General features: G+C 35.3%; 2 protein-coding genes across 5 annotated transcripts; both read right to left on the bottom strand.

Annotated features, from left to right (window-relative positions):
• Nucleotides 1–46,273: 46,273 nt before the first annotated feature.
• Nucleotides 46,274–48,075, bottom strand: LOC131815034 (quinone oxidoreductase-like). Its single transcript, XM_059146624.1, has one exon. The coding sequence runs from the start codon at nucleotides 48,015–48,017 to the stop codon at nucleotides 47,025–47,027; it is 993 nt and encodes a 330-aa protein (XP_059002607.1). The 5' UTR covers nucleotides 48,018–48,075; the 3' UTR covers nucleotides 46,274–47,024.
• A 117,598-nt stretch (nucleotides 48,076–165,673) lies between these two features.
• KCNT2 (potassium sodium-activated channel subfamily T member 2) lies at nucleotides 165,674–517,409 on the bottom strand. Of its 4 annotated transcripts, XM_059146350.1 has the most exons (30): nucleotides 516,723–517,409; nucleotides 413,907–413,986; nucleotides 411,623–411,722; nucleotides 394,749–394,797; nucleotides 392,230–392,289; nucleotides 385,124–385,198; nucleotides 383,466–383,549; nucleotides 380,867–380,961; nucleotides 348,013–348,193; nucleotides 346,437–346,601; nucleotides 344,539–344,675; nucleotides 340,525–340,588; nucleotides 316,795–316,903; nucleotides 292,582–292,690; nucleotides 268,231–268,380; nucleotides 266,330–266,559; nucleotides 260,194–260,407; nucleotides 257,863–257,968; nucleotides 253,384–253,556; nucleotides 243,987–244,058; nucleotides 240,459–240,593; nucleotides 231,559–231,670; nucleotides 220,724–220,825; nucleotides 216,594–216,677; nucleotides 215,614–215,742; nucleotides 208,134–208,154; nucleotides 205,240–205,290; nucleotides 191,906–192,206; nucleotides 175,857–175,941; nucleotides 165,674–168,242 (listed from the first exon to the last, which is right to left on the bottom strand). In XM_059146350.1, exons 1-30 carry the CDS (start codon nucleotides 516,815–516,817, stop codon nucleotides 168,131–168,133), a joined length of 3,480 nt encoding a protein of 1,159 aa, XP_059002333.1. In that variant the 5' UTR covers nucleotides 516,818–517,409; the 3' UTR covers nucleotides 165,674–168,130. The 4 variants fall into 4 exon arrangements, with proteins under 4 accessions (XP_059002333.1, XP_059002334.1, XP_059002335.1 ...); XM_059146351.1 differs by lacking the exon at nucleotides 208,134–208,154; XM_059146352.1 differs by lacking the exons at nucleotides 205,240–205,290; nucleotides 208,134–208,154.
• Between the last annotated feature and the right edge of the window lie 59,307 nt (nucleotides 517,410–576,716).

Genomic DNA, 576,716 nt, shown 5'->3' with positions numbered 1-576,716 from the left:
CTTTTTTCATGTGTTTGACAACACACATATTTGTGTAGTAGGCAGGTTCTAAGATGCTCCCAGTGATCCCAGTCTCCTGGTATTTGTTTGAGTCCTTTTGTAATGCCCTCCCCTTAGTTTAGGCTAAATACGTTGACTTGTTTCTAAAGAACAGAATGTGGCAGAAATGATGCGACGTCACTTGGAGATTAACACAAAAAGACTATGGCTTCTGTCTGAGGTGCTCTCTCTCATTCTCTTGCTTGTTTACTTGGAAGGAAGCCAGCTGCCAGGCCTTGAGTTTGCCCTATAATAGAGTGGGCAGCTGTGGGCTGAGGATTTAAGGGCTGATCAGGATGGAGCTGAAGAGACAAGACCACAAGATGGCAGTGTTACATAACAAGTCTCTAAGCCCGGTGCCTAGGCAGTTGCAGGGTGAAGGGATGTCTCCCATATCAGGAGACCTACCAGAGAGAAAGATGGGGTCACTGCCCAGAAAGAGAGGCGGGCGAGAGAACTCCAGGAGGAACTCCAGGAAACCATAAAGGATCTTAGGGATCTAGGTGAGGCCATTCAGCAGCAAAGTGTGGAGATTGGATCAGAAAGCTCCAAAGGCCAGAAGTGGTTTAGGAAATTTGGTAAGACAGACTGTCTTAAGTAAGGTTAGCAGACATTGTGTACAGCTTTCATGAGGTATGCAAAAGAGGATGTCTCTAAATTGCTAAAAACAAAACTAAACAAAACAGACGAGTTATATTTATGGAAACTGGATGTGTATGAATTTTATTTCTGTGCCAGTGGATTTTGAGCTCACGGTCATAGCCTGTGAAGAAAGAAACAACATTGGGCCAATATATAAGGGCAATTGTGGGCATGTTTATGTAACACCCACTTGATATGGAACTGAGTTTTTCAGCCAACAGCCAGAGGGTACTTGAGGCCTGCCAACAGCCACCTGGGTAGGATTGGAAGCAGATCCATTGCCCATACAAGCCTTGAGATAACATTAGTCCTGGCGAGCAGTGTGATTATGGTTTGAGACCTTGAGCCAAAGACACTCAAGTGAGCCATGCCCAGGGGTCAGATCCACAGAAACTGTAAGATATTTAATGATGGTTGTTTAAGACCACTAAGTTTTAGGATAATTTGTTTCCCAAAATACTATTATAAAGGCGATAACTTACTGCTTTCTTCACCTAGAGCACTTTGAGATGTGTTTTGCTGATTTAGATTTGAAACAAAAAAGCACAAACAAATAAACAAAGACAACTGAACCCTACTTTTCCAAGTTGGAATAGATTGTCAGTCAGTAAATTTACTAAGAATGCTTGTTATTGATATGCAATTGTATTTTTTCAGTAACATGAATTAAAAACTAAATCCCTTTTATTATATTTATTAGAATGATAATAAATCTTATATTAAAGACATCAAAAAATGCATAATAGATCCAATAAGTACACATATTTCTCATCTAACAGACTCTAAAGTCACTATTTTGAGTGGTGGGTGGCCTTTCCTCTAGACAGAAAAATCAGGACCAGGCTCCTTTTATCTCCACTATTCTTCAATACATTTTCCAAAGTTACCATCCCCATTTCTTTTTTTTTTTTTTTAAGATTTTATTTATTTATTTGACAGACAGAGATCACAAGCAGGCAGAGAGGCAGGCAGAGAGAGAGAGAGAGGGGGGAAAGCAGGCTTCCTGCAGAGCAGGGAGCCCGATGCGGGGCTCAATCCCAGGACCCTGAGATCATGACCTGAGCCAAAGGCAGCAGCCTAAACCACTGAGCCACCCAGGTGCCCCACCATCCCCATTTCAATCAAGCTTGCACAAGGTGGAAAAAATGGGGGTGGGGGAAGTGGAGAACTATTTCTTAATCACCCTGGCCTAAAAATGCTATATATCATTTCAGCTTTTATTCAGTTGATAAGCTCGGCCACACTGCCAGATCTAAATGAAAATGTAAGGCTGACAAATACAGTCTGGCTAAGCAACCGTTTCCCAGACTATATTGCCAGGAAAGCATGCAACTTTGACCTGCCCTTGTGGATACATATAATAGAACGTATTTACCCCTGACCAATAATATCATGAAACTTAACACGATTTAAACTGAGTACAAAAATGTCAGACTTCATGCTAGAATGTCTGATGACAGAAGAATGATATTATTTCACTAATAGAAACATGAAACAAGACGTTTGGGCCAATATTCATCTTTTTGTTCAATTTTTAAAATTCAGATATTCTTTTATTACATTCTATGAATTTGTATTATTCTCCAATTTTTATATGTCAAGAGAGGAAAAAGTCAAATTTATAAGTCGAGAGGAAAATGCCAATGAAATCAGATGTATGGTTTTAGAAATAGACCAAAACAAAAAGCAGTGAATGTCTAGTTAATGAAGATGATTAAACAGATTTTTTTTAGCATTTAATGCCCACATAATATAGTTGGGTCATCAAAATTACAGAGTTAAAATTTGAGCTATACTACTTATTTGATGCGGCATTCTAATGTCTCATTACAAGCTTGCAGTTCCAAGAAAATTTATTTTGGAAAATGAATCTTATTATTAACACTCTACTCTCATCATTCCAGACCCAGACAAATTAAATGAGGAATACTCTGTAACATGAAGGAACAAATAACATCAATTACCATAGAAATTAGATGAGGAGAGGGCATCTGGGTTGTTCAGTTGGTTAAGCGTCGGACTCTTGATTTTGGCTAGGTCATGATCTCAGGATCCTGAGATCAAGCTCTGAATTGGGCTCTGTGCTCAAGGAGGAATCTGCTTGAGATTCTTCCTCTCCTTCTCCCTTCCAACCCCAGGCTCCTGTGCATGCACTCTCTCTTTCTCTCTCAAATAATAAATAAATAAGTCTTTTAAAAAAACTGATGAGGAGGGAAGACTTAACAACTCACTTTATTAAGGCAGCATTGTTCTTCTAAAAATTCAAGTGAAAATATTGTAAGAAAAGAACATAAACACAAAAAATGCCTAACAAAATGTTTGGAAATCAAATCCAAAAATACATAAAAAGGATAATCATGAGCTCCAAGGAGGATTAATCCTAAGTATTCAAGTCGGGTTTGACATTTTAAGATCAATTAGTAAAATTAACCTTATTAATAAAACCTTATTAACAGAATAATTTTAAAAGGCTATAAGGTCATAATAGAAATTAGAAGTATTAAAGTATTTAACAAATTTAACATTTATTTACAATTTAAACTCTCTGAAAACTAGTAATTAAAGGGGACCCCATTAAACAAATAAAGACTTCCTTCAAATCCCTATGGCTAGCATACTTAAAGTAAAAGACTGAATACTTTCCCCAAGGGATCTCTCAGCTACTCAGCATTGTACTGAAAGTCTAGTTAGTGCAATAAGGCAAAAATGAACAAACAAAACTACAGACTGGGAAGGAAAAATGAAGACTCTATCCCAGAAGACATACTTTTTTATGCAGAAAATTCCAAAAATTCAAACAGGACAAAAAAAGTGAGATTGGAAAGGTGGCAAGATGTATAGTAAATATACATAAGTAACATATATTACTTAATATAAAAAAAATTGTATAGGATCAGGAGATTGAAAGCTAAAATACTAATGAAATAATTCACAGAAAATCTAAATAAATGGAAAGATATAGTGTGCTCATGGATTAAAACAGTCAAAATTGTGAAGAATTCCCCCAGCTTCAATTTTTAAATTCAGAATAATCCCTATCAAAAATCACAGCATGAATCTTTGCAGTTATCAGTTGGTTATTTTGAAATTCATGTAGAATGGCACAGGACGGAGAGGAGTCCTCAAAAGCTTCTGAATAAAAAGAATGAATTTGGAGAATGAACATTACATGATCTCAAGTCTTATTATAAACTACATTAATCAAGAGAGTGTGGTATTGGCAAAACGATAGGCACATTCATCAAAGAAACTGAACAGAGAACCTAAAATTAGACACAGAAAAAACAGGCAATTCATTTTCAACATAGGTAGAAAGACAAAGTAGGGAAAAGTCAGTTCAACAAAGGGTGCTGGAATGACTGGATGTACGTGTGCAGAAAAAATTAAACACATGCCTCACAACTAAACTAAAAGTAATACAGAAAGGATCGTAGATCCAAATATAAAATGTAAAACTATAAAGATTATGGAAGAAAACAGGAGAAAAGATGCATGACCATTATTTTTTTTAAATACCAGAGGAAAAATATAATCCATGAGAGAAATTAATGATAAATGGGAGGATAAAATTTTCAAACTTTTGCTTTGCAAAAGACACTGTCAAAAGAGTGAAAAGATAAGATATACACTGAGAAAAATATTTGCAAATCCCATATCTGACAAAGGACATATCCACAATAGAGTAAGAAGTTGCAAATGCAACAATAAGCAAATGACTCTTTTTTCTTTTTAATAAGAAAAATGGTTGAACAGGTACTTCACCAAAAAAGATATATGGATGATAAGTAACATTTTTCCCCCTACTGGGGGCATCATTTTTCATCAGGGAACTTGAAATTAAAATCAAAATGAAATACTACTACACACCTATTAGAATTGCTGATATCCAAAAGCCTGATAATATCAAAGAGGTTGAAAAGATGCAGAGCAACAGAAACTTTTATTAATTGCTAGTGGAAATGCAAAACAGTACAGTCACATTGGAAGATAGTTTATTAGTTTCTTATAAAGTTAAACATACACTTATCACTTGGCCTGGAAATTTCACTCCTAGTTATTAATCTCAGAGAATCAAAAATTTATTTCATGCAACTCTCTACATGAATGCTTAGAGCAGCACTATTCATTATCACCAAGAAAGAAAGCAGTTTAGAGGGGAACATCCTCACCATAACAACAAAAAACCTTCTAAAACAAATAATTTTTATAGCAAGTTTACAGAATACAAGGTTAACATGCAAAAGTTAATTGCTTTCTTATAAACCACTATGACTATGTGGAATTTGAAATTAAAAACAGTATCATTTATATTAGCAGCTTCTTAAAATGAAATACTTAGGTGTAAAGTTAACATGATGTACACAGACTATATGAGAAAAACTACAAACTTCTAAAAAAAGAAATCAAAGAACATCTAAGTAAATGGAGAAATATTCCATGTACAATGGATAAGAAGATTCAATATTGTTAATATGTCAGTTCTAACTTGAGCTATAGATTTAATGCAATCTCAGTCAAAATCCCAGCAAGTTGGTTGTGGATATTGATAAAGTGATTCTAAAGTTTATATGGAAAGGCAAAAGACCCAGATACCTAACACCATATTGAAGGAGAAAAGCAAAATGTCAGAACTGACACTATCCAGCTTTAAGTCTTAATATAAAACTTCTGCAATCAATAGAGTGTGGCATTGATGAGACAGTAGGCAAAGAGAACAATGGAACAGAATAGAGGGACCAGAAACACTCATATAAATATAGTCAACTGATATTTGACAAAAAAACAAAGGCAATTCAATGAAGAGAGATCATCTTTTTCAAGAAATAGTCTTAGAACAACTAGACAGCAACATATCAAAAAACAAAAAAGCATCTAGACAATACACCTTTCACAAAAATTAGCTAAAAGTGAATCATACTGAAGTGTAAATTGCAAAGCCATAAAACTCCTAGAAGATAACATTGAAGAAAATCTACACGACCCTGGGTTCTATGATGAGTTTTTAGCTACAATACCAAAACCACAATACATGAAGGAAAAATAGTAAGTTTGACTCCATTAAAGTTAAAAACGTCTCCTCTACAGTTAAATTTAATTACTTAAAAGTAAAAACGTCTCACTGTTAAGGAAATTAAAAGACAAGCCACAGAATGGTTAAAAAAAAAAAAAAAAGTTTCCCATCACTTGCCATATACCAAAGGGACATAAGAGTCAACCTTAAAGAGCTCCAATGGCCAAAACAGGAACACTTTGAGCAATGAAATAAACAACTGGATTATAACCTGTTTAAAAAGAAACAAGATATAAAGAACTTAGCAAACTCAACACCCAAAGAACAAATAATCCAATCAAGAAATGGGCAGAGGACATGAACAGACATTTCTGCAAAGAAGACATCCAGATGGCCAACAGGCACATGAAAAAGTGCTCCATATCACTCGGCATCAGGGAAATACAAATCAAAACCACAATGAGATATCACCTCACACCAGTCAGAATGGCTAAAATTAACAAATCAAGAAATGACAGATGCTGGTGAGGATGTGGAGAAAGGGGAACCCTCCTACACTGTTGGTGGGAATGCAAGCTGGTGCAACCACTCTGGAAAACAGCATGGAGGTTCCTCAAAATGTTGAAAATAGAACTGCCCTATGACCCAGCAATTGCACTACTGGGTATTTACCCTAAAGACACAAACGTAGTGATCCGAAGGGGCATGTGCACCCAAATGTTTATAGCAGCAATGTCCACAATAGCCAAACTATGGAAAGAACCTAGATGTCCATCAACAGATGAATGGATAAAGAAGATGTGGTATATATACACAATGGAATACTATGCAGCCATCAAAAGAAATGAAATCTTACCATTTGTGACAACATGGATGGAACTAGAGCGTATCATGCTTAGCGAAATAAGTCAAGCAGAGAAAGACAACTATCATATGATCTCCCTGATATGAGAAAGTGGTGATGCAACATGGGGGCTTAAGTGGGTAGGAGAAGAATCAATGAAAGAAGATGGAATTGGGAGGGAGACAAACCATAAGTGACTCTTAATCTCACAAAACAAACTGAGGGTTGCTGGGGGGAGGGGGCTTGGGGGAAGGGGGGTGGGGTTATGGACATTGGGGATGGTATGTGCTTTGGTGAGTGCTGTGAAGTGTGTAAACCTGGTGATTCACAGACCCGTACCCCTGGGGATAAAAATATATGTTTATAAAAAATAAAAAATAAAAAAAAAAAAACAAGAGCCCCAAATGGAGTCATTTCCCTCACTCCCACCCCATGGCAGCATGCCAAGATTTAAGCACCGTTTCACCCTATCCCAGAAATGTGACCTTTCCAAAGTCCATCTGAAATTTCCTGACCAGCAGGATGAGGCAATCTGCAGACGTGATAAAAAACCCGTGTTCCCCTCCTTCTAAAAGAAGATGTCCTGGCCTGAAACAATCCTTTGTTTTTCTTTTGCTATGACCTTCCTTGCTTCAGCCTCCCACTTCCATTTTATATAACTCCTCAGAGCACTCCTGTACCACCTAAACGGGATACTGTCCAATCCATAAATTACTTAGTAGAACTAATTAGATCTTCAAATTTACCTGGTTGAATTTTGTTTAACAAATTCAAAGATTAAAATGAATGTGCGCAAGTCCATACAGGCATAAATTCATATTTGAATAAATAAATAGGGGAAAATGGATAAATCTTCCATTTTCTAAAGAATAAAAGTAGATATTTTTAGATATTTACTTAATAGGACATAATCCCTCTCTTTATGTATTGGCTGAACTCAGTGGTTCATAGCCAAAAAACAGAATATGCAAAAAGGAAAAATAGAAGATATATGATAGGTAAACATGACAGATGCTACCTTGACCAAGTGACCAAAGTAAACACTGTCAATGAAAATACATGTTGATATTGTGCATCCACTGATGTAAGGAGCAAAGCACTTTGCTTCTGTGGTATTCCCCACTAAAACCTATAAAACTGACTGGGACAATCAAAAGTATCAAGGTCATAAAAAAGCTGAGAATCTTTCCCAGATTTGAGGATTCTGAGGAGACATCCTGACTAAACATAATGCGGTTTCTTAGATCTGCTACTGGAACAGAAAAAGGGCATTAGTAGAAAAACTGGTGAAATCCAAAGCAAGTGTGGAGTGTGGTATATAGTAATATGCCACTGTCCATATTTCAATTTTACTCATAACCATAGTTATGAGTAAAATTAACAGGTAGGGAAATAGGGTAAAATGTAAATATGAACATTGTACTACCTTTGCTACTTTCCTTTAAATCTAAAATTATTCCAAAAGAAATATTTCATTTACCAAAAGAAAAAAAAAAGGGACAGCCAGAAACAAAACATGCATTACCTTCAAAAACTAATTGTTTTTTTTCCAATAGAAATGATTATATTTTTTTTGCCGAGTTTTCAACAGACACAATAGAAGACAATGTAATTACATTTTTAAAGTTCTGTGTGAAAGAAAAAAAAAAAGAAAAAAACTACTGATCTAGAAATCTATAACCAATTTTAAAAATCCTTCAAAACTGAAAGTGAAATGACAGAAAAGCACTACACAGAAATATTAAAGACAGTTCGTCAGGTTGAAAAAAAAAAATGATGCCAGATGGAAGCACAGGATTGCTAGAAGTCAAGAGGACAGAAAAGGATTAAAATGAGAATAAATGTAAGAGACTATAAACTGTTTTATGCAATAATAATACAAATAGTTAAAATATAGTAAGAATAGCACAGAGTATAGAATGAGAGGAATAAACTGAATTAAATTGTTATTTAATCTTATGGCTGTTTAAATTGTTTTTAATCTTGTTGATTAGGGAAGTCATAACACACCATTGCAATGTACACTATAAAAAACTGATGATGCTTATTTCAATTGACAGTAACTTAAGTGAAAAAATAAATATATAGTAACATATGAAACAGGAAAATACACAATTCCTTTTAAAATATACTTGAGAACTTCCCCTTTTGACCATACAGAGTAAATATACCTTGCTTGAGCTCCCATCATAAACACAAAGAGAATAGAACAAAATATATGAAACTAACTTTTTTGAGGGAACTGTCCAATGAACAGTGTCTGACCATAAATTCTAGGGGACAGGACATATGAAGCAAGAATGATAATCTCCCTCAGATTTCTGCCTGAAGACATTCTCTATATCTATACTGCAGCACAAACAAGGTGAACCCATGCTGAGATGGTGGTCATACTGAGTTATGGAAATACAGATTGAAATTTTGGGAGACTGAGGCAGCTGAAATCTGTAGACCAAAATGATAAAGGGGGTGTGTTAGGTCCCCCCCCCCAAATGGGTCCAGGATTAAAGGAGTGAGACTGATATAAAGCCAAGGTCAAGCAAAGCTTTATTCCTCGCCAAGCATCAAGAATCAGGCCAAACGTTCAGAGAAGCACCTCTTACAAGAGAGGGCGACCTTTCTCTGTTTCACAGACTAGATTTTAAGGGCAAAGGCCATGCGATTGGGCCTGGCCATGCACAGGTGGCCAATGAAACTGTAACACACAGAAAAAGTTGCACAGTCATGCTAGGTGACCAATTAAATTACAGTTTACCCTAGGAGACATTTGAACAAGCCTGTCACACCTTGGTTAGAATTGACACCAAAAGGCTCCCAAAGGGTGGGGCCCATACTCCTTGGTAGCTAGGGAAACAGTATGCAACCCCCCACTGATGTCTCCACCTGGCCTGACCCACCCTTGTATTTAGGCTTTGTTATCTGGAGCTGGTTTCCAGTACTTGTTTTTAAGTAAGTCCCCTGGGGGAAGGGGAGCAGAGACAGTTTAAGGGTTAAACAACAAGGTTATTGTTTAACCTTAATGAAAGGTCCTTACAGGGTGGAGTTATGCAGAGAATATTTTCAAAAAGAAATCTTCGTAAGCTACTCCTTAAGAAATTTGCGGATTACTAAACCATAAATCTGAGGGTGAAACTCCATGAGACAAGGCAAAGAAAAGTTGTCAGCTGCGCAAATCCCAGACTCAAAAGTTGTCTGAGTACTGACCAGTGAGCAGAGAGTTGTCTCACAGGCCATTGGGTCCAAGGATGGGTTACTACCATCAGTAGTAACAGGAGAAGGACTCAAATATTCATGAACTACAAACTATTCTAGACCTGCTCTTACAAATTTAAAATCAGATTGAAAGTGACCAAACTGATCTGAAAGTAACTTAATTGCCTGCCATTTAAAAAAAAAAAAAAAAGTCAACATTCTATCTAGAAACACATAATATAACATTCAGGGTATGCAATATTCATTCAAAAGTTACTAGATGCAAAGTAACAGAAAAGCATAACCCAGGAGCAAGAGAAAACTGTGTCAATAGAATCAGACCTAAAAAGAACAGAGATAAGAGAAATGGAAGACAAAGATGTCAAAGCATCGTAAATAGAAGTATTTAAAGAAAAACATAAACTTAATGAGGGGAGAAGAGAACTTCTAAAGCTGTAAAAGTCAGTCTCTGAAATAAAAATTTTACCGGAAGTCCTCAATATCAGGTTAGAAAGTGAGTAAGAGAAGTTTAGTGAACTTGAAAATATAGATTCACCGTCTCCAGACAGTTGACACAGAGAAACAAAAATTGAAAAGAGAGAAAGAAAGAAAGAGGGAAAAGAAGGAAGGCAGGAGGGCAGAGAAGTAGGAAGACAGGAAGAAAAGAAAGAAGGAAGATGGGAGGGAAGAACGAGAAAGGTGAGAGAGAGAGGAGGGGCGGGGCCAGCATTCTTTGTGGGGTAATAGTACATGAAATACCACATGGATTGGAGTCCGGGAAAAAACAGGAGGGCATAAAAAATACTTAAATAAGATGTGAAGGGATAGTAGCTAAATAATCAAAATGATGAATATTATAAACTCTCAGATCTGAGAAATTGGCAGGATAAAATATATCCTTGTGTCCTGGGAAAAGAAGAGAGTATGTGTGTTTTAGGAAAAGGAAAAAGAATGTTTTTCAGTGTCTACCACATTGCAGAAAGACATTCTTACGTTTACATTTCTTTAATAAACCATCCTACTAACTCACATATATTCATCAATGAAAAGTAAGAAATCAAAAAGAAAAAAAAAAAAGATAATGGGGTGCCAGAGTTGCCCGGTTGGTTAAGCATCTAACTCTTGGTTCTGTTCAGGTTGTGACCTCAGGGTTGTCAGATGAAGCCTCACCATCAGGCTCAGTGGTCAGTGCTGAATTGGCTTAAGTTCTCTCTCCCTCTGCCCCTGCCCCCACCCCATTTTCTCTCTCTCTCTCACTAAAGAATAAATAAATAAATCTTTAAAAAAAAGGATTCTTTCTTTCCCTCTCCCTCTGCTGCGACCCCACCCTGCTTGTTATTTCTGTCTTTAAAAAACGAACAGAATAAAAAAAAATAATCAGAATCAATTCACAAAAACAAAAGAAATGAAAATGCTTTTAAAAAACAAAGAAAAATATTCAGTCTCTTACAAGTTTAAACAAGAAACAATTCTTTTTTAAAAGATTTTATTTATTTATTTGACAGACAGAGATCACAGGTAGGCAGAGAGGCAGGCAGAGAGAGAGGGGGAAATAGGCTCCCTGCTGAGCAGAAAGCCAGGACCCTGGGATCATGACCTGAGCCCAAGGCAGAGGCTTAACCCACCGAGCCACCCAGGGGTCCAAACAAGAAACAATTTTTTATCACAAAATGGACATAGTTTGATTTTGTGGTTTTATTATATATGTGAATGATGATATTCAATCTTACCTAACTTTTTGGAATAAATGTATAGTTACATAGGATTTGTGAACATAAATTTATAGTTATCATAGGATGCTATAGAAATCTAAGGACAAATTGAAAAAAATCATTAACAGTCAATGAAAAATAATTATCTCAGTATGTATACTCCAGAGATGGTAAGAGTAGTCTTTTATCCGTCTCCTTACTGACCACAAAATAAAAAGATCATCTGCATTAGAACTTTGTCATCCTATCTGATCCAGTGTATATAACTTGTATCTAGATTTTCTTCTAAACCTTGATATTTGGGTATTTATAAAAGAGTATATTGAGATTTTGTATTTATAAAAGGTTATATGAATATCTTCTGTATGGACAATGGGATATCCATTAACACACTATTTCATTTTCACTTATGCATTTTTCAAATGCTTTGCTCTTTTGAACCAGGTCCCAGAAGGGTCAGTGTCACTCTTTCCTTCTGAAGATTTATATTATATAATATATATAAGATATTACATGTAACATAAAATTAGAAACAGAACATTAGCACAATTAATGTTCATTAAATGTCAGCTACTTACCAGTTTTGAGAGACTATAACTGTCCTTAGTAAAATTTATTCTATGTCTCTTAGAGATTAGTTCATGAAATACTCTTCCACAGGGATTGCTACATTTTAATTAGAACTGTGATAACTGATCTTAGTCTTAGGATAAATTTGCTTCAACTTCATCTATTTTTAAATTGCTTTTACAGGCAGAAGCTCACGTCATCTTAAAAGCACCTTGTTTTATCAGCAGCAAATGTTTAATAAGCCTATCTAAAATATACTGAAACTGAAGTCAATAGATTTATAAGTAAAGACTGGGATGTTCATCCTCTTAATTCAGTATTCTCTCCACTTACGGCAATAACCTGTGAATTGTCTTCGTCACAGCCTAGGGTTATAGATGGAGTACAAAAACACTAACAAGCATGTTTTGTATTTCTGAATACCACTGATTATAATACAGATGTGTTTTGAAACTCTGTTTTTAGATGACTGTTGCATTTCAGAACGACTAGGAGTGGAAGAATGTCTTCAATGTTTTATTGAAATTTAAAATAAATACTTACAGGTTTAATAAGCTGTCCGCTACAGGACTGGAACTAGAAGTATATTTATTTGTGTTTCATCTTATTCTCTCCACTTCACTGTCTTTAAACATCTAGGGAATCACAGAGCTAAATTGCCCTGATAAGCTTATACTAATTTCCCAATAGCAAATTAGTTATGTATATGTATGCAAGTAGATTGGTGTTTGACAGTTTTAACTCTAATTAACAGTGGGCTATTATACTATATGATATACAAATAAAGAAAATATGCTAAATATTATAGTGTTTTAACATATTAAATAACCCTATATGTGGGATAAGAAATATATCCCCAATATACATATATAGCCATATATATTATATAATATATATAATTTATAATTGATATAAATAAATAATAATAAATTGATATAGCTCATTATAGATTTATATAACAAAAATAAATTTTTATAAAGTACCTATTCTTATGTTCATTACTTTTTAATTAATTTCACACATTTTTCTTTCATGCTCAGAAGGGGATGAAAAATATAAAAATCTAAAGATCTTTGTTTCATTTTGCATTTTCATTTTACTTGCTTTGCTTCCATATGGTTTTCTCCAAGAGAAGTCCATATCATCACAGATAAAAGATAACAAGTGATTTCATGATCATAGGCGTTCTGATAAAAAAGAAATGAAGATAGGTCTCGATATGGATAATAGAGTCAGAAGAATAAAAATATCGAATAGGTCATGAGGAGTAACTTGAAACCTAATCTACACATACCACCCACTCCTAACTACTGCATCTCTGAAAAAAATGTATATATGCAAAGTTCAGATTTTGACAGAGATCACTTTATCCCTCATAATTCAAAGATTCAGAATTATGTTCAGAGTTCCCTGGTACAGAATGCTTTTGATGTGCGCAGTGGTTGAAGTAGTTTTGAAAAGGTACATGGAACAGAAAGTAACTAAGAAGTTGAAGAATATTTTTAAAAATATTTAAGGCATATCACTTCATTTCAGATTTTAGAATTAGAGAGAATAATTAGAGTAAAACTGAAATCCCCAATAACTAAGGTGAAACCAAGAAACTCAGGAAAGGTTATTTTGACCAATAAATCAACAGTTTTTAATTGCATATTAGAGAATAACTTTGATGCATAATTGGTCAATTTGCAAAAATAGGCAGGTTTTTTTTATTGTTGTTTAAAGGTTCAGCTTCATAATACTGAGCATTCCAAATGAATTTACCAGCCAGTTAGGAACTATAAGGATTGGCATGAATGCATTATGTAGTTCTTGTGCAAATATAGTTCAGAAGCTTGAACTAGAGAGATTCGGAGAGAAATAAAGTAATTACCTTTCTTTATGGTACTATCAATGATGATATAAAGCTTTATATTATCATTCCTAGTTTCCAAAGGCCTAAACCATTATAATTGCTAAAGTAATATCAAGAAAAGTAAGGTTTCTAAATCTTCTAAATTTCAAGAAATATTCCCTAACTCAGAGTGTAAGGCAGTGTGGTGGAATAAAACGGAGAGAAAGAGAGAGATAGAGAGAGAAAGAGTGTGTGTATGTGTGTGTGTGTGTGTGTGTATAAATTTAAGCCTGATGCAGTTTGATTTTCCTCTCCAGTACTTATTTATGTTACTTTTAATTTCTTTGGGGTACAGTTTTCTTCTCTCTAAAACAGGATTAATAATATATGCCCTGTGACATTGTTGTAGGTATTCATGTGAACAGATGTAAAGTCCTTTGCTCAATGTTGGCACACAGAAGGACTCAAAAAATGCTATCAATTATTTTCAACACAGCAAATTACTTGGGAACACTAGTAAGCTTATTCAATTCTTAAAAACCCAGAATTATGCAATCATTTACATTCAGTAAAATCCTGTTTATTATTGAGTGATCTCATCCATGATATGAGAATTAATTTAGGAAGTCATAGGTATCATTCTATTAAATATTTTCTGAATGCTTTATATCCATAGGGAATATAAATGATAAAGCAAGACAATGTTCAAGAAATATCACATGGTAAACAGCCTATAGTTAATATCTATTCTTAGATACTCAAATTCCACAGTAATTTAGAATTTTAAAAAGTGGTTTCTCAGTACAAGCTGTATGGTTCTGGTCTTTTCTTCTGCTCTCTCCCACATGCACTCTATTGCAGTCATTACAAATTATTTCCATTTCTCCTAATAATATTCATTCACAACCTGTGCCTTTAATTATGCAGCTCTTTGACTGGGAATGTCTTTTTTTACTCTAGACTGTAAGTTACAAAGAGGTAGGAATCATTCTCTGCCTTTTAAGGACTCTGTGCTCACTGTACATAAGTCAAGTACATAAGAATATCTGTAGAAAGAGGAAATGCCCATCAGAATTCTTCCTTTCTTCCCAAGACTTGTCTCAAGGCAAGTTCACAATTCTTCCTCCATGAATCATGTTGAACATTTTACCCCCATCACAGAATTATATCCCTCATCCTTTAAGCTTCCAAAACATCCTATGTCTTCAGCTACTTAAAAAGGAGTATAGGAAAGGGAGAAATGGCATTAATCTCTTTGAACTCTATCTAAAATAATATTTTAATAATACACATAATAATTCTCGGATTCACCATTCCATAGCCCTGAAGATGTTACTACAATATTGGTGATGTGGTCTTTGATAAATCATGATCCTCCTTGAATTCAAATTCATCTTATGTAAATTATGAAAATCTGTGATAATGTTTGTACACAGATTCCTATGAGTCCATGGTTTTATGATAGATTGTGAAAATTTAGATAGATCAGTAATTGTAGAGTTCAAGCAATAAAAACCCAGTAATACCTATGGACTTTGAACAGATTTTCAAGTATCATTCATTTTTGTAAGCTTTAAAAAAAAAAAAGAAAATAACCAATAATGATAGCAAGTTATTAGATAGAAAAAGAAAAACCAGAGACTACAGAAAATTCAGCAAGTGGAAGGAAATAGCAAAAAAAGAAAATAAACTAAACTATTATATAACAAAGTTGTTTAAAGTTGATTTTAAGCAGAATTTAAGACAAAACACAGATCTTTAATGTTGCCTGTTTTTCTAGGAGTGTAATAATAAACAAACATAACAATGTATTTCTAGGTACAGAAAGGGCATCAAAACAGCCATTTTTAAATTTATGTGCATTGCACATTTTGCAAATAAACTTACTATTACCAATTTTAGATGAGAAATTGGAAGTAAAAAAAATCCCTGGCTCTTAAAATCCTCTATTATTCTCTTTTGTTCTTGACTGCATTAGCTACATGTCCCAATTTATTATCATCAGCTTCTATTTTTAAAAAATGTTGTCCAGAGACTGTCATCATTGGTCTTAGGCTTTTCCAAAATGATTTGTATCATGTTTGCTTCCCTTCTGTGAGCTTTATGGTTGTCTCACTCTTTCACTGTGATTTTTTGGTAGTAAAAGAGGAACAGCCTCAAAATAGCCCGAGAAGTTGTGGTTGTAAAGGATTAGTGGATCATTTTAGCCTCTGTTTTCTTTCTGTAGACCGAAATTTTTAACTTTAAATTTGTTTATATGGTGATAGGGAAGAAGTGAAAGAAGAGCCAATTATTTATTGAACATTTTCTGTGGTAGACATGAAAAAGCCTCTCCTAATTTTCAATGTGAAAATAGCTTTCCTGTAATGGGAGTGAATATTCAGTGTGGAAATTGTAGAAAATCCCAGATCTGTTTAATTCAATAAAGTCCTAAACCTGCCTCTTCCTAATTAATTTGCTATTTAGTCCACTAGTCCATGAACTTTATGCCTAACACTACACTTTAACTCTCTGCTAGTGTCTTTGACCTTATAGATTTTCTATAACTAATGCTTCCTGCTATAAGCATTAATATATAGAGTCAGCCAATTGAATAATAGTGTTAATTTAACATTTCTTTTTTTACCTGAAATTCTTTTTTTTTTTTTTTTTTTTTACTTTTTTTCTATCTTGAATTTTCTGTTTGTTTGTTTGCAGTGAGTATTATAGACTTGAGGCTTGTAGATAAAACTGGAATGGACTTGAAATTGAGAAGTGGAAATCACTTTATGCAAGTCTTAATTATTAAACAACTATCATTAGCAAGAGTATATTCCCCAAATCCTGTGTACATTGATTTATTCACTGGCTAAACATGTCTTGAGTAATTTTTCTAGTCACTGTGTTTTGAATAATGGACTGAAAGGAATTTCATTTCACCTCATCTATCCCTGACTTAAATGTAATATTTTAAGATTTGCAGATTTAGAATAGCAATTTCCTATTTTTATATGAAATGTGGAAATGTTTAGAGATGCATGAAGGGATCATTACAATATGTGATCTGCACTTCCAGCTTACATCCTTTTCAGGTTGCCATAACATTAATCCAGTCATCTAGAAGTTTTTAAGATCATCAAACTTGAATTAAGTCACCAAAAACTAGCTAGTTCTTTTTTTCTTTTTCTTTTCTTTCTTTCTTTTTTTTTTTTTTTTTTTTTGGAACATTTTGTTTTTATTTATTTACTTGACAGACGGAGATCACAAGTAGGCTGAGTGGCAGGCAGAGAGAGAGGAGGAAGCAGGCTCCCTGCTGAGCAGAGAGCCAGATGGGGGGCTCGATCCCAGGACCCTGAGATCATGACCTGAGCTGAAGGCAGACGCTTTAACCCACTGAGCCACTCAGACACCACAAAAACTAGCCATTTCTAATTTGCACTCATAGCTCACATTCAGCAGGCTTGGGCACTTTATGTCTTTTAGTCTAATTTCACTTTGATTATATTTTATCATGATTTTTTATTCTAAAGTTTTCTTAGAAATATAGATGTTTTGACAAGACAAGAAACCAGAAGAAAATGTAAACTTCTGCAACCCCATTTCCTAGATGTAAAACACACTGTATTAGTTTGCTCACAAAAAAATGTATTCTACTAGGCAAAACAACATTTAGATGCATCTCTTTGTAAGAATTTTGCTATCCATAAGTAAATATATTTTTTGAAAAGATTACCATTCTCCTACATGTAAAAAAATCTGTTGTGTACCTCTTAAGAATAGTATTATAATTGCAAGCACTTTCCAATCTTACCAAATATTTCTTAAAAATATTTCAGTGTCACCATATATTAGCGTGCACATTCTATGGTTTAAGATATCTAAGTACATGTTCCCAAATTTTATTGTAATTGTTACATTAAAATTTGTTGTACCTATCTTTTTCCACAGTTCTGATTATTTCTTTATTTTGTATAAGAAAATACACCATAAATTTGTTTATATGGTGATAAGGAAGAAGTGAGAGAAGAGCCAACTATTTATCAAACATTTTGGGGGGTGTGTAGGTGGCTCAGTCCTTAAGTGACTGACTTTAGCTCAGGTCATGATCCCAGCATCCTGGGATCTAGACTGTTTCTCCCTATCCCCCCTCCCCCAGCTTGTGTTCCCTCTCTCACTATGTTTTTCTCTGTCAAATAAATAAATAAAATTTTTTAATTTAAGAATGTTATTTTTAAATTAATTTTTAGTTTAATTTAATTAAAAACAAGGTAATTAAAAAGAAATATAATGTAAATAATATCAATAAATAATAAAAATAAATAACTGAACACTTTGATAGGTATTGTAAAAATAATTTAAAGCTATGTTTATTATTTCTACCTCATCAAACACTGCTTCCTTTCTCACGTTCTCTGATGACAACAGAGAAATACTTGTTTCCCACATGTATCTTGCTATCATTTGTCCCTGGTTGTGTGCCTACCTATGTTTTGTTCGGTAATTAAAATCTAGTTCAAAAATTACTTCAGAAATTTTTGCCTTATTTCCCAAGGCTGGATGACATGACCTTTGTTGTGCCCTCATAATAGGCCACATACCTCCTGAATAGGACATGCATATTTGTGCAAATTTCTGTGTCTTACTCAAGAATGATTGTCATATTTCTTTGTAGACCCTGTGACCAGGGTCCGAGGCCTACCTGAGGCCTTGCCCTTGGGGCTTGATCAATGTTGTCTTTAGACCAGCCATTAACATTAAGATAGTTGGGAGACTTTTTGGTGGGGTGTCACAATCCTGCTATCAATCGTATTTGTTAGTGAGATTTAGGACATTTGTAAGCCAAGGGAGACTCCTGTCTTGCAGGATTGTGAGCTCTGCAAGTTAGCTATTTGCTTATTGTTCATGGCAGTCAGGGCTGCCTGAGGGATGCTACATATATGATTGAGGGGGAGCGGATGGAGGGGGGTGCAAGGCGCCAGCTTTTGCTATGTCTTCAGTTAGCCTCGGGCTCCCTCATCAAGTGTAATGGCAAAAAGGAAATAACATGACTTTGGAATCAAATAGAGATACCGTTGATTCTGATGAGTGTTAAAGTTTGTAAAATATTGTGTAGAGCAATATGTTAGCTTCCTATTTGTCAGTGTTACAGCTTAAAACTGTAAAGGCTATGTTACAGTTTAAAACACCTGTCCTCGATCTAATCATTCTGCAGGTCAGAAGTGAGCTGCTGAATAAGAAGTCGGTCAGGTTCTAACCGGATATCTGGAGGCCGACAAGAAGGAAGTCAGGGCCAACGATGAGAAATCCAGAGGCCTGTGCAGGCAGCATTCCAAAACAAAACCACAAGAAACTGGATCAAACTGAACAGGTCCAAGATGACTGACAAAGTAGGCTGGAGGCCCTAACAAGAAAGAAAAGGCACATAACCTCTAAAGTTTTCTGATGAAATAAACACAACACCAGGCGAAGTGGGTGTAAGGCAAGGTTTATTAAAGGTTCTCTCCGGTGAAGTTTCAGGGCCCAGGTGAAGGGGAGCCGAGAAAGTTGCACCGGGAGGAGGTGGGCATCCTTGGGCGAGGTTCCGCAACTCTGGAAAGCAGAGTGGGGGAAGTCGTGCCCAAGGCAGGCAGGAGGGGGTTTTTAAGGGGTCTTGGGGAAAGCTCAGGGGTCTTTTGGCAAGTTTCCCTTATTTGGATATCCCGCCTGCTCATCGGGATCCCATTGGTCCATAGGAGCCCGGGGCAGGGGTCTCAGATTCCTGCTTGGGCCTTTGTTCTCCTGTCTGAGCTCAGGTCTTGTGGCTGGAACTTTCGCCATCTTTAGTAGCCCTTCCTGCCAGCCCAACATAACTCACATTCCTAAGAAACCACACTGTTGTCAAGAAGTCTTTGTTTCAAGTAATGAATATTCCACTCTCTTCTTAGCAATTGTCAGCAAAAGACAGAGACCCACTCCCCACTGCACAGCTCTCCCTGGAGCTTCTTGGCTCTCACATCTCAAGATTGTATTTTCACTTTAATACACTTTCCTACTTGTACTACTCATTAGCTGTGTTGTGTTTGTCCTTGAATTCTTTTTCCTGACGAGACCAAGACACTTCGGGGACATTGCTTGAACTGGTTTGGTTGAGGCCTCAGGCCGAGAGAGCTGCCTAGTTCACCCTTCAACACAGCTCTATTTTCAGGGTTTCAGAGGCCAAAATCAAAGCGTGGACAGGGCTGGCATCTTATCTCGAGGATGGAGAGAAGAATGTGAATCCAAATTCATTCAGGTTTTTAACAAAATCCATTTCCTTGACATTCATTTCCTACAGCCTGAGGTCCTCGTTTTCTTGTGGACTGTTGGCAGAGGGTCACCCTCCGCTCCTAGGAACAGTTCTTGGGTCTTTTCCATCTCTGCCCCTCCGTCAGAAAAGCCAGCAATGGAATATCTTCTCATGCCAAATTTTTCTCATACTTTGAATCTCTTTCATTTTTCCTTCTGTTCCCAGCTAAAGAAAACTCCACTTTTAAAGGGCTTGTGTGATTAAATTATGCTAACTTAGATAATTTTTATTTCTGCTTTTTAAAATAAATTTCTGCATTTCTCAAGTTTTCTATAATCAACATAATTTTCTTATATTTAAAAAAGAAAAATACTTGTCTTGGAATAGAATTAGGCCTTACCTTGTATAATTTTTAATTGGCCATTTAAATGAATGAAGCCATATTATTCTTGGGTAGCAGGAGAAATGGAAATCCTGTGGGTACCCAGCATGTGAGCTACTGTTTAGATGCATGAAAATTTCCCACTATACACATCTTGTTGAGAGACAAACATTTGAGATACATCATTTCCTAGCACCTGCTAAGTGCTAACTTGGGCTCGGTTTATCAGATGCCCCTGCCCTGAATATTATATCCAAATATCTAAAAAAAAATTTTAAACTAATGATGCAGAGACAGAGTAGACATTTCATTTTGGAACACAGAATGAGCAGCAACATCTAGTCTCCAGGTAAACAGATGTAGTAATGACTCCCCAGTTTCTTTCCTAAATTACGACAGTTTTAGAAGACAATATCAAAAAATTTCTCTGGAACCAGTTCAACAAACAGTGATTTCACTACCGTTCCACTAGTATCATGACTACATACATATCAGTTTGCAAAACATCACAACTGTGAACTCTTGACAAGATTTTTAAAAATTGCCTGAAGATACCGAAGGGCAAGCCAGTACTAGAAGGGAGTGAAAACATGGAAAAGGGGATGACTCTGACATTCCCATTTTTATGGCTTCTTGCATGAGGACAGAATACAATCTGTACTATATGGGACAGCCAAACTCCAGTGGAAAATCCAGGGGTGTCTGGGTCACTCAATGGGTTAAAACCTCTGCCTTTGGCTTAGGTCATGATCCCAGGGCATCAGGCTCTCTGTTCAGCAGGGAGCCTGCCTCGCCCTCTCCATCTACCTCCTTCTCTGCCTACTTGTGATCTCTGTCTTTCAAATAAATAAATAAAATCTTAAAAAAAAAAAAAAAAAGAAAAGAAAAAGAAAATCCACAATGTTTCTGACCTGAAGAACTAGCAGATAGGGTTTAGGACGATCATAGCCATTCTAGTGAGGGGTAGAAACTCTGGGAAAGCAGAGAGGACAAGAAGGTAAGACCTAAAATACGTCAAACTCAAGAAGAAATAGATTCCCCAGTGTCCAAAGAAAATTCAGAAAGCTTTTCCCAAAAAGACTATTTTATTGAGTAAGAAAAAAAGTTTCCAAGAATAGAGAGACTTCAAAACTCAAAGTGGTAAGAAGCAGGGGTCTCAGCAGCCTATGGCTGTTTGTAAAGAAGGCATGAGGAAGTGCATTGTTTTCGGTTGTGACTGGTGACTAAAGACTTATATTCTTTCTAAGATAGCAGCCCAGATTGAGCTCATTTATGTGTAGCTGATTAGCAAGGAAGCTGGGAGATTACACTGACAGGGAGAAAGCTTAAATTTGGGGGAGGGCACCGGGATGGCTCAGTCAGGGAGAAGCACCTGCCTTCTCCCAGGATGGAGCTCTGCATGGGTTTCTCTGCTCAGTGGGAGTAAGCAATCTGCTTTTCCCTTCCCTGTATCCCCCTTCCCTCCCCCCACCCCTTCTGGTGCTCTCTCTCTTTCTTGCTCACTCTCAAATAAATAAATAAACCTTTATTTTCAATTAAAAAAAACCCTTAAGTTTTATTTAAATTCAGAGTTAGATTTAGGGGAAGTCAGGATCGTTTCACTTTTGATTATGTAGCTATAGATGTTTGCTTTGAGAACGCACCCAAACTATGACCTCCATTTTGGTTTAACACCACTGATAGCAATTTTCAACCATAATGAGAATTTCAATTTTGTATTATTTTGTAGTTTACCAAGCACTATTACATACTTTGCTAACCCTCCTTAGAAATTATAAAATACATACATGAATAGAGAGGGAGATTGTGAAGATTTAATTAACTTTTCCTAAAACCAGAGAAAGTGATATAAATGAGGACCAAAATTCGAAAGCTAGCTTTAACTTGTCTTCTTTCTCCCTGATCCAGAAAGTCTGATCATGTGGATCTGGATGGGGCCCAGACATTTCTACTTTAAACATACGTCCAGGTGGTTTTGATGCCTGTGGTTCTTGGATAAGGAATCTGCTGAGGATAAAATAGGTAGGAGTCACTGAGAAGAAAAGCAACTGCAAGGGCCACCCCAGTCCTGGCAAAGACTGCCAGCTTTAATTTCCTCATTTTCTTGGCAAATCCAAAGCACAGTCTGCATTGTAAGCTCTTAGAATGTGCAGACCTCCTCTCAAGAATTTCCATACCCTTCATCTATTTTTAGTACTCAAAACAATCTGTCAGGGTGGGTATCCCAAACACTATGGTATAAATTAATAATCTGTAGTACAGAGTGATCAGCCACCTGATCAAGGAATCCAGACAGAATGTATATTAAATTCAAGTCTGTTTGATTGTCTCTAGAATGTCATATGCTATCCTAAGCCATTCCCGACAACTGAGCTATTCCAATGCAGGAAAATACAGAAGAGAAGTATGCAAAGACAGAGATTTCTCCCCCCCATCTCCGCCGCATGGATCTTCTTTTAAAATACTCATTGTAAAAAGATGGGGAAGAATCTTTTTTTCTAAATCTAGTCTACTGTTGGGGCACCTGGGTGGCTCAGTTGGTTAAGTGCCTGCTTTTGGCTTGGGTCACGATTCTGGAGTCCTGGGATGGAGCCTCACCCCCATGTCCATGTCCTCAGGCTCCCTGCTCAGGAGGGGTAGGGGGGGGGGGCTGTGGGGAAGGTGTTCTTTTCTTGTTCTTCCCCCTGATTCTTTTCTCTCTCTCACTCTCTTTCCAGTAAATAAATGAAATCTTTAAAATTTTTCTTAAAATAAACCTAGTCTCTAGTCTGTTTCGGGAGAAATTTTTCTCAACATTTGATTATACTAAACATCTTAATATGAGCATATTACTTCTTGTAATTTCAGATGCTTCTTAAAGAAAAAAAAATCATATACTATCACAAATTTTACTAACGAATGGGTTACCAAAGATTAGAATTATTTAAATGTGGCTGTAATTACAGAGTTAAAGTCTTTAATTTCAAAGGAAGAGTCACAAATGATTGGAATATTTCCATAGCTAATTTTTGCATTTTTAACTTTCTTTTCTTTCCCATTAATGGCAACGTTTGCACTTTCTTTTTCACTGAGCTCCCTGTCTCACCTGTTAGCAGCCACTAGCTCTGCCCTACCTCTTCTCCTGCAATTAAAATTTGGCCTAAAAATGTCTCAGTTCTTTGTTAGTGTAAAGTCAACTCTACTGAAATTTCCTCTTTAATATGAAGTATATGCAATTTGGTAGAAGATATCCTGGATTTAGGTTTTCTATGTCTTCACACTGAATTGCATAACACTGGTAGATGTTTACCACTCAAAGTTTATTCCACTGTAAAATGAGAATTAAAATTACCATTCCACAAATTTACTGTGAGAAATATTAAATATATATGTCAAATGTTTTTGTACAATGAAATAAATTTAGCCTACAATAGAATCTCATTGTCATTGTGGTGTTTGATTTTAAACAATTTTGACTAACCAAGTAGATCATAGTTGTTTATTTTATACCTGGGTAATAATCACTAGGGCTGAAATTTTATACTTTCCTATTTAGGAATGAATGTTGGAGGAGCATGCTGATTTATCAGGGTGAAACTCACGGGGTCCACGTGCCTTCGATTTTTTTTTTAAAATATTTATTTATTTGACAGAGAGAAAGAGAGAGATCACAAGTAGACAGAGAGGCAGGCAGAGGGGGAGGGGGAAGCAGGCTCCCTTTCTGAGCAGAGAGCCCGATGCGGGGCTCGATCCCAGGACCCCGAGATCATGACCCGAGCCAAAGACAGAGGCTTAACCCACTGAGCCACCCAGGTGCCCCCGTGCCTTCGATTTTTAAAATCGCAGTCTTTTTGCTATACGAAACCCCAAATATGAAAAGTTTTTATCTCAATTATTTAGGTCTCTGAAGAGATTTTATGTCAATTCTTGGTATGATTAAATATTTGTAAAAGAAAAGACTGTCTGAAATGAATTATTCATCTCCGGCTATGTCTTTGTGAATAGGTTAAATCTTCATTTTTAACCTTTTTATTTATTTTTTATTTATTTATTTTTTTTTTAAAGATTTTATTTATTTATTTGACAGAGAGAAATCACAAGTAGATGGAGAGGCAGGCAGAGAGAGAGAGGGAAGCAGGCTCTCTGCTGAGCAGAGAGCCCGATGCGGGACTCGATCCCAGGACTCTGAGATCATGACCTGAGCCGAAGGCAGCGGCTTAACCCACTGAGCCACCAAGGTGCCCCCATTTTTAACCTTTTTAAAGATATCCTTGCCTCCCATTTTTTAACATTAAATAAGAGTAAAAGACGTAACATGTTTCATTCCTCAAATTTTAGCATGATTACAGTTTTCAAACGAAAATAATTCTCTAGTCTAGAAACATGATTACACTGTGAAAACACTCGCTTAACATTACAGTCGTTGCATTCCAAAAGTTAGCTTTATATATACATATATATTGCTGCATTCGTTGTAACTATCTTAATGAATATTGTTTGACAAATACATAGTTCCTAGAAGATGACTTCAGACTGCAGTATTAACTGGCCGAGTAACGTGTTGAATTTGTCAGTGAGTTATCATATATTACTCTACATCTCGTGAAATTATATTTCTAAGTATGTATTCATGGCTCCTAAACTAATAGGTCATTATTACAATTATGTTTACTAGTGAACGGGATTTTGTTCCTACTGTTTTGAATAGACCTCCTGTAATTAATGACTCTACATAGGCATTAATCATATTCTCTATGAAGGAGCCTAATGAAGCCGAGGAGGTGGTATCCTTATGGTGCTAAATTATATTTTGCCTGGCAGGGGATGAAATTCTCTTTTAATAATTCCTAAAAAGATAGGTAATAAGAACAAGAAAATGACAGATCAAAAAATAGTACTTTAATTTTAATTTAGAGCAAAATGTATTTGCGAAGAGGAAGCTTTCCACTTCATGTCTTTCCCCTTCTTTCTTGTCAAGATATAACACAGTCTGTGGTTCCCAGTTCACAATTCGGTTTGGAAATGAAGATAGATATGTGGGAACATTATCCTTTTCTCATACTAAGAATGACTTGTAGAACTTAACTGGATCATAGCCTAATAGCAAAAGAATATTTTACTGGTTTTATATATGTGAAAATGATTTCAGAACTACAAAGCTCTGTATAAGCAGAGGCACTCACTGTCACTTTTAAATTTTACCTCACAACTAATTAAGGCCTATTAAAAATTTTGCCAAGAAAAATGAACTAATTAAAATGGAGAGACTTCAGAAGAATGCTGTTCAGAAGAGGATGAATATCGCAGATTAAGATTTCTGGGGGATAATTATAATTGGAAATTAGCAATAGTTTGTCTTTGCTTTAAAGTGAAAGAACAGAAAAGCTTCCAACTTTAAAATCAAATTAATTATAGAAGGATGGTAGAGCTATTCTTGATGCCTTCTTATCTTCTACATCGAATATATAATCCCCCTCTCTGGCTTGCCTCCGTCACATTCTCCAAACTACCTAGATGGTCCTCTTGGTCAAAACAAGAACAATACAGTTTATCGACATCGTCTCTGGCCTTTAGCCTCACATCCAGCTCCCAGGGACAGTTCTCCCATCTTCATATATACTCTTTCTTCCCTGTGTCTGTCCCCAGAGTTAACTTCCAGAACACAAAACGCATCTTGTCTTTCTCCTGATTAAAAATTCAGCGTCTCTTGTAATGGTGAATTCATAGGTCGACTTGGCAAGGCTATAGTGCTCTGTTGTTTGATAAAATGGTACTCTGGATATTGCTGTAAAGATATTTTTAAGCATGTGATTAATATTCAAAAAGCCCTTTACCCTAGTAGTGTGTATGGGCTTCACCCAATCAGTTGAAGGCCATAAAAACAAAGACAGATTTCATGAAGAAAAAGCAATGCTTTTCACGACTTAAACATAGAAACCGCGTCTGCCTGAGCTGTCATGTTTCTCTCTCTCTGTTTTGATAGGCAGATAGATAATGGATGATAGGTAGATAGATAGATATGATAGGTATAGAGACACAGTTATAGGTATGGATACCTGTATTTTTTGTTACTCTAGAGAATGCTAAATCATCAGTCTCTCCAAAACCTTCTGATAAAGTGTGTGCTTAATTCCAGGCTCTCTATGCCTGCCTTACATGCCTCAGGTCTCCAATCACTCAGCTCCCCTATCATGTTGAATTTGTGGAGTCTTTTCTCACCTTCTGGACTGCAAACATGGCCTTGGTATATTTTGCCCCATTGAAAACCTGTCTACATTCCTCTGAACTCAACCCATGCATCAAATTCTTTTCCTCTTTCATGCCCTATGCCTGCAAAACTGGATTAGGAAGTTTCCACTCCTAGAACAACTTTTGGGTACCATTACAGTAGCATTTTTCACCTGCTAATGATAGGCTTAATGTCTAGCTAACCACTGTATCTTTCTAAAGGGCAAAACCAACATATTTTCTATGCACCCGCTGTTTGTTGCAATTCTAAGCATGTATTAATTGTTGAATGAACCGATCTATAATAAATTCACTGGATCATGTAATTCTACCAAGGTTAGTAGAAAGGTTACTTATACTCTTTCCTGTTTATATTATTCATTTTAAAATATACTTAAAGCATATATATAAAATTTTACTTTTTGAAGGGGATCTGAAGCTATTATGGGATTCAGAAGAAGAAAGAGGAGTGATAACAGAGTGTTTTATTTTGTATATTAAATGGAACTCTGCCAAGTGCTCAAACTAAAGAAGCAAGAAAACTAAATAAAAATAAAAGAAACAAGTAAACTGTAATGATAAGAGTGTTTATTGTGTGTCAAGCTTTGATCTAAATACTTTGTGAACTTAGGTATGAAAATTCCATGAAGAACATAATGTTCTTACCTACAGATAAAATACAGATGGATTTTATAGAAGAAAACCAAGACACAGAGAATTCGAGCAATTTGCCAAAGGTCCCATAGATTAAAAGGGACCCAGGTGAAAAATGACTCATAAAGTTTAAATCTAGCACCTATATGCTTAACCACTCTATATCTTAATTCCTGATGTACCTTAATAAATATGAGTAACTATCTAGTCTTCCAGTCCTTCTAGTTCAACCATTTGTGCAATAGCTATTTTTAAATTTAGCCAGTTTGAGTGATCAAATACTAGTAATTTCTAATTAGTGAATATAAACTTCTGGCTATTCTCTTCCTTGTGTTTATTTATTTTTAATATGTACTTGGTCCAGAATTCTAAAGTCATGTCAAATATACTGTAGCCAGAGGCAGGCTTTTAAAAAGCCAGCAAAACAAAGCAAAGAAAAATAAAAACAAAGAGTTAAAAATAAACTTTTATCATGGCAGTACCTTGCTAAATGTGATTATATGGCCTATTTTGGGTGTTGCTAGAAGAGAAGAGGTGATAGTAAAAAAGCATGTTTTATACACTTTAGAATTTGTATTTGATAAGATGATACAATATGGTTATCCAGTTTTTCTTCAGAAACAGAAAGGACATGTTCCCTAAACATTTTTAGCACTGAGTCCAAGCAGATAAGGATCTCCATTTCATGTCAGTAAAAATTCATGTATAGTAACTTAAGTATTAGCTTCTATAAGATTCCATTTCCAATTACCAAGAGACAGATATGAGCAATTTGTTTGGAGATTCCTTAAAATGAATAATCTTAGGGTTGTAGCAGATGTGATTATTGAACTCTCTCACTCTCTCTGTCATAGAGAGCTGGGGCAAGGAGGGATCTTCCCCCGTCTTCTTAAAAGCAGGAGATAAACTTCCTGTGTGAAAAATGACCTTTCTTGTCAAAACAATTCTAACCTTCTTTCTGCTGGTTATTCAGGTTACAAGCAATGGTAGGTACATGAGAGCGCCCCCTTCCGGACTTCCGTCTTCTGCACCAAAGTAATCCATGGCTGTGCTTTGTTTTGTAGTTTTCTGTACCTTCCCCATGGTACAATTTTAATGTGGCGATTTGTGATTGGATGATAATTTCCAGATCATTTGCAAAATTTTCATAGCAATTAGTATTTGCAGAATTATTACTTTTAGTTTTTTCTTTTTTCTTTTTGTTTTTTAATTTCTGAGAGAGAACAAGAGAGAGGGACAGAGGGCAAGGGAGAGGGAGAAGCAGAGTCCTTGCTAAGAAGGGAGCCTGACACATGCTCCTGGGCTGGATCCCAGGACCCTGGGATCATGACCTGAACTGAAGGCACATGCTAACCGACTGAGCCACCCAAGTGTCCCAGAATTATTACTTTTAGAATAGTATTCGTGATAGTCAAAATATTTCTCAGGTGATAATTTTGTAAGAAGGATGTTTTTGCTTTTACAAATGCAGACTAAATGTAGGTTAGTTTAGGAAGCTGTCACCTAATATAAACTTATTAAAGAATGTCCACAATAAAACAAATAATTCCTCTGTTGCATGAACTACCTGTGTTACTTCAAGCACTAAAAACATTGTCAAAACACTTGAAACACACATGTGCCAGCATCAGTTTTTGAAATTTCAGTGGAAAGATGGACTGACATTGAAGGTTCACTGGTTATGTGGCATCCAGTAACATCAAGCTGATTTTCTGAAACTGCCATTTCAAAAGTTAGTTTCTCAATTGAGTAAGCCGTCGAAGATATCTTTAAATTTTCAGTTTGTCTTAAAGTTGCTACAACTCACGGCAACTTCCCCTTTTTTTAAAAAAAGATTTTATAAATAAGTAAATAAATTTGACAGAGATCACAAGTAGGCAAAGAGAGAGAGAGGAGGAAGCAGGCTCTCCACTGAGTAGAGAGCCCGTTGCTGGGCTCCATCCCAGAATCCCGGGATCATGACCCAAGCCGAAGGCAGAGGCTTTAACCCACTGAGACCCACAGGCACCCCAACTAACCCATTTTTAAAGAGCCTCTCTTCCTCATCAGCCCCATGGACATCCATGATGGTCATGCTCAGACAATTCCAGCAACAGGCTAGTGTGCACACTGCTTAGGCATGATCGAGAACACTAGTCAGAACAAAGGAAAAAATCTAAAATTTTCAGTCCTTCAACATGAGATTATATCAGCCATTTAGTTTGATTTTCTCTCTGTTTCAATGACATTGTTATTAAAATTGCTGATATTTCTATAATATTTACAAAGCATACTTTATGTTTTAATTTTCTGTACTGACTCTTTTTTATGGTCTCTTCATTTTCATGGCTCTTGGCTATTTAGGTTTTATAGTTTTATCTTCTCAAACATAATGCTTTGTATGATGGATTTGCAAGCCCTGAAATATTGTCATTGCCTGTTACTAACGATCTTAACAATTGATTGCTTACTGCAAACTCTTTGAAACTTCAGTAACAATTCAGTGATTCTAAGATTATGCCTATTTAAGTGAAGATTAGGAATTTACGTTATTAGTCATTCTCCACTAAAAGAAAATACATCTATTTCAAAGGATCATGCAGCCCAAGAACAATACGACTTGAAAATAACAGCAAGAAAATAATTAGCTGGGCATGGTTCCTGATATTCTTGCTTTTAGAGTCTATCAGTGGTGTAAGGAATCCAGTTCTGTAGTCAAGTAAGAAAATGCACATGTTTCTTGGGAAAGATGGCATGTTGATTTGCTAATATTTGATACCAGTGTTTTGGTAATACATGAATCAAAGTGACTAATTGGATCATCTAGATAGTATTGGAAACTAGCACATTCAGCTGAAAAACATGAAACAGGTAAGTTTAGATGATGGCTTTCTGCACCGAGATAAACTGAATAATGACCCCTAAAGACAACCACATCCTAATCATCCAAACTGTGAATGTTGCCTTAAATGGCAAAAGAGACTTCACAATCGTGATTAAAATTAGGACCTGAAGATCAGGAGATGATCCTGGATTATCTGGATGGACCCTAAGTGAAATCACAAGTGTCTATAAAAAGAAGGCAGAGGAAATTTGACACAAAAGAAGCAGCCAGTGTGAAGACTAAAGCAAAATGCTATAAGGCTGGCTTCCAAGGTTAAGGAAGGGTCCCACAAGCCAAGAAATGCTGCTCAAGATGCTAGAAAATGTAAGGCAATTATTCTCCTCCGGAGTCTCCAGTGGGAACAGTGCTCTACCAAAACTTGTCTTGGACCAGTGAGACTAATTTCAGACTCCTGATCTTTAGAACGGTTAAGAAAATAATCTGTGTTCTTTAAACAACCAAGTTTGTGGTAGTTTAAATGCAGCCGCTATAGGAAACTAGTACAAGGACTGACTGGTTTGTTATTTTGCTTGGCATTCACACCGTGATTTGAAATGAAGGCCCAGTAGTTAGAAAACCTTGTTCTTCCACGAAATACTCTTAGTAAGCATTCAAGAAGTGTCCCTCATATTGATGTTACGAATAATAGTACAAATAATGTAAATAGCACACTGAAAAAAATGGAATAACAATGCCTCACCAGGTTGGGGAAATAATTTAAAATCTCATGAAATAGGCCTTCCATTTTATATAAATCTGAGGTACTGCACAATTTTAATTGTTGTAATACAGATTCAATCCTAAACTCATCAGCAAAATGGATCTAATAATATGTAATTCACAAATGCGATGAAAAAAATTAAGGACACAAAATCTCCCCATTTAGCCCTCACACTTAATGGATTAAAAAGTAAACCTTCATCTGTTCCTCTCTCCAATGTGCAGTCAAACGGCATGCTGGTTTCAAATATGCATGGATGGAGGCATCAGAGCATTTTCAGTTTAGCACTGATAGGTAGACCCTGGTGCAATTATTGCTGAAGGCAGGGGTCCCAATGAGTGTGAGAAGAAAGTGGGTAACATCTTGGCTTTCATAAGACAAAACACGCACTTCTACCCCAGTTATAACATTAGGTACTCCGAGAGGTTCTCAGTGGCTTATTTGTCAATGTATATTATATCCAAATCCATGTTTTAAGTTGTGGCCATCATCACAAGTCCATGGGACCTAAGGAGCAGAAGTTTTACAATGACGATATGAATGGTTCACGATTGTGCCTAAGAACATCGTGGGGTATCTTGATGCAACGGAAACTAAACAAGGAAGTTATCCAGAAGAATGCTTGGACCCTCTTATGCATGAAATGAAACTTCCTGAAAAAGCCTTGTCAATCTCTTCTAAAATGGAGTGATAGCATTTTTAAAAAATTAACTCAAAAAAAAAAATGCTTTGATACATTACCGATTTAACCAGTTGATTTTTGAAGCTTTGTCACAAATGAGAAGATTCAGACTATCAGAGAAATCAAAAGTGAGATTTGGAACGTAGTACCCATTAGATACTCGGTAAATGGATTTTGATAGAGTGAATACATGGATCTGTGCCCGAATAGTAAGTAAGGATGTCATCCAACATGCTGTCAAAGTCAAGTCTTCTGTTTTGAAGGTATAAGCAACAAAAAAAATACTTTGCAGCTTAAAAAAGAAAAAAAGGATCAGTGATGGGAGCACCCTGGGAAATGCATTAGTTAAGCTTTAGTTTCATTATTTATATTAATGCATTATTACTGTTTTGGATGTTTACCAAGTATATTAATTTCTTAGAGCCATGATCCATCCGAAGACTCTAAGGAAAATATGCCCAGTGCTTCTTCCTAGCTTCTGGAAGTTGCTGGTGATTCTTGGCACCCCTCACTTTGTCCCTTCGTCTTCTGCCTCTGCTGTCACTTTGCCTATTTCCCTCTGTGTCTGTGTCTTTGAGTCCGAATTTTTTTCCTATAAGGACGCCAGTCACTTAACTAGTTAATCTTAATTAACTCCGTCTGCAAAGAGCCTATTTCAAAATAAGGTCACTTTCGCAGGCCCTGAGTGGACACCACTATGGTGTGGGGGCACACCAGGCAACCCAGTACTCCAGGTCTTTCCTGGAAATACACAATGGTTCCTAACTAGACACTCTTACAAAAGATCCTTTTAGGAGTGTTTCGTTGCTAGTAGTATTTCTTCACAGCATAAACTAGGTATGTTTTTAAATTGTTGAAGTTGTTTCTCTGTATTTTAAATGCTTTCTCTGGTTAAATGCTTTCTTCTCTTAATTCAGATAAAGTTTATTAATCACAAGTAAATTGAAGATCTATGACTCGTTAATTTTCAAGTTACTGGTTATAAAAGGATTTTATATAGTTTTTCTGGTGTCTTTATGCTGACTGTTAGACAATAACTAATTTCTTCCCTCTTTAGTAAATGTATGATTTTGTTCAAACTGCAATCTCATTTTCCCCCAAACCTTTTTAATACTACAGCACTTTCAAATGATGTATTTTTTTCTTTTGCATTGATCCATCTCTAAAATTATGGTACTTTCAGAGTGCTACCCACCATGCCTCCTACTTCAGTCCTGCATTTTCTTTGGCTGATAATGGGTATGCAATTGGAAATGACTTTTTATTTTTTAACATTTGAAGCTATCATATCTTATTATTATTGCTTTTTTCTCATTCCATTTCTAGAGAGAGGGAGCTGAGACGTAGTAACCTTCCAAGCACAAAATTATTTTTACTGATTTTAGTAAAATGATAGAAGTCATACTTACAAAAACTCATATTCTGTCTGCGGCATTTTTAATGAAATGTTCAATAGGAATATATTAAATTCCTTGGAGAAATGTAAAGGCCTTTGAAACTATAAATGATCTTAAACTAAAATTCTAATTCATTACTATCTTATGAGAATAAAACACATATTTTTATTTTAGGTATATTTCTATGTACTTAAAAGTTATTTTGATTTTTAAAAAGTGTCTTACAATAGTAAATATAAAACCATATAGGAAAGGAGCTTATGTACATGTATGTATATAATAGGATGACTGTTTATGTCCAGATTACATAGTACAACCTTATAAAGTAAAGGGAAAATTGAAATTGTGTTTGAAGTCAAGTTTTTTTTTTTCTTTCCTAGTTCATCTTACTAAAATATCTTTAAAATGGAATTTGTGATTCACTGAGTTTAACATAGCCTTGATGTTGAAAGTCATCCCAGTCACAGGAAAGGGTTGCTGAGATGTCTAAATAGAACCCTTTGGTTTTTCCCATCTCCGTGGTTATGTCTTTAGGCTTCCTGGCCCACGAGTGCTCTGCTGGTGGTATCTGATAATAGATTTTGCAATTAATGAGCATAGGTTTGCCCTTTGAGCTCCAGCAGCCCTCTACTTGCATTATGGCTTGAAGTTTGGCTATAACCCTCATTAGAGCTCTGACTCAGAATGTTATAGGTCTATCTGTCCTCTCTCTGTAGAGACCCACTCAGACACAATTACCAGCCAGAACCTATAGTTCACTAATATATTACTCTTAAAGCTAGACATGAACTTCTGTGTGTAGTCCAGAGCACAAAGTTCTCTTGGTAGCTAAATTCCAGACCTCTGCCAACCAGTGCTGTGTCATATAGCATACATTAACCAGATCAACTCATGAGGCCTTCTATTTACAGAGTTTACATGGGAAAGATCTGTCTTAGGTCTCTTTCATACTTAGTCCGTTTATCAAGTCACACCCCAGGCTCTCATGAGAGGGAACTGGAAAATGCTGGAGCCTTAACACTTGTCGACAAGCCTCCATTAGAAATGAGTAGGGCTAGATGTTTCCAGACTTCACATCTTGGGTGTTTTAGAAAGGTAATCATGTACATATACTATATATTCCATTATACATTCAACAGGATCTGAGACAGTACTCCCAATGAAACACATTCTTTCTCTCTGTGTGTGCCTGTGCATTTGCACACATATATACAGAGTCATAGTAAGTATGAACAACACAGATATTGCCTCCCACCAGTTCAAGTCAGAAACTGAGAGAAATGAGGGTAAATAACCTAGACCCCTGGGATAGACCCTGATAGGCTAAGAAGACCAAGCATATGCCTGCCTCCTGGGAAGCAAAACACATTTAGAAAGCTCCTGCCTCATCACAATCTCAAATTCCATGCATTTCCTTACTCAAAAGAAGACAAAACCCACTCCCTATTGCCTTGAGTCACTAAGTACCCCTATTCAACCTTGGATGGGGCAAGCTGTAAAGAAACATGATGTAACAGAGCGATTAAACATGAGTATTTTAATATTCATGAGTTATCATAGAGACTACAATATGTCAGGGTGAAGCCAGAATTCATACTCCTATTTCTCTGGCTACAGAGCCCACACTCAATCACTATATTGCCTCTCAACCATCTTCGATGCTTACTGTGTGCCGACACCTGTTAAAATTCTTTACAATTGCTAAATAATTTAATCTCACAATAACTTTGGAAAATGTGTCGTTCATGTGCCACAGAACAGGACACTATCTTGACCAAGTTCATAAGGACAGTAAGTGGGAGAAACAGGATTTGAATTCAGGTAACCAACAACTTCTCTCTGCCATTTCTCATAAAGAGAATCAAGATTGTAGTTACAATTCATTTAGAAAGGATTCTACCCAAAAAATGACTCATGGATTGAAAACCTTACATTTGCAGCATGTTAAACAGAAAGGGCTAATTTTTTGTTGCTGTTTGTGTTATTTTTTGTCTATATTTTAAGAAAAATGTATTCTTTAGTGATAACACTCAAAGAAGTTCCAGTCTACCTTTGTCATCATGCCATGTGATGAGTTTAAGGAGGTTAATGAAGAACTAAAGAATTAAGCAAAATGCACTAAGGGCTCAGTGCCAAAGAAAATGAAATAAGGTGCTCAGATCTCTTCACCTCATATAATCACTGCTGGTGTTTAAGAAACTCTCTGAAATCTTTCTTAGCCTAAATACTGTTAGACACTGTCCAAACATGACCTGTGTCTCAAAAAGAGAACCACACAGGAAAAATTAGAGCTGGTTTCTAGCATCAATTTCAACATTTATTAACTCTGTGCATTTATATAAAATGTTCCCTAAATCTCTAAAATTGGTATAAACATATAAAACTCATGAGATATTTATGAAAATTAAATAAATTGATAAATTACATTGAAAAATATAATATATAATTATATGTATAAAATATAATAACATGTTTATATATAAAGAATTTGTTTAACTAGTTCACAACTACCAAATTCAAATTTAATATAGATGAAAATCATCACTAGATGCCAAAACCCTTGGATTAGTTAGGATACAAGATATTCACTCCACTGATTACTTAATAACTGCAAAGGGGAAAAAAAAAATTTACAAAGGAGAAATCTGGTAATACTACCTTTAAAAATGTCATAAAAAACTTACTATTACCAAAAATGAAATAAATTGATTTTTTACTAAGAAGGACACAGTATCACCTATGCAATATTCTTGGGAAAAAATTATTCTAAATAGGAGGAAACAATCAGGCAATTTTAAATAAAGATAATTCTACAGACCAAACTATCTAGGCCTCTTAATGTAAGGGGAAAAAAACTATAGAATGACTCAAGAAACCTAAAAGACTTGATAAACATAAGTGTGATTTTTTTTTTAAAGATTTATTTATTTATCTGAGAGAGAGAGAGCACATGGGGGGAAGGGGAAAGGCAGAGGGAGAGGGAGCGAGAAACTCCAAGTAGACTCCATTCTGAGTGTAGAGCCAGCGATGGAGCTCTATCCCACAACCCCGAAATTATAGGTGAGTGGAAACCAAGAGTCAGGTTGCTTAACCAACTGCACCACCCAATCACCCCAAACATATGTATGATTTTTGTCTGGCTTTTGGATTTAGAAAAAATAAAGACAAAATTGGGCAATGGGAGAAATAGAGATGCAGACTATAGGTGTTAGATTTTATTATAATAGCAAATTTCAATTTCTTGAAACTGGTAAAAGTATACTCCTTATGCAGGAGTGTACCTTTGTTCTCAGGACATACATGATGCAAGAGCTAGGTTGAAATGGTTAAGTTAAAAAAAAAGTCTGTGTGTGTGTGTGTGTGTGTGTGTGTGTATAAAAGAGAGAAGAGAAGAGGGAGAAACAGTAAGAAAGAAGAGAAATAAACAGAAAAAGGCAAAGATGGCAAATGTTAACAACTGGTAATTCTAGTTAAAGGAGGACTGCATGGTTGTTTATTAATTTATTTTGTAAGACTTTATTTTGTAAAAGCAGTTGTAAGTTCACAGCAAAATTAAATACATGGAATGGAGATTTCCCATATGCACATGACTTTCCCCCAACACATGCATAACTTCCTCCATTTCCAGCATTGCCCACCAGAGTGGTTCATTTGTTACAATTAGTGAACTTACACATTAACACATCACAATTACTTCATGTCCACACTACACATTACCTTTCACTCTTGGTGTTGCACATTCTATGTGTTTGGGCAAATGTATAACAACATGTATCCATCATTATAGTATCATACAGAATCTTTTCAATGTCCTAAATATCCTCTGTGCCCTGTCTATTCACTCCTCCCCCTTCCCAATCCCTGGCAATCATTGATTGTTTTTACTATCCCCGTAGAAATTTGCCTTTTCAGAATGTCCTATAACTGGATATGTTACAGTATGTATCCTTTTCAGATCAGCTTCTTTCAGTTAGTAATATGCATCTCAGCTTCCTCCAGGTCTTTTTGTAGCTTTATAGTTCATTTCTTTCTAGCACTGAATAATTCTGTGTTGTCTGGATGGACCACAGTTTATGTATCCATTCACCTACTGAAGGTCATCTTGGTGGTTTCCAAACATTAATGATTATAAATATAATTACCAAAACATCTCTGTGTAGGTTTTTATATTGACATATGTTTTCAACTACCTTGGATAAATACTAAAGAGCATAATTGCTGGATCATATGGCAAGAGTGTGTTTAGTTTTATAAGACACTATAATTGGGGAGAAATTTTTAATTTTCATGAAGACCAGCCTACTTTTTTTTTTTTTTTTTCGTGAATCGTACCTCTGGTGTGGTATCTAAAAAGCTGTTGCTATACCCAAGGTCATTCAGGTTTTCTCCTATGTTATAGTCTAGAAGTTTTATAGTTTTGCATTTCTATTTGGGTCTATGATCCACCCTTATGTAAAGGGTGTAAGTTCCATGTCTAGATTGATGTTTTGTTTATTTGTTTTGCCTGTGGGTGTCCAGTTGTTCCAGAATCATATGTTAAAAAATATACTCTTCTTTTGGATGGATCAAATTTGTTCCAAATATAAATTTAATAGTAATTAATCAATGTTTATCTCTGGTTTGCTTGTGATTTGGTGGAAAGATTCCTGTCAAACAGTTAGGAAACAGATTTTACTCTGCTACAAAAGATGTAAACTTGCTGTTTAAAGTCCCGTTCAGTTTCTGTATTGGTAATGGATAGATAACTTGCAGAGTGTTTTTTTATCTCTAAAATTATGTGAGCATGAGGGTCACTCGGTCAGTTACGATTTGGGCTCAGGTCATGATCTCAGGGTCGTGAGAACAAGCACCACATCAGGCTCCACACTCAGTATGGAGTTTGCTTAAGTTTCTGTCTCCATTTTATTCTGGTCATACCCCATCTGTCTCTCAAATAAATAAATCTCTAAAAAATAAAATTCTGTGAACATGAAATATTAGATTTTAATTGATTCATACAAGTGCTAGGAAAAGAGTCCACTAAGGGCAGCGTGAAATGTTTAGGATGGTATCTTAGAGTCAATGAAACACATTTTAGGGAAAAGTAAAGGAAAAGGAAAGGCCCTTGATATAAAAATGAGTCACTTTCCCTCTACTTCTGCTTGTGTCCAGCATTTTCCTATTTTATTTCAGTGTATTCCCTTTTCTTAATATTCTAATTAAAAAATTATCTGAACAATGGCAACTTTCATGAAACATTGTTTCAATACAGAGCTGTTCACTTAGCATAAAGATGAAATAAAAGTCACCAGTGTTTTTAACTGCTTATAAGAGAGAAGCAAGTTGGACAACAACTTCATATGTCTATGTGAAGTATTCAGGTAATTAACAGAATTTTGAGGTTCATAAAAAATCTCTACAGCAACAGACCTTCATGACACCACATAATAGATTGATTTTTAATGTAGTGTAGTGATTAGTTTCAGTGACTAAAGATTACTGACTATAATTAGTTTCGGTGACTTAGAAAAAATATTATCTATGGTGATTGATGATACTCTAGCTATGTATGTGAAAGTCAATAATTAAATTAAATTGCATTCAAGGCATAGAGGAATTTCATGCTATTTTATTTCTGCATCATGCATTTATTGTTCTTATCTCAGAATTCTACAGTGATGTTTTGGCCACTCTCATTTCATCTCTATGGACTTATATAAAATTTTATTAGCTATTAATTAGTTGGGATATTTCAAATCTGACATGTAATGTTGCTTTATAGATACATTTCTGATCGAATATTTCCACATGATTATTCCAATTAAAGGATATTTTACAAAATATTTCTTACTGCAAACAATCTTCTTTTCTTGAGACTGTGATTATGTCAATGCTAATTGAATAAACTAATGACTTGATCAATCTAATTAATTGCCTTGATTCATGTAATAGAAGCCTCTACACAATATAGAAAAGTATACAATTTATTATCTTGTCAAATTTACATTCCAAATGCTGAAATGATAAGCCTACTGTGTTACATTTCTAAATTCATATGTAAACAGTTTGTATAATATTCCTTCATTAAAGAATCTATACTCAGATACACTGATTCAGTTATAATATTTCAAAATATAGACACAATCCTGTCTTCTTTTCAGATTTCTTTTCCTATGCCTTCCTTTAAGGTTTAAGAAGAGTATTATGCAAATTTCGCATAGCATTATAGCTCTCACTGACCTGACCCCACAGATGTTTCCATCTAATCCTAGAATACATGTGAAGCTCACCTCACAATAGACCATCATCAGTCTCCAATTATCTGTGCACTTTCAAGTTCTACTGCCTTTACTTATGCTTAGTTTGGTGGCCATATGTGTCAACAGGGTCATAAGTGTTCTACTTCACCTTCTTTTCCAAGAAAATGGTAACTGTGTTTTTCTTCTTTCTTTGAAGAGTTGATGTGGACACATGACTTACCTGGACCAGCTAAACATAAGCAGAAGTCTCTCAATTCCAGGAGGGAGTGGTAAAGAGCTAGTGAATTAATCACTATATCCTCTTTTTCTTCCATGTGTTGATATAGAAGCATGTGTTGATATAAGTCTCTGAGCCTAGGCTCCCTAGTGTCTACAATGGCCAGAGCTTCTGTGTCAGTCAGGCTTCTAGGAGGACATAAAATTCAGCTCACTTGATTCAAATGGAGATAATTTCATAAAAGAGAGAAGTGCACAAAGTTAAAGGACATCACAATAAATGTTGGGTCCCCCAGAATTGAAGGTGAGGAAGAGAGCACTCCAGGTAGAGGAAGTAGCACATGCAAATGCAGGAGTGGGGCTAAACATGAGTTTTTCAGCAACTAAAAAAAGCAATATATGGCTAAACTACAGATACTAAGAAGGAAATAATTATGAAATGATAATGAGAAGGTAGTACTAATACTATGGTAAATTGATGTCTAATTGAGTGAAAGATATTGCTCAAAGTACCTGATGTGTATTAGCTTATTCTCTTTTTAAAACAATTATATGAACTCAGTATTACTAACGACTCATCTGAGAACTGAAGCTCAGCAAATAAAACATCTTGCTTGTTCCTGTAGCTGAAGTGTGAAAGAGGTTAGACTTGAATCCAGAGAGTGTGGCTGCACAGCTGTGTGTGCTCAGACGGATTCTCTTTCTCTTAAGAGAAAGAAGAATCCATTAAAGGGTTATAAAAATCAGATGTGATTTCTAAAATGACTATCCTTTTCGTAGTGTGGAGAACTGACTAGAAGGCAGAAAGTACATGTTAGTGAGACTAAGTACGAGAGATCTGTATTTGTACAAACAAGACATGGTGGTATTCAGCTCAGAGTGATAGTGGTATTGATGCAGAAAAATATTTATGACTTTGAGAGATATTTAGGAAGTGAACTTGTAAAATCTCAATTATGAATTGTATATGGGAGGCTGTGGGTGGAAGCATGAAGGACAATTGTCTTACAAAACGTGATTCTGCCATGGGGTCATTCATTAAAATGGGATTAGTGAAGAAGAAAAAGCAAGAGATGATGTTTGGTTTAAGACTGGTTGATTTTGAGTAGACTTTCATTTATCCATATGCAGATACTGCTGAAACAATTCGTGGTGATGTCTAAGTCTTACTAGAGGTATGGATTCAGAAACTATTTTCTAGGGATGGCATTTAAAGCAGTAAGCTTGGATCAGATTGCCAGTAGAGAGAATATGGCATGAAAAAAATGGGGTCTAGGACCAGTTCTTAATCGTTCTGACATTTAACAGCTAGTGAGAAGAGTTAAGCATTTAGCAAAGGAGAAGTAAATCCCCAGCAAAGAAAAATATGGGAAAAAAGACTATAAATAGTATAAAGAAGAATACAAAGATAAACATAACCAGATGCTTATAATGGAAAGTAGAAGAGAGAGCTCTCAGTGAAACAAAGAAAAGGTTGTTTGAAAAGATAGGCCATAGTGTAGAGAGTTAATAGTTCAAGCAGTCAGAAAAATAAATTAACTATTTGTGGTGTCAGATAGTACCCCAGAAAGCAGTTTTTCCAAACTTATTGTTGTTAGTATGTGAAGTCGAGATCCAAACAAATTGAAGGATGTGAAATATATATATATTCATATTCATATGAAATTTACATATATTTCATACATTTATATGAAAATATAAATGTATCTTTTTTATCATGGTATACTTAGTATCCATCATTATTTTCTCATTTAATTATCTAGAATAGTTCAAGTGCTTTATATATTCAAATAAGGAGAAATATGCTGTCATCTAACAGAGAAATTTATCCAACATTTGTGGAAAAGGCAAAGAAGATGTGGTATGTCCTTTCAACATCATGCAGGGGCATTGTTTAAAGCAATCATCCAAAAATCATTTAATTCTCCAGGAGAATGTACCTGAGTTAGACTTTGCTTTTTACTATTTGATTGGCACCTGGACATTATAAAGTCATATCTTAGCTTGTAAGTTTTTCACCAGTTTTAAAAAAAACAAAACAAAAGGATAAACCCAGATTTCATGGTCTCATCGACAAATAGGACATGATCCAGTGTCATATTCTGCCTTGTATTTTTAATATTTCTTATTCTACTATTTTAAAATACCTATCACATCTCTTCAAATGTTCTTTGAACTAGCTTTAGTATCTCTTTGGTCTCCTCAATAACGAAATACTTTCTCTGTTTGACTTATTTCACTTAGCATAATCTCCTCCAGTCCCATCCATGTTGAAGCAAAAGTTGGGTATTCATCCTTTCTGATGTCTGAGTAATATTCCATTGTATATATGGACCACATCTTCTTTATCCGTTCTAATTATCCGTTCTAATTACATATGGTTTCACTTACTTGTGAAACATAAGGAATAACATGGAAGACATTAGGATAAGGAAAGGAAAAGTGAACGAGGTAGAAATCAGGAGGAGGGAGAGATGAACCAGGAGAGACTGTGAACTCCAAAAAGCAAACTGAGGGTTTTAGAGGGTAGGGTGGTGGGGAGATGGATGAGCCTGGAGGTGGGTATTAAGGAGGGCACATATTGCATGGAGCACTGGGTGTTACCCGTAAATAATGAATCTTGGAACACTACATCAAAAACGAATGATGAGGGTGCCTGGGTGGCTCAGTGGGTTAAAGTCTCTGCCTTTGGCTCAGGTCGTGATCCCAGGGTTCTGGGATCGAGCCCCTCATAGGGCTCTCTGCTCAGTGGGGAAACTGCTTCCTCCTTGCTTTCTCTCTCTCTGTCTGCCTGCCTCTCTGCCTGCTTGTGATCTCTGTCTGTCAAATAAATAAATAAAATCTTTTTTAAAAAAAGTAATGAAGAATGGTGACTAACATAAGACAATAAAAAATGTGAAAAAAATAATGAAATACTTTTTTAGACACATTTATTTTGTGTTTATAAGAGTAATTTATTGCGGTGCCTGGGTGGCTCAGTGTGTTGAAACCTGTGCCTTCAGCTCAGTTCACGATCTCAGGGTCCTGACATCAAGCCCCACGTCGGGCTTTCTGCTCAGCGGGGAGCCTGTTTCCCTACTCTCTCTCACTGTCTGCCTCTCTGCTACCTGTGATCTCTGTCTGTCAAATAAATAAACAAAATTTTTTTAAAAGAACCTTTAAAAAAAGAGTAATTTATTTTTTCCAGTTATACTTTGGCGTAATCAATTAGTTTACTAGATTAAATCAACTGAATGGGAAAAAATCAGAGAGGGAGACAAAACCATGGGAGACTGTGAACTCTGCGAAACAAGCTGAGGGTTATAGAAGGGAGGAGTTGGGGGTTGGGGTAGCTGGGTGATGGGTATTAAGGAGAGCATGTTGTGATGAGCACTGGGTGTTATATGAATCATTGAACACCACATCAAAAACTAATGATGTACTATATATTGGCTAGCTGAACATAAAAAAATAATCACTGTTTTACTATAGTAAATGGTCCAGTGGTAGCCTGAAAACTATTGTTTCACTACAGATTATGTGATAAAATATAAAACTAGTCGCTTATCTCAATATATTACTCTTTAGCGGTTATATTTTATTATGCATGGTATGGTATCAAAATTCAACTATCTCAGTTCTCAATTTCCATCTCAGTTTAGGCGGAGACTCGAACACAGTAGTTGCAAACTCTTTCCATATTCCAAATTGAATTATGAGCCCACTATTTAAAATAGAATAGAAAGCAAGATTGTTCTATTGTTCGTTTTTAATTGTAAGCTTCTTGACTACATAAAGACAATAAAAGTGTCAGGATTTAGAGATTGAAAAAAGACTTTTAGAGAGTTTTTTATGTGCTGTGATCTCTAATCACAATCCCAAAGGAAAGAGTGTGAGGCACTTCCTACTTCAAACAATGTGAAAAAATAGAGGGTCTACAAAGACCACTCAGATAATCAAATATGGCTCCCCTCCCTTGAGCTCCAAGAGCACAGTGTATCCTTGTCTGACTCATCTCGTCCTAAAGAACAATAGACTGGATCACTGGCTGTTATCAGAGCAAATCAAGGATAGAGATGTCTTAGTTGAAACTGGCCATCTCTTGAGAACTGACAATACCCAATTTCTTCACACTGTCAGTTTTAAGACCAGAGTCTTCAAATGATTAGAGGTACATGAACACTATATGTATTCTCTCTGAAAGTCTCACAACCAAGTGATATGTTACAATGAAAACAAGGCTGATACTAAATTCTACCACACTCAAAAAGAGCCATTTACAAACAGACTCTAGACAGTCATGTCACCTATTACTGTAGGAATATTCAGTTCTTTTTAAAAAAGATTTTATTTATTTGACAGAGTGATCACAAGTAGGCAGAGAGGCAGGCAGAGAGAGAGGGGGGACAACAGGCTCCCTGCTAAGCAGAGAGCACAATGTGGAGCTCTATCCCAGGACCCTGAGATCACAACCTGAGCCAAAGGCAGAGGCTTATCCCACTGAGCCACCCAGGTGCCCCACAACATTCACTTCTACATCTAGTACATTCTCATTTCGTAAGACAACAGATTCCCTCATAAGATGGTGGTACATCAGACTGAATACAGACCTAGATCAAGACCACTACTTGGGAAGACGTTAGTCTGGGAGCTTCCTAGAGCTCCCAAGGCCAAATGCCTGTACAAGTTTACTAGCCAATAAACATATATCAATAACTATGCATTCAACATTCAACAACTATATATTTTTCTAAATTCCCTTATGCTGATTTACAAATCATCTAATACCATGGAGATAATGATAGTTCAACAGTTCTTAAATGAAGTCTACCTCCTGGACTTATAAATTATATGGATTCCTTATTTCTCTCAGTAGAAATAGAAAAAGTTCTCAATTTTCAAATGCTAATACACTATCCCTGGAGTATTCCCGATTAAAGTATTTCAAGTGTTGACCAAGTACCTACAGGGTATAATACAAATCCAAATTACATAAATTCATACCCAGGGTACTGAATTACCTTTAAATAAATAACTCACAACATAAACCTGAAGTTCTATATGTATTCCTGAAAACAGACCATTTGCATAGGGCAAGATGTAATCAATGGCCCAAAGTAACCAGCCAGAATAAAGTTGCTCTGGGTTCTCCTCAAGGGAACCACAGGTGAAACTCTCCTCACACACCAGGAGAGAGAGTCCGATTTAAACAACCACCAGGCATGTACCTCATAACTCATCAGGTATGAACTTCCATGCCAGACAACAACACTCAGCATGGATCAAAAATGTATTCCTTGATGGGGAGGGGTATCTCAATTTTAAGTGACGTTCATAATGTTTAAATTAATACACTGGGTTGAACAAAATAATAACCAAGCTGAGAATGTGTGTGGAAAACTGGGAGTTACTTGAGGATTTTCATTAACTAAAAGTGACGAGGACAGGCACAGGATATGCCCTACTTCCACCCGAGAGAAACGAAGGCAAAATGGATCTCACGGCCAGGGGTGGGATGGACAGAGGAGGATAAAAATAAGGTTCTTTGATATTTCTACTCAATGAGTCCCATTCTGTGAGTATGATTCCTGTTCCAAATTTCTACAGACAAATAGCATAAAGAGCTCAGGAACAGAGTTCAATGCTCAAGCTCCATGAGGCAGCACCATGAAAAGTCCTTCTCAGCATTCTAAAACCTTTCAGATGGGATGTGCAAACATTCATAGAGGTCACAGTTAAGAGAGAAGCAGCGTCAGATACCTGGATCCTATCCTATCACCCGAATGGCTAAGAAGAAAGGTTGCCTTAAATACAAGGTATCTGGGGCAGAGCTCTAGCCACAGCAGGGTGCTTCTGAATCATCACCATCCAGGACCAAGGTTGGTGGCAGGGGTGACCTGCGTCTAGCAGGAAACTTGGAGGTCATGTCCCAAAAACGGTCATTGTATTTACATCCCCATTGCTACCAGAAGTTTTGAAGGGAGTTTCCCCCCCCCCCCACAGTTTTACATGAGGAAAGGGACTGTCTTAGAGTCTTCTTACTCCGTTGAAAGGATGCCATATCATTATGGACCTTAGTCATTGAAAGTCCCATACCTGACTTACCCTTTGGTCCATGAAGAGTCAGTTTCAAATGCATGTCTGGAGCTCATGTTTGTTCGTTAGCTGTCTTTACATTTTTCCCTCCTGCCATGTCATTGGCAGCCCAATTTCATCTTAGCAGAATGCTGCCAGAGTGGAGCCCCAGAGAGGTTCATCCCCAGCTCAATTCTGGGCAGAAGAGAATAAAAAATGCTTTTTAAAAATCTCCATAGGAATAATTGCTTCATTCAGATTCTTCAGAGTAGAACATCTTTGAAACAAACTTTTTATTATTTTTTTTAATTACTCAGTCTTTTACAGCATAACTACTGAGTTAATCCTTTTCCAATAAGAGTAGGAAAAAGAAAAAAAGATAAGGTAAATGAGGGAAATGGAAGATACCATGTTGCTTCGTATGTTTAAGGACACTGTATCTGTAGTTGTTCAAAATTTCAGAATTTAAATAATATATCAACTGATTGGCTAAATAATGTCAATCAATATGCCTGCCACTAGTGATCTATTACATATAGGTTTTCTCTGGGATATAGTTCTTCTGTAACAATCTCTAAGTGCTTTTGCTTAAAGAAATATATTCCAGAAAAAGTATAACTGAAGAAAGGATTCTGATTGGGCAGAAGTTCAACTAATGTCATAATTTCTATACATTATTAATTAACTTTTCTGCTTGTCGCAGCTCTAAACTTTTGCTATTTAACTTTATTATGCTCATTTATCATGTATATTTCCCCAAGAATTTTTTTTTCATGTGTCAAACTTGTTTACTAATTTAAATAAAAACATATGACTCCCATTACACAGATAATTCTAAATCTAGTTTGAAAATCAAATCAATCAAGAAGTATCTGTCAGGAGACTATGTACCTACCTATCTTACTACACCAAAAGTAAGGCTGTCCTCTTCTCAGAATATATGGACAATGAGCAATCAACCACCAACACAGTGGATGTACTAATATTTGGGGAAATGCTGGAAAACTATTTGTTAAAAAACAAATTTCTCTAGACATTATCTTGCCCTTGCAAGAGACTTGCAGATCCAGATGAGAGACGTTAAGAAAAGGGGTCTTATTTAGTCCAGAAAATCTTCAGAGTATGATACAGTTCTGAGCTAACCAGATACTAAAGAACCTTCATAAGAACAAGCAGGCTTGGAAACCACACAGCCTCATTTTGAATTAACTTGCTTTTGTCAAACGTGTGGAATTAATGATCAAGTACCAGGCATTTCTGTAATGTACCCAATGCCAAGTGACTACTGACATTCTACTTCCTACTATAATGACTTCTTGATTCAAGGCAGGTGGCAGGCGTAAAGAATATTGTGAGCTGTAAAATAAATTGTACTCCAATGACCACATCTCTAAAGATATATCTTGTTTTTTAACATGAGAAACTCACTGAATCCAACACATGCTGATTAGAGCAAAGATAGTGTGAGTAAAACTGGGGCAGGAACCCTCTAACTACATTAGGAAGACATGAAAGAATTAGTCATTCTAAGAGAAGAATCATTTTCCCACTAGTTCCACTGTTATGGATGATATTTTTGTGAGCCTGGGCCACCTTCTCCAGCGAATACTGAGAACCTATTACAGGTTTCAACCAACCAATTTCCATTCCAGCTTGAAGGGCCGCTGCAAATTGCCTAAACTCCTCCTTGGTTGATGAATACAGAGCAACTCCAATTATACTAGATTCCTTTGCCATGGTGTCCCGTGGGTTTATTTCAATAGGACCTCTGCTGCCAACAACTATTACTCGTCCTCCATATGACAGAAGATTCAAATCATTACTAAGATTTACATCAGCTAACATTTCAATGATCACATCAATTCCTTTTTCACCAACAGATTTCTTAATTTTTTCAATATAATTAGGTTCTCTGTGATTGAACACTTCATGGGCTCCATTTTGCAAAACAATATTTTGCCCTTCCTCAGTACCAGCTGTGCCCAAAACCTTTAAGCCGTAAGCTCTGGCAATTTGGCATGCTGCTAGTCCAACTCCTCCACTAGCCCCATGAACCAGAACACTTTCTCCAGCTTTCACATGGGCACTGTGGAGCAGGGCTCGGTAAGCAGTAAAATAGGGAATACCAATGGCAGCTCCTTGCTTCAAGTCCAGTTTTCCTGGTAGTGTGTAAACGGTGTGATCGTCTGCGAGAGCATACTCGGCATAGCCCTCTGAGATGGTGCTAGTAGTGAAAACCCTGTCACCTTTCTTGAAAGTGGATACATTATCTCCAACGGCTTCTACTATGCCAGCCACATCGGAACCAGGAGTATAGGGTAAGAGCGGTTTTCTACTGTAAGTACCAGAACGAATGTATGTTTCCACTGGGTTTATACCACATGCGTGGACTTTGATTAGAACTTGATGGTCTTTTGGAATTGGTACTGCAATATCCGACTGGAGTTTCAGCACTTCTGGTCCACCAAATTCAAAAACTCGAATCGCTCTCATCAACTTCTGTCCAGTCACCATGGTGATCCGGTTCTAGAGTGGGGACGCAAAACCTGCGAAGGCTAGCTCAGATTCCACGGAAAAGGGGCTCCAAGAAATTTTTAAATGTGCCAATACATTTATAGAAAATTTTTCAACTAATTTTGGAATAAATAAATCATTCATGAAATACAATGAATGATTGTATTGTAGCTGCATGATCCTGGATAAATTAAAATTTGTTTTCACTGTCCCCAGTTCCTGTTCCCATACATAGAACTACCTAGGGTGACCTGATACCCTATGGAGCTAAAAGCCACCACTGCATTCTAGATGAGGACTGGGTGGCTGTGAAGAGTCATGGGTGACCAGCTATGATGCACAGGTATTCACACTACTTCCCAAGAGCTAAAGAACTGTTTGCCAGAAGTAACATGTCAGAGCTGTCAAACGCCAAAGTAACCTTGTCATAGACCAATGTCACCACTGATACCATTTAAAAAATCTCTACTGCTCTCAATAAATTAACTGAATCTCACTTTACTTTCTTGCTTTGATATTGTTGATTAACCTGTGAGGAATCCAAAATGCCACAATCAGTGGAGAAGCATATTTCTGGTTAGGTGGACCAAGTTATAACCAGAGCTAAATGGACTCGATGCTGCTGTAGGCGGGATAATTGTCAGTAATAAATGAACTCTACAGGCACACAGTTTCCTTGGAAATCAATTCATGAAAGAAATGAAACACGTAAATAATTAGACAAAAGTCAATATAGTGCCCAAACATTTCATCTTCAATTAATACTATAGAGTCTAGCTTCCCTTCAGAACAAAGAATTAATTAAGTTTCCTTAAAAGACACTGCATGTCAACAAAAGTAAAAATAAACAAGAAATGAAAACAGAACTGGAATGAATTTGTAACATATGAAGTGTGTGTATGAGTGTGTGTGTGTGTGTGTGTGTGTGTGAATGTAAGTGTAGTTAAAATATGTTGAAGAAGGAAGAAAGATCAGTGACCTTCATGCTTTTCTTTTAGAAAAAAATATAGTTAGGGAGTTCTGAAGATACTGAACTTAAGAAATATATTGATTGAATGAACTAATAAAACTTCCAGCTATAGGAAATGTGATTTTTAGAAATTGCTCAACAGGAAAATAACACACAGGTAAATACTTGCAAAAAATAGATAGAATCAATCTTGAGTATTTGTAATCATGGGATTTTTCCATGAAGACTTTGAGCTGCTGATAGGAGGCTTGTATTGGCCATAAAGTAAAACAAGTAAGTACTTGTATTAAAACTTGAGAGAAAAATCACTTTTTCTTATAGCCTAGTAAATTGCAATCAATACTCTGCTTGCCTCGTAGTCGAGATATTTTTATCAATTTATCTGCAAATTACCAAAGAAATATCATGCAGAGGTAATTATGTGCTGTCCCCACTTTTTGAAAAGTAATGTTTTGCCAAATAGTGCTTGGATATATCTATGGGCCCAGTACAAATTCACAGGGAATCTGGAGAAACTGCAGAAGGAAACGTGTCCTACTTTACAATTTCATTTCCAAGTTCTGTAGAGTTAACCACCTAACTGCTAGTTATAAAACAGTTATGTGCATCTATTGGCCTGACTTTTATTATTTTATCAATATCTCTGTGTAGAGGCCTATATTTAAAAGACACACTATTTTACCTTTATTGGCTAAAATCTTTCCTCTTTTTTCTGTTGTTAATTATAAATATTGTCCTTTGGATCTGTATGTTTTTGTAGTTTATTAGCAAGCCAGAAGATAATATCAAATTGGGTAACATTTATTGAGCATTTACCATATGCCAGGCACTATTTGAAGGACTTTACATGAATTAGCTTATTTAAGCTGCACAACTATTGGAAGTAGATATTTTGTTACCTCCTCCATTTTACCAATGGGAAGAAATAAGGCATAAAGATGTTGAGGCATGCTGTTGGTTCTAGGCGGGGCAAGGAAGAGCAAGGCTTTAAATTCATAGTTCTCTCTGAAGCCTAATGTCTGACCACAATGCCATATTCCCTCCATTATAAAATAGCCAAATAGAAGAAGAAAAGCCTTTCCTGTAAACAGCTGCCCTTTCAGGCAAAATCACCAGCAGCTTACAAATAAGTAAAAATTACAATGTTTTAAGTAGCTTAGGAAAAATGTGTACAAAATTTTGTACATATACAATATGCCAAGATAAGGTGAAAACCTCACTTATGGTGTGCACAAAGAGTATTAATTTAAAACATAACAAATACATCAAAAACTTAACATATGAGGGGTTTATTGTTCCTTTGACATGATGGCTCAAGGGGAGGGGGAGGATGACTTAATCACAGGCAAACTATTGTTTTATAAAGGCTGAAAAATTATTTGTTTTCATGCTATGGCATATAACAATTTTTTTTAAAGATTTTATTTATTTATTTATTTGACAGAGAGAAATTACAAGTACACTGAGAGGCAGGCAGAGAGAGAGAGAAGGAAGCAGGCTCCCTGCTGAGCAGAGAGCCCGATGCGGGGCTCGATCCCAGGACCCTGAGATCATGACCTGAGCCGAAGGCAGCGGCTTAACCCACTGAGCCACCCAGGCGCCCCCATATAACAATTTTTAAATGAAAATGCCTTATGTTTAATATTATGTTTGAAAATTTTCTGTACAACCTTTAAGGACTATAGTGGTTTGCAAGTATTGGAGAACCAAGGGTGAGAGCACCTCTCTGTGGTGGGAAATTATTGCAGTTTTGAAGAGAAAAATTGCCATGTCCTAGTCATCACTGACTTTTTCAGAAGCTAACATTTTTGTGTGTATATGTGTGGATTTTCTGAGCTGTTTGTTTTTCTCCTGATTCCTGAATTCTATCACCTTTTTTTTTTCTATTAATTATTGCTAACAGAGAAAGATTAGTAATATTTAGGGTCTTATATCTTGATTTTTCAGAGAAAAAAAAATGATGCATTTCTGGATGTTGGGGAAAATTAAAGATTGATTAGTGACACCATATTTGCTCCTTCTGTATTTCTAACAAGAAAGTATTCATTTCCAGAATCCAAAAGAAATATTTCAGTGTGGGTTCAACCAATGAGGTGAAACCACTAAGAGATTATATACCATCTTTTCTCCCTGACTGCCTGTCTTGTGGACTCTTAGCTCCAATATGAGACATAAAGAACCAGTCTTACCCAGACAATCCCATAAAGTCAAATCCCTAGGATCTGTGTCTGATAGTGGAGCTGGGGAGTTGCAAAATAGGCAGTGAGGGAAAGAAGGTGTATATAAAGTATGGCAACAACAATCAGGAACCCATAAACAAAGGATGGAGGCCATAACAACAGTCTAACCCTATGTCAATTCCTAGTGCCTCTGACCTTAGTTGTGTGGTTGTCCTACAGAAGCCAAGGCCATTCAACATGGAAATAAATTCCCTCATTGGCCCAAGAGTAGAAGTTGAAGGAAGATCCAGTGGAAGCTGGAGCAGCTAGAGACCTGGCCAACAGATGAATGACGATGCGTGTAAGATACAGAATGGCTGCTGCCTCATCTCCCCCTTCTAATTTCCCATAAGACATTCTGCTGTGTTTCACCATATCCAGAAACACACAGAAAATTCTGGAAAATGTAGTTAAGCTTAGCCAAGTGGACACATCACAAAGCTACCACAGTATACCCCTTGTCAGCTCAGTTCATATACATATCTCTCAAACTACACTGATCTCCAAAATGGAAACTGGCAAAATCATGCTTCCACCTAACACGGTACAACTGTCCCTAATACAGCTAAAAGCAGATTAACCCTTTCCACAAAAAGGATACAAAGTTCCTTTTCTGTCTCTTGGTGATACCACTTTTCTAGTTCCTCACTCATCCGCCCCTCACTGATATTCTATAACTTAGATAGGGAGATGTGAAATTAACTACTATTAACGCAACTTATTTTATACTAGTAGAGGATCAGAAAAGGGAGAAAACAAAAAAATTGTGTGATATGTGCATGTACACATAAAAAATTTCATATCAAAATAAGGGAAAAGCATAGTTTTTATTACAGCCCATGATTCTCCAAGTGATCACATGATCCTAGCTGGTATGTATAACAATTAATATCAATATTAACATTAATATTAATTAGCATTAATATCCCATGCAGGCATTTCTATTGGTCATAATTTCTTGCCTGGTAAGGTTACCCAACATTTCATTCCTAAAGGATCTGGGCCATTAGATGTCCAGCCTGAACTGGGTTAAGATAGTCTTGCACTGACTTGAATGATAGGACCTGAGACTATCAGGGGCACTTGAGAATCTCCTGCATTCTATGCATACACTCCATTGTCTGCATTGTTGAGTCAACCTAATTTTGCCTTGATAAAAAAATCACTCCAATTAGCGCAAAAACCTTATTCTTTTTCTGTTAATTCAGGAGACTAATCTGACCAGGTCAAAGTCTCCACTTCTAGTTCAATCTCATCATTGTCATGTTACTTGTCAGAAGCATTACTCTCTTTGGAACTCAAATCTTGAGACCCACAGGACTCAAAGTCATCAAAACGAGAAGCAAACATGTTTGTGGATTACGTGCAATAATGATGGAGAAGCCCTCCTCCATTTTTCTCCCTTGATTTCCTTGCCCATGAACTCTATGGAAGAAATCTCACTACACATAAAAGCTGAGCATATAAAGCATCCTGAAGATACCACCCAGAACCCTGAAAGGTATTGCTGACATCATAGATAAGGCTTCAGAAGGCCATTCCACCATTCTTTCAGTTGTTCTATAAGGAAAATCAAGATTACACTTGTTAACTCCTTGAGAATGGACCCAGTGCCATGTTTCATTTGCTCTGCAATAAATCCCTTGGTCAAGAATGATGCTGTGGGGAAGAGCATTATAACAGATAAGGCATTCTATATTATGCAGAAGGTAATCTTGTGGCAGATTGGACACTCAGCAATGCCTGCAACTAGTATGCTTTGGTGACTGGAAGTTCATACTGCTAAGCCCATGCAAACCTACATCTCTCTCTCTCAACATAACCACTGTAATAAAAATTATGGTCAAGGACAGGAGAGGTTAGGAGAAGAGGTTGTCCATAACACATGTATTCCTATCAAGGTGAGTATTAAAATCTTCTTTTATTGAAGTTATGCATTGGTGAGTCTTTGCTTGAGACACAAATATGTTCAGAATATGTTTCTGATTGAAGAGGTTTCTCCACATGATTCCGTATGTCACCAGTTTTTCAGTCTCATTCCTTTTAAGACCTCAATCATCCAGCCAAAAGCTGGCCATGCCCATGTATCAATATGGACTTATACTTCTGGATATTTCTCTTTCCAAACAAAATGAACATCAGATACACTTTTCAAGTTCTCCACCTGAGAAGATTCACTTCACTGTCCTACAGGGCTACCCCGAAGTGGGGATATAGTGCTGCACTGTCCTCTTTGTGAGGTACCTGAATACCTCTCAATCCGTGCAGGACCATGGATTAAATAAATCCGAGTCTTCTTTGTTGTTGTTGCTGGGGTTTTGTTTGTTTGTTTGCTTATTTTTCATTCAACTAACTGAAGGAAACTTCCTATGAGATGCTAGATGTTCACTGGGAACCAGAAGCTAATGTAGCAGGAGTAGAGACCATGCATGGGCACTTGAGCCATTTCCTTGCACATCTGACTTGTGCTTCCAGGGCCCCATGTCATACAGACTACTCCCATTTGATGATGGAGTGATTCCAGCATTGCCAGTTTTATGCCTTAGTGGGTCAGACAATGCCCAATTCATAATAGGCAGATCATATTGTATGGTAACTTGGTGGTTCCCGGTCAACTTTTCAGTCTCTCCTAAAGGCCAGTGGCAGGCCAAGAGCTGCTTCTCAAGAGACTAGTTATCCACAAGGCATTGCTCCAAATTCTAATGGTTTATACAGTGAATGACCCGTATTGGTCTGTGCAAGACCCCTATCAGCATCTCTACCTGCCCCAACACTTCATGTGCCATCAGATGTGCTGGGCCACATGGTCTGGGGTCAAAGCAAATTATTACACAGCAACCTGGAACCATTGCAGAGATTCCTTTTAGTCAGGGCCTGACTCAAAACTGCAGCTTATTGATTCACTTGGTAAACGGGTTGGAGTAGAACACCCAAATTCCATTAACTCCCGTGGTCTTTGGGGGTCGTTGAAATGATTTCCTGGAGACATACAAACTTAATATCATAAGTAGACTCCAATTCCACCATAATAATCAGAAGCTCAAATCAGATTTGGAGACATTTATAAGGATACATTATTGGGGAATTTCAAAATGTTCATTTGTCATTCTTTAAAGATTCCACCGTTCCTAATTCAAAAATAAAATGTATTTCAATCAGGGCTTCCATTTGTGGTTCATGTGGTAACATATGCTTCTGCTTCTATTTATGTGATAATTTCTTTGGCTATAATTTGTAGAAAATATTGATGTAATAAGTTCACGAGTTCTGGTAAAATTAGTTCATGCTGATTTCTAGAGCTGAAATATTAAGATAGAACAAAAAAGCTGTAAAAGAGAATCCATAAGATGTGGTTCTGCTTTGGAAATATAAATGATGGAAAAAATTGAAAGGAATGTTGATGATTTATGATGATGATAAAAAAAAGAACCCCTCTCAAGAAAGACTATTTCTTGAAAAGTTTGTAAAATTTCCTTTCTGGTGAATTTAGAAGGAAAGGAAAGGAAGGGAAAGAGAAAAGCAAAGAAAAGAAGAGAAAAGAAAAGAAGACAGGAAGAGAGGAAGGAATAAGTTAATGAGGAAGAAAAGGAAGAAGGAAAAGTAGAGATTCTCAGCACCAGAAATATACCACATAGAACAAAAAAGACAAAAGAGAGAGATGTATTGAGATTTTCTTCAGTGTTATTTTTAAAATTCATGTTTACAATTCAGAAATCACAAATGTTTATATTTATCATTAATATTGAATAGTAAGGTAAAACCTGATTTTTGAGCAGATGATTTCTACTATAGAAAATAAAAAATATAATCTCTGCTCCACTTCTTGTTTCCTCCATCTGTTTCCAACCTGCATCATTTGGCTTCCTTCTCTGCTGCATGTACACAAATTAAGCAGAAGGTTTATTCAACATGCTGTTTATTCAAGTTAACACCTTGTTAAGATACAGTAAATTCACTAATTTATTTGCTATATTTAAGACTAATACCTTATCGTACACCAGGCTTTATCCCATGTTTTTAAACCAAGTGCTGATGCAAACCTCTGAGTTACCAATGGAACTGTTAAAAACTCCTCCTCCTTTTGTTCAAGTGTCAATTCCCATTTCTCCCTGCTGTGACTTTTACTGCTTTTTCATGTGGAGACTGCGCAGTGCCTTATCCTGCAGGAAGCCCTCCTTAGTCATTCACGTTAGTGAGCAGTCTCCTTGTAGGAGTACAGATGATTAACTGCAGGTCCTCCCGCTGTTCTCAGTCAGCAACCTGCTCTTTAACTGGTTCAAACAGATGTTTCTCTTTCAGAGCTTTAAGAACTATAATTGGGTAGAAAAATAGCATGTTTCACTTAATTCAATTTACTGCTTGCATTCGTTTGTTAGAGAATTCATTTAGAATCCACATAAATATGCCATTTTGAACAAAGGAAGGGACTATGAGTTATATGATGCTGTCCCTATGCCAGTGAATTGTGTTGCATGGTAGGTGACACTAATACTCAGAGAATTCTATCTGAACTGATGCCGGACTTGTTTAGTGACAAAGGTCTTGACAGAGTCTAAAGTTATCTGAGGCCAGGTAACTTGTCTTCTTTCTTTATTTTTTTAAGATTTTATTTATTTGAGAGAGCTAGAATGAGCACGGGGCGGGGAGGATGGTAGCAGCAGAGGGAGAGGGAAAAGCAGATTCTGAGCTGAGCAGAGAGCCCAAAGTGGGGCTTGATCCCAGGACCCCAGGATCATGAGCTGAGCTGAAGGCAAATGCTCAACTGACTGTGGCACCCAGGCTCCCAGTCAGGTAACTTTTCTATCTGGATTACTGTTATTTATCTATTTTGTGGCCTATAAAATTAAATGTCCAAAATTTTAAGTAAATGTAATATTTAAATATATGCTCTACATATTTATAAATATTAAATATATTATAATATTTATATAGCTATATGATATAATATACAAGACAGTAATTAAAAGAAAACATAAAAATATAATTGCGTGATTATTTCTTTGTATTTTAATGGACACTAAAACCAATATAAATGGATATATAGGAAAAACCCAGCATATTTTAACTATTTATTAATTTATGTGAGAGGACCCAAAGAAATTATAAGCTTGAGAAAAGGAGTAATTTGCAAATGTGGTATGTGATTTTGAAATTTATATTGACAGACAAGAGTGGATGAACAAAATGTCAGTCTCCATTCAGTTGATCGCTCCGTATTTCATATTTGTTATTTGTTATATAATATTTTAACATCTGTCTGAATTTGAACCAATATGGCACGTTAATTTATCAGAATCCTATTTAATTGTACTTAGGGTTAAATGATCATTTTGAACAGTAAAACCCAACAAGAATTTCTTCTGGATACTTCTTTTGTTAGACACATATTATTCAAGATCAGTTATTGTGGTTTATGTACTTTTAATATGGAGTAGAAGACTGTATTACAACTTGCATTTTGTTTTAGAACATGTTAGGAAACGTGGAGCCATAATTTTGGAGTTGGGCCTGGATCTAACATCCAATGCTTTAATAGTTTAATAATTTACTATTAGGGTTTTACTATATATAGTTGTTATGCTTCTAAACATTTTCTCTGCAGTATTTCTGGGATAATTTACACTAAAATTAGTTTTTAAAAAGCTCATAAAATATGAGACTTAACTATAAATCCAGGGAATCACTCAATTTTAATTTGCTTCACCATTGCCTGGTACATATCAACAGAGTCATCTTTCTTACTGAATGAAGGATATCTTTTACATAATTTTCTTTTTTAATAAACACCTTGTCATATAGATGAGACGGTTTGTAGGGCATACTAAAGAGCTAAGAACACATGGGAAAGCTATTTTCTATCTCTTAATAAAGTCATTTAAAAATCTTTCATTGGACCAACGAAAGCCACATAGTGACAGCTTAAATAATTATAAATATTAATCTTCATGCAAGTTATATCATCTTCCAAACTTAGCAAGTAGGAAAGGGCTTTCCTAAAAGACGTAATCAGAGATGTGACATGTAAATTTTTTTCATAGAAAACTATCATGAAGCCCACCAACGAAATACTAAAAAATAAGATTACTTTTTTTTCAAAAAATTAATTTGTCAGAATCATAACCTGTGTCATATTTCTGATCCTCTAAAGATTATAGTCATCATTTCGTCACTCTATTTCAGGTACCTACAATCTGTTTCCATAAGTTCCAAAGACATTCTCAGTTCTGTTATGGACAGGTTTTTTCTATTCATACCTTCTTTTTTATCTCTCAATGTATGTTCCATTTCACAAATTTATTATAGTATCTTGGTCCATCTATCTATTGCCTCTATAAACTCTCTACATTATCCAAGAATTACAACAGTTTTTGGAAGGCAAATCACTCTGTTACTTTCCTCTCTTATTGATAAGGACTATCATTTGGAGGCAAATTATATCTCCTTTCCCCCTTTTATTACCCCAATAATTTACTCTATATGCATTCAGATTAAAGAATAAAAGAAATCCTTTAAGGAAAAGAAAATCCACAATGTAACAACATAAAAGCCAACCTAGATTCTTAGACTAGAAAAGATTATTTCCCCTAATGCAGAAGGTCCTTATGTGTTATTCCTTATGTGTTAGTCTTTGCTTGTATAATTCTAGCAGTGGGCATAGCAAAACTTTATTTTTATTAATAAAGTTCTTTTTATTGATGGGAATTTTTAAAATTTAAAATTTCCACCTAATATTTGTTCATTTTTTCATATAGATCATGAGCAAAGTGCAAATGTAATACAGCTGGCTTAATCTAGTCTTTGACCTCATCTAGAGCCTGAACAGAGACCACTTCCCTGGATTTATGTGTTTTGTATTCCAGATGACTTAACAGCAAATAGACATGTAAAAACAGCTACATCGATTCCTTTTGTAAAATTTCATAAAGATAATAAAATACTTTCTTCACAACTGCACTCATACTTTGAAATAAGAACCTGAGCACACAATGAATTACAAATCTTCTCATCCTCCTCACTAAGGATAGGGTGTTACTCTTCACCCATGTGCCAGAAATGATAACTCCAGTCTGATCTGGACTCTACAGTGTCCCCTGTGTAGGTCTTGCCCAATTCAACATGACATATAAATTCATTTGCTTCTTTTTAACCAAGTGTGCTAGTCTATGGCTTTTGCACTTATTAAAGTGCTATCTTTTACAGTGAGCTTTGGGTCTTTAAGAAATAACTGCCTTCCTCCAATGTACCTGGCTACATGCTGACTGTGAATGATAGGGCAATCCATCTGCCTGAGCTTTTGATGCTGTGAAGATGGAAGGGAGATTAGTGCGTAAGGATCAGAGATATCAAAGCTCTTTTGGAAGGCAAATCCAATCATGCTTAGCATTTGAATTCAAAAAGTATAATGGGGTGCCTGGGTGGTACAACTCTTGGTTTGAGCTCAGGTTGTGATCTCAAGGTCACAAGATCAAGCCCCACCTCAGGCTTTGCAGTCAACTGAGAGTCTGCTTAAGATTCTTTCTCATCCTCTCCCTCTGCCCCTCCTGCTCATGCTCTTCCTCTCTAGAATAAATAAATAACTCTTTAAAAGAAAAAAAAAAAAGTTCAACAGTCTCCAGCATTGGGGCAATGCCTGTGTGATAATAACGAGCCCCAAGTGTCATTAGCTGAGGAAATTATGGTGGTAGAGTTTTCCAGACTGGACAAATCACTAGAAGGTCTCTAGCCGTTAAAGATAGCAGTTGGTATCTTGGTTGGAAGATATGTGGGATGGTACAAATACAGTTGAATTTTAAACATTTTCATATATACACCATACTGCGTACTTTCCAATCAAAACATCAACAATCATTTTGAAGTATCTGAATTTATATAAACTAAGAGTATAAAACTAAAACAAAACAAAACAAAACAAAAACAAAAAATTACTTCTAAGAGACAGAAGCTGAGATTTTATCTAACATATCGTAAGAATATCAGTCCATATTCTTTGTTAATGCTTGTATTTGTAAGCAGTGGCTGTTTTTTAATCACACGTAATACAGATTACTACTTTGTCTATGGTCTATAATATGTCCAGAAAATCCAAAGGCGTTAAAAAATTAGAACTACTCTAAAGGTACAATATTCCAAGCATGTATTTTATATAATATTACTCAAAAAGACTGCTATAATAAAAATAAAATCAATGAATGAATACTTGACAGAAAACTAAGTGAAATTGATATATGACACTAGGTTGTAGTTGGTTTCTTTTCTTTTCTTTTTTTTTTTTTTAAGATTTATTTATTTATTTTGAGAGAGAGAGAGTGAATGCACACTGGTGGGAGAGGGAGGGAGAAAATCTCTAGCACATTCCCTGCCGAAAACAGAACCTGACTCAGGGCACGATGCAGGGCTCAAACCATGACCCACAAGATCATCACCTGAGCCAAAACCAAGAACTGGATGTTCAACTGACTGAGCCACCCAGGCATCCCTAGGTTGTAGCAGTTTTGAGACAAAACTAAGTTTGACACAAAACTAAGCAGAATGTATATTCAAAGAATTGTTTGACCTTCCTACAATGGTTTCAAATGCATAAGAACAACCACGTGATTTAGTTCTTTTTCCCAGGTGAAAGGTGTTGATCTCATGCATATTTGTTACAGAGAAATCTTTCCAAACAATTCTGCGAACAAGTGTGAAAAATAGGCACAGAAGTTTCTGAAATGATAAAAGGAGATTCTTGATAGTAGCTATGTCTTGGAAAAGAAAACTCATATTAAAGATTAAGAAGTAGAAAAATTAGCATTCAAGTATTGTCTTCAATTCAGAGAGAAGCTTCACTAAATGAATAATAAACATATGGAACATGTCACCAAGGAGACCAATTAAAAATGTGATAAATCAGAAGTACTGTCATCTTTTCTAGTGGAACAGAAGTAAAGGGAATAAGACAAGAGAACACAGTAAATGTTTTCTTTCATGGAAAAGCTTAGCCATTATTATTTTTCTTAATATGGAATATACAAATTAGTCTCTTTCTTGGAAAGAATTCCTAGCAGCAATCTCACCTTGACATATACATTTTTTTAATTAACATTTTCCCATCAGAATTCTATTCTAAAATACACAGTACTAAAATAGCCACCATTTTCTTTTTTTAATAATAAAATCAAAGTTCAAAGAAATTAGGTAATATTTCCATTATCATGTAGGTAATAAATAGCAGAACGTGGCTGGGAACCTCCTCCTTCCTTTTACCTAATTTGAGAGAAGTACATGCTCTCCTTGGGACCAAATTTAATTCACAGCCTGGGCCACAGGTACTTCCTCCATAATTAGCCATTGGGGAAGTAAGCAGGAGAGAGTTTGAAGAACATGATATGGTCAGTAGTTTTGTTCCTTAATTTCCCAGCCTTTTTCCTTACCTCTACTAATGACCCTATTCTACCACACTCTATTCTCTAGTTATATTTAAACTGCTTTAGTTGGCTTCCATTATCTTGCACGCTCCAGACCTCCAAACTTTCTGAGAGGTCCTTCCTTCTGTATTCCTTGTCACAGCATCCTTGCCATCGCATCACACCTGACTTCTACTTTTTCTTTATATATGGCTTTAATTTATGCATTGTTTCCTCTAAGAAGCTTTTTCTGATTCCCCAAACATAGACAAGCATCTTCTCCAGTGTTCCTCCTACAGAAATGTATGTCTCTTTCATTTTATAACTTATCCTGTATTTTTTTTAAAGATTTTATTTATTTATTTGACAGACGTAGATCACAGAGAAGCAGGCAGAGAGAGAGGAGGAAGCAGTCTCCCTGCTGAGCAGAGATTTCCCCATGCGGGACTCCATCGCAGGACCCTGGGATCACAACCTGAGCCGAAGGCAGAGGCTTTAACCCACTGAGCCATCCAGGCACCCCAGTATTTTATTTTTTTAAAAAGATTTTATTTATTTGACAGAGAGAGAGATCACAAGTAGGCAGAGAGGCAGGCAGAGAGAGATGGGGAAGCAGGCTCCCCACCAAGCAGAGAGCCCTATGTGGGGCTCACCCCCAGGACCCTGAGATCATGACCTGGGCCGAAGGCAGAGGCTTAACCACTGAGCCACACAGAAGGGCCCCTTATCTTGTATTTTAATTGCTTATATAATTAACTTCATTTTCCCCTAGGCTTAAGATCTTTGAGGACAGTCATTGACATTCTTGTTCTGTATGTTATCTCTGGTATCCAACTGAGTATCTGTTGGAATTGATGTTGCATGTTTGATACTTAGTATACATTTGTTAATGACTCCCAGTTTCTCCTTCATAGCCAAGAAAAATCATCTTCTTTGGCGATTTTTCTAAACTCTGTGGCAATTCTTTTGTTCTTTTATTTGTCCAGTACTAAATGGCAAGTGAAACCCAGAATTTTGCCCATAGTCATGTTTCCTCACTCTAACTCCTTTCTCTGGGAAATTTATTCTACATACAACACACAGAAGTATGCTAATTTATTTCAAATCAATCAATATCCTATTTTCAGGCTTTTATTTTTATATTTGTCTCATATATTCAGCTTCTACTTATATTTGAGTGTCCCATATGCACCATATGTAAAAATAACTGTATTTTTCCCCATAATAAACTTGTCCTCTATTCTCTGTCCTTAAAATGCACTCATAATTACCTAGTTTCTTAAGCCAGAAGCCCAGGAGGTATATACCAAGTAGCTCTTCTTTTTTTACTTATGTATAATTTTTCTACACCAAAATAGAATTTATTTTCCCCTCCTTGTCAAGTCTGACTGTGTTAGGTTAGTACTTTATCACCTAACAATGATTTCTAATTAAGGAGTCTCCACTTTCACAATGCATTATAAGTGAATTTTCCAAAAGTACAATTCTGAATCTGTGGTGCTCTTATTTAAAATTCTTTACCATTTCTTCAGAACAAAAATTCAAATTCCTCTATATTATAAAATGTCCTTCATGTTCTGGATAAAAATACAGCACTTACTTCCCCAAATTCTTCTTCTACTATATCTATACCCTTACTATGAACTCTAAATATTCTGAATGAATTTATTTTCTAAAAATGAAGCATAGTCTATTTTTCCCCTGGCTAACAATATGAGTCTCAAGATTTGTTTCAAGTAGCACTTCCTATGAGGTATTTTTTCCATGACCTCAAGAAAATGTGCCCAAGCTGTGACAATGTAGCATTATTTGCAAAACCCTATCATAGCCTGTATCACATGCCATTGGCATTATTGAGATACTTTTCTATCTCCCCTCATTAGACATTGGCTCATTGAGAGCAGGAAGCCAAGTCTTTTAATTTCGGGCCTCTAGAAATTAATACAATGCCCGGCACTAAGTTTCTTTGTTGTTCTTTTTCTTTTTTTTAATTTTCTAGTAGGAACTAAATCTCTACCATTAGAATTTTAAGCACCAGTGAAAGGACAGTTGAGGGCATAGGTTAAACATATTCTTAATAAATCATTTTGGACTAAGGCTTGCATACTTCAATTTGTTTTTATATTAATTTTAAAACTTAACAAAGGATAGTAACCTCTCTCCTTTTATAAATAAGATATTTTTTTCTTAAAGGATGGAATCCTCTATTGTCATGATGTCATCACATCTTCACATGACAATGGGTGTCTTCCCAAATCTACTCCCACTCCAGAGGCAATTGCTGTAGCCCCATTACATTTTTTTTGCATCCTCAGAATCGCTCATTAAAGTCTTTGGAGGAACTAGCATTTCAAACACATGAGAGAGAAACTGAATAACAATAATTCTACAGTTGAAATTTAATAAGCATGTCAGTATGGCCACTAGAAATTATGATTGAGGAAACATGCCAATTCTCTATAACAGGTATTTAGGTGTATATGTATAGATAGAGAAAAGAGGTAGACATACACACATGTATATATACATAAATACGTGTGAGTTTATGTGTATTTTATATATGTACATATACATACATATATACCTTATAAAAACATGTGTGTACATATGCATGTATAATATAAATTTATTGCACATAACTGAGTTTAGAAGTACTAATAGTTAAATTCTCTGTGCCTGTATCTCATTCTACATAAAAAAATCATATATCTTATTTCTTTCAGAGAAAACACCAAAAATAATTTTTTGATAGTGGTATTATTAGAAGTCATATATAATTTTATTATTTTCACTGTTTTGGAAGTCATAATCAACTATATTATTTTTAATGCTTTATACATAAACAATTACTTAGCTAGTAGTATAATGAGATTGATGTTCTAAGTAAAGTTATAATAATACTACTGTTAGATCATAAGGAGATATTTATTTTTAAAAATCATACATTTCTTATGATTGTATTTATATGAAAAATTCCTTTTGCTTTTTCCCTTCTGATAGGAAAAGGGATTCTGAAGTTATACTTTATAGTTCTACATTGATGCCCTCATTTTTTTTTAAAGATTTATTCATTTATTCCAGAGGGAGATAGAAAAAGTGCACAAGTTGGGAGAGAAGCAGAGAGAGAGGGAGACAAGCAGACTCCCCACTGAGTGGGTATCCCCCTCCCCCAATAAGGGACTCTATCCCAGGACCCTGAGATCATGACCTGGGCCAAAACCAAGAGTCAGACACTTAACCAACTGGGCACCTAGGTGTCTTTCATCTTTTCTTTACCATAGTTTCAATAATGACTTCTTGTCATTATTTAAACTTGTTTAGATTCCTTACCTAGAAGTATTAGCTACCAGAGAAATTTCATTCAAATATGATTTCAGTTCCCAAGGAAGTCATGGGGGAAAAAATTAGAGAAGAGAAAAATTGTTAATGGATTAACTTCTCTATATTTTATCTATTCTCCAAGATTGTTTTAGGTAGTATGAGAATTAAATTGACCCGAGACAGATTAACAGGAAAAAATCAAATTTAATTATATATGTATGGGGAATCCACATAAACATGAGAGATTCCAAAGATAGTCAGGCAAGATGGGAAGAATGGGAAGAGTAGATTTTGGTAAACAAACGTTTACTGTGCTGTACAGAAACAATGGGACACAGAAAGGAATTTGAATAGACTTTGCTAGGTTCCTTCCAGTCTACCACACCTACTTTATATTATACTGCAGTTATCTATGGTGATAGTTCACTTCCTGAAACAAATCCTTTAAGTAAATTTTTTAAAACAGTTATCAGTGAGGTAAAAAAAGAAAAACTTTTTGAGTCTTCTGTTTCCTAAAAATAATCAGCCTAAAAAAATCCACATGCCAAAGAGACACAATTTGGTTGGCACATTTTGCTCCCCTGCAACTATAATTATGAAAAAAAAATATAGAGGATTCCATTATTATACATCAAACAATAGTCACAGGTAACTATCCTTTAGTTGGCATTACAACACATGTTTCCGTTACCTTGCCCTTAATCACTCTGCATCTCAACCTTGCCCTTGTGGTAGGACTTTTATTGTTGTGTTAAATAGTCAAAAGCATGGGAGTGCCTATGTGGCCCTGTCAGTTAAGCATCTGACTCCTGGTTTCGGCTGGGGTCCTGATCTGAGGGTCATGAGATAGAGCCTTGTGTCGGGCTTCCTGCTCAGTGGGGAGTCTGCTTGAGATTGTCTACCTCTCCCTCCGCTCCTCCCCCACTAAAATAAATAAATAAATCTTTTTTTTTTTTTAAGTCAGAAGCAGCAATATAACCTGTGAGTGAGTCAGTCTTTATATCCAGATATATATTGATATCTAAACCCATATCATGTCCAAATCTAGATGTTTCAAATACCTATTGAGTATGATAGTTATAAGAGAAATGAAATTGGTGTATTTTCTGATGGATTTTACATCAATATGATGTTCTCACTAGCAAATATTAATTTTCCATAAGTTCCAAACTATTGTGTTTGCATGAATGGAATTGTATATATTATAGTACCTTTAAAATAAGGACCTTTAGTAGCCAGGATCTGGGGAAAAGGGACAACTGTAATAAGACATATCCCTATGCCCAATGCATCATTAACTTTCCATTATACATATTTTTTAAATTAAGGTTTCTTCCATATTATCTTTTGCAGAGATAATGATATATAAGTTTTTTACTTTATTCATAATAAAATAAACAATATAAAATCTTTGTTAATCAAATTGAATAGTCTTTTTTTGTGCACTTAAGTGTTATTATAGCAAAAGCAAAATATGGGTCATTTCTTTTTCTCTCGATTAGTACATTTATTAAATTCAGACATTTTATATAGCTGAGAATTTTCTGTTTTTCTATTCTGCTACTCAAAGCTGCACAGCTAAGATTGCAAATGAACATTTCAATTTCAGAAATATTATGAATGTCATTTAGAAGTAGGTTCTGTTCTGGTTACTCTGTTAGAATCCCTTTCCCTGAAGACATGGTTTTTATTATATTTCTTTATATCATAACAAATTGCTAGCATCCTGCAGACAGAAAGTCAAAAGTCAGTTTTAAAGCCGATGTTAAATTGATTTATCATCTTTAGCAGAAACACACAGAAATAAGGAAATTAAAAATCTTATTATCTCCTGCTATGATATTTTCTATTCCTTCAAAAAAATGATGGCATTGGATAATTTCTTTAAAAATAATTTACTTAAAGACAAATAGTATAGGACTATTTAAATCCTGCAATGTTGAATTTTTTACTCTGGTTGTTTAATTTTAACTCTAATTTATTACTTGAATTTGAAGAATGAGCTTTCAATCTTTCGATTCTAGCAGCACAATTTTTATTTCTGACTTACTTTTTTTTTATAATAAAGCTTTCTACTTTGAATAAATAAATAAACAAACATTATAATGAAAAGCCTGATTTCAGTGAAAATCTAGTTTCTAGGATCCTAATTAGCCAACTGAAAAAGTAAATATAGCTTTTGTAAATGGTCTTGCTCTAAAATATACTTGGTATTTCTTGCTGCTATTCTTCCCTTCTCTGCATGTTGTTGTTCTTATACTTTCTTGGATTATTTTTTCTGCAATTCTTTCAAATGTTGCTTATTTTAATTCAAGATTTAATTTAGGTGACATTTATTGAATTACTGTCAAATAACATCTCAGATACAAGGGAAACAAATATCAAACAAACAGGCTCTATCCTTCAGCATTCACAAAAAATTGAGAACGCCAACATTTTTTGAGCACCTAATGTATGCCAGACAGTTCCTGATACATATTACAGACTCAGTCACTCATATTTAAATGACTGGCCTGCAGAGAAGTTGTCTGTATCTATTATTTATTAATGTGAAGGGCTCAGAAACATTAGATGCATGTATCTTAAATAGTCAGAGCAAAATGTGAGTATATTGGCAATAATACCAAACAGGCTATGCCTATTACACCACATTACTGACATGATGTTACCACCACAGCCTAAGACCATCCAGAGGCTATAACACCACGGGAGCAAAGGGAAAGGAAACTCCTGGGGAGGGGACTAGAGAGGAGGTATACCTGTCCCAGTGCTGCCATCTAGCAGCATAGCAGAGAGTGTCTGGGTAAATAGTAAATATCATCAATGTGTTTCCATTGGTCATGGATGTAGGATAACCTTCTCAGGTTCTCTAGGTTGTTTGAACAATGGGTCTTACTAATGAACATTGCTTGGGTTTTTTACCTACCATATCACCCTACAGCAGCAGATATTATAGAAAGATATAATGGACTTTTAAAAAATTTCTATTCAATTAGCCAACATATAGTACATCATTAGTTTCAGATGTGGTGTTCAATAATTCATCAGTTGCATATAACACCCAGTGCTCCTCACATCACGTGCCCACATAATGGACTTTTAACAAAAGCTGTTGAGAGAACTTAGAGAACAATAGTATGCCAAGCAGTTAAAAATGTGGCTCAGAGTCCTAATTACATTAAATTTACATTCCAATTGGACTTACACCACATTTAAATTCACAACAAATGAAGAAACCATGGCAGAGATACTAGGACATTTTCTGGTATATTCACCTACATCAAACACAATCACAATTACCGGTTTACACAGGTAAATGCAAACCAATTATCTCAACAGCTCTGACACAGCTGATGACAATAAAGTAGTTTCAACTTTTCCTTGTCCCTCTTAGAAAATCTATAGCCTAGCCACTTCCCACTTGATCCTGTCAAGGACCTTACTCCAATTAGTAATCTGGGACTACCCTCAACCTGTGTTCATCCTCATGATCTAGCATGAGCTGGGCAAAGACCCAGGACTACCTGAAGGGAGAAACATCCCTCATCTGTCACCCACTTACTTGGTCTTCTCTAGGCATTTTGGGACAGCTGTGGATCTGTTCCCAATACTCAGAGGTAGAACTAATCACCCTCAGGCTGGGGGACACCATTTGGGCAATACTGAGGGTAGGATCAGATGCCCTGCTACTGGCTGCCAATGACCTCCAACTTGAACTTCTACTGTGTTGTTGTCCCTCTTCCTTATGTGAGAAGTTCCTACCCTTTCCATTGTCAACAACACATCCACTGGTGTGTGGTCTAGATTTGGTCATTTGCACTGCTCTGCTGACGAGGTTATGTCTGGAAATGACATTCCATATGCCCACCAGAGGCAGACAAAGAACACGAGTCGGATTGCGGACAATGGGTTGGCTATTCGGGTCAGTTGGTCATAATAACATGACCACAGACATCAACACTTAGGCTGATGAGAAGCACTCTTTCCCTATCTTACTTCTACCAGCAGCTTAGAGAACAATAGTATGCCAAGTGGTTAAGAATGCCACTCAGAGCCACTCAATGTTCCTTCTTCTACCAGCGGCACCCATTCCAGCTAAGCCAGACTCTTAAATATCTCTTGTAATTTGTAGATGCCCTCTAGGATGTCTCCATGGTCCCAGTTTAACTTCAAATCACCAAAACAAGACACACTATTATTAACTAGTGCCATCCAACCAACAGCACAATGGGCTACTACCTATCAAGTCGCATTGGTAGAAGTCTCAACTAATACTACAATGCTATTGATTGATGCAATCAAATCAAAGATGCTGTAATTCAGAGCCAATCCCATCACAGTCCACAGCACTACAGAGATAAAACTGTAGCTTTTACTGGGATGATGATAAAGGTAACCCCTACCAACAATGTACACCCTTACAACTATTGTTGTATTGTCTTTTTTTTTCTATTAATTGTAATCATCTCTCTCCTTCTCCAGTGGAACCACCATTTATTGAAGTGTAAAGAAATTACACTAACCAAGTGGTGAAGGGCACTTTACCATGTGTCTCCTCCCTGACTCCCAGTTACTATATACAGGAAGGCGGTGTGTACAACGTGATCGGTATACAAAAGAGGCAAATTTTACATAACAGCCAATGGCAGCAGGCTCTATGATAATGCTACTCTGGGTGCCCACAGTGAACAGTCATAGCTCCTGGCAAGTTAACCTCAGGACATGTTAGCCAAGTTACAATGCCTAACCATTTAGTCATGTTATTTTGAATGTCATCCATCGAAGTAACTATACCTAGTTGAGGGAACAGCCTTGTTTAACTCTTGATGATCTATAGCTAGCTAGCCTCCACTCATTAGTAGTTGGCATTAAGCGCAGGCCACACCAGGGAACTGAAAGATGAACTAGAGAGAATCTGTACCCTTTGTATAACAAAACTAAGACAATGTAACCTTTCAGCGCTTTGCCTTAGTGGTACTATGGAACATTACCATAATGGGAAGTTTACTGGTTCCCACCAGGAAGTGCTGACCAGCAATATTAAGGCTTTAGGCTTGCTTTACAAGTTTACCTGCTGATGGAGGAGGTCCATTCCAATAATGAGAAAACGGACAGTCTGGGACAGAGGGAGGCAGTGGAGAAAAATCAAGACAGAAACATCCTTTTAGTAAATATGGACCAATTTTAACAATCAATTGGGTAAATACCCCTATAGTTCTCTCAAGAAGTTAGCACCTCCAGGAGCTGGGGTGGGGTTCAGGAGGAGCTGAATCCCATTAAAGTATGAAGGTTTTCTAGGATCAGCAGGATCTGGGAACCAATGTCCAATAGACCAAGCCAGTGTTACTCATTTTGGTGGGGCATAGACTAAAGTTACTGGGGTAAAATGGAGATTGTCTTCCAGGAAGGACTAGCTAGATCCCTCCTTGGGGACTGTTCCTGCCACAGGGATAGCAGGAACGGAAGGTAGGGTTGCCTCCAAGCAGACACCTGACACCAATTGTAATCTAACCACAGTAAGAATTGTAATTGCTTGACTAATTTACCAAAGATCATTCAGTTTGGGACCTGCATGCCCCTTAAGGTCTAATGTAACTTCTCTTATTATTTTAGAGTAAATGCATAAATGGTTTGAGGTGGTCTATTTGGCCTATGATTAGGAGTATGTTCCCCCTGTTGATAATAGTGTTGATTTAGGCCAGGCTTGGTACTGTTTGTTATTAACAGGCAACACTTGATTTAGAGTTTTTCTTTCATGAATTTCTATTAAATCCAGGACAGCTATGGCTTTTGAATTGCTTTAATATTAGCCATCATTCCTAGGGGAAGAGGACTTCCCTTTGTCAGGAGCTCTCCTGAGAAAGAACTGGATGGACTCAGGACTCAACTCAGCTTTCTCCAGACTGGCAAGCCATCATGCTGAACGCTGTCTGTTGCCTGATAAGCCTAACTGCAATAGCTCATGGAGAGGATCTTTGGTCTTGGCTAATGTTTTCCATTGACAGTTGGCTTGGGCCTTTATGAGGCCTAACGCAGGGTGGGCAGCCTTCCAAGATGTAAGAAGTCCACAGGAACAAGATATATGTGGACTGAGCTCCAAAGCTTGCTTTGGTGTCCAGTCCCTTCTTCCAGACAAATTATGGAGATCCTTTGGTCCATTCACCATTTTTTCATCCCCTCTAGGGCAGTCGAGAGCTTAATTGCAGCCGCTATTATGTAAAGCTCACTTCCTGTCAGATACACTCTACATAGCCAGGCAGACCCTTTTATATTTGTTTCCCTATGTTCTATTCTTTACCAAGAGGTTAGACCTGGGGGGGGGGAGGGGGATATTTTTTCTATTTCAAATGGAAACTGGCCTTTTCTTTCTGATGCTTCCCTTTTGCCTTTTCTGTTTTTCTTTGTAGGTGTTACCTGCAAAACAGAGTAAACTAGCCTTACAACTATCGTGGCAGGACTGTGTGACATTGTCCACTAAAGGACACCAGTTCTTTTCCCCAGGGTTCTCCCCTCTGGTCTTCCCCCTGGAGTTTAAGCACCTTCATCCCCTCCAGGGAGCATTATGGTGAGAAGCAGGTATGAGTGAGACCCATTGTGCATCTTGTCGAAGCACCTGTTCAGTAGGATATCCCCCACCTTCCGAGTCCTGAGAGGGGCAGGAATACAAACCTCCTTGCCTTTAGTCACTTTAATTAATTCTTCAAGTGGTTCAACCCAAGAATTGGGTTCTGAATATCACTCCAGGAATGGGATAGCATGGCACCATCCCACAACAACCAATCCCAGTGTGAGAGGTATAAAGACAAGCCAGTTGTTTACAGATGTGTCTCCCCCAGCTGGGCTTAGGAGACCAGCCTTGGCCTTGCATCTCTGCATTATCTATTACTCATTTACCTATGACCAGGGTCCTGACAAGCTTATTCCCTCAGAGTATTTCAAAACCTCAGCTAGCCACAGGGATCTCACCTGCTGTAGCCCACTTTGGCCTACTGTCATCTTCTGCCTCTTCTATTCAGACCCACAGGCCTTCCAACATCCAGTATCTGCCTAGTGGGGACTTGGGTGGGTACACCAACCCTGAGCTGGTTGGCAGCTCTGATCCCAAAGGTCAGTTCCAATGGCATAGGTTTACTCAAATGGTGCATGCCACCTGTTGAGCCTGTTAATGACGGCCACCAAGGAAGCACAAGAATGTGGAGTGCAGTAGCACACATAGAGATACCACACCAAACCAGTCCTGAGTTATTCCGAATTCTAAGGCCCAACAACTTAAGGCCATTCAGGATTGTTTTGCCAGTTGATTGATTGGAGGCTGTTCGTTGGAAAAATATGACCACCAGCAACAACAGCACACAGTGAACTTTATTTGTATGACATGTGGACAGTTTTGCATGATTTAGGGTGGGGTGGGGTGGGAGGAGTCTTGTATGAGACCCCACAGAAGCTACAGTTCTGGAGGTCACCACCAAGAAAGGGAGGAGAGGTCAAGGGAGAGAAGGTTAGAGAGGGGGCTTTTGTGTCTAGCTGATGTCCCTCAGTAGCTTAGTAGGGAGTCTTTGGGTTAGAGAACCCCAAATGACAGCAGCAGTTTCGTGTCTTATAACCACAAGTTCTTACCTTATCAATGACCAGCAGACACAGGCTGAGTTTTTGCAGGGTATGCAAAGCTGGCAGGCTCTGAAAGCTAAAAATCCACTTGTTTGGGCTATTTTTAAAATAACTGGATATGGAAAAATTTGAGTTTGGCACCAGCAGGCTTTTGAAGAAGCAGGTCCCGGCCTGCTATACAGAGAAAACATAGGGCCAATATGCAGAAGCCATCTTTGATTCATTTATATAACAACTAGGATACAGAATGTGACATATTTGTTCTCTGAGCCAGAGGACTTAATACATTGCTTGACATAGAAAATTGTCTCAATATTTATTAAAAGAGGAAGGCAGGAAGGCATGCAGGCAGGCAGAACTGAGGTGTGAAATAGCTAGAAAGGGAGTGGAACGCAGATCAAGGGCATCCACCCTGGGAACGTCCTTCCTTGTTTCAATCAGAGCTCTGTCGATTACCCGCTATGCTTTTACCCTTTATTAGCTCTCAGACATGGGACAACTTACTTAACCTTTCTGCACCTTAGTAGTCACCTATAAAATGGGCACAATAAGGTTTTTCTCTCAGGATTTTTGTGAGTTAATATGTTTTGCTGGAATAATAATATTATATAATATATTAGCCTTACTTTTTGTGTTCCAGTATAGGAGTAACAGTTTCGATAAAATTATAACTCTTTGCATTTTATTATTTCTATTTTTTGTTTATTGAAACAACAAAACCAACACCAAATACTGTGAATTTTACCTCCTAGTTATTTCTCCAGTCCTTGCTTATCTCTCCCTCTAGCTTCAGAGGAGCCATGACTCTAGAAGCTACTGCTTCCACTGGCCCATTATTCCTATATTAATTCCAGCTCCTTTCTTTTGTAAATTCTATAGACAAATGATGGTTTCTGAAGTTAAATCTCATCATATCCTTCCTGAAATACCATCAATGTAATGGAAACACTTTCATGACTTTCTAATCCCTTTTTTTAAAACTTTATTTTATTTTTTTCAGTGTTCCAAGATTCATTGTTTATGCATCACACCCAGGCTCTATGTAATATGTGCTGTCCTTAATACCCACCACCAGGTTCACCCAATCTCCCATCCCCTTCCCCTCCAAAACCCTCAGTTTGTTTCTCAGAGTCCACAGTCTCTCATGGTTCATCTCACCCTCTGATTCCCCCACAACTCATTTCTCCTCTTCATCTTCCAATGTCCTCTGTGTTACTCTTTATGCTCCACAAGTAAATAAATGAAACCATATGATAACTGACTCTCTCTGCTTGACTTACTTCAGCATAACCTCTTCTAGTCTCATCCATGTTGATACAAAAGCTAGGTATTCATCCAGTCTGATGGAGACATAATACTCCATTGTATATATGGACCATATCTTCTTCATCCATTCATCTGTCTCTAATCCTTTGAGATAAAAGACCCAAGTGTTTGATGGACTGGACATGTCTGACTCATCTGGACTATAACCACCTTCCCAATCTGATTCCAGGTCCTGTTACCCACACTCTGACACTAGCCTTTTTCTTCAGTTCCATAAAAATTCTATGCTCCCTTTCCTATGACATGATTGCTGGACATGATCTCCTGCATATTTCACTGTGTAAGCTTATCCTCTACCACAACACATCACAGGCCCTACGGAATTCCTACTCTTGTTTCAAACGCTGATATTTTAAAAATATCAGCGTTTCAAGGGACCCTCTCTTGAAAATGACAAGTAAGTCCCCTACCCCTTTGTGTTTTCATGGAACCACATATTCTCTTTGTACAACTGATCTCAGTAACATTTCTTCAATTGAATATCACTACTGTCTTTTCCCCACAGTGGACAATAAGCTTATTATGGAAATCAGAACACTAGGCTCACTTCCTGGCTCATGGTGGCAAGTTAATACATGTTTAATGAGAGGAAATAAATGAATTAAAACATTTATTGATTACTTCCTATGGGCCAGATAGAGGAACTTACCAAAAAATGGCCTCATTTGAGCAACGTATTCATTCAGGGGTAATATACCAAATTTCTAATTTCAAACTGCAATTGTCAATTACAGTTGACTCTTGAACAACACTGGGGTTAGGGGTGTCAACACTCCTGCCACACCGTCAAAAATCTACATATAACTTTTAACTCCACCCAGATTTAATGACTAACAGCCTAATATTAGGCCAGAAACTTTGTCAATAATGTGGTTGATTACACATACTTTTCATGCTATATGTATTATATACCATATTCTTACAATAAGCTAGGCTAAAGAAAATATTGAGAAAATCAGAAGAAAAAATACACTTAAACTGTGTCAAAAAAATAAAAATCTGCATATAAGTGGACCTGCACAGTTCAAACCTGTGTTGTTCAAGTGTTGGCTGTACTGAAATTTGAATTAGAGCTGAAAGTATTAAAGTAATTATCCTGATTCTTCTCTTTGAGGCACACAGAGTTCAAATTACTGACTATTGTGTCTTGCAAAAACCTGGTGCCCACAAGGTAGAGAACAGAGAAATAAGTGATCAAAAATAACAAAATGGTTTTCTACTCAGGAAAACAATGTGTACCCCAATACGTCTGAAGAAAAAAATAATCTGAAACACAAATTGAAGGGGTAAGTGACCTAGAAGGTGATCATACAAAGCCCATGTGATGATGGATAACAAATTGTGTATGAGATGATAATAGACATCCAACAGACCAATTATTCCCTGTGCTTTCTATCAAATTACATTATGCTGCCAAGCAGTGAGATTATGGTCACCATGTATTGAAACAAAAGCAGCACATGATAACCCACCGGCTTCTGCTGGGCTATGATGTTATGTGATATAGAGGAAACCAGTCAGTAAAAATTAATTTAGCACATGATTCTGGATGTTAGTAATACACCTGCAGACTGTCACAGGACTGGGAGAGCAGGTGATGATGCTAAGCTATTTACTAGCGAGGTAGAGCTCTGCTGTGAACTGAGGACAACTGGATTTCAACTCTCCTTTTTTGTGAAATTTTTCTTTGCTCTTCACTTTCTTCTCCACAGGACCCATGTGCATCAATACCTGTTCAGCTTTGTTTTATCAACACCAGAGTATATTGTCCCAATAATTCATTCCTCACATCCCATTTTCTTTAGCTGTAGAAATATTGATTAATCCTGAACTTGTGATTATAAGTTCATTCTCATTTATATCTCTTTAATTTCAAGAATATGTAATAAGGTGGGAAAAAACCAATATTTGGAAACTGAAAAAATTACTGTTTCATCTTGCTAAATCACCGATTATCAATTTGGGTTGGACAAATAATTTAATTCATGAGACTTAAATCTCTTATCTATAAAATAGAAATAAGGGCGCCTGGGTGGCTCAGTGGTTAAGCCGCTGCCTTCGGCTCAGGTCATGATCTCAGGGTCCTGGGATCGAGTCCCGCATCGGGCTCTCTGCTCGGCAGGGAGCCTGCTTCCCTCTCTCTCTCTCTCTGCCTGCCTCTCCGTCTGCTTGTGATTTCTCTCTGTCAAATAAATAAATAAAAAATCTTTAAAATAAAATAAAATAAAATAAAATAGAAATAATACAACATTGCTTGTAATATTACTATGAGTCTTGAAAAGAAGTGTTTCTGAAAACTATTGGGAACTTTTTAAATGTTCATTCTTCTCTTTCACTTTTTAAATGTTCTCTTCTTTTTCACTTTAAAATAAATGGTATTTAGTCTTAAAAAAAAAAAAAAGCATTTTGTGAATGAGCAACCTGAATTTCATCTGGCATTTTACCCCCTATAAACTTTGTGTAATTACAATGAAAACTGTATTCACACTGTCTGAAATACAGTTTGATTAATTAAAGCAATAATTTTATTGTACCTCATGATCTTCTCTAAAATTAATGAGATTAAAATTTTCATTTCATATCCAATATTTACCATTATGCAAGTGATGAGATTGGATTCATACTGTTTCATCACTTGGCTCAGAACTAAAATGCGAGGCTTAAAATCATATGCATGGCTTCTTCCGTGAATCATCGTGGCGAGATATTAGCATCAATATGTGGCAGAAGGCTGATAAATTTCCACAGATCGTTGGATCAACAACCTCATATTGAACTATTCTACATGGTTCTACTGTGAATTATATAAAAAACAATCACAAAATGATCCCTAACTTCAAGTACTTTTTTTTCTTTTTGAAGGAACAACTTCTCTAAAAAGTCTTATTTTTTCCATTTATGAAAAACATGAGTGGAAAATGAAAGTACAATAAATTAATTTTTAAAGAAAAGACACAATACTTATTCACTGAAATTTAGTCTACTAACTAGTCTACTTTTGGTTTAAGATTTCTTCTCCTTGGGGCACCTGGGTGGCTTAGTGGGTTTAAGTCTCTGCCTTCAGCTCAGGTCATGATCCCAGGGTACTGGGTCCTGCAACGGGCTCTCTGCTCAGCAGGGAGTCTACTTCCCTTCCTCTCTCTGCTGCCTCTCTGCCTACTTGTGACTCTGTCTGTCAAATACATTTTTAAAAAATCTTTAAAAAAAATGATTTCTTCTGCTATGTGATGGTCACTGAAAATCAAGTGTGAAATCCCATTTAATCTGAGGAATTGGCATCTTCAAAAATAGAAGTTCAGTGAAGTTTTTATTTTATTCTTCTGTGAAGAACTAAAATAAAGTTTCTATTTTATAAAAAAGATTTTATTTTAAAATTAAGTGTCTCTCCAATTCAACTTGGTCATTTGAATTTAGAAATTAAATATTAACTTAAACTCTACAGTACAAAAATGTGGAAGTTAGTATTTTGTGTTATGCTCCAGTGTTCCAAAAGTGAAAAAGACAGTTTCTTTATATAGAACTCTCAAAGAAAAGAAAAAAAACAGTAATGAAACATCATGTTCAGAAAACAAGCATCTGGTGCACACATATAACCCATTCTGGCAAGCGCTCGCGCTGGGTCATTTCAGGGTGAGTATAATCCAGCTTGAGTTCAGAGGACCTCTTTGACCATGGGTTCACTTTCCTTGTTACCATATTTATGCAAGAGTGGCTTGCTTCCATGGCAGCCTTCATGCCTACCCATAATAACAGGAGAACTCTCATCTCAATTTTGAGTCTTTTATTCAAGTTGGACACCAGACTTTTACCTTTCAAACTCTCAGAGATACATGGCTAAAATTCTAAAGATCCTTCAATCTCATGTGACTCCATGTCTACCCACATAATTGTCTTGACTTTGGCAGGTAGGAACTAGCATCTTTTTCCTCTCTCTTCTGGCTTCGGGAAGGAGCACACCCAGTAGTCCCTACTACACAAGCAACTGCAAGTAAATCCTGACTTTGATGAAGCTCTTTCATGGTCCTGTAGGTTTCTCCTGTGGAGACACTGGAAGGAGGAGATGGGCTGGGGAGTTCAAAAGACAATGTTTGGTCACTTTTTAGAGTCCTGCCAGGAGGTGTCCAACATCTCTCTTTTGAATATGTTGGTAATTAACACCCATTGTCGTTAACAAAAGGGCATCAATTAAAACTCTGAGACGCCAGGAAAAGGCAGTTTTACATCTTCCTAAACAAATGCCATTAAATCCTCACAACCTGTCTATGCAGGTAGTATTTTGTTTTATAAGAAAACACTCTAAGGAGAGGTGCCTGGATGGTTCAGTTGGTTAAGCATCTAACCCTTGATTCTACCTCAGGTCTTGATCTCAGAGTGGTGAGTTCAAGCCCCACTCTGGGTGCAGGGACTACTTTAAAAATAAATAAATAAATAAATACTCCAAGGACATTAAGTAATTACCCCAATATCACAAGCTGGAAAGAACAATTTCAGGAATTCCAATATGAATCTCTTAAACCCATTGCGGTCGTCAAGGTGCAGACTGAGTAGGCCCATTCGTTTATTGGGAAGTGTTTGACAAAAAATTTCTTCAAGTTGAGGGAAGCAAATCTGGTTTCCAGTTGCATTCACTGGAGAAAATGGAGACACTAATATAACTGGAGGCTTCTTAATAATTGATTCTGGCAGATAATAGAGCCAGGTCCACATGGTGAAGAACTTCTGATCTATATTAATTAGATGGAGTAGAAGAGTGTAAGCCAGTGGCAACGCGGCGGGGCCGGTTGGAGGGTGGGGTGCTTCTGAGTCATTTAAGTGCAGGACTGTTGATTTCAGCTCAGGCCATGATCTCAGGGTCACATGCCTTCTGCCTGGCCTACCGCTGGTCATGGAACCTGCTTAAGATTCTCTCTCTCCCTCCCACCCCCCAACTGCTGCACGGAGCGTGCACTCTCTCTTTCTTTAAAATAAAAACATAACTATATAAATAAATAAAATTCAAAGAGCATAAGCCAAATAAACAATAATGTAGTGCTGTATTTAAGAAAAAAAAAGGTAGTTCATTACCCTCAGAGTATTTTAAGCAGGTAGACTGCTGTTTCATATGGCTGTTTGTTTGTTAAGAAACAGGAGTACTTTCCAGATTGTAACTCTGCCATTCCCTAGAGGAGTATTGTCCTCATCATCAAGGACAAAGCTAGATTTTCCCTTGCCCTTTCTGGCTACACAGAAAGGAAGAGTGTTTGTGAGACATGTATTACTATCAGAAAGCTTCATCAAGGAAGTGGCCCAGTTCCACCAACTCCATGGACGAGAATTTGCTCATGTAGTCACACCTACTTACAAAGAACGTTGGGTGATGAAATACAGCTGCGTATCTAAGTACATGACTACAATCCTAGGATTAGGGAAGAATGGAAGAAGAAACTGTTGTGGAAAAGGAGTAATATAAGACATTCGCCTATAGCAAGTCACAACTGCAAAAGCTGAGGAGACAGGAGAAAAGACAGTAAGGTTTGGAGAAAGGGCATAACCCACAAAGGTAGGGATGCTTATTGGACGTGATTGGGATATTCATGTCAGAGCCAGGCATGGAGATGGTATTTCTAGCACACACGGCATGATTCATTCTTTTATACTGAATCACAGGTCAACCAGAAGGATCCATACTTGATTATAAGAGATATATTTACTCCGTATACCAAGTTTCACTTTGTTTTCATTCTTCTTCTTCCTTTCCATTCCTGCCCTTCATTCTCACCTTTAACTCTACCTGATTTCCTGAGTGCAGAGGGGTTCTGGATTTATCTCCTCACATAGAACCCCAGTCTCCTGCTACACATAGCTGAAAAATTCAGGAAGACCAGCACATTTTAACTTTGGTCCAGCGAATTCCCAATTCACCACCTCTCATTCTCATCTTCCTTTTTCTAAGATTGTATTTATTGGGGCACCTTGGTGGGTCAGTTGGTTAACCATCTGACTTTAGCTCAAATCATGATCTCAGAGTTCTGGGATTGAGCCCTAAGTTGGGTTCCATGTTTGACAGGGAGTGTGCTTGTCCCCCTCTTTCTCCCACTCTCCTCCCCCCGTATTCATATGCTCCTTCTCTCTCTCCTGAGAAGGAGTGGGGGAGAAGGGGAGGAGGAGAGAAAATCTTGAGCAGATTCTGCACTCAGCACAGAGCCAACCTGGGGCTCAGTCTTAGGACCCTCAGATCAGGACGTGAACCAAAACCAAGAGTTGGACACTTCACCAACTGTGCCATCCGGGTACCCCATGCATTCTCACCTTCTGAAGTAATTATAACTTCCATTCCCGAGGCATTCCAGGATTCTGTGACCACAATTTACTTACTTTATTATTGACTTTCCTCCCTGGAAGTTCAAGTTTCAGATTTCTATGTACTGTTAAGTCATTGACCATCCATCTTCAGGTTTTTCATTTTTGAAATTTTGTTGATATATCCTCTTTCCTGTTGTCCCCTGCCTCTTCCTTTAATATTGTCACATTTTAGATGCTGTATAAATATTACCTACCTTCTATTACTTTCTCCTTTTTTGTCTGAGGAAAAAAGACAAAGATTCTGCAGCAAATTCTGTGGACTGACCACTACTATTCTCAGGCCTTATTTCCAAGCCTTCCCTTATTATAAAGATTAAAATATAAAGATTAAATAGATAAATCCCCTTTCCAGTCTACCTTTGGCTAGGTATGGTCATAATAAATAAATAAATAAACTGATTGATTGGTTGGTTGATTGATTGATTGATTTAAAAAACACAGATGCCATTGGGACTTTTAAGATAGCATTTTAAAAAGAGGGACTCAGCTTGTAAGGTGCTCTTGGTTTTGGGTTTTTAGCTTTTGGCTTTTTGGGGGATTTTTGGTTTTAACTTCTTTCTTTACTCCTGCTCGGAATCTTTGGGTAATGCTTAGAATCTCAGTCATCCTGAAACATTGGCTTAAAGCTACATGATGAAGAGATGAGCAGAATGTTAGGATCTTTATGTCCTCAGTAACATCAGTGAGCATCTACAGAAGCCCTGGACTGCTAAATTGAGGCTTCTTAATCCTGGGAATAATCAATTTGTTACTTCTTAAGCTTTTATATAGCAGCCTTTCCTAACCGACAGGACCCCTCTAAGCAAAGAACACTTAGTGTCCACATATTAATGAACACTGGTACCTTTAAAAATCCCAAAATGAAAGCTATGAGCTTGAAAGTGTACACGTATAAGTTATTCTCTCTTTTTTAAATATTGACGGAATAAAACTTGCTTTTTAGAAACGATTTATTTATTTTAGAGAGAGAGCACGTGCACATGAGCGGGGGAGGGAGGAGAGGGAACAGGAAAGAGGGAATCCTTAAGCAGTCTCCCAGCTGAGCAGGGAGCCCATCACAGGGCTCAATCCCAGGACCCTGAAGTCATGACCTGAACCGAAACCAGGAGTCAGCCACTTAACAATTGAGCCATTCAGGCAACCCCAGAATAAAACTTTTTTAAATTCAAAAACCCTACTCTTCACTTTCCACTTCTCATATTTTGCTTTTTAAATTTTCCTTATTGTGTAGTGATCATACATACCAGATCATATACACTGCCAGGTGCCATTTTAGGACTTTATTTCAAATTCTCTACATAAAAGAGAATGTATTGAGAATATAAATAAGTTTTAGCAGTCTTCTTTCAATATACTATAAACACTGGGATTCAGAATAAATAACAATCAATGTGTCTCTGGCAAAGATATTAATAATTTTTATATGACAAGATATACATTATATACTCCTAAATAAAAAGAAAACATTCTCTAAACAAGTAGGTCATATTGATTTCTGTAAGTTAAAAGTGCTAAAATATATGCTCAATACTTTTTATCAGTTATGTGGTTAATTAGAACATTAGGGAAATTTGCATTGGAAAACTGCCTACTTTCCTGAAAGCATTGATTTTAAAAACAAATTATTTGGAGAGGGAAACTGTGTGGTATGTTCGCATTAGACATCTAGTCCCAGGGACATTATAAGTATCAACAATACCATTTTTGTCATGCTAGCGTTACTTTTCACCAGAGTTGAGACATCTGACAAGCAGAGTTTCCATGCTACAATACACAAAGTCCCTTGACACCTTAGACTTTTTCAACAGTCTTAATCCAGCTTGTTGGATTTCAAGAGCTTCAATAAATCAGAAAAGCCAGAGGGGTTCTTTTCTCTTTTCTCTACACACATTGCACAAACAAGAATCATATTATTGTACAGTTGAAGAGGATTAGGGATGATGCCATCTGCCTTTTTTGTTTGTTTGAACATCACTTTTATTCTCAAATGAAATAAGTTTGGGAATTCTTAACTCATCTGAAAGTTGGACCATGTCACAACGGCAACTAATCAGCTTTTCATTTGTTTTGATTTAGGCACATGACAGTCTTCTAGAAAAGGTGTGATTTGGTTAGACTAGAAGTTAAAGCGGAGCATTTTTCCTTGGACTTAGGGAGTCCTAGAACTTTGAATACCGTTCACACAATTCTCTATCCTCTTTCGGTGGACGCGTTATCAATATCCTAATCCACGCTAGTATCACATTTTGCCTGGATTTACAAAACAGCTTCATCATCAGTCTTCCCACAAACTTCCTCTCATCAATATTTCATCCGTAGTATCGTTCTGTAATACAGAGCTGGTCATGTCACTTCTTGAAAACGATAGCTTCCCATTGCTTTTTCACCCAGATTCTTTAAATCCTTCTTTATGATCTATAACAACAGCTATCAAAGCCCTCTTTTTTGTTATTAGAATTACACTCATTTCCAATATGAATCTTCACGCAGCCTATCTTATTATTTTCTTTGTTTAGACAACGATGTGCTCTCATTCATCCAACATCACTTCCTACTCCTTCTTAAAAACGTCAGTTTAATAAGTCCCACAATCAAGTAAGTCTTTCCTCACCTCTGAGAGCCAGCAATTCTCCTATTTTATGATCTCACACTAAGTCATATTTCTCTTTTGTAACTATTATAAGCCGATAACTAATTGCATATTAGTTTCTTGACATCTGTCATCCTTTCTAGAATTTCATTTCTATGAGGCCAGTTCTATTTTGTTCGTCATGCGAGCATCGTGGTCCTGAATAGAAGAAGCTTAAAAGATATTTCTTGAATGTACAAATTAATACTGTTTGCCAATCCAAAACACAGTCAGAGCCATGACAGAAAATAAAGTACTAAACTAATTTGTAATTATCATTCCAATATACCTAAAGAGCTCTGTCATACAAAAGTTAGGTGTATAGTCTATAATGTATGATTACTAGTGAGCAAGCTATGTGCCTTACACATTCACCACCATCTAAACAATGGTATTGGATTAAATGGGCAATTTTAAATCTCTAATTTTGTAAAGTTAAACATTTAAAATAATCAGTTCCTTGATATTACTTGTAAGTAACTTGTAGTACATCTCGTATAATGATTGAGGACCAGCAAGGTAGACTATAAATGCTACGAAATAATTTAGAGTCTAAAAACAAGTTCTTTTGTTCAAAGTATTCAATGAAAATATTTCAGATTTTTAAAAAATATTTAAATTTTACCCTGAATTCTTTTTTTCTTTCTTTTTAGTTTCAGGAATATGTAGAATTTAGTGATTCAACACTTCTGTACAACACCTGGTGCTCATCACAAAAATTGCACTTCTTAATCCCCATCACCCATTTAGCCCATCCCCCCACTCCCCTCCCCTCCAGTAATCACTTGTTTGTTTTCCATAGTTAGGAGTCTGTTTCCTTTTTTCTTCCTTTTTTTTTTTTTTTAATGTTTGATTTATTTATTTGAGAGGGAGAGAGAGATGGAGAGCAGAAGAGGGAGGAGGGACAGAAGGAGAGAGACAATCCCCAAGTGGACTCCCCACTGAGCAGAGAATCCCACATAGGCATGAACTCAGACCCTGGGATCATGATCTGAGTCAAAGGCAGATGTTTAACCAACTAAGGCACCCATGGACCCAAGAGTCTGTGTCTTAGTTTGCCTCTCTTCCCCCCAGAGTGTTTGTTCATTTTGTTTCTTTAATTTCACATATGAGTGAAATCACAAAGTATTTGTCTTTCTCTGACTGACTTATTTCGCTTAGTATTATACTCTTTAGCTTCACCCTAGTCCTTGCAAATTTGCCCTGAATTCCTAACTGCTATTAGGTAAGAGGAGTAGATGAAAATGGTAGTATTACAATTAACCTGTAAATTATTTCAATTGAATCTTGTCTTTAATTTTGTGGGATGGGGAATAATACTTGCTTTTTCTCGGCCACTGCTTTGGAATCCACGGATGCATAAAAAAGGAGGTAAGAGGGAAGGAAAGTAAAAGTAAGGTTGATCTTAGTCTTACTCAGTTGTTGGAATTTGAACGTATCTCGGAACAAATCCCATGAGCATAAAAAGCTAACTAATCAAAGTCATCTCTGAGGTTTCCCTGAAGGCATGAGTTCAAGAACACAACACTGTGTCTAGCCTTTAGGCATTAGGGAGTGAACAAACATGCCACCAGTGCTGCATAGGCACCAAAACTACTTTGGGACACAAGGAGACCAGAGAATTGACAGTGGAACATTCCTGTAGAAAAAACTCCAGTTTCCACAATTGAAAAGAAACAGAAGATGACCTTTGATTTCTCCTGCCTTCTTAACTACAAAAAAGAGTGTCTAAATAGGAAGACCTGGTTCTCTTGAACCCAAGCATATATCACAACTGTAAAGGGTGGAACAGGTACATATGGTTTTAAGTATACTGAATGGAAAAAAGAGAATTCACCTGAAAATTCCCTTCAAATATTGACAATATAGTTATAGGACATTTTATGGAGGTAACTAGATGACTATGATTTTTACACCAAGAGCACTGTTATTCTTTGTGAACCCCTAGTTCCTAACCTTAGAGAGTGTGTGCATGAGTGTGTGAGTGTGTGTCTGTGTGTGTATGTATTGAGGGAAGAGTAGATCCTACAAATTGTATCTACTAACAATTTGACATTTATTTTTTTCATATCAATACTATCAATGTTAATTTCTTACTGAAAGCAGTACTAGAAAAGCCTATTTTTTTCTACCATTTGTAAAGGTGTATTGTGTCAGGATACACACACACAAATTACGAACACGTGCATCTTATTTTAATTAATATCCAATTTTATTTATTAGATATTAATTAAAATAATATCCAGTATTACTTTTGGATATTAATAAAATATCCAAAATATTTGGATATTTATCCCATACACCAGATGGTAATTATTAATTTCTTATAAGCAATGAGGAATCAGAAATATCAAGAAATAAAATAATTATCCCTATGTCTATTATAGCACTATTTACAATAGCCAAATGATGGAAGCAGCCCAAGTGACCATCAATGGATGAATGGATAAAGAAGATGTGATGTATACATACAATGGACTAGTGTTCAGCCAGAAGCAAGAATGAAGTCTTGCCATTGGCAACAACAAATACAATGCTAAGAGAAGTCAGTCAGTCAGAGAAAGACAAATACCGTACAATTTCACTTCTATGTGGAGCTGAAGAAACAAAACAAATGAACAAAGGAAAAAAAAGAGAGACAAGCCAAGAAAGAGACTCTTAACTATAGAGAACAAACTGATGGTTACCGGAGGGGATGTGGGTAACAGGATAATACAATAAGTGATGGGGATTGAAGAGGACAGTTGTCATGATGAGCACTGAGTAATGTATGGAATTGCTGAATCATTATGTTGCACAATAGAACACTATATGTTAACTATATTGGAATTCAAATCTTAATTAAAAAAGATAAAATAGGGGTGTCTGGGTCGAATAGTTAGCTAAGGGACCCACTCTTGGTTTCGGTTCCAGGCATGATCTCAGAGTAGTGAGATCAAGCCATGCGCCTGGCTCTGTGTTCAGCCTGAGTCTGCTTGAGGTTTTTCTCCCTCTCTTCCTGCCCTTTGTCCTCTCTCTCTCTCTCTCGAATACATAAATAAATCTTTTTAAAAAGATAAAATAATTTTTCTAATAGCATGCAGCAGAAAAGAAATAAAATGAAAAAATAATACAGGAACCACATAGAGATGGGAATCTGGATCAGTACGTCCCTATTAGGCTAAACTATCAAGCCCTTAATACTCAAAGTAGAGTGGCATCTAATAATACTCTTATTACCCCAACATTATTAAATATAACATAAAATGAAATTTTAATCAGTTTAAAGCAAATTGAAAACAGTGATAGTTTTGGGCTCTTCATTTAGATAGATGTTTTAATACCTAACCACTATTTTTTTTTCTAAAAATTGTCTCAAATATGGTACAAAAAAAGAAAGTGTGTTCGCTTCATAACATTAACTGTCATCTCCATGCTGACAGGCTGCAGAACTATTTTTTTTCTGAAAAGGCAAAGCTGGGATGGAATGTAAAATATGGCATAAATAATAACTAATATGAGTAATGGATAAATAACGACCTCCATTTTATAAGTATAATTTTAAATATAATCTTTGTATGCAGTTTAAATTGAAAAAATATGTTGGACTTTGTAAAAATGTTTATTTATAAAGTTTAAGAAAGAAGAAAAAAACAAGAAATCTAGGAAATGGTCCATTTTTTTCCATTTAAAAATATCTATTGGGCACCTGGGTGACTCAGTGGGTTAAGGCCTCTGACTTTGGCTGGGGTCATGATCTCAGGATCTTGGGATCAAGCCCTGCATCAGGGTCTCTGCTCAGCAGGGAGGCTGCTTCTCCCCACCCCTCTGCCTGCCTCTCTGCCTACTTGTGATCTGTCTGTCAAATAAATAAATTAATTAAAAAGAAAAAATATATATATACATATATCTATTGACTTATACAATGTTCCAGACATTATTTTGAGTACTGGGAGATTAAAAGATGAGCAAAAGTTGCTAACCACTGAATGTTATATTAGTAAGAGACCCAGGTGCCTATTGAATTATCACAAAATAAATGGAAAATTTTAGTTCTGAAAAATATATTAAGATAAGGTACATGATGGTGTGAAGTCACATTACAACAATACTTGATCTTTTCTGTGGATTTTGGAATGGTTTATCTGAGAATAATATTTAGTCAAGAATTGACTCTGTGAAGATTTGGGGAACAGAAAATGAATAACAGGTAAAGGAAATAAGAATGGATTCAAAAACATAAAATTTCAAAAGTCAGTTTAAGAATATAATGAATCATTTGTCTTCCTTTGTGTGATGTGGAAAGTTCTTAAGTTGGAGAATAAAGGTTGTTCATACCCATACACACACTCACAACTATATGATACACATGTAGAAAATACATACATATACACATGTATATGTGCATATATGTATGAAAGTTCAAATGGAATTATTCAAGCATTTTGGAGGGAAAGAAAAAAATAAAAATAAAACATAAACTCAGCCTCATAGTCTTAGTAGAGTATAGCCCTAACTAGTGGTCAAAAAAGGACTTTAACTATTTTTTTTTCTTTTTTGTTCATTTGTTTTCATTTTCCTCTCTTTTCTTTTCACTTTTTAGAAAAAATCTATTGATCAGGACACCTGGGTGACTCAGTCGGTTAAGCATCTAACTCTTGGTTTTGGCTCAAGTCATGCTCTCAGGGTTGTGAGAGCAGGCCCTGAGTAGGGTTCAGCCAAGGGTTCAGTGCCAAGTCTGCTTGAGAATCTCTCCTTCCCCTTTTGCACCTCCTCTCACTCAAACTCCTGCTCAAGCATGCTTTCTCTCAAATAAATAAGTAAAATCTTTTTTTTAAGATTTTATTTTTTGACAGAGAGAGAGAGACAGTGAGAGGGGGAACACAAGCAGGGAATGATTGGTTGGAGAGGGAGAAGCAGACTCCCCGCTGAACAGGGAGCCTAATGTGGGGCTCAATCCCAGGACCCTGAGATCATGACCTGAGCAGAAGGCAGAAGCTTAATGACTGAGCCACCCAGGCACCGCTAAGTAAAACCCTTTAAAAAAAAAAAGAAATAATCTGTTGATCATTAATTGTGTAGTCTAAAGTTAATGTAATTAATTGATAACCCAAAAGATGCAATCATGGATAAATATTTTTAAATATCCATTTTACTGAAAATTTCTTGAGTTGTGCTTACAGTATTAAGTTTGATTACATATTAAATGTTGATTCCTTAATGCTGAAATAAATTTTTATGGTGCATATGAAGTAATAAAGTTTTAACTTCTTGATGTCAAATTAGTAATTATTTCATTAATATTTTATATGTTCCTGTAAAGTTCTTTGTCTCCTACCCCCCAAGTGTGTGATTGGTTCTGTTCACAGCCCAGGTTTAATTAAAGAATTCAAGACTTGCTTCCAGGGTTATACAATTTTCCAGTTTTATAAACTCCTAATTCTCCAATGAATGCTTGCTACGGTATAATGCTTGCTAAAGTATAATATAGATTTTGTAACCCAAGAGACACATTTATAATTTCTGACCTCCACTTCCCACATGAGCAAATCATTTAATTTATCTCAGCTTCAGTTTTGCATCTAAAAAATAGACATTATAAAGTTAAACTTCAGGATTGTTTTGAGGATGAAGATAATGTTTTAAATAACTTGCCATCCTTGATACACTTACTAAATTTGCCACAATAAATGCAATATGGTGGAAAGAAAATTAGGCCAGGGATAATGTGATTTGTGTTTAAGTCCTGGCAAAAGAAATTAGCTGTTTGATTCTTACATATCACACTTAACTTCTGAGAGTCTGTTTTCTTATATATAAAATAGAGAGAATAATACATGCCCTGACTTTCTATAAACATCAAACGAGGTAGTATAGGAGAAAGAATAGCAAAATTAAACTGATACTATAGTTGCTGTTCATATAGGGCCTAGGAAAGTTTTTCCCATAGTATTTATGTAAGTGGTATTGCTTGGCCAAGGAAATAGCCAAAAAGAGGGGGGAAAAAGTAGGTAGATTGGGGCTACTCAAAGTCATTCCAAATACCTGGGCAGGGAGAGGGGGAAGCAGAAGACTTTCACTAATTCTTATTTTTGTCATTTTCCCCACCACACCCCAGAACTTCATCCTTGCTTAAAATCACACCCCTTGTAGGAAGAACTCAAGAGGCATTTGAAGAGACCAGGAGTCAAATGTGCTTAACCAACTGAACCATGCATGTGCCTTTCTTTGCCCCATCTTATTTAAGGTTGCTAATTCAATACATGCACTCTGGTACATCCAGATACATATCACACACAGTATCAAGTACTACCATCAGCATTGTATAACAAAACTTACTGGGAAAAACAGGTCTAAGATTGCATTTTTTTTTAAGATTTTATTTATTTATTTGACAGAGAGAGATTACAAGTAGGCAGAGAGGCAGGCAGAGAGAGAGAGGAGGAAGCAGGCTCCCTGCTGAGCAGAGAGCCCGATGCAGGACTCGATCCCAGGACCCTGAGATTATGACCTGAGCCGAAGGTAGCGGCTTAACCCACTGAGCCACCCAGGCGCCCTAAGATTGCATTTTTAAAGAAAGTATGTAGCCTTTACTTTTCATTTTCTGAGGATTATGGTGTTGCTAGAACTACGCCAGCAATTTCTATGTTGTATTAAAAAAAACACTTGTGAAGAAAAGAAGAGGAAAAGAAAGAACCTTGGAAGGAAAGGAGTTTAACAGGAAAACAATGAACTTCTTTCTGGGGCCACATCATATTTGTTAAAAATCCCTGTTGTGTGTACTTTAGACCCTGGGACTTATGAATATTGAGGAAGCTCAAATGAAAGTAGATATGCATACTCAAATTTAAAAATATAAGATTTATGAAAGGAAAGTTCTCATGACTTGACACAAGTTCAAATTTTGCCTTTGACCAAAATGAATGAACATCAGTTTGCTTGAGCACTGTAATCAATTAATCCTGAATCAATTGCAGCAAGATGCATTTCAGATGGCATAAGGATCATTATTAGAAAAATGTCCTTTCAGATTAATGGTTTATAATATCCATTACCCTATGTTTTGCTAATATGACTTTTTAAAATATTATGTTATTGAAGATTAGGGGACAAACAAAAGATAAGAAATTGAGCTAAGAGTTTGAAATAAATTTCTTATCTGTCATAGCTAATGCATGAGAAACCAAGTAATATATATTTACACTGAAGTAGAATTCCAAACAAATTGTATTAAATATCTGTTTTGTATTATTCATATGTACCCCTGTAAACCTGATTTCTTTCCAAAGAATTTCAAGTCTCATTTTTGGACCTATAGCTAAAATGCCATGGCTGATTCCCATTGGATGTTATATATCCTTTTCTTTTTTTTTTTTTTTTTTTTTTTTTTTTTAAAGATTTTATTTATTTGACAGAGAGAAATCACAAGTAGGTAGAGAGGCAGGCAGAGAGAGAGAGGAGGAAGCAGGCTCCCTGCCGAGCAGAGAGCCCGACGCAGGACTCGATCCCAGGACCCTGAGATCATGACCTGAGCCGAAGGCAGCGGCTTAACCACTGAGCCACCCAGGCGCCCCTATATATCCTTTTCTAATAATATTTTATTGGTGTCTGTGGAATCATTTTAAAATTTAATTGAATAAAAAAGTATTATTATGCTATAACAATAAATCCCAAATCTTCATAAATTATTTATCTATTAAAACAAAAATCATAAAATTAGAGGATTCTACATATATCTCCTGAGCATTTTTTTGAGGCTTTGGGGAGTCTTGGTTCTTAGGATCACAAAACAAACACAATAGCCTCATTAATTTCATAATGTATTAAAAGAAACAAACTCTCTCTTACATGTAGCTATCAAAGTCATCAGATCTATGAATCAGATCTATGAATTCAAAGTAATCAGATCTATGATGCAGCATTATGAAAAACATTCTATGAAGCGATGATGTATACAAAGTATACAATAAGGCATAGTTTTTGTGGAAAGTGAGACGAGGGTGTTACAGAGGGAAATGGTGAGGAAAAGCTTTATGGGAACCTGAACGTTCTACAAAATGGGAATAGGCTATGATGTCAGAAATACACATAAACTAAAGATAACATTGTGAATTCTTTGGGTTTAGTTCACTTATTCTTATGTAATTAATGCACTCCTGAAGTCAATAATATCTTTTTTACAGAGATCACGTATCAAATTTGGAATTGTATGGAAACAACCTGGCACATATAGCAGTTCAGCCATTTCTAGCCATTTGCATTGTGTTCACAAAGAAAGTAATATTCGAACTCATCCAACAAAATGAATACCATTTCTCCAGATGGAGTATGAGGAATGTTAATTTCAATTGGAGAGAAAACATAAGCAATAGATAGAAATGGAAATGTAACACATGTACCTGGAATAACAAATATTCTGTTATGACTAGGAGCTGTTATTAGAGAAGTAGGTGGGGAATAAATCATGAGAAATAGACTGGGTCCTGATAGGAAAAAATGTAAATGCCTTGCTCTTAAATGTGGACTAGATTGTGTAGACAGTGGGAATCCAGAATGAGTGATGTTGGGCTCAAATGGACAGTGATAAGTTACCTGTAAATAACATTTATTTTACTAGTCGGTGATATATGAGCAATATTATCCCATGATAATCTACCTATTTGTCAATACTATACATTGAAAAAAGGTCCAAAATAGGTTAGCCAGTGCCTTGCTACTTTCAGTGATACATTCACTCTTGGTGTTTTTTCCTTTTTAAAAAAACTGTAAAAAATTACAATACATAAACAACAGAGAAAGTATATAACTGAACCTCGCAGAAGAATCAAGTTTAAATAAAAGTAAAAACACATTGTCATCTTAAATTTGAATGGTCAGAGATAGACTTTGGGCATGATAGCATGAGATATTCTGCTGAACTACTCCCCAGGGAAACTGGTGAAAATTATCAAAACATACAAACAATGATTTAAAGTCTCTGCAAATGGTCCTAAGAACAACAATCTAGGGCGCCTGGGTGGCTCAGTGGGTTAGACCTCTGCCTTTAGCTCAGGTCATGATCTCAGGGTCCTGGGATTGAGTCCCGCATCGGGCTCTCTGCTCGGCAGGGAGCCTGCTTACTTCTCTCTCTCTCTCTCTGCCTGCCTCTCTGCCTGCTTGTGATCTCTCTATCAAAAAAATAAAATCTTTAAAAAAAAAAAAAAAGAACAACAAACAAATGGGAAAAAAATCTTTCAAGAAAATCTACAATTTGTCAGAAAGGGGATATATGTGGTTTGAGCCTAGACCCTTCCTTCCCTCTCCACCCTCCTTCTCAAGAAGACAGAGACTCTACTCCAGAACACAGCAGCCAAAAACACAACACTCAACTTCTCAGCTCCCAGTTAGAGTGTTGTTCTTTCCCAGAGAAGCAGGACTTTATAGAATTTCTCATCCCACCCCAGCGACAAATTGCTGAGGCTAAATCCTGTGGTATGAAACTGAAATAGTTTTACTAACACCAGACAGAATAAACTTTAAAACAAACAAACAAAAAATGTTACTAGAGTTAAAGAATGGAACCATAAAAGGGCCAATTCATCACAAAGATGTACCCAACATCAAAGCACCTAACCATATTAAATGAAACTAACAGAACTGAAGGAAGAAATAGACACTAATAAAAGATGAGTGGGAGACCTCAGTACCCCACTGAACAGATAATGAACAGATTGTCAGACAGAAAATCAATTTTAAAAAACCATAAAAATAACACTATCTACCAAATGGAATGAACAGACATATATAGAACATTCCACCCACAAGCAGCAAAACACACATTCTTCTCAAGTGCACATGGAATATTCTCCTGAATAGATCACATGCTTAATCACAAAACAAATCTTGACAAATTTAAGAAGATTGAAATCACTTCATATCTCTTTTCTGATCCCAAGACAAGGAAACTAGAAATCAATAAAGAAGGAAAATTAGAAAATCTACAAATACGTTAATATTAAAACACTTTTCAGTAATCATAGGTCAAAAGAGAAATCAAAAAAGAAATTAGAAAAAAAAACTCAACACAAATGAAAATAAAAATACAAAATATCGAAATTCACGGGGTGCAGCAAAAATAGTACTAAGAGGGAATTTTATAACAATAGGATCTTATGATAAAAAGAAAAATGATCTCAAACAAACCTAACTTTACACTATAAAAAAAAAAAACAGAAAAGAGAACAAACGATTCCCAAAATTAGTAGAAAAGAGAAAATATTTAAAATTAAAGCAGAAATAAATGAAATGTATATGAGGAAAACAACAGAAAAAAATCAATAAAACTAAGAATTGGATTTTTGAAGAGAAAAATAAAAATAGCGAACTCTTAGCTAGACTAAAGAAAAAAGAAACTCAAATAAATAAGATCAGAAATAAAAAGGAGATATTACAAATGATACCACAGAAATAAAAAGATTCTAAGAGTCTATTACAAATGATTACACACCAAATAAGTGGACAACCCACAATAAATGGATAAATACCCAGAAACTGTTGGTGGGATTTAAACTGGTGCAGCTATTATAGACACAGTATGGAGGTTCCTCAAAACTTAAAAACCGATTACCCTTTAATTCAGCAATGCTACTGATGGGCATATATATCCAAAGGAATGGAAGTCAGTATGTTGAAGAGATGTGTGTATTCCCAGTGTTCATGGTAGTTTTATTCACAACACCCAAAGTATGGAGACCACCTAAATGTCCATCAATAGAGTAATGCATAAAGAAAGTGTGGTATAAACCTACAGTGAGGGGGATATTACCCAGCCTTCAGAAAAATGGAGTCCCTGCCGTTTGTGACAACAGGGATGGACCTAGAGGACATTATGCTAAGTGAAATAAGCCAGACACGAAGGGCAGATACTGTATGATCCACTTTGACGAGGAATCTAAAAGTAGTATAATGATTACAGGGGCTGGGGGAGGGGGAAATGGGGAGATATTGGTCAAAGGACGCAAAGTTTGTGTGGTCAAAGATATTGGTCAAAGGACACAAAGTTCGTTAACAACACTGTATTCTATATTTAAAAACTTGCTAAAAGGGAAGATCTTATATTACGTGCTCTTACCAAAAAGAAGATCCAATCCAAAAAGTGTGGGGTGAGGGGAGGACAATTTTTGGAAATAAATATATAAATTTATTATGGCTTCGGTTGTGGTGATGGTTCCTCAGGTGTTTATTTATCTCCACACCCATCAGGTTATATGCATTACGTATCTATCAATTTTTGTATGTCAATTATACCTCAGTAAAGTGATTTTAAAAAATTGTGTCTTAGGTATTTGTAAAGCATATTGGGGTAAAGAGGAATGGATTAAAAAATATACCAAGAAACTTTAGGTTGTGATGGTCACATTCATTATCCTGATTGTGGTGATGGTTTTACATACACACACACACACGCACACACGCACATACATATATATACACACACACACATATATGTATATATATATATCTCAAGTTATATTGAATCATGTATATATGTATGCATATATATGTACGTATGTGTGTGTATATATATATAATATGTCAAATTGTATTGAGTCATGTATTTTAAATGTGAAGTACTTCCCAATAAAAAAGAGAAAAAAAATTAAAATCAATATCCAAAGGCACCTGAGGAAGACAAACTCTACACGTGTCTGTTGTTTCTATAATAGCATGAGGAAAGAAAATTGATAATTGAAAAATAAATTTATTCTATGTCCTAGCTTGAAGACCAAATTGTTGCTAGAGCAGTGTGACCTTTGAAATCTTCAGTTACTTATTAGTAAGTGAATTTTACCTCTGAGTTTCTTTACAGAGCTTGCCCCAAAACTCATATCAATCTGAGCAAAAGGTCAGAGTGTTCTCCCATGTAATATGTGTTTTCATTATTTCCTTATAAACTATGACATTTTCAAAATGTCAGCATCAGAGAAAAACTTGAATGCTTTTTATTATTTCCTTTTGATATATAGTATGAGATATATTATATAGAATACATATGAAATAATTATCTCTGTATATAAGATACACATATTAAATATATGTGAAAATCTGCATCAGAAGAACACATAGAAAAAGAAAGTTCTGACTAGGTTTTCAGTAAGTTGTAGTCCTCATTTTGCTTTTCTTCTTTTATTTCATAATAACTAATTGGAATAGTTGCTATGATAGTCTACTGAGTAAGTAGTATCTGAAAGATGAACTTTTATTGCTTGTTAAATTTATTCCTCTAAAAGTGAGATGGGGTAATTACCATCAATATATGAATCATAAGTCTTGTGATTAGATATAAAATTAGAATTCATGACACTGCATTGTATCCATACAATAATACACATGCACTATATGATGTTAACAAATATTACAAAACATGAGTATAAAGGAAACAAACTTTGGCATCTATTAATTACTGATCACCAGGGATGATTCAGCTGGAATTCTTCATTCCTACCATAATGGAGAAACTGGTACAGGACATGCCTTCTGCTGTAAACTACTATGAAATCAGGAAATTCTGATTCCAGTGCAGAAATACAATTCCTGAAAGAAAAAAAAGAACAATTTTAGACCCGTGTTTTGATCAGATTTCTGCCTGTGAGCGCCTTTTACTCCATAGTAGAAGGAAACTGAGTCCAAACAAAACCCAGTCGTGTCATCACATTGAGGATGTCAAGTCAAGTCTAGAGAGGAGGTAGGACACTTGGGATCTGGAGGAGACAGAGCTGTGCACAGGAAGGTAATCAGATACTTGCACGAGGATCCTTTGTGGCTCCTAAATCCGGTGTTGGGCTGCACTACGCAAGACAAGAAAGACTCTGGGAGGAACCCCCTGAGAATGCCTGCTTTGAGTTTGAAAACCAGGAAAGGGGTCTCAGAGATCACTCAGTGCAGGGATAGGTCCGCGTTCAGGTTCAGCAGGGCTGGTAGATTCTTCTGAACTTGAAAGACCAAAGTTTGGGAGTAAAATAAATTTCATTCCTTATCACTGAGAACAAAACCAAAACAGATCTTGCCTAGAAAAGAATGAAATTGAGACTGACAGGATCAGGATTCTCCACTAATTCAATCACCTGCCCCCAACAAAGCACAACAATAAAACAGCAGCAGTAAGTGTACAGATCTGAGCAACACAATGAGCTCATTGACATTTGTAAAATTTTATACCCAACACAATAAAAGATAATATCTTTTTTTTTTTTTTAATAAACTGTTTTTTGTATGTGAAAACCTTAAGGAAAAAAAAAAAAAAAAAAAAAAACACCTCAAGACCCAGGTAGTTTCACTGGTAATTTTGACCAAATTGCATCAACTATTTAAGGAATTATATTAAACATTTAAGGAAAACATAAATATCAGCAATACAGGGTGTGATTCTGCTAAGTTGTCCTGCTCACTGCCTCCTCCCATTCAATTCTATATATATTCCTTCCTGGTTTCTTTTCGATGTAGAAGAATATAAAAAGTATTAAAAGAAGTATGAAGACACACTCTGTGACTGAAACTAGTTATTTGTGAGCATTCTTTTTTTTTTTTTAACTTCTTTAAACCTGTTTCAGAGGTAGAATTTCGTGATTCATCGGTTGCGTATATCACCCAGTGCTCATTAATCAAGTGCCTTCCTTCATGCCCATCACTCAATTATCCCTCCCCCGACCACCTCCCTCAGCAACCCTCAGTTTGTTTCCTAGAGTTCAGCGTCTCTTATGGTTTGCCTCCCTCTCAATGTGCATCTTATCTTATTTTTCCTTCCCTTCTCCATGTTCTTCTGTTTTGTTTCTTAAATTCTACATATGAGTGAAATCGTATAGTATTTGTCTTTCTCTGACTGACTGACTTTGCTTAGCATAATACCCTCTAGCCCCTTCCATGCCATTGCAAATGGCAAGATTTCATGCTTCTGATGGCTGCATAATATTCCATTGTGTGTGTGTGTGTGTGTGTGTGTGAGCACGCGCGCACGTGCGTATAAATATATATCACTTCTTCTTTATCTATTCATCTGTGGATGGACATCTGGGCTCCTGACCCTCTTAGATCTCATTGCCCAGGTTCCTAACAGCATCAGACATGGTTGTTTTCACTAACAGAACAAGAACAGAATTGACATCTTTCACCTCTGGCCAACGTCATTGAGAGCATGTATACCTTCACCATAGCCTGAATGGTACTTGCCTGCTAGCCAGACTGACAGACTTCAGTTCGTAAAACACAGAGGAGTCACTTCCTGTGGAGCCTGACCTCCTGATGCCTGCAGAGAGCAGCCCTCGTTAGAATACCTTTATTCCAGTGATTCACTTGCATATTGGTCTGCAAGGTGAATGAGAAATAAAACTTAATTATGGTTAAGCCTCCGAGATTTTAGGTTTGTTTTAGTGCGGTTAATCCACCCTAACTCAAAACACTTCCACACTTTACCTCCTCATGGAAAACACTGTAGCTAAACATATACTTCAAAATAGGATCTTTTATAATTTTTAAAACATTCTATGTTTTCTCCTTCAGGACAATCTTCACCTACTTAGATAAACCTTTGACTAAGCCTCTCTTAATTCTAATTACACTTTACTTAGAGCTAACTATCTTACCTATTACAAGCAAATTCACAGACATTCTTTTACTCTTCAGAGGCCATGTATCGCTATTAAAGTGTCATTAATACCTTGCCTTTCATGTAGATTTATATGTTTCCATGCACCCAGTGAACCTTCACTGAATCCCGTGCAGACGAAACATCTTACAAGTATTGCCCTCAGAAAAGGAAGGTTATTTCTAAATATGACGGGTCTGGTGCTAGTTGGAAGTATACGATTCTAAATTAATAGTAGAGATATATTAATCAGTAGATTTTCATTCATTAGTAGACAGATGAATAAGCTGGGATAGTATAATTAGGAAAAGACAACTGTTCACAGATTCTGGGAGTTGACTCAAAGCTAACTTTGCTATTACAATTATTTTCTTAGGCAAGTCTCCCTAATTTAAGAGTCTAAATGTCCTCACTGTTACATGACAGCAGCTAGTAAATAACATTTATTGAGATTCACTGCTGTGTAGCAAACTACCCCAAAATTTAGAGCTTAAAACAACAAACAATCTTTTCCCAGTTTCTATAAAGCTTGAACCCAGGCCTCATGGTGCAAGTGTGGTGGAGAAGAGCTCTAGCTGCCATGTGAAGAAAGCCCTTCTAGATCCTTCTTCCCTATCTCTTCTACAGATCAGAGACCAGCTTTTGGGAGAAAGACAAACCCCATCTCCCTGAAGCCATTAGTGACAACCCATTACATCTAGGGAAATGGAAGAGTTAAAAAACAATTCACTCTTAGAGCTGGGACAGAAATCCATCCTGGGTAAAGATCTATTGTCAGGTGTAAAATAGTATTACAGAGAAGGTTCGACCTCTAATATTGAAGCTTATTTAATAGAGCAACAGAGAAGGCCTGTTCCAGCACCTCCAGATATCAAAGGGTCTACTACAGAGAGAGTGGCAAGAATGCGGAGAGAGATCCTTTCTGAGATGCAGCATAAGGAAAACCCCTAATTTGAGGGTGGAATAGATATACAGAAACACCTACCGGCAAGCCAATCCCAACACTAAAAATAAGGTAATACTAAAAATATTTGATGTCTGGGGTACCCTAAGGATAACAATAGAAACACATCCTGAACCGAACTTTACTCGTAACTACCTTGACTCAAAACCCCATGTAAGGGCTTTCCAGCATAAAAGGCAGGCCCATTTCCAAATGTAAGACTATTTACCTCAGCGTCCACCATCCTGTATAAAATGTTCATATTTCAACAACAACAAAACACTATAAAGAGACAAAGCAACCAATGAGGTGATTGAAATATTGCAATATCAGTGTATTTTTTTAAAAATTATGATTGTTGTGTTGAAGGCTCTAGAGGCAAGTATGCATGCTGATAACACTAATTTTAGCAGAGATGAACACTCTAAGAGAGAATGAAAGAGTCAAAATAAAAAAATCTGGTAGTAAGTAATAAATAATGCTTTGACAACTCGCCTTTGACTCAAAATAGACAAGGAAAAAAAATCAGTGAAATTGAAGTTATACTGAAGATATATGAAGATAGATAAACAGAATTATTGAAACTGAAATACAAAGAGAAAAAGGAGTTTGGGGTCTCTTGTTTGCTCTTAAGCAAAGATCCTAAAAGGTAAAAAGCAAACGCTGCTAAGGGGCACAGCATTACTTGGACCTATTTTGTCAGCCGAGATAGGCATAATTTCTGCCTACATTCAAGGGAGAAGAGAAAAGCACTATACCTCTGGGTAGCCAGTGTTACATCGCATAAAAGCAAGTGGGGTGGGAGTTACTATTTGTAGCCATCATAGTCTGTCATGTTAATACTTATTGACTTTCCAGCATGTGAAATTGGTAGATGTTTAAAGATTAATAACCCCTGAATCAGCTACCCATATGGAGTGGAGAGTTTGGCAACAAAAATTCAATCATATAGAAGGTAGAATATGCTAAATAGTATAATCAAAAAACCAGAGTTTTGATGGAAATAATCAGCATTTCTGCAGGAAGAAATTTTAAAAATAATTCATGCAAGAGTTGGACCCTTGCATGGACTGCTTGAAGGGACAGATAACGGTTTTTACAGGTGAGAAAACAAGAACAGGCATACTATCTAGGGAATATTCTTGCTTGTGGAAATAAGGAAGCAAACAAAACAAAACACGTTCCCCGCCCCCACAAAACACACACACACAAAATGGGGAAAACTTCTGGAATTTCTGTAGGAAATATGAAAGAGTAGTGTTTATAAATGAGCACTGGAAGTTTAGAAAGCAGATGGATGCGTGGATGTTACAAGGCAGAAAGAAGGATGGAACATGACTGAGCGCGAGCAACCCTTCAGGAAGTACTCTGTGGACTTTACGTAACTCGACTTATATTATCTTCACAGCCATCCTGGAGGTCTTAGTACTAATAAAGGAAGAGAGGCTCGTTTCAAAAACTTCTTTGAAGTAGAATAGGGAGTCAATTTGTGTCCAGTACCAGAGCCCACATCTTATGGATATGTCTTATGGACCATGTGTCTCTCCCTAAAGGAATCTAATTTGGTACTTTGTGGAAATTCGTAGAAAAGTGTGGACAAGAAGGTAAAATAATTTTAATTGTGCTTTAGAAAGATATGAATGGCTTGAAAAGAAAACCCAAAGAAGGCAGGGAGACCAGTCAGGAGACAACTACAACATTCCATTACAAGAGATGTGAGACCTTAAATTACAGCCTGGCAGAAAAAAAATAGAAAATTGCAAAGAGTTTTAAAGGGACTTGATGACTCAGCATAAGATTAAACAACCAGTTTTACCTGTGAGCTACCAGGAGAGCAATGGTCATCAAAGGAAGGTGATCAGCACAGATTTAGTCAAAAAATACACCAGAAGATATATTTGGTCTTGGAGAGACTGATGAATTTTTTTTTAAAGGATCAACTATAAAAATAATAACCAACAACAACCAACAGACTGAAAGAGAGATAAAATGGCAACACAGAAAAGACACTAGCAATAGCCTTGAATTAAAAAAAAAAAAAAAGGATAAAAATTCTCTGAAAGCTCTGTAAGCTTAGCTACCAAAGATATATGAGAAGCAGGTGGAGTTTATGACTGACCTGGCATGCAGTTTTATTACCTGCAAAGAGTTCTGAGTATTTATAAATGAGCCAGATCTCAAACCTACAGCAATATCTTACTGTTTCTACCCAACAGAGGCCCTTCATAACTGAAATATTAAAAAGTGAACCGATGTCACAATCCCAAAGTTTTACTAGTCTATTTCTTTCAAAGAACGATCCAATATTTTTATGGTAGGCAGATGGTCATTTTTCAGGAAAACACCCATCTCCACTTACTGAGAAACAAAATGAATGGGGCAACATTTCTTCCAGAGTTTTCAGCCTGGTCACTTCTGTTGTGAACTATTGATTCATAAAGTAATACTGTGTTTCTAAAACAATTTTAGTTAAAGTCAATATTATATATTAGCTTAATTTTATTCTTACAGCTCCCCGGAGAGCAGGTAAATTACAGTACTGTATTCTATTATCTCATTAAATAATCGTGGAAAGTGCTACTTAGGAGAAATAATTATCTTACCCAAAGTCTTAAAGTGTTGGCAAAATCAGCACAAATATTAAAACCCAAGACTCCCAGTGCCCAAATTGACACTTTCCCTTAAACTGAAATATTTTTGTCATCAATAAAAAACAGAGGTGTTATTTACCTAAATGATATTTTATTCCATGCCTATGCCCAGCATATTCACAAGTCTGAAAATTATTTGCCCCATGAAATACATGCTAAAAAATATATATCATATATGCTAACCTATTCACATATATATATTCACCATATATTTATATACCATATTTATGTTTAGTATTTATATACAATGAATAGGTGTATATGTAATAAATACTAATTATTTCTGAATATGACCTTAAGGAAACCAAATAAAACTTAGAAATTCAATGTCAAATCAAACTTAAGATTATACCAATACTGAACTTCTTGATTCATACTACTGTAGTCTCTTGTCCAGTTTTTGCAAGGGAGAAGACTTGTTGATCTACCCATAATGTCCATAAAAGAGCATGAATTCTGACTGACATCATGGGTTTCCTCTTATGAGTCATTTACACAAACACAGGGTCCCTTTGATGATAGTCCTACCAAAATTGCAACACGTTAATCCAATCATGAGGAAACACCAGAAAATGCAAATGAAGTGACTTTTTACAAAATGGCCTGTGATTTTCAGAAAAGTTATGAAAGCCAGGGAGGCCTGTGTGGCTCAGTTGTTTGAATGCCTGACTCTTGATTTCAGCTCAGGTCATGGTCTCAGGGTCCTGGGATCAAGCCCCGCATCAGGCTCTCTGCTCAGCAGGGAGCCTGCTTTCCCCTCTCTCTCTCTGCCTGCCTCCTGCCTACTACTGATCTCTATCTCTCTCCCTCTCTCTCTGTCAAATAAATAAATAAATCTAAAAAAAAAAGGAATCCTGCGTTGAACTGGATCCTGAATCACTGAGGTTTTTTCTCTTTATAAAAAAGTTAATGGAACAGTTACAAAATGTGAATATCTATAACTTCGTTATTAATATTGTGTCAATATTGCTTTTCTGATTTTCAAAATATTGAGGTTACATAAAAGAATTCTTGTTTTTAAAAAATATATGTGAAATTTTTAAAAATGTTCACTGTTGCTTTTATTTTTTTTTTTGCATTTTATTTTATTTGTTTTCAGTGTTCCAGAATTCATTGTTTATGCACTACACCCAGTGCTCCATGCAATACGTGCCCTCCATAATACTCACCACCAGGCTCACCCAACCCCCCACCTCCACTCCAAAACCCTCAGTTTGTTTCTCAAGTCCACAGTCTCTCATGCTTTGTCTCCTTCTCCAATTTCCCCCAGCTCTCTTCTCTTCTCCATCTCCCAATTATTTAGAGATAAGGCATTGGTTCTGCAACTTACTCACAGATGTTACAGATAAAAGCACATGCACATAGACACATGGAGAGAGACAGAAAGAATAATAAAGCAAATAAGATGAAAAGGTTAATTTGAGGGGAATCTCAGCAATTTATATGGAGATTCTTTGTATTATTTTTGTAACTTTTCAATAAATATAAAATTTTTCAAAATGACATTTTTTTAAAAGATTATAAATTCTTGTTCATTTTCTTTCACTCAAGTTTGAATTTTCTGAAGCCAAGAAATGTGAAATAACATACATTTAAAAAAGGAGAGAACTGCATCAATGTTATCTAGGATGATAAATTACAAAAAGGTACCTCTCAAAAAATGATTGTTCAGTGGTTCACATTTAGTCTTCAAATACCACTTTATAAGTTTTTGTTAATATTAATGAATATGTAGGAATGGATGGTAAGTGGCAAGGAGACTATTTTAAGTTAAGTAAATTCTGCAAATTGCCAAGTACCTGCTAACTACTCCATAGTCTTAAATGAACATAAGGGTGTCACACTAAGACTTTTTTTTTAATCACTGTAAGATTTTATTGAGTACATTTCTTTGCCTTCAGGAACAAAGCCATACTGAAATATTTAGCATTTTTTTGTTGATGATGATTTTTTGTAGATAGGAGTAATTCCTTCTTTGAACTTCTTATTCAAAGTAATTACCCTTATAAGTGAATAATAATTATGTGAGTAGTATAATATAATAACAAAGTGGGGCTGGGGTTTCCTCAGTAGCTCTGTCTCAGTGCCACTTGAACTCTAGGCTAGTGTCTTATCCCTAGAAAAATCTCTTCCCCTCAACTTCAACTCTGAATCATCTTTTCTTTGTACTCCATAATTGTACATAATTTTAGTATAAGTTATCTCACCTCAGTAGAAATAATCAGTCTTTTTTTTGGATTGTAATGTCTTAAAAGGCATTTCGTCTTTTGCTTTGAAATCCAGCAATTAGCCTGTCACCTAGTAGACACTCATTAGTGATGCAGTGAGCCACTGGAAAACAGGGGACTTTTGTGGTAGGCATGCCTGTGTGAACTTAAGCAAGTTACTTAACCTCTTCTGAGATTCAGTTTTCTTGCATGTCAAGTGGAAAGAACAATTTTTACCTCATATTAAAGGTAAAACCAGTTAATGAATTTGAAAACTAGCTTGTTCTCGGTGTCAATGAATGTTAAAGAAAATACTTGGTAGAAATAAAACTGAATTCCATGAATCTTAAGAAGTTAAAAGAGTAGAAAATAGAATAAACAATATGGACAAATACAGTGAAAAACAAACTGTCAACCTGTCCTCTCTTTCCATTGGTAATCTGTATTTTTTATTTTGAAGATTGATTGATTGATTTCCTGGAGGTGGGGGAGAGCACGGTGTGCGTGAGCTTGAGCTGGGGCAGGGGCAGAGCAGAGGGAGAAAGAGAGAACCCCAAGCAGACTCACCCTGAGCATGGAGCCCAACATGGGTCTTAATCTCACGACCCTGAGATCATGACATGAACCAAAGTCAAGAGTCAGTCGCTCAATCAACTGAGCCACCCCGACACCCCAAGTAATCTATACTTTTTACTATGAAATGATTATGCTGAAATATTTCCACATTTCCCTTATAGGGATAACAATGTTGTACAGGAAGTAGCAGGGTATCAAAAAGGGGGGGGGCTAATGTTTTAGAGTTCTTACTCAAAAAGATGTTCAGTTCCTATCACATTTCCCTAGTGCTATGCCAGTTACCAGGAAAGCACTCATTGAGTGGATTATTATTATTATTATTATCCAGTTGTTAATAAATGGGTGAAAAGCCACTCTCTCTGTCTCCCCACTGTAACTCTCTCAATTGCTACCTAGGCATAAACTGTCATCTACAATAAAGACTACCTTTCCCAGACTCAAGGGGATATCATAGGACTTCACAGAAAAAATCCCCCAAAATATGAACTCACAAATATATATTTTTAAATTGCAAAACATATAAAGAAACAAGACAACATGGCCAAAAGCAGACATCAGGAATAGTTGAATCAAATCGTAAAGGTATCATAATTATTGTATATTTATTAAATGTAGTATACTCAAACAGAATTTTGAAAATGTAAAAAATGAATAATTACTAAAAAAGAATAAAGCATATTTGAAAAAAGCCTGAGGAGGATTTCTAAAAATTGGAAATATGATGGTGGAAACAAATAATTAAAATGTGATACCTATTTCACACGGAGGTAATTAGAGCTTTAGAAGCTTCGATAGAGAGGGAGGCAATAATGCACAGCCACCCCCTCTTATCCATGAAGGATATATTCCAAGACCCTTAGTGGATGGCTAAAAACACTGCTAGTACCAAAGCCCACATAGCATGTTTTTCCTATATGTGCGTACCTATGATCATGTTTAATTTATAAATGAGGCAGAGTAAGGGATTAACAATAACATTTAATAATGAAATAGAACCATTATAACAATAACTGTAATAAATGTTATGCACATATATTTTTTTCTCCAAATCTCTTACTATACTCTACTCACCTTTCTTGGGATGATGTGAGCTGATAAAATGTCTACATGATGAGACAAACTGGGGGAATGACAGAGACACTGTGATCTAGTGTTAAGGCTGCTACTGACTTTTGACAACAAGTCAGATGGAAGATCATCTGCTTTTGGACCATGGCTGACCACAGATAACTGAAGCCTGAAGAGGTACAGCTGCAAAAGAGGGGTTTACTGCTTGTGTTATTTCACTGTCTTTTCTCTTTATAGTAACACAACATTGGAAACAAGATCAAGTTAAACAATTAAATTAGTGCAATACATGAACAGAATATTTTGCTAGAATTAACATGTATCCAAATGCCGTTCATGAAGTTAAAATACAGTAAGCCAATTGGCCTCATGCATCCAGATTATTTATTAGCACTGCCCCACCCAAAAAAATTATTTTCAGTAATAATCATGCAATAATCAGTAATAACCATTCATTTTCAATTTTATTTTAAAATGAACAAATTTTAAGCAATAAATATAGAATTTAAAGACAGTACTCAAGGGGCACCTGGCTGGTTCAATGGGTTAAATATTTGCCTTTGGCTCAGGTCATGATCTCAAGAGTCCTGGGATCCAGCTTCATCCCACCAGTAGGCTTCCCACTTTTCCCTCTCCCTTTGCCCCTCCCCAACTCTGCCTCACCCCACCTCCACTCCCTTCTCCACTTGTTCGTGTTCTTTCAAGTAGGTAAATTAAATCTTTAAAATAGGATCAAGAAGATGTGGTATATATACACAATGGAATACTATGCAGCCATCAAAAGAAATGAAATCTTGCCATTTGCGACGACGTGGATGGAACTAGAGCGTATCATGCTTAGCGAAATAAGTCAAGCGGGGAAAGACAACTATCATATGATCTCCCTGATATGAGGAAGTGGTGATGCAACATGGGGGCTTAAGTGGGTAGAAGAAGAATCAATGAAACAAGATGGAATTGGGAGGGAGACAAACCATAAGTGACTCTTAATCTCACAAAACAAACTGAGGGTTGCTGGGGGGAGGGGGGTCGGGAGAAGGGGGTGGGATTATGGATATTGGGGAGGGTATGTGCTTTGGTGAGTGCTGTGAAGTGTGTAAACCTGGTGATTCACAGACCTGTACCCCTGGGGATAAAAATATATGTTTATAAAAAATAAAAAATTAAAAAAAAATACATTACTCAAATTGAGTAAAATACCTCATGTGTTTATTCAAATGTGCACCAAACAAAATTATTATATTTCCTATCTCACCCCATTCCACTGTCTTAATTTTAAAGATTTTATTTATTTATTTATTTATTTATTTGACAGTGATCACAAGTAGGCAGGCAGAGAGAGACAAAGGGAAGCAGGCTCCCTGCTGAGCAGAGAGCCCAACGCAGGGCTCAATCCCAGGACCCTAGGATCATGACCTGAGCTGAAGGCAGAGGCTTTAACCCACTGAGCCACACAGGCACCCCTCCACTGATTTAATTTTAAATACATACCCCAAAATCTCCAACTGCACAGGCAGAATGATAGAATTGAAATAAATCCAGTTCTGTTTCTTTACCTTTATCATCGTTATACTATCATCCTTAAATTTCTACAACTACAGTTTCTCAACCAGAGCTCCTTGCTTTTGGCAAGAAGTCATCAGGGTCTCTGTGAAAGAATATGATGAAACAAAAACAGCGTTGTTGTTTTCTTTACATGCCATGTGATATTAGTGCTTACAATGATGGGCAGTGGATGGCCCCTTTACCAATTGTACTGGAGGACATTCAGGCCCCAGTGGTCATGTACAGAAGAACTACGCTCCTTTGGTTGAGTCCAGGCTCAGTGAGATGAGAAAGGCTATTGATAATTGGTGAGTATTTTATTGCTCAGAGGGACCAACAACTGAGTCTTTCATTCTCCGCCCCTCTTCAGTTAGCTCCCCCAAGCTCCTCCAAGGTCCCAAGACCATGCTTTACTCCAATGACTAATTTTTTTTTTAATCACAGGGAAATTTTACTTTTTTAAAGATTTTATTTATTTATTTATTTGAGAGACGGGGAGCACAAGCAGGGGGAAGAGGGAAAAGCAGGCTTCCTGCTCAACTGTGAGCCCAGTGACGTGGGAGCTTGATCCCAGGACCCCAGGATCATGACCTGAGTCCAAAGCAGATGTTTAATTGCTTAATGGACTGAGCCACCCAGGTGCCCCAATCGCAGGGAAATTTTAGTCATAAAGAAGGAATTTTTACATACTGTCCCCCAGGTACCCCTGCCATTCTGCTGTTTTAAATGCTACAAAACATGGCTTAGGTAGATTAGAAGTGAATTGTATTGTGAAGTTTTCATGCCTTTACTCTTCTCATTTATAACACCCTTCTGTTTTGTATTTTATTAGTTTTACATTTTACAAACATGTCTGATAGTTCAATGTGTGTATGTCTGTGTGTCGAAGGTGGCCTATGAGTTAGAAGAAAAGGATTGTAAGATCTAGAACTATGAATACTTTTTACAACATTAGTGATAAAGAATTACAATTCTCCCTTCACTACACTAGTGCAACAGAGACACAAAACAAACCCTTTGTTGTAATGAAAACTGCTCATCACTGGGTCCTTCACAGGCTACTGATCCAAGTTGTCCTATCTTATTTTACCTGTGCTACAATGTCTCCAGCTGGGTAGTAAAGCAGCTTAAAAGAAAACATCACAGCGGCTAAGAAATGAACATAAGCGGCTGAGAAATGAACATACTGATTCCTTTAAACAGAAACTGTAATTTCAAACAGTATAACTTCTTTTAAAAAGTTAGTGAAGGGGTCCCAGGGTGGCTCAGTGGGTTAATCCTCTGCCTTCACCCAGGTCATGACCTCAGGGTTCTGGGATCAAGCCCCATGTCAGGCTCTCTGCTCAGCAGTGAGCCTGCTTCCCCCTTAAAAAAAAAAAAAAAAAAAAGTTAGTGAAAACTTCAAGAAGCAAGTTATTGGGAAGTTATTTCCCAGAAAAGCAAAATCACATAGTTGGTGAGAATCTATTAATGCCAGCATACAAAATTATAGGAATAGTGCTTGGTCAAGATGTGGTATAAGAAATTGAAAAGATTCCACCCTCATAAAGTATAATAAGTTGATATATTGATAATATGTCACATGATGCTCAGGAGGCTTTGAGTAATAAACTGATAAACAATTGCTTCTATGTCCAAGTTGATGAGTCAACAAATTTTATCAATAATTGTCACACTGCAGTTTTTTTTTAAGATTTATAAATGATAGTGTACTTTAAGAAAACTTTGCTTCTGCAAAGAGCTACTTAAAACAAGGAAAGGTCAAGACAGATTTCATGTTATGTCTTCATATGTGGAAACAAAACCTCTGTCTTGGAGAGACATGATATCTACCTAATATTATCCCATGGTTAGACGTACTTGCAGAACAACTATAGATGGTCAAACCTGATTTTTTAAAATGCAAAATCTCTGTAAAATGCTGGGATATAAATGAGGACCTTTTATAAGAAAGATGCTCAGCAAAGTACTTGAAAGAAAAAGTCAATTTAGACATAGTACCAAAGCATAATGCAGTACCATACCACTTCAGAGATCTGAGAAAACAGTCTAGGAAGCAGCACACACACGTAAGTACCTCTTAAATGATGGTATAATTACTTGGGAAAAAACAATAAACCATATAGTTTTGGTGATAATCAATGTTCACAAAGACAGGAAAGTGAGATGGAAGTGATTTTGGTCTCTAAGGACAGGTCTTAATGAAGTCAAGGGGAGTGGATAGAAATTTCCAGACATGGAACTAATATAGGCAGGTGTAGAAATGTGCATGTTATTGACATATTGAAAGGCAAATTAGTAAATATTTTATGATTTCATTCAATGGTCAATGAATATATATTGAGCTCTTACTATGCCCCCTGTATTGTACTAGGGATTGTTGGATCCAAGAGAATAGAACAGATGTAACAGGTTTGTGGAAGCAAGTATTGGGAGGTCATAAGGGAAGTAGCTAGGATTCAGAGTCTATATTTCAACAACATGAGTTCATTAGAATACCCTTATGGGGGGAAGATGTTGGAAAATTGACTCACAATTCCAAAATGTTAGTTTTTCTTGAAAAAAAAAGGGAACAACTGAATAGCCTTCATAATACAAATATTCTTTTTACAAACATACAAATTATGAACAGTATTAATATAATTGGAACTTTATACTGATAGTATTAGCAAAATGTCAGGAATGCTGATGATATATCTCCCATTCAACTTCCTGAACACGTGTTCTAGACATTAGCCAACATGTGTGTATGTTCAAGTAAACGTGGCTGAATCTTTTGTTTGCATTTTTCCCCTAAGTCCAGACATTATTTGAGTCAGGCTCACAGTCAAGAATACTAATGAAAGATTCATTGACTGCTTTCTCTACTCAGGACTAATGACCATGGCAGATGGAAAATATTATAGTTAATAATCTCTGAACGTTTGTATCACTTCTTGAATTTAATTTTAAAAGGGGAATACAATGTTTTGTCCATACCATGGATCAGTTTATACAGAACAAGTTCAGGTGTGTTTTGGTTATTCACAGCTGTCTCCAGGGTTATTTATACCAAACTTTTTATCATCATTTCCTTAATAATCATGACATACAAAGTAATATATTTCACTATGTTTATTTAAAAATAAAATATTTGAGGGGTGCCTGGGTGTCTCAGTTAGTTAAGCATCTGATTTCAGCTCAGGTCATGATCTCAGGGTCCTGGAATTAAGCCCCACATCAGGTTCCCTGCTCAGCGGGGAGTAGGGTTGTCTCTTTTCCCCTCTCTCTAATCTTTCCCCAGCTCCTGTTCTCTCTGTCTCTCTCTCAAATAAATGAATAAAATATTTTAATAAATAAAATAAAATAATAAAATATTTAGGTGTCCCTTGTAAAGTAAGAATATGTGGAACAATGGACAACAATTGAAAATGCCAACTTGTTTTTTTTTTAATTTATTTATTGAAAATTTCTATCCTAGAAAGATAATTCATGTTGTAGCAATGCACAAATATTAGGCATATACACTCATTTTTAAATATAGGTTGATACAAAAGTTGAGTATTCATCCTTTCTGAAGGAGGCATAACATTCCATTGTACATATGGACTACATCTTCTTTATCCATTTGTCTGTTGAAGGGCATCTTGGCTCTTTCCACAGTTTGGCAATTGTGGCCATAGACAGGACTGGAGGAGATTATGCTGAGTGAAATAACTCAAGCAGAGAAGTCAATTATCGTATGGCTTCACTTACTTGTGGAGCATAAGGAATAGCATGGAGGAGACTGGGAGATGGAGAGGAGAAGGGAGTTGGGGAAAATCAGAGGGGGAGACAAACCATGAGAGACTGTGGACTCTGAGAAACACTGAGAGTTTTGGAGAGGAGGAGGTGGGGGGTTAGGCGAGCCTGGTGGTGGGTATTAAGGAGGGCATGTATTGCAGGGAGCACTGGGTGTGGTACATAAACAACGAATCTTGGAACACTGAAAAAATAAGATAATTTTTTTAAAAAATAGATAAATATAGGTTAAAATTTTTGAATGTAAAAATGTCTAATTATTACTATTTTACTGTATAATTATATCCATCATTTCTACATTATAATAAATTTGACTATATTCTTATACATGCCAAGTTTTCAATTAAATCACAGTAAAAAATGTAACTTTGTATAGTGAACAATAGACTCCTCCTAATTTACTGTTTGAAGAGTATCATATTTCTGGGGTTACATTGTTATTCTTTCTCTCTCTGTCATAGTATGGGACCAGAACTCTTGCTCAACTGTGACCCAGCCTCCTGGCTACAGTTGTTTGTTTCAGGGGTAGACACTGATGCAAGTTGTACTAATAAGTTCCTTTATTGAGAAATTTAGATTGGCAAATTAGAGACGGAAACCATTTTCTCCTCAATGCTGGATGTGTTATTAAGTTTTACTAGGAGATTGTCAGAAGCTATTTTGCTTGCCATATTGAGAAAGCTAAACTGCAGCCACAAACAGTAAAATATGTGAGAATAAACAGAATAAATCCGATACAACAGGACAGAGGAACTAACTGGCTGGCACAAGAGCTTCTTCTGCCATTTCTAGCCCAGCTCAATCCTTACTCTTGGGTCTGCAGAGATATTACAGACATTTCTCACTTAACCCTCACAACTCCAGAAGGTAGCTTTTAAAATACCACTTTAGGAGCACCTGGGTATTTCAGTCCATTAAGCGTACAGCTCTTGATTTCAGCTCAGGTCATGATCTCAGGGTTGTAAGATCAAGCCCCACATCAGGCTCCACACTCAGTAAGGAGTCTGCTTCGGCTTCTCTCTCCTTCTCCAGCTGCACCCTCCTTCTATTCTAAAATAAATAAATAAATCATTTTAAAAAAGAGATGATGTTGGGGTGCCTTGGTGGCTCAGTGGGTTAAAGCCTCTGCCTTTGGCTTGGGTCATGATCCCAGGGTCCTGTGATCAAGCCCCACATTGGGCTCTCTGCTCAGCAGGGAGCCTGCTTCCCTTCCTCTCTCTCTGGCTGTCTCTCTGCCTACCTGTGATCTCTGTTTGTCAAATAAATAAATAAAATCTTTGAAAAAAAAAGAGACAGTGTTGTCTGTAGTCTTATATATTAGTAAATGAGTCATTTTATACCTATAGAATAAATCTCTGGATAAACAGCAAAAAGAGTATGTGCATTTGTGATTTTTACAAATGTTGTAAAATTTTTTTAGAAAAGTTGTACCAATTTATACACCCAGCAAAAATTTGTGAACGTACTAGTTACACTATTGGTCTACAACACTTAATCTAACTTTCTAAACTTTGCCAATATGATAAGTAAAAAGCAACATTTTCATGTGGCTTAAATAAATTAATGTGGCAGAAAAACTCTTCATGTCGTTAATAGTTAGCTAACTTACTTTTATTCATAGCCTTCAATGATTCCTTGCTTGTTTGCTACAGTGTGCCTGTGATTAAATTTGAATTTTTATAAATGAACATGTGTGTGCTCTTCTCAGCTGTTTGAAAATTCCTATGAAGGTGTTGGCCCTGATTCTTAAATATATGTTTGATTTAGCCTAATTTAAACACTTGATTTGCTCATTCTTCATTTTTTTGGCATTATTTATTAGTATATCTCTGTCTTCTTATTAGCCCCTATACACTAGAGATGTACATTATGAATGAGGCACTTACCCATAAAGGAATCCTCGTTTTATGGGAGGACAATTAAAACAGAATGACAAATCAGATAATAGTCATTCATAACAGTACATAGGAGCATGTGGAAAATTGCTTAGTCCAGAACTGGGGCCCCAAGACTTATAACAGAAAGTGAAATCGGACAGGAAAATAAAACTTAACCAGGAAAATAATGGAGAGAGGACCATCATTAAGAAACATTTGCTGTGGCCTGAAGTAAAAAACATATATACTTTTAATTTAAGAAATGTAAACAAAATATATTCTTTTTAACTTCAGGAGCTTAAGTAATCTTGGAACTAGAGTTCCACATCAAAGGTGAAGGTAGGTTTTGGGAGATATGAGGCTGGAGGTAAATGAAGGTTGAGGACCCGGGATGGAGTTTACAGTAAAGATGCCCTGAAGGATGGCGCGCATCTACGTGACAGGAAGAGTTAAGCATTTTAGGAAGAAAACATTGATTCAGTGAAAGCCTGGAGAATGAATGGCGGCCGTAACGAAGTTGGCAGGAGATCACACAAGACTGAATGGGAGGAGTCAACCAACGGTCAGTGAATGAGCGTGAAAACCAGGCAACATGCACGTGCAACGCCGGATGCTAAATGCCAGGAATTATCTGGACGTGGCTTTTAGAAATAGGGAGACTGACCCAGCCGGAAGGCACATTGGATCCTTGGTTAGACAAAACACCGGAAGCTACCTGATCTAGAACCCGGAAGACAGGGAGGGGTCTAGACTGCAGGACTGGACCCTGAACACCTCGTTTAGAGATTTGCAATGAAGTGGCATCTTTAGGGTTGGAACTTTTTTTTTTTTTTTTAAGCTGAAAGTATAGTGAACTTTCTATAAAAACATATATTTTTTTCTGTTTTCTGTAAACAGCTTAAATATACATTTTGCTTAATATTCAGTGAACTTTACAGAGGTCACAGTCAAAAGACTAGAAAGTCAAGCACAATGGGAGGTTGGATCTTTTTTATTTTTTTAAAGACTTTATTTATTTATTAGGCAGACAGAGATCACAAGTAGGCAGAGAGGCAGGCAGAGAGAGAGGAGGAAGCAGGCTCCCCTCTGAGCAGAGAGCCTGATGCGGGACTCGATCCCAGGACCCTGAGATCATGACCCGAGCCGAAGGCAGAGGCTTAACCCACTGAGCCACCCAGGAGCCCCAAGAGGTTGGATCTTGAGGAAAGCATCACAGAGGGTGAAATCTGGGATAAAAATTAAGGGAAAAAAATAGGTGACATAATGGGTAGCATAACAGGCCAACGACAAAGATGGCAAGGAGGGGAATAATGCAGGGTTGATTAGCCTCAAATGTTTAGATAAAAGTCAACATAAAATTGCCAGTAGAGGTTTAAGCTGAGACCTCAAGTGGGGGTTAGGGGCTTGGTAGATCTAGCAACAAATGAGAACTTGATTTCATATGTTTCCAAAGAGTACTTGTGTACTAATGCAGACCACCTTCAGCTAGAAACTTTTATTTCATTGGTAATTTCTTTTTCTATTGTTATTAATAAAATAGCTAGAACACCTCAGATAACAGTTGGGCTTCAAGAAAAATTTTATTTTCTATACATGCAATACTAGAACTGCATTTTCCCACCTGCTATTGGACTAATATGCTATGAAATTTCTGCGTTTTCTGCATAACACCTGTATCAGCATTCAGTCAGGAGGGAAAAATTATGCCGGTAATTGTAACAGAGAGAAATTGAAATGTTTAACAATATACTAACTTGCAGTAAAGTTATTAACTTGGCAACTGTAAAGGCAAGATGAGAAGTTAGCGGGGAAGGAGCAATCACAGGAAGCAGTTACAACCCCTTACACCTGCACAGGAAAACGAAGGAAGCTAACATTATTCAACTTGGAGGCTGGGGAAGAGGCCGTGGAGGATGGAGATGCAGCCCTTGGAGAAGGGCATCCAGCTTGGCGGGGCTGGTGTCTGGATTTGCAGAGGCACCCATGGGACTCAAACCTCTGAGATGAGGTGTCAGGAGGCTGCATCAGACTGGTCCTGCTTGTGTTAGGAAAAACTGTGGGCTAGATCCAAATGCTGCCCGGAGAAGGCATTGCTGCTGCTGTGAGATAGAGCTCCTCGGATGAGTCCCAGAGCAATGGGAAGCCAACAAGAAATGAAGAAGAAGGAACAAGTCTCTGGCCTTCCAGTCACTCTCCAGCAGTTTCTTTTGGTGGAGGGTAACAGGGAGACAGCGGGGAGACAGCGGGCAACATGGAGATGTAGTTTGCAGACTTCCAGCCCCAAGATCACTAAGCTGAGTGTAGAGGATGGAGCTAGATCTGAGACAAGAGCTTAATAACCAGCACCAGGACATCACTTACAAAGTATAAATATGCCTCATTACTTGGACAGGAAAAACTCCTTTCATATAGTTATATGGGTATGCATTGTGTATGCGGGCAGGAGTAATGTATGATATAGTATATAACAATATGTAATGTATATATAGTATCTATCTGAATGTATAAATATATATATGTGTGTGTATATATATTATATATATATGGAATAAAATATATTTACTATAAAGAATCCTCCAATGGTATAATTTAAAAGCCTTTGTCCTTTAACCATCTCTGATATCAGCTTCTAAAAAAAAAAAAATGTTGTACTGTGGATTTATTTTAATTTTGTCTTTCTAGCTCTGTTTCTTTACCTTTAGTAATCTAATTTAATATTTGAATAAACTGTCTGCTGTCTAACAGCAGCTAGAAGCATTACCCCTTGCAGCAATAAAACCTTCTTGGCCTTAGTAAATGAAAAACGCATTAATATCTGGCTTGCAACTCTCACTGAGCATCCTGCTTCATTATGAGAGGAGGAATCAGCAAATCTGCCATCTGTCAGCTTTTTCCCCAATACAGACTCTGCTTTCTCCTGCTACTTCACCTGTGAGCTGAATACTCATAAACCTAGCTTTCCAGGATGGTACTATGTTTGGCTCCTCTGGTGCCAGTGTTTGAAAGTCCACTGGTCTTGTTATCTTAAATCTCGCAAAAAAAAAAAAATTATTTTTTTATCCCCTACTGTGTACTTTTCATCAAGCTTAAATGGACATCCTTTTTTAATTTTAATTATATATTCATTCACTAAAATAAAAATAAAATGCAAATGTATATGTGCATATAATAAAGTTATCAGTATATCTGCAGAAGGAAAATAAATATACATTTAAGTAATTTGAACACTGTTATTTCAAAGAAGACTATGCCTTTACAGCCAAAAAGGAATACCAAGTTTCATGAGAATTTGCTCAAGGAAAAAAAAATAAAAAGCTTTAAAGACGTAAATCACTAGAAAGAATAATGATATCTTTTTTTTTTTTAATAAATTTCTAGGGGCACCTGGGTGGCTCAGTGGGTTAAGCCTCAAGCCTCTGCCTTCGGCTCAGGTCATGATCTCAGGGTCCTGGGATCAAGCCCCATATTGGGCTCTGTGCTCAGCAGGGAGCCTGCTTCTCTCCCGCCCCTGCCCCCACCTGACTCTCTGCCTGCTTGTGATCCCTCTCTCTGTGTCAAATAAATAAATAAAAATCTTTAAAAATAAATAAATAAATAAATTTCTATTTTTATGAACTAAATTACCCCTCAAGCTTAAGTTACTCATTATGTCTTTCTGTGAAAAAACTAGCTGACAGAAAAGGTTAAAATTGAAATATGCATGTTTTGTTGTTTCAACCAAATCATTAGCAAATATTTGTCCTAACAATATTTCAGAACACAAATATATATTCGTACACATCAATTTATTTTTTTTTTAATTTTGTGGTGCCATAAAATCAGAGGCTCATATTCACGTAACCTGAATGGTTTATTATTCTTTACTGGGGTCATAAGGCTACATAGCTGCAAAAAAATCCAAAGTCATGAGTTAAGTCTAATTTTGTGACAAGAGGATAGTGCATTCAAAGTACTAGAAGCACCATGACAACATTGAATTTAGATATTTTAGAGAATAAGTTAATTGTGTTATTTAGACTAAAAGATTATAATTGGATTTTTCCACTTGGAAAAGAAAACCTAGTTGTGAGAGGGAAGAGAAACGAACTTGTCTAAGTGGGCGCTCACAGTCTAATACAAACTGTTTTAAGATATGTGTTCTTGAGTACGGTTTAAGAAATATGAAACTGTGCTAACAATACAATGAAGAAAACCAATTTAAATTGGAAAAACTGGACCTTTTCAATTGGTGAGTTTCAATTACATTGCAAGCAGCCAATATAAATGGATCCTATTTTTCTCCCCAACAACTGAGGCATACAGTAGCATTATTGATTGACAGATATATCCTTTTTCTCCCCCATATTATAGTGAGGATTTTTTTTTAAAGATTTTATTTATTTACTTGAGAGAGACCGTGAGAGAGAGGGCATGAGAGGAGAGAGGGTCAGAGGGAGAAGCAGACTCCCTACTGAGCAGAGAGCCCGAGGCGGGACTGGATCCCAGGACTCCAGGATCACGACCTGAGCGGAAGGCAGTCACTTAACCAACTGAGCCACCCAAGCTGCCTACAGTGGGGATTTTAAAAGGACTCTACCCTTACATGTTATGGTAGCCAGCCTTCAAAATGACCCCCATTGACTCTAACCTCTTGGCGCTCATTCCTCCTGGAGTCCCTTCATGTATTGAGTACATCTGAGGTGCGTGAGTAACTGGATATTGCGGAAATGATGACAGTCACTTTTAAGATCCTTAAAACGCTGTAATCCTTTTAATATCCTAAAATGTCATTAAAGACATTTTGTTTCTGCTTTTATATGCCCTTAAACCACTGCTCTGGGGGAGCAGGTTGCTATGTGGTGAGGACACTCAGAGAGAATCCCCCAAAGTCCTTATCCCCTTGGCGGATGCTTTAAATTTAACAATTAAGTCTTCCTCACACATAGTCTAGGCACTTTTCAAACCGCTGCATTCATGCTGGTCGTGGGGGTGAATGAGTCTACCTGTGAGCCCTTTAAGAGAAGCCTCACCCTCTTCTTACGACCTTTGGATCTCCTGAATGTGAGCCTGGTTGCTTTTCGAAGCCAGCCACTTTGGGGGTCCCTCTCTCCATTGCAGATCTCAGGGGCTGGGGAGCCTGATGTGGGACACAAACCCTTGGCTCCTCAGGAAGACACTGGCTTTGTGATATTCCTTCCGATTGCCGGTCCCTGCACAGTGGGTGGGTGGGGTGGGGTTTTGGGGGTTTGGTGAGAACACATTTAAGAAGTTTCGTTTGATTCTAATGTCTGTCTCAAAGATAGTGTCCGTGCTTACTCTTAGGGGTTGGTTTTTCACATTTGATCTTTACCATCTTCACCTTTTTATTTTGTATGTGATGTGAAATAGGGTTGTAATTCAGCTTTCTCCATATGGATAGTTATATTTTATGTTTTATTTCTATATTTACATAAAGAAATAAAATATAAATTATATGTGCCATAATATATAAATTATAACTATATGCACACTTACATGTATATTTAATTATGCATATAAATAAATGTGTGTGTGTGTGTGTGTGTGTGTGTATTCTCCCTGGGGGTGGAGGTGTAGGTGGGCACCATTTTTGCACTCTCCTTCTGCCTCTATAGACCCAGTGGGTGCACCCTGGCCCTGTGCTCTCCTGCTGCCTTGTTAAAGCTGGCAGCACATACAGTCCGTACAGAGCATACTCCCTGATTGACTGGCTTTGGATCCCATGGGGCTATAATCATCAGAGGGACATTTCTTGGCAGGTTACCACCTCCTGGGCATTGCACAGACAAACAGACTAAAACATATCCCTTTTTCTGTGAAAAAGACCTATTTAATTGTTCTGGAGTTTGAAGAACAGATTTCAGGTTTACCACACATCTAGAGGCAACTGGGGTGTTCCCAGGGAACACAGGCAGGAGACACCATCTTTGTGTTCTCCCTCAGTCTCATTACGGCTTACCAGTCCCTCCCAGAAAAGAGTTTATATACTCCTCTGAAGCCCCAGTTTTTACAACTGCCACCAAGGGACACCTCTAGAGCACCTGGTCTGTTGGCCAGCACAGCTTTGCAAGAAATGATGGGAGAAGAATGTGTTCAATACAAGGGTAATCCTGCAACTCTTTGAGGCAAGTTGAAGAACAGATTTCAGGTTTACCACACATCTCAGAGATCATTCGTCTTAACTTCTCCAGATCATTGCCAGACTTATTCCAGAATTTGCAAATTTAAATTCAAAACAGAAGAAAACACATCCTGAGGACTTTATAGTAAAGCAAATTAGAAACCTTGAACTCTTTCTCTCAACCATACGTCTGGCCCGTTGCCACCCATTGAGCATCTTGACAAAGAGCAAGACACTGTCATAGGTTCGGGGAGAGGTAAAACCAGAGACTCACCCATCATTAATTTATGCCTATGTTATTGCAACAGTGGTCCTTCTACCACCTTGATACTATTCTCTAATAATAAAGTTATTTTTGTTCTGAGAACACTTATTAACATCACAATCTTCATAATCACATAGAAAATTGTTCATTAGCCTTACTTTGTATAGAAGACGAAGACCAGTCTTCAGCACAGGCCGTTAGGTCTGGATTTGACCTGGCACGCAGACTTGGTTTCCAGCTACCTTTCCCAACCTTGCTCCTGCTCTAGCACAGTGGTTCTCAACTCTGGCTACCGACCAGGCCTCACCTGGGAAACCAAAGGGTCAGTGCCTGGGTCCCGCTCCAGAAAAATTAAATGAGTCACTACGAGCACAGGAAAGGCAGCAATATTCATTAAAACTTCTCTAGATGGATCTAATGTACACGTGGCTGAAAAACAGTTGAAAATTACCACTACCACATGTTTCCCTTTCTGTTAGCAAGTGAGCCTAATTTTCAGGTGGACAGATTCAAAAACAAATAAAGCAGGGGATAAAAATAATACATTGGGCTTCTTCTTATTGCCCAAACATATGTAGGTTTCTACGTTCCCCAGGTGCCTTTAGTCTGTTTGGAGCAATCTTACCCACCTTCTCCACCTGGCCCCCTTCTATTTATACTTCAAAATGTGGCTTTGATGCCCCTTCTTAAAAGTATCCCCAGGACAGTTAGTAAATTCTAGTTCTAAACACCACAGCACTTTGAATCGATCTCTCTCTAAACATTGGGAGAGATTACCAGTCTACCTCCTGCATAAGTAAATATCACACCCGGAAGGACAAGGAACCAGATTTTTTTTTCTTAATCTGCTTATCTGACCTGTTCCTCTTCAGAGCTGTAACCAGTAAGGTAAGAGGAAAATCACATGTGGAGTCCCAGAAGCCAACGGAACACACATTGCGGCGTGGGGGGGGGGGGGGGGGGTGCCACGAGGAATCAGTTTTTAAATGCTATTGATAATCAGTTTAAAATGATGAAGACCAATGGTTGATAAGTATATGTATAATATGGATGTTATTTGAGTTAGAGAAATAATATAATGTACGAGCTAAAAAGATGAACTTCAGAAGCATCTGCCTGGGTTTTTATCCCAATGCCACTTTTTACTGGTTGTCTTAGAGTTTGCTGTGAGGTTTAGATTAGCTACTAAATGGTTTTATAAAGTGCTTGGAACATAGTAAGTGTTATATTACTGTAAGCTATAGCACTAAAATATTAGTAATATTTTTCAAAGCCATTTTACTAGAGTGTGGAAAATAAAACCTTATTTTGAATAATTTTAGGGGATTTGGAAGAGAGAAAGGCGTCTGTGTATTCTTCAGAGGTGTATTACCATAAAAGAAAGCAGAGAAATGAGTTAATATCTGGAGGGCAATGTTAAACCAAGAGAGAATTTTTATTTTTGAGAGAAGAGAAATAATCAGATGCTTGTACGCAAAAGGGAATGTTTCAGTAGAGAGAAAGAAGACTTTTCAGGACAGGAGAGAGTTAGCAGGATTACTGAAGAGATGTCCTTGAGGAGGTTAAAAAGGGGAGGGAGGAATCTGTATACAAGTGGGCAGTTTGGATCTGGAAGTCCAGTCTATCTGTGGTAAAAGAGGGGAAGAAGAGATTGTGATCCCTGAAATTCTGGGGCCTAGGAATGGTAGGTGGAGAGCCATGGTGCGGAAGGATTGTGGAAGTTCTTTCCTCATCTTTTTGATTTGCACAGTGAGATAGAAGGTGGAGTAATTGGCTGATGAGCAAGGAGTTGGCGGAGATTTGGGGGGAGCTAGAGATGTAAGGTAGTTGCCTGTGAGAGAAATGGGATTAGGGACTGTGTTAGGATTGCCAGGGGGCATTGCAAACCGTTTAAGATCTACAGTTATAAATTTAAAGGGAGATTGTCAGGATATGCATATGTTTTTCTCCTGCCGTGTCCAGCCCTGTAACCACAGGCACTGAAATGTCGTAGAGTTGAAATGAAACAGCGTGTTATGGATTTGACAAAAGTCTAGAAGAGAAATCAGGGCGTTGTGAGTAGATGCAAAAGAATGGTTATAATAGAGAACCATTGATTTTTTTTTAAATTTTTAAATTTTTTATAAACATAATATATTTTTATCCCCAGGGGTACAGGTCTGTGAATCGCCAGGTTTACACACTTCACAGCACTCACCATAGCACATACCCTCCCCAATGTCCATAACCCCACCCCCCTTCTCCTAACCCCCCTCCCCCCAGCAACCCTCAGTTTGTTTTGTGAGATTAAGAGTCACTTATGGTTTGTCTCCCTCCCAATCCCATCTTGTTTCATTGATTCTTCTCCTACCCTCTTAATCCCCCATGTTGCATCTCCACTTCCTCATATCAGGAAGATTATATGATAGCTGTCTTTCTCTGATTGACTTATTTCGCTAAGCATGATACCCTCTAGGAGAACCATTGATTTTAAGGTGGTCTATACAGTCAGTGATTGCACGAAGAAAAAGAGGGACTAAACATGGAACAGTGGATTCTAGACCCAGGTGGGGTCTGAACCCAGCTAGGCACGTGAATTTAGGCAGTTGAATTCATGGGCTTCTCTCCCTTGCACCACATTCAAATTAAATTAAATGACCATTTATCCTTCAACTCTGTCCTTCAGTAGGGCCGCCTCCAGGAAACCTTCCCAAGCCCCACATATTAGATTGAGTGTTTCTCCGGTATGCTCCTAGACCATTCTATGCTTATTAATCACAATCCAAGAAAGTTAGTGAATTATCCAGCAGACCTGTCTTCAGAGGTTTGGCTACTCAAGGGCAAAATTGGTGCTTTTGATGTGGCAAAGTAAGCTTTCCAAAAACATTTTGATAGGCACATGAAAATATGTATGACAGAATCAATAATAAAAACAAAACAAAACAAAAACAAAAACGAAGAATCAGTAATCAAGTCCCTTGGTGTGGCAGACAGAATAATGGCTTCCAAAGAAGTCCACCTTCTGATTTTCACAATCTGGAACTACGTAACCTAATATGGCAAAAGGCACCTTGCAAATCTGATTAAATTTGAGATAGTGGGACTCTCCTGGATCATCGGGCTGGGTTTCTGTCATGATGAGCCCCCTTAAAAGGTGAGAGGAGTTGTGAGGATGGAAGCAGAGGTTGGACACAAAGGAGAAGGCGGTGAGCTAGGAAATGCTGTCAGCTGCTCCCACTAGAAGAAGCAAGGACATGGATTGTCCCCTGCAGACTCCAGGAGGAACACATACCTTGAATTTAGCCTCTTAAGACTCATTTTGGACTTCTGACTTCCAGAACTGTAGGATAACAAATTTGCGTAGTTTGAAGTCAGTAAGCTTGTGGCAATTTGTTGCAATACCATTAGGAAACTAACAGACCTAACAATTAAACTGATGATGCCCTTGGAGTGGACACTCTATCTCCTTAAGGGCTCTGAAACATCGCTAGCAGACATCCCTGTCCGAAGGGCTGGATTTCTCACTTCCACATAAACACAGATAGTTTTCCTCTACCTTTGATCACCCCATCATTTGATCTTCCATTCTTCCAGAAGGAGAATTAAATATACTTGGTTATGATGACAGATGAGTGTGACACAGTCCTATCTTCATGCCACCTGTGGTTAGAAGATGATAACAAAAGCCCCGGGCTTCTAGACATGTTTTATTTCAGTTGGATGTTAACATTAGATGTATTTCCATTCTCATGCACGTTATAGCGATCCCTTATGTGATTTGGTCTCAGAAATTGTTTGGCAAAATGACATGCAGGTGAATTCAAATTTGAGAAAATATTGGCAACCAGCTAATAACTTTTTGCACAGTCAGTTGTGAAAGTGACTTACAGTGACAAAATATATTATACACACTAAAATATTTAAGCTCTCTGGACATATCATGAATCATAAGGCAATAGGTATTTTATTTTTGATGCAGCTAAATGCATCTGCAGTTTGATGGCCCTCATAAGTAATAATCTGAATTGCCTATCAGAGGAAAGTGCTAGAGTTATTTACAAAGGAAAAACTAACCCAATAACCCAAGGTGTCACTATTTTATGCAGAAATAAAGTGAATCTGGCACCAAGAATAATTAAATGAGATAAGCCATACACTTGAAATCTTATATTTCACATTTTAAAAAACTTCATAAAAACTATTTATAGACATCTATAGGTTTACTGAAATAGAATTCATATAAATTGCGTAGATGATCAGCCACAGAGCTGATTCTAAAAATCCTTGTAATGACTGCTGTCACCAGAGCGTCTATGCCTATGACTTCCAGCTGCCACGTCTCAGGCTGACAACCTCTGTTTCCCCTTTCCCTCAATGCTTCCAACACAAAGCCTATTTACTCCACAAAGAGCATCTTACGTGTGTTGCTTAATTGAATCACCCGCCTCAGAAGACGCTCTCCATATAGCCTTAATTTCATTCAGTAGATACCAACATTATTATTAATATGCAGATTAAACAAAAATCGGATTTCCTTACATTTAACCCATAACCACTATTTATTTGTAACTTCCTAACAACAGAATTTTTTCAAGTCATTTCATTTTCCAATTTGTACTATGTTCACAGCTGAACTTCCTTTTCCCATAATTCCAAATTATTGCTGTATATCATAATTATTGCTTAAGGGGAAAGTATAAATATAAATATTATAGAACGAACAGAGCCTGGGGAAATAGTCGCCAGTATTACTAAGCTGTGCATGCCAAGTAAAGTTATTTACCATCTTGAACTTCATTATCCTCCTTTGTAAAACCGGATATTAACAATATCCGTGTGGAGGAAGAACAATTCAGAATATTTAGGTAAGTAAATAAGATAAAGTGAAAGTGTCAAATACCCAGGTTGGCCCATTTGACATACGATGTGTTTTCTCGTCTCTCAGTGTTGAAGCATGTTGGTAATCTTGAACAGGGCAAGCTGTAGACAAGAGTGAGGAACACCATATTGATCTTTGTCAGTGTCTTATCCAGTAACAACAGGAGCAGCGACAGCTACAGTTATCCATTTCAACCAATCAATTATTTTAGCTCTCCAGTTCTCAAAGTGTGGTTTGGGAACCTCTGGATGCCCTTTGCAGGTGGCCCATGGAGTAAAAAATATTTTCAAAATAACGCTAGGACAGAAGCTGCATGACACCTTTGTTGTAACAGAGTAAAGGAAGTAGCAAATGTGAAAATCTAGCTGTCTTCTGTTAAGCCAGTAGTCAAGAGGTTTGCAAAAACATAAAATAATAATGTCACTCTTCTTATTCTACCCTTGAAAACGAAGTTATTGGACCCCCCCAAAAATGTTATTTATGTTAAAATGCAATGGACATTAAGTAAATTATTTAATATTTGTAAGCATCTTAACTTTAATTTCTAATGCAGTAATCAAGATAATCTGCAGATACAAAACCTTTGTGTGGTCCACAATAATTTTTAGTAGTTTAGAGGTCAAGGGGTTTTGACTCTTGACTCTTCTGGAAGAAGATTTTTTAACTACTTCTTCAGATTTTCTTCTCTTGGTAGATCTCTCACGGTCATCCTATTCCATTAATGTCATTTTGTTCCTATTTTGTTCCTCCAGTGCTTATTAGTCTAACATAATCATACCAAAATGATTACCTGTGAGCCATAATTCATCATACGGGAATCCCGCTTATCTGTGGTTTCAGTTTCATGTGATCAACTGCAGTCCCAGCAAATGGCCCTTGTTCTGACATACTGTTGGAAGGTCAATAGTAGCCTCAGCTACTATTTATATGATCCCAGGACCTGGCTCATTCTCCTCACTTCCTCTCACCACAGAGGCATTTTCCCACCTCACCTCATCACAAGAAGCAGGATGAGTACAGTACAATAAGAGACATAGATCATGTTCACATAGTTTTAAAGGCAGCAGATTGTTACAGATGCTCTATTAGTTATTGTTGCTAATCTCTTACTATGGCTAATATATAAATGAAGCTTTTATCATAGTTATGTACGTACAGAGAAAAGCTCAGTATGTTTATAGCAGTTGGTCCAATCCGTGGTTTTAGGCATCCACTGTGGGTCTTGGAACATACCCCTTGCTCATAAGGAGGGACTACTGTACTACCCTTCGGGCTTGAATGTGTTCAACCAGGGCTACACATGCAAAGTCCTGCCTTACTGGAAGAGTTCAAGTACTCTAACCTCTATTTGCTAATCCCACGAAGGAAGATTGTGGAGGCACTCTTCTTTAAAACTCAGTCCGGGACCTGTACCATTCCTCTCCCTACATGTGTTTGGATTCTTCCTCCTTTTTCCAACTGGGAAGAAACTCCGGGCACAGAGAATGCAGAGTGTGCTTCTCTGCACAGATGCTGTTCCACACTTCTTTCTTACATTCAGAGCATAGATTCCAACCAGAGCATCTTGCTTTAGAATCCTGGCTAATACTAGCTTCTTCCTATCAAACTAACCTATCCCTAGGGAAAGGCTAATTGTATTATGCCGATGGACAGATAAAGTCTCCAAAAGAGCATTGATTGTATAAAATCCCTGACCCTGTTAATTAAGCTGGAAGTGAAAATTTTTGGTTATCACTTTTTAGAATATCTATATTTTTAAAAATAGCTACTGTTAACAAAGGTTTTTGTTTTTGCTATTGTTTTTCATTTGTTTCTTTGGGAGAGTGGTATTTCTAGAGCATACAAATTCTCGTATTCTATCCAATATGCCTAGTGAGCACTTAAATTGAGATGATTTTTTAAAATAATTTATTTGACAGAGAGAGAGATCAGAAATAGAGAGGCAGGCAGAGAGAGGGAGAAGCAGACTTCCTGCTGAGCATAGAGCCTGATGTGGGGCTCGATCCCAGGACCCTGAGATCTTGACCCAAGCCGAAGGCAGAGGCCCAACCCACTGAGCCACCCAGGTGCACCGAGATGAATTTTTAAGTGTAAAATTCACTTTGGGTATGGAAGACTTAGTACAAGAGGAAGTAGTCTATCCCTCTACTTTCTTTTTTAAGATTTTTTACTTGTTCATTTAAGAGAGGGGGAAAGTGACCAAGAACATAAGCAGGGGGAGAAGCAGTGGGTGAAGTAGAGGGAGAAGCAGATTCCCCACTAAGCAGGGAGCCCAATGCAGGGCTCAATACCAGGACTCTGGGATCATGACCTGTGCCAAAGGCAGAGGCTTAACCGACTGAGCCACCCAGACTCCCCTATCTCTCTACTTTCAATTACAATGTTCTCTTCTTCCTACTTTCACACTTCTCTGTTCTTCCCACTTTCACACTTCTGTTCCTACAATCCATTTCCCATATAGCTACCAGAATGGAAACCATCAATCATTCTTCAAGACTGTCAAGGTAATGAAAAACAAAGAAAGTCTCAGAAACTAATAGACCAAAGGTAACTAGAGACACATGACAACTTGACCAGAGAGACTAAAGAATACAGCAACCAAATGCAAAGGAAAATTTGGTAACATCCAAATAAAGTTTGGAGTTTGTTAGGTATAAGTATTACTTCCTTAGTTTGACAATGTACCATGCTGTTGACAAGGAGAAAAGTGAGTGAGGTGTATACATGGACTTTCTACACTATCTTTGCAACTTTCCTGTAAATCTAAGATTATTCCAAAATAACAAGGAAACGTATAAAAAATTAAATCAGACCATGTTATCTTTCCTTTGGTCCCATCTCTGTCTTCCTACTTTTCACACAGTGAAACTAAGATCCTCTCATAGCTCACAAGGTCCCATGAGGCTCTTTCACAAATTCAAAAGCTAGAATAATACAAATGACAGTTTTCTACATGAAAGTTAAGATATAAAGAGTTTTGGAACTGCATTTATTTGTAACCAAAGTAGATATATGAATAAGCATTTGGGGGCACTTGTTCTGTGGGCTAAAGCCTCTGCCTTTGGCTCGGGTCATGATCCCAGGGCCCTGGAATCGAGCCCCGCATTGGGCTTGCTGCCCAGTGGGGAGCCTGCTTCCTCCTCTCTCTCTGTCTGCCTCTCTTCCTACTTGTGATCTCTGTCTGTCAAATAAATAAATGAAATCTTTAAAAAAATGAATAAGCATTTTGAAAATGTACACACTGTTTCCATCAAAAATATTAATTGGAAGTAACAAACTAAGTGTGATTCATATAAGCAGGAAATGCTCATGCGGATATTGAATAATTAATAGATTTCAGTAGTTCACTGAATACGGCACATGAGGAAGACCAATCCAGAAAGTCATGAAGACTGAATTCCGTTACACCGGGACTGGACCGTCATTGCTCACTTGCTCTTCACAAGACACCACAATTAACCACCGTCTCTGCCTCACCTGAAGGCCTGGTCATGCTGGAGCTGCTGGCCTCACCCAATAGAATGGATTTCCCCATAATTCCTACTGCTTTCTGTACCTAGATCCAGGTTCATTACCAGAGGCAGGTGCACCTGATTGGCCTGTGGGATATGCTTCAGCTCAAGGGATGCTGGGAAAACAAGTATTTGATATTTTAAAGGGCTCTTCCTTCTACCCACATATATAAGTTGTGAGGTTCCTCTGAATATAGAGATGAGATTCAAAACACAAAAGAAAAAAGAAAGGAAAATTAAAATGCCCATTTCAAGAACATGAGTATTCCAAAATTTACTGGAAAATAGTATTTAAAGTTAGCCAGAAATTTATTTTACAGTTTTTAAACATATACTGATTTGCACTGACATATTGCAGCATTAGTTTTGAAGGTCAGTAGAAATGTTTTTCATTTTTCTAATTGCAAATTATGCCTTTAGAGCTGTGGTGTGGGGATAACTTGGAAATTCCTTTTTTGTTCTATGTACGGGATTTACAATCAGTATGTCTGTTTTATTATTATAAATCTATTAGAATTTATCTTAATTAGTTACTAAGTTAGAAAAAATCACCTAAGAAAAAATTCTTGATACCATATCTTGCAAAATCCATGTATGTTTCTATGTCTCTGTTTCAAACTTTGTTGTTTCAGTCAGTGGTCCGTTTCTATATAGGTTGAAATCAAACTAAAATTTCTAACAGCATGCTCAGGGTACTCACTGACTGTCAGTCTATAATGCATCCTGTTTTATCTTCAGTATAACTTACAAAACACACATGAAATTAAAAAAAAAAAAACATCAAAACAGAAAATAATGAGGTGCGGATCCAAGCATATCATACAATAAAAGTTAACATGTTGGGAAAGGATAAAATATTCTGCTCATAATTGCATATTTTGAATTTGAATTTCTTTGAAACTGTTTTAATGAGGAAACCTAAAGGAAAATCTCTTTCTAGTCATCTTTGTTCTTTATAAAACACTGACTGTTTGGTATTAGTGAAATGGATCTTAAATTATGAGCAAAAAGTTACAAAGAAAGGGGAGAAAAAAATGAGCATGAATTTTAAGAGACAGTGATGAATGGTGCACAATTAACATTAAATTATGATGCTATTTGGCTGGGGAACAAATAGGCATTCTCTTCTGCAAGTTCCTTTGAGATGGCTGAGAGAAATTTATGCACAGTGAACAGAACGAGGAAAGTAACACTTTGTCATAATTGGGAATTTAGCATCACATCCCCAAAGCAGCAATCTAGTGAGTTAATCAACCCCAACTATTTTCTGTGTTCTAAGTACCATAGTCAATGCTAGGGACAAAAAAAATGAGCACTCAACATGGTACCTGTCCTCTTGGAGCTTCAGGTTGATTGGGAAACATACAGAGCAGAAAAATTACCGCAAATAATTGAATTATTCAAACTTGCGCCCAGGCTGCAGACAGTGTAGGAGGACGGTGTCTGCTAGTGCACACGATTCATTGTGGTAAGCTGAGAAGGGGGTTTCAAATTAAGTTGAGACTCCAAGGGTTTGCAAGGGTTAGCCAGATGGAGAGAGGAATAGAGAGGACCCATATGTTCCAAGGCCAGGAGGTGAGAAAAAAGCATGAGAAATTTGAATTTACATAAATCCAGCTTGAAGAGTGAGGGGAGCATGGCATAAAGAAAGTCTTCAGAGGAGGGCAAGAGCGAAATCATCCTGACCTTGCAAAGGCCTTTATCATTTTTGGTTTTGTCTAAAGGTGACAGGGATCTACTGTCAGGGAATAGTGTGATAGAATTTGCATTTTACAGACAGCTTCCTTGTTCTAATGGGGAGAATAGGTTGGTTGGAAAAAAAACATGGAGGAGAGCAGACTAGACAGGTCTGGGTGGATGGCTGGCCCTGAAATTCCTTACCTACACTAGATAGGCCTAGAAACAAGAAGCCCCAATTGTCAACCTTTCCTATCACCCTTAAGCCTAAACCCAAAGCAAGTTCCGGTGGAAGCAGTTAGTCGCAAGTCTTAAGAATGCATTTGCCTGTGTTGTTTAAATTGTCCTCTGCTTTGTATTCCATGATATATCTTTAGCTCGTTCAAGGACCAGTTTGAACTGACATGAAATAAAATGCAAGTCGCATGTTACAGCCTGAAAATCAAACGTCTAACAGCTAGCTAGGATGTGAGTATACACTGCCAGGAAATCTACCCCCTAAAATTATACAACGTTGGGGTTTTTCATAAACATAATTAGCCTGTTTCATAAAGCTTTTCTATTTTCAACAACTATTTTAAATCTTCTCACTCAGGAGGACATTACCCAGTCATACTAAATAAACCCCAAGTTTTGGATGAAGTGTGTGTGTGCATGCACGTGCGCGGTATGTGCATTGGGAATGAGAGGTGGGCAGGGCATATGATAAGAGAATTTTTCAAACTTAGAGCCTAATAGTCAATTTTAAAAAATGACCTAGAGATTGTGAATGCATTGACTGAGTTGCATGTTGTTTTTAAACATATAAGTCTGAGTGTGATATCCTGCACCCTAGCAATCGGACTGCATAGTGAATAACTCTGAGATTATTGAGATTCCCAGGCTAAGTCAAGCTGTGTTGAACTACATGAGCCTTGGTAACAAAATACTAGGACTAAAGGAGTTCTGAGATGGCCCTCCGCTCAGATGGCATCTTCTGAACCCTGAAAATCCCCGGTAAGAATTTTGAGATCAAACGCTTGCCACCTTGAGTGTGATGCCACCGGCACTGCTAATAGCTCTACCATGAGAGCCAAGGCCCCCAGCTTCCCTGTTTATCCTTTAAACAGCGATCCTTGCTTGATTTATTTATGTGGTGTGGGTGGGCGCTCTTTCCATCAGTCTGAACAAACTGCTGACATGGTGACTGTGCACTTTCCCTGCACTTGGATTCTGATAGAATGATAGCCTACTAGCAGACACACACTTGGGGTCTGTACGCGTGTGAATTCATAAAAAGTGTGCATTTGAACTGGTAGTGGAGCAGCAGGCACTGACCGAGATTCAAAAATACTCAAGTCCAGGCAGCTCCCCCGGCGGCCTTACCAGAACCCTACCACTCTGATGTTGCAAAGAGGGCTGCAGAGCCCAGGACAGGTGCAGTCTCGGGCAGAAGGAGGGAACTCCACCACTTCCCCCACTGGCCCTCTGGACCAGAGACCTTCAGACGCAGCGGCTTACTACCCACCCTCCCATTGCGTGCTATTCTGAGCTTCCTATCGGGCAATGTTTGTTGGTAGATGTATGCTAGAGACCAAATAATTCTGAGACCAGAGATTCTCATGTCTTAACATGTAAGGAAAATATTTCAATATGGAAAAAGCAGGTTTTTAAAAATTCTCTGATTTGGTAATATGTTATAAAGTCCAGCTCTCTGGAGAGCGACGGCACCTGCAGGCAGAAACAGGCTTCAAGCATTGGCTTCCCCGGGACAGAGGCTACTGACAATTAACGTAGATCGGAGACAGATTGAGCTAGAAGCCTGTCAGTGATGGCTAAAGACTGAATGTGGGCTTTGATGACAGTGTGACACCCTGGTGGCTGCAGACATCAAGGGATTTACAGTCCTTTGTAGGCTTTTCCTCCAAGAACATAACCAGGTATCCACAGAAAAGCTCAGGAGGATCCTGGAAAAGGTTTGCCTGTGTTGCTGCCTGGAAGATGCGAACAGCAGTCACTGCCCTAAGTCTACACGAATCCATCTCTTCTGGAAAGCTTTAATTTGTTTGGGGAAGAAGCACAAACAGTTTAGCCTGGGGCATTGTAGAAACCTTTAGTACGTGGGGTATAAAGGCAGGGAAAAAAGCTTGACTCCTGGAGAAGGGGAAAGGGTGTAAGTTAGGCCGAAAATTCTATCTATAGGGAAGGAAGGAAAACTGGTAAGAATCATGCGCCGAAGCCCAGGTCCCAGGTTCTGCCTCAGATGGGGGCTTACGCAGCACAGAGGAGATTATCACCACGCTCCACGCCATCCACCACAAGTGTGCAATAAAAACAGATGCGGATACACCTAGAGGCTGTAATGGGCAGATTTTCTTGAGGGACTAGCACAAAGGAAGGGCCCAAAGTCAAGCAGGGAAAAGACACTCAGGGATAAAACCCTGGCAATTAGCTTGCCATAGACACCGGATTTCACTAGAGTAATTTGAAATCTCTTGTGCAGTAATGGTAAGCACAGCAACACTAAAAACTTTAAACTCAGTCCAGTTCTTAAAGTGATTAACATAAATCCCCACCCTAAAGGCCTGTCAGAAGGAAAGGAGGATTCATCTCCACGAAAAAGGATATTTACCTTAGTATCTACTCTCTTATACATGTCCTGAATACACACACGCACATACATACATACATACATAAGGCATAGAAGAGTGATTGTTTTGTGAAAGCTACAAAAGGAAGATTCAGAGAATGTCCAAGATAAGATAACTATATTCCTCAGAAAGATGAAAACTATAAGAAAGAATTAAGTGGAAATTGATAGATCAGTAAAAGTTCCCAAAATCTTCAAATGGAAAGAGTGGGTGGATAAAATAAAACAAAACCAAACAAGCTGAGCATCCAAGAGCTGTAGAACAATACCAGATGGTCTAATGAATGTGGAATGGGAGGGCCGCCTGGTGGTTCAGTTGGTTGAGCATCTGCCTACAACTCAGGTCATGATCCAGGGGTCCTGGGATCGAGCCCTGTGTGAGGCTCCATGTTCAGAGGAAGTCTGCTTCTTCCTCTCTCTCTGACCCTCTTCTTGACCCATTTTCTCTCTCTCAAATAAATAAACTTTTAAAAAATCTTAAAAAGAAAAAAGAATGTGCAATTGCAATTTTAAAAGGAGAAAATAGAGAGAAGTGTCTAGAAAAAAAAATTTGAAGAAATAATGGCAGGCAGATAGACACAAACCCACAGATCCAAGAAGCTCAGAGAGCAACAAGAGGCATGTATAATAACTTTAAAAACTTTAGCATATCATATTCAAACTGGGAAAACAAACAAAGAAGGAAAAGAGATAATCTTGAGGGCAAAGAAAAAAGGCACATTAACCAGAGTAGGAAAAGAAGAAGAATTTCAGCAGATGTTTCAATGACAATCTTTGTAAACAAGAAGATCCTCAAGGTGGTAGAAGAAAAAACCAAACTACTAACCCAGAATTCTACACATAGAGAAAATATCCTACAAAAGAGATGGAAAATTGAGAGTATGTTTCAGTACAATAATACCTGAAGGAATCTGACAGCAGACTATAAAAAGAGTTAAAGTTCTTTAATAAGAAAGAGTGTGATCTAGGTCAGAAATTTGAATTTACAGAAAAAAATAAGTTTCAGAAATGAAATAAAGTAAAATATAATATTTTTGGCTTTTATCTCTATGCTAAAAGACAGCTGACTATTTAAAAGGAAACTAGTTACAATATACTGTGTGTTAGTAGCAAACCTGACAGTGATATGTGTAACAAAATGACACAAAAGATAGGATGGAGAAATTAGGAATATCTGGTTACAAGGTCCTCCTACTCCTGGAGAGGTGATATATTATTATATGACCATAGGCTAAGATTACTTAAAATGATTATAACAAAGCCTAGAAAACTACTGACTTAGTCAAGAAGAAGCATAAATAATACATCAAAAAAAGAGAAAAAATAACATCTTAAAAAAGATGTAAAAACAGAGAAGATAGGCAATGCAGAGAAAATAAAAACAAACGGAAAAATAGAAAACGTTCTAGCAGATCTCAGATTATTTGAATCCTAGTAATAACTTTCGATGTGAATGGTTTAAACATACCAGTTAAATGGCAGAGGTTGTCAAATAACTAGAACTAACCAACTCTATGTTATCTACAAGAAAAAGTATTTCACTTTTTGGGTCTGAATTTCCTCCTTGGGAAGATGAAGAAATTACATTAGCGATAGCTAACTTGTCTTTCAGATTAAAGACTCTGGGTTCTATTTCTTCTCATCAAACTTTATACCTGTAGGCAGAAAGGATAGAAATGATCTCTAATGTAATAATCTCATAATCTAAGTTAAACAGCCACAGAAAATACATTCTAGAAAAAAAAATTGAAATGAGACCATATTCCTTGCAACCAGGACCATAATCAATATTAAAAATTTTGCATTATGGTGCTCGCTTCGGCAACACATATACTAAAAATTTTGCATTATGGAGAACAATTGACACTGGATTTAGAATTTTGGGAAAAGGTAATAATTGGGCCCTGTGAGGTGGTTCCTAAGAAAAAAGAAATGGATTGAAATGGCCCCTCGTTCCAGCATAAAGAATGGACCACAAGAAATCTAAATTCAGAGACATCTCATTCATGCTCACTATTAACAACTTGTATGAATAACACAAATTTTGATGGTCTTTTTCCTATTGCACTTTTTAAACTTCTGACACATTTTCTGTGAGCTAAAGATTGTTCTCTTCATCTTTCAAGTCCTTGCATTCTAAAAATACTATTAAATTTTATGATTTATACTCCCACCAAATTTTTCTAGAATGATTAAAAAGTAGATTCATGGGTGGAAATATTTCTTTTTTTTAAGAAGTTCGAATATGTATTATGATAAATTTTTTATTCAAATATAACTTTTTGCATTAAATATTTTTAATATATTAAGTTAACCTCGAAAGATAGATTAGGATCTTTCTCAAAAATCTATATAATGATAACTTTTTTGAATGTTAAGTAACACAAAAGCAGTATTACAGTAAAATTTCAGTAAAATCAATTTTTTTTAAAAAAGAGTGTTTTGTAAGTCTAATATGGTAGATTATTCATAGGATGATTTTTATTGAAATAACTCAATTTGCTATGGAAAACTATTTTCTATTTAGCCACAAGATGGAGATATCACTAAGCAATTCCAAAGGTAAACCAAATATATTTGTGTTTCTTTCTAAGATGACCCTTTAAATGAACAATTCTCATCAGTCAGTGTCTTCTCCAACTTATTTTGTATTTCTAGGTCTGTACCATGTCATCATTTTGGGGCTTTCTTTTCCCTATACCCACTGTAAATTGACTATCCCTCAAAGGAGATCGATTAAATGTTTTCTTGAAAACTGTATGCAATGTGGATAAAACAATAGGTCAAAATAAGAAACAATATACTTCTATTTGTTTCATTATTGCTATTTTTTTTCTTGTTCTATAATAGAAAAGGTATTTCCCTTTCCTGGATTTCCAGTGTCAAATAATGTAACAGTCACAAACTGAGCCAGCACTTGGGAAAATAACAAGCTCAGAAAGAAGCTGAAAGAGTATTTTCATTAATTTGGTCAGGTGCTTCTCTTTCCTCACCATCTGGATTTCCATGTGTTGAAAGGTTTGCCTAGCCAGCAGAGGCAACAAACAATTAAGGACCTTCTCCAAGATACACAGAAATAGGGAGGAATTCTTAGAACATCATTCACAGATGATTCGACATCCTTCACGCTGAGTTCTGTGGCCTGTGTCAAAAGGGTGTGGTTACTGTTATTGTTTTATGAAGCTCAAAAAATTCGGGATTGTAATGGTGCAACTCATCTGGAATCTAAGTGTAATATCTGAAGGTCCCGGGGACCCTTAGTGTGTCATTTAGAGGATAGCAATTTGAGGGTTTGTTGAAGCAGAGAATAAATGATACTAGAAATTGCAGAGGCTAATGGTCCAAAGATAAAAAATGAGACAGTCTATGCACTATAAAGATAACTCAATTGTATCTTTTGAGAGAAAACTTCAATTTCTCCAGGTATTTATGGAAAATAATTTCTGCTATACTTGTTAACAGAGAGCATATTAGGGAGACCTTTTCTAGATGAGGAGTGGGAACATTTTTTCTGTTGAAACTACTCTGCCGTTGTAGCAAAAGCAGTCACAGAAAACAGGTGGGCCAATGAGTAGGATTGTGTTTCAATTAAGTTTAGCTACAAAATAGGTGGAATTGAATACTTAGGAATACATTAAACAAAAGAAATGCAAGACTTGTACACTGAAAACTACAAAGCATTGCTCAAAGATAAAGACCTCAATAAATGGAAAGGTGTCACAGAAAGGTCCACAGATCAAAAATATGATCTTAATATGAAGATGATAATACTCCCCAAATTAGTCAATAATTCAATGGAATGCCTATTAAAATCCCAGCTAACTGTTTTTAGTGAGAGACAAACTAATCCTAAAATTTATATGCATCAAAACAATCTTTTTTTTTTCAGGTTTGTCCTTTTTTTTTAAATTTTTTGTATTATGTTATGTTAGTCATCATGCAGTACATCATTGGGATTTGATGCAGTGTTCCATGATTCTTTGTTTGTGTATAACACCCATTGCTGCATGTGATACACGCCATCCCCGTGTATCACTGGGCTAACCCATTCCCCCAAACAATCTCTAAAAGAAGAAGGAAGTTAGCAGATTAATCACTCCTGATTTCAAAAGTAATACAAAGGAACAGTATCTACGACTGTGGTACTGGTTTAAGGAGAGACCAGCGATTCTCTGGGAAGATAAAATTGAATGAAACAGAATCGCTATTCTCTGGAACTCAGAGCAGATTTACGTCTCTAATTCCACATTAACATAACTGAAATTCATTCTTTTAAATACATAATGAGAGTTCAATTACGTACTAGGAACTTTAAGAGCACAGATTTAAACAAGCAATATTGTTGCCCTTATAGACCTCACAGTTTCTTAGGAGAAGCAGATGAAATTCACACCAACAATTGCATAATTTCAATGAATGTGTACATGTATGTGTGCATGTGTGAGAGAGAATTTTAGTTAGCATTTCTAAGTATTTTGTTGTTCAAGGCTGAAAATCTCCTATAACAAAATACTTAGAAATGCTAACTAAAATACCACAAAGACACACACAAACCCACATGACTATGTGACCACATTTCAGAAGACAGTAGAATAAAAATTATTTTCATATATTTGATTTTTAATATTCCTGATATTTGAAGTTCAATGAAACTTTTTATTGCAATCAACAAGCGATTTCAAAAATTAAATTCACCTAATTTTCATAATGTTGGTCAAACAGTTATCTTATAGCTATAACGTTACAGGTTTGGAAACGGTATTTAATTGCAAATAATTAAATTCCACTTATCTGGACTCCTCACTCTCTTCATTCATCATTGACCTATTCAATACTCATTTAACAAAGATTTACTAGGCAACAACTGTGAGCCAATCTCTCTTACAGGTGCTAAAGATAAAATGTTGAGCAAACAGACATAAACTCTGCTATCAGGGAGTTTAAGCTGGCAGGGGCTGAAAGATATTCATCAAATTCAATAAATGTACAATTACACCTGAGATACATGATATTATATACAAAAAAAAAAAAAGGTACTTGGTGCTGTGAAAACTTACCCTTGCCAATGAATAATATCTTTGGGAAATGCCTTACAAATTTTCACACCTTATAATTTATCACTATGTTTCCAATTGTTACTCAAACTGATACATCTTAAACAATGCTGCTGAATGACTTTTATCCACAAGCAAACATTTGGTAATGCCAATCTTCTGTTCATTTTTAACTGCCCCCTCCCCCCAAAAGGATGAATGTTCCCGTTGTCATATTACAAATCTCTATCTATTTGATCCTGACCTGGTTTTATTCCTCTCTCTCTTATCTCCACTCATGTATGTTTATTTTTTTTTTCTATAAAACATCAGGATTCTTATTTGTTCCATTGGCTTTAATGTTATCTGTCCCAGTTATGCCTTTGTTCATACTGTTCTGCCTGCTTGAACATTCTTGTTCGAGAATGTTCTTGTGAGTATAGGTTTAGGGAATTTCAGAATTAGCACGATGTTTTCACAGTATGCATCTTTGGTGATTGCTGTTAATTAACTGATTGATTTTCTCACACCCCTATTGAATAATAGATGTTGAAACTGGTCTCCTGCATTAAGATCTCACAACCAACATTGTAGCCAAGCACATATACAACCTTGAAATATAAAGATTGGTCATTTCTATTTAATAATATTTATTGAGTGCATATTGAACAAGAACTTCTGCAAATCTCACAACAACCATATGAAGTATACAGCTTTATTCTTTTGTCATTATGATGAATCAGGGGCACCTAGTTACTGAACCTGCCCAGTGGTCAAATAATAGGAAATTGAGAGTCAGGATACATACCCAGGCAGTCTGATTTCAGAGCCCACTCTATGAGTCATTTTGCCATAAGGTCAACATAGTCTTATAAAACAATTTTAATCCATCAAGGCAAAACACATTCCTAGTACCCGCACAGAAATGCAGCTTTGTTAAAACTGATTCTTACGGGACGCCTAGGTGGCTTAGTGGGTTAAACCTCTGTCTTGGGCTCAGGTCATGATCTCAGGGTCCTGGGATTGAGCCCCACATCAGGATCTCTACCAGCAGGGAGCCTGCTTCCCCTCTCTTTCTGCCTGCCTCTCTGCCTACTTGTGATCTCTCTCTCTCTCTCTGTCAAATAAATAAATAAAATCTTAAAAAAAAAAAAAAAACTTGATTCTTACAACAGTTCCATTAGAAATTACACTTTAAAAAACATTATTTGTTTATTTGACAGAGAGAGAAAGATCACAAGTAGGCAGAGAGAGGCAGGCAGAGAGAGAAGGGGAAGCAGGCTCCCCACTGAGCAGAGAGCCCAAAGCTCGATCCCAGGATCCTGGGATCATGACCCGATCCAAAAGCAGAAGGTTAACCCACTGAGCCACCCAGGTGCTCTGAAATTACACTGGAAATAAATTCCTGCTCTTTTGTTTTCTAGCTATTTTTGTTGTAGACAAATTGCTTAACTTCGCGAGGACTGTTTCCCCAGTCTGAAGGGGGGATAATAATATAACCTACCTGGTATGACAGGTAGAAGTGTTGACTAATGGAAAGAATGCACAGTGCCCAGTACAGTAAAAAACAATTCACATACTGTGTAACAAATTGCCTCAAAATTGAAGGGCTTGAAACAAAAGCATTTTTGTTTGTTTGTTTGTTTGTTTGTTTCTATGGGCCACCTGTGATCTGCCCATCTAGATCGAACAGGGCTGGGCTTGACTCGGTGCTACAGGCTGAGGCCAAGTCTTGTCTTTCTCTCATCCTCCTTGGATCAGCGGGCTAGTTGGGCACATTCTTCTTCTCTCAATCATAGAAGAGCAAGGAAGCAAGTCAACCCCACTGTAAGCCTCAGCTTGCCCTGAGTCTGCTTCCATGCCTCTGGCTCAAGAAAGTGACATGGTCAAACATCAAGTCTGGGGGCAAGAATGGCACCTTCTTCTGCTGGAGGGATCTGCAAATTCACAAGGCAAAGAGTATGGAGAGGGGGATGCAGAGACAGACCAACATCCACTCTCTAATTCATAGAGATTCTAATTTATAGAGACTATCAAGTCAAGCAAGCTGTCCTCTATAGAAGCCAAAATGATAGTTAACAGTTATTTCAACTGGCTTATGTATAGTTAATGTCATAGTAGATTTATATGTTACATCCCAAGCAATAAATACTGCTTCCGGTCTATCCAGCTATTTTCCTTCCTTCTTTCCTTCCTTCCTGCCTGCCTTCCTTCCTCTCTCTCTGTCTTTCCTTTCTTCCTTCTTTCCGTCCTATTTTCTCCCTCCCTTCCTTCCTTTTTTCTAAACTTTGATTAGAAAAACAAAAGTTCAAGTCAGTATTCTGTTCTCAATCATATCTAAAATGTACTACTGACAGTGATTATTACCCAAGCTTGTCTCTTTCTCCAGTATCTGGGATAATAGGCTATAGCATTTTAAGTGATTTGAAATACTAAACAAATTATATATAATTCCACCCATCAGAACATCTTATTCAAATAATAGTAATAATTAGTTTTAGGCAGTGAACTGTCATTGAGATTTTTAAGTTGCCATTACCATGTTTAATAATATATTCTAAAACCTTACCATGTTTGGAAACTCTGACACAGAATTCTTAAATATAGCAGCTTTTCCTCTGCCTGAGAACTGAGCAACTGAAAGCTTTAGAGAACATGACTTAGTTATCTGGCCACATGGTGTTTCTATGACTGAAGCCCAGAATAAGACTTGCCCATTTGACCACAGGATGCCCTGAAGAAACACACAAGCCTTCCTAGCATGATGGAGCCTTTATCAATAAACTTAAGGCACAAAAGCCCACCAGGGCACATGCTTTCTGCAGACCTTTAGATCCCAAAATGAGGAGGTGATGAACAGAGGCTGAGATCTCAATGTTCTCAGTTCCTGCTCCCAAAGGAATCATTCTGAGAGGCCAAGGATGTTACTCTAAAGACAGTCTCCACCTCTTGGGAAATTCAGGAGTGAAAGGAATAAGCGTCTAATCCATGCCTAGAAATTAGTCTTTAGCCTTAATCAGAAATACAAACATACAAATATGTTTAGAAATTTCTAAATTAGAATTTAAAACTGCAGATGCATCTAATATAATATTCAATATATAAACTACACTAAGATAGCCCCATAAGGAAAAACATAAATATATTAATAAAAATATGTTTGGGTGCTAATTTTGTGAATTACAATAATTGTTTTTCATATTTTTATGTATATTCCAAAATATCTATAAACACATTCATAATTAATAGTCACACAAATTATTTAAATATATTGTGTGTGTTTACCTTATTCAAGCAAAAACACTGTTGAGATAAGCCTTAGTGATAGAGTACTCTTTTTTTTTTTTTTTTTTAATGTCCCTTCATTGTGGATATAGATTCAGTAATACTGGATGATTTCTCTTTACAGATTGGATTCAATTCTGCATTTCTAACTTCAAATTCTGTAAAAATCAAGTACTATCACTACACTCATGAGAAAGCTTTTTAGACAGTATTTTAAACAATACAGTAGGCAGTAGATACAGTGATCATACACAATGCACATTATACACAATACACAGTAATCGTTGTCAGTCTAATGGAAAAAAGACACTAAACAAAAGATCTGTTACTCAAATGATAACGTTAGGTCCGTTATTAAATGAAACGAGACTGAGACAAAGTGAAAGTTATTTAAAGCTTTATTCTATGCCAAGCATTAGAAGTAAACAAAGTTAAAGTCATGCAAAGCTTTAAACTATGCCAAGCATTAGAAGTCAGACTGACCGTCCAGGGCTGCTCCCAGAGAGAGTGATCCCTCCCAGCCTCACAGACTAATTTTTATAGAGCAAAAACCTGGCCACATATAGGTAGCCAAGGAGACTGTAACACTGTATAGTCATGTTAGGCCACGTGCAGGTGGCCAACTGAATTAGAATTTACCCTATAGTAGCTGGTCAGAATTGGTGCTCAAGGTTGCGCCCAAACGGCTGGATCTTCATTCTTTGGTGGTTAGGGAAAGAGTACGTGTGTTTCTTACTGGTTGGATGTCTCTACCTGGCCCAACTCATCCTTGTGTTCTGGGCTATGTTATCAGGCACTGGCCGAACTGGCCTTGTATTCTGGGCTCTGTTATTACGAACTGGCTGACCATATTTTACTGGCTTCCCAGACTTGCTTCTAAGTAAGTTTCTGTTGGGGGGGGGCAGGCAGGGTCAGTTTAAGTTTTACAGCACAAACAATAAAATGGCTTTTAACCAAGATAAAGTCGCTCTGGATAAATAGGCCCTTACAGTAATTGTGTAAGTGGGGCTGTGAATACGTATAACAGGAGATGCTTTGTAGACTGGAAGACAAAAGGAGGGTTCTGAGTAGGGGACATTGATGCTGAGACCTAATATATTTAAATTTGGGAATCATTAGCATAAAGACTTGATGTATTCATTACTTCAGTACCCAAGTAAATTAAATTGCCTTGGAAAAGAACTTAGGGTAGAATGTGAGGAGGAGAGCAAGGGCTGAGTACAAGAGAACTCTAACCTGTAAGGCAGAACATGAAGACGTAGCAATAGATAGAGAAGAAATTAGGAAGAAAGTCATGTGTTGGCAAGGAAAACAAGGAGACTCAAAACAATGTCAAAGCCATTGAAAGGCCATGTAAAATGAGAACTGAAAAGTTTCTATTTGGATTAAATTAGAAGAGAAAATTGACAAATTATGAGAACCTATAGCAACCTAAAATAACAATGTTATGAAAACCTTGGAAACTATTTATTGATGTTCTTTGTCTCTATTATAATCACTACATTTTCTTCATTTTTATATATCTAATTTATCTAAGGATTGTTTTTCCTTCTTAAACCATTTCCCTTTAATTTTCGTCGAGCCCTGCCAATAACCTGAAGCGGACTTAAGATTTTTACTTCCATCTGACATACCATCCTTCTGTGATATGGATTTTCTAGGTGCAAGGCTTTTTACTGTTATCTGCAGAAAATTGTCTTCAGAAATGTAAAAATCTTCAATATGCATATTATGAAAGATACCCCATTAAACAGAGAGTCATACATGGTACCCCTGTGATAGTCTTGTTTTTCTTATATTTCATAGGATTGATTTTGGGGGGGCTATGTTATCCAGGACACCTCCTTATGGAGGACTCTGTCCATGTTCTACAATATGATAAATAGTTTTCCCTCTGATCCTTCATTGCTCTCTTCTTTTTGCTTGTGTATATTGACAACATATCTCATAAGAAAAAGAAAAGATAAATGAGAGATACATGATCGGAGTCCTTCCATATCTCAAAAATGACTTTTTCTATCCTCAGGAGACATTGATTGCTTTATCTGATATAGAATAAAGGGGAAAATCATTTCCTTAGAACTTGGAGCATAGCTCCATTGTCTTCTAGGCGTGTGTTATAGAGAAATCTGCTGTTCATCTGAAATTCATTTACTTTTAGATAACCTGTTTTATTTGTGTGTCTATTTCTGTTTTATTTCTCTGGAAGCTTTTAGGTTGTTATTTTTATGGCCAATGGCCCTAAATCTCACAGTGTGTTCCAGGGTACGTGGTGGTCTTTACTTAACGCTCACCAAAGTTTCTGCTTCTTTTTGCTGAGCTCTTATGTTGACTGGACCATGTGACCAGCTACACACGTTGAGGGTGAGTAAAAGTGATGTGTGCCGTGTTGGCATACTGCATTTTATTTTGAAGGGAGACTTCCATAATGTTCTATTCTTCTACCACAGTGGCCAGCAATATTTCAGAGAGTGTCTATTCAGCTCATTTGTTTCCAAATTGAGGACAATACAGAGCAGAGCTCCTTTAGAAATTAGTGGATAAGTGCATAAGTATGAAATAAGCTTTATTGCTTCAAATCACTGGAATGTGGGAATTGTTTTTAAGCGCAATGTAAGCCTTCAAATCTAACTGGTATAATATGTTCTCTACGCTTTCATTCTTGTGAATACCGGGTAGACACTTTTAAAACAAAGGATTCACATACTTCAGCTCTGAAAATTTTCACCTACTTTAGTATTTTTTGATCTCTTCTTGATTGACACTTTTTTTCTTTGAGAATCTATTTTACAGATTTTACAATTATTCTCTCTTCTCTGTATTTACACATACTATCTTATCTTCATTTTCACATATTTTCTTTCAGCTTCTTACCGATCTTTTTAACTTTAAGGAGATCATTTAATGTCCTTTTTTTTTTTTTTTGCTTTATATTTTTGTTCTTGCTTTACGGAATCAGTTTACTTCTCTAAAATCTTGAAGACACTAAAGTCTTCACAAGGTTTTCTGTTGTTTCTTGAATTATTTCTGCTTCTTCTGGCATAATCATTCCCTATGTGTAAGCCCTGGTTATTTTATTCCTTGTTTTAGCATTTTATCTTTTTTTTTTGTTGCTGTTGTTGCTCATGGATTTCTAACAATGAGGCAGTAGGAACGTTTCCTGTAAACCTGATGAGCGAAAGCTGATGATACAGCTTTGGTATGAACCCACTCCATCCCTGTCACAGGAAGTGGAGGTCCAGGTTCCCGTTCCTGGAGAATGTCAACTCTCACCCAGGCACCTGGTCCTTCCTTGCCTTTTCAGAGACTACTGTCACAGTCTCTGTGCATTATTTGTTGCTTGCTCGTTCCTAACCCATTCCTTTCAAAAAAGAATGCTTTTTAATCAAAATAAATCTCTTGTTTCCCCCATTCTCCTCTAAGTCTCCCTTTCCCCATTTCTGTGTTTCCATTCCCACCATCACCCCACACCCACCACCAACAAAATGTGCTTTTTAATTTTTTAAGTATTTATTTATTTATTTACTTATTTTTTAGAAAGAGCACACATGAGTGGGGGTAGGAGCAGAGGGAGAGAGAGAATTTTTTTTTTAAAGATTTTATTTATTTATTTGACAGACAGAGATCACAAGCAGGCAGAGAGACAGGCAGAGAGAGAGAGAGAGAGGGAGAATCAGGCTCCCTGCTGAGCAGAGAGCCCGATGAGGGGCTCCATCCCAGGACCCTGAGATCATGACCTGAGCCGAAGACAGAGGCTTTAACCCACTGAGCCACCCAGGTGCCCTTGGAGAGAGAGAATCTTAAGCAAGTTCCACACCCAGTGCAGAGCCCCACTTGGGGCTGGATCTCAGGACCCTGAGATCATGACCTGAGCCGAAATCAAGAGTCAGACACTTAACCAGCTGAGCCCCCAGGGGTCTCAACATGTGTTTTTATCCTTGGTCCCTTCCCTCCCTCAAACTCATTTACTCCCTAACCAAGCCCAACTGTCTTTTGTACCCTTATCACTATATCTGCTCTAGAAGTGACAAAAAAGAACAAAATTGCCAAATCCCATCATTACATTTCTATTCTTACTTTATTTTATATTATCTCTCAGTAGCTTCCAAGACATTTGACCATGACTGACTATGAATAATTTCTTACTTTGATTTCTGGACACCATACTCTCTGGTTTCTGTTATATCTCTGAGAACACTACTATATTATATCCTTCTTTTGTTGATTCTCGAACCTAGTTAGAATACCAAAGACCAGAATCCTATAAATATAATCCTATAGCGATATAAAGATATATCTAATGTATCTATAGGAATCCTATAAAGATAAAAATGTTTAACTTTTTTTTTTTAAACTCAAATTTCTCTATTTATATGAGCAAGGAACACTTGTGGGGGGAGGAGAGAGAATGTGACTGACAGATTTATTAAGTAGTAAACCAAACTATTCTGCGGAACGTTGATTTGAGAAACACTGATGTAGGATGAGCTATAGACATTACCAAATACCAGTGAATATACTCAAAACAACTTGAAAGGGTCTTTTTGCCAATGATTAGTAGAAGGATAGCAGATCATATTAGGTCTTCATTTACAGACTGCTAAGCTCCATTAAACACAAACAGCATCCCAGTTGGAGAAAGGAAAAGACTGATTGTATTGTATATGAGTAACTTTTTGTCTTTCTTACTCACAATGTCCTGAGAAAAGATTTAGGAAAAACAAAACAAAACAAACAAACAAAAAACTTCCCTGAAATCCTTGCACTTCAACTTTTAAGGTCAGAAAGTTCAAAAAGGTAAGAATATTTCTAGAACCAACATATAGAAATTCTTTTTTTTAATGGAAAGAAGTAATGCAAACTTCTACTTTTATTTGAAAAAGAAAATGCTTGATTAATGTACTATTACTATGAGACTTAATTAACCTGCCTAATCTATTCACATGAATGTCCCATCATATAGCCTCTAATTTGAAATAAGTATGTTGTAAACCACAATGAAATATCCCTTAGAAATACATCCTGAACTTCAGCACTATATACTAACATCCTATAGTAAAGAAATTATTCTTTTTAATTCATAGGTTCTATATATGTTTGAAATCATTGCAAACCACTAATTATTCATAAATGGACACATAGAAAAAAAAAAGAAAAGTGGTAAGAAAGGCTTTATCTTGTCTAAATGTCCCACATAATCATTTAAAACCAGAATCTTTTATTTTTTTTTAAAGAGTTTTTATTTGTCAGACAGAGATCACAAGTAGGCAGAGAGTCAGGCAGAGAGAGAGAGGAGGGGAAGCAGGCTTCCTGCCCAGCAGAGAGCCCGATGCGGGGCTTGATCCCAGAACCCTGGAACCCTGACCTGAGCCAAAGGCAGAGGCTTTAACCCACTGAGCCACCCAGGTGTCCCAAAGTCTTTTACTTTTTATATGAAGTATTGTTTTAAAAATGTTTTTCACTAAAGAGTCTTACAGAAAATAGTAATAAGTGTGTCATGAAAATGGATTATAAAGTTAAGCAATGTTGGGAATCCACTACTTAACTATAATCTCCCTGCTGGAGATTTCTAAACTTTGTTAGAATAAGAAAGACCAGAGACCTATAAAGAAATTTCTTTTATTTTCTTTGCTGAATTTATCAAATTGAGCAAAGAGCCCTTGCATGGTATAGGTGATAAAAGCAGCACTTATTAATTACAAATAAATAAAAATAATCTAATAATTCTTCCATCAACCAGGCACAGAAATAAAAACTGCTTTCACTATATTTCCCATCAAGGAAAGAGCAGATGGGTTGTTTCTCACCTCTTCTCAAATCTTCTTTCTGCAGCCTAACTGCTGTCTAGTAGGCACGGCCTCTGCCCAATTTTGTGCCTCATGCCAGCTGGAGGACATTAGCTTGCTTCCTCTGTGGTACCAGAGGGGTTTCTCTGCCCACCCCAGACAAAGCTATAAGGTCCACCTGGTTACAGGTGATGCTAGAGGCTCGGCCTCTCTTGGGGCTTCTCTAGAGAAAATGGAAGTGAGAGTCTATCTTCTCAGATCCACAAGTGTATAGGGAGAGCCCCATGCTTTACCCCTAACCCAGGATTCAGTTCCAAGGGACTCAGAGGATCTCAAGAATCTCTGGAATTCTCGCCACATAGAGAGTTTTCTTTTATCTGGAAGGGGGGGGGGGTGGAACGCCATTTTGTCTCACAACAGAATGATGCTTTTAGAATTCTGGGACAAATTATGGGGCAAGTGTATTCTTTACAGAGCACAGCCTCTAAAGCTCTGAATACTTTCCAGCTTTCAAAGGAGAGAGTGATCAGGTAGAATAAGTAGGCAGGGAAAAGCAGATCACTTCATACTCTGCGCATTACCCTCCCACATAGCGTCTTCTTAAATAGATTAGAAATGAGCAAAGCCACTCTGTGTCGTGTTGTTTTAAGATGAAAAATTAATATTAAACTCAAAGACAGTCTTTATAAAATTGAAACTAAAATTCTCTTGAGTGTAGATAACCTTTTCTCCAAAAGTGCTTTGTTTTTTGCCTATCAAGTATTTGCATGAAATTCTAATAAGGATGATTCTTTTTTCATACCTTAGACATTCTTCTGGCAAAATTCAGTCAGTTAGAATCTGTCATGATTATGTGAATTGTTATTATGTATTCTAATGGAAAAAATTATCCTTAATATTCCTTTACCCTTTTTGAAGAATATTTTTGTCATGTTTAAATTTCACTTGTTAAATATAAGGAACAAAAAACAGTGAAACATAGTCATTCTTAATATGTTTATTTTTTAGAAAGTAATAATGCTGTCAGCTTATTAAACTATCTTTAGCATAAGACATATTAATGTCACTGGATAACTTTCTATTTTTTTTCCTTCAATATAGAAATGCAAAATTTAAATTTTATATCAAGTAAATATATATCTAGCTATAGACAAAATAATGAAAGAAACATTAAGGCAGATTTCAGTTACATTTAATTAAGCTATTAAGCTGAAAAAAATAGTTCCTCTGACCTCTGAAATAAACTGAAGCACTGTAAGGTTTAATTCTGTCTATGTTTTCTTGTTCATTAATAGGTGGTTAGCAAAATATTTTTGTCCACAATTTAAATTCCTAAAAAGAGATGTATTTTAATCACATAATTTTTAAACTAGTCATACCTTTTACAAAGCAACATACTGCTAGTGGTATTTCATTTAAAAACTGAATTATAAAGGCATGCCATTTTTTTTGTAATTAAACTAAGAAATAAGGAATATGAACCTATGAAAATCCAAAGTTTCCGCATTTAAATTTTATATCTAAATGCATTCACTATCTTTCTGAATTATCCAAAGAGAATATGCAGGCAAAAGTCCAAATTTTCTTAGTTTGAACCATGAAATAATTCATTGTTTTTGATCCACTAAAGAGCATTTTCATATCATTCAATTTAAGAAATAGAAGAAAATTTACCACCAGTAAAACCCAAGCTAAAAGCTTTGAAACAGAATAAAATTTGTCAACGATTTTGTGAATGGCCTTTTACCTTATATATTTATTGTAAGAAGGATGTTTTAAAAAATAATTGGGGGCGCCTGGGTGGCTCAGTGGGTTAAGCCTCTGCTTTCGGCTCAGGTCATGATCTCAGGGTCCTGGGATCGAGTCCCGCATCGGGCTCTCTGCTTGGCAGGGAGCCTGCTTCCCCTCCTTCTCTCTCTCTTCCTGCCTCTCTGCCTACTTGTGATCTTTCTTTGTCAAATAAATAAATAAAATCTTTAAAAAAATAATTGGAAATTATGACCTCTGAGTAGTGAATTATGACTTAAGTAAGGGACAGATACATTGTTACTGGCCATTTCCCTCCATAAAAGAGTATATTTGCACAGCACTTGTTCATTTAACAAGTAATCTGATGTGCCCAGCCTCATCTGTTCCTCAAATGGATCTGATGATGTAGGTGGGAAACATATAATAGTCATTCTGCCAATAAGGAAATTGAAATTTAATGGAGTTCAGAGGATGGGGAAGGATTACAATAACAGCAAGTGATGGAGCTAAAGATGCAATAGCAGATCTCCCCTCTTTAAGTAGAGTGGCTGTCCATGAAGGCCACTGTTTCTCAAAGGAATCTGCATTTTGTATGTAAAGTTCCAAGCATTGTGGAACTTTTAACACTCCTGGCCCCCAACCACTGACAGGCAGTACTACCTGGTGACATTTACTGGGCAAACAGAAATCACCCATGGTGTCCAAATGTTCTCCTTTGGTGCAACATTTCAGTTCCAGATGACAACCACTGCAATGTGTCCCAAACCAATGAAGTTTCCTTCACTGAACAGGAAAAAAAAAATAGTATGTATATGGACATGCAAACTTGAGGGAAGCTGGACAGGTTTATGTTGGGTTGATGAAAAAAATAGTTTCTTTTCTTTTCCTTATGCATTCTTGATAAATATAGATAAAATACATAGTGCCAAAGAAAATATTAAATATAAAATTGTCATTAAACTTATATATCAGATTTTTGCAAATTATTTAATGGAATCTTGAGCTTGCTTTCAGGAGCATATTTTATACCCAAATATGATTGAAATAACTATGCACAATTCTGAAACACATTTTTTCCTGATTTGCTCTAAATTTTTAGTAGTCAAAACCAGTGAAGACTTCGTAAGTTGTAGCAAATGGCAATACAGTATTTAACACTTTTTTTTTAAAAGATTTTATTTATTTATTTGACAGAGAGAGAGAGAGATCACAAGTAGGCAGAGAGAGAGGCAGAGAGAGAGGAAGGGAAGGAGGCTCTCTGCCTAGCAGAGAGCCCGATGCAGGGCTCCATCCCAGGACCCTGGGATCATGACCTGAGCCAAAGGCAGAGGATTTAATACACTGAGCCACCCAGGTGCCCCAGTATTTATCACTTTTTCTCCAATTGGCAGACTCTCCTTTCCTATCATTAGGTGGAATTTAGTGGAAGTCTACTTCAACCGTGGATCATTTTCCATAAGAGAGTCTGCTTAAGACTCTCTCTTCCTCTCCTTCTGCCCCTCCCCCACTCTAAATTCTTCTTTTTCTTTCATTTCACAAGCAAAATGTTGAAAATGTTGTGATATGGTGACTGAAAGGATTCTGAAGGCCACATTTTGCTCATTGAGAATCTCAAAATAGTGAAAAAGCATTTCACCAACACACACAGAAATAACTCTACTATGATTCAGGTTATTACAACCATAAAAATTACCAGTAAACAATTTAAATGTCTTCACTTTCAAAACAAAACAGTTCTAATTTCAGAATCCTTCATCAATACAAAATAATATATTTTCTAGTGGTTCTTTACTGTAATCTTACTTTCCTGTGTGGAGATATCAAATAAGAAATATATTTTTTAAATAGCTCTTCTAAGGGCACCTGGGTGGCTCAGTTGGTTAAGCATATGCTTAACCAGCTCTGATCATGATTCCGGATACTGGGATGAATCCCCACATATTTTCCTTCTCCTCCCTACTCGTGCTCTCTCTCTCTCTCTCTCTCTTGCTCTCAAATAAATAAATAAAATATTTTGAAAAGATCTTTTATTTCAAAACTCAATGTACATACAGAAAAACCCATACAATATACACGTAAAATTTAACATGGAACTATAAATTGAGGTCAGGAAACAGAACACCGCCAGCTCTCCAGGACGCCCAGCCTGCTCTCTCCCTCCTGCTGTAGTGCAATAGTAATAATTACACCATCATCAGATGCCCAGGAATAAATACTTCCTAAACTTAAAATTAGTCACATCAGTCTCTTTCTCTTTATGTGTCTGTCTCTGTCTGTGTGTTGAGGGGATGGGAGTGGGGAGAAGAGTTTCACTTTCAACTCAGATTTTTTTGTCGACTCAATATTTAAAAATTAAGACATAACTCTCTCTGATATTCAAGTATTTTTAGGTTTTTTTTTTTTTTTTTTTAATTGTTCAGTGGAAACCTCAAGCTGATTTCTATGTTCTTTTGATAAGCCTCCATCAATCTTGGAGCAACACTATTTCAACACAGGTTGTTTTTTGTTTTTTGGGATTTTTTTTTTTTTTTTGGTTTTAGTTATTTATTTATTTGACACAGAGGGACACAGTGAGAGAGGGAACACAAGCAGGGGGAGTGCGAGAAGCAGGATTCCAGCCGAGCTGGGAGCCTGATGTGGGGGTCAATCCCAGGAGTCGAAGGCAGATGCTTAACGACTGAGTCACCCAGGTGCCCCTCAATACAGTTTTTTAAAGCAACAGATTTGCAAGATTAACCATTCACGCATATTAGTCCTTCCTAAAGGCTAAACTGCTATCAAAACGTTTCCTTTGGGGCGCCTGGGTGGCTCAGTGGGTTAAAGCCTCTGCCTTCAGCTCGGGTTATGATCCCAGGGTCCTGGGATCGAGCCCCACATCGGGCTCTCTGCTCAGCAGGGAGCCTTCTTCCTCCTCTCTCTCTGCCTGCCTCTCTGCCTACTTGTGATCTCTGTCAAATAAATAAATAAAAATCTTTAAAAAAAAACCACACTTTTCCTTTGAGGGTCGCCTGCGTGGTGCAGTTGGTTAAGTGCTGGCCTTTTAATTTAAGCTCAGGACGTGATCTCAGGGTCATGAGACTGAGCCCTGCGCAGGGCCCTGTGCTCAGTGTGGAGTCTGCTTAAGCTCTCTCTTCCTCTCCTTCTGCCCCTCCCCCACTCTAAATTCAATCGATCAATCTTCAGGAAAAAACCAAACTTTTCCTTTGGTGTCTTAGAGTCACTCCTCAGGCATCTGATCCCATTTCTCATTTTTGGGGGTCAAAAAAAAAAAGAAAACAGAGAAACTTGGATGGCCACAGCTTGAATTGTTTTATGTTAACAATTACATCATTTAAAATGGAACTCAGACCTAGAAGCACACTTTGATAAATAAGAGTTTCCCTTCCATGCCAGCACCAATTTATCGCCTCACAGTCCCAAATCCGTTCTTCATAGTCCGCTCTGTCAAAACAGCCCTGGCCCTTTAACTATGTCTTTTCCAGCTGGCAAGGTGCTTAGATTTGTCCTTAGAAGGCTCTGGAGGGATACTGGACAAGGACAAGCTTGGTTTTGCTTTTGGTTTTCTTCTCTTCCTGGTTCCCATGTACTCTCCCCAGCAGGCTGCTCCCGCACGCATTTCTCAAACTTCAGATTCCCCCGGGAATGGCTTGCCTACTTTCTGCTGCTGTGGTGAACAGCTTCTCCAATAACAGGCTCCTGGGGTGCACGGCTGCCTGCAGCTTCTCCAGACAACCCTCCAGAAGCTTTAGGACACAGTGCTATCTGCAAGATACCTCCCAGAGAAGTTTCTCAGGCGTCCCTCTGTTGACTTTATAGCAAGTTCTGAAGCCTGTCGCTCTCTGAGGGCAGCTTTCTCAGGTACCCCCAAAGGTAGATTTATAGCAGGTTCTGCCAGGCACCACAAAAAGTTTCTGTCACCAGCGATCCACAGTGGTTGCCTTTTCCAATAGGGTTCTGTCTGAGTCTTGATTTGGTGTGGGGTGGAGGGGATGGTTTTTTGGGAGTCCCTATCTCAACCCTAAGGATGATGATTGCTCCTCAATCCATAGTCTTCTGTCTTTATTTCTTCACTAACCAATTCCCCTACTACTTCAATCTTCTGTTATCATTAAAAATTCTTTATATTAAATTTTCCCTATTCAAAGTATAGTGTGGTTTCTTTTCCCTGAGTAGACCCAGAATGATACAGAATTGATACCAGGATTGGTCCCAGGAGCTGGAACTGTCAAGATGGGACTTTGCCATTTGTCTGGTCCTATCCTTGAACTTGAGTAAGTTCTGATCTCTTGCCAATAACAAAACAGATGCTAGTAATCCAACAACATGCAGTAGCATCACATAAATCAAGCCATACCCTGTGCCTGAGTGTGATGAAACATGCTTTGAGTGCCTTGGGAGTCAAAGGAAATCTGAGGAATGCACTTGAGGATTATCACAGTAATGATGTTCATGGTGCAAGATGAAGTCTTTAGAGCACACTTGAGGGTTAGAGAAAGAAAATGACAATATTGGGTCCTCTGAACTCAGCTCAAGTCACATCCTGATAACCAGAGAGTTTCCATGTCGGTCTTAAAGAATCTCTTAGTTTTTGTAGCCACATGGTTTATGTTGCCAAAAATCAAATGCAAAATTGTGGACTGCTGGATTATGACAGTAGAATTCACAATCTCCCCAAGTTTTCCATGTAAAAATTAGTCATTGAAACCTATGATAGGCAGATAGCTTGAAAGGTGGATCGTTAGTTTTGTGTCAACTTCAAGGGTGTTGTTGGATGAGATTTACACTTGAAATAGTAGATTTGGCGTAGAACAGATTGCCTCCATGATTTGAGTGGACTTCATCTAATCATTTGAAGGGCTCTCCTGAGCAAAATGGAATTCTGTAAGGGATGACTCTTGGTCTTGAATTGCTGTTTCAGCTCTTGCCTGGGTCTCCAGCCTGCCAGCCCAACCTACAGATTTGACTTTTAGCCTCCATGATCATGAGTCAATTCCTTAAAATAAATTCCTTCATTAAATATAAATATAAATAATATAAATGTAGGTATAAATATAGAGATGGATAGAGATATAGATCTATGTCGTCCTGTTCTGCTTTCTTTAGGGAATCCTGACACAAAAGGATATTCAATTTCCTTAAGACTCATCACAATCACTTCTTGTTTCTGCTAAACCCATAACAGGTGTGAAATTTCAGCAAGCTCCCAGAAGACAGGTATATACTACGTTTCTGGAAGAAATAACTCACACACTATAAAAATTGCAAGATGTATTTGCAATATATAAGCCTGGGGAACGTGTGGAGGCAAATTCTAGGGGGGCAGGGTTAGACCAAGGGGTGAGAAATGTTACAGTGGTTCATGCCAAATTATTAGATGTAGGTGAACTTACAGCAATTCCAGGTTTAGTGTCATAGCTTATACCTAACTTGCTTGGCAGACAGAAATATGGACTCAGTGGTATCTTGTATTTAATGAGACTGAGGTGCTTGAGCTTTCATTTCCCATCTTTTGTTACTACAGCCACATAGTCAATACACCGACTTATGGAGTGCTTCCTTAGTACCTAATTTGTTTAAAGTATTCATTTCCACTTTGAATAATCCTTCCCTAGGTGCTTGTTTTGGTATTTCTTTGCAAAACACAGAATGTTCTTCCATATCTCTGAGGGATTTTAACTGTTCTATTAACTGAGCACATTTATCGATGTCAGAAGATTCATTGATCTGCAATGAAGAAGATTTTTATCAACTTCTGAATTAGTGTCAACTTTACATCATTTGTAATGTAGTGCATTTTATAATAATATTATCCTGAAGTGACATCTTTTTATTTGATTTATAGTCCAGAACATGGTGTTGAAAGTTTCCTGGCTGGATGATGAAATGGGAAATTCTCTCCTTTTGTCAGGTGTTTTGGTTTTGATTATTAATAATATCATGTTCTAACTTTAACTTTTAACTTTTTAAGCTTTTATGCTTTTTTCTAACAAAGCTTAAGAAGGATCTCTATATGTTACCTATTTTTAATTTATAAATGCTTTAAAGTGTTCCATTCTTTTCTTGCATAAAATGATTTATTTGTGGTAAGTTGCTATCAGAGTTTGCTTTGTACCATTCCTTTAGTTAAAAACTTTCTAGTTAAATCATTTGGACTGAGAGAACAAAGAATCATAGGGCATACAAATCCAATTTGAATAATTCATACTAGTTGTTTAACTTGTAACAGAATTTTGGGAAGGAACATTATGCCTGCCTTGCAAATCTGATGACTTTCAATATTTAAATTAAAAGGTTTGACAATTAACAAGACAAACTATATGTGAGGAAAATATGGTTAAATATTAAATACTTAAGAGGAATGTAGACTTCATTGCTTCAGAAATAGCTTCAAAAATAGTTTCAAAAATAGGTCACCCGTGTTCTTAAAAATACTTTAAAAAATCATATCAAAATATGTATACAAGAAGAATCATGTTATTCAATATAAATTTCATTAATAAAATAAAGTCCAACATTCATAAACTATGAAGTATATACTACTATATATACAACTGTAAAAAGTATTTTTCTAGAGCCAAAAGCACTTTCCTAAAGTTAATGAATTTCATTTAGTATTATTAATAAAATGTTTTTTATTTCTAATGCATGTTATAAATTTTGATTAAAAACCATGAATTAGCTAATTATTAAGTTTTAGGTAATTAAGAAAATGAATTATGTTTTCTCTAGAATTATTTAACTAGACAATACTATTTATGAATTAAAATAAGAACAACATATCTTTTATTCATAAGACAAAATTATGGAAAGTAATAATTTTAAAGAAATAAAAACTGAAAAATTGTTGTCTGTCTACAAGACAAGAGATTTCCATAATGATAAGGTGAGAGTCAACGAGTAATTAAGCAATCATTCAGATGTTTTAACAGGAGGGTCAGGGGATGGGTTGACAATCTGTCCACAGCTGACGTGCAAAAAGCTTTATGCACCAAATGATAGTTACTGGAATTAGGAATTTACAGAGAACACTGTACCAATATACAAGTTAAATAAAAAATTTACAGTAACTTTTATAAATGTTGGACTGTTTATAGAATGCCTTCAGTTGTTAATTAGTATAAACACGTACAGCCCATCAAGATCTAATTTCATACCTATATTGCATCCACACCACAACTAAAGGTAGGTCTTGCTCTTCAAAATATAATACTGAAAAACTGTCATATTTTAAATTTAGGGGAAATGGTATTTTGGTGCTTGTTAATGAGAAGAAAAAAGCCAACAAGAGCTTGCTGGAGCTACTGGAGGACCATTTTGAAGAACAAGACATACCTTTAGTTGGACTGTGGATGCAATGTAAGTATGAAATTTGATCTTGATGGGTTGTACATGTTTATAGTAATTAACAGTTGAAGGCATTCTAGGAAAGGGCATAAGATCTTGACTCCCATCTCTTCAATTTTCATCTCATCATTCAAGTTCGCAATTTTATATTAAAAAAATATGACTTTTAAAAATTTACTAAGATGTAATTAACATAGAACATTATTTTTGTTTCAGATATATAACATAAGGAGTGTGTGTGTACATTAAGACGTGATTCCCACAATATATTTATAACACCCATCACCATACATAGTTATTTTTCTTATAAGAACTCCAAAGATCTTAGCAATGAAAAATCTGAACACTATATTCTTCTAATGTTTTTGCATCTTAGACCTTAATAGCTGTCATGTGAACTTATAATGTTTTGACATCGATGAAAAGACACATTTTTCCCTAAAATTGTACTCAGTGCAAATAACTTACCTAGTCCATGCCTTGTAATATCTTTGATAGCTATGATGTGAGCAGTCATGTGGATAGCTCTGATAGCCAAACATGAAAAAAAATACAGTAAATTTTGAAAAAGTACAGAGATGGCAGTTATTATGTGCTGAATGTTTCTGTCCCCCAAAATTCGTATGTCAGATCCCTAATCCCCAATGTGATGGTGTTTGAGATGGGACCTTGGGGAAATAAATTAGAGGTAGAGGAAACCATGTGGGTATGTTCTCATCATGGGATTAGAAACCTTATAAGAAAAGACACTAGAAAAGGTTCCATTTTCCTTGTGCGTGGGCTAGAGTAAGGATTCATTTTTCAACACTTTGAACAATGTGAAGTGATGGTATATGATTCTAAAAGTAAAAGATAAAGAACAAGTCGTTGCTCTGTTGGCATCTCTCTATTGGATCATTCGCTTTAGTGGTTGCCACAATGTGAACAGCTCTATGGAGATAATCACAGTCAAAGAGGTAAAACTAACTAGAACATTCTTTTTTTTTTTTTTTTTTTTTTTAAGATTTATTTGACAGAGTGAGGGTGTCCAAGCAGGCAAGCAGGGGGAGTGGGAGAGGGAGAAGCAGGCTCCCTATTGAGCAGGGAGCCTGATGTGGGGCTTGATCCCAGAACCCTGGGATCATGACCTGAGCCAAAGGCAGATGCTTAACCAACTGAGCTACCCAGGTGCCCCTAGAACATCCTCATTTGTCCTTGAATCTAGGAAAACAAGTGTTTCCAGAATATGCACCAAAATTTCTCTGTCAAGGTCACCAGGAACTTCCACAGAGCTAAATCCAATAATCACATCTTGGTCCTCATCATATGTAACTTATCAGTAGTAGATGACATAGTTGATAATTGGATTTTCCATCCGAGAGACTTTTTCAGTTGCATGGGAAAAGGGTAGAGTTAAGGTGGCAGAGTAAACCTGGGTAGATGTCTTAGAGATAGTTTGTTTTTTTTTTTCTTTCTGGTGAAAGAGGACAGAACCTAGGCACAGCAAACAAGACTACATAAGGACTCAGTTAACTTCCTGTTCTTCCCATATCTTCAGAATCCATGAATAATAACAGCCCATAAACATTAATATAAGTATAAACCAATCATGGTTTAGATGGGCAAAGAGGTACAAAGAATTCACCTACTATTTCAAAACAGAAAGTTTCAAAAATTTGCCCACATTAAGTATGAGGATGAAAATAAATGGAATGTCCACTGTGCAAGCATAAAATGAATGAGAAAAGAGCTAGAAGACATAGACTGAGGACAAAAAAGATGATATAAAAGTGAAAGGAGAACGTGCAGAAGGAATAACTAAAAAGACTTGTGTGTGGGCACTAATGACCACAGAATAATAATAATAATTATTATAATAAGGAAAAAGAAGGTGGTATTTACAGACAACAATACTGTCTTATAAATATCAAATTTGCTGAAAGACTAATTATTCACATGACAAAAAGTCATTATGTGGTATGATGGAGGTGTTAACTCTCTAATACTACAGCAGCAATAGTATTGCAATATCTAAATGTATCACATCAACATATTAGACACCTTAAACTTATGCAATGTTACATGTCAAGTATATTTTAATTTAAAAAAAAAAAGTGGGAGAGAGCAAAAGATAGTCAAATAATCTAATCTTAAAGGAAACAAAAGGGAAGAAAAAAGACTCATCTGAAAGGGCTCATAATAAGAAAGAACATGATTCTGTCTCTGAGATGAAATTTCTTTAAAAAATGAGTTTCTAAAAGCCTCAGATGAAAAATGAGACCACAACAGAAGGAAATTAATTGAGAACTGAAAGAAATTACAAATAACAATTGTGAAAAAGAGAAAAATAGAGACAAAATTAAAGACTAAATTAGTTACCTAGAAGAATGACTACGAAAATCATATTGACTGCAGAGGAACATTGTAAAGAGAGAGAAAAAAAAGTAGAATACATGACAGAAAAGATGCTTAAGAATAATTTCATTCCTTAAAAGAAGAGAACAGAACAAATAAAAATTATAAAAATAGAAGGGGAAGAAGTATCCATTATGTAATAGAAGTTATTCTCAAAAGAAAAGCAAATAGGTCAATTGAAAAAGCTTACGGTGTTTTGTTAAAAAAAAAAAAAAAAGAAAAAGAAAAAAAAGGAAAAAGAAATTGACACAGAAAATAAATACCCAGACATATGCTAATGAAGTTACTGAACTTCAAAGATAAAGGATTTTTTTTTTTAATATCCTAGCAGAAATATCATGCCCCTTGCAAATAAAGATTAACAATCTTATCAGGGTGGCCCCAGGCTTCCAGATATTTTTCCACTGACACATCTAATGCCAGAATGCCATAAAGCAATCTCCACAAAGTGCAGAGGAAAATAAAAAGCAATGCAAGAATGTTTATTATAAAATCCACAAAGCTGTCATTCAAATCTAAAGCAATAGCAGGGGCCACTTGCACAGTCTGTGCCTGGTTCCCAGCCCCAAGGACATTCTCATACATGTAACAGTATACCAATGAGCCCCACTAAAAGATGTGGGCAGAGAGGTTAAAATATATATCTATAGATGTCTATAGATATATATTTTACGTTTGAAATATCAAGTGCTGATCAGAAAAACCATGGTAAAGAGATTTTGCTCACTGGTGATAAGGATTTATTTCCAGAGGAGATTAAGCAGCTGCAGGAAGATACATGTTATAAATGGTGACAAATTTCAAAGTAAAAATTTTTTAAAAAGAGAGAGTAAATGGGAAAATATATATATGCATTCATTTCTGTTTTTATTAATGAAGAATCTTCAGTCTTTATTAATGGGGATTTAAAAGACATTGAATTTGGTATATTAAGAGTGAAACTTTTTATATGTTACTTAAAGTTATACTAAAGAACCAAAAGAATACTTTTAAGTAGTATAACTAATATATACCAGGAGATAAAGAGAAAAAATGATACACAGATACAAAATCTGTGTATCAGATTTTGACTTTCCAAAATGTCCATTGGAAAAGTTAATGTTGATGTTTAATAAGCAAACTTATATGTCACATCGACTATAATGAAGGAGAGTACTGTTTTGCCAGAACTTGAGTAGTGTCTCAGAAGGAGAAAGTCAAGTTTTAAGGCCTTAGCATCTGTTTCCCAATGGATGCTATAAAGTAGTTTTTCAAGGCTGGGAACTGACTGGGATTCTGAAACATTCATGACATGAAACTTGCATTGTTGGACACAGAAAGAATCTTAAAGTGAGTCATGATGAGTAGACAGCTAACTATGATCCTTGTTTTTTTTTTTTTTTTTTTTTTTTTTGTTGTTGTTGTTGTTGTTCATAATCTTAACTTGAAGAAACAAACACTTTCTGGAGCAAGAATCTAATAATTTTTGCCTAAGGCCAAAGTTTTCGACACACAAAAAGGAAAGCATGCTATGTGTTGGAGTTGTTTAGCACAGAGATGGGAAACTATCTTGGGGCAAAAATTTCTTAGCCCAGCAATGGAAAAACAGGCTGGTTTCAGTTCTCAATCTCTTCTTTGGTTGTTCTTTAGGGAGGATGAACTATTATCATCTGGAGACATGACCAATCCAGATCTGCATTGGTGTTTAACCCATCACCATCAAATATAGAGTTTCTGATGACAATTGCTCCATTTCTAAGGGTCATGTCAGATTTTTTTTCTTTTCTCTCTTTCCCTTTGTTGTTGTTGTTTTCCTCCTCCTCCCCCTCCCCCTCCTCCTCCACCTTCTTCCTTCTTCTTCTCCTTCTTCCTCTTTTTTTTGAGTACATGTATTGGATCATTTTATGGAACAGCAACTGCACAGTTGCACTTAAAACTTTGGAGATCACACATTTGAGCAGGATAACAGAGATAAATACTGAGAACAACTAGGATCACAGGTTATAGTTTGCTTCTAGTTCAGTAACCAAGAGAGCCCAAATTAAGCCAAGACTATTTCTATAACAATAACCTGCAACCTATGTACAGAAATAAAAGCCTAATTATTAACTCCATGATTTCATTGTTTGTTTTCCAGACCTTTTTGGCAATACTAAAGCCTCCACACTAGTCTATAAGGTACAGCATTCTTCTTGTAAGACAATTCATATTCAACTGTGAGAGGTCCTGAGTTATGTCTAAAGTGACTCTATTTTAAAACACAGTCAAATGGTTTCAAAAGTTAAGGGTGATGGGAAATCGGTACTAATATTCAGAGTCAGGTGTAGATTACAGTGTACAAATGAAGGGTTGGCCTGGGGTTTCCTGTGGTGACAGAGATAAACAAAAATAAAGGACACATGAGATTAGTTGTGGTATCTGGCTAATTTTTGAGCAGGCATATAGAGTAAAGCACATACCAGTGAACATCTGTTTCCCAAAAACAAAAATTAATTTTCAGAGACAGTAGCAGCTTAAATATTTATTTAAGAAACAAACAAACAAAAATAATAATAATGCTGGCTAGCCATTAGAATGGCTTAAAGATCTTTAAAACATGTATAAAGCCTGGATTCTACCCTCAGAGATCTTGATTTAATTCATTTGGAAAGGAGTTTGAGCACTGATATATTTTTAAAAGTTCCTCAACTAGGGGCACCTGGGTGGCTCAGTGGGTTAAGCCTCTGTCTTCAGCTCAGGTCATGATCTCAGGGTCCTGGCATCAAGCCCCACACTGGGCTCTCTGCTCCATGGATAGCCTGCTTCTCCATCTCTCTCTGCCTGCCTCTCTGCCTATCTGTGATCTCTCTCTGTCAAATAAAATCTTTTAAATAAATAAATAATTAAATAAATAAGTTCCTCAACTAATTCTAACTTGCAACAAGGATGAGAATCACTGACATAAAGTTATAACACACAAGGAGAGCCTTTAATATCTAAATCTTATCATCCTTTATTAGACTTCTCTTTATATCTAAAATGTGGCTGAGAAGAACTGCAAGCTCAGTGACCTCAGCAGAGAAAGGAGGAATCCCAAGGTGGCAAGAATAAGTAAGAATCATCTCCAAACCCTTCAGGTCACATTACTATGTTATCTTCCAAGGAAGCCGGTCTCATGTTATGAACTGATTTCTGAAGCAATCTCGCTGGCAGTGATGAAATGAATTCTGAGTTCCTGGGAATGAAACTGGTAGGCAACCCACCAAAGTTCTATTTGATTTATAGAACCTGAGTCAAGTAACCCATAAGAGTCTTCAACATTGACTCAACTTTCATAACTGAGGACGATGATAGAATCAGCAGTCCTTTGAATAAAGGTGAGGTCCAGTTCACCTGCCACCTGACATTCTAGACCTTTCTTCTTGTTTCCAGAGACGCTTCTCTTTTAGACAAACATGTTTAACAGCATATTCTTTTCTTTTTTTTAAGATTTTATTTATTTATTTGACAGAGAGAGATCACAAGTAGGCAGAGAGACAGGCAGAGAGAGTGGAGGAAGCAGGCTCCCTGCTGAGCAGAGAGCCCGATGCGGGACTCAATCCCAGAACCCTGAGATCATGACCTGCGCCGAAGGCAGCGGCTTAACCTACTGAGCCACCCAGGCGCCCTAACAGCATATTCTTAAGCAAAAGGTACATTCTCTCTCTGAGAGGGATTTTTGAGACCAGATTTTATTTTATTTATTTTATTTTATTTTACTTTTGCAAATATATTTTAGGACTGGGCTTCCTCCCTATGGATCAATAGTGGATGGTAATACTACTAATAATATCATAAATACAAATGGAGGCAAAAGGCATGAAGAAGTATGGCTACAATGAAAGTGAACAAAGGGAATGTTCACTAGTTTATCATTAACTATTAGCAATGATATTGTGGGACCTTATTTGAAGAAGTACTTTTTATGATTTACTTCAAAGTTACATCTCAACAAATATTTTTTCATAACTGAATGGTTAGATGGAATGAGTAGGAATTAGATAGCCAAAGGTAGGAGGAGTATAATCCGAGGCAGAAGAAATGAATTTGTATCTTCTCTAGAGAAAATGCATGTAGCATGTTTGAAAAACCGAAACATAGTGAACGAGAAGTGAGAAGAAAGAGGTAGAGGCATGGGCCAGATCAGACCTATTCGGCCTGCTAATTTAGGTCTCTGTTCTAAGACCAATGAGAAGCCTCTGGATGATTTTAACTAATAATCAAATTAAATTTTTAAAGAATCTTTCTGAGCATAATTTGGCACATTCCCTAGAATAGCCCAGGTAAAGGCTAGTATCTGAGCACTGGTGTGAGAAACCATTGGCGAGGATATAGAATGTGAGAGTTCAAGAGGAAGAAGTAACAGAATTCAGAAATTAACTGATGTAAAGGAGTAAAGAAGGAAAAGAGGAAAATCAAAGATGGCCTCAGGTTTGCCCTTGAGCTTTCAAGGATCTCTTTTTTGTTCTACTATCAAAGAGTAGCCTAGTGTTTGTACCCTGTGAGTTAATGGCAGTCTGATTGGTGTAATAAGCAACGGTCATGTAGCTATATATATTTTCAACAGAGATTTATTTCTGCACTTCTAAAGTCTTCATGTGGATCATTTTTCAGTTCGTAACAACATACAATTGCTACATAATAATTTTAAGATGTCTAAATCTATAGTAATTTTCTCCTACAAAAAATCATTCCCAATTTCATCATTCAGCTACCAAGGTCAGTAGTTTCCTGCTCCTCGGAGCCTCTGACAGAGCCAGTGGGAATGAGCACTGCCTCCAACAGAGAACTTAATATTTACTCCCTTCAGCAGAGCCTTCTGTGACTTTAAGCAATCCTCCCTTTGCATCAGACTGGTAAGAAACTGACACAGATACAGCCATGTTAACAAGATCAGGGAGTTGATGCTGGTGACAAACCACCTTTTTAGGAGGTCAGAACGCCTCAGCAATCTGTTTCTGCATGCCCCGGGGCAAGAGAGCTATGTCTGTGAAAGCAGATACAGTGAACCATAGCTGGATACAAGATGTGACAATTACGACACAGGTAAGTCTGCAGAGTGGTCAATATCATAAACACAAAACAAATGACTTACCCTTGATCATCTTCTGCATCCTGCGGTTTATTCTGTGATGATATTGGAGGAGTTACAAAGAAACAATTGTAATTCGTGAAAATCGTCTTCTATCTGTGATACAAAAAGACGTTAAATTACTTCACTAAGTTATGTCGATGTTAAATGAGTTTTGTAATTGCTTTGGTGACTATTTTATATAAAGAGGTAAACAAAAGGAAAATGTTAAGGAATAGTGAAAGATGCCAGGGAAGTTTGATTCTTTTAATATTGAAAAATTGCTCTGAGACCAAATAATTATAAGGCAAGCAGATCTTATCAATATCTTGCAATAGCGGCTCTTTAAGAAAGACTTTACAAACAGTACAGAAGCTATTTTGAAATACTAAGCTTTTGCTCTTAACAGATTCTTAATAATACACTTTTAATGGTTTGTTACTTGCAGTACATGGACATCAATACCCCAAAAGGACTTAAGGAAATCATTTTATTTAATGATTATAAAGCGATTTTAGCTTTTAGAACTATCAGATAAATATCGTAAGCATATTAGTAAATAGGTTAAAAAAGGTTTTAACAGATTTCTTGTTTCAAAAATAGGTGCCCTGGAATATTTACATTTCAAAGTGATCAAAGAACCATCCTCTCTCCTGCTCATTTAGGCTTTTCCCATTATAACAATGATTCAGAGGTAACTGATTACTCTCCCTCTTGCTTCAAATTGGATTGCAACTTGTTTCCTAGTCAAGGATAAATCTTAATTTCACTAAAGTGAGAAATGAGGATTGCCCACACTAAGTTGGAGGACATGAGTAATTCAAAATAAAGAACTTTACTCCTTTAGTTAGAGATAATAAATCAAGCACAGCTACTTAATTATTTTTAGCAACATGTTTTCCAGTGGAAATTTGAATCATTTCATAGTCATTTCACAGTATGTTTTTTGCCAAAAACATTAAAAATCAATTAGTTTTCATTAAAAAGTGATCATAAGATATTCCATTTTCAAATTAAATCATTTGTAGCTTAGTTGGTGCAAAACATCTAAAATTAAAGTATTTTTCAAGATTATTACTGTTTTCTCAACTTTTTCTGTCCAAGTTTGAATTTTTAGTTAAGGTAATACCATTTCTGTTATATTTATGTTGCTTTAATGATCTGGACATTTTTATTTTTCTGGGAAATATACATTTATAAAATCTTTAAACTAAAACTTAAGGTCACCTTCTTCATTGAATATTATTATAGATTAAAATAATCTTTTATTATATTAAGCTGTGAGGTTATGGTGTTCATGCATTACTGCAGTATAGCCAAACGTGTCCTGCCAAATATGTATCACAAAATGCCAGTTCCCTTGTGAGATCCTATGACCATTATAGGCTAAGTGTTTGTGTCTCCCTCAAATCTGCATTTTGAAATCATATTCTCCAGTGTGATGGTATTAGGTGCCTTTGGGAGATAATTAGGGTTGATGAAGTCATGAAGGTGAAGCCCCAAGAATGGGATTAATGTCCTTAAGAGTTTCAGAGAGCTTGCTTCTCCCTACTCTCTGCCCTGTGAGCATTCACCAAGAAGACAGCCACCTGCAAACCAGGCAGTGGGTTCTCACCAAATGCCAAACAAATCTGCCTTGATCTTGGACCTCCAAGCCTTCAGAACCATGAGAAATAAATCTCTGTTGTTTAAAGGCCCCAGTCTATTGTATTTTATTAAAACAGCCCAAGCAGACTAATACAGTAAGTGAATAAATTATATGTTGGGTTTCATCCATATATAACTTAGATAGTATTTAGATGAGATTTTGGACTTTAGACTTTAGAGTTGATGCTGAAACAAGTTGAGAGTTTTGGAACTGTTGGGATGCAATGAATATATCTATATTTTTAAAGATTTTATTTATTTATTTGACAGACAGAGATCATAAGCAGGCAGAGAGAGGAGGAAGCAGGCTCCTCGCTGAGCAGAGAGCCCGATGCGGGGCTCGATCCCAGGACCCTGAGATCATGACCTGAGCTGAAGGCAGAGGCTTAACCCACTGAGCCACTCAGGTGCCCCTGCAATGAATATATTTTGCAGTAAAAACAAACAAACAAGCATGAATCTGGAGGATGGGGACAGGGATGGAATGTTCTAGACTTAATGTTCATATCCCCCCACCCTACAAATTCATATGCTGAAGCCCTAGCCCCCAGTGTGATGACATTAAGGGCTGCAGTTCCTTAGGAGGAAATTAAGATTTGATGAGATCACAAGGACAGAATTCTCATCACTAGGACTCGGGCCCTGATAAAAGTCCCAAGAGAGTATGCTTCCCTCTACTTTCTGCCATGTGGGGATCCAAGAAGATAGCCATCTATAAACCAGGAAGCAGGTCCTCACCAAACGTTGAATCTGCTGATGTCTTCATCTTAAGACTTCTCAGCCTCCAGTACGGTAAAGAAGAAATGTTTGTTAAGCCACTCAGTCTACAGTATTTTTGTTCTTGCAGCCCAAATGGACTAAAATTGATAGACTGACAGATTTCTTTTGTGGGTTTCATTCTATGGTCTCCATTCAAATTTAGAATACAATACATTTGATGCATATTGTCATAATTTTTGACATATGGCAATCATCAGTATTAAAGAGTACTTACAAGTTAAAAATGATTCCTTTAGCCTTATATCATTTATTTGTGCCCTGTATGACTAAGCACTGTATTTACAAACCTCAACTTCAGTACTTACCTCAGGTCTAGTAATAACATCTCATAGCCCTGTCTTTTGAAAGTTGAGAGTTTTCAGAGAAGCAAATAAATGTTCCTGTTCCAAGACCATCTCATGCTTTCTTATTCTATGTGAATATTAATAACATACAGATCCAGGGAATGATAGTCCATAAATTTAGGAATGTTTCCTTTCAGGGTTGTATTTAATTTTCAAACACAACGCTATCTAGCCTGGTATCACATGAGATGAAACGTATTTTGTAGACAGTAAAAACAGGGAAAATATGAATCTGTGTAGAACTATAGATTTCTTCAAAATGAGACTAAATTATAGTACAGTTCGTTAAAGATCTCTGCTGTATTTATACTTAGGAAGACAGATCATTATTTTGTTTCTATTGAAACATTTTTAGCTATAAAATAATTCTATTGTGTAGTAAGATAGAACACAGACTTTAATTATAAGCTGAATAACTATATTTTTAGGACCACTGGTATATTACATTGATCCACAATAATTAATGCTGACATGTCCCTCCAAATAAAATAGCCTGGAAAGCAATCTTACTAAAAACAACAACAACAACAACAACAACAACAACAAGAAAAAACAGAGAAGAGCAAAATGAAATAAAATGGTCTACTACTTCACAGGATGAAGTCTTAATTAAAAAAAAAAACATTTTATTTATTTATTAGAGAGAGAGAGAGCATGAGCGGGGAGAGGGACAGAGGGAGGGAGAAGCAGACTCCCCACTGAGCAGGGAGCCCCCCTGGGGGCTTGAACCCACCTGCAGCTCCATCCCTGGTCCCTGGGATCATGATCTGAGCCCAAGGCAGATGCTTAACTGCCTGAGCCCCCCAGGCACCCCAAGCATGGTCAGTCTTAAAAGTTTCGCAGCAGATGCTACTTAATTTGTTGAATTTTCCCCAAATCTGTCCTTATATGTTGCAGTCCTTGAAATTTGATATCATCATTATTGCAGACTTAATCAAATTGAAGAACGGCTGATTTGTACATCGTGTCTCAGCCAGGATTCAATCTAGAGAAAGAAACCACACAGTGATTCAGACAGACAAAGCTTAATGTAGAGAATTATTATCTGTAGCAGAGCTTTGGAGCAAGGACAGATGGATCAGTAATAAGTAAAGAGAACTTGAAAACAATATGGCAACAGCAGCATAAGGAGCGTGAGTCGTCATCAGAGTTGAGGCAGAGTGCCCCACAAAGAGACCCCATGACTGACATCAAGACTATCAGAGGTGGCACAGCTGTGGCTCACAGAATTGCAGAAGTCACTGTGGTACTTGCATTGGTAGAACTTGCTGGAAATTTCAGGAGAGTCGCTCATGGGGAATGTCTCACTGGAGGCACTCAAGGAAAGCAGCATCTGAGGGGCTGCTGAGGGTGGCTTCTGGCCCCTGGGGAGGTGGACTGGAGAAGGGCAGGCGCATCGGAAGTCTGGGCTGGAAGCTGCACCCGCTGCAGGAGTCAGTCCCTTGCACGGAGAGAGCAGGTTACTTCCAGGATTTTTCATCCATGCTCCTGGGTATTTCCCAATATGCAGAGCAGGCTACATGGGAGGCAACAAAAATCCCCAGGGATCTCTCCACCATGCTGCTCTGAAAGGCCCGGTTTCCTGGTCTGTCTTCCTTCTTTGCACTTTTCAGTCTTCTGATGCTTACTTGATAAATAATATCTAGAGTTTGTATCTCTATTTAGCAGGAGGAATAGGCTTCATCTTCCTGGAGCCCAAAGTCTATCTATGCATTTAAATTTTGTTTTCCCTCTAACCAGTGCTTTTGTGGTCTTTAAATTAGTGTATTGGGACAGTATTCTCTGGTCCATAAAAAAATATTTCTCTTCGAGCACCTACATTCATTCTTTTCCACCTTCCTTTTCTTTTCTGCTTTTCCCTCCCTTCTCTTAGTTCACTTCTCTACCTCTATCCTCCCTGACCCTTCCTTCCTCCCTCCTTTTTTCCTACCACATAGTTATTCAGAAACTATTATATTAAGAAGTGATTCAGCGGGTTTTTTTATGATTATCTTTTCCAATGAGATGGCCTTCAGGTTTTTATGTTGGTGTTTCTTCACGTTTGTATTGCTTTATATAGAAGGGACAAAAGGAGTTTTGTAGTTTCAGAACATAATTGAAGTTTTGGCAAAAAGCACCAAGGGTTTTCACCATCAGAAATAATTTTTATTATTTATTTTAAGCGATTCAATGTAACTGGTAGCAAAATGGTACATAGACAATAAACAGAACCGATTCCCATAAGATTACAAGGACTATTACTGACTTTATGTTTTATTTTTTTGTGTGCAAGTTAAGTATTTTAAAAAGGCAACAGTTTGTTAAAAGGCTTTTAGAAGCATTTTTTATGCTTTAAATAACAGAAAACTAATAAACTATGAATATTATAGTAAGCTGTTATGAATTGTGTCAATTATTAAATTTGGGCTAATGTTCTTCATCAAAAATAATTCTTGTAAAATTTATGAAATAAAACTTTTAGTTTTGTAGGAAATATAGTCATGTCCTAGCTTAGAGTCCTAATCTTGACAATGGTCAAAATGCAAAAGTACTAAACTTGAGATCTCGTGAGGAAATAGAATATTCATAAACTCTTACATTTATTCCTAAAAATAACAGTAATGGAGTAATGAAATGGCAACTCAAAGAAATATCACATTTGATTACTGATGTGCAAATATAAAATAAGTTAATAAACCCGTTATTGTTATCTATTACATAAATTAGATCAATTCTGCCTTTAGTTTGAATAATTTACAGGTGAATATATAAGTTTGTCCAGTATATTTCACATGTCTACAACGTACATGCATGAATATGCATACAATCTTTGTTTTAAGGTCTGCTCCCAATTTTAAGTAACTTATTATAAATTCTCTACTTCCCTGTCTGATTAAAGAAAGTTAAAGATAGGCTCTCCCTGTTTTAGAGGAAATTCTTGGTGTTTTTGTTATTTTAAAATGAGAATAATGGAAAATACTAAAAAACAACAATAACAAATAGGCATTTCATTCTCTCCAAGCCAAATTATACAATGGCTATCAGCTATAATTTCACATGTTAGGATTTACATTTTCATTTCTATAGAATTATTTGGGGGAGTTTTAGGCTTTCTTTCCTTTTTTTTTTTTTTTTAATTCTTCCACTTCCACTATCTTTCCAACTTATCTGCTTCTTTGTGAGGAGAAGGGAGAAAATGTCCCTTTCTAGTCTTACATGTCCAATTTTTTGTGAAATGAAAATTCAATGTCAAGGCCAGAACTTTTTGAAGATACAAAATTAGAGGAAAAATATCTTTTTAAATTTACCGATGTCTCTCTCATGGGAATACCTTAACAGATTCCAACCACCCGGTAAACTGTGCTCTTGTGCTTCTCAATCTGTTTCTGAAGGGGAATAAACCAATAAGATAATACCAAGGATCAATTTATACTTAATTTATAACTATAAAATTCTTCATGATTTATATTACATTTCAATGGCAAAAACTACCTATCTTCACTACATGTTTTTTTTTTTTTCTCACAGTGTTAAAACCTATGTCCTACAGACGATTTTTCAAAATTAAATCAAATTTTTTAACATACCATTGTTTCGTGTATGAGTATTTCAATACAAAAGCATAGAGGACTTTAAATGTTTTGAAATGTCCTTTTATTCCATAAAAGGTATAATTTTGCCTGTTTGAATTTTAAAGTACCTTTCTAATGAAATATGCTATATAAATGATAAAAATGTTAAAGCTCAAGAGCCTAATGAAAACCAATACTGCATATTTCAGTTAATGTTTCAATTCTTGGCTTCAACTGAAGTCAACATATGTGTTTTCAGTATTTTTTCAGTTAGGCATTCTTTTAGGAGAATAATAAATATTTGATTTTTAACACTTTTCTTGGCATACAATGTGTGTCAGACATTAAGTAAGCAAAAAGTTCAGATACTTATTTTTTGTTTGTTTTGGTTTCCTCAATGTTATAAAACATGCTGTGAATACCTCAAATTCTAAAATGAGTATGATACCATATGAAAAGGCAACAAAAAAGGTTAAAATGATTTAAAGATTTATACTCTAAAGCAAACTGATTCTTACACAAAAGTCAGCCATACAAGTTTGTTGGTTAATCTTTGTGTAGATGCTAGACATTTATGATGAACTCAATTTTATAAAATGCAAGTTTAAAGAATATAATATGACTTTAATTTTTAAGAGGCGCCACAAAGTTCTATGACCATTGTGATGCACCAAATACAGTTGGAGTTTTTTGTCTACTTTCATAAACCCTTAACACTTTTAAAAATTACCTTCATATAGTTTGGATTGTTGTCAAACAAATAACCGATTTAAATTTTTTGTTTTAATTTAGGTTTTTAAAATCATTCCACTGATGTCTTTCAAATATCAATAGGAGTACCAATAAGCAATACTTCAACTTTCAAAATAATCTATACTTCTAAGAGAATAGATTGCTTTTAATATGAGAGAACTGAATATATTCTGATCGAGTTTCTTTCCTGTCAGCAGCACTCATTCTTCCCCTAAGAGTTAGAGTTGTTGCAAGCAAGATTCTTGTAGGGAAAAAAGGTCTCTTATTTTCCTTTTATCAAAGCTGAGTTTCCTCCCGAGAGTCTTGACCCATGGCATTGCAGATGCTGTTTTTTCGACTGGGTTCACTGTTTGGAAGGTATGCCAGTGGATCTGGTCGGATTAAGTATCTAGGAAAAGAAAACAAAGCAAATAACTGTAATAGTAAATAAAGGCAAAACTAAGTCACACTTACACTTTAGCCTGCTGCCTCAAATATATTTAGCTTTTAGGTCGTTTAAACTGTGTCTATGCATAGCACCTGTAGAAGGACTCACTTCTTGGCTGGCCTATACAATTTAGCAGAACTTGTATTGTTTCTATACCTAAGCAGATTATGACAATGTATGCTGATGAATCAAGAATTATTAATTTTTGGGGTGCCTGGGTGGCTCAGTGGGTTAAGCCGCTGCCTTCGGCTCAGGTCATGATCTCAGGGTCCTGGGATTGAGTCCCGCATCGGGCTCTCTGCTCAGCATCTCTCTGCCTGCCTCTCCATCTACTTGTGATTTCTCTCTGTCAAATAAATAAATAAAATCTTGAAAAAAAAAGAATTATTAATTTTTAATTGTGGTCCATTTTACCACCTTTGTCTTATGTTTTATTTGTTTGTTTGATTTGATTTAACATCCCTTTCCTTTGGCTATTTTTCTAACAAAGAGACAAATCTTAGCCATGATCCTTCTATTACTTACCTGCTCTTAGCCTTTTGATCTAAATTATTTATTTACTTGTTAATAATTTATTTGATCTAAATAATGTCTATAGTCCTTTTAATTTATATATTTCAGGATTCTAAAAAAGTAGTTGTTTGATACATGCTCTGAAAAATATTATGTGGAGATAAACTTTTAATTACCTGGAAATTAGTCTGAAATTCAGGTTTTGCTACAGTGAGCAACTATAGAAAACAATAAAAAATAATTCTTAATTCATTCTATTGGTAAACGGGAAAATGTTCATCTGCCAAACTCGTATATTTCAATAACGTTAGAATTTGTTTCAAGAGAGATTTTTACTTCAGACTCTCATTTGACGTGGGCTTCCAGTTCCTAAGTCCCTCTGGAATACTACGTTGGGAACTGGGAAGGTAAAAAGTCACAAAGCTTAACTCCTGTCCTGCACAAGATTAGTAGAATTTAATTTATAAAGCAGACATAAACAAGAAAAATAAATTCCAAACATCACTGAAAGAGGAAAAAAAAGCAACAGTGAGAATTAGGGAATGCTTAATTGAGAAGGTTGAGTTGAGCTTCTCTAGGCCTGCTCCTGAACGCTTTTAGAAAATGAATTTGACTTTGGGAGAATGGCTAAACCAGGAAATAGTGGAAGGTAAATTCAGGAAGAAAAGAAGAAAACAGCTAACAAAGGACTTTAAGTTTCGGGATAAAGTAGTTTCGATCTCTGTTCCAAAGGCAGTGGAAAGCCACTGACAGTTTACAGAAAAAAAAAAAAAGGAAAGTAAATATGCGCCATGCAGCATTTGAACAAAGTCTTGTTTCAGATGTAAATGAAACTAGGAATTCATAGTTTTATAATAATTTGGGAGATCCAAAAAATGAGCAGAAAACCCAATTTAAAGGGAGAACTCTAATGAAGACTACATTTTTCTTCTTAAAAACCACAGGAAAAATATTCATAAGATATGTTCCTTAATGAAAATGAGAAAAGGCAATTTAAAGCACTACAGTCTATTTTCTCCAATCAAATAAAAGTTGGAATTAATATCCTTGAATCCATTAATTGGCTACTGTTGCCTATGCATATTGCTTTATGATTTTTTAAATATCACCAGCATTGTAGATAGATGAAGAAAACTAACAGCTTTTTTATTTGATAAATTGAACTTTTTCTAATTTGTAAATTAAACATATATAACATGTTACTTCGATACATTTATATATTTTAATATTATTGCCATTGAAGCAATATTCATCATTTTATAATGTTATAGTGTGTTGCTACTAACTATATTCATTACACTGTGCTTTAGATCTCTATCTTTATTTCTTGGTATAAGCTTGGACCCTTAAACACCATCAATCTTAATCCTCCACCTCTCATCCCAAGGTAACCACCTGTTTTTTTGTTTTTTTTTTTTTTTTAATGCCACCTTTTTTTTTTATGGGTTTGACTTTCTTTTTGGATTCCACATATAAGCGCTATCACTTAGTACTTTTCTTTCTCTGACACCTCACTTCGCATAATGTGTTCAAGGTCCATCTATGTTGTTGCAAATGGCAGAATATCTTCCTTATTCATGGTTGAATAATATCCACTATGTATAATAATACCACATGTTTCTTACTCATTCATCCATTGATGGGCATTTGTGTTGTTTCTGTATCTGTTATTGTGAATAATGCTGCAACATACATGAGTGCACATAAGTCTCAACAAAATCTTGTTTTCATTTCCTTTGAATAATATACCCAGAACTGGAATTGCTGGATCATATGGTAGATCTATTTTCAGTTTTTTGAGGAACTTACATATTGTTTTCCATAGTGGTTGGACTAATTTAAATTCCCACCAACAGTGTACATAGGGTTCTGTTTTTACAACACTCTCACCAACACATGTTTATCTCTTGTCTTGTTGATGACAGCCATCCCAACAGGTGTGAGGTGATAGATCACTGTCATTTTTATTTGCATTTCCCTGACGATCAATAATGCTGAGCATCTTTCCATAGCACGATCAATAATGCTGAGCATCTTTCCATAGCACTGGGCATTTTCGTGTCTTCTGGAAACTAGTTTCTGCCCATTTTAAAATTTGATTGTTTGCTTCTTTGTTAATAAGTTCTGTTAATTCCTTATATATTTTGGATATCAACCACTTACTTAAGATATGGTTTGCAAAACTTTCCTCCCATTCTGTAAGCTGTTATTTCATTTTGTTGATTGTTCCTTTTGTTGTGCAGAGGCTTTTGAGTTTGATGTAGTTCCATTTGTTGATTTTTACTTAGTCTGTGTTTTTGGCATTATGACCAAAATATCATTGCCACGACCAGTATCAGTGAGTTTCTTTGCTGTTTTCTTCTAGAAGTTTTATGATATAAGGTCTTATATTTAAGTCTTGGATCCATTTTGAGGGTTTTATTTTTTTAGCGGTATGAGAAAGGAATCTAATTTCATTGTTCTGTATATGCTTCTCCAGTTTCCCCAGCATCAATTTTTGAAGAGACTTTCCTTCCCCCATTGGGTGTTCCTAGCTTCTTCTGTCAAATATTAGTTGACCACACATACTAGGTTTTAATTCTGGGCTCTCTATTCTATTCCATTGATCTATGTGTCTATTTTTGTGCCGTACCATACTGTTTTTACTATGGCTTTGTAGTATGGTTTGAAAAGGTGATACCTTTGGCTTTGTTCATTTTTTCTCAGGACTGCTTTGGCTAGTCAAGATTCTTTGCAGTTCCACATGAATTCTAGTCTTGTTTCTTCTAATTCTGTGAAGATTACTTTGAGATTTTTTTTTTTTTTTTTTTAAGATTTTATTCATCCATCAGAGAGAGAGGCGGGGAGAGAGCGAGCACAGGCAGACAGAATGGCAGGCAGAGGCAGAGGGAGAAGCAGGCTCCCCGCCGAGCAAGGAGCCCGATGTGGGACTCGATCCCAGGACGCTGGGATCATGACCTGAGCTGAAGGCAGCTGCTTAACCAACTGAGCCACCCAGGCGTCCCATTACTTTGAGATTTTGACAGGCATTTTGTTGAAGCTGTATATGCCTTTGGGTAGCATGGCCATTTTATCAATATTTATCCTTCTACTCCAGGAACACAGGAAATCTTTCCATTTCTTTGTGTCTTGTTTGATTTCTTTCAGCAAAGTTTTGTAGTTTTCATGCACAGATCTTTCACTCCTTTGTTTAAATTTTTTCCTAAATATTTTATTGTTTTGGATGCTGTTGTGAATAGGATGGTTTTATTTCTTTTTTTGATGCTGCATCATTTGTGTAAAGGAATGCCACTGATTTCTGTAAGTTGATTTTGTAACCTGCCACATTACTGAAATCATTATGGTAAACATATTTTTAATTGACTCTTTGGAGTTTTCTTTATATAAGATCATGTCTTCAGCAAATGGTGACAATTTTACTTCTTCTTTCTGATTTGGATACTTTTTATTTCTTTGTCATATCTAAATACTCTAGGTAGGACTTCTAGTACTATATGGAACAGGAAAATTGAGGGTACCTGATCTTGTACCTACTTTTTTTCATTTATTATAATGTTAACAATGAATTTATTGTATATGGATTTTATTATATTGAGGTATGTTCCTTATTTTTAAATTAGTTATTTTAAAAAATTAATTAAATTAATTAATCGTTTGTGAGGTGCATTATAAATTGTCTTCACACTGATTTGGGGTTAAAGTTATTTCTGCTGAGGTGTTTTCCTAAGAAGTCTTTGAAACATACTTACCTTTCTCCCCTAAAATAATTCTATTTTTTTTTAGCTTTGTTCATCTGGAAGATGAAAAATCAGTATTTCCTACATAACTAGCTTCTCTTCAAAGCTCCAGTACTATATATTTCTATATGCTTTCTAGACATTTCCATGTAGCACATTGAGTGATGTATCTAAACTCTAGCTCATCATCTTTTTTTTTTTTTTGATGTTCATATCAGATTTATTCATAGTAGGAAACTCATCATTTTTTTTCCCCACAGCCAACAATTCCTCTTTTTCTTCCCAGAAAACTGCCTTCCTATTCTGACTTGCTTCAGTGAACCAGCATTTATTTATATATTTGGCCATCACATAGAACTAAATTTCTTTTTTATTTCTTAAAATTTTGTTAGTTAATATACAGTGTAATATTGATTTCTGGAGGAGACTTCATTGATTCATCACTTACATACAACACCCAGTGCTCAACACAGCCGTGCCCTCTTTAATGCCTATCACCTATCTAGCCCATCTCCCCCACACCTCTCTCCATCAACCCTCAGTTTGTTCTCTCTCATTAAAAGTCACTAATGGCTTCTTTCCCTCTCTCCTTTTTTTCTTTCCTCCCCTTCCCATACGTTCATCTGTTTTCCTTCTTAAATTCCACATGAGTGAGATCATATGATATTTGTCTTTCTCTGGCTGACTTATCTCATTTAGCATAATACACTCTAGCTCCATCCACATCGTTGCAAATGGCAAGATTTCATTTTTTTTGAAGGCTGAATAATATTCCATTTCACACACACACACACACACACACACACACACACACACCCCACATCTTCTTTATCCATTCATTTGGGCTTTCTCCACAGTTTGGGTATTGTTGATAATACTGTTAAAAACATTGGGATGCAGGTACTGCTTCAAATCTGTATTTATTTTTTTATACTTTGGGTAAATATCTAGTAGTGCAATTGTTGGAGCCTAGGGTAGTTCTACTTTTAACTTTTTGAGGAACCTCCATACTGTTCTCCAGAGTGGCTGCACCAGTTAACATTTCCTTCAACAGTGCAAGAGTTTTCCCTTTCTCCACCTCCTTGCCAACACCTGTCGTTGCTTGTGTTGTTAATTTTAGCCATCTGATTTTTGAGCATCTTTTTGTGTATCTGTTAGCTATCTGGATGTCTTTTTTGGAAAAGCATTTATTCATGTTTTCTGCTCATTTCTTAACTGGAGTATTTTTTTTGGGGGGGTGTAAGTTCTTTACAGATTTTGGAACCCTTTATCAGATATGCTATTTGCAAATATCTTCCCCCATTGTCACCTTTTAGTTTTGTGGATTGTTTCCTTTGCCGTACAGAAGATTTTTACACTGATGAAGTCCAATAGTTCATTTTTGCTTTTGTTTCCCTTGCTTCCAGTGATGTGTCTCATAAGTTGCTATGGGCTGAGGTAAAAAATGTTGCTGCCTGTGTTCTTTCCCTAGGATTTTGATGGTTTCCTGTCTCACATTTCATCCATTTTGATTTATTTTTATGTATGGTATAAGAAAGTGGTCCAGTTTCATTCTTCTGCATGTTGCTGTCCAGTTTTCCTAACCATTTATTAAAGAGACTGCCTTTTTTTCCATTGGATATTCTTTCCTCCTTAGTCAAAGCTTAGTTGACTATACAGTTGTGGGTCCATTTCTGGGTTCTCTATAGTATTGGAATCATAAAGCCATATTACACTTCTTCTTTTCCAATTCCCACACCAATGACAGGTCTTACTCTTTGCCTTTATAAGTGTATATACACAGAAACCTCCTCTACAATCCATTATCTTCATGCTATGAGAGATTCTTATCTTTCGCACACTTGCCTAACAGCAATTTGACTAGTTTCCCTATTTTCATTTCTGTTTCAGTCTTAATCCATCCTGTTAATCAATTCAACTGTTTCTTGCAAAGCTCTTTCAAATACATATATCCTTTCCATTCCAGCCAAAATATCCCACAAAATATATAAAGGCAGCCTTCTAATCTGTGGCATATTACTAGCTTTAGCTTCATACCACTTGCATAGATCTATCTTATGCTCTGTATCACAGAATATTCTCAGTCCTACCAGTCTCTGACTTTATTACTGATTTTCCTGATTACAGATACAAACACATCCTGTTGACCTCACACCCACCAAGGCTTTTGGATCTTTGGTGTTTGTATTATATCAGTAGTGCAATCTGGAATTAGCTACCTTAGCTCAGCAGCTCTTGATCCTGCTCAGCCTCAGGACGATGGACCTCAAGGGCAAATCTGTATTAGATATTTCTCCCTTAGGCTTACACCATTAACTATCAAAATACCTTTTCTAAAATCTTGCTACTTTCTTGTTCATATATCTAAGTACTTCCCATTGCCTATAATGGGAAGTTTAAACCTATTTTTTTTAAAACCTATTTTTAAACTCAGTTTAAACCTATTTTGTTACCTAAAGTACCCCCAGAGTCAGGTTCAATATACATCTTCAATATTATGTTTAGTGGACAACCGAGATGTTAGTAATACAAAGCTTTTTTACTAGGATCAAACTGGACTCTCTAGTGTTAACAAAAGAAGCACATTATGCAGTTCCTTGCTCTGGAACGTCCTGTGCTTTCCACCTACACAAATCTTATTCACCTTTCAAAGTCTGGTTCAAATCCTCATATCCTGTAACTCACAATAATGTCTTCCTCTTTGAAATCAGAAAAACACAGTTTCACTCAGTTGGTGTTTAATTCATTAGTAATAAAGTGATATTATATATTGCTATCAAATTTTTATGTTTAAATTGTAGTTTGTTAATTAAAGTGTAAGACTTGGGAATCAGAAAAAATGTCTTATCTCTGTATCGCACTTTTAAGGAAACACTAGTGCAATTGTACATGCATGGCACAGAGTTTTTGATTACTCAGGTTACTACATAGACATTTTCCTAGTAAGTGTTCTGACTTATTTTACTTAGAGCTTTTGGGAACTCTCAGGTATTTAAAACTAGATAATGTGGAGAATTTCAGGTTTTCCTCTGAGCTGTTCTCTTATTATTCTGCATATTTTGTTTTATTTCTCCAAATATGTATGAACTCAGAAGTACAGAATTCCCGCTGCTACTTCCTTCTTTTATACCTCTACAATTCTACAATGCTTTTTATAATATTATACATAGAAATACATAAAATGAATTTGTTTATTGAACATAGAAATTAGACTGGCAGTTTCTAAGCATTTATGACACAAGAGGTAGAAACAAAAATATAGAAATAAATAAATTACTAGTTTCCTAAAAATAAATAGCTTCTGTGAAATAGGAGATCAACTTACACAACATCGTTCAGCTCTAGTCTGGTATCTGGAGACGGGTTAATCAGGATGTAGGAGAGGGTACTTTGATGATCATTCATTTCATCTAGAAGATAAATAAATGCCAAGTTTGTTATACTACTTACAGAAAATTACAGGAATTACTGTAGAGCATCTAATCTTCAAACCATATAGCTGTCCATGAGAACTTGCCATAGTTTTGCCCACAGCATGATTGTGTACATAACTTTGACTATTTTCAAATGACTGTCATTGGAAATATCTGACAGGTACTCATTTTTTGTTCCAACAGATGATAAAAATAAAGTATCTAACTCTGTTCAGAAAAACTACAGTTATATTATACCCTTTAAGCTATTACACTGAAAAAGTATTTCTATTAAAGAACTATCTAGACAAGATGTTCATTAATTTATTATGCCTTCTCAATTATAAAAAATAATTGTGCTTAAAGATGGCCATCCCAGATATGAATATGCATACGGGAAATGCTGTGAAAAATCATCTGATGACATTCTGTTTAAAAAACACAACAGAAATGTATCTAAAAAGCTTGAAGGCTCTAAATATGTTTTGCATTGTTACAGGATATATCTGATATAGGTTATGCTAATGCTTTTGCAAAATACAAAGAATCCTGTAGAACAGAATTAACTGTAAGTTTCAAGGGAGGTGTATTACTAAATTTTTTGTTGTTCCTCTAAAACAATATGTATTTTTAAAATAAAAGGCTTTGTCTTTTTAATTTTTTCAATTCACTCTGAAGACATTGTCACTCTTCAAGTTTGGAGAGCTAACTTGGTATTATATAGGACGCTGAAAAATAAAACAGCTTTGAAATCTCAGCTTTTTAGCTGTCAAAGTTCAAATCCTGATAAGATGTATATATAAAACCATGTGGACATGTACTTCAATAAACATTAATCCTCTCAAGGGTGACATTTTTAGGCTGTGAAGGTACTGTTTAAAATCCTGCTCTAGAGCCACACATAGTATCCTTCTATCCACTTCAGTTACAGATAAGCTTGGTTTCTAAAACAAGGTACTAAATTTTGCAGCTTGATCCAAAGTCTAAAAATATATTTCATACCGATGGAGATACATAGTACTCAAATGCATAAAGTTAAAATAAAAGTCTTTTTTAGGCCAACATAGTTGACTGATAATTTCCTGCACTGGAAAATAGATATCATTTTTGCTAAATAATGTCTACCACTGTGTACCTCTAACTAGAAACTTACCACTTGAATGTGTAAAATTTAATAATATTTTCAGTGATGATAGTTTAAGTTGTCATGTAGATGTGTCCAATTTTTAAAGTCTATACATGAAAATCCTTAACTTACAAGGAAGATAAACTGCAGTATAATCAAACTTACCATAAGTTTGCAAGTAAAACTATTATAATCATAAAATCATCAAATTTATATTCCAAAAAAAGGAACATATTTGGTTGCATATCTCTAGGGCGGACACAAGGAATAGTATCCTGGCAGATGGATAAGTGTTGTTGGACCATATAGAGAATGCCTGGTGAAATCTGAATTTCAGATAAAAACTAATAAATTTTGGTATAAATATGTCCCAAATACTGTTTGTGGCATTCTTATACTAAAACATTCATATGTTGTTTATCTGATATTCAAATTTAACTGAGAATCCTGTATTTTCACTTGTATCCTGTATTTTAAACCTGTCCATTATACTTGGGGGTAAATGGCTAACTCAAACAGTTGGAGCTCAGAATTCTAATGAATATAATATGATGACCTTACTTTAAATAAGGTAAAATTCCGACTCAAAACATATTATACGAGCAGGCGATGACCAAGATTCCTTTTCTAGATAAAAAGGAATTTTGATTTATCTCTACTTTTTGAGAAACTTTCCCCTAATGAGAATATCCACAAGGGCCATACAAAGGAACAGATCGATAGTACATTCTAGAGACTTAAGCAGGCTACCCAAAATAAAACAGGTCTAGTAGAGAATCTCCACCTCATTTGGGTATGTATAACTCAACTTCTTATATAAACAGTGGCATTATTGAAATTTCTCATATAAACAGTGAACAATGTTAAACAATGGCATTAGAGAAAACAATTTTAACAAATAACTTTTCAGTCAATATCAATACCCAACCCTTCTCCTTGATTATTAACACAATGTTGCACTCATTTGCCTTCTGGCATGAAGTCATGGTTTGCCGGTTACAGGTGTAAAAACTGTGGAAATAACAGAACTTTATAGCAGTAGTCATAACTATTGTGTTGATAATTTTTTTTCTGCTCAAGTAATCTGTTTTATTTATCATTCTGAAGATTTTCATCTTTCCATGCACTCCAGAAATTGAAGGAAATGTTAATGTGCTCAATTCAGTAATCCCATATGATATATATCAAGACATGGGTTACACAATCAGAATTCATCACACTCCTGGTTTCTTCCTCACTCCCCCGCCCCCACCCCCTCACTGACTTCTCCTCAGTGTTAGGTTAAAAGAAATTAAAATAAATGGCTGAGTTCAAAGTTATTCTCTCTTTGTCTTTCATGTCTGCCTTGCTGTCGAGTTAATTCTGGTCTGTTTTGTTGGAAAGTTCAGCAGTTTATTCTTCTCTTTGTGACTCTGTGATTAAGAATTAGGAAGCAAGGTTTTAAAAATCTACTGTGGTTGTGGTCACATATCAAAACGATATTCCATGACCTAGTTTTACCACTGCCAGGTCTGGTATTACTGTCTCTACTGGCCATTCCTTATATTTATTTGTTATTTCTGAATTCTGGAAGGGCAACTGTGGTAGGTTTCCTGCCATAATCATAATCATCACCACCATCATCATCATTGGTGGTGACAAAGTCCCAGTAAATGAAATAAGGCTCTTTATTACCAAAACTACAACATATTTAGTGAATAAAATAAAATTGCCCTGGAATATTTGGTTCAGAATCAGAACCAGAATCAATATTTTATTTCCTATCAGGAAAATATGTGCTAAGAAATCTGTTGTGAGCATATTCAATGTGTTCCTGACAATTAATTTCTGACCCTGGCAAAATAAAAATCATTGTATCATTATATATTTATATTGTTTTGCTGAAATTACTTCCTCATTGATATAATTATCTTAAATGAAGCTATTCTTATGAAAAATTAAAATAAGTATACCAGAATATTGAAAATGTTAAAAGACATTGTCAAATTAAAAAAAAATTGTCAAATTAAAAAAATTTCTAGTACTATTTACCAATAAATTTATTTTGCTGTATTAATTAGCATATGCAATTATTCAATCAAAATCTACATAGAGCAAATATTCTGCTTAGAATATTTCATGTCAGTAGATCCCATTAAGAAAGGAAAAAGATTTATCCTTTTTATCCTCCTACTGTTCTTACAAAATAGTTCCTGTTGACAAATTTTAAGAGTATTTTCACATAAGGAGAATAAATTTTATCAGAAAGAAATTTAAATTTTACATACATTGATGTAGGTTTCACTAAATATTTCCAAAAACATAACCATTATGTGTTATGTAATTAAAGAGACGATTAAATAATACAAAGATATCAATAAGAGACTCAGTTAAGAATGCAGATTCTGAAACCAGAGCGCCTGCATTAAAATCCAGCTTTTCCAATTACTCATGCTAAGGCCTTAGGCAAATTACTTAATTTCTTTTAAGCTCTTGTGCTTAGTTTTAATTTCTTGTGCTGTAAAATGGGGGAAACAGTAGTGCTATCTTATAGGTTATTGTTCAAATTAAATTATAAATGAATAATAAAAATAATTTAAAAGTAACAATATAAGCATACAGTTCTTAGAATCGGTACCTGATTTATATCAAGTGCTGTATAAAGGTTTCTCATTACTATTGTAGTGGCAAAATCCATCCATAACTTGTAAAGAATAACCATCTAGGTATGGAAATATGAAGGTGTTAGCATGCAAAGACAGGAAAGAAAAGTGTTCAAAGAGAACAGCAATGGGAAGCTCAGTTAAAATTGCAGAAAACAGGCCCGGATGGACTAAAGTGACAAAGAAGGAGATTAACTGTGGACAATGTTGAAAGTCAAACTAGGACCAGATCCTTTAGCACTTTATAGACCTTGATCAGAAGCTCAAATTTTATTCTAAAAGCAATGGGAAGCCATGAGAGGGTTACGAGGGTGGGAGACTGAGTGGTATGATCTAATTTCCTATGAATATATCACCTCACGTGGCTGCTCTATGGGAAATGGACATTAGGGCTCAAACCTGGGCTCAAGAAGAGTAGATGAACAGTATAGAGACCCAGGTGAAAGATGATGGGGGCTTGGGAGCAATGGAAATGGAGGATACTTGGAAGGAGAGAAGAACAGATAGCTAGAGAACCTGAGAGAGTGAAGGTGGAGAGAGACAGGGAGGAAGGAAGGGAGGAATGAGGGAGGGAGGAAAGGAGACACTGAGATTGTTTTAGAAGGGAGATTCAGCAGCATGTATGGATGAATGAGTGCAACAGCAGATACAGCAGCATATATGCTGATGAGAAAAGCAAATAATGATGAAGAAATTGATGTTGTACTAGACTGATGGTATATTTTTCTTCAGTCACTGCAAGAAATACCTTATTGAGGAAAATAAATACTCGCAGTTGCACAGTGCTTACTTCTACGTAGTCCAATAATCCAAATAATCAGTAATAGCAAAGCCCACCCATGATTTAATTTTCCCTCTTCTGAACTTCTAAGCATGTTACGTGTTATCCAGCTGTAAAACTAGCTAGTTTTGGGGCGCCTGGGTGGCTCAGTGGGTTAATTCTCTGCCTTCCGCTGGGGTCATGATGCATGACCTGCTCAGCAGGGGGCCTGCTTCCTCCTCTCTGCCTGTGTCTCTGCCTACTTGTGATCTCTGTCTGTCAAATAAATAAATAAAATCTTAAAAAAAAAAAAGTAGCTAGTTTTATAGTGCTGACCTAATTTGCTCACGTTTCAGTTTAGTACCAAGCTATGCTTATGAGTACAGCTATTTTGTAAATTTACAGAACTTACCAGTCTATTTGGGGTGTTGGGGGAAGTGGTTAGAGGTAAAGGTAAAAGAATCATTCTATTTAAAATAATTCTTATTACCTTCTAATAATTTAAAACTATTTTATGATACACAAGATAAAAATCAGGACTCTTTTAACCTCACTTCATATAAACCATTAAGAAATCAAGATTATAATTAGAACAATCTAGAATTGTTTAAAATTAATGGAACAAATGGTGAGTGCTCTGAATTGTGTAATACTGATAATACACAGACCTGTATCCCTGAAGCAAATAACACATTATATGTTAATAAAAAAATTAGTGAAACAAGTAGCATGATATAAAGTCAAGCTTCAGAAACTGTTCAGTTTCAACTCTGCCAAGAATTACTCCAAACTAGCTTCATACACAAAACTAGCTCTTTTAGGCCCAATTTCCCTTTTAAAATACAGTATTCAATATTTCCTAACCTTTTAAAATCCATTACCTTTATAAATATTAAAAAACCAAACCAACTTGCAATTTTCTAATGTGATAGAGAATTCAAAATTGAAGATATTATGTATTTTTATGCTTTTACTATTAACCTCTTTGTTTCTTTAAATTTTTGTTGGGTTTATAGACAATGCAGAGTTGAGTCTTGCCTCTTTTAATTTAATTATGATGATTTCTTTTCATTGAAATGCTTAATCCCTTTATATTTAAAGCAAATATCAGTAAAGTTGGGTTTAAATCTACCTCTTGCTAGTTGTTTTATTTGCCCCATATGGTTTTTTGTTCCTCTCTTCTACCCTCTCTACTTGTTAGATTAATTGAGATTTTAAAAATTTCTTTTTATAATTATTCTTATTTATTTGCATCATTGGTTATTAAATGCATCACTTTGATTTAATTATTTTGTAGTTTCTCTTGGTCATTATTTGGCAAATGTTTTCCTGTAAAGGGCCAGGTAGTAAATATTTCAGGCTTTGGGGCCATATGATCTGTTGCATTTATTAAATTTATTTTTACACTGTAAAGTGAAAGTGGCCATAGATAGAACAAATAAGCAAGGATGGTTGCTTTTTTTTTTTTTTCACCTCCCCTTCCAATGTATTTAATTTACATTTTTTTTTAATATAATTTTTTATTTTTTATAAACATGTATTTTTATCCCCAGTGGTACAGGTCTGTGAATCACCAGGTTTACACACTTCACAGCACTCACCAAAGCACATACCCTCCCCAATGTCCATAATACCACCCCCTTCTCCCAAACCCCCTCCCCCCAGCAACCCTCAGTTTGTTTTGTGAGATTAAGAGTCACTTATGGTTTGTCTCCCTCCCAATCCCATCTTCCTTCGTTTATTCTTCTCGTACCCACTTAAGCCCCCATGTTGCAACACCACTTCCTCATATCAGGGAGATCATATGATAGTTGTCTTTCTCCGCCTGACTTATTTCGCTAAGCATGATACGCTCTAGTTCCATCCATGTTGTCGCAAATGGCAAGATTTCATTTCTTTTGATGGCTGCATAGTATTCCATTGTGTATATATACCACATCTTCTTGATCCATTCATCTGTTGATGGACATCTAGGTTCTTTCCATAGTTTGGCTATTGTGGACATTGCTGCTATAAACATTCGAGTACACGTGCCCCTTTGGATCACTACGTTTGGATCTTTAGGGTAAATACCCAATAGTGCAATTGCTGGGTCATAGGGCAGTTCTATTTTCAACATTTTGAGGAACCTCCATGCTGTTTTCCAGAGAGGTTGCACCAGCTTGCATTCCCACCAACAGTGTAGGAGGGTTCCCCTTTCTCCGCATCCTCGCCAGCATCTGTCATTTCCTGACTTGTTGATTTTAGCCATTCTGACTGGTGTGAGGTGATATCGCATTGTGGTTTTGATTTGTATTTCCCTGATGCCGAGTGATATGGAGCACTTTTTCATGTGTCTGTTGGCCATCTGGATGTCTTCTTTGCAGAAATGTCTGTTCATGTCCTCTGCCCATTTCTTGATTGGATTATTTGTTCTTTGGGTGTTGAGTTTGCTAAGCTCTTTATAGATTCTGGACACTAGTCCTTTATCTGATATGTCGTTTGCAAATATCTTCTCCCATTCTGTCAGTTGTCTTTTGATTTTGTTCACTGTTTCCTTTGCTGTGCAAAAGTTTTTGATCTTGATGAGATCCCAATAGTTCATTTTTGCCCTTGCTTCCCTTTGGCGTTGTTCCTAGGAAGATGTTGCTGCGGCTGAGGTCGAAGAGGTTGCTGCCTGTGTTCTCCTCAAGGATTTTGATGGATTCCTTTCGCACATTGAGGTCCTTCATCCATTTTGAGTCTATTTTCGTGTGTGGTGTAAGGAAATGGTCCAATTTCATTTTTCTGCATGTGGCTGTCCAATTTTCCCAGCACCATTTATTGAAGAGGCTGTCTTTTTTCCATTGGACATTCTTTCCTGCTTTGTCGAAGATTAGTTGACCATAGAGTTGAGAGTCTATTTCTGGGCTCTCTATTCTGTTCCATTGATCTATGGGTCTGTTTTTGTGCCAGTACCATGCTGTCTTGATGATGACAGCTTTGTAATAGAGCTTGAAGTCCGGAATTGTGATGCCATCAACGTTGGCTTTCTTTTTCAATATCCCTTTAGCTATTCGAGGTCTTTTCTGGTTCCATATAAATTTTAGAATTATTTGTTCCATTTCTTTGAAAAAGATGGATGGTACTTTGATAGGAATTGCATTAAATGTGTAGATTGCTTTAGGTAGCATAGACATTTTCACAATATTTATTCTTCCAATCCAGGAGCATGGAACATTTTTCCATTTCTTTGTGTCTTCCTCAATTTCTTTCATGAGTACTTTATAGTTTTCTGAGTATAGATTCTGTGTCTCTTTGGTTAGGTTTATTCCTAGGTATCTTATGGTTTTGGGTGCAATTGTAAATGGGATTGACTCCTTAATTTCCCTTTCTTCTGTCTTGCTGTTGGTGTAGAGAAATGCAACTGATTTCTGTGCATTCATTTTATATCCTGACACTTTACTGAATTCCTGTATAAGTTTTTTTTTTTTTAAAGCAAAAACACATGTGCTATACTTTGTTATCCTTGCTCTACGGTTTACAATATACAGCTTGAACTTCTCAGTGGCTACACTTAAATAACTGCCACTTCATGTGTAGTGTAACAAGCTTGCTACATTAGATCTTGATTACTCCATTCCTATTATTTGAGTTATTGTCATATATTTTTGCTTCTATATATTCTATAAATTCTATAAATCTTAAAATGTTTGTTATAAGCAAATTAATTATCTTTAGCAAAAAAATAATTATTTTTAGTAAAATAATTAATTGTAATTAATTATTTTTAGCAAAAAATTATCTTTAAATAAATGCATAAATTAGAAACATAAATTTGATATTTTCTCAAAATTTACATTTCTTTTTATCTTTTTAAAAAGGTTTTTGCTTTGTTTTGTTTTTTAATAATCTCTAACATCCAACATAGGGCCGGAACCCAGGACCCCAAGAGTCACATGTTCTTCTCACTGAGCCAGCCCGTTGCCCCAACCATTTCTTTTTCGATCTAAATTTCTGCGGGGCATGAAATTTCTTCTGTCTTAAGAACTTCCTTTAATATTTTTTTCATAGTGCAGATCTGTTGTTGACAACTTCTCGCACCTTTTGTTTGTCTAAAACAGTCTTTATTTGCTTTTATTTTTAAAATATATTTTTATTGAGTATAAAGTTTTAGGTAAACTATTTTTTTCAGTACTCCAAAGATGTTCCTTTATTGTGTTTTGGTTTGCAAAGTTTCTGTCAAAAAGTCTGCTGTCATCCTTGCACAGCTACTCCTCAAACAATGCAGAATTAGTGCTGCCAACTTCCTGTGCAGTAGAAAATCTGCTTATAACAGATGATTCCCCCAAACTTGACTACCGATAGCCTACTATTGACTAAGGGCCTTACAAATAAATAGTCACTTAACATATATTTGTATATGTATTATACTGTTCTCTTACAATAAAGTAAGCTAGAGAACAAATGTTTTAAGGAAAATCATGAGAAAATACATTTAGATTACTGTATGTGTATTTATTGAAAACAATCCACATATAAGTGGACCTGCACAGTTCAATTTGTGTTGTTTAAGAGTCAAGCGTATTTGTTTTTCATTCATAAAGTGACCTTTTCCTCTGGCTCCTTTTGAAGTCTTTCAGCAATTTTGTATACTGTCTTGGCATTATTTCATTTGTTACATGGCTTGAGTTTCACTGGGCTTCTAAGATCTTGAGTAGAGTTCCCATCAAATTTGGAAAAATTATGGTCATTATTTCTTCAAATATCCATTCACTTCTTTCCTTTTGGGACACCAATTACATGACTACTTTATACTGTCCCATCAGTAAGTAACACTATCTTTTCAAGTGTTTTTTTACCCTCTCTCTCTTCTGCATTTTGGATAGTCTATTGCTATGGCTTTATGATCACTGATATTTTCTTCTGCAGTAGTTATCCTGATGTTGATGTCATCCAGCATACATTTCATTTTGAAACTGCATCATAAATTCTGTCCTCTACAAAGTTCAGTATGGTCTCTTTTATATCTTTAGTTTCTCTCCTTATCATCCTTCCATGTTCCTCAATATCTTGGACATATAAACCATACTGTAATAACTACTTTAATCTTCACATTTTTCTGGACCTGTTTCTTTAATAGATTTTTCTACTGGGAAAGCTCATATATATGTATGTATAATATTTTATTTTGGGTCCACCTCCTTGCCTTCTAGCCTGTATAAGGCTTAATTCATTTGATTCTTTTTCCTCAAGTAATAAAGTTATATGCTTTCTTTTGTCCAGAGTCTGTCTGCATACTATTGATCTATATTTTTTTAGTTATTTAAATTGAAAAGATAAATAGTCATCATAACTGGAAGTTTCTTTTTGTTATTTTAATACAATTAGGAAGCCATTCTCTGCTCTCTCAAAAACTATTGAGTAAGAAGTTCATTCAACCAATAAACTTTTTTTCTCAATGGTAAAAATTATTTCATTTTATTCAAATTGGCCACATTTTCTTACACACATGCTAAAACACATTTGAACTTCTAGTCATAATGATAAAATATATGTATATTTGAATGCAATTGACTGTGGTATTAAATTATGTAAAAATATTGATATCATTGAAAAATCAATGTTCTGGGAAGGACATGTTACAAATCCATGAAACAAAACTATATAGTCTTAATTTAGGGATATATGAAAAATTCATTGCCCAAATAGTTCTATTTATCAGAAATCATTATCAGCTAAACAACTGCCCCCTTTGAAAGCTTCATTACTTTATCTATTGAGAAAACCACTGAGTTTGTTTTTTTCTATTAATATTCTATATACAGAATGAGATGAACATAAAACAAGCACATCTATGTATCCTTCTGTTTCTGACTGCCATCTCATGTGAATCAGTTCTGGAAATACAGAGTAACATAAAATCATCCATATTCTGGGAATCTACACTGGGAGCATTTTGACTTTGCATGTCAATATTGTTATACTTATTTTTATTGGAAAAAGGTAAACAAAACATTTCAAAAATAATAAAAATTTAATATTGATTTTTTTGAAGTACTAAATTGTTGATGAAGTTGCTACAGTGACCTCAGATATTCATATTATTCCTCCTAAGTACTAAAACTTGCAAAACATTCTAGAAGAAATATCTAGCTATGGTACCTTTTCCCTCTTTGGTAATTTGTTTTAGAAAAATTGTCAATAATATTGTATTAGACAAGGTACCTGATTTATTGACTAAGATTTGGGGGAAATTTTTTTAAAACATAAAAATGATAATTGGTTTATAAAAATATGAGATGTTGATGACTGTTACTAGTACTACTACTACTACTACTACTACTATTGCTATGGCTACTACTACTTATACCACTACCTTATCTATCATAACTTTGGGTTGGAATAATAATCCTTTTGGTTAATTTTGCTTATTTCTTTCCATAAGAAAGAGAATGAAAGAATTAAGTCTCCTTATTGTCTAAAAACAAAACAAAACAAAACAAAAACAAAAACAAAAACATAAAATAAACTAGTACTCGTTTAATTTGTCCATTATTTCAGGCATTTATAAATCTACTTCAGAAAGAAACTAAGACCTTCTAATAGATGTAATGAAAGTCAGTGGATAACTACTAGTTACTTCTTTGTCACTTAAAAGGATTTTATTTTTTTTTCTATCTTCGCATTTCATCTTCTAGTAACAGTATGAAGCTTACAATCCATGTCAAAATTGGTTAACACCCATAGGAGCAGTCATACTGGGAAGACTTACTTGCCACTTTATACTTAATAGTGTGTGCCATTCTGGGAACTAATCATTAAGAATCTGTCAAAAGTTAGAAAGAATAATTTTTTGTGAATGTGAGAGCTATTATAAACAGATTGCTGAAGAATAGTGCCAGCTATGAACATAAAGATAAGTATAATTATTCATATTTGCAGATAGCTTACAGATTAAAAAGTTGGTTTTTTTAACATACATTTTATTATTTTATACCACACCCCTTTAGGAAGACTTTATTATCCTTATTTGATGGTTAAAGAACGTGAATTTCAGGGTGATAGTGACTTTACCAAAAACACATGGCCAGTTTGTATACAATGCCATGAATTTTGAGAGGAAGTTTTAGAAATTATATTGAAGAAATTTCTCCCAAAAATTCAATGGGAAGAAAGCAGAATTTGGAGATTTTCACTTTAGCTATTTTACCAAAATATAGAGGTCCTCAAATTCCATCTTTCAAATCTTTGGGCAAGATGTGTTGTAGAATTGAATTTTTAGATTTAGAAAATAATATTGGCCACATCATGTATATTATGCAATATCACATGAAAGGTTACTTACCTTCCTGTCAAAACACCTACAAGTTTACTGCATTTAAAACATGAGTATTTCCTCATTTCCAATTATCTAAGCAAAAGGTTCCAACTAGGGTCTTTTTCTTGTATTTCAACTTCTTCATTAATGGCTCAAACTTAAAAAACATGCTCATTTCTCTCTGATCTTCAAAACAAACATTTTCTCTTCCCTCTCTGCTTTCCCATCAGTTAGCTTCATGTTCTCACCTCTCCTTCACAATGAAACTTCTTAAAAAGTATCTACTATGCTAGACAGATAATTGTCTCTCAGTAGGGAAATTCTTCTCGTCTTCTTTAATGTTAGATTTGGGCCACCAAAAATAAGACATATTCCTTGCCAATGGGACATAACAGAAATGGTGAGTACAGTTACTTGACAGTATGTTTTAACTGAAGAGATCTTTCCTTCTCTGATATCTCCCTCCTTCCTATTTGATGCAATGTGGACAAAATAATTGGAGTTCCCATATCTATCTTGTACTGTGACATGACTTCAGCAATAGAAGCAATAAATGGTAAAGCAATGAGATAGAACATTAAATTTCCAATACCTTGGGGTTTCTAATATATTTAAATCCACTATATTCAAATCCTTACCTCACATCCTTCCTCAAGCTACTCAAATTTGGCTTGCACACATACCATGTAACTGATACTACTTTCACCAAGGTCCATCCATAACCTATCACTATACTCAATAACACTCTTTGATGTTATCAATCATTATCTCAGTCCAATACTTTCCAACATTTTTTTTCAAATCATAGTACACATAAGAAATGATATTTGTACTCACAGTGGGGTAACAGACAAAACTGCTTATGGCTGGAAGTAACCAGCCTGAGGAGTGCCTCTGACCACCCCAGGCCCCACATGGCCTTCTGAAAGCATAAAGGATCAATGTCATGATAAAACATGTAACCAATTAATAGCATACTATCATATTTTGGGCATTTCAGTTCTAGACATTTCAGTCTCTTGTTTTTAAGAAAGATTTCTTCCCTTAATATTCTTGAAATGTTTTCCAAAGTACTCTTATAGTCCTCACCAGGGGTTATTTCAACTACTCCTATGATTTTAATTAAAATCCACATGCTTTATCAGCATGTAGAGTCTCAAGTCTATATAACATCTAATTTCTTTTTCTTGAGAACCAGACAGCAGATATTCATCTTCTTTCACAGCATCACCTAGTTAGGAGTGAGTTAAATTTATTATATTTACCCCAACATATTTGTCTTATTTTTCTAAGCTCAGAGAATGTCACCACCATACGCTTAGTTCCTCAAACAAAAACCCTCAAAAGTCATCTTTTAACTCTTCCCTTTCCTTCTCCTTGATGTCTCATATCCAAGAGTTCAAAAGTAATCTATTCATTCTTTTGGAGCACGTCATCCCTAACTCAGAAAAAAGAAGATTATGACTTACGGTTAAATCAATCATCATGCATTTTTTAAAATGTATGTAAAAACATTTTTCAACTATAAATCACTATAAAATATTGATGATATGTACAAAGAACATGAGGTATAGTGGGTACATAAAGAGACACAGAGTCAAAAGTATTAAGTTAGAGTACTGACTTAACTATCTAGTAGGCTAGGAAATCATTTATATTTGAGACCCTGTTTTCTCACCTGTAAGCACTCCATTTGTTCACGCATTCAAAGTGCAGTTACTGGGTTCCTATGTGTCAGGAAATGTGTAATATGTTGGGGATACAAAGATGAAAAGATGAGTAAGACATTCCCTTTCTCTCAAGGAAGGAAAGCAAACATGCAAAATAAATTGTTTGAAAGCATGCATCCTCAGTGGAGGCAAAATTGCCCTGAGGGTGCAAAATTTGTTTGGTTTGGTTTGGTTTGGTTTGGTTGAGGTAGGAAAAGGAAAAAAAAAAAACTACTCCTTTTATGTGTAAAGCACAGATGTACATACAGTAGTACTTAAATCAGTATATGGAAAATTGGTGATATCAACTGAATGCCAGTTCTGGGCTCAGCACATTATTCTTCATTATCCCATTTGTCCCTCACAAGAGACTTATAAGACAGACATTATTATTCCATTTCACAGTGATAAAAAGAGGCTTAGAGAGGTTAAATAATTCAGTGAGTCTACTGGCTGATATTAGAAATATAAGTTCCACAAGGCAGAGGTCCTATGTGAATAGGCCATTATTCTATTCCCAGTGTGGGCCAATAATATCTGTTGCATGGATGAATTATTGTGAGTTAGGAACACTTGGAGAAGTCCAGAAGCTCATGATGTGTTAGATCCCAATCCTGTTTTCATAATCCTTACGTTATTAAAGGTGGCTAGTGCATGGCCTTAGAATGGATTGATGGGCCTAGGGATGAATAGATGATTAGAATGGGACAGTGAGAGGAAGAAAGATGAAAAGAGAGAGAAAAAAGAAGGTGGGCGATACCCATTCTTCCTTTCTGTAAGAGTTAGTGTGAGAATTCAATTAACAAATTTATAAATAATTTAAAAAAACACACACAACACAGAGAATAACTAAATGCAAGGTACCTGATAGAAGTTTCATTAGCAAAAACATAATATGTGCCCTGATGATTCTCCCATGTATCCAGTTCATGCATTTTTGTGTCTCTTAGAGTCAAACTGTTATCTTTCACACTGCTTACAGGACCAGCCTTGAGTTACAATGTTCATGAAACACAGCTGGAACTTGGATGAACAATCATTTACTAGAACTTTCCAAAAAAGAAAGAGTAGCTGAATAATAACTAACAAAAGTACACACAAATAAAGGACTATAGTTCTATAAGAAATACAATCATACTGTCATCACATTAGCAAAGAGCTATTGTTTTTAAAAGGAACATCTAATTTTCTTTGAATTTACTCTTTGTGTAAGACCGTGTGTGATTATATTAAAATTACTGGTAATAGATGAGTCTGTATCACATTTAAGTAAGTCATAAGGAATTATTTCAATTACATATGGAATCCTGACTCCAACACATTTCAACTGTATGTCCTTGAACAAGGTCTTTAAGCTCTAAGCTTCAAATTCTTAGGGTAAAGTAGGACACCTATCCACTCAGGATTATGAAGAGTAATGAGAAAAATACACATAAAGAACCTAGCATAGTTCTTGAAGGTTGTTAACTTCTTTTAAACTCTCTAATTCAATAATTAAATTTCTCTCTATATACATTGTTTCAAGTTGAGACTTTAGTAATAAAGATGAGATGGGACAAATATAGAATGCATTCCATTTTTTCCCTAACCTGCAAGATATTTATATTATCTTATTTTCTGGTTTACTCAAGTTACATATATAAAACAAACCTACTTTGTTTATCATTTGGCTTTACTCTAAGTTGACTAAATTTCTTTTTTAAATAAAATTCATAGAGTAGTAATCAATATATTTTAAAATTATCCTTGCATTATTTATTTAAGCTATGCTTTTTGGTCTCTATGGCAATCATAGATCAACACAGGAACTTAATAATTATTGATGCAGATCTATATTATATGAAATCAAGTACTATTTGAGCTTCAAATTAAAGCTTTTGAAGACTTTTGTTTCTGGTCCACAAGGAACTAAACAAATTTTATGGAAACATTTTGGTTCATTTGTGTCTGGTACATTTAGTTACTTGCCAATGCCTCAAATTCATTTTATACTAGTTCCTAGAAAAAGATGTGGTTTGGGTGTGTGTGGGAGTGTGTGTGTGTGTGTGTGTGTGAGAGAGAGAGAGAGAGAGAGAGAGAGAAAAAGAGAGAGAGAGAGAGAGCATGACAGAATGGGATCTAAATATCAGACATGCTATTAAGAAGCTAATTAGCAGGTTATTTCCTTCTCTCTAAAATGGAAGAGTTTTGGAGAAAATTAAAATTAAGATAATTCACATAATAAGTTTAGCAGAGTGTCTAGAGAACTGACAAATACTAACATTTTTAGCGTTTACTTTCACTGTCATCACTATAATTTTCTGTATTAGATATATGTCAGTAGTTCCTTCAAACTGGCCTGTGAAACAAAAATGTGATTCCTAACTTACTAAATTGGAACCAACTATGCAAAGACTATGGCAAGAATCACAAGTCCATAGCATACAATACTTTTAAAGAGCATACCATATCCTACTGTAGAAAGACCCAAGTGTTTCATTCTATTTTTCACAAGTTCAGCAAGCTCTTGTCTTTCTGACCTCCTGTAGAGGTTCAGTCGCTGCTGGGTTATTTTCTCAGCTGTTTTACCAGAGTGTTTTGGACCTTTTCTGCTCAGTCTTCGTGCCCACTGCATGCTCTTTCTCCGTAGTAAGGGATGGTCTGACTGGTCACTGGAGGTTGAGTTGCGGTGGTTGCTTCGGTGATGACTTTGATCTTTGGAGTCTTTGGTGTCTTCCCACTCTTCTACGCTGATGGATATCTGAGACTTTAAAGGAAATGGATATTGATAATTAGATATTTTAGAAACAGTTGAAATTTGGAGATAGGCTAATAATTTTGCCAATAACTTGGTATCATTATATATCTCATGAGAGTTTTCCCAGAAAAAACAAAATCATAATCATTGATTCACTTTGCTGTTATTAAAAATATTATTTGAAAATACACTGAACTTATATATGAAGCAGATAAAATAGCTTTGCATCTCCAGTATACGGTTTTATGAAAAGATTTAACTTTTCATGCATCCTGCTATAAAATGACTAGCTCGCATAGAGATGTTTGGAACCATAAATAAACAAAAAAATAATTTAAATTCAAATAAAGTCAATGTAATGGACTTTTCTAAATCTACAAATGTATTTTATATGAAATTTAAATAAAGATTATGAAAATTGTTTTACTTCTGGAATTAATATTTTAAAAGGGTTTTAAATTATTGCTCTTTCTAAAGATAGCATTGGGATGAAACTTTGTAAAATGTGATTTTTAAAAATTCACTATTCTGAGCCAGAAGAAAATAAAAAGCACTTTTTAATTCATACATTAGTTATTCACCACATAAACCTTTTTTTGATTAAAACATTAAAACATATTTCAGGAACCATTCTCAGTATCCTAAGTGAAAAATGTAAATATTAAATTTCACAAATGCATTCGAGAATCACACAAAAACACTTAAATCAGGCTATTCTCCAGAGGAAGGAAAAACAATGAACAAATTCAGAAAGTCTATTTTAATTTACTTCCATACTACTAAATCTGATTTTAAAGTAAGAAGCTTTCCTTTGATTGTAGGCCCTTAAAAAATAAGACCTTCCTGTTTCAAACTGTTGCTTTTCATACCAGAAAGTTAAATGAAATGCAATATAGTTCAAAGCAGGAAGTCTTACTTAACTAAAACCATGCAAATGCAAATGGACAGTTTCCTGAATTATACTGTGCATAACACCAACATTCATGAATCTGCCAACTCTGTTTCCCTTCTATTGACTAAAGTTTGAAATTCAGCTCTAATATGCATGTTTTGTTGGCTTGTAAAGTAATAGAGTTTAAATTACCAATTTAACTAAGGTCAAGAGGTAGATCCAATAAAATCCTTTAAAAGTGAATATAAATTATGGAGTCTCGGTCAATGATTTGCATACAATTCCTACTGGCAAGCTATGAAACTATCTCACACTTAAATTCAATGAAAAATTTAAATATTCTTCCCTACTTCTGTTTAAAAACAATATGGAATATTAAAAACAGTTTAACTTTCAAGTCTCCACAGTAAGAGAGCATTTTATTAAATATTTTTAGAAAATATTTGAGATATAGAATTTAAACTGCAAGTATTAAAATGTAGACAGCTGCATGGTTTTACAATAATGGGTACCTTTATAAGTCTTAACTTCCTCTAGTCTCACATATCTGATAATATACTGAAAACCCTCTTCTGTGAAAGTAAAATATATACACCCTTGAGTAATATCTACCATCAGTAAAGAACATCAATCTTTGTTCAGTAGTTTCAGTTTTTATGTACTCTATAGCAAAAATGAAAACATTCATATTTAGACATTTGTCTTGCAGAGTTTAGTTAATCACAATTTTACATTTATTTGAAGTGATCTTTATAGTCATTGGTTTCTGTGAGTAATAGTTTGATTTCCTACAAATATGTGGAAATAGTAGCCTTGCCAGTCCCATAATTCAAGTAGAGGATGAAACACTATCTGTCTTTGTGAATGCTTTTTCTTAGTTATGTATATGAGGAATTGTATCAAGTAAGCATCTAAAAGATGAAATGAAGCCTATATGTGTATTAGTTAAACATTACTGAATACCCTATTCATCATTGTTTTGAACTTCCTTAAGAAAAGAATAACATGATTTATACATACAATCTATAGGATTCAAGAAGTCTTTTTGTCAATTAATAAAATAAGTATCATTTCTTTGTATATTTTACTGTAAGTACAGAAAAAAGTAATTAGAAGGACGTTAGGGTTAATTTTAAGAAATGAACTGACAACACATAGATTGTTATCTATTTGGAATTTGTAGGTCCTTCTCTCACCCTTCCATATGACATAATGATTATGTATAAGATTACAAATTTGAATATTTTGAATACTTCCTAACTTTGTTCCTACAACAAAACTGCTTAATCACTATGTAAAATGAGAATAATAATACCCATCTTCTACCTCAAGAAATGCCCTTCAAATTCCTATAGTACATTAATGTATAAAGAAAAATGTGCCAAGTATAAATTTCCACATATAACAATGTTAATATTTCAAGTTAAAATGATTATTGACAATATCAATTTCAATGGTAATAAACATTCGTTTTCTATTCCTAGGTATGGAATATTGTGTATGCCTGTGTGTTTTTTTAAAAAAGGTCCATTTATAAATATACTTTCTTGTTGTCATTTCATCATCTGATTTGACTCTATTGTGTTTTGAATGTGACACACTATGATCTAATGGAAATAGTTTGCTGGGAGACACAGAAGTGCCTTTGATCATAGGACCTTTTCCTGAATTAGAGTCAGAGTGATACATTGTTTAAAAGCAAGTGTGCTAGCCATCGCAGAGATCTGGATTTAAATACAATGTCTCACCACTTAATTAGCTCAGTGCTCCAGGTTACATAAACTCTCCAAATTTATCCCCATTTCCCTATCTGAAAAATAGTAATTATATTTTTACTTTGCCCACCGTGTTTTTTCAGAAGATCTAAGAGATAATACTTGAAGAGAGCAATATTAATGTAGTGCCTGTCTCAGCAAATGCTTACTAAATGTTAGTTAATATTATGCCTCATGATCTGGCATGAAGAGACAGTAAAAGAGAGAAAAGAAGAAGAAACAATTATGAGGGATTATAGAAAAGTGAGAAATGGGTACGAAAAAGACAGGGAATGAGTCATATTTGTGATGCAGTTTTCTCTATCAGTGACCATATTTCACAAGAAATCAAGGTGCTAGAACAAACCCTTGGGGGCAAAGATTCCTTGGTTAAAGTTTCATGAATTTGAAGATGAGAACAATATATAACCGAAAGTGGAGATGTATTGCCCTACCCTGCTTCTATAAATTATTCTTCACCATTTCTATGAATAATGAGAGGAATCTGGTTTGATGTTTCTGTATTTTAGTTACCAGAAGACTGATATAATTATTAATGTGAAAAATCAAGACTTAATACTAATGCTTATGAGAATGAAAAAAAGACATTTTCATATTGCTATGGTCTGAACTGAATGTTATGTTCAAAATACGTTAAAATCTTAAAATTTGTTAAAAGATTAACCCCTACAGGTGATGGTTTTAGTAGGCCATAGGTGTGGAGTCCTCATGAATGGGGTAAATGACCTTAGAAAAAAGACCCCAGAGAGATCCCTTGAGCCTTCTGCCCTGTGGTTAAACAAATGATAAATCTGCAGTCAGAAGGGGGTCCTCACCTGACCATGTTGCCACCCTGATCTCCCACTTCCAGTCTCCAGAACTGTGAACAGTTTCTGTTGTTTATAAGCTACCCAGCCTATGGTGATTTGTTATAGCAATTTGAATGGATGAAGACATATTTTATATGAAATGCTTTCAGGAGCATATTTGTACAGTTCAATGAGGAAATAAAAAATTCATAAATCTAATCAATAATTTTCATATAATTTTAAGGCATTATTATGTTTAAAGTTATATTATTCTCCAAATAGGTATCAAACTTAATATGGTTTTTTAAAAAGGCTAAAAATATTTCTTCACAAGAGTAAGAATTGGCAGCTTTATAAATGAGAAAATGTTTCCTATGCCTAAAATTACTTTTAATTACTTTCATTGTTTTCAGAAAGTCAGGAATTGTCAGGATCACAATAAATATCAAACATTCTTTTCCACACTCTACACACACACACACACACACACACACACACACACACAAACACACTCCAAAATGACCTAATTCAACTTCCTCTCAACTTTTTTATTGAAGTTATTCATGTCATAAGGTTATTGAGCAGTCTGTGGAATAAAGTGGTATTTTAAAATAAATCAATTCACTCAGTAGTTTGAAAGTGAGTGTTTGTACTCTGGATTCATGGCTCCCTTAAGAATAGATTTATAGGCTTTAAAACAGCCTTAAACTGTGCTATTTGATTTATGACTGAAGAAATTCTGAATTGTTGCTAAAGAAAACAGACAAAAATGAAACCACTAAAGATATGCTAGTTTAATATTTATTTACTTATTTATTATTTCAAGTTTTATATATATTTAATTCTGGTTGGTTAATATATATGGTAAAATTGGTTTCAGATGTAGAATCTAGTGATTCATCACTTATATACAGTACCCAGTGCTCATCACAACTAGTGCCCTGCTCAATACAATACCCATCACCCATTTAGGCCATCCCCCCACCCACCTCCCTCCAACAACCCTCAGTTTGTTCCCTATAGTTAAGAGTCCCTTATGGTTTGCTTCTCTCTCTCTCTTTTCCCCCTTAATTTAACATTTTATAAAAGAACTCCTATCTAATGTTTTCCATTAAAGGAAAGTTAAATTATAAGAATGTTTGAGACATCATCTAAATTAAATCCATATGCACTTAGGCTAGTGAGTTTGTGTCCCATGGAAGTTTTTTTGAGTTAAAAAAAAAAATAATTCATACAAAGATGTTTCTGTATTTTCTATAAAGGCTCCGTTTATAAGTTTACTTAGTCTGTGATCTAAGTAGAGATAGAAAATAACTAGTTACATTGTATTTAGATGTACTGTTTTATTTGTTTATTTATTTATTTATTTTAAGAGAGAGAGCACAGGACTGAGACAGGGCTAGAGGGAGAGGGAGAGAGACAATCCCAAGCGGACTCTCCACCCAAGATGGAACCACATGTAAGGCTGGATAACAGGACCCTGAGATCATGACCTGAGCAGAAATCAAGAGTCCAACACTCAACAAACTGGGTCACCCAGATGTCCCATATTTAGATGTATTTTCAACATATTTTCAGAATCATAGATATAATTAGTGAATAAACATATTATAGTCTAAAAAATTCCAAATTTGGAATCAAATAGTAGGTTGTATTTTCAATCCCATCTAACCAATACTTCATGACTTCATATAAACCAACTGAGCTTCCTGAAAAATAGTGACAATTTTCAGAATTCTCATGACAAAAATAAACAAAACTTAAGCAATCTGTAGTAAGACTCCAACATAAATTCTAAAGCCAAATAATCACTCAAGAATTTAGGTTCAAAATAATAGCTTTTTCTTTTTAAAGCCAATCACTTGGTGGAATAACAAAAATTATTTCAAAATCTTGACTTTATTCTCCATGTCTAAAAATCAGATATTTCATCTATGTAATTCTCTTTGGTAGCTTTCAACTTCATCTATTATTCTGTGACTATGAAGTTGTCACTCTAAGTACGTAGAACCCTCATTAACTTGCCATTCCAACTCCATAAGTTTGAAAGTCAAATTTAATTTTACGTCCAAGTGAAAAGAAATTCCAAGTTCTCTATTTAGAGATAATGCTAAGTAATCCTCAAATTTATGCTAGTTTTCTACTACTGTTGATCAGAATATATCTCCCTCTTTTCTCTTTTTTTTCTCCTCTCTTTCTCATTCCCTCTTCTCCCACTCCATAAACAGTACCCAGCTTTTTGTTATTACCCCTAAAAGAAAATCAGACCTAGTCAATTACTTTTACACTTATGAGTTAAATCTCTTTTTAAATTTTTGTTCTAGATTTACACATTAGGTTGCATATTCGCACATCCTTGGCAATCTGGTTTTGTGTATGTGTGAGTGCATGTGTGTGAACGTATGTGTGTATGCATATTTAATTAAATCTTTGCTTTCTTTGGTCTTCGTGGAATTTGAAACATAGCTAATTTATTGTCTTGGTATTATTTCTCACATTGGTGATTAATTTTTTTTCCCTTGAGCCTTCAAAACTGTCACTCAGAAACAGCTAACATACAGAGATTTCAACTGTCTACTGCCTTTGGACTTTCCTAGAGCTTTAAACACAAAAAACAGTACTTTTTTCTTCCTTCTTTAGGCTCTTGAATACTATTACTAACTAAATGGTGGCTGCCTTCCCTTAGATTTTAAATAATTAATTTAAATAATTTATCTGTGTTAATAAGTTGAGAAGGGAGTGTCATCCTCATTTTTAACTGGTTGTATTATTATGTAGAAGTCCTAAAAAAGTGATTCATAAATCTGTAGATGATGGAGAGATGAAATATATGTTACTTATTTTATGTTTCACTACATGTTCAGGAAGTTATGCTCCAAAAGAATTACTTGAGTTCTCGAATTTATATGGACTAATATCTGGGGAACAGGTGTGAGAAAGGATGTTAAGGGTGCAGGATAATGGTGGAAGAAACATAAAGTTGACAGAATTTATTGATATGGACTCATGAAGTAGAGTTTCTTTTTGGATGTTGTACCTTGGGGAGTTAGAAAGGGTTCTAATCGTTCATCTGGTTGGTTGGCTGTAACAGGTACCAAAAGGTGGTCCATAGCAAGCAAGTTGGACATACAGGACCTAACTCATTTTAATATAAAGCAAGGGACTGAAGCCTTGAGATTGGAATTTGAGAGTAGATTTGTCATTTAAGACCTATTCATCCACAATAAGAGGGTCTAGAAGGCATTCCTTTTACCACAACTGTAAGAAATAAATTTGTGAACTGAGTTCCAGTATCCTTGAAGAGTTCAACGATCACTCTTCTCTCTAAGGCCACACCTTAGAGTGGTAATTGCAGTCACTCAGTTGGGAAACCTAAATGAAATGGGAGCAGATCAATGAATCCCAAGGAAGCAGGGGCCAAGTAGAGGCAATCAACTGTCCAAGGCAAGGTGAGTGAACATGGTTGTTATAATGGACAGCAGAGCCAAAGCAGCAATCAGAATATTCCAACTTGTGCAGACCTATGGCATTAGCTAATTGGTCATTGTGTTCCTATAGGTAAAACAGATAGGAAAACTACTAAAATTTTACCTAATCTGCATAAGCATAAAGCATCTAGATCAAATGAACAAAACTCTAACCTGAATCATAAAAGTAGAGTAACAACCTTTCAAATAATACTCAGATTTTAGCAAGTTTAAAGAACCAAAACACTTCAGTGAAAGAGAGGCTTATTCCTTTTGTGGAAGGATTCAGTACACTGCCAAAAATCTATACCATTAATCTTTTTTCCAGCCTTCCCCAAAGGGTCATATGACCTTTCACCAGGGTAACTGTACACTGAAGAAAAAGAAACAATCAGAACTTTTAGAGACTAGTAGACACTGGTTTTGAAAAGGGACTAATTCCATGGACACTCAAAACATCACTTTGGTCCACCAGTTAAAGTAGGAGCTTATGGAGGTCGTGTGATCAATACCTCAGGTCTGTGTCACAGTAGACTCAGTAGGTCCCAGAACCCATCCTGTGGATATTTTCCCAGTTCCGATCCCAGCTGGCTCCCTGACCATACTGACCTATAAGTTGGGAAAAGCCAAGTAGAAGACACTAGAACTGCTTCTATCTAAGAAAATATTAAACTAAAAGCAACACAGAATTCCTAGGGATTGCAGAAATTAGTGCCACCATCAAGGACTTGAAATATCTAAGTGTAGTGATTTCTACCACATCTCCACTCAATTCACCTATTTGGCCAGCGCAGAAGACAGATGGAGCTTGGAGACTGACAGTGGATTATCCTAAATTGAAGCATGTGTTAACTCCATTTGTAGCTGCTGCACCCAATGTGGTTTCATTGCTTGAACAAACTGACATTCCCTAGTACCTAGTATGCAGCTTTTGATCTGGTAAATGTCTCTTTATCCAACCACATCAATAAGGAACACCAGAATCATTTTGTGCTCAGCTGCCAAGGTCAGCACTACATCTTCACGGTCCTACCCTACTGGTATATCAACTCTCCAGCTCTATGCTTTACTTTCGTTTGTAGAGAACTTTACAATCTTTCCTTCCTACAAGATAGCATGTCAGTCCATTACAGTGATGACATTATGCTGATTGGACCTCATAAGCAAGAAGTAGTAATGATCCAAAACTTACTGATAAGACATTTGCAGGTCACAGGATGGAAAAGAGATCTGACAAAAATATAGGGGACTCTTACCTCAGTGACATTTCGAGGGGTCCATGGGGGGATGGCAAGATATCCCTTCCAAGGTAAAGAATAAGTTGTTGCATCTAACCCCTCCTACAACCAGAAAAGAAGCACAACATCTAGTGGGCTTCTTTGGATTTCAGAGGCAACATATTCCTCATTCAGGAGTGTTACTCTGGCCCATTTACTGAGTAACCCAAAACCCTGCCAACTTTTAGCAGAATCCATACAAAAGAAGGCTCTGTAAGAGGTTCAGGCTGCCTGGGTGGCTCAGTGGGTTAAGCCTCTGCCTTCAGCTCAGGTCATGATCTCCAGGTTCTGAGATCGAGTCCCGCATCGGGCTCTCTGCTCGGCAGGGAGCCTGCTCCCTCCTCTCTCTCTCTCTGCTTGCCTCTCTGCCTACTTGTGATTTCTGTCAAATCAATAAAAATCTTAAAAAAAAAAAAGAGGTTCAGGCTGCTATGTTAGCTGCTCTGACACTTGGGCTTTGTGTTCTAGTAAAACCAATGGCGCGTGCAATGTCACTGGCAGATGGGAATACTGTTTGGAGCCTTTGGCAGGCCCTAATACATGAATTGCTGCACAGGCCCTTAGAATTTTGGAGCAAAGCCCTGCCATCCTCTGTGAATGGTTACCTTCTTTGGGAACAAAGGAGCTCCTTTAGGGCTCTTTTAATATTATCATACTCTGTGATTTAGGTCAATGGAAAACTGCAAGAACACAATCGAGATAAAACTACTAATGGCCCAGACCATTTGTATGAGTTTGGGGCTTTTGTTAAAGTGGCCCTATGTGCTAGGTCTCTGATCTATCTGTGTGTTTCATACTGAATGGTGTGTAGAGATATCAGTAAGGATCATGACAGACACTAAGTTCAGGCAATGAGTCTTACCCTATGACCATCAGTTGTATGCCTCAACCAGGTATCGATCTCCATCCCATACAGCATTTAAGGGAAGAACTGATATTCTGTGTATTATACAGGCCTATTACATGGTTGCTTGTGTGGAGGAAGATCAGTGGCCACGCTGAGGTCCACACCTCTGAAAACAGCTCACTAAGATGCTACAAAATGCTGCTTCTGCTACTATGCGTCTGTAACAACAGACTCTGATCCCCACAGTTAGAAGTAAAAGTACTCATGGGCCTGTGTGGCATAGCTAAAGGGTTAATTCAAAACTCAGTGAAGACTTGGGTTCTAAATAAATAAATAAATTCAATGAAGCAACCACTGCCATCTGGGAGACCCATAATTCTAATGAAACTCATCAGAGACTCTCTGGAAGAGGAGACGTATAACCATGAGGAGGGTAGAAAGGAACCCCCAAGGGGCTAGCCACCAAAGACAGAATTTGGGAATTAAGTCTTTTTTTTAAGGTGGAGTGATAATATCAGCATCAGAATTGTTATTATTATACATTTTGTAATTACTTTTTTTGTAGGTGTCAAGATACTTTTTTACTCTTCTTATAGTTAATTTTATCTGTTGTAATCCATATACCGATGTGTGTCTAATAGATCAGAATAAAAGTCTGGCCCAAATTTAGACTGAATTCATCATTAATTTGTGGTTTATAAGGAAACTAATAAGTGGTTTTCCTTAACCAATTCATTCATTTCATGTCTAGAAATAATGACATGTAAGAATATATTTGTTTTCTACATAAAATACCCTTTTGGGTTGTCTATGTTTAGGTTTTCTTATATATACATACTTATATATGTGTGTATAAAGAATAGTTTATATACCTGAATAAATTTAAACTCTAAAACCGACTTACAACAAGCAAATAATCAATAGGAAAGCACTGAATAGCCACACAGGCTTAACAGGCCCAGAAAGGTATTCCAAAGGTTTATGTTATTAAAATCATACTTTCATTGCCACTTTTGTCCTCTTCACAGTTCAGTTTTTTAGTTTGTTTTGTTTTAAATTTTATTTTATTTTTTTTTCTGTGTTCCAAGTTTCATTGTTTGTGCACCACACCAACTGCCCCATGCAATAGGTGCCCTTCATAATACCCACACCTAGGCTCACCCAACCCCCCACTCCCCTCCCCTCCAAAACCCTCAGTTTGTTTCTCAGAGTCCACAGTCTCTCATGGTTTGTCTCCCAGTTTTTCCATCATTTTCTAGAATTACAGGAATATACAGCCTAAGGCAATGTTTTCAACCATGGGTATACATGTATGAGGCAGATCCTACACACTGTAGGGTAAGTCAGGGACGGTATCATTCTATCATCTCCAGTATTTTACATTCCAGAAAAAAATGACCTAAGCATACGAGTTTATGGAAAACTATTACTGTGATTCTAATAAGCATATAGCACAATATCGCCATGCCCCATGGTGTTTAAACACATACCACACCACACACACACACACACACACACACACACACACCCCTCTTTTCTGTTGAGAATTACTTCCCTAAAGCATATGCAGTTATAGATAAATGAGCTAGTGGAAAGAAAATTTCTACGCTATATGTAATGTCTTAATTAAAGAACAAACACAATGTAAGACTTGGCAGTATAAATATGCAATTTCATCTTTAAGAATCTATACAAAACAATATTATTGATCTAAGTATACTGTTGCATGCACATCACTACTCCTTTATAAAGACCTAGACGACCCAAATCAACTTTATAATTTTCCATTTGGTTCTGATTGTTTTGTAGACTTTAGCAGCCATTCAACAAGGAGCTGTGAATGAAGACTTAATTTACTTCCTACGGCAATGCAAAGTGAAGGAATGATCTCCACGCAGTTTAAGATGTTAAGTGGACAGAAAGCCATGACTATGCAGTTAAATTAAATCAAACAGATTGGATGCATTTAAACAGCTTCTTGCTAATAAGTATGCCATTGAGATTCTAATTAAGTTAGAGTAAGTAAAAAATGCAAGTAAGAAATGTCTTCCTGGGGATGGAAATGTACAAGATAAGGATCAGAGCCAGAAAGCATTTTATTTTATTTTATTTAAATATTTTATTTATTTATTTGACAGAGAAAGAGATCACAAGTAGGTAGAGAGGCAGGCAGAGACAGAGGGGGAAGCAGGCTCCCCGCTGAGCAGAGAGCCTGATGCGGGGCTCGATCCCAGGATCCTGGGATCCTGACCTGAGCTGAAGCAGAGGCTTAATCCACTAAGCCACCCAAGTGCCCCAGAAAATATTTTAAAAGAATTGTAAAATAAGGTAAGAAAAAGATTCAAGAGTAAAATTTCTGTAAGAAAGTGGAAGAAAATGACAAATGAGCTCAGACTTATGGAGTGTGTGTGTGTGTGTGTGTGTGTGTGTGTGTGTAAAATAGAGTGCATTTGAGGTTAGTGAATATACTTATGTTTGAAAAATGTCACAAGGTATTTATTCAAATTACAAGACTCATACTATTATATTATTTATAAATATAAGTGTATTGAAACAAATGTTTTCTAAGGGAATACCATCCAATCAAAATTATATAGCACAGAAAATTAGTGAAATAGGATCTATGTTACTCATGTAGTTTGCCCCAGAATTGTTTGCCATTAGCTATCTGTGAACAATTAACACATATTTGCCCTTTTTTATAACCTGTGAAGTGATAGGTGTGCCTGGGTGGCTCAGCCATTAAGCGTCTACCTTCCGCTCAGGTCATAATCCCAGGGTTTTGGGACTGAGCCCCGCATCAGGTTCCCTGCTCAGCGTAGCTCAACTCGCCTTGCTTGTGTTCCCTCTCTCACTGTCTTTCTCTGGCAACTAATAAATAAAATCTTAAAAAATAAAAGGATTTGTGAAGTGGTAATTATATGTTCCCTATTTTGTCTTTACTTTGCTATGTGTTGAGAATAGACCATTTTACACACAGGTAGTAAAAGGAAGAGCCAACATTTAAACCTAGATATTCTGGTACCAAGTCCATTGCTCATTTGGTCAGGCAGAATAATTGAATAAATGATTTGTACCAGGAACAGGGACAGAAGGAGCATCAATAAAGAATGGCCAGAATATAGAGTAGTTTAAAATCCAGCAACAAGAAATTTGACTTGATATAGTAGGCATCAAACACCCACTATATGCATCATGCATCATGTGAACAAAGTAAGGAAAATGGTCATTAATCTGTCTGTTCTATGTAAAATATTGAAGGGAAGAGAATTTAGATATAGTAAATCCACCAAGATGTACTTAAATTCAAGAATAGGCGTGAAATTCTGATGTTAGCTTTCTGAGAAATCTTTCTTGTATGTTTACTGATGCATTCCCAAGCATCTAGGTGGGTGCATTTGATGGCTAGTGGTGCTCGATAAATATTTATAGTTCTAGTAGATAATAAAATAGAGAGGATCTGGCAGAAAATGAGTATGTTCTTCATTTTTAAAACTTAGGACAGAAAACACAAACTTGCTATCTATCAACATAGAGGTGATAATTGAAACCATAAGACATAGCAAGTGTTCTGAGATCAAGTATAGAAAAAGACTGAAAGACTACAAAACACAACTTCAGTAAATGCCTGGTTAGTATTCAAGTGTCATTCCCCACGTTGATTCTCAACCAAAGCATCTGAGGATCTCAAAACAGATGGTAGAAGAGAGATGTAGTTCAGAAATCAGTAGAGGCTGCTACAGTGAGAACTAGTGATTAAAAGAATCTCTGGTGTCAGATAATGATAAATTCTAAAAACCACGTCTGCGGCTTCCAAAGTTTTTGGTATTGGTCAAGTTAACTTGTCTACATCTCTGCTTATTTCAAAACAAGGATAATATTGTCCGCCATATTGGCTTCTGGTTAGGATTAAATAAAATAATATAGTGCTGAGCATTGTGCAGGCATCAAGCTTAAGGCTCTGGGTGAGACTGATTGTGATGAAGCTTAGCCTACCTTCAGGTGGTTAACGGAGTACTTTCTGGAAACTAAAGATGAAGTCCAGTCCTAGAAGGGAGACAAAGGCAGACTGCTGCAGCTACTTGGAGTCTTGGGCTCCAGAGCCAATCCCAGGGACAATGGGTTAGGGAGAAGCCTTCAGATGAAGATCACATTGGCACCATCTAGAAATGAGCTGTTATAGGCAGAAACTGAACAGTAGAAAGAAGGGGGAAAGTTTAAGAAATAAATCAATAGAAACAGGTCAAATAGGTAAAGAAAGTAACTCATAATATAAAAACTGAGGATAAGAGAATTTTAAGATGTAGGAGGTAATGAACCGTACTAAAGATTATATGATGTTTAAACAAATAAAAACTAATTTAAAATGCCAAGGATTTTGGCTTAAAGATTTCTACTGACTGAAGAACAGGTAAGTATAGCAGTGGAGAAAAAAACTGCCGAAAACACGGATAAGGAATAAAATTGACAGCATATATGAACTTTTCTCAGAGTTAACAAGAGTAAGATAAGAAAAAAAAAAAAAAGAATAATGGGGCTCCTAACTGCAAAGCATGCAACTCTTGACCTTGGGGTCATGAGCTCCTTAGTGGGTGTAGCAATTACTTAAAAATAAAATAAAATCTTTAAAAAAGAAAAAGTAGGAGAAAAAGGAAATTTTTTCTTGAGAACTGGGGAAAGGTCTATATTCAAAGGTAAAAGGAGAGAGTTGATGGAGAGGGGAAAAAAAAAAACAAAACCTAAAACCAAGAACTAGAACTGGAAAGGATGGAAATTGTAGACGCAATTGGAATTACAAAGATAAATGTCTAAAAATTACAAAAATTACAAAGATAAATGTCTATCCAAACTACAATTAGAGGTTTTTCTTTTCTTCATAAAACGGATTGTAAGAAAGGTTCTTATATTGGAAAACTCAAATTTCTCAGTAAATTAGAGGGGAGGCACTTCGCTTACATAAGGAACTGGCTGAAAGATGTGGAGACCTAAAATAATAGCTATAAGAAAGAAATCAATTAGTGGGAAAAAGTTCCAAGAGTCAACTTGCAATTGGCTGCCATGATTCAGAAATGAGCCAAACTTTTGCCTTCCTGTATCTGAGATTGTAAGTTAGAGACAAGAGGTGACAGGGAAGTGTAACAGCTGAATAAAAGCAAAGAGCATTTGAATCAACACATAGAACTGCAGCATAGCCCAACTTACATCTAAAAGTTTCATTCCACTTCCTAATGTAAAGCTATGAAGTTTTTAATCAAATGAAAATTCTGTTCTTTCTGGAGCATAGAGTGAACCCCAGCAAGTGTTTCTACCACTGTGGACCAGGTCCGGACTTATACCTGAGAATCCCTTTAGGAAAGACAAGGTGAAGTAACTTTGCTTGTGACATGTTACTAAAATATTTTATGAAAAAAACGCATGCCAATTCAAGGCACTTGAGGTGTATTTGTGCAGCTGGTCAGGTCAAATACTGGTATAAATTAAAAATTAGAAATATATGTTGATCTCATTATAAAACATGTTCTAAAAAAAAGAAAAACTCTAAAATAAATTCCTCAAAATCAGTATGTGCCAGGGATATGTTCTGTTTTTATCTAAAATTTTAATTTCCTCAACCTGCAGGCACCCAGGGTAGCTGAAACCCCTAAGCAGCTTCGTGCCAAACAAACATTACATTTCCAGTGTGGACCATGATGTGAAATAGGTCAGACAGCACTCTTCTAAAGCTTTAATCGTGCAGCCCAAAGGGAAACTTCCTTGGTGAATATTTAGTAAATTCTGAAGGATTCAAGATATAATAAAACAAAATAATATATTGAAAAATATAATAGAAGTATAGCTCATAAACAATTAACTAAATAATTTAAGATGTTTAAAATAATTGAATGAACAAAATTTGTGATGTAGGCAACAGCCATTATATCAAAAATGTGGGTATTATGAATATAGAATTTTTCTCCAAAATCCAACAAGCTCAAAAACAGACCTGTACTTTTCTTTTTCTTTTTTTTTAAATTTTATTTTTCTTAAATCGAAGTGTACTTTTAGATGGCAACTTGGGCATATAAGCTTTCCACTTAATGGGCTAAATTCTACCATTGCTTTGACATTCAAAATGCAATTTTTAAAGTGTTTATATTTGTAATGGTTTCATCAATTATATTTATGCTTGGGAGTCTGTGTTAAGTGCTAAGAACATAATGACAATTATTTATCATGGTTTATATGAAGAAAATGGAAAATAAGATTAAAAATACAAATCTCATGAAGATAGTATCATGGTTTCAGAAATATAATGTGTGTATACACACACAATATATTGTTAAGAATATTTTTTTTTATTGTAACAAATCAATTATTAACCCAGGTCAATATTATTAAACACTAAACTGACAGCTTCTTCATGACAATAAATTACAATTATTGAAGAGTAAATTAAATGCTAAAAAGTATGCTAGAGAAAGCACAAATCCTATTGTTCCTAGACCCCTTTCTAGGAGAACCAGCTTAGATAGGAAGCGTAGGAAAAGATGTGTTTCATATCACCTGACTGTCAGCACTTTTTTAGTCTCAGTTGATTACATTGAAGGTGGGCACCTCACTCAAGGACAGACAGAAAATCACAGCCGGTAAGTGACTAGCAGCAAGTAACAACATGACTGGACTAATATACAAACATAATGTGAAGACAAACAGGTAAAATGAACTTGCAGTATTATTGGGAAAATACAGATATGCTAACTTGAAAATAGAGTATTTAGAACACTTCAGTTTAATTAATTTGTTTTATTTTAACATCTGAAGTACTGAATTTAATTGTTAATACTCTTTCCCTTTAAAAGCATTGAATTTACATATTAAACTATTTGAGGCAAGGGAGACAAAATACTTACTTGTGATGCTATTTCTCGAGACTGACACAAAGGGAGGAAAAAAGAAACACACAAAATACAGTTTAAACAATGACTAAATACATACATGAAACAGTCAGCAACAAGGACAAAATATGACAAGTCCCCATTTAACACTTATAATACAATTAGGTGTTTCATTATTTATTACAGGGCTTCTGAATAAAATTAGATAAGGAATAAGTTGTTATTTTAAAAGTCTAGCAGAAAGTTCCTGTTAGATTATTTTTTGTCTGGTTAGTAAAATTGTCTCTGAAGGCTTTGATAGAAAGAAAAAATAGTACTGGTAGGGAAAATAAAACAATTGATAGGAGCTTATAAAGTTCATGAGAGAATATTTGACAAATTATTGGCATTCAATAACCATTATTAGCATTAATATTTGTAGTGTGCTAAAATCTGGATCGCATATAAAACTTAATACTCACAAAAATTTAATAGTTTTAAATTTAGATATTGTCATAAGATATAAATTTGTTTATAGATATATTCTGAGCTCTCACATTGGCTATAAAGTCTAAAATTTGACCTTTCCAGTCACCATATAACCCTTAAATATTGAGAGGCAATACAAATCATGCTATCTTAGTCTTTAATTCTAAGGACTAATATTCTATTCGTTTTTCAATAGGTAGAAATAAAATTTTCAGTTATATTCTTTGGTGTAACATAACTCAAATTTAACAAGTTATCTAGCTCTCTGTTTATACAAATATAAAAAACACATATAAACATTTGATTATAGGATCCTTAAAACTGTTTATCTCAGGATTCTTAACACATGGCCCAAGAGAATAATAACATTGCTCTAGTGAATAATGACAGAGAATGAGCAGCTAGAATTTCAAAACTATCCTATCTTAATCCTTTTTAAAATAATTTTATTAACGTGATTTTGTAAAAAAGATAAGCTTACTTCAGTAATACATTTAAAAAGACTATGTTCCAGTTGAATAGTAAAGAGTTAATGATTGGTAGATAGGACAATGATTATTTCATTATATCACATGCTTTAAAGTTTTAGGATTTATTATTATGAAAGTAACCAACAATCACAGTAACATATTCCACAAATTTACTGTGTACATTGAAAAGATGTTGGTACTTTAATATACTTTTAAATGATCTCTAATTTCTAGTAAAATTTTCAGCGATTATAGAACACCTCAAGCAAATGTAACTTTCAATACACTGGAAAACTGGAGGTAAATACAGTTCCACATTTTCTTACCAAAAAACCATAGGAACAAATATACTTATTAATTTAAAATTTATCAAATTTTGGAAAGACAGTATTATACCATATCCTGTATGGTAGTCAATGTCCCTAGTGGGTCTCGGGGAGCAGCATTTCATAATTAAAAATAATAATATATCTGCAACAAAAAGTAAGAATATTCACTTTAAGTGGAGCAATATTAAAATTTCACATATAAAATGAGGTGAAATAAATTAGTGAGCTTTTTGGATTTCAGAATTGTGGATAAAGGATTATGGACAGAAGTATAGTCCTTCTATACAGCACGAGTCCTCACACCTCCATACTTTGAACCAGGAGATTCTGATGTTTATTTTTTGCTTATTTTTTATTATTTTATTCTAATGTTTATAAAGATTTTCTTAAACTGACATACATAGATGATGGTAGAAGCTCTGGGAAGGGGATATAGAACCAGGTAAAAAGGGACAGGACCCAGCTGTACCCTACTACCCAGCTATATCCATGGACCGGTTTTTTTTTTTTAAATTTATTTATTTGACAGAGACACAGCGAGAGGGAACACGAGCAGAGGGAGTGGGAGAGGGAGAAGCAAGCTTCCCGCTGAGCAGGGAGCCCAATGTGGGGCTCGATCCCTGGACCCTGGGATCATGACCCGAGCCAAAGGCAGCTACTTAACCACTGAGCCACCCAGGGGCCCCTCCATGAACCGACTTTGAGTCCCTGTATGCACCTCCACTATATTCTTTATGTTTGTATGAATTCTCCTTCCACCAATATTCAGCCCCCTGAAAAACTGAGATTATATTTCCAGGTCTTTGGTACATTTTATAATTTCAATTATAAATATTCTTTATCATCGTCTGTCCTCTCAAAGATGTCTGCCTGAAGAATGTAGTGCTTCCCCTACTCCCACAGACAAAGCTAAATAACTTTTTTTTCTATACATAGACCATGAGAAGATGCTGAAGACAGACTAGAAAATAATATGGCATGAAATCCTGCATCGGCCTTTAAATTGTATTTTTTTAAACTCCATGAAATAAAGGAACAAGGCCTAGTTTTTACCTGTGTTTATTCCTACCATGTTCTGATGTGAAATGTCGGCACTTAATAAAAAAATTATCCACAGAATAGGACAGATTTTAATACTTGCAATGTAATCTGAAAAAAATAATCAATGTCTAATGCAACTACCATATGACTATAAATTATTAGTTGTTTTATTAGCTACAAATACACTGTGATGTCAGAAAATGTTACGATTTGTTTTGAAAAATAGAAGCATCTAACATAATCATTTTTATTTCCCTAGGACACATCTACTTTTATCTCTTTCAGCTGGTTATGTAAGTCTTTATCTTGGTTTTTCTGTAATAGGTTTAATTTAATTTTATTTTTTTCAGTTTCTGCTTTCATCTATTCATTTCACACTCTGGAAGAAAAGAAATTAATCTTTTCCACCTGATCCAGTACCTTTGCCATCTCTCATCATTTCAAAATTGTTCAAGTGTAATTCTGGTTAGATCCAAATTGAGGGCATATTATGATTAAGTACAATTTACAGATGATCTATGCAGGAAACATGGCTACTAGTCACTTCTTGCATAAATGTTTTTGTTCGTGGTGGTGATAACATATTCATGAAGTTAATAACTTTGTTATTTTTATAACTGCTTAATTATACCTGTTCTTAATTCACCCTGAGATCTCTAGCAACTGTCTAAACATTCCTTAAGACATTGAGATATACAAGATACTCTATAGACTTCATCTTCCTGAACAAATCTCTCTGAAACTTTCTAACCCATTTCAGGTTACCCTGATGTCTGAGGGTCTTTTCACTGTCATCATAGGGATTTCCTTGGCTTCATATTTGTTGCCTGGATTTCATAAAGTGTCTGGTTTCCTCCATACCATGATTCCTTTTTCAGTGTATTCATTCTTTTTGGTGGGAGTAGTTTCCTCAGAAAGCAGGCATGGTAGAGCGTTTTTGGAGGCAATGCTGAAATATGATTTATCTTACTCTTACACAAGTTTGATAGGTTTGGCTGAATATAGAATTATAGTTTGGAAATATTTCCTCAAGATCTTGAGGGCATTGCTCCATTGTCTTTTGGCTTACAGTGTTGCTGTTGAAAAATCCCAAATATATTTTGCATGTGATCTATCCCTGCTCTCTTCCTCCTGCATCTTCTTTCCTTCAATATTCTGAAATACTATGATGCTGTGTCTTGATGTTAGTCTGTTTTAATTCATTATAATGGGCACTTGGTGACCCTTCCCCTTTGGAAATTAACACACTACTATTCTGGGATTATTCTTAAATTATTACACTGATATTTTGATGCATCCCTTCTCCATGGAAGTGTTATCATTCAGACCTTAGAACTCCTGGACTAGTCCTCTAATCTTATCTTTTCTTTACTATTTCCATGTTTGAATTTCTGCTCTAGGTTCTTGGTGATTTCCTCAAATTTATGATATGAACTTCTTTTTACCTCTGCTATCATATTTTCAATTCCCAAGGTTTTCTTTTTCCTAAAATGTTCTTTCAACAATTTAGTTTCCTGGGGCACCTGGGTGGCTCAGTTGGTGGAGCAACCAATTTGATATTGGCTCAGGTCATGATCTCAGGGTGATGAGATCAAGCCCCACATGGGGCTCTTCATTGGGCACAGAGCCTGCTTGGGATTCTCTCTCCTTTCCCCTCTGCCCCCTCACCTCCTCCCTTTCTCTAAAAAAAAAAATTAAAAAGATAAAAATTCAGTTTCCTGTTCATCTTTCATCCTTGCAGTATCTTATTTTTTCTAATAATTTTAATTATAGTTTTTCAGTATATAACTTTACTAATATATATACGACATATAATTTTCAAATATAAAATCCAGAAATATTTAGTCAACTTACCAAGTTGTACAATCATCACCATCAATCAGTTTAGAATATTTCTAATACCCCAGCAAACCCCATCATGTTCATTAGCTGGTTCCCCATTTCCTCCACCTCCCCCTCACTTAAGCCATCACTGATCTGCTTCCTCCCTGCATTCATTTACTTTTTATGACACTTCATAAACATGAAATAATACAACATGGGGTCTTTTGTGTCTGCCCTCTTTCATGAAACTTAATATTTTTGGAGGTTCATCCCAGTAACAGCACATATAAGTAGTTTCTTTCTATGGATAAACAGTATTCCATTGTATGGATATACCACATTTGGCTTATCTGTTTACTAACTGATGGACATTTAGGTTTTTTCCAAATTTGGGCTATTATGAACAATGCTACTAAGAACATTTGTATGCGAATCTTTGGGTGGATATATATTTTTTTCTTTTGGGTAAATATTTTATTTCATGTTCGAAATTGTCTTCTTCCTCAATGATCTGTGCTTTTTGCGTGTTTTTTCCTTTCTGTTCACTTTCTGCCTTTGTGGTTCATTTCCCAACACAGGGAATTTTTAGTTGTCTTCTCTTATTGAAGAGTAGGGGACTAATAAAATTTATTGAACGCTCTGGGTGAGATTCTTTTTATTGAGTTTCATGGTGATCACTAGATTACTGAATGTCCCATGTCTATATCTTTAGGTATTTCACTTGGTTTGGTCAGATTCCCTAGGGAAGATCTCTAATCTGCTGCTGAAGGGTACAGTATACAGAATGTACCTTTCACTTAGTTCTCTGAATTTAGGGTGGTATGATTGCCCTCAACTGTCCCTTCAATCCACAGAGTATATATGTACTCTCTCCATAGAAACGAACCTTCAATCTGCCTGTGTGGAGTGAGGGACAGTATCACAGCTGTATGAACTGTCAGGGGGAATGGGAATCTGACAGCTATTTATGCAAGAATATGTTAGTCACCTGATTCTAATTATTACATGGAGTTTCTACCTCCTGAAATTTGTTGTCTTTCTTTAATTAAAGTAAGAGAAAATTAACATTGGGGGCAAAGATAAATCATCTGAATTCTACCGCTTGACTTTTCTTGAACCTTCCAATATTTGAGAAAGATGATGGAATGTATGAGCCAATCTTTCATCTCATGAGAGACATTCAGGTCTTATTCTTTGTTTTTTATATGATCAGGAAAAAAGTTTTCCTCTTCATACAAAATCCAATGTCTTTGAGTTCTCATTTAATTGATGTCCTGTTTTAAAAAAATAAAAGATCAACTTAAAGGATATTCACTTTAATGGCACTTTTGTATCTTGTAAAACTATGATTGAGGATAGATACTGTTCTTCGTCTTATCTAAAACCTTTTAAATAAGAAAGTCTATAATATATGTGTTCTTTTAATAACAAATCTTTCTCAAGATTAACTTTTATCCTTTCATGTATCAGACTATAATTACTATGTAATTCAACAGTTCTATTTTTGCCTTACTTACCAGGAAAGTAAAAGTAGAATTCTGGCTCAACTGTAGCACTCAGTTCATTTTACATGTAAGATAACATTATTTTCTCTGCCTCTATTAATATATTGTGTTGTAAAAAATCTTGATGGTTTTATTTTTATCTTTAATTATTTGGGTTGCCTCAATTTTTACACAATAGGTAGAATATAAAATTTAAGTAAAAATATATGTGTCAAAAAACGAACTGTAATCAATATAGAAAGACAGGAGGTATCATCTTTATTTAACTCAGTTTCCTTTAATATTCCTAAGGATGTGTGTTTTTCATACAAGCTAGAGTTCTAGGGATTTATAAGCATTTTACTGAGGGATATTTTTTGAGATGACCAAAATGTAATGTTAAATGCTCCATGACGACAATACAAATACTCAATTATCCTTTCCCTACTATAATGTAAATAGCATACTACAAAGTTTCTTAATAATATAAAATGATGACATAAATATGAACTTGACCAAGCAGAATTTACTACATTCGAATTTGCAAAACCTATACATAAAATAAGAGAATAATAATATTCTAGTGAATGGAAACTTTCTTTGTACTTAACAAGCTCAAATAAGTGGTTAATTGCTTAGGTGTGGAAGCACTTGTCTTCTCTTAACCTTTAATCAAAAAATAGTTTTTTAGATACAGCATTTTTAAATTTTAGGCATATCTGGCCAAACTATCTTATGAAGTAACAGAGATGGCAATCAAGTTCCTTTTAGTACACCTGATCTACAGTGAAACTGCTAAAATGCACCCAGAAGAATTGAACAATTTCCTGTAGTCCTCAATATTACTTATTTAAATGTCAAATCATAAATTTTTGCAAGCAAACAAAAATCCACTCTTTTGCTCATATGCTCTCCATAAAGCTCTTTTTTTTTTTTTCTATATATGGATTCAGTGATTTTAACACAAACCAGTTTCATAGCTGCATGGATTACTAAACTGCAAATAACAGAACTGAGTCTCTTAGTTAATTTTGCATAAGACCAAAAACAGATATGGCTAACCAAAATTTTGAATAACTTTGAGATATTTGAGAAGAAAAATATTTTAAGAATATAAACCATAATTATGTTAAACAATTTTATAAATATTGGTAGGATAGTGTATTTATCCAAAATTTTTATTTCATGAAAGAATCTCATTTAAAAGGTGATGTTTTACTGAGGATATAAAAACTATTTAGAACCACATAATGTGGCCAGATCGGTGTGGATGTGTTTTTAGCTGTAGGAAATCATTGGCAATTTTGTTCCATATAAATAGATTCTAGTTTGCTTTTACAAATACTGAGCTTTCCTCTGGGAAGATCTGGTACTACTCCTGGAGTTTTATCTTGGCTTCAGAGTAGTCTTTAATCTAGAGTTTGAGAAATGTGAATTTCAGTGCTAACTTTGTTTCACTTCCTTCCAAATGTATATATGTGAGATGAGGAGTATATGAGAAAGCTGTATGACTTGCCCTGAAAACTGCTCTTATGAGTCATAAGGTTAATTAAAATTAATTTGCTTCCTGACAATCTAGACATGCAAAATTCTAGACCTACAAAAGGCATTCAGAGCCCAAAGTCCACGAACTCCAGAACAATCCCTTAGCCAACAACATTTTGGGGAATTCTCACCTTGTTTACTTCAACAAATAGTTTTTTTTGTTTTGTTTTGTTTTGTTTTGTTTTGTTTTTTGCCTCTGAGAACTGACACTGTGTGTTCAGAGAGCGTTCTTTTTCATTCTCTAACTTTTTTTAGAAATCCATTTCTATGATTAGGAATGGCTATCTTCAATCAGATTCATCATTAAAACTGGAATATTTTGGTATTTCCAAACCTCAGATGTAGTAAGTTTCTGAGACTCAGTCCTGTAGATCCCAATGGGAACATCTCCAGTAGAAGAGCACAGCTTCTGGTAAAGTCTGGCATAAGTTCTGATCCACAGGTCATCCTCAGTGATTTTCATCTATTAGATATACACCATTAAAAAAATAAATAAATAAAAACTCAGGTTATTTTTCACTTTTTAGAGGCTAAACGTAAAAATATTTAAAAATCTCAAAATGACATTTCGTAAGATATGCATGGACTGAACTTATTTATGGCACGCCACCTTAGGTTAGCCCTGGGATTCCACAAACTTCAGAAGACCAACTACTCAATTTGTAGCAGCACAGCATCATGTTAGTTCAACATCAGTAGGCAGTAGTCACTGGTAATTGAGAGACGTTGGGAAAGAGGTGTAGACTTTTTTTGAATGTTGCAATGACTACAGCTGCTACTGGAATTAGCGGGCAGGGTCTGCTGATGCTATAGATCTTCAAATGCAAAAGACACTCCAGCACAAAAAGAAATTGTCCATCTAAAGTCCTAATAATGCTTATACGGAGAAAAGGGTATAACAAAGTGAGCCCAGGGCTCCCAGACAGAGGCATAAGTACTAGTTCCTTTTTGCTGATCCCAAATCTGTATTGTTGGCAAGTTGCTTCCCTGAATAAATACTTGAACAAACTATATTCATTTAAAAAAAAAAAATAAAGGAGGGGGTAAACTTAATGGTCACTGTTTTCCTCAATAGCAAGGCATCCTATGTCAGAAACCATCAGTTTCAAATGCCAGCTAGAAAAAAACACGTGTTCTGAATTTTGTATAGAATGGCTGTTTTCATGAATAATTTAAAACGTTTTCTCTGAAAAATTTTTAAGGAACTAAAAAACCTTGAGGATATTCTTTGAGCACATATTACCCAAAGTACATTATAGTTGAATTTCAGAAACATCTATTAGAACAATTCTATTCCAGCGAATATTAACTTACAGAACAAAGAAACCCTGATCCTGGAGTAGTGTCCAATCCCAACAGAAGTCTGGTGATAGAAATCATATAATCCTTTACAAATGACTGCAATACAAACAACATACATATTTATTATGTGCATGAAGTGTACAGAATAGCTCAGTGAGAACATCTTACCATTTCTAAAAGTTTACTTCTCATAACACATCATTAAGCCCCCCTAAAAAAGGAAGTAAAAATCTATCCTGTCAGTGTCTTAAATACACAGGTACAGGTAAGCTGTCCACGAGGAACTATGGAGAATAAGTATTCATTAGACTATCCTGACATGCTTAAGTTTTATGTACTATTAGACATGATAAAACATATTTTAATTAATTTTTAATAACAAAAAAACTATGAGCTAAAATAGAGAATATTAAAAAAAAACTTGAACTCTAAAATTTGCAAGGAGATATTCCAAAAGTTTTTTTTAGGATTAAGATCTTTGCTACTAGAATAAATTTCTATGTACTATTAGACATGATAAAACAGATTTTAATTAATTTTTTTTTAAAGATTTTATTTATTCATTTGACAGAGAGAAATCACAAGTAGATGGAGAGGCAGGCAGAGAGAGAGAGGGAAGCAGGCTCCCTGCTGAGCAGAGAGCCCGATGCGGGACTCGATCCCAGGACCCTGAGATCATGACCTGAGCCAAAGGCAGCAGCTTAACCCACTGAGCCACCCAGGCGCCCCTTAATTAATTTTTAATAACAAAAAACTATGAGCTAAAATAGAGAATATTAAAAAAAAAAAACTTGAACTCTAAAATTTGCAAGGAGATATTCCAAAAGTTTTTTTAGGATTAAGATCTTTGCTACTAGAATAAATTTCTAATATTTCAGTAAATCTAAATATTAATGAATTAATAATTTAGTATTAAATACCATTATAAGACTACTTGATGTGTTCGTGTATAAGGTTTAATTTGATATATTGCTAGAACATTGCTCAACAGAGTATTAAGTTAACAATGTTTTCAATTTCTTAAACTTATTCTTAGTTCTGAGTGAAAAGAAAAACTTTCAAAAGATACAAGCACATTTCACCATGACATGTAATAATTATTTTATAGATTGTATAAAATGACTGTCTTGAATTTAATCCACAAGTGTTAAAAAATGAAAAATTTGAATATTCATCTAGTTATTTTGCATAGCAAAGTTTTTTTTTTAAGTTACAATACCTTTTAAATAAATTTACCAGGCTACTTTGTTCATTACCATTTTACCAACAGCTAGCATCAGAAAATTAAACCCTGCCATTTAAACAAGAACAAAGGAACCATATCCATTCCCTTTTCTCAGGCCAAAGAAATGGAAGTTTTGTTTCGAGGTGGGTTAGTGTCCTGGTAGTTATACCATGAACCAACTGGAGGCCACCAAGAGCAATGGTGACACGCACCCTTCAACTTCACCGCCAGGGCTAAAAAATCTGAAAACCACTGGTGCATAATGGCATGAAGCACTAAAGAAGAGGACTTTTTAAGCACCTTCTCAGACACTGAAAACTATTTCCCAAAATGAAAAATTGAAAGTACTCTTGGGGGTAAATAAGTCCATTGAAGATTTGGTAAACAGCTATTATAAATTATTTTTGAGCTGGATGTGGTTATACTGCTGATCTGCTTGCTACCTTTGTCACTGATGCATCCCTTGTCTAGAAGTCATTTGTCCTTTAACTTCATTAGGGCAAAGACAAGGGGTACAAGTGAGCCAAAATGACAGGGACAGCCCCACCTGCTATTATAAAGTCTGTGCATTCAATCTCATGGAATTTGATCACAGAAGAATCTTTCTCAATTTCACTTAGTATTTATTTAATTGTATTTTATTATTTTATTTTATTTGCAAGATTTTATTTTGTTATTTATTTGAGAGAGAGAGGGTATGAGTAGGGGAAGGGCCAAAGGAAGAGAGAAGCAGGCTCCCAGCTGACCAGGGAACCTCATGTGGGGCTCGATCCCAGGACCCTGAGATGAAGGCAGACACTTAATCAAATGAGCCATACAGGTGCCCCTATTTGATTGTATTTTAGATAATACATTTTTTCACCCCCTCCACCTCTCCTCAGATTATACTTATTTTTTAATCATTGGCTTTCCAGCTTCATGAAGATAAAAATTAAGAAAATCATTAAAAATATGAAAGTGATCTGTGATTCAAGTGGGAAGAAGGAAAGGGACTATGGACAAGACGTTATAAAGAAAAACAACCTTCTAGTAAGTTAAATAAAAAAAAAAAAAGTACCATAAGGTGGATTCATTTGCCACAAGGATAGGGTAGTGAGTAATCGAAATGAGATGTGCACGGTCTGAAGATGAGGGTTCACAGTAACTACTGGATAGTTTTTCTTTCTGAGCCTTTGTGTCTTGTCTATATATTGGGATTGATTATACTTACTACATCATCGGTTTCTTTGAGGAAGCACACAATATGATGTCTAGGATAGGATTGCATTAATAGTAAGTCACTGTACAATTGTAGACATTAATAATAGTTCTTAAATATATCATATAAATATTTATCCTTGAGAACGTGGGTTCAAATCACTAACCAAAAAAATTAGATGGCATTTAGTTTAAGAATATATGCATACTTATTATATGAATTTAGGATTTATATATCTGATTTCTAATATTCCTTTTTAATCAATAAATGAATATTCTATCTCATCTGAAAAAAAATGAACCATAATGTATCTCATCTGATGTCAGGCAAAGCCAAACAGGCAATTTGAAAGTTACTGTTCTGCTTCACCCTTTCTATAGTAGCTTCAGAAAACACCTAACTTCCTGTATGTGTATTTACAACAACAACAAAAAAAGATAAAAATGAAGAGAAATGAATAACTACTGCTTTCTACTTCTGTAGAACAATTTCCCTTTTATTTAGTCCATCTACTAGACTTTCTCACGAGATTTGATTTAAACATAAGATTCCAGGGCTAAAAAATCTGAAAACCACTGGTGCATAATGGCATGAAGCATTTGACTGCTACTGACAGAAAATCTTCAGTTTCAGTATTGTTCTTCAAACAGTTCTTCTCCTCCAATCCCCTAAGAGATCAGAAGGATGTGTGTAGTAATGGAGTGTGGGGGTGGAAGCCCCCTCTTGGAGTGCCCAGAGAATGTATCTGGAAAGTTCAGGGTGAACAGGAGTGCTCATTCTCCTTTGTTGTGCTTGTTCCTCCTCTCATCTGGCATAAGCAGATGGTTTGTGACGTTGCTAGAGGCATATTCATGGGCATAATTAGCCCCAAGGCCAGCAGAAAAGCTTTAGCCATGTTCAGATGAGTTTATTCAGTCAAGCATTGCAGAAGAGGCTACATAAAATACATAATCCAAAAGAAAATACCACAACAAAATGTTGAAATGCTTTATTTGAGATTAAAGTTACCAAATAACTTAAAGCTCCATGAATATCTGCTTTCTCTTAGCAGAAATATTTATAAATTGTCTGATTACTTGAATCTGAAAATATGAGATATTAGTGCTGTTCAGTATCTGGTAGAGTTAAAAAAAGATTAAAATATATTGGTGCAAAATAATATCTCTATACATTTCTTAGCTATGATCGAATGACCATCCTGACTGACTTAGTCATCCTGAATGACTAAATGGTTCTTAGTTGTTGCAAAATCTTTTTTATATTTTTTCTACAGTAGGCGGTCATTAGTGGATATTTAAAATGTCCTTGGTTTGTCAGTTTATTGACATCATTTTGGTATCTCATTTTTTTGGAAAATGTTCATTATGAAGAAGATTATCTTTTTTTAATATATTTTGCTCTTACCTTCTCTTTTTACTCTGGTAATATTCTTAACAAAAATGTAAGCAAAATGTACTCAAATGTCACAAAAACACTGTAGGACACTGATACTAAAGAATGGTTAAAAATTATTTGATTACTCTGAAAAACATTGTTTTCCTTATGCAATGTTTCACAGGCACATTTGTCATTAAATACACAAAATAAAACACTGCAGTGCTTCCAGGGCCCGTTATAAGTTAACCGCTCCATGAGAAATACTCGATGTATTATTCATTTAATAAAATTGAAATGAAATTAGAATAAACATTTTAGAGAGAAAAAAGAAACACTGCATACCTGATAGAGAAGAGTGTCCAACATACTGATGCTAAACACCCTCCCAGCAGCAAAAGGCAGTCGAAACATAAAGGCCAAATTAGAACCTTTCTCTCGTTCTTTCTGTTCAGAAATTTGAAATAGAAAAATTTGTGAGATTATATTTTATGCTTTCCTGCTTAAGTTTTCCTGATGCATGTGAAGGAGATATTTTCATTATACAGTTGTTAGCTATGAATGGGCATTTTTTAATACATTGAAAATGTATTAAATGTATAATACAGCAATATAGCTGTATTTTTAATATTTCCCTTTAATATTTATAACCAAATTTTCTTAATCAATGAAAATACCCAATAATTGAGGAAGGTTAAACCTCTCTTACACTAAACATGTATTTACTCTTTTTAAAAAAGTTTTTATTTAAATTCCAGTTAGTGAACATACAGTGCAATATTAATTTCACGTGCAGAGTTTAGTGATTCAACACCTGCATACAAGATCCAGTGCTCTTCACAGCAGGTGCCCTCCTTAACCCCCGTCATCTACTTAGCCACCCCCCTCCCCACCTTCCCTCTAGTAACCATCAGTTTGTTTTCCATGGTTAGGAGTATTTACTCTTCATAAATATTTCTGCAAAAGACTTGAGGTAATAAAACAAAAGGAACAAACACAATAAAAGCATTTAATAAGATGTAAACCAAACCAAACCAAAACAAAAACCAAAGCCTAAAAGCCACGTAATATATCCTAAACCTGGGAGTTTTGCTTTTGAATATTCTCATATGCGAAGGCACAAAGCTAGGCAAGTAGGAGCCACCACATCCAGGGGGTTCCAACTTTCGGTCATGTGAGTTTTCATCTCACTAAATGCCTTTTAAGTTGTACCGGCCACACCAAATTGCAACTGCAACTATACTCTGTAAATGCCTAGAAAAAGAGACAAGGGAAAGAAACAGCATAATGTGCATACCACAGTGTATGGGAGTTTCTTCTGAAAAATTCTGTTGTTATTATTTTCCCTTAATAAATGAAGACATGACAGCTAATGTTTGTCAAAGATTGTAAGGAGTTTCTTAAGAATCCAAATTAATCTTGCACTTAGCAAACAGTAATCTCAAAATGCTGGTTTTATTTGTTGCCAAGTTTACTTGGAAAGATAGATACAGCAAAGCAAATTAAAAAAAAAAAAAAAATCAGTCTTTGTTCTTTGAGACAATGGAAGGAAACTCTTGTTTCTCATGTAGCAAATTTGGAGGCTCCTCCAGGGAAGGAAAGCCTCCCATTCCCAGAGTTTAAAACTTTTTGCCAAAAAGTATTACTCAAGGAATGAAAGAAGGCTACTACTATTGCTTCCTGTGAAGGCACAAGGGTGACCTGACCCCCAGGCATCCCTGGCCAAACTAGTTGGGACACAGACTCAGCCCTTCCAAGTAGCAAGAGGAGTTATTCCACCACATCAGCACATCGATGTAGTTGAGAAGACTGTCTAGACTAGAAAAATATCCTTACTTGAGACTGTAGGGAGAGGCTAAAGGGTAAAATAAGCATGTGGTGTCCCAGTTGTTGTCTGTTTCCATTCTATCATAGTCTATTCTCTAATTTGGGAGCCTAGGTGTCAAGAATACTTAGTTTGAAAGCACACGTAGGTCGTTTGTAGATGACTTCTCCGTTCAGCATGGACTTTGTTGAGTCAGATTGGCTGTCTGGTAATAATACTAAAATTCTTTGCCCAGCTTCAGGTTCCACATCAGCATGGATAACATTCTCATTTAGAGAATTCACTGTTCTTAATATCAGTTCTGTAAGTCCTCCTCACTTTCTAAATGTTTAGTAAGCTTCACACCCTCGGAAAACACTTTCATACCCAGGAATGCTGTTCTGCTTATGTGAATAATTCTGCATTCATGTTCTACTCTCTTTTTTATTATTAACTTTCCTTACAGTAGAGAAAAAACACCAAAGATTTTACAACGCTATTTTCAAGACCTACGTTTTAAAGTTACCCTAAAATATAAGAGCTCAAGTAACTCATTCCATCCCGATGAGAATACATTCTACAGTTTCTTTCTTTACTTCTAGATGATGAAGAAGTTGGATTAATTCCTTAAACTGCATTTACATATATATATGTATATATATACATATATATATATTTATTTATATATGGGGGGAAAAAAGAACTAGAAATGACTATTACTTAGTCTCACCATCCATTCCAATGTGATATTGTGACAAAATCATTTATCTACCTCCCTGTATCACAAAGGTAACATGCAAGCTAGAAGTTTTATACATTGGCAGTAAAGAGTCCAGATCATAACTACAGAGGAATTACATTTGGCCTGCAAAGATTTACTGAGGTCTAACAAGTGCCAACACTTAACATAAAAGTCTAAATTTCTGATTCCTTTTAAATTTGGAAAATCTGATATCAGAGGTCATATCAACAACTGGCCAGAACTGAAAGTATCTGCAGCCCATGAGATTCATTCTGTCATACATATGATTCATTTTATTTATCTGTGTCACCTAATTGCATGGTCAGGCTCTTGATTTCCACATTGGAAGATAAGATACTTGTTGGAAATGAGTCAAGGGATCTGTTGGCTCACTTCTTGTTTAAATAGTGACTTATGTCAGAAATAACACAGTAAACAAATAGCACATTTACAGTGTGTGTTAAATTAAGAAAGAAAAATAGAGGGGAGCTTTGGCTACAGAATATTCCCATGGCTTTGGGAAAAATGAAGCTGTGTAATCAACAAACACTTTTCCATTAACTGTTATATATCAGGCACTAAGCTAGGTTGGTAGAATGCAGAGGTAATTCACAAAAGATCCCAGTTTGGCAGGTATTCAGTTTTACTTAAAAGAAAGGTTTAAAATCAAATACCTACAAAGCCATGTGATGTGAGCCCATAGAAGTCCAAGTATTAAGGAAACCTAAGGAGGATGGGGAATGGTGAAATGACATCACAGTTGAGCCTTAAAAGAAAGATTTTGCCAAATAGGAAGGAACCTTGCATTCTAGATGCAGGATCCTATTTTTTCTTTTTTATAGAATAAGAGATTTAAAACATTTACACTTTTACTTGCTTCGGTTTGGAGAAAAACAAGCCACCACTCTTTTTTGGTGCTTTTATAAAACTATAAAACAAACTACGTGTATTTACTTTTTAAAAATAAAGGTAAGTTCTGTACTATTTAATGATCTTCAGAAGTTGTGACTCATAAAACACAACTATAATTTTAAAAATTATTAAAACAGACTAAATCAACCATAGTCGCCACGATGAAGGAAGGCCTGAAAAGCAAAACAGCTCGTGAAATGCTAGTACCTCACTGAAAAGAGATAAAGAATTAGAACTGACCAAACTGTCTGCAGAAGAAGTAGGCAGTCCAAACTGGGGGGAATTTTGGAATAAAAATAGAAAATAGAAAACAATGCTGAAACATAATAATTAAAGGAGAAAATCCACTGTGTTTGACTAGGTTATCAGTGTAGACATGACGTTTTGAGCAGTACTTGAAAAAAGTTTGCTTTACCTTCATTAAGAATACAAATATCATTCAAGAGACTAGTTTTAAGTAAGGAGGCCTATGAGTTTAAAGGTAATACCTAAATATACCCGAGTCATTAGAAGATAAGCAAAAGTTTTATGACAGTTTTATGGAAGTTTTATGACATGAAGGGTCGTTGATGAAAACTATGTCATGATTTTGAAAAACTAACAGCTGTCCACATGAATGCCTCACAGCTGAGTCTAGACTATTTTTTTTTGGTCTTCAGATTACTTCCAAAGGATTGTTGCATATGTCATGCTCTTAAAAAACTGATTGGGGGGAACACCTTGGTGACTCAGTCAGTTAAGTATCTAACTCTCGATTTCAGCTCAGGTCATGATCTTGGGGTTGTGAGATGGAGCCCTACACTGGTTCATAGGCATCTTCTCCCTGTGCCCTCACATGGTGGAGGAGTTCTCTGGGGTCTCTTTTATAAAAGCACTTCATGACCTACTCACTCCCAAAGGTCCCACTTCCTAACATTATCACATCAGGGCCTAGGTTTCAACATATGAATTTTGGGGAGGGACACAAATCTTCAGCCTATGGAAACTCTGGACATATTGTATGAAATCATAATACTGCACATTCTTAATAGATAAATTTAAATATTAAAATAATTATCCACATAAATAACATTTTATCACTCCTCTAGAGTATATCAGGTAATGCTTTTCCACATTTAAAAAAATAGAAACTAATATCAATATTCTCTTCAAATTCTTTCTGGAAAGCCATGGTAAAGTGGTAAATATTTTCTTAAAAATGAAATAAAAAGTGTCCTAATAAATCAAATCCAGTGTAGGCAGATAGAAACAAACTTCCATTCAGCTATTCTAATACTTTGATTATGAATAAAAAGTAGTCCAACTTGTTTGGACAGAAAAATTAAGGTCATGTGTTTTTGTTTGTTCCTATATATCTATACCTCCCATCAAATTATAAATTCCATGTATTTATTCTGTTGGTAACCGGCAAGCATTAAACAAGGTATCTGGGTCATAACAGGTGCTCAGTAAATATTTACTAGTTTGAATTTAAATTGAAAATACATAAAATTTGCTACTTACTTACACAATGAATATATTAAAAAATAAATGAGTCTACATTGACTACAAAGTGATGTGATTTACAGACATCACTCTTTGCATTCTGACGCCAATTCTTGGACACCAACTGGATGTCCTACAATTCAATTCAATCATGACACTACCCAGAGTTGACTCCGTCCTCACAGGCTAAGGGGTCAATCCCATGAGACGACTCCCATCTCAGACATCAGCCACAAGTCCCAGATATCTCCAAGACAACTGTTCAGCCTGCTATAAGTTTGGGGCTTCCCACAACTCCTTTAGTTTTGATAATTTGCTAACATGTTCACAGAACTCATGAAAAGGCTATACTTAATGATTATCATTTTATTATAAAGAGTAAACATAAATGGCAAATAAAAAGTTACATAGGGCAAGTCCGAAAGGATTCTGAGCACAGGAGCTTCTGTCTCCATGAAGTCAGGGCGCACCACTTTCTTGGTACATCATTATGTTTACCCACCAGGGAACTCTCCAAGTCTTGTTTTTCAGGGTTTTTATCGGTTTCATTATGTAGACATGACTAATTAAATCACTGGCCACATGATTAAACTCAACGTCCAGCCCCTCTGCTGTCCATGGAGGTCTGAAAGGTGATGAAGATGTTGAAAGTTTCAATATTCTAATCATGTGGTTACTTTTTCTAGCTCTCATCCTAAAGCTATCTAGAGGATCCACCAGGAGCTGCCTCCTTAGCATAAAATCAGGTATGGTTGAAAGATATGAAAAAGACTACTAATAAATTCCAAGGGTTTTTGAAGCTTCGTGTCAGGAACCAGGGACAAAGATCAAATATATATATATATATATATTATTATATCACCCTTTCACCTCACATTTTCATTATTTTGCTTCTTACATCAGTGTGTAATTACCATATGATAGCTCAAGTGTAATTATGATCATTATTGGGGAATGGTGATAGTTCAAGAGCAATGTTAAAGAATGTAGTCTTAAAGCAAATTTTGTAAGCATGTATAAAAAGCTTTTTTACAAAATGCATCAAAACAAGAGATGAATTAAGTCTTTATAGGAAAATGAGATGAAAATTCTTTTTCCTATTGCTGTCCTCCTCTTCTCTGTTTTTTATTATCTGTCACATTTTCCATGTTCACTCAGCTCTTATACTGTGTTTCTGATGCCAAGTACACTTATTTGGTTAGAGGAAATGTCAGTGACCCAATATGACCAAAGATCAAACATGGGAAGTACTTTTGGGAAAACAATGTTGGTAATGGGAATATCCAAGACAAAAAGGATAATATAAAACAAAACAACTCAAAACAAAAGTAGACAACCACAAATGAAAGATCAGATGAAAGGGAAAATGCAAGCTAAAGCTCAGATGTTCAGAAAATATTTTGAAAATTTCATAAATTTGTGGCATATTGCATGTGACAGAGAATATGGACTGTCTTCCAAAATTGATTGCCTTATTCTTCATAGGCATACGACTGGACTACATTTCCTAATCCCCCTTGAAGTTAAGTGTGGCCATATGATTGAGTTCTAGCCAGTGGCATATAAGTGGAAGTCTATGTGTCACTCCCAGACCCGATCCATTAACTTCCATCTGTTTAATACTGGTCTGTATATACTGTTATTTGCTGCCTTTAGTTCTACATTTTAAGATAGTAGCTGAAGCAAGAATTAATTTCAAGTATAGAATAAAAATAAATGGGAAAGGCAGAGATTTAGAATCCTCTAATATTTAAAAATTGTGCACTTCTGGGGATGCCTGGGCGGCTCAGTAGGTTAAGCCTCTGCCTTCAGCTCAGGTCATGGTATCAGGGTCCTGGCATGGAGCCCCACATGGAGCCTGCTTCCCCATCTCCCTCTGCCCGCCTCTCTGCCTATTTGTGATATCTCTCTCTCTCTCTCTCTGTCAAATAAATAAATAAATAAAGTCTTTTAAAATAAATAAATAAATAAATAAATAAATAAATAAAGTCTTAAAAAAGAAAAAAAGTTGGCACTTCCGAATGCCAACAGGAGAGAAAACTGATGCAAGGCACTGAACAACAAAGTCCAACCCAGCACTATTGTCTCAATAGTGAGAGAGAGATGCATGGGTTGAGAAGGAAAAGAAATTTTTAAAAAATTATTTTTAAAAAGGAACTTTGGGGAGCATTTGGTCATAAAAATTTAGGGAAGTAAGTATACTAGAAGTTTATCAAGTTTTTTGAAAGAAATTAGCAGACCCATCTAAGAAATCTTTAATCTTTAAAATTTTAGGGGGAAAAATGCTTTCATAAGCTTAAAAGACTGTAGATTTTTTTCCAAACATGGATAATCAATAAGCAAGATCAACATTCACACAGGTGGCAAGAAGTGTGTACTCCTAAAGTGACAAGGGTTAAAAATAGCTCAGGAAGAAGCTTGAGGTGAGACAAGGGTCACATAAAACAGCAGACAAGGGAATTCCTCAAGAGAGCAAATCTAAAAAAATAATCAAGGAATAATCAAGGAATTTCCTTTTCACAAGAATAGATGGGGGTCCTCAACAATCATTCATTGTTCACATCATGTCATGGACCAGTGATCCTTCTGTGCTCTCGGTTCTCTCCTTTTCTTCATGGAAGTTACTATTGGGTCTGTTCTTCAGTGTGTGGCCTCTTCCAGAGAATTCTTACAGATTATCACTTCCATTACTAGTGGCAACCCGTGTTCTATTAGAATTCAAGGTCTACAAGGAAACCACCCAAGTGTAATCATGGCACAAGTAAAAACAGCCAGGGTCAATGCAATCTAATCTACCACACTCATTTTAACAAATTCTAGCACAAACGAAAACCACTTAGTGTCCAAAATGTGTGTCAAGCAGCCACGCTGTTGTTTGTTTCTAATTCAAAACCTTGATTATGTCTCTAAAGGTGAAGGCTTTATCTGTGAAGGTGCAAAGGCATCTAATTATGGATAGAATAGAAGGATATTCATAAATATGTTCAAAAGATTAAAAAATCTACCTATTCTTCAGCCAAAAATAAATTTGGAATATTATTCAATACTAGAAATAAAGATCAATGTCCCAAGCCGAAAATTATCTCCTTGTGTCCAGAAGACAAATATAGAGAGACAATTACTATGTTAGCTATATTTATATCAGATAAAAAGCATGGATTGGAAATTAACCATCATTATATCACTGATGGCACATGTGTTAGTTTACTAGAGCTGCCATAACAAAGTACCACAAACTGAGTAGCTCAAACCACAGAAGTTTATTGTGTCAGAGTTCAGGAGGCTGGAAATCTGAAATCAAGATGTCAGCAGCATTGGTTCCTTCTAAGGGCTGTAAGCAAATGGATTTGTTCCAGGCTGCTCTCCTTGGCTGTGGATGGCTCTCCACATTGTCTTCCATTTATCTATGTCTGTTTCCGTATCCAAATTTACCCTTTTTATAAGAATGTCAGTTGTATTGCATTAGGGCCTACCTCAATGGCCTTCTTTAATCCAACTACCTCTATAAAAACCCTATCTTCAAATAAGATCACATTCAGAGGTACGAGAGGCTAGGACTCTCAACACATCTTTTTTTGAGGGGGAGGAACACAATTTAAGCCATAACAGCACTACAGTCTAAAAGGTTTCTATGTGACAAAACCACTATTTCCATAGATAAAATGGTAATAATTGAGTTGAAAAAAAAAATTCTATGGCTTTATAAACTCCAAACCAACTGGTTTCAATTCTAATTCCCCAAGACCCACTATTCCTTAATAATGAAGGGATATACTGAATTCCTTTACTCTTTTTGGGAAATATTTAGTATATGTAAGGGTAAATACAAATCTAAAAAATAAATGAATTTCCTTGATGCCAAAAGAGAAGAAAATTACATATTTCCTCCTCTTTTTCCTATGTATCCAGCTGCAAGTTTTAACTGCTTGCTTGTTGCCAAAATACAAGAAGTTTTATTTTTTATTTATATTATGACAATTAATATGTATGCAAAAATTGTATTTGCTTAGCTATATCAAAGAGTGAGATGCCTTTCTGTTTTTCGCAATCTCTTTAGTGGATTTCTTGAGATGTATATCAGTCTGGTTTAACATTTATTCAAGTAAAACTTTCCTACATTTGTAAAAAGCATTTCTAGATTGGTAGAAGACTTTATTTTTTATTAATTCCCCCCAAAATTCTAAAATCTCATATTGTTCTTTTTCCCTAGTGCAATAAACACACAATAAGCACACAATAATATAGACACATACTCAACACTATTAAAAACATCTTCCACAATTACGATCTTCAAACATCCACTCACTTGGCATAAAATTGAATACATAGAATGGAGTATTGATTAATGACATCCACAATAATTTATAATCATGTTTGTAGTACCATTTATTTGAATACTAATTATATGCCAAAACTGGGCTAAGTGTTTTGGATACATCATGTGGTATAATCTTCGCAATGGCCCTATTTATTATTTAACTATTACCACTATTTCTAGAGAAGAATCACAAAGCTATCAATGTGTAAATAATTTAGCCAGGTTCCATTCCCAGACAATAGTAGAGAAATGGACCAATCTGACTCCAGAGCCTATGCTCTTCATCACTAGGTAATCCTAGTATGACATGAGGGAGAGCATCAGATACCATGTCAGCACCGATTTCAGCTGGATTCCTGATAACTGGGTTTGCCCGTGGGTGCGGAGCCAATTTAGCCAAGCTTGCTTCCATTCCTATGTAGTGTGGTATAATGGAAGTTTTCTGTCCTGAACATTAATGTCTTTAAGATTCTCTTACTGCGCTGGGGCACCTGGGTGGCTCAGTGGGTTAAAGCCTCTGCTTTCGGCTTTGGTCATGATCCCAGAGTCCTGGGATGAACCCTGTGTCAGGCTCTCTGCTGGGCAGGGTGCCTGCTTCCCTCCCTCTCTCTCTGCCTGCCTCTCCGTCTACTTGTGCTCTCTATCAAATAAATAAAATCTTAAAAAAAAAAAAAAAAGATTCTCTTACTGCACTAACTTGAGAGCTATATAATCTTGAAAAAGTTATTTTACCTGTCTTACACTCAGTTTCCTCTTCTGAAAGCAGTGCCTAAAAACACCTTAACTATGACTATAAAAGAACAGTGGGAAGGCTCTATTAATATAATGATGTGACCAGCTCTGACTGAAGATGGAAATCAACAAACCAGACTGCAATAATGTCCTTACTCAGCAATATGTCTCCTAGGAATTAGGACAGTGTTTGGCATAACAGGTAATTGAAATCAAATGAAAAAATGAACTAACCAAACACTAACAAATATAAGGCATTATTATCTGTACCTCTTATGTTTTCATAAACAATAAAGATGGCATAGATTTAACACATTTTCATATGAATAAGATTGAATCCCAATGTTTTCTCTTACATCAAAATTTTCCGGTGTACTAGTATCAAGTAAATGCTTGATACAAAATCCATTTACAGTCACACTCAGGTTAGACATTAAGATTGGAAACCACACCTCTCTGTCCACATAACATGACTTTATAATCCTACTTTGTCCATTCACATTACCCTGATCCCTTCCCAAACCTAATCAACCTCCCATTCCAAAGACCCTCATTAAATAAGATTTCCTGTACTCAAGAAACTTTGACCTTGCTTCCCCAGTCCTAGTGCATTGCCAAAGCTCTCCTGAGGTGACCATCTCCCTCATCTAAGGAAGCAATAAACTCAGCTTTGTCTCAGATTGTGTTGGTGACATTAGGGAAGCTAACTTTAACAAAGCCTACAACTTTTCTAAGGCCTTAAGGATTATTTTAAACTGCAAAGCCCTCTGTAAACACAGGTTTCTTGATATAGCACTAATGATATTAACAATATAACTGGCATTATAAGTGAGTATATGCATTCTTGTTGCGTTTAACTCTTTCGTAAAGAAGAGTTAAATTAAAAAGAGTTAAATTAACTTAACTTAAATTAAATTAAGTTAAATTAAAAATTTAACTCTTTCGTAAATCATGCTTTGAATTTACAATAGATAATGAGAGAATATTTTCATTCTGTTCACTTGTGATACAAGTGGTTAAAATTCATCAATTCACATTAAAAAATTGTAAATTAAGATTTTAGTTTCAAAATAAGAATACAAAACAGTAATTTCATTTTTACTACCTCATAACATTTCTTTCTATATATAGGAATTTCAGATTGCTCTTTCAGGAAAAATAGTTAAATGCAACTTATGAAGTCTTACCTTTTCCAGTTTTGAAAGAGCAAGAGAGTAACAGTCTTTGGCTCTGAATTGCATGAATCTCATGTTGGCTGGGTGGGTAAGTTCTGTGATAATACTGAGACTGGAAAACAACCTGTATTAAAAAAAAACAAACAAACACACAAAGAACATTTGCATTACGCTAACAATCCAATATGGCATTTTTGTATAACAACATATTTAAGAGTAAGTGTTTCCTAGCCTTAGGCATAAAAGTACATGCAATTACAGCAGCAGGCATTGCCACAAAAACTGTCCATATAATGCAAGAAAAATGGAACAGTTTTCCAAAGAATATTTTAGCCAACATTTTAGCAATGTAAGAAAAATAAATTTAGTAATTTGGCTTTCATTAGACATTTCTCTCTACAATTATGAAGTGGCAGAGAATAGAAACTCATGAAGCTGATTTAAGAAGTTACAAGGTGACTTTGTGGATAATGTTAAAATTAAAATTTATAAATGAATACACTGATTGACAAAGATGTCACGTGATAAGCTTGCTGTTTATAATATGAGTTCTTTGATCTTCTAAGTTCCCTATCTTCATAGTATGCAATTTTAAATGTCAAATCTTGATATAATGACCTTCTGAGAAGAGAAAATATTTTAGCTGAAATAACATTTCATTATAACGAATTGAGGCCAAGGCTCAGTTGATAGTGTTCTTCTAAAAGGATCCTAAAGAAAGCATTAGATTTCTTCCTGTACACCTCCTTCCCCCCAAAACACACACACACACACACACACACACACACACACACACCCCTGCACACATACATACATGATAATAACTATCACATCTTAACTTCATTATTGTTATTTTTATTTACTGAGGGCAATATTTAACACCTACGTTAACAAGTAATTATCAAGTATTTGTGATAGGACAGCTCTGATCTCTAGGACATAAAAACAAGTATGAAGTGAAATTTTGCCTTTAAATTAGGCTCTACTACCTATAGGAAACTAAAAAAAGTATAAATTATAAGGCTGTACATATTTTTTTGGTACATATTTTTCTAGGGGTGATAAATATGGCTGGCTGAGTCCTCACAGATTATGTAGCATTAAGACACCAGTAAACGGACAGCTCATGAGAAGCATCTAGAACAGTGTTGAGATATAAGGCCAGAAAAGTAATCTGTGAGAAAAATGTAGCTGCAAACCAATGAAAAGCTATTTCATCTTTTGGGAAATTTTCATTTTCTCTGAGAAATATACATTTATCTTCCGTAGATAGCATTATTCTAACTTTGGATATATTAATGATTACTTGGATGATATAATCCCTTTTTAACACATTATATCAAATAGAAATATATATATGTAGCTATATATTAGAGGTCTGAGTTACATACAGTGAGTGGTAATATGATTAGGTTACCTGGTCATTGTACTTTAGTGACTTGTAGAATGGAAATTAGAACAAAAAAAAATGTATATGATGTACCATTTCTGTTCTATATAAATGAACCTATACCACTGTTTAGACTGAGAAAGTGAATGCATTACCTAAGTCTGCCACCTAGTGAAAATCTGTAACTATAACTCATATCTATAACAAAATAAAAGACTTAAATATTGAAATGTTTTATTGCATTGCCTTTTAAACCTACAAAATATTATTCACATTCAATTATAATACTTTTATAAATTTGGTTTATATTAATTATATATCTTTTAAATACTCATCTATAATTCTATTTCTGGGCCTTAACATGGCCTAAAACACATTCTGTTTATAAGGTATCTTAGATATAAAATGACATAAAAAGTCTATCTTCCCTAGGTATGAGGATCACATTAAAGCAATATTACAGTTGAAAAACAATATTGTTTTTTCTATTTAAAACTTTCCTACAATTAGTTTATGTTCTGATTGAGTGATGTGAGTATCACTGTGGAGATGTACAAAATCTCTGTGGAATAGTTCTCTGCCTAAATTAATTTATTCAAAAAGTATTTTTGACAGACATGCCTTGTAATACTAACTAATACAGAGATGGAAAACACTCTATATACTCTATTTCCCAGACCACTGGGAGAACTCTGGGACTAGCTGCAATTATATATTCAAGCAAAACAAACACAAGGACATATAAACCTGGAAAATGTTTATAGTATCTTAATAAAAGTACTCAGCTATTGTTTTACATTATAAATTTCGATCTGTTGGGCAGATGGCTGGGCATGATGTTTCTGAGTAATGGGAGTATACTTTATATATAGGTGCACACACTTAGATATATGAAACACTAGTTTTAGACTACGATTGACTAAACACTAAACACTAAAATAAATATAAATTTTTTTTACAAACGCTTTTTAAATACTTTAGGTCTGAGTCCGAGTTAGTAATAAACGAGACTATAATAAATATCAGATATGTCCTATATTTAAATTAATCCATGTAAACTAATCAAAAGAATAAAAAAATATTTTTTTTTACTATATAAAGGAATCATTCTCGCATTTATACAAATTCATTACCAATATTTTCAATTATATCATTTTCCAGGTGTAGAGGTATGTTATTTCTTCAATGAGACTATGACTACTTGTGCCAAGCTGAAGACCATATTCTCTTTTTTATTTTTATTTTTTAGCTTGCCATTTATGCTCTTAGCATCCTGGGGAGGCGAATCTTTTAAATGACCAGCTCTCCCTGCTCTTACTATCTCCCCCTCCCACTGCAAACCACTCTTCACATTGTAGCTAAAACAATATTTTAAAACTCCATCTTTCAGTGGTTTCCTTCCTGTTAACTCCTGTAATGAAGATCGACTTGCTGCGAAGCTCTGGAAACCAGGACCTCGAGCCTTTGGCTATGCTGCCCCCATGTGGCATGCTCGCCTCCTCTCTTTGCTGGCTTAGTCTAACTTGCAGATGAAAGATGAATTTCTCAGGGAGGTGTTCCTTGATCACTGGACTAGATCATATACTCTTGTTGTCTGGATGTGTATAACATTCTTTTTTTAAAATTTAATTTTTAAATTAAAATTTAAATTAAATTTAAATTTACTTTAAAATTAAATGTAATTAATTCTAAATTAATTTAAATTTAAAAATTAATTAAAAATTAAATTAAAATTTAATTTTAATTTTTTAAACTTAATTTTAATTTTCACCATTCTCCAGTTCAATTTTTAAATGAATTGTTTCATGTTCCCAGCTTAGACTATCAGCAACTCAAAGCCAGAATGCCTTCATCATGACTGATCACTGTCTACCTTCAGCACCACAGCAGCCATAGACAGCATCCTGTAGAGGCCCCAAACTCACTAGATGCTTAGTAATACCCCGTGGATAAATCAAGCTGTAGGTGTTTGTAGAGGTCCACCTGACCTGTACTGGGCTAATGCAAGAATTTCTCCTTCCAAACACATCACAAATCCATGACTTGAATGAATGTTTCCACAGACAGAGCACTAATAGTAGTTATCTTAGCAGTTTAATCAGCTAAATTTTAGGGGGAAAAGCAAACACAAAAATATCTTCATATTAAAATATCAGCCCAAGGGACTTCTGAACTAAGTCACTCCTAGGCTTTTACAAGGCAGATAAATTGATGCTAAATCAATTAAATGAAGAGACTATTAGACTGAGAATGTCCTAACACTTCAGCCTATGTAAGTAAGCCAACACCTCAGCCTATAAATGCCTCAAGGCTAAGACATCAAAACCAAAGGACATCCACACAGTCAGCTAGGCTATCTTGAATAAAACCACTTAAACTGTGGCCAAATAATTTCCTTGCTTTGCTTCTGCCTCTTCTCGATGAGTCCCTAACTCCTGTTCTTGGAGAGTTTCTAACCACTTCCTATCTGGCGCTGTCAGATTTGAACCAATTTTTACTCACAATTGTTAGTATGCCTTAGTTTATCTTTTAACATTAGTAACTATTTACATTCGTAGCCATTCTGTATTAAACTAATGTTTTAACTATCTTGTGTGCTCTCTAGAAAATTCTCTGCTTCTCAACTTCCAGAGAAAGTTTTCTTGCTTTTTCTTTTCTGGATGCACAGACTTAAGGCTGTTGGTTTGAATCAGCCATTTTTTTCCCCTATATAAGATAGGATGAGCCAGTAATCTGCCTTCAATGCTGCTTTTTTTCCCAGCTAAATAAGGATAATGAGAGATGCCATTGACACGCCAAACATTCCCTAAGTAGAGCATTTTGATACTTAGTCTGACGTAGTGATTTTGAAGCAGCTGTTTTTAATTCAAGGCACGTTTTGCACGTTTTGGCACAGTTGTTTAAATTTAGCTAAGATTAACACTTCTTCATAAAAATGTAAAAACAGGCAATATGTTCAAACATACCAGGTACTTCTTCGGTAAAACTTTAGGAAGAGAAACTTAAATTTTAAAGTGAGGACTTGCTGGTCTTTCAATTTGGAAAACTGCACAAACTTCAGGAGTGATCAAGTATTTGAGTGTTGAAACTTTGTATGCCAAGTTCTAGACTCTGAATGTGGAAAATAAAATACTTCCTGAAAGGGTTCTCTGGAAGAAGTACGCAGAGGCCAACCCAGCAAACCCATAATTGCCACACTGTATAAAGACACACTGAACTGTGTAGTTGTTTTCAATTACAAAAATATGTTTAAGTTATAAATGTAATTCCAGAAGAAAAGGCATCCTTCTCATGCCCCTAGCTCTCCTCTAACTCTTAAACCTCACTCCTACCCCAAACTATACTGCTAATGCACTAATGAGATTCTCCTACTTTTGCCTTTGGTCTTTTGGGAATGAGTAACTCTGAAAGGTCCTTGAACAATCTGGAAGGAATAAAGGCTTGCCAAGTGAAGCTGTATGTCCTAGTAAGGCAGGGGTTCAAGTGATCAATGTGAGCTTCTGAATAACAACAAATTTAACCTTACCCCAGACTGGCAAAACAGACGATACCAGTTATACCAATAATTTGTGAACCAGAGCCCCGTTACTTTCATTTCATACTTGATTTCCATCTCAATCTTGTCTCCTGGGCTCTAATACAAGCACAGATTGAAGATTTTTCTAACATATTCCTTAAGTCATTTTAAAAGCTTAGAATGCAAAAGTCAAAATGCCCCCGCATCAAAATGGAATGTCAAAATAATCAAGTTGAAATGGCATGTGCCCAAAGAGCTTCACAGTCCTTTACAAATGCTAAAACAAAATGTAGGATCGTCCCATGCAGAGCAACAGCATAAGGTCACCTTAGTTTGCTAAATTCATACAGATGCCAAGCAGATTAGAATTTGGTTCTCCTTTGAGGAAATTAATGACATTAATGAAGATAGAAGGACTGGGTGAGATATTTTAGAGATACCATTATTGAAATAAATTCGTAAGCCCAAGAAGGAGCTTCTCCTGCTAGGTTGCCATGTCAGCAAACTAAAACTTAGATTCTAACTTTTGTGTCTCTGTGATAAAATTAATTTGCATATCAGGACCCACAACTTGGAGGCTGCCTCAGTGGCCCCGCCCACATCACAAATCTAAACTTAAGTCCCAAGTACTTATAGTGAATACCTATTAAGGAAACCTAATACACACCAATCTCAATCCTCCAAATCAGCTTTAGCTAGTCAGCTTATGCTAGAGAACAGGACCTACTAGCCTGACCAGGAAATGCCTGACCTCCTAGCCCGCCATGCCCAATTTACAAGGTGCCCCTTCTAGCATTCTTTAAATCTCGCTCTTGCCCTGGATCTCTCCGGAAAAATGTCCCACTGCTTGTGAGGCACCGTACTTGCCCAATCCATAGGCTGTCTTCCCTTGAATAAAGGCTATCAAGCTTGTTACTAAATTGTTTTAGTTTTGTCATTTGACACCCATAAATGCTATACTTGACCAGAAACACAATATACCCAGTCAGCCAACCCCCAAATGCCAAGCCAAACCTGGGCTCTACACTTAGTTCTTTGTTCCTTGTTCCTTACTCATTTTGTTTTTCTCTTTCCTGTTCCTTGTTCTTTATCCTATAAGAGCTTCCTGCCGCCCACCCTCTCTGGACCTTAGGAATGGAGACTGCCCACTTCATGAAGTGTTAAATAAAGTCTATTTGTATCACCTAAATTGTCTTCTTCAATCATTTTTAACACTATTCACTCTTGTATACTCAACATTCCCTTGAAGATGGAGTATTATGCTTTAATCCTAAATAGCTTAGTACCCAGCCACTGGGATGAGGTTTCTGGTTGCCTGTTGCACACTTATGAGGATATCTGGATTCTACCTCTGGAACTGGTCATCTGTCTTTAAGGAATTTCATGCAAGGTAGTGGGCAGAGAACCTGAAAGAAAACTGGGAGTGGAGGAAGGGAGAATGGGAGAGTTGAGATGGGTATTAGTCCATAGTAGATAATCAGTAATTATCTGTTTAGGGTTTCAGCACAGGAGTGATTATAATGATTCATCTGGAACTTAATCTGGTAAGGAGGGAAGAAAAGCTCTCAGGTGAATAAGGACATGAAAAGGTATTTGATCCAGTGGATAGTATGTTCCAGTGGAGACACAGGACTATTAAAAATGGAAGGTATTAGAAGAATTGAAGCAGAAAATAAGCAGTAGTATTCCCAGACCTAAATGAAATTGAGAGGAAGAAGGGGAATGTTACTGGTACTTCAAGGGAAAGGCTATGACCAGGAGAACAGGTGCCCAAGGTAAGACATTGAAAGGATCGTCTACATGGAATTTTTAAAATCATCAAGAATGATGGTAGAAACAGGGCTTTCAAGAGTCACAGTGAATCAGGAACCCAAATCATCAGGGAATGTGGGAAAGTGACCTCAAAAGTGGTAACTGACTGCATCTATACGATGAAATGGCCAAATCTGCATGATTTGGGTCATTTGTCTATATAAGCAACATTCCATATATCACGGGGATCTATCAGTATCTGACTTTTGTACTTTATTATGCAAGACTAGCCTAGTTTAGCATGCACTGACCACCAGCTCAAGGACTATTCCTTTAAAGAGTTTCACAGATTTTTTTTTTTCCTGAAAAATATTGTTACGTACTTAGTGAAATGATGATAATACCACAACATAAGTATCTGCTTTTAATTATTCTGGTCAGTTAGTTTTAAAAGATTAGAGCCTTTGCACCTTTCAGGAAGATGGGGATTTATTATTATCTATTTATTATTATCTGGAAATCAAAATAACTCATTCATAGACTATATGATAAAAGCCAAGTCAAATCAATTGAAACTTTACCATAACAAAAAATAAAGCATAATAGAAATAAAGCATTGATAAGCTGAAAATTAAAGTGGTATGATTCATAAACAGACTGGGGATCCTCCCCTGTTAAAAATGTAACTAACTTTTGCCATGCATGGAACCAAAAAGTATGATTTCACTTTGTTCACTGGCTATAAATCTCATCCCTCTCTGAATTAATTTTCCACTTGTAATTTCTTTTTTCATTCTCCAAAGGGGGGGGAAATTACTTACATATATGTCATATTTTAAACACTTGCTATGCAACCTTTAAATGTACTATTTCATTTAGCCCAATAACTAGTTAGCTATATTCTAAATGAACTGCCACAGTACAGTAACTTTAGAGGATACATTTTTCTCCTTTTGGAACAAGAGGTTCTTATGCAAGTTCTGAGTAAATTTTCCAGATACTGTGACAGATTCATCACCTACCTAATTTCTGGTCCTTACATTAACACTGTAGGAAGGGTTAATTATTTTCCACATGCATTTTATAGATATGAGAATCTGAATTTCTATGAGGTTAAGAAATATACTTAAAGTCACATGTATCTGCTGGAACCTCAGGGATTGAAGTGCCAGATGAAGTTTGTTTCTGTACTGTTCCAAAGTCTGTGGCTTTTCTACTTTTCTATTTTCACATGAAAGTGGTCATGATAGTGCTAATAATCAGTCACTAACATTCATAGAGTAACTGAAAACTACCAACCATGTGCTACAGCAGCACATATTTTTAAATCCCAAACAATCTTGTGATTAAGACACTGAGGTTTAGAGAAGGAAGTAACATGCCTAAGAGCATATAATAAATAGTCAACTTAAGTGGGTCTCACATCTAGGCTTTCTCTTCTGAATTCTGAACTCAAACAACAAATTGATAATTACCCTCAATACAGGCTTTGCTACAATATGAAGGTGTTAATGTGGAACAAGAGATGATGATGGAGTTCAGACTGTTTTATTTACTTCCATAATCTGGTACCTCAGATAGTTCCTTTAGACTTCCACAAAACTCACAAAACTAAATTAATGATCTTTTAGATATTTACATTTTAAAATGATTTCAGAAAGAACCATTTCAAGTGACAAAGATGTCTTCATTTACAAGTAATTTTGACTTTGCTTATAGCATGGACTTTTCTCTAGTTTTCTTTCTTACCCAAAGATAATCATAATGGAAATACCTATCTGGGTAACTTTATTAATGAAAAACAGGAAAATAGTGAGGATAAGGTTATGAGTTGGCTCTTAATATGGGTAAATTACCTTTTCACAGCCTTACAATATTTCATTTAGTAATCCAGATTGTAAATGCATACTTTTGGCCACTGCCAGGCATAAAACCAAAATTAGGTCCCACTTCGTCCGTCAAAAATCTTGACTGCAACTGCACAGGAATTAGAATTTGTTATTGTTAAACTACACCAGAAAACAGGTTTGTTATTCTATCTGCTTTGAAAAGAATGACCCTGAGTTAGAAATTAACCATACGGTGCCAGTCCTACATTGGAGGCTAAATAAGCATTTGCTTTAGGATCAAATGAATGAATATAACTTCAATGTAAGTACCTCATGTTCATTCTTTATATACAGAGTCAGAGTCAAATATTTCACCAATATTAGCAGTAAATAGGCCACAAGGCTGAGTTATTGAGACATTTACCTGAAAAGGGTTTGCACATTTACAATTGTTTTGGCGTCGGCCATGTAGTCTTCCTCTGCACTCATGGTACTCTCTTTGTCCACAACCACCATGTTGGCAGCAAAAGTCACTCCACACCTGAGTAAATCATCTAGGCTTTGATAAAAATCAACAGAGAAGAACAGGCTTTCAATAAACCACCATACTACGAACAGGGCGTGCTTATCCACTACACTTGTATAGGCTGCCCTTAGAGATGGCTTTCACACAATTTGCCCTGGTAGATACAAGTTGATGGGAATTAAAATATAGTATTCTGTGCTGACATGAAATATTCATATCTTTGAGCTCTCTCTGTTTCATTAGATCCCAACCGTTTCAAAGCATTATGTGTTAAGAAATTTTATTTAATAATATTTATCAATTATATAACTAAAACATGAAAAACACCCATTTTGCAATCAAATAGATAAAGCACATTAGAACTATGTTTTTATGGTTACCACACTATTTCAAAGGCAGAACATTTATTTATTCTTTATAATTCCTATGGTACTTTTGGTAAGAGTAGCAATGAATGCTTATATTAATTTAGATGGCTTAGCCCAACAAAGAAGTATTAAACTGTAAAGTGTTTATTTTTAGATGTGTATTATTTCTCTGTGTAAAGCTATGTGTTAAAGATTGGTTCTGCACAGCCATGAGCATGAAAAATATATAAACATCAGTTGTATTCAAACTTACCATTCAGCCAGCCTAAAGGTTTTGAGCCAGTGATTTAATGACCTGATCTTTTTGACTGTGTGAAATGCCTGCTAAACCAGGATACAAATTCCCATGAATTATAATAGTCTTTTCCTCTACCACTGTTAAATACTAGCATTCTCCCACTGAATTAAAAGAAAATGTTGCCATTGAAGCTGACTGAAAGAACCACTCTCCCCTGCCTCTGCTTCATACAAACTAGAAAAATACAACTGAATCAGATAAAGGAGATTGAACTTGAAGGAGTATAAGAATGTTCTAGGTACCAAGTTGATTGAGGATGGAGAAGAATTGGGCTAAATGATGCCCACATCTTCTGATTTAAAATAGAAGTGGAGAACTTAAAGAACGGTAGTGCCTTTGAGATTCTTAAATTACAGGTAAATTGCCTGAGGATCTTTTTCCAAGTGTGTGATTGGTTGAACTAGCCACATCAAGTGAGAAAGTATTACCAAAGTTCTGAATCCAAGATCTCCAGAGTAGTCCAGAAAAAAATATTTTCCTTCAATCAGAAACAATTTTCTGTGGCAGAGATTTTATGGCTAAAACTTTGGAAACAGAATTCCAAATAAATTTCCCATGGTAAGAGGGGTCAGGGCCATAATTTCGAATCAATATGATGATCAAGTTTAATCCCTAGAAATATCTTATTTTGATGTTTCTTTTAACTTGGAAATTCACAATTGTTCTTGTATCTATTAAAAAACTTTTTTAAAAAAGAAAGAAGTAGGTGGAAAATTAATGTAATATGGTCCCTTATGGGTCATAAAAATGATGACCAAGTCATATACCTTCAATCCACCTTACTATAATTTTGAATCATTTTCTATTTGAATTCTTAGGGTTTTTTCCCCAATAAAAAATAATCTCTTCGCTATAATTGTCTATATTAAAACAGGGAAAGATAAGGTGATAGAAGATAAGCTTGATTGTTAAAAGATATACAGATACAAGTTATGATGGGAAAATGAATATTTCATCAGTAATAAGTCAATGAAGTTGAAACTTGACAAAAAAATTTATTATGCATACCTGTGCTAAATAGCTAATAGCTACTTATACCCACATGTTTCAGTTAATTCCATACTCAAAATATTGGCTGTCGTAGTTTACGTATAGCCTTGACAAGTGACTTTAGTAATTATGATAAATATAAGTTTAAATCTATAGTAAATACATAAATTGGAATGGCATTTCAGAACCATGTATAAACATTTTTTCAGGTTTTAAGTTTAGATTATTTAATTTTATATCCATTTAATAATAATTTTTACTCCTTTTTCCCCTTTTTTAATCTGGCTACAAATTTATTCTTACAACGCTACATCTGTCATGAATTCTCCACACTATACTATTTGCAAAGCCACTGCCTGTATTTTTATTCAGCATAGTTGCTTGACAGCATTTGGCCACCAGATGGCTGCCTAAGAAATAAGTCAATATTCATGAAAAAAAGATAATCTAAATGGCAACACTTCCTTTTAAACTGTTTTCTAAGCCTTCCTTTTCAAGGAGAACTATAATGTGAATGTATGAATCCATGGGACTGTTTGTAAGTGTTTTAATTCACTCAAAGGTGTTTTTGGCTTTTTAATGAAAATTCAAACACTAGTGTAAGAGAAGAACACAGTGAACCTCCATAATCCAATCACCCACTCAGATTCAATAATGATCAACTTGTAGCCAATCCCGTGTCATCTCTAATCATAGGAAGTTGATCCTCTCGTTTCTTCTTTCCCTCACCATAAACACTTCCATAGAGAAAGAATTCATTTCATAGTTTACATCAGCAAAGACAGATGGGAGGGTTTTGTTTTTTTTTTTTAAATATTGTTTTTCTAATGAATTTCAGTAGAATACTATCACTCCAAAGTAATATTACTATAAAATATAGGTTTATTTCACATTTATAAATTTAAATAGTAATTTCAATACATTTAACTACATCTTAGTTGATTAGTATTAAGATATCTGATAATGCAAATTACATTAATATAGAATAGAGGTTAAATAAACATTAGTCAGTTTGCTCTTTAATGTATCCACAGCCAATAAACACTTCCAAAGTTATAAAACTTTGTTTTTTCAATCTACAGGACAAATGTAAGCATGAAAATTCTTAATTAGTAACTTTAGCATTTTGTTTTGAAGGCTCTGGCTGACTTTTTTTTTAAATGGAAAACTAGCATATTTTATAAACATAGTAGTTTTATGATCTTAGTTTTATATTTCCTATAAATCATGTTCATCCATATAAAAGAATTTATATTTTAATACACATGGCACACATTTGACTTTTTGATTAACAAATTTTTAGAAATTATATACTGATATATGTTACTAAAATAAAGGAAGTTCTTAAGGAAATGCTCTAGTTTATAAATCTGGCTTAAAAGGAGCATCTTTAAATTACTGGAAGATTTCCAGAAGTTATGACAATGTCATCAAGCATCACAACAGTGGACCATTAGATTTTCTCTACCCCAAGGCCCACAGTAATAACGTTATTGCTAGAGACAACACAAAACTGAAATAGCTTTAGAAACTAAACAAAAGTGACAAAATTCACATGCAGTGAGATTTGTTTTAATTCAACAACAGACTACTGCTTCGCAAGTTTGAATACAAGATTTGTAACACAAGAACATAAGCTCTGCATGCAAAATACACCATATTTGCAATACTGAAATGGCAAATTACACTCATCATGCAACACGGGGCCACAGCACATGACAAACCACAGGACACCACGCTGGTTAGTGTGCCAAAGATTTCGTCACCTACTTGTCAATAGAGCCCACCATGTAGTAAACCATTGGAAACCAACAGATTGCATCCAGAAAATGCATATCTGGCCTAAGTAGCAGATGGGTTACAAAATGAAACACAATGTCACAACAGTGGCAGCGCTTCTAGGGAAAGGAAGTAAGTTGACTTAGTTTGCATTTCCAAAACTAAACACTGTTTGACAAGATTAATTTTAAGTGCCTTTTTTCTTAACATTAATTATGAAATATTATTTGTACTTGTTATAAATATACAATGCATTCAGAATGATAAAAACTTGTATTTCAGCTTTCTAAATCAGAAACATTATGGCATTATTCTACAAAAGAACTGAACTGATATTCTTAATTATAACTAAAAAATCATATTGACGAGTTTCAAAATTATTCATGCAGAATAAAATGAGAAATTAATGATTTTTTCTTAGATGGCCCAAAGCGTAGACAACTAAATTAGCATGCTTAACAAGAGCACCTCTCTTTAAGCAAAATACACAATTAAACACAACCCTTAATATGTCAGGATACCAGTCAATAAATATAGTATATGCACCCATGTACCACATTTATTAAAGAAAATTAAAACAAAAATAATTCACCTTTTAAGTAATTGACTTACTCCATATATAATTGAGCAAATAGTTATTGAAATTTTCACTTACATGCATATTTGAGGAAAGCATCATAATCCTGATGCTTCCTTAAAACTCACCTAATCTATTGCATTTATTTTATAAAGTTATTGATTCTTTCATGCATTTATTCACTCAGCATATATGTATCCAAAACTTGTGATACAACAGACACTTCAGTATACTAAGGCATATGAGAATATTGTGTTTCTTTGTACTGTAAGAAATACATTTTTTGGAGCACAGGTAAAAGCACACAATTACAATGCATTTTAATCAGAAAAAATAAACATAAGTTGTACTTAGCAGGCATAATTAGGGGTCATTTCACAGAGGTTATGTTTAATCTGGATGTTTGCTAGTAAAGGAGAAAGAGAGGGAAATTCTAGGAAAAGGGAAGTGTAGCACCTATAATATTCCAGCTAAATGAAGCTTTTTCCTCCCTGACTTATTTTCTTTCTGCTAATCATCCTCTTAACCCTTTACACTCTAAAGAAAAAGAATGCACAATACAGTTAAATGAAAAAAGATGATGTGCCAAGGAATACCACTATGGTAATGTTGATCTATCCCTCCCACCATTACATTTCTTTGTAGTCCTTTTAAAAGGCCCCATATTATTACATATTATAACTGTACCACAGTTCATTTTAAAAAATCCTCCATTAACTTGTAAGATATTTTCACTTTTATGCTACTGAAGTTAAAAGTTATTTCCAGTATCTTGCTATTACAAATACAGATATGAACATCTTTGAATGAAATTTTTCTAGCGCAATTTTTTAAATCATTTATTGCAAAACATTCATAGAAGGTATATTAGTGAATCATAGAATATAAATAGCTTTAAAGCTCATGATATATATTCTTTTCAACAAATAGTAACAGTCCCAGAAGCGATCTTTCTATAGTGTCTTCTAGTTCTCTGAGCACTGCTTTGCTTCTTAAAAACAGAAGTGTCATCTCACTGCTGATTCAAGACCCTCCCTGTCTCCCTAGCCCTACCTCATGATTATAGAAGCAGTACAAGGATGCCAACCGCCACAGGCCAGAGGCAGTACTGAGGTTTTGCAGTGATCTGAAGAATTATTTAGCCTGTGTCTTTTTTCGGTTGTTATTTTGTTTCATCTCTCTTTACTCCCATATGGTTTTAGTCAGATAAAGTGAGTAGCTCCGTAATTTATGTGGCAGAGATAGAGCCATAATCCTTTGCTATTAATTGCAGATAAATCTACACCCTGGCTGGAATAATTATGCTTTTAATCTGACTCTTCTTTTAAATTCAGATCATTTCAATTTCTTTATGTTATCTTCTCTATTCTAAAGCCTAGTAAAGCAAGAGTAAATAATGTTATTGCATAAGTCAACATAGTAAAGGTACCGAAAATCTGTGTAATAAATAGTACTGGGGTCACTGAGGACAAAATTCTTTATTTCATGCCAACCCTTCTGTTGAGTTAAAACTGAAAATATGGCCTTTGTGATTTGTTGCTTTGTCCAGTATGAATAACTAAAGTTACTTAGACATCAAAATTATTGCCTTGTTTTAAGAAACTCATGAATTTTACCCACGCATAATTCTGCCACAGATGTTTATTTACAATGTGCAAGCAATCTTCCACATCCTCGGAAATTACTTCAAGATTTTCATTGTGGGAACGTGGTTCATCGTTAGGTGGATTCAGCTGTGTTATAAGGTAAACCAAGCCCTTGAAACCTAGTAAATATATCATCTTGATGAAGCACATTTACTGTGGGGGGGTCTAATGTGCCACACTCATATAGCAAATAGATTTATCTCCTACTTCTATCGATAAGGATAGTTTAATAACAAACTTGAAATATTAAGAATATAGGCATTGTACATTTACATGTGTTATGTTAACTCACTTAAATAAATTGGCAACAGTGATCATGTCACTAAACTGCTTAGTAGCTATTGAGTAACATAAACGATATCATAGGCTCTTAATAGACTAATCTTCCCAATTATTGAAAGTTAATTGGAAAGCAAAACCTTTACATTGAAAACCACTAAGCAAAAACATAAAACATTAGAATAAAATGCATGCATTTTTTTAAATGCTAAATAGAGTAGACCTATCTATGTTAGAAATCACATTATGGAAAAGTAGTAAAAATAATTGCATATTTAACTACAAAGCTCATCACAAAAATTTTAATATATAAGAAACAAACAATTAAAAATGTATTACTTATACAAAATCTACATATTTACTTAATATGAAAAAAGTATTTCAAATCAATAAAATATAGACCTAACAGGGAAATAGATCTAGCACAAAATAAGAATGCAGAGACCCAAACCAAACATGCTTAATCTAACTCGTAATAAAAGAAATAAAAATTCAATAAGCACAAAAATTTATGTTAGTAAACAGAAAAAAACTGAGCACATCATTAATTATCATCCTAACTAACTGTATTAAGATGACTGCGTATGAATCTAAAACATCATATTCTTACAATAACTTTCATTATAAAAATTACCACTATATTCAAATGTTAATTAGCTAGTGTTTGTTAGGAAGTGAAAAGGTATGTGGATTTGCATGGGTTTGCAAAGTTGAAGAGCATTACTTCTCATTTAGCTAATTACTATAATGGACTTAATTTCTGATTTTTAAATTGAAGAAATGAATATAGTGAAGTTTTTTTTTTTTTTTTTTTTTTTTGTTGTTGTTCGTTTGTTTTGTTTTGTTTTGTTTTTGTAAATAAACATATAACGTATTTTTATCCCCAGGGGTACAGGTCTGTGAATTGCCAGGTTTACACATTTCACAGCACTCATCATGGCACATACCCTCCCCAATGTCCCTATCCCCACCACCCTCTCCTGTCCCCCCAGCAACCCTCAGTCTGAAATTGAGTCTTTTATGGTTTGTCTCCCTCCCAATCCCATCTTCTTTCATTCCTTTCTTTTCCTACACCCCCAAACCCACCGTAGTGAGGGGTGTTTTTTTTTGGTTAACATTTCATTATTCTATACTTAAGTAGTTTATTTCTTTCTTAAAAATATATAAGGAATTTTATTTCAACGGCTTAAATCATATCTCCTTTTTTTGTTAACTGATTCACCCAAGTACACTCATCAGTTTGAAGAATGACAATGTCACTTTCTTGATTGGTGGCAGGTGGGAAACTAACATTTCCTGGCTGCCTTTTCTAGGGGAGATATTGCACTAGTGCTTCATATAGAGTTTGTCTTATAGAGTCTCAATATTACTTGTTAAAATAAATGTTCTACTCATTTTACACATGAGAAAATTGAGGCTTAGAGAAATTTGAGAACATGCAAAAAGGCTTTTTACCAAGAAGGTACATAAGTAAGCTTAGACCTTATCTCAGATCTGTATGAGTTCAAAGTTTGAATGTCTTTCATAAAGGACTCTGATGTGTCAAACAATTTATCATTGCTTTTCAAATAAGCTGAAGTTTACCTGACACTATATATGAAAAGATGATTGATGTAATAAAAGAACTGTGTAAATAAGGTGTAAAAAATAGGAACAGAAGCCTGGATCTGGCTCTTCAACTTTATGTACCTTTGGGTAATATATCCCAAAGCTTTTGACTTTTGTTTCCATATTTTATGTGAGATGATATTATCAGATGACGAGGTGACCTTTAAGGGTAGGGAAGTAATCAAAATATTTAAAATCAGTATGGCACAGCAACAGGCCAAACTAAACAGATGTCCATCCAGCCAGAACTGAGACCACCTCTTATGAGCCAGTACCAAGTGCAAGATGTTTTCCATTGTGCCTGGGTTCCACTTAGTTACCAGATGAGATCTAAAATGCTTTCTCTTTGGAAACATTATGAACACTTATTCTGACATATTACATTTGTGAATATTATCAATTTAATTTGCATTTTTAAATTCCTACTTATGACATCTGTTATTTATTTGTTATATTGAATTAATTGGTCTTTCAACTAAATTTCCTAAATAGCCATGTATTGAGTGTTATTTTCAGCAATGCTCATGTAAATTTAAAACAAAGTCAAAACCCACTAAACTAATAATTGTAGAAGTGTGTACAATCTTTAGTGTATAAATTCTTGTAACATGGAAATATTCTGAAGAAGAAAACAACACATTTCTTTGTAACATTGTAGGATACATTGCAAAATACTAGTCATGGCAGAGCAGTAGGAATCTCAAAATGATCACATAAAACTTCCTGGAACATTATTTATTAGTGTTTAGTTTTTGTTTCCTCATTCTTAACCAAAAGAGTAGAGGGCAACAAATAAAAATGGTAGATACCACTTTCAGGAAGTTGTCAGGAAGCTAGTAAATTTTACAACATGTACTTTCATCCTAACCCTTTGGAAGAAAAGTGAAACCCCACAAAATCACCTAACAAACATCATGGAACTAGTTAGAGTCCAAAATATAAGTCATTAGGAAGCAAGAAAATTTGTAATGCAAAATAATCTGAAGTTAAAATATATTGTTACTAAAACGAATTGACAATATATTTTTTTACATATATCAAAAACCTGTAAGTTAAGCAAGATCATACAGTTGAAAGAACAATGCACTATGAATTATATAGAAGGTTCTAATCCTAGAATTGACCTTGGAAATATTCATTTAATTTCTTTGGTCTGTTTTTCTTTGTCTATAAAATAAAGTACTGTAACAAAGCAACATAAGTTGATTTATTTAAATGTTATCACTGTAACTTGAAAACTTTGAGATCTTAAGCTGCTTAGTACATCTTTCAGGTTAAATCATCACCATATGATGTGGATATATTTATAAGGGGAATAAGAAAGTAAAATAAAGGCAAAGTGTCTAGTATGATGACTGAGATAGTAAATGTCCAACGATTATTACTATTATGAACAGAGGGTAGAAGTAAAGAAGATTAATTTTATTAAATGATCTATATGGTGTTTTTCCAACAAAACACTCTCTGATAAAAGCTACATAGCTACACCTAGATTTTTATAGAAATACTGACCAATTTGCCAGTAATTTAAGGGAAACAGGATTTTTGGGTTTTTCTATGATTAACCAGATTCAGGAATTAAGACTATAAAAACATCTACTTGCTTTGATAATGCTAACTTATAAATCAATCAATCAACCAATCCATCAGTAATTGGGCATTTTGGCAACCTCTTTATTAAGAACCAAACAGAAAGGGACTGATTTAATTATAGCCATTGAAAAATCTCCAAAAGATACACATTAAGGAATGCTAGTCCCTGCCACCTGCTCAGTGGGACAATGAGGTGGACAAAGGGGAATTAGTGATGCTGAGATAGGATTACTTAATAAGACTAGATATTTAAAAAGAGAAGAGCCTATCTCCATTCCATCGAGTGAATACCACTCCAAAATTTGGAGACTGGATTATTTTGGGAGGTGCAATATTGTGATCTATAAGAAATCTATATTTGGGCATTCATATCATCCATGGTTCTTCGATCACAGCTCCCAAAATACTTGAAATTTTCTGAGGATAAGAGCAATGGGAGCATCTTTTGTTAAAATATTTGTTCTCTTGTCCTCCGTTCCTGATATCACTTTAGAGCCATAAAAGTGAAATGAGTGTCTTGTTATTCATTACAAGCCCCTTTCCACCATAACTGGGTTGATATTAATGAGGGGACTTTTGGAAAGCACTCCTGGCTTGTCGCCAGGGGAACCGATCATGAACAGAGAGTTGGAATTCTTAGTCCCATCCCCTGATTTCTGAGGAGTAGAGAGGGGTTGGAGTTTGAGTTTGACCACCAACGGCCAATGATGTAACCAATTACGTCTATGTAATGACCCATCCATAAATACCCAAAGGAAGGAATTTAAGGAGCTTCTAGGTTGATGAATGTGTGGAGATTTGGCAAGAGTGTTGCCCTCAGAAAGAGCATGATAACCCCATGCCCTTTCCCCATAGTTTGCCCTATGTATCTCCTCCTTCTGGTTCTTGAGTTACATCCTTTTAAATAAACCAGAAGTCTGGTAAGTAAAAATGTTCCTTTGAGTTCTGTGACCTGTTCTAGTGAATTAATGGAACTTGAGTGGGTAACTCTGATTCCTAGTCTGTCAGTCAGAAATGTAGCTAAACAGGGGGGCCTGGGTGGCTCAGTGGGTTAAGCCTCTGCTTTCAGCTCAGGTCATGATCTCAGGGTCCTGGGATCGAGCCCTGCATCAGGCTCTCTGCTCAGCAGGGAGCCTGCTTGTGGGAAGCCAGGCACAAGCTTGAGATATGAGCCAAACCAGGCCCTGACTTGCGCCTCCTTGACATTAAGGGGTTAAGCAACTTCAGCAATGAAAAGGTTGAGTAGTGCTGAGAAAGGGTTTGTGCGATGAGTCTCATGATCGCTTATGTGACTACCCATTGGGGTTTATCAGGTACAGGACAATGCAGGCCTAAGTCCTAAATCCATGACTGGACCTTGCTGTTCTTACATGGTCCATAAATCACATCTGGTGCCCTTTTTCAGTCCCTTCATCAATAGGGAACTTATCTATAAGTAGCAACATGCTGGTGTCAGGATGCCTGCATGTTCAACCTAAGGGAGCTTATAAACAGGAGCCTGGAGAAACTATTTTTGGTATGTGGTGGGCGGTTAGTCTCCCCTAATTGTTTCTGCTTTCTATATAATCGGGCACCCTTCATAATAAAGTTGACACTGCTTGGACATCATCCACTGTGTCCTTCCTGTCCTCATTTCTTTGCAGCTCTTCTTCGTCTCACCACCCTCTTACCCTCATGACCCTGGTCGTGTTGTCGCGCCAGCTGCGACACCTGCTTCCCCCTCTCTCTCTGCCAGCCTCTCTGCTTACTTGTGATCTTTCTCTCTGTCAAATAAATAAATTAAATCTTTAAAAAAGAAGAAGAAGAAGAATTGTAACTAAACAACCTGGACTTGTGAGTAGCATCTGAAGTCCAAGAATGGGGCCCCTGGAACATCCAACTTATAGCCGGTCAGTCAGAAACAGAGGTGCTAAAAGCTAAAGCTTGTGACTGGCTTCTGAAGGGAAGTGGGCAATCTTGTAGGACTGAACCCTTAGCCTGTGGAACCCTTAACCTAGACAGTAGTATTGTCAGGATCAACTTAAGCTGTAGGACTCCCAGTTTGTGTCTCAAGTGTTGCTTGTTGGAAATGTGGGAAACCACCCACCAACACATACATGCATTGAAACTGGGTCCAGGAACCCAACTAGATTCACACATGAGAACAAGAAATCTTACCTTGAAGTAATGTAAAACAGGGGAAAGGTCAGCTTTTACCCTTTGCTTTATTTACCACAGTGATGCTATAAGCACGGTTCTACTTTTTCAAGCCTCTTTCTAACTTCCTTTCTGTATTCTGGGGCCTCAGAGGATCCACTCTGATCCAGTACATACAAGATGGGGATGCTCTAAGGCAATGAACTTGTAAATGCCCCGGCCTTAAATTCTACATTAAGGAAACAGACACACCATAAGGAAAAAGAGCCCAAACCTGACGCATCAGAATTCACCACACAGGGTGAACGGAGCACTCCTTGTGTGCCATTTTAGCCAGTCCCTTTGAGCTTCCTGCCAGAACGGTTCTACTACTAGGCATACTTTCAAAGGCCTTGGAGGTGTTTCACAACCACTCCATTGTCAGAGCCATCCAGCAATCCAACTTTCTTCCTCCTAAGATTTGTTTAATTAGCTTTTATTTTTTCTGATAATGCATCCAAGTTTCTAACCTTTCCTTGGACACTAAAGTGGTATCAGGAAAGTCACTGAGTCATTATACCTGAAAATGCTTCAGCTGAAACCTCTAGAATGTTCTCAGTTTTTAGAGTTATCATTGTGATAACGATGCTAAGAAAGATGCATCAATGAGTGTCTTCATATATTCTTGTATATATCAAGTGTCTTGGTATATTCAGTATAAACGATGATAAGAAGTTATAGTGGGAAGATATTTTTGTTTTCAAGAATTTCTTTTGATAAATTTTAAAGGCAGAGATGAGGCAACAGATTTTGGCCTCATTTAGCTTATCCTGAAATTTTGCATCACTTTAGAATTAAAAAGGAGAGTTGGAGGATCCCAAAATATGGTATTGATCTAAGGACCATCTGTTACCAATTTTGAGTCACAGAGAGGAATATCATAATTTTAGGATACAATGAGTTTGACCACTGCATTCATGTCCTACATTTATATTTGCATGAGAAATTTTAAATGCTTAAGTAGTCTTATTTCACAAGAGTATATCAATCCAACATTTTCAAAATAAATGAGCATGGTAAAGCATTAATTATTCATATTGTGTAATAGAATATATGTTTTAACAGTGGAAGAATCACAATAAGTTATGATGATGTATCACAGTATAACATAAGAATGGATCATTAATATGCTTGGCTGATAATTAACGGTTCTTTAGAAAGACCAAAAAAATTGTCCAGTTTTGGCAGAAATTTTCCAGGCTAGTTGATTAATTTAAGGAAAATAACTGTAATTATTTCAATGGCATGTTTCCCATTGGTATTGAGTGATGACCACTTGCAACATAGTTTTAAATAAAAAGCTCAGAGTGTTCCAGTGATGTTTTAAGTAGTATTAGTGAAACAACCGTATTCAATGATTGTTTTGTACCATAGCACAAAATATATCTCCCAATGAATCATGTGCCATAATGTATCTGATTTAAAATATTCCAAGCAAATTAAAATAAATTATTTTTGATATAATATTAAGAATTCTTTGTCTTTTGTGGGTATTTTAAAATATACTTACGGATTGTCCAATAGCAGTACTATGGGATTAAGTTCTTTCTTTGGTCTATAATATGCCCTGAGAGGAACAATAAAATTATACAATCCATTTCCAGCTGTTTCAGCTGCAACTATAATTAGCTTATTTTTGAATCCATAGGCTTTTGCGTCCTCATAGTAGTTATGCTGGCAACTCTAGAGAAGAAAAATTATACAAAGAAATGCTATTTTTACACTCCACTAAAATTTGCTGAAAAAATTTAGGATATATGGAAGAGTAAAATTAATCTAACCTAGCAAATCCTTTATTTTATAAAAAATTTGAAAATAGTTACATTTTTCCATGCCCCCTTCTCCAGCCTATTTCAGGAAGTGAAGCTATGTATGGACAAGACAAATGAATTGCAAGTGTGTAGCTTAATATGGGAGAAGACAGTCAGAAATATGTGTGTGCACATGCTCTACTGTAAACTAAAACATATTGCTCGATGACATCCGGGTACCTATATTTAAAAATTACCAAAATGTGTATGTATATCAAAAAATCATGTTATATATTTTAAATATAAACAATTTTTATTTGTCAGTCATACTTCAAGAAAGCTAGAAAAAAACTACCTCTGACTTTGAGTTCCAGAAAGAAAATAATATTATCATCAAATGACCTTGGAACTTTCCAAGTACTGAACATCTAAAGGGATGGACCGAGAAAGATTTTCTTTGTTGTTAAAAAACAAAAAAAGAAAACCCTTAATTGTCTAAACATATACTTGAGCTGGCAAGATAATAACAGAAATACACAAAAGTAAAATACCAATATTAATACTAACAACAAAACAGTAACAATACATTATCAGAGTCCAGAGAGTAACAATACATTATCAAAACTCATTGTTATTCTGAGGTTATTTTGCTATTTTCTAGAGACCTAGTACTCACTTAGCATTATTAAACCAAGAGTCATTTATTTATTTATTTATTTATTTATTTAATTTATTTTTAAAGATTTTATTTATTTGTTAGAGAGAGAGAGATACAGAGCGCAAGCACAGGCAGACAGAGTGGCAGGCTAGAGGCAGAGGGAGAAGCAGTCTCCCTGCCGAGCAAGAAGCCCGATGTGGGACTCGATCTCAGGATGCTGGGATCATGACCTGAGCCAAAGGCAGCCGCTTAACCAACCCAGGCATCCCCAAACCAAGAGTCTTTTAAACTAAATTATCTGCATGGGGAGCTGCTTTCGTGTTCTGCCCTTTTATCTTTCTATGTCTCTGTGTGGGTTTCTTTTTATTTGGGTTGAGATTAGTTGATTCTCTGTAGATTCATCACCAATTCTGGAATATTCTCTACTTTTTTCCTTTAATAAAAAACTACAAAATGCTGTTGGGAAGAAGGCACCATATGTCAGCAGAAACAATAAACAATAGAATTAGACTCACAAAGACTACAGGTTTTGTTGTTATTAGATTTAGAACAGAAAAAATGAATGTGTTTACTATGTTTAAAGAAATAAAAAAGAACATTTAAAGTATGAACAAAGAACAGGAGGCTACTTAATATATTCAGTAGATGTTAAAAGAAATACACATATTCTCTTCTAGAACTAAAACGTATAACAAGTAAAAATAAAAACTCAAACAATGGGTTAGATTGCACATTTGACACATGTGAAGGGGTCAACTGCAGGACATCGATGTAATTACTCAGAATGTGCTAAGAAAAGAGATATAAAGTCGTATGGAGAAATTAAGATACTTGAAAGCTAGTATGACAATGTCTAACATATATCAGAAAGAAGACCTATTCAAGTAAATATTAACTAAGGATTTTCTAGAATTAATGAAATATTCAAAACCTCAGGTTCTGGAATTCCAGCAAATCCTAATTCAAATAAATAAATAAAAATCCAGCTTCAGAGGTATGGTAATAAAAGTGCAAAACAACAAGACAATCAGATCTTAGAGAGCCAGACTGAAAAGAGAGACCACCATTAATTTCCAGAATACAAACTAGAATGACAGCCAACTGTTCAATGGCAACATGGAACCCATAAGGCAGAAAATAAAATTCTAATGTGGGAAAAGAAAAAGAAAACTCATCCCGGAATTGGACACCCAGGAAAACTGTCTTTCAAGAATAAGGACATTTCTAGGGAAACTGAAATTGGCAGAACTTAACACTAATAGGACTTTAGTAAGAGAATTTCAAAAGCTGTAATCAGTAGGAAAATGAATCCAGAAGGTTTAAGACATAAAAAGGGAATGAAGAAAAGGGGAAATGATTTTTTTAAAAGGAGACAATAAGCCTTCATTGGAAGTATGATTGAAGATTTACTAATATAAGTAGGATCTGCAACCACATAAAGGAATGAATAAGGTCCCTCACAAAGAGGTCATGGATGGAGAAGAGTGATGAGTGATGTTGAGATATTAAGAATTTCAATATTTATGAGATAAAATGAAGAAAAACAATTAATTTAGGTTATTCAGAAGTAGCTCAATTAGAAGGAAAAAACAAAACAAAACAAGAAAATAGGGGCATTAGTGTTGATAAACCTTGATCAGGAACCTATTTGTTGATACTGTTGCAGAATGAACTGGGCAAGTAATCCCAATTCGCACACTTTACAGATGCAGTAGGATTGACTGTATAATCCCATCTCCTGACTGCAAAGTAGGCATTCATATACATAACGGACCAGCACTTCCAGCCAGCCTAATGCTAGATAAATAGAGGATAATACCCGAGGTCATCTGCCAGTCAACAGCATTCAGAAATTTTGTCTTCTTAATATGGTAAAGAGACAGCTCAGAGTCTTTGCTTTAAAAGACCCTCTATTGTTTCTTTGCCAATCCTTATCTCAGAAAGTTTAGCTTCTCCATTGTATCAGGTTCCCTGCGTGGAGATAAGTCATTTTCAAATCTTTGATCACCCAGTGTGTTTTTCTCCTGAATTCTGAGTTAAAAATTAAAATGCAGGGACACCTAAGTAGCTCAGTCTGTTAAGCAGCTGCCTTTGCCTCAGGTCATGATCCCAGGGTCCTGGGATCAAGTCCCACATCAGGCTCCTTGCTCAGAGGAGAGGATGCTCCCCCCCACAATAAATAAATAAAAATTTTTAAAAAATGCTAATCCAGGTTTTGTGGTGCCTGAGGCTTATGTTACTTGGGGAATCCTCTTTAAGGAAAATAACACAAATATTACAAATTTATAAATTTTAAAAATTATTCATAGGTCCTTAGAAAGGGCTAATACAGGTAAAGGGGTCCTGAAGCTTAAGATTTACTAATGTTACCAAAAATATACAGCTAGTCAGCAGTATCAAATACTTCAGATAGTAAATTAAAACAAGGGACCAAAAAAAAAGGGGGGGGGCATTGAGATATTGAGAGAGGGACATCTTAATGGACACAGAGGAATATTTAGGAGCAATGGCAAAGATTTTCTAATGTTCCACTATTCTTCCTCAAGAGTGACAGTAACAGCCAGGCTTCATGATGTTTATCTTATTAAAAAGTAGTAGTAGCAAGAATACTAATAGAATGTATTAGGTGCCTAGGCATTTATTAACTTCTTGGCACTGTGTGAAGCATTTTGGTTGTGCTAATTTATAGAATTCTCATGAGAACCATCGAGGCTTGTAATTACAACCATGTTATAGATATGGGAACTGAAATGTAATGGCAAAGTTATTTGCCCAAAATGCAAATCCTGTAAGCAGAGAGCTGGGATTTTAACTCTCGTTAACTCCAAAATTTAGAGTAAAAGAATATATTCCTGGTTAGAATTAGCCGCACATTTTAATTTCTGGGAGGTGTAGCGTTTGAGAATCTTCTTCTTATCTGCTTTCTTATTCATTAAGAGAACAAACTCTTATAGAGGTCATGCCCAAGCCATCTTGGGAAAGAGATTTTAAAATGTCTGCATTCTTGTAATCTTTCTGCTTTGAATGGCTCCTTTAGAACATCCAAGCAAAAATCAAGAGCTACAATAAAATCTTTAGAAAAGGAGATAATAACCACAAAACAGACACTAGTTTTCAGTCTAATCAATAACGAATCTTTCCGGCTAAATCTTTCCGGCTAACACATAGACAAGCTCATTTCACCATGCCAAGCAATTCCACATTAAGTTTCGAAGCAAAAAAAAAAAAAAAAAAAAAAAAAAAAAAAAAAGCCTTGCAAAATAGTGCACAATGGGCCAAAGTGATTTTGAAAAAGACTGGATGTTGAGAGTTCATAGGTTTGAGGTTCTGGCACCTATGTTTTCCTCATTAAAAACATGACTGACGGACTCCTCCGCTACTTAAGTAGAAGGGGAAAGCATTTGGGTAATCTTTAGTACAGTTAAGAAAGTACAATTCACCATTTATTGTATTGCATTTACATCTGAAAAGATAATGTTCTTTAAACATATTTTAGTCAAAAGTCTACACAAAATTATTTAAATATATATAATTACAAAATGCCATAATTTCAGTTTCAGAGAAAATAACAATTGCTTACCTTGTCTAGTCTTAAGCAGCAAAATGGCACTTTTTCATGAAGGAGATGACAAAAAGTAGGTGAACTTCCTATATATGGAGAGTAAGGTGGATAGCCTTTAGCATATCTGTAAAACAATATGAAATATTTGAGTTGCCTTGAAGAAAACACACATAGTTGGACAATTAAGGGATAGCCATGTGTCTCTATTTTGATAAAGTATGGTACACCCTTTTATGTTGTAATTACATTTTGATAAAGAAATAGTTAAGAATAGGGATATGCAAACTGGATCAAATCTGGCCCATCAGCTGGTTTTGCGAATTAAAAGTTTTTTTTGTTTTGTTTGTTCCTTTGTAATCTTAAATGTTTGGGAAAAAAAATTTTAAGTAAATGGTTGGAAAAAATAAAAAAGAAGAATATTTCATGTCACATAAAAATTACATGAAATTAAAATTTAAATATCCACAAGTGAAGTTTTTTTAGAATACAGCCATGTTCATTCATTTTATGTATTGTCTATGGGCACTTCAAAAATATTTGGATTGGTGCAGCAAAGATTATATGGTCCATAAAGTCTAAAGTATTAGCTGGTTCCTTCTAGAAAAAGCTTGCCATTCCTTGGTTTAAAAGATTTAGATAGATTTTTTAAATTGCACTATTAATTTTTATAAAACACATTTAAAGCAAAATGACTTATTATGATTTACTCCATTAATATTCATTAGTCATGAATACATAGCCACAAAGGAGTAAACAACTGAGTTAAAAATTCATATGCTCCCCCAAAACAGACTATTGTTGGAATCATGCTTAAAATATTATCAAAGATAATTATTTGCTGGCTTAACAAAAGTAGCCACCTGCATGCAGATTATGACTATATTAATTTTCAGAATAAAACTATTAAAAAAAGAAGAAGAAATGAAAGTTAAGAAAGAAAACATAATTTGGTAGAGGCAAGATTCCTTTATCTACTATGAAAACTCTTCTCTTTTAAACCAAGAAATTTCAGGCCTAGTTTAAACTGTTTTCCAGACATTATTAGCTCGGAGGGTAAAATGGTGCACATTTTGCAAATTTAGAAGTTGATAATCTCCATTATTATTTCAATATCTTTTTCAGTTTGCTTAGGAAAAAAAAAAAAAAAACACCTCTGAATCTTTTCAGAAGGACATGTAAAGAAAGAATTTCAATCATACCACACATCATTTAGAGAGTCAAACCTCTACCATCGAATATTTTATAAATATATTTGAGTGCTACTGATTTTCTGGAGAGTGGATTGTGTTCTGTGGGAACATTAAACTTCCTTGTAATAATTTCTTTTAAGTGTGAAGGATTAAATGAAGAATTTTTTTAAGTTTCAATTATATTTCAGTTCATTTTATTCAATTTAACATTAACTGAACATCTATTATATGAAAAATATTGGGAGTATTTAAATGGTGTTACCACTGCCACTGCCACTACTACTACTACTACTAGTAGTAGTAGTACCACAAACCCTAGTAATTATTACTCATTGAATGCTTACTCAATACAAAGCAGTGTCCTAAGCACTTCTCCATTATCTCAATTAATTTACATCTGGACATTATAAGGCAGTAATTATACCCCCATTATAGATATAGACACTGTGGTTCAGACTGTTTAATCAGTCACTTGCACATAACCAGTATAGGGTGGAACTGACATGGAAAACAAACTCTTTTAGACTCCATTGTCAAGACTGCTGACCCCTGTGTTTCCCTCAAGAAATAGCAATATATTATGTGAGCAAGACAAGTAAACAAATCCTACTGAAGATTAAAATGTGATTAATAGCATGTACACTAGCACTATGTATTATGGAAGCATAGAAAAGAGAACTAGTACTTCATGTATTCATTCATTCAAAATATTACTGATGTATACCATATGAAAAATACCTATGTAAGATAAGGAAGGGAAATTTAATGGAGGAAACCTGCACCACATGTCACTGAATAATTAACTGATCTTCAATATGGACATGGAAGGAAATAAATTAAAAGTAGGAAGTACAATATAATTAACAAAAACATGCAATCATGAAAATGCATCTTATATCATGAAAATACTGATTGATGTGTTTTCTTTAAGGATAAAAGATAATTTAGAGAACACTGATCCTGGAAATACATGTTGAAGCTAGAAATTTGAGGTCTTAAAATACTTTGTAGGTAATGGAGATACTGGCTAATAGGAAGGTTGTTTTGTTAGAAGTATGTGGAATTGATTCTCGGATATATAAAAGGTAAGGATATTAGTGCCCCAGAGTAGCATAAATCCCAGTAAATCTTACAACTCTTCTAGAATATCTAAACATACTCTAAGTTTGAGGAAGTTTCTTCATCTGCTGTAGTTTCATCTTCTGATTGATCACTTAAAAGATCACATGTTTGAATTGATGATGTATCTGCAACCTCTAAAACGGGAGCAATGCTAGGTCTTCTGATTTCTTTGCTTCCCTCTGTAGGAAGAGACAGTGTGGGGCCGCTTGTTGATCTACAGCTTGTGTCTTGCAAGTCTATAGCCACAGTACCTGCAACAAAGAAACATAAAAATCCATCAAAGTATTTGCCACCCAGATGATAATCAACCATTTAATGAACAAAATGAAATACAACCAGGATAACTGGGAAATCTGTTACTGTTTACCCTTTCTTCTCCATGTGGACATTTTTACCTACATGGATTAAAAAAATTCTGCATTTGTGCAAAATGTGTTTGCTGAGTCTAGCTTATTGCACAAAACACAAGACTTATGAAACCCTGAAATACTTAGATTTTTAAAGTGAAAAAAATACTTTGTTTCAATTTACATTTACTTAAAATTAACAAATAAAATTTTGGCCTTTTCAGTTTAGTGGATTTCTCATTACATCCTTTCCCCCCATTGTGTTATTATTCTCTTGCTGATTTGTAATCACTTTTTTTAAATATTAGAACCATTAATATTTTATACTTATTTCACAAATATTTATTATGTACTGCATGGAAAACACTATCCTAGGCACTTGGGATATGTAGGGAATAAGGGAACAAAATAATGCTTCTACATATAAGCACTTATCTTTAAAATAACCAAGTAGACAAATAAATGAAAACAGTCATTTTAGATAGTAATAAATACATGCAGAAAATAAAACAAATTAATGTGATGAAGACCAGGAGGAGGAATGAATTTTCACCAGGTGGTTTGGAAGGCAACTTTGAAGTCATGACCTTTGATTTTTTTTACTCAAAAGACAATAGGGAGTACTCAAGCTGTGGAAGTACCTTGAGGCTGTAGCAACAGCAAATTTAAATAGCTTAAGGCTTTTGCATACTGGGGGGTAGTCCCCAGTAAATAGAAGAAACAAATTCCTTTGAAATTATTTAATTGGATGTTTAAAATTAATTTAAACATCAATTTATGGAAAGCTGATGTCTCCCCTTCTGAAGAAAATAATACAGTCTTACCGACGAGTGCCATCATGTTTCTCCACCACTCACTTCATTTACGCACTAATACCTGGTCATCCTTCTAAAACCCCTTAGACCTCACTTTGTCCCTTTTGAAGCAACTATTAAAACACCTGCCACTTCTCTCAAACCTCTGACCTTGCCACCTCCTTTACTATTAGAGCAGAAGTTTTTAAAGTGGGAATAAAACTAATGGATTTTGGCCTCTCTTTTCTTGCATCATGGAAAGAGAGGTCAGCAACTGATTTCTAAAACCTCTGAGGCAATCGGAAGTCTCCACAGAAGGAGGGATGAACAGGAAATGTTTTGAGGGTGACAGTTGGTAGCACAAGTCTGATGAGAATATCCGAGAATTCCTCAAAACTGAATAAATTTGGGGGGTTATGTTTCAGAGACTTGTACCTCTCCATATACACAAAACTCAGATTAATATGTTTGTAGTTCGTGTGAAAGCCGTCATGTGACAGGCATATACGAACATTCCCAGAACAGCTGTTTCTGAGAAAAGGATGTAGGGACCAGCACTTAGCAATTTCAATATCAGAGCAAAGGTAGAGATTGTTGTCATCAGAAACTCTATGGTCAACCAATTTTTGAACACCATAAATAAAGATTAATCTATAATTCAATCTTTGGGCAAGAGCTGAATGAGGCTCCTAGAGAAAATAAGATTAAATTTTCTATTTAGTAGGTATGTGGAATTGATTAAAAATTAAATTTTACAAATTTGATTTACAAAAATAAGCCATTATTTACATCCTAAGGCTTTAAGTTAAAATTCACATGTATATTTATCCTCTGCACATGACTACACTGTTGAGTTCAGAAAGAAAACAGAACTTATCATAGAAGAAATCCTTCAATTCTCCGACTTCAAACAAACATGAGTTTCACCAAACTTCTGTTCCTTTATTTCTGCTTAGAAGGAAACAGAAATACTTCCATTTATGTGAAGTTAATTCCTACTCATGTTTTGGGAATTAAATCCCTTCTGGCTTCCTAATAAATTGTGATCTTTTAACCCTACTCCTCAAATATATGTGACTTCACATCACCCCCCAACTACCTCTTTATCATTTTTTTGCCCAACACAGGGAAATGTGGTCACTTCCCAATTATTTTGCCAAAGCAGATACCTGGCCCCAAGCTATGCATGGGGATATGATCATAAGGAAGAATCTAGCAGGGAAGACACAATTCAAAAAGTAGTCACAATTACAGAAACAAGCCCTTTGAACATTTCCTTTCCTTAACAAACCTGACTCTTATAAAGGTGATGGGTAAATACCCTCAGTGTGGTCATCGTCTCTTTTAGACTCTTCTCCTTTTATCCTTTCTAAAATCCCAGCTTTTTCCCATATCTTCAGATTCTATCACCACTATCTTTCACTGTTTTGTTTGGTGACTAAACCTATGTCATTCTACTTATTTCCTAATGTTTCTAGTCAGTTTCTCCAATACTATTTGCATCAGTCTGTCAGGACTGTCATAACAAAGTACCACAGACTGGGTGGCTTAAACAACAGAAATTTATTGCCTCATAGTTTTAGAGTCTGGAAGTCTAAAATCCATGTGTTGGCAGGATTGGTTTCTTGAGGGTTGTGAGGGAACGGTCTGTTCCAGGCCTCACTCCTTGGCTGGTTGATGGTCATCTTCTGCTTATGTCTCCTCTTGTTGTCTTCCTTGGATGTGTCTCTGTGTCCTAATTTCCTCTTCTTATAAGGACACCAGTCATAGTGGATTAGAGCCGATTCTAATGACCTCATTTTAACTTGATCACTTCTTTAAAGACTTTAGCTTCTAATACACTAAATTATTTCCCTATTTTTTCTGTGTTGTTTATCAGCAGTCTCCCCTGTGATAGAACGTAAGATCTGTGAGCTAGGGATCTTTATCTATTTGTTCATTAATTTATCATAGAAACTTATAAGAGTGTCTGGCACATATTAGGTACTTTGAGTAAAGGTTAATAATGGGAAGAAATCAGTAGGATTTCTTATAAAAAATAATATGCTAGGTCAATAACAAACAGGGTCACCTAACACAGTCCATTAGGTGACCCTGTTTATTATTGACCTAGCATATTATTTTTTCAATTCAACATTAACTGAACATCTATTATATGAAAGATATTGGGAGTATTTAAATGGTGTTACCACTGCCACTACTACTACTAGTAGTAGTACTATAACTCCTAGTAATTATTACTCATTGAATGCTTACTCAACACAAAGCAGTGTCCTAAGCACTTCGCCATTATCTCAATTAATCTATATCTGAATATTATGAGGCAATTATTTATACACCCATTCTATATCTGAACATTATGAGGCAATTAATTATAGCCCCATTACAGATATAGACACTGTGGTTCTATTTACAGTCCAAGCAGGGCCATGGAATATGTCTCAGAAAGAATGATACTGAGACTGAGACAAAGGATTAGAAGAAGTTACCTAGGCAAAGTTGGGGGCTAGGGAGTAGATTCTGTCAGAAGAAACTTCTTGTGTTGAGTTCCACTGGTGAAAAACAATTAGTGAAGACGGAAAGGAATTTAGTATGAATGGGACTTAGTAATGTGATTGAAGGGACAGTAAAATACACGACTAGAAAATTGAAGTGGAATTATTTAAAAAAAAAAAAGAACTTTTAGTAAAGTGACTGTGATTTATCTTCTAAACTAGGATACTTTTTTTTTTAAAGATTTTATTCATTTGACAGAGAAAGACACAGCAAGGGAGGGAACCCAAGCATGAGGAGTGGGAGAAGGGAAAGCAGGCTTCTGTCAAGCAGAGAGCCTGATGTAGGACTCAATCCCAGGACCCTGGGATCATGACCTGAGCCTAAAGCAGATGCTTACCAACTGAGCCGCCCAGGCAGCCCTGAACTAGGATACTCTTAAGAGTCATAGGGTGTGATCTTCAGTAATGACACCAGGACAACATAGATAAACTGGGACTGTGCTGGAATAACTGGGAGTGCCCCATGCAAACAAGAAGTTTTGGTTATCCAAATTATAAGCCATGTAATATAAAATTTAGATTTTTTTCCCCTTGGATAATAAGCAATTCACGTGATTGATTGATTGATTGATTGATTTTAGAGACAGATAAAGAGAATACACACATGTAGGGTAAGGGTACAGAGAGAGAGAGAGAAGAAGAAGAGAATCTCAAACAGATTCCTCACTAACCCAGTGTGGGGCTTGATCTCACAACCTTGAGATCATGACCTGAGCTGAAATCAAGAGCCTAATACTTAACCAACTGAGCCATCCAGGCACCCCAGTAATTCAAATTATTTATGTAGGAGAATGACACTATCAATATTATGTAAAAATTATAACTCTAGTTGCAAGGCAGAGAAGAGTGCAGGACAGCATGGAGGCATGGAGAGAAGCTTGGGGGGCAGGGGGTGATTCTACAGTTGAGGGGAAGAATGATGGAGATTCAGACCATGATCACACAGACAGTGGGGAGAAAGAAGGGAATGACTTTCAGGGATACTTGATTATCTGAATTAATAGAATTGATGGATTCTGAGATATGAGAGGAGAGGAAGAGAATTGTCAGGATTGTGACTTTACAAATTATGTTGTGTCATCTATTTGTTCATTAATTTATCATAGAAACTTATAAGAGTGTCTGGCACATATTAGGTACTTTGAGTAAAGGTTAATAATGGGAAGAAATCAGTAGGACTACTATAAAAAATAATATGCTAGGCCAATAACAAACAGGGTCACCTAACACAGAAAATGGAGGAGGAAGTAATTTTGAATGAGGGCAGACAGATAACTTCCATTTGAATATGCTGTGTTGGTTTTTCCTGTGAGACATCCGGGCAGAAATAAATAACCAGTATACTGCTGTGAAGAGAAATATAAGTTAATGATTTATATAAAAGAATCATCAATTTTTGGAGGGCAAGTCAATCTGTGGGAGCAGAAGAACATGGTCAATACCATCCCATGTTGTGAAGATGAAAACTGGATTTCGTGACAGAGTGGTGACTTTGCCAGAGTAGTGATACAAGGACTACAGATTTCAGACTAAACTGGGCAAAGGCATGAGGGGACAATAAGATTTCAAAACAGCAACTGAAGACAACCCTTTCAAGGAATTTACCTGTGAAGATGCCAAGCCAAGAGGTCCAGGTGTGTGTGTGTGTGTGTGTGTGTGTGTGTAGAAATAAAAAAAGAGACACATAGAGACAGACAGAGAGACAAGGAGAGGAAAAACGAACCAATGATATTTGAAATAGCCTCTGTTGATAACTGGATAGAGAACTTACAAAAGAACTAAAAAAGTGTCAGGTGCTTATATTCTAATCAGAAATATGAAATAATTATTGACAATTTTGAATTAGCTTAATTTCTTTTTAATTTTTTTTAAATTTTATTTATTTGTCATGGAGACAAGGAGAGTAAGAAAGAAAGAGAGCACAAGCAGGGGGAGTGGCAAGCAGAGGGAAAAGATTCTCTGCTTAGCAAGAAGCCTGATCTGGGCTTGATCCCAGGATCATGACCCAAGCCAAAAGCAGACGCTTAACAGACTGAGCCACTCAGGCATCCTAAACTAGTTTAATTTCTTACCAGTTTAACAGCTTGGAAACTTTGTTCTAGATACTTAGTTATACCAAGTTTATTATATAGACAATTAGTGTCTAGTTTGACTTTGAAATTTTAACAAACATTGAAGGATATTTATTATGCCTTTTAAAGAAAAAAACTAAGGGGACTGCGTGACTCAGTAGTTTAAGCATCTGCCTTTGGCTCAGGTCATGACCTTCGGGTCCTAGGACTGAGGTCTGTATAAGGTTCTCCACTCAGCAGGGTGTTTGCTTCTCTCTCTCCCTTTGTGGCCTCTCTTGCTTTTGCTGTCTCTCAAATAAATAAATAAATAAAATCAAAAGAAAGAAAAAGAAGGAAAGAGAGGGAGGGAGAAAGAAAGAAAGAGAGGAAGAAACTAGTGATATATTCAAATTTATTTATACTTACCCATGCTGGCAATTATGCTATGTACAGGTAATCGAGAAGGTCCATGATAAAATGACCTTGGTACATTGCTTTTTTTCTGCTGGTCTTGGTTTTTAAATGCTGAATTCTCTTCTTTGGTAATATTAATATAAAAACATATATCTGTAGCATTCATAATATATCGAGGACCTGGATTCAGCAAAATGTTTTTATTATCCTCCCTCCGAACACCAATCAAGCAGACGCCAAACCTTAATTTAAAAATAAATAAATAAAATCTTAAGAACTGTGATTCAGCAAAGCTCTTATGTTTTTTGTTTTTAAGTTTGCATGTGTAAGACAATTGGTAAACTATTATAAGGCAGAGGAAAATTACCAGTATCAAATCAAAGTATTTTAAAGCTTGCAAAGATCGTGAAAGTTTAAGACTCCAGGCTCTGAAGACGAAAAAAAAAAAAAGGACTCTCAACACTCAAAACTTTCCTGTTTTTCCAGGAAAAGAAACTATGTCCTTAATGTGTGGTAAAATCAGTTTAAATGATTATGATCTATATAGTTATTTTTAAATAAAGAAGAATAGAAAAAAGATAATAAAAAATATCAGAGTGTTTATCATTAGTAAGGGTAAGAATTTTCAATAAATTGTGTGTGTATTGAGTCTTACCATAAATGTATATTTTCACTAGGTCAAAAAATATAAACCTGTATTACTTTAGTCAAAAATGCTAAATTGGCCTAAAAGAAGAAACTTACCCAAGGTCATATGAGAAAAAAATCAGGGTACCTAAATTTTTTTTAGTTTTGTTTCTACCATATTTGGTTTACTCTGAATTTTAGAAAAAAAATTAATAATCTGAATAGGTACACAGCTTTATTGGGAGAAATATCGACCACTAAATATAATAGATAATAAAATTTTATTTTATACTTTTTCAGGTTATTCTGCAAACACGAAATGTTGTGAATGTTTTTATTTCAATATGTCTTATAGCATTAGAAATAAATCTAGTTTAAAAATATTTTTTAAACATCAAAATATATGTACAGAAAGAATCATGCTGAGAATTAAAGTGGAATATATTAAATATTAGATTAGTGGAAAATACTAGACATATACAAACCTTAAAATATTATATCAATATATTTACAATACTGATAATATATTACTTTCATTTTAAACATATATTTTTGTTTCTTTAGTAAATAATTTTTCTCAAAAAGAAAAAAATATTTTTTTCCATGTTTGAATTAGAAGGTACCATTGTTTATTTACTTTTTAACTTATTTCTCTGATCAAAGCAAATTTTTTTAAATATAGGTTTTATAAATGTTATTATGACTGTTTACATTTTTTTTTACTTGAAATTTTCTTTTTTTTTAAATTTTTTATTTTTTATAAACATATATTTTTATCCCCAGGGGTACAGGTCTGTGAATCACCAGGTTTACACACTTCACAGCACTCACCAAAGCACATACCCTCCCCAATGTCCATAATCCCACCCCCTTCTCCCAAACCCCCTCCCCCCAGCAACCCTCAATTTGTTTTGTGAGATTAAGAGTCACTTATGGTTTGTCTCCCTCCCAATCCCATCTTGTTTCATTTATTCTGTTTACATTTAAAATCAGATCTCTAAAGAAGATTCATTTTCATGTATTTGTGAATTCTTCATGGATTAAAATATTTTAAAGATGGCTTAAAAGTTACTAAAGCCAGTATTTCTATTAAATTATACTTTATACCTAACACCCTTAACTTGTAGAGACCATACAGAACCAGAGTTCAAATGTCTCAATAATTACGTTAAAATTCCAGAATCCTTGCAACTTATGAGCACCAATATGGGCTGTATTTTAGAAAACTGTACTTAAAGGGTACGGTTGATTTATATTTTAAGTCCACTTTGGAAGCCGAGACGTACTTTTTGTGTGCATGAAAAGACGCATATGTAAAACTCTTCCCTTCGTATTCAGCAAAAAATGTACTTTCTTCCAAAACAATGTGGTAGACTTCATTGCCAGAGCATCTGCCATATATCTTCTGCCACTGCTCTGGGGATTGCTGGCCTTCTCTGCAACAAAAGCACACACACATACACATACACAAAGAGCAAGACACAGTGAATGTGGTTAAAAAGACAGTTTTCACACCTAATCTGGTTTCCCTACAGGAGGAACTGGTAAGCACGGTTCAAAGAAGTCTATGTGTGATGCTCTAAATGATGATATTACTTACAAATACTCACAAAGAGTTACCACAGAAATTTTGAAACTAACACAACATGTAAGTTTGAAAGACGGTAGATTCCTAGAAAGTAGTTCTTCACAATCCAGTTAATGGAAGCATTTATCCTGACTATGCGGCAATAAGATATAGAATTTCATTTTAATTTCTCTTTATGTATATCCTGTCATGCACATCCTGTTTTTACCCTTGTTTTATAGTCTAAATAATATGGCCCACTTCATCTCATTTATAATACTTGCTTGGCCCTGGTAGGTAACCAGGTAACCAGATTTTGCTTTGTATTTATAAGTGTACAATGTCAACTTATGTTATCACAGAAAGTACAGTTTGTATTTTCTAGAATGTTCTGCTCAGTGGCCTTGGATATAAATAAAAAAGTCAACCTATGAAAAACATATTGTGAATATACAAGAGCTCTTCTTTCCCATTTTTTATAGTAAATTTCACTTTTTCTGAATAAATTTATGGAGTCTATAAATACAAGAAATGCACTTTAAGAAGGCAAGTGATAAATATATAAATATCAAAATATTTAATCTAATGTTTATATATTCTGAATCGATAAAAGCAGATAACAAACCATATCTAACATATTTAGGGTTGAAAAAAACATTTTAAAATCTGAGTTTTAGGGGGACCTGGGTGGCTCAGTGGGTTAAAGCCTCTGCCTTCAGCTCAGATCATGATCGCAGGGTCCTGGGATCAAGCCCCACAACGGGCTCTCTGCTCGACAGGGAGCCTGCTTCCCTTCCTCTCTCTCTGCCTGCCTTTCTGCCTACTTGTGATCTCTGTCTGTCAAATAAATAAATAAAAATATTCTAAAAAATAAAAATAAAATAAAATCTGAGTTTTATCTAAAGAATTATTAGAGATAATACATTAATATTTTCAGAGTCAATAAGTTTTTAAAAAATCATATATTTTCGAAGTATGCTTCACTTTACTTCATTGTTTCTTAATTGTGCTTTAGAGTCAATTAAGAGTCAAGAACCCATGGGATGCCTGGATGGCTCAGTTGAACATCCAACTTTTGATTTCAGCTCTGGTCATGACCTTGAGCCCTGCCTTGAGCCCCGCCTCAAGTTCTGTGCTGGGGGTTGGGAGGCAGTTTGTGTGAGATTTTCTCCCTCTCCCACTTTCCCTCCCCCAACTCACATGCGTGTGCTCTTCCTTCTCTCTCTGAAATAAATAAATAAACCTTAAAACAAAAAAAGAGTTAAGAGTTCAGACCCTGAAGACTGATCACCTGCTCTGAACCCTAATTCTGTAATCTTGGGTTGTTCAGTAACCTCTGAGTTTTTCTCTACCTCTTCTGTGAAAAATAGCCCCAACATCACTGGGTTAGATAAAATAAAGTAATACAAACAAATCACTCAGCAGATATTGGGATCATAGTAATCACTCAGTAAATGTTAGCTTCCACTATTTTGCTGTTACACCTTCCTCACTGCTAAATTTTGGAGCCAATTTCAACATGTCCAGTCAACCTACACTAATGCTCTTAAAACCTTTACTCTTTTTTCTTTAATGTTAATGTGTTTTTGGAAATAGGAAAATAAAATAAAGCAGACCACTTCTGACCATTGACTGCATCTGCCTAAACCTAACTACTGCTTCCTAAGAATAATTTTTCCTTGTGGAGAAAACATTCCCTTTGGCAAACAAAAATAAAATTATCTTTGTTATGCTCCATAGTCTACTTGGCAAGATGATAATTGGCATAGATAGAATCCTTTTAAAGTGCTGGAAATGTAAGAGAAGGTGCCAGTAATTCATCACTGTTTGTTCAAAATCCAAAAGGTAGGATGGAGTCAAATCCGTGTCACACAAGGGTCCTAAAAGCTATTAAAGAAAATCATAAATCTAAGTCCAGGGGCTGAGATGGAAATACAATGTTGTAACTTGGAAAGGAACAGAAAAGGAGGGTTAGACAAAGACATTTCAGATGGATTTTCCTAAATCATTTGCTTGTTCTCATGCTATTTTACACTTGTACCCCCTGAAGACCTCTTTATGCTCTCTTCAAATATCCCAGATAGGTGAGCAAGAATCTCTAGGTTTCTGCTAATTGTAAATAACCCACATTTTCTCCTTTGTAGCTCATGTTAATTGTTTGAGAAATGTGTGAACATAGGAATGTCATTTAATACTAATAGCTATGTCCAGTTCCCACTTACTAATCCGTACATGAAATATTCATCGAGCTCTTAGGTTGTATCAGGCACAGTTCTAAAATTAAAAGTTATAGCAGAACTTGCAACACACAAGACAAAAATGTTTTCTTGTTTGGAGCCTCTAGTGAAGGAAGACTGACAATAAACCAAAGAAGCCAACTGTGTTATGTGTTAGAAGTGATGAGAGACTGGGAGAAAAATTAGAGAGAAAAATGACTTCTAGGAGTCATTCTAGGAGAAATGGAATATAAATGGTATGGTTGAGGAAGGCATCACTGAGAGGTCGGCATTTGAGTAAAAATCTTCAAGAGTTCTGGAACGGCAACCACATGGGTACCTAGGAGAATAGTGGTCCAGGCAGAAGCAGCCACAAGCATTTTCCTGAGGCAGAGGAATGACTGATATAGCTAAGGAAAAGCAAAGAGACCAGTTTAGCTGGAGCTGAGGGAGGAGAAAAAAATGAGTCCAGAGAGATAGCAGGGCAGGGAGAGGGGTCACATAGAGATTTATAAATGTTTACAATGACTCTGACCTGTACTTGAGACGATTTGGCAGTCACTGGAGGATTTCAAAGATGGGTGCAAAAGATTCTGACTTAAAGTTTACAAAAATCCCCCTGGGTCATGGTGCTGACTCAGAAACCAAAGAAAGGGTAATGACCAATAAGGAGGTCATCATGATAGAGACGATGATAGCTTGGACCAGACTAGACTTGGTCCTGAATGTAGACCAGAAAGGATTGCTAAGGGAAGAGAAAAAAGTTACAAAAATCTTATGTATCTGAGTCCATCAGAAATATGTATGGATAAATAAAATCCACACAGATAACAGCGAAAATGCAAGGAATACTGCTTATAAAACATCATGAAGAAATCGCAAACATAAAAATGTTAAAATCAAAGAAGTGATTTTGGATTTGTCATTGTAGCCTACTAGGTCCTAGAAAGAAAAAAAGTCAATCAGAGATAGTTTGTGTGGGCTTCAGAAACATTTGGAGTGTTTATTTTTTACATCTGAAATGCTAGGTACCTGTCTATGATAATATTTTTATCACATGCAAATGAATGAAATATTTCTTATTATACAGAATGTAATATGTGCTAATATACAATGGTATTAGCATATATGCAAAAGATACCTGCATCTAATGATCATTGCAGCACTGTTTACATTAGCAAAGACATCGAAACAACTGAAGTATTCATAGATGGATGAATGAATAAAGAAAATGTGGCACAGATATATATAATGAATTCCCGTTCAGGTATAAAAAAGGAAGTCCTGTCATTTGTGACAACATGGATGGACCTTGAGGATATTAGTTCAGTGAAATAAGTCAGACCAAGACAAATACCATATGATCTCATTTATATGGAGAATCCATAAAAACAGAAACAAAAAAAATGAACTTAGAGATTCAGAGAACAGACTAGTGGTTGCCAGAGGTGGGAGGTGGGTGAAATGGGGGAAAGTGAACCAAAAGTACAAACTTTAAGTTGTAAAATAAATAACTCCTGGGAATATAGCGCACAGCATGGTGACTACAGTCAATCATACTGTGTTATATGTTTGAAAGCTACTAAGAGAGTAAATCTTAAAAGTTCTGCTTACAAGAAAAAAAATTATAAGTATGTGTGGTGAATGGATGGAGTAATTGTCACGATCATTTCTTTCTCTCTCAGGATATATATAAAAAAATCCTACAGGGCTCTTGGGTGGCTCAGCAGGTTAACTGGCTGCCTTCTGCTCAGGTTATGATCCCAGGGTCCTAGGATCAAGTTCTGCATCTGCATCTCCTTGCTCACTGGGGAGCTTGCTTCTCCCTCTGCCTACTCTTCTCCTGCTCCCCCTGTTCGTGCGTTCTCTCTCTGCTCTCTCTGACAAATAAAAAAATAAAATATTTTTTAAAAATTGTATATATAGGACATGTAGAATTATTAAAGTGTATGCCTAAAACTAATGTAATGTTACATGCCAGTTATGTCTGTTTTTTAAAAGGGCATATTATAGCCTATAGATGTGTAAAAAAAAAAACTTTTATTTGTCTTCAACTTAAGATAAAATTAATTTCTACCTAAATTTTCTCTTCCTCTTATCTCACTTTATGTTTCTAGGCAGAATTAACTCAAGATTATTTTTTAAAGGAGGAAAACAATTACATAATTTAAAAAATTATTTCTAAACTTCTTATGCAAGAAAATATTTTCAATTCCACATCTAAGTGACTCGGGAACTCATTATGTGTCCCTTTCCCCATCAATTCTCACACTCTTCAAATAGTCCTGAACCATCTTTTTGCCTCCTTGCCTCCAGTATTGGCCATTACAAATCAATTTATGGTGCTGTCATAAGAGTGAATTTCAAAATCTTTAAGATCAGTTCATGTCACTCTCCTGTTGAAAATGTTTAAAGGACTTCTTTCTTCCATTTTAAAAAGGTGAACTTTTTTATCATCATTACAAAGCCCTTCTGACCTATGCTATGCCTTTCAAATTTCTTCTGTTACATTTGCCTTCTTTCTCTTGTAAGTTCCAGCCAGGAGCACTCCTTAATGTACCCTGAACAAGAAGCTCTTTCTTAGCCTTTGGCCTTTTCACAATGTTGTTCCTTCTATCTCCTACACTTGACAATTCTTTGACCTACAGCTTACTTATTACTTTTTCAGCTTTGCCGGGCTGTACTTTTTTCATGATACTATAACACTAAATTGTATTAATTACTCCTTAATGTCTTGCTTTCCATGTGAAATAAGCCACATGAGGAAAGGGATCACGTCTTGTTTACAGCTATATTTTTGAGACCCTGACATCCATTCTGGCACAGAGTAAGTGCTTAATAAATGGTTAAATAGACAAAGAAAAATCTAACAATGTTCTTCATGCTTAATTACTAAATGTTCAGCTTTCCTAATTACATAATACCTGTCTCCTTCACCAGAATCATTTTTTAGGTTGAAACAATTACTTTCCCTATGATGAATTTGTCATTAGAATTCGGAAAAAAAAAATCACTGAGTTCCCCAATTGCTAATGGACATGAAATAAACATAAAAATATATGTTTATAAAAAATAAAAAATAAAAAAAATTAAAAAAAAAAATTTAACCTCAGCAGCAGTGAAAAAACAAAAAACATATTAGGGACAAAAAAAGCACAGAATGGGAAGCTTAGTGAAAATTACAAAGAGCCATTTAATGAAGATTTAAGATGTGTTTAATCAAATGAACTTTTAGGGAAAATAATTGGCTTATGCATTTACTGTCAACCTCAAAGTATACTCCAACCTATAAAATAGTACAGTCTAGTTTATTTCATACCCTTTTAAGGCTGCTCTACCATTTTTATTGAAAACTCAATGATTATCAGTCCTTTCTAGACAGGTTTATGTCCACCTTCATTTTCAAAATAATTGATGGCTCCAGTTTTTTATAGAGGTATTAGTAGAAAAAAAAAGAAAACAATGATAGGAATATGAAAACAAAATATTCTATCAAGATAATACATGGATTATAGAATATCAGTGTATGCTTGATACTTTAAAGAACCTCTCTGAGTTGACTATTCCATCAATAAAGGGACATGCTGTAGAATTCATGCACCCAAAACCATAGTCATGAGAGCCTTGGAAAAACTTTGATTGGGTAACTTATAAGGAAACAAAGCTTGTGTACAAATTTTAAACCTTAAAGAAATGTCTAAGTGTGGGGGAAACAAAAATGTTTTAAAAAGGGAAGTGGGAGGGAAGATGATTACTTAAGAGAAAGGGAAAAAAAATCTAGTTAAATAAATTATAAACACCACATCAAATTCTTCAAGAGCTTATAGGCTTTAATCATGTCCTTTCAAATGCCCCATTTCTGTCCTATAATAACGTCTTGGGCAGGTCCCTTTCTTTCTGTTTTTTTTTTTTTTTTAAAGATTTTATTTATTTATTTGACAGACAGTAGGCAGAGAGGCAGGCTGAAAGAGAGAGAGGAAGAAGCAGGCTCCCTGCTGAGCAGAGAGCCCAATGTGGGACTTGATCCCAGGACCCTGCGATCATGGGCAGGTCCCTTTCTTTCAAATCATGTTCCGTTATTAAAAAGCTCAGTTCTAACCCAATTTGAAACTCTGACTTATTCTCCCTGGGATGTTGCTGATCTTCAAAGTAACTCTAACTGGCCATCACTGTTCCTCTGTCAAGGGATCTTGTAGGCACACGTGAATCCCCTTTATGTGGAGTATGGGGTGAGCCTTGGTATACGATCACCGATAAGTAAGAAACTCTCTTCCACTTTCCCTCATCTTATTTCCTGGTGGTACATCCTATAGTCTAGATGGGGTACCAGAAATATGGCTCAAGTCTTTTTAAGCTATCAGTTGTGCTGAGGAAAACCCATGTGTGGGATTGAAGGCTGCTTTCTAGCTCTACCATTTTACTCTAATTCTTTTTTCCTCATGTTCAAAGAATCACAACAAACTACATAACAAATAATCACAACAAAGAATCACAACAAACTACATAAGCAAATGTCTAACTAGGGAACAAGATGCTAGTTCCCACTTCCTGCAGAAATTCCTATTCTCCATGAGTAATAGCTAATTCTTTTGTACTTCCTTTCACATACCTGGGAGCAGGTGCAAGAGCACTGTGTTATTCTATCCATTCCCCTCTCTGATCTTCTCTTTCTATGGTAAGTTGAAGAGAATGGACAATGGAATACTTTGTCCTCAATTATGAGTTATAATTCTTTGTCCTCAATTATGAGTTACAGTCACCAATTCTGGGACATGAAAAGTCCCTCTCAGTATAATAAATATTGGTTGAAAAAAAGTATGTTTGTTCTATTCTGTTTATTTTACCCAAGTTAGAAATATCATTTGTTCCAGTTAATTTCCTGATGGTGCATAAATCAATTTTGACAACTGATTTTATTTTTCTTTTAAATGCAAATAGCACATTCCTCATTAATCTGTGATTACACCTTCAAGGAAAATGGATTTTTATTGCCAGAAAGCAAATTAACTCACATACCAATCTCCTGTGTTTCAACACTATCAACTGAGCGGAAGGAGGACTGATAGTGAGCAAGTACTTGGGTCTGCTCTTTGCAGAAATGTATTTTAATACAGGCCTCTGAATACAGTAAAGGAATCTTACATAATTTTGTTTTTTTTTTTAAAGTTTCCCCATATCGAATTTTCACAGAGGGAGGAATAAAAAAGGGTTTAACTGGAATTTCCTGTTCCAGATAAAGTAAGTTGAAATCGTATTACAGTACATGCTCTCTTTCTCATTCAGTAATGTGCTCAACTATTCTGCTCGGTAATATAGCTTACGTTGAAAAAACAAAATAATGGGAGCCTGGGTGGCTCGGTTGGTTGAGCTGCTGACTTCTTTTTGGCTCAGGTCAAGGTAAGATCCTGCCCCCTACTGGGCTTCATGCTCAGCAGGGAGTCTATTTGAGATTCTTTCTCTCTGCCCCTGCTCCCATTCACACTGGCGGGAGTGTGCTCTCTGTCTCCCTTAAGTAAATAAATAAATAAATCTTTTTAAAAAAGTGTTTGGAAAACAAAACAAGATACAAACAAAAACAGCGTAAAACCTTATTCTACTGACAAATTCCTATTTTTTGTAAAGATGGACAATGTTTTTATTTTTTTGAAAACTCATACTAATAACTTCTAGAAAATAAAATTTGATTTTATTTTTATATTTTCTGTATGCATACAAGGATGCCATCAAACTACAGGTAAACTCAAGAGTAAGCTTGGTATTATGAAGCACTGCCTTCAAGGTTATGAAATGTAATCATTAGTAGGAATCCACCTCTTTTACAATATTGTGTTTGTTGTCTTAAACACCTCTGCATTTTAATCACTGGATTTAGTTTTGCTGGTATATTTTGTTCTCTTCAATCCTGAATAATGTAGTTAAATATACAGTAAATGATCAGTTTCAGATTTGCCAACACTGACACAGGTTGACAAATTAGTTGTTTTTATATACTTATTTTTATTATCAAACTAAATCATCTTCACATCAGTGAGAGTAAACAGCATCTTGTCACAGGGACTTTTGATATAAAATCCATTCTTTGCTGTGTAATAGAAAACTTTACATATATCTAGGTGGAAGTTTTTGCCTTAGGAAAAGGATTTCATCTAGATTTATACTTGAAATGTTAAATAAAATAAAATTTCCTTATTAATGCTTCATTTTAAAGGAGATTACATATTTACTACCTCATTATATTGATTAAAAGTAGATTTAAAACTCAAATGTTTAAATATAATTAAAATTAATACACTCTTTAATTCTGTACACTTGTGTTTCTCCAATTTAATGTCTGCTTGATTGCACATAGTTGTTTATATTCTTTATAGGGTGTTTTTCTGCAAACACACATGAATTGCATTAATTCATAATGGTCCCAAACTGTTACATTATTTAAAAATCAAATTATTTAAATGACATTACAGTTTTGCCTTTTTTATCAATGTCAGGAATCTACAGGTAACATTGTAGGCCAAAGAAATGATTCTGACAAATTGTAGGCTGTGTCCCTGGAAACGTAATTTATGGGTGGAGAAGGTATAGTGGAGTATACAGAAGCTTGCAAAAAGGGAGTTTACAAAAGAAATAGCTAACACAACTCTGATGAACATTTATTCTTGCTAGTCCTCTGACATACAAGTATGGTTATCTTATCTAGGAAGAGAAGTATTCAAGATCTCTAGATAGAAGAAGTAAAAATACACAAGATTAAGATGCCTCAGTCTACTAGGAAGAGGCTTATGCATTCCCACTCTTGAACAGCAGAATTTCCCAGCTTTTCATGTCATCAGACATCAAAACAAAAATCTGAGTTCTAAGATTAAATCAAGATAGTGTATGCTAATCAATGTTCTACCGCTAGATGGAACTGGAAAGCTGTTTGCCACTCTCAGGAGAAGAAAAAATTGCTGAAGTGGAAAAAAAAAAGGAAAATGCCATATAGCTTCCAAACATAATTAATAGTGAACTTAAACAAGGAACACTTTTTGAAGGGAATCTATGTCATGAAGAAATGAAATAGAGCTCAACTGTTAAATCTGAAACACGGTATGTACTTGAAGGTGGCCCAAATTCACTCTTCTTAAAGTTAGTTTGTCTTTCAAAAACTCCAGTGTAATTTTCCAAAGTGCTCATTTAATTAAAGAACTGTCTAATTATCACATACCAAAAAATTCTGTAAAGATTTATCACCTTTATCACCTACCTTTAAAAAAAAAAAAAGATTTATTTTACTTGAAAGAGAGTGAGGATGAGAGAGAGAGACAGGGGAGGGGTGATGACGGGGCAGCCGGAGACGGGGTCTCTCGGGTCAACAATGCACTGTGAGTGGAGCCTGACGCAGGACCTTGATCCCACAGCCCCATGACCCTAAGATCATGACCCCACCTGAAACCAACAGTGGGATGCTTAACAACTGCACCTCCCTGGTGACCCAAGATTGTTCATCGACTTTTGAAACTGTCAGGTGAAAAAGTAAATTCGTCTGTCATAATGAACGTCATTCTCAGCTCTTTGACTCCACTGTTAGGTAAACCATAGCCCACTGATTTTTAGACTGTTCTACTTTAGCATTAATAAAAATTCATACCTAAAATGTGCTTACCCTTTTCTCTCTTTCTCAGAACACAGCCTGCTTGCTTACTGAAGACCATACATTTAGCTTTGGTTCAAGTGCTTTGTGCCCCTGTATGGTTCATACAGCACTACTCTATCCCTTTAGTTTAGAACACCACTGTGAACTTCCCAGGAAAGTTATATGCCATAAATATTACTATTTTGGAATAAAGGAGTTATAGAAGCTCCAATTATTGTTATTTACATTTTATCATTTGAGTATTTCTTTGCCCTGTAACTATTATTTGTAACTAGATTTGTTTACTGTCTCCCATGTTGTCATTTGGTTTATTCTCAAGGTATGCAAGCTAATCTTACCATAGGCAAAAGGTATTTTACTAAAAAAATAAATCTACTACGTGAAACTTAAAATATGTTCCAAATCCATATATAAGTCATATTTTCACTGTGTCCTGCCCTGTATTGAGTATTAGTCTTTTGTGACCGGAATACGTTCATGTTTTCCATGTCCCAAACTTCTAAACTCAGTGCCTTATACTGTGTGGATGCATGTGATTATTATTTATGAAATGAATTAATGGCAAAAATGTAATGTTATTTTAACCCTATTCAGTGCTATTTTTAGCATGTTATTTCATGCAAACCTTAAATTTTGACACACATACCAAAAAAAAAAAAAAAAAAAAAAAAAACCTTCAAAATCTTCAGCTTAAGGTAGAGTTTTGAGTATTTCTTAATGACAACGTTACCAAACTTTATATCATGGTACGCATTCTCTATTACTAACTGCCTTCTCTGAAGTATGAGAGGAAAGAATGATCTCACAACAGATTGCCCACAGGTGCTGTTCATATCATCATACTGCCATGATTAATACGTGTTTGGAATTCTTCTTTCAGAGTTTACAGAGTTCTGTAACTGCCCTGTCCACAGAGCAAGCTTTGTAATGTAAATATGGGAATCAGGGCAGATGTGAGACAAAGGGGAGTGTCCAGGCTTGTGGTGAGTTGGCTGTTACATGTCTGAAAAAGGCAAATTCAAAGAAATCAATTCAAAAGAAAAAAAATTTACATCAGGCTGGTAGCCAAGGAAAATTTACCCACCTGCATAATTTGGTCCATTGGTCATTAGGTTTGCAACCTCAGACTTATGGTTACTTTGAAAGTGAGTTAAATGAAGAAACAGGTAGGCAAGTGGCATCTATTTCGTTGCAGAGGTGGAATGGTTCTGAGGTTTTTATCTGGTTCGTCATGTGGTGTGGCAGTGGAAATTGTTCACGGTAGTTTAGTCTAGATAGAGGCTAACTTTCTTGCTCTGAGTTATCGATATTCCTTCATAATCTCTTTAAGATTAAACTTGTTAAGTGGATACTTTTGTCTAAACTTAAGAATCCAAGTCAATACTGATTTTTCCCCCCTTTGGCACAAGTTTTAAGAAATTTTTCTTCATCATTATCATTTTGTAAGCTGGCAATGCTATGCATCTAGGTATAATTCTTTTTCAATCATTATCGTTTACAAGCAAGAGACCCTGTCAATTTAAAGATTTGAATCCCCTTTTCTGTTATAATTTCTTATATTCTACTTTCTCTATGTTCTCTGGAATTCCCACTACATCAGACATTATTTCTCTTGGATTGATCTCTTGCACTGCAAGTCCTTCTTTTTACACATTCTATCTCTGCACTTTTATCTGTAATCTTCAGGATTTCTATGATATTATCTTTCAAAACTTAAAAAAAAACCCTTATTGAGGTATAACTGACATATAACATACTAGATTTTGGTATACAACCTAATGATATTATATGTGTGTATGTTGCACAATGATTACCACAAAAAGTCTGGTATGCATCCTCATGCATAGTTCTGTTTTTTTTCCCCTTGGGATGAGGACTTCTAAGATCTACTCTCAGCAATTTTCAAATATGCAATAGAGTATTTTTAACTATAGTCACCATGCCGTATGTTACATCCCCATGACATTTATTTTATAACTGTGAGTTTGCATCTTTGACCCCTTTCACGCATTTGCCCACTCTTCGTCCTCCACCATGACAACTACCAACCTGTTCTCTGTGTCTATGAGCTTGACTTTCTGTTTTGTTTTGTCTTGTTTTGTTGAAATTCCATATATAAGTGAGATCATATGATATTTGCCTTCTTCTGTCTGATTTATTCCACTTAGGGCAATGCCCTCAAGTTCCACCCTTGCTGCAAATGGCAAGATTTCATTCTTTCTTATGGCTAAATAGTATTCCATTGTGTGCGTGTGTACATACTACAACTTATTTATCCTTTCATCTATCGATGGACACTTATGTTGTTTCTATATCCTGGCTATTGTAAATAATGCTGCAGTGAACATGGGGATATGAATAGCGTTTCGCTTAGTGTTTTCATTTCCTTTAAATAAATAACGAGAAGTGGAATTGTTGGATCATATAGTAGTTCATTTTTAATTTTTTAGGAACTTCCATACTGTTTTTCATAGTGGCTGCACTAGTTTACATTACCATCTTCAGTATACAAGGATTCCCTTTTCTCCACATCCTTGCCAACAGCTGTGACTTCTCATCTTTTTGATAATAGCCATTGTAACAGGTGTGAGGAGGAACTCTCACTGTGGTTTATTTTTATTTCCTTGATGATTAGTGATGGTGAGCATTCTTCCATGCCTGTAGACCATCTATATGTCTTCTTTGAAAAATATCCATTCAGATCCTCTGCTAGTATTTTAATCAGGTTTCTTTTTTCTTTCTTTCTTTCTTCTTTTTTTTTTTTTGCTATTGAATTTTATTAAATTTTAATTTCAGCATTGTCAATTTCAAAAGGTCTTGTTTACTTTCTATTTCTCCACCATAACTCTTGTTCTTCCTAAATCTAGAATAATAATTATAATAATGTTAAGCTATTCTAGATTTCTGTATTTATTTATTATGGCTTTTTTCTTATTATTAAAGAAAAGAGAAGATCCTCCAGAAATATAATCAACAGAAATCTAAGTTAAAGTTTCTGAAAATGTAAGACTCTACAAATAAAAAATATTTCCTCAGCATTTTATTCAACAGCCATCATCACTCTTGTATAATTCCTTAATATTCTTCTAAACTATCATTTACCCTTCTCTTTCAAAAATATATTTAAAATATTTACTCACTTGCTGAGGTTTCAAAAAATACATTCAATTCTATTTTCAAATGTGATTTTTTTTTTTTTTTTTTTAACTAGTGAGCATAAAACCAACCTTCCCTATAGATCCAAACCAATTCCAGTGAGTATAGAGATAGTTGTTTCCATCTGGTTGGATTTATTTACTTCATTTAATGCTGCATGCTGATACTTAGCAAATGACAAGAGCCATAGTTCAAAATTCTGAGTATGAGATACAAGCATATTAAATGGATTCCTTTGTCTGTAAATGTTTTAAGCGGCAGGTTACACCCTTACTGAGTAAAAAGGGATCACGCTATTTTGTCTGGAGCCACCAAATGCCCAGTTATGGAACACTGAACCCCAACTCCAAACTATCTCCTAGCATACACTTTAGGCATTTTCTTCAAGTGTGTTTAGGAAAAAACAGATTTTTCCCAGCAGTAAATGTCTGACTAAACTTAACTGCAGGGAATGGAAGATGGACCAAGGGTAACTTGTTTAGCATTCAGAAATTCAATTAAAATTTGATTTCTTTTTCTAGAAATCTGCACCCCAGATCCTCACTGGGGGATACCATTTTGTCCTGCTGCATCACCCTCTGAACATCACAGGAAGGTGTCAACAGAAAAATTCCTTTTTCCATCTCCCAGAAATTGACTGAAATCTCTTAGGTCCTTCACTTCTTTTTCATTAATGAGAACTTAACATTTTTTATTTCTCTGTCATCATTGCAACAGAGTCTCAAGAGGGAGAGAAGATGAAGTCATATGCTTCATAAACCAGTTTGAAGCAAGGGCTTCAGTGAACCATCTTTAGTGCACTCTTTACTTCATTTAGTTAACTAATATTTGTTGAGCGTCCTTGCTGTGAAGGTATGAGTACAAAATATTTTCTACCTTGAATGAAAATACAGCTTGCTAAGCAGGAAAAAATGAATACATTAAAAGAAAAAAACCCGTAAGGGTACCTGGATGGCTCAGTTGGTTAAACACCCAAATCCTAGTTTCAGCACAGGTCATGATCTTGAGGTCATGAGATTGAGCCCCATGTCAGGGCGAAGCTGGGAGTCTGCCTGAAATTCTCTCTCCTTCTCCTTCCCCTCCACCCCTCCCCCCACTCTGGCACACCCTCCCTCTCTAAAATAAATAAATAAAACCCTTAAAAAAATACATACTCTGGCAGAATATGTTAAAATATATACAAGATCATGGGGCGCCTGGGTGGCTCAGTGGGTTAAAGCCTCTGCCTTCGGCTCAGGTCATGGTCCCAGGGTCCTGGGATCGAGCCCCGCATCGGGCTCTCTGTTTGGCAGAGAGCCTGCTTCCTCCTCTCTCTCTGTCTGCCTCTCTGCCTACTTGTGATCTTTGTCTGTCAAATAAATAAATAAAAAATCTTAAAATATATATATATATATATATATATATATATATATATATATATATATATATACAAGATCATAGAAACAAAAAATCACATTAAATTGGGGAGTTTAAAAATATTCATGAGGAGATAGGATCTTTGATTTAGAAAAAATCCTCTGGAAAGCCAGAAGAAATGAATTCAAGGCAATGGGAACAACATTTTTAAAAAGATGTGGAAAGTGGAAACCACAAAGTATATTTAGGATCATGTTATTTGGAGGACACGACATATATAAGAGAATCATGGGAGATGAGGATATAAAAATAAGTTAGGATTGGAGTATAGAGGGCCTTAAATTAAATGGACATATTTGAATCTAATTTGATAATGAATGATGAGCTATTTAAGGCTTTCAAAAAGCAGATTACCAGATGAGAGCAATATCCAAATTTCTCAAACGATGTTTAATGAAATACTGTTCCAATTGATATTTTAATAGGTGTGCTTAGGAATACATTTCTCAGGTAATCAAACATAATTCAGAGACACCAAATAAAATGCAATTCCATGGAGATTTTCAGTACACATCACTTATATAAAAGAAAAAAGTAACCTTCAGAGGTGTATCATTTCCCTCTCTTGTGATTACCTCCATTCAGACCTCCAATCTTGTAGTCCTTTTTCAAAAATGTTTTGTCATGGGAGAAATGGAAAAAGCACCATTGGGGTATACAGACAACACCATCTTTCTCAGTCTCCATGGTCAAAGAAGCAGGCTTCCACAGAACCAGCAGAACTGTTTAATAGTGGAAACAATCATAACTTATAGATGTGTTCCAACAAAACCCATGGTGCCCCCCAACTCCACAGCTGTTAGGGATTTTATACCCTCCCCAAACCATATGTTGAAGTCCTAATCCCTAGCACTTCAGAACGTGACTATATTTAGAGACAGAGACTTTTAAAAAAGTGATTAAGTTGGGGTATCTTGGTTGTTCAGAGGAACATCTGACTCATGGTTTTGGCTCAGGTCCTGATCTCAGGGTTGTGAAATCAAGCCCCACATCAGGTTCCATGCTCAGCATGGAGTCTGATTGAGATTCTCTCTCCCTCTCCCTCCACCTCTACCTTCTCTCTCTCTCTCTCAAATAAATAAATAAATCTTTAAAAATAAAGTGAAGTTGAAACAAGATTGTTACTATGAGCCCTAGTCCAATCTGATATCTTCATAAGAGACAGAAGAGACATAGGAAAGATCACGTGAGGACCCAAGAAGAAGATGGCCATGTGCAAGCTAGGACAGAGACCTTGGAAGAAACCAAACCTACCAATACCCTGACACTAGAGTTCCAACCTCCAGGACTGTGAGAAATAAAACTTTATTATTTAAACCACCCAGTTTCTTTGTTATGGCAGCCCTAGTAAACTAATATAATAGCCAGGAAAATCCAAGCACTTTTGAGCAGGGTAGTATGAGGTGGGAGATTTTAGAAGAAAAAGTGAGAATTACTGTGTAGTTTATTGTTGTAGTGAAATTCATATTCCATAGCAGAAAAGAAGAGAAGGCTATGGGAAGGAAATATGTCAAATCCCTTTCTATGACCTTCCTTTCTTTTCCCTAGGAGTCTAAGCAGCTGTAAGTTACCAGGTTGCTAATGGTGTGAGCCATTAGGGATGGAAAGAGACTTGAGGTAGGGTGGGAGGGCAGGGGAAGCCTGTTAATTTTCTCAACTCCGATTGAAAGCACTGAGAAGCATATACATTTATCTATTAATGGAAACAGAAGTGCAGACTTAAGAAAGTTTGATCAAATAAATTTCAAGATTTATACTATAAGTGACAATTATTTGAAATGGAGCAATCAAACATTAGAACTGAAAAAAAAAATAGTGTTTTACTCTAAAGGAAAACCAAGTGCCTCTTAACGGACACTCTATTTTTACTTGTAGCTTCCTATGGAAAGAGACTGACTGCATTAGATCTACCAGATGACAAAATGTAATCTTCTATCAGTTTTGGAATGGGAAACTTCCAAGAGAACTAAAGGTAATTCATTTGAGATCGTCCTGCCACCCCAGACACGTTTTTTTTCCCCCCCATTTACCTTTCAGTCAAGGGGGTAATTATAATCTCCGTTACCTTTTTTTAGAGAGAGTACACAAGTGTAGAGGGGAGGGAGAGATGGAGAGAGAGTTTGAAGCAGACTCTGCCCTGAGTACAGAGTCCCACACTGGACTCCACCTCATAACCCTGGCATCAAGACCTGAGCTGAAACCAAGAGCCCAGCACTTAACCCACTGCATCACCCAGGCATCCCTAATCTCTGTTACTTTTAAGAAACTTTCTCTTCCTTTCTAAAGGCAACTGATTCCCTGGGCCTTCTGTGACCAGCTCAGTATTATAAAGGAGAAAAACTCTCCAACCCTTCTCATCTCTACCTCTGTCCATGCTTCCCTCCCTTCGGTTCTTTTTTTGGAGATGGTAAAAGACATTTGATTTTCCTTTTCCCTCAACACGGTGTTTAAAATAGGGACTCCCCGGATGTTGGCGTATAAGAGACCTGGGAAGTCTCATGGTTAATTTTCATCTGGGGTCAGAGAAACAGTGAAGACTTCCTCACGTTCTAGTGCAGACCCTTGTAGTTCTGCTTAGGGTCAAAGATGCAACAAAATGAGGGCACCTGACTGGCTCAGGAGGTAGAGTACGCAACTCTTGATCTTAGGGTCATGAGTTCCAACCCCATACTTGGGGTGAACAACTTACTTAAAAAAAAAAGAAAAAGATAAAACAAAATATTGCCCTACCTTGCTCTTGGTTTTCTCCAGATATACTTACTTCCTGACGATTTTGTTTGGAGAATTCCGCCAGTCAAAATACTATTTAAAATATTTAAATCACTCCCAAATAAAGTGGACTAAAATGCTTAAAAATAAGTATTTATTTCCTCAGGCTTTCCTTATCTTTCACCATCTTGGCATCTGGGAGAGTACTGATCAGTATTTTGTAGGATGTTCTCAATTTTGGTATGTCTAGGTATTTCTTCAAAATCAGGAAATATTATTAAGAATACCAAAGAAATTATGTCATGCTCTTCTTTTAGTCATGTACTTCTTAGCATATCACAGGAATTACATGATGTTGACATCTCTTTTTATTGGTGATGTTCACCTTGGTCTCTTGATTAAAACCGTGTCTGTCAGGTTACTTCACTATAAAATTATAATTTTTCCTTTCATAGTTATGAAATACCATGGACAGACATGTTGAGACCACACAATGATCCTGGCTTTCCTTAAACATTCACCCACTAATACTAGCACCCTTTGGAGGATGGTGTCTACAACCTTTGTTTGCCTTGGGATGACTTCTTATTTCTCTCTTTCCTTCCACATTTATTAGTTCGAATTCTTTCGTAAGAAATGAGCTATTCTTTTTTCCTGTTTATTTATTCACTGCTTTCCTCCATTAGTGTATTTACTTGATTTTATGGGTTAAAATCGAATGTTAACATTATTTACTTTGTTTCTCAAATTCTCCCATCTTAGCATGTTAGGAACTCCTTCAAGTTATTTCTTGTGTCATTTCGACAACCCCCCCCAATCTTCAGAGCAACCCCTGACTTTCTGGCACCACAAGATTTTTCCAGACTCCTCTTGTACATTCCCTGCCTACATCCTCAATCCACCCAGTACCCCAAGAAGCCCTGGATGTTATTATTAGAGAACTGTGTGTAGTAACCAAGATGTGAACATTAACTGTGCTAAGGGCTACTGAGCCGTCCTTGCTCTCTCAGTAAACAAAGAGTTGGGAATTATATTTGTATATACTCACAGGCCCATACAGACACAGATCTAAGTTTCTGTGTCTACCTTTGATATACATGCATTAAAAGTCATTCATTTATACTGATTTCCAATCTTACCCACTGAAACTACCACCAATTGGAGGAGGCGTAGCAGAAATAATTGCTAAGTTATTTCAGAAACAGCTTCTCCCTGAATCTGCCAGGGAGAAGATCCTGGAACAGTAAAGGGATTTTAATGGCAAATCTGGTAAAATTCATTTAGACCAATAATTTAGTCAATTGTATTGTACCAATGTTAATTTGTGATGTTGAGAACTGCACTATGATACTGTAAGATATAAACGTTAATAGAAGTTTATATGGGAAGGGTAGGTAGGTAGGATCTCTCTGTATTATTTTTGTAACTTTTCTGTGAGTCTAAATTTGGTTTAAATGAAAAGACTCAAAAATAAGCCATTAAAAATGTAATGTGTTATCCTGCATTTCCCAGTCTTACTTGAGTACATAATTTTACTTTTCAGGAAAATTATTAACTTCCATCCAAAAGCATTAGTAATTGCACCTTGGAACACAAATTTGGCAATAATACGAAATAATAGAACCACTATTTATATACCACACACAAAAATTAATTACAGTGCATTTTGGCTTAATGTGTTTCTACTATGGTTGAAGATTTCCCAAAACTATTAAGCAGTCTCTGGTGAAACAGTTATTTGAGAAAACCTAAATTTCACTTAAATTTAAATGTACATAATTATAGTGTTCATGACAGAATTATGAACAAGACTATCTCTCTATAATTTTACAAACACTTTGCATGTAGAGGTACAATAAAATTTTGCAAGCTAAGGAAATAACCACAAATGAAGGTGTTCTTCTTTTTTTAAAATAGACCAATTACATTGAAAACAACAGACAAAACTTACTAGTGTTTAATTTTTGTTTTACAAAAAGCACTGCAGCAATACCCAAATCTGCAGTTTCCAGATCCCACTGATGAAAATAACACACTCGTCCTAGTAACTTAATGAAGGGCTTCTTATGAAATAACCACCCCCGAGGAACATAGTTACAAAACTGCAACTTCTTGAAATTGATTTTACTAAAATAAAAAAGCAACTTGGCCTTCCCCTTACTTCTAATATGTAGTTATGGACTGTAACATTGGAATTCTTACATCTTTCCACCCATTCAAAATACTTAAAACATATATTTATATCATATACGAATTGATTTCTATTTGAGGCCTCCCTTTCTGTGGCCATAGAAATCAAAAGAAAATTATTATAATATATTGTAATAATATATTATGAAATCTGAATCTGCCAGCAACTGTTACCTGCTTACATTTATATGACTTAACCATTTTCTCTGATATCTGTCTTTTTTTATCCTTATGTCTTCTGCTACATTTTAAAATAATTTTACTGCATTTAATACTTTCCTTTTTAAATTATTTTTTATAATGCATTTCTTCTAAACAAATTTTGAAAAGTTCACTGAAAACTTGCATCGTTTTTCTAAAAGATTTCATTTATTTATTTGTCAGAGAAAGAGGGAGTGCACACAAGCAGAGGGAGTGGCAGAGGCGAGGGGAAAAGCTGACTCCCCACTGAGCAGGGAGCCTGATGTGGGACTCAAGTCCAGGACCCTCAGATTAAGACCTGAGCCGAAGGCAGACACCTAACTGACTGAACCACCCAGGCATCTCAAAACTTGTATCTTTTAAGAAAACAAAATAGTTTTGTACCTCCTGTAACTCTACTTGGCTTTTTTCTATGAAACCTTCCATGACTGAATAATACATTGCTTGAGAGTAAAATGCCTGACATTGTACATACCTGAGTCATCTTTTTCCAAATATATTTAATCCCAATCTCTGTAATATTTAAGACTGAGTTGAAAGATTGGCCATAGTGAGATATATACCTTCACTGTTACTTGTTTGGAAACACTACGATAAATATTTGCTCATTAATATCATTCTTTGTTCCAAAAAATATCCAGATAAAGTTACAAACATATTCTAATTTAAATAAAAAACACATGTGTGCATGGCCTCAGTCTTTTCTTTCTCCATCACAAATACATATATGGTTCTGGGTGTCGTGCTTTGTCTTTAATGCATCTCTCCTGCCACACTCAAACTGTCCCTGACACCAAATTTAAAAAATAATTTTGACGCGTATAGAATCTGACTCACATGATACATGTAGATAGAGCCAATGAGAGAATTAAAGAGTACCTACCTACTAGGGTCTGGGATGACTGTACTTAATCCTCAAAATAATCCTGTGAAGTGACTTCATCCATTTTCATGGTTTAAAGTGTCCGTATGCTGATGACAGCCAAATTTTTATCATCAGTGTAGCTAAGCTCCAGACTATATTAGACACAATTTGGGGAGTCTAACAAGTACCTTAAATTATGTCCAAAATGAAAATCTTGATCCTCCCCAGTCTTCTTCATTGTGGTAAATCACAATTATATTCTTCTGGTTGCTTGGTCTAAAAATTTGCAGTCATGCTAAACTCTTCTCCTTCTGTTCCACCCCACATCTAATTAATTCCTGACAACAAAGCCTTCAAAATACATCTAGAATCTGAGTGCTTCTAATCACTTCCATGCTTGTGCCCTTCCCCAAGATAAGATTTAACTTCTCTGGCTTAGATTAGTCCATAATCTCTTAATTGTTTTTGTTCAACCAAAAAGCCCGTGTGTTTGTTTCTCTTATTCAAATTTTATCACTCTTCTGCTCAGAATCTTTCAATGATCTTTCATTTGAGAATGATGGGTACCACCCTTATAATGGCCAGAGAACCAGTGTTTCCCTGTCAGATCTCAGTTTTTACTATCTTTCTTGTCCCTCCATTCTAGAGACATTAGTCCACTTGCTGTTTCTCAAATCATTAGATGTGTGTCTATCTGAGATATATTTTACATATTTATTTTTGGTCTGTCTCCCCAGTTGGAATAACACCTTCATGACAGCTAGAATTTTTCTATTGGTTTCCTTGTTGAAACCGTAACACCTGGAATGGTTCTGTCACAGAGTAACCATTCAATAAAATAATTGTCAAATAAATGAATAAAGTAATGGATGAGAAAATTATTATCGCAAATTTTCCATAAAAAATGATTGAGAATGAAATGGAGGATATAATTGGCTCAGTGATAGTTAACTTTGCCAGTTAGTGAGTCAACCATTTCAAGCTGCCAGAGTGGGTGATCTTTTATCTCTGTCACGTTTCCTTCCTAAATTTATGAGCCCCATTTACAGCATGAACACTACCAAACAGAAGTAATTTTAGTTGTGATTAGGATATGTACTTCCCAGAAAGTCCAATTTTAGTTGGTACTTTAGTGAGAGAAGTTTCTGGATCACATATTTTATAATAATAGGCTTGATTTTGGCTCACTAATAAATAATATGTTAAAATTCAGGTAAAGGGCCAACTATCAAAAAGTAATAATAATTAACAACTCTACTACAGATATACTTAATAGTATTTTTTAATAGTGCCAATTTTGCAATCACCGCATTTGAGCTGTCTCTCTAATAAGAAGCAATGACCTTTGTATTTCACACAGAAAACTTAGGCTTTCACAGTTATTTGCATGAATCAATATATCTCCTGACAAGATCCTTTGATTTATCTTTTATTCTTATAATATATAACCTAATTATTATAAAAGAGTAAACACATAAATTTAAATAAATATGTATATATATGTATATATAAAGTGTGTATACAAAATTTTTAATTTTAAAATTATTTACATTCCTAGCAGACATAATTAAAACAAACTCACATTTTAATATGCAAAATATAACTCTATCTTAAGATGTTAAAATACAATGGTTGGATTTCATGGAAAGTTTCAAGTAGTCCCAGCTGGCAATACTTTGCACCTTTGTCATTCCCCTCTTTCTACTTAGGAGAATAGCCTAAAGCAAAGCAGACACTTTGTGATTACAAGGAGAGAATCTTGGGGATTAAGTTCTACAGCTAAAAATGTTAGAATTAAAAAAAAAAAAATGGAATGAACTAGGTGCAGTGTTGAGTCAGACATGCTATACTAGATGCTGTGCCCTGGACTTCTCATTTATAAAATTGAGTGATGAAAATATTCAGGAGTTAGACGGTGGTGATGTTTTCACAAGACTGTGACTATGCCAAGAAACATTAAATCGTATGCAATAGATGGGTGGTTTGTATGGTACGTAAATTATGGCTCAATAAAGTTATTCTGGTGGACTACAGCATTTATGGTGACAGTTGTGAAGTAATTTTGCTGGTCAATCTTATTCAAAGAAAATCCTTAATTATGTGGAAAAATGTCTTCGACAACATTACCCTCTTTTGTAGTAAGGCAAAATTCATTAAAGTATATTGGGGAAATGTCATATTTTAAGGATCAATGAAATGCCTTTTTAACTTAGAGCAAGAGCAATTTATTCACTAAGGCAATATTGTATGCCAATAAATAATATTTACTAGGACTTGAACAGTGCAATTTAACCAGTCTATAATTAATGATGTATGTTAGCATTGATGAGCCTCATTTTTATCATTTCTACAACAATAAAATGAGACTAGATATTCAGTTTTAAAGTTGCATCTCCATGACAAAGAGAGCTTGGAAAAATAATGAACCCTTGTGATGAGTTCTATAAATGTTCCATTGATTGGTGTTAAAGTCATTTTCAGTATTTTATTTAATTTCATTAAAATGAAATTACTTTCTTCAAAGAAAAACAATTTATTCATAAACCTGTTACATCTTTTCCATTGCACAAATTAAAGGTTTGTAAATATAGAGAATAGAAATATTTTCATTCAGAACTTTAAGAAAATTGCTCCTCAGAAAATCTTACTATCTCAATAGAGCAGAGACATAATTAAAAATAAGGGAGTAAAATCTACCTGAAAATACTGCAGGGTATTTGTTATTTTCCAATTAGCAATTTACTCGATCTAGTATTAAATCCCAAGAAATTTAAAAAAAAATTAAAGACTAAATCCCCAAAAAGAATTTTCCTTCTTGATTTATTTGATTTGACACTTCACTTAAATAGCAATCAATAAACTTACTAGTTTTAAATAATCATATTTATAAGCACCACAGTAAAATTTACTTTGAAAATCAACACTTTGTCTAAAATACTAAATAAGGAATAAAAAAAGGTATGAAAAGCAATGTAACATTTGTCTCTTCAAATAAGAGTGGGGTGTGCTCACGGATTATATTTTCCTTGATCATCCAACTCAAATACAAACTCTCTCATCGAACAACAAAATGGTCTTAGAACTTTCCCTCATCTACCTTGAAATGCTATAAAAAAGTGATTTCTTTTATATTACTCGCTAATTTTATCAAGTACTTTGTTATTTTATAGTAACTGTAAAGTTTTAATTTTGAGGTCAATCATGTACGTGTAGCTTTAAAATAAAAACTTACCGCAGGAAAAGAAAAAAAATGGTTTCAAGATCTCATACTAATGATTGTCATTATCCTGTGTTTTAAAGTTTTATTCATTAAGTATCTTGAAAATAGAAACAGTGTCCTAATCCTAGACCTAACAAATGATGTAGACACTTAGAATTTAGGATGAAACAAATTATCTCAGGATTAGTTTAAAAAACACAGAAAATAACTGCCAGTTTTTTATATGTCTTAGACCACTCCCCCCCCCACTTCCACCCCACCTCTTAACTGGTCTATATTTGTCTATCTATCTATCCATCTGTCTGCAGGTGAAGATAACTCACACAAATACAAGTATAGGTACATATATAGCTATATACCTTGGCTTACTGTACTTCTAAATCACAGGACTGCACTTATATTATTGTTATTATTATTTTTTTACAATGTAAAAATGCATTATCTTAAAGAAAACATATACTTACTGCCCTCTAGAGGTATGAACCAGTAGTGTAATAAGTGTAGATGTTGCCGGGCATATACAGTTTAAAGCTAACATGGCGTATTTAAACTCTTCTTCACAAACAACGTGATCTGTTTGAAATAGAACAGGTAAATTAGAATAATTTACCCTGGGAGAGCACTAATTTAAAATAATATGAAAAATAAAACAGCAAATAAAATTACAGAAGTTTCCACATAAACACACTTGTCTTAAGATATTTTTACGTGTGCAATTTTTCCCAGGAAAAATGTTTCATGAGAGTGAGTACTAGATTATGAGTTAAGTGGCCCCTTCTGTCTTTAATAAAATCGGCAGCCTTCAGCAAAGCGTTTATTTTTTCTGTGCTTCATCTGTACAAGGAGGTGAGAGGTAGATAGATAGTTTGAAGGTACAGTATGGAAAACAATTCAGGGACTGTATAAAGTACCTTTTAATTCTGATAATTCTATGGTATGAAATGCAGTAGTATTGATTTAAAGCATTATTGATTTTTCAAATTCATGGTCACATGGCACACAGACTTAGAATTATTAAAAGACATGGTAGATAACATTTATATAGTGGTAATAGATTTTGTACAATCAAAACAACTATGACTTCAGGCAATAAAAACTAATGCTAAAATACATTTAAATTAAAATTGTACTTTGACCTCAGGACCTACAGTCATAAATGCAAGAGATGATAGGATTCAATCAGGAAAGATATTAAATGGCAGTTGAAGTCACTGACATAAAAACAAAAGAGTGTGCTATAAAGATGGGGCCACATGAGAGGTTGCAGGCCACATTAAAGAGAGGTGATGCTACTCAGCCCATGTCTATTACTTCATACAGCAATGAGGGCACAGACACCAGGTATCCAATTTTCCATAAAAGTCATATTTTAGAGAAATGATTAAGATACTGTTTACTTGGGGGGGGTGGACTTTCCTTCCCAAGTAAACAATTACAGTTGGTATGAGAAATAAAGACAATGTGTAAAGTTCTAAAAAAATAAATATTCCCAGAAAATAGTTTTAGCTACGTTAAGAAATAGACGATTGAATTTGTAGGTGAGTTGGATATCTACAGAATGAACACACAGGGGCCCCTGGGCGGCAGAATCAGTTAAGTACTGCAACTTCGCTCCTCACTTCTCAATGCCATATGATAGCCAAGGTTTATTGAACATGCCACTAAAGTCTTCTCTGTCTTTCTCCACCTCTATTCCACTGTCCCTACTTGTTACAGGGTTCCAATCCTTATCCATAATTCTTAAGAGCCAGATATCAGCTTTTAGAATTATTATTATTATTATTTTAGATTTTAGAAAGGCAATGTGCTTTATCTACCAGACCCTATGTAATACACCTAGGGAGCAACCTATGCTTTAACATACTATTATTCCTGCAGCTAAATGTGTGACTACTAAGTGGAAAAATAAAATTCAGTGTGGGGATTGCTACCAAATAATTTCAGGTCAGGTCTGATTTCACCACCAACAGAAATGCTTTTCTTTCTTTCTCTCTCTCATTCTTTTTTTTTCTTTCTCCCTTTCCTTCCATACATACAATGAATCTTTATTCAAACTACGTTTATCTCTCACCTAGACAAATGCAAGAGCTTCTTAATTGCTTTTCATGCCTTCTAACTCTTCAGCATTTTATTACCCTTCCAAAATTGTGCTGTCCAATTAGAGCTGCCACCGCCCCATTTACATACATTGAAATACGCATAAAAGTTCAGTTGCTCCATCTTACTAGCCATCTTTTAACAGCAATAAAGTGCTCAAAAACATCTGTTATAACCGCCTACAGTATCAGACAATGTAAGTATGGAATATTTCTGTTATCACCAATAACTAGACAGTGCTATAAGCCAAACAAATTAATGATCTTCCATAAATCCTAAAGCTTATAGGATATATTTCACATTCCTTAAAATGTCACTCATACACTAGCAGAATTTGGGTAACCTTACAAGCATACTATACTACCTTTCCATGACTTTTCTTAGTCACAACCCTCCTAAAATTGCTCATTTATAATAAGAGGAGGGGAGGCAGAACAGATGGGTGTACATGCAGGTTGGTAGGTAGATTGTATAGGTGGAAGTTTATGAAAATTCTGTTTTTCTTCTTATGGTTCTGTTTTCTTTGTGAAATTGGTGGAAATACTGAGTAAAGGAGAAGCTGGAGGTTAAGAGGAGAAAATACAGCATAGTTGCTTCAGAGAGTGGAAGAAGAAACAGAACAGTGAGACACAGAAATGATATCCGGCAGCTGCTGACCCTGAGAAATCAAGGATCATGGATTTCAAGTGGGAATAGGCTGCACATTATCTTTTGTTTATTTTGTTTATTCAGGCCACATTCAAATGCATGGACTACCTTCTGTCAAGAAGACCGAGAGAATTCACCACCAGTGACTTCTGACAAGTCTCACTAAAGGTCAATGAACTGAGGATGAATTAAAATAATGGATTATAATGGTGTGCTATGGAATTCAAACAGGTTAAGTAGAGAAGACGGCATCTGCCGTTGTCAACAATGATAAACGTTTTGTAGAATCAATGCATTTTAAGTCCCGGTGTAGTTAAAAGATAGGTGGAGTTCTGTACTAGAGGATGTGAATTGGAATGAGAGGCAGTGGTCAGAAACAGGATCATCAGGAACAGAGATTATGGAAGCGTCACATTAACAAGTAATGACATGATCTGTGGATCCCTCTGGAAGCGGGTGCTGAAATAGGACGGTGAACAAGAACATTCAACATAGGGGAATTATAGGTACACAAGTCTAGGGCATTGAGAGAATCATTTTCATGGCTATCAATATCATTAACTATTACGACCATACAGTGTTGGAAAGAATGAGTAAACTAGGAGACCAAGGGCTTTTCAGCTCTCTCTCTCTCTCTTTTTTAAATTTCTGCTACTTGTCTTTTCTGGGATATTTCCCAGTTGCAAACTGCCAATTTTTATCAAATAATTTTCTAATTTAAAATGTGAGACTTGGGGCGCCTGGGTGGCTCAGTGGGTTAAAGCCTCTGCCTTCAGCTCAGGTCATGATCCCAGGGTCCTGGGATCGAGCCCCACATCAGGCCCTCTGCTCAGCAGGAAGCCTGCTTCCTCCTCTCTCTCTGCCTGCCTTTCCTCCTACTTGTCATCTGTGTCTGTCAAATAAATAAATAAAATCTTAAAAATAAATGTGAGACAATGTTATATAAAATTTAGGTATATTGAATATGCATAATGGAGAATTATATCTGTAACAGAAATTGCTATTTTTCCTTATTATCCATTTTCCCCTCTGTATGCAGAAACAACATATCTATGGAAACATGTCTAGAGAAATGATTGGAAGGGACAAGAATACAAATGTGTGGTTGACAGGGCCTTGCTGATTTTAGTCAGGTGTACATAAAGAGACGACCCGAGGTAAGAACTGATCACTTTGGAAGCAGAGAAAGGAACAAAGCTATTTTAAACAGGGCATTATTTCTTACAGCCAGAAAGCTAAATCAAGCGTCCAAGAAAGAATCTGGACAGTTGCAGAACCGAAAAAGTGACCCATACCCTGAACAGCAGGAGATGATATTCTCTCAGAGTCCTTAGGAGAGGCCTTACATTAAGACTTCTCCCAAACCAATAAAGCCAGGCCTGTGGCAAGAATTGGATTCAAGTACTGTTTTCCCACTCAAACTTACCTATTTTAGATGATGGCAAGGTAGCTGTCATTACAATCAAGAAGAAGATATGAGCAGGGCAACAATAACCAGTAAATACAGCAGGTTTAAGAAAGTCCTTGGAGAAGAACTTAGAGCACAATTATTGACACATGGAAAGGAATGAAAGAAATCTGCTTCAATCTGAACTTTTTCTGGGGCCACAGAGAATAGTGAATAAAGAATATCTTTGAATAGACATGAAAAGACAAAGGAGTTACTCCTTAAGAGCAGAATGAGTGTCTAATAAGGAATTTATTCCGAGGTCTCTACCATTCATGGCTGACAGGATTTCTTCATTGCTATGGACCAATGACTGCTGTGTGTCTCCAGTTCTTCCTTTTTCTAAACACCGATATTTTACCAAAATTATCTTGTTTCACTATTCTATATGCATAAGCAGTAGGGGTAGAGGTAGCTAACTAATTTATTAGCATGTGTGTTGCCAGACCATGAGAAGCTACACCTACAACTGACTTTGCATTATGCAGAAGTCCTGGGTTTTGAGCTGGATGCAATAATTGATAAAACTCTGGGGAGTGTTTTTCATATAAATAGATGAATCTCTCAATATATAGGGAAAATATTGTACAGGACTACTAGGTGTATAAGGATCTGGACTATGGCTGAAACTGCTTTCACCCATGTTCATTCCGTCCTTCTTCCTTTGAGTAAGAGAAGCTCTTATTTCCTCTCACCCATCCCCCAACTGTCGCTGGGTGCATGGTTGCCCAGGTAGAAATTACATTTTCCAGCTTCCCTTTAGTGAAATATCGTCACTTCACTAGGTCCGTCCAGCTACGGTCTTATTTTTTTGTAGACAAAACCACCTTTCCCAAACTCTTTCCTTCTTGTTGGTGAGACCACATAATGGCAAAACTCCATCTCGATTATGCGGAGGTAATTCCTTAGCAATGATAGAATCGATCCCTTTTTTTCTTTATAGTGTCTAATTTTCCTCCCTTGTTGAAGAAAGCATGTCCTCTTTCAAAATGATGTGCATTTCATGTCTTCTTCTCATCCTTTTACAGTTTCTGTGTATCTGTTTTGATTTAGAACCTTCTTGTTTGTGGCTTCCTGTTAAAGCATGAGCACAGGAGATCAAGTGTTGTCACTACTGAGTGTGCCAACACATGGGCAGATACTGATCCCTCTGAGCCTAATTTGCCTGATTTTTAAAATGTGAAGAGTAACTGTATGTGCCTCGTAGGATTTTCTGAGAAGAAAGGTAAACAATGAGTATGAAATGCTGTTCAGAATTCTAAACAAGTACATAACCTCACAATCATGCTTATTAAAAACAAAGACTTCAATAAACTATCTTGAAATAATGCCAATAATACATTTTTAAAAATGTAAGTAGCAAAGCAATATAGCATACATTTATTGTTCTGGAATTAAAACACGATTGTAGTTTTATAAAAATGCTGACTTCTGCGTGTAAGCTTATATGCTCACATGTATGTCTGAATAAGCACAGAAAATTTTAAGAGCAGGAATCAAACTATTAACAGTAGCTAACTCAACGAGTAGGCAAATTTTCAAAAACTATGACTTATAAAATAGGATTATGTGAGATTCGTTGTTTCTTTTTATTGCTATTTTATTATTTTTAATCTAAGGGGCTTTTAAGATAAGCACTTAGAATTAAAGATACAAGTTTATAGATACTTATGAATCAAATCTGTTTTCAAATCCCTTTTACTTTAAGGAAAATAAAATTGTTAATTACATTTTAACAAGTCAGAATCTTTTTTTAAAGTCTGCCTCAGTGTTTTCTGAGCTCCTGTATGATTTAAAATACTAGAAGCTTCTTCTATGCAGTTGCTAGGTAACAGATCTTTGGAAAGCAGTAACAACAGTGGAAAATGCACTAAACCAATGCAGGGTTGTGATTTATAGAAATCAAATATCCTTTGGAAAAGAGCTTTAAAACAGGAACACCAAACAGGGTAAATTTTAAAAACTGCTATTTGTTTTCATTTTATGGGGATATGTTTATTACATAAACTGAGTGAACAAATTGTGTTATAAAATATCTCACATATTCTTTGCTTATTAGACTGTTTATAAGCATGAGAGGGTCGATTGCTATGAAAATTGCTTTTTTTTTTTCCTTAGAGGAGAATGGATAATCTCTAACAATTGAACATGATTTTGACCCTGTCTCTTTAATCAATACAATAACCAATTGGTGAAATGTGTGTGTGTGTGCACACACACATGAGTGATCATACAACAAAGACTTTTGCCAGTTCCAGGATAGTGAGCCGTTCAACCACAACAAATCTAAGAATAGGCTTAAGTGAACCTTTAAAAGTCATTTAGTTTCACAGGATCTGAATATAAGAATGCTTATTAAACATAGACAATTCAGCTCCATTTGAGATTGGCAGCACCCTAAAAAACAGATTTATTACATCTCAATAATATAAAGTATGAGAAGCTTGCTTGATTTTCCAATTGCTTGAATCCTTGCATTATCTTAATGCTGCAGGTTTTAATGTATCATATTAATTAAATGCTCAGGAGAATCAAGTTTCCTGTATTCCAGAGCAGTACAGTTAATTCTATTAACCTCTGTTTCTTTGAAACATGTCAGAAATACAGCAGTTTTAATATTTTTTGAAAAATCAGTGTCCTCAGGGCTCTGATTTCTTGGGGTTCTAACAATGTATTCTCTCCTCACTAGCTCATGATAGTTATTGAGAGTTAAGAATATAGTTATTGAATCATCTTAATAGTAATAATAATACCAAACAATATTTTAGTTTCTATGCTAAGTGATTATATATATATTATTAAAACTCACAAAAGCTCTATGATGTATATGGTGTTAAACCATCTTCAGATAACAAATCAGATGTTCAGAAGTAAAATAACTTGTCTAAATCCATTATTATTAATTTAAATTCAAACTACTGACAGAGATCTCAACAAAAATTAAACAACTTTAAAACTGATTAAACAAATGGATTAAAATAAGTGATATATTCTAGTGGTTTTCCTTTTTCCTGAACCCACTTTAAGGATTACTGCTTACTATCAGATGGACAAATGACTCAAACAGCCACTAAATTAAACTAATAACTGAAAAAAATATAACCACTATGTTCCCCAAACACCCATCATTTAATTGGGCAGTTTGGAAGGAATGAAGTCAAACTTGACCTTGAAATTAATTTTGTTACTTTGCAATCACACACACACAAATTGCAGCTAGACTAAAATGATTTGAGTCACTGATTCAAAGGGATTTGGAAAGATCTCTAGATTCATCAGTAGCAAATATACTGTTACACTGTGATAAATGTTACAAAAAAAAAATGATAGGGGATACAAAAGGACACCTTTCCTGCCCTGGAGCAAATGGAAAAAAAGCATCTCCAAGGAGGTGATGTTTAAAGGAAGATTTTAAGGATAATTAAGAATAAGTTATTTGAACGGTGAAGAAAGTGGACAAAAGTAATTTTCTTAAAACAACATGCAAGGGACTGGAAGAGATTATGCTGAGTGAAATAGGTCAAACAGGGCCCCTGGGTGGTTCAGTGGGTTAAAGCCTCTGCCTTTAGCTCAGGTCATGATCCCAGGGTCCTGGGATCGAGCCCCACATTGGGCTCTCTGCTCAGCGGGGAGCCTGCTTCCTCCTCTCTCTCTCTCTCTCTCTGCCTGCCTCTCTGCCTACTTGTGATCTGTGTCTGTCAAATAAATAAATAAAACCTTTAAAAAAAAAAAAAAAAGAAATAGGCCACACAGATAGAGTCAATTATCATACAGTTTCACTCACTTGTGGAGCAGAAGGAATAACACGGAAGACACTGGGAGATGGAGAAGAGAAGGGAGTTGGGGGAAATCGGAGAGGGAGACAAACCACGAGAGACTGTGCACTGTGAGAAACAACTGAGGGTTTTGGAGGGGGTGGGGCCGGTGAGCCTGGTGGTGGGTATTATGGAGGCATGTACTTCATGCCACTGGGTGTGGCACATAAACAATGAATTTTGGAACACTGAAATAAAATAAAATAAAATTTAATTTAATTTAAAAAATCAGAGAGGTAGAAGGATATTTAAATTTTTATGGAAAATTAACAACAAAAAATGTCTGAAGATTAAGGAGAGAAAACATTACAAAGTTGCTGACAGAGCACAGGCAATGGGAACCAGTATAGAGATGAGAAGAAAACTGTGTTATAATAGAAGAAAAGCAGGAAGTGGTAAGTGAAAACAAAGCAACATTTGGAAAATGAGATAAAGTCTTAAATTGTAACACAATTTTTGATAAGAAAAAAACCCACACTATTAAGGGCCTCCCAGCTGCCCAAGTGAGTTTGCGGAAACATGAATCAGACCTACTAAGTGATTTCTTTCTTTCTTTCTTTCTTTCTTTCTTTCTTTCTTTCTTTCTTTCTTTCTTTTTTTTTCTCCAGCAATGTTCATGAGGCCAAGGAGCAGGAAAAGGGGATCCATCTACGTAGGATTTTGTTTGTTTTTTTCCAATCTGGAGCCATAAAAATGAAGGGAATTAGTATAGTATTGAGTTTGGTTGAAATAACAACCCACAGAGTTTGGTTTGTTGAAAGAGGGCAGAAGAGAAGAAAGGAAGGGGAGGCCTTGGGAGAATCCACACTGATGATACTTTGGAGCAATGCTCCTCAGCTCTTTTTGATAAAGAACCAGTTTGTTTTTTTTTTTTTTTTTTTTTTTAATTTCCAACCCACTGCAGACACTTATGTCGTTCTATTGTACATGACTGGCACAGAATTCACGCCACCCATGACTCATCTATGATTCTGATAAGAGTCTACTCACTTTCCAAAGAGATAACACACTGATGGTGCACTTGGATGTCACAGTGACACTGAACTGCTATCAAAGTTGCTAAATGCTTACTCTCAATTGCTGTACTTAACTTGTAGCCTAGCAAACATCTGCAGCCTGACACTGGTCTTTGATCGGCACTTAATAGCACTGCATTAAAAGTCTTCAGGAGGCAGAAGGAGCGTGTTTAGGTGGTAATGGAAGGTTGAATAAACAAAACAGAAACAAAGAAGAGTGAGTGAGCTTTGAAGAATACAGATAAGCCTGGAAGCATCTGGGATGATGTCGAAGTGCAGGTATATCCATTACATGGTTCTTTCACTCTAAATCTCCGGGAATTCTTGTCAAATTGGAAAATGGATCTTCTGAATCAAGCATTCTATGAAGTTTAAAATATAGTTTCTTAGCACTTGTAAAAATGTCTGATAAAGTAGGAAAATGTAAGTGTTGTCCTGTGCTCAATTTAAAGGGTCATGAGATTTGGAGTCACAAGAGATGGATGAGTCAGAATCCCATGTGTTTAAGCAGGAGTCTTTAGGCAACTATGCTTAGTATCGTATTAGACAAATACATTTAGTCATTTACTTCTGTCTTATAACAATACAAACTTCAGGTTGAAATAACACAGGGCAGCATGCAGTAAACTATAGTCTCATACCAAGTAAATAGTTTCGTTTTATAAAAATAAATAAGTGGAAATAGAGCTTATATGACTGCACACCTTCCCCTTACCAATAAGGGAGGATGCTACAATTTACCTGATCCTTCCAGACACATGACAACTCACAGCCATATTTATAGCTGTTATGTGTATTCTGTGACAGTTGTTTTTTTGGGAGTGTCATTACTCTGGACAAAATTGCAAAGGAAGTTCTCACATTATCACTTATAGTAGACATTTAGTACATACTTATTAGCAACTGCTTGCCTTTTGACAGTCTCCCATAACTAAACCTTTCCCTTTCCTTCCAAAATGATTTTACTAAATGAAAAATGATAGATGATAGATACATAGGTAGACAGACAGATAGATGCTACTCTCAACTAGATGGTCATCTAACAATCTGAACAAAGTAAAAATACAAAAGAAGACTGAAATTTCAGTTTTACCAGGAGACATATGCAACTTAAAAGGAATTCCTCAATGCAAAGGGAGTTTGATTTAATGGGTAATTGAGCCAAATGTTAGGTCTAAATGAGTCCTTGCCCACTTGGGTGTTCTTCTTCTTCAGCTCCTACAATTCTTCAACATAATGTTCATACTAACAGATTCCAAGAAATAACGTAAGTTGGGCATTTCAGTCATTCACGCTTCACCCACTCTTTTTTGACCTTAACGGATAATTCTAGGGGTTCCTACAAATTCCGTCTTACAGAAAGTAACTTTTGGAAAAGTAAACTGATTTGAAGTATTAAGAGATGAATCCATGAACAATCTAGAGGCAAAAAGCACAAAGGTACAAAAAATAGACAAAATTTTTGTTAGTTAAAAGCACCATAAATGCAATCCAAAGACAACTTGCAAACTGAAAAAAAAAATGCAATTTTTAAAATGCCAAAACGTTCATAATTTTAGAATATGAGAAATCTCTATAATTCACTAAGAGAAAAATAGTCATCTCTGTAGAAAATAAGAGTACAGGGATGTATTTTATATATGAATGAATAGAGAAGTTAAATGGGCAATAGATACATGAAAATGTGCAACTCTTTTAGAAATCAAAAACTGAAAATCAAAATAAATTAAACTATTAGACAATACCACATATCTCTTAGCAGCACACATTTTAGAGACAGAGAACATGGATTAAATACCTAGTGCAGCATCATCAACATTTCACTTAATATCTTTGTGTCTCCATTTCCTTATTTGTAAAATGAGAATATTGTTGACTCTTGAACAACACAGGGGTTAGGAGAACCAACCTTATGCATAGATGGCAAATCCACATAGAACTTTTGACTGCCCTAAAACTTAGCTATCAATTATCTATCATTAACTAGAAGCATTGCCAAAAGCATAAACCGTGGATTAACACATATATTGTATATTATATGTACTATATACTGTGTTTTTACAACAAAATAAGCTAAAGAAAAGAAAATGATAAGAAAAAATACAATTAGAGTGCTGTACTGTATTTATTGGGGAAATATGCACATATAAGCAGACTCCTGTAGTTCAAATGCATGTTGGTCAAGAGTCAACCATAATGAAATCTATCTATGGTAGCAAGTGTCCTGGAGTAATAATGGCTCTCGTATCCTGGTATTCACAGAACAGGGCTGATCTGTGTAACCAATAGGATATTGTGGAAGTTTCAGGGTGGGACGGTGAGGGTTATGTCACAAAAGACATTATGGTTTCTGCCTTGCTCTCTTATAGGTCAATGTTTTCTGGAGGAAGCCAGCAGCTGCATCATAAGAACACTCAAGTAGCCGTAAGGAAAAGTCCAAGAGGTAAAGAACTGAAGCCTCCTGCAATGGCCAGCACTATCTTGCCAACCATGGGAGTCAAGAATGAACCACACCAGAAGCAGATCTTCCTGCCCAAGTCAAGCTCTCATGTAACAGTAGTCCCCGCTGATGCCTTCACTGCAACACTGACCATTAGTCCTCTTACATTCCTCATCCACAGAAACTGTGAGATAATAAATGTGTTATTTACACCAAAAAGCTTTGGGATTGGTACGGTTACACAGCATTAGATAACTAACACATGACTTTACAAGGTGGTGATGAAAATTAATTCAGTTAATCTACAAAAAGTGCTTTGGAACGGTAGTCCAGGGCACCTGAGGGGCTCAATTAAGCATCTGACTCTTGATTTTGGCTCAGGTTGTGATTTTAGGGTCATGAGATCAGGCATGGAGCCTACTAAAGAGTCTTTCTTTCCCTTTCTTAAAAAAACAAAAAACAAAGCAAAGCAAAACAAAACAAAAAAATTATTCCTTACACATAATAATCACTATATAAATGCTGTCTGCCACTATCAGTATAATACTACTAATAATGTTCTTAATATTATTTTTCATTTGCCCAAGGGGCAAGAGTTAAAGGAATATTGCCCACTTTTGCAAAAGTAAGTTATACATTTCTGAAGAGCAAATTAGCATTGTGTATTAAAAATCAGAGAAGACCCCATACTATTTAACCTAGAAGTTACACTAGGTAATCATCTGAAGTTTATCACACAAGTTCAAGAAAACCTCTTTTATGATATTGAGTATGTATATATGTACATAGGTATGTATGTAAGTACGTATTTATTTTAGTACGTATTTATTTAGTCCTGGACAAGACTGAGTCGTAGTAAGCTGAAAAACAGAGAATGTTGAATACACACAATCCACAGAGGAATGGATTTCCTCAAAATTATTAATCTACAATTTCAAGATGTTACAAATTTCTTTTCCTTATTTTCAAACACATACACTTCCAAAATTTGTTGGAAATAACATCTCAGCTCTTTACATTCACCTTGGTGATTTTTTAAAAATGGTTATCACTTTTTAAATTTGCCTTATTTTTCACTCATCATTGGAAGCTGAGTTAACATTCAAGAAGGAAATAGCTACTGATTTATCTTCAGTTTTAGTTTGTATAAATATAAGGATACAAAATAGCTAATGGCTTAAATGAGAACTTGGCACGAATGAAACTGTTATATTAAAATATTAAATGGCATTTGTCACGGGTTATAAAATATAACAATATGCTAATTGCACAATTTCATAAATTCACATACATTATCTTTTACCACCCTAATGAAATTTCAGCTCCTACAAATTATTATAGTCTGTATAAACATAACCCCCAGTCATAATTAAGTGAATAACACACTCCGTCCTTACATATTACCATTCACAAATGTTTTTAAGGCATTAATTATACTTGATAAATTGGGCCTTGTGGGATAAAATGTAAAAATGTAAAATCTATAAATAAATTTAAAAACAACTATTATCAGCAAAACCACCTTCTAGCTAGTATAATGCTTCTATATACAAATGAAATATAATTCATTATATGTGAACTATATTAATAAAATTGTTATCCTACTTTAAGGAATTGCATATCTTATTCCATTTATACTGACCTTCATTTTAATATAATTTCTAATAAGGACTATGGTTGGATAATACATATACACCTCACATCTACATATCTCATATATCTATTCTCATATTGCTAGACATTTTGCTTCTTTCTACATTTATTCTTATAATAAATAAAACTGAAATAAAGGTCCTTTTTTTTTTTTAAAGATTTTATTTATTTATTTGAAGAGAGATTACAAGTAGAGAGGCAGGTGGAGAGAGAGGAGGAAGCAGGTCCCCTGCTGAGCAGAGAGCCCAATGAGAGACTCGATCCCAGAACCCTGAGATCATGACCTAAGCAGAAGGCAGAGGCTTAACCCACTGAGCCACCCAGGCACCCCATAGAGGTCCTTTATTTAAATGTTGTGTGTAGGGCGCCTGGGTGGCTCAGTGGGTTAAGCCGCTGCCTTCAGCTCAGGTCATGATCTCAGGGTCCTGGGATCAAGTTCCACATCTGGCTCTCTGCTCAGCAGGGAGCCTGCTTCCCTTCCTCTCTCTCTGCCTGCCTCTCTGCCTACTTGTGATCTCTCTCTGTCAAATAAATAAATAGAAATCTTTTTTAAAAAATTTAAAAAAATTTAAATGTTTGTGTAGCTCATAATATTTCTTCATGAAACCTTCATGTAATTGTGTAAACAGATGTTAGTGACTACGTGACTAATGAAGGAGACAGATAAGGGACTAACACAGTAGGAAAAAACTGGGTTTTCCCTACACATGAAGAAAAACTACAGATTTTTCTTCCCTTTTCACTATTTCATATATTGTCACATATTTTAATTTTACTGCATTATAGTATTACTTTTGAACATTGTTACTGGATCTTTTAAGTTTTTATATACTATAGTTTTTATATACTATAAGTTTTTATAAGTTTTATAAGTATATAAGTTTTTATATACTATAGTCTGCATACTTTTAGTAATAAGATACTGTGAGTCGAGCTCTGTGCTTATCATTGGATACAAAGCATTTAAGAAATTCATATTCTAGGGGTGCCTGCCTGGCTCAGTCAATGGAGCATGTGACACTTGATTTTGGAGCTGTACGTTCCAGCCCCATGTTGGGTGTAGAGATTACTCAAAAACAAAACCTAAAAAAAAAAAAAAAAAGAAAGAAAGAAAAGCAAAAAGAGAAGCTTCTGTTCTAGAATTAAACATCTAAGCAACTCAAGTCATTAGTAAGCTACTATAATACAATTTCTATTAAATGGGAAGATATACAAAAAAGAGATTAAGTGGCAAAAAGAAAATAAAATGATTTTTCACTTTCTTTGATTCCCACAATCAATTGATTATTAGGTCTACAGAATAGATCTGAAATGATTCATGAATCTGCTCTCACTCTCCACATCCATCATCTGGCTCAATCCCTCAGTCGGTCTCACTTGGACATCCTAATAGCTCGGTAAACAATCACTCCTGTGAGGCTCTTTGTGTCATCTCCACTGTACTCCATGGTTCCCCTGGAGCTACTTTATGATCTGGTTAAAACATTATACCTTTACCTCTAACTGTCATCAGTCACTCCCTACTTCTCCAGCAACATTCCTATTCATTAGTAAAGCTTAATTCACAGTCTCTTTCACACATTTGTGTGTGCACAGTATGTTCTCATGCAGTCTGTCTTGAGGCAATATTAAATAAACATCCCAGGATAATATTAAAGTGTTGGGATATTTTACTATCCTCGTATTAGGATCTCATTCCTCATTTTAAGAGACTTTTCAATACAAAAGTAATTACTTCAGGAATAAAGATGTTATATTAAGTCATGAAAACTTTACCTACATAGGTCTGTCAGATTGACTAAATTCATCAGTCAAAATCTGATGAAACTAGTACATAATTAGAATCTTGAGTTTTGGTATATATGGAGGGTGATAGGGTAGGGGAGGAAGATCATAAGGTCACAGCTTAAGCTCTATGTGGCTAAAACAGGCTCTGTTCGAGTGGGTGCAGAATGTAAAAGTACACTGGCTCACTGGTTTAAAAAAGGGTGACGTAGGGGAACCTGGGTGGCTCCGTTGTTAAGGGTCTCCCTTTAGATCAGGTCATGATCCCAGGGTCCTGGGATCAAGCCCCATACCGGGCTCCCCGCTCAGTAGCAGAGCCTGCTTGTCCCTCTCCCTGCTCGTACTCTCTCACTCTCTTTGAAATAAATAAACCTTAAAAAAAAGGGGGGAGGTGAGGTAAAGAAAATAAAATCTGCAACTGGAACAGACAGCTAGTCCATCTTTTTTTTTTTTTTAATCATTATACCACTAGTACCTAGACTAACAAATTGTTCACAGTAGGACTCAATAAAATGTTTTGAATGAGTAAATGAGAGTGAAAGAGGATATAACTGTTCTTCTTTATTAATCATTGTTATCAAGAAACTACTTCAGAGATGGAAAATCATCGATCTGAGTTATAATAGAATATGCCTGGCACTTTCCAAACATTGAAGGAATATGCTACTCTGGTTTTCAGCATCACGCAATTGAGTCTTGGAGAAAAACAAGACTATAAGAAAATTAATGGAGAAAAATATAAAGATGCTTTGAGTTAATTCAATTTTAAGTGGTCCACAAGAAAATGGCTTGAAATACTAATGTTCAATGGCAATGTCATCAAGTGTCAAAGAGAACAAACAAGAAAGCTGGTTTGGCTCTTCAATAGACCCACATATTAAAATTTTAATATCTACAAAAAAAGTAAAACAAATAAGTTATTGATTTTTTTTTGCTAGGAGGAATGAAGGACAAGATAATATTTCACTTAAAAAATAATTCACATCAATGTTAATTTTTTACTTTTGATTAAATGGATATACTTATATAAGAAATTAACATCCTGGGAAGCTGTGTGATGCGAAGGGTATATGGGAAGGCTCATTCCTGTCGATACTAATCTTCTATCTAAAAAAAATGAAAAAGCAAGTGCAATGAAAAATGAGATATTATTTTTTTTGTTTTTTATTTTTTAAAGCTTTTATTTATTTATTTGAGAGAGAGAGAGTAAAAGAGAAAGAGAGAAGAGCACAAGCAAGGGGAGGGCCAGAGGGAATGGGACAAGCATTGCTGAGTGGGGAGCCTAACTGGGGGCTCCATCTCAGGACCCTGAGATCATGACCTAAGCAGACGGCAGACACTAACCAGACAGAGCCACCCAAACACCTCCAAATACTGATTTAATACTGAATTGTAAAAATGCAATTATAAAAGACATCTTGGGGATGACTGCCAACATTTAAATACAAATGACACATGAAAATATCTGACCCTCTTAGGCATGAAAATGTTATGCTGGGTATTAGTAGAATGTCATTCCTCGGAAAAGCACACTGAAGTTAAAATGTGTGTGTACATGTGTGTGCATGTGCACACGTGTGTGTGTGTGTGTGTGTGTGTGTGTGTGTGTGTGTGAAGAGAAGATTAAGCAAATGTGGGAAACTGCTAATTGCTGAATGTAAATGAAGGGAATACAAGTTTTCATTGTATAATTTTTAAGCTGCATGTTTGATTTTTTTATAAAGTAAAAAGTAGCGGAGAAAGAAAAAATTTTAAGACTCTTTAAATTTTGCTGGTCTTGAACATGGTCTTAGGTTAAGTGGCTTCTGTTGATCTCTGCAATAACATAAACATCAAAGAGAATATTTTTATCCAAAAATGGAGAATTTTCAAAGTTGGGGTATTTCATCTTTTGAAATTGTAGGAATTCAAAGCATTATGTTCTTAAGTAGGTTGTAAGAATGAAATTTAAACTGATATCTACGTGGGTGTTTATGGGAAATGAAGAAATTATTCAGCAGGAAAAACTCACACCTTACCACTTGGTGAAAGTCAAGCATTGCACATACGTATGTTATTTAGAAACAGCTAACATAATTTCCAATATTTATATTACTTGGAAATATTTTCCACTCTTGTCTAGAAAAAAAGTGAAGCATTGGGATGTCTTGTGTTTCAGCAAAATGAGACAAGGCCTTCATTTTTAGTCACATCATTTCCCCAAGATTCGTGTGTGTGCGTGCATATTCACAGATGAACACGTGTGTGTATTTTAAACAATATTTTTAAATAATGGTAGTCACAACTACCTACAATAGGAAATATATTTGTACAGTATTATCAATGATATTGTAAAAAATACTCTTGTCTATACGCTAATTTGTATTGCAATTGAAATCTTCTTAATTTTTTTTTTTTAATTCCCAGAACTGCTACTGCTCTAGTATAATGAATCATTCTTCTAGGCATGTTTTAGTTGTGAAGTAGAGAAAATTTCATTCAGTCAACACTTTACTATTGAGGTATGATTCTTCCTTTCATTCATGAACGTTAATTCAAAATCTGTTACTTATGAAATACCATAGTCAAAGCATGGACAATAAAATTTATAGAAAACTCACAATTTACAAAGAGATTTTTAAAGTCTTTACTCTGACTTTTACATTTTCTACTCAGACAAATTTATTTATAAATTGATATTTAACATTCTTCCCTACCACGTGTGGGTGAAAATTTAACAATTTGATTTTTATGTCTTTGTACATCTGTTCAAATGAGATAGAAAATTTTCAAGGACCCAGTATGTTGAAAAAAAATTAGTTGACAAATAAAATGCAATTGAATATGCACCCACAGATGATATAACCCTTTTTCTGGGAGGTAAAGATAGAGTGGCAACCTAAATTTAGCAATCGGTTTACTCATATAACCGGGATTCATCTCCCACTGATTTTCTGAGTAATTTCGTCTGACAAGGAGACAAACAGCAACTTCTTTTAGATTCAACTAATTGGAGAGCTCAGTTTATTCTTTAAGTTCATTCAAGGTTTTTCAATAAAAGAGTTCCTAATAAAGTACATTTTTCCTTATGTTTCTTTTGTTTTAGTGTTTTCTTTTTTTTTTTTTTTTTTTTTTTTTTTTTTTTTTATTTTTAATTTTTTATTTTTTATAAACATATATTTTTATCCCCAGGGGTACAGGTCTGTGAATCACCAGGTTTACACACTTCACAGCACTCACTTAGTGTTTTCTTTTTTAATGATTTCTGGAATATAGAGTTAAGAAAGAGATAAGGATTTGGTTTTATTTTGATTAAAATTTAGTCTATAGAAACACGTCTGAGCTGGACTATTATAATATTTTGCTTTTTTCATCCTGGTTTTGCCACTAAGAGGAGAATATTTGTGAAGGGCTCAACAATGTGGAACCCTTTTTTTTTTCTAGGTGATTTCTGTTCAGATATATGACCTTGGAGAGACTTTACTAGAATTGCTAGTCCCACAAGAGGCTGTCAGAGAATACAAGATGTTACAAAACCACATTTTTATATTAGTCACAGCTATGGAACACTGCCATTACTTCTTCCTATGTTTCAGTACCAACTGCCACTTCTTAAAAAAGAATTGTATTGATAAAAAATATTTCTCACTGGAAAAGAGATTTAACACAACCAAAGCTATAGTACCATTTGACTTTTGTTCTACAGAGGTTGACAAAAAAATAATCCACAAGAGAGGATCTTTTAAAAATAATGATACGGTGAAAGAATGCTGGCATTAATGTACTGGAAAGAGGAAACTATTGAATTCAAGCTGCCATGGAAGGCACGAAGATATAGCAGCCTACTATAAGATGTAGCAGCCTACTATAGCACACAAATGGTAACCACTACTGCAAATGTGCTGGGGAACATGAAGACCAGCAGTAGGTTTATGGGCAGAACTCATGGATACCCAGGAAAGAAGACAAGGGGAGTGTTTTGACACAGCCCTGATCATGGGATAAACCTGGGTTGTGTCAGTGAGTAAACCTGGGATTCTCGAGGAGTCTAACCTATAGCACTTGATGGACTGCATGCAAAGGATCAAAGAATGATTCATGGATTTTGGCTTGAGTTCTAAGTAGATGGTGTTGAGAAGTATGGGATAGAAACAGATTTAAAGTCAGGGAAAATCAATATATACTTCCAGATATCTTAATTTTGAGACAGCTGTTAGAAACCTAATAAGAGATACTGACTATAGAGTTAGAGATACAAGACTGAACCTCAGAGTGAATACTGAGGGAGAGATTTAATTTTGGAAATCATAGAAATAAATGAGGTTCCCTAAGGAAAAATTATGTAGGGAATACTGTAGAAAATCTTATTTAAATAATATGGCAATTTTATATCTAGCTTTCCACTGCTTACTCCTTTTATCTATTTTTGTAGTCTTAATGCACTCCTTAGGATTTCCAGGAAAGCACTGAGTTAAAGTGGTTTTGGTAAGCATCCCTGTTTGTACCTAACCTTAAAGGCAGACTTTCAATAGGTGGTCATTAAATATTCTTTTTTTACCTCTAGGTTACTGTGCAGATGATTTTCGTTAGGCTAAGGTATATTTTCTCCGTAGCTTTCTAACACTTTTGCTTTTTTTCTTTTTCTTTTTTTTCAGATTGTAAATGGGATACTAAATTCTCTCTCAAAAGATTTTTTTGTTTCCATTAAATTTTATTTTTTTTTGACATGATGATCTATTTCTGGAATAACTTCAATTGGTGATGATATATTATTTTTTAAAATACATTACTTTGATAATTTTGCCAATGTATTTTAGATAATTTTTCAACTATGTTAATCAATTAAATTGGTTTCTAATCATTTCTCATGTTATCCTTAATAAGTTTTGTATCATGGCTAGGTCAGCCTCATAAAATGAGTTGGGAAAAGATCTTTCTTTTTCTACTCTCTGGAAGATATGTGCAAACTGAGAGCTATGTGTTTTTTGAATGTCTATAATAAGCTGTAAGACATCATGAAAAATGCTCAATCACTTTTCCTGGAAATAAAGGTAATATAGATTTAGAAAGATGAGAAATAGGTACTCAAGATTCATGAAAATCCTCAATTTGATAGGTACCAGTTACTGGTGGCTGATGTTCTTTTGAGTATTTTTTTAATTATAATAACGCTAAGAGATAGTTACTCTTATTATTCACACTTTATATATCAAAGAACTCAAGCTGAGAGAAATTAAGAAGCCCGAGGTCATGTAGTTACTATACAGTAGAATTGAAATTTGACTGAGGATAGTTTCATTCCAGGATTTGTGCTATCGAACTCTTTACTTTGACAAATTTATCATAAAAAGGAAAATCGCTGAAAGTAAAATTTCTATGAGCCAGTTTGAGTTTATTTTCTTCTTAGGAAATCTGTGGTGATTAAAATGATCAAATTATCTATGAAGTATATTTTTATGTTATTGAATCTCTGTAAGACTTGTAGTGGTTTACATTCACAAATTCTGTATCATAGCCATTATGCTACCGAATATATTTCCTATCTCCAGACTTACTATTTTTATTTTTCTCTCTCAGTAAAATAGGTTAAGAACATATCTTTTCTGCTGCTGAAATCATGCCCATAAAGACATCTCTCCTATAACTCTCATCAAAGTGTAGAAGACTATTTTAATCAATAATATAATAATTCATTCAAATGATATTGCAACAACTCAACAGTTTAATGAGTATAGTCATTTTGTTCAGAAGAAAAGGATCCATATATGATATGACTGATAAATGTGCATAAAGTACTAGCTGCTAGATCACTATATTATTTTTACTTTTTAATTTTTATATACTCATAACTCAAATTTTGAAGTTTCTTCTTTTCATCTTTTAAAACCATGGATTTATTTTTTAAAAAAATATAAATTATAGACATGGTAGTAGTTCTACAATTTAGCATGTATGAAGAGGTTATTTAAATAAACAGAAATAAAATGATCTCATTTTATATCCTGTATAATTGGAATTGTACTATTTAATACTCACAAGAATGCAAAGACAAAAATATTGTGAATATTATCAAATGAATGTTGGTTTAAGATTAAAGCAATTATTATTTTGTTACAAATGATATTAGATATCTATTGCCAAGTAATAGATAACTACAAACAAAACTCATTAACTTTGAGCAACCAATACTTTTATTTCTCAAAATTCTGTAGGTCAGCATGACTCTCTGGGTTGACTGTGGGTAAGTTAGGAGCTAGAGAGGTGGGGAGCCTGGGATGGATAAGCGTCACTTCCCATGTGATTTTCCATCCTTAGGGAGGCTAAGCTGGGATTCTTTTTTTTTTTTTTTCTTATGATTTTACTTATTTATTTGAGGGATAGAACCAACAGTGGGGAAGGGCAAATGGAGAGAGACAGAAAGAAAGAGAAAGAGAGAGAGAAGCAGACGCCTTACTAAGCAGGAAGCCCAACCTATGCCTCAATCCCAGGACACATTCTGGTCACAGTCACAAAACCAGCCTGTATTCAAGGAGTAGAGAACTAAATTTCACCTCTTCATGGAATAAACTGCAAGATCCCATCAACACCGGACAGACACAGGGAACATGGTTCATTGAAGACCATTATCTTAACAATCTACCATACAAACTAAATGCCAGCTTGATATACTGTCTTTAGAAAGGTAAAGTCTCTAATCTTTTAACCTCAGGCTGAGATGTGAAATATATTATATTGGTTTAAGAGTCTCATAGATCACTACAAACTATTTTATGACATTTTAATGAAAGTAGGATGCTTTTACTTTTCATAATATTAAAAAAAGAGTTCTTCTGAGATGTTGTAATCTCAACCTAAATGAAGACAGATGTCATTAAAAGGAATTTCAGCAGGTGTCATAAATAAGAAATATTGTGACAAATTATCAGGATAGAACTTTTAACTATCACATTCATTTCAATGAACTTATCAAAATAATGGCAAGATAAGAATATGAAAGAGAATTAATGTAAATAGTCTTTGTAATTTTTTATTTGTAAAGGCGGAATATTCCCGTGAATTTGATCTATCTGTTGTAAACCTATCTAGGGATAGGGAAAAGAATTAAATCTATTATGAATCTTAGTTATAACACATTAAAAATTATAATTTGTCTTCCCAAACTACATATTGTTTTAGGATCCACATCTGATATCCATTTATTGATCACCTAATATGTTTCAGATATTATTTCCTTACTGATAATCTTAACCAATGAAATAGAGACCTCATACATACAATAACATAAATTAACAGAAGAGAAAAATAGGGTTCAGAATACTAACTTGGCTATCTAAATCTTAAGTGATGGCACTCAAATTTAAATTCACATTTTTAGGACTTATGTCATTGCTGCCTTCCTTAAAATAATTTCATGTTAAGTCATTATCAGGCATGATAAAAATTTTACAATAATATTCCTTTTGGGAGTGCCTGGGTGGCTCAGGGGGTTAAGCCTCTGCCTTCGGCTCAGGTCATAATCTTGGGGTCCTGGGATCAAGCCCCACATCGGGCTATTGGCTTGGCGGGGAGCCCACTTTCCCTTTCTTTCTGCCTGCCTCTCTGCCTACTTGTGATCTCACTCTCTGTCAAATAAATAAATAAAAATCTTTAAAAAATATTCCTTTTACTAGATAATAATAAAAAGAAGGCAGCTTAGTTGCAAAGGTCTTTTAGATAAACAATTGGCATTTCTTGAAAGCTAATTACATATGTAACAGGTAGTAGATGTAGAATTTACATGTATTTTCCATTAAATTTCACAAAGCCACTTACAAAGGAGGTGTTCTTATTTTTAATTTTCAGTTTAGGGAACAGGTTTTTTTTTTTAAAAAAACAAAACAAAATCATAGCCCCATCATCACAAATCATTTAAATTAGTATTTGTACTTAAAACAAACGTTCAAACAGATACTAAAATGCAGCCACAGTTAAGAGCCATTGCTTTGTTTGCCATACATTTTTAGTAAACTGATGTCATTAAAATCAAGAGTAAAAGATAAAAAACAGCAAACTAAATTGCAACAATTTCATGGTTTTCTTGGTATTTAGAAATTTCTTAGTGTTTATAAAATTAAAGTTTAAAAAATAAATAAATAAATAAATAAATAAATATCACATATGAATAGGTAAGCATTTTAAGATATATAAACACAGATGAAGAAATACATTTGTTAACACATAGTTAAAGGAGGGGAACCCTCCTACACTGTTGGTGGGAATGCAAGCTGGTGCAGCCACTCTGGAAAACAGCATGGAGGTTCCTCAAAATGTTGAAAATAGAACTGCCCTATGACCCAGCAATTGCACTATTGGGTATTTACCCTAAAGATACAAATGTAGTGATCCAAAGGGACACATGCACCCGAATGTTTATAGCAGCAATGTCCACAATAGCCAAACTATGGAAAGAACCTAGATGTCCATCAACAGATGAATGGATCAAGAAGATGTGGTATATATACACAATGGAATACTATGCAGCCATCAAAAGAAATGAAATCTTGCCATTTGCAACAACATGGATGGAACTAGAGCGTATCATGCTTAGCGAAATAAGTCAAGCAGAGAAAGACAACTATCATATGATCTCCCTGATATGAGGAAGTGGTGATGCAACATGGAGGCTTAAGTGGGTAGAAGAAGAATAAATGAAACAAGATGGGATTGGGAGGGAGACAAACCATAAGTGACTCTTAATCTCACAAAACAAACTGAGGGTTGCCGGGGGGAGGGGGTTTGGGAGAAGGGGGTGGGATTATGGACATTGGGGAGGGTATGTGATTTGGTGAGTGCTATGAAGTGTGTAAACCTGGTGATTCACAGACCTGTACCCCTGGGGATAAAAATATATGTTTATAAAAAATAAAAAATTAAAAAAAAAAAATTAAAAAAAATAAAAAAAAAATAAAAAAAAAATGATTTGCATTTTAATGATGTTTGCAACTTTAAATTATTAGGGTGAACTACAAAAAAAAAAAACAAACAAGGATGTCATTTTTTTCAATGTACATAAGCTATTTCCTGGATCAAAATTAGTTCCTATGGAAACATTTAAGAAAAAAATAAAGTATGATCTTACTGTTCAATTTCTTAACAGTTTAAAGTATATGAAATGACAGTTTAAAGTATATGAAACAAAATCATATGAAATGACTTTAAAAAACTCACATGTATGTTTTTCTTGAAATGTTTTCAAAATCTATATTATCTCCAAATAAATCTTCAAATAAATTTATTATCTCCAAATAAATATATTTTAATACACTTGAATATATTTTAACATTACAATATATTTTAATTTTACTCTAATGCATGCTAAGCTTACAAATGTATTAAGTAATCTATAACAGAGCACCACCTATCCATAACAAAGATAGGTAGATATTATTTATAACAAAGCACTACCTATTTATGTGTAAACATAGTATAAATTAATGGCTGCAACATTCAAGACCTGCGTCTATGTTATGGATAAAACTGTAAGTGCTAATCTATTTATAGTCTTACCAAGGTGTCCAGTAAATTCAATTGATTAAATCACCAAATTATAAAAGAAGAAAAAATTTTCACTCCCAAAACATTACCTGGACATTTTTAAAGTAAATGAATTCTCTCTTAACAAGTAGATGACAAAAAGAAATCCTTCTATTCTATGCAATCATGAATATATATATTAAGTTGCCACTAATTTCAGAGACATAACTCTTACTATCATAGTTGGAGGAAATTCAAAGTATCTCATTTGAGACTAAACTTACCAGCAAATTTGATATGGAATTTATTTTCAGGCTTTAATATCTGGACATACAAAGGACAATTTGGAGCAAAATCTTTTACAGCCCATGCTCTCAAAATTGTTTGGTGGTCCTGAAATGATAAATATCAAAAGATCATGAAATAAATTGAAAAATTTGTAATATATAAAGTAAAAGTCTTCAATTGGTGTGTTAAATTAAATGGTCACATCCACAGTTTAACATTAAACATACAAAATAACGAATTGCAAGGACTTATTTTTAAAGATTCTTATTATTTCTATAAAGAAGAGTAACAATACCTAATTCAATCAGTGTTAATTACCAGCTCTTAGAAAATTAGCAGAGATTAGGAGGAAAATTTCTTGACAAACTTAAAAGTAATTTTCTTAGAAATAATTGAGGGGCAGAGGCTTCAGAAATACAATACAACTAATAGTCTGTTAACAGTTTCCATGGAAAAAAATGCAAATTTATAACAATTTTAACATGCTTAGGAAGCTTGGCAAAAGGAGAATGATTACAGTGACCATGCATGTAAAAACACACCATTCTATTTATTTATTTATTTTTGTATAGCAGTAAAAGGATCTTTGACTCTATGAGTGTGTGTGTGTGTGTGTGTGTGTGTGTGTGTTAGAAGAGATCAGTAACTTTCAGATACAAAAAAAAAAAGTTTTAAAAAAGCTTCTAGGACTGAGAAAAGGAATAAAAAAAGATGCTTAACATTAATGTTACACAAACTGTGACCCCATAAATTATTATTTAATTAACTAAGTATATCAAAGCAAATTATCTGAGAAATGTATCAGTTAGCCAATATATTTTGAAAAAGAAAACAAAATCCTGTTCAAGGGTACGCTGTCCATATGGTAGTCATTAGCCACACGGGGCTGTCTAAATTTAAATTAACTAAAGTTAAGAATTCCATTTCCCTATCAGATGATCCACATTTCCAGTGCTCAAAGCTGTCTGTGGCTAATTCAAAACTATATGGGACACTGCAGATTTAAGCATCTGCATCATCACAGAAAGTTCTATTTGACAATGTTAGGGAAAGAAAAGGATAAGTAAAAATACAAGTAGATATGAGAGATTGTTTACAGAAATGCAGAAAGAAGCTGCTGTCAGTGGTTGGTATGAAAGTTGATGAAGTGTACTCAGAATTCCTTAACTAGATAAGTGGACAATGTGTGTCTTGCAGGGAAAGTCTCAAAGCATGACGATGAACCTGATACACTGAGACAGTTAATTTTATGTGTCAACTTGGCTGGGCCATGAGGTGCCCAGGTATTTGGTTAAACATTATTCTGGATGAGTAGGAAATCCCAGAAAAGGGAGGGGCGGAGAAGAGAAGTCACAAATTCTGCATATAAATTTATATGACATCAGCAAACCTCTAAACCACGCATGCCTGGGACAGAATAAGAGCAATCTCAAGGGAGATTTGAATCACTGCCAACTATGAGGGTGATAGAGTTTGCATTCTAGTGAACTAAATTAACTGCTTGCCAAAATAAGAATGTCAACACTCTTTGGAGAAACACAGGAAATACACAAGCTTCACAACATAATATAATAACCAGAATACATTGCAAAATTATTCAGTATATGAAGTGCCAGAAAAATGTGACCTAATTGTTAATTTCATGGGGAAAAAAAACAAAGTCCAATAAACATTAGCCTTTAGATGATCTAGATGTTTGAATTATCAGACTAGGGCTTTAAAAAAGTGAATAAAAGTATCATCACTGAGGTAAAGCAAATATGGTCAAAATAAATAGAAAAAAACTCAGTAAAGGAATGGGGTATATTTTTAAAATTAAACAAAAAGCTCAAATATCAGCAAAACATATTCACTGGATGGTCTGTGAAGTAGAATGGGGATGACATAGGAGTCAGTGAACTTGACCATAGATCAACAGAATTTATTGAATTTGAAAAACAAAGAGAAGAGGGATGGAAAAGGAACAGAGTTCAGGGACTTGTGCAACGATGTAAAAATGTCTTATATAATGTAATTGGATTTCCAGGAAGAACACAAAAGAGAAAATAGAATAGAAAATGATTTGAAGAAATAGTGGCTGGAAACTTACCAATTTTGTTAAAGGCATAATTTTCCATATTCAAGGAGCTCAGAGAATCCCAAATCACATAAACAAAAAAAATTTACCACACCCAAGCATTCTGTAGTCTAATTATTGAAAGCCAATGGTAAATATAATATTTTGAAAGCAGCCAAAGAAAAACAGTTGTATGGCCAAGAATTCTCATCAGAAACCATGGAAACCAGGGGACAGTGAAACAATATCCTAAACTCCAGAATGAAGAGGGGGAAAAAAAACTATTAAGTCATCATTTCATAGAGAAAAATCCTTCAAAGAGATGAAATACAGGACTTTTTCAATTATTGCTTAAAAACGTGTTGTCATCAGCATCATACTATAAGAAAATTATAAGAAATGTCCTTATGCTAAAGGGATATGATACCAGAGGCAAAGTTAGAACTTCAGATATCAAAGAAGAGTATCAAAAATGAGTAATATCTGAGAGAACAAAGATACATTTTTTCTTTAAAAATATATATACCTTTACAAAGAAAACTTTATAGTATCATCTTGTAGAATTTGATATGTATAAAAATAATAGTAGAATAAGTACAAAGTTTCTAACCTCAATAAATTCTGCAATTGTAAAAAATAAGTAAATTGTGCAATATTAACATGAAGCAGACTGTGAAGAGTTAAGCCTGTGTAGGGTAGTCCCTAGAGTAGTCACTAAAAAAATTTCAAAAGATAATTTCTAAAAAGCCAATAGGCATATTAAACTTGAATTCCTCAAAAAAAATCAAATAATAATAAAAGTAAAAAAGAGAAAACAGAGGAACATGAATGGGTAGGGAGATACAGGAAACAATTTAGTTAGACCTACATCCAATTATATAAATGATGGTACTAAATGTTAATGAACTAAACATATTAAAATATAAAGAAAATTAGAAAAACAAAACTAAGATCCAACCATAAGCAATTTAGGAGAGAGGGCACCTGGATGGCTGGGTCAGTTAAGCATCCAACTCTTGATTTCAGCTCAGGTCATGATCTCAGGGGTGTGGGATCAAGTCCTGAGTCAGGCTTCACACTCACTGTGGAGTCTGCTTGAGATTCTCTTTCTTCCTCTCACTCTGCCCCTCCCCTGCTCTTTCTCAAATAAATAAATAAAATCTTAAAAAAAAAATAAAATGGGGTACCTGGGTGGCTCAGTTGGTTAAGCATCTGCCTTCCATCATAGGTCATGATCTTGGGGTCCTAGGATCGAGGCCCACATAGGGTTCCCTGTTCATTGGGAAGTTTGCTTCTCCCTCTCCCTCTGTCCCTATCTCTCTCTCTCACTCTATCTCAAATAAGTAAATAAAATCTTTAAAAATAAATAAATAAATAAAATAAAATAATGTTACTGATAAAAGAAGTGATAAGAAGGGGGAAAAAAGCCTTCAATTTGAAAATAAGCAAAAGATCTGAACAGATACCTCACCAAAGAGGATACACAGATGACAGATAAGCATATGAAAAGATGCTTAACACCATATGTCAACAGAGAATTGCAAACTAAAACAACAATGAAATGCTACCACACAATTATTAGAATGACTAAAATCCCAAATACTGATGACACCAAATACTAGTGAGGATGTGGGACAGTAGAAAGAGTCATTCACTGCTGGTGGGGATGCAAAATCATTCAGCAGCTTTGGAAGACAGTCTACAGTTCCTTATAAAACAAAACATAGCCTTATTGTGTAATCCAGCAATTGTGCTCCTTGGTATTTACCCGAATGATTTATCTACCCAAAACCTGCACTTGAAAGTTCACAGCAATCTTATTCATAATTGCAAAAACTTGGAAGTAACCAAGCTGTCCTTCAATAGATGAATGGATAGAACAAACAGGTATATCCAGACAATAGAATATTATTCAACAGTAAAGAGAAATGAGCTCTCCAGCCATGAAAAGACATGGAGAAAACTCAAATGCATATTGCTAAATGAAAGAGGGCTGACTTAGGCTGCAGACCGAGATGCCTGGGTGGCAGAGTCCATCAAGCATCTCTTAGTTTCAGTTCAGGTTGTGATCTCAGGGTCATGAGATGGAACGCCAAGTGAGTCTCTGCATTCAGCATGGAGTCTGCCTAAGACTCTCTTTCCCTCTCCCTCTGCCCCTCCCAGAGCACACACACACACTCTCTCTCAAATAAATGAATAAAATCTTAAAAAAAAAAAAAAAAAGGGCTGAATACCTTAGAAAGCATAAAAAGATCAGTGGTTGTTGAGGCGCTTGTCATGGGGGAGAGTGTAAGAAGTTATGATGGATAGATGGAGTACAGAGGATTTTTAAGCAGTGAAAGTATTCTGTAGGATATTGTAATGATGGACAAACTTCACTATACATTGGTCAAAACCCATAAAATGCACAAAGTGAAGAGTAAACCTTAATGTAAACCATGGACTTTAATTAATAATGTATAAATATTTGCTAATTGTCACAATTGTACTGAACTTATGTCAGATGCTAATAACAGTGGAAACTGGGGAGAATGGATGGTGGAAATTCTCTCTGTTTTTTGCTCAATTCTTCCGTAAACCCAAAACTGCTGAAAAAAAACAAATAATGTATTTAAAAAAATGTAAGCATGCAAAGTTTGAACTTTAGAGTCACAGTTTTGGGGCTCTAATTTTGCTGTAGAATTTACAAACTGCATTAGTTTAAGTTACTAAACAAATCTAATTCTCAGGACAAAATGTTCAATTACATTTGTAAAGTTGATGTAGACAGCTTGCTTTTCTCATTTCAACTGAATTTGGCACCATGTGACATGTAGACCGCTGGCCCCCTAAAATTTTCTCCCCAGGCGTCTGTGACACTAATTGCCCATTGGCTTTCTTACCCCAAATTGAACTCATCTTCCTGCTGGTAATGCTTCCTTGCCTGGAGATGGATTTTTACCAGCACCAAATCCTGAACTCCTCCACCCCTCATACGCCTGCATTCAATCAGTCCTCAAGTCTTGTTGATGACACCTTCTAAGTATTGCTCTAATATATCTACTTCTCTCCAACCTGACTCTGAACAGTTGTCTCTTCAGACTTGGAGTGAAGGCAACAGCCTCCATATCAGTCCATTTCAAGTTTTATATTTGTTACTAATTCTGTGTTTTTATCAGATTTACTGCCCTTTCAAATGACAATCTGTTTGGATATTTGGCTACTGACAACCCTGCAGTGACTTTCTTTACTCTTAGCATCAAGTCTAAACTTCTTAGCAAGGCTTACAAGACTCTTTATTAAACTGTCCCCAAACTACTTCCCAGCCTTGGCACTCATTATTCCAGTGCATTCTCCACTGTTGAGCCTCCAGGACTTCTGTCGGGAAACAGAACTTCTGTCATTTATTCTGGCAGACCCTCTTCTCCCAACTAACATCCACGCCAGCCACTCCCATTGTATTCTGTGTTTGCCCATCATAGTGTTAACCCACCTTTTTAAAATGTGGATCCCCACTAAACTGTAAACTCTAAGAAAACAAGGGCCATGTTTTATGCTTCATTCATCCAAAGTGTATCTCTAATACCGAGCTTTCATTTGCTTTTCAAAGATGAGCAGGAAAAAACATATGGACTTCATAGGGATATTGTGAACATTAAATGAGACAAGGTAAAGCAGCATCAGGCATAGAGAAAACACTTAGTAAATATGTCAAGTCAGTGGATAGTTGGATGAAGCACTGATCCTAAAAGCTCATAAATCTTCCTTGTTTTATTCATGCATTGTGCCCTACCAACAAGAACCTATAATCCTGTGAGTGGAGCATTAAGTAAGGAAAAAGGAAACAAGGGAAGTGTACAATAGCATAAACGTTGCATAGAAAATAAGTATTTGCTAACACACATAATAAAACCAGCACAGAAACAAGATTTTTAATTCATTCTTCTACAACAGAGAATGATATTGATCTTTTTTTTTTCCTTGCTGACAAAATTCAACCTGAAATAAGATACTCCAAACTTAACTGTAACCAAAAAGTAAAAGTATCCACCATGACAACTTTGGAATGAGCAGTCTAAACAATAAAGGAAGGTAACATATTGAGTCATCGTGTTTATTCTACTGTGAAAGCAGAATATTTTATCTGAAGTCAGTTAATCTAAAAATTAATTGGCTAAAATAATCTTACATAAGTCAACTTTTATAACTTGAAATAGCTAAAAATTATTCATTTGTTGGTGTTCTAAGGATCTAAAATATATCACTTTACCCATGACAAGGATCTTTCCTGAACTCCAAATGACCCATAAAAGAAACCAGAGATTTCAGATGAAATTTTTATACATGAATTGTTTCCTCCTTCTCCATGAGAACTTGTAGTTTTCATTAGATTCTCAAATATAGTCTATGACTCAGAAAATGGTTAAGACATTAGTCTGATCAAAGGTCACTTTCAAGTCAGTTTTTAGTTTATAAAATATATCTATAGCACTTAAAAATGATACATTTTTTATATTTTGAGTATATTTTGCTAACTTATCTACTGAACACATTTTTTTAGGGTCAAATAAGCTGAATTCTGAATCTTAAAATAACATATGTAAATAAATTTGATCCCAATTTATAGGCAGCTAAACAACATAGGTACAGCATTCATATGAGTAAAAAATCTTGCAGCCACTGGAAAACAAATCTCTCTGAAACACAACTCAAATGCATTGCTTTATAAACAACTCCTGCTTAATATAATCATTACCCAGAGAATAACACATTCCCAGAACTTCCTCTAAATGCTTTGCTTTAGACTCAAAAGCACCTTCAGTATGGGTCTATTTTGTTCATAATTACATTGTCTGGGTCTAATAGGTAAATTGATAGATTATAAGATTAGATTGCATATCTATCTATCTATATATTGCATATATACCTAGATATATATGTACTAGTATAAAAAATTGAATTCTGATACATAGAATCTATAATAAATGTCCTCTATAATTAATTCATTTGACTTCATGACTGAAATAAGGAAACTACATAGTTCATTTGTAATGAACTGTAATTGATGTCTTTGGAGAATCAGGTTTCTAATTTGATATATATTTATTATTAAGTACAAAATAATTCAGGATTTTCTTAAATTAAATACTTAAAAATGAAGTATATAACCAAAAACCCAAATAAATATAAAAATATTAAAATATTGGGGCACCTGGGTGGCTCATTCAGTTAAGCAACCAACTCTTGACTTCAGCTCAGGCCACGATCTCTGGGTCCTGGGATCAGGTTCGGTTTCAGGCTCCATGCTCAGCATGGAGTTTGCTTGAGATTCTCTCTCTCTCTCTCCCGCTCATGCTCTCTCTCTCTCTCTCTCTCAAATAAATAAATTTTAAAAATTAAAAAAAAAAAAACAACTAATAACCAAACAAACTTGGGGTACCCAGGTGGCTCAGTCTGGTAAGCATCTGCCTTTGGCTCAGGTCATAATCCCTGGGTCCTGAGATCAAGCCCTACACTGGGCTCCCTGCTCAGCTGCGGAGCTTGCTTCTCTCCTTGCTCATGCTCTCTGTCACTATTTCTGTCTCTCTCTTAAATAAGTAAATAAAATCTTAAAAGAAAAAAACTCATAGGGCTGCTAGTATAATTTCCTCTTTCTGCCAAGTTTAAACAGAAAGGAACTGACATTATGTCTGAGACCAAAACATTCCCTTGGATTTCAGTTTTAAGATTGTATCTCCTGCTCTTTCCAATGATCTCTCAGGAACTGTAATCCTACTTTCAATTCCCATTCTTACAGCTGAAACTGTACTACTCCTGTACTACATCATGGCAAAAATCTGATTGCCTTCTGAAAATTCCAGATAAGACATATTCCTAGAATCTTCTTACCACTAATTTTGGCATTGTGTAGCAAGTCAATTTTATGGCCAGTTAAATAATACGTCTGCGCTCTGCCTTTGCTTGTCAAGAATCAAAACCTATTTTGTGCTCTGCTCCTTAAAACTGAAATCCTGTATTTTTTCTTCGTGCTTATTGGCCTAAGGTCCAATAATTTGCAGGGAGCCTTACATCCCTTAAATAACATATTTTGCATACTTATGTCCTCTCCCAGATTCTTCAGGAATCACAATCAACACCAAATCTAACTCCAGATCATAACCCTCTTGGGTCTTCCTTGATTTATTCTTTTAACAAAGTCGTGACCATAGTATCTTAAAATCTCACAAAGCTCATTGACAAGTGCCAAGTGAATAATAAAGTGATTCATAAAGAGGTTAGTTTATCTTGAAAGCATGTAACTGAAGTTCAGTGACAATCATCTCTCAGGAATTTACCAAAAGATATTGCTGTACAGATTAAAAAATGAGTTATACTAGTAGGGGTGTCTTAGCAAGTTTAAAATTCACAGTTTGAAATTCTGTGATTTTATGAATTGGAAAGGAAGATGCTTTTGAGAACAGATTATTAGCGACTGGGTTGAATAACAAGAAAAAGACTTTGGAGAAGCACCTGGGTGGCTCAGTGGGTTAAAGCCTCTGCCTTCGGCTCAGGTCATGATCTCAGGGTCCTGGGATCGAGCCCCACATTGGGCTCTCTGCTCAGCGGGGAGCCTGCTTCCTCTTCCCTCTCTGCCTGCCTCTCTGCCTACTTGTGATCTCTGTCTGTCAAATGAATAAATAAAAATCTTAAAAAAAAAAAAAGACTTGGGAAACTTTTCTAAAGAATTTATGGTACATTGTATTGCATAATGAAATAATAGGAATGATTATCTGTCAAACTGTTGCAATGCTCAAATGGATCTGCTTAAGACAAAACAATATTCTTTTTAAAAAGCTTAAATTGTGAAGTGTAGCAGAATACACTTTTTGTAGCATAAAGACTATTTTGGTCCGATTATTTTTGATAAAAAGTAACCTAAGGGAGAAGCTCTTACACCAAAGTAAAATCTACCCTTTAAATCTATATTCATGAAGAAAATTCCATTTGTAAGGGTGACTTTCTCTGTACCAAGAAGAGGATGACTCTCGACCACAGCTCTTTATCAGTGGAGAAGGCACCAGACTTAAATCTGCATAAAACCTAACTGTATTATCTTGATAACCCCTCAGAACTAGTCTCCCCACTCCCAGCATCTTCCTTTTGTCCTTAGCTGAGGATTCTATTTAAGGGGATGGCTTGAACCACTGGGGGAGTTCTGCTGCTTTCCTCGGTATCTCCCATGTATACAAGAGGTATACATATAAAAGTTCTGGCTGATTTTCTTGTGTTACTCTTTTATTACTGAAGAGGAGGGGAGAACACCTACAGAACCTAGAATGTAGAGGAATATTATTTTTCCTCCTCTACAATTGCAAACATTTTATTTCAGCTCTTTCCTCATACTGTCTAAAAGGGTCACATAGGGAATATGCTGTCTGCGTATTTGATGACTGTTTGGCTTCCACTCGAAGATTCCATATGTTCAAAAATGCATGTAATTATCAGGGGGAAAAAATGAACATCTTTGACATTTAAGAGGAAAGATAACAGCATAATATATATATATGTTTTTTTTTTCTAAAAGTTACAACTTAAAAAAGTCTTTGGAGTCCGATGACCAAGAAGACTTTAAAGTTTCCCTCAATTTGATTTCCTGACAGCTTGACTTTCTGTCAGGTTTCTTCCTGAATATAGACCCCTGAAACACCCTTTTCTTTGAACATTTACTTTAGAAAAAGTCCAATTAAAATCCTTTTTTCGGTCCCTTTGAGAATTAAATCTTCTCCCAGATTCTCACCAGTTTTACAACCCAGAAATGTCTTTCTCAAGAACTAGGGGGCCATCGTTCTGCAATGTAAACAAAGGAGCTAGAGCCCCTACCTCCCAGTCTCCATGGGAAGATAAGACCCGAACTTAGAGACAATTACCAAATGATGGCATAATCACGTGGACCAGACTCCCTTTTTCATTCAGTACTTTTCCATCTCTTTCAGTCCAGAACTTAAAAATCCTCCGGCCTTTGTTTACAAGGAGTTGAGTTCAATCTTTCTCCTTCATTGCAACAGTCCTAAATAAAATCTTTCTCTCCTGTTTAGCAAAGTCTGGTGCAATTTTTCCTTGACACAGACAGAATAAATTGTAAATACTGGGTTTTTGAGCGAGTATTCAAAATAGCAAATTCAAAATTCAAAATACTGTTTTATTAGCCTACAAATTGGAGCTAGTAATAACTTCCTTGCAGGGTTGCTATGAAAAATACATCACATATTAATATGTATAAATATATATAAATGACCTCTAGCCTTTAATTGATATTTAGTGATGGCTAATAAATAAAAGGTGTTATTATGTATTTCCTTTTTTTTTCAGTCCCAAGAAGCAAGAAGTTAAAAAATCAGTTGTGCCAAGAAAGCTAAAAGAGCAAAGCAAACACTACAGTTTTTTTTTTTTCTAGAAGTAGGCCATTTATGTAAAAATCCATATGCCCAGTTCAGCTCAGAAAATTAAATTCTTTTACCATTGCAAAGAAAATCCATCCAGAGAGTAAATCTATTATGCTGCATACATTATAATGACTCAGTGGAGACTTAACTTTGAAGAAATCTTTTTGAGTATACCCAATGAGACTGAGGAAAAAGATACTGGAAAGTGTCTGAACCTTTTAAAACATATCACAATAGAAGACGTCCTTCCTTCTGTCCATTCAACCACCTCTTAACTTTCCAGCTCACTATCTAGGACTGTGATTCCAAAGAATGCCTGATGTCCTCAGCAACTTCAATCTGTCTACACTCTCGTTCTCTGTTAACTCAATACCCTCATTCTCATTTCCCTGCATACCAGCTTGCATCAAATGTTTCACCAAATAAGCAGACCCTTGCATAAACAGTCATTTTGCTTGTCTCTCTCAATCAGGCTTACTCTACAGGCAAAACTACAACCTTGCTAAATCCAACCCTTTTTCTACTACAAATAACAGACGGTTGGCACAAACACACATGCATGCTAAAGAGGCCTTACTTCAAATTGAGAGTCTGTAATATCACATGAGAGATGAACATTGCTCAGCAAACTCCACATTCCTCCAGGCCAGTCACTTTCCTGCTGCTCTAGAGAACTATCTTACACAGTTCCTGAAACCTCTATTATGATCTCAACTACTACGAGAAAATAGAAATAATAAAATTTCCATAGCGTTCTCCATCACACCAGACTGTCTACGTGCCTCTCATTAAAAATGAGTATTTTGCACACTTAGCACAAGGAAACCTTCTGCCTGTCTGCTAGATCATATTCTCTCTTGTGAATCCTGTGACTTTACTCTTTGAATTTTACACTTTCCTGGATCACTCATTTTACCCTCTCTGATGGATCATCTCCTTTAGTTTAAAGACTTGCTAAAAATTTTCCCACCAAAAAGAAGAAAGAAAAAGAGAAAAAAAAGAGAGAAAGATTTCCTTCACCAGAAATTACCCTCAGGTACTGTGGCATTTCTCTGCTCCATTTACAGAAACCACTTCTTTTTCTTGTTCTTCTTCTTTTTTTCTTTTTTAAAGATTTTATTTATTTGACAGAGAGAGAGAGCACAAGTAGGCAGAAAGGCAGGCAGAGAGAAAGAGGGGAAGCAGGCCCCCCCACCAAGCAGAGAACCCGATGTACAACTCAATCCCAGGACCCCAAGATCATGACCTGAGCCAAAGGCAGAGGCTCAACCCACTGAGCACCCAGGCGTCCCCAGACACCACTTCTAAAGTATGTCTTTGCTGCTTCCACTTCCACTTTGCTACTTAATTTTAAACTTTCATTTCTAATCTAAGAATTTAAAGCTATAAATCTCTTTTTAGGCACTACTTCACCTGCTTCCCCTCATTTTGACATGTGCAGTTTCATCACAATTCAATGACAATAATTCTAATCCTCTCCTTAATTTGCATTTAACTAATGGCTTATTTAGACATGTGCTAATTTTCAAATATTTGGGTATTATCCTGCTGACATTTTATTGTTGATTTCTATGATCAGAGAACACACTCTGTACATTTTCATTCTTTTAACTTTTTTTTTGCCACTTCTCCTATTGTCCAGCATATGATCTTTTCTCTGTGAATGTTTTTTAGGCACTTGCAAAAAATGTGTATTCTACAGTTGTTGAATGTAATGTTCTACGTGTCAGTGAGATCTAGCTGGTAAAAATGAGCTCAAGTTTTGTTTTGTTTATAACCCTACTGATTTTCTACTTGTTCTGCTAGTAATTTAGAAAGCAATATTGAAATTTCTAACAATGGCAGATTTTTACACCTCCTTCCAGTTCTGCCATTTTGTTCTTCATGTACTTTGAGGTTTCACAGCAACATTGTGCACACTTTGAGGAGTGTTATATCTTCTTGATGCATTGATCCCTTAATTAACACAAAACACTTCTTAAAGCATTTTTTTAAAAGAAATTGAGAAATAATGGCTTAACTATTAAGAAAGAATTCTATAAAGATTGAGAGTACAAAGGCAAGTGGAGAAGGGAATATGTGTGAAGGGAAAAAAACGCACCAATGATCATGGAACACAATAGGGAAAACAAGTAAGTAAGACAACAATACAAAATGTTCTCTATTAGGGGACATTTGGTGTTCTTGGAGGAGCTTCAGAGATATGGAGAGAGTATAAATTGGAATAATGGATCTAAGGACACCATAAGTTTAAAAATAGTGAATGTTGGTTTTTTTAAGAGGCTAGAACTAAAGGGGAGGAAGAATTTTAATACCTATAAGAATATAAGCAGCTTGAAGTAACAGGTACCATAAAAGTAGTCTAATGAAATAAGTAAGACAGTGTTGCTTTATGTGTTCCTGTTTAATAATTAATGAGATTTATGATTATATTTTACGTTAAGCTTTCAAATTTTTAAATTAATGGTTCAATCTAAAAGGTCAACCTTCTCTAACATTTCATATGCTTCTTCCCCAGTGTCCTCTCCTTAATATTCATCACCAGCTAACATTCTATGCATTTATTTAATTATATATTGATGGTCACTTCTACTAGCAGGCCAGCTTCATGAGAACAGATATTTTTTTCACTGCTATGTTCATAAACATACCTTCAGTTGGTACACCAATGCCTGGATGATACACCACTCAATAAATATTTATTCAATGAATGAATGGTTAAAAATGATGACAGTGTTACCCTACAGAAATTTTTTTCCTTGGGTAAAATGCTATGCTCATGTCTAAAGAGCCTACAAATACTTATGTCAACTGGGCCCATGTAAATTTGATCCTAAGTGGACTGAGACATGTAAATCTTATATGAAAATCTAAAGAACAAATTAATTCCTGCTAGAATAGTAAGTGCAGATAACAAATCTGCAATAAACAGCAATGTAAAATAGATAAATAAAAAATAATACATGGTAACAAATACCTATAATAGACAGCAGATTTTTAAAATTTAGGGTGTGACAGGAAATAATACAAAAGAGGAAATACGTAATCAAAGTGATCACTGGGTCTTCATTGAACATTGTGTACATAGCCACAAAATTCTAAATGTTTATTGCATCCAACATTTAGATTTAATCATTAAACAATGGGAGAAAACTTAGTTTTGATCACAGAACAAAAAGGTAAATGATATCATTCTTGAAAGGAAAAATAGATGTATCACAGCCCAAAATTGGATCATGGAAAATTGGGAGTGAAAGCTGAAAGAAAGAAGGAAACAATTGCCATATTCTTACAAAGCAGAGATTAAAAAAAAAAAAATACAGTATCAGGGCGCCTGGGTGGCTCAGTGGGTTAAAATCTCTGCCTTCGGCTCGGGTCATGATCCCAGGGTCCTGGGATCGATCCCCGCATCAGGCTCTCTGCTCAGCGGGGAGCCTGCTTCCCTTCCTCTCTCTCTGCCTGCCTCTCTGCCTACCTGTGATCTCTGTCTGTCAAGTAAATAAATAAAACCTTAAAAAAAAATACAGTATCAGTACTTTAACAGATTTAAAGGAAATATCTTCTTTTAGGAAACAGACTAAAAATGGGAAATAGAACAGACAACTGATGCTTCAAATCCTACACACACACACACACACACATACACACACACATATAATTTTTTTTTTTGTTTACTGATTAAAATTTCAAACTGTGGAACCTCTTATGTACAAATGTGTGACTCGTTCGAACAGTGAGCTATTATCACATGGGAAGCAGTTTGGTACAAAGAAAGGAGTGTTAAAGTTGACCTGACCTGCATAGAGCCCAGACTCGGCCGCTCTGGGAAATCTAATTAACAACTCTGAGCCTTGGTTCTCTCATCTATAAAACAATTGCGGTGAGCATGAAATGACATAATGTGCACAAATGGCTGACCACAAGAAAGCTACTCATGAAATGTCAAATTTGCTGGTTTCTTTCTGCTTGTTTGCTTTATTAAGTAGACTCAAAAACAATGACCTAAAATATGTATAACAAGAGCATCAACATGGACTAGAACTCCTCAAAAACAATGACCTAAAATATGTATAACAAGAGTATCAACATGGACTAGAACTCCAGTTCCATATAAACATGCAAGATCTTTATAGAAAATTAGCATTACAATATTAGATGTTTTTAAAATGTTATCATTTTTCACAATAAATTATGTAGAAAAATACATGTTTGAGAATCTGTTATCTTTAAAATAAATAAATAAATGGGGGTTTGGGAGAAGGGGGTGGGATTATGGACATTGGGGAGGGTATGTGCTTTGATGAGTGCTGTGAAGTGTGTAAACCTGGTGATTCACAGACCTGTACCCCTGGGGATAAAAATATATGTTTATAAAAAATTAAAAATTAAAAAAAATGTTATCATCTTAAGAAAAAAATGGGCATTTTCTTTAAAATGCAGATATCATGTGCTTTATTCCTTTTTTTTTAAGGTTTTATTTTTTTAGTAATCTCTATATCTAATGTGGGGCTCAAACCCACAACACTGAGATCAAGAGTCACATGATTCACTGATTGAGCCAGTTGGCACCCGTGAGCTTCATTCATTCTTTTAAATTAAAGTTGATCTAGGATCATCAAAAAGGATTTTTGACTTTAATAAAACTACACTTAATGGTTTTCAAAAAAATTTTTTTGTGACTCAGAAAAATTTACTAAGAATGATGCTATACTACTTTCAGGTTCATGTTTACCCTATAATATTTGAATAAAGAATATAAAACCTTATATAGGAATATATTTATTTCTTTGAAATCTTATTAATTCCAAAAAAGAATCCTTTGGAGTATTTATTAATTTTTTATTTTGATAGTCACAACTCTGCCTCTCCCAGTTAGAATATACACATACTAATATTAAAGTTGGTAGTATTCAGCCTGGTTTAAAAAATATTATTAAAACAACAGAAGATAGGGTGCCTGGGTGGCTCAGTTGGTTAAACATCCACCTTCATTCAGCTCAGGTTGTGAACTCGGGGTCCTGGAATCAAGCCCCACAAGGTAGCAGATCCTTGCTCTTCCCCCAAGTTGTGCATACTCCCTCTCAATAAAATAAATGAAATCTTTTTAAAAAAATTAAAAATTAAAAAAATAAAGCAATAGAACTCATTCATTCAATTCTAGCAATATTTAGCAAATTTTAGCAATTTATTCAGCAATAATAAATGCATGTGTACCTATCAGAAATAGTGTGCAACATTTTTCCAAAGGTGTAACTGTAGCAAAGAAAATAGTATAAAAGAACATTTTCATAATAGAATGATTTTTTAAAAATTTTTTAACTATAGATGACACACAATGCTACATTAGTTTCAGGTGCACAACATAGTGATTCACATAGTGATTCAACATCTTATACCTTATGCTAAGCTCAGCGCAAGTATAGATACCATCTGTCACCATATATCACTATTTCAATAGTGATACTTACTTACTGCATAACTGGAAGCCTATACATTCCACTCCCCTTCATCTGTTTTGTCCAACCCCCAACTCTCCACCCCTCTGGCAACCATCAGTTTGTTCTCTGTATTTATAGGTCTTATTCTGCTTTTTGTTTGTTTATTCATTTGTTTTGGGTTCTATGAATGAATGAATTCACATGATATTTGTCTTTCTCTGTCTTATTTCACTTATCATAGTATCCTCTGGGTCTATCTATGTTGTTACAAATGGTGTGATCTCATCCTTTTTTATGGCTGCATAATGTTCCACAGTGTGTGTATTCCATACACACACTGTGGAATACATTTGTCTATCAATGAATACAGAAGTTGCTTCCATAACTTGGCCATTGCAAATACTGCTATAGGAAACATAGGGATGCATATATCTTTTTGAATTAGTGTTTCCATTTTCTTTGGGTAAATACTTAGTAGTGTAATTACTGGATCATATACTATTTGTATTTGTAATTCTTGGGGGACCCTCCAAACTGTTTTCCACAGTAATTGTACCAGGTTACATTCCCACAAACAATGCACAAGGATTTCGTTTTCTCCACACCCTTGCCAATTTTTGTTGTTTCTTGTCTTTTTAATTTTAGCCATTCTGACGTTGTAAGGTGTGATCTCATTGTGGTTTTGATTTGCATTTTCTGATGAGTCCTGACGTTGAGTATCTTTTCATGTGTTTGTCGGCCATCACATCAAAAGATTCTGAACCACGTTTAGAAAAGTTTCTTTGAAAGCATGACCAATATCAAAATCTCAGTTCTACAGATTTTAAAAATGTGTTGTCGCCACACAACAGATAATCCTAACTCAGATGTGCATAGACATAGCAGGAAAATATTGCAAGGTAAATCTAAACTATTAAAAACAATTATTGGAAAGGTTCATCTTAGAATAAATATATGAAAAAAAAAATTAGTCCAGAGGCACCTGAGTGGTTCAATCAGTAAAGCATCTGCTTTGGCTCAAGTCATGATCTTGGGGTCCTGGAATAAAGCCCCACATTGGGCTTTCTGCTTGCAGGGGCCCTGCTTCTCCCTCTCCTCCCTGCACATGCTGTCTTTCACTTTCTCTCTCTATCAAATAAATGAATAAAATCTTTAAAAAAATACTCTAGGGCACCTGGGTGGCTCAGTGGGTTAAGCCACTGCCTTCGGCTCAGGTCATGATCTCAGTGTCCTGGGATCGAGTCCCACATCTGGCTTCTGCTCAGCAGGGAGCCTGCTTCCTCCTCTCTCTCTGCCTGCCTCTCTGCCTGCTTGTGATCTCTGTCTGTCAAATAAATAAATAAAATCTTTTAAATAAATAGATAAATAAATAATTACTCTAAGTGACTTCTTAAGAAATCATAAACATTTCATTAATTAACTTCACGTAAATATCTTTGGAATTAAATTAAGGAAAGAAAAAAAAATTGCCTAATCTTATTTATTTAACAACAACAAAAATTTCTCCAAGGAAGGTTCAATGAAATTGACCTTTACCAAAGTAGAACTTTTTACTTTGTTCTGTAACTCTATCTGTAAAATATAAATCGACATGTTTCTTCACAATATCCAAGAGTTTCAACAGTACTTCTCAACCCCTGTTGCAGTCGTGACTGATTGCTATCCCTTGCAGGATAGAGAAGGAATTTCCTGAGAATCTCTTAAAATTTTCCCAAGTGATTCAATTGTCTAACATGAGTGAGCTTGATTAAAATTAGAGAGACCAGATAGCCTCTTAGCCAAGTGGAGCGTAATTCCATCACGTAGGAACACATTATGATTCCAGACATTCTGGCCCTCCCAAGACACTCACTCACTTTCGCTCCCCAATGCAAGTATAAGTAACAGTGATAATGACCTGACTGTATAAGTGTAAAATTATAGAGTTCATTTTCCTCTAAGAGAAGATACAAGAAAGGTTTAATGAAGGTGAAATGATTCAACTGTAGCAAGACTGGATTATCAAAAAGGAAGACTTATTCTCTTCTTTCACCCACCTCCCAGAATGAACAACCTACTTGGGGAAAGGCAACTAAAATACCTTTGCTGGGGGGAGGGGGTTTGGGAGAAGGGGGTGGGATTATGGACATTGGGGAGGGTATGTGCTTTGGTGAGTGCTGTGAAGTGTGTAAACCTGGTGATTCACAGACCTGTACCCCTGGGGATAAAAATATATGTTTATAAAAAAATTATATACATATAAAATACCTTCTCTGGGCCAAGCCCTTATATGTACAAAAAGATAGAATCAAAACAAAACTACCTAGATTTTTTTTCCCCCCAAATGATGTATTTATTAACCTTTGAGGAATCAAAGAGCAGAACTTCAACTCTCCTGATAGGATTTAAACCAAACACTGGGGTCAGAGGGGCAGGTGGACTATAAGTTGTTGAAACCACTACTCTGTAGGAAACAATGTAGAATTGTTTGCAGCAGCAACTATGACAGGCCCATCCTAAGACAACAGCTAAAATGGGAGTATGTTCATCATCAAGCAGTATGGTGTCTTCAATTCTAACATATAGTATTTAGCATAGTGCAACATTTTTCTGGGTTCCTATTTTTCTCCTAATAAACCTTTAATTGGATCATTGCTCCCACATATGTAAAAATGATTTTAAAAAGAGATGAATGGTAGCCAACTGGTGTGTCCAGATTTGAGCACACTAGGAATAGTCTATCATCCATTTTGTAATCAAGTCCTGAAAGTCTGTTTCTCTAAGAACTGTAGACACTTCTATAAGGCCCTGAATACACAAACACAAAACAGTTGAGAGACTCTTCAGTCTTTGCCAAAAGAGCAGAAATACCATATACTTAGTGCCACTCATGGATATTGGTTTTTCTTATTTGCCATCTGTCCAAACCTAAAACTCCATTCAGTTACCAGGACCCAGACCTTTCTCCTTGTCCCTCTGTTCAGGTGTCCTAAATTCTGATATTGACTTCCCTTCTATATTATTTACCATCATTTTAAATATTTTACTACATTCTCTTTTTCCTTGTATGGTTTCTGAAGATAAGTCAGATGAAATTCTTATCTTTACTCCTCTGTAGTTAGGGTGTTCCTCCCACCAGCTTCTTTCAGGGGCTTATCTTTGATATTTTATATATATATATATATATATATATATATATATATATATATATATATTTTTTTTTTTTTTTTGACACCTTTTCTGCTTGGTGTTCTCTGAGTTTCCTGGATCTGTGGTTTGGTGTCTGTTATTAATTTGGGGAAATCCTCAGTTATTATGCTTTCCAGTATTTCTCCTATTCCTTTCTTTCTTCTTCTAATATTCCCATTACACTTACGTTATACCTTCTGCAGTTGTCCTAGGAGCCTTGGATATTCCATTGTGGTTATGGGTTTTTGTTGCTCTTTTTCAATCTTTGTTCACTTTGCTTTTTAGTTTTGTAGGTTTCTGTTGAGTTATCCTCAAGTTCAAAGATTATTCCCTTAGCCATGTCCCACCTACTGATAAGTCCATAAGAGACATTCTTCATAGCTGTTATGTTTTTGTTTTTAAACCTCTAGCGTTTATTTTTGGTTCTTTCTTAAGGTTCCTATCTCTCTGTTTATACTACCCATCTGTTGATACATGCTGTCTCTTTTGTCCATGAGAGCCCTTAGCATATTAATCAGTTATTTTAAATGATTGCTCTTGTAAGTTCAATATCCTTGCTATGTCTGTTCTGATACTTGCTGTCTCTACAAACTGGATTTTTTTTCCCCTTTTGGTATACCTTGTAATTTTTTCCTGATAGCCAGTCATAATATACAAAGCTAAAGGAACTGCAATAAGTAGATCTTTAGACACATTTGACTGAGCCATGGGATAAAGGAAATTTTTCTATAGTCCATGATTTGGTGTCAGTCTTTTAGTGAACAAATACCTCAAGACTGAGACCTTCACAAATGTTTTTTCAGGGTCCCCAACCCCCTGTATTAAAGAAGAATGGCCAGAGTGGTCTGGAATTGGGTTCCCTTGCCCAAATTGGGTAGGCTCTGATAATTAGGTTTCCAGCAGGTTAAACTGGTTAGTTTTCCTGAGGGTAAGGCCTGTTAAGAAGAACAGAGCTCTGGTGTATTTCAAAATGATTCCTTTTCCTTTCCCCTTGCTGAAATCCCAAAGGGATTTTTCTCTCATATTTACTGTGAGAACTGGGTAAAAGTCCCAAAAGTAAATCTCACAAAATTATGTTATCCCTTCCCCATGACTACATTTCCCTACATTTCTCAAAGTTGTCTGCAGTGAACCTCCAGTAATTCATCAATTACAGTTCAGATTTTCCTGCCCCTATACTGATTCCCAGGATGATTTTCACTCATGAGTATTTGCTGAGGTAAATTATTATTCTCCATATTTGTATGTCAGTCTCTCCAATCTTGGGGATAAGTACTTTGCCTTGTTTCCTCACCTCTCTTGTTTTTCTTCTAAACCCTTTATACAATTTTTCATGTGTTACCCTACTTTTAATTTTCAGGAGCTCTTTTTGGTTCATTAAATGTTTATTGTTTTGTCTTCAATTATCTTGTTCTTACTGTTCTTGTTTTATATATGTACACTCTCCTCAACTCATATTATCCTGAGGAAGTTTGTTATATATTTTAACATCTATTTCTTCTCCCAAAATTGTACAGTTTTGTTTGTTTCCTCCTCTGAGTTCCCCCTTTTCTCTATACTTCTTATGTTTGTTCACCCATTCTTTCTTTTCTTTGTCAGGAATTTCTTTATATGTTCAGTGATCTCTGCTAAATGAACATACGTAGAAATTAAACACTCACAAGCTATTTGGGACTTCACTGAATGTGGGAATCTTATTTTCACATAGACCTTACTGTAGGGTGATCAATTTGTGATACTGCACTAGGGAACTCCAGACTTTATCTATTTATGCACACACAATATATGTATATATTATATATATATTATACACACACACACACACACAGAGCATTCTTTCTTGTGATGGACCATTTCCCCAGAGAAAATTCCTCTAATCTTGTGCCAGTGGAGGTATGGACCTTGTTATTAGGTTTCTGAGTCATTTGAGACAATCACCTCACTTTCAGTGGAGCAATTTATTCTAATCTTTGGCTCAGTTGCACCTACTGATTCTGAGTGAAAGGTATCCCTGGATCAAATTCTGCCAACAGTAAACCTATTCCCAGGATGGGGAAAGGGATCAGCAATGGATTTCTGGAGGGATTCAGGGAATCTAATTGCTTCTTTTACAAACTTTTAATACTATTCATATGTTTAGTCCTGCATATAACCCTACTTACAGAAGCATCTGGTGTCTCTATATCTTGAGACTTTTGAGGTTCCATTGCAAAAAGCAGCCTGCTTCTGACTTGTTTCCTCTCTCAACTTAAATTTTAACTTCCTTCTGTCTAAGTCGGTTACCACTCATCCATCTGCTTTCTAGCTTCCGAACTTGTGTTAGTGCTATCTCATCTTCCATCTCCTTTGTCCTAATGAGTGAAATTTTTAATTCATTTCCTGTCAGTTTAGCAGAGTGTCAGGAAGAAATGAAACACGTTTGTTTAACTGAATGATCTCAAATTCACAATTTAAAGGGTACTCTAAAAGATATTACATTTTTATTTATTAATGCTTCTGCTTCTTGTTACTCAAAACGTCATTGATACTGGAATGCTATGAGTACTTTAAAACAAAGTTACCACTTAAGAGGCACAAGATTCACAATTATGTAAGTTAAATTAATTACGGAAACATATGGTAGATTATGACCAGTTCAAATTCATTTATTCCGTAAATACATTTGTAGCACCTACTGTGCCAAACCAATTAAGAAACTCCTGAAATAGTTATAGTTAAGTACTATTTCAGTACTTAAGTGAACTGAGAAGGGTGTGGTCTGAATTAAGATAGCAACCATGGAGAAGAAGGAGAGCAGATGAATTTTTAGAAATACATACTGCAAAGAGAAATATTTTATAAATTTTTCCAAACTGTGTTTGCTCTATGCTCTTGCATTAGTTTGGTAGGCTACAGTAATAGGGTAGAATAAACAGAGTGGCTTAAATAACTGAAATTTATTATTTCCCAGTCCTGGAAGCCAGAAATCCAAAATCAAAGTGTTGGCAGGGTTGATTCCCTCTGAAGATAAGGAGGAAATGATATGTTTCAAGCCACTCTTGTTGGCTTATTGATAGCTGTCTTCATGTTCACATGATATTCTCCCTGATAACTGACTGTCTCCAAACTTCCTCTTTTTACAAGGACACCAGTCATACTGGATTAAGGTCCATTCTAATAAGATCATTAGAACTTGATTATCTCTATTAAGACTTTATCTCCAAATAAGTTCACATTATGAGGTACTAGGGGGGTTGGACTTCAATATATGAATTTTGGGGGACACAATACAAGCCTTAATAACTCTCTTCATATAAAGGATGAGAAAATTAAATTAAAAGGGAATAAGAACTTTAGGTAAATTAGAATGAGGTCACAGGAGAACACAGAGCATGCCACATTCAGGACTCATAGTCTAAATTAATATAACACACTTTACTATTAAATGCTCCAGAAAAAAAAAAATAATAATCATGTCCCTGAAAGATCCCATGCATAGATTGCCTTTTTCCCAGTAACTATGGAAGCCACCAGGGCTTTGTCTCTGCATCACAGATATGGCTAGAGAAAAACTCATTGGCTTAAAAACACAGGAGTTAACAGTACCTGCTCAATATAAAATAATAAAGCACTTTTTAAAAACAATAAAATCAGAATGCATGTTTAAAAATACAAGTTATAATTTGGTAAATCATACCATTTAATGTAATTATGAGTTTATATAACTTTAGGTCAAAAAAAATGAATCACAGAGATCATATAAGTTAAAGAGTATCAAGTTGAGATGTACTTCCCTATCACCTGGGGATCTTTTAAAAATACACAGATTCCAGATCCCTACTTTATATACCCTGAATAGAATTTTCATGAATGCATACTTTTTTAGAAGCTCCCCAACTGATTCTAATGCAGACTGCCTGATCCATCTGCTTTGTTTTGAGTTGAGGAAATTGAGAACATTTTAACAACATTACATAGCAAAGGACATATTTTTTTTTTAATGTTTCTATAGTCACATTTTATTCTTTTTTTTTTAAAAAATTTTTTATTTTTTATAAACATATATTTTTATCCCCAGGGGTACAGGTCTGTGAATTACCAGGTTTACACACTTCACAGCACTCACCAAAGCACATACCCTCCCCAATGTCCATAATCCCACCCGGTTCTCCCCAACCCCCTCCCCCCAGCAACCCTCAGTTTGTTTTGTGAGATTAAGAGTCACTTATGGTTTGTCTCCCTCCCAATCCCATCTTGTTTCATTGATTCTTCTCCTACCCACTTAAGCCCCCATGTTGCATCACGACAACATGGATGGAACTAGAGCGTATCATGCTTAGCGAAATAAGTCAAGCAGAGAAAGACAACTATCATATGATCTCCCTGATATGAGGAAGTGGTGATGCAACATGGGGGCAAAGGACATATTTAATAAAAATGTATGACATTTCATTTTGATCAACAGAAAACCCAAGGACTAGTAGATACTACTTCAAAAAGAGCTTTTTTGACACAGTCTATAAGTCAGCTATTCTTATATGATGGCAAAAACAGTTTAGAGATATTTGCTTCCCTTCAGTAATATTTTAAAGTTACCTATATTTAACATAGGCAGATTTTAAAAAAAATTAAAAATCGTCTCAGGTGAGAAGAACAATTATGAAAGAGATTTTAGAAACTTACAGATGATGTCCTATCCACTTCACAACGGCTGCTCAGAATAAAACAGGCCTCAGCATCATCCATCCTAAATACAGACCAAAAAAAATAAATAATCATATATTGAAATGTCTTCATAGTGTCTGAAAAATAGAATTCCAATGCTTAGTCCAATGTACACAAAGTGCAAATAAACTAGGAGTATCCTTAGGCTTAAACAAAAGTTAGATTTCTAGCAGACCGTGACTGTACTTGACTGGAAACAAAAAAAAATTGTTGTTGAATTGGCTTTATAACTCAATAGTTCATAATGAGAAAAATTTGAAAAAACCCTCAAATTTTATTTTCTTTGATGTTTATATATTTTCTCATATATATGCTTTGTTTAAGGGAGTTGTATTGGCTTTCATTTTATGATTAGTTACATTTTAGCTGCAAAGTTACTCAATTAACTAAGAGAGAAGGAACAGTTACTTAGTATTCTTATATCAAACTCTACTGTACATTTACATTTCTTGGAGATGATTCATCATCTTGTTCCAAATCCCTGTCCCTTATACTAAAGCTCTACATTTCTTAAATTTGGTGATAAACAGTAGGTTTCAGTGCTTGATTAATAATGTTCTAAAATCAAAAATATTGGGTTCCTGGCTGGCTCAGTCAGTAGAACATGCGACACTTGATCTCAGGTTATAAATTCAACATCCCCTTTGGGTGTAGAAATTATATAAAAATTAAAATATCTTTAAAAAATAAAAACAAAAAATGTTAATTTCAAAATAAGGAATGTTTTATCTTTCTGCTTCATTATGATAAAATAAACCTTCCCCCCCCCCAAACTTTTTTTTCTATGCAGGGGAAAGATAAAAGTCCATGAAATTAGATCAAACCAAACAGTTTTGGAAAAATATTGAGGCATGGTTACAAGATAATGAGTATCACATAACATTTTCTAAACATCATCTCCAACAAAGCAATTCAAAATTCATGCAACTGACCTTTGGAACTGGTTTGGAGAATCCTACTCCTTGTTTCTTGCATGGGAAATTGTGTTGAAGAATGTATTAGTTAACATTAAATCCCAAATCTTTATATGACATTAGGATAAGAAATGAACATAAAATGAATACTTCTTTCTTAACCCAGATTTTTTAGTATTACCAGCCTGCTACCTCTCTCATCCTCATTCTCATCCTTTGTATATTCCAATGAATGGATGCTTTTTGTAAATGTGATTGATTTCGCTGAGAAATCATTTAATAATATTAATAATAAATGAATTTCTAATCCTAAACAAATCATGTAATTAATAAAAAGATAAATCATTTTCCCTCTACCCTTCTAAGTTCTTGGCTGAGACCCCTTTGTGATAAAAAGACAGATTAACAGAAGAGAAACAAACAGATGTTTAGCAACACGTATACCTCCTGTATACGTGGGAGACACCCAGGAAAACTCATTAACTCCTATCCCATGAAGCCATCACCTTAAACACCATCTTCAGCTAAAGACAAAAGATGTTTGACTAATGGTAGAACCAGCTATGGGAACCTATCAAGAAAAGCACAGTAAATCTAGGTAAGGTTGTTATACAGATCTAGGTCCTTGACTTCTCCATTCACAAGAGTTTCCAGAGATTGAGTCATCCTCTTTCAGGTAGAGACAGAGATAGAGAGAGAGACAGAGAGAGAGACAGAGAGAGAGACTTATGGATGGAGATTTCCCTTATAAACGTGAATGTCCCTTACATAAGGGTTAATTTCTACTAGGTTTTCAGTTTTTCCTGTGTTTACTGCTTCTTAAAAATAATCAGCTTACAATAATCTTTATCCCATTGAGGCATATTTTGTGGTAGCAAATTCTGCTCTCTTCTATAGTATCAAGCTAAAATACTAACAGCTAAAACTAATAGCTTAGATTAATTTATTAGGTAATAAAAAGCCTTCAATTATCACATAAATTCATAGTGAACATAATATAGAAATTATTCTTATGTGAAGAACTTAATGCATATGGTAAATTAAGCATACTGATTATCTGTGCAGATGAAAGTAAAGATCCAAATTATGTTAGTGTCTAAGCAGCTATTTCTTTAGAGCTCCCAAATAATGTGTACAGATAGCAAATAGCAAACACCTAAAGCCATCTATTGCTTGAGGTGCTGGGAGAATCTGACTTAACTCTTGTGTGTGTGAAGTATTTAATCCACTAGAAATACTAATATATTCTCAAAGAAGCTAAATTTCCTAATTACATCCATTCACTATATTATGATGGTTTCTACTAACTTCTTTTTGTTTCAGAAGTCATTAAATCATTGAAAAAGTCTGGTAATGTCAAAGTTCAAGTTACAAAATACATAGTCATCACTTTGCAGAATTAAGCCCCAAAAAGGAGTTTGGGAGTTTTCTCCTGTTCTTTTCCACTGTCCCCCCACCCCCAACCCCATCCCCACCACACACACACCATGCATAAACACACCCACCCCCACCAACACACATACTCAAGCTATCCAGAAAAAACAAAACAGCAAAATAAAATATACTTATGCTCTCAAATTCAGCGAGCAGATTTATATTAAAGGAGCACAAAAGACAACTCAGGGACAAATGGAGAGGTAGGATCCAAGGTGACTCCAAGATGGGCCACATTGGCCTGAAGATTACTTTGAGCTAAAAAGCAATCAAAACCCAGCAGATTAAAAACAAGCAAACAAACAAACACCAGCAGATTCGGGAAAGCTCCTCATCTCCCTCCTCAACCAACTGAAAAGAATTTAGACAGAAAATCTACCCCAGGTAGGAAGTCATCAACATAGATAACTGCAGTATGATACAAACCTGGGAAGGCAGGCAGGGAGGAAACTAGCAAGACAGCAAGACCTGTTTGATCTAAGTTCTCCATGTCCCATTGTTTCTGAGTGGCCCAGCAAATGTTTGTTCACCAAACATTTACTCCTTTTTAAAATTATTATTAACATACAATCTATTACTTGTTTCAGGGGTACGGGTCTGTGATTCATCCATCTCACACAATACTAAGCACCCTTGTTCATCTCTCTATAACCTGCTCTCCTTCCCTTGGTAGTACCAGACCTCTATCTCTTCTCCTTAGTGCACAGTGACATATTTTGCCTGACTTGTCTCTGGAAGTTCCGTATTGGTACGGATTCCCTGCACATACACTATTAAATTTGATTTTCTCCTGTTAATCTGTCTCATGTCAACTTGATTCTTAGTCCAGCTGGAAGGACCTAGAAGGGGACAGGACGTTCTTCCTCACCAATAAAGACATGTTTAAACTTTAAAAGCAACAGAAGCAAAACCAACTCTGCTGAAGATTTCCTCTGACTTCTGAAACTATGGGTGTTGTTTGAAGAGGCCCTGACTCCCTGGTGTCCATGGTCTTCTGCCCAACTATGTTTTCACTCTGTTCATATGGAACAATTCCATGACCTTTGACAAAGGTATATTCCTATGTCAACTTTAAGCCAGGTTGGCTAGCACACGTGCAACAGGAAAGAGCAGGTAAGACCCAGTTACTTTTCTGATTCCTCCAGCCCCCAGGGACACCTCTGACACCAGGCAACACAAGTGTCACCTGCCTGTACATAGTACAAACTCTGGAACTTAAACCTTGACTCAACTGCTGTGGCATTTCCCAATGGTTAGCCCAACACTTTTATTTGTGAAATAAAAACTGTATTTGTGGAATAAAAACTGTAGTCATTTGGAGACCACTCTAACCGTGAGTCTGGATAACTCTGCTCCTCTCTGACAGCTTGAGATAATTACACCATGCCACACTCCTCACTGTGTTGTATGGACATGGTCCACTGAACCTCCTTGCGCTGAGAAAAGGAGCAAATACACTGATTTTATATTTTTAACCTTTCAGTTTGAGCAGCAGTGGAACTATGGCAAGACTCTGTATACAAAAATACTTAAACACATCTTGCAAGACTGAAAATTGCTAAAATTCAGAGGAGAGAAAAGATATTATAGTATTACAAGATGGAAAATAGATAGGGATACCTACTTTGCTCTCAACAGATCCTGATCTTTAAGGGCTGAGCCTTGAAGGTAGATAACTCTTTGTGACCACATTGGAATCTGCAGTACCCTTCGAACTTGCACATCCATTTCAGTAGGACACAAAATCACCACATAATAATCCTATTCAAAACAAAGTGAGCAAAGGGGCAAAATCATGGTATGCTTTATGTTACATAAGTAAACAGAATGTCTAAGGACATTTAGAAATACGATGATATAGAAATAAACTCCTGCTAACAAGTAAAAATTTGCATTTAAAACCTGGACCTACATTAATTAACATGATCCTATAATAAACATAACTGAGACATATAAAAACCTCATAAACCAACATAAGGTTTTTCAATCTTATTAGTACTATGAAGAGAAGGTAATCAGTGTATACACAGTAGACATTTCCAACTTATGAAGTTTTCAGTTATATTATAACTTCAGGCTTATTCTAAAATATATAATACATACAGAGCAGAAGTACTTAAAAATCAATTCATACTTTAAATTTTTAGTTTTGGAATAGAAACTCTGATGGTGATTTATAGCATTTGGAAATATTATGAACTGATAATACTCAAAAATCTCTGATGACTATCTGAAAGGAAAAAGATTCATAAAAATATTGATAATACAAAGTAAATTTAAAACTTTGACATCACATATTTCAATATAATGGTCCTTTGGAAAAAATACAAGAGCACTATGAGTGATAAAATAGTTTAATACACTGATAATAGGAATTATAATTTTCTGAGAAACAGTCACCATTTTATCATCTAAAATGTATCTAGTGGAAATTTGGAGAATTTTAAGAATTCTCCTCATTGATACCAGTCAAAATAAATTAATAGGTGTCACAATTTGGGGTACCATATTTTCCCAAAAATAGGTTTTCTTGTTGGAATATAAGAAGCAAAACTGCAATTGTTTAATATGAATAATAATAAAAACAACAAACATGCTGTTTCTTCAAAAATGCAAATTAATTTATATGGAAGAAAAAGAATGTATGATGTGATTTAAGCACTGCTTATTTATAATTTTTAAAAAAATATTTTTTAAAGAGTATTTTAAAAGATCTCCAATATAGTCATGAAAACACAAATCTATTTAAGGGAGATCTAATTAGATATAATCAGTACTGTTTTGATCTTGGGATTGTCCAACCTCTTGACACAAATTTATTGAGGAATTAGACATTCAAGTAGCTCTTTACTATTTGGACTGAACTAAGTGTATTTAGCAGGAAGAGGATATTACCTAGATCTACACAGGCCCAATACCACACAGCAAGGAGTAGAAGTATCTGAGGATTTTATCAGCATAGACAGATGAGATTTTTTTTTTTCTGAATTATTGTTCTCAATTCAACTAGTTATTGTCCAGTTTTGGGTTATTCATTGCTAGTATAAATAAGACCTAGGTACACTCCGGGAAACAAAAGGAAAAATGGAACTTTCAGACTTCCACATTTCTATCAGCAACACTTGATAAAACTTCCAATAATTTCAAGTGAGTAGAATATTGTGAAATGACGTTTTCATTGTTTGATATGTTAAATTCCACTGTTTCATAAAAATGTCATTTGTGCATTAACCAAGAGAGGGAAAAAATCCTTTTAATTCAAAGAAAACCTTTCTATGTAGCATTAACATAATTCCATCTGTCTTTTAGTGTAGATACAGAAGGAAACTTAAAATACTATGTATTCCTTAAGCATTTTTTCTATGTTCCTGGTTATATTTGTAGTTCTTCATTTACTCTTTCTAAATTTGAGTGTATAAATAAAAATCCTCCAGAACGCAGGCCGCACCATCAGTTAATTGACTCTGACAATATGCTAGTTAGTTATGATCCAGTCAAAGGCGTAACATAATTTCTATGTACCTGAAGTCTTGGGTGAGCATAGAATTCATTTAAAAAGTCCATAAGTAAATCAATCTTCAGTGAACTGACACACAGAACAACATGCTTCTCAGTTTGAGCTCGATGTCGACTATAGTTTCCACCTGACTTTTGTCTCTCCATCCACAAATAGGCCAGCTGTTCAAACTGCAATACATTTTCCACAGATGAACAAAAAACACTGGACATGAAAGTAAAAACCAATATAATACCTCCTTGACTTATTAGATACACTCAATTTCTTAGCTGGAACTCACTGAGATTCAAACTATCTGTATTCCCTTCAATAATAGACTTTTCATGCGATTGCTGTGTAGGTTGCTAATGCTTCTGAGGGGCTTCAGGTCTCTACAGAAACATATTAATATGATTTTCCCATTATATCATAACAGCACTAAAAAGTTTGTACCTCTGATTTATGTCCAGGAAACCAGGCAGCCATGATGTGTCATGCACTGTGTCAAAGAGAAAAATCTCAAAGGCATTTCTTCTACCTTTTTCTACCAAGTTCAGCACACGTCATGCAATGTGAGATACCCAACACACAAAGTCATTTCTAGTTGGACAGTTGTAGTTGGTATATAAGGGAAGTGCAGGGACTAGAGGAGGGATCAGAAAGGAACACATGCCTGACTGAATAAAAGTGGGCTGATCATTTTCATACCTAAATACATACATACATACATACATACATATGTATGTAACCGTGGCCAAAGGTTTAAAACAGAAGTACAAGTTTGATTTGTGTTTCCTATATCCTGTTTCTGGTCTGCTCACCTATGGGCACACAAGAGCTCACTGTAGGAAAGACTTGGAGATTGCATCTACTTATCTTCAGACTCCTTTTATATCTCTTTTCCTTTGCAACCACCTTATCAACTTCCAGAATTTTATATTTATATTTATATATATATATATAAAATATATATATATTTTATAAAATATATATATATTTTATATATATATATAAATTTATATAAAATATATATTTATATATATATTTATATATATTTATATAAAATATATATTTTATATATATTTTATATATATATAAAATAGTTACAAATCATCCTCAGATTTTGTTTCAATTGACCAATATATGTAATCAGTTTTTACTTATTACAATGTTTAGCTTTTATATTGCTTCAAAAACCAAAAGAAATCAAACCTTCATAACTTTATTGCCTTGACCTATCATTCTGTAATTAAAACTATCACTCTGTAATTAAAACCTATAATCTTATAATTAATATAGTTAAATATATTACATATGAAATATATATATTATATATAAATATATATTATACATGTATTTCAAATAAACATCTTCAAGAATTGAAATGAACAATATCAGTTATGAATGGAGGGGGAAAGTCAGTTTCTAATATAACGTTAAAAAGCATTTCCTGAGACCATTTTAATTCGCTGACTAGATATAATAATAACATGTGTTAATATATTACATTAATAAACCACCCGGCATTTCTTATGAGGCATGGAAGATCTGATTTTATTAAGATTTGCACATTTCTATATAATTTACCCTGGCTCTCTTTACCTGTATGGGTAGAACCACAAGAGCAACACAGATCATGGCAACGACAAAAAGCTTGGAGGACCATGTTTCAGGGGTGACATCCCCAAAACCCACAGTAGAAAATGTCACAATGCAGAAGTAAAGGGAGTCAAAGAGATTCAGCTTCTTTCCTATTCGTTCCAGATGTTGGATTCCACAAATGCTAAAGAAACAAATGTGCATTAAATTTAAAACTTTCAAATTGGACTCATTATTTCTCAATATCCTTTTGAAAGTCAAAGCACATTTTATAAAGCCATGCAGTAAGTTGGAACCTTAAAATATATTTTTCCTCAGGAAAATATATTTTTTAAATTTTTTTAACCAACATTAACCAAATGTAGCATTATTTTGATCAATAACCAAAAATTGTAGTCAAAATATCACAGAGTATACTTGAGTATCAGCATGTAAAAGGAATAGACTGAATTTCATGGGTGACTTACACAAACATTTTGAATGCATGCCAGGAAACATAGAGATAGAAATTGCTACATTTATTCCCTGTCAAAAGAGTCATAGTTGTTTTTTCCCCCCTCCCAGGAAGCCGTCTTATTGTATAATGTGTGTGTGTTTCCTATATATATGTGAAAGGTTTGAGGAGTTAACAATTGCCAAGTCATTTTCCGGAGATCAACCACCTGTACAAGGCTACTAAATGGTATAAAAATAAGAGAGCTAGAAATTGTTACAAGATGTCCCCAAAGTAGAATTGTTAAAATAGTACTAAAAATAGCACTACTACTGGCAAAGGAAAAAAGAAGAAAAGAAAGATCAAGAAAAAGAAAAAAGAAAAAAAAAAAAAAAAACAAAGGAAAGGTGAGACTCGGAGGGAGATAGGAGATTTGTACATAAATCGGTACATAACTGCATACGATTTAGCAAGAACAAAAAAAACAGGTATCGATGCATGTTATAATATGAATAAACCATAAAAACATGCTGAGTGAGAAAACACAGATGTAGAAAACTACAGACTATCTGATACTATTTTTACAGAACATCCAGAAAAAAGACAGAAAGCAGACTAGTGGCTGCCTGGGGCTGGTGGTGGGAATAGGGTGATAGAAAATGTTCTAAAACCGGAATATGGTGATGATTACAAAACTCTGTAAATGCATTTAAAATGATTGATATTTACACTTAAAATGAGTGCACTGTATGGTATATAAATTATTCCTCTACAAAGCTATCCAAAAAAAAAAAAAAATTAGTGTTTACTCTTGGATACTCATTCCAACTCTATGCACAAAAAGCAGACAGCTCAATTTTGATGACCATGAAGGGGTAATATTCAATGTTTAAATTTGAGAAATTCCTTTTCTATCCTTTTAAGATAGTCTTCCTATTTGTCAGGATGCCTGGGTGGCTCAGTGGGTTAAGCCTCTGCCTTCGGCTCAGGTCATGATCTCGGGGTCCTGGGATCGAGTCCATCAGGCTCCTTGCTCAGCGGGGAGCCCACTTCTCTCTCTGCCTGCCTCTCTCCCTGCTTCTGCTTTCTCTTTCTCTGACAAATAAATAAAGTAAATAAATAAAATCTTTTTTAAAAATTTAAAAATAAAATAAAAAATTAAAAAAATTTAAGATAGTCTTCCTATTTGTTTAGGTTACATATCAAAAATATTAAATTATCTCAGTTTTTTGTTTTTATTTGTTTTTTAAGGCAGAATCTCAGCCAGTGGGTAGGTAGATGGGTAGTACGTACACAGGAAGATAAACTAAGGGACAGAAGAGAACTAGTAAGGTACTTGTCATTTTATGTCTGAGGCAGAGACTGTTTTTGTTTTGTTTTGTTTTGTTTGTCTTTTTCTTTACCCTTGCCTTTTAGTCTTTCTTTCTTTTTTTTTTTTTTTCCTCTTTATTACCTCCAGGTTTCCAGAATGGTTCAGCAAAATTGCCCTTGTTCGATGCTTTGGAATTTTGAGCTGCCAGGTCATATGAGTTGGTTCGTGTCAGTTTATTTGCTCTGCTAACCCTATGCAATATAATAGCCAAACTAATTATAAGACTATTAAGATGGAGCCTTACTATAACCAAATAGAACAACTGTTTGGCAACAAATATTTCTGCGAAGTAGGTTTTCTTATTTTATTAAAAAAATAGATATTTGAGAATGTAAACAATTTATGCTTAACTTTTACACTTCAGTAGAAAATAAAATAAGAGGATAAATTCCATAGTTTTAAGGATTCAAATGTTAAAGGCTTACTATATTTTGCATAACTATATATTAAAAGTCAGTACCTATTCACAGATAAAATGTCCATTTCATAATTTAGATAAACATTATCTTCATATAAACTAGTATAAAAGTCTCCTGCTCTGTTTCCTTGTCTTCAGTTTGTTCTTTTTTTAATATACCCTATTAATAATGCCCATAGTCACTTGCCACATAGTCATTTGTTCTTTAAATAAAGCTTAGAGGGTGGCTTAGTGGGTTAAGGATCCAACTCTTGATTTTGGCTCAGGTCATGAACTCAGGGTTGTGAGATAAAGCCCTGTTTTGGTGCTTAAGATTCTCTGTCTCCCTCTCCCACTATCCCTAACCTCCCCCGCAGGTGTGTGTACTCTGTCTTGCTAAAAATAATAATAATAATAATAATAAAGTAATTAACTTTAAAAAGCTTGGATATATCAATCATAAGTTTAAAAAAGGCACTGGATTCTTACAGTTTCAGACCACTCTCTAATTTGTGGTGTGATAGATTATTATAATAGCTGCCAGTAAATCAAGCCTTCCTATGCTCATGACTGTTTGCAACAGGATATTGCTGTACTTCCCATCATAAGTCAAGCAGAAAAAGACAACTATCATATGATCTCCCTGATATGAGGAAGTGGTGATGCAACATGGGGGCTTAAGTGGGTAGAAGAAGAATCAATGAAACAAGATGGGATTGGGAGGGAGACAAACCATAAGTGACTCTTAATCTTACAAAACAAACTGAGGGTTGCTGGGGGGAGGGGGGTTGGGAGAAGGGGGTGGGATTATGGACATTGGGGAGGGTATGTGCTTTGGTGAGTGCTGTGAAGTGTGTAAACCTGGTGATTTACAGACCTGTACCCCTGGGGATAAAAATATATGTTTATAAAAAATAAAAAAATTTTTTTTAAAAAGTGAAATCTAGTTCTCCATGCCCTTGCATTCAAACAGCATAATAATTTATTTTGACCAACAGAATATTGTAGAAATGATGGTGTGTGGATTGCAGAGTATGAACTTACAAGACTCTAATGTTTTTGTTCTTGCTGTCTTAGAAGTCTGAGATTACCATGCTGTAAAAAAGCCTGATATAATCTACTGAAAGAGGAGAGGCTTGTGGAAAAAAAAAAAAAAGTCCCAAATGACAGCCAGCACAAACTGCCAGACATGAGAGTCAGCCATCTTGGATACTCCAATTCCAGCCATCAGATGACTAAAGCCAAGAATAACTGCAAATAAGACCAGCAGAAAAACTATCCTGGTTATCAACCACAGATCTGTGAGAAGCAACAAATTGTGCTGTTTTAAGCCACTACCTTTTAGTTGACTTGTTATATGGCAATAGCTACGTGGTATTAGACTCCAGCATCTGGATCTAATCTGGTTTTTCTCAAATTTTGCTCTCCCTTTATCTTCCCTTCACTTACTATTTGGATGGTTTACCTATCATAGCATATTTCCTTACCCTTGATATCAACTTTTGCCCGATCTATTTCCTACAACTGAAGTCCTCTCTCCACAATACCAACTGTAATTCAAATTTTTTGAACCCTAGCTCAAAAATGATTTCCCCTCATAAAAACTTTACCAAATCTCAAGTTCAAGGAATTCCTAGAACTTCCCTGCTGAGTTCCTAGAGCACATATGAGTTCATGTCTCCTATAGGTTAACTTTTATAATGATACTATTTTTAGGGTTTAGTATGTACTTACCCTATTGATACTATTTACACCTACATTTTTATTTCCTAGAGCACTAGCATAAAGTGCTTAGTAGTCACTCATTAACTCACTGCTAAAAGAATTTTTAAAAACACCTGCTTAAACCACATTCAAATAATGTATGCAAACAAACTCCAGAAAGCAGTTCATTCATGTGTTCCTGTTTTTTTATTACTGCATAGCAAACTCCCCAAACCTCAGTGGCTTAAAACCATAACAATTTATCATTTGACATGATTCCGTGCGGTAGCTGGGAAGTTTCTCTGGTTTTCTTGGGCTCACTCACATGGCTGCAGTGAGCTGGAAGTCTGGCTAGAATGAAAAGTCCAAGATGGCCTAACCCCGGTGCCAAATGACCAGTCTTCATTGTTGTCTCTGTTTCTTACTTGGTTATTACTCCATGTGACCACTCATCCTCCAGTAGATTCAATTTGCTTCTTTATTGTCTCAGGTCATTGATAGCAACTGAAAGTTTTCTTCAGACCAAGCTTTATCTGCCCCATTCTATTTGCCAAAGCAAGTCACTAGATCAGCCCAGTTTGGAGGGGTGGCTATGGAAATAGACTCTATCTCCTGATGAGAGGAGTTACAAAATTTTGTGATCATGTTTTTCGATCCACTAAACTGTATAAGTGAGAAAACTTACTGCAACCTGTATATATCTTAATAAATATTACTGAATAAATCATGTTATAGTCCAAGATATTTACTTGCCTTGAAGTAACTGTAGTTAAATTCATGCTTGCAATCATTTTTTTATAATCTCTATATAAAATGTCATTTTACTTGACCTAGAAAAGTCATGTGAACTTTTCACATATTTATCAATATCACACTTAAGATTCAAGACTTGATATAACTTAATACTAAATCAATATGAAAATGAAGACACACCAGCTGTTAACACGTGCGGTATTATTATACCAAACAAAATTTATATTTTTAAGGACTAATAAAGGTAAATACACTGAATTACTTTTGGAGTTTTTCTCTGATTTTGAATAGGGCTGTCAGCCAGTTTCATTTAGGTCTCATTTAATGGCCACTGCTTATGTTTGTGGATAATAATGTCATTATATTTAAAAAATACTGATGTTAATATATCTTCTAGGGCAATAGATATTTTTGTAATAAATAAATGAACTTAGTTCCTTCTTCCCAAGAAAAAACAGGACAAAGACTATTTAAATATCTACCCCAAGAAAAGAGTAATCTTTTTCAGTTATAGATCAATTCTTGTTTCTTCTGTATTCATAACTCTAAATGTCCTTTTATTATATTCAGAATAAAATCCAAAAGCCCCTGGGGCTTCTTGGATGTCATCTTCTAAGACCATCCCTTCCTTCACTGCCCTTTAGCCACACCAGCCTCACTGCTATCCCTGAAATGTTCCAAGTGTCACTCAAATCTTCTTTCAACTTTCTGTCTTTATCTCTAATATTTCCAATGTCCACAAAGAATCCTAAACTTCCTCTCTAAATGTTTCAAATCAAACGGTGGCACATACAGCTTTTTTGTTGATCAGGTCACAGTCCTAAAGTCTTCCTTGACTTCTCTTTCTTTCACAACTCACATGCAAATGCTCAGCAAATTCCACCGTTTGTAGCTTCAAAACATAACGAGAATTCACTATCACTACTCAGCACTGCTACTGCAATGATCCTTGCCACCATGTTCTCTGCCCTGAACTGCAGTAAACACGCCATCCTTCTCCCAGCAGCCTACTGCCCTCATGCCAGAGTTGTCCTATGAAAACACAGGTCAGGTCGTACTATTTCTCTACTTGAAACTCTAAGAGGGGTCTTACTATTTCCTTAATTATTACTTACTATTTACTTAAAACTCTAAGAGGGCTCCCTCTTTCACTTGACTAAAAGCTAACGTTCTTTCGCTTGCCAATAGCATACTACCCAATCTGACCCTCCCCTACTATGCCTTTCAGACTAATTTTTTACTCTTCTCTGTGGTTTACTCTGCCCCAGTTACACTGGCATTCTTGCTTTCTGACCAACATGAGAGCCTTGTTCCTTGTCATGGAACATTCTCTGGCTAGAACCCTATTGCCCCAGATTTTGTCATCACTAACTCCTCACATCTTCCAAGTCTTTATTCTTGTATTGACCGACATATATACTTCTAATCTTCCTTATCCTGATTAATTAAAAAAAAAGTTTTAGTCATGTGTTGGGTTTCATGTCCATTGTCATTACTCTCTATATGAATGGAGGTCTATTAGGACAGAGAGTCACATGCTTCCTTCCTCCATATTGCCTGAGCACCTAAAACAGTGCCAAGCACAGAATAATGTTCATAGATCTCTACTGCCATATTTAAATCACCAAGCCATTTGCTGTGTTTAGATGTAAACTAAATACAATTCATTAATTTTATTTTTTTTTATTTTTGCAATTTTTTTTAATTTTTTATTTTTTATAAACATATATTTGTATCCCCAGGGGTACAGGTCTGTGAATCACCAGGTTTACACACTTCACAGCACTCACCAAATCACATACCCTCCCCAATGTCCATAATCCCACCCCCTTCTCCCAAACCCCCTCCCCCCCGGCAACCCTCAGTTTGTTTTGTGAGATTAAGAGTCACTTATGGTTTGTCTCCCTCCCAATCCCATCTTGTTTCATTTATTCTTCTTCTACAATTCATTAATTTAAAAAAGCACCCAAAATGTTTATCTGACCACTGCCTTAACGGTGCAATCTAATATAAGTAAGTGCCATTATTAAATACTTCTTTAGGGAGACAGGGAAGGCAGGGGCAGTCAAGGAATGCAGACACAATATTCCATAAGTCTATTGGCTATCCAAGCACCTTTTAATCAATATCCCTTGAAATATTCAAGTACTATAAATAAGTAAATTGAGTTTTACTTTCCCTAGTAATTAGTATTTATAACTCCAGCATTTATTTCAGTTAGTACTACTTAAATAATATGATAAATGAAAGATTTGGAAATTGGAAATGCATTGACTAATTTATTGAAACTCATTCTGCTTGTGTAATATATAAATATATTGTGAACTAAAAATTTGCCTCTTTATAAAATCAAATTGAATATTCAGATATAAAACTTGTATTTACTCAGTCCCATTACATTCTAAATTCTCTATGTCACTAATGTATTTAAAAATTATCTGAGTTATTGAATTAAGTTTGTTACATTTAACTATTTACTAATCAAAAACTTTTTATCTTCAATCCCATTCAGGACACTGTAAGTGAATAATACAGACTTTAATACTATACTCAGTCAATCAGGTTAGTTATATAGAACTGTCATAATATGAAAGTGTCCAGCTTATGTTTCATAAAAGAAACTTACCACTCTCAATATTAGAGATAGATCTACCAACAATAACTCTACAACCTGGACTCCATTGTCACTTTCACATGAACTTCTGCAACTACTTCCCTTTTGCTCTCTTATATTTATGTAAAGACTTATGTTACTTGAAGGGCAGAAATAGTTTAGAAGGGAATTTTGCAGAAATTTGCACTAGCTTAACAAATTCTGAAGATAGAATATTCACACTATTTAAGAAAAAAAAGGTTTTCAAATCTCATTGAATCATAAAAATTAGATTTAAGAAGTATTTTGAAAATTGCTTATTCCATGTTGTTAATTTTGTAAAAGCAAGAAAGTTTAGTAAAATGGCAGAGACTGGACTATTCTGATCATATTATATGGCTATAGCATCATTTCCTCATCCCAGTCATGGAGTACCTACATGCAACATGTAGATAATGTTAGGAGTTGTCTGCAACTTATTACATACTATTTTGGTTATAGCAACACATCTAGCAATGTTTTGAAGCTAAAAAAATAGAAAAATGTGTATAATTTTAGATTGTTCATATGTGCTATCTTTCCAAACAATTCAGCTTCTTTTATGAAAGAATGGAAAAGTATTATCTTCAGTGACAACTATACTTCAGTTAAAAAAAGTGTATCTTCAGGGATGCCTGGGTGGTTCAGTTGGTTAAGCGTCTGCCTTTGGCTCAGGTCATGATCTCAGGGTTCTGGGATTGAGCCCCACATTGGCTCCCTGCTCAGCGGGGAGTTTGTTTCTCTCTCTCCCTCTGCACCTCGCCCCTCCAGCTTGTGCACACACTCTCTCTCTCAAATGAATAAATAAAATCTTAAAAAAGAATGTAAATTCAGGATAGGTTAGATGCACAGCTTATTGTTACTTTATTATATAATTCTTAAGACTAGACAGTTTTAACATTGAAATAGTCTTGATTTGCATTATGCATAAACATTAATAATTCACTTATAAGTTAGCTATTTTTCATAGAACTGTGAATGCTACAACATGCTGTATAAGGATTTGAAACTGTTCAGTGATTATAATCCATTTTAATATAGATTATTATCTTATTTCATTCACAGATGTCTTTGGAGCCCTTATTGAACAAAAACTGCCTCTTCTCCCTGATCATAATTGATGAATTTCAGTTAATTATTATTTTGAGTCCATACCCAGAAGTGATTTCAATGATGGGTACAGATTTTCTGATAAACTTAATCCAAGAATGTGCTCAAATAGACCACACTCATAATCAAAATATTCTATTTTGCCTTATCATAAGAGATATATCTTTTCAGTCACAGGCTATTTAAATTATATCCTGAGTTGAAAATAGTGGAAAAATTTAATAAAGTAGTATTTAAAAATTAATAATTATAGCTGGTAGATATTAGTAAATACTCTGATCTTTTAATTTTATAGTTAATAAAATTTAATGTTTTGTGACTGGGCAATAATATTAAAAAGAAGAAAGTTTTGCTTAAAATGCTTGATTTTAGTAAATATCCAATTGCAACAAAATTTATCTATCGATTTATTTATTTATTTATCGGGGGGGTACAAGCATGGTGAAGAGCAGAGGGAGAGGGACAAGTTGACTCCATTTTGAGTGTGGAGCCTGACACAGGGCTCGATCCATGAGCCTGCGATCATGATCTGAGCTGAAACCAAGAACAGGATGCTTAACCAACTCAGCCCTTTAGGCACCCTTAATTTTAACAAAGCTTTTGTTTACTATCCTGTATTGTCTGCCTAAATATCTGAAATTATTTACTCCAATATAAGATAGAAAAAATAAACCAGTATCACATCAATTTCTATTTATATTTTTGTTTAGTTAATTTGCATAAAAGTTAATCAGATTCATTTATAGTGGTTGACTAGAAATGCAAAGTTGCATAATAATATAATTATCTTATAATTTCCTTATTATAAAAATACCTACAAATAGTAAATAAGAAAAATCTGATTTATATAAAACCAATAGGTATTATAAAACTTAAATGTTTTATAATGTATAATGGGTAACTTAATATCATAAAATTAGGTCATGTTTATTCCTATACATTTATTGATGGTTTACTAGTATTAAGCACTATACAGTATTACAGAGATGCAGATATGAATACAACACTGTAGTCTACATAAAAGAGCTTCTAAAATCTAAAGTGAATGATTTTGAGCAGAACTTTATACTACTACTACTAGTCATACCATAAATTAATAATCAAACATTTAATTTGTAACTTGACTAAGGCTAAGTTAGATAAATTACTTAAGCTTTTTAAACTTTATGCTTCATCAACTGGAAAATAAATGCAATATTAACTTCTTCATATGGTGATTATGAGAACAAAATGAATTAATAATGCTCAGTGAAATGCCTGACATATAATGATGTTCAATGAATTCAGTAATTTTATTTAAATTTCAGCCCCAGCATAAAAGAAATAAAAGCACAAAAGTAAGTCAAATGTAAGAATGAACTATCTACACAAAATAGATATAAAGTCTTTGTTTTGCACTTTACAGAATAATTACTGTACTATTAACAATACATCCAGGGACTATAGAGAAAGAGGGTGAGGATGACAAAGTAGTGGGTCTGTTCCTCTTTGATTTGGTACAAAAGTTATTAGTAGCAAAAAATCGTCCATGAATTAATGAGAGTAGCTATAATCTTGTCCAATATTTTCTCAATCTTGCAACTTTCAAGTGCTTTGGAAGTGGCAATATGGGCAGATTAGGAGGACTTCAAAAAGAAAAGTTAGGCAATTTGCAAGGTAAACTCATAATCTTTAACTACGTACAAAGAACACCGTCATGCTGATATTAGCTGACCTTTGGAGGGGTCACTATTACCATTTATAGAAACTGACAATTAATTCTTGGTAATGTAGTCAGGGAAAAAAAATAGGATTAAGCTACTATTTTGAGACCAAAATGTCAGTAACAGGTTAGTGACATGTTTTAAAAAGGACTACTTAGCCCTGAGATTGCTTTTTGTTGATTATGTAAAAGGCTGCATATATGTACGTAATATATGTATATATTTATATAATTTACTGACCTGGGTAATTACTAAGTATATCATCGTATGGTAATATTCATTATTTAAATGTTAAAATACTAGTATTTTGGGGGGGGGAGGAATACTAAAAAAAAAATTCTTTTTCTATTATTTTACACATACACTCATATTTACTATTATTTAACTAGATATATAATTTTATATAACTTGTGGGTTTTCTGCTTTATGAAGATTAAATACACCTATTTTGAAATTATGTATTTTGTGAAGCAGAAAATTCTTGCCATGCATGTGTTTGTTTTAATAATTATGGTTGACACTCACAATAGTCCTCTTAAACTGGACTTTCAAAACTATTTCAGAGAGCCACCTTTCCCTTATAGTGTATTTTAGTTTTATGAATACCCACTTGTGGTGATGTCTGTTTTAAAAATCACCGTTACAGAATAAAAATCCTTTAGGAATTTTATGGTATGGCACTTCGGCAAGATTTTCTAAATCGGAGTGGACAAGCACTTTAACTCTACAGACTTTAGGATAAAATATGTCCTTAAATACCTACTCAGAATTTTATCACAAAAGAAATATAAATATAGAAAAATGCCTTTAGGAATTAAATATCATCTAGCACTTCCAGAGAAAATAAGGATAAGAGATTGACTGTATGACTAGAGCTGTGTGAAACAAATGTAGTTTTGGGGAAGTTTAATGTTTGATTTTTTTTTCTTTTTTTTAAAAATATTGTATGTATGTATGTATCTATGTATGTATTCAGTGTGCAAGTGGGCAGAGAGACAGAGGGAGCGGGGAGAGAGAATCTCCAGTGAACTCTGTTGGAGCACAGAGCTCCACACAGAGCTTGCTCACGACCTTCAGATCAGCAGAAATCAAGAGTCAGGTGATTAACTGACTGAGTCATCCAGGAGCCCCTGGTTTTCAATCAGTATTTATAGATTTTCCAGTCTGACCTATTGACATCAGGAGATAAAGACAATGGATATCATGATATAATGTAAAGAATATTAGGGCAAATTTGCAGTTAGAGAGGGGTGAAAATTATTTCATTTTTGAAGATGTTGAATTTATCATTCCTGTAAGATATATATGTCCCATCCATTGTAATAATGTATTTTATTTATATATACCTATAATAAGCCATTCTTACACTCCTTTGGTAAACCTGACTTGATGATAATTTTTTTTATGGTTCCAGTATTTTCAATGCTAAAGAATATTAATTTGCTAATACAAAACAAATAATAAAGATCTAAATAATAAGTTATTAGTATTATTCTACTCCCATCTATTGTTATGGTAAATAATATTTAGTAAGTGCCCTTTGCTTGTTAAATATTTTATTTTGTATTGCTTTAGTTTTTACTATAAACTTTTGGATTTAGTATGGCAATTTACTACTATAGGATTTTTATATCCAATTCTTCAAAGTGACCTTGTTCTATGGTTCTGTACCTCAATATATGTTCCTTGAAACACCAATCTACCACTGTTTATGGTTAGCCAGTTAGCTAACCGGTCTGTGTTGCATGGTTGTATATCTCAGGATTATGAAGTCTCTGTAGCCATCTTTCTAAAGAACAATGTATCATTAAACCTGTATTTATCAGGGAAAAATGGCAACTCTGGGTTAAACATTTATTTATTTAGCAAAAGACTTTTCAAATTATCTTAATGAGTTAATGTTTATTGTGGATCTCTGAGAATGGAATAATTTTCAAAGGATTAACCAAACAAACCTGTCAAAATTATTAGTCTTAATACAGTATCTCAAAGGACTAGGAGTTTATGAACTAAATGAAAACGTTAGCTTATAGTCTGTGCTTAGCCGGAGTTTTTCAGAATCACAGTCTGGCTTAATCATTAAACAACTGGGGTAACTCTTTTATCTTTGCCCATGCCCTGAATTATACCGCCTTGGATTAACTGTTTATTGAAAGAATTTAACAGTGAAACTGTTAGGCCCTGAAGTTTTTTTCTATTTTTGTCTTCTTTAGTGGAAATCAAAACATATAATTTTAAAAGTGCTTCATTCCTACCTTAATCTCCATTTAATATTGATTATATTAAATATGCATTTGGAATGACCTCCCGTTTCTTCCATAGATCCACAAGAATTAGTAAACCTCAATCATCATTCTTTGGTCTTTAATGAATTCCTATAAACCTAAACATTAAACATATCTGGCAAAGTTTATAAATACAGGCCCACAGCAGTCATATTGAGTAATGGATAAGCAGAGAGAAAAAGCTTTCTCTCTCTGCTGACAAACTAAGAGAAGAGGACAAATTTTTTCATAAGCACTATGACTATTTGAAATGTGGATCACCAAATTGAGCATGCCATATGGAAAGGAGAACTCCAAATTGTATCTCATTAAAAAGAATTTAAAATTCTACTTTTTTTCTTAACTAGAATACTGTTAAATCTCACTAAGGATAATTTTAGTTAAAGAAACTATTCAAACACTTATGTAAAACCACATTAATTAAAAAAAAGGATTGGGCTCGATTTTGCCATAAGTACATAGAGCCATGATATACATCATATGAAACATTAAATGTATAATTACCCTTAGAAATAAAAAAAAATATATAAAGTATTAATTTCTTGAAGTTTCACTTTACTAAGGAGTCCTCCACTAGGAAAAGCTACCATCCTAATTTATGCATTTAAAATGTGCTTTTCCTGACTTATCTAGTAAAAGAAGGATCATCAGGGTATGAGATAGAAATTAAATAAGGCTACACCAACCATAAGTGAGTGGCAAGTCTTCTTTCTTTTATTAAACACTTCAATTAAAGGGATCCCAGAGTGTCCTTTTACCATTCTTATTCAATATATTTCTTTTAACAAAATTACATAAAATTGTAGTTTATATGTTTCCTCTCTTTTCATCATTAGTGATTTAAACAAAATAAAAGCATCTGCTGAACAGTCTTGGTAAATTACTCATAGACTCATCGGCCTACGGGCCATTACTATGATAATACATGCAGATGGAAGCAGGACTTTTTGTTCATATTAGGAAAGATGGAACTATAATCAACTATAATCATGTAACGTTCTGTGCTGTGTTCCTCAGGTTATATGCTGCACTGAGGATGAATTCCTAGTCATCCATAATTTTTTTGTAAGACATGTATACTGGGTCTCAGTAAAAATGTATCTTCTACTGTGAATTGTGAAGGAAGTAGAGAAAGGAAGACGGCAGTGGGATCCAAGAGATGAGTAAAACAAATTAAACTAGGTGAAAATAGAGAGACAAAATCATTGTAGTAAAAAATAATAACATGGTATAGTCAAGAATCAAGTAAAATCATGATCATATTCTTATAACTCACATTACAGGAGGCTCTAATTTTAAGAAACAAAACCCTTACATGGGAAAAATGGAAACCTGTACCACCAGGAGAAAGTTATTATATTTTCATATTTTTAAACAAAATAATATAGATAAGACAGTAAATAAAGACAATGTGGTACTTAATCACCTTACATTTCCGTTAACAGGTAAAGTATGTTTTATTTGCTACTTCTTGCTTCCTTGAAAACTTGGGATTTTTCTCCCCTGAATCTCCAATAAAGTGCCTGTAATTTCATTTTTGCTCATTTGTAAATCATATGCATTTGACAAAGTTTTACATTTATTTGTTCATCTATATATTGAGTGTTACTAAATAGTAGGCACAGAATTAGGTACTGTGGTATGGAAATGATATGGAGAAGTTGGCATGACCGCTTCCTTGATGGCAATTAGAGTCCAGTGAAAGAGACAGAAAATGACTAATATAAATATACATAAATTTACACCCCACACCCTCAACTGGCTATGTTTTCCTATAATTGTGTTGACCTATTCAGGTGGATCGGACTTCAAGGACAAAATGACGTTTACAGTAGCACACACACACACACACAAAAGATGAGTCATATTTTACTCTGGAGAGAAAAAAAGTAGAGCATTCTAAGAGCAGTAGGACTGCTGAGCAGAGGAAAATTAAGAATGTAAGATGAAAATGAAAAGATGGGGAGAGGGGCACCTGGGTGGCTCAGTGGGTTAAAGCCTCCACCTTTAGCTCAGATCATGGTCCTAGGGTCCTGGAATTGAGTCCCATATCAGGCTCTCTGCTCAGCAGGGAGCCTGCTTCCCCCTCTCTCTCTGTCTGCCTCTCTGCCTACTTGTGATCCCTCTCTGTTAAATAAATAAATAAAATCTTTAAAAAAAATGAAAAGATGGGGACAGTCTTGATCATACAGGAAATTTAGGAAATATTAAGAATTTTTGTGTTCATCCCAAGACACATGGAAATTTTTAACAAGAATTAGCAAGTGGTAACACAATTATATTTACATTTCACAAAGGTCAGTCTGGTTGCCATGAGATGAATAGTTTGGAATGGAACCAGAGTGGACCTAGGTAAACCAGCCACACCGCAGTCATTATAAAAAGGTTACAATAGTTTAGATGAGTGAGGTGATGTCTGAAAGGAACAAAAATTGGTAGATTTGCAGGATATTTAGGAGGTAAAATCTGTGGGATTTGCTGATTGTGTATTTTTTCACAGAACAGGAGACATTAAGAATGACTTCATTCTTTGCAATTACCCCCAAGGAATGGATGGTAGTTACTATTTCAGAGATGTAGACAATATGAGATAAAAATAGCATAACTCTCCCTTTGGACATACATACGTTGAGGAATCTAAGAGATTATGTCACAGAAAGAGCTCAATATAAAAATTTTATTTAAAAACCTTAAAAACTGGCCAAAGAAAATTTGTCTGCTCACAATTATCAGATTCTTTACGGTGCACATTTCTATAACCTCTGATCTAAGGAGGAAAAGTGGAGGCAACAGACTCTACTCCCCAATAGACTTGTGACCAAACATACACAGAAAGCAGTATGTTATAAAGCAAATTCTGCCACATAAAACGCCTATTCATTCTTGTTCAGCAAGAGCAAAGAGGTTCCTGTTCTTTCCACAAATAACAACAAACACACTGAAAGAAAGATTCATTCTTAAAGAAAAAAAAAAAGTGAAAATACACTAAGGGTAGGTTTAGCTAATGGGCTGGCGAAATCAGACAACAGAATTTTCTATTAAGTAAGAACAGAGTTGATAGGGTCTCAAGACCCTTGTCACCACTCCGTGAAAGGTTAAGCTTGATTATTCTTTTTTTTTTAATAAATATTTTATTTATTTATTTGACAGAGATCACAAGTAGGCAGAGAAGCAGGCAGAGGGATGAGGAAGCAGGCTCCCTGCTGAGCAGAGAGCCCCATGTGGGGCCCAATCCCAGGATCCCATGACCCGAGCTGAAGGCAGAGGCTTAACCCACTGAGCCATCCGGGCACCCCTAAGCTTGATTATTCTTATAGCCCAATTGTGCAAGACCAGATAGAACCAAACAATACTTTCTGGCCACCTGCACAACTTGAAATATCTTTTTAATTTCACTTTTGTTAATTTGTAAGGATTCTGACACAAAAATTGATGCTTGAAACTGATGATAGCCTGAGAGTGTGTTCTTGATGAGTCCTTCACATGTTTATTATTATCCCTTAATTTGCGTGAACAAAATATATTACACTACCCTGAAATATTTGTGGGATTACAGAAAATATAGCTAAATATATATATTGGATTCTTAGCAGAACAATATAAAGTGAAAAGAAAATTGCCAAGGTCTGATCATTGAGAAAATGCATCTTTCAATGAAATGTTATAGAAGAGGATGAGGGACATAAACAGTGTGTATATCAGGGAGGAGTTAAGTAGAGGAACCCTAAGTTTGTCTCCTGCCTTGAATACAACTAAATAGTTATCAAATCATTCTGAACATCACAGAAATCAATCGGAGGTTTGAGAAAACAAATACTGCAAGTCTACAAGTAGAAAAGCGACCACCTTTTGGAAGGTAGGAGGTTCAGGGTCTTGAATTTCATGTGATACAGCTGTGTATAATATGTCGGCAGGGAGGAAGCCTCCTTAAGGAGCCTACTGCAAAGCATTATAAGCAGAAGAGCACAAAACAATAAAAGAAAGGATAAGAACCATATGATCCTCTCAATAGATGCAGAAAAAGCATTTGACAAAATAAACCATCCTTAAAAATTCCCAAGAAAGTAAGGATAGAAGGAACATACCTCAAGATCATAAAGGCCATATATGAAAGACGCACCAGCTAACATCATCCTCAATGGGGGAAAATGGAGAACTTTTCCTGTAAGGTCAGGAACATAACAAGGATGTCCACTCTCACCACTGTTGTTCAACATAGTACTGGAAGTCCTAGACTCAGCAATCACACAACAAAAAGAAATAAAAGGCATCCAAATCGACAAGGAAGAAGTCAAACTTTCACTTGTCGCAGACAACATGAAGCTCTATATAGAAAACTCAAAAGACTCCACCAAAAAATTGTTAGAAGTAATATAGGAATTTGGTAAAGTCACAAGATATACAATCAACGCACAGAAGTCTGTTACATTTCTACACATCAATAATGAAGCCAGAGAGAGAATTCAAGGAATCGATCCCATTTATAATTGCACCAAAAACCGTAAGATACCTAGGAATAAAACTAATCAAAAAGGTAAAGGATCTGTACTCTGAAAATGACAGAAAACTTATGAAAGAAATTGAGGAAGACAGAAATGGAAAAACATTCCGTGCTCATGGATTGGAAGAACAAACATTGTTAAAATGTCTGTGAGACCCAAAGCATCTACATATTCAGCAATCCCTATCAAAGTAACACCAACATTATTCACAGAGCTAGAACAAACAATTCTAAAATTTGTAAGGAACCAGAAAAGACCCAAAACAGCCAAAGTAATGTTGAGAAAGAAGCAAAGCTGGAGATACCAGAATTTTGGTCTTCACACTGCATTAAAAAGCTGTAGTCATCAAGGCAATACGGTACTGGCACAAAAATAGACACATAGATCAATGGAACAGAATAGAGAACGCAGAAATAGACCCTCAACTCTATGATCCATATTTTCCAAAATATGTAAAGAGCCCAAATGTCCACTGACAGATTACTGGATAAAAAAGATGTAGTATGCATATACAATGGAATATTACCCAGACATCAAAAATAAGGAAATCTTGCCATTTGCAATAACATGGATGGAACTAGAGGGTATTATACTAAGTGAAATAAGTCAGTCAGAAAAAGACAAATACCATAGGATTTCATTCATATGAGTGAACTAAAGAAACAAAACAGATGAACATAGGGGAAGGGAAGGAGAAACAGAATAAAGTAAAAAGAGAGCGGGAACAAACTGAGGGTTGCTGGGGGGCAGATGGCTGGGGGTATGGGGTAATTGGATGATGGGCATTAAGGAGGGGACATGATGGAATGAGCACTGGGTATTACATGCAACTGATAAATCACTAAATTCTACCTCTGAAACGAATAATACACCACATGTTAACCAAATTGAATTTAAATTTTTAAAAAGGGTGTGTATCTGGGGTGCCTGGGTGGCTCAGTTGATTAAGCGACTGCCTTCGGCTCAGGTCATGATCCTGGAGTCCTGGGATCGAGTCCCACATCAGACTCCCTGCTCGGCAGGGAGCCTGCTTCTCCTGCTGATCTCTCTCCTCTCATGCTCACTCTCTCTCTCTCTCTCTCAAGTAAATAAATAAAATCATTAAAAAAAAATTTTTAAATGTGTGTGTATCTGCATTTGTGTGCATGCACCTAACAGTGCCTCAGATGCCCACACACATGGTCATAACCCCATGCACATGTACATGTTTCTTCATGTAAACTGTTCTGACTGAAATATTGGGAAATAGTAAATCCTATTTAATATTGGATTATTGGAAATATCAAAGCCAGTAACTTACACTGGCTTTCTGAATCCCACCATGACATCAGATATCCTACTTCCTTCCCAGTAATAGAATAACAGAATAAGGTCAATAGTACTGCAAATCATATTCCTTTCCTCCTCCTTTTTTAGGGTTTAATTTTCAAAAGCAATTTAAAAAAGCACAACATCTATTTTGCTTTCCTCTTTATTTGTGCTTCCTCCTAACTAGTAGTTTAATTAAAAATAAAAAAGGTATTCTTAATAGGAAAAGCTTCATCATCAAGTTAGGAACAGTTCTAAGTAAGTTCTACCAGTTGCAAAGAATTTTGCATAAAAAAACTGAAACTGTGAAAGCATTACTTTAGTGCCATATGGCTACAGTATAGCCTTTAAAGTGAGACAAATAAGGGGAGATGAGGCCAGTGAAGTTGGCAAGGACAGATTATAAATCACTTTATATACAACACCAAGGAGTTTATATTATCCTGTAGACACCGATGAAAAACTTCAGGCAAGAGAATGATGTGACCAAATCGAGTAGTGTTGAGCTCATTAATAAAAGTCTGCTGATACCCTGAATGGTTAGTTCTGCTCCAAGCAGCAACTATATTTACACTAGACTCTTAGTCTCCAGAATGACAAATCACCTTAAGACACTACCCACGCAAATCATCCAAGTGAAGTTACAGCTGTGAGCAGAGACCATAATGGATGTAAAAGAGCTACAAAATCCAGCCCTCGAGCATTTTCTATGTTGTGAGCTCTTGACTCCCTGCAATTTACTCTTTTTGTGCTTGAACTTTTGTCATCTGATTCAGTTCATAAAAGTGAACCACCTAGTCGGTAAAATATCAGCTTCACACAACATATTCCCATTATATATTTAAAGATATGGACGTATTTAGAGTTGATAAGAATAAAATATGCATATATCTGAAAAAGGTTTGATTTAGCAACATGTTTCTATATTCCTTTTTTTAATCAAGAAATTCGCAAGACGAACTGTGTAGTGGTCAAAACAGGCCACTTTGGCATGTGCACTACTTCATGCTGAAGACAATGGAGACCCTGCAGGCTCAAGAGAAACTTTTGCCCCTCCTGTAACCACACAGAAAAATCCAAGGTGAGGGTCTTTCCCAGAATAAGGGTTTATTAGAGGTAAGTTTTATCTGACTAACCTATCTCTATGGAGAGAGAGATATTTGTTTACCAAACATCTACTCTTTTTCATCATCCTATGAAATGCATCCCTTCCCTTTGAAGTTCCAGGTGCCCACCCCTTCTCCTTAGTTCAGAATGACATATATACCTCATTTGCCTGAGTGTCTTTGGAGTTTCCCTCTCTATGTGGATTACCCATACCTATAAAATTAAATTTGATTTTCTCCTGCTAATCTAGCTCATGTCAATTTATTAGTTCAGTTAGAAGCACCTAGAAGGGGACAGGACATTCTAGCCACACCCTCCCTTGCCCCAACAACACTTATTTATATTTCCCTGTTCCTGTCAAATAGGAAATGGCATCAAATAAATATCAGCTAATTTAAGCTGATTTACACTCATTTACCATATTCCCACAAGCATGTATTGCTAGTAGCTACTACAAAACAAAACCAATCCCTAATATTTGGTCTCTAGTCAACAGTTTCTGAAAATAAAATAAAGCATAAAATAAAGCTTTATGTTATTCTATCTGAAATGGTTCAATTTAATCTGCTACTGAAATAAAAGAGAACATTCAGCTTGTCATGTTACCTCACATTGTAAGGAGTGGGTATGACTCTCATAGCAAGAGTGACTCTTATTTTTTATAATAATTTACTCAAGTCCAGCTTTTAAAATGTAATATGAATATAGTATGTCATGTTCAATAACAGAAAAATTTTGCAATAATGATAGCACTTTTACTTTTAAAATATTTAATCACTGCTTAAAATCAATTAAAAATTTCTTCTTTTTAAGAAATGGCTAAGTGAACATGTGTCTATTTCATGGAGTATAATATTCAGATAATTCTGTAATATACAAATATAACCATATGTAACTAAACGCACTCTCGAGAAATATCTAATCAATTCTTTTGGTTATTCAACTAACATTTCCACTGATGTTGCATTTAATTGCTCATAAGCTAACGTCAAATAGACTAGTATCTATGTAGAATGGTCTCCTAGGTAAATAATCATCTTTCTTTTCCACTGGAAATTACAACTGTTTTCCTGATCAATAATATTTGTCCAAAGAGCAGTTTCAGAAGGTCAATGGCACATTCTAAACTAAAGAAATTTACTGGAGAACATGATTTGTGTTGACATTTACCTAATACATTTTGCTCCTATGGCTTCAAGTAAAAATCTCTTAAGAACTTTACCATGTCAGATTATTCATACTCAAAGAAATTAAGCTGGGAATTAAAATTGTGATTAAGGTATTACCATTCAAGATCTCTGATCTTATATTTTTGCATCAGAAAAAAAAAAGATTAAGTAAAAGATAGCATTTTTAAAATCACCATATGCAATAAATTTATGCTATTTTCCTCTATATTTTTACTCATCACGAGACACATTCAGCTCAAAATTTCATTTAATAGTATCTCAATAGCACTTTTCTTTATTCATAACAATTATGAATGTGAAACACTAAGACAGTAAGCAGAAGATCAATGCTATTTTTGCATTTAAAGATTTTTTTATAAGAAATAATGTACAGTATGCTTCTATGCTGATACATAATGTCTACAATTCTGCCTAGAGAATGAGATTCTTGAGTTCAGGAGAGGGAAGAGAAGATTAATTACATTGAGAAATATGTGTGCTTTCTTCTTTCTCATAATGAAAGCTAAGTACAGTTACATTTCTCCCTCCACCTCAGGTGCCTTAAAGCTTAATATGAGACTCATAATTCATTCTTATTATGTTGATGCATTGTTTCTTCTATTCCTATCATAATGACCCAATCCCATATCTGTTTTTAAAAATGCCTCGTCTTTTCTTAAGCTTTGTACAATATTTTTCTTTATTTGCCAAATTAATAAATTAAGGCTCAGAGAGACTGTCATTTAATTAAAGTCACACAGCAAGAAGAAGACAAGAAAACCAAGATATGTTTTTACCTAAAGTATCTCTCAGAGAGTTGCATATATACATATGTCCCTGTGAGAAAGCCTAAGAAGAACAATTTTATCACTTAACTACAAATTCTTCCTCTAAATTATAACAGGCTCCATAGGTCAGGGGTTAGAGCACTGGTCTCGTAAATTATAACAACAAAAAAATATTTTCTACTTAAATATAATTTTATACCATAAAATACTTTAATTTTATATAAATTTATAAAGTTATTTTTATAACTACAAAGATAGTTTGATTCAGCACTGGGCCCTGTTTTGTTTTGTTTTAATTTTATTTTATTTTTTCAGTGTTCCAAGATTCATTGTTTATGTACCACACCTAGTGCTCCATACAATATGTGCCCTCCTTAGCCTGCTGGGCCCTGTTTTAATTTATAATTGTAAAATAGGAAGATTTACTAAAAGGTAAACCAACCAAAAAATCTTGGGGAGAAGAGTTAAAGCATTCGGGAGATATTTGGCTTGAAGGAAAGACAACTGGGTACTTCAACTGTCAATATAGAAGATAATTATAAAGCAGGGAATTGAAAGTGGTTTTTCACCTTGCAGTAGACACACTAGAGGGAACAAACTCATATGAAATTCAAATGAGATATTTAGAACATCCTAAAATCAATTTGTTAGCAAAACAGAAACTTAAAAAAAAAAAAAGAAGCAAAAAACTTAAATAGAGAAAACTTAGAGAAAAAATATATTTCTCTATTGAGTTATAAACATAACTCAATGGGCTAATAGAATAGGAGCTAAAAAAAAGAGTATTAACTAGTCAAATGAACCTGGATTATTAGGGATACTCAGAAATATTCTGTATGACATTTGCAGGGCTTTAGTGAAAGCTAATATGACCCCCGCCCCGGGATAGGAGATACATCAGCTTAAGCAATAAATCTAGAGACAGGAGACGATGCTAAAAAAAAGTCTCTCAACACTCTGAATCAAAATACTGGGGCGCCTGTGTGACTCAGTCCTTAAGCGTCTGCCTTCTGCTCAGGTCATGATCCCAGGGTCCCGGGATCAAGCCCCACATCCGGCTCCCTGCTTGGAAGGAAGCCTGCTTCTCCCTCTCCCTCTGCTGCTTCCCTACTTGTGTTCCTTCTCTAGCTGTGTTTCTCTCTGTCAAATAAATAAAATCTTAAAAAATATAAATTTGAAAAAAAAACCCAAAATACTTTAAAATACATTGGCAAAGACTATGGGTAAGATAGAGTGTAAAGCATTATATGATGAAATTAATTTACAGTTTACTGATAGGAAACTGTGAGAAGAGCAACGATATGAGATCCCAATAAAAGGATTCTAAAAGTCAGTTGAAATGCAAATCTGTCTAAGCAATTACAAGAGTTAGGTAACAGAATAGGAATTAATAAGAAGGGAAAGGCAGGCCGAAAAAATGAGGAATTTTAAAAGAAAAAAATACAGTTGGTGGCTTTTAAAAGGATGTCTGAATTCTGCACAGATTTGACTGCTTGATGGTAAGAAAATGCGTTTATTATAATGAGAATGTACTATAAAAGCTCTGACGTTGACTGTGGTTTAAAATAGACGACCATCTGGGTTGTATGGTATAGGATAGGCTATGTTTGGAGAAGTGAAAATAAAAAGAAGTCTTGGATCTATTTTAGTGATAGGATTCTTTATTAAAATCTTCTGCTACAATTACATTCTTATCAAGTTCTCTTGGCATTTTCACTAGATTTTACTTTTGACGTTAAACTGCCACCTTTTTTGGACACAGGTGAATGAAGAGTCTGTCTCTATACATTGTGCCATTTGTACTTATACAATGCTTCTTATTACTCTGTTATGGCTTTATCTTGCTTTGTTTTTAACCAAAATTCCACTTGGTTTATTCCCTAGATGCTCTTTTCTAATGAACTTCCTTTCACGATTACCCATATGCTGATTTTACCCACTCTACCAAGCTCCAGGCTCCTATAGACACATGGCTGTTCAACACCTCACGAAGGCTTCTAAAAAGCAACTCAACTGTCATGGACTATTTCGTTTCCTCTTGAGGTTTCCTTCTGGATTTCTTCACCCTCTTACATGGCACGAACACTCATCAGTTTCCCCAAATGCAAATCTCAAAATCGCCCTTCAATTTTTTTCTCCCACACCTGACTTCCAGTTTTGTCATTACTTTGTCACTTCTATTTTTTTTTTTTTTAATTTACTGCAGTAGGAACACTTAACATGAGATCGATCACTCTGCAGAAACAGATAAGCACACAGTAAGTGATATGAAGGTAGAGTCATGGAACTAGTTAATATGAAAGGCGTAATATGGACCCAGGATTATCTCATTCCAATTTAAAATTTTTATCATTCATACCAAAGAGCAAGCACGTCTTACAACTTACCAAAGAAAACAACTCTGTAGTCACTCTGGTGTGACAAGAGCTGTCATTAAGATGGAAATTGAAGAAGTCCATACTAATTGACAGAAAATAGGATAACTGTGTGAAGAACAACCCGAGTGAAATGCACATGGTAAATGAAAAAGTTTCAATACAGCCTGAACCAGAATGGAGAGCATTTAATTGATTGTAAAACTATCACTTTTTTGTCATGGTTTCTCACATCTTTCCTAAGAAGGAGCCAGCAAGTAACACGACTCACTATACAGCTTGGCTTGACCCAGAGGAGAATGCACTCACTGAGTACTTGAGAGTCCTCGGTCAATTCTTGGCCTTAAACTGCACCATTCACAGCGATGACCATGGACCTGGGCTCTTAGCACAGATAAGAACTCAAGTAAGACATGATCCTGGGCACTTGGAAGACTTGTGCAATTTATGACAAAGCTCCCCAGGCAGGTGTGGTAGGAGCTAAACAGATGTAGTGAGACTTATCACCTTATCTCATCACCAACCTGCAACTGGGTCAAACCTACCTTATTGCAATGTCATATATATTTTTGTTAATATTGCTTCATAAGAAAAACAATATTAAAAACCAGGAAAATAGGATAGGTACTGAAAAATTTTACTAGATAAGCATAAATTTCAAATATTAAAAGAATGTAAATGAATTAAATACAGTTGGCTTAAAAGTTTCAATGTGAGCCTTCGGATTTTTTTTCTTTTAGAAAAAGTTTATTTTTTACATGTTTTGTGAAGAATGCTGGATTTGACAGTCTACTGGGAGATCTGTTTCTTTACAAAACATTCTTCAGTGTTATATTTGACACAGATCCATACAAAATAATTTCAGTGTTACACAATTCTAAAACAAAATCTGAACATTTTACCCTCTTAAAACTGAAAAACTGTAATTGATTTGCTTAAATAGACCCTATATAATAACAAAAGCATCTTAATTACTAATTAATTACTTGTAATTAATGCTCTTTAAAATTTTGCCTCTTTTAAAATGTTAACTATACATTTGGTTATATAGTAGTCCCCTCTTATCTGTGGTTTTGCTTTCTGGGGTATCAGGTTTCTGCAGTAGGGGCAGATGATCCTCCTTCTGTCATTGCATCAGGTCAATAGTAACCTAAAGCTATGTCAAGAGCCTATGTCACTCCTATCACTTCATCTCACCACATAGGCATTTTATCATCTCACATCATCACCCAAGGGTGAGTACAGTACAACAAGATATTTTGAGATAGACCACATTCACGTAACTTTTATTCTTATATTTTGATTATATTAGTATATTATACTAATATAATAGTTATTACATATACTAATATAATATATTAGTATATTATTATGATTATTCTTTCCATTATTAGTTGTTAATTTTTATTGTGCCTAATTTATAAATTGAACTCGATCATATATATGTATATATATATATTTTTTTTCAGTACATTACACAGTTTTAGGCTTCCAATGGGGATCTTGGTATGTATCCCCTGTGGATTACGGGGAACTGTACAAAGCTTTCAAGCTTTGGCAAGGTTTATAAGAACAACATTAATTTGAATGAAAGGAAATATTGAGACTATAAACTTTCTCACCACCTGGTAAATATCAATTTGTACAGCAAAATGTTTTCAGAGAAAAAAAGTCACATGGCAGAAATAAATAACCTTAAGTATCCATGGACTCCCTATGAATCCTATTGCTATGCACAGTTACTTTAAAAACATAATAAGCAATGGAATTCTGTGCTAAAAGAATCCAACACTTTGATTTCATGCTTGTAGTGCAGACATTAGGATTCAAATAAGAACTTGCACTTTCGTATTTACTTGATGAATACCAATTCATTTTCATTTCCTATAGAGTATCTCCTTAAAACTTAATATTCCCATGGAATTTAAGATATCTGAGATGTTGGGAGTTTTACATTTTCTAGGGAGAAATTCTGTGTTTAAAGTAAAAATAAACCTAGTTTTCTATTGTTGGAAGTAAGTTCTCACACTCCTGGGCATTGTCTTTGAATCTGGTAAAAAAAGGTTACTGAATCATGCCATAAACCATTAATGAAGTCAACATACCCTGCAATTTGGTAATTCATGAAAAGTGACCAGACCTCACCCTAATGCAAAACATGCATTTTCGTTATTTCAAATTAAATGGATGATGAATACTTCTCAGAAGAGGCTCAGGATTTAGATTAGTTGAGAGAACCAAAAGTGAGACTGAACCAAAAAAAACAAAAACAAAAACAAAAAAACAAAACAAAAACAAAAACAAAAAACAATGAACAAAGTAGAAGAAAAAACAAAAATCCTGAAAGATGATGGGAAGAGAAAAGCCTGAGAGTATGTGTATTGCAATGCCCTCTAGCACTTAATCAATTTGTTTCTGAGATCTAGGAGATGATAGTTTCATTAATTTTATTAAATTGTTCTGTTCTTACAAGTTCTAACATTAAAGGAAGAAAAATTCTCAAGGCATAAATTCAGATGTTATAGGGACAAAATTAACAGCCAAATTTTGATTTATCTGGAAGTTATTTATGCAGTATGTGTATGAAATTTATAAAAATTATTTCAAAGAGTATTTCTCTTCAATTAAATTTGTAGAAGTTTTGCTACCCAGTTATATTTCCTTGGCAGAAACAACAATCCTAGAATGTCTTCATAGATCACACTGAGAGTGTATAACCTCACACCAAAGTTAACTGTGAAAAGATGGTATTTAAAGAAACATTCTCAAAATACATGGCTTGAGTATACTTAATGTACAATATACTTAAGTATCTCCAGTTGATAAGATATTGTTTGGGAATTCTGACCTCCAAATGTTACTGTAAATCAACTACAAACATTTGTGAAGCATCCTGCATATCCGACCAGGAGATGTGGGGCATAAAATGGTGAGGAAGGAAAACTGACTCTCTGTTCTTATATATCATGAAAATCTACCAAGAAACCCCGATATTTAAGGAAACATTGTATATTTATAATTTTTTCCAACATTGATAAGCATAAAGCTTGGGCATCTCCCATAACTCAGATAGCCTTCAAGAAAACTTAAGGGCAGACTGTCAATTTAAAAATTGAGACTCAGGGCGCCTGGGTGGCTCAATGGGTTAAAGCCTCTACCTTCGGCTCAGGTCATGATCTCAGGGTCCTGGGATTGAACCCTGAATCGGGCTCTCTGCTCAGCAGGGAGACTGCTTCCCTTCCTCTCTTTCTGCCTGCCTCTCTGCCTACTTGTGATCTCTGTCAAATAAATAAATAAAATGTTAGAAAAAAAACTTGAGACTCAAAAAGAAGTTGGGACTCAAAGAGTAAGTAGAAGATGAAGTCAGAGTATTTGGATTTTTAAAAAGCTTAATATAAGAATCACTTTATTAAGGGAAGGAACTATCCAAATCATATTTGACATTTTGTATTAAATTTTGTTGTCTCTTTTTACATTCCTTAATTTTTATGACTGTTTTTGTTTGTTTTCAAAAAGTATACATATCCATTCTGAATATTTAAACCATAGCAGAAGGTAGGTGGAAGAGAGATGAAAACATGATACATATATCCATATATAATCACTTGAATATATTCTTAACTCTATAGATATACAGAAAGTGAGATGGATGAACAGGTAAATGGAACTAATTTAAACAGATAATAATAATGTATATGTCATAATTTTATCTAAATGTATTGTATATACGTTTCCTAAAATTAGAAACTTGCTGAATTTGAAGCAACTAATTATTCAAGCAAAAGAGACAGCAATGGCAAAGTATTCTATCCTTAATCAAAAATATCTAAAAAGTAAGAGTTTGTCATCCTAATGTCTAACTAAACTATAATTCTACTTCAAACAGTAATTCAAAAATTCACAATAGAAATGAGAAAATTAACATAATAATTTTACTTTTTTTTAGTTTATTATTTTTGTTAATGATTTCTGGAACATCATACAAATAATATTGCAGTAGGGAAGCATGTGGGCTCTGGCACCAACTTGCCCATGCCAAGACCTAAGCTCTGCTTTTTATTAGTTGTAGACCTATGCAAATGTAAGGTTTATCTCTTTGTTGGAACTCTCTGTGCTCCTGTTTCTCTCTCTCTCTCTCTTTTTTTTTTTTTTTAATTTTATTTATTTATTTGACAGAGAGAGAGATCACAAGTAGACAGAGAGGCAGGCAGAGGGGGAAGGGGAAGCAGGTTCCCCGCTGAGTAGAGAGCCCGATGCAGGGCTCGATCCCAGGACCCCGAGATCATGACCTGAGCTGAAGGCAGAGGCATAACCCACTGAGCCATTCAGGCACCCCTGTGCCTCTGTTTCTGATCTGTACCATGAGAATTGCTGTGGCACAACCACTTTGGCTTTCTCTCATCCCTTCACCCCACTTTCTAAATGAAAACATCCTTTGGCTAGGTATCTATGTCAAGGAAATTAAAAATGGTGTCTCTGCCTCTTCCTGGATAAGCCCTCAACTGCAATTCTGATACAACTCAGTATGAAAATGGGGTTCCCCAGAGAAAGATCTAAGGTGCTGCTATTGCATATATCATGGATTCTCATAAGCTATATATTTTTCCTTTCGCTTTATCCTTTTCTTTTCTTATTCCTGCAGTACATACTTAATAATAGGTAGATAGCATACTTTCTAAGTTCTTGTATGTCTGAAAATAACTATACATTACCCTCATAGCTCAATGATGGTTTAAATTCTAGTTGTCTAACATCTGCCTGCCCACTTATGGAAAATTTAGTTGGGACAAAGAGTTTTCTATATGTTCTAGTGTAATACAAATCTAGGCATTCTTTGTTTCCTGATTCTCAGACAAACACACTTTCTGTCATTCATTGGTAATAAACCAAAATAAATGTGACCAAACAAATCTGGTGACCAAAAACCACGATGGCGACAACACCATTAGATGATGGTTTAATACTTTCTCTAAAATTCAGTTCTTATTTTTTCACTGTCCACTTCCTGTCACAAGGCTGTTTGCCTTAAGAGTTAAATCAGTAAATAGAGTTCAAGAACTTCAGCACCGAGCAACAAAATAAGCATTAATCAAAGATGCACAAGAAGATTCCAAATACTTTTTGAATTAAGCGTGTTAATAATTTTAACTAGGTCATGTTTTTAAACAATAAATGGATTTCTTTTTTCCTGAAATGAGACTGAGAAGGTAAACTAAATTTCTTACATTGGACTAAAACACAAAATACCCATGAACACAATTCAGATCTTGATGTTACAGCTCTATAAAATAATGTGAAAATATCTAAACATACATATTCAAATAAAAAATTACAGTTTGAAACAAAGTAGGTGCAAAATAAGCCTACTAGTGTAAAATTAGAAACACCAAATGCATTACAAATTAGAGTACTTATTATTGGTTAGAATATGTTGATAATTAAGCTAAAGTCATGCGCTTGATTCTCGATGTACGAGTTTCCTCTGCTTTGTTACAGAGACACAGGCTGAATCACAATTCCCAGCTGTCTTGGAAGTGTGCATTATTGATCAAGAGGGGTACACAGCGGACGGGGAAAGATTAGTCCAAATTCCATTACAATGACAGGAAAAACAATTCTGAGCACATCCCCTACAGAGAGTGGGTCAGCAGCTTAATTTTATTTCAGTTTGGCATGTATCTCTTGTAGACAGATGCTTAATGATAGTTCTTTGTAATGTTAATCATGATGAAGAGAAGATACATTTTAAAACTATAGAGCAGCTTTCCAAAACAGGTAATTTTAACATTGTGAAATTCATGAACACATCCAGTTCATCAAATATTAGCTCCTGAATCTTTGGGGGCTTAAATTGTTTGCATTAAAAATTCTGATTTGGAAAAGCACTTACAGTCTTGCTCTATGACATAATGTAACTGTAATTAAGGCTAATCTCATCACAATGTAAAAAAAAAAAAAATATATATATATATATATATATATATATATACAGAGAGAGAGAGAGAGAGCGAGTATGTGTGTGTGTGAATTTGTATAGTATAAAATAGTAAAGGTACCCAGAGAAAGGGAGATGCTACCATTACTTTTAACTTAGTGGAGCTAGAGGAAACAAATATTAGGAATAAGTAGAAAGGACAGAAAACCTGAATACATTATAATGAAGGAAAATGTTTCCTCATATGTCCCAATAAATATATTTTTAGGCATCTCAGTTCAGCTTTATATTATTATTAATAAATTAGTATTCCTAGATCTTTTAGATCAAATTAGTTTTTGTGCAGTCACATAATTTAATCATCTTATATACGGAAGATACAGAATATATGGAATATTGAAGTGGAATTAAATGAAATTTTTGGAGTGTTCATACCAAATGCCACATCCTTTGATGGACATTGTATAAGCATATCTAATTTAGTCTTCATTAAAGAAAAGTATGGCAAAAGTCTTATAGGATAATTAATATTATCCTCAAAATAATGTGGCAAATAAAGCTGGATAATTTCAGTAAGTTGCCCATGGGCTCCAAACTGGCATAGCCCTGAGTTTTAAACAAATGATATACTTATGGGCTTTTATGACTTATCAGTGCAAAAGATTGCTTATTGTTCCACAGTATCTGGTTTCGCTCTTCCATGATAGTACAACATTCAGCTGGGTAAATTCTTTCCCAGCTAGACCAGATTTCTGTAGACTCCCTATCGGCTATGTGTGGATATATGAGCAAATACAGGGCTATATTATGCATGTAATTTCTGGGTTGTGCTTTATCTTCTTCCTTCCTACAGGCTGGAGTCAGGATGTAATGGCAAGAGTAGACTAGCCATCTCGAGCCACGTTACAGAAACCATGTTTTGGGAATGGCAGAAAACAAATTCTAAGGAAATTTAGTATCCATTAATATGAAGCTGATGTGACCTTCTTGGACAGACTACTTACACATATTGCTGAACCTTTGTGTATATTTATATTTTACAGTGTCTGTGTGGAATAACTCTTTGTTAAAACAGCCTGTGAATTATAACTAATATAACATTGTTTATATTTTTCTCATCAGTAACTACAGTTTTGATGGTGAATTCGAAAAAAGATTTTTTCTACCCTCATATGATAGTCATGACTTATGAAGACATTTCGCTTGGAATGCTAGAGAAGAATACACAAAGACATCAAACTTCAGCTTCTCCGTTTTAGGTATTATAATTTAAAAACATGTTTATGTAAATGTACTAACAGAAAATGTATTGATGTACACGTGAATAAAAGCAATAACACTGCACATTTATAATGTATGTTATGAAAGCCAGTAACACGCAAGAACAACAACAAAAGCAACTCCAACAGCAGATAAAATAAAAAGAAAACACAAATAATTTAAATGATAAATAAACTGTATAATGGCCATTTCATATACATCACAAAAACCCATTATCTAGTACTGCTGCATCCCTAGGCATCTAGCACTGCTGCATCCCTAGGCATGAGAAAGTAGCAAGATTTGTCTATTTGCTTCTTTAGAAAATAAAAACTACGCAAGAAATAGACAAAGAGGCAAAAAGTAAGAGCAGAGAGTCCACCACTATGATGAGGATGACTTCAAAACAAAAGTGCTGAGCAAAGTGTTTTCAGATAAAAATAATTTGTCCTTATTTCAGCATTAATATTTATTTTTTTTAATAAAGGGATTTTATTTATTTATTTGAGAGAGAGAGCTTGAGCAGGGAGAGGGGCAAAGGGAGAAGCAGACTCCCTGCGGAGCCAGGAGCCCAGTGAGGGACCCCATCCCAGGACCCCAGGATCATGTTCTGAGTCAAAGACAGACACCCAACTGAGGGAGCCACCCAGGCGCCCCTCAGCATTAATATTTCAATTACCTCTTCACTAAATTTAACATACTCTAATAATATTTTAATTAATATTTCAATTACCTCTTTACTAAATTTAACATACTCTAATAATATTTTAAAAATCATTCAGTTCACTTTTTGTAATTTTCCAGCATTTGAAATATTAGCATGTGCACAGGTATTCAAAGAATTTTAATTTGGAGTATTTTTCCATAAATAAAATGAAAAAAACCTCCTAAACTATTAATATAATGTTATTATCTTAAAATTAAGAATTTTTAGTGACTTTAGAAGGGAAATCATTCCTTTTAATATTTCATATTTATGCAGCTAGGTGTTTACTAGGTGAACGATAAAAACAATTTGTAAGCAGTAAAAAAGATTAAAATGATAAGATGGCTTTGTGTCAATTTTAGAGAGATATTTTATACTTAAGGACATTTAATGTCTTAAACTGTATTTATTTTTCAAGATGCAAAGTATGAAATAAAACCTATTTTAAATCCAGTTAATAGAGAATTAACTACAAAGTACTGATACAAAGTAGTTGCTATACCTACATATCTCTACCTTGTTTATATATATCTATAGCTCTATTTATATCTAATTCAATTGTACTAGCACATGAGGGCATTCTTCTTATTTTGTACTTTCTAATTAACTTTTTCTCTTTCTCGATAGGTCAAATCCAGGACAGAACACAATTACATATAATATCTAGGACTCCTGCAAAACAGATATATTATTCTACCTCATTTTTTTGTTTCACATTTTTTCTCCTCTTAAGGATCTATATGAATCCATATGTGTAACACAACATTTCCCACTGGATTACTTTATAATCATCAAAGTGAGACTTCCCAGAAGAAGAAATAGCTGTTTTCTATAATAAGGCAAAGTAGCAGGTCCTGCATTGCTTTGTCAGGAGATCTGCCCTTGCTTTCTGCCTGACTGCACACTAAAACATCATGGAGGGAAGGCACAGGGAGAGACAGTGACGGGCAATGACAGTTTTCTCAACAGTGTTTCTGCTTTGAAGATTGTAGAAAGATGAGGGCATCTCCATGTCAGCAGTTTGAAAGAAAATTTTTTGTTTGACAACTGTGGCATGCAGTACAAATTCTTGTAATTTGATTGTTTACAACATTTGGGAAAATGTCAAAGTTGCAGTAAATATCAATACCAAATGATAGATGCACCTTCTTGTTTTTTTTTGTAAGACTGAAGGAGAGATTTTACTTTTATTTCTATAGGTGACTCTTTATATTTATAGTGAATATTTCTCTATTTATTTTAGCCAATTGAGTTAAAATGATGTATATTTAAAAACTATAATTAAATGAGACAATAAAAATGGTATGTACAGTCTTACCAGGTGAAGATAAGGCATAGTAATGTAGATATTAAAATCAAAACTTGATTAAACATTGCAGACTGTGTACGCTGAATGGCTCTGTGCAGATCATTCTAAAATAAAACCAAAGAAGCCTATTTTAATTTTGAAAATACTACATATCCATGAGTTTCACTACATTTGTTATTGTATATTATACCTCATCATATTATATATATCTTGTGCACATTCAATGGATATACTTTAAATGGATATAGCTTCATATTTCCATTTTTGCCTAGGTCTAAATATACTTTACCTTAGCATTCATATTACAAAGATAATACTATGGGGGACCACCAAAGCCCCAAATTTCAGTTTACTCTCCCCTTATCAAGATCTGCAGAGATATTGTACTGACTCCTAAAAAGCCTACCATAGTGAGCAATGTCTCTAATGAAAAATTCTAATTTTAATAGTAATAGCTAAGTCAAGCTACAATCACATCTCATTCTCTGAATCAGGAAAAACGACATGAAATATGCCAGGCAATCTATCATGAAAAAGAAAATGCAAAACAGTCAATGAATAAAATTTTTAAATTTAAATTCATTAATATAAATGAATTAAAGATATACTTTTTATGTTTCCAATTGAAAAACATTAAAAAATAATAATACTCAGTGTTGTTTAAAATATAAAACATGAGCACTGAGAAATGATTGATATTGCCCATGTAATTTGTTATAAAATTTCTTGAAGGTGATTCAGTAACACAGGTCACAGCCATGCTCTTTTTATTTCAAGCATTCATTAATTAATTTAATCAGTATTTACTCAATAACCTAATTTCTAAAAGCTGACCACATGAAAAGCATCAAAGATAAAAATTAATATTTATGTTCACCTTATTACAAAATTGTAATACTTATATGAAATAATAAATGCTCATTACTACTAAAATAACTAAAACATGCAATACAAAATGGTTAAATAAAATGATCAAAACTATATAACAGATTTATATGCAGCTATGAAAAATGATTTGAAGACATATGAAATTCAGTACTACAAAAACAAAAAACAAAATTCAAAATTCAAATTATAAAACTGAACATACACTGTAATTTCATTATGATATGTGTGTATTTTTTATAGGAAATATTAGAAGAATATAAATTATTATTATAGTCTTTGGTAGATTCAGAGGTTTTTTTCATACTTTGTAGGTTTCTGCTCATATCAAATATTTTATAATGAAATTTTAACTATCTTAAAGTCAGTGTTGAATGCAATGAATCACTTCACCAATATAAAATCTCAATAAGCCTCTATTTTATCTTCCTCTACCGCATACTTCATCAGAACTGTTAAGAAAACAAAAAACTGAGTTGATTAGAAGTTAACCTCTCATCTCATCCCTTACTTTCTTTTTAACAGACGTGTTAATGAGCAGAAAAATAAATAAAAATATCTCCAATCAGTGAAAAGAGAAGCAAAATACAGAAACACAATGGAAAATGAATCCTAAATCAATATTGCAAAATACTACTTTCACTCTCGGTGACTGACTAATGACTCCCTTGGTTAGGCAAATTTTTTCCACTGACTAAGAACACAAATTAGTATAAAGAGGTTTATTTTTTCCCCCGTGTATTTTTTTCTTTAGCAGTTTAGGCAATCTTTATTTAGTGAAATAGTATTTTTGGGGAATAGTCAAGACAGCCCAACATTTCTTCAAACCATTCCACAGGTCATACTCCCCTATCATTTGGACATGTATCTTCATGAGATTCCAGTAGTTATTTAACATAAATGTTTAGAAACATTCATTTGATTGTGAATACTCAAATACTACATAAATATTCCTTTGGCTAAAATTTTTGTGTTCCATTTCTGTTCAAAACATTTAAAAGGAAAAAAAGTTTGCTTCCAAATGAATTTAATTTCAATGTAGTAAAACTAAGTATTGAGTCCTTACTATTTTTATGCCAGATACAATAATTTATACACACACCCCCCCCACACACACACCTATGTGCTTATACATATACGTAGTTTAATTTAATTCTTATAGCAAAGTCTATAAGGTAACTACTTTTGTTCTCTTCTTAAGACAAATAACCAAAGTTATTGGTAGCTCTAGACTGGTGATATTTAGAAAATCGGAACTGTTTTTGTTCACCAGGTCACAGGGACTTACAAAGGTGGTGACTTGGCAATATGGGCCAAGTTAAGATAGCCCCAAGTTAAGTTTTTACTCTGAATTAGAATACAAGCAGACTGAAGGTCTTCAGTATTAATATAACATACCTCTTTATTTGATAGTATTTTACCAAAACTCTTTCATTTTTACAAATATTTAAGTAAAATTATTTACTGGGATGCTAAATTTATTTTTTTAATTATTAATTTAAAATAAATTTATTTCTTTTAAAAATGAACAATTTAGAAATTTAATTATACCTATATAAATCACGAAGTATGAGTTTATATTTCATAGGAGAAAGAAAAATGGAGAAGTACAAGACTGAGACCTCAAATCATCTTCTCTTTCTGTTTAATATAAGCAGTGAAAGTATGTAAGAAATAATGGAAGGGTGAAAATATTGTATTTACACTTCATTTTCATACTTACAATCATATTTTCCAAGGCATGTTTGGCAAGCCAACAGTTTAGAAAGACAGGGACAAATAGATTCCTTAAGGAAGGCCAGAAGATCTAAAAAACAAACCAAAACTAAACTTTTATCTCAAAGCAAAAATCATCCAGCAGATTAAAATGTAGAACAACAACAAAAAAAGTTAATAAAGACTAAAATTTTTAATGCATGTGATAAATTCGTTAAACTCATTAATAAAATGCAAGGAGAAGATCCAATCTTTTCCTTCATTGGCCTAAGTATTACTTAGGGAAAAATTCTTTGGGAAATTATTGTAGAAGCAGAAAGGAAAAAAATTGAGCTCTGCTGAATGTCAGCTATAACTATGGTAATTCTATCATTAATCTTTCATTTTGACAGTTTATAACAGACATCACCTCTTTCTTCCCTACAACTGGAGGGGGAAAGTAGGAATAAGGAGACAGAGAAGGCTTTCCCTTTTGATAACATTACCACTTACTCTCTTCAGATTTAAACATTTTAAGTAACATTGGGAACCATATTCAATTGGACTATATTTACTTAGCCTGTCATTTAATCTAGCTCCAGTTGTTCCTCTAGGTGAATCACTCAAATTAAAATAATTGTCAGAAATAAGCCACTTAGAATAACCATAGTTATTCTAAGTATTTGCTTATTAAATAGTATTTGCTTATTTTCATAATTTTCCAAATGAAGTTCAAAGGAAGTGTAAGAAAGCATATCCCCAACAGACATTATCATAACTCTATGAAATACAGATTAAGACCTAATTTTGCAATGGTAAAGTGCTTGTTACATATTTATGGGGCTGCAATTGAGCAGGATCATCGTAGAATTGGTATTCCACAGAACTTTGATAAAGAAGCAAATTACTAATTATCTGGCTGTTGGCAACTTTCTTATTAATGGGAGAATTGGACTTAGTAAATATTGTGTTTAAGCTAGAAATAAATATATGCTCAGTATGAGAAACTTTTATCAATACTTCGTTCTATTTTTTTTTTTTATTTGGGTATAGGTGACGTACAATGTTATATGAGTTTCAGATGTACAACTTAGTGATTTCACAAGTTTATACATCCTGCCATGTTCACCACAAGGGTAGCTACCATCTGTGCTATGATATCAATATCACTGATTATATTCCTTAAGCTATGCCTTTTATTGCCATGGTGTTCATTTCATACCTGGGCCTGTATCCCCACTCCCTTGCACCAAATTGGGTGCAATTTGCCCAACCCCCTACTCCCTTCCCTCTGGCAACCATCAGTTTTCTGTATTTACATGTCTGATTTTGTTTTTTGTCAGTTTATAACTTTTTTAAAAAAATTCTGCAATATAGACAAGAAATGGAGTGATTAATTTCTAGTCTATCTAGATAATATTAACACCTATTCACATGGCACATCCAGAGCATATGTCTGAAAAAGTATTTTATTTTGTTATTGCACTAAAGCTCATTTGTATTTGTTTTCATTTAATTTCATAATCCAGTTAGCCAACCGATTTTACTATTTATTTTTAATACCATGATCCTAACCAAAGCCTAAAATCATTTATTGGAGCTAATGTATTATTTATTAGTATTTAGATTTAAAGACTTAAGTCTAATGACAAAATTATTTATTTTAAAGATGCTTTTAGGACTTACTGAGATAATGAAGGGAACCGCATTAATTATTTCCAAGATGAAAGGTATTCGTAAAATCTGTTCCCAGATGTTTCCCTTCCAAGAAAGAATAAATAAAAATGAAAGTCAATTATACTGAATCCCATTAAAGGGGGAAAAAGACAGCACTCAGAATTTCTCCAGCAAGGATGCTTACATTAACAGAATATCAAATCATTACATAAAAATGTAGCAATGACTTTTAAAGAGTATTTTTCTCAATATAATTGTACTCTCTCAATTTTTTCATAAGTTTAAGAAGTAGAACAAACATTTATAGTAAGTCTGGAATATTGCACACAACACATTCTGATCATATAATATTTCATGGAAGAAAACTTACTAGTAGAAATACCCATATTAAAGAAGCTACAGAATCAGTAAAATGATTCAATCTTAATTTTTTTACTACATGAGTTATATTCACAAACTATAAAGTATGTTAAATAGCTTGTAAATATATATACTTGTTAACGTTCCTTGGTATTAACATTGTGTCTATGTTAAAACTTAAAGGAAGGGCTTTTTCAATTATTTAGATTCTAATCTTCCAACCCACATAGTACAACAGTATTCATTAAAACTGGTGACGTAATTTGTGGATCCTAATGCAAAATGAAAATTCAGGGCTTCTTATTAACAAATTATGAACAATTTCCAGAAGGTGAGAGGAGAATATTAAAATAAGCACAGGCCCTGGAGGGGAGGTGGGTAGGAGGGATGGGGTGGCTGGGTGATGGACATTGAAGAGGGTACGTGCTATGGTGAGTTTTATGAATTGTGTAAGGCTGATGAATCACAGACCTGTACTTCTGAAATACATGTTAATAAAAAAAAAATAAGCAGAGGCCTTTCTAAATGTATAGCTCTGGGCAAATGTATACTACACAGTCATGAAGTTGTCTCTGATATAAACAGGTTAATCACTGACACTTTCTTAAATGGTGTCCAATGGTGGAGGGGGGAGAAAAAGAAAGAAAGAAAAAACTCAGAACTCCCTATACAGCAGTTTATTCTTCTTTGAAGAGATCTCCATATTAGAAAAGCAATTTGAAATCTGGGTTCCTGTATTTTCCAGTCATCTTATAATACTGGCTTCAAAGTTAGGAACTTTTCTTAATTTTCCTTGAGGTCCCAAAGGCTTCAAATATTACAGTAATAGAAGATACTACCACATCACAAAGCAAGGTTCCAGACTGGCTAATAACCATGAACTCAAATATTAGGTAATACGTTTTGCTGATCATTCTTCACCATCTCCAGGCTTTCCAGAAAGTGGTAAGGGGAGCAGGTGGAAGAAATGGAAGCAACGAGAAACCCTCTGTACTGACATATTCGTGATGTTTTGGTGCTTCCTCAAGAGAACCACTTTGGGAGCTCGGCGCACACATAGAGACTGTATTTGGCTCATGCCCAAGACATCTAAACATGAAAAGACAACAGTGCCATGAGAAAAGAGGGCTGAAACGAGAGCAAGCCGCAATGACGCCAATTCTAAGACAAAGGTACTTGTTTTCTGGGAACCAAACGAGACTCTATAGAATAAAATCTATGGCCATTTTAAAGGAGTTTACACTTGGCATGGCGGTGCACCTGAAGGCAAAACAAGACTTCAAGGGGCACCTGGGTGGCTCAGTGGGTTAAAGCCTCTGCCTTCGGCTCAGGTCATGATCCCAGGGACCTGGGATGAGCCCCACATCGGGCTCTCTGCTCTGCGGGGAGCCTGCTTCCTCCTCTCTCTCTCTCTCCCTGCCTGCCTCTCTGCCTACTTGTGATCTCTGTCTGTCAAATAAATAAATGAAATCTTAAAAAAAAAAAAAAAAAAAAAAAAAACAAGACTTCAATAACTGGTGGACCTCAGAGGTCCACGGCTTAGATCACAGTCTTAGTGGCCAGCGAGAGGCACTGAAGCATCCAAGGAGCACCAGTCAAAGGTCTGCAGAAGACCACAGCAGCCCTACTTGTGTCTGTCATGCAGAGCAACCCAACACAAAACTCTCTACTTGTGCCAGTCCAGCACCTTCATTCCAGACGCTGACTTGACCTCATTCCTTGTGCCTCCTCAGCCCCAGAGGGACCAGGATCAGCAACATTAAATAAGAAAGGAAGTGGGAATGACTGATAACCTCACAAGAATTCCCCGTCCCACACAGGTCTGAGCCAAGGTTAAGCTGAAGTCTTGAAGTGAATGAAAATTTTAAATGTTTATATATATTGAGCATAATTTCTAAAATACTAAACTGAAATTTGCCTTGTGATTGGAGACTACAAATATTCTGGGACCTTGACAACATGTCATCTGATCAGCATGGATCAGGAGGATGTGTGGATTTGGAAAAGTGTCTGAGGACTAAAGACCTTTCCTACTTGTGCTAAGTCAAGTTGGTTCAATAAAGCAGTTATGACTGACTTTGGGTGTGCATGTTAAATTACCATTTCATTCACCAGTTTTTTGTTGTTGTTGCTTTGTTTTGTTTTGTTTTGTTTTACTGAATGCTTAACATTTGGCTTATTCCATTCCTGGTGTGCTTTTACTGGTGATTGTACCTCTCTCTTTGGTGTCAATGACTGTTGCTAGGGAAAAGACTGATGTGACCAGCAAGAGAAGGAAGGCTGTGGAAACAGTTACCACTGGAGATATGTCAGGATATCTCTATTAATACACAGCAAGATTAATATTAATTTTCTTAGCTATGAGATACTGTTTGGACAACTTTAGTTCATAGTAAACAAAAATGTTATATATCTCTGATGACTTTCTTCATTTCCTTTTGTAATACATCAATTTTATTTCATGGATTTTTTTCTCAAACAATTAAGAGTCTCATAGGTGTTATCTGACTTAATCTGGTTGATTTCTGATTTATCTTCTATAATAAAGCCAAAAGATTCTTTCTAAAATGCCACTACCAACTTAATAATATCCAAACTATTCCTTGGATTATATGAAGGTTCATAATCTGGACTCTGTTACTGGTCTGTTTGTATCTATTATACTTCTATTTCCATCTTGAATCCAGCCACAGATTCATCCATACTGAATTTTATACAGTTCTCTGAATAAGTTAGACTATTTCTACTTTTATAACTCTGCTCACACTTCTCCTACTGCTTGGAATGTCCCACTCCCTATGCCTTTACCACTAATCTCCTGGATAAGTGTTAATAACATGTTACAGAACTGCTTGTTTCCTTGCCTGTTAGGGCTTGAGAAGTATGTTAATGCACCGACTGAATGGTTCCGTCGGTTAGCATCTGCCTTTGGCTCAGGTCATGATCCCAGGGTTCTGGGATCCAGCCCCATGCCAGACTCCCTGCTCAGCCAAGAGACTGTTTTCTCTCTTTGCTGCTCCCCCTGCTTCTGTTCTCTTGCTTTCTCTGTCAAATAAATAAATAAAATCTTAAAAAAAGAGAGATAGAGAAGAAAAATAATTTCTTAGGTAGCTTTATCTGTTCTAAGTGTGTAGAATACGTTTCTCTTATGGAATTCAATAAAGTATAAATAAACGTTAATCCAACCATTTTACAACATTTGGTATGGACCTAAATTTCCTTAATGAATAAAAATGCAGGAAAATAGATACTTTTCTAAAATGTATCAGGCTTTATTTTTATCATGAATAAAAATGGAAGTTGTAACTATTATCTCTGTACCTCTAAAACGCCCTCAAAAAACTATAAGATGTATGGTAATATTGTTGTTAGACCAAGATATACCCAGGAACTTTTTTAAAACACTTTCTTCTTCAATATTAAAAATACCTGTATGGGCGCCTGTGTGGCTCAGTCAGTTAAGTGACTGCCTTCATCTCAGGTCATGTTCCCGGAGTCTCCGGATCAAGTCCTGCTTTGGGCTACCAGCTCCACAGGGAGTCTGCTTCTCCCTCTGACTTTCTACCCTCTCAAGGTTTCTCTTATTGCTCTCTCGCTCTCTCTCTCTCAAATAAATAAATAAAATCTTAAAAAAAAAAAAAAACCTGTATGTAAAGACAAAACTAAAAAGGCTGATAACTTATCTTCTTTTAGTGAATTTAAAATAGTGTAGTAACCCCAAGATAGTCTTATTTTGTATCTCTAAATATAAACTGAAAAATAATTAGATTCACCATCTCCATGGCACCAGAAGCAGAATCACCAGTATTGGTGCATCTGGGTGGCTCAATCCATTAAGCAACCAACTCTTGATTTCCGCTGGCTTGGGTCATGACCCTAAGGTCATGGTGCTCCATGGGGAGTCTGTTTGTGCCTCTCCTTTCCCCTCTGCCCCTAGTCCCATTCTCACTCACACCCTTGCACTCTCTCTCTCTCTCTTTAAAAATAAATAAAATCTTAGTGGGGAAAAAAGAAGAAGAAGAAGAAGAAGAAGAAGAAGAAGAATCACCAGTATCTATGGGTGTCTAGGAGTCCTAATCAAATCCTTTGTTCTTTGCCAGAATGGAGCCCATCATGTGTTAAAATTTCAAAACTGTTGCTTTTTATAAAGTGATTATAGAAAAAAGAACTGTAGATTTAACAGAAGCCTTCTAGGTATGTTGGATTTTTGTTTGCAGAATTTTGGAAATTATGCTGGGGTTTGTTTTCATTTCCTTTTGATTTAATGAATGTGTGTGTATAAATAGAGTTCTATTTTGAAAGCAGTTGATAAAGACATAGAGGATATTTATGGTAACAGAAGAATAAGAACTTTACTGCTGGGCGATCCCGTGGTTGTTCTGCCAAGTAGCTATAAACATGAATGGAATGATGATTTAAGTACAGACCTGCACTTCTGTAGGATGGAGGATTCAATAAGTTGATGTCAGGGATTTTTAAATCATTATCTGCTAACCTCTACCTGCACTTGACAGAGTTTTTGCTCATTTAAAATGATTTTTATTCATTGTTTTTGTTTTTCGAAACCTGCAGTCTCCACGATTGTTTAAACTGTTCTGTTAAGGATTAAGTCATCATGCTTATTGTAGAATGCTTAATTTCAAGAATTATAAAGTGCTTACAGATTACTGTATTAAATTTGCTTTTAAATATTATATATATGTATATAATATATACAATATGAACATTATCTGTATATACATGTAAACAAATATAAAAATAAATATTGATTTGCTATTAACGTTGGTAGTTTAGAACCTAACGTATCCAAGAACAATATTAGAATGTATATAGTTGCTAATGCACTATCCATTTCTGCGTACCTCTCTATAATTTTTCTCAAAATCTAATTTGAAGAAAAAATCTAATTTCAGAGGAGGAACTCATTGAGTTTCTGCTATCCAAATTTGCCTTAATTATAAGCCATAAATAGCTACGAATTACTTAATTTATTCATTCTTACTTTGTGTAAAACTTGCTTCATCCACCTTTTTTTTTTTTTTTTTTAGTCCTTTCTACCTAGTTTCTCTAAAGGATGCAGATATTTTCCATCATTGGGCAATCCTCTGCCTCATTTGACCACTTCTATGGTAGTGACCCTATCCCAGTCAATCAACATTCTTCATTTAGCACTTCTACTCCTAATTGTATGCCATTGAAATTGGTTTCTTACAAGTGAATAACAAATGATTTCCAAAGTCTTTCTACCTTTCTTTTTATGTCTCTGTGTTCCCTGATTACTCTGTCCTTCTTCCAACAACCATAGTGAAGCACCTCCATCAAAGGAACCTTAGGTTCTCCTTTGGTTATTGTCCCATACTTAAGACACTTAAATGCTTCCTTCACCATCTCTGTGAAAATAACCTCCCCATCTTAAATCTCTCTTCCCTGCATGTTCCAGATTCTCATTTTTAGTTGTCCACATGTCATGTCTACCTATCTATCCATAAGCTCCTCAAATTCACTATTTCCAAAACTGTTTCCATTATTATATCTATCTTGACTCCAATCTGATTTTTCCTTGGTGTAATTTTTCTAAGTTTTATTGCCATGTTCCTAATCATTTGAATTTAGAAAATGTTAAAGTGATATTTGATCGTGCCTTTTCCTCAACTTTCTCAACCAATTAGTTGATGATTTCTTTAGTTTCTACCTTTATATTTCATCTTGCATCAACTCTGTCTATTCTATTGACCCAGCCAAAAACTCATTCCCAGTTTTCCTTCCTATAATTGTGTCTTAATTTAGCACATGGCTCTCTCTGTGATGTCTCTCTGACCTGTGCTGCACAGATGTTCTGAACTAATACTCTTAAAACTTAATTACAATTATAGACCTCTCATGTTCAACATTCTCCATCAAATTCCCATTATATGTTGCTATACAAAGCTCTCAAAATATTGTGCCAAATTTTCCCAACCAATATTTTCCCAAATGCCCCCCCAAATTCTGCCTAAACTTCTATATTATTCTTCCAATTTTATATGCACATTACTTCTTTTATGCCTTTGCTAATTCTATAAATCTCTAGTGTCTTGTCTTTTCATCTTTCCTTATTGAAATCACTGACTCAAGGACTCTGCTCTGCTTAACTCAGTCAAGTATTTTCTTTCCATCATATGATCAGACATCTCTCTACCCCCATGGGACTGATTTGTTCCTCACTGGAAGTTCCTACTATTCTGTTTTGTATTATTATTATTTGCATTTTGTATCTGCATAATTTTCTCCTGCTTATCGCCCTTTCTAGATGGAAACTCACTGAGAAAAGAACAATGCACAGTATGGAGCTCCTCATCAAATATGGACTCAATAAATATTTGTTAAATTGTGTTAGCCAGACAAAGCCTCACCAAAAATTAAATAATTCATTAAAATAATGCCTAGAAGACATGTTTTTGTTCCCTCAATGTTTTTTCTACAGATCAGGAAAAGAGGTTAAGAACAATTAAAAGCAAGACCATTCCATTTGCTTGCCTCACATAAGCATTATATAATAGGTAATTTAAGCACAGGAATTAGGGAAATATTTTAAGCCACCAAGGAAAATATTATTATACTACAGATTTTTATCACATACCACAGAGGCCCAAAATAATTAAAGAGGTTTAAGAAGAACTTGGTTTACCCCAAGGTATAAATTATAAATAGAGTAATACTGGGTTATGCTAGTACTGTGTTCTATCAGCCAAAAACTTCCAATTAAAATAACTTACCTTATAACTGAGATAACCAAGTAGTATTGTTTCAAACAGACTTATCAATGCCACTGAAACCTGAAAAAAAAAAATGTACCTTAATCAGAAGATGCAATAAAATTTTAAAAATATATTCATGATTATAATACTATTAACTTTATAAATATGGACATATATGTGTGTATGTATGTATATATCTGTATAATATACAGATATAAACATAAGGAGGTATTATGTGGCACTCTAACTTCTATATACAGGTGGCAGGTTGCAAGCCATTCCCAACACTACAGGTTAGTTTTATATTTCTAATACTCCTTAATAAATACTTTTATTATCTCAAATGTAAATGTGGAATTAGAATAGTCAGACTGGCTGGAGTTTACATGGTATGTAGAAAATAGGTTGTTTTGTGTGGGTTCCTAATATGCATAATCACACACAACTGCACCACCACAAACACTACCCTCTCCCAGCAACACCTCCACCACCTCTACAACATCAATGACGGCAGTTCCTTTCAGAAAATAAAAGAATGTAAGCTTCAACTTGAGAGATACATTCTCTCCTGTCACCCACCTCAAACAAAATGAAACAGCAACATCATTGAATACCAAACAAAATAGTCCACATCAACAGTTCAAGATACGACCAGATTTTATTTGAATGGACGTCATAACCAATTCCTCTTTCACAGACCAATTCCTCTTTCACAACTGGAAGAGCATGGCCTGGACAAGCTTCCACCTTTCTCTACATTCTCTATTAAATATACAATTTCTGCTGCTGAACTACCAAAAGGTTGTAACTGCAACAGAAAAGGTAACTAGAAAAAATATCCAAATTATTTTGTAGTAAGTACTTTCAGCACTTTGGAGTAGCTGAATAGAAGCAAAATAAGCAAGCATAAACAAGAAATGACTCCAATAACAAATATATTGGTTTAAAGACTTTGAGGTTTAAGACTATCTGCATAAGAACGACAGATACCCTGGAGTTTTACATTTTAACTCCTATTGGAATGAAAATTTTGATTAAAGTGAATATTAAAACAGAAGTACAATAAAAAAGTATATGAATGCATGGCAATACAAGTAAAATATATTCAGAAGTCCATATGGAAGCCAAGCATTGTTCTGATATAAAATGCACACCTCTTAAATGTTCTCCACAAGTCCTTTAAATCATAATCATCCATGCTTTTTTTCTATAAGTAGTGTTAAATGGTCTCTAGAACATTTGTAGCATGGACTACTCAAAATCCTATTTGAAAATATTATTATTATTATTGTAAAATATCATTATCAGATAAAAGCGATTTGAAAATGTATTTCAAGGCCATATATGACTATTCTTAAAAATATTAACTTACTTTAAAAGTGTATCTCACTGAAGAATAATATAGGAATCAAGCTAGAGATTAAAAGACTACATTTTTAGAGAACACTTAAATATTTGAAAAGGTATTTGTACTTAATGACTGCAATGAAAATCAGTACAAAAAAAAATTAAATGCAACTTTACTTCAAAAAAAAGTATGAAATATCCAAACAGTAAAAACTTGATTTCATAGTTATAAACACAATGCATAAATAGTTAAAATAATCCATTATAACATTTAAAATGTACAGACTTCACAATCCTAATGACTAAAAACCAAACCAAACACTTGATTTTAAAGTATTTTAAAGGCTGTTTATACACAGTCAGTTTTAGAGTCTTTCCATTACTTCCAAGATTCAACTGTCTTCCAATCTGTGATTTTTGACCTTTTTATCTTAGTGACTGTACTCTTTAAAGAACTTTTACTTTTGAAAAATAACAAAGTAAAAAGTATCTGTTGGAGAGAGACAAGAGTACACGTAAAGGAGAGAGATGGGAACGTGTAAAAAGTTTGTTGGGTATAAAATTCAACAGAAAAAAGGAACAAAGAAGAGGTATAGAGGACTCTAGGGAACACCCTAACAATATAATTCAGACATGTTCCCTCTCATTTCTTAATCTTTCTTCAGGACTCCTTTTATCCCAGAACATATTTTTCCTTTTATTTACACAATTATCTGTTTAGGGACCAAGCTCTTGCTATTGGTTATATGAGCCATTCATTCACTTGTTTATGCATTTGATAATTATTTACTGAGATTCTAACAAGTTCCAGACACTATAGATACACTAAAAGAGCAAACACGGTTACGGGCTTTTGATGAATTTTTCAAGGATTGTATAAAATGAATACCTAGAGTCATTTTGAGAACTTGTGGTGCCTTAATACATTGATTTACTCTGTTTTTCTCCAAACCCTGAAAAACTTTCTGAAGTCTAATTCTGACCAGAAGGAAATTCTCAAAAGGTAGAATGCAGGGCTCAGGCAAACACAAGGATAGGGAAAAAAAACATCTGTCCAAGACATGCATCAAGATTAATTAAGCAATAAAACAAATTCAGTTTTAATATCAATAGTTTTCTCTCCAACAGTATTTCTCTATGAAATATGAACAAAGCCAGAAGTAGAAGGATAGAACAAAATTGTACATAACCTGTAAGCCCCATAAAGGTAGACTTCTGTTCACCCAAAAGATATGAGACCTATAAAAAATGATAAGATATTAGTTTTTAAAAACATGAAAAATGCATTCATCTTAAAATTTTAATTGAAGTTGGAAATATTTAAATACTACTGCATTAAAAGGCAATAAAATCTCAAAATTGAAATTAGAAAAGCTTTATATTGTTTCTATTTTCTTTTTGATAATATTCACTTCTATTCGAGGAATAGAAAATGGTTTATTTCTAAACCCTTTGTAATTTTGTTTTTATTCTCATGTTAATAAAGGAAAAAAACATAATGGACCCTTATCTAAGGAATGATTATGGCAAGGTAGAAAAACTTCAAATCCTTTACTAGTCAATGCTCGATTGAAAAGTCACTTAAGAGTCTTCCACAAACTCAAATGATTTTGTTATTTTTAACACTGTTAATATTTAGGGAATACAAAGTCAACAGCATAAATAATCAGAATAAAGTGAGTAACTCATAGAGCACATTAATATTTCAGATCTGGGTTTGTATAAAACAGTATGCCACCAAGAATATCCGTAACTAAGGTTAGCATAACCCATTATGTGGGACAGAGTGACTGTTCTTAAATATCTGCTAAAAATCATATCATCTCTGCTGTTAAAAACTGTTTATACTCTGTGAAAAAACACCATATACTTCTAATACAGCTAGTTATATATATTTTTAAGCATGTTCCATGCCCAATGTACAGTTGAACTTACTACCCCAAGATCAAGTCAATGCTCTCCTGACTGAGCCAGCCAGTTGCCCCCACTAGTTAAATTTTTAACTTCTACACCACTATTGCCTACATTATTTTGTGTACAGCTGATTAATGAAAGGTCATACGCAGCAATATAATCTATTCATTAGATGATGAGAATAGTTATATTAAGCTGCCAAAAAAATGCAAATAAAAATATTACAAAACAGACAAAGCCTAGTCACTTTTTAAAGCTATTAAGTTATTAGAGGAGTCCCATAAAGTATCAAGTGTATTTTTAAATATTTAAGTTATTTCTTTTTGGTAATATGTAAAATAATAACAAAGAGCAATAAACTTTCTAAAATTCTAGTTTTAAAAAGAATTGCAAACTTTAAAATAATATTCAAAGAAACTACCTATGGCCTTAAACTGAAGTACTGTGTAACTCCAGAATGTCACATCTACTTAGACAACTGATCTCTTCAACTGATCCAAAACAATCCTATGACCTTTCTCTCAAACACTGGTCCTCTCCATTTTGTACCTGTCAGCAAATGACACCAAATTCCACCAAGCCTGGTTACCCCAAAACTTAGGTATCATCTTAGATTCTTTCCTCTCCTGTATTTGCAAATACAAAAATGTGATGCAAATGACATCAGTTATCAAATCTTTTCAATTCTTACCACCAAATATCTGTAGAATGCATCTACCTCTCCTTCTCTACTACCACAACCACTTCAACCAATCTACCATTTTTTTTGATTCTTGCAAAAACCCACCAAGTAGGAACCTACACTTCTTTTTGCCTTCTACATTTTTCCTCCAAATTACAAATACAGATTCTTTTTAAATGTGACTTGGATCACATCACACCTCTGTGTATTGGCCCTACACTTTTGTCGGGCAAAACTCTTAAATGGCGGCACTCTTAAACTTACTCAACTGTGACATGACCCTTCCTATCCCAGCCATTTTTATAGGAACTCTTCCCTTATCCTAGAGCTCTCAGCTCAACTCTCTCTCAGGAAAACCTTCCTTGAAGCAGCCAATCAATCAACAATCAACGTAGTCAACTAGTCTCTTAGGTGATCTCACTCACCAGACCTCTTCTGCCATTTATGTAGGTCATAACTTTACATTTATTTGCATATATATTTCCTTAATAGTTGTCTTCTCATTAAATTGCAAGTTTCCCTAAGATGAGACAGTATGTCTATTTTCCTCACCATTATAATCCCAATGTCTTTATGAGCACACACCTATAGTAAGTTAGGCATCAATATAAACAAATGGATGATGCCATAAAGAGAAAAATATGGCTGATGAGTTCAGCCATAGTGTCCTGTCCAAAACACATCTTATATTCTCAGTGACAAGATATGTAAAGAGGGATATGGACATTTTTCATAGATCAAAATTATATGCTATAAAAATTACTAAATAACTAAGTAAATAGCAATCTCTGGAAAATTATAAAATACATTGTGAATCAAAAGTTTAAGAGCATTTTCAAAGAGAAATTAATACTTAATGTAGAGGACCTAAAGTTAGTTATCAAATAAATAGCATTTTCTTTGGACTGGGATGTTATTCTATTTTGTTAGGTCTTGAAATACCACAGGTTCTTAAATTTGAATAAAACCTTAAAGAAAAGCTGTTTCTTAGACAAGGCTATGTCATGTGAAATAGGTTTCATAATCCTTAAATATATTTCTGCAAAACTCTAATATATAAATTGCAGGTTGAAGTGAGCTCTCCAAAGGAAAGTCATCTTTTCCACGAGTTGACTAAGTACTAAATTGGGTAAATACATAGAAGAATAATGTATAAATTTTGGTAAAAAGCTAGTGCCCAAACTCTTTTAACAAAATGAACTTATCATGAAAAAAGAATGTAGGGACTGATCTGCACATTTCTAGATCATCTCCAAAACAAATGAGACAGAATGCGGAAACGGGCAACCAGACCATAATTCCAAATGCAGCGTCAATCCCACTTGACAAAAACGCATTAGGAAGAAAGAATAGCTATACAGGAATATCTACCGTAGCAGGAAAGGAAATGGAAGAGAATTAAAGTAGCCTCATCATCAACAATAGAAAAAAATATGAAAATGAGAAAAAAATGTCATTGAAAAGACGATGTTTATAATATTGATCTAACTATATCACTATGGGCATGTTATGTACATGTATTGACACAAAGAGAATTTACAAAAGATTGGGCCTCAAAATACTGAAAGTACTTATTTCCAGAGACTGATATTTTAGGCAATTTTTACTTCCTTTTCCTGACATAGGTATTCATATAGTAATAATCATGAACCAAGTATAAAATCCTGAAAAATAAAGTCAGTTTTGCTTTTGTTTATTAGAAAAATAAAACAAGAAAAGCAAACATAAAAACCAAGTTCAATCAGACTGAACTATGTTTATAGATAAAATCCATCTTTGAAGTATCGTTATGAAAACTGGAAGAACCGTATCAAACCATGGAAGTTATGGCAAAAGTTAACTATAGAAAGTTAGTGACCTGTAGCCTCATCCACGTTTCACAGGATGATTATTTATGGTTTTTCCAAAAGATAAGGACATAGCTGCTAAAAAATACCAGAGAAGCTTTAGCAGCTGAGGCAGAAGTCCAGGGGTAGATATGTTAACCAAAGAAATAATACATTTGCTAAATACATGAAAGTCATAAGGTAAATATGTGGGGCATAATTCATATGAAAGGACCTGCGACTCACAAACTTGAGATGAATGCAGATTGATAGCTCTCCAAGAAAACAAATGCAGCTTGTATTTTATTGACAACAGTATAATACCCTAAACCAGGGTGGAAATGATAAAACTCCCATAACCGCAACAAATATTGAAAACTGAGTCCTAGGTATGGTGCTAGGCTCACATCTCAAAGACATGTAAAATTTAATGTATGTCAGTGGGGCACCTGGGTGACTCAGTGCGTTAAGCATCTGCCTTCTGCTTAGGACATGATCCAGGGTTCCTGGGATCAGCTCAGCAGGAAGTTTGCGTCTTCTTCTCCCTCTGCACCCCCCGACCTTGCTCGTGCTTGCACTCTCTCTCTCTCTCCCCCACAACTTTCTTTTTCAAATAAATAAAATGTAAAAAAAAAAAAAAAAAAATAGGGGCACCTGGGTGGCTCAGTGGGTTAAGTCTCTGTCTTTGGCTCAGGTCATGATCCCAGGGTCCTAGGATGGAGCCCCGCATCGGGCTCTCTACTCAGCAGGGAGCCTGCTTCCCCCTCTCTCTCTGCCTGCTTCTCTGTCTACTTGTGATCTCTGTCTGTCAAATAAACAAATAAAATCTTAAAAAAAAAAAATAGTGTGTGTCCGAAACCAAGGAGACCACAATACTGATGCACAGTAGAGTCTTGACAATACATTAGGAGGATTTTTTAACAACTGATTCCTTTCAAAACACTAGACACACTACATACCAGGTTAGACAGTCAACTAGACAGTCAACTCCTTAGAGAGTGAGGAGTATCGTAGGGAGAACTAAAGGCTGACTCTTTGAGAGACTGGACTTTAAGAGCCTTTCCACCACACATGCACGGACTGAAGCTTTCTATCAACACTCCTCTCCCTTCTCCATGGTACAGAGTTGAGTGCAAAAAGGCACTCTTCAGCTAAAGGCTACATTTCTCAGCCTTTGTGTGAAAGTATGGTGATATGACTGATTCTCACATGAGATCTGAGAATAAAATGCAAGTAAAAGTGATGCTTGTCATTTGTTGCCAATAGTTTCAAGAAGTATATAGATATATATACATACTACACCATGCTCTCTTTACCTTTCCCAAAGCTGTTTGCAGAGGATGCTTATGTCTTAGCACATAAACACAAAATAGGAGTGGTTTTCATACACAGTAATGTACTTACCATGTTACAGAGTGTGTGCATGTATGTATGTATGAGTCACAAAACGAAGAAAAGATCTACAGTAAAAACACCAGCATTAGACTCCAGTAAACAAAAAGTTCTTTCGAATTTTTGATATTATATGTTAGAGCACTTGGTGCTATTTTAATCTATACTGTAGCAAATATACATGAGAGAAGAGAAGGTCTACATTATCACATTCCTTCTGATCAGTCATCAAATATTAAAAGATATTGGGGGGGTGCCTACGTGGCTCAGTCAGTTAAGCATCTCACTTCCATTCAGGTCATGATCTCAGGATCCCAGAGTGAGTGGAGCCCCCAAGTCCGTTGGGCTCTGTCCTCAGCAGAGAGTCTGCTTCTCCCTCGCCATCTGCCCCTCCCCCACACTTGTGTGTCCATGCACTCTCTCTCTCTCTCAAATAAATAAAATCTTTAAAAATATATATAAATAAAAGATATTGTCAAAATTTATTTCTCTTTTAATAACTATTATCCTAAAGGAAAAAATAATCTTTAAAATGTTAATGTTACCTGAACACATTTGTTGCTCTATTAGCCACTGATTTTCAATGTAAATCCAAATGCTATACAATAAAAGTACATTCATGTGCTTCTTACCTTGTCTCTATTACTTGATGTTAAAAACTAGCAATCACTTCCACAATTTTTAAAGCACAAGGGGATACATTCGTTCTGACACACAATGAAAACCTCTAAGCACCAGCAGGCAATGAGTCAACGCCAATGGTTCATCTCTCAGTGAAATTCATAAGTAACATGCCAGAGGTGTGTTTCCTCTGCTAATGCCTTTAAATCATTTACTACAAACTGCGTACATCAGAGTTTGTCATCTGTGCTATTTCATACATTAGCAATATTTTTTCATAGCCTCAGTCTGTCCATACTTGCAACATTTTTCTATCAGTTTTGACTGTAAAGGGACTTAAAAATAAAGCAAAGCAGTACAAAATATCCACAGCTTTATTATGTCAGAAGCTCTAATTAAATAAATCTTTTTGCTGAATTAGCCTCATTATTTTAAAATAGAGGCTGTGCCCATAAAGGCCACTTCTGTTTTTCATTAACCAATACTGCATTGACAATGGGAACTGAACAGAACATTGTATTCAAAATGGAGCCATAAGTTATGTTATTATGTTTTTTAATTGCAGTAATCTGGTTTTTCAAATGTATATCCTCTATAATTATGGCTAAATATTCTCAGTAATATGACACAGAAGTTAATTGTAGGAAACTTTGTTCCTCTTAATGTTTTTCAAATAATATAATTTTACTCTGCCATCATCCCCCAATGCCCTTTCACCCTTGGAGAAATTCTATCATGTCTCATTTATGATTTTTAGTTTTCTCTAATGTACATTTTATTTATAAATCACCAAGCTTTAATAATTATTCTGGTATGTGTTTAGAAAGAAATGTAGCATGAACCATTTTTAATAATACATAGACAGAAAAATGTAATAAATGTAATATGCACTGGCATCTCTAGCCAGTGGCCTTCAATCACCTTGATTGTGCAACACTTGCAATAAAACTGCTGAACACAATTTCTTTAATTCAACAACATTCACTGACCCACCAAGTCCTAAACTAAGTATGAGAGCTACAGAGGCAAACAGAACATGGTCCTTGCCCTCCATAAGCATGTAGAGAGAACAGAGAGGTGAATAGTAAAATCAAGGGCAGTAAGTTAAGTGTTGGGACAGAAGTATGTGGAGGAGGCTAAGAGAATCCAGAGGCCATTCTTAACCCAGAAATTAGGCTATAATCATGACATTAGCTAAGAATTTCAGGTAAGGTATTATCCAAGAAATTATTACCCTGAAGGTCCAGAAATCCTGAGGCAAGTTAAAGCAGTGGGTAGTGAGGAACAAAAATGGAAAACAGAGATCAAGAAGACAGAGTAAAATATTCCAAGGCCCAAAGACAATGGAGAGTAAAATATGTATAAGTGGCTTTAGGTAGGTCAGAATGGCTGGACGGCAGGTTGGGGAGGTGAAGTAAGCAGAGGTCAGATGATAAAGGACCTTCATTTACTCAGTTATTCACTCACTCATTTAATTATTAATACTGAGCATCGAATTTGTGCCAAGTTCTGAGGATTCAGACAACCTGTGCCCTCACAGGCTAACCAAAGCAATCCTCCTGGAATACCCAGGAAACAAAACAAACAAGTGAAGTACGTACAATATATAAAAGACATAAAGGCAATGGAGAAAAGTTAAAAGGGAAAAGAAAAAAGTATTTGAAGGAGTCTTGTGAGGAGAATACAATTTTAAACAGGATATTTAGGTAAAGCTTCTCTGAAAATACAATTCTGAGTAAGATCTGAGGAAGTGTGCCTTATGTTAGCTGATGGAAGAGAATTCCAGACAGAGGGAACAGCAGGTATGAAGGCCCTGAGCCAGGACGGTGGCTGGTATATTCCAGAAGCAGAGAAGAGGCCAATGTGGCTGGAGCAAGACGGGTGGGAGAGGAAAAGGAGGAGGTGAAGATACCGAGAAACGGGCGTTCTCACAGGCCAATAAGCGCTACAGTATTCAGAGCACAGCCGTGTAAAGATCTGACTTAAACATTAAAGAAACACTGGCTGCTATATTAAGAATAAACCAAAGGGGAGCAAAGGCAGAATTAGCAGGACTAATTAGGAGGGCTACTGCAGTACCCAGGTGACAGAAGGTGGCTTGTGCCAGGATGGCAGCATTGAGAAGTGGTTGTATGCTGGATATATCTTGAAAGTAGAAATGACAGAATTTTCTAAGGGGTTTGCATATGCTGCAGAGTGTGAGACCAAAAGAGAAGTTAAGAATAACTCTAAAGCATTTGGCCTGAGCAACTGTTAGGTTGGAATTTGGTTCAGCAGAAATGTGGAAAGCTGAGAGTAGAACAGGGTTGGGGGAAGGACAGAGTTGTCACATGTTGAGATGTGACAGAGCACAGAAGAAGTGGAGTGGAGCATGGCAAGTTTGAAATGCCTATTAAACATCCAAGTAGAGAGGATGAATATGCAGTTTGAATGGAGGGAGTGGGAAGGTTCTGGCTTCCTGTGGTCAAGGACTTAACCAGGGATGAAAAGCATAAAAAGATTAGAGCTGGGGCACCTGGGTAGCTCATTTGGTGAAGAAGCAGACTCTTAGTTCTGGCTCAGGTCATGATCTCGGGGGCCTGAAATCCCTACCTCTCGCTCTACGCTCAGCAAAGAGTCTGCTGGAGGTTCTCTCTCTCCCTTTCCTTTTGCCCCTCCGGCTGCTTGTGCTGTCTCTTGCCCTCTCTCTCAAATAAATACATAAGTAAATCTTTCTTTTTTTAAGATTTTATTTATTTACTTGAGAGAGAGAGAGCATCAGAGAGAACATGAGAGGGGAAAAGACCAGAGGGAGAAGAAGACTCCCCACGTAGCTGGGAGCCCAATGCAGGACTCAATCCTAGGACTCTGGGATCATGACCCGAGCTGAAAGCAGTGGCTTAATTAACTGAGACACCCAGGTGCCCCTACATAAGTAAATATTAAAAAAAAAAATAAAAAAGATTACTGCTGAAGCCCTCAAAGCATAGGGCAAGTATGAAAGATTTCTGCTTCTCTGTATGTAAGGCAGGAATAGTAAGATTAAGTGTATACTGAAGGAAATAACATAAATAAACTAACTAGCGCAAAGCCAGAAAAATAGCAAGAACTCCAAAATATGCAATCTTTCACAGGTTGAAAATTCCCTGAGGGCAGGGAATGTTCCTTTTCTTAGTTATATTTTGACTCATAGCAATATAAATATATAACAAGTATTCAATAAACATATAGCAAAATAGCCATAATTATATTTCATTAATGAATTAAAATTTCATAAAGAATTACCACATAAATAATTTCACAATGAAATTTCACCTGTTAATCTTTAACCCTTTAATAAATACAGAATAATTTTCATTGTCTAAATAAGCGGAGGAGTAACCAATTTATTTAAATGCATATTATCCACCACCATCCATTTTATTTTGATCTTTTTTTATTTCTTAATTTTCTTAGGGCAAACCTCCACATGCAAAAATAACTACAAAAGTTAACCATCAAACTTGCCTTCTGCTAGGAAAATTATTTTAAATTTAGTAGGCTGGACAGGAACCCAAGGTAGTGATGAGTTAAAAATTATGACACAACTATTTCCCTTACCTACTGCTTCCACCAAAGGATAGAACCTAAGATGGGAAGCCTATAAATGAACAGAAATGCAATTTAGTAAAAGCAACATGATAAGGAATGTAATATAAGATAAAATAAGCCAACAAATCATTTAACTCAAATAAGATAAAAAGCTACCCAAGTTGTATCTGAGACTTAAGATAGACGTGCATCCCAATAAATGCTGGAATGTTTCAGAAGTCATAACTAGATTTTTGTTGTTGTTGTTTTGTTTTGGGCTTTTGTTTTTTGGTTATTTTTAGATTTCACATATCACTTTTTTTTTTTTTTTTTAAGATTTTGCTTATTTATTTATCTGTCTGCAGAGCAAGGAGCGCAATGCGGGACTCAATCCCAGGAACCTGAGATCATAACCTGAGCCAAAGGCAGCGGCTTAACCTACTGAGCCACCCAGGCGTCCCTCACATATCACTTTTTAACTTATTTCACTTAGCATAATGACCTCAAGGAAACACTTAAAAAAAAAAAAAGTAACATTCCAGTACAACTAGAAATACTTATAAAGCTGGTATACATGAGTATACTGGATGCCTGGGTGGCTCAATCAGTTAAGCATGTGCCTTCTGCTTGGATTGTGACTCCAGGGTCCTGGGATGGAGCCCCATGTCAGGCCCCCTGCTCAGTGGGGACCCTGCTTCTCCCTCTCCAGGTCTGAACTGGCTTGTTTTCCCTCTCGTGCTCTCTCTCTCTGTCATTAAAAGAGTATACTTTTTTGGAGTGTATGTAAATCAAGAACAGAAAGGTATGTGGGTTTTTACAGAGATTAACCCCATATTAAACAACTAGTTAGAGTGCTCTTGTTAGCAGTTAAAATCATATGAGTTGGTGTCCAGTATTAACATTGGATAAATAGACAATAAGAGATGTTTATTTTTTAAAAAGAGTGTTATTTTTCTTTCCTTTTTTTTTTTTTTTTGAGTTTATTTCTTTAAATAATCTCTTTTTCCAGCATGGAGCCCAAACTCGTGACTCCAAGATCAATAGTTATATACTCTTCTGAATTAGCCAGCCAGATACCACAAAAAGATGTGTTTAAAAAAGAACTTATAAGGATTATGTTCATTTCTTAATTGAAAGCCAGATCAATTTAATTGTGACAAACCCCTAACACATCCTAAAGAAAATGAATTCCATAGAACACATTTTAGTTTGCATTAAAATTATAATGCAAAGGGAAGAAATTAAGATGGTGGAGAAGTAGGGGGACTCTGGGCTTCCCTCCTCCCTCAAACACAGCTGTATTGAAGTCAGATCACTTGGAACACCCAGGAAATCCATCTGAGGACTGGGAGAAGTTGGTCCCAGTTAGAGGGGCCACAAATGGTCACAGTTGGAGGGAGACAGCTTGCCAGGTGCATGGAAGAAAAACTGCAGTGCCATGGAAGGGAGGGAACCCTTTCTACAGAGAGAGAAAAGGGAGAGTAAGAAAGAGACTGAGAGTGCAACATTGAGTTCACACAAGATGAACATCTCTTTGGAACATGGACTGGGAGCAGGGTTTCTGAGTGTCACAGGTTTTTTGGAAACAGTATGTGGAGCTCAAACTCGGGTTGTGGAAGTGCATGACTTTTGCAAGAGTAGAGCTGTGGAATGTGATCCTAGGGAGAAGGAGGGCACTGGCCCCAGAAAGCACAATATTGTGTAGGGATTTCCTGGGTCACACCAGAAGAGAACATTCCCATTCCTGTAGTACATTTGTCCTCTCCAAGGACAAAAGACCCTGTAGGTACCAGCAAACAGCCTTTCATCAGCAAGGGACAGAGGCCTGTGCAGAGGATGGATAACCTAGTTATTGCTTTTCCCTATGCTACACCAAAGATTCTGCATGCTGTGCAAGCATGGGACTGTTTTTCTGGGACAAAGCACACCAGACATAGCACAGCAAGTTTCTACACTAGAAGGGGGGTGGTGGCGGGGGGTCCCTGCAGTGCCAGGTCCTTTAAGATGTGGAGTTTTGAATCCCAGCTATGAACCAAAGATAAAATGAATGTGGGATGTGGTACCAGGCACTGACCTCACTACCTTGTGAAGGCTTCCTGAACAGCAGGGAGTGTGGGATCCCCTTTCTGAGACAACAGAGTGACATGGCACCCTCTTCTCCCTCACCATCAACACATGGAACTTCAGAGAGCAACACAATGGCCCCCAGTGGAGGCGGAACATGCTTATACTAAACCCCATCCCCACCCCAATCCTGTGCCCAGCAAGTGCATATTTCCTGGGGTAGGTCTGACTCTGAGCCAGCCCAGCAGGCCTCTCCCCCAGAATATCATCCACAAGAAGCACCACATATGCATCAATCTACTGATCATAGAGTGCTTCAAAGCATCACCTGTGTTTCTGGTGGAAATAAGACCAGGCTTTACTTTTTCTTTTTTTTCCCCCCACCTTTGGCATCAGACTTATAGTTTTTTGTTTGTTTGTTGTTTTCGTTGTTGTTGTTTTTGTTGTTGTCCTCCCATTTCCTTTTCTTTCTCTCTCTCTTTTTTGATCATTTTTTTCTTTTTTTTTTCCCAGGCTTATGACATCTAGTTAAAGGCCCAAACATCCCCCCACTGTAACAAGGAGGAACCATGCAGAGGACTGACCAGTGGGAAAGAGCAAACTGTAATAGCAGAGTGCAAATGCATACACCAGAAACACTTTCTGAAGTGCCAGACCCTGGACAGTGTATGACCCCTTTTTAATGTAGAATTGATCTCAGGTGCAGAAAACACAACTAGCTTTCAAAACACACAAAAGACAGAAACTTAGTCAAAATAACAAGACAGAAAAAAAATCACAGTCAGAGACTTAGTCAAAACATATATACACAATATATCTGAACAAAAATTTAGAACAACAGTCATAAACTACTAGATGGACTTGAAAAAAGCATAGAAGATACCAGAGAAACCCTTGCTGCAGAAATAATAGATCTAAAAAATTCTAAGGCTGAAAATAAAAATATGCTGTAACTGAAATGCAGAACTGACTGGCTATAGTCACAATGACAATGGAAGGAGCTGTGGAGAGAATACAGAAGATAAAACTACAGAAAATAATAAATTTGAAAAGAAGAAGGGAAGAAGACTCTTAGCTCATGAAGGTGACATAAGGAACTCAGAGATTCATTAAGTGAAATAATATCTGTATCACAGGACCCCTGGAAGAAAAAGAGTGGGAAAAGGGGGCAGAAGATTAACTTGAACAAATTATACCTGAGAACTTCCTTAATCTGGGGAAGGAAACAGGCATTCAAGTTCAAGATGCACAGAACACTCTCCTCAAAATCAACAAAAACAGGTCAACACCACAACATATCATAGTGAAACGTGCAAAATACAAAGATAAAGAGAAAATTCAGAAAGCAGCTAAGAATAAAAGGTCCTTACCCTACAAGGGAAGACACATAAGGTTAGCAACAGACTTGTCCACTGACACTTGACAGGACAAAAGAAAGTGGCAGGATATATTTAACATGCTAAATGAGAAAAATATGTGGCCAGGAATATTTTTTCCATCATGGCTGTCATTCAAAATAGAAGGAGAGGTAGAGTTCACAAGACAAGCAAAAACTAAAGGAGTTCATGAACAGTAAACCAGCTCTGAAAGAAATATTAAAGGAGACCATTTGAATAGGAAACAGAGTCCAAAAGTAACAAAGAATAGAAAGGAACGGAGACAGTATACAGGAACACTGACATTAAAGGTAATACAATGGCATTAAATTCATATCTCTCAAGAATTACTCAAGGTAAATGGACTAAAGCTCTAATTAAAAGGCATACTGTATGAGAATGGATTAAAAAACTCAATATGCTGCTTAAAAGAGACTCATTTTAGACATAAAGACACTTCCAGATTAAAAGTAAGGGGTTAGAGAACCATTTATAATACCAATGGACATCAAAAGAAAGCTTCAGTATCCATACTTATATATCAGAAAAACTAGATTTTAAACCAAAGACTGTAATAAGAGATGAAGAGGGGCACAATATCATATAAACGGGGTCTATCCAACAAGATCTAACAATTGTAAATATATATGTCCCCAATTTGGGAGTAGCCAAATAAATTAATTAATTAATAACAAACTTAAAGAAACTCATTAATAAAAACCATACAATAATAATAGGGGACTTTAACACCTCACTCTCAGCAATGGAGAGATCATCTAAGCAGAACATCAACAACAAAAAACTGATACACTGGACCAGATGGACTTAACAGGTATATTCACAGTATTCATCCTAAAGCAGCAGAATACACATTCTTTTTGAGTGCATATGTAATATTCTACAGAATAGATGATATAACATATTAGGTTACAAATCAGGCCTTAAACACTACAAAAAGATTGAGATCATACCAAGCATATTTTCAGATCACATTCCTATGAAACTTAAAGTCACCTGTAAGAAAAAATTTGGAAAGACCACAAATATATGGAGATGAAAGAATATCCTACTAAAGAATCAATGTGTCAACCAGAAAATTTAAAAAAAATTTTTAAAATACATGGAAGCAAATGAAAATGAAAATATCACAGTTCAAAACCTTTGGGACGCAGCAAATGCAGTCCTAAGAGGTAAGAATATAACAACACAGGCCTTCTTCAAGAAGCAGTAAAAGTCTCAAATATACAACCTAAAGCTCCTTATATCTAAAGGAGTTGGGAAAACAGCAGCAAATAAAGTCTAAATTCAGCAGAAGAGAAATAATAAAGATTAATGATACAGAAAAAAAATAGTAGAACACATCAACAGAAACTAGGAGCTGGTTCTTTAAAAGAATTAACAAAATTAATAAACCTCAAAGCAGACTTAACAAAAAGAAAAGAGAAAGGCTCAAATAAATAAAATCATGAATGAAAAGGGGAGATCACAACCAACACCTCAGAAATACAAACAATTAGAATATTAGGAACAATTATACACCAACAAATTAGGCAATTGGAAGAAATGAATAAATTCCTATAAACATATAACTACCAAAACTGAGTCTGAAAGAAAGAGAAAATCTGAACAAACCATAACTACCAAAGAAATTTAACCAGTAATCAAAAATCTCCCTATAAACAAGAGTCCAGGACCAGATCGCTTCCCAGGGGGAATTCTACCAAACATTTAAAGACTTAATACCGATTCTTCTGTTTCAAAACTGTTCCAAAAAATAGAACTGCAAGGAAAACTACTAAACTGATTCTATGAGGGCAGCATTACCTTGATTCCAAATCCAGGCAAAGACCCCACTAAAAAGGATAATCACAGACCAATATCTTTAATGAACATGGAAGCAAAAATTCTCAACACAATCCTAGCTAATTGAATCCAATAGCACATTAAAAGGATTATTCACTACACTCAGGTGGAATTTATTCCAGGGCTTCAAGGGTGGTTCAATATCTTCAAATCAATCAAGGTGATACATCACATTAATAAAAGAAAGAATAAGAACCAGATGATTCTCTCAATAGATGTAGAAAAAGCATTTGATAAAATAGAGCATCATTTCCTGATAAAAATCCTCAAGAAAGTAAGGAGAGAGGGAACATACCTTAAAATCATAAAGGCCATATATGAAAGATGCACAGCTAACATCATCCTCAATGGGGGATAATCGAGAGCTTTTCCTGTAAGGTCAGGAACACAACAAGGATGTCCACTCTCACCACTGTTGTTCAACATAGTACTGGAAGTCCTAGACTCAGCAATCACACAACAAAAAGAAATAAAAGGCATCCAAATCGAAAGAAAGAAGTCAAACTTTCACTTGTCGCAGACAACATGATACTTTATGTAGAAAACCCAAAACACTACACTAAAAAATTTCTAGACTAATACAGGAATTTGTCAACATTGTAGGATATAAAATCAATACAGAAGTCTGTTGCATTTCTATATACCAATAATGAAGCATCAGAAAGAGAAATCAAGGAATGGATCTCATTTACAATTGCACCAAAAACCATAAGATATCTAGGAATAAACCTAACCAAAGAGGTAAATGATCTGATTGAAACAAACTGAGGAAGGAACAAAGAAATGGAAAAACATTCCATGCTCACAGATTGGAAGAACAAATATTATTAAAATGTCTATGCTACCCAAAACAATCTAACATTCAGCAATTTCTATCAAAATAAGACCAGCATTTTTCACAGACTAGAACAAACAATTCTAAAATTTGTAAAAGACCCCCATAAAAACCAAAGGAATCTTGAAAAAGAGAAGCAAGTCTGAAGGGATCACAATTCTGGACTTCACGCTGTATTAGAAAGCTATAGTCATCAAGAGTGTGTGGCACTAGCACAAAAACTGACACATAGATTGATGGAACAGAACAGAGAACCCAGAAATGGACCCTCAACTCTATGGTCAACTAATCTTTAACAAAGCAGGAAAGAATGTCCAATGGAAAAAAGACAGTCTCTTCAACAAATGGTGTTGGGAAAATTGGTCAGCCACATGCAGAGGAATGAAACTGACCACTTTCTTAAACCATATACAAAAATAAATTCAAAATGGATGAAAGACCTAAATGTGAGACAGGAAACCATCAAAATCCTAGAAGAAAACACAGGCAGCAAGTTCTTTGACCTCAGCCACAGCAACATCTTCAAAGGCAAGGGAAACAATAGCAAAAATGAACTATTGAGATCTCATCAAGATAAAAAGCTTCTGCAGAGCAAAATAAATAATCAACAAAACTGAATGGGAGAAGATATTCGTAAACGAGATATCAGACAAAGGACTAGTTTCCAAAATCTATAAGGAACTCATCAAACCCAACACCAAAAAAATTAAAAATCCAGTCAAGAAATGGGCAGAAGACATGAACAACATTTCTCCAAAGAAGACATACAAATGACTAACATGAAAAAACGCTCAACATCACTCAGCATCATGGAGATACAAATCAATACCACAATGAGATGACAAATTGTACTACTAGATATTTATCCAAAGGATACAAAATAATGATTTAAAAGGACCCATGCACCCCAATGATTATAGCAGCACTATCCACAATAGCCAAAATACGGAAAGAGCCCAAATGTCCATAGACTGATGAATGGATAAATTAGAAGTGATATACACACACACAATGGAATATTACACAGTTATCAAAAATAATGAAATCTTGCCATTTGCAATGACATGGAAGGAGCTAGAGCATATTGTGTTGAATAAAATAAGTCAGTCAGATAAAGACTCATATGTGGAATTTAAGAAACAAAACAGATAAACATAGGTGAAGGGAAGGAAAAATAAAAGATAAAAAAAGAGAGAGAGAGAGAGAGGGGCACCTGGGTAGCTTAGTCCTTTAAGTGTCTGAGTCTTGGTTTTGGCTCAGGCTGTGATCTCGGGATCATGAAATCAAGTTCTAAGACACTCTCTGTGCTCAGCATGGAGTCTGTTTGAGATTCCCTCTCTGTCTCCTTACGCCCCTCCCCTCGCTCTCTAAATAAATAAATAAGTAGATAGATATTTTTTTTTTTTTTTTTTTTTTTTTTAAAGAGAGGAAGACAGAGGTGCCTGGGTGGCTCAGTGGGTTAAAGCCTCTGCCTTCAGCTCAGGTCATGATCCCAGGGTCTTGGGATCGAGCCCTGCACTGGGCTCTCTGCTAGGCGGAGAGCCTGCTTTCCCTCCTTCTCTCTCTGCCTGCCTCTCTGTGTGCTTCTGATCTATGTCTGTCAAATAAATAAATTAAAATCTTAAAAAAAAAAAAAAAAAAGAGCGAGAGGAAGGCAAACCGAAAACGACTCTTAACTATAGGGAAAAAAACTGAGGGTTGCTGGAGGGGAGGTGGTTTGAGGATGGGATAAATGGGAGATGGGCATTCAGGAGGGCACTTGTAATGAGCACTGGACATTGTATCAAATGATGTATCACTAAATTATTCCTCTGAAACTAACTACACTATATGTTAACTAATGTTAATTTAAATAAAATCTTGAAATAAAAATAAATTAAATTATCACACAATTCAAAGTAATCAAAATAACATTGTTGAAATTCAGATAAAGACACCTTACCATTCATTTCCTTGTGAAGGGTTTTCTAGTAGCACTCGGATTATGTATAATAAGCAGCTTAATAATTTGAGAGAAAAATTGAATAGACGAATTCTTAGACCTTTAAACAAACAACAAAAATTTAATTTTTATTTGAACTTAGTCCATGAAGGACCAAAAAAAAGGTCAAAAATAACTTTAAGTACAGAATTTAAACTATATTCAGACACTACAATATCATAATTGTCTAAACTCTTAAAATTTTAGGCAGCCGATTTTAATTAATTAAACATTGAAAAAAAATTGACATTGACAGATTGTATGCACTGAAAATGGCACTGAATTTTATACCCAAGAATAAATCTAAGTTTGAGCATTCAGAAGTCACAAAAATCATTTCCCATCAAGATTGGCCCAATATGCTTAGAAGTGTAAGCAATTTTTATTTCCATGGATTTTGGAATAAATTTTACCTAGCTAGAAAATCTAGCCGCTTACAAATTCACCAGATAATTTATAAATCTTTTACTTTCAGAACACCTTGTGGAGTTGATTACAGAGAAATTATAATCATGTATATAATTATATATATATGCATATATACATACATATATATGCACACACACACACTCAATTAGTAATTATATAATTGAAGAAGAATCCTAATAGCATTTTCTGGAAAATACATGCATACATACACACTTTTTAGTTCAACCAGTTGAAACTTACTTTTGACTTTAGGCTGAATACCAATGAAATCTTAAATATTTAGGGGGTATTAAGACTGCTATGTATGTATCTATAAAACTGTATAGGTCACAGTTATGCAGTCTATAGTACTTGATGGTGAAGAAGAGCAATTAACATAAGGCAAAATATGCCTAAAGTCTGATTAATAGAAGTATTACCTTTCCTGTAATTATCAGGTGGTATCTGATTCATGCATTATGAATAAAATTTTGAGAAAGGTCTTCTTATAATTATTACTTAATAAAATCTGGAAATGAAATGTCATCTTTTTACTCTGCTATATATGAGTGTACTTGAGGTAACATTTCTTAACAGCAAAATGCTAATGCTTATTAATTGTATAATTTTTCATAAGTTTCCCTATTAAAATGCTAGATACATTTTATGGGTTAGCTTCTTTATAAAATCTTTTAAACTGTTAATGAAATTGTGCTGGTTTTATAGAACTGGCCTCTTCAAATGACTATTTAATCAAAATTGGCTGCTGGTGAAGTATTCAAATAATGCATCTATCTTTTCTGGCCTGGAAAGATAGCATTGTCAGTATCAAAATCAAGGACACTTATTCAGATGATGCGGCTGCTTTAGGTAATACTTATTGGTGGGACTTCCTTGGAAATTCTAAACAACCAGATTGGAAAGGCGTAAGATATTATTAGTCTTAACTCTGCAGCTAATATGCCATTAAGAATCTCTAACCAGTGTGCCTTACATACTGAAACAGTCCCTATACTCTATTTGGATAAATTCCCACAACTCAGGCTTTTCTCTTTGAACCCTATAGAGACACAACTCAACCTAGACCACCCCAAGAAGATTCCAGGATCAAAATTCAAAAAGAACAAAATCTACAACAATCTAATATAGACCTCTCCTTTTTTGTGTTGACATTTTAAACAAAAGTCATATGAAAAACTGCACATTGACTCATTATACATGGCTTCTAAAAAATGTGTGGTATTACAGGGAAGCGACAAGTATCACTGACACATCAGCCTTGAATGGTCTTAGGTCAGTGGCTATGCTAATTTCATGTCTTCTTGAAGTTGAAATGTTTCCCAAATTTATCTGGTGAGAAAAATCAGTGGTGTGAAACTGTGGGCTGAGGCTATACTTTCTGATTCAAAATCTCCAAAGAAGGTTGCTAATAATCTGTACATTTCAGAAAGCCCTTATGATGCATGACTGGGAAACATTAAACTCTTCCTCAATAAATCAATTAATTATTCCTGTTCGTAAGAGCCTAATCAGTATCTCTTAAAATAAGGGTACCCTGATTTAAGTTCTTTTCCTCAATGTCTCGACTAATCCAGATGGTTCTCTCACAAGTCTGCTTATTGATGTGGGATTTGGAGAATTACAGGTATTCAAAAACCCTACCAACACCAAATGTAACATCTATGCTTTCTAAACTTTTATAGCCTGGTAGACAAGATTATCAATATTCATTCTAGATAAAAGATATTTTGCAAAAGGATTGCACAGCTGAATTTTTTAGGCAATTTTTTTAGGCAAATATGTACAAACACATAGGAGAATAAAATAAATGACTTACTTGATCTCTGGTTTTTGATAAAAAATAACTTTAGCCTCTCTTTAAATGTGTTTTCATTCATATAGAATTCAACTTGTACCCTGCAAGCAAAAGATAAAAGTATAAATAATCTAAAGATAAATACATTAAAAAGTAATTTTATTTAATGCATTAAATACTTTGCATGAATCCCCACTACAGAAAATGAAAATTGAGTAAAAATGCTGAATTTTTTGGAGAAAGAGTTACTTTCTAATTCTAAACATAGAATAAGTTCAAATACCATATATAATTAATTCTATTATCTGTATTAGCAGATGTAATACATGGTATAGATAATTCAAAACAGCAATAATATGTGTCTTTGGAATAATTTTGAAACAGTGTTTTCCCAAGTTCTTTCTCTGTCACTGGAATCATTTAGGTGTCTGAAGGATCCAGTTTGAACACTATCACCTGATGCACTGTGTCAGAATCTTAAGGGACTAGGCCTGAAACTCTATTTTTAAAAAGTCTTTCCCTCCATCATGACCCTATTTGGGACACCACATTATGGGACACTTAACCTCTTTATTTATTTATTTAGGCTTATAATAAAATATACATGATCAACAAGGAGTAGTAATGAATGACAAGTAGAATGTTAAAGTCAACATAGATAGGTTATAAACCAGACAAAACAATTATGGAACTGATTTTATATATTTAATCTTCAATACAATAATACCAACAGTGTAAAAAACAGTAGCATACTAATAAATACATTTGTTTTCTCCCTAAATTCCAGCAAACTTCTCTCACATGCTGACTAATTAATATTTTCAAAATGCTAACTGAAAAGAAATATTATGTTCATGATTTGTTAATAATTATCATTTGAAATTATATTTTTATTTGAAATTTTCTTAATTAAATGGTCGTAAGTACAACTTATTTTAAGTTATAATTCCAAAATAGCTAAGAAAGCACTTTAATATTTACACAACAGATTCAATTTCATTTTTCCTAACATCATGAAATTTTGATAATGTGATCTGTATAAATTAGAAACTTTATTTTGTAACTGGTATTTTGTAACTCTTAATCCCCTTCACCTATTTTGCACTTCCCAACTCCTATCCCCTCTGGCAACCACCATTTTATTATCCATATCTCTGAGTTTTGTTCTTATTTTGTTTGTTCATTTATTTTGTGTTTTTTTTTTTAAGATTAGTGAATATAAGTGGAATTCTAGTTTTAAAATACTCTGTATAAAAAAAAAGTCTGTATAGCAAGATGAATATAATCAATAATATCGTATTGCAAGTTTGAAAGTTGATAGGAAAGTAAATCTTAGAAGTTATCATTACAAGAAAAGAAATTCTAGTTTAGTCCAGTAAGTCTGTATGGTGATAAATGGAAACTAGATTGATTTTGGTGATCATTTCACAATGTATACAAATGTTAAATCATTATGCTTACACCTGAAACTAATATAATGTTGTATGTCAATAATACTTCAATTAAAAACTGCAATATCCTCCAGCAAAACACTTACATATGCAAGTACATAAACTTATACACTTATACACACTACAAAAGTGCATGAACACACATGCATGTATCTTAAGAATATCCAGGAGTATCTTAGGAATCCATCATTGAATCTGTTTCCCTTATTTTTTGTACTGAAAAGGCAGTTCATTTTAAATAAAGCAACTATAACATTGATGTCAAGCTGAATTATTTCAAATCTGCTATGGCTACAAAAGTAAATTTGAAAGGACATATCATTATTATGCAAATAATTCCACAAAGGGCCATGCAAGTTTGCTCCAGAGTTACCAAATTTATAAGACTATGAGTCCATTCTTCCGATAATATCTGAAGCTCAGTATTGGGTGTGTAACAGAGATGTAACTAAAATTAGGTCATTTAAAGCCTTATGCAAAATAATGAAGGATCTGGAAAGCATCTCATATGAAGACAAATTTAAAGAACTGGAAATGTTTAGCCTAAATATGAAGAGTTAGCAGTAACAGAATATCTGTCTTAAATACTGAAGTGAACATCATTATTAAAATGAATTGACTCATAATATGATGCTCTATTATATAGGATTAATCATAGAGAAATAGGAGAATTAGGAATGAGATTACCCAATTTGTAAATGATCATCAATGTGAAGTGAAGAGCTCTCCAATATATAAAAATGTACAAAAGACTGGATAACAGTTTGAAATACTGTGACTGATTTTTATTTCTTTTTTTTCCTGAGGTAAAGCCAATTTTGCATGAGATAAATTCTCTCATTAAATACTTCCAGATTCCCTCCTCATTATAATATTATGTGAAGTAAAACTATTAATAAATATAGTGATATCTGAGTCAATACGATCACCAAGGAGCATAAGACATTAAAGCATAAGTTTATACAAATGTTTTTTTTTTAACACTAAGGCTAACATACAAACAAAGCAAAACACTTTTTGATCCATATCTTTTCTTGGGTAGAGAAAAATGACTAAGTTAACTACTCATAATATTGAGCAGAGTTTTCTTTTATTTTTGTAATAACAACCTTTACCAGAATCAAAGCCAGTTAGTGTATTCTTGGAGGACCTTCTTAGCACCATACAGTTCTCTAAAACTCAGGGACTTAGTACAGAGTTTAGTGTTTATGCTTCCTAATTTTTTCCACGATTTTATCTTAAATAGCCACTTCATATTTCCTTTTCCAGATTTAAATTTGCTTTCCCTTTTTTCCTTCTCTCCTTCCCCTTCCTTCCTTTGGTCCTTCCTACCTTCCTTCCTTCCGAACTCTCTCCTCCCAACTAACTTTATCTGAATTTATCTCCATTCAAATAGGTCAACTTAATGCACTCTCTAGATCATCCCCAGAACACCACAGTTTTAGTCACATTTACCTCAATGTAACAGTGGAATTATAATTGTATTTTTAAAAATGGAATTACAATTAGTATGTGGTATCTTGTCCTATTGATATGTTCTCATTGTTTAAAAATATTAGCTTTATATTGGTCAACGAAATTTTATTTGATTTGCATAGACCGTACATATTCTTTGTGACATTTATTTCTGGGTATTTTACAATTTTGGTTGCAATTTTTTAAGTGTTTTGTTCTAACTTTCAACTTTCGGTTTTAGTATTATAAATGGCGACCATATTGAGTTCTTTCATATGCAATAATACATTTTTTTCAGATTTATTGCTTGCATTTTCTGGACAATCATGTCATCTAAAAATCAATATTTTTATTTACATTTGTTATTATGTTGACTAGCACTTATTGAAGAAAAAATATCAACTGTGGTATGTACTCTTAGAAGGCCTCTTATGCTTTAGCAATAATTATGTTGTTGACCCTGAAACTACAATAAACATTTATATCTTATTAAAAGATATATTGACATATCTTTTATAAAGATATAAAAAAGATATAAATAGATACAAAAAGATATTGAAAAAGATAAAAAAGATATAAAAGATAAATTGATTGCTATCAAATGCCTTTCTTGATTCTATCAAGTTGGTGGTACCTTTTGGGGATATTTTTGACAGTGATTTGATGAATTGTTCTAATAGTTTTTCTATCTTGCAATTATTTTTTTCAATTCTTGACTAGTTTTGGTAGTCATGAATTATTCAGGTAATTTACTCATGGATTCATTTTCTTATATTTTTAGAAGTTTTTCCTCCTTAGTCATAACTAACTAGTATATTGATGTGCTATCATCTTTAGATTATCCCAATATCTTCAAATATGAATTGAAAAAATATACAAATTGAAAACCTCTCCATATTTTTCTATAACAATTTGATTACTACAAAGATACTTTGTATAACCATTGTCAATTTGCCTTAATATTAACTTCAATTTGTTATTTTTTTTTCTTTTCTTTTCCTTCTGTTGCTCTGTTTATTTAAATTTAGTATAAAAATCATGCAAGATCTTGTTAAAAGCCAACTTCCTTGTCTCACTCTTAAAATTCTTTACTAATTCTAAGATAGGCCTCACCATTTTAACCACACAAAAAATAATTCTGAACCAGACTGTAAACACATTGTTCTTTCAGAAAAACTATTTCACTTTTTTCAAGTGCTAATAATACCCTGGGCTCTGTAGGATATCAAACCTTTGCATATATTCTCTTTGGGACTTGTAATATGTACAAGGAAGAGTCTTCCTCTATTTCTATTTGGTGCTCTCCCTTACTACCTCCCTCTGAGACTGTCCTATTAGTCACAGAGTCCATGCATGACTATTTATGATTATATTCAACTCTAACAAGGCAAAACCTGCCTGGACGTTCTGGTCTCAGCAGATAGGTTCAGTGGACACATGTTAGTCTCTCTGTGTATTGCTGGTGAGTGTTTTCTTTGGAAAAGCTACATCTGGATGTCAAGTTAATGTACATAGCTCCACTGCGATTCCCATGTCTAAGAACGTTTCCCTTGGCATCATTTTTGTGCTTTTAAATTGGTGCATCTTTCTAACTCTATGTTGGGTGCTCTGACTCCGAAGAATAAGGAAAAAAAAAAGGAAAGTCTCTCTGCATATTACTAGCAGGTTTCTCTCACTCTATTCCCACCACTACTAAAACTTAAAATGGGGATGGTATTTATGAGAATTACACCTTTCCAAATATACATTACTGTAAATGTATTTATTTTTTCTAAAGTCATTGATACGCACCAAATTATGTCCCCTAAAAAAGATATATTCAAGTCCTAACTCCAATATCTCATGTGACCTTATTTGGCAATGAGTCATTGCAGACATAGTTCAATTAAGATTAGGTCATACTGGAGTAGGATGAGTCTGTAACCCAGTACCACTCATCTCTTTATTAGAGGAAAATCTGGACACTGATGAAGAAGAAAGATGGCCATATGAAGACAGAGACAAAGACTAGAGTTTTATGGCCACAGTCTCAGGAACACTAGGGTTACCAGAGGCTGAAAAGGCGAGTGAGGATTCTCCTCTAGAGACTTAGGAGAGAGGATAGTACTACCAACAACTTGATTTCAAACTTCCATAATTAATCCAGAGCTTGGAATTCATAAACCTCTGTTGTTTTTATGCACCTTGTTTCTGGTTCTTTGTTATGGCAATCCTTCAAAACTAATACACTAATATTCCATGATGACGACAATAGCATTTCACAGTTATATGAAGTAAGTCCTTTAGAATTAAGCTCCAGGAGAGCCAGAACTGTATTTTGTTTTGTTCATGATTATATCTTTAGCATGTCACATGTTACTTGCAACCTATTGGGCATTAACTGTGAGTGACTGAAGGCCTGAACAAAGGGGTAGGGTAGTCTCTAGTTCTTTCTTTAGTATAAACCTTAGGACTCAGTGCATAACTCGTGTGAAGATGAAATGCATCTTCTTTCCTTTCTTAGATTATAACTATTTGAGGATACAAAACCTGGGTTTGTAGTGAGGTCAATCCTTAGAAGTTCCTTTTTATTCCAATTTGATCTACTTTAAGATTAATGATAATTCCCTGCAGATTTTTAATTTTTTTCAATTTTATTAACTTAGATTTATTTGTTTATTTGCTCTATCTCCCCATGATTTGATAAATATTTAGGGAAAAAAATTACATTATTTAATTTTTCCAATGTTGCTATGCCTTGAGAAAGGCAGACATCAACTTTACTATATAAAAAAACGGACTTTAATTCTAATAATTTTAGTGAGTTGCCTAATGCATAGCTAGTACTGAAACACAACTGGGATGTTGTTCTTTCCATTACTTCTTCTTGCCTCCTGCTTCCTCATCAACTGATTCTTCATTACTAGGAGATTTCTAGGTCATCTATAAAATATTGCAGAAAACTATTGCAAACACCAGACCCACAGAGAGATAAAGACAAGTCTTTGTTTAATTCTGCTGTTGGATTATTTACTCTAAACCAGGTTCCTATTTACAAATATTCATTCCTAACTTCTGATAACTAAATTATTTAACAGAGCAGCCATTCAAATGGATCCTTGTGAAAAAAACTAAATGAATAAGGCTATAATCAATTTTGAATCTTGAAAAATTAGTTTCGCCAATCCATGCTCAAGTGCTTCCAAGGGATTTCTACCCGGCTTCCAGCCTTTACTACATGCATGAAACTAAGTCCACTTTAAATACTACGACACCCCTTCTCCTACTTCCCAGCTTCTTTTTTGCCCATCCAATCTTCTTCATAACTACTCAAGCCTAACTTTCTCACCTCCTTTAGTTAGTAACATCTTATGAGGAGGCAGAGATTAATTCTGATGACTTTCATAGCATTCTCTTATTTTTAAAATGATATTTAAAACAATGTCATTTCTGGGGCACCTGGGCAGCTCAGTCAGTTAAAACAACCAACTGTTGGCTTCAGCTCAGGTCATGATCTGAAGGTCCTGGGATCAAGTCCCACCTCCGGCTTTGTGCTCTGCATGGAGTCGGCTCGTCCCTCTCCCTCCACTCTTCCCCCAGCTCGCCTGTGCTCTCTCTCTAATAAATAAATACATAAATAAATCTTTAAAATAAACAAGCAAACAAATAAATTAAATCATGTCATTTTTGGAAAGGGAATCCTGTTGGTATAGAAATATATGATGACTACACACACACACATATATATACACATATATCTGTATAAGTATGTTTGAATGTACATGGAGTGCTAATCACGCATCAATTTTCTTTTACTATGGATAATGATGACAGTCTCTCAATAATTGCATTTATGCTCCTGTCACTTCCTGCTAATCGAAGTTTGCAGGTAGGTGGAGACGTACATTCTTGCAGTTTCCATGATAAAACACATTACAAGTCCGCCCAAGAGTACTTCTGCATTCAAGTCTCTCTTCAGTTAGAAAACGCATGTGCTCATGTGTAGCACTCATTTGCTGGGCCGACTCTCTGCGCTCCTTTATTTTATTTTAAAGACTTAAAGGTAAGCAACCCCATTTAACTTAACTTTGTATGGTCAGAAAAAATAAAGCTAGGATGAGCGAAAAGGTACATTTTTTTTTCATCCTTTGAAAAGATTTGCCTTTTTATATGCCCACCCAACTGCATGAGTAGGGGGCAGGTGTAGTTCAAGCCATTAAAAAAAAAAAAAAAAAGAAAGAAAGAAGAAAAGATTAACAGAAGAGAAGAGAAAAGGAAAAAAAAAGAGAAAGAACTGCAAACAGAACATTTACTCATTTTTATTCTAAGTATATAATAAAAAGTAGAAAAATATATAGCATTCAGGCTTGTAGTAAACTGTTTGATATGTATTATATAACTTTATCACCACCAAACACCTCAAGAAAAAGGTCAGCTGCAGGGCACCTGGGTGGCTGAGTGGGTTAAGCCTCTGCCTTCAGCTCAAGTCATGATCTCAGGGTCCTGCGACCAAGCACTTCAGCGGGCTCTCTGCTCAGCGGGGAGCCTGCTCAGCGGGGAGCCTGCTTTCCCCTCTCTCTCTGCCTGCCTCTCTGCCTACTTGTGATCTCTCTCTCTGTGTCAAATAAATAAGTAAAAATTTTGAAAAAAAAAAAAAGTCAGTTGCTTGAAGATCGTGTCCATTTCATGTCCATTTCTTTTCTCTCACCTCAACTCTACTTCTTCCCATTGCGCGCACACACACACACACACACACACAGAAGCCCGCATGATAAGCTGCATACAAGCGTGTGTACACATACATACATAAACATATATGCATGCATGCAAACACACGCATACATTCTGGAAGAATAAAGCTGTTAGCCCCAGAAAGGCTTATAAATCTACATTATATGACTATAGGCAGCAGAGCCCCACCACAAATGTAACAGCCTCCCAATCAAAACTCACAACTACCACCTGTAAATCCCCTTTTCTTTTTCTCTATACTTTTTTAAGAGGATATAAAATACCAGGTACTCTCTAATGCAGGCTGGAATATACATCCAGTCATTTTAAAACCTTGAAGGAAAATATAACAGGGCTCACACATCCCAGGATTGCTGGGAATGGCATGGTTAAATATCAAAGCCCAGTCTGGGGAGAAATAAATATGTGTCTTTCAAGAGGAACCCACTGAGTCTCACAGTCAGGTCATGTTCAACAGATGCTAGTTCTTAGAATGATTCCAGAAATTACATGAAGACACTCAGGTACAGTGAAAGAAGCACCTTTTAATTTTATATAATTATTTTCACCAATGTCATAAGACTTTAAATCAACACACCAAGCAGCCTCTTTCATTTTGTACTTACAGGGAGAATTCACTTTTCAATAATGGACACAGCTCACTAAGACATACATATTTCTTTAAGATATTTTAGTACTTAGTACTTTTTTTTTTAAGATTTTATTTATTTATTTGACAGACAGAGATCACAAGTAGGTAGTGAGGCAGCCAGAGAGATAGTGGGAGGCAGGCTCCCTGCTGAGCAGAGAGCCCCATGCGGAGCTCAAATCCAGGACCCTGGGATCATGACCTGAGCCGAAGGCAGAGGCTTAACCCACTGAGCCACCCAGGTGCCCCAGTACTTAGTACTATTAATTCAAGTAAAAATAACATATGTAACTTGGAATAGGTAAACTCTATTGGGCTGAATATATTTAAGGACAAAGTGACACAATTTGGATGGAGAAGGGAGAACAGTCACAAATAGAATCTCACCCTAGTTTTCTACAGAAACTGACATTTTCCCCACATTAGTTTCTTCATTTGTTTTATTTCATATGTAGTATATAGGAACTAAGAGCAATAACAGCATGGACTTTGGAATCAGATTATATGTGCTAGATTATAAAATTTGCTAACTTTTATTTCCTTTTATTCAGTTATTACTTCTATTAACAGGACTATTTAATGAAAATTAAAGAAGATACCTTATATATGAGCATACAAAGCTGACAACTCATAACTTTTTCCTGGTGTGTTGGTAATAATGAAAAAAGTTCCTAGAATAAACATTTATAATTGGAGTAACAATAACTATGGATTACTTATGTCAATTCGATATAGTTGAGTCTCCAAAAAATATTTAATTGAGAAAAATAAGGATATAAGGCAATAAATAAGTTCACTGTTTGTTTCAGAAAATTCCTACAGATCAATTTATTGGAGCCTATAGTCTGTTCACCTAGGCAAACACATTACTTATCTACAAAGCCTACTCACTAACACCTGCACTGTCTTTGAACTCATTACTCCTTAAGGCTTCGAAACCCTCACTTTGCTGTGTCCACCAATTCCAAATGATTTATCATGACAACTGACCATGGCAAATCCTTTCTTTTTTTTTTTTTTTAAGATTTTATTTATTTGACAGAGATCACAAGTAGGCAGAGAGGCAGACAGAGAGAGAGAGAAGGCGAAGCAGGCTCCCCATTGAGCAGAGAGCCCAACTAGGGGGTTGATTCCAGGATCCTGGGATCATGACCTGAGCTGAAGGCAGAGGCTTTAACCCACTGAGCCACCCAGGTGACCCTTGCAAATCCTTTCTTACCCTGAAAGATCCCCTTTACACCACTTGAGCCCTCATTAAAAAAAAAAAAAAAAAAAAAAAAAAAAAAAAAAACAAATAAATACCTCACTTCTAACATCATCTTCTGAAACACTGCTAATGCTTACTCACTAACTTCAAAAAGTTTCAATAAATTTAGTTTGGCTTCATTAACAAATATCTGGTAGCAGATCAATCTAAACAACAGAATAATGGGAATCATACTACACCTGCTACTCTAGAACTTATTTATGTTTACTTTAACATAGAAGATGCAGGCCTAGATCATCATTTTTAGTTACTACATGGTAATTCTTCTGTATATTCCTTTATATTAACAATACACTATTTCCTTACATATATAAATGGATCTTCAGGTTTTGTTTACTATAAAAAATCATCATCTATATTATCTAATAAATATAAATGAGTAATAAATACATTTTCTACATTTTTCACTAAATAACATGAAAGCTAGATATGAAATTATTTTTAAAATATATGTATAGGACAAAGAATATAGCAATAATCTCAAAATCTTGTTATCATCACACCATTTTAATAGTCAAATAATGTTCTCCCATGGAACTTTCCCAATACATTTTTCCTAGACTGTTTAAGGAAGATAATGAATGACAAAGTCAAAATATCTAAATACTATACTAGAAAAAAACAATTGTCAATTTTGTCAGAAAAATTATCCAGAATTTAGAAATAAGCAATAGAGATTACTAGATGTTCTTTTAGTGAAAGGCTGACTTCAACTCTGTTTTCTGTGCAATTTTACAACTGTGAAGGAGCAGACATGAGTGCAAAGAGTTCTGTGTAATAGATAAGCAAAGGACTGCCACCCACTAAAAAAGGTAATTCAAAAGGTTAGAGTTGATGGCCCTGTAGGGTTTTCCGGAGAGGGATACTAACTTAGCAATTTAATTCTAACATTGCCTAGTAATACATAGCTTCTTAAATGTACTGTGGGCCAGTTTTAAATATTACTGTTTTGCTCATTAATTAATAAGTTGAGGATAATTTTTGACATGTTTTCATTTTATATTTGTCTAAGGTACATATTTTTCAAACTTTTGAAAATTATGCATTATATCTCTTCTTCAAATTAATAAGAATTTCTTTTGTCAGTGTAATTGAAGTTGGTGAAATCACTTTGGACAACAGTTTGGTATTTATATTATAAAATAATCCATAGATTCTACAAAATCCTAATCACATCAAATACAGAATTTTATGGAGCTTGATAAACTGATTCTATAGAGGTAAAAGATCAAACTAAACAAGAAGAATAAAGAGCAAATATTTGCCCTACCTGATATCAAGACTTATTATCATGTTACTGCAATTGAGACTTTATAAAAGTGGCACAGAGAAAGACAAATTGATTAGTGAAATAAAACAGTTTAAAAAAAAAGAAATTGACTCATGTATATATGAGAATATTAATATATAACAAAGGTAGTATGACAGATCAATAGAAAAAACAAAGTATTCAATAAATGGATTTTTAAATGGTTATCCAAAAAGGAAAAAAAAAAAAAAAAAAGAAAGGAAAAAAAAAGAAAAAGAATTACATTGCACTTCTATCTCATACCATATGGGTTAAATTATGTCCAGACAGCTTAAAGAAATTTCTGAATTCCTATAAAAAATTATACTGAATGCTTTATTGACCTTTGAAAAGTCAGAGTCTTTAAGATAGAAAAAGTAATAATATCATATTATAAAATATGTATAAAATATTTGTCTGGAAAAGCAAGAGTATAAATCCAAAAATAACTTCCCTGATGGGTTCAGAACATTCATTTGGTTCAATTTATAAAGTTTAAATTTTAATTTTAAAGAGAATAAAAGGCAAATTTTGAATTAGGAAAAGATATTTAGATATAAAACCAAAAAAGGTTAAAAATCAAAACTATATGAAGAATTCTTAACAAATCGATGATTAAGAAAATAAAAAACATGTAGAGACGCCTGGGTGGCTCAGGGGGTTAAGCCTCTGCCTTTGGCTCAGGTCTTGATCTTAGGGTCCTGGGATCGACACCCACCTCCGCACCCCCCCACCCCCCATCAGGCTCTCAGCAGGGAGCCTGCTTCCCATCTCTGTCTGTCAAATAAATAAAAATAAAATCTTAAAAAAAAAAAAGAAAAGAAAGGAAAAGAAAAAAACATGTAGCCAGAAATTATGAACTGGCATTTTATAGAAAAGGAACTCTATTGCCTAATAAACTTAGGAAGGAATTTTCAACCTCATCAGTACTCAAGAAAATGCAAATAAGACTACAGTGACATAATATTTTATATCTGTTTGACTGGAAAAATCAAGAATGACACATAATAATGCCAAATGTTGAAGAGAACATGAATCAAAAGATTGCTTAATTTGGTGAAGTGGAAGTTGGTGAGGTCACTTTGGTACACAATTTGGCATTATCTAATAAAATCGAATATTCATACATTGGCAGTTCAGCCATTCCACTCCTAGATAAATGTCATAGAGAAATATACACACATGTACTCAGATGCATGTGAAAGAATGGTGAAAAAAAGCGCTATTTGTGAGAGCACAGAGAAAAACGAGAAGTAACTGAAACATCCACTTACAGGGAAAGGGTAAATTGTAGCATAGTTGTGCAATGAAAGATGGCAGTAAAAGTTAATGAACTATGGCTATTTCAACAATATGAACGGATCTTAGTAACAGAATGCTGAATGAAAGATGCAAGTCTAAAAAGACTACAACATGTGCAGAATGGTAGGCACTTTAAATTCAAAAATATCTAAAACCAAGCAATAACTTGTTTAGAGATATACAACTGTTAAACTGTATTTTTTAAGAGCAGGAAAATGATTTAACCAAAGGATACAAAAATACTGATTCAAAGGGGCACATGCAACCTCATGTTTATAACAGCATTATCAGCACAGCCAAATGATGGAAAGAGCCCAGATTACCATCAACTGATGATGGATAAAGAAGATGTATAGAAGCATAAAAGATAGATATAGATAGATAGATGAAAGAATATCCATTTTGGATCCATATGTCCATTTCCATATACATAATATGGAATACATAAATACACACACACACACACACACACACACACACACACACACACAGGAATATGACTCACCCATCAAAAAGAATGAAATTTTGCCATTTGCAATGATGTGGATGGAGCTAGAGTGTATTATGCTAAACGAAATAAGTCAATCAGAGAAAGACAAGTACCATATGATTTCACTCATGTGGAATTTAAGAAACAAAACAGATGAATATAGGGGAAGGGGTTTAACCAAGAGAGGGAAATTATATGAATCAAATTTACCTTTTCTGCTATTTATTTTCAGATATACAACATAATGATTTGATATCTGCATGTACTGTGAAATAATCATCACAATAAGGCTACATAGCACCCATTATCATACATATTTATGAATTTTTTTGTGAGGAGAACTTTTAAGATCTACACTCCTTGCAACTTTCAAACATGCTATATATTAATATGTAGATAAGCTATAATAAATATGCTACACAATATTATTAAGTATAGTCACCATAGCATATACTACATCCTCATGACTTATTTTATAGCTAGAGATTTGTAATCTTGATCACCTTTACCACAAATTCACATTTTATTTCTTAAATTTTTTTCCTCTTTATATAGTATGCAAACAGATTATAAAATATACTACCAAATCTGAGAGACATTTTAGGAATTTTTTTAATAAAATTTATTTACACATGCAAAAAATGCTTAATAATTTGTTTCAACTACTTTAGTGAATAAATATTATTCTCTAAAACTGCATCATGTTAAGTACTATATAACTGGATGTGGTAGACATGGAAATGTGGCACCCCTCAATCAATAATTGCATAATTTTCAGCTCTCAGCTGCTTCAGGGTATGTCTCAGCCTCAATGAGACACCCTACCTGGGTCATACCCTTCTCAGGGCAGCCCAAAACCCTAACTCCCTATCAGGATCTGCCTCTAGAGAAGTTAACCAGAGACATTGACCATTACTTTATTTAGATTGTTTATAAATTTAATGGTTCCTCAGCTTGATCAAAAAGCAAACAGTTGATTATGATTAAATTGGCACCATATGGATAACATCAAATTGGTTTATCACAAGTAAGATTTCAAAGAAATCAAGGATTTTGCTTCTGACAATGTGGTAGAAGAGTTGTCCTATACACCCTCCCCAAATGAAATACACAGATAAACACACACACATGCACACACACACACACACACTACCACCACCACTCCACCCCACACCACACCACACCACTTTTTAACATGATGGCTTCACTAGTAATAAATAAAGGGAAATCCTTAGAAGCCAAAAAAGACAAGAAAATAAGAATCCAGCAAAGTAACCCAGCATTAAATCTGTTGTTCACCCTGGTGCTTTGATGTTGTAACAGTTTATATTTTGACAGGCAGGAAACCTGTTGAAGAAATTCCCCACAAGGAGCTCCACAGAAACCACCTCCCCACAAAAAGAAAAAAAAAAAAAAAAAAGAATTCCTGAAAGAGAGCATCATGAGTGCATGAATGAAGAAAAAAATCCCTTACAGAAGAAGATGGTGAATGCACTTGGCCATCTTGGCCATGGTTCTGATTGGTATTGAAAGGAAGAGAGAGACACTCGGACTTGCTGTATTCATTTCCTAGAGTTACCATAACAAAACATCATAAACTGGGTGACTTAAAAGAATAGGAATTTAGTTTTTCATGGTTCTGGAGTCCAGAAATCCAATATCAAGGTACCAGCAGGGTTCATTTCTCCTGAGGACTTTCTCCTTGGTGGCAGATGATACCTTCCCGCTGCGTCCTCAGAAGCATCCCAGCTGTGTTCAACTATCTTCTCTTAAAAAGACACCAGTCAAATTGGGATAAGGGTCCACTTTAATGGCCTCATTTTAACTTAATTACCCCCTTTAAAGGACTTTTCTCAAAATACAGCCACTTTCTGAAGTACTGAGCTAGATGGGCTTCGACATGAATTTTGCTGGACACAATTCAGCCATAACACTTATTAACAATAAGCCAGAAATCAGTGATTCCAATTCCTCACCTCTTGTTCTCTCTTGAACTTATTCCACCCCACCACCAACCTTCAAGGATCTCTGGTGATAACTATTTGGCACAGAAATCAGGTTTCAGTACTCCTCTCATGTACCCTATCAGCATTCAATGTAGTTGATCACTTCCTCACCCTTGAATCACTTTCTTCATTTGCCTTCCAATGCACCATTCCTTTGGTTTTCTTCCTACTTTACAGTTTACCCCTTGCGTGAGTCTCCTTGGCTGGTTCATCCTCTTCTATTCTTAAAAAATCGGCCTCTCATAACTATACACAAAGTGCAATTCATCTTTACGCCCAAGATTGTCAAATTTATATATCCAGCCTAGCATGTCTCCCAAACTCATACATTCAACTGCCTACCCAACCTTTCTACCTGGATCTCTCTAGTGGACATCTCCAACTTGGCATGACCAAACCAAGCTTCCTAACTTCCTTCCATAAAATCTCTCAATCTGAGCTAATGCCAGCCTTCTAGTGGTCAAGACGAAAGTCATATAAAACAATATATGAATTCCCTTTTCACTTGAGCACATATTAGTATTGTTCTCTAGAGTTCCTCAAGTAGTCACGAAATCAGTTAGCCTAAGAAAGAAAACAAACAACAACAACAAAAATAAATAAATAAAAAATAAAAATAAAGAAAACAAAAAAATGCTTGTAACAAACATGTTCAGTCAACCCTAGCTTACATGAATGGACCTACAGATGATTTAAACTTGTCTTCAGGTTAAAATCTATTTTCTAAGGCAAGTCACAGAAAAACAAACTTTCAGTGATAAATAGGAATATTGAACCCAAATGGAAGCTCCATTCATGTATCAATTTACAAAAATAGCTGCAAAATATATCACACCATCAAAAGCACTGTGATGTGCAAAGTCTTCTATTCTAAGGCATGACCTTTAATTAGATATGACTGCAAGAACTGCCAGATTGGATCCCTACTGTGAGTGATGTATAGTGACACAGAGGGAAGTATTGTAAATGAAATAACCACCCACTTTCTTCTTCCCATCATCCTGTGTCTGAGAAAAGAAGGTACTCTGATATACCTGCTAATTTTCTCAATGCTTACTCCTTCCCTTCCCCAATTAATTACAATTATGGCATCCAGGGTTCTATAAAAATTCAGAATGGTTTAAGGGAGAATAAAGTTTGTCCTTGAACAGTTTCTTAAAGCCACATTAAACCTCAAACTCCTCTAAAGTGATACTAACCAGTTTTTGCTTATAATTGTTTGCCCACTGCCTAGACTATAATGGATGTTCACTAATATACATGAAATTAAAAACTACTCAGCAGTAGTTGCTTCTAACACCCTGTTAGCATCCAAAGTTGACAACTATCAGCATGCAGGGGCTGACAATCTGTGGCTACTGCCATCTGGCATCTATGCTGGGAAACAGAAACTCCCGAATAACCCTGCTCCAAAAGGAAGAACATATTTGTTAATTTGAAAATGCATGCTTCTGATTTGCTATGGATGACATGAATACTCTGGCATACCATAATTCCTTTTTATTTCCTCAACCAGACTTAATTTTCATACAAGTTATTGGGCTTTTAGATAGGTGAGTCACTACTTTTCTGATTTTCTTTTTTTAAAAAATTTATTATTTTTTAATTTTTATTAACATACAATGTATTATTTATTTCAGGGGTACAGGTCTGTGATTCATCAATCTTACACAATTCACAGAGTTATTATCAATAAAAATATTCAACTGGACCTTAAGAAAAATGAACAACCCTTAGATTAACTAAGCTTCCATTTGTCTTCCTCTCTATGCCCTTGCCCTGCTTCCTTCAGGTCTTGTTTTAGACACCACCTGAACTTTGCTCCTCACCCAAGTCTTTGTTAAATGACACACATGTATTTTTGCTTAGTGTACTCTATTCCTTTTCCCATAGACTTATTACAGTGTATGAGGTTTGACTTTTTAAGGATCTCTGTCTTTCAAATGGACCTTAAAGATTAAATAAGTCGTTCTATGCCATAGCACACAGAACACAGATATGTAAAAGGAGGAAAAAAGATAACTTTTAAAAATATATCATTACAAATTTGGTACATTCACATTTTGTAAGTGTGTACCCTCCTTGAACAAAGTAGAAATGGCTTATCTTGGTGCTTTGCAGGAATAATGAACAAAAATAGACTGAATTAGACAGGAAGCTACCAAGAGCCAGATGGAATGCATCACTAATAACATCGAACTAGAAGCCTCACAAGAGTTGATTTGAGGGCATGTTTCTTGCTATCTGTCCCTCCAAAGCTGCTAGTAATAGCTTTGTTTGGCTCTCAAATTGTGAAGACAGGAACTGTATCTCAGTTTGATTGTGTTTTCAGAAGCTAACACAATGTCATGTACACATACTAGGTATGTAATATATTTGCTGAGTGTTGAATGAGTTTTGCTATATAAAAGTTGGCTTTTTGATCTTGTTATTTACATTCTTATCTGCAAAATCATTATTGTCAACTTTAAATCTCTTCAGAAGATTTTTCTAATTTTCTATCACCCCTTCTTCATACATTCTGATGTTGTGTTTATTTGGAACTCCTGCCTAGCAATCTCCTTCAGCCTTCCCCTTCCTAGTCCCCCAAAGGAAGCAGTAATAGGGAGTTATTTTCTTCTGTGTGGGAGAAAAGTACTATTGAAAAACTGTATTTTTTTTTCTTTGTGATACTTTTAGAATAACTAATGCACTTCACATAAATTACTGGTAAAATAAGGCTAATGTGCACTGTGAATATTTACTTAAATATTTACTTATATAAGTCTATGTATAATATACAGCTTATATACTTAAACAACTAGTCAATTGTGTCTCTATAGCTATATTATATTATAAAATAAATGATTTCCATTTTATTTACTTCTGTTGGACGTTTTTACATTTGAATATTATCATTAAATCCAAAACCATCACTTTAGAAATTTTGCTAAAACATGCTTTTTAGAATCATAAAACTATTTGCCACTGAAATGAAACATGTAAGGTATCTCCTAGACCAAATAAGTCCTAAATTTCAATTATCCATTTATAAGAGGGAAACAAAAGTGAGTACAACCCATTTCAAAGAACAAATGAAATAAAGCCGCAGTAGATAACTTAGTCTATTCTAGAGATCTAGCTTCTTGACATAACCCATGTCTCTGGTTTAGGAAAACTGAAAAATATGGGTTTTTATGTTGTTGTCATTTTAAAGATTTTATTTATTTATTTATTTATTTATTTGCCAGAGAGGGCATAAGCAGGGGGAGCTGCAGGCAAAGGAAGAGGGATAAGCTGGGTTCCCACTGAGCAAGGAGCCATACGTTGAGCTGGATCCCTGGACCATGTGATCATGACCAGAGCTGAAGGCAGAGGCTTAACCGACTGAGCTATCCAGGCGCCCCAAAAAAACAAGTCTTAAAATACTACAAGAACATGAGGAAAATTCCAGGTCCTGGTTCACCACCATTGCCCAAATTCATGGAAAGAAACTATGCAGAGTCTGTTTTAAAGCCTTTACAGCATTTTTGAGATGAAGATAACTTTACTAGCATCCACAGCTAAAGGAAGAACTACAGCATGATCCTTTCAAATGATCCCAAGGCTTGTTCGCAGAATTCTGAAGCCTGTCACATCACCTTCTAATCCCTATTACGAGGCCTTCCAAATGTAAAGCTGTTAGGTTTTTGTTAACAGTCGTTCCACATTATAAAATAACTGATAAACTCAAGAATACTAATAGTTTGCAAACTTGCCTAAAATTTGGTACTTCTGAAAAATATTCATTATTTCCTTGCTCATAAAAACTGAACAAGCATTAATTCACCATTAACAAGAAAGGTGTTCCTTATAAATAGAAAGATGCTGATGTGAAATCAAATCTGACTATAGATATACCTTGTGAAAATAATTGAGAATCGATTATAATAGAATTTTTCCCTTAATGATAGAATCACATTGTCCTGCTTAAAAAGAAAAAAAGAAATGACAACAATGCTTGTAGTTTTATCCAACAACATACCGCAGAAGATAAATGCCTCTATAAATTATATTTAACCAATATGGTCTTGCAGAAAGAATCTATACTTGGTAATTCCATTTCAAACCAGCTTTCATTTTCTTCAGGCATATTTGAAAACTCTACATTTTTTTCTTATACTCCTGCTTGCAAATTTACTTCATGTCAATTCATGTTAACAAAAATTAAAAACTAATTTAAGTGGAAAAATTTTTAATTTAATTGTCCATAACTGACTAATAGGTGTATTACATATAAAAGCTTAAAGATTAGCATATGTACACAAAAAGTGTTATTATTAAAGGTGCCAGCTGTTTCTAATGCACCTATACCAAGCAACGTTATAATACATGAGGAACTAGTAAGATTTGTGGAGTCATGAAGTTACTAAATCTTACATACTTATGCTTTGACTCTAAAAATTGGCCTGAACTGATTCAGTTGAGATGCCTGAACTGACTATATTGTTATATCACATAGGATTCTTTGGTTTGCAACTGAGAAAAAGAATCTACTCAAAGGTTCATGTTAAGTCCTGAAAGAAAAAGAAGCAAACTTTTACCAGAATTTCAAGGAAAGCTTCCCCTGGGTCTCAACGGATCTGATGGTGTCATATACTCATCTCCAAATTAAACACTTAAGTCAGGGGATGAAGCTCTCTGGCTTAGCCTTGGTCGTATTCTACAATTTCAAATTCAGGGCTTAGATTATAGGTCAGGTAAAGGAGGACAATGAAGCCCATGCAGTGAGAATGAGGAACAGGTACTTTTCCAGTGACAAGTAAGCAAATAGATGCCAGTAATATAAAATTACTGATATCCACTAAAAAGGCAATATGATGTAGGATATGATACAAAATTTGTGATGCATATAGGATATCATGTAAAATAATGACGTTCATATTAAAGTCATATATATTATTTTCAGGGTTAAGCAATATCTTCATGTTCCTGTATCTTAAATATCTTTATAATAACCAATACTGAAAAATGACATTAAAATTGCATTTAGGATATTTCTATACTGGTATCCTATATTGAGGCAGTTCCTATTATCAAAATTTCATTTTACATATGTCTCCAGCTATAGATAGGACGGACAAGCAAATTAGAGCTTATTTTGTGTTAAATAAACTATCTCCTAACTTAGAAAAAAAATAATTTAAATCAAATGCCAAGTTTCAACTTTTATAAATGAGTGTTTTATTATAGGATCTTCAGTTTTTCATCTGTTTTATATTGTGATGGTTAGAATGCAAAAAGTACAAAAAGGTGATCAAGAAAAGGTAGCATGGTTTGGTCAGCTGCATTAAGGATTTCAAAGGTAATGGACAGCCATTTAAATAGAGAATTATTTCTATGTCTTGTGGTTTTCAATAGTTCACAACAGCATAGAGATTGCACAAAAAGGGCCAAGATTAAATGTAAGAAAATCCCACTAGTTCAGGAAAAAAAAAAAAATGCTGTTTAAAATGAACTAAGAAACAGTTAGGAATTGAAAGAAGTCAATTTGATAATTTGGTCCCTGTGAAGAACACAAAATCCTATGTGACTAACCGGATGTCTAGCTTAAGCATCTGATTTGATGACAGTGTCATTTAATAGGAAAGCATATATCAGAAAAGGACCAGTGATTCAGTGGTTTTTGATTGTTGGAGAAGAGTGAGTAGACCGATAGAAAATGACCAAATCAATCCATGGCGTTTTCATGGTCATCTGTGGATTTTCATAAAGCAGCAAACAATTCGAGTCTTCTGTAGGGCAAGTCCCCAGCTAAAGTTGAATAAGGTGACACTCTGCCTTCTCCTTTCAGCTCCTATACTTTTTTTTTTTAAAGATTTCATTTACTTATTTGACAGACAGAGATCACAAGTGAGCAGAGGCAGGCCGAGAGAGAGGAAGAAGCAGGTTCCCTGCTGAGCAGAGACCCCCCAATGCAGGGCTTGATCCCAGGACCCTGGGATCATGACCTGAGCTGAAGGCAGAGGTTTAACCTACTGAGCCACCCAGGTGCCCCATTCAGCTCCTATACTTTAAACAAGTGTCTTTTCGGGGCACCTGGGTGGCTCGGTCGTTAAACAGGTGTCTTTTCCATGGTTTCATTAGTGTCTTGTTTGCATTTTTGTGTGTGTGCTTTCTTGCTGGTGATTTCACTGTTTAAAATAATCCTCTAGCAGTAATGCTAAGGTGCTGTCTAGTCCTTGCAAATGCAAGGAGATTCTGATGTACCTTACAGAGAAAATACATTTGTAGATAAGCTTTCTTTAGAAATGAGCTATAGCATTATCAGTTGTGCAGAAAAAGGAAGAGGAAATCCATCCATCTGTACATGAGCTTGCTCTGGGAAATGTTAATTTAACATCTACAGTGCATGATGGAGCTGTGGAAAAGATGAAAACTGGCTAAATTTTTGGATTCATAACATGATGGCTGATTAAAAAAAAAAAATAAAGTGCAGTGGACAACACCATCCTAAGGCTAAAAGCCAAATAAATTTATGACTATGTTATCCAGGATCAAGAAAATATGAAAACTTTCTGTTAGTTTTTTATTATTTAAAAAAAATACTGCATATATAAAATTATTTGGAATATATATATTAGGTTCTTTAAACAGAAACACACATAAAACAAAGTTATGTGTCGATCAACTGATGAAAATATGACCAGAGGCTTCAGGAATCCAATTCTGTATTCACTTAGGAACAACAGCTCCATATTCACTAATTCAGTGTTTTCAGAGGCTTGACAGGCTCTAACTAATGCAAACAACCAGCACTTACTATATGTGTGTGTGCAAATTTATATAAATGTGATCAAATCGAACATTCACACACACACATATGTATATAATACATAAATAAAGATATTATATGAAGTAAGACTGCTCTGACCCTTGGTCAGAACCTGTCTTGTAATTCTATTTGGATGATTTACTATATTCTTGACCATTCTTCAACCGTAACCAACACAAAGGCACTTTGTGTTGCACTTGTCTTGTACTTTTTGGTATCCCCCTCGTTGTGTCAATGCTACAGTATATCCCTCAAAAGTTCCTGTTGAAAAGCGAAAGATCTTTTGAAATGGAAAATTATCTCTTATTCATTTTAATGAAGAAAGGTGGACATCATAGCATTTACGAAAGCTGTTTAAAGCCACAAAGGCTTTAAGTGCACACATAGAAATGCATCACCATGAAGTTGGGTAAAATTACCTGAAATGTGTTCATAATTATTCACATGTAAGTAATGACACTTTACTAGCAAAACAGGATGATATTAAATCAATAATATTAATAATCTAGCAAATGTCCTGGAAATGAGGCCATTATCTTTACAATCTCAAGTACTTTAAAAGCTGCTTGAATTTCTTTTATGGGGAAAAGTATTAATAGGAAACCATTATTCCACTTGTAAATCAGCATGTGCTCCTTGAGAGTAGCATATATTTCCAGCATATGACAGATATATGTTAATTACTCAGAAGCTTTCATTTAAATAAAAAATACAGTTATAATTTGAAAAGTTCCAATTAAATAATTTAATGTGAAGTTGCTGGTACACAATTCATATCAAAAACTATATAAAGCATAAAGTTGAATTAATTTCTCGCTGTAATCTCCATATGTTAAAACTATTTCCTAATTTGTTTAGTTCAGCATTTGGCATGAAAATGTCCAATTTGGGGGTAAAAAAACTATTCAAGAAATCTCTTTTCCACCTGTGCATCTTCAACAGTTATTTGGCTCAGTCATTCTGTCATTATAAGCAAGTCATTTAGTAGAAACTTGACAACACAGGTAAAAATAAAATAAAAAGAGAAAATAATCCTAAACGACTAACATGAACATGACCAAAAATATATTCAAAACTAATGAAAATTTTCATTTCCAAACTGAACTTATATTGCATTCATCAGTCATACCATTTTAACATGGGCCTGCTCTATGCTAAGCATGTATTTTTAAAAATGTAATATTACAAAAATTATTTGAGCTGAGAATTATTATCCTCATTATACAGATGAGATTGGTGAGGCTCAGAAAGTTCAGTATGCTGTCTGAGATCAAACTACTAGTAATTCAGGAAGTTGGGGTCTAATAAAAGTACAATGTTACAATGAAAATAAAATGCATTTTGAAGACTTACTCTCCAATTCCTTATAATTTATCTTGCACACACACTCGATGTAAAGGGCCATAACTCCTTCTACACAAGAAATTCTTTAGAGATAAATTTTTTTGTAGGTAAAGATAAACAGAATTGTTTATCTTTAGATAAACACTTGGAGCTGAGGTACACCCCCTCCACACTCAGTGACAGAACAAGACCTAAGCATAAGCCCAGTTCTTCAATCATGGATCTTGAAAATGTATCAGATTTCTCCTGCCATTTCTCCCTTACTTTTAACTTACCAACTTTCTAACCTCAACTGGATTTTAATTAACCACCTGTAATAAGCATTTTTGAAAAGAAAACCATAGAATAATCAATAATAGAATGGTAGCCATCATGTCACTAGTCTAATGATCTGCATAATCAATTCTATGGGAGAATGGCCACTTCCAGATATAAAAAAACTAAAAGCTTATGCTTTTTATGTCAGAATATCCTGTCTCATTTTCAAACAATTTTTCAAGTTGTTTAGTACATCAGTGCTTTGATCACTGTAAATCCACAGAGAGACAGATCCTTTGGATTTTGCATAAAATAATATTCTCTGGAGAGTGAGAAGAAGATGTAGAATTACTCTGAACACACATTTACACCCACTATTACAATCCTGGATAGCCCCAAGTATTCACAAAGGCTACAAAGTGCTCTGTAGACGTCACTAATTTTATTACCCTTCGTTTTCCTCTGAGCACAAGAGAAAATTCTAAGCTGCCATTATAATTGCAAAAACAAATTAAATGTGAGCTTTTCCTCACATCTCTCAGAGTAATCATCTTTCTGTTCAATCAAGGATCAAACAGAAATGGCATACATTGACTTCTAATTTTCTAATGATATTCAAGCCAAAGAAAGTGTTACCGACTAAAGAGCCAATAGAAAATGTGATAAATCTTTACTCATTATGGGTTATTACCCAAACACTTACTTTACCATAGTCCATTTAAGGAAAAAGCATTTTAGTTTTAAGTGCTGATGATAAAAAATATAATCATTAATGGAGTAGAGATTTATCTTCTGTGGGAGTTTCCTTCTTGCTAGCTCATGACTGCTTGTCAGTAATAAAAATTGGCTAGCACTTCCCTTGCTCATTAGGTAGAATTATTCCCTTGAATGCTGACATCGATGTATTTGTAACAACCCCATCTGCAAGGCTGGCAGCCCAGTCTTCAATGTACTGATAAAAGGAGCAGAAGTAGAAGTAGGCATTTGACAGAAAGCTATTGTAGTTAGTCAAAAACCCGAAAATGTTGCGCATGAGATAATTGTGCATTTGATTAGCCCATACCTTTCATGTTTACCACTATGCTATACAAAAATTTCCTAGTCTTGAACATGTATCTTAAATAATGTGACTGAACGGCTTTTTTTTTTTTTTTAGAAAAAATGTTGAGTATAACATATTCAAAATAACTTCCACTTAAGTAATAATGTTAGAGAAAAAATATTATATTGAATTAGAGCATTCTGATAATTATCTATAGAGGGCATATATTCAATTATATATATTCATATTATTCTAAGGTACATATTCAGTTGTACTAAAGTATCTCAAAAACTGCTTAGTTAAATATTAACTAAAGAGAATTCTTGGAAATGTTTATCTCTGATTGATCACTAAAGTAAATATATTTAAAAGATGAAGTATAAGTTCACTAAAACTAGGATTACTAAAAATATTTTATTTTGGATGAATAAACAAAAGCAAATAATGATAGTCTTAGGTCAAAAAAAACATTCACTGTTTTCATTATTTCAATCCCTTGATACTATAGCCTACCCTCTTCTTGTATCCGATACCTTTTTCTTGAATCCGATATTGATAGCTGAAGTCGTGGAAAAGGAACGAATGTGGACCCGCAAGGAACTAGCTGTGGAGACATTATGATCTTCTGCTCAGGTATTTGTTCAAGAGAATGAAAATTGTCTACAGCCACAAACTCCTTTCATCCAGTTGCATGGTCAAAGGAACTGAGTCCTCTTTTTACCATTACTTTGGAAAGATTTTATAGGATGTAAACATTTCAGCTCCAGCAGCTGATTCTAATTTCTTTAATGCTATCTTTGATTCAGCATTGCTTGACAGACTATTACGGAAATGTCGATGATGCAGGAAGACCAGCGTACTGGTTAACATGATTACTTTGCAGAGCACTGTGCATTCATTAATAGCAAATAAGTTGTTACAATATTCCTCTCTGCTTCTTTCTAAAAATCTTTTATTTATCTTTATTTAGTCGCAGGATGTTTGGTGTTCAAAATACAGAGCCCATGACTTGTTTCAGAAAATATAACCCATAATCTTTTCTCTAGTAAACAAAATCATATGTTAATTTTAAGGAAAGTCCATGATACTGAGACCATGTCTCCCAAACACACAAGCCTTACAACTCAAAAAAATATGAGTGAGTGATCATGATACAAACAAGGGCTTTCTACAATTAAAAAAAAAAGTATATAAAATAAATGTTAAATCCTGAGAAAACACTGCTGTTTAACCCTATGAAATGGCTGACATATTGAGGAACACAGTGAGTGCGGAGAAGTTTTCTATAGGCATTAACAGAAAAGGCAGAGCATACAAAAGAAAGAAAATATATGCATGTGTGAACTAATAAAAATGTATAAAATGTGTAAGTCTCAATAAGGGGCAAAGAAAATATTAGGAAGATATTAGCTATCTGTATAATAACAATGGTATATGGCAGTGTATAAACTTCTTTTGTAGCCTTATCATGATAAACGACTTGTAGCCTCTCATTCATAATAATCTTGTTCTGATTGTCAAAAATCAAAGCAAGGTAACTACCTAATTATAGAAAGCAAGATAAATAATTTTTGATGCATGAGTAGTATGGAATAGTATGCAATCATGAATGATGGAAAGCTGTTAAGTGGAAAAACAACAAGTAAATAAATCAAAAAGAAGGTCACCAAACACTACTGTGGTTTGATCCTGCTTGGGTAAAGCCATACTTTTAAATAAACAGGGGGAAAAATCTCAAATATTACATATCAAATAATTAACAATGGTGAAATTATAAGGTTTTTTTTTTTAAGTTTCTGGGGGTTATTATTAATCAGTATTTTCTAACTTTTCCATAGTGACCATGTATTACTTAGGTAATAAAAATAAAACATTAAGATAATAAGATATGCCATCTGTACCAAGTAACATCGCTTCCACAAGGTTTAACCATCATTTTACTATCTAAAAAGCTTATCCTTTCAAAATTACTTTCTGAATGTCATTTACAAAGATCTCAATAGCTGTTCTCTGGTGCCATTAGGTCATTTCAAAATATGTCATGCTAGAAATCACAACATACTCCAAGTCAGAAGTGAGAGACTCTTGTCCTAACTGCGACTTACTAATTAGTTCAGCCAATTAGACTTCAGCCTCTTGCCTCTTTCCCGGGGTTATTTGTAAAGTTCAGACAAGAACTTTGAAAGGCCAATTATTTACTGTAAATAAAGATTTTATGGAACACAAGCTTTTAACCTTATCACCACCCAGGGATCAAAAACCATATCGTCTAATATCCTCACAACTTTTATTCTTCTGCAGAGTCTGTGGCAGTTGCTCCTTCCATTCCTTCAAAAGCAATCTGTGTACTTGGAGGTTTACAGCTTGGGAGACATTTTCTTTAACTCAGCTGAGCTGGGCCCATTCTTTTTTACCAGCCTCATCAGGGAAAATAGACCCTTGGAGTGCTCAGAGCAGAATCCTCCAAGCACATTTCCAGAAGGACAAATTGCCCTCTGAAGATTATAATGTTAAAGAACATATACAAACTTCACAGCTACACAACTTGCATTTAAATTCAGCTCTAAGACTGCCTGGCTGTGGGACTCTAAAAGAACTCAAGGTATTTCACTGTACTGAGATTCACAATTTCTTCGAGGTGGAGAAACGGTGATGGTAATTTCAACTTCCTAATATGAGCAAGAAAGAGAAAGAAATAAAAATGCACAGGAAATACCTAATGTGGAAATTGACACGGAGAAGACTTTCAATTAATGTTTTCTTTCTCACACATTTAGTAACTGGTATTCTTATGATAACAATTATTATCACATAAGTGTGATAAAATTTCACCCCCAAAGCAGACAGACATTTCAGTAAGCTTCACAGTATTATCTCTGGGAAATGTGGATTTGTGATAAGTTTATTGAAATAACGAAAACAGCGCAAGAGCCCAGTGATTATTTCAGCAGGATCTCTAGTTGGTCTGGTTTGTAGTAGAGTCTCTCTCCGTGAAGTAATCAGAGATGTCTTTATTTCGGCAATTTAATGTAATTAGACTAAAATGGCTGCTAGTAGAAGTGAGAAAAATGAAGACTGAAGCAATATTTCCCAAAATTTGGAAGGTCCATAAAGTGGTGACTGGGAGTACCTGGATAGGCTTATCTGTGCATTAACTTTCTTTCTCTGATTCTGCAGAGCCTTAAGCAACTCAAATCTGTCGCAGGATACAAAATCAACATACAGAAAGATTCATTTTTATATACCAATGAAGAAGCAGCAGAAAGAGAAATTAAGGAATCAATCTCATTCACAATTGTGTCCAAATCCATAAGATACGGAGGAATACACGAAAGAGGTAAAAGATTTGTACTCTGAAAACTATAGAACACTGATGAAAGAAATTGAAGATGAGATAAAGAAATGGAAACACACTCCATGGTCATGGTGAAGAGCAGCTATTAAAATGTCTATGCTATCCAAAGCAACCTACACGTTCAGTGTAATCCCTATCAAAATACCACCAGCAATTTTCAGAGCTAGAACAAACAATTTTGCAATTTCATGGAACCAAAAAGACTTGAAATAGCCAAAGTAATGTTGAAAAGGAAAAGCAAAGCTGGAGGCTTCACAGTTCTGGACATCAAGTTATATCACAAAGCTGTAGTCATCAGGATAGTATAGTACTGGTACAAACACAGACACAGAGATCAATGGAACAGAGTAGAAAACCCCGAAATAAACCTACAACCATATGGCCAACTAATCTTTGACAAAGCAGGAAAGAATAGTCAATGGAAAAAAGACAGCCTCTTCAACAAATGGTGTTGGGAAAACTGGACAGCAACATGCGAAAAAAAAAAAAATGAAGCTGGACCACTTTCTTACGCCATACACAAAAATAAATTTAAAATGAATGAAAGACCTAACTGTGACAGGAAATCATCAGAATCCTAGACAACACAGGCAGTAATCTCTTTGATATTGGCCATAGCAACTTCTTACTAGATATGTCTCCTGAGGCAAGAGAAACAAAATCCAAAATAAACTATTGGGACTTCATCAAAATAAAAAGTTTCTGCACAGTGAAGTAAATAATCAACAAAACTAAAAGGCAACTTATAAAAAGGGAGAAGATATTTGCAAATGACATAGCTGATGAAAGGTTAGTATCCAAAAATCTATAAAGAACTTATCAAACTCAACACCCGAAAAATAATCCAGTTGAAAATGGGTAGAAGACACTTTTTCCAGAAGACACTTTTCCGGAAGACATTTTTTCCAAAGAAGGCATCCAGAAGGCTAACAGACAAATGAAAAGATATTCAACATCACTTATCATCAGGGAAATACAAATCAAAACTACAATGCGCTATCACCTCATCCCTATCAGAATAACTAAAACCAACAATACAAGAAACAAGTATTGGTGAGGATATGGAGAAAGAGGGACACATGTACACTGTTGGTGGGAATGCAAACTGGTGCAGCCACTCTGAAAAACAGCATGGAGGTCCCTCAAAAGGTTAAAATAGAATTACCCTACAATCCAGCAATTGCACTACTAGGTATTTGCCCAAAGGATATTAAAATAGTGTTTTAAAGAGGAACACGCACCCTATTTATAGCAGCATTATCAACAACGACCAAAGTAGGGAAAGATCCCAAATGTACATCAACTGATAAATAGATAAAGAAAATGTGGTGTATATATACACGATGGAATATTACTCAGTGGTTAAAAAAAAAAAAAGAATGAAATCTTGCCATTTCTAAGGATGCAGATGGTGCTAAAGAGTATTATGCTAAGCAAAATAGGTCCATCAGAGGAAGACAAATACCATGTGATTTTACTTATACGTGGAATTTTTAAGAAACAAAACAGATGAACACAGGAGAGTAAAAAAGAGAGAGAGAGAGACAATCCAGGAAAGAGACTCTTAACTATGGCGAACAAACTGAGGATTACTGGAGGGGGAGTGGGCAGGGGGATGGGTTAAGTAGGCAATGGGTATGAAGGAGTGCACTTGTGATGAGCACAGAGTTTTATATATAAGTGATCAGTCACTAAATTCTATACCTGAAAGTAATATTACACTATATGTTAACTAACTGGAATTTAAATAAAAACTTGAAAAAACTAAAATAAGAAAATTAAAAATTAAAAAAAAAGGAAAGTCAGATTTGTGGTTCAGCTTCCTTTACACAGCACTACATAGTGAAGTGAGGGTTTTTTTAGTAAGCATGTCTTCATTAGTTTTTTCTCCCCTTTTGGGAAAGGGATGTCCTATCACATGTTGGAATTTATTTATTTCACAGGGATAGCAAATGAAGATCAACAGAAATAATATTCTGATTTAAAACTTCAGTCCATAAAACATCTTTTTAAAACATCAGAGTTTGGGCTAACAGTACATGTTGCCAGGAACAACTCATTCTGACTCTGAATAGTATCATAAACACCAGCAGTAGCCAAGCAAAAAACAGGGATAAGTAGGTGATTCGTTCAGTTTCCATGTAATGTATTTGGACATCATTTGAGTTTCCAGGACTAACATCAACAGAACCATTCAACAGCTAAGTTCATTTTTAAACTTAACATCCTGGAACTCTTTAACATTTCCAAGCACAATCTTGGAAGATGAGTCGTATTAACCAGAAAAGAAGGAAACTGTTGAAATAAACAAGAGAAAAGACATATATAATCCTTGAGACCATATGCTTCTTATTCCATCATTGAATTTCCATCATACCTAGCAGAATTCAATGTGCATAGTATTTATTAAATGAAATAGAAAAAAAATAGAAAATTTTGACTATGTTGCAATTCCCAATAATTTATCAACAAGAACATACTTTTTAATGTATCTAACGATTTCCTATAGTTGATACAAAGTCAGTTACTTCCACTCTCTATCTGAACTTCTGCATGTTAAAGGAATGTTATATAGGATAATCTTTCACTCTGTTAATGTGCTTTGATAAATAATCAAGTTATTGATCATTCTTATAAACCAAGGATTAAAACCATAACAAAAAGCATTATAACTTAAACTTATAACAAAAAGCATTGCAGTGAACTAAAGTGCTCAGACAACTTACTCCTCCATTTGATCCTAGAAACACTGCTTCCTCCCAAATATACTTTGGGATTTTATAATTCAAAATTTACCCTTTCTCAAGTAGCAATTCAAAAGCAAAGGAAACTCTCAAATAACCGACACATACAGAGACCTCTGACAGGTCACACTATATTTCCAATCTGTCCCTGGGCAAACCAAGGATTATATAAATGATATCATGAATAGAATGTGTATTGTCAAGTTAGTGACAAAGTGGGTTATCAAAGATATCACAGCCCAATTTGGGTATTGCTTCACAACTGCTAACATCTTCTAAAGTATATAGTATTCATTTTCATGCTAACAGAATAGTATGAGAAAAGCTACTGTTGTAGTGAAGCTCTCTTTCAATGTTTAACAATTATTAGCTTTCTCAGGACTCTATGTATAACAAGAAAATTATCCCTCAACTACAAAAAGAGATCATGATCCTTATTTCTCTGTGGAGATGTCTTCATATCTTTATGTCTCATAACTAGAAGAATCATTTAAAAAGAGAAATATGATGATCCAGAAAGAAGTAGAAATAAGAGCCAACTATACTACCATTAATTGAAAGCACTCTTGTGGATCAAAATGCATTTGGAAACTTTGCAGTTTCTTCCATCCTTAGGGATGCTTAATCTCCCCACCTATAAAATGAGATTTGAATAGTTTCCTCCCTGGTCAGAAATCTAGCATTTCTTTCAATCTATTCATGTGGAAAAAAAAATCTCAACTTGGTTACACGAAGCATTTATTCATTCATTCAATAATTTTTATGCCCTCTATTGAGCTTGGCATCATGTATAAAGCAGTGAACAAAAGAAAAAATAGCCTCTGCTCTCACAAAGCTTATATTATAGTCAGAAGAAAAAAAATGAAAAACAAAACCATAACAATAAATGATCAATTACCTATTGGAATAAATGTTATGAATACAAAGCCCAAGACACTGAAAGACTGGATAGATTGAATAGGTGGGAAACAGCAAGGGCCTCTCAACTTGCACTATATTGCCTGGACCAAGGGACTTATCATCTCATAGGCAGTCAGCCCAAAAATAATTTTATTAATTGAAAGTGGGTTTTCATTTACAACCTGAGATAATGCATGATATATGTCATTAAGGTCCAGTATTCATGCACTCTGGACAAAAGCTTGGAATGTGATGGATGGGGGAAAAAAGGCGAAAATTGTTTCACGTAAGATATGTGAGTCACAGAGCATCTGAGTGCCTCAGCCGGTTAAGCATCAGACTCTTAATTTCAGCTCACATCATGATTTCAGGATCTCAGGGTCATGCGATTGAGCTGGGAGTCAGCCTCTGTGCTCAGTTGTGAGTCTGCTTCTTCCTCTCCTCCTGGCCCTCCCTCAGCTTGCATGTGCATGCTGTCTCTCTCTTTCTCAAATAAATAAGTCTTTAAAAAAAAAAAGGATATGTAATTCACTATCTCAGAAAACCACAATTTGCAAAGATTGCCTCCCACAGTCAATGAGTGTCTGTACTTCAATGTTGAATGCCTTTGATAGATAACCATATTCAGTACATTTATACTTTGAGAGAAAATCATAAACGGAGATACTATTCCATGGAGTAAAATGATTTCTTACAAGACTATCAGGGAAATTGTCTCTGCATTCCAAGTACACAACTGGCTAGGTACGTTACTCAAACTTTCTCATTTTGAAATCCTGCTCCAGGCAATAAATATGTGTAAGCCACAGAATTATTAACATGTATTTGCTAGACTTGGGAGACCAATTATTTGAGCTGATACAGAAACATCTGTGTCCTGAGATTATTCTCAGATGAAGAATAAGAAGGAAATGGAGAAACCAAGAATGTTACTGAGAACTAAGTTAACATTAAGTAGGGAAAAAACATATTAAAAGAAAGCTCCCATCTTAGCCTTTATAATTTCTTACGGAAACAAAAAATGGTGCCTACTTCTTGGGCATTTGATTAAAAGGTAAAACATGGAGATGAAGCAAATTCAAAACCCAAACAAAAAAGGTTTCTACATTTTTATTGTGTAATAAATAGATCTTAAAGTCCACTGCAAGAAAAAGCTGACTATATTATAGAACAGACACAACTTCACTGATTTCTCTATGCTGAATCATCTCAATGGAAGAGATGAATTGTCAACCTCAATATGGAGGAAAATTCTGTAATTCTCCTACAAGAGATAAGCTACAACATGGACCACATACTACAGAGTATTTCAAATCACACACTTGCCTGTTCTCTATTTCTGATCCATGTTATCAAAGGATAATTATGATTAAATTTCCCTTCCCACACATATGATTTTAATATGAACAAAGTCATTACCCTAGCATTATGGTTTCTATCTCATCCATACTTCTGCTTGCTAAACATGAAGCAGTTGATTTGAAATTGCACAGGTTGAGATGTGTCACAAAATGAGAAGCATTGTAGGATGAGTCTGAAACACTACACCATGGCCTCATCTACGTAAGGTCACTATGATGTGTTTCTCCCATGGCCAACCACTATCTCAATTTTCTTTAGTTTGGCTTCATTTTTTTAAAGATGTTATTTATTTATTTGAGAGAGAGAGAGAGAGAGAACAAGCAAGGGGAAGAGCAGAGGGAGAAGCAGACTCCCCACTAAGCGGGGAGCCTGACACAGTGGTGGACTCCAGGACCCTTAAGTAATGACCTGAGCCTAAGGAAGATGCTTAACCAACTGAACCACCCAGGTGTTCCTAGTTTGAAATTTCAAGGATAAAATCCCAATTTTTCAATTGTTATCTATGTAGAAGTATTTGAATATAAACAATATTCATCTGAAGGTAGCATCTGTCACATACAGGAAGTTGGAAAACTGTAGAAGCCTAAATCAGTTAATGATCATTCCAATTTAAAATGACAATTGAAAGCCACTCTAACAAATATTTGAGAGAATGTAATATAGTATAGCTCAATTTGGGCTCTTAAAAAAAAGTCCCTCAAAAAATTGTTTTTGAATCATGCTCACTTTCTTCATATACTTTTATGACCTTGGTTCTGTTGGCATTGCCACCTTACTAAACAAAGGTGTTATACATAATGCAAGTGATAAGTAATGTTCATAGAGACCCTAATCTGAAGTATCAATAACTGTACATAATATCAAGCTATATTAAAAATTAGGTTTTACCAAATTGTAATATTCAATTTTCAGTAGACCATTTGACTATACTGATTATTCTTAAAATTGTGCTTATTATCCTAGCACCAACCAGTTGGAAATTTAACTTTAAAATGTATTTAAAAGATTAGAGCTGGAGAAATGAAGTATGTACTTCCATGAAATCCTAACTCTATTTGAATGAAAAATAAATAAATGGATTTGTACCTCTTAATCCCCCTTATCCATTAAGAGGTATAAACTTCCAGTTGTAAACAAGTCACAGTGATGAAAAGTAGAGCACAGGAAATACAGTCAATAATATTGTAATAATTTTGTATGGTGACAGATGGTAACTATACTTATCATGGTGAGCATGTCATAATGTACATAATTATTGAGTCACTGTGTTGTACAACTGAAACTAGTATATTGTAAGTCAGCTATATTTCAATTAAAATTTTTAAAAATGGCTTGAACCTCTTCCTTGTGTTTTATGTGACACAGTTTTATATTTTGTGTAAGCAGAGGCATTTCATAAATTTCATGCAAAATAATCCTAAAGACAAAAACCAAATATAAATACAAACGAAAATTGAAAATAACTAATATATTTTAATAAAATTATCCATTTTAAACTTCTTTGGTTTATACTCAGATTCTTTGGTTACAAAAAGAAATAATAGTACAATTTCACTGAGGACTGATATAAGGATATAAGTATATTCCTTTTCTTTCAGAAACAAAGTATACAGAAGATAGGCGTCGTTCATTAACTCAATAAATATTTGCATACCTGACATGTATTGGGCACTGCATGGGTTGCTGGGAATGCAGTTACTTCACAAGGTTTTTTTCAATCATTATGGCATGTATAGAAAGTGTAACTATTTATACATTGATATTTTTCAATAAACATACCATGTCCTAACTAGAGATTTCTGATTTATGTCTATAAATCTCAAAATGTTAATATTTTGCAGTGTATAAAATTTTTTAAATTTAAGTCCAACTAATGTTTTTAATGATATTAATGTCCCTAATTTAGGATAGCATTAGGCTACATTCTTGCAGCTGTTTTCAATTTAGCCACATGCAGTATTTAGTTTTTATTTTAAATAAACTAGGGGCATTTTCCCCTCTCATTTATCTTGGTAGTCATGAAGTAATGACTGCAACTCTTATCAATAAAACAAAATCCAACGGCATGAACTCAGTACTAGCTACTGCTTTAAATTCTGGAGGCAGATATGAAATCATTTTCTCTGACAACTACAGGTCGTTTGGCTAATCTCCTAATGATCAGTCTTTAAACAATCACTAAAATTAAAGAAGCAGTCTGATCTCTAAAACTCTATGATTTGGAACCAATAATTTAATTATTCAATTACAGAATGCTCCTGTAGACCAGAGATTAACCCGCAAATCCCTAAAAGACTTCCAAAAATGTGTATTTCCCAGAGCTGGAGAGAAAATACTTTATGGCATGGCTGATAAGTGCAGAAGGTCCCAATCACCCAATTAATTAACATATTTCAAGCTATTAGTGCAAGATTTAAATAAACTTACAATTTAACCTTTTACAAACAAGTGATATTAGTTACAATGGCATGCTATTTAGTTTTTGCTTTTACTTTAACAAGCCTGTTCAAATACTTTAAGGAACCCTTACATATTTTGAAATGATCTCTATAGAATAAATCAGTATCAATGAAGGTAAGTATAAATTTAAAGAATAATAAAGTGAATTAAAATGTTTTTTGTGTTGAATTATATTTTAAAAATTAGAAAATTTTACTATCAACATTGTGACTGTAATTCAATATTGTTGTTGAATAAAAAGATCACCCTTAATTGTTTTTAAGTTCAGAAAAAGACTATGTACTTTAACATATTTTATAATCCCCATATAAAAGCACTTTATTCTTCCTCTAACCATTGTGAAAAACAATCTTCCAATATTGGTGTGTCATCAAATGTTCTGAACATCTGAGGATTCAAAAGGAAATGAACTGAAATTGCAAAATTAAAAATTGAATTATACATATAACTGCAAGACAGGGATCATATTTGAAAAAAAAAAAAAAATTACTCTGCATTTCAAACTCCATTTGCCTTTTTCCCAATCCAGTTCTCCTTAAGAGGAAGCTACGTGAAGTAAAATCACCAAGGTGAAAATTATGTAATGAAAATAAATATGAATTAAATTTTCCTGTTTATACCTTTGAGAAAATAACAGCATTGAATATTAACCAAGTTAAAAACAACAAAACCAGAAACACCTAAACAGAGCAAAGAACTCGAAGTGGAAGCAGCATATTTATGCAGCTGAAAAATAGTTGTCCAATTCTAAAAACATGGAATCTGATAAACCTCTGTTAAACTCTACAGTCCACCTCTTAGAAAGTATATGACTTTGGGAATGTTACTAATCCCCTTCTTCCTCATTACTCTATAAAACAGAAATAATATCTACTTCACAGAGTTAGTGACTAGATTAATTGAGATAATAAACAAAAAGTGTCTAGCACTTAACCATCATGCAACAATTGTTACGTCTTCTTCCCTAACTAATATATGGAATAGGATGCATAAGACAAAAAAAAGATATTTAATAAACAGTATTTTAAATATATATAAGAAAAAATCAATTAGAAATGAAACTGTGTGGGAATCCAACATTATCTTGAGCCACATCAAGAGTCAGCAAATAGCCAAGGAGCCAAATCCTGCCCACTGCTTGTTGTTATACAACCTGTGAACTAAGGTCGATTTTATATTTTTAAATGGCTAGAAACAAATTCGAAGAAGAATAATATTTCATAGCATATGAAAATTTTAGGAAAAACAAATTTCAATGTCCACAAAGTTTTATTCAAGCTGAAATATGCTCATTCATCTACATTTTGTCCATGGATGCTTTTAAATTACAACAGCAGAGGTGAATAGTTGTAGAAGAGAACTATGGCCTATAGGGCTTAAAGTACTTGCTATCTGGTGCTTTACATAGGAAAAATTTGCTGATCTCTGCTCTAGTGAGGAGGACAGCCTATCTTCTCCCATGACCTATTTTGCTACATTTTAGCAGCACTAATTTTAAGAAACTACTTTTTGGTTACAGAACATTTATTTTAATTATCTGATAATACACTCTACACTTTTAAACAAGCCATCTCCTATGAGATGAGAAAATGTTATGAAACTAAGAGTAAGGCTTAGTGATTGGGGGGACAGACGAAAACTGGCTTGAGGACAAAATTGGGAGAAAGAATTTTCACTACATTCTTATATAGCTAGTGATTATTAATATATGTAAATGCTACTTATTCAAATATTAAAGAAATATGTTTATTTTTTAAAGATGAGGTGATCAAACACTTTAAACAAATCATTTTCTCTAATCAAAAATTTGTGTATACAGTTTAATTTACAAAGGAAGAAATATAAAAGAGCATTCATAATTTTAAAATCATGATTTAAATGGTTAAGTCATTTACACTGAGCCATAATCTGCCTAACTTACTTATGAAGAGAATATAGTTTCTAACCTGTACTTTCTGTTTAGTTAGAATTTCTTAATTACTTTCTATGAATTGACCCAAATATGCATTATTCTCCCACAGACAAAGCCAAAAAATGACATCAAGTCTTTTCAGACAAGAAAATGGAGAAACCTGATAGCATTTATGAGTATAAAACTTCAGAAATCACTAACGTGAAGTAAACGCATAGACATTTTTATAGAACTCTGATTTGCCAACAGGTAAGATACCAGATAAAAGAGATGGCGCTCTAATATCAGTCTAAGATATCTGAAAGTGGTTGGAGGAATCCAAACTCTGAACAACTCTCTACAATACTCCCTTCTCATGTAGTCTCCCTTTTGAGTTCTTCAACCTGTTCAAAAAAAACAAAAGTTAAAAACAAATACCTCATCAAAGAAAGAGTACCAAACATTCCCATGGAACGAAGAGGTTGGGAGGTATTTTCAAGTTCATTGCTTCATTCCCTCAACCGTTCAACAAAAATATATACATTTTTTCAGTGCCTAGTAGGGGGACAATGCCAAGGTTGGTACTGGAGGAGCAACAGTGAAGAAAAAAGCTTTTGTCCTCTCATGAGGACAAGAAACAAAAGGTTTTGTTAACAGGTAACGAAGGGTGAGAAACTGCCAGTAAATGTTTATGAAACCAGATTGAAGGAAACATATGGAAGGAGCATATAACCTGGCCCAGATTTCAGCAGTGCTCTCTTTGGCAGCACGTACACTAAAACTGCAACAGTACAGAGAACATCTGCATGGCGCCCGTGAAAGAATGACAGAGGTCAGTAGAGACTTCACTGAGAAAAATAATGAAGGAAGAGAGATCAGAGTGTAAGAGTCATCTAGAGAAAAAGTTAGTGGGACATCGAAAGCAGAAAATGTTTGAGACAAAGTATAAAGCAAAAACACTGTGAGATATTTTACATGAAGTTATAAATAGATAATATAACTTGTTAGCAAATACGTAGGCAAAACACTAATTTTAAATATAGTTGTGGTGGTCTCGAAAGCTGCTAACTTAAAAATTCTTCAAGGGAATTCACTAGACTTAGGCTACATGCATAAGAAATTTAGCTCATGATTTAATTTGTAGCTTCCAAACAATTATATTTGATATGTAGATAATTACCCCATCTGTCTCTTGGCAATATCTTAGAGAATTAACATTTTAACATACTGCAATTGTGAGGATTCTAAAATCAGAAAACTAAAGTTTAATCTCAGTAAAATGCCTTGTGTATCTCTCACGAGGTATTATCAATCAGAAGTCTCTTCTAGTAGAACCTCAGAACTATAAATTCTGTCAGACTAAATAGCAAAAATAAAAATCACATTCAACACCATCTTAATACCCTCAAAGAAAAATCTGTGAAGGTAAAAAAAAAAAAAATGGGAGATAAATAAAGTCCGAAAAATATCAAACTTAATTTAAAAAATTGTACAGTATAATCCTTAACTTGTAACTACTTTATCTTTGAAGAATCATCTCATGTAGGAAAAATGGATGTCCACTATAATTTTCTGGATAGTTCTTACTGAATGATGTTTGTAATATTTCATAATTTAAAAATGAGACCCCTTACATACCTAAAAGAATGGCCACAATAATAAGAATTCAACTCCTAGTCTTTGGTGTTTGTGGAAAACTGATTCACTCACACATTGCTGATGGGAATCTTAGTGGTACAGCCACTAAGCTGTAAAGTTGGCTATTTCTTAAAAAACTAAACATGCAACTACTATGGAACCCAGCATTAGGCATTAATGTCAGAAAAATAAAAATTTATGTTCACACAAAAACTTCCACACAAATGTTCAGAGCAGCTAATCCGTAATAGCTCAAAGCTGGAAAAAACCCAGATGTCCTTCAGTGAGTGAATGGTTAAATAAACTCTGGTACATCTATAACACGGAATACTACACAGTAACAGAAACAACTACTCATTCATGGAACAACTCAGATGAATTCTAAAGCAACCTAAACATCCAAGAAAGTTCACTGTATCAAAAACTTATAGTATGCCCACATAAGAGATCACATCACAAATTTTTAAAAAATGGAATAACCTGACGTCTGGTCATGAACTTTCTTCAAGACTTCTTATAAAGTAAAAGAAGAAATGTATAATACAACTATATAGTTACTATCATTTGTATAAAGGAGAAGAAATATAGATACCTCCACATATTTGCTTCCAAATTTATAGAATGTTTCTCAAATATGCAAGAAATGGAAGACCAGTTAAACTGATGGTCTTTGGAAATGCAAATAGGGTGGAGGCAGAGATAGGAGAGAATTTTCACTCGATTCCTTCTATACCTGTTTCCATAAGTTTTAAAATTTGAAACCATATAGATATATTACCTATTTAAAAAATAATTTTTTAATTATATACATACACACACACACACACACACACACACACACACACACATATATATATATATATATATATATATATATATATATATATTAAGCCCCTAATAACTCTCTTCTGAAAATTACAGAAGGGTTTTGATATAAATGTGATTCCAGTTGGTAAGGTGAAATATGGGAAATTCTGGGTGTAGAAGTTGGAAATAAATTTGCCTAATATGTCACTGGTCTGGAAGAGAATTGCTGGTGTCAGAAATACTCCAATGGCTTGGGCATTTTCTTTGATATGATTCCACACCCTCACTGAGTAGGCTTTTCATCCTAATTTGTTTTCAGACAGAGTTCACTGGAAAAAGAAAGCCCTGAGCAGCATTAAGGCACAATGGCAGACTTGGCACTTTCTTGTCTCATTATACATGATCAAATTTGTTTTGTAATACAAATAATGTCTCCTGTGAGACTAAGCAGTGTGACTTTTCTCAGGACGTGAGCAGTTGAGAAAAAACTCTGAAATAATAACTGACTTCACAAAAATAAGAATATTGGGTTTAAAACTAGTTTATGAAATGCTTTTCTGGAAAAGAGAAAAAATAATCCTCATTATTAAGAAAAGATTAAAAAAAAATAAGACCAGTGGACTTTTCAAAAGCCAGCAGGTTTGGATAACATAATTTGGTTCAAATGTGTTTATACTTTATCCAGGCATGCAAAGCTACCTGCAAAAGTTACAACTCTTTTGAATTATGAAATATTTCCCACAGCTCTAATTCAAAAAAAAAAAAAAAGAAAAATTGAAAAATTGCCCAAGTTTAGATTTTTACTTTCCCAAGAGGTTTTTGGAATCAAAAGAGAAGGCCTTGGGAGGTAAGAAGGATATAATTACGCAGCAACTATAAAACTAAAAAGAGAACAAGAAAAGAATAAAAGCACCTCTATCCACTTAGCTCCATCATCACCACCAACATGAAATGAATCACTGGGGCTGAAAGGAAGAGGGAACAGCATCAATGGGATACAGAAATGGTACCAGGGAAAGGGAGCAGAGGTTGTAACCTTGGGAAAGCAAGGTCAGGCTAGGGAGATGGCTAACGTGTCCACAATGAGAATGCATAATGAGTGATCAAAGATAAACCTGGAAGTAAGACTACACTCTACCTGGCTTTTTAAAATGAGTTTATTGTCCTACAATTCACATAGCATAAATGTTACATATTTAAAGTGTACAATTCAATGGTTTTTAGTCTATTGACAGAGCTATACAACCATCACCAAACCTATTTTTAGAACATTTTCAGCCTTCCCCAAACACTGTGTATTCATTCACCCTTTAGCAGAGTGGCTCTCCATCCCATCCACCCCCCAGCCCTTGGCAACCACTAAACTGCTTCGTGTTTTTATAGATTTGCTATTTATGGTATTTATTGAATACTTCATGTAAATGGCATCATATTATGTGAAATCTTTTTACCAGGCATAATGTTTTCAAGGTTCATCCATGTTATAGCTTGTATCAGAACTTAACACTTTTTTATTTCTGAGTAATATTCCTTTGTATAGATATATTATATTTCATTTATCCATTCATCTGTTGATGGGTATATGGTTGTTTCTCTTTGGGGGTTATTATAAAGCTACCATAAACACCCATGTACAAGTTTTTACATGAACATATGTTCCCTTTTGTCTTGAGTATATACCAAGGAGGGGGAACTGCTGGATCATATGGTAAATCTATATTTAGCCTTTCAAGAAATGAAATTGCCAGGCTGTTTTCCAAAGCAGCTGCACAATTTTATATGCCCACTGGTAATATACAAGAGTTCTAACTTCTCCACAACTTCACCAACACTTGTTACTGTCCCTTTCAGCATAACCATCTTAGTAGGAGTAAAGTAAGTTCTCGTTGTTTTGATTTGCATTTCCCTGATAGCTAATGATGCTGAGCAGCTTTTGCTTACTGGCCAATTGTACTTCTCTTATAGGAAAGTATCTATAGAGATCCTTTGCCCAATTTTTTTTTAAACTGGGCTATTTGTCTTTTGATTATTGAGTTGGAAAAGTTGTGTACTTATTTTAGATACAAATATCTTTAGTATCTGATACATGATTCAAGAGTTTTCTTCCATTCTGAGGATTATCTTTTCATTTTATGGATGATGTCCTTTGAAGCACAAAGATTTTTAATTTTGATCAAGTAAATTTATCTATTTTTTTCCCTCATGTCACATGCACTCCTGTATCATACAATTTATCTTTATCAGAGAGCAAACTATGTATCTTCCAAGAGAGGAAGCTTATGAGCTACATGTTGGCTTTGGGACATATGGACCTTCTAGGGATAGCAGCCAATAATTTGATACTTATATTATCAACAGATGGACACCTTCCATAACTCTGTGTGTTTTCCAAGTCACCTCTGCCCTGTGGCCACAGTTCAGAATACTCATTAGGTTCTGGAAAGGAATGCTGGTTTTTAATTCCCAAAGGATTGTGAGAGTATAGAAGGCAAAACCTCTACATCAAAATCTAGAGAGTGATTAACTTACTTGTTACAAAATCTGTGTTACTTTTACTACTGGTTTGAAACAGAAGAAAAACAAAGAACTCTGAATAGAGAGAGACTTTCATTTAAAAAAAAAAAAAAAAAAAAACAAGTGAAGTGAGAAAGCAAAACAAAAAAAAATTAAAATTATTGAAGAAAACTGTGCTGAAATAAAACTTAAATCTGCAACAAATTATGGTACCCTATAGATGTTAAAAAACTGATAGCAAATAAGATATATTCTAGTAAAGTTATTAAACATCATAGAAAAATAGTTTTAACATACATTCAGTAAATTACAAGGGGTATAGCTGAATTACAGTGATCTGGTATTTCTTAAAGCAAATAATATCTTAAAACAGTGATATCTACAATATTAAACAACAAAAGAATTATATATTCATGCAATTTTGCCTTTCAATAAAAAATTTAAATTAAATAACATACCTCCTCAAGCATGCAAAAAGTTACAGAAAACAAATATTCCTTAGAGTTTCTGGAGAGAAACTGAAAATATTTAATGAAATCCCTACATTTACGAGATGAATCAAAATAGAGGCACCTAGGTGGTGCACTTGGGTTCTGCCCAGTTCATGATCTCAGGGTCATGAGATCAAACCCCGTGTGGAGCTCTCAGCTCAGCATGGAGTTTGCCTAAGACTCTCTCTCTGTCTCCCTCCCACACTCTCTCTCCCTAAAATAAACAAAAAAATCTTCAAAAAAAAAAAAAAAAGATGAATCACAATAAAAACTGAGGATGGGAGATGCTATGATAAGTACTACAGGTAAGTACAACCCTAGATAAGCTCAAACAATTATTGAAATTATGGTTTTAGAGTGAATATTAGAAAAAATATTGTTTTTGAAGAAATAAAATTGGGAGGTGGAAGTGTGAGGCAGTGCAATGATATTTACTTCCTCATCCTTCATTTGACAGATAACAGATGTCTACACTTGAAACGCATCCGTCCCATGACATCATCACATTTTATGAGACTTAAAATCTAGTATCTCTTCTTTTTTTAATATTTTTTTAAAGATTTTATTTATTTGACAGATCGCAAGTAGGCAGGCAGAGAGAGAGAAGGAAGCAGGCTCCCTGCTGAGCAGAGAGCCTGATGCTGGGCTCAATCCCAAGACCCTGGGATCATGACCTGAGCCAAAGGCAGAGACTTTAACCCACTGAGCCACCCAGGCACCCCTAATATCTCTTCTTTAAAGAAAAAAAATAAAATTTTATATATATATATATATATATATATATATATATATATATATGTTAAAGGGCTCTAGGGAGCAGGATCCAAATGTGGGTTTTCAATAAGTAAGGCCACTAAAATTTGAAAAACAGGTAATTCTATTTAGATACGTTCAAGTATCTATTTTTTTAAGTTTTTATTTTATTTAAATTCTAGTGAGTTAACATTCAGTATTACATTAGTTTCAGGTGTACAATACAGTGATTCAACACTTCCAAACAATACCCGGTGCTAATCACAAGTGCTCTCCTTAATTCCTGTCACCTATTTTACTGATCCCTTCACCCACCTCCCCTCTGGTAACTACCACTTTGTTCTTTAATTAAGAGTCTGTTTCTTGGGGCGCCTGGGTGGCTCAGTGGGTTAAAGCCTCTGCCTTTGGCCTAGGTCGTGATCCCAAGGTCCTGGGATCGAGCCCCGCATTGGGCTGTCTGCTCAGCAGGGAGCCTGCTTCCCTTCCTCTCTCTCTGCCTGCTTCTGTCTACCTGTGATCTCTGTCTGTCAAATAAATGAATAAAATCTTTAAAAAAAAAAAAAAAGAGTGTTTCTTGGGTTTGCCTCCCTCTCTCTTTTTCCCCCCTTTGCTCATGTATTTTCTTTTTTAAATTCTACATATGAGTGAAATCACATGTTATTTGTCTTTCTCTGAATTTCACTTAGCATAATACTCTCTGGCTCCATCTACATCATTGCAAATGGCAAGACGTCATTTTTTATGGTGAGTAATATTCCAGTGTGTGTGTGTGTGTGAGTGAGTGTGTATCATGTCTTCTTTATCCATTCATCAGATGATGGACACTTGGGCTGTTTCCATAATTTGACTATTGTAGATAATGTTGCTATAAACATTGGGGTGCATATATCAACTTGAATTAATTTTTTTAGGTAAATTCCTGGTGGTGCAATTGGTGGATGAGATTGGAAACCATAAAAATCCTACAGGAGAACATAGGCAGTAATCTCTTTAACATTGGCCACAGTTACTTCTTTCTAGATATGTCCCCTCAGGCAAAAGAAATAAAAGCCGAAATAAACTATCGGGACTTCATCAAAATAAAAAGCTTCTGCACGGTGAAGGAAACAATTAACAAAACTAAAAGGCAACCTAGAGAAAGGGAGAGGATATTTACAAATACATATCTGATAAAAGATCACTAACCAAAATCTATAAAGAACTTATCAAACTCAACACCCAAAAAACAAATAATCCAGTTAAAAAGTGGGCAGAAGACATGAACAGACATTTTTCCAAGGAAGACATCCAGATGGCTAATAGACACATGAAAAGAAGCTCAACATCACTCATTATTAGGGAAATACAAATCAAAATTGCAATGAGATATCACCTCACACCTGTCAGAATGGCTAAAATCAACAACACAAGAAACAACAAGTGCTGGTGAGTATGCAGAGAAAGGGAAACCCTCTTGCACTGTTGGTTGGAATGCAAACTGATAGTCACTCTAGAAAAAAGTCTGGAGGTTCCTAAAAAACTCAAGTATTTTTGTTGCTAGCCAAAAGCTGAGTTTATTTGAATAGGAACTGGGTATTTCAACAGAGGTTAAACAAAGCAACATATTATAAAAGACACAATAAATCTTGGAAAATGACAAAAAGGAGAGAGTTTGGTAGGAAATCTCATGGGCCTTGAGGCCTCTAATATATTAAGCAGAAAGAGGATGAGCAAGACAGAGGACACATTAGCCACAAAATGGAAGCCAAAAGGTCCTAAACGCAGACCTCATGAGTTTACAAATGTTCTAAGATATCTATTCCTTTCTCTGGTCAGACTAACTAGGGGTAGAAATGGCTATTCTAATTCAGCCTTATTGGTTTACAGAGAGATTGAGAACCAGCAAAGGTAAATGGTTGCATGTATGTAGCATCATAAAGAGACTTTGAAACCCAGGTCTCAATTTTTTTTAGATATACCACTTGATTTCTCTGAAACCTGCTCTCTCAATACATAACAGCAGAAAATTTATGGCTATGTTCTTTAAAATCCATTCATATCTTTCATGTATGTTCTCTGTATGTTCAAAATCTTTCTTAGGGGTAGAGAAGGATATCTATCTAACTATATAAAATGATATATGTGTAATTCCTAAGATATGGTTCTAAAAATACCAAACCATAAGATCACAGAAGAATGGTGACATAATAGGTAGGATAATATTATTCTTGCCACCATTTTGTGAGTATCTGTATCCCTATCTGAATCTTAATTATCTTCCTTGAAAACTGTAACTTTATAACTCTAAGAACTAGGCAAAATAATCACAACCCCAATGATAAAATATACCACAACCACACTTTTCTTCCTATAAGTCCCACATCAGGTTGATTTTATATCAATTTACTGAATTTCTAATACATTTTTAGCCTATCAGTGAAGAGTTATTTAAAAAAAAAATTTTTGAGACCTTACTTTTTTTTGGGTGTTCAATAGAAATCAACAGCTTGTCTCAAATTCAATCCCACTCCCATATGCTTATTATCAGCTTAAAGGGAAAAAAAGCATTGCTCAAATAGACTAAATTTCAAAATGTATGCACTTTCTCAGCAGGAGTGAGAGAAAAAAATTTAAGCCCAAAGATTCTGGCAAAATCATTTCGAAAATCAAACATTTGGATCGTCTAGATTCCTCTTAAGTGTTTTACTTCAAGTACCATGTGTAAGAAAAAACACAGAATGAAGACTGGTTATTTTAAACATGGCATATTCTGTGATCACTCTGTCAGAAAAACATGGGTTTTTACAATGCATATAAATAATTTCTGTTAGAAATACTATTTTAATAAATTATTATCAAAATCATGAAAATAACTTTGGCCTTGTAGTCCTTCTCTAGTAAGTCATGTATTGTGTTAACAGATACGACACCATTTAAGATTTTAAACATACTAAAACTAATATAACACTGTGGATTAACTACATGGAATTAAAATTAAAAACTAATTTTAAAAAGATTTTAAATGTAAACCACACTTTCACTGTGTCCATGTACACAGGCTTAAAAATAGGCACAAGATCACTTGTACGGGTCCTAAAATAAGCCAGCCAGCAAACACGAAAAAACTGAACTTGTTCAGTTTCTCCCTTCTACTCCCTGTCTACTTAGTTATCTTGGGAACCTCTGTTTCCTTCAGGTAGATGCTCCTGTTCTCTGAACCAAAGACTGTAGGGGCAGTAAAAGGGGGAAAAAAAAAAAAAAAGCAATGGTAGAAAGGAGAAAGATGAAGTAAATTCAGCTAAACCCCATGGAAAATTTGAATGCAACACGGGAAGATTATGTTCCTAATTATGTATTTTCTTTTTTCAAAATACACGAAATTCTTCACATTCATATATTTATGATTCATGAGTTCAGATATTTGCAGAAGTGGTGCCAGGACATGCTGTCTCTGTTCACAGGGCATGTGTTTACAGCACTGTCTCTAGGGGAGTCACTGAAGAAAATGAGTAGGTGAGAGCAGGAGGCAAGTAAAGCTCAGAGGGTTCCTGGTTCTTGCCTCTTCCATGCCTGACTCCTTAGAGATTGATGAGGACTAATCCATGCTTAAATACCCTTTAAGATCGTTCAATCTATCTTAAATCCATAATCCCTGTTAAGTTACTTTCACCAGATTATAACACAAAAGCACTGAGCAGTAAGAAGTGTTTTTGTTTTGGTTTGAGGAACAAAACAGAAAGTTGGTATTTGAAATTGTATACAGAGTACAGCTTGAGGGAAGAGGAGGGCCAGTGTGTGGCAGGTAGCCCGGGGATTTTCAGGGTGTTGAAGATGGAAGGACTGGTTTTAAAAGGAGAGGAACTCTCAGGTGGAAAGGGGGCTTTTATTAATAAACGTTGACTATTTTGTTATTTCATTTAGAGAGTGGTGACAGCAGTTTTTGTATGCGAAGGATATATAAAGTAGGATCCTATAAAATTAAAATGTGAATGTTCCTTAAAACCTACTTTCTTCTATTCCTTAGAGAGACAACTTCTAAATCAGCTAGAAAAGATAAATGTCCAGGCTTTGCAGTCAGTGTGATAGGGAACCCGCTTCATTAGGATGAAGTCTGATCCTTAATCTGGGACAGCTCTTCTATGTGCTTTCCTGTAGTTTCTTGCTATCTCTGAATCATGACAAAACAAGTTTCCTTTCCCAATTACATTAATTTATAAAAACATTCACTATGGGCTACAGTTAACGCTAGGTAGAAAGTCTATCATACCAACTTCAATAAGCAAGGTGGTCACTTCTCTGAAGAACCTGAATATGTCCAGGCATTGGAACATATTTGTCTTAGACTTTCCACCCTGATATGTTCCCTTCTATTATAAGGAGAACAATTCACCCCTCTTTCTTTCCTGGTTGGTGTCCTTTTTGAATCGTTACACCAGTAACTAACCACGACATGCGAGATATATTTTGAGAAGTTCAGAATGTAATAGGAATCTAGGCACTATATTAAAAATAATGGAATTTTGTGATACGTCAGAAATATTTATAAATAACAATGAACCTCAAACTCTTGACAAGACTCCTGTCCTTCCTATCCTGTATATCAGGTCATCAGAATGGTTGCCTACCCAATTCCAATCCCTATCTTGAACCCAAATAAAGTAAGTTAAAAAAAAAAAAAAAAGAAGAAGAGAACAAATAAGTATTTTTATGCCAATGGAAAACAGAGGCCATACTCTAATCCTAAATGACACCTCCCAACTCTCCCAGGATCCATGTTCATTCTTACATCATATTTCTTTTAAGAATTACTGATTGTTTTATTATTAAAATCATGAGTATTTTCATTTTCCAGATGTCTCCATAAGAAGCTAAACCATTCCCATTTTAGAAAGACAACAACAGCATAAAATCTTTTTTCATAATTCTTATAGTATTTGTATGTATCATAATTTTGATTAAGAATTAACCAAAAATATAGCAAATATCGTCCTATCCCATTTCTTGAGAAATATAATGATGTGAAGGAACATTCCCCCTGAACTGTGTCACCTGTAGTAAGCAACTTGGTGTTAACAGTCAAGATGTACTTTTTCATGGTCCCTGTAGATAGTCTCCTCTTACAAAGTTTATGACTCAACATAATCTCTGTACGCCCCCCAAATGGTGGGCTTATAAGAAAAATGACAATTTGGTCTAGTATGCACAGAGAATTTATTAAATAACAGTAACTCAATTTTGTTTACCACAATTAGGCCCATTTAATATCAAAGTGATGAGAAGTTTGCAAAAAGAAAAAAAAGGAGAAAATTATAAGATCACTCAAAAGAGAAGTTAAAAAAATTCTTATTTTTGAAGACTTATTTGTTAACAAGAACAGGTAATTTACTTGATGAAGCAGGTTACCAGTTTTCCAATGATCTACATTCTTTTAAATGAAAACATGTATCTACTATTTTAAGATGCATCTTTTTTTTTCCCAAGGAAATCAAACTTTTGAAGTAAAAAAAATGCCTTTCAGAATTATTAAGAAAAAGCAAGATGATCTAATTACTATTAGGCGGTGAGATGTGAGAGGCTGCACCATCTTGACAAAAAGACTCTAATATTTTATCTCACTGTTGTCACCAAAATGTTACAAATCAGCATCCTGGCAAAGTGTGTGATGTCTAATACTTTCCAAAAAGCATTCTTTTACTGCAAGCTGCTATCATAGTACAGTGAGTGATTGATCTTTCTAATTAGAAAATAACATGATATAATGAGACCAAAGAAAGTTCTTCAGTAGCCACAGTCCCGTATCTTATCCACTGTTGGAGAAATTACAAAGGCAATTCCCACACCATATGAAGAGGTACATGTGGAAATCATAGATACCAAATAGAATCAAGTAGTTAAATCTATTAAAATCCACCTCTAGTTACCAATTAACAAAAAAGAACATAAAGTAAGGATATTATATACAATTTGTAATTGTATAATAATTTTAAATTTTGTTTTCACTTTTGTGGGGCTTTTTCCTTTCTTCTTGTTTTGTTTTGGCCTGCAGCTTTTGTAGGAAATGGGAGGAATAATATCTCTAAGACCAGTATAACAAGCCAAGTAATGTGTAACTTACCAGAATCTCTAATGTCTTTGGGGATTTGGTCAATGATTTTTCAGGAAAACAGAACCAAAAACAAATAAGCTATAAACTAATGGTAAATAGAGAAAATGCTGAATTCAGTAAGTTCACAATTCTCTTACATCGGCCTTTTTTCCAAATATTTTTCAGATGGTTTCCTATTCTCTCCCTTTTTATTTAGTGTAGATCCATTTTCTTTCAGATTTGAAACTTATTTTTAGTTATTTTGTGAAAATATAGTAAAATTAAAAACTACTGATTAATGTGCCAGTTCTTAAAAATATTTTTAGTATGTAAAAAAATTTAGTTACAGATCTCTATTTCCAACACACAGGTTTATATATAGTTTTATGGAAAAGGGACAATACATCAGCGTTCATAAAGCAAGCAATATCTTGAGAGGCACACTTATCTGCAATACAAATGAGGTACATATAATCAAAAAAGTAGGTAAACAATCTTTGTTTTACTTGGGAAAAAAATATTCACTGCATACTTTCCTTAAGTTGATCATACCTAAATAAGAGCTTTTTAAGATCACCTAAGGCAAAATGTCTTATGTATAATCTACTTACTTTTAAAATAGGTCACAGTAAATAAGTGCAATGTTGTTTTTGTTATTTAACATTGCACATGTATGCATGGATTATATATGCATATTTGTATGTATTTATATGTATAGGTATTATACATGTATGTATTATATGTGTGTGTTGTATGTTAAACCTGGCAGTAAAAAAAAACAAAAAACGCATTTCCCATGTTGCTAAAAACTACCTGAAGAGATCACATTTTCTTCCTGCAGAGAAATGCATTCCATAAATACACATATTCATAAATAGGTAAACCATTCCTCCAATTTTGAATATTTACATGGTCTCTAGCATTAAACTGTTAAAAATGAACTGTGAAGAATAATTTAAATGCTAAATGCTTAGTGCATTCCACAGGAGATTCCCAAAAGTGGATTTCTTGTTCAAAGAGTATGGACATTTCAAGAATCTTGATAAATATTGCCAAATCATTTTGCAAAGTGTTGTACAAATTTACATTTCCAGTCATAATGTAAGAAAATTCCTATTTTACATTCTCTCCTTCTATATTAAACAGTATGATTGTAAAAAGCACTGCTAAATATGGCATCTCATTTTAATGTGCATTTCTCAGTTATTGGCAATGTATTTTTTTCTGTGGTTAGCATTTATTTGGATTTTATCTTTCCTGAGTTTTTCACTTAATTCTTTGCAAAATATCCTCTGAAAAAATGTTAATGTACCAATTAACCCATTGCTGTATTTTCCCAGTGCTTTTTTCCATCTGTCTTTTGATTTATACATATGTGTGTGTGTGTGTGTGTGTGTGTGCGCGCGTGCGCGCTTACAGATGGAAACTTTACATCAAACTCACCCTTCGCTTTCTTTTTTTTTTTTTTTTTTTTTTTTTTTTTTTTTTTTTTTTTTTTTTTTTTTTTATTTTTTTTTTTATTTTTTATTTTTTATAAACATATATTTTTTATATACATATATTTTTATCCCCAGGTCTGTGAATCACCAGGTTTACACACTTCACAGCACTCACCAAATCACATACCCTCCCCAATGTCCATAATCCCACCCCCTTCTCCCCAACCCCCTCCCCCCGGCAACCCTCAGTTTGTTTTGTGAGATTAAGAGTCACTTATGGTTTGTCTCCCTCCCAATCCCATCTTGTTTCATTTATTCTTCTACCCACTTAAGCCTCCATGTTGCATCACCACTTCCTCATATCAGGGAGATCATATGATAGTTGTCTTTCTCTGCTTGACTTATTTCGCTAAGCATGATACGCTCTAGTTCCATCCATGTTGTTGCAAATGGCAAGATTTCATTTCTTTTGATGGCTGCATAGTATTCCATTGTGTATATATACCACATCTTCTTGATCCATTCATCTGTTGATGGACATCTAGGTTCTTTCCATAGTTTGGCTATTGTGGACATTGCTGCTATAAACATTCGGGTGCATGTGTCCCTTTGGATCACTACATTTGTATCTTTAGGGTAAATACCCAATAGTGCAATTGCTGGGTCATAGGGCAGTTCTATTTTCAACATTTTGAGGAACCTCCATGCTGTTTTCCAGAGTGGCTGCACCAGCTTGCATTCCCACCAACAGTGTAGGAGGGTTCCCCTTTCTCCGCATCCTCGCCAGCATCTGTCATTTCCTGACTTGTTGATTTTAGCCATTCTGACTGGTGTGAGGTGATATCGCATTGTGGTTTTGATTTGTATTTCCCTGATGCCGAGTGATATGGAGCACTTTTTCATGTGTCTGTTCGCCATCTGGATGTCTTCTTTGCAGAAATGTCTGTTCATGTCTTCTGCCCATTTCTTGATTGGATTATTTGTTCTTTGGGTGTTGAGTTTGCTAAGTTCTTTATAGATTCTGGACACTAGTCCTTTATCTGATATGTCGTTTGCAAATATCTTCTCCCATTCTGTCAGTTGTCTTTTGATTTTGTTAACTGTTTCCTTTGCTGTGCAAAAGCTTTTGATCTTGATGAAATCCCAGTAGTTCATTTTTTCCCTTGCTTCCCTTGCCTTTTGCGTTGTTCCTAGGAAGATGTTGCTGCGGCAGAGGTCGAAGAGGTTGCTGCCCGTGTTCTCCTCAAGGATTTTGATGGATTCCTTTCGTACATTGAGGTCCTTCATCCATTTTGAGTCTATTTTTGTGTGTGGTGTAAGGAAATGGTCCAATTTCATTTTTCTGCATGTGGCTGTCCAATTTTCCCAGCACCATTTATTGAAAAGGCTGTCTTTTTTCCATTGGACATTCTTTCCTGCTTTGTCGAAGATTAGTTGACCATAGAGTTGAGGGTCTATTTCTGGGCTCTCTATTCTGTTCCATTGATCTATGTGTCTGTTTTTGTGCCAGTACCATGCTGTCTTGATGATGACAGCTTTGTAATAGAGCTTGAAGTCCGGAATTGTGATGCCACCAACGTTGGCTTTCTTTTTCAATATCCCTTTGGCTATTCGAGGTCTTTTCTGGTTCCATATAAATTTTAGAATTATTTGTTCCATTTCTTTGAAAAAGATGGATGGTACTTTGATAGGAATTGCATTAAATGTGTAGATTGCTTTAGGTAGCATAGACATTTTCACAATATTTATTCTTCCAATCCAGGAGCATGGAACATTTTTCCATTTCTTTGTGTCTTCCTCAATTTCTTTCATGAGTACTTTATAGTTTTCTGAGTATAGATTCTGTGTCTCTTTGGTTAGGTTTATTCCTAGGTATCTTATGGTTTTGGATGCAATTGTAAATGGGATTGACTCCTTAATATCTCTTTCTTCTGTCTTGCTGTTGGTGTAGAGAAATGCAACTGATTTCTGTGCATTGATTTTATATCCTGACACTTTACTGAATTCCTGTATAAGTTCTAGCAGTTTTGGAGTGGAGTCTTTTGGGTTTTCCACATATAGTATCATATCATCTGCGAAGAGTGATAATTTGACTTCTTCTTTGCCGATTTGGATGCCTTTAATTTCCTTTTGTTGTCTGATTGCTGAGGCTAGGACCTCTAGTACGATGTTGAATAGCAGTGGTGATAATGGACATCCCTGCCGTGTTCCTGACCTTAGCGGAAAAGCTTTCAGTTTTTCTCCATTGAGAATGATATTTGCGGTGGGTTTTTCATAGATGGCTTTGATGATATTGAGGTATGTGCCCTCTATCCCTACACTTTGAAGAGTTTTGATCAGGAAGGGATGCTGTACTTTGTCAAATGCTTTTTCAGCATCTATTGAGAGTATCATATGGTTCTTGTTCTTTCTTTTATTGATGTGTTGTATCACATTGACTGATTTGCGGATGTTGAACCAACCTTGCAGCCCTGGAATAAATCCCACTTGGTCGTGGTGAATAATCTTTTTAATGTACTGTTGAATCCGATTGGCTAGTATTTTGTTGAGTATTTTCGCATCTGTGTTCATCAAGGATATCGGTCTATAGCTCTCTTTTTTGGTGGGATCCTTGTCTGGTTTTGGGATCAAGGTGATGCTGGCCTCATAAAATGAGTTTGGAAGTTTTCCTTCCATTTCTATTTTTTGGAACAGTTTCAGGAGAATAGGAATTAGTTCTTCTTTAAATGTTTGGTAGAATTCCCCCGGGAAGCCGTCTGGCCCTGGGCTTTTGTTTGTTTGGAGATTTTTAATGACTGTTTCAATCTCCTTACTGGTTATGGGTCTGTTCAGGCTTTCTATTTCTTCATGGTTCAGTTGTGGTAGTTTATATGTTTCTAGGAATGCATCCATTTCTTCCAGATTGTCAAATTTATTGCCGTAGAGTTGCTCATAGTATGTTCTTATAATAGTTTGTATTTCCTTGGTGTTAGTTGTGATCTCTCCTCTTTCATTCATTATTTTATTTATTTGGGTCCTTTCTCTTTTCTTTTTGATAAGTCGGGCCAGGGGTTTATCAATTTTATTAATTCTTTCAAAGAACCAGCTCCTAGTTTCGTTGATTTGTTCTATTGTTTTTTTGGTTTCTATTTCATTGATTTCTGCTCTGATCTTTATGATTTCTCTTCTCCTGCTGGGCTTAGGGTTTCTTTCTTGTTCCTTCTCCAGCTCCTTTAGGTGTAGGGTTAGGTTGTGTACCTGAGACCTTTCTTGTTTCTTGAGAAAGGCTTGTACCGCTATATATTTTCCTCTCAGGACTGCCTTTGTTGTGTCCCACAGATTTTGAACCGTTGTATTTTCATTATCATTTGTTTCCATGATTTTTTTCAATTCTTCTTTAATTTCCCGGTTGACCCATTCATTCTTTAGAAGGATACTGTTTAGTCTCCATGTATTTGGGTTCTTTCCAAACTTCCTTTTGTGGTTGAGTTCTAGCTTTAGAGCATTGTGGTCTGAAAATATGCAGGGAATGATCCCAATCTTTTGATACCGGTTGAGTCCTGATTTAGGACCGAGGATGTGATCTATTCTGGAGAATGTACCATGTGCACTAGAGAAGAATGTGTATTCTGTTGCTTTGGGATGAAATATTCTGAATATATCTGTGATGTCCATCTGGTCCAGTGTGTCATTTAAGGCCTTTATTTCCTTGCTGATCTTTTGCTTGGATGACCTGTCCATTTCAGTGAGGGGAATATTAAAGTCCCCTACTATTATTGTATTGTTGTTTATGTGTTTCTTTGATTTTGTTATTAATTGGTTTATATAGTTGGCTGCTCCCACGTTGGGGGCATAGATATTTAAAATTGTTAAATCTTCTTGTTGGACAGACCCTTTGAGTATGATATAGTGTCCTTCCTCATCTCTTATTACAGTCTTTGGCTTAAAATCTAATTGATCTGATATAAGGATTGCCACTCCTGCTTTCTTCTGATGTCCATTAGCATGGTAAATTCTTTTCCACCCCCTCACTTTAAATCTGGAGGTGTCTTCGGGCTTAAAATGTGTTTCTTGGAGGCAACATATAGATGGGTTTTGTTTTTTTATCCATTCTGATACCCTGTGTCTTTTGACAGGGGCATTTAGCCCATTCACATTCAGGGTAACTATTGAGAGATATGAATTTAGTGCCATTGTATTGCCTGTAAGGTGACTGTTACTGTATATGGTCTCTGTTCCTTTCTGATCTACCACTTGTAGGCTCTCTCTTTGCTTAGAGGACCCCTTTCAATATTTCCTGTAGAGCTGGTTTGGTATTTGCAAATTCTTTCAGTTGTTGTTTGTCCTGGAAGCTTTTAATCTCTCCTTCTATTTTCAATGATAGCCTAGCTGGATATAGTATTCTTGGCTGCATGTTTTTCTCGTTTAGTGCTCTGAAAATATCATGCCAGCTCTTTCTGGCCTGCCAGGTCTCTGTGGATAAGTCAGCTGCCAATCTAATATTTTTACCATTGTATGTTACAGACTTCTTTTCCCGGGCTGCTTTCAGGATTTTCTCTTTGTCATTGAGACTTGTAAATTTTACTATTATGTGACGGGGTGTGGGCCTATTCTTATTGATTTTGAGGGGCATTCTCTGAACCTCCTGAATTTTGATGCTCGTTCCCTTTGCCATATTGGGGAAATTCTCCCCAATAATTCTCTCCAGTATACCTTCTGCTCCCCTCTCACTTTCTTCTTCTTCTGGAATCCCAATTATTCTAATGTTGTTTCGTCTTATGGTGTCACTTATTTCTCGAATTCTCCCCTCGTGGTCCAGTAGCTGTTTGTCCCTCTTTTGATCAGCTTCTTTATTCTCTGTCATTTGGTCTTCTATATCACTAATTCTTTCTTCTGCCTCATTTATCCTAGCAGTGAGAGCCTCCATTTTTGATTGCACCTCATTAATAGCTTTTTTGATTTCAACTTGGTTAGATTTTAGTTCTTTTATTTCTCCAGAAAGGGCTTTTATATCTCTCGAGAGGGTTTCTCTAATATCTTCCATGCCTTTTTCGAGCCCGGCTAGAACCTTGAGAATTGTCATTCTGAACTCTAGATCTGACATATTACCGATGTCTGTATTGATTAGGTCCCTAGCCTTCGGTACTGCCTCTTGTTCTTTTTTTTGTGGTGAATTTTTACGTCTTGTCATTTTGTCCAGATAAGAGTAAATGAAGGGGCAAGTAAAATACTAAAAGGGTGGCAACAACCCCAGGAAAATATGCTTTAGCCAAATTAGAAGAGATCCAAAATCGTGAGTGGGGAGAAAGGGGATAAAAAGAGGTTCAAAAAGGAAGAAAGAAAAAAGAAAAAAAAAAAAAAAAAAAAGAAAAGAATTTTTTTTTAAAAAAGAAAACACCTAAGAAAAATGTAAAAAAATATATATATATATTAGATAAACTAGTAAAAAATCGTTAAAAAAGAAAAAGGTAACAGTTAAAAAAAAAAAATTTTACCCGAAGGCGAGAAAAAAAAAAAAAAAAATGAAAAAGAAAAAATTAAATTAACTGCAAGACTAAAAAAAATCACAGGAAAAAAGCCATGAGTTCCGTGCTTGGCTTTCTCCTCCTCTGGAATTCTGCTGCTCTCCTTGGTATTGAAACCGCACTCCTTGGTAGGTGAGCTTGGTCTCGGCTGGATTTCTTGTTGATCTTCTGGGGGAGGGGCCTGTTGTAGTGATTTCCAAGTGTCTTTGCCCCAGGCGGAATTACACCGCCCTTACCCGGGGCCGGGGTGAGTAATCCGCTCGGGTTTGCTTTCAGGAGCTTTTGTTCCCTGAGCGCTTTCCGTAGAGTTCCAGAGGACGGGAATACAAATGGCGGCCTCCTGGTCTCCGGCCCGGAGGAGCCGAGAGCCCAGGGCCCCACTCCTCAGTGCGCCCTCAGAGAACAGCGCCCAGTTACTCCCGTCTGCCTGACCTCCGGCCGCGCTCCGAGCTCACCGAGCCTGCGACCGGTTCAAGGTAACACGGAGCTGCGAGCTTACTGTCGGCTCTGTCTCTGTAGCCGGCTTTCCCGTTCCAATACCCGCAAGCTCTGCGACACTCAGACACCCCCGATCCTTCTGTGACCCTGCGGGACCTGAGGCCACGCTGACCCCGCGTGGGCTTCGCTCCGGTTTAGCCTCTGGAGCGATGTCCCTCCGCGGAGCAGACTTTTAAAAGTCCTGATTTTGTGCGCGGTTGCTCCGCCGCTTGCCGGGAGCCGGCCCCTCCCCCCGGGGTCTATCTTCCCGTCGCTTTGGATTCACTTCTCCGCCGGTCCTACCTTTCAGAAAGTGGTTGTTTTTCTGTTTCCAGAATTGCTGTTCTTCTTCTCTTCGATCTGCCGATGGATTTTCAGGTGTTTGCAATCTTTAGATAAGCTATCTAGCTGATCTCCGGCTAGCTGAAGCAGTCTCAGCTTGCTACTTCTCCGCCATCTTGACTCCTCCCACCCTTCGCTTTCTTAAAGAAACTGGTTCTACAGTATTTTTCTTTAATCTTAGGAAGCTTTCCTCCATTCATATATTTGATAAATATTCAATTACATTCTCTTTTACTATTTTACTAATTTATTTTTTTCATGTTATTCTTTTAATTCATTCCTCTAAAAATATTAGTAAGGTGCTTAGCAAGCATCAAGAAAACATATTTTAAGCTTGACATAAACCAATAGTGAGCAAAACAGGATCCAGCACCTGTATTCATGTGACCTAAAATCTAATGCAAGAAACAGCCACTAGTGAAAGGAATGCTTGACCAGAGGTAGAATGTCTGACCAAGTCAGTCTAAAGGGTGAAGGGGATGGTGAAGCAGAACAGTCTTGTGCTAAAGCAGTTTGCTGTGCATTCTAATACAGTAAAGTAAGAACAATGGAGCTGAAAGTGTGTGAGAGGAGAGCATGGAAAGATAAGGCTCCAGAGATAAGCAAGGGGACCAGGCAGCACCATAAGCCTCTTAAGAATTCTGGTCCTTATGCTAAGAAGAATGGAAAGCATTAAAAGGTTTCCAGTGCTGTAAAGACAAACACAAATTAAAAATAAGAGGCTTAATTCTCCCAGCTGAAAACAGGGGAAGAGATTTCTCCACTCCCTTTTCTCTGAATATTTACTTTAGGAAATGCATGTTTGTAAGTACTTTCCTCCTCTACAATGATATAAATCCTTTTGAAAACTACGTAAGCCTCTTGTGAGTTTATAGACAGACTCAGGACTGTCTTAAGCTGTGAGTCATCTCTTTGAAATATAAACATCAAGGGAGATAGCACCCTATCTTCGTTGCTATAGTAGGATGGTAGCCTAACTTTAGTATCCCAAGTTGCAAAACTACTTTCTGTAATAATGAGCTGAGAAGTTCGTTTCCCTCTGGATAAAGCCAATTAGTTAACCCAAATAGTTACCCCAACCACCAGATAAAGTTCTTTAGAACTGTGTGTGACAAATGGTGCTGTCAAGTCCTTACTTGAGGACGAATTATTGCTTAACCTGAGAACATGCAGGTAACAGATTGTATATGCTTGGCTAGATTAGAGGGTGAGATCCATTCTTGAGATGTCTTACTGGATTGTAATGTATCACATTCTGATTTCATGCTTATTCAGTGATAAAAGTTCTATCTTTTTCTCCTACCTTTGTGGAAAGAATTTCTGGACTGGAAGATGATTTGGGGGTTTTTGTTGTTATTGCTATTTTGTTTTTGCTTTTTTTTTTTTTTTTTTTTTTATTCAAGAGTAACATAGAGCGTAAGAAGAAGATTTTGTTTTTTATTATTTTTCCTCAACAATGTGAAGGAAGGGAAAATCTGTTTAGTTTTCTATTTCAAAATGGTCTCTGGCTATAAAGGAGAAAATGGAAGGAGAGGAATGGAATAGTTTCATCCAACTAATGAAAAGTCCAGATGAGAAATGGGAGAAGCTTGGAAGAAGATGGGAGGGTTAGAGAAGTGGATGGTCTCATGGATAGTTCATGAATAAGAGCAATAGGATCTGGCAATGAATAGGATGTTACGGTAATTTGGGTAAAGATAACTTATAAGGTATTTTTATATTAGATAGATAATCTGAGAAATAAGAACACAGAGTGGGGAACAAGTTTGCTTGGTTGGGAAAAACTAAATTTGAGGTGACTGAAAAAAATCAAATGAAAATAATAAGTTGGCCATTGGGTCATTTATCTTGTATTTTATTTTGGTGAGTCTGAAGTAAAGTTCTAATTTCTTTTTTTTTCCTTTTTCTTTTCTTTGGTTTTTGTTTTTGTTGTTGTGATTGTTGTTTTCTGAATAGCTAATTACTTCCAGGACGAATTCTATTTTAGCTTAGTGGTTTTGATAAAGTCCTCTCTTACCAAATGCAAACAAATTGAACAAAACCAGAAAAAGTGACAACCAAATGAAAACACTCTTCCCCTTCACAGTAGGTATTTTTCTTTTTAACTAGATTCCACTGTCTAAATCTAATACAGAATCTTTGTTTCAAACTCATATATGACCTGAATCTACTTTCTGTAAAGAAAATTAATAAAAAGGAGGAGATGTTTAGAGACTTAAATATCTTTAATTTCTTTAAAGGCTATCCCAGTATTTGGCCTTTCCTATATCTAGAACTTGGGCTTCAAATTATTATTCAATGCCTTCAGTTGTGGGTCTTTCTCAACAACTGCAAAGATTCTAGAGACCTTAACCTCGATCCTATTCCTTAGCCCTCCCAATTATCCAGGAAAGTCAACAATATTAGGAATATGAGAGAAGAGAAAGCATTTTTTACTGTCTTTATTATCTCAAGAAGGAACAATTTTCCATTCAATGTCTCCCACCCAGCCACTGCCATTCCTTGTCCAATCACAGGTAATGAAGAATTATGATGACTGGCTTAATATAATTGTCCCTGGATGTTGAAGAGTTGCTGTGTTATTGAAATCATCTGTGTGTGCTGCTACATAGAAATGCAATCATTTCAAGACAATGGGCCTTGTTGTTATTGTTCATTTCAAAAACTGAAAAAATGCCCCCCATTAAGACCTCAGTGAATATTTAGTGAGCTAAATAAAACAGAAATAAGCAGTCACTGAAGGAAAAGATAATTCAGAGCATGAGATCACTAACAATCCTTTACTGACAAGAGAAGTGGGACCATTAGGTTAAAACAGTGACAAAAATGAACTTCCAGAAAGGGAAAAGTAATAAAATAGCAAAGGACAAAGTCTCCTAAGAAAAGCAGCCTGAGTAATTCCATAGGTAGTTTGGTATCAGAATTGGTGGTCTGTCAATGTTAAGTTGCATAGTTTCAACTGTGTCCTTGGACCACAAAGAAGACAGGGAGAGGCACAAGGTTGTTTCAGTGAGAAGCGATGTGATCAAAGTCATTTGTATGAATAGGAGTTTGGCAACGACGTGCAAAATAGTCAAATGCAATGGAACAAGGTCTTAAAGACTATTTCAAGGCCAGATGTGAAGTAATCAAAAAATAGGTTCAGTGGTGGGAGTAAGAATGAGAAACAAGAAAACTTTATGAACTATAAATGGAAACTTACCTATGGTTTCACAATGGATAAACTTTTTATGGTTTCATCATGCTGGGGCCAACTGACAAATAGCTATCTAAAGGACACTTCCTTAGAGATAAGAAGGAAATTACACATCATTACCATAGCTAAATGTGGTAGATGAATGGCTCATACAGATGTCAACTTAATGCGAGTACCTGCTATGAGAAAAGTATAGGATGTACATAAATAGATTATGAGATCTAGCACTTTGTTCTGTTACAAGATATTTTTAAAAGCGAGATAAAAAAAAAATATTGCTAGGTTTTGAGTATATACTTAAAATGTTTGAGACAGTATTTTGCAAAATCAATGAATAAATACACATAAGGTCCATAGACAAAAATATGTACTAATGCATAAGCACATAAATAAGTAATATATAAAAAAGCAAGATTTATACAACATCTAATTGAGAAAATAGTTATTAATACAGCCTTTAATCAAAAACTTTACTAGTTAAATATTAATTACAAAATTAAATATGAATTCCTCCATTTAGAATCAGTCCATCATAAAGCAGTTCAGTCTATCCAGTCATGTCACACAATCTTCTTGACTATTTGAACTATTTTAACTAAAACCACACTACACAAAAGACCATTTCTTGAACATAACTCACTTTTGGACATCCTATTCCATCTACCTACAATGCCTTCTTGACAGTGTAACCTCTTCAGATTTTCCTTATCTGTCAAGAGCAAACCTCAAATATCCCCTTTTCCCCCAAAGTCTAATCTTGTAGTAACATTGCTTCTAGGTCTCTGTAAGATGAGATTGAATCTCAAATATTGTTGACATTAATCTAGGACTTTCTAATGTTTTCCTCCAATTTTTACAAATAGGATTGATAATTGATACTTGAGATTCGTCAGGAAATGAGAGAAGACAGGGTCCAGAAGAAGTATGTTGTTCACTACCTGGAAAGAGGTATCTTCATTTTGTCATAAGCAGTTAGTGCAGGAGGGTGCTCATTTAGGTTTAGTTATAAGAACTTGAGAAAACTCTCCTGTGTGGCAGCTTCTATCTTATTCCGAAAGTGCACAGTGAGGACTTCTTCTGAGACAGAGATGAAGGTGGTGAAGAGGGACTACTGAGGAGAGTGGACAGCCTTCAAAGAGCCTCTGTGGGAAATGGAATATTATGGAATGGCATGAGAACTGCTGGTCCATACTGCCAACTAACCCTCCCTGAGTATTCATGCCTTCCTTCATCCAGGACTTTGATTTCATGTGTCATAACTCTATGCCCTTAGCCTTAGGTTCTATGGTTTTCATCACAATTCTCAGCAGCACTCATATTCACACATAGAAGGAGTCAGCTCTCAAAAAAACCCTGAAACTTGCTCCCGTTTGAGTAAGATATAAAGTACCTTTTCTCCAAAACAGAGGATCATAGGGTAAGAGAGGAAAAAATAAAACAAGATGAACTCTTGTCAAGAGAGGAAGACAAACCATAAGAGACTCTTAATCATAGGAAACAAACTGAAGGCTGCTGGAGGGGAGGAGGGAAGAGGATGGGGTGACGGGGTGATGGGCATGAAGCAGGGCATGCGATGTAATGAGCACTGGCTATTATCTAAGATGGATGAATCACTGACCTCTACCTCTGAAACTAGTGATACATTATATGTTAATTAACTGAATTTAAGTTTTTAAAAAAGATGAAAAGATAATGCAAACAAATAAAAAATAAATTAAAAAAACATGTAAGTACCTTTTCTTTCTTCTGTCTTAATACCCAATACTAATTTGTATATTCATTCATTCACCACAAATTAAATTTTGATATGTTATATAATGGGACTTTTTTTCTCTCTCCAGAGTCTAATAGAGTTGAAGCAAAGAGTACATGTTGGTTGAATGCATGGCAGAAAGATACTATGCTAGGAATATGGAGATAAGACATAGCTCTAAGCTCAAACAACTCTCAGTAGATACAATCAAATCGACTGATGTGGTCCTTACGATAATTTTCTATCCCTTTAAAGAAATGATAATCCTGTCTACGGCCATACCACCCTGAACGCGCCCGATCTCGTCTGATCTCGGAAGCTAAGCAGGGTCGGGCCTGGTTAGTACTTGGATGGGAGAAATGATAATCCAGGACAATGGATAGGGCAGAAATCATTGAGGTACTGGCTCACTCTATTACAATTTTATTCCTACTAAGTTTACATCCTGCCATTGATATCCTGAAATTGATTTCTACTTCCTCCTAATTTTTTAGACTTTGTTTTGTTTAGCTTCCTAATCTATTGAAACATTTGTAAACTTACCTGATTTTTACAGTTGTATTTCTAAATTTGTTTCTTTAAAAGATAATTATTTCTTTTTTTTTTTATTTTTTTTAAAGATTTTATTTATTTACTTGTCAGAGATAGAGGGAGAGAGTGCAAGTGAGCACAAGCGGACAGAGAGGCAGGCAGAGGCAGAGGGAGAAGCAGGCTCCCTGCTGAGCAAGGAGCCCGATGTGGGACTCGATCCCAGGGTGCTGGGATCATGACCTGAGCCGAAGGCAGCTGCCCAACCAATGAGCCACCCAGGCGTCCCAAAAGATAATTATTTCTAATAACATTAAATTATGTTGAATTCCTATCATTTCAGGACTATCTATACTATTTCATTGATCAACTATTTTGAATAAAAGTTTTAAAAGAACATTTTGTCCTTTTAAAATATACCTTAATATTGGGTAGTGCCTGCCTATTTTTCAAAATAACCTCTTGTATTCTCAACATTTATTCTTCAAATTAACAGTGATGTGCTGCTTTTTTCAACAAATGTTATATTTAAACTTGTTTTGGAACTGTAATAAAGTTATGAATTTATCTTATATTTGGTGACTTCATGAGGATAAAGATATACTTTGACACTTGTTATGTCTCTATTTTACATATCCAGATTAAATTTTATAGATTTATTTAGAATCATTTGGAACAATTTACTGCTATAGTTATTTATGGCAAAACATTACTGAAGGAGTTCAAACTTGCAGAGAGACCCAGAGAGCCCATGAATTCCTAATGAGGTTAATTCAAAGGAATAACAACAGGGAAGTAATATTGGCCACCCATAGAGAAGGAAGAGAATAGCAGACCCGGGGCTACAGATCCCTATTCCAACTTAAGCAACTGGAGTTCATGTGCACTCAAATTGGCCAGACAGGGGAGAAAATTAAAAGACTGCAATTTCTTACACTGCCAGAAACTTCTATCAAAAATAAATTCATGCTTTTGTTTTGATTACAGGGCAGATGGACAATTTTGGGAGGTGGGGAGAGGGGTGGCGACTGAAGGAAACCTACAATCAAGTTAATGACCTCCAAAGTCACTCAAGGACTCCAGGGGTCTTCTGCTTTTGTAAGAAGTTCTGACCAACAATAAATCTCCAGGGCCCAGGAAGCCTAAGCTGGAATAGAAAAAGCCCTTTGTATAAACTGATTTCATGTGATGGGGGCTGGGGGGGTGGGGGCTAAAAAATGCAAAACAACACTTGCACTTCAATCCACTAAAAACAACAAAAAGAAACAAAAAAAAATTCAAAAAGCAAGGATAATCTGTTGTTAGGATAAAATGCAGTAACTGCGGAAAGAAAAGTCTCATTTTGAGAAACTGCTGGAATTTGATAGTTCTTATTGCTAAAAGCCAATTAAATATTGGTGCTGCAGGTTTTTACAATGCGTTTTTATTACATCATTTTGATTGAACCTGAATAAACCTGACTTTAGAATAATCAAATACTTTTTCATGAAGAATGAAAGGAATTGGCAGATTTACTGAGTTCGACTTATCTGTGGGTCCCTCATCCCAACACTTTATATCACATAAAGGTGTTACATTCTGACTCAATACAAAAGTTTTGAGCTTTGAGTACAGAATAATACTTTGAGTACTCTCAAAGCAAAAAAAATACTTTACTCATCTTATAAGCTGGCAGATGTAATGGTACACTAATTGTCTGCAGCAGATTAGGGTGCTGTCATAGAATGTGTGACAAGCTTTCATATTTAAGGACAAAACAAGGGTGCTTAGGATTCTGAAGCAAGAATAAGTCCTTCTTGGGTGAGTAACCATCATTTTCTCCTGGGACAAAAAATACATTATATGTTAATAAAAATAATTAATAATTTTTAAAAATTAAAAAGAAGAAAAAAAGAAACAGCAACATTGTGGCTTTCTACTTAATCAAGGTAAAGACTAAATGTCCAACTATTGAACACCAAAGGGTTCATCTTGAAGGTGTCCCATAAATAACTGATTGCATCTGCTTCATGCAGCCATAAAGTCAAGCATTGATCATTTCCTCTAAGGGAAGTTCTTAGAAGGCAAAAGTAAGTTACATGAGCACACAGCCACTCTCCTAGCCTATCTTGCCACACTATCCTGATGTGGTCCCATATGACAAACTACCAGTATTAATTTGTCTTTCCCTCCTCTTTCCCTGTCCCATGAGGACAGAAATATTTGCCTATATTATTCACTTATATAACCAGTGCTTCATGCATCAGAAATGCTTAACACATAATTGATCAAATAATAAATGCTTTGAAGTCAGATATTTTTGCAAAGAAAAAGACAGAATGTTGCTATTAAATGGAAAAGGAAGAAATAAATTCACTTGTAGAAAATGCTTATGGATCCTTTTATAGTATCTATTGGAAGAGCTTAAGCAGCATGGGAAAAAACATGAAGAATTCCCCAGATTCACCCTTCTCAGGATAATAAATTTGGAGAAGGAAAAATGAGAGGTAAATGTGTTCCTGATTATTAACCATGCTGATTAATTTGCCTCCATTGTGAACTTCTTATCTATAAGCAAGATCGTTGTGAACAATAGGTCAATCAGGTCCTAACACCTAGCAAGGAAGAGTCTTGATAGTACAAATCCAGACGAAGGCATAAGACTGCAGAGACCCACATTTCAAGAGATCCAGTAAACTCTGTTATTGTCCAAGAGATGCAGAAATCTCCTTTCATAGAAAGAATCCAGATCAGCTTGGAATGAGGTGTGTTTAAGGAAAGGTAACGTGTGTTCTTGGAACTACAAAGTCAATTCTTTTGTTTTCGTAGTAGAAATAGCAATTATATCTTTGGTACTGTATATGCACACAAAAAAATCTGACCCTAATTGTGCAAATGTTAAAACTTGCCTAAAGGAGATTTTTTTAATGAGAGGTAAAGCCTGAGAGGTAATATATTCTGACACCATGAATGAAAAGGTCCAAGTGACACCACTGTCCTCTTGCCCTACATAATGCTCAGATTCTGCTGACAGAGGCTGATGGGCTTCAAAGGTGCTCCCCGTTTAATCTCTTCCTCTGGTGGACTAGAAAACCACAACAAATTGTAACTGTAAAAGAAGAGAATACGGTAGTGACATATTTTGAGAGTTTACTTACCCAGCAATTTCAAGTTTTGTATCTGAAAAGACCCCCTAAGGATTTGGAACACCTCCCAGTTCAAGGAAAACTGCTTAACACAGGATCCTCGAAATCCAGAGTAGTTTAAGCTTGGGTGGCAGAAGATGATGGCATGATGACCTAGTGACCTAGTGACTGGATAAGATTTGAATAAGGAGCTCTCACAGCACCTAGGAAAGAAGGCAGATCTAGATGACACAAAATGGATCCTCAGTTTCTTAATACTGGCTTTCTCGAAGGTGAAAAAGAGTGAGAAAGGACCATGAAGTGAATCGGATAAGTCTGAGGAAGAAGCATCCACATGAGAAACATAAATATGTTTTGCCACCTTGTCAGCAAACCTCAGTCAGCATTAGCACTTTGGGTGGGATCATTTGCAAGGCATCATTGTTACAGAATGAAAAATATTTATTTATTTTATTGGGGGGGGGGGCGGGGAGAGAGTGCATGAGCAGGGCGAGGGGCTAAGGGAGAGGGAGAGAGAGAATCTTAAAACAGGCTCCACTCCACACTCTGTGCAGAGCCCAATGCAGGGCTCAATCTCATAACCCCGAGATCATTACCCGAGCCAAAATCAAGAGTCTGGTGCTTAATGGACTGAGCCACCCAGGTGTCCCTTTTTAAATTTTTATTATTATTATTATTATCTTTTTTGAAGGAGAGAGAGCTTGAACAGGAGGAGGAGCAGAGGGAGAGGAAAGAAGGAATGAAATTATAATTTTTTAAAGATTTTATTTATTTGAGAGTGAAAGAGAAAGAGAGTGCAAGTGGGGGGGGGGGGCAGCAGAGGGAAAGGAAGTAGCAGGCTCCCCACTGAGCGGAGAGCCTGATACAGGACTTATTCCCAGGACCCCAGTATGATGACGTGAGCCAAAGGCAGACACTTCATCAACTGAGCCACCCAAGCAGCCCACAAATCATTTCTAATAAGAGGGAATATTGTTAATAAAAAGCTGTTTTATTTTATTGAACACCATGATGCATTTTGATAGGCAAATGTAGGTTTTCAAGAAAGGCTGAGGAAAAAGGAAAAAGAACTTACAAATGATAGAAAGCCAGGCGATTGTAGAATGAGTAACATGGGAACCACCAATAGAGGAGTTGCCACAGAGGCTTTAACAAGAAGAATGTCTAATGCACAATTTTCAATTATTTCATGATGCATGCTGACTCTTGCTTCTTAGAAAACTTTAAACATAATTTCTACTCCACATAAATAGGGATATAAATGGAAAGGGAATCTAGTGCCCCGGGTATAGATGGATGCTAGGATAAAATAGAAGACCACATGTAAATGAGAAGAAAAAAATCACCAGGAACTGTATATCTGAGCTTGTGCTAACCATAGTAGGTCTTGTCTTTCCAGAATTTTGAAAAACTAGAATGTTGGCTTTTAATTTCCACAAGACACATAATAGGTAGTTGACCAAATCTTACCAAATGTGAGGAGTAGGAAACAACTGTTTCCTTCACAGAAATTTGGATCATTGGATTTAATTTCAAAAAATGACGTTAACAGTCTTCTTCATAGAAAAATATGACAGTTACAACTAATTTTAAGTTTTAAGATTAAAATAAAGACACACCAAAAAAAGGGAAAGAATCCTGAGAGATACATTTAAAATTCTGTGAATGTACAGAATATTATTCCTAACTCTGTGTGTGTGTGTGTGTGTGTGTGTGTGTGTGTGTGTTCACTTTATGGCTTATTTACATCTAAAATCAACTGCACTTTTCATGTTAGGAACTAACAGAAACAGTGCTTTTGATCTGTTTATATGCCCAGCACTACATCTACTTGCTTAATTATCTTTTTAAATAATTACTGAGGGAGGGGCGCCTGGGTGACTCAGTCAGTTAAGTATCTGCCTTTGGCTCCAGTCATGATCTCAGGGTCCTGGGATTGAGCCCCACATCATGCTCCCTACTCAGTGAGAAATCTTTAGAAATCTGCTTCTCCCTCTCCCTCTCCTTCTGCCCTGTCATCTGCATGTGCCCTCTCTCTCTCTCTCTCTCTCTCAAACAAATAAAAATAATCTTTAAAAAAACTACTGAGGCATCATCTTGATTTCTAATCAGACCAGGTGAAAATGATCTTAACAATTTAAATTGATGAATTACTATATAGAACTCAAAGTTAGATTGAATATTTGACACATGCTATTCTATTTTTCTTCTAGCTATTTATCCAGGATCGTTCAAGGTGTTTGGAACACAAAATTATTGATGACTAAAAGAAGGAAGAAAAGAAGAGAGGGAGAAAGCATGGGAGGGAGGATCATCCGATGGGCTACCTCACGGAAAACTGGCTGAAATATTCATAAGATTCAGTAATTTTATTTCTAACAATTTGCAGTGCTTAATGGAAGAGATGTGGAAACATATCCCCAGGAGGTATTTATTTTGTTTATTTTCTTTATAGCTTGCTTTTTTTTTTTAATCTTTTATTTTGAGATGATTATAAATTCACAGGAAGGACAAAGAAATGTTCAGGATGTCCTACCTACCCTTCACCCAGCTTCCCCTGATGCTAGCTTGTGCTGTAACTATAACACAATACAAAAACCAGAAAAACTGAAACTGATACAATCCAAAGAGCTTACTCTGATTTCACCAGCTATGAATGCACTCATTGGTGGGTGTATACGGTATATGTGTGTAGCCCTATGCAACGTCATCACACTTGTAGTTTCATCTCACTATCGACACAATCAAGATGCTGAACTCTACCATGAGGTACCCAAGAGGTATCTGCTTGTAGCCACACCCACTACTCCTATCCTTAATAGTTCCCAACCAACTAATCTGTTCCCTATCCCCATAATCATGCTAATTCAATAATGCTAAATAAATGCAATCATACAGTATATATTCTCTTGGACTCACTTTTTTCCCCTCAGCATGATTTCCTGTAAGTTCATCTAAGTTGTTGGATGTGTAATTTTTCTTTTTTCTTTTTATTGCTGACTAATATTACTTAGTATAGATCTACCACAGTTTATTTAACCAGGGGTTGGCTTCTATGAACATTTGTATACAAGTGTCTGTGAAAATCAACTCTCATTCCTCTGGGATGTATGGCGAGGAGTGGAATTGCTGGGTCATATGATAAATCCATTTTCAGTTTCTAAAAGGAACTGCCAAACAATTTTCTAGAGTAGCTGTTCCATTTCATATTTCCACCAGCAATATATGAGTGATCAAGTTTCCTCACATTCTTGCCAGCATTAGAAGGAATTGCTATTTTATTTTATTTTTATTGTTGTTTTGTTTTGTTTTGTTTTTTTACTTTTAGCCATTCTGAGAAAAATGTGGCAATTATCCTCGAGGTCTTACTATGCATTTCTATAATAGCTAATGATACTGAATACCTTTTTATTTGTTTGTTTGCCACTTATATATCCTTTTTGGTGAAATGTCTGTACCTTTCATATATAATCATCTATATATCCTCTTTGGTGAAATATCTGTACATGCCTATTTTCTAACTAGGTTGTTTTGTTTCTTTTTAAATCCTGAGTTTTGATAGTTCTTTATATGTTCTAGGTACAACTCCATTATTGAAATGTGGTTTGTAAATATTTCCTTTTTGTAATTTGTCTTTTCATCTTCTTTAGAGGCGGCAGCAAAAATTTTGATGAATTTTGGTGAAGTGCATTTTTTTTCCTTTTAGGAATTGTGCTTTGGTGTCAAGCCTGTGTACTATATGCCTATTGTAAGTCTCAGAGATTTTTCTACTGTTTTTTTTTTTTCCTAGAACTTTTATTGTTTTGTGTTTTGAATTTAGCTCTATGATCCATTTTGTGTGGTTTTGTATAAAGTGTGAGATTTACATTGAGGTGTCTTTTTTAAAGCTATGGATGCCAAATGTTCCAGCTGCATTTATTGAAAAGGCTATTCCTCCTTCATTGGGCAGCTTTTGCTCTGTTGTTAAAATTTAATTAAACATATTCATTTGGGTGTACTTCTGAAATTTTTATTCAGTCCCATTGAGCTATGTGTCTATCCCTCCTCCAGGACTACTCTGTCTTAAATACTAGAGCTACATAGTAAGCTTAACACTGAGAACACGGATTCCTCCCACACTATTTTTCCTCCCATAAAGTTGTTTTGGCTATTCTAAAGACTTTTCCTTTCCGTATATTTTGGGATAAATTTACTTATGTCTAAAAAAAATAATAAAAAAAATAATAACCTGCTGAAATACTGATAGGCACTACATTAGACCAACAGGTAAATATTAGACTCTGATATCTTTACTATGTTGAGTCTTCAGATCCATGATTGCTGTAACTGTGTCTTGAACCCCACTATTTCTGGAACCCCAAATTCACTTTTTCCCATAACCTTGACACCTCTGTGAGACATTAAGGGGAAGGTGTCATGTTTGAGTAACACAGATTAGGACAGTCAAGAGTGGTCTTTGGTGATTTCTATTATTGACTCCAATTTAATTTATTTTTTTTAAGATTTATTTATTTTAGAGAGAGAGAATGAGAGAGAGAGCACGTGCAAGTGGGGGGAGAGGGTGAGAGAGAATCTTAAGCTGACTCCTCACTGACTACAGAGCCCGAAACAAGAGCTCACTCTCATGACCTCAAGATATTTAACTGACTGAGCCACCCAGGTGCAACCTTCAGTTTAGTATTTTGACAAGCTTATTTTGGTCTGGATAACTTCTTTTATGTACAAATTTTATCTCATGTACTATAACCCATTATAGTTTTGAAATACATATTAGTCCCATTTGAGAGGGCTAGGGACTGTAACTTTCATCACTGTGTCCAAAATACCTATCCTTACTTGAGTGCATGCTACACAGTGAAAATTCAACAGTATTCACTGAATAAATGAAATTTTTTAATCCATGAAGGATTAAACCAATTATTGACCATGTTCTTAAATTCCTCTTCTAAATTTAGACTTCTTGGAACTAGCATGCTTTGACTGGGTAATTTTCTGTGTCACCAATGATATCTACATTAGGTTTTTTTTTTTTTTTTTCCTTTCACTCAACATCTCTCTTCTAAGATGATTTACATAATATACTACAGTTTTATGGTGAATGAGTCATAAGTAAAATGTCCACATGTCCTTTGACTATAGCAGAGCTGTGAGTGCTCTAACCTCTAGCCAAGAAACATTTCAACAATTATTCAGATTTGGAAAGGTTTGTCAGTTGAGCTGATTTTAATTTGGACTTTTATGGTACAAACCTACAGATGACTTGGCTTTAACCTTACATCCTACAGCCTACATAACTACCACAGATATAACATTACCATTTAATATGCATATTGTTTTTAATATTTCCCAGATGTCTATGTTTATAACCTAAGATGCACTGTCCCCGCCATCTTGTTAGCTCATGTTGGGGCAGGTATAGTAACAAACATTTTGTGAATATTTGTGGAGTGCCAGCCAGTGTTTTAAGTTCTTTATATACATGTCTTCAAAGAATCCTAACATCAGCAGTGCAAAATGGATATGGTTACACTCATTTTACAATGGGAGGAACTGAGACTCCCAAGATTAATTAACTCAAAGCTAGAAGATATAAAAAGCAGTATAAACACAGATGTATCTGGTTCAAAAGCTAGTGTTCTTGGCTTTATTACCATTTTATAAAGAGAAAGCTGAGATTCAGGGTATTAAACTAATTATCCGAGGAGACACACACAAGCAGTGATATCACAGGAATTTGAGTGGTTTTTCTATTTCAATCTACTGTCTCCTAAAGGACCTATACTATTTAGAAAAACATTCCAAGCAAAACTCATTAGGAGCACCAGCTAGTAGCATACTTCAGAGTAAAATAGATATTGTCATACACATGATTATGTGAAAAGTTTACACATAATTCTAAGTGTACAATTCTAAAAACATCTGTAAGGTCTCACGGGCAAAGTATGAATAAACATGTATATTTGAAAATTATAAAGTAAATGAAAAATACTGTTAATATGACCTGCAACTTCCTATGTTATTTTTTCATATCTATACATACCTGCTTTAAAAAAAAAAAAAAAGAAACACCTTTGGTTACATCTAAATATACATGTTTATATTATGCAGTTAATTAAAACTTTTTAAATCACTAAGCATTGTTGCTTATGAAGTTCATTTTTAGACTGCTAAATGTGAATTCACAGAGCAACCAGTCCAATCGCGCTATTTCCCCTTCCTTCTTGCCTATATGTTCTTAAGTGATAAAATTAGTGAAGCCAATTAAACTCATCTTTCCTGTCAAAGCATTTTCTTGGAAAAGTGATCAACATTTTTTTCCTTGCACAAATAATTTCTAAATAGATATCCATGTAAGGACCTCTGGTAACATACTGAATAGAAAAAAAAAAAAAAAAAAAAAAAAACATCCTAGAGGAATTTCGATAATTTTTACTCAATTATGGTAACCACTTATACTTAAGTGTACCAACTACTTGAAAAAATATAGACTTCTTATAACAATGTACAATAAGATGGGCGCCTGAGTGGCTCAATTGGTTAAGCATCTGCCTTCAGCTCAGGTCATGATTTCAGGGTCCTAAGATCGAGCCCCACATCTCGCTTTCTGCTGAAGAGGGAGTCTGCTTCTCCCTCTCCCTCTCCCTACTGTTCCCCCTGCTTGTGCTCTCTCGCTCTCTGTCAAATAAATAAATAAAATCTTTTAAAGAAAATTTTAAAAGGATGTACAATAAGAATCACCTAAAACTCAATATCTACTCTGTAGCTTCTACTTCTAGTCAAGATGGGGTAACAGGTACCAGATTTACCCTCCCCCAAAACAGCCAAAAAATACTGATGACATATACACACGCAAAATTTCAAGGCCACAAAACGCACCATATAAACCTTAACCCAAGCACTGCTCTTCTACAGCTGCCTGACAAATCTTAAAAGCGAGACCCAAAAAGGTTAAACAGTTTCCAAATAACAACATTCCAATGCACATTTAGAATATTTATAGAAATACAAGATATCTTCGCCAAAAGGTGTAATTCACAATGATTGGAATCTAATTTTAAAAATCACGGAAAATATTTTAAAAAGCAAAAAATATATATATAATCCATTAAGGTTTTAAGTTCTTTTATTTCCTTCTCAAGTATACTATTTTATAATCTGCAGATACTCTTCTCTTAGGAAAAAAGGGCAACGAGCATGAGAAATGTAAACTGCACTGTTTTTAGCACTTTGTGGGATTTTACTTACTGCTTATTTACCGTCTACTGTTCTAGGTCTCTGATATAGTACAGTGCTCAAAAATACAGTAATTGATATTAGAAAAAGATTTTGTTTATAATAAAAATTTGGAACAAATAGTCATTACATATAACACAGTTAAGAGAAAAACCAATCCTTTTGAAACTGATCCAGAATTGATACAGATGTTAGCTAACAAAAGACAATAAGAAGCCCCTGGAAAGACAGTGAGGGGAGTCTCGAGAGGAAATGAAGGGCTAGCAAGAGAACAGAATGGGTGCAAGGTCTTTTAGCAGCAATATCCCCTTCTTGACCACATGCAATTGGGCAAGTATCACTCCCTGACCCCCAGAACACAGGAGGATGAGTAGTTGCTAACAGGCTGGAAAGGAGAAAAGAAATGGGGATAGGAGACTGCATTGTCCAAAAACAGGGGCTTATGCTAGAGCCTGCATATTGCAAATTAATGTATAAAGGACTCCTTTTTCACTAAGCTTCTAGAAAACTCAAATCTGGAGAAACTGACCCAAGAGACAAGAACTACAAACACCGGCATTTGGGACAGCGGGATGGAGAGCAGCACTGACAAAGAAACAACCAGCTCCTCTGGGTACCAACCCCAGTAAAGTTCACAGGCAAGAAATCCCCTTGATTCATAAAGCCTCCAGGTAATTTTTATAATTCACTAGTAAATTAATGGAGGGGGGGACCTACACCAAAGTACATCATCATGAAATATCAGATGAGTGAAGATAAAAGCTTTTACTAACTAGGAGCAATTCTAATTGAAATGTTCATGATCTTCTCAACAGCAACACAGGAGGATAACAGACAATAGAGCAATTCCGTCTAAATTGTGAGAGGAAATAATTTTCCAAATAAAACTGTATATTTAGTCACATAGAAGGTAAAATAAAAACATTTTTAAACTTGCATAAGCTCAAAGTTTTCCCTCTTTCTCAGGAAGCTTTTGGAGGATGTTCTCCCCCAGCATGAAGGAAGAAGCAAATTTAGGAAAAGGAGACCTAAATAAAAGAAAGTGAAGAGCATTCCCATGATGATGGACTAATGATGAATGAAAGACCCGGTTCAACAGACAGAAAGCAATGAATAAGCCTAGACAGTTCTGAGTCCAGAATGAAGGTTGATTCAGAGGGAGAAGGGGTTCCTAAGCCATTCCAAAGAAAACCACGAACATGTTGAGACTCTTTCTGACCTCGGATAGCTTGAATCATCCTGACTGATGGGTTTGGCTACATTGAGAAAGACTGTATAGTTCTGCTTGAGTGTTTGGGGAAGCACTATCAATAAGTAACTAGAATACTGAGCAAACAAAATATTAAAAAAATCAAATTCTTAAGAAACAAAATTTGAATAAGTAAACTATAATCATAATATACTGCATTAGTAAGCTCTGAACAATATTTAAATAGTCATGTCACATACATACTTTATATTCCTTCAGCAGAAATCAGGAGTATGTATGGTGGGTAGGGCATGGGAGGTATGTGCTGTGGTTGTGTCGTTGGACTGTAACTCCATCTTCCATAGAAGGACGTCACTGGTTAGTGGCTACAATGGAAAAACTAAGAAGCATACTACAGAGAGTTAAAAACTGGAAAAAAAACAGTTAAAAGACTTAAAAGTACTTCTGTTTGAAAGGCAGATCATGGAAAAGCTGCTAAGGTGGAGGAAGGGGACAGATATTTTTGTTGTTTTGGGTTTTTTTGTTTTGTTTTCCTGTTTAAGCTTTTTGACTCCTTGAACTATGTTCATGCATTATTCTGATAGAAACCCTCCCCCCTTTTTTTTTCCAATCAGGTCATTTGTTCTCAAGGAATTATAGCTATTACAGCGATTTACAAAACATACAAGTATTTGGAACAGATTAAGCATGTAAACATTATTATATATGCAATTAGTCATTCTTTTGGCATTTTTAGCTTTCTATATCACATAGGCATAGAATAAGATCACATAAATGCCAATCTGTGCTAAGAAAATGCTAATTTAGTGTTTCACCTTTTTTACTGTAATAAAAAATATTGTTCTTACTTGATATTTAAGGAACAGGAAGCAGAAAATATTTCTATTTCATTTTTGTAAGTTCCCACATCTATATGCTTACAAATACCTAGATTTTGACCAGTTTAGTAAAAGTTTTATTTTTATCTATATGTTGAAAACTAAAAAAATAAAATAATAAATAATAAATTTAATAATATGGAGGGTTTTGAATTTTGATTGCTTCCCTGAAAATGAAATACTGACTCATTTTTTTCCCTCATCCCTTTTCCCTAAGTGTACTCCAGAATTTGAGACTAATGAAGTTAATGTAATCCAAAATTTCTTGGCAGCCTGACTCATTCCACAGGCATTCCATAAATACCAGAAGAAGAAGGCTGGGGTGCACAGGGAGGAGTATTACTGAAGAAGAGATTACTTTCATTCATTTATAACAATTTTCTCAATAGAGAAAAGAGTCCTAGTCAAATACAAATTATCCTCAACTAATCTAAAAAGTATTTGCTAAAAGTAATGTCTTATAAAAACACCAAATTTATCTTTCATATATTATTATGTTTTGAAAAAAAAAGTCTTCCATTTTGTTGTTGTCTTATTTAAATTATAGTAAATGTGTACATGAACAAACCTATGATAACTGCATTATGGGTATTATAAATGTCTAAATTTTTACACTTCAGAAAAATTGAATCTCTCTCATAAGAAAATTCTGTGGGAGAATCACTACTGCCAGTCCTTCAGGAAAGCTTACCTTAAAAAGATGTATTATAGGGGCAGCTGGGTGTCAATGGGTTAAGTGTCTCACTTTGGCTCAGGTCATGATCTCAAGGTCCTGGGATCAAGCCCCACATCAGGCTCTGCACTCAGTGGGGAGTCGGCTAATCCCTCTCCCTCATCTTCTGCCCATCCCCCTGCTTGTGCTCTCTCTCTCTCTCTCTCTCTCTAGTAAATAATAAATAAAATCTTTTTTAAAAAGATGTATTATATATTTCAAAATCAATATGTATCTATTTAACATCTAATTGATTATTTATTTAACAACACTAGATTTTAGAAAAATGAACCAAAGACAGTCTCTCCCCCATCCCTATTTCCCCCTAATTTTCCTAACTTCTTTGGGCACAACCTAATGGTCAAGAAGAATAAGGTTTGAGTTCCTGGCTCTGCTACTTTCTAGCTTTATAACCATCACTCAGTCACTTAATCTCTCTCTGTCTAAGTTTCTTCATCTATAAAATGGAAATAATATTATACTTCCTCATGGGGCATGTAAAGCACTTAGAGAAGAATGCCTGGTGAGGAATAATGTTATATAAATGGTCTATTAGGGAGCTAAAGTCCATGAATAGATTCCAACCCATATTACTTAGAGCAGGAGGAAATACCCTAGAGGTAGCTGTACAGATCTAAAAAACATCCAGCTTCCTTGAATCTAGGTTCTGCATCCTTTTATCTATTTATTACCTTATATTTCTATGTTATCCTAATTTAAAAAAAAAAAAGAAGTAGGGAGAAGAAAATCTGGTGGGAAAAAAATGCAGGAAAGGCACATCATTCTATTTGACATGTTGTGCTCTCTGTTTAGATTCTGTATGGTAAGGTATAAATCGTAATCTCTGGTAGTATATAAGGACATGGGTCAAAAATGTAATGTCTAATGTGGGGACCTTTGGTATTCAACAAAAAGAGTTACCTTCTTCCTTATGCAAAAAGAGAAAATGAATTTGCAAAGCAGAGCTAAGGTTTGGTGAGGTTCAGGGGTTAGGCAGGATGATGCAGGGCAAGTTTTATAAGCTGCCTTAACAAGGAAGGTCCAGTTGCCATTTCTTCAGTCCTGGAGTCCACTATACCATAGTGCCTCCAGCAAACACTCAAGATAGGATGGCTTGGACTGGACCTGTTTCAAAGACTCAGCACCTTGAATTTTTTTCTCCCCACCACACCCTTTACACAGCAATGATCCATCTGGCCAGGGTACCGACGAACCACGTCAACTGCTTCAGCTTATCCAAACTAGATAAAGTAGAACGAACAAAGTATGATGGTTTGGAAAGAGCAAAATATATAATATGATGAGAAGAGAGAACTACAGAAAAGAAAGTCTTCCTAAAAATGCTGAGGTAAAAGATAAGTAATACCTGGTTAAAAGATACGGATGACTATGGAGTGGCAGGACTGGGAGGAATTGGGATGTCTCTAAAAGTGGTTACTCATTCTAAATGAAGGAGTTCTTAGGCAGCAGCCTAAGATGGGAAACCTGAGGCAGAAAAGTTAAGACAATTCTCAATAGCCACATCAATTATAAGAGTAAGAAACAAAATAGAAATATAAGGACATTTATAGGAGCCATCTATGAGCTGAATCAATGAAACTTATAGTAAACTAAGCTTTAGGTGGAATTTAATGCTCCTCATTCAGGTGGCTGGTTGTGTGTTGCTACCACTCCCCAAAAGAGAAAATACAACAGAAAAGGTAGTTTTAAGATGTTAAAATTGATGGGACATCTGGTTGTCTCAGCAGGTTAAGCATCTGCTTTTGGCTTCAGTCATGATCCCAGGGCCCTGGAATCGAGCACCACATTGGAAGGGGAAAGGTGGTGCTCAATGGGGAGCTTGCTTCTCCCTCTCCTGTCTCTTGCTCTCTCTGAAATATTTTTTTTATTATTTTTTAAAGATTTTATTTATTTATTTGACAGACAGAGATCACAAGTAGGCAGAGAGGCAGACAGAGGGGGAGGAGAAAGCTGGCTCCCTGCTGAACAGAAAGCCTGATGCGGGGCTCGATCCCAGGACCCTGAGATTATGACCTGAGCTGAAGGCAGAGGCTCAACCCACTGAGCCACGCAGGTGCCCTCAAATAAATTTTTTTTAAAAGATGATAAAATTGATTTTGAACACTGATTCTGGGTTGAGGTGTCTGTTGGACAACTGTGGCAAAGACATTCAGTGGAAAAAGTATGTATAATTTTAGAGCTCTGAATATGTAAGACAAATATAAAGATCTGGAAATCATCAATATATTGTTAAAGTTATTGAAGCTTAAATGAAGCAAACTAGAAAGAGATAAGAAGTGAAAAGATCAAAACAAGGAATAATTCTTGGTAAAGTCCAATCTTAAGAGTAGGTAAAATGAAACAAGATGGGGTTGGGAGGGAGACAAACCATAAGTGACTCTTAATCTCAAAAAACAAACTGAGGGTTGCTGGGGGGAGGGGGTTTGGGAGAAGGGGGTGGGATTATGGACATTGGGGAGGGTATGTGCTTTGGTGAGTGCTGTGAAGTGTGTAAACCTGGTGATTCACAGACCTGTACCCCTGGGGATAAAAATATATGTTTATAAAAAATAAAAAATTAAAAAAAAAAGAGTAGGTAAAAGAAGGGAAACTTAAAAGGAAAATAGAATGAGCAGGACATAAACTAAAGCAGAATGACATCATAGAAATCAAGAGAAGGAAGTTTCAAGATAGAGCAAGAGGAGAATCAGAGAAAACTGTTCATTGGTGTGGTATCAGGAACTTTAAGAAGAGTGTCAGAGGGGTAGTAAGACAAAAGAAAATGCCAAAGATAAAAGAGAAAATAAGAGGCAGACAAGAAAAAACAGATGCTAAAAATGAATGTGAGAGAAGCAAGGAAGCGGAATATACAAGGGACTGAAGATCTTCATGATACATAAAATTGAATCAGGTTAATGTTCATAAGGAAGCATGTGGGCCAGAAGGACAATCAGTGAGACAGTGGGATTTTGCAATGTAAGTTACCAGAAGTGAAGTAATGGTGTTCATGTTAGGGTCCAGCCTGACAAGAGGATGAAGAAAACTAGACATGAAAGTCATCAAACTACAAAACTATAAAGACAGGGTCTTGCACTGGTTGTTCACTAGGTAAAGAACATAACAATATAGCAGAATCTATGCCAGAATCTGGGAGAAGAAGAAAGAATGGAAATCTGCCCCCATACCCTCCATGACTACAGAGGAATCACCAAAAGGCTGACACACAACACAGTAGCAAGGAAAAAACAAAAGTCATAATATAAGAGATGTTTGCATATACATCTCAAAGATAAGGAGATGCAATAATCTTTAATTGGTGAGAAGAGAAACTCAGTCCCAGAGACAGGGGAACAGAAGGAAAAGATTCTAATGTTACAGTTTAGTTCCTATGAAAATAAGCAAATGGAGTGAACTTTCTTTGAAAAATACTGAGAGTGTAGAGAAATTTATTTAGGATTGTGTAAGAATTTCCGAAGGCTCAAAAGAAAAAAGCATTAGCAAAGGACAGTGCCTCAACAGTTAAATCAGCAGAGTATGAGGATGAGACAGAACAGAGTACAGATGAATGAACATATTCTCAGAAAATTAAATAGCTAAAAATTTTTATGACAGAAATATTGTTGTCAAAAATCCCCTGAATTCCTCTCAATTTTTTCTAATCAAGTTTTATTTTAATAATAAACTGATAAGCTTTGCTAGACCAGGAACCTTGGGAATTGGCTTCAAGATCCCAGATGGAACTCTGGGTAAGTTTTACCCAAGTAAAAGTAAAATGTGTGATCTGTCACCAAATCTAGTATTCAGGAGACTCTGCTTAGGGTCTAAACAAAACAAACACAATGTTTTTTTTTTAGGGGAGAGGAATGGAGAAGCGTGTTTTGCAAAAATAAACTCTGGGTAAAGAAGATGCTTCCATTAGACCTGGCACCATGGAGAAGACTTACCATACTTGTGCTCTGTTCAGTTTAAAGATCATTCCCAGTGAGAAGAGGCTTACTTCTTAGTATTTGCTGACTTTGTTTTTCCAAGTATGAGTACAGTGAGATATAAAACAAACTTGGGGTCAAATGGGGGAAATAGGGAGATATAAAAAATAATGACAATTCAAGGGAGTCATTATAAAAATGAAGTCAATCCAAAGAAAGGAAGGAAAGGAATGAAGTTTAAGGAGAATGGGAAAAATCAGAAAGCTAAGAGAATTAGCAACTCTGACAAATCTTTACACAAATTATTTCTTCCAAGAATAGGTGGAAAGAGCACCCCAAGTAAGAGGTAGTAAGTAAATTGTGAAGTGAGGGGAAGAAACGTAATGGTCTTTAAAGATTTCCTATACACAAATGTGATTTATATTTTGATTATTCAGCTAGGCACACTAACTTGAACAATGAAGATCAATGAATTCCCTTTGTCATTCTGCCTACCACAATAAGCAAAATGCCCAAATGAATGGAATTGATTGGTCAATTTAGTGGAAATGACTGAACTATTTATTATGGCCAAAAGGAAGCTGACTAATTCAAAGTAATGCTCATTTAAAAGATCACAAAATGAATTTGATAACTTGTGAATAACAGAGCAAAAAGGGAAATTAAATTATTTTAGAATAATTATTTTCTTTTTTAATGGGAAAACATCTTTCACTCATCCATCTATTAGATATATCAATTCAACTTCTCGAACATAGTCTTAGGAATTCATAGGAAGAGAATGGAGTAGCTCATTTAAAGGTTCAAGACTTAAAATTTTAGAATCACTTCATACTTGGAAATACTTTAGTGTGTATATCCCATGAACAATTTTTTATAAAAATAATAAACACTGGTGACGCTTAATTTTTTTAGTTGTAGGTAATGGAACATTTTTTGCAGTATTTTAAATGCATACATGCATTTTTATATCTTTTGTATATTCAGAATGACATCACCTTTTGGAATATATTTAAATGCATATAAATCCAAAGGTAAACATTTATTTTAAATGCACATAAATCTTAACTCTATTAAGTTCTTAATATTATAATGGTACACTAATCAATCCTATCACTTCCTACTACTAGACTTCCCATTTTGTAGGTTTGTTTAAAAACATGGGATTTTGGGGTGCTTGGGTGGCTCAGTCAGTTAAGCATCTGCCTTCAGCTCAGGTCATGATCTCAGGGTTCCAGAATCAAGCCCCACGTCAGACTCCCTACTCAATATGGAGCCTGCTTCTCCCTCTTCCTCTGTCGCTCTCTATAATTTTGCTCTCCCTCCCTCCCTCTCTCTCTCAAATAAATATGAATAAAATCTTTTTAAAAAGTGAGTTTTAAACTGTTCATTTAAAGTTTTTAAACAATTAGCAATATTATTAAGAATTTGATCATTTGGGGATTTAAATTGCTTTTATAATGGTTGACTGATGTCTTTCATTACCAGAAGAATAACATTTCTTAAACACATCAGTATTCTTTTGTATTACCATTAATAGACAGCATCTGATTTGATACTGAGTCACCTTCTTATCCTACTATAAGGGGAACCAATAGCCAATCACCTTTCCTCCTACGAAACATGAGTTTTCAGGAAGACAAAGAGAAATATATAGCCGGGGAAGATAGTTTAGACAGCTACCAAAACTAAAACTGAGAAAATATTGTTTTTTTAAATAATGAACGGTACAATTTATAATTTCTTTCACTATATCCTATCATAACAAACTATTTTTCATGGGTTCTTGCTTGATCTTTAAGTGTATATAGTAAGTGCTCATATGAGAACAAGTCTTGTTGTCTGTAAGTAATTAAAGAATCCTTTATCATGGAGCTTGACTCCCCAAAGCACAATTACCATAATATTGCTAAAACAGATTCAGAGCTTATGGAACGCGAAACAGCAATAAACTTTTGCTATCAAGAATCAACATCCTGGGGCGCCTGGGTGGCTCAGTGGGTTAAGCCGCTGCCTTCGGCTCAGGTCATGATCTCAGGGTCCTGGGATCGAGTCCCGAGTCGGGCTCTCTGCTCAGCAGGGAGCCTGCTTCCCTCTCTCTCTACCTGCCTCTCCATCTACTTTTGATTTCTCTCTGTCAAATAAATAAATAAAACCTTTAAAAAAAAAAAAAGAATCAAGATCCTACTTTTCTCACAGCTATGTAATGAAATGTAGGATATATACTTTACACAGAAAAAGGCAAATAAAACTTTAACAGAACCAATACTTCATATATTTGAAATACTTTTTCACATATAATTTTTCACAAATTATTTTTTCAAAAATAATTTTTCTGAATTATAACAAAAAGTCAAGTAGCAAGGTACTGATGACTTCTAAAGTCTGATTAGGTATCCTAAAAACTCTAACATACTGCTAAAAAATTAACAAAACAAAACAAAATTTACTTAGCAGTAATTATTACCTGTACTGAGCTATGAACTTTTCCTGGATTATCTCACCGCCCAAAGACAGTAAAATTATAATCTTCATTTTGTAGATGAAGACATTGATAACTACAGAGATTAAATAATTCCCCAAAACTACACAGTCACTAAATGCTAGAGGACAGACCCAAGCCCAGCAATTAAGAGTGGTTAAGAGGAGCACCTGGGTGGCTCAGTGGGTTAAAGGCTCTGCCTTCGGCTCAGGTCATGATCCTGGGGTCCTGGGATCGAGCCCCACATCGAGCCCCACATTGAGCCCCACATTGGGCTCTCTGCTCAGTAGGGAGCCTGCTTCCCCTCCTCTCTCTCTGTCTGCCTCTCTGCCTACTTGTGATCTGTCTGTCAGATAAATAAATAAAATCTTAAAAAAAAAAAAAAGAGTTGGTTAAGAGAATATGCTCTCAACAGCTACACTATAGTGGCATTAAAAGTACACAACCTTTCCCTTTTAATTACTTAGTTGCATACCATAATAGCACAATTCATGAAGTATTATTTATTAACATTCTCTATCATTATTCACATTGCTAAGTATCATGTTTTCATTTCAGAGTCCTAATTTAGGTGGATGCTTATAACCTTTATCACTGTAGGCTTTAATTATAATAATTTATAGACACGTGTTTATATAAGCACTCAATACAGAAAAATTATTTTAACTTTTCATTTAAATTCTAATCTACAATTTTAGTGAAAAAAAAAAAAGTGCCACAAATAGCCCATAGCACATGTAATACCAACTCTTTGATACTTGCTTTTAGAATTAAATGGGCTATCCAGTGGTCTAGGTAAGTGTAACATGATAAAAAATAAAATAAAGGTCCACTACAAAGCTAAGGCAGCACAAATTGCCCTGTTTTGACATACTGACATGCTCCATTGCTTCTGACTATTTAATTCATTCCAGAGAAAAATGAATTCATCTTTTCAATAGCAGTAGAGCTCTCTGGCTCAATGCTTGGCTGACTCTTGCCTTGATAAGATAGTGTGGAAAAATTACTATCACCATAATCATCATCATCATAATCAATACTTTAAACCACTTTTCCTGTCAGCTGAGTCAGGGTGGGGGCAAATACTCTTATTAAACTAAACTGTCATTTCAAGAGATTTGAATATCAGCTTCTGTAGCTCAAATTCTGCAGGGATAGTATTTGAACATGGGTTAAATAGGCAGAAAAAAAACTCAGAAAGCAAATAAAACATTTAAAGTAAAAGCTATTGCCCTATTGTCTCAGGTACATTAAGCCACAGATGTGATGATTTACTTGAAATAATAAAACCTGAATATTATTCATGTACATCATCAGCTTTTCCTAGAGGGTAAGATCTAGGTGTGTTTTGTTCTTCTTTTTCTTTTTTTTCTTATCAGCACACAGAAAAAATAGAGATTTTATTAGCAAACAAAAACACAGTAAGCATTCTGACATTTTTAAAAAGCAGTAACTTTTATTGCTGTTCCTAATACATGCACTGATATGTCAATTTCCTTGGTTTTTTTTCTTTTTTTTTTTTTTTCATTTGGCCAGTGATTCAAATATATACTAAAACAAGGAAAATACACAAGGAAAGTAAATATATAATGACACAAGGGTGATTCAGAAAGAAAGGAAAAAGGACTAATATAGAGCTCTCTAGTCAGCCATGTTGCAATGATCTAGAATCTGTATAGTTATGGGTACCAGTAATTTTTATCAAATAATAATACATGAAATAATTATTGAACATAGGAACTGAAATATATTCCTGTAGTGCAATACAGAAATATTCATTAAAAGCCATAAAATGTTCCTACTTGAAAGGGTAATCCCACATCTAAACATTTATTTTAAGAAAATCATCAGTAGGGCCTTAGAGATGTCTATAAAGGAAAGACTATATCAGCATGAAACAACCGAAATGACTAACAAAAATAATACCTAATTAAATAAATATAATACATTCATATTATCGTATACGATGCAATCATAAGTAATCTTGTTTCAGAATCTACTTACAGATAACATTTCACTTAACAGATTAAAGTAGATGTACTTAACAGTATGTTAAGTGAAAACAATGGTTAATAAAACTGCATCTTCTCTAGTGTAACTCCATTCATCTAAGCATAACCCTTAATGTCAATATATACAAAATAAGTATGTATATGTATATGAGTAAACAGTCAAAGATTTTATGTGCTCCTTAAAATGCCCCAAATGTATTAAAAAGTGTTCTCAAAATAACTATTTAGCATAGTATGTGTACTCTAGAAGTAGTAAAGTATAAAATTTGATTTTTAAAATAAAAGAATAAAATTATTTCAAAAATGTGTTCACAGACCTGTACCCCTGGGGATAAAAATATATGTTTATAAAAAATAAAAAATTATATTAAAAAAATGTGTTAGCAACTGAATTTTCAAATAAATTTAAACATAACATGTTGCCTTATTTTTCTGTTATAAAACTAATACTTGCTACCTTTGGGATGTCTACCCAACCATGCACCAGCCCTTCTGAGACCACCCCACTATCCTCAATCTTAAGAAGTTGCCCCTTCTCTATAAAAGTATGCACTATGAGTATATATGTTTATGATATTTATTACGCTCATTAATACCCATTATATTTGACGACTCATGAATTTCTCTGATATTCTTTGATCTCTAGAGGCTGAATAGATCTAACCATCCCTTTCATTCACTATGTTGTCACTGAACGTATAGTCTACCATCATTTCATTAAAAGAGATCTTTGCTTTAGACATATAAATACTTGCCAGTTTTTACTAAGCATTACCAGGATGTGCTCCTAGAAACTTTCTTTCTTTTTTTTTTTTTTTAAAGATTTTATTATTTATCTGACAGAGAGAGATCACAAGTAGGTAGAGAGGCAGGCAGAGAGAGAGAGAGGAGGAAGCAGGCTCCCTGCTGAGCAGAGAGCCGGATGCGGGACTCGATCTCAGGACCCTGAGATCATGACCTGAGCTGAAGGCAGCGGCTTAACCCACTGAGCCACCCAGGCGCCCCACCCTAGAAACTTTCTTAAGCTATTTTTTTAATAAAATAACTCTGACTTTCCTTCTGCTGTCCCCATTTCAATCCCTGAGAACACATTTTTATAGCCATTGTTTTAAAAATAGTATGGCCCTCCAGACTTAGGGAAATCATCAAAATGTAAAAGTAGAAATTAAAAGAAATAAAGCTAAGTATATGTTACTTGTCCAGCTTTACTTCTCCCCACACTAGATTAGTTATGGCCTTTCACATAATCCATTTTAAATATGTCAAATCAGCAAAAATATAAAAATGACTTCAGAAAGAGGGGAGGAGTGGAGATTATATGAAAATCCTACAGTCTGCCATAAGGGACCAACACATGTCTGTTACTGCCAGATAATATATTTATTAATGAGCAGGACAAATTAGAATCGTCAGATGATTGATTTTAAGAAAGAGATACAGCGCCACAGTCGCTGAGATGCAGGCTAGGTTTCAGAAGATGGCCCCAAGCCCACCATCCACCTTCTCTTCTGGAGCCTGGTCCTTCTGCTATTCCCTTAACCTGACAGGACCTTCATTATCTTCTTCGATGACCTTCTGATAACGTGAGATATACCCTTCCAGGTGAAGAATGACTTTTCAGTTAGGGGGCTGGTGTGGACAAGTGTTCCATTACACGTAATCCTGACGGTTGGTCTCCTTGAAATTTTTAGGTAAAACAAAGTTGCTGCTTCTAAATTAATATTTTAAGGTTACTTACCAGTAAGGAAGATTTCACCTTGGTTACAGCTTATATATATACATATTCCCTTCCTATCATCTAGCACTGAAAATACCAAACTTCCTCAACACATATACAATTAAATGCTGATTTTGTTAAGATTTGCATTCTCGAGGGGCATGTGGGTGGCTCAGTGGGTTAAGACCCTGCCTTCAGCTCAGTCGCGATCTCAGGGTCCTGGGATTGAGCCCCAAATCGGGCTCTCTGCTCAGCAGGGAGCCTGCTTCCCCTTCTCTCTCTGCTTGCCTCTCTGCCTACTTGTGATCTCTCTCTCTGTCAAATAAATAAATAAAAATCTTAAAAGAAAAAAAAAAGATTTGCATTCTCGAGACTCATTAATCAACATGCCACAGGGGCAATTTAGAGTGATATACAATTTTCCAAAGGACCCAGTTACAAGCTGATGTAGTATTTATTAACATGATTTCCAAAAGGGAATTTGAGAACACTCACATGTGGAGCCATTCTGCTTATCAAGAAATATAGGATACCTGCCGAAATTATAATTTCCTCTGAGAGTTGCTCAGACGTGAAGGAAAACAATCAAATGGCTTAAAAAGCATACTTCAAGTTAAAATTATACTTGGAATTGGAACTATGAGTTCTCTACCTCATGATAGCCATCATCTCTCGCCCAATGCGCATCCCTCCTCATCTACCCACCAACACACACACACACACACGCGCGCGTGCACACACACACACACACACACACACCCCTCTTCCAAAAACAAATCTGATTTTGTTCATATATCTCAAAGTGGCAAAGTTATTTCAAGGAAGCTGAGTTCATCTCTAGTCCCAGAGGTTGAATGAAACTGTTTTAAGCTATTCAACCATGAGTCTTGTTACCCTTACCACAGTTTCATTTGGGCATGACACAAAACCAATTCTATTCAATAGCACATGAGAGTAAATCTGTTGGGATGTCTCTGGCAAGAATTTATTCACTTTAAATAAAGGCATACAACAAGGACAGGACAATGCTTTTCTCCACCTCTGGACTTTGCCATTTTATGCCAAACCTGGAACTGGAACAACCTTCCAGGGACCAGGGGGACCAGTGTCAAAGATAGATAAATTTAATACCTATCAAGGGATGCCAAGGGAAAAATGGAAATATCCTGGGCTCTAAAGTCAACCCTGAAACTACTCTGGTTCCAGAATTCTTGTTTTGTTGAATGTATTAATTATTGAGGTTATCTTAAGAGTGTCTTTCTATAATTTGCAACTAAAAGAAGCAATAGAGAATTTCTATTTGTGGCAGGCATTTAAGTTCTTTTTAGTTGAGTTTTTACCTGTAAAGTACACATGGGATTGCTTTACCTTTACATTCATGTTATAAAGAATACAAAAACAATAAATTTTAAAAGGTCAAAATACAATACAGTAATTTTATGTGTACATATTACGTGTACACCATATCATCACATAATTGTTCTCCCTCTGAGGTAGTTTCATAATTGGTTCATACTTATGTCATTTTTATATAGTATGCTATATAATAATTGCTTGTTTATTTGTCCTTCTTCCCTTTCCCAGATAAGTGAAAGGCTAGGAATATCTGAATCTTTGTTTTCAGAGATATTTGCACATATCACAATTCAGGGTCAGGCCTTAACTATTGTTTGTTGGACTGAATTACATTCGACCAGTGAAAGTGAGCATACAAATCACAACTTCTTGGACATTTTGCAAGGCAAAATTAGATACTACATACTACAATTGTTGCCTCCTAGAATTTATCATCCAAATAAAGAATATCAAGCTGCACTGAATGGACATGGCAAACACTTTTTTAATATTTTCTCTCATTCCAAAACATGGATATCTTCACCCTAATCCATTCTCAGTTTTGTTGATGACACTTTCAAAATTTTCTATTGTATTTTTTTTTGCCATCTTCATTCTCCCTGTTCTACTCCTTTTAGCCTATTTAGCCTGTAGCTTCATCTCCCCACTTTTTTTTTCTTCTAAATCCTTGCATAGTTCCAAAAGAGTAATTACACTGAAGCTACAACTTTGACCATGTCATTTCTTTATTCAAAACCTTTCAACAATTCCCCAGTCTAAAAAAAAGAACTCTTTCACTTGCCAATATAAGTCTCCTACAGCCTTCCCCCAAAACTATTAATATCCATTATTGATCCTCAGGTGTCCTATATTGTTTCCAATTTAGTCTGCTTATTGCTCGCTTTCCTAGAACATGCCCTGTAGAAGATACACCGTACATTGATGCTAGCCATTGCTACTTTATTTCTAATAAATGAATCCTAAAATTTACTTTCTCCCTAGAAGCTTTTCCAATATTCCCACAGTACTGTCTCTTGTCCCATGTTCTAATTCATATAGTAGTTATATGTCTTATCTCTTCAACACAACACAAGCTCAAGGATAGTGGGAGTGTGGGATCGCATCATTCCAGTACTTCTCATACATCATCACACCTCAGTGACAGCAGAAGTAAGTTCAACTGGACCAGAATTTGGGATGCAGAGAGGAGCTTCCCATTACTACATCACATGAGTTTACTAAAAGGAGACATTACTTGGAACATGTTGCTGAGGGAAGAGAATCAGCAAGTCAGAACAATCTTATAGTGAACATTTTAGTTAGTCTTTTTTAAAGCAAACATTTAATTATATAATTCCGTAAGTGATTGCAATTTGTCTCTCTCTATCTTCTATGTGATAGTAAAGCTGCAAGTATAGAGATATAAAACAAGCCTCTTTCTAGTACTGAAAAGGAATGAAGTTAAATCAAGAGTGCTCATTCCACCATTACAAATAGATAATGATCTGACTTAGGAAATAGAATAATAGGAATATACATGTTTTAGAATATTGTGCCTTCTATTCAAAGACTCCAAACATGTTTACATAACTATCACTGATGAATTTCACATAGGTTTTTATTCCTCAAAAAAATCATTCTCTTCATTTGAACACTGCAAAATTAAATATACTGTAAACTATTGTCAGCACTGTTTCTCAATAAGAAAACATATTTTACAAGATTTAAAATTAAAAAAAAAAAACCCTCTTTTTGTTCATTCCAACTATGTAAGTATTGCTACCACCAACTTAGTGAGCCTGAGATGAAGCTGATCTTTCACACCTCCACAAGCCCCTTGGACGATGGCATGCTGCTGGCTGTCAGCAGATTGATGGCTTTCACTGAGCTGCTCCTGATGCAAATTTCAGAATTCACTTTAACAGTCATTTGAACTGTCACCATATGAATTGTGGACTGAAGCACATTCTGCTTCACCATTTCCAAAGGAAAGCTCCTCGTGAATATCAAACTAGATGTGGGAAAGGCATTTCAAGTCAAGTGATTTAAACTACCATACCTGGTTTTAGAATGAGCTTTAAAAAATGCTCACGTTTCCATGAGGAAAAATAATCTCAAATTTAAATGACCTCCATTTTTACTTTAATAATGTATATATGCATATAAGAAGTGCACACATATATTCACAGCTGTAACTTTTTTTTTTCCTTTGAAAAGTGCCTTCCTTATATTACAAAACTGAAATTCTGGAAGTCTTTGTGTAAACCACTTCTGTTGGATAAATAAGAGGATCCAAAATGAATTAAGGAAATTTGAATTATGAAAAGACATAGCTTTGGGATGCCTGGGTGGCTCAGTGGGTTAAGCCTCTGCCTTCGGATGGCGGATGGCGTCAGGATCTCAAGGTCCTAGGGTCCTAGGATTGAGCCCTGCCTCAGGCTCTCTGCTCAGCAGGGAGCCTGCTTCCCCCTCTTTCTCTGCCAGCTGCTCTGCCTACTTGTGATCTCTCTGTCAAATAAATAAATAAAATCTTAAAAAAAAAAAAGAAAAGACATAGCCTTTTCCCTAAAGTTTACATGTTATACATAAAATAAGAGTAATCACAAAACAACAGAAAAGTAAGTAAACTATATTCAATAGCCTGATTTGGAAAATGTCTTTAGTAACTGTGGCTCTATGTCCAGCTAGAGTCCACTCATGAAAAGGGGGATGGCATGAACAGGAAGAGATGCAAGACAGCCTAAATTCATAGGACAATATAAGCAAAGAGCAGCAGCTATCAGCATATGAGGAGAGGGGTAATTTCTATGAATAACTATAGTGATTGAATTTCAAATAACAGTGTAGGAAGAATTGACAGAGGAATCAATGACTGAAGATCACTGAATACTGAACTCAGCAGCTTAAATTTCACATAATAAGCATTAGTGGCACAGCATAGGTTTCAAAACATGAACACATGTTAAAATCACGTTCAAGAAGATGATGATGAAGTTGCAAGAGTTAAATGAGGATTGAGTTGGTGATGGGGGATTATTAGAGGTGGAGTGCATAGAAAGAGAGTTGGAACCAGGAAGCATGCCGGCAAGTGTTCTATTCATTTAAATAAAAAGGACTGAAATCCTATCAAAAAAGAATAAATGGAGATCAAGAACTTAGGAAAATAAGCTAAAAAAACAGCACAAAAACACTGCAAAGGTTTGAAATGGAGAATTCAGGGAGACTACAATGAGATTGGTGGTGAGAGATAAATTGAAAATACTGTAATTTGGGGTTACTTTCAGAAGTCTGCTATATAATTATGTCCTTAACATGTATCTCTGTATGTATATAGAAATTCTTAGTGCTACATAAATAAATTCAGGATACTTACAAAGTCCTAGTGGAATGTTAAATTCCATGATATTTACTTTAGGCATTTGTGTGAAAAGAAAACAAATGAATTAATCCAATGAGAGGAGATGAGAATGACCCCAACTCAGCCTTGTGTTTTGGTTAGAATCTGCATAAAGCAACTCCCATTCAAGCCTCTGAATGTTTACACCTCAGGTATGCAATGAAGACTATAACTCTTTGCTTTGCTTAATTATTAATCAAAGCTTTTTTTTTTTTTTTTTTACATTTCGGGGGGGGGGGCGGTTTTAGTTAACTAAATTTAGTTTTGTGAAAGCATTCATGTTTTTAAAACCATCATGAAAGAGGCTAAGTTTGGCTTTGATATTCTTCCCATTTCCTTTATGTGACTCTTCTAATTGAAATCTAGTTGATGTACAATGTCATACTAGTTTCAGGTGTGCAACATAGTGATTCATCAATTTTATACTGTATGCAGTGCTCATCATGATAAGCGTAGTTACCGTCTATCACCATACAACATTAGAAGTATTGCTGACTATATTCCATATACTGCACTTTTCATCCCTGTGATTTATTTAATTTTTTAATTTTAATTAATAAAATTTTATTAATTTTTTAATTTTAATCCCCTCCATCTATTTCACCTGCCCTCCCAAGCCCTGCAGCAAAAACCAGGCTGCTCTCTGTATTTATGAGTCCATTTCTATTTGTGTTTGTTCATTTGTATTGTTTTTTAGATGCCACATACAAGTGAAATCATATGGCATTTATCTTTCTCTATCTGACTTACTTCATTTAGCATAATACTTTCTAGGTCCGTTCCTGTTGTCACAAATGGCAAACTTTCATTCTTTTCTATGGCTGAGTAATATCACAGTGTGTGAGTCTTTGTGAGCTTTCGAGTGTGTGTGTAAATCTTTATCCATTTATCTACTGATGAACACCTAGATTGTTTCTATATCTTGGTTATTGTAAATGATGCTCCAATTAATATAGTGGTGCATGCATCTTTTTCAACTGATGTTTTGTTTTCTTTGGGCAAATACCTAGTAGTGGAATTCCTGGATTATAAGGTATTCCTAATTTTTTTGAGGAACCTCCATACTGTTTTCCATAGTGCCTACAACAGTTTACATCCCCACCAATAGTGCATGGACATTCCCCTTTCTCCACATCCTCACCAACATTTGTTATTTCTTGTCATTTTGATACTATTCATTCTGACTGATGTGAGGTGGTATCTCATTGTGGCTTTCATTTGCATTTCCCCAATGATAAGTGATGTTGAGCATCTTTTCATGTGTCTGTTGCCCATCTGCATGTTTTCTTTGGAAAAATGTCTATTCAGGCTCTCCATTTTTAATTGGATTATTTGGGTTTCTTTGGTATTGACTTATAAGAGTTCTTTATATATTCTGGATATCAATCCCTTATTGGATATACCATTTACAAATATCTTCCCTCATTGAGTAGGCTGCATTTTCATCTTGTTGATGGTTTCCTTTGCGGTGCAAAAGCTTTTCAGTTTGATGTAATCTATTTTTGCTTTTTTTTTTTTTTTTTTTTTTTGCCCCTTGCCTCAGGAGATATATTTAGAAAAATGTTGGTCAAGGCCAATGTCTAAGTGATTACTGCCTTTTTTTTTTAGGGGTTTTATGGTGTCAGGTCTTACATTTAGGCCTTCTATCCATTTTGAGTTTATCATTGTGTATGGTGTAAGAGAGTGGCCCAGTTTCATTCTTTTGCATGTGACTGTCCAGTTCTCCCAAGATTTATTGAAGAGACTGTCTTTTCCCTGTTGTATATCTTTCCCTCTTCTGTAGATGAACTAACTGATCTATACATGTGGATTTATTTCTGGGTTTTCTATCCTGTTCCATTGATCTATGTATCTATTTCTGTGCCAGTATCATACTGTTTTGATTACTACAGCTTTGCAGTACATCTTGAAATCTGGGATTGTGATACCTCCAGCTGTGGTTATATGAGGCCTTTTGTGGTTTCATTTAAATTTTAGGATTATTGGTTCTGGTTCTGTGAAAAACATTATTGGCATTTTGATAGGGAGTGCACTGAATCTATAGATTGCTTTCAGTAGTATAGACTATTTTTTAAAATTTTTAAAGAAGATACATAAAAGGCTCATAATCCCTCAGTAATCCCAAGTGTTCCCTCTTTTGTCCTACATAATATAACTGAAATACATTTATAAGTGTCCTGAAAATCTACTTCAAGTGAATAATTCTTTCTAGTTACATCACTGCCTGGCAGTAAGGATGTGACAAAGTCTTAGGAAACTTGCTATTCTTTTATGATAGAGACTGAATGAGGATACTGTAAGATCCACAGGAGAATGTCCTTTCAATCTGAACACCAAGGGAAGCTGTATTTCTCCTGAATTACTAGTTTATTTCTCATCTTATGCAACTGATCATGTCTTCTTTGCTCTGGCAAATTTTGTGGCCCATCTCCAGGAACTATATAGGAACTCACAGAATTCACATTGTAGACCAACTCTATGCCTGGTTTGGATTTTTCCCCTTATTACCTTTTTTCTGTGCTTTATTTTTTGCTTATTTTAAGCTACTGCACATATTTATATGAACCATTGAAATTTTCTTCGGAATATATGAAACTAATAGGTAGGGCTGAGTGTTAAACTCACAGTCAATAAATTCACATTACCCCATTTAAACCTCATAGCATCTCTGCAAGAAGGTTTTCATTATCACCAGTAGAGTGGTTGAGAAAAATTAATTTCACCCAGATACAAATACCTTACAGAGTAAAAGTCTAAGCAGGAAGCTCCAAAGTTCTACTAAAGAACATAAAAAGACAAACAAAACACCTAGCCATATCTAAAGAAAAGTAATTATAGATTATAGATTAACTAAAGTCAAATGAGACTATGGGAAATGGATGACCTTAGCCAAAGCTTCCTAAGTGAATACTTTAAGAGTATTAGTAAGTTAATTATATGATCTTAATATAACGCCTTTTGATTCACCTACATCCTGTTTTTGTTTAAACAAACAAACAAAATCTGTTTTATTTGTTTTACTAATTTCCTATTTTAACCCACTCTCTCCAGACTGTCGAAAGAATAATGCTTTATATTTAAAGGAAAAAAAAAAAACCTTTTTCTCCCAGAAAATATTACCAACTTTGAAAACTCCATAGCTTTCCTTATAAATTAACTACTGTAATATGGGCTCAGAGGGACATAGATGTTATATGATTTTTTTTCTACCTTTAGAAGCATTAACATTTGTTTACATTTTGTCCTGTTATTTAGTAGCATGAAATCACATCTGCTTACATTATAAACATAGTTGTTGGGCATAATAATTGGATTCTGGTTCTACCTTTTGTGATTACATAACTTGGATAAGCTATGTATTTCTGTACTTCAGATTATTCATTAAAAAAGGGGGGAAAACAGAATTCCTAAGAGCTGATGTGAAGATTAAATGAAATAATACATGTAACACACTCAGAACAATGTGTGGCATACATTCAGCTCCTGATAAACATCCCCTGCCTTTATAAGCAGCAATGCGGTGCCATTCGTTTTCACCGGATCTTCTATATTCCCAGCAAAAATAGGTGAAATGGTACATGAACCCTTCTGGAGAGATAGGCAAGAAAAAGAAACAAAATACTGAACGCTTCCATTTATAATCTGCCAAAATCATCACCGCGTGTTATGGCAGTGATTAAAGTCCTTGCCATCGCTCCTTACTGGTACTTGAGCGGCTTACTGATCACCCTATCTGATTCCTAGGGGATCGAGTGGTATTTCAGTTTTTGACAGGACCGAGACAGCAGGCTGTCCATTATTAAACCACACATCTGGTCCTTGTTGTTAATAACTGGTTGTTTGCAATATGTGGACAATCTACAAGTTTTCCCACAGGGAGTCAAATGAGGCTGAAATGTGTTAATCCTCTTTTATCCCTATCCACAGTGATTTACAAGATGGGCTAAGTGTGCGCCTGTACTAGCGATTCATCTTTATGATTCGGTGCAAAGTCCAGTGCAAGAAAACCAAAAAAAAAGCAGTCCTTTATTTCTTAGATTCATTGTTCTTGGCTTTGCATGCAAAATCCATTTCTTATACATATTTACATACTGTGAAAATTGGAATTAATATAGCTCTGCGTTCAAAGAATGCATACACAGAGGGCACGATGCTCACTCTATAAAGCCATGCCATAGTTGCAGGAGTGCAGAGTACTAAAGCACAGTTCCAAAGAGAAGCCCATTGAAAACTGGAAACAGGAAAGGGTCAAAGAGTGAGGGTTTACTGCCAGCCACAGTCCCCTACAGACCAGCCAAGCTTGCCAGTCAGGGTTTCTGCTTCTGTTTATTTTTACTGCTCCTATTTGTCAGAAAAAGATAAAGATAAATATGAGCAATCCAAAAGAATATTATGGAAAGAAATCTCACTGTCCTCAGTCCCCCTCTTTTGAGGATCCTCTTTTCCCCCACACCCAGGAGCATTTCTCCCCTATTCCTTCCAGGCAACTGGGGCTTTTATAGCCTCTGATTCACTCCACAACTCCAAACCATCTCTACTTCCCAGGCAAAGGAGACAAATAAATCTAATGCCACTGGTGTACTGAATTAGCTTACATAAATGATTTATTTTTTCCCCCTGAAATTATACTACATCTTAGATTCTCTTTAAGAGTCTGCTTGCTATAGTTGTATCTAGTTACAAGAATCAAGGTCACAAAGTTCTAATCCACTCTTAGGCCTCCAGATGATCAGATGCAAAGGACCCAAAGCCATTTTCACAGCACTTTCTTTGCCTTCATGAAGCTGGGGTTTTTATTCATCTGCTGCAAGCAAGCACATGGTCACTCTGCTATAAGAGATGTATGCAAAGCAGACATTTCTGGCCCTGCTTATCCATATCTCCTCTATCTAGGCAGTACATTCACCTCTATTTCACTTTCTTCAACTCCACACAACCACTTCTGAATTTATACTGAGGATGAGATGTTATCAGTGCCCTAGATATACCTTGTCTTCTCACTCTGTGCTCTAAATGACTTTCTCTGACATTGCAACTTTAGTACTGTCTGATGATTAAGATCCTTCTGAAAAGAATTGTTTTTTTCATGATCCATTAAAAAAATAAAAATAAGGGCCCCTGGATGGCTCCGTCAGTTAAGTGTCTGCCTTGGGCTCAGGCCATGATCCCAGTGTCCCCGAAAGAGCCTGCATGGGGCTCCCTGCTCACTGGGGAGCCTGCTCTCCCTCTGCCAACGTTTTCCCCTGCTTATGCACACTCTCTCTCTCTCTCAAAATAACTGAATAAAATCTTTTTTTAAAATTTTTTTATTTTATTTTTTCAGTGTTCCAAGATTCATTGTTTATTGATCACACCCAGTGTTCCATGCAATATGTGCCCTTCTTAATAGCCACCACCAGGCTCTCCCAACCCCCACAGCCTCCCTCCAAAACCCTCAGTTTGTTTCTCAGAGTCCACAGTCTCTCATGGTTCTTCTCCTCCTCCTAGTCCCCTAACTCACTTTTCCTCTTCTTCTCCCAATCTTTTTAAAAACTTAAAAAAAAAAAAAAGCATATTGAGTCAAGGACTGACACAAAGTAAAAGTAATGGTCTTTCTGGTTCATTATCTACTACTTCAACTAATTTTAATTTGCAATTTAAAACACATAAAAGTATTAGTTTAAAAACATCTTGATCAAATGTATTCAATATTGCTCACATGGGATGCCTGGCTGGCTCAGTGAGAAAAGCATGCAACTCTTGATCTTGGGGTCATAAGTTTGAGGCCCATGTTGTGCGTAGAGATTACTTAAATACATACATACATGCATATATACATACCTAGACTTTTATAAATAAATAAATAAATACTGCTCCCAAGAGGTCATGCTAACTTAATTTCAAAGTATATAAAAAATATATGTTTATAAAAAATAAAAAATAAAAAAATAAAAAATAAAAAATCAAACTATAAATATATAAAGCATCTGGTTAGATCTTATTGAAAAAGTATTTCTTTTTGCTTTACTTTCTAAAAGTAACTTAGATAAGGATGGTGCATAAGTAAGACAATATTGGCAATACATAAATATGCTGATAAAAACAGGCAAACCAATGACAAAGGGATTTATGAACATGTAAAACATTTTAATAAACAAGAACATGATTTAGAAAAGCCCACAAAAATACCACATCCACTATTGACAAGAAGAAAATAAAAGCTTGGCCTAAGCCACAGGTACACATATGACTAAATATATTGTTAGTTTAATTTTTATTTTGTACTAATAATGAAGATGAAAGCTCTATGTGTTTAGCCTTCATTTGTATTATTTCCTGTACTACCTTTCAAATGTATTTTTGCAGAAGTTGAGTTACATTACTAACAGAGAAGGGGTAAAGTTTGTTAATAATTTTGATAAAACAAGTTAGCTGAAATCATTTTCTTTGGCAGCCATAAAGAAGTATGCTTTTGCAGCCATCCTCAAGACTAACTGGAAGCTGCCATGGAGAACCTATTTAGTACAAAGTTTAATCTCCTTGAGGCACCTGGGTGGCTCAGTCTGTTAAATGCCTGACTCTTGATTTCAGCTCAGGTAATGATCTTAGGGTCATAAGATCGAGCCCCACATGCAGCCTGTTTAAGGTTCTCTCTCTCTCTCCCTTTCCCTTTGCCCCAGTACCCCTCACTCTCTTATAAAGAAAAAAGAAAAGGAAGCTTAATTTCCTTAAAATGTCACATAACTTATGCAGAAAATGAAATTTCTACATTCCAAAATTCCTTATTCAAGACTTATTATACATAAAAGTACTCCAAAAAATTACAAGTGTAATAATATTCACAGAAGAGGTATTACTAACACATAAGCATATACAGAAAATGGATATATATATGAGAGTAGGTAAATGGTGCAAACTTTAAAAATAAATTCCATGTAAGAAAGTAATAAATAAATAAATTCTACATAATCTGAAAAGCCACATTTTAAAATATATTTTCTTTTTTTTTTTTTTAAGATTTTATTTATTTATTTGACAGGCAGAGATCACAAGTAGGCAGAGAGGCAGGCAGAGAGAGAGGAGAAAGCAGGTTCCCTGTTAAGCAGAAAGCCCAAAGGGGGGCTCCATCCCAGGACCCTGGGATCATGACCTGAGCAGAAGGCAGAGGCTTTAACCAACTGTTAGCCACCCAGGTGCCCCAAAAAGCCGCATTTCAATTATAAGGTCAGGTCAAAAGGAAGAAATCAAATACATTTTTATATAAAATATTAATGTTTGAATTCTTATGGCTACTGATAAACAAAAATTATTAAAAATGAATATTTCTCTGCATTGTATGATTTACACTGTATGTATCTAAAGTCATTTTATGCACCATTACCTACTTCAGTAGTAGGCAATTTTTTTCTTTCCTTATTCATGGAGCTTTCCCTTAATGTAATAGACAGTGCTAAGAAATATAGCATTATCTATATTCTCTTAACAATAAATGCTTAAATCATTTTTATAGATATTACATATGCAAGTTGATTCAACTATATAATTAAACAGTAAAAATAATACTCGATTCTTTTTACTAACACAAAATATTTTAAGATTGTATTTAATGACCTGAACTTACTAGTTTATAATAAGTACTTTATATCAAATGGCTACTTTTCAAAATAATATATAATTATATTAAGGGAGATAAAAATCAGTAGGTTATATAAATGTGCCACTCCACACCCATTCTTCCAATTTAACTTTATAAAATAAATGAATATATTTGCATTATATGATATCTAAAATTACATATACTCCAAAAGCTTTCCAAACTTTTTTTGCCATTTTATAAATACCTCTTAAACTACTAATTCATTGAATTGCACTCTTTGTTCAAATCCTTTTATGATTTCAATTACTACAGTGCATTAGGTTACTTGCTTACATTACTTTTGAATGCCACCTATAAAATATGAAAGATAACACTTAAAATTACTAGAGTTGAAACAACTGATCAGATATTTGAAAACTGAGTGGTGTTAATTAAATAAAAGGCCTAGTCCTCTGTGACTGCAACTGAGAATTGTCCACTAACAGTAATGACAATTACTGAATTATCAACAGTCATGACAATTCATCCACATCCAGTGCATTGTGTTCTGAACTTTAAAATTACTAAGTCATAAGAGGATGAGAAGGGCTTGTTCTGTCTTAAGACATTTAAAACTTGAAATTTACCAACACTAAACTGCAAGAGCACATTCTAAATCTTTATTGTCTTATGAATCGTAGAAATGTTAAAACAATAAACAGTAGACGTGAAGGCTGCAACAATTCTACATATGACAGAATGGCTTCCATATAAACCGGTTAAAATCAGTCTCTAATCATATTAGTTTTAATCATAGAGTAACTTTGAGGATACTAAGAATCCTAAATATTAGATTCAAAATATATAGAATACCTTGAGTCATCCCTAATACAGTGACTTCAGCTACTTTATTTTCAAACAACACTGACTAGCCTATGAAAAAGGGTGTATGATTACCTTGACAGTCTTAAAATTGAAATTCCACAAAAACATCATCATAGCATAAACAATACTGTCAATATTCAGGAGGGGAGCTTATCTCTAAAAACATCTGTGAACACCTCCTGACAAAGCACTGCTTCACATTCCTCCTTATATTGTTCTTAAAACCTAACTTAATAAGGCCCTGAGATGCAGCATGGAGTCAAATACTAGCTGAATGGATAAATGACCATTAAGAAATGTTTCATGAGCCACTTGAATTAGATTTTTGTGTTTTACTCAGGATGCCAAAGAAATAAATGTGAGTCATATGTGCAACAGACATCTCTACATCTCTAGGCATTAGCAGTGTTCTCATTTAGCAACTCTCAAAGTTATTTCATGGCCTCAGAGAACTAATGTTATTCATGTGCTAAATGTGCAGTTCTCTGCAATGCTACATCTAACCCTGCTCCTTTATGTCCTACTCAGAAAAGGTCATCAGAATGCAAATCAGGGAGAGGGAATTATGTAAAGATGATACTGATTCATACACACACACACAAATTCTATACATATGTGTGTCACATGTACATACATATTACATTACGTATACACTTAAGCACGTGTATTTCCATATATGTGATACAGTATAAACTGAACTATCCAAAGTTAGTTCGCAGAAAATCTATGGTGTAGAGACCACCAAAATTCCACTTTCACCACACTCCACACATCTATCATATGGCTTACTCATTTTCATAAGACAATCATGCCTTATTAAGATTTAATTTAAAAAAAATTTTTAAAGATTTTATTTATTTGACAGAGAGAAAGAGAGAGAGAGAGAGTGCAAGCAGGGGGAGGGGCAGAGGGAGAAGCAGGCTCTCCACTAAGCAAAAAGCCCGATGTGGGACTTGATTCCAGGACCTAGGGATCATGACCTGAGCTAAAGTCAGATGCTTAACCAACTGAGCTACCCCAGCATCCTTTAATTTAAAATTCTTAACATGAAGAGCAAAGTAGAATGTGCCTACTTTCCCATCAGCTGATTTCTCCATCATTTCTAGGATGTGACTCTAGAAGAAGATACCCAATCTTGGTTCAGATTCCCCCAGAAGCATACCTTGAGATAAGGATTGGAGCATAAGTAGTTTCTTTGGGAACTGAACCCAGAAAATATCAGTAGGGGGAGAGGGGAAGAAATCCGATTAAGCTTGTGATATTAAACCAATTATAACTATGGGCAACTGGAGCTTGTCCCATTGGACACAGTGTAGAACATGTTTCAGAATTATCACAACCAAGGAGTTAGAAAGCTAAGGTATTTATCTAACAATTCCTTATTTATTCATTTACTCAGAGGCACTTTTGACCTGGGGAACCCTGAGACTGAGGAGGTGATGGGGTTGGGGGAATATGACAAAACAAAAAACAAAAATTTCAGGCAAAGAATATTCATAGAAAATAGCCTAAAGATTATGAACAAATCACTAAATGTATCTGTTGGTATAAACCATCTACCCACTCTTCTATGAAAGAATGCTTTCTCTTCAGCTCCATAGGAATTTAGTCCATGATAACTGAGTCGAATAAGAAAGCTCCTTAGACTCAGTTGCAAAGAGGAAGTTGTGAGCACAAGACAAAAGAGATGACTTTACTTACTGCATATTAATTTAGAATTCTGAAGAAATATAACAGAAGAACTGAAAATTGCTAATCAGAAGTGAAGAAGGGAACTAACATTTAATGAGCATGTAAACTGTGCTAGATGCTGCTTAATTATTCCTACAAATTCAAACAAACTTAATGGAAAGAACTTAGGAGTTTCTTGAAGAATCTGAGTCACAAAGAACCAAATTCAAGTGTCATCCCTGCGCTTACAAGATAGATTACCAAAAGAAGCATTTAATTTCCCAGAAACTTAGTTTCCTAGTTCCTAAAATACACATACACACATAAACCCCTGCAGACAGACAGACAGACAGACGCACACACACACCATTAGCGTAGTTAACAAATTAGATTAGCCAGTGCTTAGTGCCAACTAAGTGTTAGTTTTGTACCTTACAGAAATAAGATCATTGAATTTCATAGTGGTCAAATGACTTGCCCAAGGACACTCAGCTAGTGGGAAAATAAGCAAAGGATTGAAGTCTGAGTCACTATTAACCCAAGGATCTTGTCTTCAAAGGACAACAAATGGAACTAAAACTCGATATTAAGTTTTCATGAAGCTACAAAATCAGCCAAATGGATGAACAATTTTTTAATGTTTAATGCCTAATTTTAATAGTAAATATGGCCTACATTTTAAATTAAAGTTGTGCTAGCATAAACTTCTATTATAATGGATATTTTAACTAACTATGTAAAACTTATTTTTAATAGCAGTGACTTACTTGGGTAGTATTCAACTAACCAAAATTCCTAGTTACTGAAATATATCTGCAGCATCCTTGGAAAAATGAAGGAAATCTCAGGAACAATTAACATCTTGGATACAATATTAAAAAACAAACAATCTTGTCACCACAAGTCCAAAATATATCCTCTGTGAATTCAGTCCATCTCACAATTTCTAGAATGAAGATTTCTATTCTACATAATGATCGCGTAGTCCTGAAGTAATAAATATAGATTCCATCCCTATAATCATAATGGTGCGTTTGATAAGTCATTTAACCAGGCTACTACAGTTTATCTAAACATCAACTAACTTTCCTATTTATTTAGATATCCATTTCCTTCTCTTCAGTCATCCAGAACACCTTACTTTCCAAGCATACTGGTAAACTGGCATTTTTTCTTTTAACCCTTAACAAACACATGTGTTTTGCCTTAAAAAAGAGGCTGCATTGAAATATTACCCTCTGAGAAACATCCATGCCCCTTTAAATTATTATGAAACCAAAGAAGAAGTCTAAAATTTATGCCCAAGATAAAAGCCTGTGTGTGTAGAGACAGGAGTTGGTATTGGGAGCTGAAATGGTGAGGAAGAAAAGGAGAATATTTCCCAGTGCTGAATCGGGATGAGATTTTGTGAACAGGACCAATAATGGATCTACTTTGTAATTAAAATAGAACATTAGTACCAAACTGAACTTCAGGGAAATATTTCAATTGAGTTAAGAGCCTAGTTAGTATACATAGCTCATTTAAAAACAAAAACATATGACATGTGATACATGAAATGACTATTCCAGAAAATACTAAATTCAATGAAACATAAAATGTGCCTTTTAAATAATGAATCAGATGGCTGGAGGAATTTCAGAAGTTCAACTAGGTAAAGCAGTGATGCTCTGGATAAAACACATGAACAATATTTTGCTAGTAATAAACATTTTCGCTCTCAAACTTAGTTTTAATCTTGTGACATACATACTAGTTAGGTTAAAAATCTATGAACTACCAAAAGGTTGGGTCATGCTCTACAAACACCATTACTAACTACAGTCACAGTTACCTGTTCAAAGTTGAGTATTTTCAGTTGACGTCATTTTCCCTAACTACCTGTTACATATTTAAACCAATTGTCTGTCTGTAACTCCAAACGTTTAAAGAGCATAAAATTCCCAGTAGCAGGTGAACACGTTAACAAGAAAACACTGACAAGGAGTAAGCAAACGGGTGCAAGAGATTTTAAGTTTCTTATGTGCTTTTTCAATCAACTTGGATACGTTTTTCAAATTTGAGGAACACCTTAAGGGAAAAAAAATGAAAATTACATGGCACTGACACTGCGTGCCATTTGGATGTATTGTACCTCTAGCAGCCGCCTTATACACACCGTAGGAAAGCGCAGAGAGACAAAAGAGTAAGTACCCAATAAATGCAATAAATGCTTTGCAAGGATCAGAAAGTGAAAAGGAAGAGCTCCTTGTCCAAGGCAATTGCTCTATGCAGTCAAAATGGAGAGACAAATCAAAGAGTCCCTCTCAGTCCCTCCCCCAGTCTCGGGCTCCCTTTTTCTTCTCCCCTGTTCCCCCTTCAGCCTCCCTCATCTCTGGCTCGTTTTCAGCCGTGCTGCCGGAGCAAGACTGCACCGCACCACTCACCTGTCGTCGTTTTGCCATCCCTGGTCCCCTAGCAGCAAATCCCGAAACCTGTACCTAGGAGGCAGAGGGGGCACTTCGCTCTCCAAATCAACCATCCTTCCTCAAAGAGTGGGAAACATAAAACGACGAACGGAGAAGAGGAGGGAGAGAGAAAGAAAATTCTGCGGAGTAGAGGGAGAGGACTGACAAGATGTGGGGGGCCACAGAGGGACGGGGAAGGGGAAGGGGCTCGGGAGGGGGAGGGGTCGGCTCCGTGCCGGAAGCTGAGGCCGAAAGGGGGCTGGCGCCTCTCTCCAGAGGGTGTGATGGGGATGATGCAAACCGAGCCCAGGAGCAAAAGTCTGGCTCTGACAAGAATCTACGCTGCCAAGGAACCGCCCCCAGGCTCGGCACCGCCTCTGGTCCCCAGGACTCGGGGGAGGCGGGAACGCAAAAGTTACTTCGCGGAAAAAAAAAAAAAAAAAAGGAAGAAAGAAAGAAAGAAAACCCGAACACGCACGGTGCCTAGAAAGAGGGGAGGAGGCGTGCGAGCCGCGCGCTGGGGAGGCACTTTCCTAAAAGGCAGGTCGAGGAGCCTCCTCCGAGGGCGATCCCGACCGCGGGTCCCCGCGCGGGCGTGCACGCGGCACAGCCCCGAGCGGGCGCGAGGGGGACCGTGGGTTTGGTCCCAGCTGCGGCCAACCCGGCTCTCCCCGCCAGAGCCTTCGCAACTGCCGCCGGGGGCCGAGCCAATGAGACTCCCCCTCATTAGCATAACACCATGACGGCATGGAGGTGCCTTGGGGACAACCAATGGGGGCGAGCCTAATTAGCGGATTCCCGGGGGCGGGGGCCGCAGGGTGTCGGGAGTGTTCCCAGGTGCCCCGCGCGCCGTCGCTGGGCTCGCCTTCGGCTCGGGTAAGCGGGGTGGAGAGCGCACCAACGTGGAGAGGGAATCCCCGCTCCAAGCCTCAGGAAAGCACCCCCCCCCTTTTTTTTTTCTTTTTTTCTCACAGTCTGAAAGAAAGGAAGGTGTTTCCCAGATTCTGGGTAAGAATGAAGGGGCCACTTTAGGCCGTTAAAGAGAAACATTTAGATGAGGGCTAGGAAACCACATCGAAACGCCTGGAGGTTTAGCACCAGCGGTGGCAATTATATTACTGTTGCTGCTGCTGCTAGTAGCGCTGTGGGCTTCCAGGTTGCACGGCCTTAGCCTTCGGAGTTCCCCCTTAGTGGCCCAGACAGCCAGAGGAAGAAGTGAATCCAAGAGTCTAGAGTTGATTTTTCCGTATCATCCTCTGCTGATAAGAACCTTGGGGTACAAGCCCGAGCTATGTTTGCGCGGATTGTCTCCTGCCAAGCACTGATTTCATCAGGGTATACGCAGTCCCTCAGTACTTAGCCACCTGGGAGGCACAGGCCCTGAGGACTCAGAGACTTGACCACCCGTCCCCCAGGCTCTCAGGAATCTCATACTTGGCTTGGAAAAACAAGTTTAGAAGTGTAGTGACACCTGATAGGAGACAAAGTTATCAAACCTCAGATAAAGAGATGTGGAAGTCCCTGTGAGATAACACACTTAATTCATGGAGAGGTCAAGGAAGACCTTGAAAGTGAACCAAACCTTCTATATTCATTTGCAACCTCTGTAAGGCAAGTGAAGAAAGTAGTGAAGGGGGTGGGGACAATAGTAAGAGCAGGGGCTAAGTGATTAAAAAAAAAAAAAAAAAAAGTTTGGTTTATTCAGGAGACAGGGGTTAATTTGGTATGGCTAGTTCTCAGTGACGTCATGTAGTGGAGGGTTTAGACACAAAGTTGGAAATGCAAGAAGAAATCACCAGAAAGATAATATCAGATAAAATAGGATGAGTACCTAAACATGAAGAATCATAATAGAAATAGTCATACCCTGCGTCTCTATCTTCCCAATCCCACCCATCTCAAATGACATATCCTTTATTAGATTTCCTGATTCTTCCAGCTAATGATGATGCCTTTCTTCCTTTGAACACTTCCTACCCCTGTGAGTATTTTGCTTTTAGTACTTACTGTAGTCTATCTCCTCTCTCTGCCTGTGGCTTATCTTTCTAGCGCAGTACCTTCAAAACAGCAAAATCTCAGCAGATCTATGTAGAGATGCATTAAAACCTAGAAAATTAATATTTTTTCACATTTGCTGTAGCTCCAGAATTATGTATTGGTTTGTGTTTCTTTGGCATGAACTTTGGTAATCACTTTGCCAAATGAGAATGTTATATCACTGCATTGTTAGTTTGGGCGTGGGAGGAGAAAATATCTGTTTTATATTCTGGAGCTTATTATCTGCTGTTATGATAATTCTATGAAGTTTATTTTTTTAATATCCCAGGTTAATTTTTTTTTATTTTAATAGTCTGCCTTTAGACATTTGGCATAAAACTATAATATTTAGTATCAGTAACAGACTCAAAAAAAGGGGGGCACTAAAAAAGAAAAAATTAGCTATTGAATGTTAGATTCCTGAGAAGCTGGACGTTAGAGTAAAGCAATAATATTCTACTTTAAAAAGAGCTATGCATCCTTATTTTATTGTTACAGACTTAATTATTTGGCTTCCAAATGCCCAGATAACATTTGAGGAGGAAGCAAATGTATTAAAAAGAAAAAAAAAATTAAAGAAATAAGTAAAAACCTATTCAGCTAATAGTGGTATAGCCCAGCTGTTAAGGATACAAATGGTACAAGGTATCCTGATGTGCCAAGCCAAACTGGTTGGAGACTACTGCAGTAATGATACACTGATGTTCTGTGTGCTTTCACATTGTCACAGTGAAGAATCTTACACTTCTAAATTAAAGAAAATCCTAAAAATAATGCAATATAAAAAAACTATCCTGATTGTTAAAATAAAGCAATATTTGAGCACTGAAACTTAAATTTATAATTGAAAGATCCTCTTGCTGTCCTTTATATTTCCTTTTCATTTTTCTTTAAGCAGACTTTTTTATTTTTGTCATTAATTTTGACTTTAAGTCTCCCACCTGTCTTTCTACACTTTTATTCTGTTTTTTTTTTTTCCATGTCATGTCATGTCATCTCCTGCTGTTAAAATATATTTTCCTCTCTCACTCTTTTTATCTTGGTTTCCTTTTTCCACTGTGTTCTTTTAATATCCCATTTCATAGACTCTTTTTCTCTCTGTGTGTATGAAAGCTTTCATTCTACCATAACATGACATTCGATTTTTAGAAACAATTTTCAAACGTGGTTCTGCACATCACAATTTTGCACCTTACTCAATGGTGTGCTTAAGCCCCTTAATGAACAGCTGGTGTCGATCAGAGCAATGGACTAGTTTGATCCCACATGAACAAAAGAGTACTCACACATGAACAAAAGAGTGCTCACCAAAAATCTGATTTATTATGTTGATGGAATAGAAAATATCAAGAATGAGGATTAGGAAGAAGATTGATTCTCTAGATTTAATTTTTATTCTAAAGAATACTTTTGAGAGTATCTTCCAGTCTCTTTTTTCAGTAGGAAAAAAATTCTTAATTTTTTTATTTCTGTACTTTGATGATTATGCCAATATTTAAATATAAAAAAGATTCATTCCCACGAGTGAAGAAGGATTTTATTAACAAAAATAATTTATTGATAATTATCTTGTGAACAATGAGTATAGTTAGGATCATAGAATATGATGATTTTTTTTTTGTTTTTTGGGTTTTTTTTTTACAAACTTCATAGTTGCTTCATCTGTGGAGGCAGAAAAAGCATATTCCACATCTATTCTGATAGCATCATTTAGCTACGTAACATTTCAGTGTGAAGAAGACATATGTTCGATTTTTTTTAACAAATATTTATTAAGTAGTTACTATGATTTGAACTTCTCATGGTCTAACAGGTGAGAGGAAGAGGAGTACGTGTGAGAGGATAGACCATCCAATAGCCACACTAGAATGTGAGAGCCCCCGGTCGTAATTAGCACTCCCTGCTCTCTTGCTAAGGAGCACATACAGACTTCTAATTCTGGTTTTGGAAAATCAGGGAAATCTCTCAGAAGAAGCTGATGTCTATATTAATGGATGAAAAAAATGAGTGAGAGAGGACGGTGGAGGCAGAAGCAGCGGCAAATATTATAGGTACAAATAATTAATATAAGAAAGCAAATATTGTAGGTACAAATAATTAACATTAAAAAGCCTGGCTGTCTCTGTCAGAAGAGCATGTGACTCTTGATCTCTGGGGGTCATGAGTTCAAGCCTAAGATTGGGTATAGAGATTACTTAAATAAACAAAAAAAAAAACTCAAAAAAAAATGAAAAGAAAGAAAAAGAAAGCCATGGCATACCCTAGCGAGTGCTGAAGTATCCTGTAGTGGGATTTCTAGGTGGGTCCCTACCTGAGGAGAGAGGAGAAAGGGAGGGAGAAAAATCAGCAGGAAGATTGCCAACCATTTACTAAGAACCACATCTGAAGGGGTCTTGCATACCATGCCCACAAAGTTTGGGTTTTAACTGAACACGATGAATCTTTTGAAGATTTTAAGTAGGTAAGTGACAAGGATCACATGGTAGCTGGGATTTAATTGACCGGTGAGGAGGACAAGAGTAGAAGAAGGGAAACCATTTATGACCTATACAGTATTTTAGGTGAGCTTTTCCAGTTGTCTGAAATGAGGCAGTGGTTACAATGCAGATGGAAAGTAGAGGACAGATCTATAGGAAATTAAGAAGACAGTATTGACAGGACTTGATAATTGAGAGACTGTGAAAGTTAATGGAGAGTGAAGAATCAATGATACTCTCCGGACTCTGAGGATGAGTAAATAGATGACAAGCAGTACTGTTGGGTAAGATGGGAATAGAGAAATAGGTCTGAGTAAGCAAATTATTACACTTTGAGCCATCAGCAAAACATCAAATGGAGAAGTCCAGAAAGTTTGGATATGTGAGTCTTAAGACCAGCAGCAAATTTTCCTCCAGAGATATCAAATTAGGGAGCATCAGTATAAAGGAGGCTGTTCCAACAGAGGAAAGATAAATTCACCTGACCCTTAGTACTGTGAGCAGAGTCATGCAGAGGTGGAACCTACAAAGGTGCCCAAGGAGAAGGGATGGATTAGGGAGGTGGGCACAATGCCAAAGAGAATTCAGTTTCTATTGCCAGAGTATAGAGAGACATGTGTTTCTCTATTTTCTTGATTAGTTTTATTCTGTGACCCTTGATTCAAGCTCAAATAGATTCTGTCTACAAGAAGAAAAATGTAACAAATCCTGTCCTATATTCTAAGCATGTCCAGCTACATGAGCAGAATCATTTTTAGTTCAGTAACTTTGAAAAGAAGAAGCAATAGAGAGAAAATGAAAAGGCAGAATACCATACTCAATTCACAAATTCCACTTGAAAAAAAGCACAGGTAACCTGTATAAGCAAAGGCCATTTGGAGAATTCATAAGAAGCTATGCCAATACTTAACATTATTTACCCAATACTTCTCTTGTCATTTGTCATTCTAAATGGGAAACTTGGCTGAGAGGTAAAATGTGTATGCAAAACTTACAATGGAAACCTGTCAGGAGACAGGTGACATTTTATCGTATTAATAATGAAATCTGTGATCTTCCTCCTTGCTTTCTTCCCTGTTCTCATAGCTTCCTCCAAATACACATCTTACTCAGTGTCATTCTTATCAGTAATACATATTTCCATTTTTCTGCTTCTAAACACTCTTCACTTGACCGAATTTTTTGGACGGAGAATATAGAGACAGAGGGAGAACTATTTAGTGCCAAATGTGCTTCAATAACTTTGATGCATGTTCTTCTACCATAATCCAGGAATAACACCCACATTATTCTTCTACATATTATACACACACACACACACACGCACACGCACATGCACACACACACACACACATTTAGGGAGGAAAAACCTCCAGCAGTTTGGGAAAACTCCAGTTTTCATCTTGGATCACTATGTTGGTAGGATCCCAAACCTTGCTTATTGATAGAGGAATCACCTTGCTCATGCTCATCCCTCAGCCCTGGCCCTTGTCATCTCCTAGCCTGCTAAAGTAAGGAATGACAACTACCACTTTACTTTTTTCATGGTAATTATCAATCAGTAGATGACTATCTAGTAAGGAAATGAGAAGCTACATACATGAATGGATGAGGTCATAGTTTTGTCAAACATCAGAGCTTGAAATATTTGAAAATGAATAGTTACAGTGTAAGTAACTACTATGTGTCATATATTAGGTCAGGACTTTGCAACAATTCTGAAAATTAGATAACACTGTCCAAATTTAAAAGAAGGGAAAATAGGTTGAGATGTAACCACATAGCTCTAAGGTGCCAGGCCATGATTCAAAACATTGATTTTGTGACTTCCAAGTGCATAAACTTCCCAGTATAGCTGAGAGAGAAGGTCTATGGTCAATACCAGTAGATATTTATGTTTACTAATTGGTAATCTAAATAATGAAATAGAATTCGGGACGCCTGGGTGGCTCAGTTGGTTGGACGACTGCCTTCGGCTCAGGTCATGATCCTGGAGTCCCGGGATCGAGTCCCGCATCGGACTCCCAGCTCCATGGGGAGTCTGCTTCTCTCTCTGACCTTCTCCTCGTTCATGCTCTCTCTCAAGTAAATAAATAAAATCTTAAAAAAAAAAAAAAAGAAATAGAATTCAAAAAATTGCCCCATTAATTCCCTACTGATCCACTTTGCTCCAGCCTCAATTACCTTCTTTTCCACCTGAGGGACTTCCCATCACTTGTGCCCTAATCTTTTTCTTCCCTTCTTCCCACAACTGCCTCATAATTTCTTCCTCACTTCTTCACAGAAAACTTTCCTACTCACCCAACACAAAGAGACCACCTAGTCACTCTCTGTTATATCAAACTGCTCTATCATCAATTTCAACTATCTCTTTAAAATATTAACAGTATCCAACTTTACTGTGTTTATTTCTTTGCTTTATTTTTTCCTTGCTCCTCCATTCCCAACACTATGTCTGCTCCATACGGGTAAGGACCCTTTTGGTCTTGCCAGCAAGAGTAGTGTCTAATGTAATAGTATGGGCTTGAAAACATAGTTTGGTCAGTGATGAAAAACAAGAAAGGAAAGGAAGGAAGGGTAAAAAGGGGGGAGCAGGAGGAGAAATTTGAGATTTGCTTAAGTAATTACCTAGATTTTTCCATTCCAATCTGGGAAAATTGCATTGTGCATTTAGACATTTTTTTTAAATGATTATATATGTATGCATGTGCACATATCATACAAAACTAAGTAAGGCATGAAGATTTAAATAACATTTGTCAGAGCCTTATATTGAGATGTAATAGATTCTTTCTCATTCAGGATTTGATTTGAGAAATCCAGTAATGTTTTCATGAAGGAAAAAACGCATATTAGGTATGGTCATAGTAATTGAAATGGTTTTTCTTGCATTAAAATACGGTCATTAGACTTTATTGATTCCTCTGATTTAGAAATTTAATTTGTAAGGAGAAAAACTTTAGGTGATTCTGTATTATTTCTATAATGTATCAGCAACTTATAAAATTACTATCTATTCATTCTAGTATTTAAAATGACCAGAGACTCATTAGTTTAAAATGTTTAATAATTTGACAGCATTTTATATTAACAAGTAGGTAGATATTCTTCTCATTTTGAAAATGATTAAACAGAGGCAAAAAAAAAAAAAAAAAAGCTAAAGTAAGTCACTCAGCAGCCATTTCAGTATAAGTGATATAGAAGTCCAATTTTCCTGATTAATATGCAATGTCCCTAGGCCACAAGCTAACAGTAGTTTTCATTGCAAATACCGTGATGGTGTAAACACGGTATATAACAAGTCAAAAAAGAAAACTTACGCAGTTTTTTTATTCACAACAGCTTTAGATACATTGAGGTTACTGGTACATATGAACACGTAAAATCCTTGACATTCATATATTTACCTATATATGTTGTAAATATTAATTATATTACCTTTATATACCAAATTCAGATTTTTGCTTATTTTCATATAGCTTCACTTCAAAATATTAAATGGTGACTCTGTGTTCATTATCATCTTAATTTGTACGGTTTGAGTATAACAAATTATAAAAAACATGAGCATTTACTATTCCTTTTTCTATTATACAAAAATAATGAAATTTTTAAAAGTGTAAATACGGATACTAATGACAAGATGTTAGATATTCATACTTCGAGATTGAAAAAAGTGGAAATTGAGAGGCATGGCCATAATCAGCAGCTGTTTAGCTCACTTGAGCTATTTTCAGTATTTAGGAAAAGAACAAAATTACAGAATATGAGATACATCATTGAAGCTAAAGATAAATGATTGAAGAGGTAGACATGTAAAGGTGATACATTATTCACGATTTTACCTTTTTTTTTTAGCTTTCTGAGATCGGACTGCTTCATTTGACATGTTGCATGTATCATTGAAGGTAATGAGCTAATATGTATCTCATTTTCAGTGAAAATGCTTCCTTTTCTGCCTTAGATCATTCTAACCTGAAGGGTACAAAAGTTGTAGGCTACCTTTTAGACACACACACCCACACACATTAATTCTTAGTAAATCCTAATTCTTAGCAATTCTTAGTAAATCCTTTGCTGCAATTTAGGCTCTGAATTCCAGCATTGGGTAGAACTTGACCTAAACCTTCCCTTACTCTTTGCTTCCCCTTACACTTAGCCCATTGCTTCCCATTCCATCCATCCGAAAGTAGTACTCTTTGTGATCACATACACAAGTTCTGAATGTAGACTGCTTGGATTTAGATCCTGACCCTGGCATTTATTTGCTGCTTGACCTTGAGCAATTTATTCACTGTGCTTCAGTTTCCCCTTCTACATAATGGAATAATTAGAGTGCTTATTTTTGGAGGATCAAGTCCATTAATACATCTAAATATTTTAGAATGGTGTTCACCACATAATTTGTCATTTTTATTACATGTGTTTTTCAAAATGTAGGCATCCACACATTTAGAAGTCTTTTTTTTAATATAAACTCATCTTTGCTGTTTAGCAACTGATGAATTTAATTATGCTTTTCAAATTGCACACAACTGGTTGAACAGCTTTGATTACCTTTTAAGAGATAAACTAAAGTATGTATCCTCAGAGCAATCGAAACAATATAAATGTACTAAAGTTACATAGAAGAAAACCTGGCTGTTCAGTGATTCTCCTGAACTCCCAGGGAAATAATAAATATGGATAATCAGAAAAGTACCTTAAATATTCCCTACTTAGAAGCCAGATCATGTAGGCATTTAAAATTAAAACAAGCATCTTGAATTATATTCACATGCAAAGCAGAAAAAAAAATATGCACCATATTGAGTTCAGATGCAAGAAGCTGAACATGTGCTACAGAGCTAAATGAGTAATGCAATTTTTACACTGGGTCCACGCAAACTTTGCAGTTGCAGAAAATAAGGATATGGCGAAAAGCAATCTGGAAATGTCATAATCAAATCAATAATTAAGAGGGACATTCATCATCTCCTACTCAAATATCAATACAAATATATTGAAATATGGATTAATATGCAGGAATGCAATATACGATATTTAAGACCATTAAGACTAACATTTTTAACAAGGCATTCACTCAGATTTAGGAAACATAAACAAGAAACAACTCTAATTTGTCCTCTGGTCTTTTTGCCTACAAGCCTACGAGCTTCACTTGGACTTCAGCCCTGGGAAAATCACCAAGTTGCAAACTATGGTGCAGAAAAGCTGAATGCATCAGATGTTAATGACCAGACAGCCAAAAGTGAGTTTTTCACCCAATTTCCTTTATCTTTAATAGATTATTTTCCTAGGAGTTAACTACTAAATTGTATAAGACCATGATTTCTCTGTGGCTTATCTGTTTTACCCAAGCAACACTTTAAAAATAATATATCCATAGTTTAATATAATAGAACATGATTCAAATAGAATCAAGATTGTGGAAATAATAAATTCAAAAATCTTTGCTTTTTATTTTCCCCACCAATTGTTCCTTCTTTCCCATTATTCTCCAATGTTTAAAGCTCTTGCTAAGGATCAGCTCCCTGATAAACCCAATCACAGAAGAAGGACTGATGCCAAGTTTCTAGGTGAAGCACAGTCACTTAGAGCAAACTAGAAGGTAGGTCATTTATTTATGCTGAGTCATGTGCAAGCTAATAAGTAGGAATGCATCAAGTAGGAGAGAAAATATAAATCTTCAAATCATCACTAAATAGTAATAAAGAGATCCATGTTAGAGATACTGCAGAAGCCGGGTGGATCCTGAAGGAAGAACCAAGTCAACAAGTCAAGTCAAAAGTGAAATGTTGAGTATCCTATACAGGGGGGAGATCCTAGAAACAACAGTAAGGGTTATAAGTATAACATTAAGTGAATATGATATGTCCAAATTAGTAGATTTTTAATTCTCAGAAAAGGAGATGTTGACACTATTAATGAAATATCCTGCTGTATTACCTACCATGTTCTTGATTATTAGTAACAGAATAACTCATCTACAATGCCTTTTAAAAACTAAAGAACTCTATTATATCACATATGGAAACAAATCAGAGGAAGAGCCTCTTTAGCCAAGACTTGACATAGTAATATGATGTCACAAAAAGACTCGGTTCCTCTACCTCCTCACAGGTTTCTCCCTGTGATTTAAGTGGATGGTGGAAGCTCTGAGGCCCAGTTCATTCACTTTCCCCAGAAACAACAGCATCTTTAAACCTAGGATTCCCTACAAAACTTGGAGCTACCAGGATAAATACCCTGAGTTGTTGGTTTTCCAATCTGCAACTAAAGAATAAAGATCCCTGAAATAGGCCATTCTTAGGGTCTCTTCTTTCCCCTAATCCCTCTCAAAACAAAACAGAACAGACTTCAGTGACAGTGCACGTGCTTTGATTGGGGTGGGATTCTACCACCCATTCTCACATACTCACATAGACATTATCAACGTTGGGTCAAGCAGTATGGACAATAGGAAAGCGGAATCTTTCATGTATGGATATTGGGAGCAAGAAATTCTCTTTCTGATGGGGTATCTAACTGGGAAAAATGTGTGTTTTTCTTATGAATGACTTGAAAATAATCAACATTTTGCAGCAGCACAGGACAAAGATAGCACCACTCCAAGAATACCCAGTCACAAGAATCAATAAATTCTCTTTTTACTTAAGATAGTTTCAACTGAGTTCCTATCACTTGTACCTGAAAAAAATTCCTAATAAATATATTTGCATTACTTATGGCAACCTCCTCAACGGTGCTATGAATACTTACTAGTTATTTTTGCCCCAATATCAGAATGATTTCCTAATAAAACTAAGTGATATAATAGCTTTACATTTTGTTTTTCAGCAAATTCCACTGCTCTTTGGATGTTAATTTCCAAATTCTTGGCATGTACCACTATCCGACATTCAGATCCCAAATTTTGCATTCTGCAGTAATTACACACTCTCCACAAAGCATCAGACCACCTGATCCCACAGGAAAATGAAATATATTTCATAATAATAACAAGCTTTAAAAGATAAGCAACTAGAAAAATTTTTACTGGTTAGTTTTATCCAACTTCAGTAAACTAAGCATTCTTCCCTTCTATAATTTTGTCCATTTTCTCCTGAATGGCAGCTGAAACAGAAAACAAATATAAAAAAAATGAAGGCTGCTATGTCTTCAGTGGGACTCAGAGGAAGTCACAGCCCAAGTCATAATCTCTAAATAGAAATTAAAAAAAAATTCTTTTCCACCCCCTCACTTTAAAAAAAAAAAAATATTGGGACCAAATGGCAGAAGGTGTCAGGAGCAAGTACAGAGTTCTAGAGATACTTTAAGTAGTACAGAGTTCTCTCAAACTAGAGGACACAGCCCTGAAAGCATCAAGGAACTTACTTGGAAGATGTGAGTGGAATACAGGTGCCCTAAAGCAAGGCTGATGAGGGAGGGAAGGCTGAATAAGAAGCTCCATAGATATGTTATTGTTTCAGAAAGCAGACAAGAAGAGTGTCATCTCAGTGATAGCTAATCAAAGCCAAGGAAAAATAAATAGCTGCTAAATACATCATAGACACTGGGCGCATAGGGCTTTCCTGTGAAAACTCTAAAGACTTTCTGCTCAACAGACATGAGAAATGTAAATAATGAGAGGAGATGTTCCTCAGTGACGTGACAAAATGGAGATGGTGAAAGTGTGTCCTAAACTTCTGATGCTTCAGCCTTCACCTCTCACTCTTAATTAATTTCAGCAAATGTCTGAACCAGGTATATATGTCATATTTAAAATTAGTAAAAATCAGAAAGAAATGGCATACATATAGATAAAAAAATTAATGAGTAGGACAAGAGCAATGCAAGAACAGAAAAATTTATAAAGGAAATACCACTAGAAGAAAGTTACCATGAATCAGAAGATTAGTATCTAATTAATCATGTCTTCTTGAGTTCAAATGAATTGAAGAAAACATGAAGAAAAAATTAGTAAGCCTAGAGATGCGAAATAAGATCACAGACTCAGAAAAAAAAGTGAGATAAAACAATTATAGAAATCAAATCAACATTAGAAGCAGTTTATACATATATACATATATACATACACATTGCATTCTATATTTTGGGACATAAGAACAAACTTTAAAGAATCAAATACAAGTTGAATAAAGACTAAATAAAACAGAGATCAAATCATAGATATTGAAGAGAAAAGAAGTACACTATATAATTGTTGTTACTAAATATGAGAACAGAGCACAGTAATACATGAACATGCAGCACATATTTTAAAAATCCAAAGGTATTTCCATAAGCATACTTTCCTGTAAAGAAAAAACTGCTTTATTTATACATTAAAAAGGTATATTTGCATTCTAGGAAAAGTTGGTCAAGAACAATAAAATTAAGAAAAGTACTGGAAGAAGCTGAATAAATAGATAAGTTATCAACATTGATAAAAGAGTTCATCAACATTGCTTGTAAAATAGACATACAAAATCTTTTCTAAGTGAAGGACACCTAGTTAAAATTAACAGAACAATCACATTAGAAAAAATCCTGACATTACAATATCTAAAACCAATGAGGGTTAACTTAGAATATGTAAATAATGTATAAGGCATTATAAGAAATGCCTTCATATTAGCAACAAAAAGTTTGACTTCTCAAGAAAACAAAAAAGGCTAATAAGTTATGAAGTATAAGAAGTGTTTGCATATGGTATAACTGGAGAAATGCAAATTAAAACTATAGTGAGAGAAGGATGTAAAAAACTTCATGTACTGTATGGGAATATGGACTGGTGTAGCTATTCCAGACAACATCTTTTAGTATGAATTATATTTGGCATATGTAAGTTTTGGGGCTGGCAACATAGCTCCAGAAGTTTTCACAATAACTCATAAGGAGACAGTACAAAGAGGTACATTATGTCCCCAGTGGGGTAGCAAGAAGCTGGAGCAATATAGGTGGTAACCATCACTGAGGGAACAGACAAGTTACCTGTGATAGGTGCACATTATGGAAAACTCCACAGCAATACATATAGAAACATGGACACTGCAATATAATGCTGAGTAAAAAAACTAAGAACTAGTGTGAGGTCTACAGAGAACAAATATATACAAAAAATGTGAATTACATATTTTGGAAGAAATGGCCCAAATAAATGTTTGCCCGTCAAATATTTTAATGTATTTGGCAATTGGGAGGCAGGAAAGAAATAGGAGGGGGGTAAGTAAAGAAAATGAAATAAGGAAGGCAACTTTGAGCTAGTGAGTACGATTACCTCCGCTGCTTCCGAAGGTATCTTACTACAAAACATGTGTTAAAATGATGAATAATTAGTAAGAAAGAAAAACATTTTTTAAAATATTGAATTTCAAAGGTGGAGGAAGAATTGTACAAAGATAATGTTCTATTCAGCAGTGGTGATTTTGTTCAGTAGTAGTTCTTCATATATATGTTATAAATAATTATGTGTGTTAAATGTTGAATAAAAAATTAGAGCAGAATGGAAAAATTGATAGATCTTCGTATATTAATATAGAAAAAATCTGTTGAATAGTATAAAGCTGCTAAATGATTTCTCTCAAACTGCATTGCATTATCACTACAAACCCACTAAAAATTACTGAAATGAAGACAACATTGAGTACTGAGAAGGACATAGAGAAACCAGAACTTGTTTATTTTTGATAAGAATGAACCTTGGTATCTATCACTTCTTTAGATAACTCTTTCACAGGATCTACTAAATCTAAACACATGCATACCCTACAATTTAACAATTCCATTCCTAGGTCTGTGCTTAAAATATTTATATACATGTGCACCAGAAGACATGTGATGTATAACAATGCCCATAGAAACACTATTTGTAATGGTCTTCCCCCAAAAGCCCAAATACCTATTAATGGTTGAATGGAGTAAAAAACCGTGGTTCAGTCACACAATAAAATATGAGTCAGCGGTGAAAAGCAACAAAGTCCAACTAGCCACAACAGTGAGGATGAATTTAACAAATATAAAGTTCAGTGAAAGAATAGTGTATGACACCACTTATATAGTACACACAAACACTCTTGATAGTAGACATCAGGAGAGCAAAAAGGGACTTCAGGGATGCTGGTAGTTTTTTTGTTTAAAGGTTTCATGGGCCCTGTGTGGTTGTGATTCATCTTCATTTGTATGTAAAACTTCAATTAAAAGTTTTTTCCAAAGACACCTTGCTAAATAGGCTTACCTCACTAACCTAAGGTTAAAAAAAAATTATGAAAATATGAGAATGAGTCAAAATTTAAACATCGTTTTCACAGAAGTACAATCATGAATACTTTCAGGCATGGAAATTTAGTCTACTTTCAAATTGCTCACAAAATTCAACTCAAATGTGATTGTTGAAAATATACATGCCTCTTTTCACTTGTTATTACACTCCATAAACAACTGCTTTTCTTGATAAAAACTATGTAAACTTTATTGTTACCTTCCATCTTTCTTTGTATATGTGAAATTTTATTTACCAAAGAACTTCTTTGTTTTTTGTTTTTTAAAAAATAAGCAATACTCTTTACCTGTTAGAAGTCAGGAAAATGGTCACTTCTTGGGGAAGGAACATGCATGGAGCATGGAACCTCCAGCAAGCTGGTATTGTGCTGTTTTTATCCACATACTGTTCATATTGGTGTATCCACATTTATAAATTTAATTCGCTTTGGACATATATGCACATTTTCTGTATCTGTGCTATAATTCAATAAATATTTACATTTTTTTTTAAAGAATAGAAAAACAAGCCTTGGAGAGGAGATTGGTGGAAGATGTAAAGACTTTGGATTTTCCACATCTCTGAGCAATGTGATTTATTAGAACAGCAGATTTATTTTCACTTAAAAAAGTAAATAAAATTAGATTTAAATTGGCTTAAAAAAATTAAAAGCATCTTGGGCCCCCTGGGTGGCTCAGCCAATTAAGCATCTGCTTTTGGCTCAGGTCATGATCCCTGGTTCCTGGGATCTAGTCCTCTCCCTCTGTCTGCCCCTCATCCTGCTTGTGTTCTCTCTCTCACTGTCTCTTTCTCAAATAAATAAATAAAATCTTAAAAAAAAATTAAAAGCATCTTATGGGCATCCAAGGGACAAATCATGCAAAAAAGAAAAATATGAATGACATTAGGCATTCGCACAGAATCCTATGTTAAAAATGAGTGAAATATTTATGAAGTACGTATGAAAAAGAAGCGTGACTCAAGACTTTTTATATTCAGTTAAGTTGACATTTTAGTATAAAATTCATGAATATGCAAGAAACCATGGAATAGAGTCCAAAAGCCTGTCTTAAAATTTTGATTATGAAATGCAAGGGATAAAAAAGATGAATCAAAATTAAGATCTCAATAACTGAGAAGCCACAGTTGGAAAGCACTGGTGGTAAAAAAAGAAACCCACTTAGACATAAAACTAAGATTTGAAGAAAATGGAAAAATTACTTATGAAATTCAGTATAAATCTTAGAACCATAGAATAAATGTTAAATCTAACAAAATCAGGGAGTAATGAAAGGAGGATGATGGAAGTACACTTCAGGATTTTTATATGAAATACATGCTTTGGACAATGAAATGAGAGTTGAAGTGATTTGTGTGATCTCTAGGCAGAAGCTTTCAGAATTATATACAATTAGCTAGACAGCTTTCCTTCTGTCCTGGTGACTAACGGCATTCGAGATGGCCTAGATCTTGAGGTAAGAACAAGATATACTGTAGTCAGTCCATGAGTTGCCCATTAAGAACATACAACATGAGTGAGAAATAGTATAGACAAATATAATATAGTTATATAAACATATTATAAAACAATGTTTATTTAATCTTTTTGTATTTTTATACATTCTAAATACAAATATATTTTGTATATGCCTGTTTTTTGTATATATGTATTTTTATATTTAAAAACAATTAGAAATACCATTGTAAGCCATTAAGATTTGATGTTTATTTTTGTTTGTTTGTTTGTTTGTTTTGTTTTTGGGTGTTTTTTTTTTGATGTTTATTTTTAACCACCACTTTATCTAACTATTGGGGCATTTGGAACTATCTGAAATTTTCCATGGCATAGTATTGACTTCTGGAACATTGCAGAATTAAATGAAAATACTCTGTCTCTTACAAAAACAAACAAACAACCAAAAAACCAAATAAACCATCAGTATTCTCACATTATCAAGAAAATATGAGTTGAGGGACACCTGGGTGGTTCAGTTGTTGTTTAACTGTCTGTCTTCAGCTCAGGTCATGATCCCAAGGTCCTGGGATTGAGCTCTGCATGGGGGTCCTTGCTGGGTAAGGATCCTGCTGCTCCCTCTGCCTGCTGCTCACCCTGCTTGTCCTCTCTTCCTTTCTTTCTGACACATAAATAAATAAAATCTTTTTTAAAAAGGAAAGAAAATATCAGTTGACTATCAAAGATCATCAACACACACAGAATCTTGCTTTCAGGAGTAAGAGTAAGCAAAACCCAAAACCAAAAAATTGATAATTATATGGACTTTAAATATTAAAATTATCAGTCACATAATATATTTAAGTCTGAATAACCTAGAATGCAGCATGTATATAAGAGAAAGAGTGTATATATGGAGAAGGTATCATATATCTCTAACCTGAGTCCCATCAAGAGAACATATAAAAAGAAAAAGAACATTTGAAGTGATCAAGACCATTTTTCCAAATGGAAAACAGATAGGAAGCAGGGAATGCAGAAGGGATGTAAATAAGTAAATAAAAATCCACACCTAGACATATATTAATAAAATATAAGAACACCAAAGACGAAAAGAAAATGTTAAAGCTAACTGGGTTAAACTTTACAGTGAAAAGACAGAGTTTTAAATTGAACTGAAACAAAATTCCATTATGCCGCAAACATTAACAGAGTAAAAGAGCATCTGTGCATAATGACAAAATGTTCACTTAACAATTTCTTGTAAGTTTTAAATTATGTCTACCTAAAAACAGAGGAAGGAGGAAGAAGGGAAAGGAAGATGCAGGGAGAGATAGAAAAGAAAGTGAAATAAGAGATCTGCAAGGGGAGATTGACAAAGGGATCATCATTATTTATGAAAAGTGATAATGTGTCATGTCATAAAAGTATTTTTAAAACTTACAAATTGGGACACCTGGGTGGCTCAGTTGGCTAAATGTCTGCCTTCCACTCAAGTCATGATTCCAGGATCCTACATTAGGTTTCCTCTCAGTGGGGAGCTTCTTCTCCCTCTGCCTGCTGCTCCCCCTGCTTGTACTCTCTCTCACACTATCTCTCTGAAAAATAAATAAAATCTTTAAAAAATAATAAAAAAGTAAAATTTACAAATACTTGCTGTCATGGGATTTCAATGTCTTATGACAGTGACTTAAGATAACAATAACCAAGATGACTAAAGTAAAACTGCATTTGGAAATACAAAAACAAACACATACAACCCCTGGATCACAGAATAAATCACCATTAAAAATTAAGAAATACATAGAAATTTAGAAAAATGGAAATACTAGGTATCATAATTCAGAGTGTTGGGTTGAAGCAAAACAGAGGTCTAATATTCTTACATTTTAAAAAATAGTATAAAAGTTAATAAACTAAAAATTCATTAGGTATCTTATAGAATTAAAAGTAGAATGATAATAAATCCAACAGAAGTAAAAGGTAAATAATATAGATAATAATATAATGAAGTTGGGAAAACAGGGATGAATAGGTTAAAAGTTAATTTCTTTGAAATAACTAATAAAATGAATAAACCTCTGATAAGATTAAGGAGAACTAAAAGAGAGCAACAGAATTAAACAATATTAAGAATAAAGAAGTGCATCTAAATAATGCTATGACTTGAATTTGAGGCAGACATAATATAGTCTATGATGCCATTTCTTTGAATTTCTTCAAAAAATTGTTCCCAACATGGTAGCTTGAATGGTACCTTGGACTTTGACTTTGCTCAAGGTCAACCGGTTTTTCAGTTGTACTACAAGGGCTCATGATGTAATATAAACAATTTTCTCAGAAGAGTCATTTTTTAAAAAGTCATTATTGTTACAGAATCTGAACATCCCCTGAGAGTTAATACTGTTCTAAGATCTGTCATTAGCATGACTTGGTTTTCTCTTCAGAGGCACTCCTACATCAGCATGAGAACAATAATGGCCACTCTTTTATCTAAGCCTTGAAGTGGCTTCCATTGCCTGGTCAGGCTATAAAAGTTGTAAATAACTGAAGATATTGTGTCTGCTTGCACGAATTATTCTGTGAGAACACCTAATACTGTTTTTTCTAGTCTAAAACATGGTGTCATTGCACAAGCTAGGCAAGCATCCCTTAGTGCATGGCCATTCCTAGTCACTATTCCTCTGACTTTTTATAAGTGAGGGACAGGGATCACCAACAATTATATTCAGATAAAATGCTCGTACATTTGAGCAGTTGAAAATTCATATCAACAAAATTAAGAACTCTCTGCTTCAATGAGTCATAACTTCTACCTTAACAAGAAGAAGAAGTGGGACAAATTGAAAAAATCAATGATTTCTTGAACCCAAAAAAGACCTGGGTTTGCAGGCAAACCACCACCCCAACATCCGTTGAGGGGTAAATCTAGACAGGCATGGCCCAGGTCTGTTTATCCGGACCAGAAGTCACTGAAGCCATAACCGGTTAGATTTAAATGATAATTTTGACAAGTTGCTAAGACTACGTATGGCCTAGTGTGAGAAAGAGAAACTCCTGGGGCAGCAGTCCTATAGGAAACACTTGCATTTTTGTGGGCTTTACTTTGAGGAACACCAGAGTCTCACAGTGAAGAGACAAGATTTTCCTTTTAGACCTACAGAAGAAGAGAGAAATACTTCTGAAATGTGCTGAGTCTTTTCCATAACAAAGGTCCACTCTCCAGAGTAAAGACTACCAGAGCCTTCTTCTAGAGTCCTGGGGAAGAAGACATTCCTCTTACTCCAGGCCCATCTCCTCTTCCTGCCTCACCTTAAGAGGGAAGATTTGAAAAAACAAACAAACAAACAAAACCTCCTGTGCAGGTAACAGGCCCAAGATCCAAGCCCACTGTAAGAATGAAATTTAACTGGAAGACGACAGAATGCCCCTCCCTCCTCCATTTGATTACAGATTAAAAAGCCGCAAGACACAGTTTTTCTGAAGAAAAGAATGTAGGGATGCGGAAAGTCCAGAAAGGAGACAACAGTAAGGACACTAAAGAAATTTGAATTCTCTGGCACCTATAGCTTCAGCAAACATGAAACAAAGCCCAGCTCCTAATCTATCACATACATCCTCACAGCAGACACCTATTTACCTCAGTTCCTATAATCTGATATAACCTATGTGGCATTCAACAAAAAAGTAACAGATATACAAAAAGACAACAAAACACAGTCTGAAGAGACAGAGTGAACCAAACATCAGCTATGACACAGTTGTTGGAACCATAATTAATATATTAAGGGTTTGTCAACTATGCCTCCAAACACCTTTTTTTTAAATTTAATTTTATTTTTTCAGTGCTCCAATATTCATTGCTTATGCACCACACCCAGTGTTCCATGCAATACGTGCCCTCCTTAATACCCACCATCAGGCTCTCGCAACCCTTCACCACCCTTCCCTCCAAAATCCTGTTTGTTTCTCAGAGTCCACAGTCTCTCATGGTTCGTCTCCCCCTGCTAGTTCCCCCCAACTCCCTTCTCTTCTCCATCTCCCAGTGTCCTCCATGTTATTACGTATGGTCCACAAATAAGTGAAACCATATGATAATTCTCTCTCTGCTTGACTTATTTCACTCAGCATATTCTCCTCCAGTCCCATTCATGTTGATACAAAAGTTGGGTATTCATCCTTTCTGATGGAGGCATAATACTCCATTGTATATATGGACCATATCTTCTTTATCCATTCATCTATTTAAGGGCATCCTGGCTCTTTCCACAGTTCAGCAACTGTGGTCATTGCTGCTATGAACATTGGGGTACAGATGGCCCTTCTTTTCACTATGTCTGTATCATTGGGGTAAATACCCAGTAGTGCAATTGTAGGGTCATAGGGAAGCTCTATTTTTAATTTCTTAAGGAATCTCCACACTGTTTTCCAAAGTGGCTACACCAACTTGCATTTCCACCAACAATGTAAGAGGGTACCCCTTTCTCCACATCCTCTCGAACACTTGTTTACTGTCTTGTTAATTTTGGCCATTCTAACTGATATAAGGTGATATCTCATATCTAGTAACAAGATTGAAGTAGTGATCAACACCCCCCCCAAAAAAAAAAAAACAAGAGCCCAGGACCTGATGGATTCCTTGGGGAATTCTACCAAACATTCAAAGAAAAAATAATACCTATTCTCCTGAAGCTGTTCCAAACAATAGAAACAGAAGGAGAACTTCCAGACTCTTTCTATGAAGCCAGCATTACCATGATCCCCAAATCAGGCAAAGACCCCATCAAAAAGGAGAATTTCAGACCAATATTCCTGAGGAATATGGATGCCAAGATTCTCAACAAGATCCTAGCTAATAGGATAGTATTTTTAAAAGATTATCCACCATGACCAGTTTGGATTTAATCCTGGGATACAAGGGTGATTCAACATTTGCAAATCAATCAATGTGATAGAACAAATCAATAAGAGTAAAGAGAAGAACCACATGGTGCTCTCAGTTGATGCAGAAAAAGCATTTGACAAAATCTAGCATCCATTCCTGATTAAAATGCTTCGAAGTATAGGGATAAAGGCAACATTCCTCAACTTCATAAAATCTATGAAAAACACACAACAAATATCATTCTCAATGGGGAAAAACTGACAGCCTTCCCATCGAGATCAGGAACATGACAAGGATGTCCATTCTCATCACTGTTGTTCAACATACTACTAGAAGTCCCAGCAACAGGGGTGCCTGGGTGGATCAGTGGGTTAAGGCCTCTGCCTTTGGCTCAGGTCATGATCCCGGGATCCTGGGAACAAGCCCCGCATCGGGCTCTCTGCTTGGCAGGGAGCCTGCTTCCTCCTCTCCCTCTGCCTGCTTTTCTGCCTACTTCTGATCTCTGTCAAATAAATAAATAAAATTTTTAAAAAAAGTAAGTCCCAGCAACAGCAATCAGACAACAAAAAGAAATAAAAATAAAAGGCATTCAAATATGCAATTTGCAATGAAGAAGTCAAATTCTCTCTCTTCACAGATGACATGATACTTTATATGGAAAACCCAAAAGACTCCACACCCAAACTACTAGAACTCATACAGCAATTCAGTAATGTGTCAGGATACAAAATCAATGCACAGAAATCAGTTGCTTTCTTTCTTTTTTTTTTTTTTTTTTAAGATTTTATGTATATATTTGACAGGCAGAGATCACAGGTAGGCAGAGAGGTGGGCAGAGAGGGGGGAAGGGAAGCAGACTCCCTGCTGAGCAGAGACTCAAATCCCAGGACCCTAGGATCATAACCTGAGCTGAAGGCAGAGCCCTTAACCCACTGAGCCACCCTGGTGTCCTGAAATCAGTTGCTTTCTTATACACTAACAATGAAAATATAGAAAGGGAAATTAGAGAATCGATTCCATTTACTACAGCACCAAGAACGATAAGATGCTTGGGAATAAACCTAACCAAAGAGGTAAAGAATCTGTACTTGAGGAACTACAGAACACTCATGAAAGAAATTGAAGAAGACGCAAAAAGATGGGAAAGCATTCCATGCTCATGGATCAGCAGAATTAACATTGGTTAAGTGTCTATACTGCCTAGAGCAATCTATACTTTCAATGCCATCCTAATCAAAATTCCACCAGCATTTTTCAAAGTGCTGGAATGAACAATCCTAAAATTCATATGGAGCCAGAAGAGACCCCAAATTGCTAAGGAAATGTTGAAAAAGAGAAACAAAACTGGAGGCATCCTGCCATTCTCTCTGCTTGGGCTCGCTCTCTATCCCTCTCTCTCTCTGACAAATTTAAAACAAACAAACAAACAAACAAACAACTGGGGGCATCATGTTGCCTGATTTCAAGCTTTACTACAAAGCTGTGATCACCAAAACAGCATGGTACTAGCACAAAAACAGACACATAGACCAGTGGAACAGAGTAGAGAGCCCAGATATGGACCCGCAACTCCAAATATCTTTTTTAAATGTTAAGAGCTTCAATGGGAAAAAATGGGCAACATGCAAAGACAGATGGGAACCAGGAGATAAAGATTCTGAGAAAAAAATCCAAAGGAAATGTAACAAATCAGAAATGAAAAAAATGCCTTCAGTGTTCTACTCACTGAACATGGCCAAGGAAAGAACCAATGAGTAGTAAATAAGTCGACAGACACTTTCCAAACTAAAATTCAAAGAGAAAATAATAATAACAATTAACAGAACAGAACCTCTAAGAACTCTAGGAAAATTACAAAAGGAGTCAAATACATGTGATTAGGAGATCAGAAGGAGAAGAAACATAGAAAGGAACAAAAGAAATACTTAAAATATTAATGGCCAAGAATTTTCAAAAATTAATGATAGACTCCAAACCACAGATCCAGGAAGCTTAGATAACATGAAGCAGAATAAATTAAAAAAAAATTATTCCTAAGCATATCACTTCAAACTTCAGAAAACCAAAGATACAACAAAATCGTAAATTCTATATAGAGAAAATCACCTTATCTATCAGAGGAACAAAGATAAGAGTTACAGTCAACTTTTCATCAGAAACTACAAAAGCAGGAAGAGAGTACAATGAAATTGTTTCAAAACAATTGAAAGAACAATCTAATGACCTAGAATTCTATATCCAGCAAAATTGACTTTTGTGAGTGAAAAGGAAATAATTTTCTCAAATAGAGAACAACTGAGGGATTTCATTGCAGATAGACCTGCCTTATAAAGAATGTTAAAAGATTTTCCTTAGACAAGAGAAAAATAATATAGATCAGAAGCTAGGATCTATATACATAAGGGGAAAAACTTCAAAATAAGAAATGAAGGTAAATTAAAATCTATTTTTTTCTTTTTTAGTTACTCAACTATATAGGCTGCCAAACAAACACACAAAAAACCAGCAAGTACAGTTGAGACACAAAATACAAAATAATAACCATGTCAAATCTGGTGTCTGCAAATTCAAGAATGTTTGAAGTCTTCCCCTGGGAGGCAAGTAGTGGATGAAGTCCTATAACTGGTTCTTATCCCCACTTATTCCCTCCTGAATTTTCATTGCTCCACAACATAAGTTGAGTATAGATTCCAAAAGAGAGAAGACTATTCAGTTGAGATTCCCCAAGGAAGAGCAACTCCTACTCCCACTGCATGTTTCATACTTGTAGGTTATCCTAATGGGGCTAAAGAATATCTTTAGATAAAAGTTCTTTAAATAAAAGAAATGAGTCAAGAATGAATCAAAGAATCTCAGAACCCGGAAAAAACACTGATGGTATGTAACTGGAGGACCATGGTTTGCACACCAAAACCCCTGGAATAGCACGAAAATACCAAGAAGTCAAAAGCTTTGATAGTCCACAGAATGGCTTGGTCCAACTGAATCAGCTCTCTGCTTTGTGATCTCTGTGGGAAGCAGATGAAACTTTAGGACCAGCCAGACTAGTTTCTCATAAAAATGAACCTTGACAAGCTAAATCTGTAAGGCCTATGAAAGAGTATATTCCCAGGACTTCATTGAGGGGACCTACCCTACCAGGAAATAATGACTAAGGTAGTGTGGTTTTATTATTTTATTTTTATTATTTTGTTATTTACTCATATGGGAATGAATGAGTAAATTGGCCACTGGAACAGAATTCACAGCTTAAAGAAAGAACTATTCATGATTATAAACTGCACTTATGTTACAAGAAGCTGTCTTTCTACAAATAATGCTGATCCCTTTATCCTTAAGAAAGATAACCAACTGGGATTTCACCCCCATGAAGTTGAAACACACATGCGTGCGCACACACACACATACACAGTCAATGGTGGTGACTGGTCTTCTTTTCATTCACAACCACAAACTTCAACTGAGTCCTTAATGCTGCCCCAAAATCATACATTTCCAGAGTACATGTGTATTTTCACATGTTTAGACAACCATTTCAAAGTTCCACTTTCTCTTTCAGATGTCCAGTTCCTTCTGCCTTATCTTTAATCTGAGGTAGGATCCATGATTCTATTTCTTTGGGAAAAAACTGAAGCAACAAACAAAAATGTCCACATTCCCACCATTGCATCTACCTTATGAAGCCATTAGTACCCTTATTTCCTGCTCTCTTCCTTCTCTCCTTTGACTATAAACTGCCTCTGCAGATACCTAGAGCCAGTCCTTCTCTTTGTGGAGTCAATTCCATCTGGTCTTTCCATTAAGAACACCACTTTTATTTGACTATGTTCTATGATATACTGGGTCCTCCCTACAAGCTTGTATTTTTATCTCCTCAATATTATGAAAAGAAGAAACAAAAGTAAATGTTGACTTCATGTCTCCTTACCTCAAGTATTATCTACTTATTTATGTCCTATTTATAGCAAAAGTAATGGACAATATTCAGTGTCATCACTTCATTTTTTAACCTCATTCCAGGAAGACTTTAACCTTTCTGTACCACCAAAAATTATTTTGGTCAAGGTCATCAATGATTCTAAAGTTGCTAAATCCAATGATCTTTTTTTTTTTTTTTAAGGATAAATCCAACTTTTCAGTTGCTTAGGCCAAAAATCTATAGAGCATTTTTGAGACCTATTTTCTAATCACTCACCATATCTGTTTGACTAGGAATTTGAGTTATGCTTACCTTAAACTTGTATCAAGAATCCTACTGTATCTCAGGTGCCTGGGTGGCTCAATTGGTTAAGCATCTGCCTTGGGCTCAGGTCATGATCAAGAGTCCTGTGTCTGAGTACCCCATCAGGCTCCCTACTCAGCAGGGAGTCTGCTTCTCCCTCTGCACCTACCCCTCCTCATGAACTCTCTCTCTCTCCCTCTCTTTCTCACAAAAATAAATAAATGAATAAATAATCTAGAAAGGAAAAAGAGAAGAATCATATTACTTCTCAGGACTTCTAGTGCTAGCATTCTGGTCTGATCTACCATTAGCACTCAGTTTAATGTTTCCTCTACTTCTTTCCTTGATCTGCTATAGCTTTTTCTCAACACAACAGCCAGAGAAGCCTTAAAAATGTAAGTAAGATAATGCCATCTTTTTCCATTGCTTAAGATGCTACAATAAATCCCCATTTACTCAGAGTAAAAGTCAATGTTATTATTAAGGTCTTTAAGGCCCTAGAGAATATTGTTCCCTCTCTGAATGTATGTCTCACTACTGTCTTCCTCCACATTCCTACTTCAGGGTACATCCTGGTTTTTCTGCTCAGACACATGCATGAGTTTTTCTCCCTCCTTCAAGCCTTGCTCAAATGTTACTTTTTATGTGAGACTTAATCTGACTGACCTATATAAAACTTGAACTTATACCTGACTGATAAATATCAAAAACTGATAAGGATGTAGAGCAACTAGTACTTTCATAACTGTACGGCCATTTTGGAAAACAATTTAGCAGATTCTTATAAACTTAAGGAAACACTTATGATAGGAACCAGCAATTCTACCACTAGGTATTTACCCAAGAAAGAGATTCTTATGTCCACACAAAGACATGTATAGAAATGATTTAGCAACTTTATTAATAATCTTCAGAAACAGAAAATAACCTAAATGTTTGCCAACTGGTAAGTGAAAAATGCACTGTGATATACTTAGTCACCTGAATGCTACTCAGCAATAAAAACAAGTGGACCACTGGTCTGTGCAACATTGTTACTAAAACTGGAGCTCTGCTGCTCTCCTCTGAAAAGTCAATACTCAAGTGTGGATTAGAAAGGAAAGTTTGCTTTGGTCAGAAGGCCAACAACCAGGGAAACAGTTAAAAGATGTCCAAAGATCACCTCTGAAGTTCCAGGTTAAGGAGCAGGTTTTTAAAAGGGGAAATTCAGGGTAGGAGACTACATACATATTGATGAAAAGGGGCAAAGAAATTTAGGACTAATCGTGACAGAAGATAGAGCATGTGCATTGAACAAATATAGATGTAACCTACATCTCACGTTCATTTTCAGATGAAGACTTAACAATGGAAGGAGGCTAAATTCGGCCCCTGACATGAGAAGGTTATAAGACAGAGAAGTTGTTGGAGGCCTGTTCTGAGAACAAGGTATAATCTTGATGGGGACTTGGACTCACTATCTTGGATAAGAAACGCAAGACCTTGCTTGTTTATAGGCTGGAATCATATCAGGGTTACCCTGAATCCAGACTTCTGCAGAGATAGCTAGTGGATGTTTTATTAGCTATTAGATGATTAGGAGAAAACAGTTTTCTGAAAAATAAGTTTAAACTTTCTGTAGTTATAACCACCTTAATACTATAGGGCATTGTTTCAGTACCATGGATGAATCACAAAACCACTTTTCTAAATGAAAAAAACTTGAAACAAATGACTATATATGTTATAATTTTATTTATAGAAAATTTAGGCAAAAAGAAAACTATAAGTACAGTATTGAAATTCATATTTTAGAAAGAATGGAAATGAAAGTATGCTGAACACAAAAGGACACTAAGGAACATTTTTGGTGATGGAAATATTCTATCTTGATTGTAGTGGTAGTTATATGACAGCATTTCCCAAAATTCATTGAACCATATACTAAAATATCATGAGTTTTACTGCCTGCAAATTATACTGAAATAAACATCTGTGTCAAAAGGTAAAGTTTGTTTTTTGGCAAGTATTAGTGTAATTAACAACTTTCTGACAATATTGATCAAATAAGAGAACATACATGCAATGTTGAGAATGAAAAAAAGGAACATGACTACAATTACAGCTATAACTGACATGATGACAGAAATATATAAACATTTCTGACAGAAAATTTACAGAAATAAACAAAATTGAGAAAGCTGAATCAAGAATCTAGAGGAAGCCACAGTGGCCCAGTAACTATTAAGATACTCAAATCTTCAGTTAAAACTCAACCAATATAAAAAACAAGGTCCAGATGATTTTAGAACAAATTATACCCCATTTCCAAAGGATAGATAATTCCAATTTTATACATTTTCCCAGAGAATACAAAAAAAGGGACAATTCCAGTATTCACTTTGAAAAGCTGGTGTAACTTGTTATCTAAATTAGATGTGGGTATTATGAGGAAGAGATACTATAGGCTGATATCAATTGTGAAAACAAAAAAAAAGGCAAACCAACTCAACAATATTAATCAAAGTGAACATGAATAATTTGAATTTATTTCAGCAATATAAGGTTGTGCTAATATTATAGAATTTTTTAAATTTATAAATATGTAGCAGATTAAAGGGAGGAAATTGTGTAATAAACAATAAATGAAGAAAAAAGTGATAAAAGGTAACACCTATTAATGGTAGAAAAAGTCATTAAAAAGAGCGAGAAATATATGAAACGTTCCTCAATGTAGGAGAGTAGCGAACAGTCTTATTCAAAATACTGATATCATTCTCCTTACCATCAGAAAAAAAAGGAAAAAGAATATCTGTACTCAGCTTTTATCAATGTTGTTCTAAAAACCTGTGCCAATGCAGCAGATTTAGAAAATGTAATTTTAGAAATTACATAAATTTGCAATGCATAAATACAAGAAAAGTTGCTAAAGACCTATATAGATAAAATGATTAAATTTTTTGGAGGAATTTAAGGAGAGCCAAAAGGGGGTTATACCATATTTGTGGAAATGAAAGAAATGTAAATTGATCTATACGTTAAGTATAGTTTCACAAATTTCTTAACAACTGGCTCAGGCAGATTCAAATTCTTGGAGGAACAAAGATTCTAGAATATTCTGGAATAGAATGGGAAATTGTTTCATCTAATATCAAGATCTATCAGAAAGTTGCAATAACTAAATAAGTAAGATATTGCCAGTGGGAAGACAAAAATTAATCATTGAACCATTGAATGCTACATCAAAAACTAATGATGTACTCTATGTTAGCTAACTAAACATCATTAAAAAAATAAAATAAAATTCAGTGTCCTGGGATGCCTGGGTGGCTCAGTGGGTTAAGCCTCTGCCTTTGGCTCAGGTCATGATCTCAGGGTCCTGGGATCGAGCCCCACATCGGGCTCTCTGCTCAGCAGGGAGCCTGCTTCCTCCTCTCTGCCTGCCTGTCTGCCTACTTGTGATCTCTGTATGTCAAATAAATAAATAAAATCTTAAAAAAAAAAAAAGAATATCCCTAGCATCTGACACATGCTATGAAACGTAATTAAAAAAAAAAAATTCAGTGTCCTGCAAGTGAACATTTACATACACAATATGATATAATGAAGGTGGCATTCTCCGTCGATGTGAGAAGGAATATCTTGTACATAAATGATGTTAGGAAAATTGGTTATCTATATTGGAAAAAATCATACTGGATTTTACTTCACACTATCTACAAAAACTCAGTTCTAGATAGACATAAACATGAAAGGAGTATTTTGAAACTTTTACAAAAGAGTCACTGAGCCTTCAGTGTAAGGAATTACTTCTTGTGATCATTGTTAATATGCTTGTAATTACCTTTTGTAATTGTAATAATCTTGTAATTCTTATAATTACTTTCTTGTAAATGAAAAACTTTCACCTACATTAAAATTAAAGTTTCTATTGAGAAAAGGACTTCAAAACATGAAATACTAAAAAAAAACCACAGGTAGAAGAAATTAGTACCATGTTATCATCTTGTAAAGAATTCTTACAAATCAATAATAGAAGAAACATACAACTTATATTTTTTAATGGGCAAACTAATGAATAGGCATTACAGAGAAGCAGCACCCAAACAGGCCAAAGAGTATACCAATAAACGAAGTGGAGATTTATGTATGTAAAATATATGAGCTATGGAGGAAAGTGAAGCAGCATATTTGGGTAGGTGAAAGAGGATAAATTGGGGATATATTTTGGGGACAGGATAAACATATTTTAAGATGCTTCAGCTGAGGTATAAAAGATATGAGAAATTGAAGATGGCTCCTTGATTTTGGCCTTGAGCAGCTGATTAACATTCATTAAGATGGGAAGTCTAAGGATAGAGTAGGGTTTTTTGTGGGATGGAGTGATGGAATAAGAATCTTGTTTTATATATGTCAGGTTTTAGATGACTACTAGTGTTAACCAGTTATTGATGCCTCAATTTGGAGAGTCTCTTCACATAACTATAGTGATAAATCAAAAGAAAAAGCCTACCTGATTGCCTGATTAATATAAAAAGATATTTGGCATATTTTACAGTTATTTGTCTTAGTTAAGAAACTGAATTAAATAAGAATAGATGAGAATTTGATCTTTAATGATTAAACATTGAAAATATTTCTGCTGATGTCAAGATATGATACTTTAGCCACAATTATATTAATGTGATAAAATTATTTAAGATATATAATGTATACAAAATGTGAACAAAGTAGTCAGTTTATTATACATTTGTGAAGCTCTAGAGAGCTTTGTTTCATTGAAAAAGCCCTTTGAGGCGTTAAGAAATGGCTATCAGACACATGAAAAAATGTTCATCATCACTAGCCATCAGGGAGATTCAAATTAAAACTACATTGAGATATCACCTTACACCAGTTAGAATGGCCAAAATTAGCAAGACAGGAAACAACATGTGTTGGGGGGGGATGTGGAGAAAGGGGAACCCTCTTACACTGTTGGTGGGAATGCAAGTTGGTGCAGCCTCTTTGGAGAACAGTGTGGAGATTCCTCAAGAAATTAAAAATAGAACTTCCCTATGACCCTGCCATTGCACTACTGAGTATTTACCCCAAAGATACAGATGTAGTGAAAAGAAGGGCCATCTGTACCCCAGTGTTTATAGCAGCAATGGCCACGGTCTCCAAACTGTGGAAAGAACCAAGATGCCCTTCAACGGACGAATGCATAAGGAAGATGTGGTCCATATACACTATGGAGTATTATGTCTCCATCAAAAAGGATGAATACCCAACTTTTGTAGCAACATGGACGGGACTGGAAGAAAATATGCTGAGTGAAATAAGTCAAACAGAGAGAGTCAATTATCATATGTTTCACTTATTTGTGGAGCATAACAAATACATGGAGGACATGGGGAGATAGAGAGGAGAAGGGAGTTGGGGGAAATTGGAAGGGGAGGTGAACCATGAGAGACTATGGACTCTGAAAAACAATCTGAGGGTTTTGAAGGGGGGTGGGAGGTCGGAGTATCAGGTGGTGGGTATTATAGAGGACACGGATTGCATGGAGCACTGGGTGTGGTGCAAAAATAATGAATACTGTTATGCTAAAAATAAAAAATAAATTAAAAAAAAATAGAACTTGAAAAAAAATAATTTTGCAGTGAGGATTCCTTAGCAAAGTGAATTTCCCCGTTATATCCACCGCTTCTTCCAGCCTCCATTATAACAATCTAGAAGAGAGGTAATTCAGGGCATTAGCCAAGATAGTAGGAGATTTACTGGAGAATAAGAGAGATAGGTAATAAAAATTAATGAGTTAGAAATTCACAATTTGATTAAGTGAAGTGCAGAGGATTTTTTCTAGGGCAGTAAAACTTTATCTTACTAGAGTGATGGATACATAACATTATGAATTTGTCAAAACTCGTAAAACTTTACAGCACAAAAAGTAAAAATTCATCTATTCAAAATTTTAAAAATCAATTAGGAGGTTGAAGGATCTCAGGATGGAATGCAAAATGTAACAAAAACAAAAACAAAAACAAAACTGTATTATAAATGCATGATACCACATCAATGAAGGGGGAGGAAAAAAGGGTACTGACCTAAATAACTTTAGAAATTAATGCAACTGTAAGACAAAAGGCAAAGGAGCTGTATATAAGGAGTACCATAGTTGGTGAAGATATTTCTCTTGGGGGTGTGGATTGATAAATCTGAAAATACTATACATGTATACTGGAATTAAACAAAAGGAAATCAGTGTCAAATGGTGGGAGCCAAGCTTCTTAGTGTTAGAAAGGGAGCTTACAGATAAGCAAGGAGGGAGAACAGAATGAACTATCTAGTACTGGGTTAGAGTCAGAGCCATTGGTCTGAACATGTAGATACGGAGAAAGAGGGAAATATGGGTATATACACAGATTAGTGTATATGCATATATTTCTTAGCTCTGCTGGCTGAGAGAGCCTACAAACAAGAACTTCAGTAACAACAAGCACACCAGTATCTGGATCTTGGTTTCTAATATTGTCCTCAATAAAAGGACCAGGCTCCTGGAGAAATGGCTTATTCTAGGTCTGTGGCAAGAAATGTACAAGATGATCCTGAATCATCTTGTAGGGTTAGAAAGTATGGAAGTGCTACAAAAATCAAAATTATAGCGACATGCCAAGAGTACACAGGAGTCACCTGAAAGAGTTCAAAATGTCCAAAGTTGGACCAATTTAAGAAACAAAATAAATAATATAGTATTCTGAATATAAGACATATGTAGAGCCATTTAAAATGGAGCCAGAGCACCCATTTCAGAACAAATGCCTTGCATGTCCAATTTTCTGAACCTTTGAGTTGGACTAAAACACCAGTGTTCCAGAAAGTCAGCAGGAAATCAAATAGCCTGTTTGAGAAGACTGATAAAATTGAACTTTAGCTTGGTGATCACTTCGCCTGACCAATCAAGGAAGTACAAATACAGGCCTTTTTCTCAATGCCAATGAACTCTTTTCAAAACAACTTAGCTAATCTTCCTTTTCTTTCCCGTAAAATTCCCAAGTCCACCTTCAGTAATCAGTACACTATTTGAGTTTCTACCTAAATCTGTATACCCCAAATTGCAATTCTTTGATCCTAAATAAAAGCTTTTCTTCTTAAACTAGTTTCTTGTTTTTAGGTTGGCACATAAAGTTATCACTTCAAGTATAAACTAAATACCCAGAAATCCATACAGATGCTCATAAATGATTGAATAAATAAATGGGTGTAAAGAAACATATTTCCATACTGAAGAATTCTAAGTAATTTATGTAAATAACTTTCCATAGGAGGTGGAGCTTAATTCTTAATTCCAACAAACACAACTTCTTCTAGGTAATTCAGGTTAACATCATCAATGATGTCATGTCGATAATATGTAACTTTTATACAATGTAATGAGAATGACACTTCCTTTCTGTGACCCTCCTCCAAAAATGCATCACCTCAAAAAAATGATGAAAAAAATTCAGACAAACTCCAACTGAGGGACATTCTTCAAAATTGTTGATCAAAATTGTCAAGGAAACAAAGAAAATCTAAAAAAACTATCATCGTTTAGGTGAGCCTAAGAAGACATGACTACATGTTATGTGATGCTCTGAATGGGATTTTGGTAAAGAAAAGGGACATTAGATTAAAAACTAAGGAAATCTGAGTAAAGCTTGGAGCTTAGTTAATTACAGTGTATCAATATTGATTCACTAGACATGACAAATATACCATAATAATGTAAAATATTAACCACAGGGGAAGCTGAGTAGAAGTATCCAAGGATTCTATTTACTATATTTGCAACATTTCTTTATATTGAAAACTATTCTAAATAAATCTATTAAATTAATATTCTTATATCTATTTTTATATCCATAGATCTATATTTTTTAATTTTTAATTTTTTCAGCATAACAGTATTCATTATTTTTGCACCACATCCAGTGCTCCATGCAATCCGTGCCGTCTCCAATACCCACCACCTGGATCCCCCAAACTCCCACCCCCCACCCCTTCAAAACCCTCAGATTGTTTTTCAGAGTCCATAGTCTCTCATGGTTCACCTCCCCTTCCAATTTCCCTCAACTCCCTTCTCCTCTCCATCTCCCCTTGTCCTCCATGCTATTTGTTATGCTCCACAAATAAGTGAAACCATATGATAATTGACTTCCTCTGCTTGACTTATTTTTTAAGTGTATTTCATAACTAAAATTTTCTTATATTCTTATATCTTGTTCTTATAAGAATATTCTTATATTCTATTTTTAAATATTCTTATGAATATTTTCTTATATCTATTTTTAAATATCCTTGTATCTATTTTTTTTAAGATTTTATTTATTTGACAGAGAGAAAGAGATCACAAGTAGGCAGAGAGGCAGGCAGAGAGAGAGGGGAAGAGGCAGGCTCCCTGCGGAGCAGAGAGCCTGACACGGGGCTCGATCCCAGGACCCTGGGATCATGACCTGAGCCGAAGGCAGAGGCTTTAACCCACTGAGCCACCCAGGTGCCCCTCTTGTATCTATTTTTAAATGAATATTCTTATATCTATTTTAAAATGTATTTCATAACTAAAACCTTTCCACCAAGAAAAGTGGAATAGAAATTCATGAAAATTAGACTGTTGAACACTCACTCATTTTTTCAAAATTCAGTTAGAGTATCTTCTGTATTTTGAAGGTTTTCATATTGCATGATTTATGTTCCTTTTCCACTCAGTGTTACACTTATTGATATGTTTACCTGTGTCTCTCTGTTTCACCGTATATTCCCAAGTAGAATTTATGATTATTTTTCTGTTCATGGTCAGCATCCAGCTCATGTAAGTACATGTAGTTACCAGCATGTCCTTATTAAATGCATGGAGACTGAGACTATAGAAGGGAAAAAAATAAAGACAAAAATACAGGAATGCCATATTGAAAAAACAACCAGAAAATAAAACAATCAAGAAGATAACTGAACAAGGTTAGAGAAAATTAAGAACAAGAAAAATTCAATATCATGAAAGACAAGAGGGGGAAGTTTAGAGGAGGTAAGATTAAGTCATACTATTAGGGTCCATAATCAGTGATTGGTGTTCTTATAAAAGAGGGAGATTTAGACACAGAAACATGGAGACCACACATGCGGAGGAAGGCCACATGACAATGGAGGCAGAGACTGGAGTGATGCCCCTACAAAACAAGGAACTACAAGGATGACAACAATCACTAGAAGCTAGAGAGAGCATAGAAAACTACTCTTTAGTATTTCTGGAAATAATGAGGCTCTGCCAACACCTTCACTTCAGACTTCTGACCTCCAGAACTGTGAGGAAACAAATTTTTGTTCTAAACCACCCAGTTTCTGGTAATTTATTACAGTAGCCCTAAGAAACCAATACACTGAAAAGGACTAAATAGATGATTTGGAAGTTCCCTAGGAGAATTCCAAGGGAATTGTTTCAGATGAGAGACATATAGCAAAATTACGAATAGCTGGGAAGTGCATGAGAGGTGAAGAAATTAATTTCATAATCAAAAAACATCATTTCAAGGGGCACCTGGGTGGCTTAGTGGGTTGGGCCGCTGCCTTCGGCTCAGATCATGATCTCAGGGTCCTGGGATTGAGTCCCGTATCGGACTCTCTGCTCGGCGGGGAGCTTGCTTCCCTCTCTCTCTCTCTCTGCCTGCCTCTCCGTCTACTTGTGATCTCTGTCAAATAAATACATAAAATCTTTAAAAAATAAAAATAAATTAATAAATAAAAAAATCATTTCAAAAATTTTATATCAAAAGAAAAAGATGCTTTTTCACCTATTTTAATAATTATTATTTAATTTTTTTATATTAAGCAATTTTGCAAGGTGAGCAAAATCCCCAACAGCATGTTTTTATGTGCTATTGGGGGGTTGGGAATTAGGATGACATTCTTGGATGACAATTTGAAATGGTTTTAACATAAAAATTCGTAGCATCTGTGATTTCACAAGTTAACTCTCATGTTAGAAATTTTCTCCTAAACTTATTTTAGCCAATACTACCTAATCCATTTTCACAGTTAAGTTTGTAATGAAGTAAGAGTTATCTCTTTCTTTTTCGCTCTCTCTTTCTTTCCCTGCTGTGTAATCTGATTCAGGTTTTCTTTGCAGCCAGTTCTATGTGTAAAGAATCAAGATACCATTTCCTTTCTTGTTACTAAGGTCAATGTGTAGTTCAATCTTAAAATAACATAAGCAATAAAAAGAATACTTCTTTTTAGCTCCCCTAACCCTGAATCCTGTACTGTGTTTGCCATCAGATGGGTACTGCTGGTAGAGAGATTAAATCCATACTAGCAACAGCCATTTTTTTCATTAAGGATAGATTTCAACTAACTTTGACCATTGTTTTTAGGAACAAAAGAAAGTTATTGATTACATAACCTTTTTGTTTTTCAACGTTTTTATTTAAATTCAAGTTAGCTAACTAATACTGTAGTATTGGTTTCGGGAATAAAACGTAGTGATTTGTCACTTACTTATAACACCAAGTGCTCATCGCAGCAAGTGCCTTCCTTAATGCCCATTACCCAATTAACCCATCCCCTGCCTACCTCCCCTCCAGCAAAATTTATCATAAGGCTGCCTGGGTATAGCCAATTTACTCCACTTTAATGTCTTTTCAAAATTGAATGATGTAAACATTTCAAGATGTCAGTATCAGAACAGTCACTCTTACCCTCATGGCACATGCAGCAGAACATTGCAGTAAGCCTCAGTTTGCACCACAACTGCAGATAACAGGACTGAAGATAAAAAATGAGGGGGTGCCTTGGTGGCTCAGTGGGTTAAAGCCTCTGGCTCTGGCTCAGTTTATGATCCCAGGGTCCTGGGATCAAGCCCCACATCACGTCCTCTGCTCAGTAGGGAGCCTGCTTCCCTTCCTCTCTCTGCCTGACTCTCTGCCTACTTGTGATCTCTGTCTGTCAAATAAATAAATAAAATCTTTAAAACAAAAACAAAAACAAAAAACAAATGAGACAAGGATGGTTGACTATTTTATTCAGCAGTTCAACTATTTTTCATATATAAGACCCCAGCGTTGTGCCCTTCAGGAAATGACAATTTTAATCTGTGAACAATTAAAAAATAGATTTTTATATGCAATCTAAAGGGATCTTCATAACCTTGGCATTCAAATTTATTTCTGATCATTTCAATTTATTTCCAGTCATTTCTTAACAGAGAAAAATAAAAACTAGAATACCATTAAGAAGGATCACAAGGAATTAAAAGGATGTTCCATTTTTTTGGTTTATCGAAACTATGCTATGGGTGGATTTTTAAATTATAGTATTCCTATAAAATGAAATTTTGGAGATGAGTACTTTAAAATTATCTTTTGAGAAATACTTTGTAAATGAAATTTTATTCTCCCAGAATACCTAAAAGAAAAATCTCTGTTTTATAATCAGTTGTATTTTTGTGGGTTTACTAATAACATTAGGAATATTATAACATGATGTTTAATTACTAATTAACAGGATTTCTTAAAAGAATATAAACTTTAACAATAGAACTAGCAGCAACCATGTCTTTTGTGATATAAATAGAATCTTATATCTAATCTACTAAAACTTGGTCATATACCCAGCCTGACTTTTACATATGTTTTATTCCCTCTGATTGTTAAATACATGTCCAAACAGAAGTTTTCAGTATCATTTTATGCTTGAATTTCATTTAAATAGTGACATATAATCTGGCTGAGCTGGTTATATTAACTGGACTATTAACCATTGACTTTCAACTAACTATACATCAAAGGCAAGACTTGTTTTATTTTTCCCCAAGAAATGATCACTTCTATTTTGCAGTACATAATTTAAAAGGTATTTCTAGAAGGATAACTTACAAAAAGAAATTATAGTCCTATTACCAAATACAGTGTAGTATCATTACACAAAGTATTACATTATGTGCCTGTGAGTCTTCATTAGAGACAAGAAGAAGATTAATTCTAAGGATTTCCTCAGTCCAGAGCAAAAATTGATAACAAAGTTTGCAAATAAGGTAGCCCCACTTCTCTGCAAGGGATACATTCCTAGATTCCCAGTGGATGCCTGAAATCGCAGATAGTATTGGACCCTACATATATGATTTTTTTCATATATATATATATATATATATATATATATATATATATATATATAACTATAATAAAGTTAAATTTAAAAAATTAGGTATAATAAGAGGTTAACAACAATAACTAATCATAAAATAGAATAATTATAACACTATACTATGATAAAAATTATGTGAATATGGTCTCTCTCTCTCTCTCTCTCTCTCTCAGAACATCTTATAGCACTGTACTCACCATTCTCCTTGTGATGATGTGAGATGATAAAATGCCTACATGGTGAAGTGAGGTGAATGATGCAGACATTGTGATATAACATTAGGATACTAATGACCTTCTGGCCATTTGTCAGAAGGAGGACCACTTGCTTCCAAACTGGAGGTGACCATGGATAACTGACACTATGGCTAAGAGGGGACTTGTATACAATTGGGTCAGAAAAATGGTTAGCCTAGCGTTAAATGTTCAAATGTGGAACCAGACATCCTGGTTTCTAATCTGTTTTAGTAATCTACTTAATCCTCTCTGAAATTCAGCTACCATTATGTGGAAAAGGAATGATAGAACTATCTTACAAGGTTCATAAGGGGATGAAAGCAGATGATACATTTAATACAACACTTGACACACAAAAATTAATCATTAATTAGCAATTATCATTAGATCAGTAGAGCTTTGAAACTTGAAACAATGTCACTGCAGGGCTAAACAAGTGACTCTGCTCACAGATTTTTTTTTATTAAGTTCAATTAGCCAAAATATAGTACATCATTTGTTTTTGATGTAGTGTTCAATGACCCATTAGTTGCATATAACACCCATTACTCATCTGATCATGTAACCTCCTCAATGCCTATCACTCAGTTTCCCAAACCCCAACTCCTCCCTTCTGTAACCTCAATTTGTTTCCTGGAGTCCAGAGTACCTCATAGTTTGTCTTCCTCTCTGATTTCTTCCCATTCAGTTTTCCCTCACTTCCCTTATGGTCCTCTGCAGTAAACCTTATGTTCCACATGTAAGTGAAACCATATGATAACTGCCTTTCTGTGATTGACTTATTTCACTTAGCATAATACCCTCCAGTTCCATCCATGTCAAAGCACCTCATCCTTTGTGATGGCTCAGTAATATTCCAATGTATATATGCACCACATCTTCCTTATCCATTCATCTGTTGAAGGACGTCTTGGCACTGTCTGTAGTTTGGCTATTGTGGACATTGCTGCTATGAACATTGGGGTTCAGGTGCCCCATCTTTCCAGTAATGCAATTGCTGGGTTGTAGTGTATCACTATTTTTAACATCTTGAAGAACCTCCATACACTTTTTGAGAGTGGCTGTACCAGCTTGGATTACCACCAACAGTGTAGGAGGGTTCCCCTTTCTCCACATCAGTGTGAACATTTGCTATTCCCTGCTTTGTTAATTTTGGTGATTCTAACTGGTGTAAGGTGGAATCTCATTTTGGATTAGATTTGCATTTCCCAGATGACAAGTGATGTGGAGCATTTTTTCATTTGTCTGTTAGTCATTCATATGTCTTCTGTCCATTTCTTGAATTTTTTGTTTTGGTGTGTTGAGTTTGAGAAGTTCTTTGTAGATCTTGGATGCCAGCCCTTTATCTGCAATGTCATTTGCAAATATCTTCTCCCATTCCATAGGTTGCCTTTTAGTTTTGTTGATTGTTTCCTTCACTGTGCCGAAATATTTTATCTAGAAAAAGTCTCAATAGTTCATTTTTGCTCTTGTTTCCCCTGCCTTTAGAAATGTGTCTTAGAGAAAGTTGCTGTGGCCAAAATCAAAGAGACTGCTGCCTGTGTTCTCCTCTGGGATTTTGATGGATTCCTTTCTCACATTTAGGTCTTTTATCCATTTTGAGTTTATCTTTGGGTATGGTGCAAGAGAATGGTCCAGTTTTATTCTTCTGCATGTGGCTGTTCAATTTTCCCAGCACCACTTATCGGATAGCCTTTTCTCCATTGGATATTCTTTCCTGCTTTGTCGAAGATTAGTTTACTAGAGTTGAGGGCCCATTTCTGGGCTCTCTATTCTGTTCCATTGATCTATGTGTCTGCTTTTGTGCTAGTACTTGATGATCAAAGCTTTGTAATATAGCTTGAAGTCTATGTTTCCATACAAATTTTAGGATTGTTTGTGCCAGCTCTGTGAAAAATGTCAATGGTATTTTGATAGGAATTGCCTTGACTGTGTAGATTGCACTGAGCAGTATAGACATTTTAACAATATTTATTCTTCCAATCCATGAGCAAGGAATGCTTTTCCATCTCTTTTTGTCTTCCTTAATTTCTTTCATAACTGTTCTATTGTTTCTAGAGTACAGATCCTTTACTTCTTTGGTTAGGTTTATTCCTAGTTATCTTATGGGTTTTAGAGCACTTATAGATGGGATCAATTCCTTAATTCCTCTTTTTTCAGGCACATTGTTAGTTTATAGTAATGCAAGTGAGTTCTCTGCATTGATTTTGCATCCTGACACGTTGCTGAATTGCTGTATGAGCTCTAACAATTTGGGGGTTGAGCCCTCTGGGTTTTCCACATAAAGTACCATGTCATCTACAAAGAGAAAGAGTTTGACTTCTTCATTGCAATTTGAATGCCTTTTATTTCTCTTTGTTTGATTCTCGAGGCCAGGACTTCTTGTGCTATGGTGAACAACAGTGGTGAGAGTGGGCATCCCTGTTGTGTTCCTGACTTTAAGGGAAAAGCTCTCAGTCTTTCCCTATTTAGAATAATATTTGCTTTGAGTTTGTCATAGATGGATTTAATGATATTTAGGTCTGTTCCCTCTATCCCTATTTTTGGAAAGTATTTATAAAGAAGCGATGTTGTGTTTTGTCAAATGTTTTTCTGCATCAGTTGAGAAGATCATAGAGTTCTTGTCTTTTCTTTTATTAATGTGCTCTATTATGTTGATTGATGTGCAAATGTTGACCCACCCTTGAAACCCAGGAATAAATCCCACCTGGTCATGGTGAATAAACATTTTAATGTACTTTTGGATACTAATGGCTATGATCTTGCTGAGTATTTTGACATCCATATTCATCAGGGATATTGGTCTGTAATTCTTTTTGATGGGGTCTATGTCTGGTTTTGGGATCAAGATAAGGCGGGCCTCATAGAATAAATTTGGAAGTTTTTCTCCTATTTCTATTTTTTGAAACAGCTTCAGCAGAATAGGTATTATTTCTTCTTAGGTGTTTGGTAGAATTCCCTTGGGAAGCCATCTGCCACTGGAATTCTTGTTTTTTTGGGTGGTTTTTGTTTACGGTTTTAATTTCCTTGCTGGCTACTGGTTTGTTCAGATGTTCTGCATCTTCCTGGTTCAGTCTTGGTAATTCATAAGTTTCCAGAATGTATCCATTCCTTCCAGATTGCCTATTTTGTTGGCATATAGATCCTCATAAAATGCTCTAACAACTACCTCTTATTCCTTGGTATTGATTGTGATCTCTCCCCTTTCATTCATGATTTTATTAATTTGGATCTTTTCTCTTTTCTTTTGGATAAGTCTGGCCAGAGGTTTATTGATCTCATTAATTCTATCAAAGAACCAGCTTCCAGTTTTGTTGATCTATTCTACTGTTCTTCTGGTTTCTATTTTATTAATTTCTGCTCTAATCCTTATTATTTCTCTTCTCTTGCTTGGATTGGGCTATATTTGCTATTATTTTCCCAACTCCTTTAGGGACAAACTTAGCTTGTGAATTTGAGACTTTTCTAATTTCTTAAGAGTGGCTTACACTGCTATGTACTTTCCTTGTAGGACTGCCTTTGAAGTATCCCATAAGTTTTGAATCAGTATGATTTCATTTTTATTAGTTTCCATGAATTGTTTAAGTTCTTTAATTTCCTGGTTGGCCATTCGTTCTTTGGCAGGATGTTCCTTCACCTTCAAATTTCTTTTTGTGAATTGAATTCCAGTTTGAAAGTATTGTGGTCTGAAAATATGTAGGGAATGATCCCAGTCTTTTGATATCTATTGAGACCATTTGTAACCCAATGTGTGCTTTATTCTGGAGAAAGCTCCATATGCACTTGGGAAAAATGAGTATTCTGTTGTATTAGGATAGAATGTTCTGAATATATTTGTGAAGTCCATCTGGTCCAGTGTGTCATTCAAAGCCCTCGTTTTTTTGTTGATCTTCTGCTTAGATGTTCTGTCCGTTGTTGTGATTGGGGTGTTAAAGTCGACTATGTTTAATATTTATCAATATGTTTCTTTACTTTGCATTTTAATTGGTTTATATAATTGGCTGTTTCCACACTGGAGATATAAATACTTACAACTTTTAAATCTTTTGTCAGATAGACCCTTTGGGTATGATATAGTATCCCTCTACATCTCTTACTACAGTCTTTGGTTTAAAATCTAATCTGTCTGATATGAGGATTGCTACTCCAGCTTTCTTTTGAGGTCCACTAACATGATAAATTGTTCTCTATCCCCTCACCTTCAATCTGCTGGTGTCTTTAGGTTCAAAATGAGTCTCTTGTAGACAGCATATGGATGGGTCCTGCTTTTTTATTCAATCTGATACCCTGTGTCTGATGGGAACATTCAGCCCATTTACATTCAGGGTAACTATTGAAAAATGAATTTAGTGCCATTGTATTGTCTGCAAATTTCCTGTTTCTGTAGATTGTCTCTGTTACTTTCTGGTCCATGTGACTTTTGGGGTCTCTCTTTGCTTACTATATCCCCTTTACTATTTCCTTTAGGGCTGGCTTGATGATCACATATTCTTTCCGTTTCTGTTTTTCCTGGAAACTCTTTACTTCTCCTTTCATTCTGAATGACAACCTTGCTGGATAAAGTGTTCTTCACTAAATGTTCTCATTTAATACCCTGAATATATCTCGCCAGCCCTTTCTGGCCTGCCAGATTTCTGTGGACAAGTCTAATATTATTCTGAGATTTCTCCCTCTATATGTGAGGATTCTCCTCTCCTTAGTTGCTCTTGGGATAGCTTCTTTGGCTTCAAGATTTTCAAGCTTCACTATTATATATCAGGGTTTTGATATGTTTTTATTGATTTGTAGAGGGATCCTCTCTGCCTCTTGGACATGAATGCTTGCTTCCTTCCCCAGATTAGGGAAGTTCTCAGCCATAATTTACTCAAATATCCCTTCCAACTCTCTCTCTTCCTACTCCCTCTTGTGACCCTGGTTCTTTTCAATACATCATTAAATTCTCAAAGCCTTTCGTCATGGACTATTAGTTGTTTTTCTCTCCTTTTCTCAACTTGTTTTCCAGCCTGTCATCTAGATCACTTATTCTCTCTTCTGCCTCATTGACCCTAGCTGTTAGAGCGTCCAGTTTAGATTTCATCTCCATCATAGCATTTCTAAATTCAGCCAGATTAGATCTCATTTCCATAGTTAGAGATTCTGTATTGTCATTTATGCTTTTTTCAAGTTTAGCTATTATCTGTATAATTGCTATCCTGAATTCTATATTTGATGTTTTGCCTATATCCATATGAATTAGCTCTGTGCAGAGAAAATTGCCTCTGGTTCTTCCCTTTGTTGTGTGTTCCTCCTTCTAGTCATTCTGCCCAAGGAAGGATGGGTGAGTGAATGAACAGAGTCCAAAATATCATCCATGACCCAAGCAAAATGCAAAATCCGAACTGGACTGAAGCCACAACAGAAAAGTAAACGAAGCCAGGATGAACCAAAACAATATAAAAAGGGGTAGGAAGAGAGAGACTCTAATCTCACAGGGTAGACAAAGCAGAGTGATCTGGTTCCTGACTGAATTTTGATTTGTGTGTTAGAGGATACTACATCCCAAAATTGCAAGGAAAGCAGAGCTTATATACATAAATAAAATTGAGCAGAGTGAAAAAAGGACTAGAATGAGACATAAATCTATAAGATGTAGACGTGAGGAAAAAATTTTAAAAATGACTTAAAAACATGTCAGTAAAATAAGAATCTAGTTGAAATGGGGAAAATGTTTTCAAAAAAATGTAAAATTTTGTACTGAAGGATAAACGAGTCAAGTTGAAACACCTGAAGCTCAATATATTATTCTCCCTGGCACTAGTGTTTATAGTCCTGTGGGATCTACAAGCTTGTCATTCACCTATTCTTCCATTTTGTCTTCTGCAGGGGGGCCTCCTATTTTACTTCTCAGGTGTCTTTGCCTGGGTGAAGTTGTCCCACCCCTTGTCAGGCAGATGGGCTCAAGGTGAACTGGTCCTTGGTACAGCTTCTGTTCCCTGGTGGCTATCTAAGACTTTTCAGAGGGTCAGAGCAAAAATGGCTGAGCTCAAATCTTCAGATCAGAGGCACAAGATTGTGGTTTCCCCTTCTTCAATAAATCTCCCAGTTCAAACCATCTCCACTTCTGTGTACACCAAACCCACAGATTCCCAGGTTTTCCTTCCACCGCAGTTATCCTGGGGAGAGTCAGTGGGGCTACCAACAACACTTCACTTTGTGTCTTTGCAACTGCAAGCAGTTGTGGACTCACACACATACATTGCTCCACAGCTTGCAGGTCATGGTTGGATAGCATCCTACTGTCCTTTCCAGAGTCACTGCTGCCCTGAGAGATGTTTTCCAGTCATGGGTGTTGCTGTTTTGTCTCTCACAGGCGCTGTCACTGCTGCCCTGAGAGATGTTTTCCAGTCATGAGTGTTGCTGTTTTGTCTCTCACAGGCGCTGTTAAATGGCCCACATATTCTAGTCCTTTTCAGAGTGCTCAGGCAAAGAGCAGTCTCCCTACCAGCTGAGCTCAAGGTTTATGGCAAACAGAGCTGATCATCCCTTCTGGACTCACTGACCATAACCAGGTTCTCCATTCTACTGCTTGGGCACTCTATTGGATCTGGCAACCTCATTCTTTCTGTGTCTCCTAAGATCCTGAGACCACAATGACCCACCTAGAATTCTGCTCTTTCATTCTCTGTGTCCCTTTCAGAAAGAGATGTTTCTCACTAGAGCAGATTCCTGAGGGTTCCAATTTTGAACTCCAGTGTTATATCACTTTCCAGTAGCCAGCTTATGGAGGCTCCCTCCCCCATCTGTTTATCTTCTGCTATTTCCCATACATCCATGATTCTGCACCTCCTATCTTGAAAAAGCAGTTGTGTTACTGCTTGTAGAATTCCAGATGTATTTTCTTACATCTAAGGCTGAATTCGTGTGTGTTCAGAACAGTGTCATAGGTATCCAGTTAATTTCAAGGGACCAGATGAAATGAGGTCCCCAACTCTGTTGACATCTTCTAGAATGCAACTTTCAACTACCCTGCTCACAGTTTTTTTAATATAGCCTGGAAGAGACTCAGAAATGTGCATGAATGGGGCACCTGGTTGGCACAGTTAGTTAAGCATCCAACTCTTGGTTTCTGCTCAAGTTGTGATCTCAGGGTTGTAAGATCAAGCCTGATATTGGATTTTGCATTCAAGGTGGGGTAGCTTAGGTTCTCTCTCCCTCTCCCTCTGCCCATCCCCTCTGTGCACTCTCTCTCTCTCTCTTTCTCTCTCTCTCTAAAATATATAAATAAATCACTAGAAAGAAAAAGAGAAGAGAAAAGTTGTGTTTTAAGTTCTACCCTAAGATGAATGGCTAGGACTCTAGGAAAGCAGACATTAGAGGTTAGAGCTGGTACAGGGAAAGGAGATCCAATTTTCTCTTAAAACTTTTAGAGCTGGGGCACCTGGGTGGATCAGTGGGTTAAAACCTGAGCCTTCAGCTCAGGTCACAATCCCAGGGTGTTGGGATAGAGCCTCACATTGGGCTGTCTGCTCCGTGGGGAGCCTGCTTCCTCCTCTCTTTTTCCCTGCCTGCCTCTCTGCTTACTTGTGATCTTTGTCTGTCAAATAAATAAAATTTAAAAATCTTAAAAAAAAAAAAAAAACAACAAACTTTAAGAGCTTTCTGCATGTGTTCCAGTATGACTGAGGAAGTTGCTACGGACATAGTAGTTTTGTTTGTTTTTTATTTTTCTTTTTTTTCAAAAGGGCTGATTACTTGATGAGCTCGCAATCTAGTTTTAGAAATGCATCTAATAAAATAAGTGCAATAAATAGCAATGAAGACACTTACATGTTTTCACTTTTCCACAACTAGAATTAAAGAAAATCTAAGAGTTCTTCACCTCTATGAAAATTGTTAAACTGGATTATGTTAGCAGTGTCCTCTCAGAAAGAAGTTAAGGTGCTACCCTCCTCAGGAGTGGGAAAGGGAATTCTAGAAGGTTTCGTCTTTGCACAAGTGTACAAGTGAGGAGACATTCTGGAATTAATCTGAAGAATGACCTTTACCTTAGGCCATGCTTACACATGATAATTTATATATATTTTTTTCATGTCATCAATGAGGAGAGATAATGAAATTTGTGAGGATGTTTTAAGCTCTATCAGGTAGCAAAAGAAAGGAGAGGAAAATTTGACCTCAGAGGAAAATTCTCTGAGTCAATAAGGGAGGAAAATTGGACAGGAGATCAGGTACAGTGACCAAAATGACAACCTGTTCCTGGTCTGAATTTATTAGAGAAATAATAAAGGACTCTTCATAGGTTTTTACAACTTTAATATTTGTATTTTGCATTAGCAGCGGTGCTCTCAATCAAAGTTGTAGTGGCAAGATATTTGGATTCTTACTCAGAGAGATAAAACCAAGGAAAAAAATAAAGAGGATGTTTAAACCTCTGCTCTTAATTCGTGTGCTACCAGTTAAATGAACTTCAACTTCAGAATGATAGCTGAAAATATATATTTGCTTGATTTTTCACATGTACTATCTTATTTCTTATTTTTTCAAAACAAAAGACAAGTTTAGTTCTATGTATCAAATTTTTTGAATACACAAACAGGAAAGAAAGTAAATAGAAAACCATATGGGAAGCAAATGAAAGGTAAAAAGGGACATTTTATGATAAAATGATCAGAGCAAAGAAGGATATCACAATTCTAAATATGTATATAAACATCACCATTTCTTTAAATATATATAAAAATGATTGATATAAACTGAAAAATAGACAAATCTACAATCACAATGGAATACTTATCCTTCCAATATCTAATAGAATAAACAGATTAAGACATAGTAAAAATATAAAAGATTTGAACAACAGAATCATAAATTTGACCTACTGACATGGGTAGAATATTGACCATATAATGAGCCATAAATAAAATTGCATCACATTTTTCAATTATTTTTGTAAATTTTTATTTAAATACCAATTAACATTTAGTGTAATATTAGTTTCAAGTGTAGAATATAGTGATTCATCATTTTCATACAACACCAGTGCTCATCACAAGTGCACTTAATCCCCATCACCTATTTAGCCCATCCGCCCACTCACCTCCCTCTTGGTAACCATCAGTTTTTTCTCTATAGTTAAGAGTCCGTTTCTTAGTTTGTGTCTCTCCCTCTTTTTTCCCCCCTTTGCTTGTTTGTTTTGTGTCCTAAATTCCAGACATGAATGAAATTATATGGTATTTGTCTTTCTCTGACTGACTTATTTCACTTAGCATTATACTGTAGCTTCCTTCATGTCATTGCAATTGCAAGGTTTTATTCTCAACCAACTCAGCCAATAGCTGAGTAATATTCTATTGTATACATACACTACTTTTTCTTTATCCATTCATGAATCAATGGACACTTGGGCTATTTCCATACTTTGGCTATTGTTGATAATACTGCTATAAATATTGGGCATATGTAACCCTTTGAATTACATTGTTGCATATTTCAGATAAATACCTAGTAGTGCAGTTGCTGGATCATCAGGTAGTTCTAGTTTTAACTTTCTGAGAAACTTTGGCTGTGTCACTTTGCATTCCCACCAGAGGTGCAATGGGTTCCCCTTTCTCTGCATCGTTGTCAACACCAGTTGTTTTTTGCATTGTTGATTTAAGCCATTTTGACAGTCTGAGGAGATATCTCATTGCCATTTTAATTTGTATTTCCCTGATGATGAGTGACGTTGAACATCGTTTCGTGTGTCTGTTGGCCATCTATAGGTCTTCCTCGGAAAAATGTCTATACATGCCTTTTGCCCATTTTTTCATTGAATTATTTTGTTTTTGGGGTGTTGAGCTTGATACCTTTTTTACATATTTTGGTTATTAATCTCATCAAATTTTGAGAGAATAGAATTGAGAGTACCTCTTTAGATCACAACAAAAATAAACCAGAAAACTTTTTGAAATTTTTTTCTTCCAAGTTTTCATTTAAATGCCAGTTAGTTAACATAAACAGTGTAATATTAGTTTCAGGTGTAGGATTTAGTGAGTTATCACTTACATACACACTCAGTGCTCCTCACAAGTGCCCTCCTTCATACCCATAACCCATTTCACCCATCCACCTCCCCACCACCCCTCCAGGCCACCCTCAGCTTATTCTCTATAGTTATGAGTCTCTTTTATGGTTTTCCTCTCTCTTTTCTCCCCAATGTTCATCTGTTATGTTTCCTAAATTCCTCGTATGAGTGAAATCATATGGTTTTTGTCTTTATAAGAAATCAACTTAAAAGATAAGTAGAAAATCCCAAGTTCCCAGAAATCGACACTTCCTCAGAAGTTTTATTTTAAAAATTAAAGTGGGACTTGTAGATATTGCTGTGTGAATTCACTAAGCTTAGAGAAGCGATTAGGAAATGGACTCAGACATATCCAGTTGTCTGATTTATGATGAAAGTCAGAGTAAAGCAGTGTCGTAGGAAAGAGATGATATTTTCAGTAAACAGTGTGAGAAGAGTTGGATCGCGGTATTTTAAAAATGTATCCGTTGCCCTTCATTATACCATACACAGAAGTCAAATGCAGTCTTAAATGTGAGGCAGAAAACAATGGTTTTGGAGGAAAGCATCATTGTATCCTAGAGGTAGGCAAAGAATCCTTAAATAGGACACAAAATGCGCTAACCCAAGTAGAAAAAAATTGAAAATTTGTTCTATTTTAAATTTTAAGAAATGTCTCTTCTTAAGCTCCAAACATTTTCCTTTTTTTTCCCATTGCAATTGTTATATCCTGTGATATTTACAAGGAAATGTTCTCCTGTAGTTAGAACAATAAACATGCAAGGGGCTTTAGTAACCCAGAATTCTTTTCTGCTTTAAACATGCAATGAATTCAGCATGACCTTGTGATTTGAACCCTCTGAAAAACTGTCCCTTTCAAAAGCAGCCTATCTTTGTCAATTGGACTCTTCAAGAATATGTTTGAAAAAATGCGAGTCAAGCATAATTATGTAAACAAAACATCCAATTGTTCAATTTAAATTGCAGAAATTCTGCCTATTAAAAAACACTGAGCGGGGCGCCTGGGTGGCTCAGTGGGTTAAAGCCTCTGCCTTCGGCTCAGGTCATGATCCCAGGGTCATGGGATCGAGCCCCGCATCGGGCTCTCTGCTCAGCGGGTAGCCTGCTTCCTCATCTCTCTCTGCCTGCTTCTCTGCCTACTTGTGATCTCTGTCTGTCAAATAAATAAATAAAAAAAATCTTTAAAAAAAAAAAAAAACACTGAGCAAAATGATAACCCACTGACTGAAGAAGATATTTATAATAAATATATCCAAGAATGTCTAAGGATATAAAAAGATTTCCTACACTGAGTTAAGTAGAAGACAGATAACTCAATAGAAAATATTTATACATGCAGAAGACTTGAATGGACAGTTCACCAAAGAGGATCTCTAAAGGACCAACCGCTACATGAAAGTCACTCAACTTCATTTGTCCTCAGGAAAATGCATACTAAAGTCCCAGAGAATTACAGCTCTGTGTTCACCAGAATGGCTAAAATTACACAGATTGAAAACATCAAGTGTGTTGATGATTTGGAGCAGTTCATTCACTGCTGATGAGAACACCAATTCGCATAATTACACCTATTACACCTAGACATGTTCATCGTTCTGTCCTACCGTTCCACCCCTAAGTGTGCACTCATCAGAAATGAGGGCATGCCTTTGTCAAAAAACTCATAACAACAGCCCTATTTCTATAGGCTCCAAACCAGAATCTATTCAGATGCTCATGAACAGACACACAAATAAAATGTGGTACATTCACAGAATTGAATATTACACAACAATAAGAATTACTAATCTGTAATTAAACCCAACAGTGCAGTTGAATAATAAACATAATTTCTCATGAAAGGCTCTACACACTAAAAAAATAAGTGTCTTTCACTTTATGTAAAGTACAAAATAGACCAATGGATTCCATGTTCTTAGAGATCAGGACCATGGTCCCCCTGTGTGTGGTGAGGGAGAGGTTGAGAGGGGCTCATTAAAAGGGACAGCTGGGGCTTCCTGGAGATCTAGTGCTCTTCAGTGTCCTGAGCTTGGTGCTGGGTTCACACAGAGCGGTCTCCATCTCCACCATCTCAATATTCATCAACCCACTTGTTTATATGCTCTTTATGCATATTATGTTTCAATAAAAGGTTTAAAAACTCAGTGTTCAAATTTCTTGATTTTTGAATTATTAAATGCAGTTATGACCAAGGAGAGTGATCCTGTTGCTTCACACACATCTTTAAGAAACCCTAAAAGGAATAATTTCCTGGATTGTGGGAAAAGCAAGTCAGCACTACATTCTAGGCAAAGTTTGCTCACACTTGTCTGGGTCTTATTTATGAAAGCATTGACTCATTCCAAGTTCTGTAAATGATTTTTTAAATTTTATTTTATTTTTTCAGTGTTTCTAGATTCATTGTTTATGTACCACACCCGTGCTCCATGCAATAGGGGCCCTCCTTTCTACCCACCACCAGGCTCACCTAAACTCCCACCAAGAATTTCTATTCTTTTATCTTTTGAGGGTTTATGAAATCCAGAGGATATCAGCAGTTACTGCTTTGCACATTCTAAGAACTTGAACGTGTTCCAGCAGAGAGCATGCCTGGGTTTATGAAACAAATGAAAATCAGGCCACAGCATTAACATTCAGTGGGAATGCAGGGAGAATCAGATTCAAATTCTGACATTGCTGGGGCTTGGGGTTGATTTTTTTCTTCTATCTTGCAAAATTTCTGAGGGGCGGAGCATCTGGTACTCCCTTTAATTCCTGAGTTGTGTTTCAATTTCCTTTCGAGCAAGTGCTTTCCTGCACTAATCACATTTCTTAGAGGAAGAGAACTTGACATCGTGTGAGCACTGTCAGCTATTAAATGTTCCCCTCAAAGATCCTCAGAATGAGATTTCCAGGGGCGATCATTTGGCTTATATCGTGGACTGTTTGTGTTGCACAAGGTAAGCGTAAAAAAAGGGAAGGCTTTTTCCTATATTATAAAACATTTGCCAATATGTTTTTCACAGTGGTAATAGGAATTTGGTCTAGAAAATGTGATTTAATTTCTGTTCTGTAACTTCATGTGTGTGAGTGGCTTTTGACATTGCTAAGTTAAAAAAAAATGTAAGTAGCTTATTTAAATAATGTGATTATTTATCATGATTTTATTTAATGTAAAAACTCAAAAAAAAATTTTTAAGATTTTATGGATTCATTTTTGAGAGAAAGAAACAGAGAGACAAGGAAAGGACAAGCAGGGGGAGAAGCAGATGGAAAGGAGGAAGCAGACTCTCCGCTGAGGGGAATCCCAACCCCCATCCCCTGGAGCTCTATCCCAGGACCTGGAGATCATAAGCTAAGCCAAAAGTAGAAGCTTAGCCATCTGAACCACTCAGGTGCCCCTCAAACATTGTTTTAATAAACATTTTGAAAACTGTAATATATCATCATAATTTCCCTTGAAATTATCATAATTTATTTTGTTTGTTTAGAATTTTCACCAAAATGTTTTGTATGAAAGTATTAAGAAGCATATGAACATTTATAGAACCAGAACAGAAATTAGAAGTCTTGTAGACAAGCAAGCATTACTTGTATCATTAAAATGAAAATATCACAGAAGTTTGAAAAATTTGAACATGCAATGTTTGTACATCTAAGTTATTCTTTTTTTTCTTTTTTAAAAAATTTTTTATTTTTTATAAACATATAATATATTTTTATCCCCAGGGGTACAGGTTTGTGAATCGCCAGGTTTACACACTTCACAGCACTCAGCAAAGCACATACCCTCCCCAATGTCCATAACCCCACCCCCCTTCTCCCAACCCCCCTCCCCCCAGCAACCCTCAGTTTGTTTTGTGAGATTAAGAGTCACTTATGGTTTGTCTCCCTCCCAATCTCATCTTGTTTCATTTATTCTTCTCCTACCCCCTTAACCCTCCCATGTTGCATCTCCACTTCCTCATATCAGGGAGATCATATGATAGTTGTCTTTCTCCGCTTGACTTATTTCAGTGCAACCATTCTGGAAAACAGCATGGGGGTTCCTCAAAATGTTGAAAATAGAACTGCCCTATGACCCAGCAATTGTACATCTTAGTTATTCTAAAGGGCTTTTTCCTGTAGTGTATTTGAGATACATTCTAGAAGATCAGTCTTCAAGAGTAGTAAATATGAATGTAGAAGTTGTCTTTCTGGTATCGGTAGATAATTATTAGATTTATATTAAATTTAATTCGAACAGTCCTTCTCACAGATTAAAAAATTTCTTTGAAGGAAATTTTGTTTCTAATTCATGATAGGTAACTAAATTATGTGGTAATATTTGACTGACATTTTTAAACCAAATCAGTTACCTATCATTCATAAACTTCCAAAACTTTTCACTAAGTCAGCAAGTTTTGATTAACTGCTTACTTCATCTAAGCCCCTATGCATTGAGAAATGTTAGCAAATAACATAAAATCTCTCTCCTTGAGCGTCTTTCAATCAAGAAAATAAATGCAAAGATACCTCTTTAATTACATCCTCTACTCATTTTTGTAAGGTTTACTTAAATGTGTTTAATTTTTTCCGAGGACAGAGCCTTTTTTTTTCAATTTTGCATTCTAATATGCTCCTGCTTGACTTTTAGCTTGGAAACCTTATATCCAACCCTAGGTATTCCATCATTCCCCTGCACACATACATATTACAGTTAGTATTCAAAACTAAAATATTATTGTATTGGCAAAGAGTTCCAGAACCCTGTTAATGTTACCAATCATAATAAACATCTTTTCCTTCCCCCCCCCCCCAACATTTTATTTATTTATTTGACAAACAGAGAGAGAGAGAGAGAGAGAGAGCGCAAGCAGGGGGAGTGGCATAGGGAAAGAAGCAGGCTCCCTGCTAAGGAACCCAGTGTGGGACTGGATCCCAGGACCCTGGGATTATGACCTGAGCAGAAGGCAGATGCATAACAAACTGAGTCACCCCGGACGCCCCACAAATATCTTTTTCTTTAGGTAAGTGTTTTTTGTCTTTCCTTTAACAGGAATAGTTTCATTGTCTCAATATTTACATGCTGTTTGCTGAGGCTTTATGTAGCAATCATTTGTCATGTAAATAAGACTTGTTTTATTTCTAGTTCATGTTCAAAACTCAAGAATTGAGGGCAAGTTTAATTAAACCATTTAAGTGATTACAAAGTAGAATTGGAAATATTAAAATGGGGTACTACAAAGTATGTAATAAAAATAAAAACATACCAATTTGAACTCATTACATAATTGACTCCAGCTGACTCATTTCATCTATATTTTATATTCCATCAAAATGTGTTTAAATGTAATATTGGTTTCTACTGGTTGGATACATGTTTGAATATTTTCACAATCTGCTTTACTCAACGAAGCTTGACATTTTAGCATTTCATAAATGGCCTCTGCTCTGTTTAAAGTGAGCATTCCTCAAAAAATATTAGTTACCATTAAAGAGGAATAACAGATGATAGGAAGAATTTATTGGCCCAAGTGCCTCAGAGACCAACTAGTACTTCTTTAATACAATAAATAGGCTCCCATTCCATTTGTATAGAAATATGAGTTGCTTCCTTATAAAACATTGTGTTTGCAGGAGTCCCCACAGGCTGCTAAGAATCTGGTCAGATTTACAAGACAAAGTTGAGAATAACATTCCCTTAAACATACTCTCTGAAATTAGCCACAGCCCAGAAATTCCTGACTTAAATTTATTTATTTGACAAACAGAAAAGGCCCAGAAATTCCTGTGAATAAATTAAAACGTACTAAAACATGTCCAAGTACACACTGGCTATTTTGTGTTGAGATATATGTGTTATCTAATTCTGGATGTTTAAAGGTCAAAAAAGTTCTTTCAGGATTTAAAATATATTATAGGTCAAAGGTAGAGAGATTCTCTTCTATCAGAAAAAGAAGGGAGAAAAATTATATATTGTTTCAAGTACAAGAGGGTTTCAAATTTGAATTATCCCTATAATGGAAGAATAATTGACACTATAAATCATAAGAATTAATTCTAAACTATCTTCCTTTATGAGGTTATATGTGAATGTAATACACAGTTTTCTAATCCAGAAAATTTAAGGTAGAGGTTTTTAATCCAAAATTCTATGTTTCAATTCCAATATCATAAGTAAGATTTCTCCTTTTTTCTTCACCAACACCCACCATTTTCAGAGATAGTTGTGTGGTGTTTACCCATAGAGTGTGATTTAAAGTTGTGCTTTGACCCAACTGCCTTCAGTATCCTCTCTTCTTCAAAAATTTGATATCACCAGATTCAACAAACCTGAAATTTTATGTGGAATGACAAATCTCTGAACAAATACTTTAGAAGAGTGAAAGCTAGTGTTCCTCACTGCAGTTCACTGTCAATTATCAATGTTGACAACTTCTCTAGCATTTTAGTGAGGAAAGGTAGAAAGGGAAGATGAGATTAAGAACTGGATTAAGCAAGTCTGGCACGTGGGGTATTCCTGAGGAGGGGAGATCTGAGGAGAAGAGCCCATGAGAAGGGTCAGAGCAGATGCCCCAGAATGTCATGAGAGGGGGAGGTCAGCCGGAGCAAACCTTGTTTATTTAAAGGGTAGGCATGTCCGGAGAACGCGCATGCTACTCTTCTGCCTCCACATAGAATATGAATTATTGAGTATCGCTGAAATTATTCTTAGCCAGAAGTAAGTTCCCAAATGACACAGGAATTAGTAAAAGTCTTCATTTTTGACCTTTGATTGCTAGGGCTTGAGCCAAAGTCTAAATCAATCCACTTTTCTTCCCTCAATCCCTGATTGTAGGACAGCCTTTGCACTTTTCCTTCTTCCCAGCAATGCCTCCACCTCCTCACCCCACACACCATCCCCCACCTGCCCAGACCTGTGAGATTCTTGCAAACCCATCTCTCCTGTGCTCACTTTACCCATTTAACAATTTTAACTGGTTTCAGAATATGGTGCATAAAAAGGATTTGAAGTAATTGGGGGTAGGGGAGTGTTACAATTCAGCTGAAAATCATCAGGAGACATTATAAAAATGGCTCAGAGAAATTAATGTAACAGAAAAAAAAAGCACACACACACACACACACACACACACACAAACCAGAAGGAAAGGGGTAAAAAGATTTCTTAGAACACTTTTATTTGTTTTGACATTTTAACTGAACACACCAAGTTTCTTAAAACTTTTTGACCAAAAATGTAATGGACAGAAAAGTGGTTACTAAAACGTTCACCAGAGATTCCCCAAAGTTTTTATTTTTTGAACTAAAACCTTAAATGATTCCTGACTTCAAGATTACGACATAAATTTGAATTTAGGACGTGTGGACAAGATGTACAATGGAATTATAGATATCAGAGTTTCTTGAGTTCATGCAATAGAGCTTTAAGGTCACTAGACATTTATTCCCAAGTCTTATTTTTGACATTTGCTACCATCCATTATGCTCTATCCAGAGGTTGCTTATAATCGCAGGTATAACGGAAAGGCTCCATGAGAATTCCCTAGTCATCCATTCATTTTTTTTCTTTCATTTATTTGTTCATCCAATAATCATTTTTTTAAAAAAAAAAAAAAGGTTTTATTTATTTATTTGTCAGAGTGAGAGAGCACAAGCAGGGGGAGTGGCCGGCTGAGGGAGAAGCGGTCCTGATGCAGGGCTTTATCGAAGGACCCTGGGATCATGACCTGAGCCAAAGGCAGATGCTGAACCTTTGGAGCCACCCAAGCATTCCCCATTGACCATTTCTGAGCGACTGTTAAGTGCCAGGCCCTATGACCAGCATTTTCCAAAAGTCCATTTAGTGGGAAAAATAAAAGGAATGATTCTTATAATTTATTAACTATTGTATTTTATCATATAAAATATTGTGATGGAGATAAGCAAAAGAGAAACTATAGGATCATATAGAGGAGGCGAGAAACCCAAATAGGAATGAGAGGACGGAGTGCGATAGGGTTGAGGAGTTGATCTGTAAGAGCTGGAATGAAGACAGGGAAATAGGGTCACAATGGCATCTTGGGTAGGCTTCGCAAGTTGAATAGGGGTTAACCAGATAAGGATGATAGGAAGGAGAACATTTAAGACTGAAGAAACATCAATTGGTGTACAACAGACTAACAGTAGATCTGCAAAAATGGGGGATTGAGATCAGTCCCCACATTTCTAAATCTTCCATCAATGGCATTTCCTCAAGTGCTGCAGGTGAAACTGGGTATAGTGTGTGCTGTTTTTCTTCTTTTTCTTTTTCAATACTTATCCTTCAAGATTGTCATGAGAATTATTCAGACGAGATCGGGCGCGTTCAGGGTGGTATGGCTGTAGACACGAGAATTATTCAGATGCCAAATCATTCCTGCTAGAGTTTTCAAAAGTCCTCAATTAGTGTCACCCTCTGACCCAACTCCACTTTACAGCAACCAGTCGGTATAGACTATTTTAAGAAGCTATCATTTTTACTTGAACAATAATTGACATTAGGTATTAGTGATCCAAACACTACACATTCCACGAAACTTGATTTCAGTGATGTAGTCAAGCTGTATCCTGAGACTAGCTTGTTTCAGCCCTCATTATTGTATACTTATTTTCTGCAAGACTTCTTTTTGCTCGTACCTGTTCTCCCATTTGTTTTTCATAACCCTGGAATTATCTTCGTAGTCTTTACACTGTTAAAATTTTGATAAGAATTTGCATAATCATACTTCCAAATTTTAAAAATATTTTATTTCTTCAAATGCTTTAACAATGTGGGGTGCCTGGGCGGCTCAGTGGGTTAAAGCCTCTGCCTTCAACTCAGGTCATGATCTCAGGGTCCTGGGATCGAGCCCCACGTCAGTCTTTCTGTTCAGTGGGGAGCCGGCTCCCCCCCCCCCCCGCCTGCCTCTCTGCCTACTTGTGATCTCTGTCTGTCAAATAAATAAATAAATAAAATCTTAAAAAAAAAAAAAAACCTCATGGAAATTCTTAAGAATTACTTGAAGTTAAAAGGGTAATCCATAGAACTCTTCCTCTTAGTAAACATACATAACAGTAAATACTGTGAGAAGCTGGTAGGAAGATGACGCCAAAGAGATATACCCTTGTCTTTGATATCTGCTTGCTAAAAGCGGTTAAAGAAATTTAAAAAATCAAGAATTGTCTTGAAATATAACCGAGAGGAAATGCATTTGGCTCAGGCTAGCTAATGGGCTGACCCTGTGTGAATGTGTCTGTGTATTGATTACTGTTTGTGGATGGATTACTCCTTTGGTAGAATCTTTACTTTTTAAAAAATAATTTAGAAGAACCTGGGTGTCACAGCCAGTTAAGTGCCTTACTCTTGGTTTGGACTCAGGTCATGCAGGGTCCTGAGATCAAGCCGTCTGTGGAATTCAGATCTCAGCTTCAAACTTCAGAGTCAGCTTAAAAGTTTTTCTGTTTCCCCTTCCCTATCTCTCCCCTCCCAACCCCATGCAAGCCTGTGCTCCTGTGCTCTCTCTTTTAAATAAATAAGTCCTTTAAAAAATAATAATATGGGGCACCTGGGTGGCTCAGTGGGTTAAAGCCTCTGCCTTTGGCTCAGGTCATGGTCCCAGGGTCCTGGGATCGAGCCCCACATCGGGCTCTCTGCTCAGCGGGGAGCCTGCTTCTTCCTCACTCTCTCCCTGCTTCTCTGCCTGCTTGTGATCTCCGTCTGTCAAATAAATAAAATCTTTAAAAAAAAATTAAGTTGAATAAATTAATTGATAAAAAAAACTTTATTACAATTCCCTTGCCTTAACTTAATAGGATAGTAACTAATTCTATCAAAATGTTAATACACCAGTGAAACATAGTTCTGTACTGACAATATAGCAACCTTGTTTGAATTTAACTATTATATTTTTCCAGTAATCTGAATGCTGTGAAGTGGATCTTAATTTATAAACTGAAAAACGCACATATTAGCCTGTTATTAAGCATAACATTTTCACATGAAAACTTGAACACTAAATTTAAAACTAATGAGTACAAAAACAAAAAAAAATCTGGCTTTTGTGAAGGGCAGAAATGCTGGGAGATGGAGTTTGTGTTGTTTTATGATAGGACATCAGCACCATCTAGTGGAGTAAAAAGTATGTTTACTTAAATTCTGTTTTGTTTTGATTATTTTTGTTACAGATGTTTTATTTGCCCCAGGGGCACAGGCTTGTGAATCGTTAGGCTTACACACTTCACAGCACTCATCATAGCATATATCCTCCTCAATGTCCATAATCCAACCACCCCCTCCCTACCTGCCTTCCCCTAGCAACCCTCAGCCCTCAGTTTGTTCTGTGAGATTAAGAGTATTTTAAGGTTTGTCTCCCTCCCAATCCCATCTTGTTTCGTTCTTTCCTTCCCTATCCCCCACACCCTCCACTCTGCCTCTCAAATTCCTAATATCAGGGAGATCATATGATATTTGTCTTTCTCTGATTGACTTATTTTGCTCAGTAGAATACCCTCTAGTTCCATCCACCTCATTACAAATGGCAAGATTTCATTTCTTTTGATGGCTACATAGTATTCCAGTGTGTGTGTGTGTGTGCACGCACGCGCACGTGCACATAATCAAAACTATACTATGGAATCATTTATTAAAAGTTCCCTAACATAAAAGTGCTAAAAATTTGCTAAACTCAAAAAAAAAATGACAATATATGAAGGCCAATACAGGTGTTATTTACTACACAAAAATAGTTTTGTATGGAGTTTCTATGAAATGTTAAACATTTTCATAATGCATATGTTTTATGATGGGATTCAGCTCAGTTGATTATTTGTCCCTTGCCTTTTAAAAAGAAATTCTAGAATGGAATGTTAAATGATTGTCATAAAACCAAGTAAAGAAAAAACTTTAGCAATGAAATTAATACTAATAAATATGTATGGTGATCAGTATCATTGAATTTCCCATTTTTATTTTTTACTTAAATTCAATCAGCCAACATACAGTACATCATTAGTGTTCAATGATTCATCAGTTGCATAAAAGCAGCCAATGATCATCACATCACGTGTCCTCCTTAATGCCCATCACCCAGTTATCCCATCCCCCACCCACCTCCCTTCTGTAACCCCCAAATTGTTTCCCAGAGTCAAAGTCTCTCAAGTTCTTTTTTCCCCTCTCTGATTCTTCCTCATTCAGTTTTCCCTCCTCTCCCCTATGGTCCTCTGCACTGTTCCTTATATTCCACATATGAATGAAATTATATGATAATTATCTTTCTCTGATTGACTTATTCACTTAGGGTAATACCCTCCAGTTCCACCCATGTCAGTGCAAATGACGGGTATTCATCCTTTCTGGTGGCTGAGTAGTATCCCATGCATATATAAACCACATCTTCTTTATCCATTCATCTGTTGAAGGAAATCTCGGCTCCTTCCATAGTTCAGCCATTGTGGACATTGCTGCTATAAACACTGGGGTGCACATGCCCCTTCCTTTCACTACATCTGTAGTGTTTGACTTCTTCCTTGCTGAGTCGAGAGCCTTTTATTTCCTCTTATTGTCTGATTGCCAAGGCTAGAACTTCTAGTACTATGTTGAATAACAGTGGTGATAGTGGACATCCCTACCTTGTTCCTGACCTTAGGTGAATAGCTCTAAGATTTTCCCCCATTGAGAATGATATTTTCTATGGGTTTTTCATAGATGGCTTTGATGGTATTGAGGTATGTACCCTCTATCCCCACACTTTGAAGAGTTTTGATCAAGAAGGGATGGTGTACTTTGTCAAATTCTTTTTCAGCATCTATTGAGAGTATCATATGGTTCTTGTTCTTTTATTAATGTATTGTATCACATTGATTGATTTGCAGATGTTGAACCAACCTTGCAACTCAGGAATAAATCCCACTTGGATGTGGTGTTTAATTCTTTTAATGAACTGTTAGATCCCATTGGCTAGTATTTTGGTAGGATTTTTTCATCTGTGTTCATCAAAGATATCGATCTGTAATTCTTTTTGATGGGGTCTTTGGTATTGGGATCAAGGTAATGCTGGCCTTGTAAAATCAGTTTAGAAATTTTCCTTCCATTTCTTTTTTTTTTAATAGTTTCAGGAAAATAGGTATTAATTCTTTAAAATGTTTTGTAGAATTCCCCTGGGAAGCCATCTGGCCTTGGGCTCTTGTTTGTTGAGAGATTTTTGATGACTGTTTCTATCTCCTTACTGGTTATGAGTCTGTTCAGGTTTTCTAATTTTTCCTGCTTCAGTTTTGGTAGTTTAT

Source organism: Mustela lutreola, chromosome 14 (genome assembly GCF_030435805.1).
Source record: "Mustela lutreola isolate mMusLut2 chromosome 14, mMusLut2.pri, whole genome shotgun sequence".
Classification (NCBI taxonomy): Eukaryota; Metazoa; Chordata; class Mammalia; order Carnivora; family Mustelidae; genus Mustela; species Mustela lutreola.
The sequence above is the reverse complement of the archived record's forward strand: the minus strand, read 5'-3'. Positions and strand labels throughout refer to the sequence as shown.

What these genes read in the sequence shown, in the direction of transcription:
- LOC131815034 (XM_059146624.1), bottom strand. Translation starts at nt 48,017, where the DNA reads ATGGTGACTGGACAGAAGTTGATGAGAGCGATTCGAGTTTTTGAATTT.
- KCNT2 (XM_059146350.1), bottom strand. Translation starts at nt 516,817, where the DNA reads ATGGTTGATTTGGAGAGCGAAGTGCCCCCTCTGCCTCCTAGGTACAGG. An exon ending in GTTCATACCTCTAGAGGGCA is followed by an intron (nt 268,381 to 292,581) that starts GTAAGTATATGT and finishes CTTTTGTTGCAG; the next exon opens with AGAAGGCCAGCAATCCCCAG. An exon ending in ATGGTGGGCTCTATTGACAA is followed by an intron (nt 240,594 to 243,986) that starts GTAGGTGACGAA and finishes TTTTTATCAAAG; the next exon opens with CCTAGATGATTTACTCAGGT.